Source organism: Podarcis melisellensis, assembly GCF_964234715.1.
Source record: "Podarcis melisellensis genome assembly, chromosome: 10".
Taxonomy (NCBI): Eukaryota; Metazoa; Chordata; class Lepidosauria; order Squamata; family Lacertidae; genus Podarcis; species Podarcis melisellensis.
This window is the reverse complement of record NC_138542.1, coordinates 75584511-76159470: the sequence shown is the minus strand read 5'-3', so window position 1 is coordinate 76159470 and position 574960 is coordinate 75584511. Positions and strand designations below refer to the sequence as shown.

At 45.9% G+C, this 574960-nt stretch overlaps 18 protein-coding genes and 5 long non-coding RNA genes across 62 annotated transcripts in view; 7 read left to right on the top strand and 16 right to left on the bottom strand.

Moving 5' to 3' along the window:
• The window catches only part of LOC309378643 (uncharacterized protein), a 58937-nt gene extending 53586 nt beyond the window's left edge, over positions 1-5351 (bottom strand). Inside the window, exons 1-2 of the mRNA XM_081927122.1 lie at positions 5296-5351; positions 1450-1588 (exon numbers count right to left, since the gene is read on the bottom strand). The gene's annotated coding sequence lies outside the window, so the exon portion shown is untranslated. The remainder of the gene's footprint in view (positions 1-1449; positions 1589-5295) is intronic.
• Positions 1-9893, bottom strand: part of LOC309378764 (uncharacterized protein) — a 63705-nt gene extending 53812 nt beyond the window's left edge. Inside the window, exon 1 of the mRNA XM_081927404.1 lies at positions 8165-9893. Coding sequence (XP_081783530.1) covers positions 8449-9351 — 903 coding nt within the window. The 5' untranslated portion in view covers positions 9352-9893 and the 3' untranslated portion in view covers positions 8165-8448. The remainder of the gene's footprint in view (positions 1-8164) is intronic.
• The window catches only part of LOC309378680 (uncharacterized protein), a 141543-nt gene extending 101629 nt beyond the window's left edge, over positions 1-39914 (top strand). The window contains exons 1-7 of one of the 5 annotated variants that reach the window (XR_014172155.1): positions 30875-30957; positions 34499-34747; positions 34938-35019; positions 35259-35341; positions 36084-36210; positions 37524-38712; positions 38744-39914. Coding sequence is in view for 4 of the 5 variants with exons in the window: in XM_081927208.1 (XP_081783334.1) it covers positions 30862-30957; positions 34499-34747; positions 34944-35019; positions 35259-35341; positions 36084-36210; positions 37524-38269 (1377 nt within the window). In the remaining variant the exon portion in view is untranslated. Of the gene's footprint in view, positions 1-30853; positions 30958-34498; positions 34748-34937; positions 35020-35258; positions 35342-36083; positions 36211-37523 lie in introns of those variants that run through there. The other 4 variants (XM_081927208.1, XM_081927207.1, XM_081927210.1 and 1 more) reach the window with 4 other exon arrangements.
• A 26341-nt stretch (positions 39915-66255) lies between these two features.
• LOC309378859 lies at positions 66256-68341 on the top strand. The gene is made up of 3 exons (XR_014172211.1): positions 66256-67355; positions 67671-67879; positions 68114-68341. It is a non-coding gene; the product is annotated as an uncharacterized lncRNA (long non-coding RNA).
• Positions 68342-91985: 23644 nt separating this feature from the next.
• Positions 91986-95316, top strand: LOC309378851. The gene is made up of 2 exons (XR_014172196.1): positions 91986-93357; positions 94918-95316. It is a non-coding gene; the product is annotated as an uncharacterized lncRNA (long non-coding RNA).
• A 9867-nt stretch (positions 95317-105183) lies between these two features.
• Positions 105184-129919, bottom strand: LOC309378618 (uncharacterized protein). Of its 6 annotated transcripts, none has more exons than XM_081927031.1 (3): positions 129756-129919; positions 125068-125206; positions 105184-107981 (listed from the first exon to the last, which is right to left on the bottom strand). In XM_081927031.1, the coding sequence occupies exon 3, from the start codon at positions 107795-107797 to the stop codon at positions 105872-105874; it is 1926 nt and encodes a 641-aa protein (XP_081783157.1). In that variant the 5' UTR covers positions 107798-107981; positions 125068-125206; positions 129756-129919; the 3' UTR covers positions 105184-105871. The 6 variants fall into 6 exon arrangements, with proteins under 6 accessions (XP_081783157.1, XP_081783156.1, XP_081783154.1 ...); XM_081927030.1 differs by lacking the exon at positions 129756-129919 and adding an exon at positions 129225-129388; XM_081927028.1 differs by lacking the exon at positions 129756-129919 and adding an exon at positions 123613-123717.
• On the top strand, positions 112543-239675 carry LOC309378575 (uncharacterized protein). Of its 3 annotated transcripts, none has more exons than XM_081926886.1 (6): positions 112543-112705; positions 231958-232462; positions 232641-232722; positions 232967-233049; positions 233525-233651; positions 237027-239675. In XM_081926886.1, the coding sequence occupies exons 2-6, from the start codon at positions 232049-232051 to the stop codon at positions 239093-239095; spliced, it is 2775 nt and encodes a 924-aa protein (XP_081783012.1). In that variant the 5' UTR covers positions 112543-112705; positions 231958-232048; the 3' UTR covers positions 239096-239675. The 3 variants fall into 3 exon arrangements, with proteins under 3 accessions (XP_081783012.1, XP_081783011.1, XP_081783010.1); XM_081926885.1 differs by lacking the exon at positions 112543-112705 and adding an exon at positions 160560-160603; XM_081926884.1 differs by lacking the exon at positions 112543-112705 and adding an exon at positions 231234-231311.
• LOC309378660 (uncharacterized protein) lies at positions 143121-259983 on the bottom strand. Of its 7 annotated transcripts, XR_014172152.1 has the most exons (6): positions 259077-259233; positions 257049-257221; positions 248825-248963; positions 246976-247153; positions 190495-191179; positions 189385-189730 (listed from the first exon to the last, which is right to left on the bottom strand). XR_014172152.1 is itself a non-coding variant. In XM_081927157.1 (5 exons), exon 5 carries the CDS (start codon positions 146168-146170, stop codon positions 144662-144664), a length of 1509 nt encoding a protein of 502 aa, XP_081783283.1. In that variant the 5' UTR covers positions 146171-146172; positions 246976-247153; positions 248825-248963; positions 257049-257221; positions 259077-259983; the 3' UTR covers positions 143704-144661. The 7 variants fall into 7 exon arrangements, 5 of the variants coding, with proteins under 5 accessions (XP_081783283.1, XP_081783282.1, XP_081783285.1 ...); XM_081927157.1 differs by lacking the exons at positions 189385-189730; positions 190495-191179 and adding an exon at positions 143704-146172 and having other exon boundaries at positions 259077-259983; XM_081927156.1 differs by lacking the exons at positions 189385-189730; positions 190495-191179; positions 246976-247153 and adding an exon at positions 143704-146350 and having other exon boundaries at positions 259077-259982.
• On the top strand, positions 143399-373641 carry LOC309378858. The gene is made up of 3 exons (XR_014172210.1): positions 143399-143553; positions 301580-301957; positions 372990-373641. It is a non-coding gene; the product is annotated as an uncharacterized lncRNA (long non-coding RNA).
• LOC309379816 (uncharacterized protein) lies at positions 193109-199683 on the bottom strand (the record flags this gene model as incomplete). Its single annotated transcript, XM_081929269.1, has 3 exons — positions 199545-199683; positions 194101-195542; positions 193109-193511 (listed from the first exon to the last, which is right to left on the bottom strand). The coding sequence occupies exons 2-3, from the start codon at positions 195279-195281 to the stop codon at positions 193109-193111; spliced, it is 1584 nt and encodes a 527-aa protein (XP_081785395.1). The 5' UTR covers positions 195282-195542; positions 199545-199683.
• LOC309379815 (uncharacterized protein) lies at positions 265403-266306 on the bottom strand (the record flags this gene model as incomplete). The annotated part of the gene is made up of 1 exon (XM_081929268.1): positions 265403-266306. Exon 1 carries the CDS (start codon positions 265952-265954, stop codon positions 265403-265405), a length of 552 nt encoding a protein of 183 aa, XP_081785394.1. The 5' UTR covers positions 265955-266306.
• LOC309378825 (uncharacterized protein) lies at positions 302085-302577 on the bottom strand. The gene has a single exon (XM_081927530.1). It carries the CDS (start codon positions 302504-302506, stop codon positions 302093-302095), a length of 414 nt encoding a protein of 137 aa, XP_081783656.1. The 5' UTR covers positions 302507-302577; the 3' UTR covers positions 302085-302092.
• Positions 320230-325740, bottom strand: LOC309378727 (uncharacterized protein). Its single transcript, XM_081927343.1, has one exon. The coding sequence runs from the start codon at positions 325696-325698 to the stop codon at positions 324613-324615; it is 1086 nt and encodes a 361-aa protein (XP_081783469.1). The 5' UTR covers positions 325699-325740; the 3' UTR covers positions 320230-324612.
• On the bottom strand, positions 325747-340250 carry LOC309378856. 2 transcript variants are annotated; one of them, XR_014172207.1, is made up of 4 exons: positions 339787-340250; positions 338732-338904; positions 331712-331850; positions 325747-326307 (listed from the first exon to the last, which is right to left on the bottom strand). It is a non-coding gene; the product is annotated as an uncharacterized lncRNA (long non-coding RNA). The 2 variants fall into 2 exon arrangements; XR_014172208.1 differs by having other exon boundaries at positions 325747-326298; positions 339787-340248.
• LOC309378774 (uncharacterized protein) lies at positions 344992-358105 on the bottom strand. Of its 3 annotated transcripts, XM_081927420.1 has the most exons (4): positions 357924-358105; positions 357196-357368; positions 348797-348935; positions 344992-347149 (listed from the first exon to the last, which is right to left on the bottom strand). In XM_081927420.1, exon 4 carries the CDS (start codon positions 346966-346968, stop codon positions 346123-346125), a length of 846 nt encoding a protein of 281 aa, XP_081783546.1. In that variant the 5' UTR covers positions 346969-347149; positions 348797-348935; positions 357196-357368; positions 357924-358105; the 3' UTR covers positions 344992-346122. The 3 variants fall into 3 exon arrangements, with proteins under 3 accessions (XP_081783546.1, XP_081783547.1, XP_081783545.1); XM_081927421.1 differs by lacking the exon at positions 348797-348935; XM_081927419.1 differs by lacking the exon at positions 357196-357368.
• Positions 373642-374308: 667 nt separating the features above from the next.
• Positions 374309-435715, bottom strand: LOC309378719 (uncharacterized protein). 3 transcript variants are annotated; one of them, XM_081927325.1, is made up of 3 exons: positions 435577-435715; positions 377348-377492; positions 374309-376428 (listed from the first exon to the last, which is right to left on the bottom strand). In XM_081927325.1, the coding sequence occupies exon 3, from the start codon at positions 376276-376278 to the stop codon at positions 375154-375156; it is 1125 nt and encodes a 374-aa protein (XP_081783451.1). In that variant the 5' UTR covers positions 376279-376428; positions 377348-377492; positions 435577-435715; the 3' UTR covers positions 374309-375153. The 3 variants fall into 3 exon arrangements, with proteins under 3 accessions (XP_081783451.1, XP_081783450.1, XP_081783452.1); XM_081927324.1 differs by lacking the exon at positions 435577-435715 and adding an exon at positions 382877-383197; XM_081927326.1 differs by lacking the exon at positions 435577-435715 and adding an exon at positions 381711-381732.
• Positions 383285-392817, top strand: LOC309378692 (uncharacterized protein). Of its 2 annotated transcripts, XM_081927251.1 has the most exons (6): positions 383285-383857; positions 387612-387860; positions 388039-388121; positions 388361-388443; positions 389180-389306; positions 390367-392817. In XM_081927251.1, the coding sequence occupies exons 4-6, from the start codon at positions 388369-388371 to the stop codon at positions 391455-391457; spliced, it is 1293 nt and encodes a 430-aa protein (XP_081783377.1). In that variant the 5' UTR covers positions 383285-383857; positions 387612-387860; positions 388039-388121; positions 388361-388368; the 3' UTR covers positions 391458-392817. The 2 variants fall into 2 exon arrangements, with proteins under 2 accessions (XP_081783377.1, XP_081783378.1); XM_081927252.1 differs by lacking the exon at positions 387612-387860.
• LOC309378709 (uncharacterized protein) lies at positions 395314-484816 on the bottom strand. 16 transcript variants are annotated; one of them, XM_081927307.1, is made up of 6 exons: positions 484608-484816; positions 484240-484378; positions 457175-457347; positions 455612-455750; positions 401595-402443; positions 395314-400942 (listed from the first exon to the last, which is right to left on the bottom strand). In XM_081927307.1, the coding sequence occupies exons 5-6, from the start codon at positions 402219-402221 to the stop codon at positions 400376-400378; spliced, it is 1194 nt and encodes a 397-aa protein (XP_081783433.1). In that variant the 5' UTR covers positions 402222-402443; positions 455612-455750; positions 457175-457347; positions 484240-484378; positions 484608-484816; the 3' UTR covers positions 395314-400375. The 16 variants fall into 16 exon arrangements, with proteins under 16 accessions (XP_081783433.1, XP_081783431.1, XP_081783429.1 ...); XM_081927305.1 differs by lacking the exons at positions 484240-484378; positions 484608-484816 and adding an exon at positions 469668-469839 and having other exon boundaries at positions 457170-457347; XM_081927303.1 differs by lacking the exons at positions 484240-484378; positions 484608-484816 and adding an exon at positions 469668-469839.
• On the top strand, positions 422067-424069 carry LOC309378857. Its single transcript, XR_014172209.1, has 3 exons — positions 422067-423201; positions 423517-423869; positions 423942-424069. It is a non-coding gene; the product is annotated as an uncharacterized lncRNA (long non-coding RNA).
• On the bottom strand, positions 427211-488152 carry LOC309378732 (uncharacterized protein). Its single transcript, XM_081927353.1, has 4 exons — positions 488093-488152; positions 485624-485801; positions 482199-482569; positions 427211-429063 (listed from the first exon to the last, which is right to left on the bottom strand). Exons 3-4 carry the CDS (start codon positions 482444-482446, stop codon positions 428259-428261), a joined length of 1053 nt encoding a protein of 350 aa, XP_081783479.1. The 5' UTR covers positions 482447-482569; positions 485624-485801; positions 488093-488152; the 3' UTR covers positions 427211-428258.
• On the bottom strand, positions 477595-482179 carry LOC309379814 (uncharacterized protein; the record flags this gene model as incomplete). Its single annotated transcript, XM_081929267.1, has 3 exons — positions 477595-478534; positions 479075-480482; positions 482175-482179. 2 exons carry the CDS (start codon positions 482177-482179, stop codon positions 479144-479146), a joined length of 1344 nt encoding a protein of 447 aa, XP_081785393.1. The 3' UTR covers positions 477595-478534; positions 479075-479143.
• A 6478-nt stretch (positions 488153-494630) lies between the features above and the next one.
• LOC309378710 (uncharacterized protein) lies at positions 494631-569215 on the bottom strand (the record flags this gene model as incomplete). 2 transcript variants are annotated; one of them, XM_081927310.1, is made up of 3 exons in its annotated part: positions 569096-569215; positions 567126-567222; positions 494631-496002 (listed from the first exon to the last, which is right to left on the bottom strand). In XM_081927310.1, exon 3 carries the CDS (start codon positions 495819-495821, stop codon positions 494631-494633), a length of 1191 nt encoding a protein of 396 aa, XP_081783436.1. In that variant the 5' UTR covers positions 495822-496002; positions 567126-567222; positions 569096-569215. The 2 variants fall into 2 exon arrangements, with proteins under 2 accessions (XP_081783436.1, XP_081783437.1); XM_081927311.1 differs by lacking the exon at positions 567126-567222 and adding an exon at positions 497550-497722.
• Positions 522056-526045, bottom strand: LOC309378661 (uncharacterized protein). The gene is made up of 2 exons (XM_081927161.1): positions 525608-526045; positions 522056-524702 (listed from the first exon to the last, which is right to left on the bottom strand). The coding sequence occupies exon 2, from the start codon at positions 524520-524522 to the stop codon at positions 523014-523016; it is 1509 nt and encodes a 502-aa protein (XP_081783287.1). The 5' UTR covers positions 524523-524702; positions 525608-526045; the 3' UTR covers positions 522056-523013.
• Positions 569216-574960: the final 5745 nt, after the last annotated feature.

The window sequence follows — 574960 nt, the reverse complement described above, 5'->3', positions numbered from 1 at the left end:
AGACTATTTACAGAGACACTGTAAAATTAAGGAATGCTAGAAAAATGCTGGAATGAAGTTATGTGGTTTTAGCAATAATGTTACAAAGGGGTATGTAAAAATGGATTGTTAACAGGTGATAATGTAAAGCTACAGTATATCAAGGTAAAATACCAAGATAAAAGCAAAAATGGTAAGGACTTGCTGAAACAACTATTGAATTAGAATACAAAAAAGGGAGGTGTGAGGAGGTCAGGGAAACAAACATATGAAAGATAAGACATGGAAAGACTGATTTGTTTTTAATTGTTTTTACTTTTTCTGTATTCTGTATTTTTTATTCTTTTTTCTTCTTTTTATTTTTGTAACTTTATTGAAACTTTAATAAATATTATTTTTAAATAAAGAAAAGCAGGATATTCAAGGCAAGGAGATAACTGTACTTCATGGTAGGTAGCCATATTGGTCTGACACAGCTGAAGTAAAAAATTAACAAAAATAGTCCAGTAGCACCTTAGGGTCTTGGGAGGGGAAAAAAAGACAAACCTAGACAGCGTCTTAAAAAGGAGAGACATCACCTTGCCAACAAAGGTCCGTATAGTTAAAGCTATGGTTTTCCCAGTAGTGATGTATGGAAGTGAGAGCTGGACCATAAAGAAGGCTGATCGCCGAAGAATGGATGCTTTTGAATTCTGGTGCTGGAGGAGACTCTTGAGAGTCCCATGGACTGCAAGAAGGTCAAACCTCTCCATTCTGAAGGAAATCAGCCCTGAGTGCTCACGGGAAGGACAGATCCTGAAGCTGAGGCTCCAAGACTTTGGCCACCTCATGAGAAGAGAAGACTCCCTGGAAAAGAGCCTGATGTTGGGAAAGATGGAGGGCCCAAGGAGAAGGGGACGACAGAGGACAAGATGGTGGGACAGTGTTCTCGAAGCTGCAAACATGAGTTTGACCAAACTGCGGGAGGCAGTGGAAGACAGGAGGGCCTGGCATGCTCTGGTCCAGGGGGTCACGAAGAGGCGGACACGACTAAACGACTAAACAACAACAACAGCAGCAGCACCCTAGGGACCAACTATGTTTGTTCTAGGTATAAGCTTTCGTGTGCTTGCAAACTTCTTCATATAGTGGAGGGTAGTGGGAGATGGTAGTAGGAGTACCTTTCTGAGAAAAACCCCACCCCACCCTCCCATGATATACAAGGGTCTGGTGACATCTGTGTCAGTGTATCTGAAGAAGTGTGCATGCACACAAAAGCTAATACTCAGGACAATCTTAGTTGGTCTCTAAGGTGCTACTGGACTATTTTTTAATTTTTTATTTCAACTGCGTCAGACCAACCCGGCTACCTACCTGAATCTAGACGTCATGGGGTGTTGGGGAGCAGTAGTTCCTTTGGTGGGGGACATGTCCTACACCTTCTGGGGTCATTTTTCCACCCTTGGTCCCCACCCTGCACTCAGCTCTCACCTGTGGCTTCCAGAAGCTGTCAGCATGCAACAGGGGTTCAAGGAACGGCTTCAACCGGCCGGCTAAACCAGGTGAGGAAAGCTGATGGGTCTCAAATCCTTGGGGGGCTGGGGAATTCTGCTGCACCTGAAGTCAAGCCCTGGTGGATGGAGAGGAGGAGAACAACCGTGAATCCCACAGTCCAGAAGGCAGGTTCTGCCCGTGCGGAAGAGGAAAGTGAAGGGCAGATGGGGCACGTCCACCTGGAGGCTTGTAATCTAGTCCGAGGGCTTCTCTGACATTGAATTGTATATAAATTACAGTATTGAAATGCACCTGCTCCCACTTCATATTCTGATATTACTCTACTCTGTTTGTCTGTTTCTTACTTGAGTGCTGTTTTGGTTTGCTAAGTCAGGGTTTTACTGTGAGTTACATTTTTGCTATTTTTGGATCCTGTTATGCTTATCTGTCTTCGGTAATAAATTTCTCAGCTGAATTATTTTCTTTCTGCCTCTGAGTGTTTTTTCCTACTCTGCTAACTATACATCGATCATTATGAAGGAGCAAGATCTGCAACCCAAAGCCCTCAACAGCCTCGGCCCTGTGGACCTTGTCGCCGGAAATCACCCCCCCCCCATTAACACGTGTATCGCACAAGCACCACACTCACTCACACACGCATCTCCCCTCCCTGACCCTAGAGATGTCCCTTTAGAGGGCCATCTCTTAAAAGCCTTCCGTAAATAAGGAAGCACTAGTCTGACAGCTTTTCGCCATAGCGCTCCGCTTCGCCCTATCTTTATTGTGAGTAGACCGGCCGCCTGAACTCTAGGTCAAATGGCGGCCGCCTCAGCCAATCAACATTGTTGAACAGCGCCCCTTGCGGCGGCCACGCTGGTACTGCAGGCTACCAGCGCTCTCTTCCCTCGCATTTGACAGCTCTCAAATACAATGTTTCAGAGTTCAATTGACCGTGACTGATTTAATCAAAATGTAGCAAGTTGCTTCCGAAAGGAAAAAGTCCTTTGAACTTTGAGGACAATATTCTTTATAAATTCACCAAAAATCAGCCGTACCGCAGATTTTCACCGGACCACTTTTATTTTGCTACACATTACAAGGACTATCAAAGGGGGTGACCTGATGCAGGGCAGCCATAATCCCTTGACCGAGCGGTCACGTAGTCACCGGCCCTTCCCAGTTGACAGGACTACCTTGATAGCCATCATGATGGGCTCAGACAGAAGGCCATCAAGGACACAATAAACTGCACCCTTTAGTGTATTCCATACGGACTCTCACAAAGGACTCTGACCGGATTCCCCTCAGGGGGCAGGAAACTTCGCCCCTCTCTTTTGTTCTTGTAAATGACTCATATGGGGAGGGGAGAGGAGGCTCCGACCAGGTGTCAGGACACTCGGATTACCTGTGTAGCCCCTCCTAGACTCCTCCTAATTTTAATGTAATCATGATGTAAATATGATGTAATTCTGGGGGTGTCGCGTAGGGGATTAGCAACTAATAAAAGTTAGGGTCTCCCTTTGTTCTGGGCTTCCATCTTGCTTCACCTCGTGGGTGGTGGGAGTCCTGTCATGACAGCCTTTTCTTGAATAAAGACCGAGCCTACTGGCTGCTGTTTTGCTCTGAATTGCTCTGGTCGGTGTCTTCATTTGTCCAAGAGAGCCCTCGGACTTTCCTGCAACAACCTGAAGGAGCATCTTGACCCCCATCGCTCAGTCCGGACAGGGAGGTCCGCCTCCGAGGGTCTTCTGCTGGTTCCCTTGCTGTCAGAAGTGAAGTTCCAGGGAACCAGGCAGAGGGCCTCCTGCCCCATGGAAAGCCCTCCCTTCCGAGGGCAAGGAAACAGACAACCATCTGACATTTAGAAGACAGCTGTATCAGGAGGTTTTTAACATTTGATGTTTTACTGTCTTGTATATGTACTGTACTGTCGGGAAGGTAAACAGCGTTTCCGTGTGCTGCTCTGGTTCGCCAGAAGCGGCTTAGTCATGGTGGCCACATGACCCGGAAGCTGCACACCGGCTCCCTCGTCCAATAAAGCGAGATGAGCGCCGTAACCCCAGAGTCTGCCACAACTGGACCTAAGGGTCAGGGGTCCCTTTACCTATATGTACTGTAAGCTGCCCAGAGCAGCTGGGAGGAAAGACGAATACTAGAACTTCTACAGTAGAACCTCGGGTTACAGGCGCTTCGGGTTACAGAGTCTGCTAACCCAGAAATAGTACCTTTGGTTAAGAGCTTTGCTTCAGGATGAGAACAGAAATCGCAGGAGGCCCCATTACCTAAAGTGGTGCTTCAGGTTAAGAACAGTTTCAGGTTAAGAATGGACCTGCAGAACAAATTCAGTTCGTAACCCGAGGTACCACTGCACTATTATTATCATCTTGTGATTTTTTGTAGTTAATTTGGAATTCGTACTGCAATATCAGCTTACGAAATGTTATGGGTGGAGAAAATCACAGGGTTGCTGTAAACTATAATCCCACCCACGAACGCTCATTCACACACAGTCTGTAAATTTGGGAAGGTCACACACCTTACCTGTGCTAATACTGGCAGTCTTTGGCCTGCACAGTCACACCCGGTGGGTAGAGCCTCCAGCCCCAGGCACTGTCTATCCTGAAAATGGGTCCTGTGACTGGGAAGATTCATGCAGTCGCTGTCATCGGATGATGAAGGATTGTATCTCAGCTTGTCAGTCACTCTGACATTGCCTACAAAGAGTAAGAGGAACAGAAATGCTTTTGAGGTGCAACTTCTGTATCAATCCTGAGAGCCATTCCATCGACTCTGCACCCCTGTTTCTGATGACAGGTGTACATTATCCTCATCCTCAAGAAAGGACCATTAAAGATGGAAGCACGAGAGAGAGGAAAAGGTTTCTGGCTGCTTCCTGGGTGGGATTGCGGAAACCAAGAGCCGCTTCTGAGAAGGCCTCCCCCCTCCACTCTTCCTCTGGGGATTTCCTCTCCTCTCCAGGGACCAGTGGTTGGACTGGCCAGGTCAGGGGCTTATGGGGTGGGAAGAGGATGGAGGTTGCAGGATGGAAGGGTGGGGGGACAGGACCCCCACGTTCCAGGGATCCCTCTCTGGTCGCCTTGAGGGGGGGTTGATTCCTGGGCGGGAGGGAGAAGCCAAGGCGGCCCCTCCAGCTCTCTCCCCCCCCCACCAATGCTGCGCTTTCTTGCCCCGGGGGTGCCCCTCCTCCCCCCGCCCTTGCCCCCCTCGCATCCCGGAGTCTCCCCTGCACCTAGACGCCCCCTTGGCTCACCCCTCGCTATCTCTCCGTCCCTATTGCTCCCCAAGACGAGCTGGGGAGGGACAGGGGGGTCTCTATCCCGGCGCCTCCCGCACCCCTTAACCCTTTCCTGGCCCGCTTCTCCGCGCCCCAGGGAGTCCTCGTGGGTGGGCGCCCCATCTCCGCCCCTTGGCAGCACGCGCGCCGGGATCCAGGCCCCACGGAAGGCGCTTGGGGGAGCTGGAGGGGGTCTCTGGGTCCTCGTCTCCTCCCTCCGCCCTTGCCCCCCCATCCCTGAGTCTCCCCCTCACCCAGAGCCTCCTTGGCTCACCCCTCGCCGTGCAGCCCCCGTCTCTCCGTCCCTATTGCCCCCTCCCAGGACGAGCAAGGGGGGGACAGGGGGGGTCTCTATCCTGGCTTCTCTCCGCGCCCCAGGGATGCCTGCGCGGGGGAAAGGGGGCCAGGGAGTCCTCGTGGGTGGGCGACCCATGTCCGCCCCTTCGAAGCACGCGTGCCGGGATCCAGGCCCCACGGAAGGCGCTTGGGGGAGCTGGAGGGGATCTCTGGGTCCTCTTCTCCCCTCTCCCCCCCCGCGACCCCCTTACCTCTTTCTCCTCGCTCCCGATTCTCCTTTCCTGCAACATCCTAGCGCCCCCCTAGATCTACGGGGCAGAGCAGCAATCCGGAGAGGAAGCTCCACTTTCGGGAGAAGCAGGCAGGGTGGGGGGGGCTCACTCCCCCCATTCCTGGAACAGAAGCCGGATTGGAGGAGGAGGAGGAGGAAGGGGTGGGATGTTTGGGGGCGGGATCTGGGGTTGTGGGGGGTGGGATGAGAGGAGGATGTGCCGGGAGGGGAGGGAAAGAATGGGGGGGGGGGAGATGAAGGTTTCCCCTCTACCGTCTTCCTTCTGGATCAGGAGAGCGGGGGAGGGGCTGATTCCGGAGATCCAGCTGCAAAGAGGAGTCCCCCCCACAAGTGCAACATCCTACCCCACCCCACGAGCTTAGATCCCTCCGTGCTTTAGGTCTTGGTGCTGTTCAAAGCAGGAATGGGGGGGGCAGCTAAGCGACTTCCCCCAAATCCCAGCTCCCCACCCCAGCCTCTGACTCAGGCCAGGACAATGACCCTGGACACAGGCCCCTTCCAGGCACAGCAGCCAAGAGGCTCAGAAAAGCAGCCGATACAATTGGAGCCAGAAGCGGATTCCAAAATCTGAGGGATCCCTTGGACAAGAAACAAGGAGACCAGCCAGGAAGAGGAGAGCAAAAGAGCAGCCAGTAGGTTTTGATGGAAGACTGTCGCCACAGGACTCCCACCTGCCCCCAGGTGGAACAAGATGGAAGCCCCCAACAAAAGAAGACCCCAACTTTTATTAGCTGCTAATCCCCCATGCAACACCCCCAAGACTACATCATGACTACATCATTGACACATCACAAAGAGGAGGGGTTGAGGGAGGAGTTGGGGTGGTAACCTGAGTGTCTTGTCGAGAGCCAGTGTGGTGTAGTGGTTAAGAGCGGTAGTCTCATAATCTGGTGAACCGGGTTCGCGTCTCCGCTCCTCCACATGCAGCTGCTGGGTGACCTTGGGCCAGTCTCACTTCTCTGAAGTCTCTCAGCCCCACTCACCTCACAGAGTGTTTGTTGTGGAGCAGGAAGGGAAAGGAGAATGTTGAATGAATGAATGAATGCTGAATGAATGCTTCCATCTCTGGCTGCGCTCCTTTTGTTCCGCAGGGACCCGCGGACTCAGTCCGACGAGCTGGGTGGCAGAGCAGCCTCACACCTAGATTTTCCATAACAATGTCTTATATATATAAGAAATGTTCATAAATGCACCAACCAAGCGCATACATAGATATGTGGACCACATGTCTGGAGCAGCATAGGAAGACAGTCCTGAAACCATTTAGACTCCCAAACTGACCAAATGTTTACTCTGCAAGGAGAGGGGGGGGTGAGGGAACCTTCCCATTGTCTCAGGAATTGGATAATCACCATCTCAAAGGAATGGCCAGACTACCAGGAAAGGGAATCAGATAAGGCATTATCAGATAACCGGGCAGACAGGAAAAACAACAACATCCAAATTTCTGTTGCAGACCACCTTTTCTGTGATGTAGGTATGATTTTTGTAGTAGGTGGCCTTGGGTTACACCCCTTCTGTGATGTATCTATGATGCATGGAGAGGTGGTCTGGAGCTCCAGGGCAGGGAATTGAAAATGTCTATATAAGGGCAGGCACACCTTGGTTGGGGGTCCTCCTCAGGGGAGCACCCTGTTGCAGCAGATCAATAAAGATCAGGCTTACTAGCTGCTTTCCTTCTCAATAGTCTCTGGTTGCCTCTGCTCTTTTCTCCTACCGATGGAGAACCTACAAGGGACTCTATAAAGGGCTCTTGTGTCCCCCATAAGGGAAGAAGGGCAGCTTTTGTTTACAACAGATGGCACCCCAGATGGGACCTTCGGTTGGCCGGATTCTGGGGGCAAGGAAGGACTGGTGATCCAGCGCGCACCAGGCCATTTGCCAGGAGGAGCCACCAGTCCTCTAGTGACCCCAGGGTCTGGAATGAACTGGAGTTCCAGCGGGGATAATCAGAGGAAGCAACGCTTGATCAAAAATTGATTTGTTTTTAAAAATAATCTTTATTGATTTAAATTACACACATATACAAAGAATTTGGAATCTCATACTGCATCTCCCCTTCCGGTCTGGTCCTCTTTCCCCCTCTTTCTGCTCATTGCCATTGCACCACCAGTCCCTGGGCTCTGAGCCTTCTTCCCTTGTGGGTCCCCCACCTGGTGCCTCCCCCCCCACCAGCCAGTCCATAACAACAACAGCAGCCACAGCACTGTGGTCCTCTGGTAGGAAAACTCCCGAGTAGCATGATTGAAGCAAAACTTCTGGGACTATGGAAAAATACACTCTTTCCCAAACCCTGGAATAAGCAGGAGCTCTGGGTTTGCCCCATGGGGTTCATGAGTGAAGATGGGGCCCCCAGGAGACTTCCCTGGTACCTGCAGCCCCTCCTTCCCCCTCTTGAAATTAGGCTTGGAGGGAAATCTCCCATTCAATTTCAGTATTTCAAGTTTTCTTCAGAACGCGCAGGGCAGGAGGCAGCGATGAAGTTCTGGTGAAGAAGCAATGCTTGGAGATCATGCGGTGTGTGGGGGGGGTGACAGAGTTTGGTGCAAAACCCAAAGGTACTTTCATCTAAAATTATACTCATGATTGTCAGATGTTGCCTTCATTATTTCATTATTATACAGTTTTACATATAAACACCAGAACATCAAATATACCTCATGTTTTTCTGAATGATTTCCTGCTGAGTTCATTGCTCAGAATGGACTCTGAGAGGACGACGTCCCACACTCCATACATCTAAATGGGTTCTCCCAGGTGAGAGTCCCTGGATGTTCCTTGATCACTCTATTATAAATAAAGCACTTTTTGCAATCTTTTCATTTAACTGCTTCTCCTCTTGTTGATGGTTTGAAGGGTTTCAACTCTTAAAGTTCTTCCTGTCCATATGTCTGTTGATTTTGAACTTCCACTAAGAGTGAACCTCTATCTAATTTCCTGATATTTATATGGTTTCTCCTTTGTGTGAGTTTGTTGACATAAATCAAGGCTTCCACTTTGACTGAAGCTCCTTCTACAGTCCATACCTTTAAATGGTTTCTCCCCTGTGTGTCTGCTGATGTTTTCTAAGATTTCCATTCTGAGTGAAGCATTTAGTATTTACTCCATACTTTTAAATGGTTTCTTCCGTGTGAGTCCGTTGATGTGTTCTAAGTTTTCCATTATCACTAAAGCTCTTTCCGCACTCCATACATTGAAATTGTTTCTTACCAATGTGAGCATGTTGATGTCTTCTAAGGTTTCCACTATAACTGAAGCTCTTTCCACACTTCATACATTTAAATGGTTTCTTACCGATGTGAGTCTGTTGATGTCTGCTAAGGCTTCCACTATCACTGAAGCTCTTTCCACACTCCATACATTTAAATGGTTTCTCCTCTGTGTGAATCCATTGATGTCTTCTAAGACTTCCACTGTGACTGAAGCCCTTTCCACACTCCATGCATTGAAATGGTTTCTCCCCTGTGTGAGTCTGTTGATGTCTGCTAAGGCTTCCACTATCACTAAAGCTCTTTTCACACTCCATACATTGAAATGGTTTCTCCCCTGTGTGAGTACGTTGATGTCTTCTCAGGTGTCCACTCTGACTGTAGACGTTTCCACACTTTATACATTTAAATGGTTTCTCCTCTGTGTGAGTCCATTGATGTCTTCTAAGTTTTCCATTATCACTAAAGCTCTTTCCACACTCAATACATTTATAAAGTTTCTCCCCTGTTTGTTCCCGTAGATGTCTTCCAAGGTTTCCACTATTACTAAATTTCTTTCCACACTCCATACATTCATATGGTTTTCCCCCTGTGTGAGTCCATTTGTGCAATTTAAGGTTTCCACTCTGACTGAAGTTCTTCCCATACTCTCTGTGTGAGTTTTCTCTCTGTGCGAGTTTTCTCTCTGTGTGAGTCCGCTGGTGTGTTCTAAGTTTCACATTGAAAGAGAGGCTCTTTCCGCACTCCATACCTTTAAATGGGTTCTTTCCTTTTTCTGTTCGTTGATGTGAACTATGTGTGCTCATTCAGTGAAGCATATTCCACATTTCACACATTTTAATGGCTATTCCTAATGAAACGAACGGTGCCCTGTCCCCTGCAATTCTGTCTTCTCCATCCCCTTTTTCAGAGTGGGCAGAAAGGAAATCCTGTTTGGGTTTCAAGAAAGAGGACACAGAAAATAAAGGACACATCAACCGCCATTAGCACCTTCTCTTATTTCAACATCTCCTACATTCTCCCATGTCCTACCCATGTTCCCAATTTTTAGGAAATGAAAATGGTATGATGTCAAATGGTAGTAATGCATCAGCAAACTTTCATAATCCTCAATCATCTTTAATAACACAGCATGATCTTGGAATACTGTTGTCCTGTGGGACTGCCTTTCAAATCAAGTGGCTGCCCCCGTTTCCACCTCTAGTTCTTCATGAATCACCTGCACAGTCCTGCTGACCTCAGGAGGTCCATATGGACTATTTTGGGAGACCCAGGCCTTCATCTCTTCCAGGGACTGTGGCCTGGGTCAGTCAGAGAACTAGTGACAAGGCTTGGTGCTTGGAGTCAGCTGAATGGGTGCTCAGGGAAGCTCCTGTGGAGATGGAGATGGACCTACATGCCTCACATTGCATGGAGAGAGCAGGAGAACCAGAAGGAAAGCAGCTGGCACATGGGAATCCCAGGCGGAAACACCCACCCCAATGGTGCTTTATAATGATGATGTGCTGCCTGATCCTCTGCTTGTCTTCTGATAGAGGACTATCCTAATCTGGCACTGAAAAGCAGGATATTCAAGGCAAGGAGATAACTGTACTTCATGGTAGGTAGCCATATTGGTCTGACACAGTTGAAGTAAAAAAGTAATAAAAATAGTCCAGTAGCACCTTAGGGTATTGGGAGAAAAGCAATGAGAAACCTAGACAGCATCTTAAAAAGCAGAGACCTCAACTTGCCAACAAAGGTCTGTATAGTTAAAGCTATTGTTTTCCCAGTAGTGATGTATGGAAGTGAGAGCTGGACCATAAGGAAGTCTGATTGCCAAAGAATGGATGCTTTTGAATTCTGGTGCTGGATGAGATTCTTGAGAGTCCCATGGACTGCAAGAAGATCCAACCTCTCCATTCTGAAGGAAATCAGCCCTGAATGCTCACTGGAAGGACAGATCCTGAAGCTGAGGCTCCGAACTTTGGCCACCTCATGAGAAGAGAAGACTCCCTGGAAAAGACCCTGATGTTGGGAAAGATGGAGGGCACAAGGAGAAGGGGACGACGGAGGACGAGATGGTTGGACAGTGTTCTCAAAGCTACCAACATGAGTTTGACCAAACTGCGGGAGGCAGTGGAAGACAGGAGGGCCTGGCATGCTCTGGTCCATGGGGTCACGAAGAGGCGGACAAGACTAAACGACTAAAAAACAACAACAGCAACTTAGGGACCAACTAAGTTTGTTCTAGGTATAAGCTTTCGTGTTCATGCACACTTCTTCATATAGTGAAGGGTAGTGTGAAATGGTAGTAGGAGTACCTTTCGGAGAAAAACCCCACCCCACCCTCCCACAATATACAAGGGTCTGGTGACATCTGTGTCAGTGTATCTGAAGAAGTGTGCATGCACACCAAAGTCTAGAACAAAATTAGCTGGTCCCTAAGTTGCTACTGGACTATTTTTTAATTTTTTATTTCAACTGCGTCAGACCAACCCGGCTACCTACCTGAATCTAGACGTCATGGGGTGTTGGGGAGCAGTAGGTCCTTTGGTGGGGGACATGTCCTGCACCTTCTGGGGTCATTTTTCCAACCTTGGTCCCCACCCTGCACTCAGCTCTCACCTGTGGCTTCCAGAAGCTGTCAGCATGCAACAGGGGTTCAAGCAACGGCTTCAACCGGCCGGCAAAACCAGGTGAGGAAAGCTGATGGGTCTCAAATCCTTGGGGGGCTGGGCAATTCTGCTGCACCTGAAGTCAAGCCCTGGTGGATGGAGAGGAGGAGAACAACTGTGAATCCCACAATCCAGAAGGCAGATTCTGCCCGTGTGGAAGAGGAGAGTGAAGGGCAGATGGGGCACGTCCACCTGGAGGCTTTTTATCTAGTCTCAGGGTTACTCTGACACTGAATAACCATATTTTTCGCACCATAGGACACACTTTTCCCCTCCTAAAAAGCAAGGGAAAATGTGTGTGCGTCCTATGGAGCGAATGCAGGGGGGAGGCAGGCGGGAAAAGCCCCCAAGAGCTGCACCCAAGCTCTGTGCGCTCTTGTGGGCTTTTCCACAGGAGGGAGAAGGGACTGCCTGGCCGCATCAGTCCCTTCTCCCACCTCCCAGAAAAGCCAGGAGAAGCCACAATCTCTTTAAAGGAGTTGCGAGGCTTCTGCCGGTTTTGCGGGAGGTGGGTGAATCCCCCCACCTCCCAGTGAAGCCAGGAAAGCCCTGCGCAGCGTCTCCCAGCAAGGAGGGCTGCACGGGGCTATGGATTCTTTAGCCCCACGCAACCTCTCCCGGCAAGGAGAGGCTGCATGGGGCTAAAGGGGAACCCGAAACAGCGAGCGGGATCCACCCACTAAAGCGAGATGAGCGCTGCAACCCCAGAGTCTGCCACGACTGAACCTAATGGTCAGGGGTCCCTTTACCTTTACCTATATGTACTGGAAGCTGCCCAGAGCGGCTGGGGGAAGATACTAATACTATAACTTTTACAGTGGTACTTCGTGTTACAGGCGCTTCAGGTTACAGACTCTGCTAACCCAGAAATATTACCTTGGGTTAAGAACTTTGCTTCAGGATGAGGACAGAAATCCTGCCCCGGCGGCAGCAGGAGGCCCCATTAGCTAAAGTGGTGCTTCAGGTTAAGAACAGTTTCAGGTTAAGAATGGACCTGCAGACCGAATTCACTTCTTAACCCGAAGTACCACTGTACTATTATTATTATCTTGTGATTTTTTGTAGTTATTTTGGAATTTTTACTGCAATATTAGCTTACGAAATGTTATGGGTGGAGAAAATCACAGGGTTGCCATAAACTATATTCCCACCCACAACTCTCATTCACACACAGTCTGTAAATTTGGGGAGGTCAAGGAATGGACTGGGCAGAATGGCTGTGTCTGGACAGGGCAGGGGCTTATGGGGTGGGAAGAGGATGGAGATTGCAGGAAGGGTGGGGGGACTGGACCCCCACTTTTCAGGGATCCCTGGGCGGGAGGGAGAAGCCAAGGCGGCCCCTTCGAAGATTGCCCAAGGAAGCCACGATTGAGACGCCCCCCGCAAAAAACTGGTCTTCCTATCTCTCCCCCCCCCGTGCTCCTCTTCCCTTCCCCCTCCCTCTCTCCCGCAGTTTCCCCTGCACTCTAGCGCGACTGACACCTCGCCCTGCGCCCCCATCTCTCCATCCTAGGGCCCCCCCCGAACAGGAGCAAGGGAGGGACTGGGGGTCTCTATTGTTACGGCAAAAATCTGGGTGCGAGGCTGCTCTGCCACCCAGCTCATCGGACTCAGTCCGTGGGTCCCTGGGGAGAAAATGAGCTCAGCCGGAGACAGGAGCAAACTGCAGAAGATCCAAGTATTGATCCGTGTTGCTCCCTCCTTTGCTGGCCAACAGGTTCAAGACGAGATTGAACCCCGAGAAAGGGGTGACATGAGTTTTTGAAACTCCCTCCATGTCCCAGAATACAGTGCAAAACACGTCATGAATACATTAAAGAGAGGTTTGGTTACACAGATTACATCATGAATATATTAAAGGGAGGTTGGGTTACACAGATTAACATATGGAGGAGGGAGGGGGGAATATGCAGAGCTACACCGGATTAACATAAGGAGGAGGGAGGGGGGAATATGCAGAGCTGGAGATATGCACAGATAAACACTTCCTGGGGATGAGAAAACAATGGTCTCAAATATGCATAGTCTGGCACCTGACATTGCCTGGAGGAAAGGCTGATCAGAGCAAACTGGCACGTTGATTTTCTATGAATTTTATAGATTTTAGTCCCTTTTGACATTGACAATTGGAAATAAATTGATATATTGTAGCGAAGAAGAAGGTGAAGAAGACATGCCCCCCCCCTTCCGTAACAGTCCCCCATTCGGAGATAGATTTGCATTAAAGTTCTGTAAGAACTTGCAAATCCTTTCTCCGCACCCTAAATCTCGGTGAAGGTAGGGTAGGGGTGCCGTGTGAGTGGGAATAGGCCCTAATGGAAAAGGAGGTGGGTTGAGCAGGGCAGCAAAGGAGGGAGCAACACGGATCAATACAATGTATGTTTATGTTATATAGGTATGCACTAAATAATAACTTTGTATCTATCGTACTAGATGTGTGGGTTTGTGCAAACCTGAAGGGGACTTGCAAATCATGCCTCTTAAGGCCGTTTGCAAGTATAGTAGTGCAGATAGCTGGATATAGGATATCGCATAAAAGGACACCTGTTGTATTTTGTTCAATAGTGGTGTATGCTTTACATTTAGCAGGAAGGTCCACTACTGACTGAAAAAAAAATGCAGTTTGCTTTGTCTCCCGCCATTTTTGTGTTCTCAGGTGTCAAGGTAGCTTTTCTGTGGTCTCACAGTAGTGGCAATCCCTGGTGAATCCACTTAGGGCTTTCATATTAACCATGTTGCCTGGCACTCACCACAGCTGCCACAGGTTTGGACACGTCCTGAGGGAAATATCCTTGCCTTGGCTTCCTATGGGGGTTTTATTATTGGTCTTGCAGTCATGGGAAGTTGCGCACTTGCACTTTAAGGACCAAAAGCTAATTGCAGCCTGGATACACTTGCCCAATTCAAACTGAGTCCAATTTGAATTTATCTTTCCCCATGGTTCTCAACTCTTCAAACTAATCTGTTAAAAGAAAACCATTCTTAAAAGGGGCACTTGTCCAAATAAGTCAATTTAACTCTATAAGGGATTATTCCTGCCAAATCAAGGCATATACACCTTCCTGAAGCTTCTCCTTGGTAAAGTGAGCTTTAACACATTTTAAAATGGGTAGGGAAGGTTGGCCGTGTGCCAGGTGGGACAGCAAAATGTGGTTATCTAAACATTGAACTACACAATAGCCTGATCCATTAGAAAGCATTAAATGTATGAAAATCCTCCATTGGGGTATAAGGAATAAGACAGTATACATTAAACATAAGACAATTACACACACACACAAAAAAAATCCTCCCTTTGTGGAAATAACACTGTCAAACACATTTCAACATTCCTACATAATAACACATAATACACAACAAACTAATTAAATATCAGTTGAATATAAAAGTCAAAAAATGTCCTTGCAATTCAACTCTTCCCCTCTTTGTCAGCCCCACTCCTCCGTCAGTCTATATAGTTTGAAAGAGATAGCTGTGGGCATTTTGAAAACTGTTGTTGCAGGTCTTGTGATGGCGAAGAACTGAGTTGAGGGGTTGTTGCTGCTTTTTTCATCATTGCACATCTGTAGAAGTGATATCCTGTAAGGGGGCAGGGTTTTGGGGGGACTTAAAAGACAAAAGGAAGGATCAAAAGCCCCCTCCCCAAGTAAATCTCCTTGAGTTATCTTAGCACGTTAAGCATTTTACTTATTTTAATATTATTATCACATTTTCATATAATTACTGTTATTATCTGCTAAGTTTGTTTGCTTTCCTTCATTTAGGTTTTGTTGTTTTTTTTTTTATATTACTGTTACGGCAAAAATCTGGGTGCGAGGCTGCTCTGCCACCCAGCTCATCGGACTCAGTCCGTGGGTCCCTGCGGAGGAAAATGAGCTCAGCCGGAGACAGGAGCAAACTGCAGAAGATCCAAGTTTATTGGCCAACAGGTTCAAGACGAGATTGAACCGTGAGAAAGGGGTGACATGAGTTTTTGAAACTTCCCTCCATGTCCCAGAATACAGTGCAAAACACGTCATGAATACATTAAAGAGAGGTTTGGTTACACAGATTACATCATGAATATATTAAAGGGAGGTTGGGTTACACAGATTAACATATGGAGGAGGGAGGGGGGAATATGCAGAGCTACACCGGAATAACATAAGGAGGAGGGAGGGGGGAATATGCAGAGCTGGAGATATGCACAGATAAACACTTCCTGGGGATGAGAAAACAATGGTCTCAAATATGCATAGTCTGGCACCTGACATTGCCTGGAGGAAAGGCTGATCAGAGCAAACTGGCACGTTGATTTTCTATGAATTTTATAGATTTTAGTCCCTTTTGACATTGACAATTGGAAATAAATTGATATATTGTAGCGAAGAAGAAGGTGAAGAAGACATGCCCCCCCCTTCCGTAACAGTCCCCCATTCGGAGATAGATTTGCATTAAAGTTCTGTAAGAACTTGCAAATCTTTTCTCCGCACCCTAAATCTCGGTGAAGGTGGGGTGCCGTGTGAGTGGGAATAGGCCCTAATGGAAAAGGAGGTTGGTTGAGCAGGGCAACAAAGGAGGGAGCAACACGGACCAATACAATGTATGTTTATGTTATGTAGATATGCACTAAATAATAACTTTGTATCTACCGTACTAGATGTGTGGGTTTGTGCAAACCTGAAGGGGACTTGCAAATCATGCCTCTTAAGGCCATTTGCAAGTATAGTAGTGCAGATAGCTGGGTATAGGATATCGCATAAAGGAACACCTGTTGTATTTTGTTCAGTAGTGGTCTATGCTTTACATTTAGCAGGAAGGTCCACTATTGACTGGAAAAAAATGCAGTTCGCTTTGCCCCCCGCCATTTTGTGTTCTCAGGTGTCAAGGTAGCTCTTCTGTGGTCTCACGTGTCACAGTAGTGGCAATCCCTGGTGAATCCCCTTAGGGCTTTCATATTAGCCATGTTGCCTGGCACCCATCACAGCTGGCACAGGTTTGGACACGTCCTGAGGGAAATGTCTTTACCTTGGCCTTTCTATGGGGTTTTATTTTAGAGGCTCTGGTCAACAGTCATGGGGAAGTTGCTCACTTGCACTTAAAAGGACCAAAAGCTAATTGCAGCCTGGATACACATGCCCAATTCACACTGGGTCCAATTTGAATTTATCTTGCCCCATGGTTCTTAACTCTTCAAACCAATCTGTTAAAAGAAAACCATTCTTAAAAGGGGCACTTGTCCAAATAAGTCAATTTAACTCTATAAGGGATCATTCCTGCTAAATCAAGGCATATACACCTTCCTGAAGCTTCTCCTTGGTAAAGTGAGTTTTAACACATTTTAAAATGGGTAGGGAAGGTTGGCCGTGTGCCAGGTGGGACAGCGAAATGTGGTTATCTAAACATTGAACTACACAATAGCCTGATCCATTTGAAAGCATAAAATGTATGAAAATCCTCCATTGGGGTATAAGGAATAAGACAGTATACATTAAACATAAGACAATTACACACACACACACACACAAAATTCTTCCCTTTGTGGAAATAACACTGTCAAACACATTTCAACATTCCTACATAATAACACATAATACACAACAAACTAATTAAATATCAGTTGAATATAAGAGTCAAAAAATGTCCTTGCAATTCAACTCCTCCCCTCTTTGTCAGCCCCACTTCCCCTTTGAAAGAAATTTGTTGTTGCAGGTAATAAGTCTCGTGGTAGCGAAGCTTTTCATTGGATCTGTAGTAACACACTTGTAGAAGTGATATCCTGTAAGGACAGGGTGGACTTAAAAGACACAGTTAAATAATAATAAAACACACACACAAACACACACACACAATGACCTATGAGGAACCAAAATAAATAAATGCTAAGACACAGAATTTTAAGAGATCTGAAGTAACAATGGAAATAAAAGAGTGTTTCTTGATGTGACAACATCGGCTAGAGTGTTAATAGCAAAATACTGGAAAATGACTTAATGGCAATGTAACTTTGTGCAAGTACCTTGAACTAGCCAAAATGACAGAATTAATAAGAAATGCTCAGGCAAAAGGTAAACAAATACCATTCCACAAACAATGTTTGGTTATGCTTCAATTAATTTCATAGACATCATGAAAAAACGGATTAAATAAATGGAAACAGATTATTTATAACTTTAAAGTGTCAAAGACACAAAGGGATGGAAGTCACTAATACAGCAGGGATTTCACAGAACAGAAAGAAAGTTAATACAGCAGGGATTTCACAGAACAGAAAGAAAGTTGTTGTGGGAGAAAAAAGGGACAAACACTTTGTTATCGGGGTTCACATATCCTGTTAAAAGGGAAAATTATTTCATGTGAGAAGCCTGTCAGGAAATGCTGTTCCTAAAATGCACACAAACAAAGTCTGTGATTTAAATCCCATTGAGGGGTGGAATTCTTTGATATTTACCTGTGAAAAGAATTTGGCATGTTAAGATTTCAAACTTGGGACACATTAAGGGTGATTTCTCTCAATGGTTCGTGGAATTCTTTGATATTTACCTGTGAAAAGAATTTGGCATGTTAAGATTTCAAACTTGGGACACATTAAGGGTGATTTCTCTCAATGGTTCGTGGAATTCTTTGATATTTACCTGTGAAAAGAATTTGGCATGTTAAGATTTCAAACTTGGGACACATTAAGGGTGATTTCTCTCAATGGTTCCAAGTTTTACATAAACCTCCTCCCCCCCCCCACAGTTCCCCCTCCTTCCTCTCTCTCTCTCTCATTTCTTTTCCTATCCTTTTTTTTGTTGCTGATCTAGTCTCTGTGCATGTGTGGAGTTCATGTCTCAGCAAACCTTTTATACTATTGAAATGTTGCATCTTTTGGCAAAATTAGAATTTGAATAAGGGAAGGGTAAGGAGTAGATTTTAAAAGAGGGTTAGATTTAAAACAAAAGAGAGAAACTCAGCAATTGAAGTATTCACCAACAAAGCTAGCAATTTCAGCCCAAGCAAAGCGACTGCTTCCTTTATGTACAGGAAAGGGCTAATATTCCTCTGGCCATTCGTGGAACAATGCCGCGCCCTTATATATGGGAAAAAATGGCCAGAGTCAGAATTCATAGGATTTTTTTTTAAAAAATTTTTTTTAACATTCTAAGTTTTTCGGCCTTACCATTTGCAGACAAAAATTTTCCTGCCCCTTTATTTACAGGATTGGTCAAGGCCCATATGTATTGGTCTGATTTTCAAATAGTAGACAAAATGATAAACAAAATGATAAACACTGTAATCACTCAAATGCTTGGTATTACCAGTTGTGCTTCAAAACATCACAGCTTCACCTCTCACCTTTTTAAAACTAAAGAGCAAAGCTAGGCTGAATTTCAACTCCATCACCACACCAGAATTTAAGAATTACCCTGCAATGCTTGCGGACACATGTCCTTCCACACAGCCACAAATTGGGAGAGTTGAAAGGGACCATGGGGTCATCTAGTCCAACCCTCCAAAATAAAGGGTTCACAGCCAGATTTCACACACATACTTATGTACACAGGCACTACTGGGGAAGAGAGCACAATCAGTGCTCCTATCATGTACTAAGGAAGAGGAAAATAAAAAATTCCCAACTTATACAGAACCCTTTAGCAGATCTTGAGATTAGTTTGAGTTTACTTCCTTAGACGTGCAAGTTCCTTAGAGTGCAAGTTCCTAGACAAATGATCTTTAGAGAAAGATTGAAGTGAACATTTTCTTAGTTAAAACAGCCATAGATTTGATTTAAAGGGAATACAAAAGTGACAATTTTCCTGAATTTGCAGAGGAATACTGTAGACTCACGATCTGAAAAGTTGCGGCAAAGCAAGAGGTGGGGTAAACATTTGCACCCTTCATTCTCATCTTGTCTTATTTAGGACTGATAAGGTCCAGCATAGCTTCCTTAAATTTAAAATTTTGAAGCAAGCTTGCAGTTTAAACTATGCGCGCTTAAGAAAGGCAGTCTGTCAGAGACAGAAGGAACAGACAACACACATAACAGACAACATGCAAACACACATATTCTCATATATGTATTAACACACAACACACATAACAGACAACATGTAAACATATATACTCTCATCCTTTAGTTGGTTATTGCAAGGAGTTGGGCTGCTTCCTTTAGCTTCATTAAGTGAAATTAGTAGGAAGGTCCCACATGGTTTTAAGAGCCTCCTTGCCTCTTCAAACACCACCAGTTAACCAGCCGGCCAACGCAATTCGGGCTTGGCGGGGGCGGTGCTGGCGGGCCAGATTTCAGAACAGAGGTCCTCTAATTTTTGTTTCGATAATAATTTGTGGCCAGGAATCGACTTCCAATACGTGATGACAAATTGTAGAGGAGAGTCAGGGTCCTTCCGGGACTGAGATGGCTTTCTAGAAGCCTTCCTCCCAGAGTGAGCCCGCTCGTGTTTGGAAGCCTGGGTACCCATTTTATGTTTCACGCGTGTCTAAGTGGAAAGGAAGAGAGGGAGAGGTCGGTAAGGATTGGTATATCTATGAGATTGGTAGACCTAATACAGGGAATTATAGTGAGCAGGAATTTATAGTAAAGAGGGTTTCAAGTCGCTTGGCAACTTTAGTAGGGTTTTTTAAAGAGCTCTAGCTATCCGGTATATTTCCTTCCTATTTTCCTTTTCTCAATATCCTGGGGTCCTTCTTCCACTCTGCCTGATCCCGCCCAATCCTCCCTGGGCTATCCCTCCTGGCAACCTCCTACCTATCGTTAGACTTCTCAGGAAAGGGGCCCTACTGGACACCCGCGCCGTGCGGTGCCAGATCGGGTGATCCCTGGATAGGGTTCTGGGTCGCAAATCCCCCTTGCTTTCGGAAGCGGGCTCACAATAAGTGGCTCCGACCGATGCGGCTGGGATTAGGATAGAAAGCAAGACCACTTCCTGCCCCCTATGAAAGGACGCTCGGGAAGATCGGAAAAAGAGCTCTAACCCCTTGCTTTCAACTGAGATACCCGTTGCGGGGAGTCGTCTGTCTTTCAAGACGGGTCTCTCCGTCTTACTTCTCGGGCTCTCAATTGGTGCGGCTGGCCAGAGAATTATAGAGAAAGAGATAGAGCTCAGAACCCCCCTTTTGGGTCGAGCAGCAGTCCACGGTCTCTCTCACCAATTGGACCAAGAGACAGGCGAGAAGGAGCGATAGAGAGGAGGGCAGAGAATTCAGTTGCCAGGAGATTTCCACCCCTTTCCCACCAGTGCACTGGGTTTTTCCTTTTCCTTATACTCACGTGTTTTCCATGATGATCCCGGGATTGATGAGTAAGCCGGCTGGATCCCTCTTTGCTCCCCGGCTGAACTCCTGGGGCTTTCGATTACCGCCCGGAAGATGGCCGGGGGTCCAAAGGATCTTCCCAGGCAAAATGGCCTGGTGCCGGCTGAAGATTTCGGGGCCCCCGGTCAGCAATGCGGGAGAACCGCATGCCCCACATTGGGCAGCCAACTGTTACGGCAAAAATCTGGGTGCGAGGCTGCTCTGCCACCCAGCTCATCGGACTCAGTCCGTGGGTCCCTGCGGAGGAAAATGAGCTCAGCCGGAGACAGGAGCAAACTGCAGAAGATCCAAGTTTATTGGCCAACAGGTTCAAGACGAGATTGAACAGTGAGAAAGGGGTGACATGAGTTTTTGAAACTTCCCTCCATGTCCCAGAATAAAGTGCAAAACACGTCATGAATACATTAAAGAGAGGTTTGGTTACACAGATTACATCATGAATATATTAAAGGGAGGTTGGGTTACACAGATTAACATATGGAGGAGGGAGGGGGGAATATGCAGAGCTACACCGGATTAACATAAGGAGGAGGGAGGGGGGAATATGCAGAGCTGGAGATATGCACAGATAAACACTTCCTGGGGATGAGAAAACAATGGTCTCAAATATGCATAGTCTGGCACCTGACATTGCCTGGAGGAAAGGCTGATCAGAGCAAACTGGCACGTTGATTTTCTATGAATTTTATAGATTTTAGTCCCTTTTGACATTGACAATTGGAAATAAATTGATATATTGTAGCGAAGAAGAAGGTGAAGAAGATGGAGGAAAAACCCAGTCAACTAAGCATTGTGAGCCCTGCCAGTTTGGTTAACTGGTGGTGTTTGAAGAGGCAAGGAGGCTCTTAAAACCATGTGGGGCCTTCCTACTAATTTCACTTAATGAAGCTAAAGGAAACAGCCCAACTCCTTGCAATAACCAACTAAAGGATGAGAGTATATATGTTTACATGTTGTCTGTTATGCGTGTTGTGCGTTACATATATGAGAATATGTGTGTTTACATGTTGTCTGTTATGTGTGTTGTCTGTTCCTTCTGTCTCTGACAGACTGCCTTTCTTAAGCGCGCATGGTTTAAACTGCAAGTTTGCTTCAAAATTTTGAATCTAAGGAAGCCATGTTGGGCCTTATCAATCTTAAACAGAACAAAAAAAAAAAAAAATTGAGAATGAAGTGTGCAAATGTTTATCTGAGAGAGGCTCCAAGGAGTCTTCCTCCAAGTAGCTTGAGTGATTTTAAGTTGATGGTGGATAATGTTATGTTGCAGCGTTTGAGTTTATGAGTCTATATCCGTGTTCCAGTATTTTTTTCCCCAGTATTTTGAAATGTGCTGTGAAGAAACTAATGTTTCTGCTGCAAAAGCCTAGTAGAGCCAACTGCTCTCTCAAGCTAAAATGCAGTGTATGTATTTCATTAAGCGTCTGCCTATGAAAATGTGTTCCTTCTAAGAAAATTGGTATTAAAATTGGTATTAAATGTAGAGGCTTCCATAGCCAGCAAAATTGTCTATCTGAGTCCAGTCCTGATATCGGTCTTCCTGGCCTCTTTTCTTAAAAATGCCCCTTTGTTTCATTCTGTCCAGGTAAATTTACTCCCAAGTAAGCTTCCTTTAAAGATAATTTCTCTAGGAACTTGAAGGAAGCAAACTCAAACTATCTCAAGATCTGCTAAAACGGTTCTGTGTAAAGTTGGCTACTCTTTTTCCCCTCTTCCTTAGTACATGATACGAGCATAGATGTTTCCTTTCCCATTTGAAAATCTGTACTTAAATGTATATGTCCTTTTGGTAGTGCAAATCTTGCTTTGAAATCTTGCTATGAACACTGTATTTAGGGTTGGACTAGATGACCCCAGGGTCCCTTTCAACTCTCCCAATTTGTGGCTGTGTGGAAGGACATGTGTCCGCAAGCATTGCAGGGTAATTCTTAAATTCTGGCGTGGTGATGGAGTTGAAATTCAGCCTAGCTTTGCTCTTTAGTTTTAAAAAGGGTGAGAGGTGAAGCTGTGATGTTTTGAAGCACAACTGGTAATACCAAGCATTTGAGTGATTACAGTGTTTATCATTTTGTTTATCATTTTGTCTACTATTTGAAAATCAGACCAATACATATGGGCCTTGACCAATCCTGTAAATAAAGGGGAAGGAAAATTTTTGTCTGCAAATGGTAAGGCCGAAAAACTTAGAATGTTAAAAAAAAAAAAAAATCCTATGAATTCTGACTCTGGCCATTTTTTTCCCATATATAAGGGCGCGGCATTGTTCCACGAATGGCCAGAGGAATATTAGCCCTTTCCTGTACATAAAGGAAGCAGTCGCTTTGCTTGGGCTGAAATTGCTAGCTTTTGTTGGTGAATACTTCAATTGCTGAGTTTCTCTCTTTTGTTTTAAATCTAACCCTCTTTTAAAATCTACTCCTTACCCTTCCCTTATTCAAATTCTAATTTTGCCAAAAGATGCAACATTTCAATAGTATAAAAGGTTTGCTGAGACATGAACTCCACACATGCACAGAGACTAGATCAGCAAAAAAAAAAAAAAGGATAGGAAAAGAAAAGAGAGAGAGAGAGAGAGAGGAAGGAGGGGGAACTGTGGGGGGGAGAGGAGGTTTATGTAAAACTTGGAACCATTGAGAGAAATCACCCTTAATGTGCCTCAAGTTTGAAATCTTAATATGCCAAATTCTTTTCACAGGTAAATATCAAAGCATTCCACCCCTCAATGGGATTTAAATCACAGACTTTGTTTGTGTGCATTTTAGGAACAGCATTTCCTGACAGATTTCTCACATGAAATAATTTTCCCTTTTAACAGGATATGCGAACCCCGATAACAAAGTGTTTGTCCCTTTTTCCTCCCACAACAACTTTCTTTCTGTGAAATCCCTGCTGTATTAGTTTATTTCCCTCTATCTCTTTGTGGCTTTGACACTTTAGGTTACAAATAATCTGTTTTCATTTATTTAATCAGTTTTTCCATGATGTCTAGGAAATTAATCAAAGCACAACCAAACATTGTTTGTGGAATGGTATTTGTTTACCTTTTTGCCTGAGTATTATTATTTTTGGTTCCTCATAGGTCATTTGTGTGTGTGTGTGTGTGTGTGTGTGTGTCTGTGTGTGTTACTTTGGGGACATGTTCATCACATGTTGAAAGTCAGTTTCATGAAGTTCTTTTCTCAGATAGCACATGGTGAATTTTCCCCATTGTTTTCCCATTTTTTCAGTCCAGTAGTAATCTGTGTGGTTTTGATAATATCTTTGTATTTAATAATAATTCTTTTCTAAATCTGATGTCTTTGTGTCAAGTCTGTTTTCATCTGACTGATAATCTAATTTTTTGCCTTTTAATTTTTTTTAACCTTTTTTGTATTTTTTACAGTTCTCTTTCTATACATGTGGACTGCTGCTCGACCCAAAAGGGGGGTTCTGAGCTCTATCTCTTTCTCTATATTTCTCCAGCCAGCCGCACCAATTGGGAGCCCGAAAGTAAGACGGAGAGACCCGACTTGAAAGATAGCCGACTCTCCGCAACGGGTATCCCAGTTGAAAGCAAGGGGTTGGAGTTCTTTTTCCGAACTTCCCGAGCGTCCTTGCTAGGGGGCAGGAAGTGGTCTTGCTTTCTATCCAATCCCAGCCGCACCGGTCGGAGCCACTTATTGTGAGCCCGCTTCCGAAAGCAAGGGGGATTTTCGACCCAGAACCCTATCCAGGGATCACCCGATCTGGCACCGCACGGCGCGGGCGTCCAGTAGGGCCACTTTCCTGAGAAGTCTAACGATAGGTAGGAGGTTGCCAGGAGGGATAGCCCAGGGAAGATTGGGCGGGATCAGGCAGAGTGGAAGAAGGACCCCAGGATATTGAGAAAAGGAAAATAGGAAGGAAATATACCGGATAGCTAGAGCTCTTTAAAAAACCCTACTAAAGTTGCCAAGCGACTTGAAACCCTCTTTACTATAAATTCCTGCTCACTATAATTCCCTGTATTAGGTCTACCAATCTCGTAGATATACCAATCCTTACCGACCTCTCCCTCTCTTCCTTTCCACTTAGACACGCGTGAAACATAAAATGGGTACCCAGGCTTCCAAACACGAGCGGGCTCACTCTGGGAGGAAGGCTTCTAGAAAGCCATCTCAGTCCCGGAAGGACCCTGACTCTCCTCTACAATTTGTCATCACGTATTGGAAGTCGATTCCTGGCCACAAATTATTATCGAAACAAAAATTAGAGGACCTCTGTTCTGAAATCTGGCCCGCCAGCACCGCCCCCGCCAAGCCCGAATTGCGTTGGCCGGCTGGTTAACTGGTGGTGTTTGAAGAGGCAAGGAGGCTCTTAAAACCATGTGGGACCTTCCTACTAATTTCACTTAATGAAGCTAAAGGAAGCAGCCCAACTCCTTGCAATAACCAACTAAAGGATGAGAGTATATATGTTTACATGTTGTCTGTTATGTGTGTTGTGTGTTAATACATATATGAGAATATGTGTGTTTACATGTTGTCTGTTATGTGTGTTGTCTGTTCCTTCTGTCTCTGACAGACTGCCTTTCTTAAGCGCGCATAGTTTAAACTGCAAGCTTGCTTCAAAATTTTAAATTTAAGGAAGCTATGCTGGACCTTATCAGTCCTAAATAAGACAAGATGAGAATGAAGGGTGCAAATGTTTACCCCACCTCTTGCTTTGCCGCAACTTTTCAGATCGTGAGTCTACAGTCTATTTTGGAATGTGAATGTTTCTAATGTGAATTAGATGTTTCTGCTGCAAAAGCGTAGGTGAGCACAACTGCTCTCTCAAGCTAAAATGCAGTGTATTTATTTCATGAAGCACATGCCTATGAAAGTATGGTCTTCCTTCTAAGAAAATATCTGAGTCCAGTTTTAACTTTGATTTGGTTGGACAGAAGAGTTATTGTAAGGCTCCTGATATCAGGCCTCTTTTCTTAGAAGACATGCCCCCCCCCTTGTTTCATTCTGTCTCTTTCAGGGGTTTTTTTTCTCCTCTTCTTCTGTGCCAGGTAAATTTACTTCCGAGTTTTAACTATGCTTTATAAGAGATCCTCTCCCTATCTTAAGAAAATGTTCACTTCAATCTTTCTCTAAAGATCATTTGTCTAGGAACTTGCACTCTAAGGAACTTGCACGTCTAAGGAAGTAAACTCAAACTAATCTCAAGATCTGCTAAAGGGTTCTGTATAAGTTGGGAATTTTTTATTTTCCTCTTCCTTAGTACATGATAGGAGCACTGATTGTGCTCTCTTCCCCAGTAGTGCCTGTGTACATAAGTATGTGTGTGTAGTACCAATCTTGCTGTGAAATCTTGCTGTGAACCCTTTATTTTGGAGGGTTGGACTAGATGACCCCAGGGTCCCTTTCAACTCTCCCAATTTGTGGCTGTGTGGAAGGACATGTGTCCGCAAGCATTGCAGGGTAATTCTTAAATTCTGGTGTGGTGATGGAGTTGAAATTCAGCCTAGCTTTGCTCTTTAGTTTTAAAAAGGTGAGAGGTGAAGCTGTGATGTTTTGAAGCACAACTGGTAATACCAAGCATTTGAGTGATTACAGTGTTTATCATTTTGTTTATCATTTTGTCTACTATTTGAAAATCAGACCAATACATATGGGCCTTGACCAATCCTGTAAATAAAGGGGCAGGAAAATTTTTGTCTGCAAATGGTAAGGCCGAAAAACTTAGAATGTTAAAAAAAAAAAATTTAAAAAAAATCCTATGAATTCTGACTCTGGCCATTTTTTCCCATATATAAGGGCGCGGCATTGTTCCACGAATGGCCAGAGGAATATTAGCCCTTTCCTGTACATAAAGGAAGCAGTCGCTTTGCTTGGGCTGAAATTGCTAGCTTTTGTTGGTGAATACTTCAATTGCTGAGTTTCTCTCTTTTGTTTTAAATCTAACCCTCTTTTAAAATCTACTCCTTACCCTTCCCTTATTCAAATTCTAATTTTGCCAAAAGATGCAACATTTCAATAGAATAAAAGGTTTGCTGAGACATGAACTCCACACATGCACAGAGACTAGATCAGCAAAAAAAAAAAAAAAAGGATAGGAAAAGAAATGAGAGAGAGAGAGGAAGGAGGGGGAACTGTGGGGGGGGGGGGAGGAGGTTTATGTAAAACTTGGAACCATTGAGAGAAATCACCCTTAATGTGTCCCAAGTTTGAAATCTTAACATGCCAAATTCTTTTCACAGGTAAATATCAAAGAATTCCACGAACCATTGAGAGAAATCACCCTTAATGTGTCCCAAGTTTGAAATCTTAACATGCCAAATTCTTTTCACAGGTAAATATCAAAGAATTCCACGAACCATTGAGAGAAATCACCCTTAATGTGTCCCAAGTTTGAAATCTTAACATGCCAAATTCTTTTCACATGTAAATATCAAAGAATTCCACCCCTCAATGGGATTTAAATCACAGACTTTGTTTGTGTGCATTTTAGGAACAGCATTTCCTGACAGGCTTCTCACATGAAATAATTTTCCCTTTTAACAGGATATGTGAACCCCGATAACAAAGTGTTTGTCCCTTTTTTCTCCCACAACAACTTTCTTTCTGTTCTGTGAAATCCCTGCTGTATTAACTTTCTTTCTGTTCTGTGAAATCCCTGCTGTATTAGTGACTTCCATCCCTTTGTGTCTTTGACACTTTAAAGTTATAAATAATCTGTTTCCATTTATTTAATCCGTTTTTTCATGATGTCTATGAAATTAATTGAAGCATAACCAAACATTGTTTGTGGAATGGTATTTGTTTACCTTTTGCCTGAGCATTTCTTATTAATTCTGTCATTTTGGCTAGTTCAAGGTACTTGCACAAAGTTACATTGCCATTAAGTCATTTTCCAGTATTTTGCTATTAACACTCTAGCCGATGTTGTCACATCAAGAAACACTCTTTTATTTCCATTGTTACTTCAGATCTCTTAAAATTCTGTGTCTTAGCATTTATTTATTTTGGTTCCTCATAGGTCATTGTGTGTGTGTGTTTGTGTGTGTGTTTTATTATTATTTAACTGTGTCTTTTAAGTCCACCCTGTCCTTACAGGATATCACTTCTACAAGTGTGTTACTACAGATCCAATGAAAAGCTTCGCTACCACGAGACTTATTACCTGCAACAACAAATTTCTTTCAAAGGGGAAGTGGGGCTGACAAAGAGGGGAGGAGTTGAATTGCAAGGACATTTTTTGACTCTTATATTCAACTGATATTTAATTAGTTTGTTGTGTATTATGTGTTATTATGTAGGAATGTTGAAATGTGTTTGACAGTGTTATTTCCACAAAGGGAAGAATTTTTTTTTTGTGTGTGTGTGTAATTGTCTTATGTTTAATGTATACTGTCTTATTCCTTATACCCCAATGGAGGATTTTCATACATTTTATGCTTTCAAATGGATCAGGCTATTGTGTAGTTCAATGTTTAGATAACCACATTTCGCTGTCCCACCTGGCACACTGCCAACCTTCCCTACCCATTTTAAAATGTGTTAAAACTCACTTTACCAAGGAGAAGCTTCAGGAAGGTGTATATGCCTTGATTTAGCAGGAATGATCCCTTATAGAGTTAAATTGACTTATTTGGACAAGTGCCCCTTTTAAGAATGGTTTTCTTTTAACAGATTGGTTTGAAGAGTTAAGAACCATGGGGCAAGATAAATTCAAATTGGACCCAGTGTGAATTGGGCATGTGTATCCAGGCTGCAATTAGCTTTTGGTCCTTTTAAGTGCAAGTGAGCAACTTCCCATGACTGTTGACCAGAGCCTCTAAAATAAAACCCCATAGAAAGGCCAAGGTAAAGATATTTCCCTCAGGACGTGTCCAAACCTGTGCCAGCTGTGATGGGTGCCAGGCAACATGGCTAATATGAAAGCCCTAAGTGGATTCACCAGGGATTGCCACTACTGTGACACGTGAGACCACAGAAGAGCTACCTTGACACCTGAGAACACAAAATGGCGGGGGGCAAAGCGAACTGCATTTTTTTCCAGTCAATAGTGGACCTTCCTGCTAAATGTAAAGCATAGACCACTACTGAACAAAATACAACAGGTGTTCCTTTATGCGATATCCTATACCCAGCTATCTGCACTACTATACTTGCAAATGGCCTTAAGAGGCATGATTTGCAAGTCCCCTTCAGGTTTGCACAAACCCACACATCTAGTACGGTAGATACAAAGTTATTATTTAGTGCATATCTACATAACATAAACATACATTGTATTGGTCCGTGTTGCTCCCTCCTTTGTTGCCCTGCTCAACCAACCTCCTTTTCCATTAGGGCCTATTCCCACTCACACGGCACCCCACCTTCACCGAGATTTAGGGTGCGGAGAAAAGATTTGCAAGTTCTTACAGAACTTTAATGCAAATCTTACCCCCAATTGGGGGACTGTTACGGAAGGGGGGGGCATGTCTTCTTCACCTTCTTCTTCGCTACAATATATCAATTTATTTCCAATTGTCAATGTCAAAAGGGACTAAAATCTATAAAATTCATAGAAAATCAACGTGCCAGTTTGCTCTGATCAGCCTTTCCTCCAGGCAATGTCAGGTGCCAGACTATGCATATTTGAGACCATTGTTTTCTCATCCCCAGGAAGTGTTTATCTGTGCATATCTCCAGCTCTGCATATTCCCCCCTCCCTCCTCCTTATGTTAATCCGGTGTAGCTCTGCATATTCCCCCCTCCCTCCTCTATATGTTAATCCGGTGTAGCTCTGCATATTCCCCCCTCCCTCCTCCATATGTTAATCTGTGTAACCCAACCTCCCTTTAATATATTCATGATGTAATCTGTGTAACCAAACCTCTCTTTAATGTATTCATGACGTGTTTTGCACTGTATTCTGGGACATGGAGGGAAGTTTCAAAAACTCATGTCACCCCTTTCTCACTGTTCAATCTCGTCTTGAACCTGTTGGCCAATAAACTTGGATCTTCTGCAGTTTGCTCCTGTCTCCGGCTGAGCTCATTTTCCTCCGCAGGGACCCACGGACTAAGTCCGATGAGCTGGGTGGCAGAGCAGCCTCGCACCCAGATTTTTGCCGTAACAGGTGTCAATTAAAAATTGTAAAATTATACATAAAAGCAATACACATATGGGATGTTTGGGGGCGGGATGTTTGGGGGCGGGATCTGGGGTTGTGGGGGCGGGGTGAGAGGAGGATGTGCCGGGAGGGGAGGGAAAGAATGGGGGGGGGGAGAGATGAAGGTTTTTCCCCTCCCCTCTTCCTTCTGGGAACAGGAGAGCGGGGGAGGCGCTGATCCCGGAGATCCAGCGGCAAAGTGGGTCCCGTCCCCCTACAAGGTTTGCACTGCAAAATGCTCCCCTCCCCCACCCCATGAACTTAGATCCCTCCGTGTTTTAGGTCTTGGCGCTGCAGCCCCTCCGCCCCCCCCGAAGTTCCTTTAAGAGCCCCACATTGCAGGGGGCAGCCTCACCTGCAGTGAAACAAAAACCAGCTGCCCTTGCCGAGTGGAGCCAGGCTGGGGGGCACCGTGGGGACCCCAGAAACGTGTCCCTAGAAGAAATGAGTCTGATCCTGCAGGGCTCACCTGACGCTCTGATGCAAGTGAACCCCCTTGGTCCTTCAGGGAGAACAGGTATAAACTTCACACTCACACACTACATACACCACATTTCTGTTATTAATTCATAACGCCACATTTCTGTTATAAATTCATAGAAAATCAACCATACATCGGATTTGCACTGTTCCATTTTTATTTTTACTCCATATGACAAGAACTAACAAAGGGGGGGGGGTGACTTAGTCCTGGTCAGCCATAATCCCTTCACTGTCTCAGCACATACACTGGAGCCCTGCCCATGCCAACCCTGATGATCCCAGACAGAAGACAATCAAGATCACAAAGAACTTGCATATGGGAGTGGATTCAACATGGACTGCAACAAAGGACACTGATCAGATCTTCCCTCTGGGGGCAGGAAACTGCAAACTCCCCTTTGTCTCCTGGAAGTGACTCAGGGGGAGGGGGGGAAGGGAGGAACCAGCCAGGTGACAAGACACTCAGGTTACCACCAACTCCTCCCTCAACCCCTCCTTTCTGTAATGTATGCATGATGTTTCTGGGGGTGGGCTTGATCTAGAGGAGGGGAATTTCAAAAGTTTTTATAAGACCTTGCACACTATTCTTCTGGGTCTTTCCTCTCTCCTGCACGTGAGGGGAGCACCCTGTTGCAACAGTTCAATAAAGGCCAAGCCTACAGGCTGCTGTTTTGCTCCAAGTTATCCTGGTTGGTGTCTTTGTTTTGTCCAAGGGAGCCCAGGATTTTTCCTGTAACAGGTCTCAGGAGGGCGGCAGCTCTGCTCTTCCTTTGCATGGATGCGCTGCTGGCCCCTTGGATCCAGGAGTGGGGAAATGCATGCAGAGAAACCCCATTCGGATGTATGGATCAGTCCCCTTGTATAACAGAGGTTGTCCGCAGACAGAAACATTTGGACATGAAATATACCCTGGTCCCTAAAACCTCACCTGTGAAAGGAGGAGGAAGGAAGGAAGGAAGGAAAGAGAAAGCGCTTCCTCTTGCAACCTGTGGAACTGCCTCCCACAAGAGCCAGGGAGGCCACCAATCAAGGTGTCGTTAAAAGAGGAGGAGGCCAATCTGTGGAGGAGGAGGAGGAGGAGGAGGAGGAGGAGAGGGCGATAGGGGAATCCTCTGCCCTGTCTCCCCTATAGGAGGGAGCCCTCTGGCCTGATCCTGCAGGGCCCATTTTCTCCTCCAGTGCTTAGTGTTGGGATGCAGCCAAGGAATTGGGGGGAAATGGCAGGCCCCCAGCTGTGCTGGGCAATCTCCAGGCCTTGGATCAGCCTGAAACTGCAACCGGAGCTTCAGCAGCTGGGCACACACACTCAGCAGAGTAAACGCACAACAGAAGTGGCTGGAGAGGCATATGTGAGCAGATTTACAAGCAGTTTGTTCAGCACACATCAGGACAAAGGAATCATGTCTCCTCTCCTTCATGTCCAAAGCAAGACAGCATAAGCAAAATCTATACAGTGGTACCTCGGGTTAAGTACTTAATTCGTTCTGGAGGTCCGCACTTAACCTGAAACTGTTCTTGACCTGAGGCACCACTTTAGCTAATGAGGCCTCCTGCTGCTGCCATGCCACCAGAGCACAATTTCTGTTCTCATCCTGAAACAAAGTTCTTAACCCGAGGTAATATTTCTGGGTTAGCGGTGTCTGTAACCTGAAGCGTCTGTAACCGGAGGTACCACTGTACACAAAGAGAAGTTCCCAGCAAGCTGTGCTGGAGTGTAAGCAGGCATGTGACACACAACAGTCTTGCCTGTCCCTTAAGGTGGAACGGAAATATTCTAACACTTAGTTCCTCCAGATGCAAGCGTGGCCTCTGAGATTGTGGGGGGTTGGACTAGATGATCCTTGGGGTGCCATCCACCTCTATATTCCTATGAAAGCACCACTGGAGGTCTCACAAGCCAAGGCACTGAGAGCAGGAGAGGTCCTGCTGGAAAGGAAACAACCAGTGCAACTGTTTTAAAACAGGAATCCAACGTGTTTGTTGTGGGGGGACTCAGTGGGGAGGGGTAGACCCATGGATGCCGCCTTGATCTCCTTGGACAAAGAGGTGGGAGAGAAATGCCATTCATAAAGAGAGGCAGCCCAGCCAATCACCTGGCTGCTGCATTTTGGGCCAGTTCCTGAGTCTCCTTCAAGGCGGTTCCACACAGAGAGCGTTGCAACCATTCCATCTGGTGCAGAGCAGGGAGGACCAGGGCCATGTCCTCTCTGTCCCAAAAGGTCTGTGGGGTGGGGAACTAGCCTGAGCTGGACATGGGTCTCAAGCGACCATGATGGACCCAGGAGTGCCCTCAAGTATTCATGACTGGGGAGGGGGAGCGTTAAGCAATGTAACATCATCATCATTACTGTTAGTTCCCTGCCCGTCATCCAACTCTCCAAGAGCAGTTTACAAAATTTAAAAAACAGCAATAAAAACAGTTGAAAACACATTACATGCATAGAAAGGCGAGTCTCGCTTTATCTGCTTTTGAGTGCTGTCCTTTGACCCCACCCACATGTCATTTGGCCCTCAGGAGTTAGCCAGATAAGGGAAGAAATGGGCTCTGAATGGGTTTGGGCAGGAGAGCAACTCTTGAGGAACCCTGGGTTAGGACCCCCCCCAAACCCAATGCTCAGATAACACTCAGTACAAATGACTCACTTGTCAATCATAGTTCTGACTTCATTCCTTGACTGAAAACTCTGAAAGGCAGGAGCAACCAGGCTGATTCATCTCTCAGAAAGACCAGCAGTTCCCTGCACATTTTGCATGGTCACTTTCCCTCCAGGAGGGCTGGAGACTTACTGTATTTTTCTCTCCATAAGATGCACTTTTTCCCTCCTAAAAAGGGGAAATGGGTGTGCGTCTTATGGAGCGAATGCAGGCGGAAAACGTCCCCAAGAGTCGCACACACGCTCCGCGCGGCTCTTGCGGGCTCTTTCCTGAGAAGGGAGTGACACGGCCAGTCAGTTCCTTCTCCCTCCTCGTAGAAAAGCCCGCAGGAGCTGTGCCCCCTTTAAAGAGGGTGCGGCTCTTGCTGGCTTTTCCAGGAGGTGGGGGAAGGGACAGAGGGCAGCCCTTCAGTCCCTTCCCCCACCTCCTGGAAAAGCCCCCAAGAGCCCCAAGAGCCCCAAGAAAGAACACTCCCTTTCACTAGCCGCATGGAGCATGTGTGCGGCTCTTGGGGGTTTCTCCCTCCTGGGGAAAAGCCTGTAAGCACCACATACATGCTCCCTTGGAAAGGGAGCGCTGAGCAGAGCCTGGGATGCATCCAGGCTCTGCTCAGCACTGTTGCTTTCTGAGGCCAAAGGAAAGGACTGGACCCTGATTAAAATAAGACACGAGGCTTTGACCGGCAAGGCTCTCAGAGGAAGTGCGTACACCACACCCCTCACCAGGCCATTTTATTAGCAAAAGAATCCTTTACACAGTGCTCGTAAGAACCAATCAGATTTCCTCTGAGCATTTAAACAAACCCCAAGTGGGGACAAAGTTAAACTATAAACACTAGTTAGGCATGCATACTTTGGAGTAAATGAATGAAAACTACAAAGGAGCACATTCAGCAACCCCGGAGGTCATAAACAATCAGTACACATGATAAGAAGAATGGCCAGGAGGACAGTGACCCTTGTCACCTTAATGTGAAACCTGTTTCCTGGTCTGTCAGAAAAGCTACATCGACGAAACTGGCCATTGTCTTTGAGGACCCAGGACGCCTGCCTGTCTAAGTGTGTACGTGACTTGTGAAGAGAGAGAAATGGGCAGTAGAGGGAAAAGGGCATGAATGTAGAATCTTATGGGATTTAATCAGAAATTATCATCAATATATCAATCCCAGTCAACACAATGGATTCATTGTGGACACAATGGCTTGATGTATATTTTATAATTCCACATGGTAATCCCATCTGATCCGTACAAGCGCTCCCTTTAAAATTTTTTTTTCTCTTGCATTCCCATTCTAAAAACTAGGTGTGCCTTATAGTCAGGTGCATTTTATGGAGCGAAAAATAAGTTTTGCTTCTCCTTTCTAAAGAAACCTCAAGAGTCTGGGTTGTGGTGCAGTCCAGAGCTGGCTCTTCCAAGACTCATGCATACTTCCTCGCGGAACATTTTTCTCTTCCAGGCAATAGGTCAGTTTTGTAACAGAATGGTGTGTTTGCTTTGTAGAATTTGCAAGGATCTCTAATTCAGACAGACAGAACTTGGCAGAAGATCAAGGGTTTCCTTCATCTCTCTTGGAGGCTTCCTGAGAGCACAGATGGATGAGCAAGACTCAGCTGGCCCTGAAGCAGGAAGAAGCCATGCCATCAGAACTGGGAACAATGGGGGATTCTGGGGAAAAACTGTGCAGAAGATCCTGGGTGAGGAGGACACCCTTCGCTCAAAGGTGCAGAGCCAGCAGTTCAGGCAGCTCTGCTTCCAGGAGGCCAAAGGACCTCGAGAGGTTTGCTGCCGACTCTACCACCTTTACCATCAATGGCTGAAGCCAGAAAGGCACATGAAAGCTGAGATGCTGGACCTGGTGATCTTGGAGCAGTTCCTGGCTGTCTTTCCACCAGAGATGGAGAGCTGGGTGAGGGAATGCAGAGCGGAGACCAGTTCCCAGGCAGTGGCCCTGGCCGAAGGTTTCCTCCTGAGTCAGGCAGAGGAGAGGAAGCAGGCAGAGCAGCAGGTGAGAGAGACTTTCCTCTGGATACTCCAAAGGGGCTCCGAACATGAGTGAGGGTATCTGAAAATTCTCCATCCTTTTTTTGGAAAGCAGCCATTGAATGCTATCAGATTGCTCTTCAGTTTTTGCCTCTGCCATTCCTTTTCTAACTCTTCTTCATATTCTCTGTTTTGAATCTTTGTTGCTATTTCAGAGACAGGATCTGTTTGCAGAAATGGGCCCAGATTCCTCTGAGACCAAAAGGACTCTGTTGGACACCAGAGAGAGGCTGCTGGGTAAGGAAGGAGTCCATTCTCCATGTGGTCGCTTTCTGTTGATATCAAAACGAATCCATGGGATGTTGTCATCTTTTTTGGGGGGAGACACTTGGAACCGAGAGTACCAAGGAAAGGAGATGTATTTTTAACCCAACTAAATTATGAAATGGGTCCAAATGTCCAGATGCACTTAGAAGGTGAGACTTTTTGGAGAGCAGCTGCACTCCTGGCTTCCCACTTACCTCTGTCTCTTGCAGGTGACCAGATGATGCCAGCAAGACCTCCTCATCCATCTATTCCTGGTGGGGAAGGAGAAGCAACGACTGCGGAAGCAGCTCAGGTAGAGGGAGGGAGCCCTGTGGGGAAGGGGGCTGAGGGGTGGGGCAGCCAGGGTGCCTCTGGCCCCCAAGGAATCTCTCTCCTCCTCTTGGCTTCTGTCCAAGCTTCTCTTAAGGCATCTTTGTCAAGGACAGCTTGGACAGAAGCCAAGAGGCTGGGAATGCCGTTCGAGAACCTTAATGTGCTGAGAATAAGGAACAGCCACCTTGCCTTAACTCACCTTCTGAAGGTCAATAGGATGATTCATAAGTCATTGTCATTTTACTTGTAGAGTTATCATTGAATACTATGATAGGCTTCTAAGCAGTTCATCAAGCCTCAAAAACAGTTCCCAGGATTCACCTATCCAGTTACATCAGTTGCACAATGGGGCTTTCCCCCCCTTCTCCTCCCCCCATGCACTTCTTGAAGTTGTCTTTAGGGCATCAGAAGGGTCTCTCCACCCCCACCCCCCGAAGAACAGGACATGAGGAGCAGAGAGGGGATCCTTCCATCTGGCACAGACAGAAGGATTTTAAGAACACAATGTAGAGTTCCTTCCATTTACACAAAGATTAATGTCCATCACTAAATCACACAAGAAAAGAATTCCACTAAGACATTAAAAGCAGCACCCACAATTAAAACGTGCAGCAGGACGATCTCATTGAAACAAAACACCATTTAATGAGCAGAAAGAAACAGCAATGTGTAGCAGATAATCTTTATGCTCTCTAAAGAGGACCTCTTCATTTCTCTCTTAGGGTCCAGTGTGCTTTGAAGATGTCACCGTTCGTTTCACAGATGAGGAATGGGCGTTGCTGGATCCTGACCAGAGAGCTCTGCATAAGGAAGTCATGGAGGAGAATCGTGGGATCGTGGCCTCTCTCAGTGAGGCTCCGTTGTGGATCATAATCTCTCTTTGGAAATTCCATGCATCTCTCTCTGTGATAAGCCTCCCTGGTTTTGAGGGAGCTCTACATGGCCACTTGCAGCATTTGGGATTCTAATACCCCTTAAACTGACCTTAAATGGAGGGCTATCAGCATGTTTTGACCTTGGACATGATCAAGCCAGCATAGAGCTTGCTGAGAATGGAGTGGGAACATGCTGGGAATTTGAGGTTAGGAAAGCACATCTTTGTTTCACACTGTCCTGCCTTGTATTGCCCAAAATCTTCCTGACACAGAGCTTGTGGAAGGCATTGAGGGGTTGTTTCTGATGGTTGTAATTGTCCACAATTCACTTCACAAAGCAGCTTGCTCAACACACAATCCTGATAGACCTTCATCTTGGTATTGGTTAGCATCCCATTCACCCATACGGTGGTCCCTCGGGTTACAGACACTTCAGGTTACAGACACTTCAGGTTACAGACTCCGCTAACCCAGAAATAGTACCTTGGGTTAAGAACTTTGCTTCAGGATGAGAACAGAAATTGTTCCGCAGCCCCATGGCGGCAGCGGTAGGCCCCATTAGCTAAAGTGGTACCTCAGGGTAAGAACAGTTTCAGGTTAAGAACAGACCTCCAGAACGAATTAAGTTCTTAACCAGAGGTACCACTGTACTCTTTTGGAGAGGTGAGCCATTGCCGTAACTGCCTCGCCAGTACCCTTATCCTGTCAGCATCAACGAAGAGGTTGTTGGTTTCTTAGGTAGACAAAATCATCCACTACCTCCAGTGTCTGAAACTCGCATGGTTCTAGGCACATTTTGCAACAGGGAATGTCATAGACACGAGCAGTTTCCGAGCTCTGCTCACAGAATCTAATATTTTGGATTTAAACTGCAGAGTGGAAGGAAAGGAGGACCTTTTTCTGCGTCCCCACTTCCAGCTACTCTACTCTCTGAAGACTGAAGGAGAGACCTTCTTAAAAACTCAGAGGGGTGGGCAGGGGAAGGACTAGACCATGTGAAAAATGAACATATTATTTCAGCTGCTGTTCATTCCTTTTCAGCTTTGTATTTTTGTCATAGGAGAGTGCATATGGACATTCCATTTTTGAGCCCATAACCTAGGTTTAAGGTCCTCTTTATGTCTTAACTGTCCTATCTCTGTTTCTAACACTGACCACCTCTAGTGTGTGGTCAGCAATGTTGATGCATGGAATTCTTCCTCTATCACAAGGGCTAGTGATCAATATTCAATACAGTGGCACTCCATTTCTTCCGGCAGCTCTAATCCATTTCTTTCTTCATTGCAGGTGGTGATGATTCGGAAATAGAGAGACAGGATGCCCATGACAGAATTCACACAGTGGAGAAGCCATTGCCACTCTTGGAGTGTGGAGAGAGCTTCAGTCACAGCTCCCATTCGACTACCCACCAAAGAAATGCTATTGAGAAGAAACCCTCTCAGTTCTCTGAATGGGGAAAAACTCTCTGTTGGAATGAAAGCCTCACTTCACAGGAAATAATTCCCACAGGGGAAGACCCACTGAAATGCTTGGAATGTGGAAAGAGCTTCAGTACGAGTGCACATTTCATTTCACATCAAATAACTCACAGCAGGGAGAAACCCTATCAGGGCTTGGATTGTAGGAAAAGCTTTAATACAAGCAAAACCTTCCGTAAACACCAGAGAATTCACAGGGGAGAGAAGCCATTTCAATGCCGAGAGTGTGGAAAGAGCTTCAGTCAGAGAATCCATCTCACAGCCCATCAAATAATTCATACAGGCGAGAAACCCTATCAGTGCTCAGAATGTGGGAAGAGTTTCACTGTGAGCTCCAGTCTCACTTCCCACCAAAGAATCCATACTGGGGAGAAACCCTATCAATGCATGAGCTGTGGAAACAGCTTCAGTCAGAAGGCAAGTCTCATTTCCCATCAAAGAATTCATAGTGGTGAGAAACCCTATCAGTGCTTGGAATGTGGGAAGAGCTTCTGTAAAAGTGCCCATCTCACTACCCATCAAAGCATTCATACCGGGGAGAAATCCTATCAATGATTGGATTGTGGAAAGAGTTTCCTCCAGAGAGCCGATCTCACTTCCCACCAAAGAATTCACACAGGGGGAAAACCATATCAGTGCTTGGAATGTGGAAAGACGTTTAGTCACCGTGCCAATCTCGTGGCACACCCAAGAATTCACAGTGGTGAGAAACCATATCAGTGCTCCCAATGTGGGAAGAGCTTCACTGTGAGCTCCGGTCTCGCTTCCCATCAAAGAATTCACACAGGGGAGAAACCCTATCAGTGCTTGGAATGTGGGAAGAGCTTCACCCGGAAAGACAACCTCACTTCCCACCAAAGAATTCACAGTGGTGAGAAACCATATCAGTGCTTGGAATGTGGAAAGAGCTTCAGTAAGAGGACCAAGCTCATGGCCCATCAAAGAGTTCATACAGGGGAGAATCATAGAATTTTAGACCTGCAGGAGACTGCTGGGTCGTCTAGTCCACTGCAGGACTCTCAACTCAAGCATCCATGACATATTGCCTTCAAACTTCTCCTTACAAACCTCCAAGGAAGGAGAGTCCACAACCTTCCAAGGGCGTCTCTCATTTGAAGCCATTGGTTTGGGTCCCAGCCTTCAGAGCCGGTGAAAAGAAGCTGGTTCAATCTTCCACCTGACAGCCCTTCCTGTTCCTCAGAAGGCTTGGTTTCCCAACCCTTAATTGTCTTGCTCACCCCCCTCTGCACACCTTCCAGCTTGTCAAAATCCTTCTTAAACTGGGGCACCCAGAACTGGACACAGGACTCCAGGTGTGGTCTGAACAAGGCAGAAGAAAGTGGGACTATTACTTTTCTTGATCTGGACACTTGACTTCTTTGGACACAGCCTAGAATACCAGCCTATTTCGCTGATGTTGACTCATGTTAGTCTTGTGGTCCACTAAGACCCCAGGTCTTTTCCATATGTACTACTGGCAAGCCTGGTATCCCCCATCTTATATTTGTGCAGCTGATTCTTCTTGCCTAAGTGCAGAATCTTACCTTTCTGCTTAGTGAAATTTATTGGATGCCTTTATATACCACCTGTTTCTTCAAGAAGCTCAGTGTGGTCTTAAGTCACCCCCCCCCATTGTTTAATCCTGACAACAACCCTGTGAGGTAGGTTGGGCTGTGAAGCCATCACCCAGTGGGCTTCATGGCTGAGTGGGGGTTTGAACCCAGGTCTCCCAGTTCCTAGTCCAAAACTCTTAAGCACTGCACCCCACTGGCTCTAGAATGAGACTCTTGGAAAGTGCATGCATGCGCATTTATTGAAAGTTTCAGTGCAATGTCTTGGTGTTTCTAGTTAAAGTTTTATACGCATGTACCAATGACATTAATATATTAATGGTAATTACAGTAGAAGAGTAAATTTTAGGTAATGCTAGACAGCGATAGGGTTAGTTTGGAATGCTGGGATTGAAAAATTGAACAATTTCCACATGAATCACAAGAAGATCTAAAATATAAATAGAAAACGGCAACAGCAACAACCCCCGAAAAAGCCCCATGTCATGTATTGATGAAGTTGTTAGAAAATTTATTATGGGAAAGGGGGTAAAAGTCTTAATCTTCTCAGGGTTCCTACTCTTTGTGTGAATGAACCTTGTTGCTACAAATAAAGATCAGGTCTCCTGACCGCTGTTTTGCTCCTTTAACTTGCCTGGATTCTCCTTCTTTGCTGACCCCGGAGGGACCGTGGGGTGTGGCCCCCCGGGGAGCTGGGCAGTGGAGGAAATCAGCACCCCAAGATTTTTTCCTTCTCAGTGCTTCTCCACCTGAGCCGCTTACCTAAAAGCTTGACACCCTGCAATGAGACAGGATTGTGTCCCTGCCCTCAGCAAACAAAATAGCTCCCCCCCCAAGATACTGAGGTGCCCTGAGGCCTGAGCAGGACCCCCAGTCATTGAAATGAAAAGGGGAGAGGCTCAGGAAAGTTTCAGGGAGCAGACGGGGAGGGGGCAGCACAGGCTCCAGAAGCTCCGTCTCGCTCATTCCTCCACACTACTCCCCTCCCCAATTACACCTGCCTCCCCCCTCCTACGGCTCCTTCACAAGTGTGGGGAAGCTGCGCCCCCTCTGCTCCCCCCATCACAGTTCCTTTAAGACCCCAAGTTGCATGGGGACAGGCTCACCTGCAGCGAAACAAAATGCAGCTGCCCTGGCCGAGTGGAGCCAGGTTGGGGGGCACCGTGGGGACTCCAGAAATGTGCCCCTAGAAGAAATGTGCCCCCTCTGTCTGAGGCAGCCCTCTTTCTGAAGCACCAAGAGAGTAAACTGACAGTTCTCTGAATGGAGAGGAGCAGAAAGTGGAGTCTCCTCAAGATCAGTATTGGGACCTGTGGCTTTTCAACTTTTTCATAAATGATCTAGAGTTAGGAGGGAGCAAAGTTTGCTGATGGCAGTAAATTGTCCAGGGTTGTTCAAAGAGAGAGAGATTGCAAGGAGCTCGAAAAGGACTTCTCCAAATGGGGTTGTTACAGGAAAATCCGAGGGCTCCCTTGGACAAAACAAAGACACCAACCAGGATAACTTGGAGCAAAACAGCAGCCTGTAGGCTTGGCCTTTATTGAACTGTTGCAACAGGGTGTTCCCCTCACGTGCAGGAGAGAGGAAAGACCCCGAAGAATAGTGTGCAAGGTCTTATAAAAACTTTTGAAATTCCCCTCCTCTAGATCAAGCCCACCCCCAGAAACATCATGCATACATTACAGAAAGGAGGGGTTGTGGGAGGCATATATTACAGAAAGGAGGTGCTGAGGGAGGAGTTGGTGGTAACTTGAGTGTCTTGTCACCTGGCTGGTTCCTCCTTTCCCCCTCCCCTTCCAGGAACTTCTAGGAGACAAAGGGGATTTTGCAGTTTCCTGCCCCCTGAGGGAAGATCTGATCAGTGTCCTTTGTTTGAATCCACTCCCATATGCAGGTTCTTTGTGATCTTGATTGTCTTCTGTCTGGGATCATCAGGGTTGGCATGGGCAGGGCTCCTGTGTATGTGCTGAGACAGTGAAAGGATTATGGCTGGTGACCAGGACTAAGTCACCCCCCTTTGTTAGTTCTTGTCATATGGAGTAAAAATAAAAATGGAACATTGCAAATCCAATGTATGGTTGATTTTCTATGAGTTTATAACAGAAATGTGGCGTATGTAGTGTGTGAGTGTGAAGTTTATACAAACAGAATGATTGGGGTGGGGGGGGTTCCTGCTACAGTTCCCCCCTTCGGAGATAAGATTGCAAAGGTGGTTACTTTGCAATCCTTTTCTCCGCACAATTTAAAGTGGTAAATATTAACCTGCTATTCTCCGTCCCAGATGCGTGTGTCCATGTGAACTTGAAAGGGACTTGGATGTCATGCTTCTTAAGGATATTTGTATAGAAATATAACAGTGTAACAGTGCACATAGTTAGACATAGGATATCACGTAAAATTAATATTTTGTTGCTCAGTTACTTGTGGTATTTTAGCACCTTGGAATAAATATTTTCTCAATAGTGGCGTATGCTTTACATTTAGCAAGAAGGTCCACTAATGACTGAAAAATGCAGTTTGCTTTGCCCCCCACCATTTTGTGTTCTCAGGTGTCAAAGTAGTTCTTCTGTGGTCTCACAGTAGTGGCAATCCCTGGTGAATCCACTTAGGGCTTTCATATTAACCATGTTGCCTGGCACTCACCACAGCTGCCACAGGTTTGGACACGTCCTGAGGGAAATATCCTTGCCTTGGCTTCCTATGGGGGTTTTATTATTGGTCTTGCAGTCATGGGAGGTTGCGCACTTGCACTTTAAGGACCAAAAAGCTACTTGCAGCCTGGATACACTTGCCCAATTCAAACTGAGTCCAATTTGAATTTTATCTTGCCCCATGGTTCTCAACTCTTCAAACCAATCTGTTAAAAGAAAACCATTCTTAAAAGGGCACTTGTCCAAATAATTCAATTTAACTCTATAAGGGATCATTCCTGCTAAACCAAAGCATATCCACCTTCATGTATCTTAGAAGCTTCTCCTTGGTAAAGTGAGTTTTTTTAGCACATTTTTTAAAATGGGTAGGGAAGTTGGCAGAGTGCCAGGTGAAACAACTAAATGTAGTTATAAATTTATCTAATTCTAAACATTGGACTACATAATAGCCTGATCTGTAAAAAAAGCATAAAATGTATGAGAATCCTCCACTGGGGTGTAAGGAATAAGACATTAAACATAAAACCAATTACACACAAAAATAGCCCCCCTATTTGTGGAAATAACACACTGTCAGACACATTTCAACATTCCTACATAATAACACATAATACAAAACAAACTAATTAAATATCAGTTGCATATCTTGAGACAATTGTGATATTTTTACGCATGTATCTTGAGGTTCAAAAGTCAGAAAATGTCCTTGCAATTCAACTCCACCCCCCTTTGTCAGCCCCACTCCCCCGGCAGTCTATATCCTTTGAAACAGATAGCTGTGGCCACATTGAAAACTTTGATGTCTTCTGTTGTGGTGGCGAAGGTTTTCATTGGATCTGTAGTAACACACTTGTAGAAGTGATATCCTGTAAGGGCAGGGTGGACTTAAAAGACACAGTTAAAATAATAATAAAACACACACATACAATGACCTATGAGGAACCAAAAATAAATAAATGCTAAGACACACAATTTTTAAGAACCCTGAAGTAACCTGTTTTGGCATTCTAATGTCCCAAATGAGAATAAAAGAGTGTTTCTTGATGTGACAACATCAGTCAGAATGTTAATAGCAAAATACTGGGAAATGACTTAATACCAAGAAAATGAATGGCAATTTAAAGTTGTGCAAGTACCTTGAACTAGCCAAAATGAAAGAATTAATAAGAAATGATCAGGCAAAGGGTAAACAAATACCATTCCACAAACAATGTTAGGTTGTGCTTCGCTTAATTTCTTAGACATCATGGAAAAACTGATTAAATAAATGAAAAGAGATTATTTGTAACTTAAAGCGTCAAAGGCACGAAGAGATGGAAGTCACAAATACAGCAGGGATTCAGACATGTTTCACAGAACAGGAAAGAAAGTTGCTGTGGGAGAAAAGAAGGGACAAAAACCTTTGTTATTGGGGTTCACATATCCTGTTAAAAGGGAAAAATTATTTCATGTGAGAAGCCTGACAGGAAATGCTGTTCCTAAAATGCACACAAAGTCTGTGATTTAAATCCCTTGGGGGGGGGAGTGCTTTGAAATTTACCTGTGAAAAGAATTTGGCATGTTAATCATGTTAGGATTTGAAACTTGGCACACCTTTTGTCTTGCGAAGCCCCTGGAGCAAAGGACACATTAAGGGTGATTTCCCTCAGTGGCTCCAAGTTTTACATAAGGAAATTAGGATAAATTTCCCCCTTCAGCCCAAGCTCCTCTCACTCCCTACAGTTCCCCCTCCTTCCTCTCTCTATCTCTCTCCCCCCCTTTGTTGCTGCTTTTAGCCTCTGTGCATGTGCAGAGTTCATATCTCAGCAAACCTTTTATACTATTGAAAATCTTGAAACCTTTGGCTAAATTACCATTTGAAGGGTAAGGAGTAGATTTAAAAATACTGTTAGATTTTTTTTAAAAAAAACTAAAAAAGAGAAACTGAGCAATTAAAGTATTCAATAAAGTTAGCAATTGTAGCCCAAGCAAAAAGGACTGCTTCCTTTATGTACAGGAAAGGGCTATCATTTTGTGTGATTTCCCTCTGGTCATTCACGGAACAATGCCACGCCCTTATATATGGGGGGAAAAAATGGCCAGAGAGTCAGAATTTATAGGATTTTTTTAACATTCTCAGTCATTTCAGCCTTACCATTTGCAGACAAATTTTTTTCTGCCCTTTATTTACAGGATAAATGGTCAAGACTCATATGTATTTTATGTGCTTAAACTTTGAATTGACTTTGAAGTTTGATTTTTTTTAATAGTAGAGAAAATGATACACTGTAATCACTCAAATGCTTGAAATTACCAGTTTTGCTTCAAAACATCACGGATTTTACCTCTCACCTTTTTTAAGAAAAACAAAGAGCAAAGTTGGGCTGAATTTCAACTCATCACATGCTTGCAGACACATGGCCCTCCACACAGCCACAAATTGGGAGAGCTAAAAGGGACCCTTGGGTCATCTAGTCGAACCCTAAATACAGTGTTCATAGCAAGATTTCAAAGCAAGATTTGCACTACCAAAAGGACATATACATTTAAATACAGATTTTCAACTGGGAAAGGAAACATCTATGCTCCTATCATGTACTAAGGAAGAGGAAAATAAAAGTACCCAACTTTACACAGAACCCTTTTAGCAGATCTTGAGATAGTTTGAGTGAATTTGCTTCCTTCAAGTTCCTAGAGAAATTATCTTTAAAGGAAGATTGAAGTGAACATTTTTCCTAAGAGGGAGAGGATCTCTTATAAAACATAGTTAAAACAGCCATAGATTTGATTTAAAAGGAATACAAAATTGACAGTTTTTTTTTTTTTCATGAACTTGCAGAGGAATAGTAAGGCTAATCTATGCCCCCCCCCCTGCAGTTTCCTTTGAAGGAAGCTTACTTGGGAGTAAATTTACCTGGCCCAGAAGTAAGAAGGAGAAGGGAAAAAAAACCCTGAAAGAGACAGAATGAAACAAGGGGGCATTTTCTAAGAAAAGAGGCCAGGAAGTCTTATAGAGACTGATATCAGGACTGGACTCAGACAATTTTGCTGGCTATGGAAGCCTCTACATTTAATACCAATTTTAATACCAATTTTCTTAGAAAGAACACATTTTCATAGGCAGATGCTTAATGAAATATATACACTGCATTTTAGCTTGAGAGAGCAGTTGGCTCTACTAGGCTTTTGCAGCAGAAACATTAGTTTCTTCACAGCACATTTCAAAATACTGGAAAAAAAATACTGGAACACGGATATAAACTCATAAACTCAAATGTTGCAACATAACATTATCTACCATCAACTTAAAATCATACTCCTCACTCAAGCTACTCGGAGGAAGACTCCTTTGAGCCTCTCTCAAAGAACAAACATTTGCACACTTCATTCTAATGATTTTTTTTTTCAAAGAAAAAATATTTATTTATTTTTTTTGTCTTGTTTAAGATTGATAAGGCCCAACATGGCTTCCTTAGATTTAAAATTTTTGAAGCAAGCTTGCAATTTAAAACTATGTGCATTTAAGAACAGTCTGTGGATGCCGGAGCCAATGTAAACACAAACACTTTTAATATTCCAAATCTTTGAGTACATCTCTTATCCTTTTTTTATTTTCAAGAGAAAACTAAGATCCCTAATGTGTGGGCTCTCAGGCTGGGCTGTTATTATATCTACTGCCTTCTGAGCACCATTAAATTTACGGTTTCATGTTCTAGCTTTAGGTTATAGTTTAACACCACAAATTTGATGTGTTCAGCTCTCCCTAAGGGTTCAAACCCTGATTTTGTTGAAGGATCCCTGGGGTGGCCACTGTGCCCTGGGTTCCAGGTGGTGGGCCTAAGCCACCCACTAAAAGTTACAATGGTCTCGTACTTTGTACTTGGAAAGACCATTTTGCCCCTTTATTTTATTATTATTATTTTTTTTTTTCAATTGGAGATGACAAGCTGGAGGCGCATATTAGAATCCTCTCTGGGGCAAAAAGGCTTCATGGAAGCCTTGTTGCCAGGAGGAGTCCAGCTAGGGTGTTTAGTGAGCTCCCATTCTCTCATATGTTATTATTAGGCTTTTTCTTTTCTTTTCATTAACGAAGTACGCTAAAGACAGAAAGAGTGGACGCACACACACAAGGGAGGAGGGGCAATGGGAAAGAAAGGGGGGACAGAAAAAGGATCCTTTCAGTACTCAAAGTACCCTTGACTAACACAATTCCTACTTATCTATAAACCACGAATTAATTTCTGGAAATCTCAAACCTGAACCTGAAACAAAACCACGGGTCTCTGCCCGGAACCTCAAACCACGGGTCTCTCTCTGCCCGGAACCTCAAACCACGGGTCTCTCTACCCGGAATTCCTTTACCTCAGCGCTGCTTACAAGACTAATCCTAGTGTGGGGCCCCAATTCCCCCCTCTACCCTCCACAACAGCCTCCTGCCTAGCCTTTGAGACTAAGTTCGGAACCCCTACTGGACGCTTGCGCAGTGCAATGCCAGATTAAGGCCCGAGAAAATGAAGGTTTGGAAAGGAAACAAACAACCTTGCGTTCTGACGTACCCGGGTCATCCCTAACAAAGGTCGCCAGGCAGCAGGGGCAGCTTTGTTTGCATAATAGACAAGAAAGAGAGAGAGAGAGAGAGAGAGAGAGAGAGAGAGAGAGAGAGAGAGAGAGAGAGAGAGAGAGAGAGAGAGAAGGCTTGGATGGACCCCCCTGGACGACTCCGAAAGAGGGACGTCAGAGAAAACAGTAAAGAGCCACGCTTTCCCAGACTCAATTCTAAGACGGAAAACGGGGGAGAAAAGGGATAGAGAGATTAAGGCGTCCCTGGACGATCCCGAGAGGGAACGCCGGAAAACAGTAAAAGTACCACAATTTCCCCGGACACGTTCCGTGTAAGAAGTTGGGGGGAGAGAAAGGGAAAGGTTTTGATGTTCCTAGACGACTCCGAAAGGCAACATCATACAGTAAAGTTCCGCGACCTCCCTGGCCACCCTCCGAAAGGGGAGAATCGGGGGAGAAAAGGGGAGAGTTTAAGACGTTCCTGGACGACCCCGGGAGGGAACGTCAGAAATGAAAGAAGGAAAGTCTGGCTGTCGTGGGGACGCTGCTTCTCCACCCCCCTCTCAATGTATTTACTTCAAACCATACTCACGTTCGAAGATGTCCCCCGCGGATCCCGGGATCCTTTTCTTTTTTAGCCGGCTTGACCTCGCCTTTGCTCCCCTGGTTGGGCTTTTGGTGACGATTGATTACCGCCCGCAAAGAGGAGGCAGGGAGAGGAAGAAGGATCCCTGGGCTAAGGTTGCCCAGTGGCGCCCGATCCCCTCTATCTCCCCTCTCACCTCTGCAGGAGAACCAAGTGTCCCTGAGAATGGTCGCCAACTGTTACAGGAAAATCCGAGGGCTCCCTTGGACAAAACAAAGACACCAACCAGGATAACTTGGAGCAAAACAGCAGCCTGTAGGCTTGGCCTTTATTGAACTGTTGCAACAGGGTGTTCCCCTCACGTGCAGGAGAGAGGAAAGACCCCGAAGAATAGTGTGCAAGGTCTTATAAAAACTTTTGAAATTCCCCTCCTCTAGATCAAGCCCACCCCCAGAAACATCATGCATACATTACAGAAAGGAGGGGTTGTGGGAGGCATATATTACAGAAAGGAGGTGCTGAGGGAGGAGTTGGTGGTAACTTGAGTGTCTTGTCACCTGGCTGGTTCCTCCTTTCCCCCTCCCCTTCCAGGAACTTCTAGGAGACAAAGGGGATTTTGCAGTTTCCTGCCCCCTGAGGGAAGATCTGATCAGTGTCCTTTGTTTGAATCCACTCCCATATGCAGGTTCTTTGTGATCTTGATTGTCTTCTGTCTGGGATCATCAGGGTTGGCATGGGCAGGGCTCCTGTGTATGTGCTGAGACAGTGAAAGGATTATGGCTGGTGACCAGGACTAAGTCACCCCCCTTTGTTAGTTCTTGTCATATGGAGTAAAAATAAAAATGGAACATTGCAAATCCAATGTATGGTTGATTTTCTATGAGTTTATAACAGAAATGTGGCGTATGTAGTGTGTGAGTGTGAAGTTTATACAAACAGAATGATTGGGGTGGGGGGGGTTCCTGCTACAGGGTGAATGGGCAGAAAATACTGTTCATTGTCAATGAGATTAAAGTGATGTATGTTGGGACAAAAAAATACCTCTTAATGTCATATACAGGCTCATGGGTCTGAAATGGATCTCTCTGTGTGCTCTAGGAGACCAGGGGAGAGGGGAGCTGGTCACAGCAGGAGGGGGAGTCTCCCTGGATGCTTCAGCTGATGGCCTCCTCTGATGGTCTCCTGCCCCCCTTCTCCTCCCTCTGAGCCTGAACTGCTCTCTGCCCCAGCCTCTTCCTGCTCACCAAACCCTGTTTCCTCCTCAGCTTGCAACACCGCCCCTCCCACTCTGCTCCCCTTTCTCCCTCTTTCTGCTCATCGCCATCCCACCACCAGTCCCTGGGCTCTGAGCCTTCTTCCCTTTTGTGTTCCCCAGCTGGTGCCTCCCCCCTGCACCCCTCCAGTCCATGACAGCAGCAGCAACAACAGAAGTAAAATCAGTATGATAGTAATATGCACTGTGGGCCTCTGGTAGGAAAACTCCCTAGCAGCATGACTGAATAAAAACTTCTGGGACTATGGAAAAGTACTATCTTCCCCAAACCCCCGAAAAAGCAGGAGCTCTGGGGTTGCCCCATGGGGTTCAAGAGTGAAGATGGGCCCATCAGGAGACTTCCCTGGTCCCTGCAGCCCCTCCGTTCCCCTCTTGCAATTAGGCTTGGGGGGAAATCACCCATTAAATTACAGCATTTCAAGTTTTTTCCAGAATGTTTAGGAGGCAGGGATGAAGTTCTGGTGAAGAAGCAGTGCTTGGAGATCATAGGGTGGGGGTGGGGGTGACAGAGTTTGGTGCAAAAACCGTCTTGCATGCTTGAGTACAGCAACTCCAGAGCATGGGCCAAGTAGCAGCAGGGTAGGGGCCACGTGCAGAGCAAGTCCCACACTGAGGTCAAAAACACACAGAGAGGCAGCAGGACTTCTTCAGTAATAGTTTACTGAGCTTTCAAAGCATACAGTTCTCACTGGGTCCCCAGCGAGGCACAAAACTTGGCTCCTGAGAGCAAATCCAGTTTCAGCAGTAAAATCATACAGCACACAGGATATCCAAGTCAGGCACACAAACCGGCAGAAGGGAGCAAGGGAGGAAAGAGGCTGGAAGGACACAGGGCAATGGAGGTGTGACTTTCGCTTCCTGTCGTCTGGGAGGGAAGTCAGGAACTCGGCATCTGCAGGGGCTTCATGAAGAAGAGCTTTCTTCTTTTCCCCCCAAAAGTTTATTCATTTTATAACACAAACAGAAAAACAAGCAATGAAAACAGATTATTCTCTTATCCTTATTTTTCTAAACATTGTTAGGTGGGCTTCCCCAAGTCCCACCTATCTGATTTTCATTTTACTTCTTCTTTAGCAGTTTACATATATCATAGTTTCTAACCATCTTTTTTTATCACACTTAAATTAACTTCACATTTTATCGCTTACAAATAATATTATTTTAAAATACACTATCTTCTACTTTAACCCTACAGCCTATATCCACTTCCAAAGCTATTCTAAGATTTAAATATTAACATATTTTTTCAAATATTCCTTAAGCTTCTTCCAATCTTCTTCCACCATCTCTTCTCTCTCATCTCGGAGTCTCCCAGTCAGTTCGGCAAGTTCCATATAGTCCATCATCTTCATCTGCCATTCTTCGATAGTTGGTAAATCTTGTTTCTTCCAATTCCTTTTTCCCCAATTTCTCCCAATCCACCATCATGATATTGTGCCCCACATCCCTGGCCCATTCAGTCATTACAGATTTCACTTGTTCATCTCTCGTATGCCATTCCAGCAATAAATTATACATCTTAGATAGGTATTTTGTTTTTGTATCTAATAATTCCATTTCTAGTTTGGATTTCTCTGTTTGAAAACTAATTTTCTTATCCATTTTAAACATTTCATTTATCTGGATGTACTGGAACCAATCATCTAATTTATCTTTCAACGGACCATAAGATTTTAATCTAAATTGGTCCCCTACTTCCATCAAACTTTCATTATACTTCAGCCATGTATCTTTCATATTCAACCTTTTATGGGTCTTAGCTTCCAATGGTGATATCCATCTGGGTGTTTTCCTTTCAAACAAATCCCTGTATCTTATCCAAACATCATCCAGAGATTTTCTAATTATATGATTTTTAAATCTTTTGTGAGCTTTTAGCTTGTCATACCATAAATATGCATGCCAACCAAATACATTATCAAAACCTTCTAAATCCAAAACATCTGTATCTTCCAATAAAAACCATTGTTTCAGCCAGCAAAAGGCTGCAGCTTCAAAGTAAATCCTTAAATCTGGCAGGGAGAAACCCCCTCTCACTTTTACATCTGTTAATAATTTAAACTTAATTCTGGGTTTCCCCCCCTGCCAGATAAATTTAGATAATATCTTTTGCCATTTCTTAAAACAATTCAACTTATCAATGATAGGGAGTACTTGGAACAAAAATAGCACCTTAGGCAATACATTCATCTTTATTACAGAAATTCAGCCCAGCAAAGATAGTTTCAACCTTATACAAATATCCAAATCTCTTTTGATATCTTTCCATAACTTTTCATAGTTGTCTTTGTACAAATGCATTTTTTGCAGTCATATTTACACCCAGATATTTCACCTTTTTCACAAACTTCAGCCCTGTGGGTTCCTCTAAACTAAGTTTTTCATGTATCGTTATTTCCCCCCCCCCTAAAACTTTGGTTTTATTCTTATTCAATTTGAAACCTGCAACTTGTCCGAACTGTTGAATTATCTTCAGTGCTTTGATTGCACTGAACTCAGGGTCCTGTAAAGTCAATACCAAATCATCAGCAAAGACTTTTAACTTATATTGTTCAGTTCCCACTTCTATGCCTTTAACTTCCTCATCATTCCTTATCATATTCAGCAGCACCTCTAGGACAGAAATAGAAAGCAGGGGGGAAAGTGGGCACCCTTGCCTGGTTCCCTTCTCAATCCTAATTTCTTCTGAGACCACATTGTTAATTATAATTTTTGCTTTCTGCTCCAAGTAAATTGCATTAAGACCATTAAAAAATTTTTTGACCGATCCCCATATTACACAAGTTCTGTTTCATAAAACTCCAAGAAACATTATCAAAGGCTTTCTCTGCATCAATAAACCTAAACATTGCTTTAGGATTCTTTTTTGCCTCCAATCTTTCCAGCACATTCCTAATATTATCTTTCATATGCCTCTCAGATAAAAAACCTGACTGATCTTTATATATGTGCTAATTCAAAATCTTCTTCAATCTTGTAGCCAAAATATTTGCAAATATTTTATAATCCACATTCAACAAGGAAATTGGTCGTTGATTCCTTACTTGAGCTCTATCTGTATCTGGTTCGGGTATCAGAGTGATGAAGGCCTCTTTCCAGGACTCGGGTGCTTTGTCCCCCTTTAATATTTTGTTACAACATCCATCAATGGTTGTATCAGCCAATCCTTAAATATTTTATAATACTTGGAAGTTAAAGCATCAGGTCCCAGTGCTTTGCCTATTTTCATTTGGGCAATAGGAGTATAGCACCTAGATCAAGGGAAGTAATAGTGCCATTGTATTCTGCTCTGGTCAGACCTCACCTGGAGTACTGTGTCCAGTTCTGGGCACCACAGTTCAAGAAGGACACTGACAAACTGGAACGTGTCCAGAGGAGGGCAACCAAAATGGTCAAAGGCCTGGAAACGATGCCTTATGAGGAACGGCTAAGGGAGCTGGGCATGTTTAGCCTGGAGAAGAGGAGGTTAAGGGGTGATATGATAGCCATGTTCAAATATATAAAAGGATGTCACATAGAGGAGGGAGAAAGGTTGTTTTCTGCTGCTCCAGAGAAGCGGACACGGAGCAATGGATCCAAACTACAAGAAAGAAGATTCCACCTGAACATTAGGAAGAACTTCCTGACAGTAAGAGCTGTTCGACCGTGGAATTTGCTGCCAAGGAGTGTGGTGGAGTCTCCTTCTTTGGAGGTCTTTAAGCAGAGGCTTGACAACCATATGTCAGGAGTGCTCTGATGGTGTTTCCTGCTTGGCAGGGGGTTGGACTCGATGGCCCTTGTGGTCTCTTCCAACTCTATGATTCTAATTGCCCCTTCAACTTCTTGTCTTGTAACCAGTTCATTTAGTAGGCTTGTTTTGTCCGCTGGAATTTTCTGCAATCCATTTTTGTCCAAAAACTGTTCCATTTTATCCATTTTTCCTTTTTGTAAAGCTGCTTATAGTACTTTTGAAAACATTTTCTAATCTCTGTTGGGTTCTCAATATTCTTACCATCCTCCATAATATTAATTATTGTACTCTCCTTCTGTCCTCAAGCCAATAATTTTCTGCATTTATTTGCCGATGCAAAAGTCTTTTGTTTCATCAATATAATTTTCCATTCAATTTCTTGGTTTACTATTTGTGAAGATTAAGATTGTAATGGTTTAATTTCCTTTTGAATCTGTTGATTTTTTGGGTTACATCTTAGCTTTTTCTCTTTCTCCTTTGAGACAGAACTTTTTCCTTTTGCTCATTCTGATAGAATTCTGTTGAATCAAAATACCTGGCATTCCCACTTTACTTGCACCCCTTGCTTCAATTCCAGGATTCAGGTTCAATTCAAAATAGTCCTTTAGGGTCTTTTGAGCTTTATTTACGATCAATTCATTTCTCAGTAAAACATCATGCATCTGCCATCTAAAAGTACCCTGTAGAGACAATTTTAACTCTGTCAACACAGCACTACGATCAGAACAAGTCCTTGGGCAAACCTCTGATTTAGTGACTCTTGAGGTCAGGTCTTTAGTTAGCTGTCAGGGAATTGGAGGCTGCGAAAGAGCTGAGGGGGAAGCAGAGAGGCAAGAGTATCTGGTGGCGTGGGAAGGAGCCCCTAGTTCAGAGAATACCTGGATCCCGGAGAGTTGTATGACTGACGAGGGTCGAGTGGAGGAGTTCCACAATTTCTTCCCCGACAAACCCAAACCCCGGGGTAGATTTTTCCAACAGGTGTTCGGGCCGACGGACGATGAAGAGGATTTCGAGGGATTCCCACCATCTGACGAAGAGGAAGAAGAAGAGGAAAGTGTCTATTGGGGAACACGAGGAACTGTGGGTTTGAGGGAGGACTGGAGGACGGTTTTTGAAGATATGGATGAGGAGGGTAGTTTTCCAGGCTTCACCCCCGCCACTCCGGAGAAGGGTAAATTGGGGGTGGTCGATTCTCCTCTCCCGAGGGGGAGGGGGCCTTTGAGGAGGGGGTGGATGTCAGGGAATTGGAGGCTGTGAAAGAGCTAAGGGGGAAGCAGAGAGGCAAGTACAGAGCCCACGCCGGTAATTAGCAGTTTCTCTTCCACGTCAGAGGAGGAAGCTGGGAGGGGGGAGCCAGTACTGGGAACCAGCCACTCACAGAGCAGAGGAAGCAAGAGGCGTGGACTCAGGAAATGGGCTTGCTGGGGGAGACGTAGAAAAAGTCAGACGGTTCATCTGACTTCGAGAGATGAAGTGTGTTTTGAATTCTTGTAACTGCTTTGAAGCTTAGCAATAAATCTCTTGTACAGAGATGGCTGTGTGCCCGGAGCATTATCTCCGCTAGCTTGTCAGCACAACCCCAACATTAGCCATATATAATCCAAATGTAAAAGGTACACACAATACAGTCCTTTGGATGTTGGAAGAATTGACCGCTAATGCCTCACAGTTTCGCAGCTTCATATAATCACAGGAAGCTTTTTGTCCAATGTGTCGCAGCTCCAACCCCCTCGTTCTCGGAGCTCAAAAACAGAACTTTCCAGGGAGGCGGGAGCCCACTTTTGACACCTGCCAGATTCCATGTCCTCAAAATGCTCGATTTGAGGTTTTCCCGGGGGTCTGCTGCCCTGGAGGAGTTTCCCCTGCCTTTGATATACCGAGGTCTCCTCCGATAAAGAGATCTCCAACTGTGATGGCGAGCGATCAACTGGAAGCCCTTCATGAAGCAAAGCTTTCTGCCGGCTGCTTTGAGGCAAATGTGCATCCCAGAAACACACACTGTGATTTGTGGTGTATTGCCATATCCATTGTTTCCCAAAGTTTATCACAATGTAGTCTAGAAACTGGTATAGGATGAGATCAATATATGCCCAGCCCTAATCCTCACTCACCACCAGAAATAGATTCACCCGCTCCCCCTCACTATCAAAAGGTACCTTACATCTAAAATTATACTCATTATTGTGGGACATTACCTTCATTATTTCATTACTATACAGTTTTACATATAAACACCAGAACAAATACATGACATGCTTTGAAGATGGATTTTCTGCTGAGTTCATTGCTGTGAAGAAGAGTAAACTCTGAAAGGAACACGTTCCTCACTCCATACATTTAAATGGGTTCTCCACTCTGAGAAGAAGAAGAAGAGTTTGGATTTGATATCCCGCTTTATCACTACCCGAAGGAGTCTCAAAGTGGCTAACATTCTCCTTTCCCTTCCTCTGTGAGGTGAGTGGTGCTGAGACAATTCAAAGAAGTGTGACTGGCCCAAGGTCACCCAGCAGCTGCATGTGGAGGAGCGGAGACACAAACACGGTTCCCCAGATTACGAACCACTCTTAACCACTACACCACACTGGCTCTTAGATGTTCCTTAAACACTCCATTATAACTAAAGCACTTTCTGCAATCTTTCTGCTTTTTAATATCTATATGAAGCCGCTGGGAGAGATCATCAGGGGGTTTGGACTGGGTGTTCATCAGTATGCAGATGACACCCAGCTCTACCTCTCCTTTAAATCAGAACCAGTGAAGGCGGTGAAGGTCCTGTGTGAGTGCCTGGAGGCGGTTGGAGGTTGGATGGCGGCTAACAGATTGAGGTTGAATCCTGACAAGACAGAAGTACGGTTTTTGGGGGACAGGAGGCGGGCAGGTGTGGAGGATTCCCTGGTCCTGAATGGGGTAACTGTGCCCCTGAAGGACCAGGTGCGCAGCCTGGGAGTCATTTTGGACTCACAGCTGTCCATGGAGGCGCAGATTAACTCTGTGTCCAGGGCAGCTGTCTACCAGCTCCACCTGGTACGCAGGCTAAGACCCTACCTCCCCGCGGACTGTCTCGCCAGAGTGGTGCATGCTCTAGTTATCTCACGCTTGGACTACTGCAACACGCTCTACGTGGGGCTACCTTTGAAGGTGACCCGGAAACTGCAATTAATCCAGAATGCGGCAGCTAGACTGGTGACTGGGAGTGGCCGCCGGGACCACATAACACCGGTTCTGAGAGATCTGCATTGGCTCCCAGTATGTTTCCGAGCACGATTCAAAGTGTTGGTGCTGACCTTTAAAGCCCTAAACGGCCTCGGTCCTGTATACCTGAAGGAGCGTCTCCACCCCCATCGTTCAGCCCGGACACTGAGATCCAGCGCCGAGGGCCTTCTGGCGGTTCCCTCATTGCGAGAAGTGAGGCTACAGGGAACCAGGCTGAGGGCCTTCTCGGTAGTGGCGCCCGCCCTGTGGAACGCCCTCCCATCAGATGTCAAAGAGATAAAGAATTACCTGACGTTCAGAAGTCATCTTAAGGCAGCCCTGTTCAGGGAAGTTTTTAATATGTAATGTTGTATTGCTTTTAATACTGATTGGGAGCCGCCCAGAGTGGCTGGGGAAACTCAGCCAGATGGGCGGGGTATAAATAATAAATTATTATTATTATTATTATTCCCTTTAAACAGCTTCTCCTCTTTGAGGGTTGATGGGTTTGTAGGGTGTCAACTGTTAAAGTTCTTCCTGTCCATGAGTCTGTAGATGTAGAATTCCACTAGGACTGAACCTCTACCTACTTTCCTGATATTTATATGGTTTGTCTTTTGTGTGAGTTTGTTGACATAAATCAAGGCTTCCACTCTGACTGAAGCTCCTTCCACAGGCCATACATTTAAACAGTTTCTGCCCTGTGTGTCTGCTGATGTCTTCTAAGGTGTCCATTCTGATTGAAGCTCTTTCCACACTGCATACATTTAAATCGTTTCTTACCGATGTGAGCCTGTTGATGTCTTCTCAGGTTTCCACTATAACTGAAGCTCTTTCCACACTCCATACATTTAAAAGGTTTCTCTCCTGTGTGAGTCCGTTGATGTTGTCTAAGGTCTCCACTCTGACTGAAGTTCTTTCCACACTCGATACATTTATATGGTTTCTGTCCTGTATGAGTCCGTTGATGTTGTCTAAGGTGTCCACTCTGACTGAAGTTCTTTCCACACTCCATACACTGAAAAGGTTTCATCCCTGTGTGAGTTCGTTGATGTGTTCTAAGATATCCTGTGTTACTAAAGTTCTTTCCACACTCAATACATTTATATGGTTTCTCCCCTGTGTGAGTCCATTGATGTAGTCTAAGGCTTCCACTATCACTAAAGCTCTTTCAACACTCCATACTTTTAAATGGTTTCTCTCCTGTGTGAGTCCGTTGATGTTGTCTAAGGTTTGAACTGAAACTGAAGCTCTTTCCACACTCCATACATTTAAATGGTTTCTGCCCTGTATGAGTCCGTTGATGTTGTCTAAGGTGTCCACTCTGACTGAAGTTCTTTCCACACTCCATACATTTAAATGGTTTCTCTCCTTTGTGAGTCCATTGATGTTGTCTAAGGCCTGCATCGTAACTAAAGCTCTTTCCACACTCCATACATTTAAATGGTTTCTCCCCTGTGTGAGTCCGTTGATGTGATCTAAGGCCTGCATCGTGACTGAAGCTCTTTCCACACTCCATACATGTATATGGTTTCTCACCTGTGTGAGTTTGATGATGTAAAGTTAGGTGCGCATTTTGACTAAAGCTCTTTCCACACTCCATGCATTTAAATGGTTTCTCCCCAGTGTGAGTCCGTTGATGTTGTCTAAGGTTTGAACTGAAACTGAAGCTCTTTCCACACTCCATACATTTAAATGGTTTCTCTCCTGTGTGAAAATGTTGATGTTTTCTAAGGGTTCCACTATCACTAAAGCTCTTTCCACAAGCCATGCATTTAAACGGTTTCTCCCCTGTATGGGTACGTTGATGTATTCTAAGGTTTCCATTCTGACTGAAGCTCTTTCCACACAAAAATCACAAAAGAATAATAATTGTAGTATTTATACCCTGCCCATCTGGCTGTGCTTCCCCAGCCACTCTGGGCAGCTTCCAGAAAAACATTAAAATACTGTAATACTGTAATACATCAAACATTAAAAGCTTCCCTAAAAAGGGCTGCCTTCAGATGTCTTCTAAAAGTCTGGTAGTTGTTTATCTCTTTGATATCTGGTGGGAGGGCGTTCTACAGGGAGGGTGCCACTACCAAGAAGGCCCTCAGCCTGGTTCCCTGTAACTTTGCTTCTCGCAGTGAGGGAACCGCCAGAAGGCCCTCAGAGCTGGACCTCAGTGTCCAGGCAGAACAATGAGGGGTGGAGACGCTCCTTCAGGTATACTGGACCGAGGACGTTTAGGGCTTTAAAGGTCAGCACAAACACTTTGAATCGTGCTCGGAAACGTACTGGGAGCCAAAGCAGATCTCTCAGAACCGGTGTTATGTGGTCCCGGCGGCCACTCCCAGTCACCAGTCTAGCTACCGCATTCTGGATTAATTGCAGTTTCCGGGTCACCTTCAAAGGTAGCCCCACGTAGAGCGTGTTGCAGTAGTCCAAGCGTGAGATAAATAGAGCATGCACCACTCTGGCGAGACAGTCCGCGGGGAGGTAGGGTCTTAGCCTGCGTACCAGGTGGAGCTGGTAGACAGCTGCCCTGGACACAGAGTTAACCTGCGCCTCCATGGACAGCTGTGAGTCCAAAATGACTCCCAGGCTGCGCACCTGGTCCTTCAGGGGCACAGTTACCCCATTCAGGACCAGGGAATCCTCCACACCTGCCCGCCTCCTGTCCCCCAAAAGCAGTACTTCTATCTTGTCAGGATTCAACCTCAATCTGTTAGCCACCATCCATCCTCCAACCGCCTCCAGACACTCACACAGGACCTTCACCGCCTTCACTGGTTCTGATTTGAAAGAGAGGTAGAGCTGGGTATCATCCACATATGGATGAACACCCAGCCCAAACCCCCTGATGATCTCTCCCAGCGACTTCATGTAGATGTTGAAAAGCATGGGGGAGAGTACAGAATCCTGAGGCACCCCACAAATGAGAGCCCAGTGGTCTGAACACTCATCCCCCAACACCATTTTCTGGACACGGCCCAGGAGGAAGGAGCGGAACCACTGTATGACAGTGCCCCCAGCTCCCAGCCCCTCTAGACGGTCCAGAAGGATGTTATGGTCGATGGTGTCAAAGGCCGCTGAGAGATCCAGCAGAACTAGGAAACAGCTCTCACCTTTGTCCCTAGCCCGCCGGAGATCATCAACCAGTGCGCCCAAGGCAGTTTCAGTCCCATGATGAGGCCTGAATCCCGATTGGAAGGGATCCAAATGGTCCGTTTCCTCCAGGCGTGCTTGGAGTTGTTCAGCAACCACCCGCTCAATCACCTTGCCCAAGAATGGCAGATTTAAGACTGGGCGATAGGTGGCCAAATTGGCCAGGTCTAAAGATGTTTTTTTAAGAAGCGGTTTAATGACCGCCTCTTTCAGCGGGTCTGGGAAGGCTCCCTCACAGAGGGAAGCATTCACCACCCCGCAGAGCCCATCGCCCAGCCCTTCCCGGCTCGCTTTTATCAGCCAGGATGGGCAAGGATCAAGGAGACAGGTGGTCGGTTTCACTCGTCCAAGTTATCCCTTTGCCTTGAATATCCAGCTTTGTCAGTGCCAGATTAGGATAGTCCTGTGTCAGAAGAGGGGCACGAGATCAGGCAGCACATCATTATTATAAAGAAGAATTGGGGTGGGTGTTTCCGCCTGGGATTCCCATGTGCCAGCTGCTTTCCTTCTGCTTCTCCTGCTCTCTCCATGCAATGTGAGGCATGTAGAGGGAGGTCCATCTCCAAGAACAGGAGCTTCCCTGAGCACCCATTCAGCTGACGTCTCCACCCCCATCGTTCAGCCCGGACACTGAGATCCAGCGCCGAGGGCCTTCTGGCGGTTCCCTCATTGCGAGGAGTGAGGCTACAGGGAACCAGACAGAGGGCCTTCTCGGTAGTGGCGCCCGCCCTGTGGAACGCCCTCCCATCAGATGTCAAAGAGATAAAGAATTACCTGACGTTCAGAAGACATCTTAAGGCAGCCCTGTTCAGGGAAGTTTTTTAATATGTAATGCTGTACTGTTTTTAACACTGATTGGGAGCCGCCCAGAGTGGCTGGGGAAACTCAGCCAGATGGCCGGGGTATAAATAATAAATTATTATTATTATTATTATTATTATTATTATTATTATTATTATTATTAAAAGTTCAACCTTGTAACACTCGCTCTCAGTGCATTTCGGAGCACAATTCAAACTGTTTGTGCTGATCTTTAAATTGTCATGGTTGCATCTTTCAGGCAAGGAAAGTATTGATCTGACATATAGAGATCATTCCAAGTCTGGTGGTTCAAGAAGGTTCTGGTGGTTTTGCTCTGTGTGATTCAAAGTTGGTGTTTTCTCCAGCTGGAACATTTTACCTGATAAGGGAGTTTCCTTTCTGCTGAGAGCAAGTGGTGGAATAAGTTGTAATGAGGTTATGCTGAACCTTCCTTGTTTTGGGAACCAGAAGAAGCTGGTTTAAACTGGAGTGAGCCAAGCTTGTTATCCAGTCCCAAGGTTACTCTGACATTGAATTGTTTATAAATCACAGTCTTGAAAGGCGCCTGGTCCCACTTCCTATTCTGCTATTCTCTACTCTCCTTGTGTCTTTCTTACCTGAGTGCTGTTTCGCTATGCTATGTTAAGGTTTTACTGTAAATTCAGTATTTGGATTGTCATGCTTCTTTGCCTTCTGTTCTAAATTTATCTGCTGAATGGATTTTTTGCTGCCTCTGAGTGTTTTTTCCTATTCTGCTAACTATATGTCGGACTTGGAGATCATTATGGAGGAGCAAGATCTGCGACCTAAAGCCCTCAACCGCCTTGGCCCTGTAGACCTGAAGGAGCGTCTCCACCCCGATCCTTCACTCTGAACACTGAGGTCCTCCTCTGAGGTCCTCCTGCTGGTCCCCTCTCTGTGATAAGTGAGGGTACAGGGAAGCAGGCAGAGGGCCTTCTCGGTGGTGGCGCCCGCCCTGTGGAACGCCCTCCCTTAAGAGGTCAAGGAAATGAACAACTACCTGACATTTGGAAGACAGCAGAAGGCAGCCCTGTGTCAGGAGGTTTATAATGTTTGATGTTTTCCTGTCTTTTATATGTGCTGTAACCTGCCCAGAGTGGCTGCGGAAACCCAACCAGGTGGGCAGGGTATAAATACTACAATCATTCTTATCATATTGTGATTTATTGTAGTTATTTTGGAATTTGTACTGCAATATTAGCTCAAGAAATGTTATGGGTGGACAAAATCACAGGGCTGCCATAAACTATAATCCCACCCACGAACGCTCATTCACACACAGTCTGTAAAGTTGGGGATGTTGCAGGAAAAATCCGAGGGCTCCCTTGGACAAAACAAAGACACCAACCAGGATAACTTGGAGCAAAACAGCAGCCTGTAGGCTTGGCCTTTATTGAACTGTTGCAACAGGGTATTCCCCTCACGTGCAGGAGAGAGGAAAGACCCAGAAGAATAGTGTGCAAGGTCTTATAAAAACTTTTGAAATTCCCCTCCTCTAGGTCTAGCCCACCCCCAGAAACATCATGCATACATTACAGAAAGGAGGGGTTGTGGGAGGCATACATTACAGAAAGGAGGGGCTGAGGGAGGAGTTGGTGGTAACTTGAGTGTCTTGTCACCTGGCTGGTTCCTCCTTTCCCCCTCCCCCCTGAGTCACTTCCAGGAACTTCCAGGAGACAAAGGGGATTTTGCAGTTTCCTGCCCCCTGAGGGAAGATCTGATCAGTGTCCTTTGGTTGAATCCACTCCCATATGCAGGTTCTTTGTTATCTTGATTGATTGATTGCAAATCCGATGTATGGTTGATTTTCTATGAATTTATAACAGAAATGTGGCGTATGTAGTGTGTGAGTGTGAAGTTTATACAAACAGAATGATTGGGGTGGGGGGGTTCCTGCTACAGGGAGGTCACACACCTCACCTGTGCTAATACTGACAGTCTTGGGCCTGCACAGGGACACCCGGTGTGTAGAGCCTCCAGCCCCAGGCACTGTCTATCCTGAAAATGGCTCCTTTGACTGGGAAGATTCATGCAGTCGCTGTCATCGGATGATGATGGGTTGTATCTCAGCTTGTCAGTCCCTCTGACATTGCCTTCAAAGAATAAGAGGAACAGAAATGCTTTTGAGGTGCAACTTCTCTATCAATCCTGAGAGCCATTCCATGGACTCTGCACCCCTGTTTCTGATGACAGGAGTACATTATCCTCACCCTCAGTGGAAAAGACAATAAAGATGGAAGCCTGAGAGAGACGAAAAGGCTTCTGGCTGTTTCCTGGGTGGGATTGCGGAAACCAAGAGCCGCTTCTGAGAAGGCCTCCCCCCTCCCCTCTTCCTCTCGGGATTTCCTCTCCTCTCCAGGGGACCAGTGGGTGGACTGGGCAGAATGGCTGTGTCTGGACAGGGCAGGGGATTATGGGGTGGGAATTGGATGGAGCTTGCAGGAAGGAAGGGGTGGGGGGACTGGACCCCCACTTTCCAGGGATCCCTCTCTGGTCGCCTTGAAGGGGGGGCCCATTCCTGGGCGGGAGGGAGAAGCCAAGGCGGCCCATCTGGAGATTCATCGTAGGCGTCATGATGGAGATGTCTCCCCAAAGACTGGTCTTCCTCTCCCCCCCCCATTGCTACGTTTCCCTGACCCGGGGGTGCCCCCTCCCTTCTCCCCCCACTTCCATGACCCCCTCTCTTTCTCCCGGAGTCTCCCCTGCACCCAGACGCCCCCTTGGCTCACCCCTCGCCAGGCGCCCCCCATATCTCCGTCCCTATTGCCCCCCCAAGATGAGCCGGGGAGGGACAGGGGGTCTCTATCCAGGCGCCTCCCGCACCCCTTAACCCTTTCCTGGCCCCCCAGGGATTCCTCGTGGGTGGGCGCCCCATCTCCGCCCCTTCGCAGCACGCATGCCAGGATCCAGGCCCCACGGAAGGCGCTTGGGGGAGCTGGAGGGGTCTCTGGGTCCTTTTCTCCCCTCTCCCCCCCTGCGAGCCCTTTACCTCTTTCTCCTCGCTCCCGATTCTCCTTTCCTGCAACATCCTAGCGCCCCCCCCAGAGCTACGGCACAGAGGAGCAATCTGGCGCAGAAGCTCCACTTGCAGGAGAAGCAGGCAGGGTGGGAGGGGGCTCACCCCCCCCCCCCCACATTCCTGGAGCAGAAACCGGATTGGAGGAGGAGGAGCGATGTATTGGGGGCGGGATCTGGGGTTGTGGGGGCGGGGTGAGAGGAGGATGTGCCGGGAGGGGAGGGAAGGTTTGAGTGGGGGGGGAGAGGAAGGTTCCCCCCTTCCTTTAGTGGATTGGAGAGCGGGGGAGGGGCTAGAATCATAGAATCATAGAGTTGGAAGAGACCACAAGGGCCATCGAGTCCAACCCCCTGCCAAGCAGGAAACACCATCAGAGCACTCCTGACATATGGTTGTCAAGCCTCTGCTTAAAGACCTCCAAAGAAGGAGACTCCACCACACTCCTTGGCAGCAAATCCCACTGTCGAACAGCTCTTACTGTCAGGAAGTTCTTACTAATGTTAACAATAATATTTATTACGGCCATAGGCCCATACAGGTAAAAACAACACATAAATAACAGCTTGTGCACATAGGGGGGAAAAAACAGTCGCTAAAACACCACAGTAACAATAAAATACTATAAAATGGAATGGCATACTACGCCTTAGTTAGCTTGTAGTGCTCCTTGGCGTCGCTTTTGGGTAAGGACAGCGACCAGGAACCTAGCCACATTCAGGGTCGTATGGGTATCCTTATCCTGCAAAATTTGAGCAAGGTGGAATTTTGGTGGGGTACCCTCTAGTTTCTGTACTAATGTTTAGGTGTGTTACGGAAGGGGGGGGCATGTCTTCTTCACTACAAATCACTGTCAAATCACTCTGCCAAACCTTTCCTCTGGGCAATGCCAGGTGGCAGACTACCATTGTCTTCTCATCACTAGTACTCAGGATGTGCTTATCTGCGCATATCTCCAGCTCTGCATATTCCCCCTTCCCTCCTCCTTATGTTAATCCAGTGTAACCCAACCTCTCCTTAATGTATTCATGATGTAATCTGTGCAACCCAACCTTTCCTTAATGTATTCATGATGTAACTGGGATGTATTTTTCACTGTATTCTGGGACATGGAGGGAGTTTCAAAAGTTCATGTCACCCCTTTCTCGCGGTTCAATCTCGTCTTGAACCTGTTGCACAATAAACCTTGGATCTCCGCATTTTGCTCCTGTCCGGCTGAGCTCATTTTTCTTCCGCAGGGACCCGCGGACACTTAGTCCGACGAGCTGGGTGGCAGTGTAGCCCCGCACCCAGATTTTAGCCGTAACAGATGGAATCTTCTTTCTTGTAGTTTGGATCCATTGCTCCGTGTCCGCTTCTCTGGAGCAGCAGAAAACAACCTTTCTCCCTCCTCTATGTGACATCCTTTTATATATTTGAACATGGCTATCATATCACCCCTTCACCTCCTCTTCTCCAGGCTAAACCTGCCCAGCTCCCTCAGCCGTTCCTCATAGGGCATCGTTTCCAGGCCTTTGACCATTTTGGTTGCCTTCCTCTGGACACGTTCCAGTTTGTCAGTGTCCTTCTTGAACTGTGGTGCCCAGAGAGCTAATCCCGGAGATCCAGCTGCCAAGTGGGTCCCGTCCCTCCTACAAGGTTTGCATTGCAACATCCTCCCCTCCCCCACCCCACGAGCCAGTGGCGTAGCATGGGGGTGCCAGGGGTGCCAGCCGCACCGGGCGCAACATCTGGGGGGGGCGCGAGTCAAGAGGGAAGGGACAAGCAATCAAGGCTTGGTTGGGGTGGGGGGTCATCGTCTCTGTTTGGCCGGCCCCCCTCGAGGAAGCGGGAACCTCTCCAAGGCGCAGCGCGCCGTTGGTGGAGGGAAGAGAGCCGCGCAGCAGCAGCAGCAAAGCCAGGAGGAGGAGGAGGAGGCGCCGCCTGCCGCAGGATCCGATCCAAGCCTGCTAATCGCTTGCTGGGAATTAAGCGCCTCAAAGAGGCAAAGGAAGAGGTGGAGCCGCTGGCCTGGCCGGGAGGAAGCTGGAGAGAGCAGTGCGCCTGGGCGCGGCGAGGTTGGGTAGGTGCCAGTGGCGTAGCGTGGGTTGTCAGCACCCGGGGCAAGGCAAGTAATTTGCGCCCCCTAACCCGTGGATTTGCGCCCCCTAACCCATGGATTTGCACCCCCTAACCCCCAGATGTTGCGCCCGGTGCGGCCGGCCCCCCTGCACCCCCACACTACAACACTGCATGAAACAGCTGCTCTCTGAGGACATTGCCTTTGATGCCACAGATTTATTTATGTTTATGTCACCTTTATATTCCAAGCATATCAACATGGTTCTCCTCCTCCCCATTTCATCCTCACAACAACCCTGTGAGGTGCTACTGGAAGGAATTTTTTTTGTTTTGACTATGGCAGACCAACACGGCTACCTATCTGTACCTGTGAGGTAGGTTAGGCTAAGATGATAACTGGCCCAAGGTCACCCAGTGAGCTTTATGGCTGAGTGGGGATTGAAACCCAGGTCTCCCAGGTCATAGTCTAGCACTCTAACCATTGCGTCAGTTCCCTTCATTGGTCATCTTGTACCTTACAGCCTTTGGCCAAAGCAATTACTATTTTGGGAAATGTAAAGCTAGGCACTGTAACATCAACATAGCTTCCTTACATTGTCATAACTTGGAGTTATTCTGACATATGGGACTCAGCAGCAATCATATCCTGCCAGTATAACTTGAGGATAGAACTGCCCCATACATAGGAGCCAACTCCTAGGGGCTGAGGTCCCTTCCCCCCATAAAAAATATTTGAGGGCCCCCACAAAGTTAATGGGCATTGTCATTCAAATAGTGTGTGTGTGTGTGTGTGTGTGTGTGTGTTGCATCATGTGATCGATTATGCAGGGCTTACCTGTCCCCACCCTCATGTTTTATCCAAGTTGGCACCCCTGGTTCCATATATTAGTTAAACCATACTGGGTGCAAAACAGATTGCATATTGCACCCAGGGCTGTTGGGACAAAAAGCAAATTGTGTCTGTTCCCCCATTTAAAAATAAAAGCCAGAGTTGTTTGGGAAAGCAAGTCCCCTATGCAGCAGAGAGCAGAAGTAAAGAGATATGTGGTAGTCGTTATATTGGCAGAGATAAATTTAGCTTCTTTGGCACCAATTGGCCGACCATGCCCAGGAGAAAAGCCTCTGGTTTCTTCAGAAAGGTATATTTAAATACCTTTTTCATTTCGTTATAAATCATCTCCAAGAATGTCTTAATCCTTGGGCATGTCCACCAAAGGTGAAAGAATGTACCTTCAGTCTCGTTACATTTCCAACATTTATTGTCGGGCAAATGGTATATTTTTGCAAGCTTGACTGGTGTCATGTACCACCTGTATATCATTTTCATAATATTCTCTCTTAGGGCATTACATGCCGTAAATTTCATACCTGTGGTCCATAACTGTTCCGAGTCGGCCATCATTATGTTATGTCCAACATCTTGTGCCCCTTTAATCATAGCTGATTTCACCGTTTCATCCTGAGTGTTCCATTTCAACAGCAAGATATACATTCTTAACAAATTCTTAATTTTTGAATCTAACAATTCTGTTTCCAATTTTGATTTTTCCACCTGGAAACCAACTTTTTTGTCCAAATTGTATGCCTCCATTATTTGATGTTGGAGCCAGCCAGTCAAGTGGTTTAGCATAGCATAGAAAGAAGACACAATGAGGCAGCTACACTGGAGTGCAGCTCCTTTCAGCCTTTCTCCTCCGGCAACTTTTTATTATCTCCTTTGTTCTCCCAGCCGCATGGCCGTTTTCCAAAGTCTCCTGTTACCTCATCCGGTCAAGGCTTGACACTCCCCTCTCCGTATAAGGTAATCATTGCCCAGAGGAATGTCAGGGGGCCCATGCAGTTTTTACAAGCCTCTGCCTTGGCTGGATGACTCCCACATGCCCTCTTTCTTTATTTTATTAATCAGAGGCATAAATGTCCATTCCAGTATGATTGAAACCGAAAGCGGGCCGCGGACTGGACAACCATGCAGTACATATAGAGATTAAAGAAGGAATACATTGAATACAGCAACACAAAATAATGCAAATAACTACTATAATGATCACTAAAATTAATAAATGTCGAAGCCAACTTCCATCCGGAAGCCAAGAACATAAGAATTCTGATTCCAAGCTGCATGGTAGGCTTCCTTTATAGTTTATTAGCCATGCACTCGTGTCACTCCTACAGCACTGAGATTGGTCACTGTATGTTCCTGTAAGAGAACAAGAGCTATTAAACATGAATTTCAATGTATACTGACAGTTTGGATATATGCCCCATGATTCTTTCCCCTCTCTAATTTGAAAACAAATGGGGGCAGGCTCATGGAGGGTCAATTGTACTGGAGGCCAAAAAGTTTGGTTAGGTGATATAACATGTGTAAATTGAAAAGATCCATTAATAGGCACACCATGAAGCATTATGCCTGAGTGGCTGGCAAAAGGGGGCATGTGCATACATAACCAACATTTAGAAGCATGCAATAAACTAGTAAATTTAATCATATCTTGCACAAAAATATTATTCCTCCATATCTTATGATAATTTTCTCCCCTAAAAGTCTTATTCAACAAAGCTGTTCTTATAGTTCGAGAGTGGCTGAGCCGTGGATGCTGCCAGCCAGAGTAGGATTCTGATGACTGCGGCTTGCCAGCTGATAAGATGAAATATGGTGGTTTCAACTGGACTGGGTCGTCTGCTTCTCTTCTTTGTATAACGGTGCAAGAAAGGATGGCAAGGTAAATGATGAGGAAGGCAAACACTGCCAGATGCAGTTCGTGTGTAGCACCTCTAGGTGGCGCATGCGGAAAGGTTTCGATGCTTCATCCCCAAAATGTTGACAAAGTGTAGGGGAGTTCCGCATGCTGTGAGGCAGGACAACCCACTGATATCGCTGGGTGGGCTGCGAATTGTTATATACTTGCAAGGTAAAAGCAAACCGTTCCTGTCTGCTGGAGCCAATGGGATGAAAGTGGTTCAATGTGGCCGAAAGTCAATTGTTCAGAAATAAGCTGTTCAGAAACGAGATGGTGCCATTGCTGCGGATTTTTCTTTTGGTGGAGGCCACTGTTCTACCCACACAGAGGTATCGCTTATCTTGGTTTGCCACGCTGGAAATGTTGTATCGGTGGCTACAGGCTGGTTTTTATTTTGCGCTGCCACCAGCAGATGAGCTGCTGTACCTACAGACTGACAAATGCGAAGCATGGCTGCTGTGTCTGCGGCAGGATTGTGTATTATCGGTTGTAATGCAACCTTACAATCCTCATTTGCATTTTCAAAGGTCAATTGTTTGATAATTATTTGTTTGGCTTCAGGATTTTCAATTTGTCTACTCACTGCTGTAATCAGCCTGTCCATAAAGGAAGAATATGATCCTCTAGGTTCTTGTCTGATTGAACCCCACCTAGACTGAATACTGGAGGGTTCAGGAATTTTTCTCATTGCTTGTTGAGCCCAAGAGCAGTATCCCTCAATAAGATCTGCAGCAGTGTGGCTTGCACTGAAGCCTGAGCATAGGGCCCACGCCCCATCATAGCATCCATCACATCTGCGAGGGTAAGATTAGGATTATTCCCTCTTGCTTGTTGCAGTAAAGCAGGAGCATAAGCACGACAGGTGATTTCCCATTCATGGGCAAACAATACACCTGCTGATGGGGGTAACATTGTACGTGCCAAAAGCTTGATGTCATCTGGAACCAACAGCTGGGCTAATGTGGCTTCCAAAAGAGCTTGTGTAAATGGAGCTTGCAGTCCATTTGTCCTAACTGACAATTGTAGCTCTTTCAAGATTTTAAAGTCAAAAGGTTGGTGCTGGGCTTGAGTTCCTGCTGGAGCACCAGCAGGGGGCACAATAACAGGGAATGCCATGGTATCCTGTGATAAGGAACAGGCAAGTACTGCACGTTGAAAGGGGGTAGCTTGTTCTGCCGCTGAAAGAGCAGGGTCATTTTCAGCCAGACCACTGTATTTTTGCAGGATTGAGTCCTCTGGTGAGGAACTGTAATCCGGAGGTTTGGGGTCTGGGGGTGCTGGCAAAGCAAGTGCTGGAACACATGGCATAACAGCATGCTGAATTAATGAAGCTGAAGGTTGTTTTGGCAATGTAGCCATGGAGATATTTTTTGGTGATAAAGAGCCCATAGCATAACGAATTTTACACCAAGCATTTAAAATTCGAACACCAAAACTGGGATGTCCATGAAAATGTGCTCCGATCTTATCCCATTGTGTTAGTTCCCATGTGCCCTCTGCTGGAAACCAAGGACAATGCTCATCAATGGCAAGAATGAGCTGTATCAAATCACCCTCAGGAACTTCCAATTTGTTGGAGGAGAGGAGAAATTGTAAGTCTTTTAAAAATTTCTGTTGCGGAGATGACAGGGAATTGCCCATATTTCTAAAATCAATATAATAGGGATCGACTCATCAGGGATCCGTAGATGAAATCAGCGCTGTGTAACCTTTCCGGGCGCGATGAGTCGATGATCGAGAAGCCTCTTACAGTTTCCTTTGAAGTTTGAAGTCAGCCTCCCACTGCTTCCTATAACCTTTGAAGTCCGTCTCAACTGCTTTCTTTAGTCAGCCTCTTTTCTTTTAAGTTTTCCTCTTCTTTTAATTGAGCTTCAGAGAGGGCACCACTTGTTGGAGCCAGCCAGTCAAGTGGTTTAGCATAGCATAGAAAGAAGACACAATGAGGCAGCGAGTATTTTCATAATACTGGAGTGCAGCTCCTTTCAGCCTTTCTCCTCCGGCAACTTTTTATTATCTCCTTTGTTCTCCCAGCCGCATGGCCGTTTTCCAAAGTCTCCTGTTACCTCATCCGGTTAAGGCTTGACACTCCCCTCTCCATATAAGGTAATCATTGCCCAGAGGAATGTCAGGGGGCCCATGCAGTTTTTACAAGCCTCTGCCTTGGCTGGATGACTCCCACAATTTGATAATAATGGAGCCAATCTCGCACTTTATTTTTCAATTTTTCAAAACCCTGCAATTTTATACTGTCTCCATCTTCATCCAGAATTTCCCAATATTTCGGCCATTTGGCCTCCATATTGAGTTTTTCTGAGCCTTCACTTCCATTGGTGACAACCATCTTGGGGTTTTCTTTTCTAACAAATCTTTATATCTTATCCAAACATTAAACAATGCTTTTCTAACAATATGATTTTTAAACGCCCTTGTACTTTTACCTTATTGTACCACAAATATGCATGCCAACCAAATGCATTATTGAAACCTTCTAGATCCAACACGTCAGTGTTTTCAAGAAGCAGCCATTCTCTCAGCCAGCAAAAAGCCGCTGATTCATAATAAAGTTTGAAGTCTGGCAGGGCAAATCCACCTCTTTCTTTAGCATCAGTTAGTATCTTGAATTTTATTTGAGGCTTCTTGCCCTGCCAAACAAATCTGGAAATATCTTTCTGCCACTTCTTGAAACAATCCATCTTATCCAAAATTTGTAATGTTTCAAACAAAAACAACATCCTTGGCAGCACATTCATTTTTATCACAGCAATTTGGCCTAACAATGATAGCTTCAAATTTGTCCATATTTCTAAATCCTTTTTCACTTCAATCCAACATTTTTCATAATTATCCTTAAATAGATTCACATTTTTGGCAGTCATGTTAACCCCTAAATATTTCACGTTCTTAACCAGTGTTAGTCCTACAATCCAAAGTTAGTTTCAGTTTTCTGTTCCTATTTACTCCTTTTTAATAACAGCCGGAGACTGTAGAAACAATGTATTTTTCTTACTTAGCTAGCTGTCAGTGAACGTTCTAAAGGCTGTCAATGGACATTCCAAAAGACATCAGTCCTACTAGCAGCCCGTTTCCAGGGTCAGAGCGGCAGTATTCTAACTATCTTAGCTCTCTCCTGCAGGCATACTCAGTCCACAACTCCCCCCCTCTTCTCCTGCCCCCAAGGGGGGGTTAAATGTTCTTTACCATTGAAAGTTTAGTCTTTTACAAAAGGCTTTCCAAGGCTTCAGCTTGCAGCCTCATTGCTTCAGTCTATTTACAAAAGGGGAAGGCAGACCTCCTGTATTGAACCTCCCCGCTTCGATACCAAATTATACATTTAAAAATCCAATTCTCCCGTTTCAGCTCTACTCACGGGTAATTACTTTAGAATCAAATTGTCCACAGGAAAAAGTCAGTGCTCTCCGGCAACAGCTATGTGGCTTCACTCAGTGGAAAAAGCAGTCGATTCGAAGCACCGCGCCACTCACCCCACGTCGCCCCGGAACCCCTAAACCGGGTTCCCCGCGAGTAGAGGAGGCGCAAAGGGTGCCCGCCGAATCCCATGTTCACAGGCTTCTCCAACCTGTGATTCTTAGTGGGTCTCCGCCTTCGCTGTGATGGCAAGACGCAAATTCCCATGGGGCAAATTCCTCCCGATCAGAGGAATTCTGCCATTACCGATGGCGCCAACCTGGAAGTCCCCCTCCTCTCCTCCCTCTGAGCCTGAACTGCTCTCTGCCCCAGACTCTTCCCGCTCACTAAACCCTGTTTCCTCCTCAGCTTGCAAAATCTCCCCTTCCGGTCTGCTCCCCTTTCTCCCTCTTTCTGCTCATCCCACCACCAGTCGCTGGGCTCTGAGCCTTCTTCCCTTGTGGGTCCCCCAGCTGGTGCCTCCCCCCCCCCAGCCAGTCCATGACAACAGCAGCCACAGCATTGTGGTCCTCAGGAAAACTCCTGAGTAGAATGAGTGAATAAAAACTTCTATGGAAGTTTCTATGGACTATGGAAAAATATTCTCTTTCCCAAACCCTAGAATAAGCAGGGGCTCCGGGGGTGCCCCATGGGCTTCATGAGTGAAGATGGGCCCCCCAGGAGACTTCCCTGGTCCCTGCAGCCCCTCCTTCCCCCTCTTGAAATTAGGCTGGGGGGGGGGAATCTCCCATTCAATTTCACTATTTCAAGTTTTCTTCATGACCCGCAAGAGGCAGTGATGAGGTTCTGGTGAAGAAGCAGTGCTTGGAGATCATGCGGTGGGAGAATGACAGAGTTTGGAGCAAAAACCAAAGGTACTTTCACTCCATACATCTAAATGGGTTCTCCCATGTGAGAGTCCCTAGATGTTCCTTAAATAAAGGTAAAGGGACCCCTGACCATTAGGTCCAGTCGCGGACGACGCTGGGGTTGCGGCGCTCATCTCGCTTTATTGGCCGAGGGAGCCGCCGTACAGCTTCCGGGTCATGTGGCCAGCATGACTAGGCCACTTCCGGTGAACCAGAGCAGTGTACGGAAACGCCGTTTACCTTCCCGCCAGAGTGGTACCTATTTATCTATTTGCACTTCACATGCTTTCAAACTGCTAGGTTGGCAGGAGCTGGGACCGAGCAACGGGAGCTCACCCCATCACAGGGATTCGAACTGCTGACCTTCTGATTGGCAAGTCCTGGGCTCTGTGGTTTAACCCACAGTGCCACCCGCGTCCCTGTTCCTTAAATACTCCATTATAAATAAAGCACTTTTGCAGTGTTTTCATTTAAACTGCTTCTCCTCTCTGAGTTTATTGATGGTCTGAAGGGTTTCAACTCTTAAACTTCTTCATGTCCATGAGTCTGTTGATTCTGAACTTCCACTAAGAGTGAACCTCTATATACTTTCCTGATATTTATATGGTTTGTCTTTTGTGTGAGTTTTTGACATAAATCAAGGGTTCCACTCTGACTGAAGCTCCTTCCTCAGTCCATACATTTAAACAGTTTCTCCCCTGTGTGTCTGCTGATGTTTTCTAAGATTTCCACTCTGATTGAAGCTCTTTCCGCACTGCATGAATTTATATGGTTTTCCCCCTATGTGAGTCTGTTGATGTATACGGAGGTGTCCACTCTGATTGAAACTCTTTCCACACTCCATACATTTATATGGTTTCTCCCCTGTGTGAATCCGTTGGTGTGTTCTAAGATATCCTCTGTTACTAAAGCTCTTTCCACACTCGATACATTTATATGGTTTCTCCCCTGTGTGAGTCCGTTGATGTGTTCTAAGATATCCTCTGTTACTAAAGCTCTTTCCACACTCGATACATTTATATGGTTTCTCCCCTGTGTTGATGTAGTCTAAGGCTTCCACTATCACTAAAGCTCTTTCCACACTCAATACATTTATATGGTTTCTCCCCTGTGTGAGTCCGTTGATGATTTCTAAGGTTTCCATTTTGACTAAAGCTTTTTCCACACTCAATACATTTATATGGTTTCTCCCCTGTGTGAGTCCGTTGATGTTGTCTAAGGTTTCCATTATCACTAAAGCTCTTTCCACACTCGATACATTTATATGGTTTCTCCCCTGTGTGAGTCCGTAGATGTGTTCTAAGGTGTGCACTCTGATTGAAGCTCTTTCCACACTCCATGCATTTAAATGGTTTCTCTCCTGTGTGAGTCCGTTGATGATTTCTAAGGTTTCCACTCGAATTGAAGCTCTTTCCACACTCCATGCATTTAAATGGTTTCTCCCCTTTGTGAGTCCGTTGATGTTGTCTAAGGCTTCCATTTTGACTAAAGCTTTTTCCACACTCAATACATTTATATGGTTTCTCCCCTGTGTGAGTCCGTTGATGTAGTCTAAGGCTTCCATTATGACTAAATCTGTTTCCACACTCGATACATGTATATGGTTTCTCCCCTGTGTGAGTCTGTTGATGGGATCTAAGGTGTCCGTTTTCACTAAAGCTCTTTCCACACTCGATACATTTATATGGTTTCTCCCCTGTGTGAGTCCGTTGATGTCTTCTAAGGCTTCCACTATCACTAAAGCTCTTTCCACACTCGATACATTTATATGGTTTCTCCCCTGTGTGAGTCCGTTGATGTGTTCTAAGATATCCTCTGTTACTAAAGCTCTTTCCACACTCGATACATTTATATGGTTTCTCCCCTGTGTGAGTCCGTTGATGTATACGGAGGTGTCCACTCTGATTGAAGCTCTTTCCACATTCCATACATTTATATGGTTTCTCCCCTGTGTGAGTCTGTTGATGATTTCTAAGGTGCGCACTCTGACTGAATCTCTTTCCACACTCCATGCATTTTAATGGTTTCTCCCCTGTGTGAGTCCGTTGATGATACCTAAGGCTTCCATTATCACTAAAGCTCTTTCCACATTCGATGCATTTATATGGTTTCTCCCCTGTGTGAGTCCGTTGATGATACCTAAGGCTTCCATTATCACTAAAGCTCTTTCCACACTCAATACATTTAAATGGTTTCTCCCCTGTGTGAGTCCGTTGATGTTTCCTAAGGCTTCCATTATCACTAAAGCTCTTTCCACACTCAATACATTTAAATGGTTTCTCCCCTGTGTGAGTCCGTTGATGGTTCCTAAGGCTTCCATTTACACTAAAGCTCTTTCCACACTCAATACATTTAAATGGTTTCTCCCCGGTGTGAGTCCGTTGATGTGTTCTAAGTTTTCCATTTTCACTAAAGCTCTTTCCACACTCGATACATTTAAATGGTTTCTCCCCGGTGTGAGTCCGTTTGTGCACTTTAAGGTTTCCACTGTGACTGAAGTTCTTCCCACACTCCCTGCACTTATAACGCTTTCTCTCTGTGTGAGTCTGCTGGTGAGTCTTTCCGCACTCCATACCTTTAAATGGGTTCTTTCCTTTTTGTGTTCGTTGATGTAAACTATGTGTGCTCATTCAGTGAAGCATATTCCACATTTCACACATTTTAATGGCTATTCCTAATGAAACGAACGGTGCCCTGTCCCCTGCAATTCTGTCTTCTCCACCACCTTTTTCAGAGTGGGCAGAAAGGAAATCCTGTTTGGGTTTTAGGAAAGAGAACACAGAAAAAAAAGGACACATCAACCTCCATTAGCACCTTCTCTTATTTCAACATCTCCTACATTCTCCCATGTCCTACCCATGTTCCCAATTTTTAAGAAATGAAAATGGTATGATGTCAAATGGTAGTAATGCATCAGCAACCTTTCATAATCCTCAATCATCTTTAATAACACAGCATGATCTTAGAATACCGTTGTCCTCTGAGACTGCCTTTCTTTCTTTTTCTTCTCTTTTTAAAAAAACTTTTATTTTGCTTTAAATAGGTACATGTAAACAGGTACTTAGAAATATAGACAACCAAAATTACAAAGGAAAATTCCTTAATAGTAATGAAAAAAATGAAAAAGTCTACAAAAAATATTGAGGTACATGACACAGAACATAAGCAACTATGGGAAAGAAAAAAGAAAAAGAGAAAAAGAAAAAGAGAAAAAGAAAAAGAAAAATGAGCCTAAGCAGGAAAGCTCATCTATTGTACACTTCCGTCAAGCTCACAACAGATCATTATTCTTATCAATTCTCTCTATCTGCATTCCAAAGGAATCCCTCATCTTGGTATCAGGGAGCATTTCTCTATGCGGTATCATTCTAAACATAGCCAGGTCTTTCTTGTTGAGCCCTTGTCCCCTACATAATTATTTAAATATTCCCATTCTTATTTCACCATTTTTAAAGGTTTATCTCTTATTGCATCTGTCAGCTTTGCGAGCTCCAAGTACTCGCACAATTTGACTACCCATTCCTCTTTAGTGGGTATATTTTTATCTTTCCAGTGTTTTGCCACTACAACCCTTGCTGCTGACGTTGCGTACATAAATAGCCTAGTTTTGTTTTTGGGAATGTTATCTGAAACCATTCCTAGTAAAAATTATATGGAGAGACGACCAATGAGTGACGCAAGCAAAAATCAAGTTAGCGGAATTTTTCGAGATAAATGGCAAACAAAATGCAGACATAAATGTAGTTTAGTAAAGCGTACATGAGGGGTCTTGGAATACAACAAATGGCTAGGCTGAAGAAGATAAAAGACAATGATATCCAAGAGCTAACTAACCAGATAAGAATTAATGAAAAAGAGTTGATCAAAAATCCAAAAAGTCATGAAATATTACAAAAAATAAAGATATTGCAATCCCATATCTCTAGTATATTAAATAAGGAAGTAGAAAATTAAATTAAATGGGGAAAACATAGGTATTTTGAGTCCGCCAATAAGCCTGGTATGTTGTTAGCATGGATGATAAAGGAAAAGCAAACAAAAAAAGTTATAAATAAAATTTTGGACCAAGGAGAGGAAATAACAGACCCAGTAAAAATAAAAATAAAATTCTTAAACTTTTATAAAGATTTGTATAAACAAGAACATTTAGAGGTTAATAAAATGGAAGAGTATTTACAACAAAATAAATTACCAAGAATTGAAAAAGAAGAAGTTGAGGCCCTAAACTCCAATATAGAAATAGATGAAATGGCACAAGTAATAAAAAAATATGAAGAGTGGCAAATTGCCAGGTCTTGACGGAATCACATTAATGTACTATAAGAACCTGGAAGAAGTAATCTTCCCTATATTGCAAAGAATAATGAATAATATACTGGGAGGGAAAGATATACCACAATCATGGAAAGAAGCACTGATCACTCTAATCCCAAAACAGGGAGTGGAGTTGACAGACATGAAAAATTATAGACCAATCTCCCTGTTGAATACAGACTATAAAATCTATGCTGGGGTGATGGCTAATAGATTAAAAAAGACTCTAAACAAATAATCAGCAGAGACCAGGTGGGCTTCTTACCAGATAGACATATAAAAGACAATACAAGAATAATAATTGACCCGTTGGAATATGTGGAAATGAAACCAAGTAAAAAAATGGCCATGTTATTGGTTGATGCAGAAAAAGCTTTTGATAGAGTATCATGGAATTTCCTATTGGAAACTTTCAAAGGTCTGGAGAAAATAATTAATGGAATTAGGGCGATATATGCTAACCAAAAAGCAAAATTGCTAATAAATAACGAGATCACCGAAGAGTTCAGCATCGAAAGGGGGCCAAGACAGGGGTGCCCTCTCTCCCCACTTCTTTTTATTGCCACCTTGGAACCACTTTTAATAGCAATAAGAAAGGATAAAAATATAAGAGGAATTAACCTAGGAACTCGATACTACAAAATTAAAGCCTTTGCTGATGATGTAATCGTAACCACTGAAAATTCAGTGGAAAGTATCCAAAAACCGCTTGCACAACTGGAAGAATTTGGGAAAGTCTCTGGGTTCAAACTGAATAAAGGAAAATCCAAATTATTAACGAAAAATTTACGTAAGTTGGAACAAGAGGAACTGGAAAATACAACAGGTTTAAAGGTAGCCAATAAGGTAAATTATTTGGGGGTTTGGATCACCAATAAGAATATAAACTTATATAAGGACAATTATATTGGGCATTGAATTACAAGAGGATCTGTCCTGGAGTGTCAACACAATGGGGCTTGTGAAGAAGGCACAGCAGAGACTGTACTTTTTGAGAATTCTAAGGAAAAACCATCTTCCGCAGAAACTGCTGCTTGCCTTCTATCACTGTGCCATTGAGAGCGTGCTCACTTATGGCTTATGTGTGTGGTACGGAAGCTGTACTACCCAGGACAGGATGGGGTTGTGCAGAGTTGTTAAGGCAGCAGAGAGCATTGTTGGGTGCCCACTCTCCACCTTAGAGCAGATTTATGCCACAAGGTGCCAGAGGAAGGCACTGGACATAGTAAAAGATCCATCGCATCCTGGTCACTGTCTCTTCGAGCTCCTGCTGTCGGGACAGAGATACAGGACGATGAAGACAAGAACGAGCCGTCTCAAGAACAGCTTCTTCTCCAGAGCGATCTCGGCCCTGAATGGGAAGCCTGGACTTTGAAAGTCATCTAATCTTCTTTGCTGTACTATACTGTATTGTTTCATTAGTGTTTTTATGGAGCAGTCAAGTAATTTCGTTGTCCCCGAAGGTGGCAATGATAATAAAGATATTATATTATTATTATTATTATTATTATTATTATTATTATTATTATTATTATTATTATTATTAGAAGTGGAAGGAAATAAAAAAAGAATTAGAGACTTGGGGAAAATTGAATTTATCCCTGTGGGGGAGAATATCCACAGTTAAAATGATGGTATTGCCAAAGATGATTTTTATGTTCCAAACAATACCTATAATTAGAGGCGTAAAGTGTTTTAAGGATTGGCAGAAAGACCTTGCCAAGTTTTTTTGGCAAGGGGAAAAACCAGGCATAAAATTTAAGCTACTAACAGAGTTGAAGGGAAAAGGAGGCTTCGCGGTCCCTGACCTTAAACTGTACTTTGAGGCAGTGTGTTGGACATGGATTAAGGACTGGATATTAATTAAAAACACGGAAGTCCTAGATCTGGAGGGATGGGATATTGTATACGGGTGTCATGGCTACATAGGCTATGACAAGGTTAAATCCCGCAAAGGATTTTTAAATCACATTGTGAGAAGGGTATTATATGAAGTATGGGAGAGGAGTAACCAAAACACCATGGTGGCTGTCACCAATGGAATCTATGTCAGTTCACAGGATGAATATTGATACGGAGGGTGGGGCATGTCTTCTTCACCTTCTTCTTCGCTACAATATATCCATGTCAATGTCAAAAGGGACTAAAATCTATAAAATTCATAGAAAATCAACGTGCCAATTTGCTCAATTTCTCTAGGACTCCATGACACCTCCCCTGTCCTCCATAATCCCTCAAGCAAGGTGTCAAGACCCTAATCCTGTCAAATCACTCTGCCAAGCCTTTCCTCTGGGCAATGCCAGGTGGCAGACTACCATTGTCTTCTCATCACCAGTACTCAGGATGTGCTTATCTGCGCATATCTCCAGCTCTACATATTCCCCCCTCCCTCCTCCAAATGTTAATCTTGTGTAACCCAACCTCTTCTTAATGTATTCATGATGTAACTGGGATGTTTTTTGCACTGTATTCTGGGACATGGAGGGAAGTTTCAAAAGTTCATGTCACCCCTTTCTCGCGGTTCAATCTCGCCTTGAACCTGTTGCGCAATAAACTTGGATCTTCCGCAGTTTGCTCCTGAATCCCGCTGAGTTCATTTTCCTCCGCAGGGACCCACGGACTTAGTCCGACGAGCTGGGTGGCAGAGCAGCCTCGCACCCAGATTTTACCGTAACAATATGAACAGCGATTGGCTAACATATAAGGATTTAGTAGAGGAAACAAGTAGTGATCCGAAAATAAAGGGCCTAAGCGAATTGAAACAGAAGGGAATAACCTGGCTGGAGTATTATCAATTAAAAGCCGCCCTTGAAAAGGATAAAAGAACCAAAAGATTTGACAAAAAAATATCCTATCTGGAGAAGGATATTTTATATAATAATCAAAAGACACTTTCTAAAATGTACTTTTGAATTGGCAAAGAAAGGAGGAAGATATCAAAGAAATTACAGTAAAATGGGAGAGGGACCTGGGACATACGATCAAACCCAATATTTGGAACGAATTATGGACTAAAAATATAAAATTCACAGCTTGTTTCCTTATAAGGGAAAATCTTATGAAAATGTACTATAGGTGGTACTTGACCCCTGTAAAACTTGCAAAAATAAATAAATCAAATAATAACAAGTGCTGGCGATGTAAGGAACAGATAGAAACATACTACCATATGTGGTGGCCCTTTCTAGAGATACAAAGATTTTGGAACATGATTTATAAAGAGATAAAGAGATTCATAAAAACTACATTTAGCAAGAATTTTTACTCTAAGACTGCCTTTCAAATCAAGTGGTTGCCCCCGTTTCCAGCTCTAGATCTTCATGAATCACCTGCACAGTCCCACTGACCTCAGGAGGTCCATGTGGACCATTATGTGAGGCCCAGGTCTACATCCTTTCCAGGGACTGTGGTCTGGGTCAGTCAGAGAACTAGTGACAAGGCTTGGTGCTTGGAGTCAGCTGAATGGGTGCTCAGGGAAGCTCCTGTTCTTGGAGATGGACCTCTGTCTACATGCCTTGCATTGCATGGCGAGAGCAGGAGAAGCAGAAGGAAAGCAGATGGCAAATCGGAATCCCAGACGGAAACACCCACCCCAATGGTGCTTTATAATGATGACACGCTGCCTGATCTCGAGCCCGTCTTCTGACTATCCTAAAGTGGCACTGAAAAGCAGGACATAACTGTACTTAATCGTCCAGTCCAGTAGCACCTTAGGGACCAACTAAGTTTGTTCTAGGTCTAAGCTTTCGTGTGCATGCACACTTCCTCATATAGTGAAGGGTAGTAGGAGATGGTAGTAGGAGTACCTTCTGAGAAAAACCCCACCCCACCCTCCCACGATATACAAGGGTCTGGTGACATCTGTGTCAGTGTATCTGAAGAAGTGTGCATGCACACAAAAGCTTATACTCAGGACAATCTTAGTTGGTCTCTAAGGACCTACTGGGCTATTTTTTTATTTTTTATTTCAAGTGCGTCAGACCAACCCGGCTACCTACCTGAATCTAGACGTCATGGGGTGTTGAGGAGCAGTAGTTCCTTTGGTGGGAGACATGTCCTGCACCTTCTGGGGTCATTTTTCCACCTTGGTCCCCACCCTGCACTCAGCGCTCACCTGTGGCTTCCAGAAGCTGTCAGCATGCAACAGGGCTTCAAGCAACGGCTTCAACCGGCCGGCAAAACCAGGTGAGGAAAGCTGATGGGTCTCAAATCCTTGGGGGGCTGGGGAATTCTGCTGCACCTGAAGTCAAGCCCTGGTGGATGGAGAGGAGGAGAACAACCGTGAATCCCACAGTCCAGAAGGCAGATTCTGCCCGTGCGGAAGAGGAGAGTGAAGGGCAGATGGGGCACGTCCACCTGGAGGCTTGTTATCTAGTCCCAGGGTTACTCTGACATTGAATTATATATGAATTACAGTATTGAAATGCACCTGCTCCCACTTCATATTCTGATATTACTCTACTCTGCTTGTCTGTTTCTTACTTGAGTGCTGTTTTGGAATGCTGTCAGGGTTTTACTGTGAGTTACATTTTTGCTATTTTTTGCATCCTGTTATGCTTATCTGTCTTCGGTAATAAATTTCTCAGCTGAATTATTATTTTTCTGCCTCTGAGTGTCTCCTACTCTGCTAACTATGCATCAATCATTATGGTGGAGCAAGATCTGCAACCTAAAGCCCTCAACAGCCTCGGCCCTGTGGACCTGAAGGAGCATCTCCACCCCCATCACACCGTCCGGACAGGGAGGTCCGCCTCCGAGGGTCTTCTGCTGGTTCCCTTGCTGTTAGAAGTGAAGTTCCAGGGAACCAGGCAGAGGGCCTCCTGCCCCATGGAATGCCCTCCCTTCCGAGGGCAAGGAAATGGGCAACCATCTGACATTTAGAAGACAGCTGGGTGTCGTTGTGGGTTAAACCACAGAGCCTAGGACTTCCTGATCAGAAGGTTGGTGATTCGAATCCCCGCGACAGGGTGAGCTCCTGTTGCTCGGTCCCTGCTCCTGCCAACCTAGCAGTTCAAAAGCACATCAAAGAGCAAGTAGATAAATAGGTACCACTCCGGCGGGAAGGTAAACGGCATTTCCGTGCGCTGCTCTGGTTCGCCAGAAGCGGCTTAGTCCTGCTGGCCACATGACCCAGAAGCTGTACGCCGGCTCACTTGGCCAGTGAAGCGAGATGAGCGCTGCAACCCCAGAGTCGGCCACAACTGGACCTAATGGTCAGGGGTCCCTTTACCTTTACCTATATGTACTGTAAGCTGCCCAGAGCAGCTGGAGGAAGATACTAAGACTATAACATCTACAGTGGAACCTTGGGTTACAGACGCTTCAGGTTACAGACTCTGCTAACCCAGAAATATTACCTTGGGTTAAGAACTTTGCTTCAGGATGAGAACAGAAATCGCGCGGCGGGAGCAGGAGGCCCCATTAGCTAAAGTGGTGCTTCAGGTTAAGAACAGTTTCAGATTAAGAACGGAGCTGCAGAACGAATTCAGTTCTTAACCCGAGGTACCACTGTACTATTATTATCATCTTGTGATTTTTTGTAGTTATTTTGGAATTCGTACTGCAATATCAGCTCACGAAAAGTTATGGGCGGAGAAAATCACAGGGTTGCCATAAATTATAATCCCACCCACAAACTCCCATTCACACACAGTCTGTAAATTTGGGAAGGTCACACACCTCACCTGTGCTAATACTGGCAGCCTTTGGCCTGCACAGGCACACCCGGTGTGTAGAGCCTCCAGCCCCAGGCACTGTCTATCCTGAAAAGGGGTCCTTTGACTGGGAAGATTCATGAAGTCGCTGTCATCGGATTGTTACGGAAGGGGGGGGGCATGTCTTCTTCACCTTCTTCTTCGCTACAATATATCAATTTATTTCCAATTGTCAATGTCAAAAGGGACTAAAATCTATAAAATTCATAGAAAATCAACGTGCCAGTTTGCTCTGATCAGCCTTTCCTCCAGGCAATGTCAGGTGCCAGACTATGCATATTTGAGACCATTGTTTTCTCATCCCCAGGAAGTGTTTATCTGTGCATATCTCCAGCTCTGCATATTCCCCCTCCCTCCTCCATATGTTAATCCGGTGTAGCTCTGCATATTCCCCCCTCCCTCCTCCATATGTTAATATGTGTAACCCAACCTCCCTTTAATATATTCATGATGTAATCTGTGTAACCAAACCTCTCTTTAATGTATTCATGACGTGTTTTGCACTGTATTCTGGGACATGGAGGGAAGTTTCAAAAACTCATGTCACCCCTTTCTCACTGTTCAATCTCGTCTTGAACCTGTTGGCCAATAAACTTGGATCTTCTGCAGTTTGCTCCTGTCTCCGGCTGAGCTCATTTTCCTCCGCAGGGACCCACGGACTGAGTCCGATGAGCTGGGTGGCAGAGCAGCCTCACACCCAGATTTTTGCCGTAACAGTTGGCTGCCCAATGTGGGGCATGCGGTTCTCCCGCGTTGCTGACCGGGGGCCCCGAAATCTTCAGCCGGCACCAGGCCATTTTGCCTGGGAAGATCCTTTGGACCCCCGGCCATCTTCCGGGCGGTAATCGAAAGCCCCAGGAGTTCAGCCGGGGAGCAAAGAGGGATCCAGCCGGCTTACTCATCAATCCCAGGATCATCATGGAAAACACGTGAGTATAAGGAAAAGGAAAAACCCAGTGCACTGGTGGGAAAGGGGTGGAAATCTCCTGGCAACTGAATTCTCTGCCCTCCTCTCTATCGCTCCTTCTCGCCTGTCTCTTGGTCCAGTTGGTGAGAGAGACCGTGGACTGCTGCTCGACCCGAAAGGGGGGTTCTGAGCTCTATCTCTTTCTCTAAAACCTCTCCAGCCAGCCGCACCAATTGGGAGTCCGAAAGTAAGACGGAGAGACCCGACTTGAAAAACAGCCGACTCTCCACAACGGACGTCCCAGTTGAAAGCAAGGGGTTGGAATTCTTCTTCCGAACTTCCCGAGCGCCCTTACGGAGGGGGCAGGAAGGGGTCTGGCTTTCTATCCAATCCCAGCCGCACTGGTCGGTGCCACGTAACACGTGTATCGTGCGTGAGCACGCTTCCAAAAGCAAGGGGGATTTTCGACCCAGAACCCTATCCAGGGATCACCCGATCTGGCACCGCACGGCGCGGGCGTCCAGTAGGGCCCCTTTCCTGAGAAGTCTAACGATAGGTAGGAGGTTGCCAGGAGGGATAGCCCAGGGAGGATTGGGCGGGATCAGGCAGAGTGGAAGAAGGACCCCAGGATATTGAGAAAAGGAAAATAGGAAGGAAATATACCGGATAGCTAGAGCTCTTTAAAAAACCCTACTAAAGTTGCCAAGCGACTTGAAACCCTCTTTACTATAAATTCCTGCTCACTATAATTCCCTGTATTAGGTCTACCAATCTCGTAGATATACCAATCCTTACCGACCTCTCCCTCTCTTCCTTTCCACTTAGACACGCGTGAAACATAAAATGGGTACCCAGGCTTCCAAACACGAGCGGGCTCACTCTGGGAGGAAGGCTTCTAGAAAGCCATCTCAGTCCCGGAAGGACCCTGACTCTCCTCTACAATTTGTCATCACGTATTGGAAGTCGATTCCTGGCCACAAATTATTATCAAAACAAAAATTAGAAGACCTCTGTTCTGAAATCTGGCCCGCCAGCACCGCCCCCGCCAAGCCCGAATTGCGTTGGCCGGCTGGTTAACTGGTGGTGTTTGAAGAGGCAAGGAGGCTCTTAAAACCATGTGGGACCTTCCTACTAATTTCACTTAATGAAGCTAAAGGAAGCAGCCCAACTCCTTGCAATAACCAACTAAAGGATGAGAGTATATATGTTTACATGTTGTCTGTTATGTGTGTTGTGTGTTAATACATATATGAGAATATGTGTGTTTACATGTTGTCTGTTATGTGTGTTGTCTGTTCCTTCTGTCTCTGACAGACTGCCTTTCTTAAGCGCGCATAGTTTAAACTGCAAGCTTGCTTCAAAATTTTAAATTTAAGGAAGCTATGCTGGACCTTATCAGTCCTAAATAAGACAAGATGAGAATGAAGGGTGCAAATGTTTACCCCACCTCTTGCTTTGCCGCAACTTTTCAGATCGTGAGTCTACAGTATTCCTCTGCAAATTCAGGAAAATTGTCACTTTTGTATTCCCTTTAAATCAAATCTATGGCTGTTTTAACTAAGAAAATGTTCACTTCAATCTTTCTCTAAAGATCATTTGTCTAGGAACTTGCACTCTAAGGAACTTGCACGTCTAAGGAAGTAAACTCAAACTAATCTCAAGATCTGCTAAAGGGTTCTGTATAAGTTGGGAATTTTTTATTTTCCTCTTCCTTAGTACATGATAGGAGCACTGATTGTGCTCTCTTCCCCAGTAGTGCCTGTGTACATAAGTATGTGTGTGTAGTACCAATCTTGCTGTGAAATCTTGCTGTGAACCCTTTATTTTGGAGGGTTGGACTAGATGACCCCATGGTCCCTTTCAACTCTCCCAATTTGTGGCTGTGTGGAAGGACATGTGTCCGCAAGCATTGCAGGGTAATTCTTAAATTCTGGTGTGGTGATGGAGTTGAAATTCAGCCTAGCTTTGCTCTTTAGTTTTAAAAAGGTGAGAGGTGAAGCTGTGATGTTTTGAAGCACAACTGGTAATACCAAGCATTTGAGTGATTACAGTGTTTATCATTTTGTTTATCATTTTGTCTACTATTTGAAAATCAGACCAATACATATGGGCCTTGACCAATCCTGTAAATAAAGGGGCAGGAAAATTTTTGTCTGCAAATGGTAAGGCCGAAAAACTTAGAATGTTTTAAAAAAAAAAAATTTAAAAAAATCCTATGAATTCTGACTCTGGCCATTTTTTCCCATATATAAGGGCGCGGCATTGTTCCACGAATGGCCAGAGGAATATTAGCCCTTTCCTGTACATAAAGGAAGCAGTCGCTTTGCTTGGGCTGAAATTGCTAGCTTTGTTGGTGAATACTTCAATTGCTGAGTTTCTCTCTTTTGTTTTAAATCTAACCCTCTTTTAAAATCTACTCCTTACCCTTCCCTTATTCAAATTCTAATTTTGCCAAAAGATGCAACATTTCAATAGTATAAAAGGTTTGCTGAGACATGAACTCCACACATGCACAGAGACTAGATCAGCAAAAAAAAAAAAAGGATAGGAAAAGAAATGAGAAAGAGAGAGAGGAAGGAGGGGGAACTGTGAGGGGGGGAGGAGGTTTATGTAAAACTTGGAACCATTGAGAGAAATCACCCTTCATGTGTCCCAAGTTTGAAATCTTAACATGCCAAATTCTTTTCACAGGTAAATATCAAAGAATTCCACCCCTCAATGGGATTTAAATCACAGACTTTGTTTGTGTGCATTTTAGGAACAGCATTTCCTGACAGGCTTCTCACATGAAATAATTTTCCCTTTTAACAGGATATGTGAACCCCGATAACAAAGTGTTTGTCCCCTTTTTCTCCCACAACAACTTTCTTTCTGTTCTGTGAAATCCCTGCTGTATTAACTTTCTTTCTGTTCTGTGAAATCCCTGCTGTATTAGTGACTTCCATCCCTTTGTGTCTTTGACACTTTAAAGTTATAAATAATCTGTTTCCATTTATTTAATCCGTTTTTTCATGATGTCTATGAAATTAATTGAAGCATAACCAAACATTGTTTGTGGAATGATATTTGTTTACCTTTTGCCTGAGCATTTCTTATTAATTCTGTCATTTTGGCTAGTTCAAGGTACTTGCACAAAGTTACATTGCCATTAAGTCATTTTAGTTCAAGGTACTTGCACAAAGTTACATTGCCATTAAGTCATTTTCCAGTATTTTGCTATTAACACTCTAGCCGATGTTGTCACATCAAGAAACACTCTTTTATTTTCATTGTTACTTCAGATCTCTTAAAATTCTGTGTCTTAGCATTTATTTATTTTGGTTCCTCATAGGTCATTGTGTGTGTGTGTTTGTGTGTGTGTTTTATTATTATTTAACTGTGTCTTTTAAGTCCACCCTGTCCTTACAGGATATCACTTCTACAAGTGTGTTACTACAGATCCAATGAAAAGCTTCGCTACCACGAGACTTATTACCTGCAACAACAAATTTCTTTCAAAGGGGAAGTGGGGCTGACAAAGAGGGGAGGAGTTGAATTGCAAGGACATTTTTTGACTCTTATATTCAACTGATATTTAATTAGTTTGTTGTGTATTATGTGTTATTATGTAGGAATGTTGAAATGTGTTTGACAGTGTTATTTCCACAAAGGGAAGAATTTTTTTTGTGTGTGTGTGTAATTGTCTTATGTTTAATGTATACTGTCTTATTCCTTATACCCCAATGGAGGATTTTCATACATTTTATGCTTTCAAATGGATCAGGCTATTGTGTAGTTCAATGTTTAGATAACCACATTTCGCTGTCCCACCTGGCACACTGCCAACCTTCCCTACCCATTTTAAAATGTGTTAAAACTCACTTTACCAAGGAGAAGCTTCAGGAAGGTGTATATGCCTTGATTTAGCAGGAATGATCCCTTATAGAGTTAAATTGACTTATTTGGACAAGTGCCCCTTTTAAGAATGGTTTTCTTTTAACAGATTGGTTTGAAGAGTTAAGAACCATGGGGCAAGATAAATTCAAATTGGACCCAGTGTGAATTGGGCATGTGTATCCAGGCTGCAATTAGCTTTTGGTCCTTTTAAGTGCAAGTGAGCAACTTCCCATGACTGTTGACCAGAGCCTCTAAAATAAAACCCCATAGAAAGGCCAAGGTAAAGATATTTCCCTCAGGACGTGTCCAAACCTGTGCCAGCTGTGATGGGTGCCAGGCAACATGGCTAATATGAAAGCCCTAAGTGGATTCACCAGGGATTGCCACTACTGTGACACGTGAGACCACAGAAGAGCTACCTTGACACCTGAGAACACAAAATGGCGGGGGGCAAAGCGAACTGCATTTTTTTTCCAGTCAATAGTGGACCTTCCTGCTAAATGTAAAGCATAGACCACTACTGAACAAAATACAACAGGTGTTCCTTTATGCGATATCCACTACTATACTTGCAAATGGCCTTAAGAGGCATGATTTGCAAGTCCCCTTCAGGTTTGCACAAACCCACACATCTAGTACGGTAGATACAAAGTTATTATTTAGTGCATATCTACATAACATAAACATACATTGTATTGGTCCGTGTTGCTCCCTCCTTTGTTGCCCTGCTCAACCAACCTCCTTTTCCATTAGGGCCTATTCCCACTCACACGGCACCCCACCTTCACCGAGATTTAGGGTGCGGAGAAAAGATTTGCAAGTTCTTACAGAACTTTAATGCAAATCTATCTCCGAATGGGGGACTGTTACGGAAGGGGGGGGCATGTCTTCTTCACCTTCTTCTTCGCTACAATATATCAATTTATTTCCAATTGTCAATGTCAAAAGGGACTAAAATCTATAAAATTCATAGAAAATCAACGTGCCAGTTTGCTCTGATCAGCCTTTCCTCCAGGCAATGTCAGGTGCCAGACTATGCATATTTGAGACCATTGTTTTCTCATCCCCAGGAAGTGTTTATCTGTGCATATCTCCAGCTCTGCATATTCCCCCTCCCTCCTCCATATGTTAATCCGGTGTAGCTCTGCATATTCCCCCCTCCCTCCTCCATATGTTAATATGTGTAACCCAACCTCCCTTTAATATATTCATGATGTAATCTGTGTAACCAAACCTCTCTTTAATGTATTCATGACGTGTTTTGCACTGTATTCTGGGACATGGAGGGAAGTTTCAAAAACTCATGTCACCCCTTTCTCACTGTTCAATCTCGTCTTGAACCTGTTGGCCAATAAACTTGGATCTTCTGCAGTTTGCTCCTGTCTCCGGCTGAGCTCATTTTCCTCCGCAGGGACCCACGGACTGAGTCCGATGAGCTGGGTGGCAGAGCAGCCTCGCACCCAGATTTTTGCCGTAACAGGATGATGATGGGTTGTATCTCAGCTTGTCAGTCACTCTGACATTTCCTACAAAGAATAAGAGGAACAGAAATGCTTTTGAGGTGCAACTTCTCTATCAATCCTGAGAGCCATTCCATGGACTCTGCACCCCTGTTTCTGATGACAGGTGTACATTATCCTCACCCTCAGCGGAAAAGACAATAAGGATGGAAGCCTGGCGGAGAGGAAAAGGCTTCTGGCTGCTTCCTGGGTGGGATTGCGGAAACCAAGAGCCGCTTCTGAGAAGGCCTCCCCCCTCCCCTCTTCCTCTCGGGATTTCCTCTCCTCTCCAGGGGACCAGTGGGTGGACTGGGCAGAATGGCTGTGTCTGGACAGGGCAGGGACTTATGGGGTGGAAGGAGGATGGAGCTTGCAGGAAGGAAGGGGTGGGGGGACTGGACCCCCACTTTCCAGGGATCCCTCTCTGGTCGCCTTGAAGGGGGGCCCCATTCCTGGGCGGGAGGGAGAAGCCAAGGCGCCCCCCCGAGATTCCCCAAGGAAGCCACGATGGAGACTTCTCCCCAAAGACTGGTCTTCCTATCTCCCCCCCCCGCCCAGTGCTGCCCTTCCCTGACCCCCTCCCTCCCCCATCCCGGAGTCTCCCCTGCACCCAGACGCCCCCTTGGCTCACCCCTCGCCGTGCGCCCCCCATCTCTCCGTCCCTATTGCCCCCCCCCAGAGGAGCCGGGGAGGGACGGGGGGGGTCTCTATCCAGGCGCCTCCCGCACCCCTTAACCCTTTCCTGGCCCCCCAGGGAGTCCTCGTGGGTGGGCGCCCCATCTCCGCCCCTTCGCAGCATGCGTGCCAGGATCCAGGCCCCACGGGAGGCGCTTGGGGAGCTGGAGGGGTCTCTGGGTCCTTTTCTCCCCTCTCCCCCCCCCCGCGACCCCTTTACCTCTTTCTCCTCGCTCCCGATTCTCCTTTCCTTTCCTGCAGCATCCACGGGGGGGGGTCCCCTGCCTCCTCCCTCCCCTTTCCGAAAGCGCCCCCCCCCCGAGATACGGGGCAGTGCAGCAATCCGGAGTATAGCTCCACTTCCGGGAGAAGCAGAAAGGTTGGGAGGGGGGCTCACCCCCCACATTCCTGGAGCAGAAGCCGGATTGGAGGAGGAGGAGGAAGAGGAGGAGGAAGGGGTGCAACGTATGGGGGGCGGGAATTGAGGTTGTGGGGGCGGGGTGAGAGGAGGATGTGCCGGGAGGGGAGGGAAAGTATTGAGGGGGGAGAGGAGAAGGTTTCCCCCTCCCCTCTTCCTTCTGGATCAGGAGAGCGGGGGAGGGGCTGATCCCGGGGATCCAGCTGCAAAGAGGGGTCCCCCCCCACAAGTGCAACATCCTCCCCCACCCCACGCCATGAGCTTAGATCCCTCCGTGTTTTAGGTCTTGGCGCTGTTCAAACCAGGAACGGGGGGGCAGTTAAACGACCCCCCAAAAAAATCCCAGCTCCCCACCCCAGCCTCTGACTCAGGCCAGGACAAGGACCGTGGACACAGGCCCCGTCCAGGCACAGCAGCCAAGAGGCTCAGAAAAGCAGCCGATACAATTGGAGCCAGAAGCGGATTCCAAAATCTGAGGGATCCCTTGGACCAGAAACAAGGAGACCAGCCAGGAGGAGCAGAGCAAAAGAGCAGCCAGTCGGCTTGGTCTTGATTGAAGACTGTCGCCAAAAGACTCCCAGCTGCCCCCAGGTGGAACAAGATGGAAGCCCCCAACAAAAGAAGACCCCAACTTTTATTAGCTGCTAATCCCCCATGCTACACCCCCAAGACTACATCATGGCTACATCATTGACACATCACAAAGAGGAGGGGTTGAGGGAGGAGTTGGGGTGGTAACCTGAGTGTCTTGTCGAGAGCCAGTGGGGTGTAGTGGTTAAGAGCAGTGGACTCGTAATCTGGGGAACCGGGTTCGCGTCTCCGCTCCTCCAGCAGCTGCTGGGTGACCTTGGGCCAGTCCCACTTCTCTGAAGTCTCTCAGCCCCACTCACCTCACAGAGTGTTTGTTGTGGGGGAGGAAGGGAAAGGAGAATGTTAGCCGCTTTGAGACTCCTTAAAGGGAGTGAAAGGCGGGATATCAAATCCAAACTCCTCCTCTTCTTCTTCTTGTCACCTGTCCGGTTCCTCCTTTCCTCTCCCCATGATTACATTCCTGAGGACAAAGAGGAGTTCATGTGTTTCCTGCAACACATGATTCCCAATCCCAAAGAAGGGCAGTGAATGCTCCATCTATCGTACAATTGCGCCCATTTCACACGCTAGCAAGGTTATGCTTAAAATGCTACAAGGCAGGTTTAAGCAGTATGTGGACCGAGAACTTCCAGAAGGGCAAGCTGGATTTCAGAGGGACAGAGGAACCAGAGACCAAATTGCAAATGTGCTGAATTATGGAGAAAGCTAGAAAACATTTACTTCTGCTTCACAAAATCCTTTGACTACAGAAAATCCTTTGACTGTGTCGACCACAGCAAATGATGGCAAGTTCTTAAAGAAATGGGAGTGCCAGATCACCTCATCTGTCTCCTGAGAAATCTCTTCTTCTTTTTTTATAAAATACTTATTAAGACTTTTTGAAATATTGCAGTAAAAATGAAAAAGAAAAGAGAAAAATACAAAATAAATACAGTTAAAAACACACATTTTTTTCTATTACGTATTTTCCTTTAGCTTATTTCCCGGACCTCCTCATACCTCCCTTTTTTGTATTCCACTTCAATTTATTGGTTCAGCAAATCCTTACCATTAGATTTTAACCCATTTATAACCCTTTTTTTCATATTTTCTTAGAGCATTACAGTTGGAAACCACTTAATTGCTATCCAACATCATTCTATCTTCCAGAAGGGCAAGCTGGATTTCAGAGGGACAGAGGAACCAGAGACCAAATTGCAAATGTGCTGAATTATGGAGAAATCTAGAAAACATTTACGGTACTTCTGCTTCATTGACTACACAAAATCCTTTGACTGTGTCGACCACAGCAAACGATGGCAAGTTCTTAAAGAAATGGGAGTGCCTGATCACCTCATCTGTCTATCTCTATGTGGGACAAGAAATCTCTATGTGGGACAAGAAGCTACAGTTAGACCTGGATGTGGAATAACTGATTGGTTCAAAATTGGGAAAGGAGTATGACAAGGCTGTATATTGTCTCCCTGCTTATTTAACGTAGATGCAGAATTCATCATGCGACAGGCTGGGCTGGATGAATCCTGTAATAAAAAAATTAAGGTTGATACGGAAGGGGGGCATGTTTGTCAACCCCCTTCCCAGAAGCCTTCAGAGGGTTCAAGGCGATGACCTCAAGGGCGCCCGGCCCTACAAAGGACCCCTCAGCCCCCTCACTCTTTTGCACTAAGCACCAGGCGAAACCCAAGCCCCCCCAATAAAGTGCCCTTTCCCTTTCCCTGGGTAGACCGGAGGAGCGAGGAGCGTATTTTATGAATGAACAGACTATCTGCCTACGGGAGCGTCCTGACCAATCAGCCTGCACCCAACGCAGCCTCCAGCCAATCAGCACAATGCATTTGGTCTGCAGTGTCAGCTCCTGCAGGCCTCATTCACCTTCTGACAAGCTGTTGACAGCTCCCTGCGGGGAGAAGAATGGACTGACGCCTCGTATCCTTGCTAAACCCCTCAAAATTGATACAATGTAGCAATTCGTTTCCCAAATGAGCTGCCACTGTTTCAAAGTGCTAAAAAAATATAAAAATTCATACAAAATCACCCGCACCACCGATTCTCTTGCTTTCAATGCCAAACTGCTCAATTTCCTCAGGACTTCAAGCCTGCCCAGTACCTTCCATAATCCCTCAAATGGGAGGTCACGGTCACGTACGCCCAGGAAAGACCTCATTGATGCCAAATCCCCCAGTCTATCCCTTCCTCCAGGCTCGGCCGGGTGACAGACCATGCAAACTAAGACCCCATTGTTCTCTTACCACCGGTACTCAGAATGTGCCTTTCAATACATGTTCCAGCTCTGCATGTTTCCCCCTCCCTCCTCCATATGTTAATCCCGTGTAACCCACCCCTTTTCTGATGTAATCGTGATGTAGCAATGATGTAGTGATGATGCCTTTGAACTGTATCTTGGGTAATGGTGGGAAGTTTTAAAAGTTCATGTCACCCCATCCTCGGGGTTCAATCTCGCCTTGAACCTGTTGCGCAATAAATGTGGATCTTCTCCAACTTGCTCCAGTCTCTGGCTGCGCTCCTTTTGTTCCGCAGGGACCCGCGGATTCAGTCCGATGAGCTGGGTGGCAGAGCAGCATCACACCTAGATTTTCCGTAACAATGTCTTATACAGTATATACAATAAATGTTCATAAATGCACCAGCCAAGCACATACATAGATATGTGGACCACATGTCTGGAGCAGCTCAGGAAGACCGTCCTGAAACCATTTTGACTCTCAAACTGATCAAATGTTTTCTCTGCAAGGAGGGAGCGGGTGAGGGAACCTTCCCATTGTCTCAGGAATTGGGAAATCACCATCTCAAAGGAATGGCCAGACTACCAGGAAAGGGAATCAGATAAGGCATTATCAGATAACCTGGCAGACAGGAAAAACAACAACATTCACATTTCTGTTGCAGACCATCTTTTCTATGATGTAGGTATGATGTTTGTAGTAGGTGGTCTTGGGTTACGCCCCTTCTGTGATGTATGGAGGGGTGGTCTGGAGCTCCAGGTCAGGGAATTTAAAATGTCTATATAAGGGCAGGCCCGCCTTGGTTGGGGGTCCTCCTCAGGGGAGCACCCTGTTGCAGCAGATCAATAAAGATCAGGCTTAGTAGCTGCTTTGCTTCTCAATAGTCTCTGGATGTCTCTGTTATGTCCTCCTACCAATGGAGAACCTACAAGGGACTCTATAAAGGGCTCTTGTGTCCCCCATAAGGGAAGAAGGGCAGCTTTTGTTTACAACAGATGGAACCCCAGATGGGACCTTCGGTTGGCCGGATTCAAGGGGGGCAAGGAAGGACCGGTGATCCAGCGCGCAGCAGGTCATTTGCCAGGAGGAGCCACCAGTCCTCTAGTGACCCCAGGGTCCAGAAAGAACTGGAGTTCCAGCGGGGATAACCAAAGGAAGCAACGCTTGATCAGGCCGGCCTCAAATTTATTTATTTTTAAAAATAATCTTTATTGATTTAAATTACACACAAATACAAAGAATTTGGAATCTCATACTGCAAAGAAAATTAAAGAAAAAACGAAGAAGAAAAAAGGAAAGAAGAAGATACAGAAAAATAAAGAAAAAGCAGATTTATGTGCATGAAAAAACTTAATCTTTCTAATTAAATAAAAAAGACTTCTGACAAAACGAGTCTTCCAATCATTCTCATTGTGCTGTTTATACTGCCGTTGTTTCTTTCGCACAGTTTTATATTCTTTAATATTGTTCTGGTCTACTCCACAAACAGTATTTGTTGTGTTTACAAGTATCACTCAAGTTCTGCTAATATGGTGTGGTTGGTACAATATGATCTTATATAATCCTTAAATATTCTCCATTCTCCAAATATTTTCCAGTTCAATACTCCTCTAACTCTTCCCGTCAGTTTTGTTAGTTGTAACTATTCTAACATGAGTATATGGCTTCTCTTGGTGATGTCCACAAGGGTATTTTTGGCTCAAGTAGTCCTTTATATTTACTGCAGATTTTATATCACGATTTCCTTATCACATGGCTCAAAAATCCCCTGTGGACCTTCACTTTTTTGTATATTAAAGAAGCGTGCCATCCAGACCGATTCTCGTGGCCTTCCAAATCTAATAGGTCCGTATCTGTCAGGGGCTCCGGAGCAGAGGCACAGGGAAGATGGGAGATGGAGAGCGAGGGGGAGGAATCCGAGGGCAGTGTAGGAGGAGACAGTGATACGAGGGATTCCATGAGCCTCTCCAGCGAATCGGAAGATTCACAGAAGGGAGCGCCAGTGGCCAGGGGCAGGGGGGTCCCAAGGGGAACGCCCCAGGAGCAAGGGGGGAGCAGGGACTCCCAGAGTAGTAGTTGGAAATCAGGACCAGCTTCCCCACCAGAGCAGAGTGGGGGGGAAGGGTCCCAGGCATCGGGACCAGTGCTTCCCCCACCAGGGAGAGAAGACGAGGCAGAGCTGACCACGCCTCCCTCGGAGAGTCGTACAACGGAGGGGAGGTCAGATCCGGCCAGTGTCACGGAAGAGGGAAGCAGTGATAGAAGTATTGTAACGGTTAGGAGAAAGGTCACTGGGTTGGCACGAGAAGCAAGTTCAAATGTACAGGAGCGCGGGACAGCAGAGAGTGAGGATTGGGAACCGGGTCCTAAAGCACGCTGGAGGCAAGGGGAGGAGCTAAGCGACTCAGCGTCGGAAGAGTCCAGGAAGGGCAATGCCCCAGAGGGCAGGAGGACCCAGAGGAGGAGAGAGCAGCGCAGAAGGTGGAGCAGGGCTAGGATCTTAAACTGGTGCGGAAGGGGAAGTGATTCAGATAGGACTTCGCCGATCTAGAGTCTAGACGTAGGGTTGCACGCTCTGGCTTTAAAATGGAAATTATACTTCAATAAAGACTTTTGTACATAATATCAGCCTGGCGTTGGACCTCTGTGAGCTGGGACCTAGAGGCAGCCCTGACAGTATCTTTTAGTGGAATCCAGTCTTTTATCCAAACCAATCCTGCCGCCGCATGGTAGAATTCCAAATCTGGCAATGCAAAACCTCCTCTCTCCTTTTGATCTGTTAATAACTGGTGTTTAATTCTCGGTTTCCTTCCACTCCATATAAATCGAGATATTTCCCTTTTCCACTCCTTAAAACAATTCATTCCTACTACAATGGGTATTGTTTGGAATAAGAACATCATTTTAGGGAGGATATTCATTTTCACAACCAAGACTCTTCCCCAGAGTGAGAGATGGAGTTTGGTCCAGGTTTCCATATTTTTAAAAAGTTCTTTCTATACTTTACTATAATTATCCTCATATACATTTATACTTTTATTTGAAATCCAGATCCCTAGGTATTTAACCTTATTTTTAGTTTCCAGGCCTGTTTTTCCTTGAAGTTCTTTTTTTTCTTCCATTGTGAGGCTTTTGGTCAGTAATTAAGTTTTTTGGTAGATTATTTTCAGCCCCAGGCCGGCCATAAATTAATCTAGTAAAAGACCCAGGAGCAGCGCATGCGGACGTGGGTCTAGGAATGGAGAAGATTGTGGGCGGGATTCTCTGAAACGCCCAGCAACCCAGATTCTCATCCTTGGCTGTCTCTTTTGCTTACGGTCTTCACTCCCAGCCTTCCTGACAAGAGGTAGCTAGGAGGGGGAGGGGAGAACGGGAGAATTGGGGTTCTGCAATTAGAGAGGCAATTAACTGCAAGGGGAGAACGCCAATCAAAACTCTCATTCCCTGTTGGGGAACCTGAGATCTGAAACTTTTCCTTTTTCCCAAGGAAGACGCCCCCAAGGCTGGTCCAAGTGGCCACTTTAGATCGCAAGGGACTTGGGCTCGGTTTCCAATTTCTCTTTTTCTCGTAAATGCAGCTGCACCGGCAGCACCAAGATCCGGGAGGAAGTGACTGGTGCGCGTCAGAGCGCAAGGGCGTTTCCAGCTCCTTTCCGTTCTCTCTGGAGCAGCCGGATTTGGCACTGGGCTGCCAGGCATCAAATGGAAAGGGACTCTTTTCCCTAGCGTGTAAGAGGCAGAAAAGGTTGCTGGGACCCCATGGTAAGTAAAGGGAGGGAGAAGGACTTTGTAGAGAAGACGAACGACTGTCAGGTCAGGAAAGACCTGGGAAAAGGCTAGCGGGTTTTGGCTTTGGTTGAAAAATGGGATCCCCGCATTCTAAGAGTTCTAACCGCCACACTCAGAGGCATGTGCTGGTCGCAGCAGGAGGGGGAGTCTCCCTGGATACTTCAGCAGCCAGCCTCCTCTGGGTCTCCTGGCCCCCTCCTCTCCTCCCTCTGAGCCTGAACTGCTCTCTGCCCCAAACTCTTCCTGCTCACCAAACCCTGTTTCCTCCTCAGCTTGCAACACCTCCCCTCCCGTTCTGCTCCCTTTTCTCCCTCTTTCGGCTCAATGCCATCCCACCACCAGGAAGGCAGCCCTCCTTCTGAAAAACCAAGAGACTAAACGGACAGTTCTCTGAATGGAGAGGAGCAGAAAGCAGAGTCCCCTCAAGATCAGTATTGGGACCTGTGGCTTTTCAACTTGTTCATAAATTATCTAGACTTAGGAGGGAGCAGGGAGGGGGCAGTTTGCTGATGGCAGCAAATTCTCCAGGTTTGTTCAAACAAAGAGGGGTTGCAAGGAGCTCCAAAGGGACTTCTCCATACGGGGTGAATGGGCAGAAAATACAGTTGATTATCAATAAGATTAAAGTGATGCATGTTGGGACAAAAAAACCAAACACCTGTTAATATCATGTACAGGCTCATGGGGTCTGAACTGGTTTTCCCTGTGTGCTCTAGACCAGGGGAGAGGGGAGCGGAAGAGGAGGAACGTGAAGAGCAGGTGGGGCACGTCCACCTGGAGGCTTGTTATCTAGTCCCAGGGTTACTCTGACATTGAATTATATATAAATTACAGTATTGAAATGTGCCTGCTCCCACTTCACATTCTGATATTACTCTACTCTGTTTGTCTGTTTCTTACTTGAGTGCTGTTTTGGTATGCTAAGTCAGGGTTTTACTGTGAGTTACATTTTTGCTATTTTTTGGGTCCTGTTATGCTCATCTGTCTTCAGTAATAAATTTCTCAGCTGAATTATTTTTTTGCTGCCTCTGTGTTTTCTCCTACTCTGCTATCTATACATCGATCATTATGGAGGAGCGCCTAGGACTTGCCGATTGAAAGGTCGGCGGTTCGAATCCCTGCGGCGGGGTGCGCTCCCACTGCTCGGTCCCAGCGCCTGCCAACCTAGCAGTTCGAAAGCACCTCCGGTGCAAGTAGATAAATAGGGACCGCTTACCAGTGGGAAGGTAAACGGCGTTTCCGTGTGTGGCTCTGGCTCGCCAGATGCAGCTTTGTCACGCTGGCCACGTGACCCGGAAGTGTCTCCGGACAGCGCTGGCCCCTGGCCTCTTAAGCGAGATGGGCGCGCAACCCCAGAGTCTGTCAAGACTGGCCCGTACGGGCAGGGGTTCCTTTACCTTTACCTATATGTACTGTAGGGACGTGGCTGGCATTGTGGGTTAAACCCCAGAGCTTAGGACTTGCCAATCAGAAGGTCGGCGGTTCGAATCCCTGCGACAGGGTGAGCTCCCGTTGCTCCGTCCCTGCTCCTGCCAACCTAGCAGTTTGAAAGCACATCAAAGAGCAAGTAGATAAATAGGTACTGCTCCGGCAGGAAGGTAAACGGCGTTTCGGTCTGCTGCTCTGGTTCGCCAGAAGCGGCTTAGTCCTGCTGGCCACATGACCCAGAAGCTGTATGCTGGCTCCCTCGGCCAATAAAGCGAGATGAGCGCCGCAACCCCAGCGTCGGTCACGACTGGACCTAATGGTCAGGGGTCCCTTTACCTTTACCTATATGTACTGTAAGCTGCCAAGAGTGGCTTGGGGAAGATACTAATAGCATAACATCTAGAGTGGTACCTCGGGTTACAGACGCTTCAGGTTACAGACTCTGCTAACCCAGAAATAGTACCTTGGGTTAAGAACTTTGCATCAGGACGAGAACAGAAATCGCGCGGCGGCAGCAGGAGGCCCCATTAGCTAAAGTGGTGCTTCAGGTTAAGAACAGTTTCAGATTAAGAACGGAGCTGTAGAACAAATTCAGTTCTTAACCCGAGGTACCACTGTACTATTATTATCATCTTGTGATTTTTTGTAGTTATTTTGGAATTCGTACTGCAATATTAGCTTACAAAATGTTATGCTGCTGCTTGCGTGAGTGTTGGGAAGACCGCTCCCTCTCCTGCCAACTCCATCCGGCCTAGGGGGCGGGGCCTGCACTCACTGCCACAGCATAAGAGGCCTGAGAGAGGCTTCCGGGACACGACTGCTGCTGCTGCTTGCGTGAGTGTTGGGAGGACCGCTCCCTCTCCGGTCAACTCCATCCGGCCTAGGGGGCGGGGCCTGCACTACCACTACAGTTTAGAAGCCTGAGCAGCTACCGGCAGCAATGGACAAAATGGTTTTAAATGTTTTAATCGCTTTTAATTTGCAGCATTTTAAATGGTGGTTGTTGTTTTTTAGAATATTATATTATTTCATTATTTTATTTTTGCTTGGGGTGGGATAAGCACTGAGTCAGCAGTATTGTTCCTTGCTTTGTTTTGTTTTGTTTTGTTTTGTTCTGTTTTGTTTTATTATTATTATTCTGTTAAATTATTATATAGTTTGTACTTTGCCTTTTAAGGGGAAGGGTCATGGCTGCCTGGGAGTGGGCCTCAGCCAATAGATTGGGTGGGGCAGGTTCCACAGGGGGGGATGTATTGGGACACCCGATCTCAGTGATCACGGGCAGGAGGAGGAGTTATGCTAAGACCAGACCATGTCATTACCGAGGAGGCAGGTTTAGTCGTTGTTGAGGACTATCCCTGCCTCCAGGTCTGGTCCTGACCGGAAGGATACAGTAATCAGCAAGGGAAACCCACATGACCTGAAAGTGTTGCTGTGCAATGCCAGGTCAATGATGAATAAAACCACTGCCATCCACGACCTGATTGTGGATGGAGGATTTGACCTGGCATGTGTGACAGAGACCTGGTTGGATGAAGCAGATGGGCCTGTCCTTGCCGCTGCTTGCCCACCAGGTTTCTCTTACGCACAGCAACCCAGGTCATGTGGGCGGGGAGGGGGGGTTGCAGTGATTTTTAGGAAGTCATTAGTCTGCACCAGGCGTCCTATTGGGAAGACCCAGTTTTCTGAGTGCATGTTCTGGAAGTTGGGCAATAGGGGCAGTACAGGATTCCTACTGGTGTACCGACCTCCCCGCTGCACCAAGGATTCCCTGCCCGAGCTGCTTCAGGTCGTGGCGGATATGCTCCTGGAGACACCTAGCTTGGCTGTCCTGGGGGATTTTAACATCCATGCCGACACGACCTTACAAGGAGCCGCTCGGGACTTCGTGGAAAGCATGGCCTCCATGGGGCTGTCCCTGAATAAGTCTGGCCCAACTCATAGCCACGGACATGCCTTAGACTTGGTGTTTACCTCTACGGATGTTGGTGATCTGACATTAACTAAAAGCGAAACAAAAGAAGTGCCATGGTCAGATCACTTCCTGGTGCAACTGGACTTCTCCGCAACCCTTCCCCTCCGCAGGGAGGTGGGACCGATTCGGATGGTCCGCCCCCGCCACTTAATGGATCCAATCGGCTTCCAGAGAGTGGTAGGGGATGCTTTATCCCAAGTTGATGGCCTTTCAGCTGATTCCCTGGTGGCCCGCTGGAATGCGGAGTTAACCAGGGCAATTGACTGTCTGGCTCCGAAGCGCCCTCTCCGATTGCATGGAGCCCGGACAGCCCCGTGGTTTTCCCCGGAGCTGAGGGTGATGAAACAATCGTTGAGACGGCTAGAGCGCCGGTGGCGGAAAACTCATTCTGAATCAGACCGGACACGGGTTAGAGCTCAACGTCGAGCCTACCAAGTGGCAATGGCGACGGCGAAGAGGGCCTTCTTCGCCGCCTCCATTGCATCTGCAGAAAACAGCAGCAGGAGACTTTTTCAGGTGGTTCGCAGTTTATCGGAACCACCTGTACCACCGGGGCCTGGTAGGGACCCCAAGATCTCCTGCAATGCTTTTGCAAAGTTTTTTGCAGATAAAATCGCTCAGATTCAGAAGGAGGTAGACTCCACCGTGGGAGCAGGGCCAGGGCGGGAGAGTGCTAGAGTTCTGTCTGGTCCTGTTATATGGGATCAATTCCAATCTGTTACCTCCGAGGATGTGGACAGGCTGCTTGGACGAGTGAAACCGACCACCTGTCTCCTTGATCCTTGCCCATCCTGGCTGATAAAAGCGAGCCGGGAAGCGCTGGGCGATGGGCTCTGCGGGGTGGTGAATGCTTCCCTCTGTGAGGGAGCCTTCCCAGACCCGCTGAAAGAGGCGGTTATTAAACCGCTTCTTAAAAAAACATCTTTAGACCCGGCCAATTTGGCCAACTATCGCCCAGTCTCAAATCTGCCATTCTTGGGCAAGGTGATTGAGCGGGTGGTTGCTGAACAACTCCTAGCACGCCTGGAGGAAACGGACCATTTGGATCCCTTCCAATCGGGATTCAGGCCTCACCATGGGACTGAAACTGCCTTGGTCGCGCTGGTTGATGATCTCCGGCGGGCTAGGGACAAAGGTGAGAGCTGTTTCCTAGTTCTGCTGGATCTCTCAGCGGCCTTTGACACCATCGACCATAACATCCTTCTGGACCGTCTAGAGGGGCTGGCAGCTGGGGGCACTGTCATACAGTGGTTCCGCTCCTTCCTCCTGGGCCGTGTCCAGAAAGTGGTGGTGGGGGGTGAGTGTTCAGACCCCTGGGCTCTCACTTGTGGGGTGCCTCAGGGTTCTGTCCTCTCCCCCATGCTTTTTAATATCTATATGAAGCCGCTGGGAGAGATCATCAGGGGGTTTGGACTGGGTGTTCATCAGTATGCAGATGACACCCAGCTCTACCTCTCCTTTAAATCAGAACCAGTGAAGGCGGTGAAGGTCCTGTGTGAGTGCCTGGAGGCGGTTGGAGGTTGGATGGCGGCTAACAGATTGAGGTTGAATCCTGACAAGACAGAAGTACTGTTTTTGGGGGACAGGAGGCGGGCAGGTGTGGAGGATTCCCTGGTCCTGAATGGGGTAACTGTGCCCCTGAAGGACCAGGTGCGCAGCCTGGGAGTCATTTTGGACTCACAGCTGTCCATGGAGGCGCAGATTAACTCTGTGTCCAGGGCAGCTGTCTACCAGCTCCACCTGGTACGCAGGCTAAGACCCTACCTCCCCGCGGACTGTCTCGCCAGAGTGGTGCATGCTCTAGTTATCTCACGCTTGGACTACTGCAACGCGCTCTACGTGGGGCTACCTTTGAAGGTGACCCGGAAACTGCAATTAATCCAGAATGCGGCAGCTAGACTGGTGACTGGGAGTGGCCGCCGGGACCACATAACACCGGTTCTGAGAGATCTGCATTGGCTCCCAGTACGTTTCCGAGCACGATTCAAAGTGTTGGTGCTGACCTTTAAAGCCCTAAACGGCCTCGGTCCTGTATACCTGAAGGAGCGTCTCCACCCCCATCGTTCAGCCCGGACACTGAGATCCAGTGCCGAGGGCCTTCTGGCGGTTCCGTCATTGCGAGAAGTGAGGCTACAGGGAACCAGACAGAGGGCCTTCTCGGTAGTGGCGCCTGCCCTGTGGAACGCCCTCCCATCAGATGTCAAAGAGATAAAGAATTACCTGACATTCAGAAAACATCTTAAGGCAGCCCTGTTCAGGGAAGTTTTTAATATGTAATGCTGTACTGTTTTTAACACTGATTGGGAGCCGCCCAGAGTGGCTGGGGAAACTCAGCCAGATGGGCGGGGTATAAATAATAAATTATTATTATTATTATTATTATTATTATTATTATTATTATTATTGGTGGAGAAAATCACAGGGTTGCCATAAACTATAATCCCACCCACAAACTCTCATTCACATACAGTCTATAAATTTGGGGAGGTCACACACCTCACCTGTGCTAATACTGGCAGTCTTTGGCCTGCACAGGCACACCCGGTGTGTAGAGCCTCCAGCCCCAGGCACTGTCTATCATGAAAATGGGTCCTTTGACTGGGAAGATTCATGCAGTCGCTGTCATCGGATGATGATGGGTTGTATCTCAGCTTGTCAGTCACTCTGATATTGCCTTCAAAGAATAGGGGGAACAGAAATGCTTTTGAGGTGCAACTTCTGTATCAGCCCTGAGAGCCATTCCATGGACTCTGCACCCCTGTTTCTGATGACAGGTGTACATTATCCTCATCCTCAGTGGAAAAGACAATAAAGATGGAAGCCTGAGAGAGAGGAAAAGGTTTCTGGCTGCTTCCTGGGTGGGATTGCGGAAACCAAGAGCCGCTTCTGAGAAGGCCTCTCCCCTCCCCTCTTCCTCTCTGGATTTCCTCTCCTCTCCAGGGGACCAAGGAATGGACTGGGCAGAATGGCTGTGTCTGGACAGGGCAGGGGCTTATGGGGTGGGAAGAGGAGGGAGGTTGCAGGAACGAAGGGGTGGGGGGACAGAACCCCCACTTTCCAGGGATCCCTCTCTGGTCGCCTTGAAGGGGGGGGCATTCCTTGGCGGGAGGGAGAAGCCAAGGCGGCCCCTCTGGAGATTCCCCGAGGAAGGCATGATGGAGACGCCCCCCCCCAAGAGTGGTCTTCCTATCTCCCCCCCTGCCAATGCTGCCCTTCCTCCCCCCCAAGTCCTTGACCCCCTCCATCTCTCTCGGAGTCTCCCCTGTATCCAGAGGCTTCCTAGGCACCACTCACCCCACGTCCTGCGCCCCCATCTCTCCAGCCGGAGGGGCGCCCCAAGACGAGCCAGGGAGGGACAGGGGGGTCTCTATCCCTCGTGCCCGTTAACCCTTTCATGGTCCACCTCTCTCGACGCGGAGCTCCGAGTTCATGTTTTGGCAAAAGTCTGTCCGTCGGGATCCCTGAGGATTCCTGCTCCCTGCCTTTTCTGGGCCAGCCGGAGAGATTAGTGGAAAGCCCGGATTTCTTGACTCCAGAATCCATCATCGCAGACCCATTTCATTCAGGCCTAGAGATCTGCTCTTTGGACCAGTCTGCTTGGATCATGGGGATCACCAATGGATCATATGGGTCATCAATGGATCATCCATGATGTCATACCCATCTCACGTGGGGGGGGGCCCTCAGGAAGAATCTCCCGCCACGTGACTGGGGTCAGACAGGGCTGCTGTTTTGCTCTCCTTACTATTTCAGCTCAGGTTTTCCTGGCAGAAGTTCTATTTCATCCAGAAATGGGTGGATTCATTGAGGAAACGGGGCTAAGCGAAAGCATCCGTTGTAAAGAGGCAAATCGTGTTTACTTTGTTACCACCCAGGGAGTTGTGTTGCAAAGGCCATTTGCAGAAAGGCTCCTATTGTGTCACCTGCGGCTACATGCCGGAGTTTTGGTGTTTTGTGGAAATGTTTCTGTGTAGATGCACTTATCCCCGTGCATTTATAATGGCATGACATTAAATCCCATGAAATCCACAAGCCCCAGAACCATAAGCCCACATAGGAGTCCAAAAGCACAGAACGAAACAGCCCTTTATCTCTGTGTTGTTGGCTATTAAAAGCTGCGTGTCCAACAACATGTAAAAGAAGAACAAGAACATTGTCTCTGGGCAGCTTCCAAAAGAATAGAAGAAAACATGACCCAACATGAAATATTAAAAGCTTCCTGATACGGAGCTGCTTTCAGGCGTCTGTGGAGGTTTGTCTCCTTGACATCTGGTGGGAGAGCGTTCCACAGGGCAGTCATGACAACAGAAAAGGCCCCCTGTAACCTCACTTCTCGCACCGAGGGACCTGCCAGAAGACCCTCGGCGCTGGACCTGAGCGACGGACGTGGAGACGCTCCTTCCCTTCTACTGGGCTGAGACCATTTGGGGCTTTCAAGGTCAGTGGACTGGGAGCCAGTGAAGATTTCTTAGGACCCGTGTTCAGGGGCCAGCTGTTAGGGGGCCGTTCAGCTGCTGTCCAAAACTGAATGTATCCCTTGCCGGAAGTAATCCATAAACCTCTCCTCCTCCGTCTTCTCGGGATGCCATTGGTGCGCGATGCTCCGGCTCTCGAAAGAGGGAGAGGCGTGAGTTGGGTGCGCTCGGCTTGCCAAGGGTTAAATGGAAAGGAGCTAGATTCCTAGACAGGAAAGTAAGACGGGGGGGGGGAGGCAGGGTCCTCCAGAGCGAAAGCCCAACCCCTCCCTTTCCTGCAAGAAGTCGGGCGTGTGGGGGTCCCCTTGGTTCGGCTCTGCAGAGGCTGCCTCGGGGGGGGGGGCGCCTGCTGGGATCCAGTGAGTCTCCTCTCTCCCAGGATAGGGCCCATGGGGAGAGCGGGGGTCCCAGGGCTGCATGCCAAGAGGGGGGCAAGTCAGGGCGCGGAGGGTCGCAGGAGGGCGGCAGCTCTGCTCTTCCTTTGCATGGATGTGCTGCTGGCCCCTTGGGTCCAGGAGAGGGGAAATGCATGCAGAGAAACCCCATTCAGATGTATGGATCAGTCCCCTTGTATAACTGAGGTTGTCCACGGATGGAAACATTCGGACATGAAATATACCCTGGTCCCTAAAACCTCACCTGTGAAAAGAGAAGGAAGGAAGGAAGGAAGGAAAGAAGCAAGGAAGGAAGGCAGAGAAGAGAAAGCGCTTCCTCTTGCAGGGCAGAATAAAACCCGTGCAACTCCCTCCCACAAGAGGCAGAGGCCAACAATAAAGGTGGCGTTAAAAGAGGAGGCCAATCTGAAGGAGGAGGAGAGGGCAATGGGCGGCTCCTCTTCTCTGCCTCCCCTATAGGAGGGAGGCCTCTGGCCTGATCCTGCAGGGCCCATTTTCTCCTCCAGTGCTCAGTTCCTCCAGATGCAAATTTGCCCTCTGAGACTGCTGTGGGTTGGACTAGATGATCCTTGGGGTGCCATCCACCTCTACAGTTCCATGAAAGCACCACTGGAGGTCTCACAAGCCAAGGCATCCAGAGCAGGAGAGGTCCTGCTGGAATGGAAACAACCAGTGCAACTGTTTTAAAACAGGAATCCAATGTGTTTGTTGTGGGGGGACTCAGTGGGGAGGGGTAGTCCCCTGGATGCCACCTTGATCTCCTTGGACAAAGAGGTGGGAGAGAAATGCCATTCATAAAGAGAGGCAGCCCAGCCAATCACCTGGCTGTTGCATTTTGGGCCGGTTCCTGAGTCGCCTTCAAGGCAGTTCCACACAGAGAGCGTTGCAACTATCCCATCTGGTGCAGAGCAGGGAGAACCAGGACCATGTCCTCTCTGTCCCAAAAGGTCTGTGGGGTGGGGAACTAGCCTGAGCTGGACATGGGTCTCAAGCGACCATGATGGACCCAGGAGTGCCCTCAAGTATTCATGACTGGGGAGGGGGAGCGTAAAGCAATGTAACATCATCATCAATACTGTTAGTTCCCTGTCTGTAATCCGAATCTCCTAGAGCAGATTACAAAATTTTTAAAAACCAATAAAACAGTTGAAAACACATTACAGTGTTACCTCAGGTTAAGAACTTAATTCCTTCCAGAGTCCGTTCTTAACCTGAACCTGTTCTTAACCTAGACACCACTTTAGCTAATGGGGCCTCCTGCTGCCGCCGTGCGATTTCTGTTCTCATCCTGAAGCAAAGTTCTTAACCCGAAGTACTATATCTGGGTTAGTAGAGTCTGTAACCTGAAGTGTCTGTAACCTGAAGCGTCTGTAACCCAAGGTACCACTGTACTCTCATAGAAAGGCGAGTCCTACTTTATTTGCTTTTAAGTGCACACACAGAGGCAGCCGTCTTGCATGCTTGAGCAGAGCAACTCCAGGGCATGGGCCAAGTAGCAGCAGGATGGGGGCCACGTGCAGAGCAAGTCCCACACTGAGGTCAAAAACACACACAGAGAGGCAGCAGGACTTCTTCAGTAATAGTTTACTGAGCTTTCAAAGCATACAGTTCTCACTGGGTCCCCAGTGAGGCACAAAACGTAGCTCCTGAGAGCAAATCCAGTTTCAGCAGTAAAAAAATACAGCACGCAGGATATCCAAGTCAGGCACACAAACCGGCAGAAGGGAGCAAGGGAGGAAAGAGGCTGGAAGGACACAGGGCAATGGAGGTGTGTCTTTCGCTTCCTGTCGTCTGGGAGGGAAGTCAGCAACTCAGCATCTGCAGGGGCTTCACGAAGAAAAGCTTCCAGGCAAATGGGCATCACAGAAACACACACTGTGATTCTTGGTATGTTGCCGTATCAATTGTTTTTGAAAGGTTATCACGATGTGGTCTAGAAACCAGTTTGGAACAATATATCGCCCGGCCCTAATCCTCACTGACCACCAGCAATCCAGATAAACACTCCTTTATAAATAAAGCACTTTTTGCAATCTTTTCATTTAAACTGCTTCTCCTCTTTGAGGTTGTTGATGGTTTGAAGGGTTTCAAGTACTAAAGTTCTTCTTGTCCGTGAGTCTGTTGATTTAGAACTTCCACTAGGACTGAACCTATATCTACCTTCCTCATATTTATAAGGTTTGTGTTTTGTGTGAGTTTGTTAACATAAATCAAGGGTTCCATTCTGACTGAAGCTGCTTGCACAGTCCATACATTCAAATGATTTCTCCGCTGTGTGTCTGCTGATGTTTTCTAAGGTGCCCACTCTGCCTGAAGCTCTTTCCGCACTCCATGCATTTATATGGTTTCTCCCCTGTGTGAGTCCGTTGATGTCTTCTAAGTTTTCCATTATCAATAAAGCTCTTTCCACACTCCATACATTCATATGGTTTCTCCCCTGTGTGAGTCCGTTGATGTCTTCTAAGTGTTCCATTATCATTAAAGCTCTTTCCACACTCCAAACATTTAAATGGTTTCTCCCCTGTATGAATCGGTTGATGTATATTGAGCTGTCCACTCTGACTGAAGCTCTTTCCACACTCCATACATTTATATGGTTTCTCCCCTGTGTGAATCCGTTGGTGTATTTTAAGGTCTCCATTCTGACTGAAGCTCTTTCCACACTCCATACATTTAAATGGTTTCTCTCCTGTGTGAGTCTGTTGATGTCTTCTAAGTTTTCCATTATCACTAAAGCTCTTTCCGCACTCCATACATTTAAATGGTTTCTCCCCCATGTGAGTCTGTTGATGTGTTCTAAGGTTTCCATTGAAACTGAAGCTCTTTCCACACTCCAAACATTTATATGGTTTCTCCCCTGTGTGAGTCCGTTGATGTTTTCTAAGGTCTCCACTCTGACTGAAGCTCTTTCCACACTCCAGGCATTTAAATGGTTTCTCTCCTGTGTGAGTCCATTGATGTGTTCTAAGGTGTCCATTGAAAAGGAATCTCTTTCCACACTCCAAACATTTAAATGGTTTCTCTCCTGTGTGAGTCCGTTGATGTCTTCTAAGTTTTCCATTATTAATAAAGCTCTTTCCACACTCCAAACATTTATATGGTTTCTCCCCTGTGTGAGTCCGTTGATGTCTTCTAAGTGTTCCTTTATCACTAAAGCTCTTTCCGCACTCCAGGCATTTAAATCGTTTCTCCCCCATGTGAGTCTGTTGATGTTGTCTAAGGTTTCCATTCTGACTGAAGCTCTTTCCACACTCCATACATTTAAATGGTTTCTCCCCTGTGTGAGTTTGTTGATGTCTTTTAAGGTTTCCATTATTACTAAAGCTCTTTCCGCACTCCAGGCATTTAAATGGTTTCTCCCCTTTGTGAGTTTGTTGATGTATTCTAAGGGTTGCATTGAAACTGAAGCTCTTTCCACACTCCAAACATTTATATGGTTTCTCCCCTGTGTGAGTCTTTTGATGTTTTCTAAGGTTTCCATTATTACTAAAGCTCTTTCCGCACTCCAGGCATTTAAATCGTTTCTCCCCTGTGTGAGTTTGTTGATGTATTCTAAGGGTTGCATTGAAACTGAAGCTCTTTCCACGCTCCATACATTTAAATGGTTTCTCCCCTGTGTGAGTCCTTTGATGTCTTCTAAGGCTTCCACTATCACCAAAGCTCTTTCCACACTCCATACATTGAAATGGTTTCTCCCCTGTGTGAGTCCTTTGATGTCTTCTAAGGCTTCCACTATCACCAAAGCTCTTTCCACACTCCATACATTGAAATGGTTTCTCCCCTGTGTGAGTCCTTTGATGTCTTCTAAGGCTTCCACTATCACTAAAGCTCTTTCCACACTCCATACATTGGAATGGTTTCTCTCCTGTGTGAATCCTCTGGTGCAATTTAAGATTACTATTCCGACTGAAGCTCTTTCCGCACTCCATACATTTAAATGGTTTCTCCCCAGTGTGAGTTTGTTCATGTTTTCTACAGTTTCCATTCTGACTGAAGCTCTTTCCACACTCCATACATTTAAAAGGTTTCTCACCTGTATGTGTCCGTTGATGTAAAGTTAAGTTTTTCCTCTCACTGAAGTTCTTTCCACACTCTGTGCATTGAAATCGTTTCTTGCCCATGTGAGTCCGCTGATGTCTTCTAAGTTTTCCACTACCAGTGAAACTTTTTCCACTCTCCATACCTTTAAATGGTTTCTCCTCTGTTTGAGTCTATTGATGTGAGATATGTGTGCTCATTCAGTGAAGCATATTCCACATTTCACACTTTTTAATGGCTATTCCTAATGAAACGAAAGGTTCCCCATCTCCCGGAATTCTGACTGTCTTCTGTATCACCTTCTTCAGAATGGGCGGAAAGGCAATCCTATTTTGGATTCTAGGAAGAGAACAAAGGGAAAGAGAACACATCAAATGCCATTAGCAGCTTTTCTTATTTCAACATTTCCTGTATTCCCCCGCCTCCTACCCATGTTCCCAGTTTTTAGGAAATGAAGATGCAATGATGTCAAATGATAGTAATGCATCACCACCTTTCATAATCCTCACTCATTGTTAATAGCACAGCATGATCTTGGAATACAGCCTTTTCAAATCAATTGTTTCCTCACAAGCAAAGGCAGCTGCTCTCTGTCCATGAAGAGGTCCCCCTTTTCTCTGGTTCATCGTTCCTTTGGACATTCCCCATCCTCGGCATCATAATCCTCCATCCACCTCTCTCTCTCTCTTTTTAATCAGTTTTTACTGATTTTCATTATTACACATACACATAGAATACATACACTCATTATACATTTATCCATCCACCTAAGCCTTAAGCTCTGCCGAGCTTCGGACTTCCCTCCATCTCTTCAGTAAGTATCATATAGTTATAACATCACGTATTCTATTTAATACTATTTTGTCTTATGCCGTTAGAGCTACTCCAACCCTGCCAGTGTCTTTAAAGTTTTACCATTTTCTCTTACATATACCAAATATTTACTCCAATTTTCAACTTCTTTTCATCTTGGTCCCGTATTTTTCCCAACAATCTAGCCAATTCTGCGCAATTCATCATTTTGGTCTGCCATTCCATGATTGTAGGTAGAGTATCAGTTTTCCAGTTCTGGGCCAACATAGTTCTAGCTGCTGTCGTGGCGAACAGGAAAAAATTTTTATCCTTCTTTTTAATTTCCTTCCCTTTCAATCCCAATAAAAAGGCTTCAGGTTTTTTTAGAAAAGTTTTTTTTGTACTTATATATACATTTATTTATTATAAATATTTTTTATTAATTTTCCAACATACATTTATACTATCCAATCTAAATTTATCACATATTTTCTCTTTTGGACTTCCTTCAGCCTCTCTAACAATCATCCATTATTCAATTTTTTAATTACACATTTCCTAATTTTTATATTGCAATTTATATACCTTCACCCTCTTATTTTTCTTCTACACAATATTCCTCAAACATTCACAGAGCTTTTTGAAATCCCACTAGCGTTGTTTGCTCATCACATATACATTTCAAATAATCTGAAAATTTTCCCCAATCTTCGATGAACTTTTGGTCTCGTAGATATCTGATCTTCCCCGTTAGTTTATCTAGTTCTGCATAGTCCATCAGTTTCATTCTCCATTCTTCTAACGCCGGTAGTTGTTCCTGTTTCCATTTTTGGGCCAGTAGTATTCTCGCTGCAGTTACTGCATATTGGAAAAGTTTACAGTCCTTTCTATTTATCTCATTTCCTACTATTCCTAAAAGAAAAGCCTCTGGTTTCTTAACAAATGTATATTTCAACATCTTTTTCAACTCATTATATATCAGTTCCCAGAAACCCTTCACCTTCTTGCAATCCCACCACATATGGTAAAATGTTCCCTCTTTTTCTTTACATTTCCAACACTTATTACATGTTTTATATATTTTTGCCAATTTTACGGGTGTAATATACCATCTATAAACCATTTTCATAACATTTTCCTTTAACGCAGTGCATGCCGTAAATTTTATATTTTCATTCCATAATTTTATCCAGTCATTGAACTGTATATTATGACCCAAATCTCTGGCCCAGTGTATCATAACCGATTTAACTTCCTCGTCTTTTGTATACCATTCCAGCAACATTTTATACATTTTAGATAAAATTTTGTACTCATTATTTATTATTTCCATTTGAAATTTTGATTCTTTTTCATCAAAACCTCTTTCTTTAAAATCCTTTTTAAACATTTCATTAACCTGATAATAATGCAACCAATCATATACATGCTCCTTCACATCTTCATAAGGTTCCATTTTCCATTTTCCTCCTTCTTTTATTATCAATTCTTTATATGTAATCCAGTTCCCCCTTAAATTGACTTTCTTAAGACTCATAACTTCTAACGGAGATAGCTAGTGGGGAATTCTTGGTTCTAATAAACTTTTATACCTCTCCCATATTTAAATGTCAAATATCTTTAATACGGTCAGTGACCAGGAAGCAATTTATATATATATAAAAAAAGACATTAAAAGTAGCATTGTGCTACAAATAACAGTAGAAATATGGCCAATTCACAGAATTGGTGCTTATATTTATGACCAGGTTTCGACTTCTAAGGTTTTTAAAAATTCAATTCAGGTGTCTCTCCCATATTTCTATGAGAGATCTTCTAAAGATGTGGTTTTCGAAACCTTTATGGATTTTTTTCTTCTCACACCATAAATATGGGTGCCAGCCAAATCTGTTATCAAAACCTTCTAAATCTAACAAATCAGTATTTTTTAACTTTATCCATTCCTTCAATCAACAGAGACATGAAGCTTCATAATATAATTTCAAGTCTGGCAGGGCGAAGCCTCCTCTTTCTTTCGCATCCGTTAATAACTTAAACTGAATTCTTACCCTGCCAGATATATCTTGAAATTGCTCTTTGCCATTCTTTAAAGATCACTGTCCCCTTGATTATTGGAATTGTCTGAAACAAAAACAACATCTTTGGCAGCACGCTCATCTTAATCATTGAAATTCTCCCCCAAAAAGATAACTTCATTCGACCCCACACCTCTAGATCTTTCTTTATTCCCTTCCACACTGGCTCATAGTTATTCTGAAACAAATCAAGATTCTTAAGGGTTAACCAGATTTCCAAATGTTTAACTTTTTTCACCACTTCTATCCCTATTTGTTGTTGCATTTGTTTCTATCATACCTTGTTCCATATTTTTTGTAAGTATTTTGGTTTTTTTCTTATTTAATATAAACCCTGCCACTTGACCAAATTGTTCAACTTCTTCTAAAACTACTTTTGCACTTTCCAGCGGTTCTTCCACTTTTATTACCAGATCATCAGGAAAGGCATTTACTTTATACTGATTCTGGCCTACTGACACACCTTTTATTGCTTCATTTCTCCTTATTGAATTTAAGAAAATTTCCAGAATAATTTCCAATGAATAACATTGGTGAGAGAGGGCATCCTTGTCTCGTACCTTTTGATATTTTTAATTCTTCTGTAGTCCTGTTGTTTACAATAAGCTTCGCTCTTTGTTCAGTATATATCGCTTTTATTCCATTAAAGAATTCTTTCCCCACTTCCATATATTCTAATTTTTTTAACATAAAGTCCCAAGAAATGTTATCAAAGGCCTTTTCTGCATCCACAAATATTAACGCAGCTTGTTTCTCATTCCTGGCTGTCAGATATTCTAACAAATTAATTATATTCCTTATATTATCTTTCATCTGTCTGCCAGGAAGGAAACCCGCCTGGTCTTTATGAATAATTTCTTGTAATATCTTTTTCAACCTCTTCGCTAAGATACTTGCAAAAAATTTGTAGTCCGTATTTAGCAATGAGATAGGCCTGTAATTTTTAACTTGAGTCAAATCAGAGTCTTGTTTTGGAATTAGTGTAATAAAAGCTTCTTTCCACGTCTCTAGCATTTCTCTATCCTGAATAATATTGTTCATGACTTCTCTCAGCGGTGTAGACAGGATGTGCCTCATTTCTTTATAATAACTTGCTGTAAATCCATCTGGTCCTGGAGCTTTCCCTTTTTTCAACTCTTTTATGGCTTCTTTAATCTCTTCCATTTCTATAGGGGCGTTCAGCCTTTCTATCTTTTCTGTCGGGATCTTCTGCACCTTTTTTGCTTTTAAAAATCTTTCTGTTTTTCTCATGTTATTTTTCTCTTTACTATTATATAAATGTCTGTAAAAGTCCAAGAATCCTTTTCTGATACCTTTTGGATTAACTATCTCTTCTCCTTCTATGATGATTTTATTTATTGTATTCTGTTCCTTTCTTTTCTTAATTTGCCATGCCAGCCATTTGCCTGATTTATTTGCAAATTCAAAGTTCCTTTGTCACAATTTTTTTATATTCCACTCCACTTATTTATTTATTATCGTAGCAAACTGTGTTTGCAGAGCTTTTATATTCTGTTTTATTTTCAAATTGTCTGGTTTCTCAATTAATTTTTGTTCATTGTCCATTATTTGTCTTAAAATTTCTTTCTTGCCTTTCTCTCTGCTTTTATTTTTTATTGAATTCTGTTGGATAAAAAATCCTCTCATCACCGCCTTGCTGGCATCCCACACTACATTCATTTTTGTACCCTTATTACAATTGTTCATAAAATATTCCACCAGCTTCTTTTGTGCCCCCCTAAAAGATTTTGATCATCTAGAAGGTAATCATTAATTCTCCATCTGAATGATCTTTCTTCGTAACCTCTTATTTCACATTTGATTGGATTATGATCTGAGATCACTCTGTTGGATTTGCAGACTCCTGTACACAGCGGAAGGATGAGCAATACATGCCACATGCTTAACTTTATTTTATTTACACTTCAATGCTGAGAGATTACAAGCATGCATCTTGCCTCTGCGAGAGCAGAGAAGCAACTTCTCCTCGGAAATAATAATAATAATAATAATAATAATAATAATAATAATAATAATAATAATTTATTATTTGTACCCCGCCCATCTGGCTGGGCCTCCCCAGCCACTCTGGGCAGCTTCCATAAAAACCAAAAATACACTAAAATATCACAGATTAAAAACTTCCCTGAACAGGGCTGCCTTAAGATGTCTTCTGAATGTCAGGTAGTTATTTATCGCTTTGACATCTGATGGGAGGGCGTTCCACAGGGCAGGCGCCACGACCGAGAAGGCCCTCTGCCTGGTTCCCTGTAGCTTTGCTTCTCGCAATGAAGGAACCGCCAGAAGGCCCTCGGCGCTGGACCTCAGCGTCCGGGCAGAACGATGGGGGTGGAGACGCTCCTTCAGGTATACTGGGCCGAGGCCGTTTAGGGCTTTAAAGGTCAACACCAGCACTTTGAATTGTGCTCGGAAACGTACTGGGAGCCAATGTAGGTCTTTCAAGACCGGTGTTATGTGGTCTCCGCGGCCGCCCCCAGTCACCAGTGTAGCTGCCGCATTCTGGATTAGTTGTAGTTTCCGAGTCACAAAGCTGCCGCATTCTGGATTAGTTGTAGTTTCCGAGAAACAAAGAACACCGAGAGAACAGTGAAAAACAGGAAACCAGTGTACGTCACATCCAGTCTCCCATTCCCATGGGAAACCCAACAGTGCTCTGACTGTGGAATGCAAAACATTGTCCCGTGACAAGCACTTCGCTGCACAGTGAAGAAAGCAGAAACCAACATCCTCACCCTTTCTGTGAACATCACTGGGCAGCATGTTCGTACAATATCAGTACAAACCCAACTTCTGTACATAGGTACAGTGTTGATCCCTTGACACAATCTTGGACAATACATCAGCAGGAATTTCATTACCTGGCATATAGGACACCGTTACGAGTCCCTTCTGAATACATTCCCTAGCATGTTGCAATTTCAATTGCAAGTGCTTCGTGCTTTGCTTACAACCTTCAGAATTCAGCAAAGCCAAACATGCTTTGTTGTCCTGGTAAACCTGGATTGGACATTTGACAGGAATCTTCATGTCTTTGCACAATTGTAACAACCATTCACAATCCTTAAGTGAATAAGACAGTGCATTCAGTTCAGCTTCACAAGTACTTAAGCTAATTGTTGTTTGCTTCTTGCATGACAAATCAAATAGTCCCTGATTGTACATGTAGCAAACTCCAGATGTACTTTTCCTGTCTGTAGTATCACTTCCAAAACTTGCATCTGCAAATATCTCAAGACCACCAGACTTCTGATTGCTAAATCTCAGTCTGTAATGCATAGTGCCTTTCAAATAGCGCGCTATGCGTTTCAGAGCTTTCCAATCCTTAACAGTAGGATTGTTGACTTGTCTGCTTAGCAAATTACAGCTAACAGCAATGTCAGGTCTTGAACATCTGGCAATGAAGTTTAGCTTGCCTAGCACACTTCTGTACAGTGTAGTGTCAGAAAATGCTTCTTCAGTGTCTTCTACCTGATAACCTGTTGTCATCGGTGTGTCTACAGGGTTAGCATCCATCAGGTTTAGTTTGTTTAACACATCAGCAATTTTCCGTGACTGGTGTACTAGAATGTTACCATCTTGATCTCTCTCTATTTCCAGAGATAGGTAGTTGTTTACCTCACCAAGATCTTTCATGTCAAAGTGCTCTTTCAGTTGAGCTAGGACGTTATTGTACATTGTGACATCTTTCCAAAAGAATAAAATATCATCAACATAAAACAAACAATACAGCTTCTTTTGCCCCTCCTCTTTGACAAATACACATGTGTCAGAGCTGCCTCTAGGTCCCAGCTCACAGAGGACCAACGCTAGTCAGTAATAATGTACAAAAGTCTTTATTGAAGTTCAGTTTCCATTTCCAAGCTGCAGCGTGCAGCTCTACATCTTAGAACCTAGACCGGCGAAGCTCCATCTGAGTCTCTGCCCCCTAGACACCAGTTTAAGATTCTAGCCTTACTCCACCTCTTCCGTTGTTCTTTCCTCCTCTGGGTCCGTCTGCCCCCTGGGGTTTCATCCTTTCTCGACTCTTCTGACGCTGACCCCCCTGATTCTTGTCCCTCCTTCCGGCGGGCTTTAGGACCTGGTTCCCTATCCGGGCTACCTGCTGTGCCACTCGCCTGTACATTTGAACTTGGCGTGCGCGCCCACCCGGTAACTTTCCTCTTGACCGTTTCCCCGCTCTCCGATGGAGGCGTGGTCAATCCTGACTCATCTCCTCTTGCTGGTGGTGAGTACACTGGTCCCAATACCTGGGACTCCTCCCCCCACTGCGTTCTGGTGGGGAAGCTGGTCCTGATTTCCAACTGCTGCTCTGGGAGTCCCCGCTGGCCCCTTCCTTCTGGGGTATCCCCCTGGTCACCCCCCTTGCCCTGGCCATCGGCGCTCCCTCCTGTGAATCTTCTGATTCGCTGGAGAGGCTCATGGAATCCCTCGGACCACTGTCACCGCCTACACTCCCCTCGGATTCCTCCCCTCGCTCTCCATTTCCTCCCTCTCCTGTGCCTCTGCTCCTGAGCCCCTGACAACATGGATCAGCTTTCCCTTGCTGAAAACCTAGAGAAAACAATACTTCAGTGAGTTTTGTGTGCCAACACCATGCACTTTGTTTGAGACCATAAAGGGACTTCTTTAGAGCACAAACAAATCCCTGTTTTACCTGTACGCCATCAGGTGGAAGCATATAAAGTGATTCACCTAGAGATCCGTACAAAAACGCTGTATTCACATCGTGGTGACTAACGTGTAGATTTTCTTCTGCAGCTAGCTTGAGCATAAGCCTAATGCTCTCATATCTCACTGTGGGTGAGTAGGTCTTGTGATAGGCTTCACCTGGTACCTGTGCAAAACCTCTGGCTACCAATCTGGCTTTGTGTCTGACTACCTTGCCATTTTGATCTGTCTTCGCTTTGAAGACCCATTTGCTTCCAAGCAGTTTCATTCCTGGAACTACTGGAACTAGCTCCCAAGTTTTGTTCCTTTTTAAGGAATCAAGCTCAGCCTTCATGGCATTTAACCATGGCTCAGCTTCCTTTGAATCCAAATCCTGGATTTCTTGGAAACTTGAAGGTTCAAATACCTTCTTGGAGCTTTTAACAGCTGCTACTGCTGTCTTAGCAAATTCATCAGCAAATCTCTTTGGAGGTCTGCCTTTTGTGGCTCTTTGTGACCTGTGAATTAGCCTTAAGTCCTCAACACTTTCCTCTTCCTTCTTAGGAGAAAAGTGACCTATTGTGAACAATGGTTCTTCCAATTCTTGATCAGAGCTTTCAGAGGGTCGCATAGAGGCTTTCGCACTCTTGAAATCCTCTGAATCATCCGATTCAGTTTCAGACTCAGAATCAGAACCTTCATCAGTGGGTGTGGGTTGTTGCGGCTGCTTTTGCTGTTGTCTATCCTCAGTCTCATCACTGTCATCAGGATAACATTGGAAAATTCCCACATTCTCCCCCCACTTTGCATTGTACTCAACACTTCTTGTGAGCTTAATTGTCTTAGAGTCAGTCATCATTATTCTGTAAGAACCTTTCTGATAACCTAGAAAGATACCATGCAATCCACGCTTGTCTAACTTGGAGCTTTGTGGTGTGTGAACCCACATGTCAGAACCAAAAATTCTCATGTGTTTGATGTATGGTTTCTTGCCAAACATCTTCTCATATGGGGTACAACCAATCGCTGAAGATAACCTGCGATTATAACTGCAAACAAAACACGAGAGAGATTCGGCCCAATAACTCTCTGGAAGCTTGGCATCATGCAGCAAGGTTTTCAACCCTTGAAGCAATGTTTGATTTGGCCTCTTGCAAAGTCCATTCTGCCATGGCGAGCGAGGACTAGACAAATCGTGTTGAATTCCTTTCTCAGTCAGAAAAGCTTCAAACTGCTAAGAAGTGAATTCCCCCCCGCGATCAGTGAAAAGAGTCTTTATCTTCTTACCATGCACATTTTCCAACCAAGCACAGAATTCCTTGAACCTTGGAAAAGCCTCTGATTTCTGCTTGAGATTGTACACATAAATATACCTGGAAAATGCATCAATGAGAACCATAAAGTACCTATTTCCACCCAAAGAGGGCGATAGTGGACCAACCAAATCAGCATGAACAACCTGGTATGGTTCTGTAGCTTGCGTACTAGACACCTTACCTTTCGCAGCCATTTTCACCTTGTTTGCTGCGCATGCCTTGTACTTCATGTGGTACTTGCAGGGTTCAATAGTCATACCTTCAACCAAGGCAGGCATTTTAGATACTGCCTCAAAATGCAAATGGCCAAATTTCCTGTGAAAATCATGAATGCATCCTGCATGCAAACTTTTGATAGAACCTGCAATGCAACAAGTTTCATCCTGCACAACATCATCATAATACAAAACAAACAAACGATCAACATATTCAGCATGCAATACATAATTGTTTTTCTTTGTGATGGTGCATTTCTTGTTCTTGAAGGAAACATCAATTTTCCGTTCATTCAGCTGCGCAACACTGAGTAGATTGTGTGTGGCATCTGGTACGTAAAGTACGTCTTGTATCGATAAGTCCAAACTGTGAAGAACAACAGTTCCGTAGCCTTGACTGGGGATCATGTGGTCATCCGCCTGGTGAATCGCACCTTCCTGCGGTGTAAAAGACACGAACAGTTGCTTATCGTTGCACATGTGGTGGGTCGCTGCTGAATCAACAATGAAGAAAGATCTAGACGTCTTCTGGACCTTTGCAACCTTTGGAGTGAAGCGTGAGACCATTGCCTTGTGCTGTGTTGTCCTGGACACTGGACCTCTGCCTTTTCTTTGGCCTTTTCCACGCGATGAGCTTCCGCTGCGCTGCTCTGTCTTGGCCCTGGGATATTTGCATTCCCTCTTCATATGGCCTAGACGTCCACACGAGTAGCATTTCACTGCCTTCAAAGCTTTGGCGCCATCTGGTGGTTCCACTGCACTCTGGGATGACGTCTGTGAAGACTCCCCCTTACCCATGCAGCTAGCACCCCGGCGTTCTGCTTCATTCAGAATCATGGCAGTAACATAGGCTACTGTGAGCTGAGCAGTTGGCTGAACAGCAATCTGAGTGGCAACGGACTCCCAACTTGGACCCAAAGAATGTAGTATCATGAAGGAATACACAGCCTCTGGAAAGGTGAGTCCTCTCTGTTGCAGCTCATGTCTCAGATTCTGCATCTCCATCAGAACACACTCTTGGTTGAATTTCAACTTGCATGATTCTTGGAGTTAATTCATTAGATACCCATATTTGATAGATTCGCGACATTGACTGATTCGATTCTGAATAAAACGTAAACTGTTTGTCAAGTGGATGTCTCAGTCTCCAAATGTCTATTAAGTTACAATTCTTAATCATTGAGGGGGAAAAACTTTGGTAGTTTTCCCTCTTTACTCATTCCTGATGCTCTCAGTCTATCCATTTCCATTGACACTACTCCATTCATATCTCCCATTATTATAATCATTTGGTCCATATAATCAAACAGTTTTTCTTCCAAATCTTTATAAAAATCAGTCTTGTTTCCATTTGGTGCATAGATCCCAACTGTTATTATTTTTTCACCTTGCCACTTGATCTGGATTGCAATTATTCTTCCTTCTTCATCTTTGAAAATTTGCTGAGCTTCAATTTTATTTCTTATATACAATACCACCCCTCTCTTTTTGTTTTTGTCTGATGATATAAATTCATTTCCTAGTCTTTTGTTGATCAAAACTCTTCTATGTCTTCTCGCCACATGTGTCTCTTGTAAACATATTATATCCAAATTTTCCTTTTTTAGATGGGTGGTACATGTTCCCCGATAAATCAGGGCATTACATTTATGTCCCAGATACCTCGATATCTGTCTACCTTATTGGTTGCGTCGCATAGATTTGCTTTTGTTAGAGCCAGATTTAATATGTTCCTCTCAAATGTGCTGAGCAATAGATTTTCTAACGGTAAAACCTCTGTTTTATGCGCACGTGACAACAAATCAATAGAATCCCTTTATCATATCATGTATAATTGTCCTTTATATATTGTTCCCCGATCAAGGATTCTGAGTTCAATCATTTTGGAAACTGTTGCTAAACCACCTGAATTACATCTAGCCTATCTACTGCAGGACATTGACGCTTATAGAACATTACAGGTTGCCAGATTCCTGAATTCAGTTCTTTCATATAAAAGACTTCATGGAATGCTGCATGTAATGGGAATTGGGGTTGCTTGTGTGTAAGCCACCAACTGCTCCAAGCTGCTTGGGTGGTTAAACCTTTCCCTGGCTGAACAGCCCTTATGCACAGCTGCCTCAGTCGCTGGCAGAATCCGTCAGTGCGCGTTTTCTAAACTTCTTCCAACATAAGAATTCTTTGACTCCAAGTCTCCGCCTAGATTCTCTGCACGGAAGCCTTCTGCGCAGAGTGGGCGTGCCAAGTGGAGGTCCTGCACTCTCCCCTCTGATCTCACTGGAAGAGTCCCTGAGCCTTCCCTCCGAAGTACTCTCAGCCTCCCCTTTCTTCCTGGTGTCATCTTGATTCCCTTCCCCCACGGAAACTCTCTCTCTCTCCTTGCTAGTTCCCTCCCCTGCATCATTGGGGCTACTTCTCTCTCCGCTAGTCTCAGATGTCAGTTCCCTGACACTGCATGACTATTAAAAATCTAATAAACTCTATCCACCATCTTTATATTCAAGGCCACAATATGGTACATCTAGAGATTGTATGTAACGTGAAGGAGATTATGCGTTGAAATATTTTAGCTGATATTTTAGAATGTAAAATGCTATTTTATTTATTGACTGGTTTTACCTTGTGGGCTTATAGCCGAATAAAGCAGTGTTTCCCAACCTTTTTTGGGCAAAGGCACACTTGTTTCATGAAAAAAATCTTGAGGCACACCACCATTAGAAAATGTTTAAAAAATTAACTGTGTGCCTATATTGACTATATATAAAGTAACTCTCTTTAATAGGCATCAAATAAACACAAAGAAAGTATTTTATAATTACTTTATTATGAAATAGGACGCACCTACTTTTTTGGGGGGGGAAATAAAGGAAAAAATTTTTTCCTTTATTTCCCCCCCCCAAACCAGGTCGGGGAACAGTGGGATGGCGGTGCTGCGCCTCCCCGCTGTCCCCCGAGCTTGTGGGGCTGGCCCATGTCTGCCTGGCGCAAGGGGCGCTCTGCTTCAGGGCGCCCCGGGCGTCGGGCGGCAGGCTACAGTCCGCAGCATGGGGAACCCTCTGTTTCAGGGTGCCCCACGCGCCCCCCGGGTGCGCAAGGCTTGCCAACACGAGTGCGGAGCACGGGGCGTCCTCCGAAGGGCGCCCCGTGCTCCGCGCTGCCAGCTGCTGCCCGCAAGCCTTGCACTCTCGGGGGGAGATCCCCCGGGTGCGCAAGGCTGGCCAACAGCAGCGCGGAGCACGGGGCGTCCTCCAAAGGGCGCCCCGTGCTCCCGGCTTCCGCCCGCAAGCCTTGTGCTCTCGGGGGGAGATCCCCCGGGTGCGCAAGGCTTGCCGACACCAGCGCGGAGCACGGGGCGTCCTCCGAAGGGCGCCCCGTGCTCCGCGCTGCCGGCTGCCGCCCGCAAGCCTTGCGCTCTCGGGGGGAGATCCCCCAGGTGCGCAAGGCTGGCCAACACCAGCGCGGAGCACGGGGCGTCCTCCGAAGGGCGCCCCGTGCTCCACGCTGCCAGCTGCCGCCCGCAAGCCTTGCTCCCGCCGCCCGACTCGCCCGCCTCCCTCCCACGGCACACCAGGCAACGTCTCGCGGCACACTAGTGTGCCACGGAACACCGGTTGGGAAACACTGGAATAAAGTATTATCTATCTATCCTTTTTTAGATATTGTTCAATTTTATTCCGTTTTTTCCTATCATTCATCACATTAATATTCCAATTCCATAATTTTAACGCCATCTTGGTATCCTAATTAATTAAAATTTATTTAAAATTGTATATTCTTTCTTCTTCTTCTTCTTCTTCTTCTTCTTCTTCTTCTTCTTCTTCTTCTTCTTCTTCTTCTTCTTCTGTGTTTCTTCCATCTTCTTCTCCCTCTCCAAATCCTCTTTCCCCCTTAGCTCCTGCTCCTGCTGCTGCACCTCTTATTTCTTCCTCTTCTGATCTTAATTCCTTGTATCTTCTCAGAAACTTGCTTGCTTCCTCTGGGCTTGTGTGTTTGTGTTTCTTACTTTTATAGAAAAAATAGATCCCCTCTGGAAATTCCCACTTGAAATCTATTTTGTTCTTCTTTAACATTTGCACCAATGGTTTATATGGATCTCTCTGTTTCAACAGTCTGATTGGTATATCTTTAAAAATAATTATATAATTCCCATCGATATTCAATCTTTTCTCTCTGTTCTTCTGCAAGATCATATTTCTCATTTCTCTGTCCTTGAATATAATTAGACAGTCTCCCGGAGATTTCCTTGTCTTAGTTGTTCTTGCCTTCATTCTAAATGCATTTTGCACTGTCATAGCTACCTCCTCTGGTTGAAGTTCTAACCATTGTGCTATTTCTGCAATCAGTGTCTCTTTAATATTTTTACCCTGTACCTCTGGTATGGCTCTCAACCTCAAATTAGTCTCCCGCTGCCTCAATTAATTCATAGCAATCACATCCAAGACTTCTTCTTGTGTTTTATTAATCTCCAACATTTCTACCTTTATTTTCTCCTCTTCTCTCCTCACTTCCTTCATTTCCTGTTTTGTCCTCTTCATCCCCTCCTCCAACGTTTGTGTTCACTTAGTCACATCTTTCAATTGTCCCTTTAATTCATTTACTGTTTCATCAATTTTTTTGTCCATTTTTCCAATCCTTTTGTCCATTTGTTCTAATTTGGCCTCTAAATTTTTTTCACTCTGCTTTATATCGTTTTTAATTTCTCCAAACATTTTCAATATTTCTCCCTTAAAATCTGACTCTTGTTTTGAGCTGGTTGTCCCCTCTTCACTTGTTTTTTTCTGCTAGTGCAACATACCTTTTAGTCTCTCCACACTCCTACCAAAGTTAATTGATGCACCAAAATTAGCACAACCAGTATATAAGGCCCAATACAATATTTAGCAAAACCCAATAACATATAAAAACTAACACCGAACTCCTCTGATCAATATATCAACCCAGGTATTTCCTACATCACAAAATAAATGGCCACAATAAAAATAAAATATAACCCAATGGAGATACTCTTATTATCTTAAAAAATCCCAAAGGAGAGAATATAATTGTGATTGTACTTTTAGCCTTTTTGTTAGGAGAATTCACTAATTCACAGTCCTCAAATTTCAAATTTTTGCCAAGGTTTTAAAACTTTTCATTAATGAAGAGACAATAGAAAGACGAAAATCTTCTTGCCACCACTTAGGCTAATTCCAATCTATCATTTCGAAAATAAAATGCAACAGGGGAAGAAAAGGACCAAACCATAAAAAAGTAAAAAAATATATATTTTCTCAGTTTTGTTCTTGCCAGTTATTTTAGATTTTAATTATACTCCAATTATAATCCAATGTAGTCTTCAAACTCTCCAAACCCAGATTAGTCCAAGGAAGGAAGTAAAGAAGAAGTAGCAGAAAACCATAAAATAAGTCCCACAAAAAAGAAAAGAAAAAGGGAAACAAAAACAAAAATAAAAATTATATCCAGAGCAGGATTCTTCTGAGGGACGATCTCAATCAGTTGCCAGCCTTATCCATTCGTTAAAACCACTCTACAAAGCTTCTGCAATGGTGTTATACTCCAACGAGAAGGGAAGGAAGGGGGGAGGGGTAGTGGGGGGCAGTGTTTTTTTAGAACTTAATTTTGACGCTCACCATCAACCCTTAAAACCTGTGGCATTGTTCAATTTCAAAAGTCAGATTATTATAATCTATTACAGTGCATAAAACTTCCCCTTTTGTCCATTAAAATATTCACTTCTCCAAAAACGTTGAAGAAGAGAAGAGAAGAGTTTGGATTTGATATCCCGCCTTTCACTCCCTTTAAGGAGTCTCAAAGCGGCTAACATTCTCCTTTCCCTTCCTCCCCCACAACAAACAGGTGAGTGAGGCTGAGAGACTTCAAGTATAGCAATGTAACAATGGCGACGGAAGTCCTTACATCCAGTTGTGCAGTTCTTTATTAAAAGTGAAACTAAGAATTCCGTCTAATCTTGTCTCTTTCTTTCCCCCACCAACACACTGAAGATTTGCCAAAAAAAAAGTCAAATGTTCCTCTGCTTCCTCTTCTGTTTCTTTTTTATCTTATTGCCAGTTCTTAGCTATTTTCTTAGCTTAGAAGTTTTAGAGGAGAAAGCGGCAACGACCGCTAGCCATTACTCACACAGCTCGCTCCCGCTCTGCTGACAGTTCTGCGTCTGTTTTCAATTGCAGATACAGCTGAACTCCATGTTTAATTCTTTTTGCTCCGAAACCTCCCTTTAGCCTTGAACTTCCGAATTCTATCCCAATTAGGTCCGAATTTCTTAAGCTTGAGTGTCGGTCACTTCCCTTGCAAGTTCGGGGCTACGATTTTTAGAGGATAGTTAATGGCTTCCCTCTGCCTGCTTCTCTCTCTGCCGTACTCTTCACCCTTACAGGGCTACCTGACGGCCAGGCAATTTGCAAATTGGCTTGCCGGGAACCAATTCAATAAAAATCCTTCCTTAAGTAAAGTTACTTTCCGTTTCTTTGTCCTTCAAATGGATTTTCCCCTTTCACGTGGCTGGAGGACCAGACGGGGAGACTGCCATAGAGTGTCAGGAAGAAAGGCACAAAAAGTAAAGAAGGGGATGAAACCTCCAAAACACGGAGAGAGCAGAAAGGGAGGGAGAGCAGATAAAAAAGAGAGAAGGGGGGGAATAAGGGTGGGGGAAGGGGATACACGAGGGGCGATAGAGTAAGGAAAGGGAGGGGAAAAGATCAGGAAAGAAGAAGAGGGGGGGAAAACAGGAGTAAGAAGTAAAGATAAAAATAAAAGTCAAAGACTTATTCTCCGTGTTGTATTCCAAATACAAAATCTTCTTTTTCCGGTTCCTTATCAGCTTAATCCATAAATTCTCCACTCAAGACCGATAATCAAGCATTATGAAGCGTACCGTTTATCTCCTCCCCCACATAGAGGGCGAAAAAAGCAAAGGAGAGGCTCAGATAGAACTTTAGCAGATATTCACAGCAATCCCCCAGTCTCTTCTTTCTTGCTCCTGCAAACGTACCAACTGTTACTCCAACATAGACTTCTGCCCAACCTCTTCACAAACAGTAGGAAAAAAGCAGAGTTCACGGGTGTTCACTGGTGGGCATTTTAAGCTCACTCTCCGACCACTGGCACAGGACGCTTCAACCAAGACGATACAAAGAAGTTTTTCCTCCCCTTCTATGCCTCTCTGTTGTTTCCCCACAAATCTTTACCTCAGAACATACTAACCAAGGATTTTCTGTGAACCTTACTTGGCGGCTGCTTTCTTACTTTCAGTCCTCTCTCAGTCTTCCGCCAGACGCCATTTTCTCCTTACCGCTGGGACGGACTCCCTTTTTTCACCCTCAGCACTCCGCATCTTGTTAATTTTCTTTTCTAAAATCCGCACATAATAACTGCTTTAGTTTTAGTCCAGATTTGTTTTCTTTGTTTGGAAGCTGGCCGCTTTCAGTCGAAGCTTGAGACTGCACAGCGCGGGGTCTGCTGCTTCCCCTCGGTGCCTGCAGCTCAATCCCGTCCCCAAGCTTCAGTTTAGCTTTAAAGCCTGTGAAACAGGAGAGAACGTCCAGGCTCTGCCAGGTACTCTGCCCCCCAAGATACTCCTCTCAGGGTATGGAGGTCCACGTAGCCTTCGTAGCCCCTCTAAAGCCCCCACACTACTCGAGACCCCCCTGAGGGCTGCCTCGCGCTTCTTTCCCTGATCGCAGCTCAACCGGAAGCCCCCATCCACCTCAATCTCTTCATGAATCACCTGCACAGCCCCATTGGCCTCAGGCGGTCCATACGGATGATGTGAGACCCAGGTCTACATCTTTTCCAGGGGCTGTGGCCTGGGTCAATCAGAGAGCTAGTGACAAGGCTTGGTGCTTGGCGCCAGCTGAATGGGTGCTCAGGGAAGCTCCTGTTCTGGGAGATGGACCTCCATCTACATGCCTTGCATTGCATGGAGAGAGCAGGAGAAGCGTAAGGAAAGCAGCTGGCACATGGGAATCCCCGGCGGAAACACCCACCCCAATCGTTCTTTATAATGATGATGTGCTGCCTGATCTCAGGCCCGTCTTTTGACACAGGACTACCCTAATCTGGCAGTGAATATTAGCTGGATATTAAGGGCAAATATATAACTGTACGTAATAGAAACTTCAACCTTGAATACGTAGTATTGAATCATTGATGGCCTGAAGTTGTGTTATTTCTGGAGACATGAATTTATTCCAGTTCTGTCTCAAATATCATAATTATAGGATGTCATGGGATGTTAGAGGAGCGGTAGTTCCTTTAGTGGGGGACATTGTCATGCACCTTCTGCAGTAAATTATCCACCCTTGGTCCCCACCCTGCACTCAGCTCTCACCTGTGGCTTCCAGAAGCTGTCAGCATGCAACAGAGCTTCAAGCAACGGCTTCAACCGGCTGGCAAAACCAGGTGAGGAAAGCTGATAGGTCTCAAATCCTTGGGGGGCTGGGCAATTCTGCTGCACCTGAAGTCAAGCCCTGGTGGATGGAGAGGAGGAGAACAACCGTGAATCCCACAGTCCAGAAGGCAGATTCTGCCCGTGCTGAAGAGGAAAGTGAAGGGCAGATGGGATCGTCAACCAGGGAAGGGAGCCCATCGAGAAGGAAAACTCTGGTCCTAAACATTCGCGGCCTCGTGAGTTATTTTCAGGAGAAGAAAAGGCTATGGAGGAAAACCTTACACAAATCTTGAGTGGAGTTTAGAAGATGCTTGGATAGTGTCCTGCACACCTCCTGCCAGCAACTCCTGCAGCCAAGCTGGTGCCTAACATACTGCTCTGCTGAGAAGGGGGTCTTGTTGTCTAGGCAGCCCAGGACCCCCAAACACACTGCCCAGGCCGCCATTGCTGCTAACACAGCAGTTTCAGGTGGAGAAATCAGCTCAGACCTGTGTACCAAAGTCTCTCTGATGTGGAGCAAGGGAAACAGAAACGCTACTTACATCATACAGCACTGTAAAAGTATTCAAAATATTCGGTTTTTGAAGAAAAGACCACCATGTATCAGGTGGCCCCTTGAAAGCTAATGAATGTATTGTGCCTGGAGCTCTTGGGGGTGCAGGACCAGGAAAGCTTCTGCAACCATTAACCTTCCAATTGGGATTCAGGCCTCATCATGGAACTCACACTGCCCTGGTTGCTGTGACTGATGTTCTCTGAATGGTCTGAGGGGGAAGCTGTTCCTGGGTTCTGCTGGAGCTCTCAGTGGCTTTGGAGACCTTTGGCCATGGTGTCCTTCTGGACCCTCTAGGGGAGATGGGGGAACTGCTGTGCAGTGGTTCCCCTCCTTCCTCCTGGGCCATGTCCAGAAAGTGGTGGGGGGGGATGAGTGTTCTGACCCCTGGGCTCTCACTTGTGGGGAGCCTCAAGACTCCATCCACTCCCCCATGCTTTTTAATATCTATATGAAGCTGCTGGGAGAGATCATCAGGGGTTTTGGGCTGGGTGTTCACCAGTATGTAGATGATGCCCAGCTCTTCTTCTCATTTAAATTGGAACCAGTGAAGGCGGTGAATGCCCTGTGTTGGTGCCTGGAGGTGGTTTGAGGATGGGTGGCAGCTAACAGATTGAGGTTGAATCCTGACAAGACAGAAGTACTGTCCCTGGAGGACGGTCAGATGTGGAGGATTCCCTGGTCCTGAATGGGGTAACTGTGGCCCTAAAGGACCAGGGGCACAACCTGGGGGTCATTTTGGACTCACAGCTGTCCATGGAGGCGCAGGTCAGTTCTGTGTCCAGGTCAGTTCTGTCTGCCAGCTCCATCTGGTACGCCAGATGAGACCCTCCCTGCCCTCGGACTGTCTCACCAGAGTGGCGCATGCTCTGGTTATCTCCACTTTGGACTACTGCCATGGGTTGTACATGGGTCTACCTTTAAAGGTGACTCAGAAACTGCAACTAATACAGAATGTGGCAGCTGGACTAGTAACTGGCAGCAGCCGCGGAAACCACATATCACTTGTGCTAAAGGATCATCCCTGGCTCCCAGCGCATTTCCAAGCACAATTCACACTGTTGGTGCTGACCTTTAAAGTGTCATAGTTGCATTTTTCAGGCATAGAAAAGTATTGATCTAATGTAGAGAGATCAATCATTCCTGGTCTATTGCTTCAAGAAGGTTCTGTTGGTTTTACTCTGTGTGATTCAAAGCTGGAGTTTTCTCTAGCTGGAACATTTTAGCTGATCAGGGAGTTTCCTTTCTGCTGAGAGCAGGTGGTGGGATAAGTTGTAATGAGATTATGCTGAACCTTCCTTATTTTGGGAACCAGATGAAGCTGGTTAAATTGGAGTGAGCCAGTCTTGTTATCCCGTCCCAACCTTACTCTGACACTGAATTGTTTATAAATTGCAGTATTGAAAGGTGCCTGGTCCCACTTCCTATTCTGCTATTTCAATACTCTGCTTGTGTGCGTCTTACTTGAGTGTAAGATTCAGGCAGGTAGCCGTATTGGTCTGACGCAGTCAAAATTAATAAAAAAGGAATTTCATAAATACTTGAAATACTTGTTGCTGAAAAGAGACTTGAAAGAGAAGTTGCTGAATTACAACTTATTACTAAACTGAAAACGATGGAGAGGCCTGGTCTGAATAGAGATATTGGATTCTTGTCTCATTACACATACCAAAGCTAGTTTTGGACATCTGCATACTATCCCATGCTTTTTCCTGTAGGACTAATTGCAGTCATTAACAGTTGTCAACAGCTTTACCATACCCATCTCCTACTACCCTTCTGAGAAAACCCCCACCCCACCCTCCCACTATATATAAGGGTCTGTCTAGTGACTTCTGTTTCAGTGTATCTGAAGACGTTTGCATGCACACCAAAGGTTATACCCAGGACAATCTTAGTTGGTCTCTAAGGAGCCACGTGACCCGGAAGTGTCTCTGGACAGCGCTGGCCCCTGGCCTCTTAAGTGAGATGGGCGCACAACCCCAGAGTCTGTCAAGACTGGCCCGTACGGGCAGGGGTACCTTTACCTTTACCTTTAAGGAGCTACTGGGCAATTCTTTTTATTTACTTGAGTGCTGTTTTTGTACGCCAAGTGAAGTTTTTATTTAAGTTAGGTCTTTGCTATGTTTAGGATCCTGTTATGCTTCTTTGCATTCAGTAATAAATTTATTTGCTGAATAAAATGTTTGCTGCCTCTTAGCGTTTTTTCCTACTCTGCTAATTATATGTCAGACTTGCTCTGGAGGTCATTATGCAGGAGCAAGATCTGCGAGATGAAGCCCTCAACAGCCTCGGCCCTGTAGACCTGAAGGAGCGTCTCCACCCCCATGGCTCAGTCTGGACACTGAAGTCCTCTTCTGAGGGTCTTCTGCTGGTTCCTTCCCTGCGAGAAGCGAAGTTACAGGGAAGCAGGCAGAGGGCAAGGAAATGGGCAGCTACCTGACATTTGGAAGACAGCTGAAGGCAGCCCTGTATCGGGAGGATTTTAATGTTTGATGTTTTACTGTTTTTTATATGTGCTGTAACCTGCCCAGAGGGGTTGCGGAAACCGAACCAGAAAATGGCTCCTTTGACTGGGAAGATTCATGCAGTCGCTGTCATCGGATGCTGATGGGTTGTATCTCAGCTTGTCAGTCACTCTGACATTGCCTAGAAAGAATGAGAGGAACAGAAATGCTTTTGAGGTGCAACTTCTGTATCAATCCTGAGAGCCATTCCATGGACTCTGCACCCCTGTTTCTGATGACAGGTGTACATTATCCTCACCCTCAGCGGAAAAGACAATAAGGATGGAAGCCTGAGAGAGAGGAAAAGGCTTCTGGCTGCTTCCTGGGTGGGATTGCGGAAACCAAGAGCCGCTTCTGAGAAGGCCTCCCCCCTCCCCTCTTCCTCTCGGGATTTCCTCTCCTCTCCAGGGGACCAGTGGGTGGACTGGGCAGAATGGCTGTGTCTGGACAGGGCAGGGACTTATGGGGTGGAAGGAGGATGGAGCTTGCAGGAAGGAAGGGGTGGGGGGACTGGACCCCCACTTTCCAGGGATCCCTCTCTGGTCGCCTTGAAGGGGGGGGTGTCGATTCCTGGGCAGGAGAGAGAAGCCAAGGCGGCCCCCCGAGATTCCCCAAGGAAGCCAGAGGGAGACTTTTCTCCAAAGACTGGTCCTCCTATCTTCCCCCCCCCCATGCTGTGCTTCTTTGCCCCCGGGATGCTCTCTCCCCCCACCCTTGGCCCCCTTCCTCTCTCCCGGGGTCTCCCCTGCACCCAGAGGCCCCCTTGGCTCACCCCTCGCCCCCCATCTCTCCATCCTAGGGGCCCCCCCGAACAGGAGCAAGGGAGGGACAGGGGGGTCTCTATCCAGGCGCCTCCCGCACCCCTTAACCCTTTCCTGGCCCGCTTCTCCGCGCCCCAGGGAGTCCTCGTGGGTGGGCGCCCCATCTCCGCCCCTTCGCAGCACGCGTGCCGGGATCCCGGCCCCACGGAAGGCGCTTGAGGGAGCTGGAGGGGTCTCTGGGTCCTTTCCTCCCCTCTCCCCCCGCGACCACTTTACCTCTTTGTCCTCGCTCCTGATTCTCCTTTCCTGCAACATCCACCGGGGGGGGGGTCCCGTGCCTCCTCCCTCCCCTTTCCGAAAGCGCCCCCCCCCCAAGCTTTGGGGCAGAGCAGCAATCCGGAGTGGAAGCTCCACTTCCGGGAGAAGCAGGCAGTTTGCAGGGGGGGGGTCATACCCCCATTCCCGGAAGCCGGATGGCGTGAAGGAGGAGGAGGAGCAATGTATAGGGGGCGGGATGTGGGCTTGTGGGGGCGGGGTGAGAGGAGGGAAAGAATTGGGGGGGGGGAGGAGAAGGTTTCCCCCTCCCCTCTTCCTTCTGGATCAGGAGAGCGGGGGAGGGGCTGATCCCGGAGATCCAGCTGCAAAGAGGGGTCCCCCCCACAAGTGCAACATCCTACCCCACCCCACCAGCTTAGATCCCTCCGTGCTTTAGGTCTTGGTGCTGTTCAAAGCAGGAATGGAGGGGGGCAGCTAAACGACACCCCCCAAATCCCTTTCCTCCCCTCTCCCCCCCCGCGACCCCTTTACCTCTTTCTCCTCGCTCCCGATTCTCCTTTCCTGCAACATCCAGGGGGGGGGGCCTGCCTCCTCCCTCTCCTTTCCGAAAGCGCCCCCCCCCCAGCTACGGGGCAGAGCAGCAATCCGGAGTGGAAGCTCCACTTCCGGGAGAAGCAGAAAGGTTGGGATGGAGGGGGGCTCCCCCCCCCACATTCCTGGAGCAGAAGCCGGATTGGCGGAGGAGGAGGAAGGGGTGGGATGTTTGGGGGCGAGATCTTTGTGAGAGGAGGATGTGCCGGGAGGGGAGGGAAAGAATGGGGGGGGGGAGATGAAGGGTCCCATCCCTCCTACCAGGTTTGCATTGCAACATCCTCCCCTCCCCTCCCCCACCCCACGAGCTTAGATCCCTCCGCGTTTTAGGTCTTGGTGCTGTTCAAAGCAGGAATGGAGGGGGGCAGCTAAACGACTCCCCCCAAATCCCGGCTCCCCACCCCAGCCTCTGACTCAGGCCAGGACAAGGACCCTGGACACAGGCCCCGTCCAGGCACAACAGCCAAGAGGCTCAGCAAAGCAGCCTGTTAAGGAAAAATCTAGGTGTGAGGCTGCTCAGGCACAATAGGTTCAAAGAGCAAATTTTGAACCCCGAGGATGGGGTGACAAGGACTTTTAAAACTTTCGGGGGGGGGCATGTCTTCTTCACCTTCTTCTTCGCTACAATATATCAATTTATTTCCAATTGTCAATGTCAAAAGGGACTAAAATCTATAAAATTCATAGAAAATCAACGTGCCAGTTTGCTCTGATCAGCCTTTCCTCCAGGCAATGTCAGGTGCCAGACTATGCATATTTGAGACCATTGTTTTCTCATCCCCAGGAAGTGTTTATCTGTGCATATCTCCAGCTCTGCATATTCCCCCCTCCCTCCTCCATATGTTAATCCGGTGTAGCTCTGCATATTCCCCCCTCCCTCCTCCATATGTTAATCTGTGTAACCCAACCTCCCTTTAATATATTCATGATGTAATCTGTGTAACCAAACCTCTCTGCCCAGAACGTTGGAGGCTGTGCACCACACCCCCTCAACAGTATTTATAGGAACTCAAACACTGAGATCCTGCTCTGTTCCAGTAACAAGAGGCCGAAAGCACCAGCCTGAAGATGACGAGTGAGACCTCGTCGAAACGTCGCCTAGACACCCCAACTTTTACACGGGAAGACACCCGAGGACACCAAAACCTGCAAACCTCTCTTTAATGTATTCATGGCGTGTTTTGCACTGTATTCTGGGACATGGAGGGAAGTTTCAAAAACTCATGTCACCCCTTTCTCACTGTTCAATCTCGTCTTGAACCTGTTGGCCAATAAACTTGGATCTTCTGCAGTTTGCTCCTGTCTCCGGCTGAGCTCATTTTCCTCCGCAGGGACCCATCGGACTGAGTCCGATGAGCTGGGTGGCAGAGCAGCCTCGCACCCAGATTTTTGCCGCAACAGTTGGCTGCCCAATGTGGGGCATGCGGTTCTCCCGCGTTGCTGACCGGGGGCCCCGAAATCTTCAGCCGGCACCAGGCCATTTTGCCTGGGAAGATCCTTTGGACCCCCGGCCATCTTCCGGGCGGTAATCGAAAGCCCCAGGAGTTCAGCCGGGGAGCAAAGAGGGATCCAGCCGGCTTACTCATCAATCCCGGGATCATCATGGAAAACACGTGAGTATAAGGAAAAGGAAAAACCCAGTGCACTGGTGGGAAAGGGGTGGAAATCTCCTGGCAACTGAATTCTCTGCCCTCCTCTCTATCGCTCCTTCTCGCCTGTCTCTTGGTCCAATTGGTGAGAGAGACCGTGGACTGCTGCTCAACCCAAAAGGGGGGTTCTGAGCTCTATCTCTTTCTCTATAATTCTCTGGCCAGCCGCACCAATTGAGAGCCCGAGAAGTAAGACGGAGAGACCCGTCTTGAAAGACAGACGACTCCCCGCAACGGGTATCTCAGTTGAAAGCAAGGGGTTAGAGCTCTTTTTCCGATCTTCCCGAGCGTCCTTTCATAGGGGGCAGGAAGTGGTCTTGCTTTCTATCCTAATCCCAGCTGCATCGGTCGGAGCCACTTATTGTGAGCCCGCTTCCGAAAGCAAGGGGGATTTTCGACCCAGAACCCTATCCAGGGATCACCCGATCTGGCACCGCACGGCGCGGGCGTCCAGTAGGGCCCCTTTCCTGAGAAGTCTAACGATAGGTAGGAGGTTGCCAGGAGGGATAGCCCAGGGAGGATTGGGCGGGATCAGGCAGAGTGGAAGAAGGACCCCAGGATATTGAGAAAAGGAAAATAGGAAGGAAATATACCGGATAGCTAGAGCTCTTTAAAAAACCCTACTAAAGTTGCCAAGCGACTTGAAACCCTCTTTACTATAAATTCCTGCTCACTATAATTCCCTGTATTAGGTCTACCAATCTCGTAGATATACCAATCCTTACCGACCTCTCCCTCTCTTCCTTTCCACTTAGACACGCGTGAAACATAAAATGGGTACCCAGGCTTCCAAACACGAGCGGGCTCACTCTGGGAGGAAGGCTTCTAGAAAGCCATCTCAGTCCCGGAAGGACCCTGACTCTCCTCTACAATTTGTCATCACGTATTGGAAGTCGATTCCTGGCCACAAATTATTATCGAAACAAAAATTAGAGGACCTCTGTTCTGAAATCTGGCCCGCCAGCACCGCCCCCGCCAAGCCCGAATTGCGTTGGCCGGCTGGTTAACTGGTGGTGTTTGAAGAGGCAAGGAGGCTCTTAAAACCATGTGGGACCTTCCTACTAATTTCACTTAATGAAGCTAAAGGAAGCAGCCCAACTCCTTGCAATAACCAACTAAAGGATGAGAGTATATATGTTTACATGTTGTCTGTTATGTGTGTTGTGTGTTAATACATATATGAGAATATGTGTGTTTGCATGTTGTCTGTTATGTGTGTTGTCTGTTCCTTCTGTCTCTGACAGACTGCCTTTCTTAAGCGCGCATAGTTTAAACTGCAAGCTTGCTTCAAAATTTTAAATTTAAGGAAGCTATGCTGGACCTTATCAGTCCTAAATAAGACAAGATGAGAATGAAGGGTGCAAATGTTTACCCCACCTCTTGCTTTGCCGCAACTTTTCAGATCGTGAGTCTACAGTATTCCTCTGCAAATTCAGGAAAATTGTCACTTTTGTATTCCCTTTAAATCAAATCTATGGCTGTTTTAACTAAGAAAATGTTCACTTCAATCTTTCTCTAAAGATCATTTGTCTAGGAACTTGCACTCTAAGGAACTTGCACGTCTAAGGAAGTAAACTCAAACTAATCTCAAGATCTGCTAAAGGGTTCTGTATAAGTTGGGAATTTTTTATTTTCCTCTTCCTTAGTACATGATAGGAGCACTGATTGTGCTCTCTTCCCCAGTAGTGCCTGTGTACATAAGTATGTGTGTGTAGTACCAATCTTGCTGTGAAATCTGGCTGTGAACCCTTTATTTTGGAGGGTTGGACTAGATGACCCCAGGGTCCCTTTCAACTCTCCCAATTTGTGGCTGTGTGGAAGGACATGTGTCCGCAAGCATTGCAGGGTAATTCTTAAATTCTGGTGTGGTGATGGAGTTGAAATTCAGCCTAGCTTTGCTCTTTAGTTTTAAAAAGGTGAGAGGTGAAGCTGTGATGTTTTGAAGCACAACTGGTAATACCAAGCATTTGAGTGATTACAGTGTTTATAATTTTGTTTATCATTTTGTCTACTATTTGAAAATCAGACCAATACATATGGGCCTTGACCAATCCTGTAAATAAAGGGGCAGGAAAATTTTTGTCTGCAAATGGTAAGGCCGAAAAACTTAGAATGTTAAAAAAAAAAAAAAAAATTAAAAAAAATCCTATGAATTCTGACTCTGGCCATTTTTTCCCATATATAAGGGCGCGGCATTGTTCCACGAATGGCCAGAGGAATATTAGCCCTTTCCTGTACATAAAGGAAGCAGTCGCTTTGCTTGGGCTGAAATTGCTAGCTTTGTTGGTGAATACTTCAATTGCTGAGTTTCTCTCTTTTGTTTTAAATCTAACCCTCTTTTAAAATCTACTCCTTACCCTTCCCTTATTCAAATTCTAATTTTGCCAAAAGATGCAACATTTCAATAGTATAAAAGGTTTGCTGAGACATGAACTCCACACATGCACAGAGACTAGATCAGCAAAAAAAAAAAAAAAGATAGGAAAAGAAATGAGAGAGAGAGAGAGAGGAAGGAGGGGGAACTGTGGGGGGGGGAAGGAGGTTTATGTAAAACTTGGAACCATTGAGAGAAATCACCCTTAATGTGTCCCAAGTTTGAAATCTTAACATGCCAAATTCTTTTCACAGGTAAATATCAAAGAATTCCACGAACCATTGAGAGAAATCACCCTTAATGTGTCCCAAGTTTGAAATCTTAACATGCCAAATTCTTTTCACAGGTAAATATCAAAGAATTCCACCCCTCAATGGGATTTAAATCACAGACTTTGTTTGTGTGCATTTTAGGAACAGCATTTCCTGACAGGCTTCTCACATGAAATAATTTTCCCTTTTAACAGGATATGTGAACCCCGATAACAAAGTGTTTGTCCCTTTTTTCTCCCACAACAACTTTCTTTCTGTTCTGTGAAATCCCTGCTGTATTAACTTTCTTTCTGTTCTGTGAAATCCCTGCTGTATTAGTGACTTCCATCCCTTTGTGTCTTTGACACTTTAAAGTTATAAATAATCTGTTTCCATTTATTTAATCCGTTTTTTCATGATGTCTATGAAATTAATTGAAGCATAACCAAACATTGTTTGTGGAATGATATTTGTTTACCTTTTGCCTGAGCATTTCTTATTAATTCTGTCATTTTGGCTAGTTCAAGGTACTTGCACAAAGTTACATTGCCATTAAGTCATTTTAGTTCAAGGTACTTGCACAAAGTTACATTGCCATTAAGTCATTTTCCAGTATTTTGCTATTAACACTCTAGCCGATGTTGTCACATCAAGAAACACTCTTTTATTTTCATTGTTACTTCAGATCTCTTAAAATTCTGTGTCTTAGCATTTATTTATTTTGGTTCCTCATAGGTCATTGTGTGTGTGTGTTTGTGTGTGTGTTTTATTATTATTTAACTGTGTCTTTTAAGTCCACCCTGTCCTTACAGGATATCACTTCTACAAGTGTGTTACTACAGATCCAATGAAAAGCTTCGCTACCACGAGACTTATTACCTGCAACAACAAATTTCTTTCAAAGGGGAAGTGGGGCTGACAAAGAGGGGAGGAGTTGAATTGCAAGGACATTTTTTGACTCTTATATTCAACTGATATTTAATTAGTTTGTTGTGTATTATGTGTTATTATGTAGGAATGTTGAAATGTGTTTGACAGTGTTATTTCCACAAAGGGAAGAATTTTTGTGTGTGTGTGTGTGTGTAATTGTCTTATGTTTAATGTATACTGTCTTATTCCTTATACCCCAATGGAGGATTTTCATACATTTTATGCTTTCAAATGGATCAGGCTATTGTGTAGTTCAATGTTTAGATAACCACATTTCGCTGTCCCACCTGGCACACTGCCAACCTTCCCTACCCATTTTAAAATGTGTTAAAACTCACTTTACCAAGGAGAAGCTTCAGGAAGGTGTATATGCCTTGATTTAGCAGGAATGATCCCTTATAGAGTTAAATTGACTTATTTGGACAAGTGCCCCTTTTAAGAATGGTTTTCTTTTAACAGATTGGTTTGAAGAGTTAAGAACCATGGGGCAAGATAAATTCAAATTGGACCCAGTGTGAATTGGGCATGTGTATCCAGGCTGCAATTAGCTTTTGGTCCTTTTAAGTGCAAGTGAGCAACTTCCCATGACTGTTGACCAGAGCCTCTAAAATAAAACCCCACAGAAAGGCCAAGGTAAAGATATTTCCCTCAGGACGTGTCCAAACCTGTGCCAGCTGTGATGGGTGCCAGGCAACATGGCTAATATGAAAGCCCTAAGTGGATTCACCAGGGATTGCCACTACTGTGACACGTGAGACCACAGAAGAGCTACCTTGACACCTGAGAACACAAAATGGCGGGGGGCAAAGCGAACTGCATTTTTTTCCAGTCAATAGTGGACCTTCCTGCTAAATGTAAAGCATAGACCACTACTGAACAAAATACAACAGGTGTTCCTTTATGCGATATCCTATACCCAGCTATCTGCACTACTATACTTGCAAATGGCCTTAAGAGGCATGATTTGCAAGTCCCCTTCAGGTTTGCACAAACCCACACATCTAGTACGGTAGATACAAAGTTATTATTTAGTGCATATCTACATAACATAAACATACATTGTATTGGTCCGTGTTGCTCCCTCCTTTGTTGCCCTGCTCAACCAACCTCCTTTTCCATTAGGGCCTATTCCCACTCACACGGCACCCCACCTTCACCGAGATTTAGGGTGCGGAGAAAAGATTTGCAAGTTCTTACAGAACTTTAATGCAAATCTATCTCCGAATGGGGGACTGTTACGGAAGGGGGGGGCATGTCTTCTTCACCTTCTTCTTCGCTACAATATATCAATTTATTTCCAATTGTCAATGTCAAAAGGGACTAAAATCTATAAAATTCATAGAAAATCAACGTGCCAGTTTGCTCTGATCAGCCTTTCCTCCAGGCAATGTCAGGTGCCAGACTATGCATATTTGAGACCATTGTTTTCTCATCCCCAGGAAGTGTTTATCTGTGCATATCTCCAGCTCTGCATATTCCCCCCTCCCTCCTCCATATGTTAATCCGGTGTAGCTCTGCATATTCCCCCCTCCCTCCTCCATATGTTAATCTGTGTAACCCAACCTCCCTTTAATATATTCATGATGTAATCTGTGTAACCAAACCTCTCTTTAATGTATTCATGGCGTGTTTTGCACTGTATTCTGGGACATGGAGGGAAGTTTCAAAAACTCATGTCACCCCTTTCTCACTGTTCAATCTCGTCTTGAACCTGTTGGCCAATAAACTTGGATCTTCTGCAGTTTGCTCCTGTCTCCGGCTGAGCTCATTTTCCTCCACAGGGACCCATCGGACTGAGTCCGATGAGCTGGGTGGCAGAGCAGCCTCGCACCCAGATTTTTGCCGTAACAGGTGACAAGGACTTTTAAAACTTTCCCACCACATCCCAGAATACAGTTCGAAGGGGAGGGGTTAACCTTGGCAAACATGTCCAGACAAGTCCATGCACCCGCATGGCCCCAGAGTATGCCAACATCTTCATGGCAGATTTAGAACAATGTTTCCTAAACTCCTACCCACTCAAACCTCTCTTGTACCTGCGATACATTGACGATATTTTCATCATCTGGACACATGGTCAACAGACCCTGGACACCTTCCACCAGAAATTCAATGATTTTTACCCCACAATCAACCTAACTATGAATCAATCTATGCAAGAAATACATTTTTTGGACACTACTATAAAAATACAGGATGGGCGCATAGACACCACCTTATACCGTAAACCAACTGACCGACAAACATATCTACATGCCTCTAGCTACCATCCCAAACATACCAAACAGTCCATTGTATATAGCCAGGCACTACGTTACAGCCGCATCTGTTCCAATTCTACAGACAGAGACTCTCACCTAAGAGATCTACAGCAAACCTTTTTAGAACTAAAATACCCAGCAGATGAAGTTAGGCAACAGATCAACAGAGCCAGACTGATACCCAGAGAGAACTTGCTGCAAGACAGACCCAAAAAAGAAAATAACAGAACACCTCTAGTCATCACATACAGCTCCCAAGTTAAAACAGTACAACGCATCATCAGAGATCTACAACCTCTCCTGGACAATGACAGTTCTCTTTCTCAAGCTCTGAGAGGAAGACCTTTCATTGCCTACAGACAGCCACCCAGTCTTAAACAACTCCTAACCCACAATAATACTACAACCAGACCTAACACGGACACTGGCACCAGAGCCTGCAATAAACCCAGATGCCAACTTTGCTGCCACATACACCCGGACAACACCATTACTGGCCCTAACAACATCACACATACCATCTCGGGACTATTTAATTGCTCATCATCTAACATTGTGTATGCCATCAAATGCCAACAGTGTCCTTCAGCTCTCTATATTGGACAAACAGGCCAGACCTTACGCCAAAGAATAAACGGACATAAATCGGACATCAGGAATCACAAGACAGAGAAACCAGTAGGAGAACACTTCAATCTCCCAGGACATTCTATACAAGATCTCAAAGTAGCTGTTTTACTACAAAGGAATTTCAGAAATAGACTGGAAAGAGAAGCTGCTGAATTACAACTTATTACCAAACTTAAAACCACGGAGAGACCAGGTCTGAACAAAGACATTGGATTCTTATCTCATTATACATGACAAAGCCATTTTTCACCCTCTCACCCCTTGCTTTTTCCTGTAAGACCTATTGCAGTCGTTAAGAGTCGTCAACAGGCTCATCACAGCTATCTGCCAATCACCCATTCCCACCACCCTTCTGAGCAATACCCCTCCCCACCTTCTCACTATATAGAAGGGTCTGGAAACTTCTGTTTCAGTGTATCTGAAGAAGTATGCATGCACACGAAAGCTCATACCAAGAACTGACTTAGTTGGTCTTTAAGGTGCTACTGGAAGGAATTTTTTGTTTTGACTGTGGCAGACCAACACGGCTACCTATCTGTAACTGTCACAAAATGAGTTCTGCATGGAAATCAGATGAGAGTCCGAGTTCGTGTTTTGGCAGCATGACAAGTCTGTCTGTCCGTCGGGATCCCTGAGGATTCCTGCTCGCTGCCTTTTCCGGGCCAGCCGGAGAGATCACTGGAAAGGGCGGATTTCTTGACTCCAGAATCCATCACCGCAGACCCCTTTCATTCAGGCCTAGAGATCTGCTCTTTCGCCCAGTCTGCTTGGATCATGGGGATCACCAATGGATCATATGAATCATCACTAGATCATCCATGACGTCATACCCGTCTCACAGAGGGGGGGCTCAGGAAGAATCTCCTGCCACGTGACTGGGGGAGTCTGGGGGCTGACGGGGGTCAGACAGGGCTGCTGTTTTGCTCTCCTTACTATTTCATTTTTTTAAAAAAATATTTATTAAGTTTTTATGCACATAAAGCAGATCCAAAGAAAAAAAAACATACAGAAGAAATAAAATTAACAATAATTAAAAAGAGGTAAAAACTCCAGCTTTTAAATTCATCCTTGATTTACTTTCTTTCTTGACTTCCTCACGCCTCCCTTTTTTGTGTTCCTCTTTATCCAATCAAATACAGCAAATCCTAACCCTCTTTCAAAAATCATTTCTAATTATTAAAATCACTCTATTATGTCTCCAATCTTTCCTCCTTATATTTAAATACCCTTGACATATTATTTACCTTTGACATAATAAAACTTTTGTCATTCACCTTTTTTCTATTACATTTTTGCATGTTTTTTCACACTGTATCACGAATGCCATATTATTTTCATATCCAACATCCTTTTAACATTCATAAACTTTGCAGTGTTTCTGCAGATAGTCTTTAAATTTCTTCCAGTCCTTTTCCACCAGATCTTCTCCCAGGTCTCGGATTCTGCCAGTCATTTCTGCCAATTCCATATAGTCTATTACTTGCATCTGCCAATCTTCCAGAGTGGGTAAATCTTGCGTCTTCCAGTGTTTTGCGATGAGTATTCTTGCTGCTGTTGTCGCATACATAAAAAACGTTCTATCTTTCTTTAATACCAATTGGCCGACTATGCCCAAGAGAAAGGCCTCTGGTTTCTTAAGAAAGGTATATTTAAATACCTTTTCCAGTTCATTATATATCATCTCCCAGAAAGCCTTAATCTTCGGGCACGTCCACCAAAGGTGAAAGAATGTACCCTCAGTTTCTTTACATTTCCAACATTTGTTATCAGATAGGTGATAAATTTTAGCAAGCTTGACTGGGGTCATGTACCACCTATAAATCATTTTCATAATATTCTCTCTTAGGGCATTACATGCCGTAAATTTCATACCGGTGGTCCACAATTTTTCCCAGTCAGCAAACAAAATGTTATGACCTATGTCCTGTGCCCATTTAATCATGGCAGATTTAACTGTTTCATCCTGAGTGTTCCATTTCAACAGCAAGTTATACATTCTTGAAATAATCTTAGTTTTAGGTTCTAACAGTTCTGTCTCCAGTTTCGATTTTTCCACCTGGAAGTAATTTTCCTGTCCATCTTATAAACTTCCATTATTTGATAATAGTGAAGCCAGTCTCGCACCTTATCTTTTAGTTTCTCAAAACTCTGCAATTTCAATTTGTCCCCCTCTTGTTCCAAAATTTCCCAATATTTCGGCCATTTGGACTCCATATTAAGCTTTTTCAGAGCCTTCGCCTCCATTGGCGACAACCACCTTGGAGTTTTATTTTCCAACAAATCTTTGTATCTAATCCAAACATTATACAATGCTTTCCTGACAATATGATTTTTAAAGGCTTTATGAGCTTTAACCTTGTCGTACCACAGATATGCATGCCACCCAAAAAAATTGTTAAAACCTTCCAAGTCCATAATGTCTGTGTTCTCAAGAAGCAGCCAGTCTTTCAACCAGCAGAACGCTGCTGATTCATAATACAGTTTGAGGTCTGGCAGGGCAAATCCCCCCCTTTCCTTTGCATCAGTTAAAATCTTAAATTTTATTCTGGGCTTCTTGCCCTGCCAGACAAATCTAGAAATATCTTTCTGCCACTTCCAGAAACAATCCATTTTGTCCACAATTTGCAATGTTTGAAACAAAAACAGCTTTCTCGGCAATACATTCATCTTTATAACTGTGATTCGACCAAACAAGGAAAGCTTCAAATTTGACCAAATTTCTAAGTCTTTTTTCACTTCCAACCAACATTTTTCATAATTATCTTTAAATAAATTCCCATTTTTAGTTGTCATGTTGATCCCCAAATATTTCACTTTCTTAAACACAGTCAAACTTGTTTCATTCTGGAACCTCTCTCTTTCAATCAGTGTCAAGTTTTTTTTCTAAGACCTTAGTTTTTAACTTATTCAATTTAAATCCTGCTACTTGACCAAACTCTTGAATTATTTCTAAGACCCTTTTAGTACTAGATTCCGGCTCTTGTAATGTAAGTACCAGATCATTTGCAAATGCTCTCAATTTGTACTGTTTAGCTCCGACCTGTACCCCTTTAACCAGCTGGTCCCTCTGTGTGTATTCTTATTAATCAGAGTTCAGTCCTTCCTTTACTTTGTGAACACCTCAGAAATCCATCGGGATGGTGCAAGCCCACTCACCACAACAAGGTGATGATTCAGCGAGTGAGCCCATTTCCCAGAATACTCTTCCAACAGAATCATTGATAAGTCACAGATATGTCACAAAGTAGGAGTCTTTGGAATTGAGAAACCTGCTGTGAAACAAAAACTAGCTGCCCTGGCCGGGTGGAGCCAGGCTGGGACGCACCGTGGGGACCCCAGAAATGTGTCCTTAGAAGAAATGCACCTCCCCAGTTGGAGGCAGCCCCCCTTCTCTGCTGCTCAAGTGCTGCCCTGCTTGGCCCCTGGGAGGACAGGGGCCCCTTGGGCCTGATCCTGCAGGGTTCACCTGACGCTCTGGTGCAAGTGAACCCCCCTTTGTTCTTCAGGGAGAACAGGGTTTCCCAAACTTGGGTCTCCAGCTGCTTTTGGACTACAGCTCCCATCATCCCTAGCTAGCAAGACCAGGGGTCAGGGATGATGGCTATTGTAGTCATGCCCTCCAGGTGGCTCTGGCAAGTGAGCCCAGCTCCGTGTGACCAGGGTGGGGTGATTCCTTCCTGGATTCCGGAAGTGGCCATCGCCTTTGAGTATAGGGGTCACTGACTCTATTCCTCCAACCAGAGTGAGTGTGGGGCTTCCTTGCCCACTTCCATTCAGCTGAAGGCTGTAAATTGTTCAGAGTTGCTCAAACAAAGAGGGATTGCAAGGAGCTCCAAAAAGATCTCTCCAAACAGGCTGAATTGGCAATAAGTACAGTTCATTGGCAATAAGTACAGTTCATTGGCAATAAGTACAGTTCAGGGACGCAGGTGGCGCTGTGGGTTAAAGCCTCAGCGCCTAGGACTTGCCGATCGAAAGGTCAGTGGTTCGAATCCCTGCGGCGGGGTGCGCTCCCGCTGCTCGGTCCCAGCGCCTGCCAACCTAGCAGTTCGAAAGCACCTCTGGGTGCAGGTAGATAAATAGGGACCGCTTACCAGCGGGAAGGTAAACGGCATTTCCGTGTGCGGCTCTGGCTCACCAGAGCAGCGATGTCACGCTGGCCACGTGACCCGGAAGTGTCTCCAGACAGCGCTGGCCCCTGGCCTCTTGAGTGAGATGGGCGCACAACCCCAGAGTCTGGCAAGACTGGCCCGTACGGGCAGGGGTACCTTTACCTTTACCTTTACTTACAGTTCATTGTCAACAAGATTAAAGGGATGCATGTTGGGACAAAAAAACCCAAACACCTGTTAATATCATGTGCAGAATCATGGGGTCTGAACAGGGTTTCTTTGTGTGCTCCAGGAGACCAGGGGAGAGGGGAGCTGGTCACAGCAGGTTCAGAACCAAGGAAAAACATGACTGCTTGCCTCCGTGTCCAGGAAAACAGCCAGAGTACAAAAGCTATATACAAAACGGAAGTTCCCAGCAGAAGCTGGAAGTAAATAGGCATGTGACACACAACAGCTGCTCCCTTTTAAGGTGGATTGCAACTATATCCTAACAGTGGCCCCCTGGGGAGCTGGGCAGTGGAGGAAATCAGCACCCCAGGATTTTTTCCTCCTCAGTGCTTCTCCACCTGAGCCTCTTCCCTAAAAGCCTTAGACCCCGCAATGAGACAGGATTGTTTCCCTGCCCTCAGCAAACAAAATAGCTCTCCCCCCCCCAAGATACTGAGGTGCCCTGAGGGCTGTGCGGGACCCCCAGTCATAGAAATGAAAAGGGGAGGGGCTCAGGAAGTTTTCAGGTGGGGAGGGGCAGCACAGGCTCCAGAAGCTCCTTCTCACTGATCCCCCCCCCATGAAGTTCCTCTAAGACCCTATGTTTCAGAGGAAAAGTTCACCTGCAGCGAAACAAAATGCAGCTGCCCTGGCTGAGTGGAGCCAGGCTGGGGGGCACCTTGAGGACCCCAGAAATGTATCCCTAGAAGAAATGTGCCTCCCCATTTGGAGGCAGCCCTCCTTCTGAAACACCAAGAGAGTAAACGGACAGGAGAGGAGCAGAAAGCGGAGTCCCCTCAAGACCAGTATTGGGACCTGTGGCTTTTCAACTTGTTCACAAATGATCTAGACTTAGGAGGGAGCAGGGAGGGGGCAAAGTTTGCTGATGGCAGTTCCCTTTTATCCCACTTTCTGCTCATCCCATCACCAGTCAACAGGATCTGAGCCTTCTTCCCTTGTGGGTCCCCCAACTGGTGCCTCCCCCCCCTCACCAGCCAGTCCATGACAACAACAGCAGCCACAGCACTGTGGTCCTCCGGTAGGAAATCTCCCGAGTAGCATGACTGAATAAAAACTTCTGGGACTATGGAAAAGTACTATCTTCCCCAAACCCCAGAATAAGCAGGAGTTCTGGGGTTGCCCCATGGGGTGAAGATGGGCCTCCCAGGAGACTTCCCTGGTCCCTGCAGCCCCTCCGCTCCCCTCTTGCAATTAGGCTTGGGGGGAAATCACCCATTAACTTACAGTATTATCAGTTTTCTTCAGAATGCTTAGGAGGCAGGGATGACGTTTGGGTGAAGAAGCAATGTTTGGAGATCATGCGGTGGGGGGGGGGTGACAGAGTTTGGTGCAAGAACCGTCTTGCATGCTTGAGTAGAGCAACTCCAGGGCATGAGCCAAGTAGCAGCAGGGTAGGGGCCACGTGCAAAGCAAGTCCCACACTGAGGTCAAAAACACACACAGAGGCAGCAGGACTTCTTCAGTAATAGTTTACTGAGCTTTCAAAGCATACAGTTCTCACTGGGTCTCCAGTGAGGCACAAAACTTGGCTCCTGAGAGCAAATCCAGTTTCAGCAATAGAAAAATACAGCACACAGGATATCTAAGTCAGGCACACAAACCGGCAGAAGGGAGCAAGGGAGGAAAAAGGCTGGAAGGACACATGGCAATGGAGGTGTGTGTTTCGCTTCCTGTCGTCTTGGGGGGAAATCGGTAATTCTGCATCTGCAGGGGCATCACGAAGAAAAGCTTTCTACCGCCTACTTCCGGGCAAATGAGCATCCCAGAAACACACACTGGGATCTGTGGTATGTTGCCATATCCATTGTTTTTGGAAGGTTATCACGATGTGGGCTAGAAACCAGTTTGGACAATATATCGCCCAGCCCTAATCCTCACTGACCACCAGCAATCCAGATAAACCCTCACCCTTTCTCTGTCGAAAGGTACTTTAAATATTAGATTATAATCACGTTGTTTGACATTGCCTTCAATATTTAATTACTATACAGTTTTACACATAAATACCAGAACTTCACATACACAACATGTGTTAATGACTGATTTCCTGCTGAGTTCATTTCTGTGAAGAAAAGAGTGGACTCTGAGAGGAAGACGTCCCACACTCCAGACATGCAAATGGGTTCTTCCATGTGAGAGTCCCTGGATGTTCCTTAAATACTCCATTATAAATAAAGTACTTTTTGCAATCTTTTCATTTAAACTGCTTCTCCTCTCTGAGTTTGTTGATGGTTTGTAGGGTTTCAACTCCTAAATTTCTTCCTGTCCGTGAGTCTATTGAGTTAGAACTTCCACTAGGACTGAACCTCTATCTACTTTCCTCATATTTATAAGGTTTGTCTTTTGTGTGAGCTTGTTGACCTAAATCAAGGGTTCCACTCTGACTGAAGCTCCTTCCTCAGTCCATACATTTAAATGGTTTCTCCTCTGTGTGTCTGCTGATGTCTTCTAAGGTGTGCACTCCGCCTGAAGCCCTTTCCACACTCCATGCATTTAAATGGTTTTTCCCCTTTGTGAGTCTGTTGATGTATACGGAGGTTTCCACTCTGATTGAAGCACTTTCCACACTCCATGCATTTAAATGGTTTCTCCCCTGTGTGAGTCCGTTGATGTATATTGAGGTGTCCACTCATACTAAAGCACTTTCCACATTCCATACATTTATATGGTTTCTCCCCTGTGTGAATCCGTTGGTGTGTTTTAAGGTCTCCATTCTGACTGAAGCTCTTTCCGCACTCCAGGCATTTAAATGGATTCTCCCCTGTGTGAGTCTGCTGGTGTAATTTAAGGTCTCCTTTTTGACTGAAGCTCTTCCCGCACGCCATACATTCATATGGTTTCCCCCTGCCTGTGTGAGTCCGTTGATGTGATCTAAGGCCTGAATGGTAACTGAAGCTCTTTCCACATTCCATACATTTATATGGTTTCTCCCCGATGTGAGTCCGCTGATGTGTTTTAAGGTTTCCATTTTGACTGAAGCTCTTTCCACACTCAATGCATTTAAATGGTTTTTCCCCTGTGTGAGTCCGTTGATGTATTCTAAGTGTTCCACTCCTACTGAAGCTCTTTCCACACTCCATACACCCATATGTTTTCTCCCCTGTGTGAGTCAGTTGATGTGATCTAAGGCATGCATCGAAACTGAAGCTCTTTCCACATTCCATACATTTATATGGTTTCTCCCCTGTGTGAATCCGTTGATGTATTCTAAGGCTTCCACTATCACTAAAGCTCTTTTCACACTCCATACATTTAAATGGTTTTTCCCCTGTGTGAATCCGTTGATGTATTCTAAGGTTTCCACGATCACTAAAGCTCTTTCCGCACTCCATACATTTAAATGGTTTCTCCCCTGTGTGAGTCCGTTGATGCATATTGCGGTGTCCACTCTGACTGAAGCTCTTTCCGCACTCCATACATTTATATGGTTTTTCACCAGTGTGAGTTCGCTGGTGTAATTTAAGGTCTGCATTCTGACTGAAGCTCTTCCCACACTCCCTGCATTCATATGGTTTCTCCCCTGTGTGAGTCTGGTGATGTTTACTGAGGTGTCCACTCTTACTGTAGCTCTTTCCACACTCCATACATTTATATGGTTTTTCTCCCGTGTGAGTCCGTAGATGTGAACTTAAGTGTCCACTCCGACTGAAGCTTTTTCCACACTCCATGCATTTAAAAGGTTTTTCACCCGTGTGAGTCCGTAGATGTGCACTTAAGTGTCCACTCTGACGAAAGCTTTTTCCGCACTCCATGCATTTAAATGGTTTTTCCCCTGTGTGAGTCCGCTGATGTATATTGAGGAGTCCTCTCTGACTGAAGTTCTTCCCACACTCCCTGCATTGGAATCCTTTCTTGCCCTTGTGAGTCCGCTGATGTGTTCTATGTTTTCCACTATCAGTGAAACGTTTCCCACTCTCCATACCTTTCAATGGTTTCTCCTCTCTTGGAGTCGATGTGAGCTATGTGTGCTAATTCAATGAAGCATATTCCATATTTCACACATTTTAATTTCTATTCCTAATGAAACGAAAGGTGCCCCATCCCCTGAAGTTTTGACTGTCTTCTCCATCACCTTCTTCAGAGTGGGAGGAAAGGAAGTCCTGTTTGGGTTTCAGGGAAGAGAACAAAGGGAAAGAGAGCACATCAAGCTCCATTAGCCCCTTCTCTTATATTAACATCTCCTACATTCCCCCGCCTCCTACCCATGTTCCCAAATTTTTGGAAATGAAAAAGCAATGTCATCAAATGATAGTAATGCATCACCACCTTTCATAATCCTCAATCATCGTTAATAAAGCAGCATGATCTTGGAATACAGCCTTTTCTTTTCTTTTTACATATATTTTTATTGGTTTTACAGATTATAGAGAGACAGATAGAAAAACAGATGAGAAGAAAAGAAAAGAAATATACAATTTTCATTTTTCCATAATCCTTTTTTTCATATCTACTGGACTGCCCCACATCCTCCCGACCCTGCATTATTTATAATACAAACTTCAGCAATTTGTTAACTTATTTCCAAGCTTAATGTATCTTTCATTTATCATGTTACCTCATTTCCTGTGTCCTGTAACCCAATTTTTATATGTTTTAATTTTAACACAATAAAGTTGTTTCATTTTCTATCTCTGACTCCTTGCGCCTTAATTTCCATTTCCTTAATTTACTGTTTCTGAAGCTGGACTTTCCTTAAAAAAAAATGCATTTTTTAACATTCATACAACTTATAGTATTTTTGCAGATAGTCCTTAAATTTTTTCCAGTCCTCCTCGATTGTTTCTTCGCCCATGTCTCGGATTCTGCCAGTCATCTCGGCCAATTCCATGTAGTCCATCAACTGCGTCTGCCATTCCTCCAGCGTGGGCAAATCTTGTGTCTTCCAATACTTTGCTATCAGGATCCTTGCTGCTACAGTAGCATACATAAAGAAAGTCTTATCCTTCTTTAACACTCTCTGGTCCACAATGCCCAGAAGGAAGGCCTCCGGTTTCTTAGGTAAGGTAAATCTAAATACCTTTTTTAACTCATTATGGATCATCTCCCAGAAGGCCTTTACCTTCGGACATGTCCACCAGAGGTGGAAAAATGTCCCTTCCGCCTCTTTGCATTTCCAACATTTATTGTCAGACAGGTGATATATCTTAGCTAACTTGACTGGGGTCATGTACCACCGGTATATCATTTTCATAATATTTTCTTTCAAGGCGCTACACGCCGTAAATTTCATTCCGGTGTTCCATAACCTTTCCCAGTCTTCAAACATGATGTTGTGCCCAACATCCTGTGCCCATTTTATCATGGCGGATTTGACTGTTTCGTCCTGCGTATTCCACTTAAGCAGCAAGTTGTACATTCTCGAAAGTAATTTATCTTTTGGTTCTAACAGTTCTGTCTCTAGTTTCGATTTTTCCACCTGGAACCCAACCTTTTTATCCACCTTAAATACCTCCTGAATTTGAGCATAATGTAACCAATCTCGCACCTTGTTTTTTATTTTATCCAAGCTCTGCAACCTCCAGTTGTCACCAATTTTTTCAATTATTTCCCAGTATTTGGGCCAATAGGCCTCCATATTAAGTCTCTTGCGTGCCTTGGCCTCCACCGGTGAAAGCCACCTCGGAGTCTTGCTCTCTAATAAGTCTTTATACTTTGTCCAGACCATCAAGATTGCTCTCCTGACAATATGGTTTTTAAACAATTTGTGAACTTTAGCCTTGTCATACCACAAATATGCATGCCACCCAAAAGCGTTATCAAACCCTTCCAGATCTAGGACGTCGGTGTTCTCAAGCAGGATCCAATCCTTCAACCAGCAGAAGGCTGCAGATTCATAATATAACTTCAGGTCTGGCAGGGCAAATCCCCCTCTTTCTTTCGCATCTGTTAAAATTTTAAACTTTATTCGGGGCTTTTTGCCCTGCCAGACAAACTTGGAAATATCCTTCTGCCATTTTCCAAAACATCCCACCTAGTCCACGATCTGTAAGGCCTGGAACAAGAATAACATTTTAGGCAATACATTCATCTTTATAGCTGCTATTCGCCCCAACAAGGAAAGTTTCAGTCTTGACCATGTTTCCAAGTCTCTTTTGATTTCTGCCCAACATTTCTCATAATTGTCCTTAAACAAATTCAAGTTTTTGGAGGTCAGATACACCCCTAGGTATTTTACTTTTTTAACCACATTTAGTTCTGTTTCTTTCTGGAACTCATCTGTTTCTGTGATTGTCAAATTCTTTGCTAAAACCTTAGTCTTTTGTTTGTTTAGTTTAAATCCCGCCACCCGACCAAAATCAGAGATTAATTTTAACACTCTTTTCGTACTAGAGACTGGCTCCTGTAATGTTAGTACCAAATCATCTGCGAATGCTTTCAATTTATATTGTTTCACTCCGACCTCAATTCCTTGCACCAACCGGTCCTTTCTAATCATGTTCAGAAGCACCTCCAGGACTGAGATAAACAATAGGGGGGATAGGGGGCACCCCTGCCGTGTCCCTTTTTCAATGTTGAACTCCTCTGTCACCACATTGTTTACTATCAGTTTAGCTTTTTGTTCTGAATAAATTGCTTCTATTCCATTTTCAAACCCCCGCCCCACTCCCATCCCTTCCAAGTTTTTCTTCATGAACATCCAAGAAATGTTGTCAAAGGCTTTCTCCGCGTCAATAAAAATTAAAGCCGCTTTAGTATTAAGATTTGTTTGAAGAAGTTCCAAGATATCAATAATGTTTCTTGTGTTATCAAACAAATGCCTACCAGGGAGAAAGCCAGCCTGGTCCTTATGGATCACTTCATTTAGCACTTTTTTAAACCTACTTGCCAAAATATCTGCAAAAATTTTGTAATCCACATTTAGGAGTGAGATGGGGCGGTAGTTCTTGAGTTGCGTCTTTTCAGTTTCTGATTTAGGAATACAGCCTTTTCAAATCAATTGTTTCCTCACAGGAAAGGCAGCTGCTCTCTGTTCGTGAACAGGCCCTCTCTTTCTCCGCTCCATCGTTCCTTTGGACATTCCCCATCCTCTGCATCATAATCCGCCATCCACCTCTAGATCTTCATGAATCACCTGCACAGTCTGATTGGCCTCAGGAGGTCCACGTGGACCATCATGTGAGGCCCAGGTCTACATCTTCTCCAGGGACTGTGGTCTGGGTCAGTCAGAGAACTAGTGACAAGGCTTGGTGCTTGGGGTCAGCTGAATGGGTGCTCAGGGAAGCTCCTGTTCTTGGAGATGGACCTCTGTCTACATGCCTTGCATTGCATGGAGAGAGCAGGAGAAGCAGAAGGAAAGCAGCTGGCAAATGGGAAACACTACCCCCCATTGTTCCTTATAATGATGATGTGCTGCCTGATCTCAGGCCCGTCTTCTGACTATCGTAATGTGACACTGAAAAAGCTGCATATTAAAGGCAAAGGGATAACTGTACTAGTGAAAACTTCAACCTTGAATATGTAGTGTTCATTTATTGATGCCCTGAAGTTGTGTTATTTCTAGAGACATGAATTTATTCCTCTTCTGTCTCAAATATCGTAATTATCTGATGTCATGGGGTGTTATGGGAGCAGTAGTACCTTTGGTGGTCCCCACCCTGCACTATGCTCTCACCTGAGGCTTCCAGAAGCTGTCAGGATGCAACAGGGGCCACAATCCAAGGAATGGATTCAACCGGCCATCTACCGGGGATGGGAGCCCATCAAGAAGGAAAACTCTGGTCCTAAACATTCGTGGCCTCATGAGTTATGTTCAGGAGAAGAAAAGACTCCAGAGTGGAGTCGCTAAGATGGTTGGATGGTGTCCTGCACACCTTCTTCATTCAACACCTGCAGCCAAGCTGGTGCCAAACCTACTGCTCTGCTTTCCTTGGGACCATATCAGCCAGACTGAGAAGGGGGTCTTCTTGTCTAGGCAGCCCAGGACCCCAAAACACACTGCCCAGGGAGTGCTGCTAACACAGCAATTTCAGGCAGAGAGATGAGCTCAGAGCAGTGTATCAAAGTCTCTCCGATGTGGAACAAGGAAAACAGAAACAAAATTTACATCATAAATGTAAAGGTAAAGGGACCCCTGACGATTAGGTCCAATCGTGACCGACTCTGGGGTTGCGACGCTCATCTCGCTTTATTGGCCGAGGGAGCCGGCGTACAGCTTCCGGGTCATGTGGCCAGCATGAGTAAGCCGCTTCTGGCGAACCAGAGCAGTGCACGTAAATGCCGTTTACCTTCCCACCGGAGCGGTACCTATTTATCTACTTGAACTTTGACGTGCTTTCAAACTGCTAGGTTGGCAGGAGCAGGGACCGAGCAACGGGATCTCACCCCGTCGTGGGGATTCGAACCGCTGACCTTCTGATTGGCAAGTCCTAGGCTCTGTGGTTTAACCCACAGCGCCACCCGCATCCCATATTTACATCATACGGCACTGTAAAAGTATTCAAAATACTTGTTTTTCGAAGTTTTGGGGCTGCAGGACCAGGAAAGCTCCTGCCACCCTGATCCTTCCAATGGGGATTCCGGCCTCATCATGGGACTTAAACTGCCCTGACTGATTATCTCCAATGGGATAGATATTGAGAGGAAAGCTGTTTCCTGGTTCTGCTGGATCTCTCAGTGGCTTTGGAGTCCTTTGGCCATGGTGTCCTTCTGGACCCTCTAGGGGAGCTGTGGGCCCTGCTATGCAGTGGTTCCCCTCCTTCCTTCCTCCTGGGCTGTGTCCAGAAAGTGGTGTCCCTGGATGCTTACTTGTGGGCTGCCCCAGGGCTCCATCCTCTCCCCTATGCTTTTTACTATCTGTATGAAGCTGCTGGGAGAGATCATCAGGGGGTTTGGGCTGGGTGTTCACCAGTATGTGAATGATGCCCAGCTCTTTCTCTCTTTTAAATTGGAACCAGTGAAGGCGGTGAATGCCCTGTGTTGGTGCCTGGAGGTGATTTCAGGATGGGTGGCGGCTAACAGATTGAGGTTGAATCCTGACAAGACAGAAGTACTGTCCCTGGACAGTCAGATGTGGAGGATTCCCTGGTCCTGAATGGGTTAACTGTGGCCCTAATGGACCTGGTGCACAGCCTGGCGGTCATTTTGGACTCACAGCTGTCCATGAAGGCTCAGGTCAGTTCTGTGTCCAGGTCAGTTCTGTCTGCCAGCTCCATCTGGTACACCAGATGAGACCCTCCCTGCCCTCGGACTGTCTCACCAGAGTGGCGCATGCTCTGGTTATGGACTACTGCCATGTGTTGTACATGGGGCTACTTTTGAAGGTGACTCAGAAACTGCAACTAATCCAGAATGCGGCAGCTGGACTAGTAACTGGGAGCAGCCACGGAAACCACATATCACTGGTCCTAAAGGATCTTCCCTGGCTCCCAGCGCATTTCCAAGCACAATTCACACTGTTGGTGCTGACCTTTAAAGTGCCATAGTTGCATTTTTCAGGCATAGAATAGTCTTGATCTATTGTAGAGAGATCAATCATTCCTGGTCCATTGCTTCAAGAAGGTTCTGTTGGTTTTACTCTGTGTGATTCAAAGCTGGTGTTTTCTCTAGCTGGAACATTTTAGCTGATAAGGCAGTTTCCTTTCTGCTGAGAGCAGGTGGTGGGATCAGTTGTAATGAGATTATGCTGACCCTGCCTTGATTTTGGGAACCAGATGAAGCTGGTTTAAACTGGCTTGTTATCCCGTCCCAGTGTTACTCTGACACTGAATTGTTTATCAATACAGTATTGAAAGGCACCTGGACCCACTTCCTATTCTGCTATCTCTCTACTCTGCTTGTGTGCGTCTTACTTGAGTGCTAGATTCAGGCAGGTAGCCGTGTTGATCTGACGCAGTCAAAATTAATGAAAAAAGAATTTCAGAAATAGACTTGAAAGAGAAGTTGCTGAATTACAACTTATTACTAAACTGAAAACGATGGAGAGGCCTGGTCTGAATAGAGATATTGGATTCTTGTCTCATTACACATACCAAAGCTAGTTTTGGACATCTGCATACTATCCCATGCTTTTTCCTGTAGGACTAATTGCAGTCATTAACAGTTGTCAACAGCTTTACCATACCCATCTCCTACTACCCTTCTGAGAAAACCCCCACCCCACCCTCCCACTATATATAAGGGTCTGTCTAGTGACTTCTGTTTCAGTGTATCTGAAGACGTTTGCATGCACACCAAAGGTTATACCCAGGACAATCTTAGTTGGTCTCTAAGGAGCCACGTGACCCGGAAGTGTCTCTGGACAGCGCTGGCCCCTGGCCTCTTAAGTGAGATGGGCGCACAACCCCAGAGTCTGTCAAGACTGGCCCGTACGGGCAGGGGTACCTTTACCTTTACCTTTAAGGAGCTACTGGGCAATTCTTTTTATTTACTTGAGTGCTGTTTTTGTACGCCAAGTGAAGTTTTTATTTAAGTTAGGTCTTTGCTATGTTTAGGATCCTGTTATGCTTCTTTGCATTCAGTAATAAATTTATTTGCTGAATAAAATGTTTGCTGCCTCTTAGCGTTTTTTCCTACTCTGCTAATTATATGTCAGACTTGCTCTGGAGGTCATTATGGAGGAGCAAGATCTGCGAGATGAAGCCCTCAACAGCCTCGGCCCTGTAGACCTGAAGGAGCGTCTCCACCCCCATGGCTCAGTCTGGACACTGAGGTCCTCTTCCGAGGGTCTTCTGCTGGTTCCTTCCCTGCGAGAAGCGAAGTTACAGGGAAGCAGGCAGAGGGCAAGGAAATGGGCAGCTACCTGACATTTGGAAGACAGCTGAAGGCAGCCCTGTATTGGGAGGATTTTAATGTTTGATGTTTTACTGTTTTTTATATGTGCTGTAACCTGCCCAGAGGGGCTGCGGAAACCCAACCAGATGGGCAGGATATAAATACGACATTCATTCTTATTATCCTGTGATTTTTGGGGGGAGTTATTTTGGAATTCGTACTGCAATATCAGCTCTCGAAATGTTATGGGTGGAGAAAATCACAGGGTTAGAAGACTTCTGGTTGGCGCCAGCGCTTAATGGCGGCTCTCTCTCTGATCTCCGGAGAGAGGGCTGCTCCACGAGTTCGGGTCTGACCGCTACGGCGAAGCGGGGACCCCTAAAATCACAGGCACGGAAGCCTGTGAACAAGGAGACTCGGTGGGACCATTTGCGCCCCCCCCTTACTGCAAAAGAGCCTTTTTAAAGGCTCCGGAGGAGCATCGGGGGATCGCACGGTGCTGAGAGTCGCTACCCAGCCCGTGGAGTGAAGCCGCATCGCCACAAGCGGAGAGCGCCGATTCCTTCCTGAAAATTTGGACTGAAATTGAGCACCCGTAAGTAGGATTGGAAACCTTACTGGGATTACAAATGAATACCTTTAAATTTGGCTGAAATCGGGGACGGTAAATAAAGGAAGTCTGCCTCCCCCGGATTGCATGACTATTAAAGCAACGGAACTAGGAAGCTGCAATTGAAAAGCTATTGTGAACTTTGTGAGTGGGCTAACCCTAACACTGAAGTTAAACTCCCCCCTTTGTAAGCAGGAACAGGGGGGGGGGAGAAGAAGAAAAGGCAACCTGCATGAGGGGAAATTAAAGGACAATTTCCTGCAGTCTCCGACTCTGGGAACGGACTGCCTGGGTGCAGCACTTTGACAGGGAACTGTCAGACAAGACTTGCTGTAAAGTGGGGACTTTATTGGATATAACTCTTGAGATTCTGCAGAAATAACATTGTTGCAACTAAAAGATTGATAGACTCTTTTAGAAACTCTTTTCCTCTGAGGGCTTTTGGACTCTTTGTTTCCTTTGCTCATTGGATACATTGATGCTCCCTCTAGAGGGCTGAAGGTAACAGTTGCAACAGAGACTGTTCAAAACAAAGTCACTGGATTTTTCCATTGAAAACCTGTTCCTGTGGGAACGACCTTGGGACATGAGCGGCCCTGTAGAAGAGATAGCAACAAGATCTAAAGCTAAAGCTGCACAAAAGAAAAGGGGCTCTCTATCAGGACTACTGCCTACAGGCGCAGCTGGACAGGATAAAGTAACAACTGCATTCATGGATTCAGTGACACAGGCATTGCTCAAAATAAATGAATCTTTAGAAAACCTGACTAAGCAGAGTACGGAAAATACTAAACAATTGTCAGAACTTACAGCAAAATTAGACTTAAACACCAAAAGCATCACATCTAATACAGAGACTATAAATAAATTGGTGCAAGAAAACGCTACAATCAGAAAAATTGCAGAAGAAGCTAAATCTACTGCGGAATCAACACAGGGAAACCTAGTACCGGTTTGTAAGAAGCTTGATCAGCATGAGGCGACCTTGTCCCTATGGGAAATGCAGCGTAAGGAGAAAAATTTAAGACTTAGACTTGTTCCAGAGAGTGAAGGGGACAGTCTAGTGGACTTTCTCACAAAAGAACTTTCGGAATTTTGGCAGGTGAACCTAGAGGAAGAAGAATTTGAGATAACAACTGCCTTCAGATTGGGCAGAAGGCAAGGTAGGAAGATCCCAAGGGATTGCCTGATAACTTTGAGATCTAAAGAGGAAAGAGACAAAATACTAAACTTGCATTATCAGAAAACTCTGCAGATCGAAAACGCTACTGTGCAAATTTACAGGGACATCCCAAAATACATTTTAGAGGTAAGAACTTATTTCAAGAACCTGGTTGACCTGCTGAAGAAGAACAACATACCTTTCAGGTGGGAATATCCACAAGGCCTGTCCTTCAATTTCAAAGGGAAGAAAGTCAAGATAAGAACAGTACAAGATAAAGAACAATTCCTGGACAGAAACGAGGAGGACCTGGTGAAAGGAGTGCTGGACTCGACATCTGACACAGACCTGGGAAACTTGACATTTGGGCTTAAGTCACCAACGGAAGAACAGCCGCAGGGTGCGGCTGGAGGAAATTAACCAACAATGTCTCTGCGACTCCTAACCTGGAATTGTCATGGACTGAACCTTCCCAGAAAAAGGCGTGAAGTTTTTCATATCTTGAAAAGAGAACAATTGGATGTGATTTGTCTACAAGAAACCCACGTGACAAGGGCACATAGAAGACTACTTATAAATAAAAGATTAGGACAATAATTTATTTCATCAGATAAAGTTAAGAAAAGAGGCGTGGTGATCTACGCCAAAGAGAAACTGGATCCAAAACTGATCTTTAAAGATGAACATGGAAGAATTTTGGCAATTGAAACACAAATCCAAGGAGAAAAGTTTTTGATAGTTGGTATATATGCACCAAATGAAGGGAAGGCAGAATTTTTCAAGAAATTGCATGAGACATTGATGGACTATTTGGATTATAAGATGATCCTTTTAGGAGATATGAATGGCGTCGTCTCCACAAATATGGATAAAGCACAAAGACAGGTGATTTCTAAGGATGGGAGACTACCTAAGACCTTCTTTGAAATGACTGAAAATATGGACTTGATTGATATCTGGAGAACAAGAAACCCTCTTGAGAGAGAGGGGACATTCTTTTCAGAGTCACAGATGACATGGACAAGAATAGATCAAATATGGATTACTAGTGGAATGGCTCCAAAGGTAAAAAAAGTGGAAATCTGCCCAAAGACATGCTCCGACCATAATGCGGTAAAGATGGAGATGAAGGTAACAACGGCTGGCTCTTTCAGATGGAGAATGAATGACACCCTATTCAGAGATCCAGAAGTTCACAAAAAGGCCCAAAAAACTTTGAGAGACTATTTTGAGATAAATCTGAGGACAGAAGTGGAGAAAAGAGTGATCTGGGACGCAAGCAAGGCCGTGATGCGAGGTTTCCTAATACAGCAGAACTCCTTAAAAAGGAGGAAACAAAATGAGAAGAAAGACAGGATTTTGGAAAAAATAAAAGAAGGCGAAAAGAAACTGAGGTCAAAACGAAAGTCTCATGAGATCTTAAGAGAAATCAAATTTTATCAGATGCAGTATATGGAATTGACGAACCAGGAGATAGAATGGAAAATAAAACAAATGAGACAAAGGACATTTGAATCGGCGGATAAATGTGGGAAACTTTTATCATGGCAATTGAAGAAGAGACAGAAACTGAATACAGTCACAAACTTGGAGGTGGATGGAAAGAACATATCTAAGCCAAATGAGATCAGCAACTGCTTTCAGAGTTATTTCAGAAAACTGTATGCACAAGGGCCGGAAAATGAAGGAGAAATGGAAGATTTCCTTAAGAAATATGGATTACAAAAAATTTCGCAACAAAGCATCTTGTTTTTAAATGAGAAAATAACTGAGCAAGAGATAGAGGGTGCCATTCAAAATATGCAATTAGGGAAATCTCCAGGACCAGATGGACTAACCTCCAGATATTACAAAGCATTAAAAGAATGGTTAATACAGCCGCTTAAGGAGGTTTGTAATGAAATATTAGAGGGGAGAAAGGCACCTGAATCGTGGAAAGAAGCTTTCATCACACTTATACCAAAGACTGAAGCTGATAAAAAACAGATCAAGAACTATCACCCCATATCATTACTTAATGTGGATTACAAAATATTTGCAGACATTTTGGCAAAAAGATTGAAGAAGGTGTTGGTGGAGGAGATTCATAAGGACCAAGCAGGCTTTCTCCCGGGTAGACATCTATCAGATAACGTAAGGAACATAATTGACGTTATAGAAATGTTGACAGTTAATAGTAATACAAAGGCAGTTTTGATCTTTGTGGCCACGGAGAAAGCCTATGACAATATTTCTTGGAATTTCATGAAGAAGAATCTCCATGGGATGGGGGTAGGCCAAAGGTTTGAAAATGGTATAGGTGCAATATATTCGGAACAAAAGGCAAAACTAATTGTAAATAATGTGGTTACAGACGAACTTTCTATAGAAAAAGGGACACGGCAGGGGTGCCCAATTTCCCCGTTACTTTTTATATTAGTCCTGGAGGTTCTGTTGAATATGATAAGGGGGGACCAGCTGGTGAAAGGGGTTCAGGTCGGAGCCAGAGAGTACAAATTGAAGGCTTTTGCAGATGACCTAGTTTTGACCCTACAAGAGCCAGACACTAGTACAAATAGAGCTTTAGAATTAATCCGAGCCTTTGGTCAAGTTGCAGGATTTAAACTGAATAAACAAAAAACTAAGGTTTTGGGGAAAAAATTAACAAATGTGGAAAGAGAGAGATTCCAGGAGGAGACTGGTTTAATCATGGCAAAAAGAGTGAAATATCTGGGAATTAATATGACATCTAAAAATGTGAACTTATTTAAAGACAACTATGATAAGTGCTGGACAGAGATAAAGAAAGATTTAGAAATATGGTCGAACTTGAAGCTTTCCTTGTTAGGCCAAATTGCAGTGATTAAAATGAATGTATTGCCTAGGATGTTATTCTTGTTTCAGACATTACAAATTGTGGACAAATTTAATTGTTTCAAGAAGTGGCAGAAAGATATATCTAAATTTGTCTGGCAGGGCAAAAAGCCCAGAATAAACTTTAAGATACTTATGGATTCAAAAGAAAGAGGGGGGTTTGCCCTGCCGGACTTAAGACTGTATTATGAATCGGCAGCTTTCTGCTGGTTGAAAGACTGGCTACTACTTGAAAATGCAGACATTCTGGATTTGGAAGGTTTCAACAATATGTTTGGTTGGCATGCATATATCTAGTATGACAAGGTTAAAGCGCACAAGGGTTTCAAAAACCATATTGTTAGGAAAGCACTATACAATGTTTGGACTCGGTACAAGGATTTGTTGGAAAATCAAACTCCCAGGTGGCTATCACCAATGGAGGCTAAAGAGGTGAAAAAACTTAATATGAGAACTAATTGGCCAAAGTACTCTGAGATCTTAGAATTTGAAAGTGGCGAATTTAAATTACAGAGTTTTGAGAAAATAAAGTCCAAGGTACGAGATTGGCTCCATTATTTTCAAATAATGGAGGCCTTTAAACAAGACAGGAAAATTGGATTCCAGGTGGAAAAATCGAAATTAGAAACTGAATTGTTAGAACCCAATACTGAGAATCTATCAAGGATGTATAACTTGCTGTTGAAGTGGAATACAATAGATGAGACAGTTAAATCAGTCATGATTAAATGGGCACAGGACATTGGTCATGAAATTATGTTTGCAGACTGGGAACAGTTATGGACCACCGGTATTAAATTTACGGCATGTAATGCCTTAAGAGAAAACATTATGAAAATGATCTATAGGTGGTACATGACCCCAGTCAAGCTTGCGAAGATTTACCATCTGCCCAATAACAAATGCTGGAAATGTAATGAGACTGAAGGTACCTTCTTTCACCTTTGGTGGACCTGCCCAAAGATTAAAGCCTTCTGGGAAATGATCTATAATGAAATTAAGAAGGTACTTAAATGTACTTTTCATAAGAAACCAGAGGCATTTCTCCTGGGTATGGTGGGCCAACTGGTGTCAAGGAAGGATAAGATTTTTTTTATGTACGCCACAACAGCAGCAAGGATCCTTCTAGCAAAGTATTGGAAGATACAAGAGTTACCCACCCTGGAAGAGTGGCAAGCGAAAGTGATCGACTTTATGGGACTGGCAGAAATGACCGGCAGAATCCGCGACCAAGAGAAAGAGACTGTGGAGGAAGATTGGAAGAAATTTAAAGCATATCTTAAAAACTGCTATAAAATTGAGGAGTGTTAAAGTGTTAAGGGAAAGGAAGATGTATAATTACAGCTATATTTATTTTTTGGTTTAAAGTGAAATTGAAAGGAGAATAAGTTAAATTTTAATCGGTTAAAAGGGTTGCTGAAAAATTCTAAAACTAGGATGCAAAAAGGGAAAGGTATGGGGAAGTCCGAGAAAAGAGGCTTATGAAAATGAGGTTAAGAAAGTTAAAATGTATGTATTTGTTTGTGTTTGTTGTTGTGTGTATTGTTTGGTGTTGTTTTGTTGTTAAAACTGGAAAATCAATAAAAAAAATTATTTTTTAAAAAATCACAGGGTTACCCACCCACAAACTCTCATTCACACACAGTCTGTCAATTTGGGGGGGGGGGTTACACACCTCACCTGTGCTAATACTGGCAGTCCTTGGCCTGCACAGGCACACCCGGTGGGTAGAGCCTCCAGCCCCAGGCACTGTCTATCCTGAAAATGGCTCCTTTGACTGGGAAGATTCATGCAGTCGCTGTCATCGGATGCTGATGGGTTGTATCTCAGCTTGTCAGTCACTCTGATATTGCCTTCAAAGAATAGGGGGAACAGAAATGCTTTTGAGGTGCAACTTCTGTATCAGCCCTGAGAGCCATTCCATGGACTCTGCACCCCTGTTTCTGATGACAGGTGTACATTATCCTCATCCTCAGTGGAAAAGACAATAAAGATGGAAGCCTGAGAGAGAGGAAAAGGTTTCTGGCTGCTTCCTGGGTGGGATTGTGGAAACCAAGAGCCGCTTCTGAGAAGGCCTCCCCCCTCCCCTCTTCCTCTCGGGATTTCCTCTCCTCTCCGGGGGACCAAGGAATGGACAGGGCAGGGGATTATGGGGTGGGAAGAGGATGGAGGTTGCAGGAAGGAAGGGGTGGGGGGACAGAACCCCCACTTTCCAGGGATCCCTCTCTGGTCGCCTTGAAGGGGGTGTCGATTGCTGGGTGGGAGGGAGAAGCCAAGGCCCCTCCAGACAATCCCCGCGGGCGCCAAGATGGAGACGTGTCCCCAAAGACTGGTCTACCTAGCTTTCTCCCCCCACCCCACCCCATTGCTGCGCTTCGCTGCCCCAGGGGTGCTCCCCCTCCCCACTGCCTCGACTCCCTCCCTGTGTCCCAGAGGCCCCCCTTGGCGCGGCTCCCCCCTCGCCCTGCGCCCCCACCTCTCCGTCCGGAGGGGCCACCCCAAGACGAGCAGGGGAGGGACAGGGGGTCTCTATCCAGGCGTCCCTCACGTCCCTTAACCCTTTCATGGCCCACCTCTCTCCGCGGGGAACCCACTGCGCCCCAGGGATGCCTGAGCGGGGGGAATGGGGCGAGGGCGCTTCACTGGGATCCCCTGGGTGGGCTTCCTAACGGTCCAAGGAAAGCCCCCTTCGCAGCAGGCGTGCCGGGATCCAGGCCCCCCGGAAGGCGCTTGGCGGAGCTGGCGGGGGTCTCTGGGTCCTTACCCCCTGCCTCTCCGCCCCCCGCGACCCCTTTACCTCTTTCTCCTCGCTCCCGATCCTCCTTTCCTTTCCTGCAACATCCACGGGGGGCGGGGGTCCCCCCCTGCCGCCCCTCCTCCCTTTTCCGAAAGCGCCCCCCCTCCCTGAGCTGCGACGCAGAAGCGCCACGTCCGGGAGAAGCAGGCAGGGTGGGAGGGGGGCTCTCTCCGCTCATTCCGGAAACAGAAGCCGGATTGGAGGAGGAGCAGAAGGAAGAGGTGCGACATACGGGGGGGGGTGAGGGTGGTGGGGGCGGGGTGAGAGGAGGAGGTACCGGGAGGGGAGGAATTGAGGGGGGGAGGAGACGAAGGTTTTCCCCCTCCCTTCTTCGTTCAGGGGATCAGGAGAGCGGGGGAGGGGCTGACCCCGGCAATCCAGCTGCAAAGTGGGGTCCCCCCTACAATGTTTACATTGAAAATCCTTTTTTTTCCCGCCCCACACGCCATGATCTTAGATCCATTCCATCTTTTTGGTATTGGTGCACATTGAGCAGCGGGTCGGGCTCTGTGACTCCTGTGTTACGGGGGAAATGGGGCTTGGGCTTCTGCACACACACAGAGAGAGGGGGGGAGGGAGGGAGGGAGGGAGGGAGGGAGAGAGAGAGAGAGAGAGAGAGAGAGGGGGGGGGGAGGGAGGGAGGGAGGGAGAGAGAGAGAGAGAGAGAGAGAGAGACCCGACACAATTCCTCCCTTGTGTCTCCCTCAGAGGTAACACAATGCGGCCCGGAAGAAAGCAAGGCAGCTGTTGATCTGTTTGCAGGCAGAGCCCCCCCCCCCATGCCAGGAGTGAAGCAGCCCAGATGTAAAGCGCGATGCAATTTGTGCACCCTCAAATAATCGCCCCCCGTCACAGAGAGAGCACCCCAAAAACATCCCTGGCTGCGCCACAAAATGAGTTCTGCGTGGAAATCAGATCAGACTCCGAGTTCATGTTTTAGCAACATGACAAGTCTGTCTGTCCATCGGGATCCCTGAGGATTCCTGCTCGCTGCCTTTTCCGGGCCAGCCGGAGAGATCCCTGGAAAGGGCGGATTTCTGGACTCCAGAATCCAGCATCGCAGACCCCTTTCATTCAGGCCTAGAGATCTGCTCATTGGACCAGTCTGCTTGGATCATGGGGATCACCAATGGATTATATGGATCATCCATGATGTCATACCCATCTCACGGAGGGGGGGGCTCAGGAAGAATCTCCTGCCACGTGACTGGGGGAGTCTGATGGGGGTCAGACAGGCCCAGAAGAAAGCAAGGCAGCTGTTGATCTGTTTGCAGGCAGAGCCCCCCCCCCCATGCGAGGAGTGAAGCAGCCCAGAAGTAAAGCGCATTGCAATTTGGACACCCTCAGATAGTAGCCCCCCGTCACAGAGAGAGCACCCCAAAAACATCCCTGGCTGCGTCACAAAATGAGTTCTGCATGGAAATCAGCTCAGAGTCCGAGTTCGGGTTTTAGCAACATGACAAGCCTGTCTGTCCGTCGGGATCTGAAATATACTCAGAGTCGCAAAGTGATTTCATGCTCTTTATTCAGCTCATAGTGGTGAGGAGGAATGAATGAAAGTCCCCTCAAGTATCTGCTTTATATACATTATTTACACAATGGGCTGCACATGATTGGCTAATTCCGGAATTCTACTGTAAGCCAATCAGGTTGTGGATTCACTTCTATCTGGAGCATGATTGGGTGGTTCCTGCTAACCAATCATACTGCTGCATTGTTCTAGGACCAATCAGACTGCTGCATTCTGAATCCTATTGTTCTAGGACCAATCAGACTGCTGCCTTTTGGAGCCTATTGTTCTAGGACCAATCAGACTGCTACAGTTTGGATCCTATTCACTCAGTACATAACACCCCTCCCCTCTAAGTTCCAGTCCTGCCCGGGAGGTTGCATTCATAGTCCTCAAGGTATGCCGGCGGCCTACGTGTGCGTTGCGGCCTGGGGTGTTCCCTGGTCCGGGGTTCAGGTTCTGGCTCGTGTTCCAAGGATGGGGATGTTTGGTCTGGCGCAACTGGTTCACTCAGTCGTGGTTCTGGTTCCGGTGTCCTTTCGGCCTCACGGGTCCTCTCTGTATTTACTGATTCTGCCTCTCCTGCTTGCCCCTGCTGCTCTATGGGCCTCACTGCCCCACTGTTCCCTTGGGACTCCTCTGACCTGTCCTCCTCCTCCTGGTTTTCTCCCGGGAATCGTCGCCGTATCTGGTCGCAGTGGCGGCGCCAGCATTGCCCCCCATCTGTTAGCACCTCGTACGACACGGGGCCAGTGACCCTGGTGACTGTGGCGGGTACCCATGCAGGGCCTGCCCCAAAATTCTTTGCGTACACTGGGTCCTGGGCCTCGAAGGTCCGGGGGTTCCTGCCTTCCCCCACCACTACCTCATCCTGAGCTCTATCGGGGTGAAGGCGGTCCAATCTGATTGCAAGGCGCCGACCCATTAGTAGTTCAGCGGGGCTCCGGCCAGTCATTGAGCTGGGGGTGCTGTGCTGTGCTAGAAGGAATGTGGCAAGGCGGTACTCCCAATCCCCTTGCGTCATGCGGCGAAGGGTGTCCTTGGTGGTCCGCACCATGCGTTCTGCTTGGCCATTGGTGGCTGGGTGGAATGGTGCCGAACGGATGTGGCGGATGGCGTTCTGCGCTGTGAAGGTTTGGAATTCTCCTGACGTAAATGCAGTCCCGTTGTCTGAGACGAGAGTGTCAGGGAGCCCGTGGGTTGCAAACAGCCTGCGTAGTACCCGGATGGCTGCGGACGTAGAAGTGGACGGTACCAGTGCGACTTCCAGCCATTTGGTGTAGGAGTCCACCACTATGAAGAATGTTTTCCCCTGAAAGGGGCCAGCGAAGTCCACATGCAGGCGTGACCATGGTGCTCGGGCGGACTCCCAGGACTGGACTGGGGCCCTTGGGGGATCTGGGCGGGATTCTTGGCAGGCCTGGCAGTGTTTGACCCAGGCCTCTATCCGTCGATCCCCGGCCACCACACATAACTCCTGGCAAGGGCCTTCATTCTTACTGCCCCTGGGTGTGTCTCGTGTAGGGCTGTGAGGACCCTTTTGCGGAGGGGCAGGGGAACAACGACCCTGCTTCCCCATAACAGGCACCCCTTGTGGGCTGACAGTTCATGTTTGCGGGTTGTGTAGCCGGCGAATTCTGGCCCAGGGCTGCTGCTGGGCCATCCCCTCCAGACCCAGTCCAGGACCCGGGAGATGACCCTATCTTTCTTGGAATGGTGTGCAACTTCTTGTGCCTGAATGGGGCGGTCGGGAAGCAGCTCCAGGCTCATAACGTCTTGTGCAGGTGCTGGGTCGGGGCCTGTTTCCGGTAGTGGTAGCCTGCTGAGGGCGTCTGCATGGCCCATCGCCTTTCCAGGGCGGTGAATCAGTGCATACTGGTAGCTGGCAAGGAAAATTGACCACCTGAGGACGCGAGGAGACAGCACTTGGGGGGTCTGCTTTTCGGGGGCAAACAAGCCAAGCAATGGCTTGTGGTCAGTCACCACAGTGAAGGGCCGCCCGTACAAGAAATCATGGAATTTTTTTACTCCCTTCACGATTGCCAGACCCTCCTTGTCAATTTGCGAGTAGTTCCGCTCAGTTTCGTTGAGTGTCTGGGAAAAGTATGCTACTGGTACCTCTCTTCCATCCGGGAGTTGGTGTCCCAGGACAGCGCCGATGCCATAGGGTGAGGCGTCGCATGCTAGCACCACCGGCAGCCTCTCATCGAAGTGTGCCAAGACCGAGTTTGAGACAAGCAAGTCCTTGACTGCCTGGAATGCGGCCTCCTGGCGCTGGCCCCACACCCAAGGGGCCCGCTTGTCCAGGAGTCTGTGTAGGGGCTCCGCTACCGCCGCCTTGTGGGGAAGGAAGGAATGGTAAAAGTTCAATAGTCCCAAGAAGGCCTGAAGTTCAGTCTTGCTCTTGGGCGCTGGGGCATCACAAATGGCCCGTACCTTGTCCCCAGTCGGGTGGACCCCTTCTGCATCCACCATAAATCCCAGAAAGTCCACTTGAGGCACTCCTAGTAGACATTTTTCCCGCTTCACCTTGAGACCCGCTGTCTGGAAACGGTGCAGAACGGTGCGGGGGCGGTCCTCAAACTCCTCTGGTGTGGGCCCGGCAATCAACACATCATCGAAGAAGGGGGTGACACCAGGAATCCCTTTAAGGAGAGAGTCCATTCGATTCTGGAATATGCCTGGTGCCACACTGACACCGAATTGCAGCCGCTTTACCTGAACGCTCCTCTGTGCGTCACAATCGTCTGTGCCTCTGCTGTAGCCTCATCTACTGGCAGCTGTTGATATGCTTGGGCCAAGTCCAGCTTGCCAAAAATTTTCGACCCAGCCAGGGTGGCAAGGACATGGCTGACCACTGGCACTGGGTATGCATGGGCCGTGAGGGCCTTGTTTATGGTACATTTGTAGTCTGCACAGATGCGGACTGAACCATTAGGCTTGACGGGTGTGACGATTGGGGTTTCCCAGGGGGCATTAGGCACTGGCTCCAGCACTCCTTGCTCCACGAGTCGGTCCAATTCCTCGTCTATACGGGGTTTCAGGGCGAACGGGACCCGGCGGGCCTTGAGCCTGACCGGTCGTACTGCGGGGTCAAGCTGTAGAGCAATGGGGGGGCCCGTATACTGTCCCAATTTCCCATCAAAAACCCCCGGAAACTCCTTGCATATGGCATCCACGTCCACTTGTAAGCTCATGTGGTTCACCCCGGTGATGGCTAGCCCCAGTGGTCCAAACCATGCCAATCCCAGTAAGCTAATGTAAGGGCCCTTGACCACAAGCAAGTCCAGTTGCCGCGTCCGCCCTCGGTATTGCACCCTGAAGGTCCCCACCCCCATTGTGGGGACCTTACGTTTCTGGAAGTCCCGGAGGGTGAATGGGGCCGGTCTGAGTTTGGGACCCCCAGTAGGGCACAGTTTCCTTAAGGTCCTTGCCGAGATTATGGATAGAGTTGAACCCGTGTCAAGCTCCATGCGGCATGGGGCCCCCTCTATCTGCACCTCTACATAAATTTTCTCTACGTTGGGGTGGGGCAACTGGTATACCTGGAAGTCCGTGAGCTCCGTCGAGTTGCCTTGGTGCGTTGGGCCCCGGGACTTGGGGCTCTTGGATTGGTCATCTGATGCCTGGCGTCGGGTGGGCCGAGCCCGACAAACCCGGGCGATGTGTCCCAATTTTCTGCACTGCCTGCACTCTGCGTTGCGGAAACGGCAGGTCCTCCTCTCGTGACTTTCTCCACAGCTTGCGCAGTTCCCTCCTTCTCGTCGAGGCAGCTGTGGTATGTGGGCTGCTTGAGTGCACTGTTGTACTTGGTGCACCTCCTCCCTGTTGGATCCTGAGTCGTCGGTGAGTTCTTCGTGGTGGACCCTCAGTTGGGACGGCTGGCTCGGCCGTGCCTCTTGCGTCGACCTCTCGGCAGCTTCCGTTGCCAGGGCCTCCTCCAGAGCGACCTGGAACGTTAGGTTCTTCTTAGCGTAGAGGCGTCGTTGCAGCTTCTCATCCTTCAGGCCACCGACGAGGTGGTCACGGAGCATGTTCTCCAGCTCTGAGAAGTTGCAGAAGCGGGCAGCTTGGCGGAGAGAGGTCACAAACCCAGTTATGGTTTCCCCAGGGGCTTGCCGCTTTGCGTAGAAGGCATTTCGACGAGCCACCACTGAGGGCTGTGGCGAAAAGTGCCCCTTCAGCTGTTCCATTATTGTTTTGTATGGAACAGTAGCGACGTCTTCAGGTGCAAGGAGAGCCCGGGCGATTTCAAACGTCTCCTCTCCGCAGACGCTGAAGAATATTGCCCTCTTCTTGGCGTCTTCTTCATCGGTGACCCCTTTGGCTTCGAGGAGGAAGGTGAAACGGGAGGCGTACGCTTCCCAGTCTCCAGATGCTGGGTTGAACGGCGAGAAGCTGCTGTTGGTTGCCATTCTGAGTTCCTTGTGTCCCGGAGCTGAAGCCTGGATCCACGGTGCGAGGCAGCGGTGCGGCAGGTGGCGGTGCTGCGGTGCTGTGTGTGGCAGTCAGCTCAGCGGGATCCCACCTTCGTCGCCAGTGAAATATACTCAGAGTCGCAAAGTGATTTCATGCTCTTTATTCAGCTCATAGTGGTGAGGAGGAATGAATGAAAGTCCCCTCAAGTATCTGCTTTATATACATTATTTACACAATGGGCTGCACATGATTGGCTAATTCCGGAATTCTACTGTAAGCCAATCAGGTTGTGGATTCACTTCTATCTGGAGCATGATTGGGTGGTTCCTGCTAACCAATCATACTGCTGCATTGTTCTAGGACCAATCAGACTGCTGCATTCTGAATCCTATTGTTCTAGGACCAATCAGACTGCTGCCTTTTGGAGCCTATTGTTCTAGGACCAATCAGACAGCTGCAGTTTGGATCCTATTCACTCAGTACATAACAGGATCCCTGAGGATTCCTGCTCCCTGCCTTTTCCGGCCAGCGGGAGAGTGCTCTTTGGACACGTCTGCTTGGATCATGTGGATCACCAATGGATCATATGGATCATCCATGATGTCATACCCGTCTCACGGAGGGGGGGGGCTCAGGAAGAATCTCCTGCCACGTGACTGGGGGAGTCTGGGGGCTGTCGGGGGTCAGACAGGGCTCCTGTTTTGCTCTCCTTACTATTTCAGCTCAGGTTTTCCTGAAATGGGGGGATTCATTGAGGAAACGGGCTACGTTGCACAGAGGCAAATGTGTCTACTTTGTTACCACCCAGGGAGTTGTGTTGCAAAGGCCATTTGCAGAAAGGCTCCTATTGTATCACCTGCGGCTACATGCCGGAGTTTTGGTATTTTGCGGAAATGTGTCTGTGTAAATGCACTTATCCCCGTGGATTTATAATGGCATGACATTAAATCCCATGAAATCCACAAGCACCAAAACCATAAGCCGTAAGTACGTTTCAGAGCACAATTCAAAGTGTTGGTGCTGACCTTTCAAGCCCTAAACGGCCTCGGCCCAGTATACCTGAAGGAGCGTCTCCACCCCCATTGTTCTGCCTGGACACTGAGGTCCAGTTCCGAGGGCCTTCTGGCAGTTCCCCCCTGCGAGAAGCAAAGCTACAGGGAACCAGGCAGAGGGCCTTCTCGGTAGTGGCGCCCACCCTGTGGAACGCCCTTCCAGCAGATGTCAAAGCGATAAATAACTACCTGACATTCAGAAGACATCTGAAGGCAGCCCTCTTCAGGGAAGTTTTTAATGTGTGATATTTTAGTGTATTTTTGGTATCTATGGAAGCCGCCCAGAATGGCTGGGGAAGCTCAGCCAGATGCCGGGATACAAATTATTATTATTATTATTATTATTATTATTATTATTATTATTATTAATGCTCTGGCGGGGGGGGAGCAGGCGGGGGCGTAGTAGGCACGTGTCCCGGCATGGCACACCCCTCTTCCTCTGTCAGTGGTCCCCCCCATAATGGTAAAGGGACCCCTGACCATTAGGTCCAGTTGTGGACGACTCTGGGGTTGTGGCACTCATCTCGCTTTCCTGGCCCAGGGAGCTGGCGTACAGCTTCCGGGTCATGTGGCCAGCAGGACTACGCCGCTTCTGACGAACCAGAGCAGCGCACGGAAACGCCGTTTACCTTCCCGCCAGAGCGGTACCTGTTTATCTACTTGCACTTTGACATGCTTTCGAACTGCTAGGTTGGCAGGAGCATGGACCGAGCAATGGGAGCTCACCCCATCGCGGGATTCGAACCCCCAACCTTCTGATCAGCAAGTCCTAGGCTCAGTGGTTTATTTTTATTTATGTTTTAAATATATTTATTGAAATTTTCCACTTTAATACATTAAAAAGTCAAAACAGCAAAAACATAAGACAAAAAAGGACAAAAAAAGAAAATTAAAAACACATACAATTTATAATCCTTATTTTTCTATAACATATTTCCCTGACTTCCCCACACCTCCCCTTCTTATATTCCAATTCAAATTTGTTAATTCAACAAGTTCTTATCCCCAATTTTTAACCTTTTTATATTTAATTCATTTTAAAAAACCAATTTTACCTTATAAGCATCAATTCTCAATTCTCAATCTTAAAGCTTTTTTCTAAAGTCGACCCAAATTCCCTTCCACGAATTCCCCAATTTTTCATGCTAGTAACATGACGAAAATAAAAAATAAAGAACATATTATAATTATACACCCTTTGGATTCCCAAACCCCACCCTTCCCCTTTCCCGGTTTCAATCCTCAACAAATGTCCATCAGTCTTGGTCTACTTTCAGCCTGGAGATCTCACGTCCGAGGCTCTTAATTCTCTTTCAATTCCTCTCTGCTGGTTTTTTTTTTATAATCCTTAGTATTAAGCGCCAAATCTTGGAGAAGCTCTGGTCCTATATGGTCCAAGTTTCTTCCAGCCAGGCCTCCATACTTAAAAGTGGAGCCCAAATCTTCTTTCTTGCTCCTTTCAATTCCAAATGTCCCCAAAGCTCCGACTTCCACCTTAATCAATTTTGTAATCCTTGGGTCTTCAAATCTCCACTTAATGAAATCTCTCCATTCTTCAATCTCCAATTCAAACCAGATTTTCATCATCAAGTTCTTATTTTCCTTTGTAGCCATCATGTCAGGCCTCTGGCTCTCCTTTGTCGTCTGCGGCATTACGTCTCCTCCTTCTTTTCCCTCAGAAACAACATATATCTCTTTCTCCACACTCTCAAAACTCTCAAGTTTCTCCTCTTGTCCAGCTGCATGAACGTCCTGAGTCAAGTCCTTATCAAATTCAATGAATTCGTTTACTGTTGAGTCCAGAGTTACAACATTAGTAGCCAAAACATCAATTTGGCCTGGTAACTTTCCCAAGAGAAGAAAGACTCTGTCCAGTTTAGCTTGAATTTCCCCTCCTTCAGCCATTCCTGTAATGTCCCAAAAACCCCTCTAGAGGGCTTTTGGTTACTTAGTATTCCTTCCAGTTCAGATCCAAAAATCAAGTTAGTTTGTATCAATTCTTCCTTGTTTTTGACAAATTGTAACAGAATTGTAACAGATATAACCAGCAGAAGTAGCAAAAGCAAAGTTCTTTTTTCCCGTTTTGACAGCTAATTTGACAGCTGTCAAACTCTTTAGTATTTCTTCAACAGGCTCTCTCACGGATCACTCCCAGGTCCGGGGGGGTGGCACTTCAGCTCCCAAAATTTACTCTTATCCTCTAGTAAGATTACTTATACTGACAAGTCATGAAATTAATGTCTTTTACCCAATAAAAAGGGTAAGCTGGTCCTAGTTAGCTGGTCCTTGCTTTAGATTATTTATAAGACGGGGAGACGGACTTCCTGTTTGCGCCTTCCCCGATCGTGCCTATTTTTTAAAAAAATATTCCTTTACAAATCCAGTTTCCGTAGTACTCACGGATTATTGCTTTAGAGTCTAATTGTTCACAAGAAGAAGTCAGCGCTCTCCGACCATGGCATGCTGCTTCACTCCGTAGGAGAAGCAGTCGAACTCTCAGCACCGCACCGCTCACCCCGTCCCCCATTCCGAAGCCTTTAAAAAGGCTCATTCGCAGGTCGGGGGGCGCAAATGGTGCCCGCCGAGTCACCAGGTTCACAGGCTCACCATCTGTGATTTTTGAGGGTCCCCGTGTCGCCGCAGCGACTAGACCCAAATCCTACGGAGCCGATTCCCTCCGGAGCTCAGAGGAAATCCACCATTAGCTGATGGCGCTAACCCGGTCCGTCCTAGGCTCAGTGGTTTAACCCACAGCGCCACTCATGTCCCTTCCACAATGTTTACATTGCAAAATGCTCCCCTCCCCCACCCCACGCCATGAGCTTAGATCCATCCGTGTTTTAGGTATTGGTGCTGTTCAAAGCAGGAACGGGGGGCAGTTAAACGACTCCCCCCAAATCCCAGCTCCCCACCCCAGCCTCTGACTCAGGCCAGGACAAGGACCGTGGACACAGGCCCCCTCCATGCACAGCAGCCAAGAGGCTCAGCAAAGCAGCCGATACAATTGCAGCCAGAAGCTTGAATTGGACTGTTTCCTCCGACTATCCAATATAGAAAGCCATAGAAACGTCAAATAATTGCCAAAATTCAACGGTTTGACCGATTTCCTTAGTTCCCCTCTGGAAGAGGGGTCTCCAGGGCTCCCCCTGACTCCATAATCCCTTAGGAGGCAGGAGGCAATCAAGGGCAGCACATGCCCCAGGCAGAAATTGTAGTGATCAGGTGGGATTGCTATGAGGAATTATAACAAATCTAGAGGAAGCCATCTGTGTCAGCAATGAAAGCATTGCATTGACTGGGTTTAAACTATTTTGATACGATTCTTGATCAATCCACACCTCTGCATCCCTGTTCCATTTCTCTTTCTTGACCAGTCACCTACACTGCCAGTTGCTTCGCCAGGCAGGCATCCTGGGTCATCAAAGACAGTGGGCAGTTCCTTTGATGCAGCTTTTCTGATATGTTAATCTTAGGATGTTAATCTTAGGGGCCAGAGGGTGGACACAGATGATTATACGCAGCCTTCCCAGAGTCTTGCTGCTTCAAGCCTCTGTGTGTATTCTTATTAATCAGAGTTCAGTCCTTCCTTTACTTTGTGAACACCTCAGAAATCCATCGGGATGGTGCAAGCCCACTCACCGCAACAAGGTGATGATTCAGCGAGTAAGCCCATTTCCCATAATACTCTTCCAACAGAATCATTGATAAGTCACAAATATGTCACAAAGTAGGAGTCTTTGGAATCTAGAAACCTGCTGTGAAAGACCAGTGGTCAGGGATGATGGGAATTGTAGTCATGCCCTCCAGGTGGCTCTGGCAAGTGAGCCCAGCTGCGTGTGACCAGGGTGGGGTGATTCCTTCCTGGATTCCGGAAGTGGCCATTGCCTTTGAGTATAGGGGTCACTGACTCTATTCCTCCAACCACACACTTGATCTTAGCCAAAAGGCCGAGAAGCGATAATCACGATCAATGTTGCTAAATTCTGTGCAGCCGCTATCAGGCGCAGAAAACAAGAGCTTTCCAATGTCAACATGCAGGCGAAGGCAAATACTTAATTTTATTCATGTTGTCCAATTTTAAATTGTTGTTATGGCCTAATTTGTATCGAAATTGTCCTTTGTTTTTTCTGGTGTTATGTTTCGCTGACTAGCTGTACGAGTCAATCTGGTCTGTGACCGTTTAATAAAATTTGATTTGATTCCTCCAACCAGAGTGAGTGTGGGGCTTCCTTGCCCACTTCCATTCAGCTGAAGGCCTAAATTGTTCAGAGTTGCTCAAACAAAGAGGGATTGCAAGGAGCTCCGAAAAGAGAGGTAACAGTTGGTCAGAATGAATATAAAGTAAAAGCCTTTGCTGATGATCTGGTAATTACGATTGAAGAACCTTTAGAAAGTGTAAAAGAAGTTTTGGATGAGATTGAGAAATTTGGAAGCGTGGCAGGGTTCAGACTAAACAAGAAGAAAACCAAAATAATTACAAAAAATATGGATCAAAGTATAATAGAAATAATGCAACAAAGGACAGAGATGGAGGTGGTGAAAAAGGTTAAATACTTAGGAATCTGGTTAACTCCTAAGAATATTGACTTGTTTCAGAACAACTATACACCGGTTTGGAACGGAATAAAGAGGGACTTAGAGGTGTAGGGAAGAATGAAATTATCTTTTTGGGGTAGAATATCTACGATAAAAATGAGTGTCCTTCCAAAGATGTTATTTCTATTTCAAACTATCCCCATATTAAAGCGGGTAGCAATCTTTAGAGAGTGGCAAAGAGTGCTTTCAAGGTATATCTGGCAGGGCAAGAAGCCGAGAATTAAATACAAATTATTAACAGATGCAAAGGAAAGAGGAGGCTTCGCCCTGCCAAATCTGAAACTATATTATGAAGCAGCATGTCTTTGCTGGTTGAGAGAGTGGATTAAATTGGAGAATAAAGAACTATTAGACCTAGAAGGGCTTGATAACAGATTTGGATGGCACGCGTATCTGTGGGCCGAAAAGAAGAAAGTCCATAAAGGCTTTGGGAACCACATATTCCGGAGTTCATTAATTGAAATATGGGATAGGTATAAAAACTTACTAGAACCAAAAGTTCCACACTGGTTGTCACCATTAGAGGTTATGAGTGTAAAGAAAATAAATATGAGAGGTAAATGGATTACATATGGTGAAATGATAATCAAAGAAGAAGGAAAATGGAAGCTAAAACCATATGAACAAGTTAAAGAATACGTATATGATTGGTTGCACTATTTCCAGGTTAACGAAATGTTTAAAAAAGATATTAAAGAAAGGGGTTATGTTGAAAAAGACTCAAAGTTCCAGACAGACGTGATAAACAATAATTGTAAAATTTTGTCAAAAATGTATAAAATATTGTTGGAATGGAATACCAAAGATGAAGAAGTTAAATTGGTCATGATACAATGGGCTAGAGATTTTGGTTATAATATTCAGTTTGAGGACTGGGAAAAACTGTGGAAAGAGAATTTAAGATTTACTGCATGTACAGTACTTAAAGAAAACATCATGAAAATGTTTTACAGATGGTACATTACACCGATAAAATTATCAAAAATGTGTAAGACGTGTAACAAATGTTGGAAATGTAAAGAAAAAGAAGGTACGTTTTATCATACGTGGTGGGAATGTAAGAAAGTGAAGGACTTCTGGGAGATGATTTATAACGAAATGAAAAAGATGTTAAAATATACATTTGTAAAGAAACCAGACACCTTCCTTTTAGGAATTACAGGGAATGAAATTAGAAGAAAAGACTGTAAACTTTTTCAATATGCAGCCACAGCAGCAAGAATTCTACTGGCCCAGAAATGGAAACAAGAGGAAATTCCGACAATAGAAGAATGGAGACTGAAGCTGACAGACTATGCAGAATTGGAACCAAATTTGTGAAATCTGATAGAATTGTATATTTGTGTTGGAAAATAATAAAAATTATTTATTAAAAAAAAGAAGAAGTTTGGGTGAAGAAGCAATGTTTGGAGATCATGCGGTGGGGGGATGACAGAGTTTGGTGCAAAAACCGTCTTGCATGCTTGAGTACAGCAACTCCAGAGCATGGGCCAAGTAGCAGCAGGGTAGGGGCCACGTGCAGAGCAAGTCCCACACTGAGGTCAAAAACACACAGAGAGGCAGCAGGACTTCTTCAGTAATAGTTTACTGAGCTTTCAAAGCATGCAGTTCTCACTGGGTCCCCAGTGAGGCACAAAACTTGGCTCCTGAGAGCAAATCCAGTTTCAGCCGTACAAAAAAAACACCACACAGGATATCTAAGTCAGGCACACAAACCGGCAGAAGGGAGCAAGGGAGGAAAGAGGCTGGAAGGACACAGGGCATTGGAGGTGTGTGTTTCACTTCCTGTCGTCTGGGAGAGAGGTCAGCAACTCGGCATCTGCAGGGGCTTCACGAAGAAAAGCTTTCTGCCGGCTGCTTCCAGGCAAATGAGCATCCCAGAAACACACACTGTGATCTGTGGTGTATTGCCATATCAATTGTTTTTGAAACATATGTAGTCTAGAAACCGGTATAGGATGAGATCAATATATGCCCAGCCCCAATCCTCACTCACCACCAAAAATCCAGATTCACTCTCTCCCCCTCTCTATCAAAAGGTACCTGTAATGGTTCTAGGGGTTGCTCGTGCGTAAATCGACGCCACACCTGGCTAGGTTACCTGGGTGAACCCTTTCTGACTGGACAGCCTCTCACCCGTGGCTGTCTCAATCGCTGGCAGAATCTGTCAGTGGGCTTTCTTGAACTTCTTCCAGCAAAGAAGCTCTTTGGCGCCTAGTCACCGCCTACTCTTCCTACGCGGAAGTCTTCTGCGCAGGGAGGGTGTGGGCAGCGGAGTACCCATACTCTCTCCGCTGGTCTCCGGCGAGGAGTCTTGGAGCCTCCTCTCCGATTCCCCCATCTGCCCCCCTTCTCCACTGGTGCTACGCTGAATTCCTTCCCCTGCAGATGGGCTGCTTCTCCCCTCCCGGGACGCTCTCCAGAATCCCTCTGGAGCCCTCCCTCTCCCTCTGGCTCCGATGGCAGTTCCCTGACAGCACCTTACATCTAAAATTATACTCACTAGTGTGAGATGTTACCTTCATTATTTCATTACTATACAGTTTTACATATAAACACCAGAACTTCAAATACATGACATGCTTTTAAAATGGATTTTCTGCTGAGTTGAGTTCATTGCTGTGAACAAAAGAGTAAACTCTGAAAGGAACATGTCCCACACTCCATACATCTCCTTAAACACTCCATTATAACTAAAGCCCTTTCTGCAATCTTTCCCTTTAAACAGCTTCTCCTCTTTGAGGGTTGATGGGTTTGTAGGGTGTCAAGTGTTAAAGTTCTTCCTCTCCATGAGTCTGTTGATGGAGGGCTTCCACTAGGACTGAAGCTCTGTCCACTTGACATTTATAGGGTTTCTCTCATGTGGGAGTTTGTTGATGTAAATCAAGGGTTCCACTCGGACTGAAGCTCCTTCCAAACTCCATACATTTAAATGGTTTCTTCCCTGTCTGTCTGCTGAGGTTTTCTAAGGTTTCCCCTTTGACTGAAGCTTTTTCCGCACTTCATGCATTTAAATGGTTTCTCCGCTGTGTGAGTCAGATGATGTCTTCTAAGGCTTGCATTGAACCTGAAGCTCTTTGTATTGATGGAAGAGATTCATAAAGACCAAGCAGGCTTTCTCCCGGGAAGACACTTGTCTGATAATTTGAGGAACATAATTGATATTTTGGAAAAACTAGAAGTGAATATAAACACTAAAGCAGTTCTGATATTTGTGGATGCGGAGAAAGCTTTTGACAATATCTCTTGGAGTTTCATGAAGAAGAACCTACAGGGGATGGGGGTAGGCCAAGGTTTTGAAAATGGTATAGGTGCAATATACTCTGAACAAAAGGCTAAATTAATTGTAAATAATGTGGTGACGGAAGAATTTAAGATAGAAAAAGGGACATGACAGGGGTGCCCAATCTCCCCACTGCTTTTCATATCGGTCCTGGAGGTTCTGCTGAATATGATTAGAAGGGACCGGTTGGTTAAAGGTATACAGGTCGGAGCCAAACAGTACAAACTGAGAGCATTTGCAGATGACTTAGTATTGACGTTACAGGAGCCAGAATCTAGTACTAAAAGGGTTTTAGAATTAATTCAAGAATTTGGTCAAGTGGCAGGATTTAAACTGAACAAGCTAAAAACTAAGATTTTAGAGAAAAATTTAAAACCGATTGAAAGAGAGAGGTTTCAGAATGAGACAGGCCTGACTGTGGTTAAGAAAGTGAAATACTTGGGGATTAATATGACAGCCAAAAATGGGAACTTTTTAAAAGATGATTATGAAACATGTTGGACAGAAGTGAAAAAAGATTTAGAAATTTGGTCAAATTTGAAGCTTTCACTGTTGTGTCGTATAGCTGTGATAAAAATGAATGCATTGCCTAGAATGTTGTTTTTGTTTCAGACATTGCAAATTGTGGACAAGGTGGACTGTGTCAAGAAGTGGCAGAGAGATATCTCTAGATTTGTCTGGCAGGGCAAGAAGCCCAGAATAAAATTTAAGATATTAACTGATGCAAAGGAAAGAGGTGGATTTGCCCTGCCAGACTTTAAACTTTATTATGAATCAGCAGCTTTTTGCTGGTTGAAAGAATGGCTACTTCTTGAAAATACAGACATTTTGGATCTAGAAGGCTTTAACAACGTATTTGGATGGCATGCATATTTATGGTATGATAAGGTCAAAGCACATAAAGCATTCAAAAATCATATTGTCAGGGAAGCATTGTTTAATGTTTGGATAAGATACAAGGATTTACTGGAAAATAAAACCCCAAGGTGGTTGTCACCGATGGAAGCGAAAGCTCTGAAAAGGAGGCCAAATGGCCAAAATGTTGGGAAATTTTGGAACAAGAAGGAGATAGACTGGAACTGTAGAGTTCTGAGAAATTAAAAAACAAAGTGTGAGACTGGCTTCATTATTATCAGATAATGGAGGCATATAATTTGGATAAGAAAATTGGCTTCCAGGTGGAAAAATCAAAATTAGAAAGAGAACTGTTAGAACCCAAAACTAAGATTTTGTCAAAGATGTATAACTTGCTGTTGAAATGGAATAGTCAGGATGAAACGGTGAAATCTGCTATGCTTAAATGGGCACAAGATGTTGGACATAATATTATGTTTGCTGACTGGGAACAGTTATGGACCACAGGTATGATGTTTACGGCATGTAATGCCCTAAGAGAGAATATTATGAAAATGATATACAGATGGTACATGACCCCAGTCAAGCTTGCAAAAATCTATCATTTGCCTGATAATAAATGCTGGAAATGTAAAGAAACTGAAGGTACATTCTTTCACCTTTGGTGGACGTGCCCAAGGATTAAGGCCTTCTGGGAAATGATCTATAATGAACTGAAAAAGGTATTTAAATATACCTTCTTGATAGAAAATAGGTGTGTTTTTAACTGTTTTTATTTTGTATTTTTCCTTTTCTTTTTCATTTTTAGGGTAATATTTCAAAAATCTTAATAAATATTATATATATAAAAAAGAAAAGAAACTGAAGCTCTTTCCGCATTCCATGCATTCTTATGGTTTCCCCCCTGTGCGTGTCCGTTGATGTATATTGAGGTGTCCACTCCGACTGAAGCTCTTTCCACATTCCATACATTTAAATGTTTTCTCCCCTGTGTGAATCCGTTGATGTGTTTTAAGGTTTCCATTTTGTTTTTTTGTTTTTTTTTAATTCTTTGTATTAATTTTTGCTTAAGTGGTCAGAAAGAAAAAACAGTGACGGCACGAAAAAACAAAAACACAAAAAGAAAAACAGTTACAACCATTACATTAAGATAAAATAAGACAAATTTCTAAGCATAGTGACTATTTCCTTTTACACATCTTTGCTTGTTCCATTGTCTCTTCATATCCCTAGATACTTTAATCCTTCCATTGTACATCTATTGACTTCCATCCCTACTGATTTCAGGCTTTTTACATTAAATAGTTTATTTCTCTTGCAGTTAATAATTATAATAGACTTGTACATCGTAAGATCTAAATCAATCCTGCTGTGGTTTTTATGTTCTTATAGTTCTCTTCAATGTAGGTCATGAATTTTTTCCAATCATTCGTAAACTTTGAATTTTTTTGGTTTCTAATTTTTTGTGTCATCTTTGCAAGTTGTACAAAGTCAAATAATTTTGTTTGCCAATCTCTAATTTCTGGGATACTTTGGCTTTTCCAATTTTGAGCAATTAATAATCTGGCAGCAGCTGTGGCGTATTGGAATAACACCTTATCTTCTTTTTTAATATCGTCCCCAATTATGCCCAGTAGGAAGGCCTCGGGCCTTTTGATAAAAGTATATTTAAGTATTTTTTTTAGCTCATTATAGATGCCTTCCCAATATTTCTTCATTACTTCGCATGTCCACCACATGTGGAAAAAATTACCTTCTCTATTTTTACATTTCCAACAGAGCTTACTAGCTGTTTTGTGCATCTTCCCCAGTTTAGCCGGGGTGATGTACCACCTGTACATCATCTTTTCTAGATTTTCCCTTAGTGTTGCACATGCTGTGAATTTCATTCCGTTAGTCCATAAATTCCGCCACTTATCATAGTCTATATTGTATCCCAGATCCATTGCCCATCTAGTCATAACTTCCTTTATTTCCTCGTCTTTCGTATCCCACTCCAATAAAAGGTCATACATTTTAGATAGTAACTTACTTTTACCCTCAATTATTTCTGTCTGAAATTTGGATTTCTTTTCGTTCATCCCTACTTTTTTGTGATCTGTCCATATTGCATTTATTTCATGGAATTGTAACCAACTTGTTAAGTTACCTTTCAACTCTTCGTACGTTCTCATCTTCCATTTGTTTTCTGATCTTATTAATAAATCTTCATAGGTAAGTCCTTTTCCTTCCATGTTTACTTTTTTAGTCGTTGAGATGTCAACTGGCGAGAGCCACCAGGGTGTTTTTTCCTCTAGGAGTTTTTTGTTTTTCTCCCAGACTTCATAGAGGGAGCCCCTAACGATGTGACTTGTGAATCCTTTATGCAATTTTCCTTTATTTTGCCATAAATAGAAATGCCAGCTAGACCTATTGTCAAACCCCTCAAGATCCAACAAGTCGGAGTCCTCCAAGTTAATCCAATCCCTAATCCAGCACAAACAGGCTGCCTCAAAGTATAATTTCAAGTTGGGTACCGAAAATCCCCCTCTTTCTTTCCGGTCTGTTAAGAGTTTGAACCTAATTCTTGGCCTTTTTCCTTGCCATATAAATTTTGAGATAGTTCTTTGCCATTCTGTGAAGAGTTTGGATCCTCTAATCACTGGTATATTTTGAAAGAGGTACAGCATTCTTGGAAGTAGGTTCATTTTTATTGCAGCCATCCTTCCATGAAAGTTTCACTCTACTCCAGGTGTCCAAGTCTTTCTTTATTTGTTTCCATGTCGTGAGGTAATTATCTTGTATCAAATTTATATTTTTATTAGTTAGCCAGATTCCTAAATATATTTTTTTTTTACCACTTTAATTCCATATTGTGATTCTAATTTTTCATTTTCCTCTTTATCCAGATTCTTCGTCAGCATTTTGGTCTTCACTTTATTTAGTTTAAAGCCGGATACCTTACCAAATTCTTCTAACATCTCCAAGGCCTTACCTACACTCTCTTGCGGGTTTTCCAGTGACAGCATTAGGTCATCCACGTACGCTTTTAACTTATACTCTTTTGTTCCTAGTTTGATCCCTTGGATCTCTGATGTAGCTCTTATCTTGTTTGTAATTGCCTCTAGCGCCATAATGAATAAAAGCGGGGATAGAGGGCATCCTTGTCTAGTTCCTTTTTCTATTTTAAATGGATTTGTTAGGTTATTGTTTATTATTAGTTTCGCTGATTGTTCCGAATATATCGCTTTTATTCCGTTCATGAACTCGCCCTCTAGCCCCGCTTTTTCCATGCTCTTCTGTAGGAACTGCCAAGAGACATTGTCAAATGCCTTTTCAGCATCAACAAAGATCAGCGCCGCTGGTATCTCATTCTTTCGTTCCAAGTATTCAATTATGTTTATGGCATGCCTTACGTTATCTCTAAGCTGCCTATTTGGAAGAAATCCTACCTGATCTTTGTGTATTAATTTCACTAGGCATTTCTTGAGTCTATTAGCCAACACCTCCGCAAATATTTTATAATCATTATTTAATAATGAGATGGGTCTGTAATTCTTAAGGTTCAATTTATCTGTATCCGGCTTGGGGATCATCGTTATATATGCCTCTCTCCAAGACTCTGGTATTTTCCCTTCTTTTAATATTTTGTTCATGATGTCACAAAGAGCTGGGGTTAATTGGTTCTCTAGTGCTTTATAATATTTAACTGATAATCCATCCGGTCCCGGTGCTTTCCCCGGTTTCATCTTCCTTATTGCTTCCTGAATCTCTTCTATTTTTACAGGGTTATTTAATTGAATTTTTTCTTCCTCCGTTATGGTCTTCCCACTATAATCTTCTAGATATTTATCTATTCGGATCATTTCCTCTTCTTCTTTTTTATACAGCTTCTCATAATATTTCAGAAAGTTCTCCATTATCTCTTTTGGGTTTTCAATTAGATGTTCTCCAACTTTTATCTTATTTATTACTCTTTGCTCTTGCCTCCTTCTCAGCTGCCATGCTAGTAATTTACCCGTTTTATTAGCTGACTCAAAATATTTTTGTTTCATTACTTTGATTTTCCATTCTATTTCCTGATTTGTTAACATTGAGTATTGCGATTGTAACAATTTAATTGTTTGCCTATTTTGTTCGTCATTCGGGTTTACTATTAACTTTTTCTCGCAGTCTTTTATCTGGTTGAGAGTTTCTTCTTTCTTTTGTTCCCTTACTTTCTTCCTGTAACTGTTTTGCTGTATAAAAAACCCTCTTAGGACCGCTTTACTGGCATCCCAGACTATGTCTGGGCTTGTTTCATTATTGAGGTTCAGGCTGAAATATTCTTTTAGGGTGGCTTGAACTTTTTCTACGACCTCTTCATTCTCTAATAAGTGTTCATTCAGTCTCCATCTAAATCCACCCTGTGAGCTACCTTTTATTTCCAATATAACCGGGTTGTGGTCCGAGAAGGTTCTAGGTTGAATTTCACACTTTGCGGATCTTAACGTAAGCTCCCTAGAGAGCCAGATTTGATCAATTCTACTCCAGCTTTTATATGGTTCTGAAAAGAAGGTAAATTGCTTTTCTTTTGCATGTTTATATCTCCAGATGTCTACTAGATCAGTGTTTCCCAACCTTTTTTGGGCAAAGGCACACTTGTTTCATGAAAAAAATCTCGAGGCACACCACCATGCCAGATGGGGAAAGGTCACTTTTTACTTATGTAAAAAAAAAATAAAAAAATAGTAACAGCATAGAAGGTAATGGTTATCTCTTTGATGTCTGATGGGAGGGCATTCCACAGGGCGGGCGCCACTACTGAGAAGGCCCTCTGCCTGGTTCCCTGTAACCTCACTTTTCACAGTGAGGGAATTGCCAGAAGGCCCTTGGCACTGGATCTCAGTGTCTGGGCTGAACGATGGTGGCGGAGACGCTACTTCAGGTATACTGGACCGAAACCGCTTAGGGCTTTAAAGGTCAGCACCAACACTTTGAATTGTGCTCGGAAAGGTACTGGGAGCCAATGTAGGTCTTTCAAGACTGTCGTTACGTGGTCTCGGCGGCAGGTAGCAGCGCTCACAGCTTACGGACTGCACCGTGTAACAGGTGTCTGGCCCAGCAGCCTAAGGCGGACAAGCCACTGAAACAGGCATTCAGAATCCATTCATTTCATAAAACCTGCAGGGCTCAATCTCTGTGTTTGTGTATGTGTGTGTTTCTGTTTTGCCCAAGGGTCTGGGGGTGGGAGAGAGCTCTTTAGCATGATGCTTTTAAAACAATTAAATTATCAACAAACAAACCTGATGATACGAATAGCAACGTCAGGTCTACCGGGGGGGGGGGAAGGGGGCCTACTCGGAAGCAAATACTGCGTCCAGGCGCAATTAGCGCTGATTTAAGGTGCACCAAGACTGCCTAAAAACCTCACCAAAGATATGCAACAAAGCGCTTCGTTGCAGAGGGGAGAGTTTGTGCACCGTGGAGGCTGGAGGGCTTCTATTCTACATGCGGGGGTTGGGGGGCGAGGAAAATGTGCTCCGTGGGGGGGGCGGGGAAGGCAAGAAAAGGAGCTGAGCTCTAACTATAGGCTCCCACGCTTGAGCACGCCCGACTCGGTGGGGCAGACCACCCTCTCTCCTGGAGGAGGAGGAGGAAGAGGAGGAGGAGATTCCCATCCACGGCGTGGCCTCCCGCGCTCCTGAACGGGAAATCTCTGCAGCCCAAGACTCTCCGCGAGGCAGCTCCTCCCTTCCTGCCTTGAGCCGCCGCCAGCCGCGCCCCCTCCCCAGTTATCTGCTGCCTGCCAAGCCCCGCCCCTCTTCATTGTCCTCCCCTTCTGTTTATTCCCCTTCCTCCATCCCTCGCTTTTTCCCCTCTCTTTCCTTTTTTTAAAAAAATATTTTCTCTTCCCCTTCTTTTTTCCCACCCTTTCTCCCCGCCCTCCTGGGTTAAAGGATTTGAGCAATGGGTCTGGAGGTGGAGCTCGTCGGAGGATTAGCCCGACTCGCCCGCCTCCCTCCCACGGCACACTAGGCAACGTCCGGCGGCACACTAGTGTGCCGCGGAACACCGGTTGGGAAACACTGTACTAGATCTAAGTTTTCCTCCATGTTTTTAAAAGATTTCGGCAGCTTCCCTTGTTTCTTTTTCCCTTTTTCTATTTGTTTGTCCAATTCCGGTTCTGGCACTCCATTAAAATCACCCATTAGGATCGTCTTGTTAGAGTCTAATTCTAGTAGCATTTGTTCCAGTTTCTTAAAGAATTCTGGCTTATTCAAATTTGGGGCATATACATTTATCACATTGAGTTTTTCACCTTGGAAGTTGATTTGTATTCCCAAGATTCTTCCTTCATTGTCTTTACAAATCACTCTGGGTTCCCATTTTTCTTTCACATAAATTACCACCCCTCTTTTCTTTTCCGTAATACAGTTTGTAAACTCCTGGCCCAGCTTTTTGTGTGTCAGGATATGCTTATGCTTTTTAGTTACGTGGGTCTCCTGTAAACATATTAAGTCCAAATTCTTTCTTTTCAACACATTCACAATTTTATTCCTTTTGACTTTTTCATTCAGACCGTTCACATTCCATGACAGAGTTTTCAAATTCATTATAATAATTGCTATTCAAGCTACAGAAAAAAAAGAAAGGACTTAGTGTTTTAAATACGAGTGGTTTTGTTCTCTTCCTCCGCTGATGTGTTTTAAGGTTTCCATTTTGACTGAAGCTCTTTCCGCACTCAATGCATTTAAATGGTTTCACCCTTTATGAGTCCGTTGATGTTTTCTAAGGCTTCCAATCTGAATGAAGCTCTTTCCACAGTCCACACATTTATATGGTTTCTCCCGTGTAAATCCGTTGATGTGTTTTAAGGTCTCCATTTTGACTGAAGCTCTTTCCACATTCCATGCATTAAATGGATTCTCCCCTGTGTGAGTCTGCTGGTGTAATTTAAGGTCTCCTTTTTGACTGAAGCTCTTCCCGCATGCCATACATTCATATGGTTTTCCCCTGCCTGTGTGAGTCCGTTGATGTGATCTAAGGCCTGCATCGAAACTGAAGCTCTTTCCACACTCCATACATTTATATGGTTTCTCCCCTGTGTGAATCCGTTGATGTTTTCTAAAGTTTCCACTATCACTGAAGCTCTTTCCGCACTCCCTACATTTAAAAGGTTTCTCCCCTGTATGCGTCCGTTGATGTATATTGCATTTTCCAATCTGACTGAAGCTCTTTCCACACTCCATACATTTATATGGTTTCTCCCCTGTGTGAGTCTGGTGATGTCTATTGAGGTGTCCACTCTGACTGAAGCTCTTTCCACACTCCATACATTTATATGGTTGTATATATAGAGTGAGAAATGTTAGTTTGGTGTTGGGTTGGTTGGTTGGTAAAAGCTGGCAAATACAGTGGTACCTCGGGTTAAGTACTTAATTCGTTCTGGAGTTCCATTCGTAACCTGAAACTGTTCTTAACCTGAAGCACCACTTTAGTTAATGGGGCCTCCTGCTGCTGCTGTGCCACCAGAGCACGATGTTCTGTTCTCATCCTGAAGCAAAGTTCTTAACATGAGGTACTATTTCTGGGTTAGTGGAGTCTGTAACCTGAAGCGTCTGTAACCTGAAGCGTCTGTAACCTGAGGTACCACTGTAAAACCAGAAAGTACTCTGGAAGGATGCTCTTCTCGTGGACTCTTCTATGCTGACAAGGGTCCAAGGACCAGGCTGAGGCGACAAAGGGAGGCCATAACCTTCTCTTTTCTTTTTACAAACACTGACATCTCTTCCTCTGGATTTCCTCTCCTCTCCAGGGGACCAGTGGTTGGACTGGGCAGAATCGCTGTGTCTGGACAGGGCGGGGGCTTATGGGGCAGGAAGAGGATGGAGATTGCGGGAAGGAAGAGTGGGGGGACAGGACCCCCCACTTTCCAGGGATCCCTCTCTGGTCGCCTTGAAGGGGGGGCGATTCCTTAGTGGGAGAGAGAAGCCAAGGCTGTTCCACCAGAGATCCCCCGCAGCTGCCACAATGGAGACGCGATATCTCTTCCCCCCCCCCGCCGCCAATGCTGCCCTTCCCTGACCCGGTGATGCTCCCCTCCCTCCCCCCCACTTCCTCGACCCCCTCCCTCTCTCCTGAGTCTCCCCTGCATCCAGAGGCTCCCTTGGCTCTGCTCACCCCACACCCTGCGCCCCCATCTCTCCAGCCGGAGGCGCCCCCCCCAGAGAACATGGGAGGGACAGGGGGGGTCTCTATTGTTACGGTAAAACCTGGGTGCGGAGTTGCCCTGCCACCCAGCACGTCGGACTAAGTCCGTGGGTCCTAGCGGAGGAAATGAGTTCAGCCGGAGACAGGAGCGAGATCCGAGTTTATTGGCCAACAGGTTCAAGACGAGATTGAACCCCGAGAATGGGGTGACATAGACTTTTAAAAGTTCCCTCCGAGTCCCAGAATACAATGCAGGAAAACGTCATGAATACATTATGGGAAGGTTGGGTTACACGTAAACACGTCATGAATACATTACCGGCGGGTAGGGTTACACATATTAGCATCTCAGGAAGGGAGGGGGAGATATGCAGAGTGAGGGATATGCATAGATAACACGGATAAACATTTCTTGAGTACAGGTGGTGGCGAGACAATAGAACAGATATGCGTCGTCTGCCACCTGGCATTGCCCAGAGGAAGGGTTTGGCAGAACGATTTGACCGGATTAGGGGTCTTCCTGAGTACGTGACCTGTCGCTCAGGGGATTATGGCAGTGAAGCGGCAACATGGAGTCCAGAGGGAACAGAGGAAAATGGTGTCAAAATGGAGAAAATCGGAGCTTCGGCTGATTTTATATCATTTTCCGAAGCTTTCGGCCGCCTTGCCGGTCAAGTGTATATTGTATATTGGGAACGGAAACGAATGGATACATTGTAGCAGGCTTTGACAGTTTTACGAGGTCGCTGGTTTCGGTTCCATTGTTCTCGCAGCGGGGGGCCGTCAGCAACTTGTCAGGAGGTTAAATGAGGCGTGCAAGAGCTCCCTGAGCTAGCTCCTGTAGGGGAATGCACGCTCCTGATTGGCTGAGGCGCAGCCATTATAGTCAATGGAGGGTTTAGTTTGACACGGTCAACTCATGTTAAGTATGGGGCGAGAGGAAGGCATAGGAAAGGCATATGAAAGAGGGCTTATTCCGCCCGTATAGGGAGACAAAGAATATTTATAAGGTCAAGGGGTATCAAGGGGTATAGTGTGGTGCTTGTGCGACAGTGTAGGGGTTCAGGGGCTGGGTGCCATCGAGGTCATCGCCTCGGGCCCCCTTTCAAGGAGCAGGCGGGGGTGAGGAAAGGTGCCCCCCCTTCTCCTCCGTAGCACTATCCAGGCGTCTCTCGCGCCCCTTAACCCTTTCATGGGCCGCTTTTCTCCGCGCAGAGCCAGGGGAGACGGGTGAGGGGTCCGCCCTGCGAGGAAAACCCCCTTGGCAGCACGCGTGCCGGGATCCAGGCCCCACGGAAGGCGCTTGGGGAGCTGGAGGGCGTCTCTGGGTCCTTTTCTCCGCCCCCCCGCGACCCCTTTACCTCTTTCTCCTCGCTCCCGATTCTCCTTTCCCGCAACATCCACGGGGGGGTCCCCTGCCTCCTCCCTCCCCTTTCCGAAAGCGCCCCCCCAGCTACGGGGCAGAGCAGCAATTCGGAGTGGAAGCCCCACTTCCGGGAGAAGCAGGCAGGGTGGGGGCTCCCCCCCCCATTCCTGGAGCAGAAGCCGGATTGGAGGAGGAGGAGGAGGAAGAGGAGGAGGAGCAATGTATTGGGGATGTGATTTGGGATTGTGTGGGCGGGATGAGAGAAGGATGTGTCGGGAGGGGAGGGAAAGTGTTGAGCGGGGGGGGGAGGAGGAGGAGAGGAAATCCCCCCCCCCGGGATCTTCCTTCTGGGGATCAGGAGAGGGGGGAGGGGCTGATCCCGACAATCCAACAGCGAAGTCACAAAATGAGTTCTGCATGGAAATCAGATCAGACTCCGAGTTCGGGTTTTGGCAGCATGACAAGCCTGTCTGTCCGTCGGGATCCCTGAGGATTCCTGCTCGCTGCCTTTTCCGGGCCAGCCGGAGAGATCCCTGGAAAGGGCGGGTTTCTTGACTCCAGAATCCATCACCGCAGACCCCTTTCATTCAGGCCTAGAGATCTGCTCTTTGGACCAGTCTGCTTGGATCATGGGGATCACCAATGGATCATATGGATCATCCATGATGTCATACCCGTCTCACGGAGGGGGGGGGGGCTCAGGAAGAATCTCCTGCCACGTGACTGGGGGAGTCTGGGGGCTGACGGGGGTCAGACAGGGCTGCTGTTTTGCTCTCCTTACTCTTTCAGCTCAGGTTTTCCTGAAATGGGGGGATTCATTGAGGAAACGGGGCTACGTTGCAAAGAGGCAAATGTGTGTACTTTGTTACCACCCAGGGAGTTGTGTTGCAAAGGCCATTTGCAGAAAGGCTCCTATTGTGTCACCTGCGGCTACATGGCGGAGTTTGGGTGTTTTGTGGAAATGTGTCTGTGTAAATGCGCTCAACCTCTTGCATTTATAATGGCAAGACATTAAATCCCATGAGACCCACAAGCACCAGAACTGTAAGCCCACATATGATTCATGCTCCAGCATGGGGTGGGGGGGTAGCAGGTGGGGGCATGGTTGGTGCGTGTCCTGGGGGCGTGGCGCACCCCTCTTCCTCCGCCAGTGGTCGTCTCCCCAATGTTTAAGGTAAAGGTAAAGGGACCCCTGACCATTAGGTGCAGTGACCGACTCTGGGGTTGCGCCGCTCATCTCGCTTTACTGGCCGAGGGAGCCGCCGTTTGTCTGCAGACAACTTCCGGGTCATGTGGCCAGCATGACTAAGCTGCTTCTGGCGAACCAGAGCAGTGCACGGAAATGCCGTTTACCTTCCTGCTGGAGTGGTACCTATTTATCTACTTGCACTTTGACGTGCTTTCGAACTGCTAGGCTGGCAGGAGCAGGGACTGAGCAACGGGAGCTCACCCCGTCGCGGGGATTCAAACCGCCGACCTTCCGATCGGCAAGCCCTAGGCTCTTTCGTTTAGCCCACAGTGCCACCCGTGTCCCATTTTAACTCTTAAGAAAATGTAAATGTAGGCTTCACCTCCTTCATGACCCTGGAAGCGGATAGGCATGTAGGCAGCGAGAACAGGGCCTCCTGCCATAATCCCCTGAGCGTGAGAGAAAGAACACTTCGCCCCACCCAGGGAGTGACCAAGGGGTGACAATAGACTTTCACAGAGGCAGCTGACCAAGCCATCTCATCTCAGGAGAAGCCCTGAGGGCAAGGATGTATGTCAATAGTTTTATTGTTCTCTGGGTGGTGGGTACTTGAGAGGTGTCCGGAGATGTATCTGATAGAAGGAGGAACTGCTGAACTTGTGTAACCCTTTGATACTCCTCCCCACTTGTGACATACTAGTGAAGATGCTACTATGAATAAATCTGAGTGAAGAGGGGGGAGTTATAAAGGTTGAAGTCACCCCAGGCTCAGGGTTCTTGCTCTATGTGGGAATCTCTTGCACAACAGTAAAGATTGTGGTCTACTGATCGCCGGTTTGCTCCAGATTACAGTGGTACCTCTAGTTATGAACTTAATTCGTTCCAGAGGTCTGTAACTCTTCAAGGTTAGCGGAGTTTGTAACCTGAAGCGTTTGTAACATGAGCTGTTTGTAATTCGAGGTACCACTGTACTTGGCTGGAGCTTCCTTCTTTCACTGACCTCACAGACTCATGGGGGACTTGCACCCCAACGAGCTGGGCCCTCTCAACCCGGGATTTTCCTTATCACTGGCCATCCCCTTTGATTATAGGGGTCAGACAATTCCTCCAGCAGGAGAGATTGTGGGGATTCCACTCAGCTGTGCCGTTCCCAAAGGGCAATTCTTCTTCAGCCATGGTGGGAGCAGACGGGCTGGAAGCTGAAGAGGTTTCCCTTGGAGTAGGCTTTGCTTCGCTTTCTGCTGACCTCAGTCTCTTGGATTGTGGCCAGCTTTCCTCTTCCATTTCCCTGAATGCTGAGCAGTGTTGGATGTGTGGGGAAGCAAAATTCACCCCAGAACTTTTCTGCAGGGTTCCCTCTGCAGCGCAGAAGGAAGGAGGGAGGGGGAACACGTACTAAGAATGGGACCGTACTCTGAATGGAGAGGGGCAGAAAGCAGAGTCCCCTCAAGATCAGTATTGGGACCTGTGGCTTTTCAACTTGTTCATAAATGATCTAGACTTAGGAGGGAGCAGGGAGGGGGCAAAGTTTGCTGATGGAAGCAAAATGTCCATGGTTGTTCAAACAAAGAGAGATTGCAAGGAGCTCCAAAGGGACTTCTCCAAACGGGGTGAATGGGCAGAAAATACAGCTCATTGTCAATGAGATTAAAGTGATGCATGTTGGGACAAAAAAACCCTACGCCCATTAATATAATGTACAGGCTCATGGGTCTGAATTGGATTTCTCTGTGTGCTCTGGGAGACCAGGGGAGAGGAGAGCTGGTCGCAGCAGGAGGGGGAGTCTCCCTGGATGCTTCAGCAGCCGGCCTCCTCTGGGTCTCCTGGCCCCCTCCTCTCCCCTCTCTGAGCCTAAACTGCTCTCTGCCCCAGCCTCTTCCTGCTCACCAAACCCTGTTTCCTCCTCAGCTTGCAACACCTCCCCTCCCATTCTGCTCCCTTTCCTCCCTCTTTCTGCTCACTGCCATCCCACCACCAGTCCCCAGGATCTAAGCCTTCTTCCCTTGTAGGTCCCCCAACTGGTGCCTCCCCCCCCCTGCACCCAGCTGTTCCATGACAGCAAAAGCAGAAACAAGAGTAAAATCAGTATGATAGCAGTATGAACTGTGGTCCTCTGGTAGGAAAACTCCCTAGCAGCATGACTGAATAAAAACTTCTGGGACTATGGAAAAATACTACCTTCCCCAAACCCCAGAAAAATCAGGAGCTCTGGGGTTGCCCCATGGGGTTCAAGAGTGAAGATGGGCCCATCAGGAGACTTCCCTGGTCCCTGCAGCCCCTCCGTTCCCCTCTTGCAATTAGGCTTGGGGGGAAATCACCCATTAACTTACAGTATTATCAGTTTTCTTCAGAATGCTTAGGAGGCAGGGATGAATTTCTGGTGAAGAAGCAATGTTTGGAGATCATGCGGTGGGGGGGGTTGACAGAGTTTGGTGCAAAAACCGTCTTGCATGCTTGAGTAGAGCAACTCCAGGGCATGGGCCAAGTAGCAGCAGGGTAGGGGCCACGTGCAGAGCAAGTCCCACACTGAGGTCAAAAACACAGACAGAGGCAGCAGGACTTCTTCAGTAATAGTTTACTGAGCTTTCAAAGCATACAGTTCTCACTGGGTCCCAAGTGAGGCACAAAACGTAGCTCCTGAGAGCAAATCCAGTTTCAGCAGTAAAAAAAAATACAGCATGCAGGATATCTAAGTCAGGCACACAAACCGGCAGAAGGGAGCAAGGGAGGAAAGAGGCTGGAAGGACACAGGGCAATGGAGGTGTGTCTTTCGCTTCCTGTCGTCTGGGAGGGAAGTCAGCAACTCGAAATCTGCAGGGGCTTCACGAAGAAAAGCTTTCTGCCAGCTGCATCCAAGCAAATGAGCATTCCAGATTCACCAACTCCCCCTCACTATCAAAAGGTACCTGTCAGGGGCTCAGGAGCAGAGGCACAGGAGAGGGAGGAAATGGAGAGAGAGGGGGAGGAATCCGAGGGGAGCGTAGGCGATGACAGTGGTTCGAGGGATTCCCTGAGTCTCTCCAGCGAATCGGAAGATTCACAGAAGGGGGTCCGATGGCCAGGGCAAGGGGGGTGCCAAGGGGGAGACCCCAGAAGGAAGGGGCCAGAGGGGACTCCCAGAGCAGCAGTTGGAAATCAGGACCAGCTTCCCCACCAGAGCGCAGTGGGGGGGAGGAGTCCCAGGCATCGGGACCAGTGTTCTCACCACTAGCGAGACGAGATGAGTCAGGATTGACCACGCCTCCATCGGAGAGCGGGGAAACGGTCAAGAGGAAAGGTACCGGCTGGGCGCGCGCGCCAAGTTCAAATGTACAGGCGAGCGGCACAGCAGGTAGCCCGGATAGGGAACCAGGTCCTAAAGCCCGCCGGAAGGAGGGACAAGAATCAGGGGGGTCAGCGTCAGAAGAGTCCAGAAAGGATGAAACCCCAGGGGGCAGAAGGACCCAAAGGAGGAAAGAACAACGGAAGAGGTGGAGTAAGGCTAGAGTCTTAAACTGGTGTCTAGGGGGCGGAGACTCAGACGGAGCTTCGCCGGTCTAGGTTCTAAGACGTAGAGCTGCACGCTGCGGCTTGGAAATGGAAACTGAACTTCAATAAAGACTTTTGTACATTATCACTGACTAGCGTTGGTCCTCTGTGAGCTGGGACCTAGAGGCAGCTCTGACAGTACCTTACATCTAAAATTATACTCAATATTGTGAGACGTTACCTTCATTATTTCATTACTATACAGATTTACATATCAACAGCAGAACCTCAAATATATGACATGCTTTTAAGATGGATTTTCTGCTGAGTTCATTGCTGTGAACAAAAGAGTGGACTCTGAAAGGAACATGTTCCTCACTCCATACATCTAAATGGGTTCTCCCCTCTGAGTCCTTAGATGTTCCTTAAACACTCCATTATAACTAAAGCCCTTTCTGCAATCTTTCCCTTTAAACAGCTTCTCCTCTTTGAGGGTTGATGGGTTTGTAGGGTGTCAAGTGTTAAAGTTCTTCCTCTCCATGAGTGTGTGGATGTAGGGCTTCCACTAGGACTGAACCTCTGTCTACTTGACATTTATAGGGTTTCTCTCATGTGGGAGTTTGTTGATGTAAATCAAGGGTTCCACTCGGACTGAAGCTCCTTCCAAACTCCATACATTTAAATGGTTTCTTCCCTGTCTGTCTGCTGAGGTTTTCTAAGGTTTCCCCTTTGACTGAAGCTTTTCCCGCACTTCATGCATTTAAATGGTTTCTCCCCTGTGTGAGTCAGATGATGTCTTCTAAGGCTTGCATTGAACCTGAAGCTCTTTGTATTGATGGAAGAGATTCATAAAGACCAAGCAGGCTTTCTCCTGGGAAGACACTTGTCTGATAATTTGAGGAACATAATTGATATTTTGGAAAAACTAGAAGTGAATATAAACACTAAAGCAGTTCTGATATTTGTGGATGCGGAGAAAGCTTTTGACAATATCTCTTGGAGTTTCATGAAGAAGAACCTACAGGGGATGGGGGTAGGCCAAGGTTTTGAAAATGGTATAGGTGCAATATACGCTGAACAAAAGGCTAAATTAATTGTAAATAATGTGGTGACGGAAGAATTTAAGATAGAAAAAGGGACACAACAGGGGTGCCCAATCTCCCCACTGCTTTTCATATCGGTCCTGGAGGTTCTGCTGAATATGATTAGAAGGGACCGGTTGGTTAAAGGTATACAGGTCGGAGCCAAACAGTACAAACTGAGAGCATTTGCAGATGACTTAGTATTGACGTTACAGGAGCCAGAATCTAGTACTAAAAGGGTTTTAGAATTAATTCAAGAATTTGGTCAAGTGGCAGGATTTAAACTGAACAAGCTAAAAACTAAGGTTTTAGAGAAAAATTTAACACCGATTGAAAGAGAGAAGTTTCAGAATGAGACAGGCCTGACTGTGGTTAAGAATGTTATTTTTGTTTCAGACATTGCAAATTGTGGACAAGGTGGACTGTTTCAAGAAGTGGCAGAGAGATATCTCTAGATTTGTCTGGCAGGGCAAAAAGTCGAGAATAAAATTTAAGATATTAACTGATGCAAAGGAAAGGGGTGGATTTGCCCTGCCAGACTTTAAACTTTACTATGAATCAGCAGCTTTTTGCTGGTTGAAAGAATGGCTACTTCTTGAAAATACAGACATTTTGGATCTAGAAGGCTTTAACAACTGTTAGAACCCAAAACTAAGATTTTGTCAAAGATGTATAACTTGCTGTTGAAATGGAATACTCAGGATGAAACGGTGAAATCTGCTATGATTAAATGGGCACAGGATGTTGGACATAATATTATGTTTGCTGACTGGGAACAGTTATGGACCACAGGTATGACGTTTACGGCATGTAATGCCCTAAGAGAGAATATTATGAAAATGATATACAGGTGGTACATGACCCCAGTCAAGCTTGCAAAAATCTATCATTTGCCCGATAATAAATGCTGGAAATGTAAAGAAACTGAAGGTACATTCTTTCACCTTTGGTGGACTTGCCCAAGGATTAAGGCCTTCTGGGAAATGATATATAATGAACTGGAAAAGGTATTTAAATATACCTTCTTGAAGAAACCAGAGGCCTTTCTTCTGGGCATTGTCGGCCAATTGATGTCAAAGAAGGACAGAACTTTTTTATGTATGCTACAACAGCAGCAAGAATACTCATTGCAAAGTATTGGGAGACACAAGAACTACCCACTTTGGAAGAATGGCAGATGAAGGTGATGGACTATATGGAATTGGCGGAAATGACTAGCAGAATCCGAGACCAGGGAGAAGAGTTGGTGGAAGAAGATTGGAAGAAATTTAAAGACTATCTACAGAAATATTGTAAAATTAATGAATGATAGAATGATGTTGGATAGCAATTAGGGGTTCCCAGCTGTAATGCTTTAAGAGAATATGAAAAAAGGGTTATAAATGGGTTAAAATCTAATGGTAAGGATTTGCTGAACCAATAAATTGAAGCGGAATACAAAAAAGGGAGGTATGAGGAGGTCCGGGAAATAAGCTAAAGGAAAATAAGAAATAGAAAATAGGTGTGTTTTTAACTGTTTTTATTTTGTATTTTTCCTTTTCTTTTTCATTTTTACGGTAATATTTCAAAAATCTTAATAAATATTATATATATATATATAAAAAGAAAAGAAACTGAAGCTCTTTCCGCATTCCATGCATTCTTATGGTTTCTCCCCTGTGTGAATCCGTTGATGTGTTTTAAGGTTTCCATTTCGACTGAAGCTCTTTCCGCACTCAATGCATTTAAATGGTTTCACCCTTTATGAGCCCGTTGATGTTTTCTAAGGCTTCCAATCTGAATGAAGCTCTTTCCACAGTCCACACATTTATATGGTTTCTCCCCTGTGTGAGTCCGGTGATGTCTATTGAGGTGTCCACTCCGACTGAAGCTCTTTCCACACTGCATACATTGAAATGGTTTTTCACCCGTGTGAGTCCGTTGATGTGAACTTAAGTTTCCACTCCGACAGAAGCTTTTTCCACACTCCATACATTGAAATGGTTTCTCCCCTGTGTGAATCCGTTGATGTTTTCTAAGGTCTCCACTCTGCCTGAAGCTCTTCCCGCACTCTATACATTTGAAAGGTTTTTCACCCGTGTGAATCCGTAGGTGTGAACTTAACTGTCTACTCTGACAGAAGCTTTTTCCACACTCCATACATTTATATGGTTTTTCACCCGTGTGAAACCGTTGATGTAGTCTAAGTCTACCACTCCGACTGAAGCTCTTTCCACACTCCATACATTTATATGGTTTCTCCCCTGTGTGAGTCTGGTGATGTTTATTGAGGTGTCCACTCCGACTGAAGCTCTTTCCACAGTCCACACATTTTTATGGTTTCTCCCCTGTGTAAATCCGTTGATGTGTTTTAAGGTCTCCATTCTGACTGAAGCTCTTTCCGCACTCAATGCATTTAAATGGTTTTCCCCCTGTGTGAGCCAGTTGATGTCTTCTAAGGTTGCATTGAAACTGAAGCTCTTTCCACATTCCATGCATTAAATGGATTCTCCCCTTTGTGAGTCTGCTGGTGTAATTTAAAGTCTCCTTTTTGACTGAAGCTCTTCCCGCATGCCATACATTTATATGGTTTTGCCCTGCCTGTGTGAGTTCGTTGATGTGATCTAAGGCCTGCATCGAAACTGAAGCTCTTTCCACACTCCATACATTTATATGGTTTCTCCCCTGTGTGAATCCGTTGATGCTTTCTAAGGCTTCCACTATCACTAAAGCTCTTTCCACACTCCCTACATTTAAAAGGTTTCTCCCCTGTATGCGTCCGTTGATGCATATTGCGGTTTCCAATCTGACTGAAGCTCTTTCCACACTCCATACATTTATATGGTTTTTCACCCGTGTGAGACCGTTGATGTTTTCTAAGTCCATCACTCCGACTGAAGCTCTTTCCACACTCCATACATTTATATGGTTTCTCCCCTGTGTGAGTCTGGTGATGTTTATTGAGGTGTCCACTCCGACTGAAGCTCTTTCCACACTCCATACATTTATATGGTTTCTCCCCTGTGTGAGTCTGGTGATGTTGATTGAGGTGTCCACTCCGACTGAAGCTCTTTCCACACTGCATACATTGAAATGGTTTTTCGCCCGTGTGAGTCCGTTGATGTGAACTTAAGTGTCCACTCCGACAGAAGCTTCTTCCACACTCCATACATTGAAATGGTTTCTCCCCTGTGTGAATCCGTTGATGTTTTCTCAGGTCTCCACTCTGACTGAAGCTCTTTCCGCACTCTATACATTTATATGGTTTCTCCCCTGTGTGAATCCGTTGATGTTTTCTAAGGTCTCCACTATCACTGAAGCTCTTTCCGCACTCTATACATTTATATGGTTTCTCCCCTGTGTGAGTCCGTTGATGCATATTGCACTGCCCACTCTGAATGAAGCTCTTTCCACACTCCATACATTTATATGGTTTTTCACCAGTGTGACTTCGCTGGTGCAATTTAAGTTCTGCATTCCGCCTGAAGCTCTTCCCACACTCCATGCATTTAAAAGGTTTTTCACCCGTGTGAATCCGTAGGTGTGAACTTAACTGTCCACTCCGACAGAAGCTTTTTCCACACTCCATACATTGAAATGGTTTCTCCCCTGCGTGAATCCGTTGATGATTTCTAAGGTCTCCACTCCAACAAAAGCTCTTTCCGCACTCTATACATTCATATGGTTTCTCCCCTGTGTGAATCCGTTGATGTTTTCTAAGGTCTCTACTATCACTAAAGCTCTTTCCACACTCTATACATTTATATGGTTTCTCCCCGGTGTGAATCCGTAGATGTGAACTTAAGTGTCCACTCTGATGGAAGCTTTTCCCGCACTCCATGCATTTAAATGGTTTTTCCCCTGTGTGAGTCCGCTGGTGTATATTGAGGAATCCTCTCTGACTGAAGTTCTTCCACACTCCCTGCATTGTAATCCTTTCTTGTCCATGTAAATCCGCTGATGTGTTCTAAGTTTTCCACTATCAGCGAAACTTTTCCCACACTCCATACTTTTAAATGGTTTCTCCTCTCGGAGTCATTGATGTGAGCTATGTGTCCTCATTCAATGAAGCATATCCCACATTTCACACATTTAAATTTCTATTCCTAATGAAATGAAAGGTGCCCCATTCCTTGGAATTCTGAATGTCTTCTCCATCACCTTCTTCAGAGTGGGAGGAAAGGAAATCCTGTTTGGGTTTCAAGGAAGAGAACAAAGGGAAAGAGAGCACATCAAGCTCCATTAGCCCCTTCTCTTATTTCAACATCTCCTACATTCCCCCGCCTCCTACCCATGTTCCCAAATTTTTGGAAATGAAAAAGCAATGTCATCAAATGATAGTAATGCATCACCACCTTTCATAATCCTCAATCATCGTTAATAAAGCAGCATGATCTTGGAATACAGCCTTTTCAAATCAATTGTTTCCTCACAGGAAAGGCAGCTGCTCTCTGTCTGTGAACAGGCCCTCTCTTTCTCTGGTCCATCGTTCCTTTGGACATTCCCCATCCATTTTGGGAGGCCCAGGTCTACATCTTCTCCCGGGACTGTGGTCTGGTTCAGTCAGAGAACTAGTGACAAGGCTTGGTGCTTGGGGTCAGCTGAATGGGTGCTCAGGGAAGCTCCTGTTCTTGGAGATGGACCTCTGTCTACATGCCTCACATTGCATGGCGAGAGCACGAGAAGCAGAAGAAAAGCAGCTGGCACATCAGAATCCCAGACCCCCACTGCTCCTTGAAATAATGATGGGCTGCCTGATCTCGAGCCCATCCTAAAGTGACACTGAAAAAGCTGCATATTAAAGGCAAATGGATAACTGTACTAGTGAAAACTTCAACCTTGAATATGTAGTGTTGAATTATCAATCAATTTCCTTTACTCGACCGATAGTCAGAAATAAAACATTACACAATAATTATAAACTGTAACATCATAGGGGTACATAAATAAGGTAGGGCCACAGTACTAGACCTCTCACAGATAACCCACATCAAGGCTTTCAGTTATAGGTTTCCGACGCTTGAGTGCCAGGAAAAGAAATTTAGCCACTGACAAAGTTGTTTTCCCAGAAGACTTATTTAGCCGATATGCTGTCTGCTTTCCTCTTTGTCGGGAACTGAGCTGGGTTAAGTATGGAGTAATAAGATACTGTCTTAAATCGTTGTAGAAGGGACAGCTCAGTAAAATGTGCTCTGTGGATTCTACCTCACTCAATGCACAGTGGCATAATCTCTGGTCATATGGGACTCCTCCATATCTTCCCTTCAGAACCGCCGAGTCACGAACATTCAGCCTAGCTGCAGTAAATAGTCTGCGGTATTCCACATAGTGGATATCCGCCAGGTAGCGAGCTGGAGCAGCCCGATACAACTGTTCCCCCAGAAACAACCCAGGTTTCACACGGGCTATGTCCTCCTGTCTGGCAATATCCCTTAATCTTTGGGCGATCACCGCCTTTGCGTGGCTATACGTCATGGACTCTATATAAAGGGAGGACAACCCGCACTTCTGCACTTCCTCCACTATCTCCCCTTCCCAAGGAGATTTAAAGTTATCCCTCAGAATCAAGGGGGCCAAACCCACCGGTCTGAAACAGAGCTTGAGCCAAAGCCATAACTTCACTTTCAGGGCCACATACCTAAAGGCTTGACAACCGGTTTCCAGTCTCATGATCGCGCCTGCCACGGAGGGGGGGATCCTGAGTATGGCCCTGAGGAATTGGGTTTGGATAGATTCCAATTTTTCAAAATCCCTACGTGAGCCCAAGGCAATGCCCACCAGCAGAAGAGGGAGAACTTTCATTTTAAAGAGTCGTAAGGCAACTTTGACAGTTTGTGCCTGTTTCTTGGAGTACAGGCTTCTAATCACCAGGGCTGCTTTCGATGCGTTCGAGGCTATGTATTCTCTGTGCGCCAGGAAGGACCTATTTGATCTTACAACCTGACCCAGGTATTTGAAGCAACTGACCTGCTCTAAAGGAATACCATTAATTGACCATAAATTAGGTTTCAGTCGAGCAGCAAAGACCATTATTTTGGTCTTGGCATAATTTAATTGGAGCTCGTGTTGGATCTCATATTCATGAAGAGCTCGAAGCATCCTCCTTAACCCGATGGGGGAGGTAGCTAATAGGGCGGCATCGTCCGCATACAGTAGGACATTCAAGGCTCGTCCTGCCAGTTTTGGTGGATGGAAATCAGCATTTGCCATATGCACCACTAGTGAATTAATATAGAAATTAAACAGAGCAGGGGCAAGCAAACAGCCCTGTCTTACCCCCCTAGTGGTGGCAACCGAATTGGAGACTAGCCCCTTGCTATCTAGCCTAATCCTCAGGAGGGTATTTGTATGCAAATTAATAATCAGCAGGAGAAGGCGGCGGTCGATAGATGTCGCTGCCAATTTTGTCCATAGCTGGTTCCTGGGAATTAGATCAAAGGCCTGCTTAAAGTCTATAAAGGCAGCGTGGAGGGCTTTTAAGCCATTGCCAGCGTACTTGGTGGCCAAGTGATTTAGGATTAAGATTTGGTCTGTTGTTGATCTTCCGGGGCGGAAACCCGCCTGTTCCTCTGCGATGATATTGTTGCTTTCCATCCAGGTCGTTAATTTGTTGAATAGATCTTCCCGATAACATTTAACAGGCTAATTGGTCTAAAATTGGCCGGGTCTGTGCGCGGCCCTTTCCTGTGAATTAACACAATCAGTGCAGAGTTCCAGCTTGGAGGAAATTGTGCTGTTTTGTTTATATAGTAAAAAGAGCTGCTAGGGGTGGACACCACCAATCCTTATTGGCTTTAATACCATCTATGGAGATAAGATCATCTCCGGGTGCCTTGCCCGCCTCAAATTGGCCTATAAGTGTTTCCAATTCAGAGCAGGTAACGGGATCCCACTCAGGCAAGGGGGCCAAGTCTAATCTTCCTCCGCTGGCTGCGTGAGCTGCATATAAATCGGAGAAGAAGCTTTCCCAGGTGTCAGCTGAAATTTGGGGTTCTATCCTTGACAACGGTCTACCCAGGTATTGAGAAATTTGGTGCCAAAAGGAGGAGGGATTTCTATTTTCTGCAGCTTTTAGAAGGTTCTTCCAATCATTTCTTTCTGCCGCAAGCTTCTTTTCCTTTAATAGTGCTTTATACCTTCTCTTGAGGTTCATAAGGTGACTGCTAGGTACGGGGTCATTTGATGCCCTATATGCCAAGAATTCATTATATAGGTTGTTCTTGAAGTGCCTACATTCCTCATCAAACTACTTTTCATGAGAGAAATGGTTACTATTCATTACCGGGGTCTTAGCCACGAAGGTTTTAGCAGTTCTACTAATTTGTCATACATTGGCAGTGGCTCAACTGCCTGGACAAGGGAGTCCCTTGTCTCTTGCAGTTGGTCAGACCAAAGGAGTTCATTTATCCGTTGAGCCCTATTGTCGGTCCATTTTAAGGCAGTGGGCCTCATCTGAAGCTGGTTATTTGTAATAGGCACACAGGAATAGGTAGCCAATTCTCCATCCAGGGTCAGAGAGAGTTCTAATGGAAAATGGTCACTTTCCAGCCTCGTTACCACCCTAAAGTTGGAAATTTTGGGAATTAGGTCTACTGATGTCCAAATAAAGTCTATGGTAGAGGCTCGGGAGCCTGACCAGAAAGTAAATTTGGCAGGGTAATCAGAACTGAGAGCTCCGTTTAGAAGGTGAAAATTAAGAGCCATCAAAGTTTGTCTACATTTAAAACCTGCGTATGTAGCAACACTGTCTTTAAAGTTCCTGGGTAAAAGTCTGAGGTTAAAATGGGTAGTGAGGGAATACATGCGGCGAAGGGGGGCAATAGGCTGGAAGAAGGAAGTAATTGTAGCTTGTTTACCAGGCAGTTTGTGAGGAGGTACAAAGTGTTGTTCCTTCTTATTTTGCTCACTTTGCTCACTTTTCTGATTATAATAATGATGGGCTGCCTGATCTCGAGCCCATCCTAAAGTGACACTGAAAAAGCTGCATATGAAAGGCAAATGGATAACTGTACTAGTGAAAACTTCAACCGTGAATATGTAGTGTTGAATTATTGATGGCCTGAAGTTGTGTTATTTCTAGAGACATGAATTCATTCCGCTTCTGTCTCAAATATAGCTATTATATGATGTCATGAGGTGTCATGGGAGCGGTAGTACCTTTGGTGGTCCCCACCCTGCACTCAGCTCTCACCTGTGCCTTCCAGAAGCTGTCAGGGTGAATCAGGGGCCACGATCCCAGGAATGGCTTCAACCGGCTAGCAAAACCAGGTGAGGATAGCTGATGGGTCTCAAATCCTTGGAGGGCTGGGCAATTCTGCTGCACCTGAAGTCAAGCCCTGGTGGATGGAGAGGAGGAGAAGAACAGTGAATGCCACAGTCTAGAAGGCAGATTCTGCCCGTGCGGAAGAGGAAAGTGAAGGGCCGATGGGATCGTCAACCGGGGAAGGAAGCCCATCGAGAAGGAAAACTCTGGTCCTAAACCTTCACTGCCTCGTGAGTTATGTTCAGGAGAAGAAAAGGCTATGGAGGGAAACCCACACAAATCCAGAGTGGAGTCTCTAAGAGGGTTGGATGGTGTCCTGCACACCTTCTTCATTCAACTCCTGCAGCCAAGCTGGTGCCAAACATACTGCTCTGCTTTCCTTGGGACCATATCAGCCGGGCTGAGAAGGGGGTCTGGTTGTCTAGGCAGCCCAGGACCCCCAAACCCACTGCCCAGGCTGGCAGTGCTACAAACACAGCAGTTTCAAGTGGGGAGATGGGCTCAGAGCTGTGTATCAAAGTCTCTCCGATGTGGAACAAGGGAAACAGAAACAAAATTTACATCATAAAGGTAAAGGTAAAGGGACCACTGACTATTAGGTCCAGTCGTGGCCGACTCTGGGGTTGCGGCGCTCATCTCGCTTTATTGGCCGAGGGAGCCAGCGGCATACAGCTTCCGGGTCATGTGGCCAGCATGACTGAGCCGCTTCTGGCGAACCAGAGCAGCACACGGAAACGCCGTTTACCTTCCCACCGCAGCGGTACCTATTTATCCAGAGAGTGGTGTTGGGGGATGAGTGTTCAGACCCCTGGATGCTTACTTGTGGGGTGCCTCAGGACTCCATCCTCCCCCCCCCATGCTTTTTAATCTATATGAAGCTACTGGGAGAGATCATCAGGGGGTTTGGGCTTGGTGTACCTTCCCGCGGGAGTGGTACCTATTTATCTACCTGCACTTTGACGTGCTTTTGAACTGCTAGGTTGGCAGGAGCAGGGACCGAGCAATGGGAGCTCACCGCATCACGGGGATTCGAACCGCCGACCTTCTGCTTGGCAAGTCCTACGCTCTGTGGTTTAACCCACAGCGCCACCCGGATCCCATATTTACATCATACGGCACTGTAAAAGTATTCAAAATATTTGTTTTTCGAAGAAAAGACCACAATGTATCATGTGGCCCCTTCAAAGCTAAAGAAAGTCTTGTGGCTGGAGCTTTTGGGGGTGCAGGACCAAGAAACTCCTGTCGCCATGATCTTTCCAATGGGGATTCCGATGGGGATTCATCATGTCTGAAATTGCCCTGGTTGTGCTGGTTGATGATCTCCAAGGGGCCAGAGGCTGAGGGGGAAGCTCTTTCCTGGTTCTGCTGGATCTCTCAGCGGCCTTGAAGACCTTTGGCCATGGTGTCCTTCTGGACCCTCTAGGGGAGCTGGGGGCCCTGTAATGCAGTGGTTCCCCTCCTTCCTCCTGGGCCATGTCCAGAAAGTGGTATTCAGACCCCTGGATGCTTACTTGTGGGGTGCCCCAGGACTCCATTCTCTCCCCCATGCTTTTCACTATCTATATGCAGCCACTGGGAGAGATCATCAGGGGGGTTGGGCTGGGAGTTCACCAGTATGTGGATGATGCCCAGCTCTTCCTCTCTTTTAAATTGGAACTAGTGAAGATGGTGAATGCCCTGTGTGTCTGTTTGGAGGTGGTTGGAGGATGGATGGCGGCTAACAGATTGAGCTTGAATCCTGACAAGTCAGAAGTACTGTCCCTGGGGGAGGGTGGGGGCACTCCTGGTCCTGATGGGGTAACTGTGCCCCTGAAGGACCAGGTGTGCAGCCTGTTGGTCACCGCCTTCTGGGATCCATTTGTGAACAGAATGTGTGAGTAAACTCTTTTTATACTTTTATAGAAGACTGTGCCGTGTCTATCTTTTTATGAGGGACTAAAGTGGAAATTACCAAGGAAACTTATTTTGGAGGCTTTAGCAAGCCTGAGCAAACGCATCCGCTGTAAGTTTAAAAGGGGGAATGTTACTCTGCTAAATTGTACAACTTGTTAACACAAGTTGGAAAGGATATAATCAAACAAAATATCCTCTCCTGCATTCCTGAACATTCCCAGTGTCATGGTTGCATTTTTCAGGCATAGAAAAGTACGGATCTAAGTATAGCGATAATTCCTAACCTATCGGCTCAAGAAGGTTCTGGTAGTTTTACTCTGTATGATTCAAAGCTGGTGTTTTCTCTAGCTCATGGGGAGGCAAACTAAGGCCTGGGGGTATAAATGCCATGATGATGATGATGATCTTGTGGGGGTTTTTAAAGTTATTTTGGAATTCGTACTGCTATATCAGCTCACAAAATCTTATGGGTGGAGAAAACCACAGGGTTGCTGTAAAATATAATCCCACCCACGACTTCTCATTTATATGCATTCTGTAAATTTGGGGAGGTCACACACCTCACCTGTGCTAATACTGGCAGTCTTTGGCCTCCACAGGCACACCCGGTGTGTAGAGCCTCCAGCCCCACTCTCTATCCAGAAAAGGGGTCCTTTGACTGGGAAGATTCATGCAGCGTAAATTAATAATGCAGAGTTTTAAAGAATAAAAGCTTTACTGAATTAAAAGAAGCTTCTTCATAAACAACATGGTTCCAAACAGTTTGACTGAGATTGCATACAGACTCTGCTCAGGGCTGAGACAGACAGACTCTTGCTGAAATCTTACAGGGAGCACAAAGTGCAACTGGCTACTACGTCACATGTCAGAATGACTCCACAGTTAGCAGTTAAGCCTGAATAAATTGAGGAGGCCCAAATGACTGTGCACTCCCTGCACTTCCCAGCCTGCTTTGCTGCTTCTGCTCTCATGTGTCTTTGTCACATGACCAAAGATTCATGCAGTCGCTGTCATCGGATGCTGATGGGTTGTATCTCAGCTTGTCAGTCACTCTGACATTGGCTACAAAGAGTAAGAGGAACAGAAATGCTTTTGAGGTGCAACTTCTGTATCAATCCTAAGAGCCATTCCATGGATTCTGCACCCCTATTTCTGATGACAGGAGTACATTATCCTCATCCTCAGCAGAAAAGAGACTTAAAGATGGAAGCCTGAGAGAGAGGAAAAGGTTTCTGGCTGCTTCCTGGGTGGGATTGCGGAAACCAAGAGCCACTTCTGAGAAGGCCTCCTCCCTCCTCTCTTGTTACGGCTAAAAATTGGCCGCTGTTTCTTTAATGCTTAAAAAGCTGCGGGTTGTATATATAGAGTGAGAAATGTTAGTTTGGTGTTGGGTTGGTTGGTTGGTGAAAGCTGGCAAATACAGGAAAAAGGTAAAAGGCGGATCTAGACGGATCCTCGTGAATTCATATGATTTTTTCATTCAAATTAAATAAAACCACCATGATACTGTAGACTATGTCTTACTCTATAGACAGCATCAAAAAAATCACGCATCTACTATTTCGTGGGGCCGCAGGGGCGCAAAAACATGGTTAAAAAACACGGATCCTCATGGATCCTCATGATTTTTGCACAAGAGCAACCCAAAGTCACCATCAGTTCAAACATCATGGCCAGGGGCACAGCATCCACCACAAAAATCACGGATCCACGGCTTCCTGGCGATACCGTGGCCCAAAAACGTGGTTTTGAAGCACGGATCCTCATGGATCCTCACGCTTTTTGCATTGGGCCACCCCAAACTCACCGTCAAATCACACATCATTCCCAGGGGCACAGCATCCACCACAAAAATCACGGATCCACGGCTTCCTGGCAACGCCAGGGCGCAAAAACGTGGTTTTGAAGCACGGATCCTCATGGATCCTCACGCTTTTCGCATTGGGCCAACCCAAACTCACTGTCAGATGACACGTCATAGCCAGGGGCACAGCATCCACCACAAAAATCACAGATCCATGGCTTCCTGGCCATACCGTGGCACAATAACGTGGTTTTGAAGCACGGATCCTCATGGATCCTCATGCTTTTTGCATTGGGCCAACCCAAACTCACCCTCAAATCACACATCATGTCCAGGGATAAAACTTGCACCACAAAAATCACGGATCCACGGCTTCCTGGTCATACCGTGGCACAAAAACGTGGTTTTGAAGCACGGATCCTCATGGATCCTCACGCTTTTCGCATTGGGCCAACCGAAACTCACTGTCAGATGACATGTCATAGCCAGGGGCACAGCATCCACCACAAAAAATCACGGATCCACGGCTTCCTGGCCATACTGTGGCACAATAACGTAGTTTTGAAGCACGGATCCTCATGGATCCTTATGCTTTTTGCATTGGGCCAACCCAAACTCACCCTCAAATCACACATCATGTCCAGGGATACAACTTGCACCACAAAAACCATGGATCCACGGCTTCCTGGCCATACCGTGGCACAAAAACGTGGTTTTGAAGTACGGATCTTCATGCATCCTCACGCTTTTCGCATTGGGCCAACCCAAACTCACTGTCAGATGACACGTCATAGCCAGGGGCACAGCATCCACCACAAAAATCACGGATCCACGGCTTCCTGGCCATACTGTGGCACAATAACGTAGTTTTGAAGCACGGATCCTCATGGATCCTTATGCTTTTTGCATTGGGCCAACCCAAACTCACTGTCAAATCACACATCATTCCCAGGGGCACAGCCTGCACCACAAAAATCACGGATCCACGGCTTCCTGGCCATACCATGGCACAAAAACGTGGTTTGGAAGCACGGATCCTCATGGATCCTCACGCTTTACGCATTGGGCCACCCCAAACTCACTGTCAGATGACACGTCATAGCCAGGGGCACAGCATCCACCACAAAAATCACGGATCCATGTCTTCCTGGCCATACCGTGGCACAATAACGTGGTTTTGAAGCACGGATCCTCATGGATCCTCATGCTTTTTGCATTGGGCCAACCCAAACTCACCCTCAAATCACACATCATGTCCAGGGATACAACTTGCACCACAAAAATCACAGATCCACGGCTTCCTGGCCATACCGTGGCACAAAAACATGGTTTTGAAGCACGGATCCTCATGGATCCTCACGCTTTTCGCATTGGGCCAACCCAAACTCACTGTCAGATGACATGTCATAGCCAGGGGCACAGCATCCACCACAAAAAATCACGGATCCACGGCTTCCTGGCCATACTGTGGCACAATAACGTAGTTTTGAAGCACGGATCCTCATGGATCCTTATGCTTTTTGCATTGGGCCAACCCAAAATCACTGTCAAATCACACATCATTCCCAGGGGCACAGCCTGCACCACAAAAATCACGGATCCACGGCTTCCTGGCCATACCATGGCACAAAAACGTGGTTTTGAAGCACGGATCCTCATGGATCCTCACGCTTTTCGCATTGGGCCACCCCAAACTCACCGTCAAATCACACATCATGGCCAGGGGTGCAGCCTGCACCACAAAAATCACGGATCCACGGCTTCCTGGCCATACCGTAGCACAATAACGTGGTTTTGAAGCACGGATCCTCATGGATCCTTATGCTTTTTGCACAAGATCAGCACAAACTAACTGTCAAATCACATATCATAGCCAGGGGCACAGCCTACACCACAACAAACTCGGATCCACGTCTGCCTGGCCATGCCGTGGCCCCAAAACGTGGTTCTGAAGCATGGATCGTCATGATTTTTGCACAAGACCAGCCCAAAGTCACCATCAGATCAAACATCATGGCCAGGGGCACAGCATCCACCACAAAAATCACGGATCCACGGCTTCCTGGCAACACCATGGCCCAAAAACGTGGTTTCGAAACACGGATCCTCATGGATCCTCACGCTTTTCACATTGGGCCACCCCAAACTCACAGTCAAATCACACATCATTCCCAGGGGCACAGCCTGCACCACAAAAATCAAGGATCCATGGCTTCCTGGCAACGCCGTGGCCCAAAAACGTGGTTTGGAAGCACGGATCCTCATGGATCCTCACGCTTTACGCATTGGGCCACCCCAAACTCACTGTCAGATGACACGTCATAGCCAGGGGCACAGCATCCACCACAAAAATCACGGATCCATGTCTTCCTGGCCATACCGTGGCACAATAACGTGGTTTTGAAGCACGGATCCTCATGGATCCTCATGCTTTTTGCATTGGGCCAACCCAAACTCACCCTCAAATCACACATCATGTCCAGGGATACAACTTGCACCACAAAAATCACAGATCCACGGCTTCCTGGCCATACCGTGGCACAAAAACATGGTTTTGAAGCACGGATCCTCATGGATCCTCACGCTTTTCGCATTGGGCCAACCCAAACTCACTGTCAGATGACATGTCATAGCCAGGGGCACAGCATCCACCACAAAAAATCACGGATCCACGGCTTCCTGGCCATACTGTGGCACAATAACGTAGTTTTGAAGCACGGATCCTCATGGATCCTTATGCTTTTTGCATTGGGCCAACCCAAACTCACTGTCAAATCACACATCATTCCCAGGGGCACAGCCTGCACCACAAAAATCACGGATCCACGGCTTCCTGGCCATACCATGGCACAAAAACGTGGTTTGGAAGCACGGATCCTCATGGATCCTTATGCTTTTTGCACAAGATCAGCCCAAACTCACTGTCAGATGACACGTCATAGCCAGGGGCACAGCATCCACCACAAAAATCACAGATCCACGGCTTCCTGGCCATACCGTGGCACAAAAACATGGTTTTGAACCACGGATCCTCATGGATCCTCATGCTTTTTGCATTGGGCCAACCCCTAACTCACCCTTTATTCAAAGATCTTGTATATAAGCACAGATCTGACCACAAAAATCATGGATCTACTGCTTTGTGGCACTGGCCAGATGTTTCCCTGGATTTATTGACCTGTTTTTAGGCGTGTGAGTTTCGAAGAAAGAAACAGCGTCGCCTGAATCTCAATCCATTAAAGATGGTCAATATGGCACATTGACTTTGCAAGCTATAACACCTTTGTGGTTCTGGCAAACTCCACAAAAAAGGCAGGCCCTCTGGTGCCTTGCTAACCCTGGTGGCTCTCCATATAAAATGCGAACACATTCTCTCTGCTATTGCAAATTGCAAACCTTTAGCAACAAAGATAGAGATGGAGAGCCAGGTCATGTTACTGGTTAATGTGTATATTTCTCCCTCCTCTACTGTCACAGCCAAGAACCATCAATGGGATCTCCTTGCACATGTGCTTGAGAATCTGGACACCATTTGCCCCAATTTAACTATTGTCCTGACAGGGGATTTTAATGCCTGCTTAGGCCAAGGGCAGGAAGTATATACAAAAGCTTGGGAGATCTTTGACTCTACTGCTCTTCCGCTTATGGGAACGAGAATCACGGGACTTAGAAATCAACCTGGCTGGCTTACGGCTCACCAAGCTGACTACCACCAGGGCTTTGTTGTGGCTTAATGGGCTGCCAGACTGGGAAGGCTCTGGGAATTTTACCTTTCTCTCCCCACAAGGAAATAGTGGGGCAGACTATATTCTGGTTCCCACTAAATTGTTGCCCTTCGGGGTGATCCTATGCTTAGTGAGTATCTCCCCTGTCAGGGAACTGCCATCGGAGAGTCAGGTGGTGGAAGGGCTCAAGGAGGCTAGGAGACCCTCGGATGCTGAGGAAGGAACCAGCAGGGGGAGAGGGAGAGTTCCTGCAGAAACTCAGTCGGAGGAATGGCTCCAAGATACTTCCAGTGAGCACAGCGGGGAGGTCTCAGGACCTCCGCTGGGGACGCCTACTCCGCGCAGGAAACTGCCACGCAGAGAATCCAGAAGGAGAGTTTCCGTTAAGGAACTCTTATATTGGCGTAAATTCCAGAAGCGCCCACTGACGGATTCTGCCAGCGATTGAGGTAGCCATGCACCCATGGCTCCGCGGACAGGGAGAGTTTAGAAACTGATTGCAGAGCCTTGAGGCTTTAAACGCTTACACACAAGTAGCCCCCCTAATCCCATAACATCCCCCTTCAATGTAAATTTGTCTTTCCATTGAGAGTCTTTCCATTAACGAGCATACACTATTGTCTTTCCAAACCTTGGTGTATTCTGATTGTGTGACTCACTTGATATTGGTAGGGAGTGGTGAAATTCCTCCAGTAGCTAGAGTCACTTGGTTTGAGGAGCTTATGGACATCCTAATAACGAATTGCCCTATTCACACTCGCACAGGCCACCTAAGGGTTTGGCGAGTGGACTGATATCAAAGGCATTAAAGTAGAGGTTAGGAGAATCTACAGAGAGTCTAGAGAGGCGGGAAGCTCCCAATTGTGTGATACATACTTCGTTACAACCAGGCAACTTAGGGAGTCTATCCAGCTTAGCCAGGAAAGATACGTACAACCAGGCTTGCTGGGATTCACTGCTTTCTGCCATCCTTACCAATGATCATAATACACTTTGGAAGGTTGTTGCAGACCCCCCACAGACTCAAGAGCACCCACTGACATTGATTCTATCTATGCTATGGGTAGAGCATTTTAAGGCAATCTTCTATGATGATTGTATCCCACCAGACAGCCAAGATCCTGCCCCTTCTTAGACCCTGGTAAAGTGGCCCCCTGTCTCCATTAATGAAGTCGAAAAAGTATGAAACTAGGCAAACCCGCAGGCCCTGATACCATCCCTTCTGAACTAATTAAAGCTAAGCCGGACTGGTGGGCTCTGATTCTAGCGGAACTCTTCACAGTGGTATATAGGACTGGAATTATTCCTAATTCTATGCAGAAATCCATAATCATCACAATCTTTAATAAGGGAAACAAGAAGTTACTGTCCAACTATTGACCAATAAGTCTATTGTCAAATATTGGGAAATTGTATGACAAACATCTATTATCCAAATTAACTACAGTGGTACCTAGGGTTAAGTACTTAATTCATTCTGGAAGTCCGTTCTTAATCTGAAAGTGTTCTTAACCTGAAGCACCACTTTAGGTAATGGGACCTCCTGCTGCCGCCGCGCCACTGGAGCACGATTTCTGTTCTCATCCTGAAGCAAAGTTCTTAACCCGAGGTACTATTTCTGGGTTAGCGGAGTCTGTAACCTGAAACATATGTAACCTGAGGTACCACTGTACGTGGCTTGATGTGAGCATCATAGGCCCAGAACAGGCAGGAGTTAGGCCAGGGAAATCCACTCTACGTAACTGTATAGTGTTATCCCATTTAGCCGCCAAGTACACGTGGCACAATAAATAAGGCCTATAAGTGGCCTTTTTTTATTTTATGGCTGCTTTTGACTCAGTTGGCAGGGGGCTGTTACTAAAACTGGTGGATGTTCACAGCCGCAAACTAAATGTATCAAAAATCACCATTCTTCTATATGCAGATGATATGATTCTGCTCTCATGAACTAGAATTGGCTTAAAGCGTTTGCTAAATGTCTGTATCGACAATTTGTCTAGGATGAAAATGAGCATGAACTTTGATAAAAGCAAAATACTAGTCTTCAGGAACTCTCGTAAGATATATAGTCAGGTTTTTGGTGGGAAACACATCCAGCAGGTATTTGAATTCAACTATTTGGGGATCACTTTCCATCACAGGCTACGGCGGTCCTCTTACTGCGCAGTGGCGGTAAACACAAGCAAGCTGTCTATGCAGGCCATATTGCATTTTTTTGCAACAAGAGGTAACCAACACATCCCTTCTGCCCTCAAGGTTTTTAATGCTAAAGTTGGAGCCCAACTGCTCTATGGAATTTCACTCTGGATGTCAGGGTTTACCCAGTCAGTGGAACGAGTGCAGGCAGCCTTTCTATTGAAGATTTTCCCTGTCCCACGCTGTGTACCTTACTCAGCCTTGTGTCTAGAGGGAGGCCAACATAAGCTTGAGACAGTTGCCTGGACTTTTCTTTTATGCTGGCAAAACATTTGCTTTTCAGCAGACAAAGATAATTTGTTTAGCAAAGTGTTGTCAGACCCCTTCCCTTCCCCAGGGATACCACTGTTTTGCACAAAGTTGGGGCAACTTGGGCTTTCATAGGATCTCTTGGGTGCTGGGGCTTTTCCAATCGCCAAGGCCATGTTAAAAGGTATAGAAAGTGAGCAGTTGGGTCCCACAAGGATCAGAACCTCTATTATTTCATTTATTCATTTTGTGATGTGGAATTAGTGCTAGAGACTATTGAAAAAGGAACTGAAAATGAAATGGTCAGTATTGTAATGTCCCTGTACAGTTCTATAGCGTGGTCCCATTTGGAATACTGTGTACAGTTTTGGGTGCAATATCTCTAAAACGAATATGGCTGGAAAAAGTGCCGAAGAGGGTGTTCTTGCTCTGTGTGGGATGGTCATTCTCTTCCATGGAGTGTGTGGCTTGGGGGGGGGGATGCACAGTGCTGGGGATGGCAGACACATTCCTTGCCAGTCTGATCAGCCAGATCAATCCTGGTGATCAACAGGGTGATAGATGTGGCAACCAGATTGCTCTTACATCCAGAATTGGGCAACCAAATGATTAAGGGGGTACAGTGCTTTTCCTTTGAGAAAAGGCTGAAGAGTTTGGAAATGTTCGGTCTATAAAAGGTCTATAAGAGGGTAGCAGTCATGATAGAGGTTAGAAGATCAAAGAAGATAAAGTTGTTAGAGAAAACTTTTCATCACTCTCTCAAAATACTGACCTCACCCTGTGAAAGGAAGAACCACTTTATTCCATGAGAGATTAAACTGTGGAATTAACTGCATGAAGATTTGGTGATGGCCACAGGGAAAAAAAAATATTATTGGGAGAAAAATTCTGGTCCACTGGTCTTATGTAACCATTTAAAATTAACTTTGGGAGATTATTCCAACAAAAGAGACCATACCAATATATAGAGCTTCCTTAGTGACATTTCTGAGCAATTGCACAGAAAGATAGAGACAGAGACACTGCATTAAAGGTGATCATTTAACATTTTCCTGTTTAATTTTATGTACATGTGTGCCAAGAGAAAGGCGAAATGGGCAGAACTAGCAGGATACACACAGGTGAAGGGAGAACAGAGAAAATAAGAGCTTGGGATCGATATTAAAAAACTATAATTTAAACATTTACTTAACAGTCACAAAAATCAAATATGAACAACTTTCTTTTGCAGAGGTCATCATGCAATTAACTATCAGCTTCGTGCAGCCTTCTCCTCTGTCTGTCCACATGCTCATCATATGGAGACCTGAAAGCATAATGCAGAGAATTATATGCTGAACTTACATTCTTCATTCCTCCTATCATTACAATTTTTCCTAAACATTTGTCTTATCATTTAGGAAGATATTTCAGGCTTTAGGTGCCATCATAACACTAATGTTTCAAAAAGGACAACAACAGGGCATTTTTGACAACAGGAAAAGGCACTTCAGGTGTGGTGTGGTGGTTATGAGCGGTGGACTCAGTGGCGAAGCTGCAAGCTCTGGCACTGTTGGCGGAGAGCAGATGGGGGTGTGGCTTGCACGCATCACAGGAGGCATGGAGTGTGTGCCAGGGGTGTGACATGCCACATGTAGGGTGGTGCATCCCAGGGGTGTGGTGAACATCCTGGAGACGTGGTGTGCCTCCAGTGGGGACGTGGCGCCTGGTGCGCCAAGGGACCACAGCGCGTGTCTGGGGGTGGCTGTGATCGCACCACAACAGAATGGTGGTGTCGTGTGCGGTGGGCTCACTCCATACCCCTTCCTCTGCCAGTGGGTGGACTCGTAATCTGGTGAACCGGGTTCGCGTCTCCGCTCCTCCACATGCAGCTGCTGGGTGACCTTGGGCTAGTCACACTTCTCTTGAAGTCTCTCCGACTCACTCAGCTCAGAGTGTTTGTTGTGGGGGAGGAAGGAAAAGGAGAATGTTAGTTGCTTTGAGACTCCTATAAGGGAGTGAAAGGCGGGATATCAAGTCCAAACTCTTCAGGCTGCAATTATTGCACTAAGATACACCGTGGGACCAACAGATACTTCAGTTTGTTAACGGAGAAATCTGAGGGCTCCCTTGGACAAAAAAAAAGACACCATTCAGGAATACCAGAGCAAAACAGCATCCAGTAAAGTATTTATTGAAGACCAAGACAGGACTCCCACCTGCCACAAGGTGGAACAAGATGGAAGCCCCAAACAAAAGAGCCCCCAAACTTTTATTAGCTGCTAATCCCCATGTTACAACCCCCCACAAACTACATCACTAATACAGCATGGTTACATCATGAAAGGGGAGGTCTGGTGGCCGTAATCTGCGCATCCTGGACCCTGCCCCATGGTTCCCCTTGCCCTCCACCAAACACCTATCAAGTGTAACAAAAAAGATACAGTACTTACATTTCCCTGTTTCCCAGCCAAGTTGATCACACCCTTTTGTCTTCATCTGGGTTTGTTCTTCTCGGAATGGCTGCCTCTCTGGCACTCAGGTATCATGATGCCAGGGATTATCACTCAGGCAGAGGGGCTGCTGAGTAGCTGAGCTCACAGGTCTGTATGAATTTCTGAAGTTTTCCCAGTGAGCCAGTACATAGATGCATCTATCAGTGAATTGTTACATTTGGTATTGTGCAGCAGAGGCCCTTTGAATAGATAGGAAGAAACTGTGATGAAGTGTTTTGTGGGGACAAATCACAAAAGTCTAAATAGTGATTGTGCATGATATCTGCTGGAGGGGCAACCCCCCACAACCTATACATAAATTCCTGCAACAACTTAGACTGCACTCTTTCCCAAAGCATGTTATTAAGGACTGGAAAAAGACAACTGCAACATTCTTAGATTACAAGATGATGCAGGTGTTTTCCCCAAACCATCTGCATTTCAGTGACTAAAATGGACTCAAACATTGACATGAGACACCCACTGTTGCATCAGTGTGGAGGTAACTAAAGAAAAGATTATTCTTTGGGCGAGGGCTAAGCAAATCGGCCCCCCTTCCCACACATCTACCTGTGAAGATGTTGGTGTGCTGGCAATCAAAAAATGTGTGGAGAGATGGGACAAAGTTTTTTCTTAGCTATACATGCAGGGAGGGAGCAAAACTCCAGTAGAATCGTGCCAGCACCTCAGTGGGCTTACCTTAGCCCAACTGGCTACAGTGTAGGTCTGTGAGGCCCCCACTTCATTTACAGTGGTACCTTGGGTTACATACGCTTTAGGTTTCAGAATTCCGAAACGAATTAAGTACTTAACCCTAGGTACTACTGTATAGTCCCCTTTCTCCCCAGTGGGGACTCCAGAAGAAATACATCCTTCACCTGACCTCTACATGTTACTTGCACTATGCCGCCAGTTCTAGTGGTGCACCCAGCACCTCAGGGTCTCCCCTTGCTTGCTTATGAGAAGAACTGGCTCTGCATTCCAAACAAAATGGTTTTGTGCCTGCTGTTTGCTACAGGTACTGAAGATACTTCCCCCCAGGTTTTGTCCCTGATAAAAAATCTTTTGGGAACTTCCATACCCCATTCCTTTAAAGTGCAGAATAAACTTGGCCCTTCCATGAATCTCATTTAAATCTATAACATCACTTGGTTTTGTCCCAGCATATTTATGAGAAATGTCACTATTATAAAGAGTTAGGAATAAGAGTTTGGACTTTATATCCCGCCTTTCACTCCCCTTTAGGAGTCTCAAAGTGGCTAACAATCTCCTTTCCCTTCCTCCCCCACAACAAACACTCTGTGAGGTGAGTGGGCCTGGCCATCCGTCAGGAGTGCTTTGCTTGTGTGTTCCAGCATGGCAGGAGTTGGACAAGATGGCCCTTGTGATCTCTTACAGCTCTATGATTCTATGATTTTTTGATTCTATGACACTAGCTAGTACACTGCACTGTTCCATTAGATCGGGCATAGGCAAACTCGGCCCTCCAGATGCTTAGAGACCACAATTGCCATCACCCCTGACCACGGGTCCTGTTAGCTAAGGATCCTGGGAGTTGTACTCCCAAAACATCTGGAGGGCCAAGTTTGCCTATGCCTGATTATGTTGATATTGTTGCTATTTTTTAAGCTTAAGGTTATGTATACAGTAGCTGGCATCTATTTGCGTTTGAGCTAGCATGGTGTAGTGGTTAAGAGTGGTGAACTAATAATCTGGAGAAACTGCTTGCTTCCCCACTCCTCCACCTGCAGCTGCTGGGTGACCTTGGGCCAGTCACACTTCTTTCTGAACTCTCTCAGCCTGACCTACCTCAAAAGGTATTTGTTGTGGGGGTGGAAGGGAAAGGAGATTTTTAGCCGCTTTGAGACTCCTTAAAGGTAGAGAAAAGCAGGATATAAAAACCAACTCCATGAATAAGAATTCTATGGAAAAGGACCATCCCTGCCATGATGATGAAAACTATCTGTTTAGATTTTGCTGTATTATACCAACCTGTGGAATATGACAGTTCGCAGTTTAAAAATCTATTTGGCCACAGTGGATTGACAATCTGGACACACAAAAACCTCTGGAAGATCTTTTGAATCAATGCCTATGCAAAAGCAGTGCTACCAGTCCTTGCAGTTTCCTTCACAGTAAACCATAGATTGGTCACACTCACCACTGGGCTTCCTGCACCCTTCCTTCAAAAAACATATTGACCAGCTGCCTTCAAACAAGGTAGGTAAAAGATCTGAGCAATAGGTTAGTGTATCCTTCCATCCCTCTGGGCATGATCGAGACACAGTAATGTCACTCTCTTTCAAGCTTTGTCTCTTTGTGGGAGGAGGAGTGGCAATTTCAACTGGAATATATTTTTCTTGTCCTTCAAGATAGGTTTTCCCAATGTAATGTATTATTTCTTTTGCAATCCAGGGTCTAATGGCGGTCATATCCTTTTGTGTGTACTGTAATTGGGCAGCAGAAGCAATCAGATGTGCAATGGTGCATATGAAAGGACCGCAGTCATTGGAATTACCTTGCCTGGGTATATCAGTTGGTGCAAAAAATGACCAGTCCGCAAAACTATAGGGACAGTCTGAATCCATCTCATACAGACATGCTATGAAGGATTTTATTGCATAAATCACAGAGTGGTTTAATCCATGGTTGGAATCTAGGTAGAGCATGGTCTTCCTTTTAAAAATGATTACTATCAGTATCCAGTGGACTCCACTGTCATTTACTGGAATAATCCAAACATCTTTCTTTAGTACCCCATATTTCAAACAGGACTTCAGGGCTTTCACTGACAATTTTTGACACATGAGGGTCTGAATGAAGAGGCAACTAAATGGGAAAATTGTTCCATCATGACCTAGCTCTTTGGTCATGATCACCCTGGAGGCAAGAAATGCATCTATTATGCGGTCATTTATCCAGTTCGATCCTTTCAGTGTGTCTATGTCATAACCATACACACAGATGTTGGCAACTGAGCCCACAAGTTCCTCGGTTTGTAGACTGAGTGTGTTGAAGGTACAGTTGTGCCATGGGGGAACTGATGTAGAAATCATTGATTTGTCCAAACACTTCTCACTTTGAGATGGGAATATGGGGCTGCTATCAAAACAATTGGTCACTGTAAAATCCTCTTTCCCACTTTTTGGAGTGGAGGTCATCTGAGGCTGAGTGTTTTCCAGGTCTCTCATTGTCAGTTGGAGATCTGTTTTTAAGGAGTCCAAATCCTCAGCAGCCTGCACTGAATCAGATGCTGGAACTACAGTTATCTTTTCCTTCAGTCTGGAGAACTTTCTTCCTGATCTACTCTTCTGCCTTTTATTTCGCTTCAACTGTGTGAGCTGCAAACGGCGAGGCTTCCCTGGTTCTGGTGGCATGCCGATAGATTTTTTGGCAGCTATAATATGGTAGCAAGTCCTGGATGATGGGCAAGAGCAGCTCTCTTTGGGGAAAAGGCGGACAACATAATGCTTTTCCTTACTTCCCCTTACCACAAAGACACCAAGCTGTGGACAAACAGCTATTAAATTGTTCAGTACCGTAAGGTCCGCTAGTACCATTTGACAAACTGATGGTGCCTTCTCATAGCTTTCATCTTTCTTAGGCCGTGGAAGTTCACCCCTTTGTATAAGATCCATGATTTGTGATGGATCACAAGCTATATGAGGAAAGACTGTATGCTCTGGTGATTTTGAGTGTCTGATGAACTGAGGCCGCAAATGAAAGTTTCCAGTGTTACATAGTCCACGCAAAGTTTCTCTCCAGTAAAAATTTTGCATTGCATATAAGGATAACACCATTGCTTCCATTGTCATTTCTTTCCATTGTGAAAGTCTTTTTAGAGCTGCATGAAAACTCTCAGAGACATTTGTGGTGATTCCACTTTTTTCTTTATATATGTTCAGCCTCTTTAGAATCCAGGCCCCAGCATGATTTATTATTGCTTGGTGCAGGTCTTCCTCAAAGTAGTCCAAGAATGCTTTGCTCCAACGTTTACTGAGTTTATCAAATTTGAATGTGTACTCTTGCTCTGAATTTGACCTCAGAAGATCAAAAAAGTCAGCAAGGTATACCTTGGTATCCTCTGAACTGGCCCCATGTTTTTTCAACCAAAACATGATGTCTCTGTGGATGTGATTCCAGCATACCACTCTGTGGCTCTTGAGCAAAACATGATCCAAAGCCTTTTCAATTCCTTTTTCTCTGTCAGACACTATGACAACTTTTTCTGAATTGAACAATGGACACTGTTTTGAAAGGGTTTCCAAAAATCTCCTGTGATTGTCCTCTCGCCTGCTGTCATGTATCATGAACATTACAGGAATCAGTGGTGATTCAGCGAAAAGCACATTTTGGAATAATAAAGTAGATAGGAAGAAGTCTCCAAGTTGAAAAGTTGTGTCATATGAAAAAAGCATCGGTAAATCTGTTTTCAGTGATATCATTTTACCAATTTCGGATGAAATATCCTGTAGGCCCATAACAACAATCACTGTAGGACACAGAGATATATCATGGATGAAGCCTTCAAGGAGTTCTGTTAATTCAAAAACACTGTACAAATCATCATGACTGATTTGTGAACGTTGTCTTTCAAGCTTAAGTTTGTTTTGTACCTAAGGAAACAAAAAACAAAATTGTATGGAATGTTCGTAAAGTACAGTGCTACCTCTGGTTACATACTTAATTCATTTTGGAGGTCCGTTCTTAGCCTGAAACTGTTCTTAACCTGAAGCACCACTTTAGCTAATGGGGCCTCCCACTGCCGTCGTGCGATTTCTGTTCTCATCCTGAAGCAAAGTTCTTAACCCAAGGTAATATTTCAGGGTTATTGGAGTCTGTAACCTGAAGCGTATGCAACCTGAAGCGTATGTTACCCGAGGTACCACTGTAGTCATGAGAGGTCATTTCATACAACAAAATGCTGGGGGGGGGGGGAGAGAGCCAGGGAAACAAGAAAAAAATAAATTTTGGATGCCATATCAAAGAAAGAAAATGAATTTGGAAAAAACCCAAATAAACAATCGATAAAACAGCCAATGAAATTATTACAATCACAGCATTCAATGATAATCAATGTAAAATAGCATGGGAAGTTAAAAAAATGAAGCCGACATTCTTTGAGCATGCAAACAATCCCGGAAAGTTGCTTGCATGGCAATTAAGGAGAAATCAACAGATGAATTATATATATAGGTAAAATTATTTCCAATGGTAAATTTCTAGATAACACAAAAGAAATAAGGGAAGCCTTTTAAAATCATTTTCAAAATTTATACAAAAGAGGAAATGGAAAGGCAATCAACATACAGGAATATATAAAAAAGAGTAATCTGCCAAAGATAAAAAACAAGAAGAGATAGTATTCTTAAATACACAAGTAACAGAAAAATCCCTGAAGGAATAAGGCAAATAAATGTGGGCAAATCACCAGGAACAGATGGATTATCAGCAAAGTTCAATAAAAAAATTAAAGAACATCTGGTAAATCCAATGAAAGATATAATGAATGAAATAGTAACAAAAGGGGAAATTCCAGAAACGTGAAAGCAAGCTTATATTACCTTGATTCCAAAACAAGATACAAATTTGACCTTGGTCAAAAACTATATACCTATTTCATTTTTGAACAATGATTACAAGGTATTTGCTAATATTTTAGCTAATTGATTAAAAAAGGTCTTAAATGTTTAAATATACCCAGACCAAGCGGGATTCCTTCCGGGTAGGCAGATGAAAGATAATATAAGAAATTGTAAAAATGTAATAGAGTATCTAGAAGTAAGAAATGAGAAAAAAGCAGCAATGATGTTTATAGATGTGGATTGTTTTTTTTAATGTATCTTTGTGCTTTATAAGGAAAGTGATGGAAGAAATGGAATATGGAGAAAAGTTTATAAAAGGGATACAAGCTGTATATACAGAACAGAGTGCAAAACTAATTATTAACCAGGTGATAACAAATGAATTCCCAAATGGAAAAAGGAATGAGACAAGGATGTCCATTATCACCATTATTATTCATTCTGGTCCTGAAGGTTTTGAACAGAAACATAAGAGCAGACAAACAGATTGTGGGAATAAGAACGGTGTGTGTGTGTGTGAATTTAAGTTGAAAGCATTTGCTGTTGACTTGGTAATTACAGTTGAGGAAACAAAACTGTGTCTCCCTAAAGCTTTTGAAAAAATATAAGTTTGGGTGAGTGGGAGGATTTAAATTAAATAAAGGAAAGACAAAAATACTAACAAAACGATGGAACTGGAGAAAATAATAATAATTTTATATTTATACCCCACCCTTCGCGGTTCAAAAAACGGGCTCAGGGCAGCTAACAACAAATTTAAAACACTTGATTATAAAAGCAACATAAAATACAGTATAAAAACATGAATAATAATAACATTCAAAAATCAATTGGATAATCCCCAAGGCTAGGGGGAGGAATTGGTCCTACTTTGGCCAGCGAGGAGACCAGGGGAGAATTAGCTTTGGGTCTCAGAGAGGGTGATCTTCATAAAAAGGTCGGGGGAGGGAAGGGAAGGGAAGGGAAATAAAAGATCAGGCTGAATTCAAATTAAGGCCAGGCGGCACAGCTCTGTCTTACAGGAACGATGGAAAGAGGTTAAATCCTACAGGGCCCTAGTCTCATGGGACAGAGCATTCCACCAGGTCGGAGCCATCACTGAGAAGGCCCAGGCCCTGGTGGAGGATAGTCTGACTTCCTTAGGGCCCAGGTCCTCTAAACTATGGTTGTTCATGGACCTTAAGGTCCTCTGCAGGGCAGACCAGGAGAGGCGGTCCCCGAGATAGGAAGCCCCTAAGCCACAAAGGGACTTAAAGGTTCAGACCAGCACCTTGAACATGACCCTATACTGCACCGGGAGCCAGTGCAACTGGGTAAAGCACTGGGTTAATATGCTGCCATGGCAGGGACCCCGTAAGGAGCCTCACTGCACCCGCTGGAGTTTGTGGGACAGTTTCAAGAGTAGCCCAGAGCTAATTACAGTAGTCAAGCCTGGAGGTGACCATCACTTGGATCACTGTAGGAGCCATAGGAGATTACAGAAGTAGAAATTCATAAAAAAGTCAAAATATTAAGGAATTTAGCTTGATAATAAAAATTTAAATTTATATAAAGACAACTATGATAAAGTTCGGAATGAGGTGAAGATAGATTTGAAAATTTGGAAGAGAATGAACCTCTCCTTGATGGGAAGGATAGCAGCAATAAAGATGAATGCACTATCAAAGATGTTATTTTTAATTCAGTCAATAGCAATAATAAGCAGCCTTGTCTGATATATAATGAATTTGGAGTAAAATGTTTAAAAAGACTTTTGCTAAGAAACCAGAAAAATTACTCCTATAAATTGTAGATCAAGATAAAAAAAAGGAAATCAGAAATTATTTATATATGCAGCAACAGTGGCAATAATTTTATTAGCACAAACTTGGAGGACAGAAGAAATACCAACAAAAGATCAATGGCAAGGGAAACTTATGGAAAATTTAGAAGTTGCAAAAACTATCAGATAAACTATATGAAAAGGACAACAAAGACTTTAAAAGAGAAGGGGGACCATTCTCAACATATATGAAGAGGCAACATAAAGAAATGAACTCCTTGCCTTGAGTAAATGATCACAATTGTATGTGGCAAAAAGTAAGAAAATATGCATTCTTGGAAATTTTGGGGAAACAACATGCAGGGAGAACAATATGGAAATAAAACAAAATAGGCATATGAGGGAAGTCCAGGGAAAGAGGGTGGAAATATGAAAAATTGTTAAAGATATATTGTTAGAAGAAGTATACATGCAAAAATTAATTAAATTTTTTTTAAAGTTTGTTTCTTACCTGGTGCAGGTTTCGTGGCTGAGCTACAGGTATATGAGCAGAGCTGGTTACAGGGTCATTACAAAGGTCTATATAGATTTTTGAAGGCTTAGCACTTGTATCTGAAATCTTTCCTATTACTGAAGGCATTGTCCGTACATGTGCTCTTAGCAAATTTCTCTTTCTGTTACCATGAGGAAGTGCATGGAATTCCCTCTCATTTCCAATATAGTGTATCAGAACCATTTCACAAGAAGGCTCTAGCAAAGTATAACTGTGCCTTATAAAGTTGCCTGTACTTGATCAAGTTTTGATTTTATGGTAAAATTTTCTCAGCTTTGGATTAATTTTTGGCCATAGTCGGACACCACAGTTGATCCAACAATATTGATCACAGCGCCAATCATTTTTTTTCTCAGGAGAACCTTTGAATGAATACAGAAAGACATCACCACCACTAGGCTTGCATGGTGGATCATTTACAATCTTCTGATAATCAGGATGAGATAGAATATCAATAGCTTCTTGCACTGTAAAAGGAGTGGCTTTCCTGCAGTATAAGATCATTGTGAAAAGTCCTCCACTCTACATAAATCTGAAAGCTTGTTGCATAAAATATTTTTAAAAACAGGCAGTTCCAGGTCCTTGGGGGACTCTGTGAGCCCACTAGGTAAAGAGAAGAAGTCCTGACCTTTATTGTAAAAGCAACTGCTATAGCAGGGTCCGCTCTCCTCTGGCAGCGAGATGAGTCAAACTTTTAACAGAAGGTGCCCCCCCACTTTTATTAGTTTCCCAAATTCCCTGTCCCACCTCCAATATTTCATCATTGCTACATCACTGATGCATCACACAAGGGGTGTTATGGGGCAGCACCTGGGTATCAGATAGCTGTCTTTTCCCACCCTTTTCCCATCTCCTGACACCCGTTAATACAAGACATTAAAACTATTTACAGTTCCTGACCCCTCTGGTCAAGTTCCTCACAATTCTTTTGTCCCCTGGAGTCCAAATCCATTTCAGGGTTGCCCATCTTTGTAATCTGTCTGGCACTTGGGTTAGGTGTTACCCCTGCGGTGAGGCCATTTGCCTACTGACTTTATGCTTCCTGGTGGGCCTACCTTTCCCTGTACAGAACAGGACTCATGGAAAGAACAGCTGTTTTCTAGTGAATTACTAAAGTTTCTTGTACATTTTTTGTTATACAGTGACTTATACATGAACTTTCACACTGTAACATTCTAACTGCCTGGGAGGATACATGCATTCATAGTGGCTTGTTACAAGTAGGTAGCCATGTTGCTCTCCCGTAGTTGAAACAAAATAAAACAATTTTTCCTTCCAGTAGCACCTTGGAGACCAAGTAATTTTGTTATTGGTAAGAGCTTTCATGTGCATGCACACTTCTTCAGATACTTCAGGCTGTTACTGAAGTGGATACATAACATTTGGCTGCAGTACCAGTGTTACATACTCTAGTTGGTCCTGTTTGGTAACATTCATTGGTTGGAGCTTGATAGGTTATTTAAACAGACAATTCAAAGCATCAGGTCTATTCATTCACTAGATGTGATAGTGCAGTTTTCTCCTTATTCTTTGGCTGCCTTTATTTAAAGGGCCAGTAATGCTTTTTTTGTGTGTTCACTCTATCTAATGGTTTCAGGTAAGTACACATGAAATAGCCGATACCAAAGAATTGTTTCCTTGCACACACACATGGCAACTGTACTGACCGCGTGCCCTCGGCTGCTCTACAGCTGGGGGGAGGCAGCGGGCCATCTTGTCGCACACACCCCAAGGTGGCCCCCGGGGCAGGGACCACACTTAGTATGTCCCTGCAGCCAATCAAATATGCTATGACCAATCTGAAGTAATGCTGGGCACAATTCACCACTGATCCTGCCAACTTTATGAAAACACATGGTGGACTCCAGGAAAGTTAAAACAAAAAAAAAATCCTTCCAGTAGCACCTTAAAGAGCAACTAAGTTAGTTCTTGGTATGAGCTTTTGTGTGCATGCACACTTCTTTAGATACACAGTGTGCATGCACACGAAAGCTCATACCAAGAACTAACTTAGTTGGTCTTTAAGGTGCTACTGGAAGGATTTTTTTTTGTTTTGACTATGGCAGACCAACACGGCTACCTATCTGTTCCAGGAAAGTTGTCAGCAGGCAGCCTGGTGCCCATGGGCACCACATTGGAAACCCCTGATTTCCAAGTTTGCACTAACAAAATCTGTTGGCAAGAAAACTTGCAGTTAAACCTCCTTTTATAATTTCCAGCCCCCCAAAAAACAACTTTTGTTGCAAAACCTTTTGTAGCGTAATTGATGAAAGATATATTATTGCTTTTCATGGTCACTTTGGCAGTCTCTATTTAGTTGCTTTGATATTTTACATTCACAGTTAATATCATCACCATCTCTGCCTTCGAAATTCTTCAATGTTTGCAGCGTCAAAAATTTCCAGGTTCGGTTCTTTACAGTGGAAGCTATGGATATGAATGTTACGTTAATACATTGTTCTTTCTAGTGCAGAACCATTTCAGATAGAGATTTTATTTTGGGCATTGATGTGATCTAATTTGGTGGAGTCCTTTTAACAATCATGATGATTCCTTAAGGATCAAAGTATTTAATATATTGTTTATTCCTTGGCTGTGCTCTGTGGTTTTTGTGGTTCATTCTGTGGTGGGTCATATACATGCTTACAGGAATGTCAGACATTAATCGGGGGGTGGGGGGGCTGGAGCACCCCACCCCATGAGTAAGCACTTACAATGAACATGGCACAAACATCACCCACCCACCCACCCACCCAAATGGCCTGACCAAATCGTTACAATGTATCCAAATCAATAGACCATGTCTGATTTGATAAACTGTTTTCACTTTTGAGTGGAAGTGTTTTTCTTGCTACACAGGACACCATAGCGTTTTCAAATATTCATATAAAATAAACCACACCATGCCTCTGCACCATTCCTTTTGATTTACAGGAGGAGGGAGGGCTGCCAAAGGAGGAAGGTATGGAACATGTGACTGGCAGACATACCGGTAATCCTTTATGCAAGAAAAAATGTTCGCAGCAATCTCCCCTTCCTGAAGATAAGATCACACGCAAGTGCCAGACTGCTCCTCATTGACTACTTGCAGATGGATTCTACCCTTGACCAAACAAATAACTGTGACTGACTCCCCCCAAGGGGCTATGGACTTGTAAATGCTCTTATTATCTTCATCTATGGGTGACTGGTTGGTGGAGGGTGGGGGGAGGTAGGGGGCTCGTTTAATTTCACTGCACACAGGTGGTGTAGTGGCAATAAAGGTTTATTAGTATTATATACAACAGTCTAAAGCAAAAATTATTTAAAAATATGATTTCATTTCTAAATTGGACAGACAAGATTTCTTTTACAATATATTTATTCCTTTATCAAATACACACAAAACTTCTATTTTTAAACAGGAAACATATTTGCAACCTAAGGTCTATTATACAAATCCATTTTCTTAGTTCTGTTAAGCTGTATACAAATTATAAAGATTCCAAGTTTATTTGATGTTCTTCCATGGGTCTATTATTTACTAAATTGGTGAGTTTTGCCATTACTGCATATTCTGATAGTTTTTCTTTCCATGCATCTATCTGAGGACACATGTCAGATTTCCATGTTAGCCAGCACCAATGACTGCTGTGGTCATATAAGTAGTTCCACTGACAATTTCACAACAGCTGAAGGAGTCATTCCCAACAGCATACCTTTGGGATCCAATGCAAATTTACTTTTTACTTTTTTGGCATTTTGAAATGAACTTTCCTCCAAAACTTTTTGGTCTTTTCACAGGTCCAACGCAAATGGAAGAAGGTCCCTTGAGGTCTATGGCATTTCCAGCAATGTCAATTCATTACATTATTCATCTTGTGTATATCTTTCAAAGTTATATAGTCCAGGCATGCCTGACCAGTAGATCCCTGGTTGATCCTGGTAGATCGCGAAATCATCCCCCCAAAAGCTAAACCTAAGGGCAATCCTCACCACAAAAAGCTCAAAAACTCTGCTCAATTCTCCCCTTCCACCCACCCACCCACCACACGCATGCACACTCCTACTCCCTCCAAAGACAACAACAACAACCACAACAATAATAATTTTTTTTATACCCCGCCTTCCCTGGCCAGAGCCGGGCTCAGGGCAGCTAACACCAGTAAAATTACAATAAAAACATAATGGGTGGGAACACCCAATTTAAAATACAGGTTAAAATGCAATTTAAAATGCACCCTCATTTTAAAAGTAGCCCATAGATCAAAATCATATGGGGAGGAGAAACATTTCGGTGAGACTGAGTCCAAATAAAAGGCCAGGCGAAACAGCTCTGTCTTGCAGGCCCTGCAGAAGGATGTCAAGTCCTGCAGGGCCCTAGTCTCTTGTGACAGAGCGTTCCACCAAGTCTGGGCCAGTACTGAAAAGGCCCTGGCCCTAGTTCTCTGCAGAGGCAATGGCGGTACACCCAATGCAAAAAGCGTGAGGATCCATGAGAATCCGAGCTTGAAAACCACGTTTTTGGCCCATGGAGTGGCCAGGAAGCTGTGGATCCGTGTTTTTTGTGGTGGATTTTGTATCCCTGGAAATGATGTGTGATATGAGGGTGAGTCTGGGTTGGCCCAATGCAAAAAGCGTGAGGATCCATGAGAATCCGAGCTTGAAAACCATGTTTTTGGCCCATGGAGTGGCCAGGAAGCTGTGGATCCGTGATTTTTGTGGTGGATGCTGTGCTCCTGGGAATGATGTGTGATTTGAGGGTGAGTTTGGGTTGGCCCAATGCAAAAAGCGTGAGGATCCATGAGGATCCGTGCTTCAAGACCACGTTTTTGTGCCACGGTATGGCCAGGAAGCCGTGGATCCGTGATTTTTGTGGTGTAAGCTGTGCCCCTGGAAATGATGTGTGATTTGAGGGTGAGTTTGGGTTGGCCCAATGCAAAAAGCGTGAGGATCCATGAGGATCCGTGCTTCAAAACCACGTTTTTGGGCCCTGGAGTGTCCAGGAAGCCGCGGATCTCAGTTTTTTGTGGTGGATGCTGTGCCCCTGGACATGATGTGTGATTTGACAGTGAGTTTGGGTTGGCCCAATGCAAAAAGTGTGAGGATCCATGAGGATCCGTGCTTCAAAACCACGTTTTTGGGCCCTGGAGTGGCCAGGAAGCCGTGGATCCGTGATTTTTATGGTGGATGCTGTGCTCCTGGGAATGATGTGTGATTTGAGGGTGAGTTTGGGTTGGCCCAATGCAAAAAGCGTGAGGATCCATGAGGATCCGTGCTTCAAGACCACGTTTTTGTGCCACGGTATGGCCAGGAAGCCGTGGATCCGTGATTTTTGTGGTGTAAGCTGTGCCCCTGGAAATGATGTGTGATTTGAGGGAGAGTTTGGGTTGGCCCAATGCAAAAAGTGTGAGGATCCATGAGGATCCGTGCTTCAAAACCACGTTTTTGGGCCCTGGAGTGGCCAGGAAGCCGTGGATCCGTGATTTTTATGGTGGATGCTGTGCTCCTGGGAATGATGTGTGATTTGAGGGTGAGTTTGGGTTGGCCCAATGCAAAAAGCGTGAGGATCCATGAGGATCCGTGCTTCAAAACCACGTTTTTGGGCCCTGGAGTGGCCAGGAAGCCGTGGATCCGTGATTTTTGTGGTGGATGCTGTGCCCCTGGACATGATGTGTGATTTGACGGTGACTTTGCGCTGATCTAGTGCAAAAAGCATGAGGATCCATGGGGATCCATGCTTCAAAACCACGTTTTTGGGCCATGGAGTGGCCAGGAAGCCGTGGATCCGATTTTTTTGTGTTGCATGCTGTGCTCCTGGCCATGCTGTTTGATCTGATGGTGACTTTCAGCTGATCTAGTGCAAAAATCATGAGGATCCATTAGGATCTGTGCTTCGGAACCACGTTTTTGGGCCACAGTATGGCCAGGCAGGAGTGGATCTGAGTTTTCTGTGGTGTAGGCTGTGCCCCTGGCTATGATGTGTGATTTGACAGTGACTTTGGGTTTGCCCAACGCAAAAAGTGTGAGGAGCCATGAGGATCCGTGCTTGAAAACCACGTTTTTGGGCCACTGAGTGGCCAGGAAGCCATGGATCTGAGTTTTTTGTGGTGCAGGCTGTGCCTCCGGACATCATGTGTGATTTGACGGTGAGTTTGGGTTGGCCCAATGCAAAAAGTGTAAGGATCTGTCAGGGAACTGACATCAGAGAGAAAAGCGGAGGCAGGGCTCCAGAGCGATACCGGAGAGGGAACCAGTCGGGGGGGGGGAGGAATTCAGTGTGACACCAATAGAGTGGAGAGGAAGATGGAGGAATCGGTGTCAGGGCTCCGAGACCCTTCAACCGAGACCAGCGGAGAGAGCACTGGCACGCCCTTGCCGCCCCCTTACCTGCGCTGACGCGTTCCGCGCAGGGAACACAGGCGGAGACTTGGGGTCAAACAGCTTTTATGCTGGAAGAGATTCAAGAAACGCCCACTGACGGATTCTGCAATTGACTAACAGGTCACGGAGGGCGAGCTCTAACCCTAAACATGGTTGAGCAAACGATCTAACTGAAGTGGAGGTAGTTTACACACGAGTAACCCACCCATAACCATCACAGGATCCATGAGGATCCGTGCTTGAAAACCACGTTCTGGTGCCATGGAGTGGCCAGGAAGCCGTGGATTCGTGATTTTTGTGGTGCAGGCTGTGCCCCTGGAAATCATGTGTGATTTGACGGTGACATTGGGCTGATATAGTGCAAAAAGCGTGAGGATCCATGAGGATCCGTGCTTGAAAACCACGTTTTTGGGCCCTGGAGTGTCCAGGAAGCCATGGATCCGTGATTTTTGTGGTGAAAGCTGTGCCCCTGGGAATGATGTGTGATTTGACGGTGAGTTTGGGGTAGCCCAATGCAAAAAGCGTGCGATCCATGCGGATCCGTGCTTGAAAACCTTGTTTTTGGGCCATGGAGTGGCCAGGAAGCTGTGGATCTGAGTTTTTTGTGGTGTAAGCTGTGCCCCTGGAAATGATGTGTGATTTGACAGTGACTTTGCGCTGATCTAGTGCAAAAAGTGTGAAGATCCATGAGGATCCCTGGTTCGGAACCACGTTTTTGGGCCACGGTTTCGCCAGGAAGTCGTGGATCCGTGATTTTTGTGTTGCATGCTGTGCTCCTGGTCATGATGTTTGATCCGATGGTGGCTTTGGGCTGATCTAGTGCAAAAATCATGAGGATCCATTAGGATCTGTGGTTCGGAACCACGTTTTTGGGCCACGGTATGGCCAGGCAGGAGTGGATCCGAGTGTTCTGTGGTGTAGGCTGTGCCCCTGGCTATGATATGTCATTTGACAGTGACTTTGGGTTTGCCCAACGCAAAAAGTGTGAGGATCCATGAGGATCTGTTCTTGAAAACCACGTTTTTGGGCCACGATATGGCCAGGAAGCCATGGACCCGTGATTTCTGTGGTGGATGCTGTGCCCCTGGACATGATGTGTAATTTGACAGTGAGTTTGGGCTGATCTATTGCAAAAATCAGTAGGATTCATGAGGATCCGTGTTTTTTAACCATGTTTTTGCGCCATTGCGGCACCACGAAACAGTGGATGCGTGATTTTTTTGGTTCCTCCTACAGACTAAGATGTGGTCTACAGTAGCATGGTGTTTTTATTTTGTTTCCATATAAAAATCATATGAATTCATGAGGATCCGTGCCTCGGATCCATGTTTTTGTGGTGCTGCAGCGTGGCAAAGTGTTGGATCCACGTTTTTTATAGTCCAGTTTGTAGGCGTGCCTTCTAGGTGTGATTTGACACTGCATTTGTTGGAGTTATTTTTAAAAAAGTGGAGGATCCATGAGGATCCGTGTAGATCCGCCTTTTACGGAGACCCCAATTTATACAGCCTAAGATAGTAGCCCACAAAGTGAGTTGTACACGGAAATCAGATCAGACTCCGAGTTCGTGTTTTGGCATCATGACAGGTCTGTCCATCTGCATCCCTGAGGATTCCTGCTCGCTGCCTTTTCCTAGCCAGCCGGAAAGATCACTGGAAAGGGCGGATTTCTTGACTCCAGAATCCATCATCGCAGACCCCTTTCATTCAGGCCTAGAGATCTGCTCTTTGGACCAGTCTGCTTCGATCATGGGGATCATCAATGGATCATCCATGATGTTATACCCGTCTCACGGGGGGGGGGGGGGGGCTCAGGGAGAATCTCCTGCCACGTGACTGGGGGAGTCTGGGGGCTGACGGGGGTCAGACAGGGCTGCTGTTTTGCTCTCCTTACTATTTCAGCTCAGGTTTTCCTGAAATGGGGGGATTCATTGAGGAAACGGGGCTACGTTGCAAAGAGGCAAATGTGTGTACTTTGTTACCACCCAGTGAGTTGTGTTGCAAAGGCCATTTGCAGAAAGGCTCCTATTGTATCACCTGCGGCTACATGCAGGAGTCTGGGTCTTTTTGCGGAAATGTGTCTCTGTATATGCACTTAGCTCCGTGCATTTATAATGGCAAGACATTAAATCCCATGAGATCCACAAGCCCCAGAACCGTAAGCCCACATAGGAGTCCAAAAGCACAGAACGAAGCAGCCCTTAATCCCTGCCTAGCTAGCTGTCAAAAGCTGGGTGTCCAACAACAACAACAACTTTTTTTGTACCCCACCCATCCAACTGGATTGCTCCAGCCACTCTGGGTGGCTTCCCAAAGAATAAAAGAAAAGATAACCCAACATAAATCATTAAAAGCTTTCAGGCGTCAATGGAGGCCTGATCTGGTGGGAGAGCGTTCCACAGGGCAGTCACGACAACCCAGAAGGCTCTCTGTAACCTCACTTCTCGCAAAGAGGCACCTGCCAGAATGAAGCAGGAATTTTACCCTTATGCTTTCCATATAATCAGTTAGCCATATATAACCATATATCCTTATAATGCTTTTTATCCATGTTTGAATCATGAAGGCTTCTGCAAAGCTTAGGGCAAAATGCTTAGATTTGAAAAATCCAAAATGAACTCTGTCCCAGTTCTCTCCCCTTGTTCTTTTCAATGTCTCGCTAACATAAGGGGGGAAGCAATAAATCTGCTGTGCTGGCATTTCCCTCCTGTCCAGACAGGGTCCTGAGCAGCTAAAAACAGGAATGTCCCTGTTTGGCAGATGTTGCGTAGGAGAGCTTAACGGCCGAATACAGTTCCTTTCTCCTTTTTATTAGGGGAAAGGTCGGACTAATGTTCAGACTGAACAAAGCAGAAGTTGGGAGGGAACTCTTTACATGATCAGGGGGCAAGGCTTGAATTCGCTCATTGGTTTTATTTTTGCTGCCGTGTGCGATTGTATTCGATTATGTCATGATCGATGATGTATGTACTCAGATAGAAAGCCTCAGGGCGCTAGAGCTAAGACGCCCAGTCTCTGGAAAGGATTCCACTGGGTCAATTATTGCTCAGCAATAAATATCACTTTCTTTTTCTCCACTGCTGCGTCTGTCAATTCTGGGACACAATTTGAGTGGGTCACAGGTACCTTAAAAATCCTTGCTACAAGAAGGCCCTCGGAGCTGGACCTCAGTGTCCGGGCTGAGCGATGGACGTGGAGACGCTCCTTCCCTTCTACTGGGCTGAGACCATTTGGGGCTTTCAAGGTCAGCGCCAGCACTTTGAATGGTGCTCGGAAACCGACCGGGAGCCAGCTGTTAGGGGGCCCGTGTTCAGGGGCCAGCTGTTAGGGGGCCGCTCAGCTGCTGTCCAAAACTGAATGTATCCCTTGCCGGAAGTAATCCATAAGCCTCTCCTGCTCCGCCTTCTCGGGATGCCCTTGGTGCGCGATGCTCCGTCTCTCGAGAGGGAGAGGCGTGAGTTGGGTGCGCTCGGCTTGCCAAGGGTTAAACGGAAACGAGCTAGATTCCTAGAGAGGAAAGTAAGAGGGGGGGCAGGGTCCTCCAGAGCGAAAGCCCAACCCCTCCCTTTCCTGCAAGAAGTCGGGCGTGTGGGGGTCCCCTTGGTTCGGCTCTGCAGAGGCTGCCTCGGGGGGGGGGCGCCTGCTGGGATCCAGTGAGTCTCCTCTCTCCCAGGATAGGGCCCATGGGGAGAGCGGGGGTCCCAGCGCTGCCTGGCGAGAGGGGGGCAAGTCAGGGCGCGGAGGGTCGCAGGAGGGCGGCAGCTCTGCTCTTCCTTTGCATGGATGCGCTGCTGGCCCCATGGATCCAGGAGCGGGGAAATGCATGCAGAGAAACCCCATTCGGATGTATGGATCAGTCCCCTTGTATAACAGAGGTTGTCCGCGGATGGAAACATCCGGACATGAAATATACCCTGGTCCCTAAAACCTCACCTGTGCAAGGAAGGAAGGCAGGCAGGCAGAGAAGAGAAAGCGCTTCCTCTTGCAGGGCAGAGTAAAACCTGTGGAACTCCCTCCCACAAGAGGCAGAGGCCACCAGTGGTTGCAGGAATTGGCGTATAGTTTGGGGGGGGGGTTGCCCCTCCAGAAGATCTCATGCACATGCAGCCCACTACCAAAATCAGCACAATCGCTTTTGTGATTTGTCCCCACAAAACACTTCATCACAGTTTCTTCCTCTCTATTCAAAGGGCCTCTGCTGCACGATACAAAATGTAAGAATTCACTGGAAAATGTCTCTATGTACTGCCTCACTGGGAAAACTTCAGAAATCCACATAGACCTGTGAGCTCAGCTATTCAGCAGCCCCTCTGCCTGAGTGATAATCCCTGGCATCCTGATACCTGAGTACCAGACAGGTAGCCATTGCAGAAATACCAAACTCAGATGAAGACAAAAGGGTGGGATGAACTTGGCTGGGAAAAGTAAGTATCTGTTTTGTTTCACTTGATGGGTGGGAAGGTGGAGGGCAGGGGGAACCATGGGGCAGGGTCCAGGATGCTCAGATTCCTGCCACCAGACCTCCCCTTTCATGATGTAACCGTGATGTATGAGTGATGTAGTTGGGGGGGGCATAACATGGGGCTTAAAGGTAAAGGGACCCCTGACTGTTAGGTCCAGTTGCGGAGGACTTTGGGGTTGCAGCACTCATCTCGCTTTATTGGCAGCCAACATTTGTCTGCAGACAGTTTCCGGGTCATGTGGCCAGCATGACTAAGCCACTTCTGGCGAACCAGAGCAGCGCACGAAAACGCCATTTACCTTCTCACCACAGCAGTACCTATTTACCTACTTGCACTTGACATGCTTTTGAACTGCTGGGTTGGCAGGAGCAGGGACCAAGCAACAGGAGCTCACTTCCAATCGGCAAGCCCTAGGCTCTGTGGTTTATTAGCGCCACCCACTAATAAAAGTTTGGGTTCTCTTTTGTGTGGGGCTTCCATCTTGTTCCCCCTTGTGGCAGGTGGGAGTCCTGTTACGACAGTCTTCAATCAAGACCAAGCCTACTGGCTGCTGTTTTGCTCTGGTATCCCTGGCTGGTGTCCTTCTTTTTTGTCCAAAGGAGCCCTCAGATTTCTCCGTTAGCACAATCAAGGTGGCGTTCAAAGAGAAGGAGGCCGATCCGTGGAGGAGGAGGAGAGGGCAAGGGGGGGCTTCTCTGCTCTGTCTCCCCCATAGGAGGCTGTCATGAGACAAAGATTCTTGAGAGCAGGAGCAGTAAGGTCTACATCTTTCAAGCCTGCTGGCTGTTAACGGTTAACAGCCAATTGCTGCGTCACTGTGACTCAGGATTCATCTCGAGTGATGACTCAGTCTCCCTATAAAAGTAGCCAGTCTCTCTGTGGGCCTCAGTAGCTGAGTAGAGTGGCTTTGTGTTGTTGCTGTGAATGTGCAGCTGAGGCGGACAGAGTGGCTCCAGGACTCCTGTGAATCAGTAACTAAGACTGTGCCTCTGTGAAGAGTCAAATTCCTTGACTGAAAACTCTGAAAGGCAGGAGCATCCAGGCTGATTCATCTCTCAGAAAGACCAGCAGTTCCCTGCACATTTTGCATGGTCACTTTCCCTCCAGGAGGGCTGGAGGTTTACATCTCCTTCTCCTTTTTGAAGAAACCTCAGAGTCTGGGTTGTGGTGCAGTCCAGAGCTGGCTCTTCCAAGACTCATACATACTTCCTCACAGAACATTTTTCTCCTCCAGGCAATATGTCAGTTTTGTAACAGAACGATGTATTTGCTTTGTAGAATTTGCAAGGACCTCTGATTCGGACAGACAGAACTTGGCAGAAGATCAAGGGGTTCCTTCATCTCTCTTGGAGGTTTCCTGAGAGCACAGATGGATGAGAAAAACTCAGCTGGCCCTGAAGCAGGAAGAGGCCATGCCATCAGAACTGGGAGCAGTGGGGGATTCTGGGGGGAAACTGTGCAGAAGATCCTGGGAGAGGAGGACACTCTTCGCTCAGAGGTGCAGAGCCAGCAGTTCAGGCAGTTCTGCTTCCAGGAGGCCAAAGGACCTCGAGAGGTTTGCAGCCGACTCTACCATCTTTGCCATGAGTGGCTGAAGCCAGAAAGGCACACGAAAGCTGAGATGCTGGACCTGGTGATCTTGGAGCAGTTCCTGGCTGTCTTTCCACTGGAGATGGAGAGCTGGGTGAGGGAATGCAGAGCGGAGACCAGTTCCCAGGCAGTGGCCCTGGCCGAAGGATTCCTCCTGAGTCAGGCAGAGGAGAGGAAGCAGGCAGAGCAGCAGGTGAGAGAGACTTTCCTCTGGATACTCCAAAGGGGCTCCGAACGTGAGTGAATTCTCCATCCTTTTTTGGGAAAGCAGCCATTGAATGCTATCAGATTGCCCTTCAGTTTTTGCCTCTGTCGTTCCTTTTCTAACTCTTCTTCATATTCTCTGTTTTGAATCTTCACTGCTATTTCAGAAACAGGGTCTGTTTGCAGAAGTGGGCCCAGATTCTTCTGAGACCAAAAGGACTCTGTTGGACACCAGAGAGAGGCTGCTGGGTAAGGAAGGGGTCCGTTCTCCGTTTGGTCCCTTTCTGTGGATATCAAAACAAATTGATGGGTTCTTTTCATCTTTTTTTGGGGGGGGGGAGACACTTGGGGACAAGAGCACCAAGGAAGGGAGATGTATTTTTAACCCAACTAAATTATGAAATGGGTCCAAATGTCCAGATGCACTTAGAAGGTGAGACTTTTTGGAGAGCAGCTGCACTCCTGGCTTCCCACTTACCTCTGTCTCTTGCAGGTGACCAGATGATGCCAGCAAGACCTCCTCATCCATCTATTCCTGGTGGTGAAGGAGAAGCAACGACTGCGGAAGCAGCTCAGGTAGAGGGAGGAGCCCTGTGGGGAAGGGGGCTGAGGGGTGGGGCAGCCAGGGTGCCTCTGGCCCCCAAGGAATCTCTCTCCTCCTCTTGCCTTCTGTCCAAGCTTCTCTGAAGGCATCTTTGTCAAGGGCAGCTTGGACAGAAGCCAAGAGGCTGGGCATGCCATTCGAGAAGCTTAATGTGCTGAGAATAAGGAACAGCCACCTTGCCTTAACTCACCTTCTGACGGTCAATAGGATGATTCATAAGTCATTGTCATTTTACTTGTAGAGTTATCATTGAATACTATGATAGGCTTCTAAGCAGTTCATCAAGCCTCAAAAACAGTTCCCAGGATTCACCTATCTTGTCGCATCAGTTGCACAATGGGGTTTCCCCACCTTCTCCTCCCCCCTTTTAATGAGCAGAAAGAAACAGCAATGTGTAGCAGACAACCTTAGTGCTGTCTAAAGAGGACCTTTTCCTTTCTCTCTTAGGGTCCAGTGTGCTTTGAAGATGTTGCTGTTCATTTCACAGACGAGGAATGGGCGTTGCTGGATCCAGACCAGAGAGCTCTGCATAAGGAAGTCATGGAGGAGAATTGTGGGATCGTGGCCTCTCTCAGTAAGGCTCCCTTGTGGATCATAACCTCTCTTTGGAAATTCCACACATATCTCTCTGTGATAAGCCTCCCTGGTTTTGATGGAGCTCTACAGGGCCACTTGCAGCACCTGGGATTCTAATACCCCCCAAACTCACCTTAAATGGAGGTCTATCAACTGTTTTGACCTTGGACATGATCAAGCTAACATAGACATCGCTGAGAATGGAGTGGGAACATGCTGGGAATTTGAGGTCAGGAGAACACATCTTTGTTGACACTGTCCTGCCTTGTATTGCCCAAAATCTTCCTGACATGGAGCATGTGGAAGGCATTGAGGGGTTGTTTCTGATGGTTGTAATTGTCCATGACTCACTTCACAAAGAGCTTGCTCAACACACAATCCTGATAGACCTTCCTCTTGGCATTGAACAGTTAGCAACACATTTGCCTTGCCAATACACTTGTCCAGGTCAGCATCGATGAAGAGGTTGTTGGTTATGGTAGAACCTCCTAGGGAGACAAAATCATCCACCACCTCCAGTGTCTGAAACTCCCATAAGTGCATTTTGCAACAGGGAATGTCATAGACACAAGCAGTTTCTGAGCTCTGTGTGCAGTACTGCACCTAAGATTTCAGATTAAAACTGCAGAGTGGAAGGAAAGGAGGACCTTTTTCTGGCTCCCCACTTCCAGCTACTCTCTGAAGGCCAAAGGAGAGACCTGTCAAGGTGGTGTCTGCTCTTCACAATAAACACCCTCTGCTCACTCAGAGAGATATTTACAGTTCTTTATTTACATATGTACAAACAGCTACAGTTCAAAATCATGCATCGGAATCCGAAGAGTCAGATTCGGGGAGTGGCTTCCTTCGGCTCCTTCTCCAACACAGCAGACGTGGGAATCTCACGAGATGTTTTTGATCCCTGGGTTTTAACTTCCTCCTCGCCTGTGCCGAAGGCACCGCTTCCCCTTCTGTTCCTGAACTCCCTGGTTGGTGGCAGGGCTCTCCAGCATCGCAGAGCCCTGACACCGCTTGACTGCTCTCCGCCTTCTCCTCCCCTACTTTGTCCACCATTTCCCTGTTTTCCCCGTCTGATTGTCCCTGCTCTGATACTCCCCCTTCCCTTGACCCAAGGGCATTCCCTGTCTGTCCCGGGACATCACCCCCCACTAAGCCCCCCCCCCCATCTGTCTTGCTTTTGTTGTCTTCTGAGGATCTGAAACCTACAAGTGGTGATATACCTGTGGGTGCGTGCATTGCATATGCGAACTCTGCCAGGCTCAATTTTTCTACCTTTGCTGGTAGTTCACATAGCATGTCACGTGTTGTTGCAAGGTAGCGTTTGCCCTCTCTGCCTGTCCATTTGTCTAAGGATGTCTAGCTGAGGTGAAACTTATTTCTACCTGTCAGTGGCGTAGCGTGGGGGGTGCAGGGGGGCCGGCCGCACCGGGCGCAACATCTGGAGGTTAGGGTTAGGGGGCGCAAATCCACGGGTTAGGGGGTGCAAATTTCTTGCCTTGCCCCGGGTGCTGACAACCCACGCTACGCCACTGCTACCTGTAACAACTCCATCAACATCCTCTAAAAACACTAAGTAAACTGACTTCCACGATCTGTGACCAGCCTTGAAGGCATGTCGTGCGACCTGAAAACAATGTCTACAAACAACCTTGCTGTTTCTTGAGCGGAAGGTACAGTGGTACCTCCGATTACATACTGTCAGAGCTGCCTCTAGGTCCCAGCTCACAGAGGACCAACGCCAGCCGGTGGTAATGTACAAAAGTCTTTATTGAAGTTCAGTTTCCATTTACAAGCCGCAGCGTGCAGCTCTACGTCTAGAACCTAGACCGGCGAAGCTCCGTCTGAGTCTCCGCCCCCTATACACCAGTTTAAGACTCTAGCCTTACTCCACCTCTTCCGTTGTTCTTTCCTCCTCTGGGTCCGTCTGCCCCCCGGGGTCTCCTCCTTTCTGGACTCTTCTGACGCTGACCCCCCCTGACTCTTGTCCCTCCTTCCGGCGGGCTTTAGGACCTGGTTCCCTATCCGGGCTACCTGCTGTGCCGCTCGCCTGTATATTTGAACTTGGCGCGCGCGCCCAGCCTCCAACCTTCCTCTCGACCGTTTCCGCGCTCTCCGATGGAGGCGTGGTCAATCCTGACTCATCTCCTCTCGCTGCTGGTGAGCAGCCTGATCCCGATACCTGGGACTCCTCCCCCCCACTGCGCTCTGGTGGGGAAGCTGGTCCTGATTTCCAACTGCTGCTCTCTGAGTCCCCTCTGGCCCCTTCTTCCTGGGGTGTCCCCCTAGGCACCCCCCTTGCCCTGGCCATGGGCGCCCCCTTCTGTGAATCTTCCGATTCGCTGGAGAGGCTCAGGGAATTCCTCGGACCACTGTCATCGCCTACGCTCCCCTCGGATTCCTCCCCCTCGCTCTCCATTTCCTCCCTCTCATCTGCCTCTGCTCCTGAGCCCCTGACACATACGCTTCAGGTTACACACGCTTCAGGTTACAGACTCCACTAACCCAGAAATATTACCTCAGGTTAAGAACTTTATTTCAGAATGAGAACAGAAAACGTGTGGCGGCAGCAGGAGGCCCCATTAGCTAAAGTGGTGCTTCCAGTTAAGAACAGTTTCAGGTTAAGAACAGACCTCCAGAACGAATTAAATTTTTAACCCGGGTTTTTTTGTTTGATCCTGGTAGGTCAGTAATAAAATCCATGGCTATCACTTCCCACGGTTTGTTAGGGGTGGGTAAGGGTTGCAACAACCCGGCAGGTGCTGTCCTTTCCCCTTTTGCCCTCTGGTAGACTTCGCAGCCTTTAACGTACTCCTCTACCTCCTCCTCTATTTTGGACAACCAGAATTCCTTGGTAACTAAGTACATAGTCTTGTTCTGACCAAAATGCCCTGCAGTCGGGCTGCTGTGATGCTGTCTAAGAATTTTGGTCCGCAGTTCTTCCCTCGGCACATACAGCACCCCCTTGTAATTGAGCAATCCCTCCCTTTCCTCAAAACTTCTCTCTCTGTTCTTGCCTTGCCTGTCTGTCCCATGACAAGACCTTCTTAAAAAATCAGGGGGGTGGGCAGGGGAAGGACTAGGCCATGTGAAAAATGAACATATTATTGTAGCTGCTGTTCATTCCTTTTCAGCTTTGTATTTTTGTCATAGGAGAGTGCATATGGACATTCCATTTTTGAGCCCATAACCTAGGTTTAAGGTCCTCTTTATGTCCTAGCTGTCCTATCTCTGTTTCTAACACTGACCACCTCTAGTGTGTGGTCAGCAGTGTTGATGCATGGAATTCTTCCTCTATCACAAGGGTTAGTGATCAATATTCAATACAGTGGCACTCCATTTCTTCCTGCAGCTCTAATCCATTTCTTCATTGCAGGTGGTGATGATTTGGAAATTGAGAACGAGGATGCCCATGACAGAATACACACAGTGGAGAAGTCATTGCCACTCTTGGAGTGTGGAGAGAGCTTCAGTCACAGCTCCCATTTGACTACCCACCAAAGAAATGCTATTGGGAAGAAACCCTCTCAGTTCTCTGAATGGGGGAAAACTTTCTGTTGGAATGAAAGCCTCACTTCACAAGAAATAATTCCCACAGGGGAAGACCCACTGAAATACCTGGAATGTGGAAAGAGTTTCAGTAAGAGTGCACATCTCATTTCACATCAAATAATTCATACAGGCGAAAAACCCTATCAGTGCTTAGAATGTAGGAAAAGCTTTAATACAAGCAAAACCTTCCGTAAACACCAGAGAATTCACAGGGGGGAGAAGCCATTTGAATGCCGAGAGTGTGGAAAGAGCTTCAGTCAGAGAACCCATCTCACAGCACATCAAATAATTCATACAGGTGAGAAACCCTATCAGTGCTCGGAATGTGGGCGGAGCTTCAATCACAGGACGACTCTCAGGGTCCATCAAAGGATTCACAGTGGTGAGAAACCATATCAATGCTTAGAATGTGGAAAGAGTTTCTGCCAGAGAGCCAATCTCACTTCTCACCAAAGAATTCACACAGGGGAAAAACCCTATCAGTGCTTGGAATGTGGGAAGAGCTTCAGCCTGAAGCAAAGTCTCACTTCCCACCAAAGAATTCACAGTGGTGAGAAACCCTATCAGTGCTTGGAATGTGGAAAGAGTTTCTGCCAGAGAGTCAATCTCACTCACCACCAAAGAATTCACACAGGTGAAAAACCCTATCAGTGCTTGGAATGTGGGAAGAGCTTCAGCCTGAAGCAAAGTCTCACTTCCCACCAAAGAATTCACAGTGGTGAGAAACCCTATCAGTGCTTGGAATGTGGAAAGAGTTTCTGCCAGAGAGCCGATCTCACTTCCCACCAAAGAATTCACACAGGAGAGAAACCCTATAAGTGCTTGGAATGTGGAAAGAATTTCCGCCTGAAAGTGAACCTCACTTCCCACCAAAGAATCCACACAGGGGAGAAACCCTATCAGTGCTTGGAATGTGGGAAGAGTTTCCGCCAGAAAGTCAACCTCATTTCCCACCAAAGAATCCACACAGGGGAGAAACCCTATAAGTGCTTGGAATGTGGAAAGAGCTTCAGTCATAAGCAAAGTCTCCCTTCCCATCAAAGAATTCACAGTGGTGAGAAACCTTATCAGTGCTTGGAATGTGGAAAGGGCTTTGGTAAGAGGACCAAGCTCGTGGCCCATCGACGAACTCACAGTGGTGAGAAACCCTATCAATGCTTGGATTGTGGAAAGAGTTTCAGCCAAAGGGCCAGTCTAACTTGCCATGAAAGAATTCACACAGGGGAGAAACCATATCAGTGCTTGGAATGTGGGAAGAGCTTCAACCAGAAGCAAAGTCTCACTTCCCACCAAAGAATTCACACAGGGGAGAAACCTTATCAGTGCTTGGAATGTGGAAAGAGCTTTGGTAAGAGGACCAAGCTCATGGCTCACCAAAGAATTCACAGTGGCGAGAAACCCTATCAATGTGTGAAATGTGGAAAGAGTTTCTGCCAGAAAGCCCATCTCACTTCCCACGAAATAATTCACACAGGGGAGAAACCATTTCAGTGCTTGGAATGTGGGAAGAGCTTCAGTAAGAGGACCAACCTCACTTCCCACCAAAGAATTCACAGTGGTGAGAAACCATATCAGTGCTTGGAATGTGAAAAGAGCTTCAGTAAGAGGACCAACCTCATGGCCCATCAAAGAATCCACACTGGGGAAAAACCCTATCAGTGCTTGGAATGTGGGAAGAGCTTCACCCGGAAAGACAACCTCACTTCCCACCAAAGAATTCACAGTGGTGAGAAACCATATCAGTGCTTGGAATGTGGAAAGAGCTTCAGTAAGAGGACTAACCTCATGGCCCATCAAAGAGTTCATACAGGGGAGAATCATAGAAGTTTAGACCTGCAGGAGACTTCTGGTTCGTCTAGTCCACTGCAGGACTCTCAACTAAAGCATCCATGACATATTGCCCTCAAACGTCTCCTTACAAACCTCCAAGGAAGAGGAGTCCACAACCTTCCAAGGGCGTCTCTAATTTGAAGCCATTGGTTTGGGTCCCAGCCTCCAGAGCCGGTGAAAAAAAGCTGGTTCAATCTTCCACGTGGCAGCCCTTCCTGTTCCTCAGAAGGCTTGGTTTCCCAACCCTTAATTGTCTTGCTCACCCCCCTCTGCACACCTTCCAGCTTGTCAAAATCCTTCTTAAATTGGGGCACCCAGAACTGGACACAGGACTCCAGGTGTGGTCTGAACAAGGCAGAAGAAAGTGGGACTATTACTTTTCTTGATCTGGACACTTGACCTCTTTGGACGCAGCCTAGAATAACAGCCTATTTCGCTGATGTTGACTCATGTTAGTCTTGTGGTCCACTAAGACCCCAGGTCTTTTCCATATGTACTACTGGCAAGCCCGGTATCCCCCATCTTATATTTGTGCAGCTGATTCATCTTGCCTAAGAGCAGAATCTTACCTTTCTGCTTAGTGAAATTTATTGGATGCCTTTATATACCACCTGTTTCTTCAAGAAGCTCAGTGTGGTCTTAAGTCTTTTCTTTCTTTCTAATTTTTATTAATTTCAATTCATTACACAGACATTCAAACAACAAAGAAAAAAGAAAAGCACACCAAACACAGAAAAAAGAAAAAAAAAGAAATTTCCAGTGTGGTCTTAAGTCGTTCTCCCCCTCATTGTTTAATCCTGACAACAACCCTGTGAGGTAGGTTGGGCTGTGAAGCCATCACCCAGTGAGCTTCATGGCTGAGTGGGGATTTGAACCCAGGTCTCCCAGTTCCTAGTCCAAAACTCTTAAGCACTGCACCCCACTGGCTCTCGAATGAGACTCTTGGAAAGTGCATGCATGTGCACTTCCCGAAAGTTTCAGTGCAATGTCTTGGTGTTTGTATTTAAAGTTTTATACGCATGTATCAATGACATTAATATATAAATGGTAATTATAGTAGAAGAGTAAATTTTAGGAAATGCTAGATGGCGATAGGGGTAGTTTGGAGTTTGGAATGCTGGGATTGAGCAATTGAACTGAACAATTTCCACATAAATCACAAGATCTAAAATATAAAAACAAAACACCAACAGCAACAAAACCCCCAAATTCAAGAGTCTGTTCAGCAGCCTCAGCTTTTGCAGCTGGAGTCAATCCAGGCTCTGCCCTCCCAGGCTAGGTGGGAAAGGTCTCTAAGGAGAGAGCCCGTCTTCTGGGACTTGCAGCCAAGATGGTTGGCCGCAACCATTGGAGGGTGGAATGGAATGGGACAGTGGTGGCAATTGTGGAGCAGGGTTGGTTAGACCTGCAGTAGAGAGACAGCATTATAATCCCCGTTGTTGCAGCTGTAGTAAAGTTTCCAAAGAAAAAGAAAAGAAATGAGAACATTTGAAACCACATCTTTATGTCTATTTTTTAAATAAATCAGTTTAATGAACCGATGCACACTTCCTCCTCTGTTATGTTTGGGGTGAAGTGTTGAAGAGTCCTCTGTGGTGGCAACAGGAATAAAGGGGAGTTTGGCAGAAGATCCATCTCCTAGCCGTGCACCTTGAATGAAACGGGAAGGTGGCCCAGGGATGGGTGGGCAGGGCCAGAGCCCCTCTGAGCAAAGGTGGTGGGGGCTCAACATGGGGAGATAAACTAGAGGACACTCGGAGAGTACAGAGCGCTTCATAAAAACCAACTCTGCTGTCTTTACAACATCCCTATGAGGTGGACCTGTAGCCTTTCCCCATTAATGTGGGAAGTCGAAGAGAGGAGGAGGAGAGCAGAGAGGGGCATGAAGCAGAGACTCTGTCCCTCTGCTCTCTTGCAAGTTGCACACACACAATGCACTCTGATTTGCGCTGCTCATTCACGTCTGTTTTAGGCCCCCAGGCATTTACTGAAACGGTCTAGGTGCTGATTTTTAAAGTACTTGATGTTGTGGTTTAGTCGTTTAGTTGTGTCTGACTCTTGGTGACCCCCTGGACCAGAGCACGCCAGGCACTCCTGTCTTCCACTGCCTCCCGCAGTTTGGTCAAACTCATGCTGGTCTCTTTGAGAACACTGTCCCAGCATCAAATCCTGTCAAATTCCAGCCTACACATGCACTTATGCGCACACACTTGTCGGGAACATGTTCTCTTTTATCCAGACCAGATAACTGTCAGCATTTAAAGGTGTAGTAGAAAGACGATAGAGAACAGGATGGAAGATGTTTAAGGGTCAATCCTAGGTACACTTGGAGTGCCATCTCCCCCCCGTCTGCTCAGTCCCGTGTAGAATACACCCAGGGAAGTGGAGTCAGGGGTCAGGACTGCAACATTATTTATGCGTTGGGATTCGGCTGCAGAACTGCAGAGTTTACTAAGTACACTTGCGGGGGGAAAGTCTACTCTAGCGTCCATCTGGCATACTTCTGGGCAAACATATGCAGGGTTTTATTGCAGGGTCTTCTGCAGTTTAGCCCTAAACTGAGGACGCCAAGAATTTTGGTTTGCTCCTTGGCGTATTGAGCTCCAAATTGCTGCTTGACTTCTCATGAAGCAAAGCTGCCACAAAGCACACTTGCCTCAAGGAACACGGAGCTCATGCCCACCTAACAAGATGCTTGCCCTGACGAAGCTAGAAGGTGCTGGTCCCCCCCCTTTAAAAAATATTCATTGGTTTTCTCTTGTAATTTTGCTGTTGTTTAGTCGTTTAGTCGTGTCCGACTCTTCATGGCTCCATGGACCAGAGCACGCCAGGCTCTTATAATACATAAACATAAACACAAAAAAGAACATTACATTTAACACAACATAAAAACTAAACAACAATAAAAATGCAAAAGATAAAAGAATATTTTCTCCCCTTCTTATTCCCTGGTATATTTACATTGCTAGAAGACTTCCTCGACACCTTCCAGTCTGAATTTCATCATAACACATATTTAGCAGTTCCCAATTTCATATCTGAAACATCAATATCCTCTTTCATTACAAACTTCTTATCCCTACTTCCAATTGTAATCCATAATAATCATTATTATTGGTCCTGCTTCTTCTTGTGCTTTCCATATTTTCCACATTTTGTTTCAATTTTTCCACATCTTGATATTCGTTGTTGAGTCGTTTAGTCGTGTCCGCCTCTTTGTGACCCCCTGGACCAGAGCACACCAGGCACCTCCTGTCTTCCACTGCCTCCCGCAGTTTGGTCAAACTCATGCTCATAGCTTCAAGAACACTGTCCCACCATCTCGTCCTCTGTCATCCCCTTCTCCTTGCACCCTCCATCTTTCCCAACATCAGGGTCTTTTCCAGGGAGTCTTCTCTTCTCATGAGGTGGCCAAAGTATTGGAGCCTCAGCATCACGATCTGTCCTTCCAGTGAACACTCAAGATTTTTTTGGAAAATCAATAAAAATGATTAAAAATAAAATAAAATCCACACCGCAGGATATTTCCCCTATCAGCTCTTTTCCACCTGAGCCTCAGCCTCATACCTAAAACCCAGACATCCTGCAGTGTGCCAGGATTGTGACTCCTGCCCTCAGGAAACAAAATAGCTCCCCCCTGATGCTTAGGTGCCCTGAGGGCTGTGCGAGACCCCCCAATCCTTGAAATGAAAAAGGGAGGGGCTCAGGAAACCTGAAGGGAGCAGGCAGGGAGGGGGCTGCACAGGATCCAGAAGCTACTTCTCGCTGATCCCCCCCCCCATGAAGACCCCACATTGCAGGGAGCAGGCTCACCTGCAGCGAAACAAAATGCAGCTGCCCTGGCCGAGTGGAGCCAGGCTGGGGGGCACCGTGGGGACCCTGGAAAGGTGCCCCTAGAAGAAATGCGCCTCCCCAGTTGGAGGCAGCCCTCCTTCTGAAACACCAAGAGAGTAAACAGTTCTCTGAATGGAGAGAAGCAGAAAGCGGAGTCCCCTCAAGATCAGTATTGGGACCTGCAGCTTTTCAACTTGTTCATAAATGATCTAGAGATAGGAGGGAGCAAAGTTTGCTGATGGCAGCAAATTGTCCAGGGTTGTTCAAAGAAAGAGTGATTGCAAGGAGCTCCAAAAAGGGCTCTCCAAACGGGAGAATGGGCAGAAAATACAGTTCATTATCAATGACATTAAAGTGATGTATGTTGGGACAAAAAAATTTCTCTTAATACAATGTACAGGCTCATGGGGTCTGAACTGGCTTTCTCTGTGTGCTCTGGGAGACCAGGGGAGAGGGGAGCTGGTTGCAGCAGGAGGGGGAGTCTCCCTGGATGCTTCAGCTGATGGCCTCCTCTGATGGTCTCCTGGCCCCCTCCTCTCATCCCTCTGAGCCTGAACGGCTCTCTGCCCCAGACTCTTCCTGCTCACGAAACCCTGTTTCCTCCTCAGCTTGCAATATCTCCACTTCTGGTCTGCTCCCTTTTCTCCCTCTTTCTGTTCATCGCCATCCCACCACCAGGAAGGCAGCCCTCCTTCTGAAAAACCAAGAGAGTAAATAGACAGTTCGCTGAATGGAGAGGAACAGAAGCGGATTCCCCTCAAGATCAGTATTGGGACCTGTGGCTTTTCAACTTGTTCATAAATGATCGAGACTTAGGAGGGAGCAGGGAGGGGGCAAAGTTTGCTGATGGCAGCAAATTTTCCAGGGTTGTTCAAACAGAGAGAGATTGCAAGGAGCTCCAAAAGAACTTCTTCAAAGGGAGTGAATGGACAGAAAATACAGCTCATTGTCAAAGCGATTAAAGTGGTGCATGTTGGGACAAAAAAACCCCAACACCTGTTAATATCATGTACAGGCTCATGAGGTCTGAACTGGATTTCCCTGTGTGCTCTAGAAGACCAGGGGAGAGGGGAGCTGGTCACAGCAGGAGGGGGAGTCTCCCTGGATGCTTCAGCTGATGGCCTCCTCTGGGTCTCCTGGCCCCCTCCTCTTCTCCCTCTCAGCCTCAACTGCTCTCTGCCCCAGACTCTTCCCGCTCACCAAACACCGTTTCCTCCTCAGCTTGCAAAATCTCCCCTTCCGGTCTGCTCCCCTTTCTCCCTCTTTCGGCTCATCCCCCCACCAGTCCCCAGGCTCTGAGCCTTCTTCCCTTGTGGGTCCCCCAACTGGTGCCTCCCCCCCCCCTCACCAGCCAGTCCATGACAACAACAACAGCCACAGCACTGTGGTCCTCTGGTAGGAAAACTCCCGAGTAGCATGATTGAATCAAAACTTCTGGGACTATGGAAAAATACTCTCTTCCCCAAACCCCAGAATAAGCAGTAGCTCTGGGGTTGCCCCATGGGGTTCATGAGTGAAGATGGGCCCCCTGGTACCTGCAGCCCCTCCTTCCACCTCTTGAAATTAGGCTTGGGGGGAAATGTCCCATTAACTTACAGTATTTCAAGTTTTCTTCAGAACACGCAGGAGGCAGCGATGAAGTTCTGGTTTTACATATAAACATCAGAACTTCACATATACCTGATGCTTTTAGGAGTGATTTCCTGCTGAGTTCATTGCTCAGAGTGGACTCTGAGAGGAAGACGTCTCACACTCCATACATCTAAATGGGTTCTCCCATGTGAGAGTCCCTAGATGTTCCTTAAATAAAGGTAAAGGTAAAGGGACCCCTACCATTAGGTCCAGTCGTGACCGACTCTGGGATTGCGGCGCTCATCACGCTTTACTGGCCGAGGGAGCCGGCGCACAGCTTCCGAGTCATGTGGCCAGCATGACTAAGCCGCTTCTGGTGAACCAGAGCAGCGCACGGAAACACCGTTTACCTTCCCGCTGGAGCGGTACCTATTTATCTATTTGCACTTTTACGTGCTTTTGAACTGCTAGGTTAGCAGGAGCAGGGACTGAGGAACGGGAGCTCACCCCGTCATGGGAGATTTTGGAACAAGAAGGAGATAAATTGAAATTGCAGAGCTTTGAGAAACTAAAAGACAAAGTGCGAGATTGGCTTCATTATTATCAAATAAGGGAGGCTTACAATTTGGACAAGAAAATTGGCTTCCAGGTGGAAAAGTCAAAATTGGAAACAGAACTGTTAGACTCCAAAACTAAGATTTTATCAAGAATGTATAACTTGCTGTTGAAATGGAATACTCAGGATGAAATGGTGAAATCTGCTATGATTAAATGGGCACAAGACATTGGTCATAAGATTATGTTTGCTGACTGGGAAAAGTTGTGGACCACCGGAATGAAATTTACGGCATGTAATGCCCTAAGAGAAAATATTATGAAAATGATTTATAGGTGGAACATGACCCCAGTCAAGCTTGCAAAAAATTACCACTTGCCTGATAATAAATGTTGGAAATGTAAAGAAAATGAAGGTACTTTCTTCCACCTTTGGTGGACGTGCCCAAAGATTAAGGCGTTCTGGGAAATGATATATAATGAACTGAAAAAGGTATTTAAATATACCTTTCTGAAGAAACGAGAGGCCTTTCTCTTGGTTATTGTCGGCCAATTGGTGCCAAAGAAGGATAGAACATTCATTATGTATGCTACAACAGCAGCAAGAATACTCATCGCAAAGTATTGGAAGACACAAGATCTACCCACCTTGGAAGAATGGCAGATGAAGGTGATAGACTATATGGGACTGGCAGAAATGACTGGCAGAATCCGAGACCAGGGGAGAGAGACAGCGGAAGAAGATTGGAAGAAATTTAAGGACTATCTTAAGAAATATTGCAAAATTAATGAATGATAGAATGACGTTGGTTTAGAAATTATGTGGTTTTCAGATGTAAGGGATAAGCTAAAGGAAAAAAAGGACAAAAATTAAATGAAAATTAAGGGAAAGGATTTGCTGATGTAATAAAACAGAAATTGGAATACAGAGAGGGGAGGTATGAGGAAGTTGGGGAAGTAAGTTATAAGAAAAATAAGGGATTGAAATTATACTTGTTCTTTTTTCCCCGTTTGTTTGTACTATTGTTCTGTTTTGCTTTTATAAAATTTTTGAAACTTTAATAAAAATCTTATTAAAAAAAAAAAGAACTGCCGACCTGATCGGCACGTCCTAGGCTCTGTGGTTTAACCCACAGCGCCACCCGCGTCCCTGTTCCTTAAATACTCCATTATAAATAAAGCACTTTCTGCAGTCTTTTCATTCAAACTGCTTCTCCTGAGTTTGTTGATGGTTTGAAGGGTTTCATTTCTTAAAGTTCTTCCTGTCCATGAGTCTGTTGATTCTGAACTTCCACTAAGAGTGAACCTCTATCTACTTTCCTGATATTTATATGGTTTCTCCTTTCTGTGAGTTTGTTGACATAAATCGAGGCTTCCACTCTGACTGAAGCTCTTTCCGCACTCCATACATTTATATGGTTTCTCCCCTGTGTGACTCCGTTGATGTCTTCTAAGGCTTCCACTTTCATTAAAGCTCTTTCCGCACTCCATGCATTTAAATGGTTTCTCCCCTGTGTTACTCCGTTGATGTCTTCTAAGGCTTCCACTTTCATTAAAGCTCTTTCCGCACTCCATGCATTTAAATGGTTTCTCCCCTGTGTGAGTCCGTTGATGTCTTAGGTTTCTACTATTACTAAAACTCTTTTCACACTCAATACATTTATATGGTTTCTCCCCTGTATGAGTCCGTTGATGTGATCTAAGGCTTGTATTACAACGGAAGCTCTTTCCACACTCAATACATTTAAATGGTTTCTCCCCTGTGTGAGTCCGTTTGTGCAATTTAAGGTGTCCACTCTGACTGAATCTCTTTCCACACTCCATGCATTCAATTGGTTTCTCTCCTGTGTGTGTCCATTTGTGCAATTTAAGGTTTCCACTCTGAGTGTTCTTCCCACACTTAAAATGCTTTCTCTCTGTGTGAGTCCGCTGGTGTGTTCTAAGTTTTGCATTGAAAGAGAAGCTCTTTCCGCACTCCATACCTTTAAATGGGTTCTTTCCTTTTTGTGTTTGTTGATGTGAACTATGTGTGCTCGTTCAGTGAAGCATATCCCACATTTCACACATTTTAATGGCTATTCCTAATGAAACGAACGGTGCCCTGTCCCCTGCAATTCTGTCTTCTCCATCACCTTTTTCAGAGTGGGCAGAAAGGAAATCCTGTTTGTGTTTCAGGAAAGAGAACACAGGGAAAAAAGGACACATTAACTGCCATTAGCACCTTCTCTTATTTCAACATCTCCTACATTCTCCCATGTCCTCCCCATGTTCCCAATTTTTAGGAAATGAAAATGGTAAGGTGTCAAATGGTAGTAATGCATCAGCAACCTTTCATAATCCTCAATCCTCTTTAATAACACAGCATGATCTTGGAATACTGTTGTCCTCTGAGACTGCCTTTCAAATCAAGTTGTTGCCCCCATTTCCACCTCTAGATCTTCATGAATCACCTGCACAGTCCCGCTGACCTCAGGAGGTCCATATGAACCATTTTGGGAGACCCAGGCCTTCATCTCTTCCAGGGACTCTGGTCTGGGTCAGGCAGAGAACTAGTGACAAGGCTTGGTGCTTGGGGTCAGCTGAATGGGTGCTCAGGGAAGCTCCTGTTCTTGGAGATGGACCTCCCTCTACATGCCTCACATTGCATGGAGAGAGCAAGAGAAGCAGAAGGAGAGCAGATGGCAAATGGGAATCCCAGGCGGAAACACCCACCCCAATGGTTCTTTATAATCATGATGTGCTGCCTGATCCTGTGCTTGTCTTCTGACAGAGGACTATCCTAATCTGGCACTGAAAAGCAGGATATTCAAGGCAAGGAGATAACTGTACTTAATGGTAGGTAGCCATATTGGTCTGACACAGCTGAAGTAAAAAAGTAATAAAAATAGTCCAGCAGCACCTTAGGATCTTGGGAGAAAAGCAATGAGAAACCTAGACAGCATCTTAAAAAGCAGAGACATCACCTTGCCGGCAAACGTCCGTATAGTTAAAGCTATGGTTTTCCCAGTAGTGATGTATGGAAGTGAGAGCTGGACCATAAACAAGGCTGATCACTGAAGAATTGGTGCTTTTGAATTCTGGCACTGGAGGAGATTCTTGAGAGTCCCATGGACTGCAAGAAGATCAAACCTCTCCATTCTGAAGGAAATCAGCCCTGAGTGCTCACTGGAAGGACAGATCCTGAAGCTGAGGCTCCAAGACTTTTGCCACCTCAAGAGAAGAGAAGACTCCCTGGAAAAGACCCTGATGTTGGGAAAGATGGAGGGCACAAGGAGAAGGGGACGACAGAGGACGAGATGGTTGGACAGTGTTCTCGAAGCTACCAGCATGAGGGAGGCAGTGGAAGACAGGAGTGCCTGGCGTGCTCTGGTCCATGGGGTCACGAAGAGTCGGACACGACTAAACGAATAAACAACAACAACAGCAGCACCTTAGGGACCAACTAATTTTGTTCTAGGTATAAGCTTTTGTGTGCATGCACAGTTCTTCATATAGTGAAGGGTAGTGTGAGATGGTAGTAGGAGTACCTTTCTGAGAAAAACCCCACCCCACCCTCCCACGATATACAAGGGTCTGGTGACATCTGTGTCAGTGTATCTGAAGAAGTGTGCATGCACACAAAAGCTTATACCTAGAACAAACCTAGTCTATAAAGTTCTACTGGACTCTTTATTTTTTTTATTTCAAGTGCGTCAGACCAACCCGGCTACCTACCTGAATCTAGATGTCATGGGGCGTTGGGGAGCAGTAGTTCCTTGGGTGGGGGACATGTCATGCACCTTCTGGGGTCATTTTTCCACCCTTGGTGCCCACCCTGCACTCAGCTCTCACCTGTGGCTTCCAGAAGCTGTCAGCATGCAACAGGGGTTCAAGCAACGGCTTCAACTGGCCAGCTAAACCAGGTGAGGAAAGCTGATGGGTCTCAAATCCTTGGGGGGCTGGGGAATTCTGCTGCACCTGAAGTCAAGCCCTGGTGGATGGAGAGGAGGAGAACAAGCGTGAATCCCACAGTCCAGAAGGCAGATTCTGCCCGTGCGGAAGAGGAACGTGAAGGGCAGTTGGGGCACGTCCACCTGGAGGCTTGTTATCTAGTCCCAGGGTTACTCTGACATTGAATTATATATGAATTACAGTATTGAAATGCACCTGCTCCCACTTCAGTAATAAATGTGTCTTCAGTAATAAATTTCTAAGCTTTGCTGCCTCTGTGTTTTCTCCTACTCTGCTAACTATACATCGATCATTATGGAGGAGCAAGATCTGCAGCCTAAAGCCCTCCTCAGCCTCGGCCCTGTGGACCTGAAGGAGCATCTTCACCCCCATCGCTCAGTCAGTTGCTGAATTAGGAGCGAGCGGGGAAGGTTTAAAAAGGAAGTCCGCCCCCCTCTTTGTAAACAACTTAAAGCAAAGGACCTGCTAGCTAAGGTCGAGAGAATTTTTTCTTTCTTTTTTGTAAAAGATCTTAACTTCACGGTTTGACATTACAAGAATTCTTACTGGAGGATAAAGTATTAATTTTGGGAGCTGAAGTTTCACCCCCCCCCCCCGGACCTGGGAGTGTCCCGTGAGAGAGCCTGTTGATGAAATACTGAAGAGTTTGACAGCTGTCAAGTTAGCTGTCAAGACGGAAAAAGAGAATCCTGTTTTTGTTACTTCTGCTGGTTACATTTGCTATAATTTGCTGAAAATAAGAAAGGGCTGATACAAAATAACGTGTTTTTTGGACTTGAGCTGAAAGGAATATTAAGGAACTAAAATCCCCCTAGAGGGGCTTAGTGACATTACAGGAATGGCTGGAGGAGGGAAAATCCAGGCTGAATTGGACAGAGCATTTGTTCTCTTGGGAAAGTTACAAGGCCAAACCGATGTTTTGGCTACAAATATTACAACTCTGGACTTAGCAGTAAAGAACATTGTTGAACCTGATAAGGGTGTGAAACAGGAAGCCTATTCAACTGGACAAATAGAGAAACGTGAGAGTTTTGAGAATATGGAGAAGGAGACATATGTTGCCCCTGAAGAAAAGGAAGGAGGAGCTGCAATTCTGCAGATGTTAAAGGAGAGTTGCACCTTGAGGCCTGACATGATGGCAATAAAGGAAAATAAAAGTCTGATGTGGAAAGTCTGGCCTGAATTGGAGAGTGGAGAACTGAGAGTTCTCCTTATGTGGAGATCTGAAGACCGAAGGATTATAAATTTGATTAAGGTGGAGGTTGGAGCTTTGGGGACATTTGGACTTGAAAGGAGTATGAAACAAGATTTGGAGTACCCCTTAGCCTTTATTTTTAAATATGGAGGTCTGGCTGGAAGAAACATGGATCCTGTTGGGCCGGAGCCTCTCCGAGATTTGGGGTTTAACACTAAGGACAATCAAAAAGACCGGCAGAGAGGAACTGAGAGAGAATTAAGAGCCTCGGATGTGAGATCTCCAGGCTAAACAGAATACTGAGACTGATGGACATTTGTTGGGTGGAGTTTGGGAATCCAAAGGGTATACAATTATAATTTGTTCTGTTTTTATTTGGTTTTGCTATTTGTATGGAAATTGGGAAAGTCATGGAAGGGAAATTTTGGTCGACTTTAGGGAAAAATATTTAAGAATGAATAATGAGGTATAAGGGACACAGGTGGCGCTGTGGGTTAAAGCCTCAGCGCCTAGGACTTGCTGATCGAAAGGTCGGCGGTTCGAATCCCTGCTGCGGGGTGCGCTCCCGCTGCTCGGTCCCAGCGCCTGCCAACCTAGCAGTTCGAAAGCACCTCCGGGTGCAAGTAGATAAATAGGGACCGCTTACCAGCGGGAAGGTAAACGGCGTTTCCGTGTGCAGCTCTGGTTCACCAGAGCAGCGATGTCACACTGGCCATGTGACCCGGAAGTCTCTCCGGACAGCGCTGGCCCCTGGCCTCTTAAGTGAGATGGGCGCACAACCCCAGAGTCTGTCAAGACTGGCCCGTACGGGCAGGGGTACCTTTACCTTTACCTAATGAGGTATAAGTATTGATGTTGAAGTTTGGATAAGTCAAAACTGGTTTTTAAAATGGGCTAAATAAAATGAAAATAAGGTTAGTAAAAAAAATTGAGGAAATGGAAGAAAGAAGAAAAGTAAAATAACAATATGTTAGAATAAATTATTAAGTTAAAGTGGAGAAATAAGTTAAGGATTTGCTGAATTGACAATTTAAATTGGAATACAAGAAGGGGAGGTGTGAGTAGGTCTGAGAAACAAGTTACAAGAAAATAAGTAATTGAAATTTTATGTGTTTTTAATTGTTTTTAAGTTTTTGAATTTTTGTATTTTTGTTATTTTTTGTCTATTTTTGTTTTGTGTGGTTTATGAAAACGCCAATAAATATTCATTAAAAAAAAAAAAGAAATCACGTCAAAGTGCAAGTAGATAAATAGGTCCAGCTCCGGTGGGAAGGTAAACGGCGTTTCCGTGCGCTGCTCTGGTTTGCCAGAAGCGGCTTAGTCATGCTGGCCAGATGACCCGGAAGCTGTACGCCGGCTCCCTCGGCCAATAAAGCGAGATGAGTGCCGCAACCCCAGAGTCGGCCACGACTGGACCTAAGCTGGATCGAGGCGGGTCGGGGCTGCTGATTTTTCCAGATCTGTCAGCAGCTTTCGACATGGTCGATCATGAACTTCTGGACCACCGCCTTGCCGACGTGGGGATCCAGGGCACAGACCTTCAATGGCTGCGCTTGTTTCTCTCTGGTCGGGGACAGAGGCTGGCGCTTGGGGGGGAATTGTCATCGCGCCACTCCTTGGTGTGTGGAGTACCTCAGGGTGCGATACTCTCCCCAATGCTTTTTAACATCTTTATGCGCCCCCTCGCCCAGCTTGTCCGGAGTTTTGGGCCGGGTTGCCATCAGTATGCTGATGACACCTAGCTCTATCTGTTGATGGATGGCCATCCTGACTTGGCCCCAGACACACTGACCAGATGTTTGGAAGCTGTGGCTGGATGGTTACGTGGGAGCTGGCTGAAGCTAAATCCTTCGAAAACAGGAGGTCCTGTGGCTGGGACGGGGCGATATGGGATTGGGGGGGCAACTCCCATCTCTTGTGGGGGCGCAATTAGTGCTAGCACCGTCCGTTAAGAGTTTGGGTGTAATCTTTGACACCTCCCTTTCCATGGAGGCGCAGATTGCAGCTATAACAAAGGCGGCATTTTTTCATCTCCACCAAGCTAAGCAGTTGGCTCCTTATCTCCCTCGCCCTGACCTAGCCACTGTGATCCACGCGACGGTCACCTCCAGACTGGATTATTGTAACTCGCTCTACGTGGGGCTGCCCTTGAGACTGACCCAGAAACTCCAGTGGGTGCAGAATGCTGCAGCAAGACTCCTTACGGGGTCTTCGCTGCGAGATCACATTCACCCGGTGCTATACCAGCTGCACTGGCTCCCGGTGGAGTACAGGATCAGGTTTAAGGTGGGTTTTAACCTTTAAAGCCCTATACGGCCTAGGACCCTCGTACCTACAGGACCGCCTCTCCTGGTATGCCCCACAGAGAAACTTACGGTCTTCAAATAAAAACATCTTGAAGGTCCCAGGCCACAGAGAAGTTAGGCTGGCCTCAACGAGAGCCAGGGGTTTTTCAGCTGTGGCTCCGACCTGGTGGAACACTCTGTCACAAGAGACTAGGGCCCTGCGGGACTTGACATCTTTCCGCAGGGCCTGCAAGACAGAGCTGTTCCACCAGGCCTTTGGCAAGGGCACAGCCTGACTCCCTCCTTCGGCAATCTTCGCGGAGCTCTGGCCCAATGGCTGCCAGTTAAAGAAATTGGAGTTCTTGTTGAAAGTACACTAAAAAGGATAAACCAAGAGCTCTGGCCAAAAGTTTCAATACAAGGAATAATTCCTACTCGAGAGTTGAAAAGAAAAACGTGTATATTCTGCTAAGAATAACAGTTTTAAACTGATAGTAAATTTAAACACAACGTATAAGTACAATAGTTTTAAAATAATAGTAGATTTAAACACAACGTTTAAGTACAGAAATAATGTAGTTTCAAATATGTAGTGATATAGTATAAAGGTACATAGAATACCAGTGCACAAACAATTGTTTCATGCAAGTCTCAATGGCAGTCAAAAAGAATTCATATTATATAAAATCAGAATAAAGAATCAAATAGGGCCAAAGAGAAGTATCCGGAGTATGAATCAGATGTACGACTCAGTAGTGGTGACCAGGACAGGGCCCTGTTTCGGAGTAAACGCCTTCTTCAGCTGGTAATATCAAATAATATGTCAAAATAAATCAAGGTTCTCCAATACCATAAATCATAAATATAATGAAGTATATACATTCTAAAGTGTATTAATGCATATCATGATATTTGGTTCCATACCTCGATTTTTTAAAGAATATAAATCTGTCGGAAGTCTGTATCATTCAATTCTTTTATGTTTCTGAAAAGTTTTGAGACGTTAAAAGGGAAAGTAAGAGATTGGCTTTACTATCACCAGATAATGGAAGTTTTTAGAATAGACAGGAAAATTGGCTTCCAGGTGGAAAAATTAAAATTAGAAACCGAACTGTTAGAATCCAGTACTAAGAATTTGTCAAGAATGCATAATTTGCTGTTGAAATGGAATACACAAGATGAAACGGTTAAATCGGCAATGATTAAATGGGCACAGGACATTGGTCATAACATTATGTTTGTTGACTGGGAAAAGTTATGGACCACTGGGATGAAATTCACGGCATGTAATGCCTTGAGAGAAAATATTATGAAAATGATCTATAGGTGGTACATGACCCCAGTCAAACTTGCAAAAATGTACCATTTGCCCGATAATAAATGTTGGAAATGTAAGGAAACGGAAGGATCATTTTATCACCTTTGGTGGACGTGCCCAAAGATTAAGATCTTCTGGGAAAAGATCTATAATGAACTGAAAAAGGTACTTAAGTACACTTTCACTAAAAAACCAGAGGCTTTTCTCCTGGGCATGGTTGGCCAATTGGTGTTAAAGAAAGATAGAACCTTTTTATGTATGCTACAACAGCAGCAAGAATACTCATTGCAAAATACTGGAAGACACAGGAGTTACCCACCGTGGAAGAATGGCAGATGAAGGTGATCGACTATATGAGTTTGGCAGAGATGACGAGCAGAATCCGAGACCAGGGAAGAGAAACGGCGGAAGAGGACTGGAGAAAATTTAAGGACTATCTAAAGAGATATGCAAAAATTAGTGAATGTTAGGTTGGTGTTGGATGAGAAGATAGGGGTTAATTGCGGTAACAGACAAGAGAATGAAAATAAGAGTTATTAAAATTAAATTGAAATAAGTTGGGGATTTGCTTAAAATTTATTGATAGGAGAATGCAGTAAGGGGAGGTACGAGGAAGTCGGGAGAGTAAGGCATATGAAACTAAGATTTGAAAGTATATGTGTTTTATGTTTATTGTTTTGTATTTGTTTGTGTTGAAAATGCTGTGGAAACTTTAATAAAAATTAATTTTAAAAAAACACAATTCTTTTATGTTTCTTTTTCCAACATACGTCTGGAAATGAGAATTTACAAGAGTTATTATTTCCAGTCTAATTGTTTGTGAAAAACGGACATCAGATGAGTGTTTTTTCTCACCTTAGATAAATGAATCCAAATTTTCTTGCCTTTCTCTGTGCGTTTTCTATTAGGGAGTGAGATCATTGTCTTATATGTGTGTCTGTGGGGGAGGAGGATAGGCTCTTCCTTCTTAAAGGTGTAAACAGAGAAGGGATATAAAGTCCAAGGTCATCTGTAGTAGTTTTTTAAAGAAAGGAATTGTAGTCTTTTTTTTATTACTTATTTATTTATTTATTATTAAGGATTTTCTTGTTTTACAGAAGTGTAGTGCCTCGTATTTTTTTCTTCTTCTTCTTCTTCCATGTAACGTTTTTACAAATCCGTTTCATTTGTTGAGGCATTAGGGGGAGAAGAAAACAGAAAGAGAAAAGAAAGGGGGGTGGGGAGAGGGAGGATGGATGGGGGTGAGGTCGGGTGGCGGTGTTTCTATGGGAATTGTAGTCTTGATGTTCATTCAAGCCCTTGGGGGACATCGTTTCAAACAGATGAATATATCGTGCTTCCTGTTGTAATAATAGTCTATCAATGTTTCTCCTGGTATATAAATCTACTTTTGGTTTCCAGATAATGAAGAAGACAAAATCATCCTCCGTATGTTTTTGCTGTATATAATGTTCCACCAGTGGGGCTTCTAGCACTCTGTTGCGGATCCGTGATCAATGTTCATTTATGCGTAGTTTAATTGGTCTAGTGATTTTGCCTATATATATCTTGTGGCATGGGCACATCCATGCGTACACACTATTCTTCGGGTTACAGTTACTAAAATGTTCAATCTGAAACTTGAAGCCGGTCTGTATGTTGACAAACTCCTTTACTTGTAGTGCGTATTTGCATACATTGCAACTACCACATTTGTAGTGACCTTTAATTGATGCTTCCGGGTATGTAAGTTGGTCCGATTTCACCAAATAATTCCTCAGTGACTGGCTTTTTTTAGACCAATTATAGGTGGTTTTTGACATCCTGGGATGTTGGATAACAAATGCCAATGTTTATATATGAGTTTCTTAATGCTAGAAGTATGTGGTGTAAATTGCAGTGATGTGCAAATACGATCTTCTCTGGGTTTATCCGAGGTTTTTATAGCAAGAAGGTCTTTCCTGTTTTTCACTTCCGCTCTATCTTGAGCTGCAGCAAGAGTCCGTGATGTGTATCCTTGTTGTAATAAAGACTGTGTAAGCTGATAGGCCGCTATTTTGTAGTCATGTTGGAACGATGCATTTCTTTTTAGTCTTAAATACTGTCCATACGGTAAGTTGTTCAATAAATGTGGAGCGTGAAAGGATGAAGCATGTAGTAATGAATTTCGATCGGTCGGTTTATGGTATGGGCGGATCTTAAGTTGTTGAGAGTGATCTTTAAAGACTGTGACATCCAGAAAATTAACTGATGTGTCATGAATGGTCCCAGACAGTCGTACATTTGGATCTTGGTCATTGATCCATTGAAGGAATTGTACTGCTGTGTCTTGATCCTGTATAACGAAGAATAAATCATCTATAAACTGATAGTACTTGATTATTTTAGATCTGAGCCCGGCTAAGGCTTGGGAGGGCGGGATATAAATAAAATTTATTATTATTATTATTATTATTATTATTATTATTATTATTATTATTATTGGTGAGGGGTCCCTTTAGTAAAGGTAAAGGTACACCTGCCCGTATGGGCCAGTCGTGTCCGACTCTAGGGTTGTGCGCCCATCTCACTTAAGAGGCCGGGAGCCAGCACTGTCCGGAGACACTTCCGGGTCATGTGGCCAGCGTGACGAAGCTGCTCTGGCGAGCTGGCACCAGCGCAGCACATGGAAATGCCGTTTACCTTCCAGCTATAAAGCGGTACCTATTTATCTACTTGCACTTAGGGGTGCTTTCGAACTGCTAGGTGGGCAGGAGCTGGGACCAAACGACGGGAGCTCACCCCGTTGCGGGGATTCGAACCGCCGACCATGTGATCGGCAAGCCCTAGGCACTGAGGTTTTACCCACAGCGCCACCTGCATCCCATAGGGGTCCCTTTACCTATATGTACTGTAACTGCCCAGAGCGACTGGGGGAAAATACTAATACTAGAAATTCTAGAGTGGTACCTCAGGTTACAGACGCTTCAGGTTACAGAGTTTGCTAACCCAGAAATAGTACCTTGGGTTAAGAACTTTGCTTTAGGATGAGAACAGAAATCGTGCGGCAGCAGCAGGAGGCCCCATTAGCTAAAGTGGTACCACAGGTTAAGAACAGTTTCAGATTAAGAACGGAGCTGCAGAACGAATTCAGTTATTAACCTGAGGTACCACTGTACTATTATTATTATCGTGTGATTTTTTGTAGTTATTTTGGAATTTTTACTGCAATATCAGCTCACGAAATGTTGTGGGTGGAGAAAATCACAGGTTGCCGTAAAAGAGAATCCCACCCACGAACGCTCATTCACACACAGTCTGTAAATTTGGGGAGGTCACACACCTCACCTGTGCTAATACTGGCAGTCTTTGGCCTGCACAGGCACACCCGGTGTGTAGAGCCTCCAGCCCCAGGCACTGTCTATCCTGAAAATGGCTCCTTTGACTGGGAAGATTCATGCAGTCGCTGTCATCGGATGCTGATGGGTTGTATCTCAGCTTGTCAGTCACTCTGACATTGCCTACAAAGAATAGGGGGAACAGAAATGCTTTTGAGGTGCAACTTCTCTATCAATCCTGAGAGCCATTCCATGGACTCTGCACCCCTGTTTCTGATGACAGGTGTACATTATCCTCATCCTCAGCGGAAAAGACAATAAAGATGGAAGCCTGAGAGAGAGGAAAAGGTTTCTGGCTGCTTCCTGGGTGGGATTGCGGAAACCAAGAGCCGCTTCTGAGAAGGCCCCTCCTCTCCCCTCTTCCTCTCGGGATTTCCTCTCCTCTCCAGGGGGACCAATGGGTGGAGTGAGCAGAACCCCTGGGTCTGGGCAGGGCAGGGGCTCATGGGGTGGGAAGAGGATGGAGCTGGCAGGAAGGAAGGAGTGGGGGGACAGGACCCCCACTTTCCAGGGATCCCTCTCTGGTCGCCTTGAAGGGGGGCCGATTCCTGGGCGGGAGGGAGAAGCCAAGGCGGCCCCTCCAGAGATTCCCCGAAGAAGCCACAATGGAGACGCCCCCCCCCCCCCCGCAAGACTGGTCTTCCTATCTCCCAACCCACCCTGCCAATGATGCGCTTCCCTGCCTCGGGGATGCCCCCTCCCTTCTCCCCCCACGTCCTTGACCCCCTCCCTCTCTCCCGGAGTCTCCCCTGAATCCGGAGGCTTCCTTGGCTCGGGTCACCCCACGCCCTGCGCGCCACACCTCTCCATTCGCAGCCCCCCCCCGACAGGAGCAAGGGAGTTACAGGGGGGGTCTCTATCCAGGCGTCTCTCGCGCCCCTTAACCCTTTCATGGTGTTACGGCTAAAATCTGGGTGCGGGGCTACACTGCCACCCAGCTCGTCGGACTAAGTGTCCGCGGGTCCCTGCGGAAGAAAACGAGCTCAGCTGGACAGGAGTAAAATGCGGAGATCCAAGGTTTATTGTGCAACAGGTTCAAGACGAGATTGAACAGCGAGAAAGGGGTGACATGAACTTTTGAAACTCCCTCCATGTCCCAGAATACAGTGCAAAATACATCCCAGTTACATCATGAATACATTAAGGAAAGGTTGGGTTACACAGATTATGTCATGAATACATTAAGGAGAGGTTGGGTTACACCGGATTAACATAAGGAGGAGGGAGGGGGGAATATGCAGAGCTGGAGATATGCGCAGATAAGCGCTTCCTGAGTGTATGCATAGTCTGTCACCTGGCATTGCCCGAGGAAAGGTTTGGCAGAGTGATTTCACAGGATTAGGGTCTTGACACCTAACTTGAGGAATTAGGGAGGACAGGGGAGGGGTGATGGAATCCTAGAGAAATTGAGCAAATATATTGTAGTGAAGAAGACATGCCCCCCCTTCCGTAACAATGGGACACGCAGAGCCAGGGGAAACCAGGCGAGGGGTCCGCCCTGCGAGGAAAGCCCCCTTCGCAGCAGGCGTGCCGGGATCCCAGCCCCACGGAAGGCGCTTGGGGAGCTGGCGGGGTCTCTGGGTCCTCGTCTCCTCCCTCCTCCTCCCCCCACCCTTGGCCCCCTTCCTCTCTCCTGGAGTCTCCTCTGCACCCAGAGGCCCCCTTGGCTCACCCCTCGCCATGCGCCCCCCATCTCTCCGTCCCTATTGCCCCCCCAAGACGAGCTGGGGAGGGACAGGGGGGTCTCTATCCAGGCGCCTCCCGCACCCCTTAACCCTTTCCTGGCCCGCTTCTCTCCGCGCCCCAGGGATGCCTGCGCGGGGGAAAGGGGGCCAGGGAGTCCTTGTGGGTGGGCGCCCCATCTCCCCCCCTCCACAGCATGCGTGCCAGGATCCAGGCCCCACGGGAGGCGCTTTGGGGAGCTGGAGGGGTCTCTGGGTCCTTTTCTCCCCTCTCCCCCCCCCCGCGACCCCTTTACCTCTTTCTCCTCGCTCCCGATCCTCCTTTCCTTTCCTGCAGCATCGAAAGCCGCCCCCCTAGATCTACGGGGCAGAGCAGCAATCCGGAGTGGAAGCTCCACGTCCTGGACAAGAAGGCAAGGTGGGAGGGGGCTCATCCCCCCATTCCTGGGACAGAAGAGCCGGATTGGAGGAGGAGGAGGAAAGGGTGGGACGTTTGGGGGGGGGATGTGGGCTTGTGGGGGCGGGGTGAGAGGAGGAGGTGCCGGGAGGGGAGGGAAAGAATTGAGGGGGGAGAGGAAGGTTTCCCCCCTCCCCTCTTCCTTCTGGATCAGGAGAACGGGGGAGAGGCTGATCCCGGAGATCCAGCTGCAACGTTGGGTCCCCCCCACAAGTGCAACATCCTCCCCTCCCCCACCCCACCAGTTTAGATCCCTCCGTGTTTTAGGTCTTGGCGCTGTTCGAACCAGGAACGGGGGGCAGCCAAACGACCCCCCCCCAAATCCCAGCTCCCCACCCCAGCCTCTGACTCAGGCCAGGACAAGGACCGTGGACACAGGCCCCGTCCAGGCACAACAGCCAAGAGGCTCAGAAAAGCAGCCGATACAATTGGAGCCAGAAGCGGATTCCAAAATCTGAGGGATCCCTTGGACAAGAAACAAGGAGACCAGCCAGGAAGAGGAGAGCAAAAGAGCAGCCAGTAGGTCTTGATGGAAGACTGTCTCCACAGGACTCCCACCTGCCCCCAGGTGGAACAAGATGGAAGCCCCCAAGGAAAGAAGACCCCAACTTTTATTAGCTGCTAATCCCCCATGCTACACCCCCAAGACTACATCATGACTACATCATTGACACATCACAAAGAGGAGGGGTTGAGGGAGGAGTTGTGGTGGTAACCTGAGTGTCTTGTTGAGAGCCAGTGGGGTGTAGTGGTTAAGAGCAGTGGACTCGTAATCTGGTGAACTGGGTTCGCTTCCCTGCTCCTCCACCTGCAGCTGCTGGGTGACGTTGGGCCAGTCACACTTCTCTGAAGTCTCTCAGCCTCACTCACCTCACAGAGTGTTTGGGGGGGAGGAAGGGAAAGGAGAATGTTAGCCGCTTTGAAACTCCCTAGGGTAGTGATAAAGCGGGATATCAAATCTAAACTACTACTACTCCTCCTCCTCCTCCTCCTCCTCCTCCTCTTCTTCTTCTTCTTCTTGTCACCTGCCCGGTTGCTCCTTTCCTCTCCCCGTTATATTCCTGAGGACAAAGAGGAGTTCATGTGTTTCCTGCAACACATGAATCCCAATCCCAAAGAAGGGCAGTGCCCAAGAATGCTCCACCTATCATACAATTGCCCTCATTTCACACGCTAGCAAGGTTATGCTTAAAATGCTACAAGGAAGCCTCAAGCAGTATCTGGATCGAGAACTCCCAGAAGTGCAAGCTGGATTTAGAAGAGGCAGAGGAACCAGAGACCAAATTGCAAACATGCGCTGGATTATGGAGAAAGCTAGAGAGTTCCAGAAAGACATCTACTTCTGCTTCATTGACTATGCAAAAGCCTTGGACTGCGTCGACCACAGCAAACTATGGCAAGTTCTTAAAGAAATGGGAGTGCCAGATCACCTCATCTGTCTTCTGAGAAATCTCTATGTGGGACAAGAAGCTACAGTTAGAACTGGATATGGAACAACTGATTGGTTCAAAATTGGGAAAGGAGTATGACAAGGCTGTATATTGTCTCCCTGCTTATTTAACGTAAATGCAGAATTCATCATGTGAAAGGCTGGACTGGATGAATCCTGTAATAAAAAAATTAAGGTTGATAGGGAAGGGGGGCATGTTTGTCAACCCCTTTCCCAGAAGCCTTCAGAGGGTTCGAGGCGATGACCTCAAGGGCGCCCGGCCCTACAAGGACCCCTCAGCCCCCTCACTCTTTTGCACTAAGCACCAGGCGAAACCCAAGCCCCCCAATAAAGTGCCCTTTCCCTTTCCCTGGGTAGACCGGAGGAGCGAGGAGTGTATTTTATGAATGAACAGACTATCTGCCTACGGGAGCGTCCTGACCAATCAGCCTGCAGCCAACGAAGCCTCCAGCCAATCAGCACAATGCATTTGGTCTGCAGTGTCAGCTCTTGCAGGCCTCCTTTACCTTCTGACAAGCTGTTGACAGCTCCCTGCGGTGAGAACCATGGACTGACACCTGGTATCCTTGCTAAGCCCATCAAAATTGATAGGTAAAGGTAAAGGTACCCGTGCCCATACGGGCCAGTCTTGACAGACTCTGGGGTTGGTGCGCCCATCTCACTCAAGAGAGCCAGCGCTGTCCGGAGACACTTCCGGGTCACATGGCCAGCGTGACAAAGCTGCATCTGGCGAGCCAGAGCCGCACACGGAAACGCCGTTTACCTTCCCGCTGGTAAGCGGTCCCTATTTATCTACTTGCACCCAGAGGTGCTTTCGAACTGCTAGGTTGGCAGGCGCTGCGACCAAACAGCGGGAGCGCACCCCGCCACAGGGATTCGAACCGCTGACCTTTCGATTGGCAAGCCCTAGGCGCTGAGGCTTTTACCCACAGCGCCACCCGCGTCCCTTATCAAAATTGATACAATGTAGCAATTCATTTCCAAAATGAGCTGCCACTGTTTCAAAGTGCTAAAAAAAATAAAAATTCATACAAAATCACCCGTACCACCGATTCTCTTGCTTTCAATGCCAAACTGCTCAATTTCCTCAGTACTTCAAGACTGCCCAGTACCTTCCATAATCCCTCAAGCGGGAGGTCACGGTCACATACACCCAGGAAAGACCTCATTGATGCCAAATCACCCAGTCTAGCCCTTCCTCCAGGCTCGGCCGGGTGACAGACTGTGCAAACTAAGACCCCATTGTTCTCTTATCACCGGTACTCAGAACATGCCTTTCAATACATGTTCCAGCTCTGCATGTTTTCCCCTCCCTCCTCCATATGTTAATCCTGTAGAACCCACCCCTTTTCTGATGTAATCGTGATTTAGCAATGAGGTAGTGATGATGCCTTTGAACTGTATCTGGGGTAATGGTGGGAAGTTTTAAAAGTTCATGTCACCCCATCCTCGGGGTTCAATCTCACCTTGAACCTCTTGCGCAATAAACGTGGATCTTCTCCAACTTTCTCCAGTCTCTGCCTGCACTCCTTTTGTTCCGCAGGGACCCACGGACTCAGTCCGAAGAGCCGGGTGGCAGAGCACCTAGATTTTCCGTAACAATGTCTTGTATATATAATAAATGTTCATAAATTTACCAACCAAGCACATACATAGATATGTGGACCACATGTCTGGAGCAGCACAGGAAGACCGTCCTGAAACCATTTAGACTTCCAAACTGACCAAATGTTTTCTCTGCAAGGAGGGAGCAGGTGAGGGAACCTTCCCATTGTCTCAGGAATTGGGAAATCACCATCTCAAAGGAATGGCCAGACTACCAGGAAAGGGAATCAGATAAGGCATTATCAGATAACCTGGCAGACAGGAAAAATGACAACATTCAAATTTCTGTTGTAGACCACCTTTTCTGTGATGTAGGTATGATGTTTGTGGGGGGTGGTCTGGGGTTACACCCCTTCTGTGATGTTTGGAGGGATGGTCTGGATCTCCAGGTCAGGGAATATAAAATGTCTATATAAGGCCAGGCACACCTTGGTTGGGGGTCCTCCTCAGGGGAGCACCCTGTTGCAGCAGATCAATAAAGATCAGGCTTAGTAGCTGCTTTGCTTCTCAATAGTCTCTGGTTGCCTCTGCTCTTTTGTCCTACTGATGGAGAACCTACAAGGGACTCTATAAAGGGCTCTTGTGTCCCCCATAAGGGAAGAAGGGCAGCTTTTGTTTACAAAAGATAGCACCCCAGATGGGACCTTCGGTTGGCCGGATTTTTTTTTTTTTGATTGGCCCGTCAGTTTTGCTAGCTGTAAATATTCTAACATGTGTATATGGCTTCTCTTGTTGATGTCCACAAGGGTATTTTTGGCTCAAGTAGTCCTTTATATTTATTCCAGATTTTATATCACGATTTCCTTATCACATGGCTCAAAAATCCCCTGTGGACCTTCACTTTTCCGTACATTAAAGAAGCGTGCCATCCAGACCAATTCTCATGGCCTTCCAAGTCTAATACGTCTGTATCTTTTAGTGTAATCCAGTCTTTTATCCAAACCAATCCTGCCGCCGCATGGTAGAATTCCAAATCTGGCAATGCAAAACCTCCTCTCTCCTTTTTATCTGTTAATAACTGGTGTTTAATTCTTGGTTTTTTTCCACTCCATATTAATCTAGATATTTCCTTTTTCCACTCCTTAAAACAATTCATTCCTCCTAAAATGGGCAGGATTTGGTTAGCGGGTTTTGGTTTTGGTTGAAAAATGGGACCCCCACATTCTAAGAGTTCTAACCGCCAGACGCAAAGGCATGTGCTGGTCGCAGCAGGAGGGGGAGTCTCCCTGGATGCTTCAGCAGCCGGCCTCCTCTGGGTCTCCTGGCCCCCTCCTCTCCTCCCTCCAAGCCTGAACTGCTCTCTGCCCCAGACTCTTCCCGCTCACCAAACCCTGTTTCCTCCTCAGCTTGCAACACCTCCCCTTCCCCTCTGCTCCCTTTTCTCCCTCTTTCTGCCCATCACCATCCCACCACCAGGAAGGCAGCCCTCCTTCAGAAACACCAAGAGAGTAAAAGGACAGTTATCTGAATGGAGAGGAGCAGAAAGCGGAATCCCCTCAAGATCTGTATTGGGACCTGTGGCTTTTCAACTTGTTCATAAATGATCTAGACTTAGGAGGGGGCAAAGTTTGCTGATGGCAGCAAATTGTCCAGGGTTGTTCAAACAGAGAGAGATTGCAAGGAGCTCCAAAGGGACTTCTCCATACGGGGTGAATGGGCAGAAAATACAGTTCATTATCAATAAGATTAAAGTGATGCATGTTGGGACAAAAAACCAAACACCTGTTAATATCATGTACAGGCTCATGGGGTCTGAACTGGATTTCCCTGTGTGCTCTAGACAAGGGGAGAGGGGAGCTGGTCGCAGCAGGAGGGGGAGTCTCCCTGGATGCTTCAGCAGCCGGCCTCCTCTGGGTCTCCTGGCCCCCTCCTCTCCTCCCTCTGAGCCTGAACTACTCTCTGCCCCAACCTCTTCCCGCTCACCAAACCCTGTTTCCTCCTCAGCTTGCAACACCTCCCCTTCTGGTCTGCTCCCCTTTCTCCCTCTTCGGCTCATCCCCCCACCTGTCCCTGGGCTCTGAGCCTTCTTCCCTTGTGGGTCCCCCAACTGGTGCCCCCCCCTCACGAGCCAGTCCATGACAATAGCAGCAGGTACAGCACTGTGGTCCTCTGGTGGGAAAACTCCAGAGTACATGACTGAATCAAAAATTCTGCGACTATGGAAAAATATTATCTTCCTCAAACCCCAGAATGAGCAGGAGCTCTGGGGTTGCCCCATGGGGTTCATGAGTGAAGATGGGGCCCCCAGGAGACTTCCCTGGTACCTGCAGCCCCTCTTTCCCCCTCTTGAAATTAGGCTGGGGGGGAAATCTCCCATTCAATTTCAGTATTTTAAGTTTTCTTCAGAACGCGCAGGGCAGGAGGCAGCGATGAAGTTCTGGTGAAGAAGCAGTGCTGGGAGATCATACGGTGGTGGTGTGTGTGACAGAGTTTGGTGCAAAAACCAAAGGTACTTTCATCTAAAATTATACTCACTATTGTGAGATGTTGCCTTCATTATTTCATTATTATACAGTTTTACATATAAACACCAGAACTTCACATATACCTCATGCTTTTATGAATGATTTCCTGCTGAGTTCATTGCTCAGAGTGGACTCTGAGAGGAAGACGTCCCACACTCCATACATCTAAATGGCTTCTCACATGTGGGAGTCCCGGGATGTTCCTTGATCACTGTATTATAAATAAAGCACTTCTTGCAATATTTTCATTTAAACTGCTTCTCCATTCTGAGTTTGTTGATGGTTTGAAGGATTTCAACTCTTAAAGTTCTTCCTGTTCATGAGTCTGTTGATTCTGAACATCCACTAAGAGTGAACCTCTTTCTACTTTCCTGATATTTATATGGTTTGTCTTTTGTGTGAGTTTGTTGACATAAATCAAGGGTTCCAATCTTACTTACAGTCCATACCTTTAAATGGTTTCTCCCCTGTGTGTCTGCTGATGTTTTCTAAGATTTCCACTCTGAGTGAAGTATTTACTGTACTCCATTATCACCAAAGCTCTTTCCACACTCCACACATGTAAATGGTTTCTCTCCTGTATGAGTCCGTTGATGGGATCTAAGGCTTCCACTAATACTATAGCTCTTTCCACACTCGATACATTTATGTGGTTTCTCCCGTGTGTCTGTTGATGTCTTCTAAGGCTTGTATTACAATGGAAACTCTTTCCACACTGTGAGTCTGTTGATGTTTTTTAAGTGTTCCACTATAACTGAAGCTCTTTCCACACTCCATACATTGAAATGGTTTCTCCCCTGTGTGTGTCCGTTGATGTCTTCTAAGGCTTCCACTATAACTGAAGCTCTTTCCACACTCGATACATTTAAATGGTTTCTCCCCTGTGTGAGTCCGTTGATGTGATCTAAGGCTTGTATTACAAAGGAAACTCTTTCCACACTCTATACATTTATGTGGTTTCTCCCCTGTGTGAGTCTGTTGATGTTTTTTAAGTGTTCCACTCTGACTGAAGTCCTTTCCACACTCCATGCATTTAAATGGTTTCTCCCCTGTGTGACTCCGTTGATGTGATCTAAGGTTTGCACTCTGAGTGAAGCTCTTTCCACACTCCATACATTCATAGGGTTTCTCCCCTGTGTGAGTCCGTTGATGTCTTCTAAGGCTTCCACTATCACTAAAGCTCTTGCTGCAATCCATACATTGAAATAGTTTCTTATCAATGTGAGTCTGTTGATGTACTCTCAGGTTTCTACTATAACGGAAGCTCTTTCCACACTCTATACATTTATGTGGTTTCTCCCCTGTGTGAGTCCGTTGATGTCTTCTATGGTGTGTACTCTAACTGAATCTCTTTCCACACTCCAGACATGTAAATGGTTTCTCCCCTGTGTGAGTCCGTTGATGTGATTTAAGGCTTGTATTCAAAAGGAAACTCTTTCCACACTCGATACATTTATATGGTTTCTCCCCTGTGTGAGTCCGTTGATGTGACCTAAGGCTTCCACTATCACTAAAACTCTTTCCACACTCCATGCATTCAAATGGTCTCTCCCCTGTGTGAGTCCGTTGATGATTTCTAAGGTGTCCACCCTGACTGAAGTCCTTTCCACACTCCATGCATTCAAATGGTTTCTCCCCTGTGTGAGTCCGTTGATGTTTCCTAAGGCTTCCACTATCACTAAAACTCTTTCCACACTCCATGCATTCAAATGGTTTCTCCCCTGTGTGAGTCCGTTGATGTTTCCTAAGTCTTCCACTATCACTAAAACTCTTTCCACACTCTAGACATTTAAATGGTTTCTCCCCTGTGTGAGTCCGTTGATGATTTCTAAGGTGTCCACCCTGACTGAAGTCCTTTCCACACTCCATGCATTCAAATGGTTTCTCCCCTGTGTGAGTCCGTTGATGTTTCCTAAGGCTTCCACTATCACTAAAACTCTTTCCACACTCCAGACATTTAAATGGTTTCTCCCCTGTGTGAGTCCGTTGATGATTTCTAAGGTGTCCACCCTGACTGAAGTCCTTTCCACACTCCATACATTTAAATGGTTTCTCCCCTGTGTGAGTCCGTTGATGATTTCTAAGGTGTCCACCCTGACTGAAGTCCTTTCCACACTCCATGCATTCAAATGGTTTCTCCCCTGTGTGAGTCCGTTGATGTTTCCTAAGGCTTCCACTATCACTAAAACTCTTTCCACACTCCATGCATTCAAATGGTTTCTCCCCTGTGTGAGTCCGTTGATGTGATCTAAGGTGTGAACTCATACTGAAGTCCTTTCCACACTCCATGCATTTAAATGGTTTCTCCCCTGTGTGAGTCCGTTGATGTCTGCTAAGGTCTCCACTCTGACTGAAGCTATTTCCACACTCCATACATTTAAATGGTTTCTCCCCTGTGTGAGTCCGTTGATGTTGTCTAAGGTTTCCATTATTACTAAAGCTCTTTCCACACTCAATACATTCATATGGTTTCTCTCCTGTGTGAGTCCGTTGATGTCTTCTAAGGCTTCCACTATCACTAAAACTCTTTGCACACTCAATACATGTATATGGTTTCGCCCCTGTGTGAGTCCGTTTGTGCAATTTAAGGTTTCCACTCTGACTGAAGTTCTTCCCACACTCCCTGCACTTAAAATGTTTTCTCTCTGTGTGAGTCTGCTGGTGTGTTCTAAGTTTTGCATCGAAAGAGAAGCTCTTTCCGCACTCCATACCTTTAAATGGGTTCTTTCCTTTTTGTGTTTGTTGATGTGATATATGTGTGCTCATTCAGTGAAGCAGATTCCACATTTCACACATTTTAATGGCTATTCCTAATGAAATGAAAGGTGCCCTGTCCCTGCAATCCTGTCTTCTCCATCCCCTTTTTCAGAGTTGGCAGAAAGGAAATCCTGTTTGGGTTTCAGGAAAAAGAACACAGAAAAAAAGGACACATCAACCGCCATTAGCACCTTCTCTTATTTCAACATCTCCTACATTCTCCCATGTCCTCCCCATGTTCCCAATTTTTAGGAAATGAAAATGCTATGATGTCAAATGGTAGTAATGCATCATCAAACTTTCATAATCCTGAATCATCTTTAATAACACAGCATGATCTTGGAATACTGTTCTCCTGTGGGACTGCCTTTCAAATCAAGTGGCTGCCCCCGTTTCCACCTCTAGTTCTTCATGAATCACCTGCACAGTCCCGCTGACCTGAGGAGGTCCATATGGACCATTTTGGGCGACCCAGGTCTACATCTTTTCCAGGGACTGTGGCCTGGGTAAGTCAGAGAACTAGTGACAAGGCTTGGTGCTTGGGGTCAGCTGAATGGGTGCTGAGGGAAGCTCCTGTTCTTGGAGATGGACTTCTGTCTACATGCCTCACATTGCATGGGGAGAGCAGGAGAAGCAGAAGGAAAGCAGCTGGCACATGGGAATCCCAGATGGAAACACCCACCCCAATGGTTCTTTATAATGATGTGCTGCCTGACGTGTGCTTGTCTTCTGACAGAGGACTATCCTAATCTGGCACTGAAAAGCAGGATATTCGACTTCCGGGTTTAGCGCCATCGGTAATGGCGGATTCCCTCTGAGCTGGAGGGATCTGCTCCATGGAAATCGGGTCAAACTGCTACGGTGAAGCGGAGACCCTTCTAAAATCACAGGCGGGGTGAAGCCTGTGAACGTGGGACTCGGCGGGCACCATTTGCGCCCCCCCAACTCACAAGGAAACCCGACTACGGGCTCCGGAGCGAAGCTTGCGAGTGGCGCGGTGCTGAGAGGAAACTGCTACTACCACGGAGCGAAGCCGCACAGCCATTACCGGAGAGCGCTGACTTTTTCCTGTGACAATTCGACTATAAAAGCAACTACCTGTGAGTAGGATAAATTGGAAAAAAGGGAAGAAAAAAAGGTCTAATTTGGTACCGAAGCGGGGAGGCATAAACAGGAAGTCCGCCTTCCGCTTTTTTGTAAATAGACTAAAGCAAAGAAGTTGTAAGCTAAAGTCTTGGAAAGTTCATCGGAAAGGACTAAATTCCAACATCAAAACAAGTGAATTCCCCCCTTGGTTGCAGGAGAAGAGGGGGGAGAGGCTTGGACTATATTTGCCTGCAAGAGAGAGGGAAGGAAATAAAAATCTACTGCTCAAAACCTGGGAACGGACTGCCATGGACAATAATGACTGCCGCATTGTGAAATGGACTGTTTGTGAATAGAATACTTTCTGACAGCTAGCTCTGCTGTTTCTGTTGTCTCCCTCTACAAGGGAGATACATTGTTTCTGGCTGTCTCCTCCTGATCTTAAAAAGAAGGAAAAGCAACTGAAAAGTAACTGAAATTGAAACTGTCTTTTATTTTGTGAAATGGTGGTTTAAAAAGTGCTACTTTTTAATGCAACAAGTACAGACTGCTACTGTGTCCCCCTAGAGGAAGTTTCTGAAATTGTTACAATTGGGCCAGGGGAATTTTCCACTTCAAAATAAACTGTGGCCGTGGGATTGACCTTGGGCATTTATTTGAAGTGTTATGGCAGATGGAAAAGAAAAAGTAGATTCGCTCCAAGACAAAACGACGAGGTCTGGGAAATCTTGGCAGTGAAGAGCATCAACATCTGGCCCTTCTGCCTCATCTGCGGCTGCATCTATACAATCCAAGTCAAAAGGTATGTCATCTGAAGAAGCTTTAGCACTTGCATTAGGTAAGATAAATGAATCATTGGAAAAGCTAAGTAAACAAGTGGTTGAAGCATGAACTAAAATTGACCAAAACACTATAAGCATTAATAATTTGGGACAAAAGGTGAATACCAATACAGAAACTATTGAGAAATTGCTACAGGAATCTGCTCTGACTCGACAGACCGCTGAAGAAGCTAAGGAAAAAGCAGCTGCCGTAGAGGAGAAGATACCAGATATACAGAGGCAACTTGAGGATCACAGGTTGACGCTTTCTATGATTGAACTTAAGGAGAAACAAACAAACTTGAGGATCAGAGCTGTGCCTGAATTAGAGAAGGACAGCCTGACAGACTTTCTTATGCAGGAATTTGCAGACTTCTGGGATTTGGATTTGGAGAAAGAAGAATTTAAGATAGTGAGTGCTTTTAGACTTGGAAGAGAGGGGAAGAAGAACAGGGTGAGAGACTGTCTGATTACCCTCCGAACAAAAGAGGAGAGAGATAAAATTTTGAGCCTGCACTTTCAGAAGACCCTGGAAATACACCAATCAAGAGTGGAAATATTTAAAGATATTCCGAAACATCTTTTGGACCTTAGGTCCAATTATGGAGATTTGGTTGCCCTGCTGAGAAGGAATAGAATTGTTTTTAGGTGGGAATTTCCCCAAGGCCTATCTTTTAGCTTTAAAGGAAGAAAGATAAAGGACTTCCGGAGGCGGCGCGAAGGGTAATGGCTGCCCTTTCCTAACCGGGAAGGGAGCTCTGCTTGAAAACGGGTCGTCCGCTACGACGAAGCGGAGACCCACATCGGAAAACCGCAGGCAGCAGAAGCCTGCGGTCTCGGGACCCGGCGGGCGCCAGGAGCTGCCCCCAAAACGTTGAAGGAACCCCGTAAGGGGCTCCGGATCGCGGAGGAGGCAGCGGCGCTGAGGGTCGTTCCGCAATCGGCGGAGAGAAGCCGCGAAGCTGTTGCCGGTGAGCGCTGACCTTTCTTCCTGGATTTGGCACTTTGAAAAGCAGCAACCCGTGAGTAATAAGGACTTTTAATCAATTAGAGACTAAAGCAACTGAATTTGGCTGAAAGCGGAGGACGAAAAAAAAGGAAGTCCGTCTTCTGCTGTCACTGAACTTCAAAGCAAAGAGCTGGAGGAGTGGAGGCTGTAAGTGAACTTTTTATTAATTGGATCTGAGCATCTATTGAACTTCTTTTAAAGGCAGAAAAGGATTTTAAGCATTGGATTTATGTGGTAGCATGGACTGTGATATCTTCCTCTGTTGAAGTTACAAATTAAAGAAGAAAACCAGGTGCTGGAACTGCCTGGTAACAGTAGCAGTCAGTTTACAGACTTAAGTATTTTGATACATAAATTGGAAAAATCTGAGAGGTTTGGACTTTGTTACTTTATAACACCAACTGAAGTACCAGCAAGCACTGTTTGAGACATTGTGTTTTTATAACACCAACTCTGCCAAAAATTTAACATTTGAAGGCTTTTGGACATTAATTTCATTATTTTTGGGTATTCCTTCCTGAAAGACATTTTAAGCTCCCCCTAGAGGTTTTTGGACTTAACAGCAGTGATATTGTTTTACTTTCTATTTCCCGGCCTGCTGGCTGAGTGCTGTCACCTGGCCCGTCTTTTTCTCATGGGAACAACTCAGCCTGACCTTGACTATCAGATAAACTTGGAATGAGTGGCGCAAAGAAAAAGGAGACTAAAGAAAAAGAATAAAGACCAAGAACGAGACAAACAACCTTAGCCTCAACTTTACAACAACGTAGATCGTCTGTGCCTATTTTGCACTCCGAGGAAGAAGCTGCCTCCCTGCCACAGGCAGGGGGAGGAGAGACAGAGGAATTACAACTGGAGGATATGGCTTCAGGATCAGCTGCTTCTATCTTAGAAAAAAATTATGAAAAATTGGAATCTTTGGATAAGAGAGTGGAATCTTTGGATAAAAAGGCTGATGAACAAACATCGAAAATAGATCAGAACACAGAATGTTTAAATAGATTAACTGGACAAGTGGCACAGAACGCTCAAACGATTGCAAAATTAGAGGAGGCCACAGGGGAGAACAGGAAATTGGCTGAAGATACTAGCCAAAGACTTGGAAAGTTAGAAAAAGAGGTGAGACCACTCAACAAACAAGTAGGTGAACATCAGACCTATCTTTCGATGATTGAATTGAAAAATAGGGAGACCAACTTAAGGATAAGATCTGTATCCGAAGTAGAAGAAGACAACCTGGCTGAGTTTTTGACCAAAATATTTTCCAAGCATTGGAACCTTGAGGAGAAAGATTTTAAAATCACATCAGCTTTTAGACTTGGAAGACTGACAAGAAAAGACAAGCCCAGAGACTGCTTGATAACATTGAGATCAAAGGAGGAGAGGGACAAGATTTTGGGCCTACATTACGGAAAATCACTGGACATTTTGGGCAAAAGAATTGAAATTTACAAGGACATTCCTAGACAGCTTTTGGATTTGAGATCTGAGTATTTGGAACTAGCAAGACTACTGAGGAGTAACTCAATCATCTTTAGGTGGGACTTTCCTCATGGATTATCTTTTACTTTTAGAGGGAGGAAGATTAAAATTAGAACATTGGAAGATAGAGACAAATTTCTGAACCAGTACAGAGAAGACCTTCATAAAGGACTTGGATCATTGCCGGAGCCTGGAGCACCAAAGGAACCGGCACCCTTGGACTCTGAAGATCCAGAGAATAAGGTACCACCCCCTGAAAAATAACCAGATTTATCCAGGATGTCTCTGCAACTTCTGAGCTGGAACATAAATGGCTGCAACATTCCGGAAAAAAGGAAGAAAATCTTTCATATATTAAAAAAGGAACAATTGGACATTATTTGCTTGCAAGAAACACATGTGACTAGGCTCCACAGAAAAGTATTGGTAAATAAAAGACTCGGCCAGGAATTTATATCTTCAGACAGAGTAAAGAAGAGAGGGGTGGTGATATATGCAAAAGAGAGCCTTTCACCTAAATTACTATTTAAAGATGAACATGGCAGAATTTTGGCCAGAATACAACATCAAGGAGAAAAAATTATGCTATTAGGAATCTACGCACCAAATGAAGGGAAATCGGAATTTTATAAGAAGTTGCATGAGAGCATGCTGGAATATCTGGACTTTGACAACATCATCATGATGGGAGATATGAACGGGATTGTATCAACTAACATGGATAAGTCGCAAAGTCAAAAAGTTACTAAAGATGGCAGACTACCAAAGACCTTTTTTGAAATGACAGACAATATGGACTGGATTGACATTTGGAGAACGAGAAACCCCTTGGGAAAAGAAGGAACATTCTTCTCTGAAGCCCATCTGACTTGGACAAGAATTGACCAAATATGGATTACTAGAGGTCTGGCACCTAAGGTCAGGAAAGTGGAAATCTGCCCAAAGACCTGCTCCGACCATAACGCTTTGAAAATGGATTTGACATTGTTACCAACCGGTTCCTTTCGATGGAAGATGAATGACAACTTATTTAGAGATCAGGAGATCATTAAGAAGGCCCAAAAAGTTTTGAAGGACTATTTTGAAATAAATTTGAACACTACGGTGGAAAAAAGAACAATTTGGGACGCAAGCAAAGCCGTGATGAGAGGGTTCTTAATACAACAGAATGTTATAAAGAAAAGGAAACAAAATGAAAAGAAAGACAAGATTTTGGAGAAAATTAAAGAACTAGAGAAGAAGCTAATAGACCCGAAGTCACAGCCGATTCTGAGAGAAATCAAACTTCATCAGGCACAATATTCTAAACTGATAAACCAGGAAATAGAATGGAAGATTAAATCAATGAAACAAAAAACATTTGAATCGGCAAACAAATGTGGGAAACTGCTGGCTTGGCAGTTGAAGAAGAGACAAAAGTTGAACATAGTAACAAATTTGGAAATTGAAGGAAGAAATATTCAGAACCCCGTGGAGATTAGAAAATCCTTCCAGAAATATTTCAAGAAACTATATACTCAAGGGCCGCAAAATGAGGTAGAGATTGAACAATTTTTGAAAAAAAATAGTCTTAAAAAACTTTCACAAGAAAATAGACTACTCCTGAATAGCCAAATAACACGACAAGAAATTGAACATGCCATTCAGAACATGAAATTGGGCAAATCTCCAGGGCCAGACGGCCTGACCTCCAAGTACTATAAGACAATGAGTGATTATCTGATTCAACCTTTGATGGAGGTCAGCAATGAAATCTTGGAGGGAAAGAAGGCGCCGGAATCGTGGAAGGAAGCTTTTATCACATTGATACCAAAATCAGAAACTGAAAAAACACAACTTAAGAACTATCGCCCCATCTCCCTTCTAAATGTGGATTACAAAATATTTGCTGATGTTTTAGCAGGCAGACTTAAAAGAGTTTTAAATGAAGTAATTCACAAAGACCAGGCCGGCTTTCTCCCAGGTAGACACATGTTTGCAAACACAAGGAACATTATTGACATTTTGGAACTTTTGCAAACAGACATAAACACTAAAGCAGTGCTGATTTTTATAGACGCGGAGAACATGACAACATTTCTTGGAAATTTATGAAGGGAAATTTGAAAGAAATGGGAGCAGGGCGGGGTTTTGAAAATGGGATCGATGCAATATATTCAGAACAAAAAGCTAAATTGATAGTTAACAATGTGGTAACGGAAGAATTTAAAATTGAAAAAGGAACACGACAAGGCTGCCCGATTTCCCCTCTGTTATTTATCTCAGTTTTGGAGGTGCTCCTGAACTTGATCAGAGGGGACCGGTTGGTGGAAGGAATCCAGGTCGGAGCGAAACAATATAAACTTAAAGCTTTTGCAGATGACCTAGTTTTGACACTGCAGGAGCCAGAATCTAGTACGAAAAGAGTATTACAACTGATACATGATTTTGGTCAGGTGGCGGGATTTAAGCTAAATAAACAAAAAACGAAGGTGTTGGGGAAAAACATGACAGACACAGAGTCAGAACGGTTTCAGAGAGAAACAGAACTATTATTGGTGAAAAAGGTAAAGTACCTAGGGGTAAACATAACAGCAAAAAATCTGAGTCTATTTAAGGACAATTATGAAAAATGCTGGTCTGAAATTAAGAGAGACTTGGATAGCTGGGCAAAATTGAAGCTTTCTTTGTTGGGCCGAATTGCTGCTATTAAGATGAATGTATTGCCAAAAATGTTGTTTCTGTTTCAAACATTGCAAATTGTGGACAAAACGGAGTGTTTCCGGAGGTGGCAGAGAGATATTTCCAAATTTGTCTGGCAGGGCAAAAAGCCCAGAATTAAGTTTAAGATATTAACAGATGCGAAAGAAAGAGGGGGCTTTGCCCTGCCAGACTTAAGGTTGTATTATGAAGCCGCGGCTTTCTGCTGGCTAAAAGACTGGCTACTTCTCGAAGACACTGACGTGTTGGATCTGGAAGGCTATAACAATGCTTTTGGTTGGCATGCATACTTATGGTATGATAAGGTTAAGATCAATAAGGCCTTTAAGAACCATATTGTCAGAAAAGCAGTGTTCAATGTCTGGACAAAATATAAAGACTTATTGGAAAATAAAACTCCAAGGTGGCTCTCACCTTTGGAAGCTAAGGCCCGAAAAAGACCCAATATGGAAGCCTATTGGCCAAAATATTGGGAACTGCTAGAAAAAGACGGAGATAATTGGAAATTGCAGAGTATGGAGAAAATGAAGGATAAAGTGCCAGACTGGTTACACTACGCTCAGATTAAAGAAATTTTTAAAAGTGATAAAAAGCTAGGGTTCCAGGTGGAGAAATCGAAGTTGGAAACAGAATTGTTAGAACCTAAGACTAAGGTACTTTCAAGAATGTATAACTTGCTGTTGAAATGGAATACACAAGACGAAATGGTTAAGTCGGCTATGATAAAATGGGCACAGGATATTGGGCATAACATTATGTTTGAGGACTGGGAAAGGTTGTGGACCACTGGGCTGAACTTTACTGCATGTAATGCTTTGAAGGAAAATGTAATGAAAATGATATACAGATGGTACATGACCCCAGTTAAACTTGCCAAAATATACCATTTGTCTGATAACAAATGTTGGAAATGTAAAGAAAATGAAGGATCATTCTTTCACCTCTGGTGGACCTGCCCTAAAGTGAAGGTCTTCTGGGAAATGATATATAATGAGTTGAAAAAGGTATTTAAGTATACCTTCACTAAGAAACCAGAGGCCTTCCTTCTGGGTATTGTCGACCAGATGGTGTTAAAGAAGGATAGAACATTCTTTATGTATGCAATAACAGCAGCAAGGATACTACTCGCTAAGAACTGGAAAACTCAAGATCTACCCACACTGGAAGAATGGCAGATGCAACTGATGGACTATATGCAACTGGCGGAGATGACTGGCAGGATCCGAGACCTGGGAGAAGAAAGGATTGAAGAAGATTGGAAGAAATTCAAGATTTATCTACAGAAACATTGTGATTTAGTGGAATATTAAGAAGGATGCTTGGTTATAAATAATTGGCCATCACTAAATTGGATTAGAATTTGACGATAAGAGAGATTAAGAGAAACAAAATTTGTAGGAGAACTATTATATTATATTTAAATAAGTGGTTATAAAATTGAAAATAAGATGATAATCTGCTTGACAAAAACTCATTAATGATGTAAGTGGGAGCGGGGGATGTGAGGAAGTCTAAAGATGTTATGAAATTTTGTAAAAACAAAGTAATGTTGTTTATTATTTCTGTATTTCTTTTATTAAAAACTCCAATAAATATTTATAAAAAAAAAAAATAAAGGAAGAAAGATAAAAATAAGATCAGTGGACGACAAAGGAATTTTTTTGAAAGATCACGGAGATTTGCAGAAAGAATTTGGAGAAGAGCCAAGAGCATTGGACAGAGAACCAACAGACAGAGGACCAGAACAAAAAGCATTGGACAGAGGATTACTAAAAAGAGGAATACTAGACATAGCAAGATTACCCTTTGGATTGGACTGCCCAGAGAAAGTGACAATAATACCACCGACAGAACAAGAGCAAGCACTTGGTGCAGTTGGAGGAAAACCAAAGTAACTACATCATGGCTCTGTAACTATTAAGCTGGAATACTAATGGACTTAACTCCCCTCAAAAGAGGAAAAGTCTTTCACTTATTAAAAAAGGAACAATTGGACTTGATTTGCCTACAGGAAACACATGTGATAAGGCTACACAGGAAAGTATTGATTAATAAAAGACTGGGCCAAGAGTTTATTTCATCGGACAAAGACAAAAAAAGAGGTGTTGTAATTTATGCAAAGGAGAGCCTATCACCGAAATTCATATTTAAAGATGACCAAAGAAGATTTGTGGCAATTGAAATTCAACTACAAGGAGAGAAATTCTTGATAATAGGAGTTTATGCACCAAATGAGGGAAAATCAGATTTTTTAAAAAAAAGTTGCATGAGACTCTGATGGATTATTTGGACTATAATATGATCATGATGGGGGATATGAATAGAGTGGTATCTACAAATATGGACAAAGCACAGAGACAGGTAGTTTCTAAGGACGGCAGACTACCAAAAACCTTTTTTGAGATGACTGACAACTTGGATTTAGTTGACATCTGGAGAACAAAGAACCCCTTGGGTAGAGAGGGAACTTTCTTCTCTGAAGCCAAAATGACATGGACAAGAATTGACCAAATTTGGGTAACTAGAGGACTGGCTCCAAAGACAAGAAAAGTGGAAATTTGCCCTAAAACTTGCTCCGACCATAATGCTGTGAAGATGGAGATGAAACTAGCACCAATTGGCTCCTTCAGATGGAGGATGAATGACACCTTGTTTAGGGACGAAGAAGTGACTAAGAAGGCCCAAAAAACCTTGAGAGATTATTTCAAGATAAATATGAATACTTCTGTTGAAAAAAGAGTAATCTGGGACGCAAGCAAAGCGGTTATGAGAGGGTTTCTGATACAACAGAATGCAATAAAGAAGAGAACTCAAAACGAGAAAAAAGACAATGAAATTGAGAGCAAAACCAAAGTCGCAAGAGATTTTGAGAGAAATAAAGTTATATCAAGTACAATATATGAAAATGATGAATCAGGAAATAGAATGGAAAATTAAACAGATGAGACAAAAGACATTTGAGTTGGCTAATAAATGTGGGAAATTGCTGGCCTGGCAAATGAAAAAAAGACAAAAACTCAACACTATTATATATTTGGAAGTGGAAGGAAAGAATATACAGAACCCAGTGGAGATTAGAAATTGTTTCCAGAGGTATTTTAAACAATTATATACACAAGGGTCACAGAAAGAAATTGACATAGATCGATTTTTGAAAATAAATGGACTACAAAAAATCTCTCAAGAAAACAAGCTAATGCTGAATTATAAAATAACTGAACAGGAGGTAGAAGGTGCCATCCAGAATATGCAACTGGGTAAATCTCCAGGGCCGGACAGCTTAACTTCAAGATATTATAGATCCTTGAAAAATTGGATAATACAACCACTAAAGGAAGTTTGTAATGAAATTTTGGAAGGGAAAAAAGCACCAGAGTCGTGGAAGGAAGCTTACATTACACTTATACCGAAAACTGAGTCTGAGAATCATAGAATCATAGGGTTGAAAGAGACCACAAGGGCCATCGAGTCCAACCCCATGCCAAGCAGGAAACACAGCTTAAGAACTACCGCCCCATATCTCTGCTTAATGTGGATTATAACATTTTTGCAGATATTTTTGCTAAGAGATTAAAAAAAGTATTAGTGGAAGAGATACATAAAGATCAAGCAGGCTTTCTCCCGGGCAGACACTTGTCTGATAACACGAGAAACATAATCAACATTTTAGAAAAATTACAAGTGAATATTAATACCAAGGCAGTTTTGATATTTGTGGACGCGGAGAAAGCTTTTGATAATATTTCCTGGAGTTTTATGAAGAAGAACTTACAGGGGATGGGGGTTGGTCAAGGTTTTGGAAATGGTATAGGTGCAATATATTCTGAACAAAAGGCCAAACTAATTGTTAATAATGTGGTGACGGAGGAATTTAAGATTGAGAAAGGGACACGACAAGGTTGCCCAATTTCCCCATTGCTTTTTATATCGGTCCTGGAGGTCTTCTTAAATATGATTAGAAGGGACAATTGGTTAAGGGTATACAAGTCGGAGCCAAACAGTACAAATTGAAAGCATTTGCAGATGACCTAGTATTGACATTACAAGAGCCAGAATCTAGTACTAAAAGAGTATTGGAACTGATTCAAGAATTTGGTCAGGTTTCAGGATTTAAGTTGAATAAGTTGAAAACTAAGGTTTTAGAGAAAAATTTAACAGTGATTGAGAGAGAGAGGTTTCAGAAGGAGACAGGTTTAACATTGGTTAAGAAAGTGAAATATCTGGGGGTTAATATGACAGCTAAGAATGTGAATTTATTTAAAGATAACTATGAAAAATGCTGGACGGAAGTGAAAAAAGATCTAGAAATATGGTCAAATTTGAAGCTTTCTTTGCTAGGCCGTATTGCTGCTATAAAAATGAATGTATTGCCAAGAATGTTGTTTTTGTTTCAAACACTGCAACTTTTGGATAAAATGGACTGTTTCAAGAAGTGGCAGAGAGATATTTCTAGATTTGTCTGGCAGGGCAAGAAGCCCAGAATAAAATTTAAAATATTAACTGATGCCAAAGAAAGAGATGGATTTGCCCTGCCAGACCTTAAACTTTACTATGAATCAGCCGCATTTTACTGGCTGAGGGAATGGCTGCTTCTTGAGAACACAGACATTTTGGATCTAGAAGGTTTCAATAATGTATTTGGGTGGCATGCATATTTGTGGTATGATAAGGTTAAAGCACATAAAGCATTTAAAAACCATATTGTTAGGAAAGCATTGTTTAATGTCTGGATAAGATATAAAGACCTACTTGAAAATAAAACCCCAAGGTGGTTGTCACCGATGGAAGCGAAGGCTCAGAAAAAGCTCAATATGGAGGCCAAATGGCCGAAATATTGGGAGATTTTGGAACAAGAAGGAGATAAATTGAAATTGCAGAGCTTTGAGAAACTAAAAGACAAAGTGCGAGATTGGCTTCATTATTATCAAATAAGGGAGGCTTACAATTTGGACAAGAAAATTGGCTTCCAGGTGGAAAAGTCAAAATTGGAAACAGAACTGTTAGACCCCAAAATTAAGATATTATCAAGAATGTATAACTTGCTGTTGAAATGGAATACTCAGGATGAAATGGTGAAATCTGCTATGATTAAATGGGCACAAGATGTTGGACATAACATAATGATGGCCGACTGGGAACAGTTATGGACCACAGGTATGAAGTTTACGGCATGTAATGCCTTAAGAGAGAATTTTATGAAAATGATATACAGGTGGTACATGACACCAGTCAAGCTTGCAAAAATCTATCATTTGCCCGATAATAAGTGTTGGAAATGTAAAGAAAATGAAGGTACATTCTTTCACCTTTGGTGGACATGCCCAAGGATTCAGGCTTTCTGGGAAATGATCTATAATGAAATGAAAAAGGTATTTAAATATACCTTCCTGAAGAAACCAGAGGCCTTTCTCCTGGGCATGGTCGGCCAATTGGTGCCAAAGAAGGACAGAACTTTTTTATGTATGCTACAACAGCAGCAAGAATACTCATCGCAAAGCATTGGAAGACACAAGATCTACCCACCCTGGAAGAATGGCAGATGAAGCTGATGGACTACATGGAATTGGCGGAAATGACTGGCAGAATCCGAGACCAGGGAGAAGAGTCGGTGGAAGAAGATTGGAAAATTTTTAAAGACTATTTACAGAGACACTGTAAAATTAAGGAATGCTAGAAAAATGCTGGAATGAAGTTATGTGGTTTTAGCAATAATGTTACAAAGGGGTATGTAAAAATGGATTGTTAACAGGTGATAATGTAAAGCTACAGTATATCAAGGTAAAATACCAAGATAAAAGCAAAAATGGTAAGGACTTGCTGAAACAACTATTGAATTAGAATACAGAAAAGGGAGGTGTGAGGAGGTCAGGGAAACAAACATATGAAAGATAAGACATGGAAAGACTGATTTGTTTTTAATTGTTTTTACTTTTTCTGTATTCTGTATTTTTTCTTCTTTTTTCTTCTTTTTATTTTTGTAACTTTATTGAAACTTTAATAAATATTATTTTTAAATAAAGAAAAGCAGGATATTCAAGGCAAGGAGATAACTGTGCTTCATGGTAGGTAGCCATATTGGTCTGACACAGCTGAAGTAAAAAAGTAACAAAAATAGTCCAGTAGCACCTTAGGGTCTTGGGAGGGGAAAAAAAGACAAACCTAGACAGCGTCTTAAAAAGGAGAGACATCACCTTGCCAACAAAGGTCCGTATAGTTAAAGCTATGGTTTTCCCAGTAGTGATGTATGGAAGTGAGAGCTGGACCATAAAGAAGGCTGATTGCCAAAGAACTAATGCTTTTGAATTATGGTGCTGGAGGAGACTCTTGAGAGTCCCATGGACTGCAAGAAGATCAAACCTCTCCATTCTTAAGGAAATCAGCCCTGAGAGCTCACTGGAAGGACAGATCCTGAAGCTGAGGATCCAATGCTTTGGCCACCTCATGAGAAGAGAAGACTCCCTGGAAAAGACCCTGATGCTGGGAAAGATGGAGGGCCCAAGGAGAAGGGGACGACAGAGGACGAGATGGTGGGACAGTGTTCTCGAAGCTACCAGCATGAGTTTGACCAAACTGTGGGAGGCAGTGGAAGACAGGAGGGCCTGGCATGCTCTGGTCCATGGGGTCACGAAGAGTCGGACACGACTAAACGACTAAACAACAACAACAGCAGCAGCACCTTAGGGACCAACCATGTTTGTTCAGGTATAAGCTTTCGTGTGGATGCACACTTCTTCATATAGTGAAGGGTAGTGGGAGATGGTAGTAGGAGTACCTTTCTGAGAAAAATCCCACCCCACCCTCCCAGATATACAAGGGTTTGGTGACATCTGTTTCAGTGTATCTGATAAAGTGTGCATGCACACAATAGCTTATACTCAGGACAATCTTAGTTGGTCTCTAAGGTGCTACTGGACTATTTTTTATTTACTTATTTCAACTGCGTCAGACCAACACGGCTACCTACCTGAATCTAGACGTCATGGGGTGTTGGGGAGCAGTAGTTCCTTTGGTGGGGGACATGTCCTGCACCTTCTGGGGTCATTTTTGCACCCTTGGTGCCCACCCTGCACTGAACTCTCACCTGTGGCTTCCAGAAGCTGTCAGCATGCAACAGGGCTTCAAGCAACAGCTTCAACTGGCCGGCTAGACCAGGTGAGGAAAGCTGATGGGTCTCAAATCCTTGGGGGGCTGGGGAATTCTGCTGCACCTGAAGTCAAGCCCTGGTGGATAGAGAGGAGGAGAACAACCGTGAATCCCACAGTCCAGAAGGCAGATTCTGAAGGAACGTGAAGGGCAGATGGGGCACGTCCACCTGGAGGCTTGTGATCTAGTCCCAGGGCTTCTCTGACGTTGAATTATATATAAATTACAGTATTGAAATGCGCCTGCTCCCACTTCATATTCTGATATTACTATATTCTGTCTGTTTCTTACTTGAGTGCTGTTTTGGTTTGCTAAGTCAGGGTTTTACTGTGAATTACATTTTTGCTATTTTTTGGGTCCTGTTATGCTTATCTGTCTTCAGTAATAAATTTCTCAGCTGATTTTTTCCCCTGCCTCTGAGTGTTTTTTCCTACTCTGCTAACTATACATTGATCATTATGGAGGAGCAAGATCGGCAACCTCAAGCCCTCAACAGCCTCGGCCCTGTGGACCTGAAGGAGCATCTTCACCCCCATCGCTCAGTCCAGACAGGGAGGTCCGCCTCCGAGGGTCTTCTGCTGGTTCCCTTGCTGTTAGAAGTGAAGTTTCAGAGAACCAGGCAGAGGGCCTCCTGCCCCATGGAATGCCCTCCCTTCCGAGGGCAAGGAAATGGGCAACCATCTGACATTTAGGAGACAGCTGTATCAGGAGGTTTGTAATGTTTGATGTTTTACTGTCTTGTATATGTACTGTACTGTCGGGAAGGTAAACGGCATTTCCGTGCACTGTTCTGGTTCGCCAGAAGCGACTTAGTCATGCTGGGCACATGACCCGGAAGCTGCACACCGGCTCCCTCGTCCAATAAAGCGAGATGAGCGCCATAACCCCAGAGTCTGCCACGACTGGACCTAATGGTCAGGGGTCCCTTTACCTTTACCTATATGTACTGTAAGCTGCCCAGAGTGGCTGGGGGAAAAGACGAATACTATAACTTTTACAGTGGTACTTCGTGTTACAGACGCTTCAGGTTACAGTGTCTGCTAACCCAGAAATAGTACCTTTTGTTAAGAACTTTGCTTCAGGATGAGAACAGAAATCGCAGGAGGCCCCATTAGCTAAAGTGGTACTTCAGGTTAAGAACTGAATTTGTTCTGCAGGTCCGTTCTTAACCTGAGGTACCACTGTACTATTATTATTATCATGTGATTTTTTTGTAGTTAATTTGGAATTCGTACTGCAATATCAGCTCACGAAAAGTTATGGGTGGAGAAAATCACAGGGTTGCCATAAACTATAATCCCACCCACAAACTCTCATTCACACACAGTCTGTAAATTTGGGGAGGTCACACACCTCACCTGTGCTAATACTGGCAGTCTTTGGCCTGCACAGGCACACCCGGTGTGTAGAGCCTCCAGCCCCAGGCACTGTCTATCCTGAAAATGGGTCCTTTGACTGGGAAGATTCATGAAGTCGCTGTCATCGGATGATGATGGGTTGTATCTCAGCTTGTCAGTCACTCTGACATTTCCTACAAAGAATAAGAGGAACAGAAATGCTTTTGAGGTGCAACTTCTCTATCAATCCTGAGAGCCATTCCATGGACTCTGCACCCCTGTTTCTGATGACAGGTGTACATTATCCTCATCCTCAGCGGAAAAGACAATAAAGATGGAAGCCTGAGAGAGAGGAAAAGGTTTCTGGCTGCTTCCTGGGTGGGATTGCGGAAACCAAGAGCCGCTTCTGAGAAGGCCTCCCCCCTCCCCTCTTCCTCTCGGGATTTCCTCTCCTCTCCAGGGGACCAGTGGGTGGACTGGGCAGAATGGCTGTGTCTGGACAGGGCAGGGACTTATGGGGTGGAAGGAGGATGGAGCTTGCAGGAAGGAAGGGGTGGGGGGATTGGACCCCCACTTTCCAGGGATCCCTCTCTGGTCGCCTTGGGGGGGGTCGATTCCTGGGCGGGAGGGAGAAGCCAAGGCTGCCCCCCAGCTGTCTCCCCCCCCATGCTGCGCTTCCTTGCCCCGGGGGTGCCCCCTCCTCCCCCCGCCCTTGCCGCCCTCGCATCCCGGAGTCTCCCCTGCACCCAGACGCCCCCTTGGCTCACCCCTTGCCATCTCTCCGTCCCTATTGCCCCCCCTAGACGAGCAAGGGAGGGACAGGGGGGGTCTCTATCCAGGCGCCTCCCGCACCCCTTAACCCTTTCCTGGCCCGCTTCTCTCCGCGCCCCAGGGAGTCCTCGTGGGTGGGCGCCCCATCTCCGCCCCTTCGCAGCACGCGTGCCGGGATCCAGGCCCCACGGAAGGCGCTTGGGGGAGCTGGAGGGGGTCTCCTGCAACACCCTCGCCCTGCGCGCCCCATCTCTCCATCCTAGCCCCCCCCCCGACAGGAGCAAGGGAGGGACTGGGGGTCTCTATCCAGGCGTCACTCGCGCCCCTTAACCCTTTCATGGGCCGCTTTTCTCCGCACGGAGCCAGGAGGAACGGGGCGAGGGGTCCGCCCTGCGAGGAAAGCCCCCTTCGAAGCACGCGTGGCGGGATCCAGGCCCCACGGAAGGCGCTTGGGGAGCTGGAGGGGTCTCTGGGTCCTTTCCCCCCCTCTCCGCCCCCCCGCGACCCCTTTACCGCTTTATTCGCGCTTCCGATTCTCCTTTCCTGCAACATCCATGGGGGGGGGTCCCCTGCCTCCTCCCTCCCCTTTCAGAAAGCGCCCCCCCCCCGATCTACGGGGTAGAGCAGCAATCCGGAGTGGAAGCTCCACTTCCGGGAGAAGAAGCCAGCTTGGGAGGGGGGCTCCCCCACCCCCCCATTCCCGGAGCAGAAACCGGATTGGAGGAGGAGGAGGAGGAGCAATGTATTGGGGGCGGGATCTGGGGTTGTGGGGGCGGGGTGAGAGGAGGATGTGGGAGAAGAGGGGAGGGATTGAGGGGGGGGCGAGGAGAAGGTTCCGGAGATCCAGCTGCAAAGTGGGATCCCCCCCCCAAAGTGCAACATCCTCCCCTCCCCCACCCCACGAGCTTAGATCCCTCCATGTTTTAGGTCTTGGTGCTGTTCAAAACAGGAATGGGGGGCAGCTAAACGACCCCCCCCAATCCCAGCTCCCCACCCCAGCCTCTGACTCAGGCCAGGACAAGGACCCTGGACACAGGCCCCTTCCAGGCACAACAGCCAAGAGGCTCAGAAAAGCAGCCGATACAATTGGAGCCAGAAGCGGATTCCAAAATCTGAGGGATCCCTTGGACCAGAAACAAGGAGACCAGCCAGGAAGAGGAGAGCAAAAGAGCAGCCAGTAGGTCTTGATGGAAGACTGTCGCCACGGGACTCCCACCTGCCCCCAGGTGGAACAAGATGGAAGCCCCCAACAAAGGAAGACCCCAACTTTTATTAGCTGCTAATCCCCCATACTACACCCCCAAGACTACATCATGACTACATCACACAGAGGAGGGGTTCAGGGAGGAGGAGGAGGAGGAGGAGGAGGAGGAGGAGGAGGAGGAGGAGGAGGAGGAGGAGAAGAAGAAGAAGAAGAAGAAGAAGAAGAAGAAGAAGAAGAAGAAGAAGAGTAGTAGTAGTAGTTTGGATTTGATATCCCGCCTTTCACTCCCCTTCAGGAGTCTCAAAGCGGCTCACATTCTCCTTTCCCTTCCTCCCCCCCACAAACACTCTGTGAGGTGAGTGGGGCTGAGAGACCTCAGAGAAGTGTGACTTCTCTGAAGGAGGAGGAGTTGTGGTGGTAACCTGAGGGTCTTCTCACATGTTCAGTTCCTCCTTTCCCCTCCCCATGATTACTTTCCTGAAGACAAAGGGGAGTTCACTGTTTCCTGCCCCAGAGGGAAGGGCTGGTCACTGTCCTGTGTTTCAGTCCCTACTGAATCCACTTCCATATCCGGTTCTTTTGTGAGTGTGATGGTCTTCTGATGTTGCGGACGTGTTGGAACGGTGCAGATCCGATGTATGCCTGATTTTCAATGAATTTATAACAGAAGCATTGAATATGTCGTGTGTGTGTCTGTGTGGTGTTTGTACAAACTGAATGATTGAGGGGGGGGGGTTTCCTGCAACACATGAATCCCAATCCCACAGAAAGGCAGTGCCAAAGAATGCTCCAACTACCGCACAATTGCACTCATTTCGCACGCTAGCAAGGTTATGCTTAAAATGCTACAAGGAAGGCTCAAGCAGTATGTGGACTGAGAACTTCCAGAAGTGCAAGCTGGATTTCAAAGGGGCAGAGGAACCAGAGACCAAATTGCAAACATGCGCTGGATTATGGAGAAAGCTAGAGAGTTCCAGAAAGACATCTACTGTTGGGGATAAGCAGTGTCCAGTGCACAGCGGAATGATGAGAAGTTTGTGCCAACATGCTCTATACTACTTTATTTACAGTTCAAAGCTGGTAAGTTACAGAAAAACATCTTCCCTCTGCATGTGCAGAGAAAGCGTCATCTCTCCTCTAAAGCACGGAGAGAATCACAAACTGAAACTGCAAAGAACAGTGAAAAACAGGAAACCAGTGTACGTCATATCCAGTCTCCCGTTCCCGTGGGAAAACCTCCAACAGTACAGACTCTGTGGAATGTAAACAACCTGTCTCGTGACAAGCACTTCGCTGCACAGAGAAGAAAGCAGAAACCAACATCCTCCCCCTTTCTGTGAACATCTCTGGGCAGCGTGTTCGTACAATATCAGTACAAACCCAACTTCTGCACATAGGTACAGTGTTGATCCCTTGATACAATCTTGGACAATACATCAGCAGGAATTTCATTACCTGGCATATAGGACACCGTTACGAGTCCCTTCTGAATACGTTCCCTAGCATGTTGCAACTTCAATTGCAAGTGCTTCGTGCTTTGCTTACAACCTTCAGAATTCAGCAAAGCCAAACATGCTTTGTTGTCCTGGTAAACCTGGATTGGACATTTGACAGGAATTTTCATGTCTTTGCACAATTGTAACAACCATTCACAATCTTTAAGTGAATAAGACAGTGCATTCAGTTCAGCTTCACAAGTACTTAAGCTAACTGTTGTTTGCTTCTTGCATGACCAATCAAATAGACCCTGATTGTACTTATAGCAAACTCCAGACGTACTTTTCCTGTCTGTAGTGTCACTTCCAAAACTTGCATCTGCAAATATCTCAAGACCACCAGACTTCTGATTGCTAAATCTCAGTCTGTAATGCATAGTGCCTTTCAAATACCGCGCTATGCGTTTCAGAGCTTTCCAATCCTTAACAGTAGGATTGTTGACTTGTCTGCTTAGCAAATTACAGCTAACAGCAATGTCTGGTCTTGAACATCTGGCAATGAAGTTTAGCTTGCCTAGCACACTTCTGTACAGTGTAGTGTCAGAAAATGCTTCTTCAGTGTCATCTACCTGATAACCTGTTATCATCGGTGTGTCCACAGGGTTAGCATCCATCAGGTTTAGTTTGCTTAACACATCAGCAATTTTCCGTGACTGGTGTACTAGAATGTTACCATCTTGATCTCTCTCTATTTCCAGAGATAGGTAGTTGTTTACCTCACCAAGATCTTTCATGTCAAAGTGCTCTTTCAGTTGAGCTAGGGCGTTATTGTACATTGTGACATCTTTCCAAAAGAATAAAAGATCATCAACATAAAACAAACAATACAGTTTCTTTTGCCCCTCCTCTTTGACAAATACACATGGATCAGCTTTCCCTTGCTGAAAACCTAGAGAAAACAATACTTCAGTGAGTTTTGTGTGCCAACACCGTGCACTTTGTTTGAGACCATAAATTGATTTTTTCAGAGCACAAACAAATCCCTGTTTTACCTGTATGCCATCAGGTGGAAGCATATAAAGTGATTCACCTAGAGATCCGTACAGAAAAGCTGTATTCACATCATGGTGACTAATGTGTAGATTTTCTTCTGCAGCTAGCTTGAGCATAAGCCTAATGCTTTCATACCTCACTGTGGGTGAGTAGGTCTCGTGATAGTCTTCACCTGGTACCTGAGCAAATCCTCTGGCTACCAATCTGGCTTTGTGTCTGACTATCTTGCCATTTTGATCAGTCTTCGCTTTGAAGACCCATTTGCTTCCAAGCAATTTCATTCCTGGAACTACTGGAACTAGGTCCCATGTTTTGTTCCTTTCCAAGGAATCAAGCTCAGCCTTCATGGCATTTAACCATGGCTCAGCTTCCTTTGAATCCAAATCCTGGATTTCTTGGAAACTTGAAGGTTCAAAAACCTTCTTGGAGCTTTTAACAGCTGTTACTGCTATCTTAGCAAATTCATCAGCAAATCTCTTTGGAGGTCTGCCTTTTGTGGCTCTCTGTGACCTACGAATTAGCCTTAAGTCTTCAACACTCTCCTCTTCCTTCTTAGGAGAAAAACGACCTATTGTGAACAATGGTTCCTCCAATTCTTGATCAGAGCTTTCAGAGGGTCGCATAGAGGCTTTCGCACTCTTGAAATCCTCTGAATCATCTGATTCAGTTTCAGACTCAGAATCAGAACCTTCATCAGTGGGTGTGGGTTGTTGCAGTTGCTTTTGACTATCCTCAGTCTCATCACTGTCATCAGGATAACATTGGAAAATTCCCACATTCTCCCCCCACTTGGCATTGTACTCAACACTTCTTGTGAGCTTAATCTCCTTAGAGTCAGTCATCATTATTCTGTAAGAACCTTTCTGATAACCTAGAAAGATACCATGCAAACCACGCTTGTCTAACTTGGAGTGTTGTGGTGAGTGAACCCACATGTCAGAACCAAAAATTTTCATGTGTTTGATGTATGGCTTCTTGCCAAACATCTTCTCATAGGGGGTACAACCAATCGCTGAAGATAACCTGCGATTATAACTGTAAGTGAAACATGAGAGAGCTTCGGCCCAATAACTCTCTGGAAGATTTGCATCATGCAGCAAGGTTTTTAACCCTTGAAGCAATGTCTGATTTGCTCGTTCCGCAAGTCCATTCTGCCATGGCGAGCGAGGACTAGACAAATCGTGTTGAATTCCTTTCTCAGCCAGAAAAGCTTCAAACTGCTGAGAAGTGAATTCTCCCCCCCGGTCAGTGAAAAGAATCTTTATCTTCTTACCATGCACATTTCCCAACCAAGCACAGAATTCCTTGAACCTAGGAAAAGCCTCTGATTTCTGCTTGAGATTATACACAAAAATATACCTGGAAAATGCATCAACGAGAACCATGAAGTACCTATTTCCACCCAAAGAGGGCGCTAGTGGTCCAACCAAATCAGCAAGAATAATTTGGGATGGTTCTGTAGCTTGCCTACTAGACACCTTACCTTTCGCAGCCATTTTCACCTTGTTTGCTGCGCATGCCTTGCACTTCATGTGGTACCTGCAGGGTTTAATAGTCATACCTTCAACCAAGGCAGGCATTTTAGATACTGCCTCAAAATGCAAATGACCAAATTTCCTGTGAAAATCGTGAATACATTCTGCATGCAAACTTTTGTTAGAACCTGCAATGCAACAAGTGTCATCCTGCACAACATCATCATAATACAAAAGAAACAAACGACCAACAAATTCAGCATACAATTGATAATCATTTTTCTTAGTGATGATGCATCTATTGTTCTTAAAGGAAACGTCAATCTTCTTCTCAATCAGCTGTCCAACGCTGAGCAGATTATGTTTCGCATCCGGCACATAAAGAACATCCTGTATCGATAAGTCCAAACTGTGAAGAACAACAGTTCCGTAGCCTTTACTGGGGATTGTGTGGTCATCCGCCTGGTGAATCGCACCTTCCTGCGGTGTAAAAGACACGAACAGTCTCTTATCGTTGCACATGTGATGCGTCGCCGCTGAATCAACAACGAAGAAAGATCTAGACGTCTTCTGGACCTCTGCAACCTTTGGAGCCTTTGGAGCGTAGCGTGAGACCATTGCCTTGTGCTGCGTTGTCCTGGACACTGGACCTTTGCCTTTGCTCTGGCCTTTTCCACGCGATGAGCTTTCGCTGCGCTGCTCTGTCTTGGCCCTGGGATATTTGCATTCCCTCTTCATATGGCCTAGACGTCCACACGAGTAGCATTTCACTGCCTTCAAAGCTTTGGCGCCATCTGGTGGTTCCACTGCACTATGGGATGACGTCTGTGAAGTCTCCCCATTTCCCATGCAGCCAGCACCCCGCCGATCTGCTTCATTCTGAATCATGGCAGTATCACAAGCTACTGTGAGTTGAGCATTTGGCTGATCAGTGGTATCAAATTCCCCACTTGCCTCATCCAGCCTTCTGCAGCTAGCCATCATGACTCTGGCATTTGCCTCCTGCATCATCTCTGCTGCTTTAAATCAGACTGCTTTATACATGCTGCGTTTGTGTACAGCTGCTTCAATCCAAAAGCAAAATCAAAACAGCCTCTGCCTTGCGAGCATGTGCCGCTCTTCTGTTTAACTGCTTTGTTTATCTGCAGCTGCTTCAAACTGCATTCCAAAAGCAAGTTCAAAAGCGAAAGTCCCCAAGTGCTTTCTCTATGCTGCGCTAATTTCTTGCTGCGTCACATCTGCAGCTGCTTTATTCCTACAGCATTTGTAAAAGTTACTTTCGATTTCCCCAGCATAAGAAACTGTTTTCTTTTAGCCTTTTGCCTGTGCCACGGCAAAACCGGCTATAAAAGTTCAAAGTCCAGCCATAAAGCCATTAATTAGAAGCTGGCAGGCTGCCCGGAGCAGTAGCACATACCTTCATCAATCATTTTGACGCGCAGAGCAGATACCGTCCGATCCGTCTCTCTGCCGCTGTTCTGAGGCTTTGCCGGCACTTCGTCTCTTTGCTCCTTTGTTCCTTTGCCAGGAGCCCGACTTCTGGAGTACATTCTCAAAACACTGCGTTTTTCTGGGCCCGGAACCAAATGTTGGGGATAAGCAGTGTCCAGTGCACAGCGGAATGATGAGAAGTTTGTGCCAACATGCTCTATACTACTTTATTTACAGTTCAAAGCTGGTAAGTTACAGAAAAACATCTTCCCTCTGCATGTGCAGAGAAAGCGTCATCTCTCCTCTAAAGCACGGAGAGAATCACAAACTGAAACTGCAAAGAACAGTGAAAAACAGGAAACCAGTGTACGTCATATCCAGTCTCCCGTTCCCGTGGGAAAACCTCCAACAGTACAGACTCTGTGGAATGTAAACACCTGTCTCGTGACAAGCACTTCGCTGCACAGAGAAGAAAGCAGAAACCAACATCTACTTCTGCTTCATTGAAAATGCAAAAGCCTTTTACTGTGTCGACCACAGCAAACGATGGCAAGTTCTTAAAGAAATGTGAGTGCCTGATCACCTCATCTGTCTCCTGAGAAATCTCTATGTGGCACAAGAAACTACTGTTAGAACTGGATATGGAACAACTGATTGGTTCAAAATTGAGAAAGGAGTATGACAAGGCTGTATATTGTCCCCTTGCTTATTTAACTTATATGCAGAATTCATCATGCGAAATGCTGGACTGGATGAATCATGTAATAAAAAATTTAAGGTCTTATATATATAATAAATATTCATAAATGTACCAACCAAGCACATACATAGATATGTGGACCACATGTCTGGAGCAGCACAGGAAGACCGCCCTGAAACCATTTAGACTCCCCAACTGACCAAATGTTTTCTCTGCAAGGAGGGAGCGGGTGAGGGAACCTTCCCATTGTCTCAGGAATTGGGAAATCACCATCTCAAAGGAATGGCCAGACTACCAGGAAAGGGAATCAGATAAGGCATTATCAGATAACCTGGCAGACAGGAAAAACGACAACATTCAAATTTCTGTTGCAAACCGCCTTTTCTGTGATATAGGTATGATGCAGGTATGATGTTTGTGGGGGGTGGTCTTGGGTTACACCCCTTCTGTGATGTATGGAGGGGTGGTCTGGAGCTCCAGGGCAGGGAATTTATAATGTGTGTGTGTATATATATATATATATATGCAGGTTTTGGTGTCCTCGGGTGTCTTCCCGTGTAAAAGTTGGGGTGTCTAGGCGACGTTTCGACGAGGTCTCACTCGTCATCTTCAGGCTGGTGCTTTCGGCTTCTAAGCCGAAAGCACCAGCCTGAAGATGACGAGTGAGACCTCGTCGAAACGTCGCCTAGACACCCCAACTTTTACACGGGAAGACACCCGAGGACACCAAAACCTGCATTCCTGTACCCGTGAAAATCTACGAAAGCATATATATATATATATATATATATATATATATATATATATATGCAGGTTTTGGTGTCCTCGGGTGTCTTCCCGTGTAAAAGTTGGGGTGTCTAGGCGACGTTTCGACGAGGTCTCACTCGTCATCTTCAGGCTGGTGCTTTCGGCTTCTTGTTACTGGAACAGAGCAGGATCTCAGTGTTTGAGTTCCTATAAATACTGTTGAGGGGGTGTGGTGTATAGCCTCCAATGTTCTGGGCAGAGAGGAAGTTCCCAGGCTAGTGTGCCTTTTCTTCTTTTGTTCCTTAATTACTTGAGGGATATCTTGAGTGATTTCTTGAGTGATATCCTGAGTACCACTTAGGTGGGTCATTAGGTGTGGATTGGTTGCTAAAGTCTTTGTGTCTTGACCTCTTGAACTTTGTGAAGAGTTTTTCTGAGAAGATGGCTGTACTGCACTTAGTTGTGCTCTGGCTTGGCTTCGTGTATAGGGGCGAGCTGTGGTTTTGTGGCCTGTGTCAGCCAGATCTGTGTAGGGATTGCAGGGGGGTGCAGCATCCGGAGGTGCCACCATGGTTTGGCTACTGGATGGTGTCTGTAATTTATCTGTGGAGAGGGTCTGGGTTTGGGTTTGGGTCTGGTGTGGTTGATTGGTGATGGCGTTCTGTGTGCCTCTGGATCTGGTGTCAGTTTTTGTGGGGAGGGCTAATTTCCAGATGTCTGGCAAGCGGGATGTGTCGTCACGCTTGTTCATGTTGTGAGGGTGTTTCTCTATCTCGATGGCTTCCATGATTATTCTCTTGTGGTGATGTTCCATGTTAAAGAGCAATTTGGAATCTGCAAAATTAATTTCGTGTCCTGTTTCTTTCATGTGTTGGAAAAGAGAGGAAGTTTTTTCTTCTTTTTTGACGGCATTCTTGTGTTCTGCGATACGTGCATTTATTCGTCTGTTTGTTTGTCCAATGTACGTGGCTGGGCAGACTTTGCAGGGTATTTCATAGACCCCTTGGTTTTCCAACTGGATTTTATCCTTGGGGTTTCTGAGGATATTGGCTATTTTTTGGTTGGTGCAAAAGGCTGTTTTGATATTGTGTTTATGGAGGATTTTGCTAATTTTATCTGTAGTGCCCTTGATATAAGGAAGGAGGGCCATGCCATTGTTTTCTTCTGTGTCTTGGTTTTTGGGGGGTGTTTCTTTTTGGATTAGCTTCGTAACCCTGTTTTGCTGGTATCCATTGGCAATTAACACATTTGAGAGATTCTGTAACTCAGTTGTCAAGTGGTCTTTGTCAGCCAGGCGTTTGGTTCTGGAGATGAGAGTCTTGGCTACGGAGTTTATTTGTGCAGGGTGGTGGTGTGATTGTGCATGTAAGTAGCGGTTGGTGTGTGTTTTTTTCCGGTAGATAGTGTGTCCTAGGGAGCCATCAGGTTTTTTGTAGATTAGGACGTCAAGGAAGGGAAGTTGGTTGTTGGCTTCTATTTCCATAGTGAATTGTATTTTGGGGTGTAGGCTGTTGAGATGTGTGAGGAAGCTACCCAGTTTTTCCTTCCCGTGTGGCCAAATTACAAAGGTGTCGTCAACATATCTGAGCCAAAGTTTGGGTTTGTGTTCTGACTTGTCTAAAGCATTGGTTTCAAAGTGTTCCATGTACAGGTTTGCGATGACCGGTGAGAGGGGTGGTCCCATAGGTGCTCCTTCTATCTGTTTGTATCTTTGTCCATTGTGGATGAAGTACGTGTTGGTTAGGCGAATAAATGCACGTATCGCAGAACACAAGAATGCCGGACATCTGGAAATTAGCCCTCCCCACAAAAACTGACACCAGATCCAGAGGCACACAGAACGCTATCACCAATCAACCACACCAGACCCAAACCCAGACCCTCTCCACAGATAAATTACAGACACCATCCAGTAGCCAAACCATGGTGGCACCTCCGGATGCTGCACCCCCCTGCAATCCCTACACAGATCTGGCTGACACAGGCCACAAAACCACAGCTCGCCCCTATACACGAAGCCAAGCCAGAGCACAACTAAGTGCAGTACAGCCATCTTCTCAGAAAAACTCTTCACAAAGTTCAAGAGGTCAAGACACAAAGACTTTAGCAACTAATCCACACCTAATGACCCACCTAAGTGGTACTCAGGATATCACTCAAGAAATCACTCAAGATATCCCTCAAGTAATTAAGGAACAAAAGAAGAAAAGGCACACTAGCCTGGGAACTTCCTCTCTGCCCAGAACATTGGAGGCTATACACCACACCCCCTCAACAGTATTTATAGGAACTCAAACACTGAGATCCTGCTCTGTTCCAGTAACAAGAAGCCGAAAGCACCAGCCTGAAGATGACGAGTGAGACCTCGTCTAAACGTCGCCTAGACACCCCAACTTTTACACGGGAAGACACCCGAGGACACCAAAACCTGCATTCCTGTACCCGTGAAAATCTACGAAAGCATATATATATATATATATATATATGTATGTTTTCAAATACAAAAACAAATTTATATATTCCATACATCTTAATTACATCTTATTTCTCTTTTTTGACTTCCCTCAATTTGTCTGCCATTCCTTCCTATTACTTTTTACACATTTCTGCCCTTTTAACCCTTTCCCCTCACAGAGCTTCTTTAAAGCTTAGAAACGTAATTTTATTATCACTCAGTTTTTGCAAATATTGGATAAACTTTTCTCAATCTTCTGTAAATCTTTGATCTCATCGATTCTGGATCCTTCCTGTCATTCTGTCCAGTTCTGCATAATCCATCATTTTAGTTCTCCATTCTTCTATCGTAGGTAATTCCTCCTGTTTCCATTTCTGGGCCATCAATATTCTAGCTGCTGTCACTGCATATAAAAATAACTTCTTTTCTTTCTTATTTATCTCATTACCTGTAATGCCTAGTAAAAATGCTTCTGGCTTCTTAACAAATGTATATTTCAACATTTTCTTCAATTCATTATAAATCATTTCCCAAAAGCATTTTACAGTCTTACATTCCCACCACATATGAAAAAAGGTACCTTCTTTTTCTTTACATTTCCAACATTTGTTACTTATCTTATACATTTTTGCTAACTTCACAGGTGTTACATACCATTGGTACATCATTTTCATAACATTTTCTTTTATAACTGTGCATGCAATGAATCTTAAACCATCTTTCCAAAGTCTTTCCCAATCCTCCATTTGAATATTATGCCCTATATCTTTGGCCCAGTCGATCATAACTGATTTTACCTCATCCTTCGTACACCATTCCAGTAATATCTTATACAATTTTGCTAAATTCTTATAATCATTGTTCAATATTTCTGTCTGAAATTTTGATTCTTTGTCAGCAAACCCCCTCTGATTTAAATCTTTTCTAAACATCTCATTAATTTGAAAATAATGCAGCTAGTCATTCACATAGTCCTTAACTTCTTCAAATGATCTCATTTCCCATTTCCCTACACTTTTACACATTAACTTCTCATATGTCACCCAACCCCCTGTCATATTGACTTTCTTCACACTTATCGCCTCCAAGGGTGACAACCAATATGGAGTTTTTTGTTCCAACAAGTTTTTATATCTTTCCCACACTTCAATCAAAGACCTTCTTATAATGTGATTTTCAAAACCTTTATGTACTCGTCTCTTGTCATACCACAAATACGCGTGCCACCCAAATCTATTATCAAAACCTTCAAGATCTAACACATCCGTGTCTTCTAATTTCATCCATTCCTTCAACCAACAGAGGCAAGATGCTTCGTAATACAGTTTCAAGTCTGGCAGGGCGAAGCCTCCTCTTTCTTTTGCGTCCGTCAATGTCTTAAATTTTATCCTCGGCTTCTTACACTGCCAGATATACCTTGAAATTTCTCGTTGCCAATTTTTAAAAATCGCTGCCCCTTTGATTGCTGGAACTGTTTGAAACAAGAATAACATCTTCGGTAGCACATTCATTTTTATCGTTGCAATTCTTCCCCAAAATGACAATTTTATTCTTCCCCACACCTCTAAATCCCTTTTGATCTTATTCCATGTTGGAATATAATTATTCTGAAACAAGTCAATACTCCTGGGGGTTAACCAAACTCCTAAATATTTAACTTTCTTTACCACTTCTATTTCAGTTTGCTGCTGTAATCTGTTTACATTCTCCGAATCTACATTTTTAGTCATTGCTTTAGTTTTTTTCTTATTCAGAATGAATCCTGCCAACTGACCAAACTGGTCCATTTCTTTCAACACTTCTGTTACCGTGTTCATGGGATCTTCCAAAGTTAATACTAAGTTATCCGCAAAGGCTTTAACCTTAAATAATAATAATAATAATAATAATAATAATAATAATAATAATAATAATAATAATTTTTATTTATATCCCACCCTCCCCAGCCGAAGCCGGGCTCAGGGCGGCTAACAACAATCAAATAATCAAACAGTCAAATAATCATACATTCTAAAAATATTTCATTATAAAAATTAATTAAAATCAAATTGATGGCAACCAATTAAGCAAAATTCTGTGTAGGTTGCCAGAGGAGGGAGTCAGGCTGCGCCCTGATCAAAGGCCTGGTGGAACAACTCTGTCTTGCAGGCCCTGCGGAAAGATGTCAGGTCCCGCAGGGCCCTAGTCTCTTGTGACAGAGCATTCCACCAGATTGGAGCCGCAGCCGAGAAGGCCCTGGCTCTAGTTGAGGCCAGCCTAACCTCTCTGAGGCCTGGGACCTTGAGGATGTTATTATTTGCAGACCGTAGGTTTCTCTGTGGGGCATACCAGGAGAAGGGGTCCCATAGGTACGAGGGTCCTAGGCCGTATAGGGTTTTAAAGGTTAAAACCAGCACCTTAAACCTGATCCTGTACTCCACCGGGAGCCAGTGCAGCTGGTATAGTACCAGATGAATGTGATCTCGCAGTGAAGACCCCATAAGGAGTCTCGCCGCGGCATTCTGCACCCGCTGGAGTTTGTGGGTCAGTCTCAAGGGCAGCCCCACGTAGAGCGAGTTACAATAATCCAGTCTGGAGGTGACCGTCGCATGGATCACAGTGGCTAGGTCAGGACGAGAGAGATAAGGGGCCAACTGCTTAGCTTGGCGGAGATGAAAAAATGCCGCCTTTGTTATAGCTGTAATCTGCGCCTCCATAGAGAGGGAGGTATCGAAGATTCTTTTCTACCCACCGTTACCCCTTTTATCTGATCATTACTTCTAATTACCCTTAAAAAAACTTCCAGGACCGTGATAAATAACAGAGGTGATAAAGGACATTCTTGTCTTGTTCCCTTAGTTATCTTTATATTTTCCGTCGTCACATTATTAACTATTAATTTAGCTCTTTGATCCATATATATAGCCTTAATACCATTTAAAAATGAATGTCCCACCTCCATCATTTCAAAATTCTTTAACATAAATTCCCAAGAAATATTATCAAAGGCCTTCTCTGCATCCACAAATATTAACATCGCTTGTTTGTCATTCTTAGCATTCAGGTATTCCAAAATATTAATTATATTTCTAATATTGTCTTTCATTTGTCTACCTGGCAGGAAACCCGCCTGATCTTTATGTATTAATTCCTTCAATACTATTTTTAACCTGTTTGCAAATAATTTATAATCATTGTTCAAAAGCGAGATCGGCCTAAAATTTTTAACCTGATTTAGATCAGAGTCTTGCTTGGGTATCAAAGTGATGTATGCTTCTTTCCATGTTTCTGGTATTTCTCTGTTTAGTAAAATGTTGTTCATAACTTCTTTTAATGGGACAAGTAGGATGTCCTTCACTTCTTTGTAATATCTTGCCCTTAGTCCGCCGGGTCCCGCTGTCTTCCCACTTTTTAATTCTTTTATTGCATTTCTAATCTCCTCTAGTTCTACCTTTTCATTTAATTTTCCTCTTTCTTTTGTCGGAATTTTCTGCACCCCTTTTTCTATTACGTATTCCTCTATTTTTTTATACTGACTTTTCTTTTCTCTTGTATAATTGTCTGTAGAAGTCCACAAATCCTTTTCTTATCCCTTTCGGATCTTCAATCTTATTATCTTCCACATTTATTCTATGAATAGCATTTTGCTCTTTCCTTTTTTGAATCTTTTTTTTATTAAAAAAAATTATAATATATAATTTTTTTTATATAAGGGCTGGCACACCTTGGTTGGGGGTCCTCCTCAGGGGAGCACCCTGTTGCAGCAGATCAATCAAGATCAGGCTTACTAGCTGCTTTGCTTCTCAATATTCTCTTGTTGGCCTCAGTTGTTTTCTCCTACCGATGGAGAACCTACAAGGGACTCTATAAAGGGCTCTTGTGTCCCCCATAAGGGAAGAAGGGCAGCTTTTGTTTACAACAGATGGCACCCCAGTTGGGACCTTCGGTTCCCAGATTCAAGGGGGGCAAGGAAGGACTAGTGATCCAGCACGCAGCAGGTCATTTGCCAGGAGGAGCCACCAGTCCTCTAGTGACCCCAGGGTCTGGAAAGAACTGGAGTTCCAGTGGGGCTAACCAGAGGAAGCAACGCTTGACCAGGCCGGCCTCAAATTGATTTATTTTTTAATATAATCTTTATTGATTTAAATTACACACATATATAAAGGATTTGCAATCTCATACTGCAAAAAAGAAAATTAATGAAAAAACAATTAAGAAAAAAGGAAAGAAGAAATTACAGAAAAAGAAAGAAGAAAAAGCAGATTTATGTGCATAAAAAAAAATCTTCCTAATTAAATAAAAAAGACTTCTGACAAAACGAGTCTTCCAATCATTCTCATTGTACTGTTTATACTGCCGTTGTTTTCCCCGCACAGTTTTATATTCTTTAATATTGTTCCCGTCTACTCCACAAACAGTATTTGTTGTGTTTACAAGTATCACTCAAGTTCTGCTAATATGGTGTGGTTGGTACAATATGATCTTATAGAATCCTTAAATATTCTCCCTTCTCCAAGTATTTTCTGGTTCAATACTCCTCTAACTCTTCCCGTCAGTTTTGCTAGCTGTAAATATTCTAACATGAGTATATGGCTTCTCTTGGTGATGTCCACAAGGGTATTTTTGGCTCAAGTAGTCCTTTATATTTATTCCAGATTTTATATCACGATTTTCTTATCACATGGCTCAAAAATCCCCTGTGGACCTTCACTTTTTCGTACATTAAAGAAGCGTGCCATCCAGACCGATTCTTGTGGCCTTCCAAGTCTAAGAGGTCCGTATCTTTTAGTTTAATTCAGTCTTTTATCCAAACCAATCCTGCCGCCGCATGGTAGAATTGCAAATTTGGCAATGCAAAACCTCCTCTCTCCTTTTTATCTGTTAATAACTGGTGTTTAATTCTCGGTTTCTTTCCACTCCATATAAATCTAGATATTTCCCTTTTCCACTCCTTAAAACAATTCATTCCTCCTAAAATGGGCATTGTTTGGAATAAGAAAATCATTTTGGGGAGGATATTCATTTTCACAACCAAGACTCTTCCTCAGAGTGAGAGATGGAGTTTGGTCCAGGCTTCCATATATATTTTTTTAAAAAAACTTTCCATACTTTGCTAGAATCATCCTCATATAAATTTAAACTTTTATTTGAAATGCAGATTCCTAAGGTATTTAACCATGTTTTTAATTTCCAGGCCTGTTTTTTCTTGAAGTTCTTTTTTTCTTCTTCCATTGTGAGGTTTTTTGTCAGTAATTTAGTTTTTTTGGAAGTTTATTTTCAGCCCCTGGCCGGCCATAAATTAATCTAGCAAAAGACCCTGGGATGGCCAGGAGCAGCACATGCGGACGTGAGACTAGGAATGGAGAAGATTGTGGGCGGGATTCTCTGAAACACCCAGCAACCCAGATTCTCATCCTTTGCTGTCTCTTTTGCTTACGGTCTTCACTCCCAGCCTTCCTGGCAAGAGGTCGCTAGGAGGGGGAGGGAAGAACGGGAGAATTGGGGTTCTGCAATTAGAGGGGCAATTAACTGGAAGGGGAGAACGCCAATCAAAGCTCTCATTCCCTGTCGGGGAACCTGAGATCTGAAACTTTTCCTTTTTCCCAAGGAAGACGCCCCAAGGCTGGTTCAATGGCCAGTTTGGATAGCAAGGGACTTGGGCTCGGTTTCCAATTTCTCTTTTTCTCGTAAATGCAGCTGCACTGGCAGCATCAAGATCCAGAAGGAAGTGACTGGTGCGCGTCAGAGCGCAAGGGCGTTTACAGCTCCTTTCCGTTCTCTCTGGAGCAGCCGGATTTGGCACTGCCTGGCGTCCAATGGTAAGGGACTCTTTTCCATTGCGTGTAAGAGGCAGAAAAGGTTTGCTGGGACCCCATGGTAAATAAAGGGAGGGAGGAGGACTTTGTAGAGAAGACGAACGACTGTCAGGTCAGGAAAGACCTGGGAAAAGGCTAGTGGGTTTTTGCTTTGGATGAAAAATGGGATCCCTACATTCTAAGAGTTCTAACCACCAGACTCAAAGGCATGTGCTGGTCGCAGCAGGAGGGGGGGGTCTCCCTGGATGCTTCAGCAGCCGGCCTCCTCTGGGTCTCCTGGCCCCCTCCTCTCCTCCCTCTGAGCCCGAACTGCTCTCTGCCCCAGACTCTTCCCGTTCACCAAACCCTGTTTCCTCCTCAGCTTGCAACACTTCCCCTCCCATTCTGCTCCCTTTTCTCCTTCTTTCTGCTCATCGCCATCCCACCACCAGGAAGGCAGCCCTCCTTCAGAAACACCAAGAGAGTAAACGGACAGTTCTCTGAATGGAGAGGAGCAGAAAGCGGAATCCCCTCAAGATCTGTATTGGGACCTGTGGCTTTTCAACTTGTTCATAAATGATCTAGACTTAGGAGGGGGCAAAGTTTGCTGATGGCAGCAAATTGTCCAGGGTTGTTCAAACAGAGAGAGATTGCAAGGAGCTCCAAAGGGACTTCGCCATACGGGGTGAATGGGCAGAAAATACAGTTCATTATCAATAAGATTAAAGTGATGCATGTTGGGACAAAAAACCAAACACCTGTTAATATCATGTACAGGCTCATGGGGTCTGAACTGGATTTCCCTGTGTGCTCTAGACCAGGGGAGAGGGGAGCTGGTCGCAGCAGGACGGGGAGTCTCCCTGGATGCTTCAGCAGCCGGCCTCCTCTGGGTTTCCTGCCCCCTCCTCTTCTCCCTCTGAGCCTGAACTGCTCTCTGCCCCAGCCTCTTCCTGCTCACCAAACCCTGTTTCCTCCTCAGCTTGCAACATCTCCCCTTCCGGTCTGCTCCCCTTTCTCCCTCTTTCGGCTCATCCCCCCCACCAGTCCCCAGGCTCTGAGCCTTCTTCCCTTGTGGTCCCCCAACTGGTGCCTCCCCCCCCCTCACCAGCCAGTCCATGACAACAGCAGCAGCTACAGCACTGTGGTCCTCTGGTGGGAAAACTCCTGAGTACATGACGGAATCAAAAATTCTGGGACTATGGAAAAATACTATCTTCCTCAAACCCCAGAATGAGCAGGAGCTCTGGGGTTGCCCCATGGGGTTCATGAATGCAGATGAGCCCCCCAGGAGACTTCCCTGGTACCTGCAGCCCCTCTTTCCCCCTCTTGAAATTAGGCTGGGGGGGAAATCTCCCATTCAATTTCAGTATTTCAAGTTTTCTTCAGAACGCGCAGGGCAGGAGGCAGCGATGAAGTTCTGGTGAAGAAGCAATGCTTGGAGATCATGGGGGGGTGACAGAGTTTGGTGCAAAAACCAAAGGTGCTTTCATCTAAAATTATACTCACCATTGTGAGATGTTGCCTTATTTCATTATTATACAGTTTTACATATAAACACCAGAACTTCACATATACCTCATGCTTTTAGGAATAATTTCCTGCTGAGTTCATTGCTCAGAGTGGACTCTGAGAGGAAGACGTACCACACTCCATACATCTAAATGGGTTCTCCCATGTGAGAGTCCTGGGATGTTCCTTGATCACTCTATTATAAATAAAGCACTTTTTGCAATCTTTTCATTTAAACTGCTTCTCCCCTCTGAGTTTGTTGATGGTTTGAAGGGTTTCAACTCTTAAAGTTCTTCCTGTCCATAAGTCTGTTGATTTTGAACTTCCACTAAGAGTGAACCTCTATCTACATTCCTGATATTTATATGGTTTGTCTTTTGTGTGAGTTTGTTGACATAAATCAAGGGTTCCACTCGGACTGAAGCTCCTTCCACAATCCATACCTTTAAATGGTTTCTCCCGTCTGAGTCGGTTGATGTGTTCTAAGCTTTCCATTATCACCAAAGGTCTTTCCGCACTCCATACATTTAAATAGTTTCTTACCTATGTGAGTCTGTTGATGTATTCTCAGGTTTCCACTATAACTGAAGCTCTTTCCACACTCCACACATGTAAATGGTTTCTCTCCTGTATGAATCCGTTGATGTCTTCTAAGGTCTCCATTCTGAATGAAGCTCTTTCCACACTCGATACATTTAAATGGTTTTTCCCCTGTGTGAGTCCGTTGATGTAATCTAAGGCTTGTATTACAAAGGAAACTCTTTCCACACTCTATACATTTATGTGGTTTCTCCCCTGTGTGAGTCTGTTGATGTTTTTTAAGTGTTCCACTCTGACTGAAGTCCTTTCCACACTCCATGCATTTAAATGGTTTCTCCCCTGTGTGAGTCCGTTGATGTGATCTAAGGTTTGCACTCTGAGTGAAGCTCTTTCCACGCTCCACACATTCATAGGGTTTCCCCCCCCCCCATGTGAGTCCATTGATGTGTTCTCAGGTTTCTACTATCACTAAAGCTCTTTCCACACTCCATACACTGAAATAGGGTTTCTCCCCTGTATGAGTCTCTTGATGTGATCTAAGGCTTGTATTACAACGGAGGCTCTTTCCACACTCCATGCATTTAAATGGTTTTTCCCCTGTGTGAGTCCGTTGATGTCTTCTAAGGTTTCCACTATAACTGAAGCTCTTTCCACACTCCACACATGTAAATGGTTTCTCCCCTGTGTGAGTCCGTTGATGTGATTTAAGGCTTGTATTAAAAAGGATGAGTCCGTTGATGTTGTCTAAGGTGTCCACTCTGACTGAAGTTCTTTCCACACTCCATACATTTAAATGGTTTCTCTCCTGTGTGAGTCCGTTGATGTGATCTAAGGCCTGCATCGTGACTGAAGCTCTTTCCACACTCCATACATTTAAATGGTTTCTCCCCTGTGTGAGTCCGTTGATGTGATCTAACGCCTGCATCGTGACTGAAGCTCTTTCCACACTCGATACATTTATATGGTTTCTCCCCTGTGTGAGTCCGTTGATGTGATCTAAGGTTTGCACTCTGAGTGAAGCTCTTTCCACACGCGATACATTCATAGGGTTTCTCCCCTGTGTGAGTCCGTTGATGTGATCTAAGGCTTCCACGATCGCTAAAACTCTTTCCACACTCCATGCATTCATAGGGTTTCTCCCCTGTGTGAGTCCGTTGATGTGATCTAAGGCTTCCACGATCGCTAAAACTCTTTCCACACTCCATGCATTTAAATGGTTTCTCCCCTGTGTGAGTCCGTTGATGTCGTCTAAGGTCTCCACCCTGACTGAAGTCCTTTCCACACTCCATGCATTTAAATGGTTTCTCCCCTGTGTGAGTCCGTTGATGTGTCCTAAGTTTTCCATTATGACTAAAGCTCTTTCCACACTCCATACATTCATATGGTTTCTCTCCTGTGTGAGTCCGTTGATGTTCCCTAAGGTTTCCACTGTAACTAAAGCTCTTTCCACACTCAATACACTTATATGGTTTCTCCCCTGTGTGAGTCCATTTGTGCAATTTAAGGTTTCCACTCTGACTGAAATTCTTCCCACACTCCCTGCACTTAAAACATTTTCTCTCTTTGTGAGTCCTCTGGTGTGTTCTAAGTTTTGCATTGAAAGAGAAGCTCTTTCCGCACTCCATACCTTTAAATGGGTTCTTTCCTTTTTGTGTTTTTTGATGTGAACTATGTGTGCTCATTCAGTGAAGCATATTCCACATTTCACACATTTTAATGGCTATTCCTAATGAAACGAAAGGTGCTCTGTCCCCTGCAATTCTGTCTTCTCCATCCCCTTTTTCAGAGTGGGCAGAAAGGAAATCCTGTTTGGGTTTCAAGAAAGAGAACACAGGAAAAAAAGGACACATCAACCTCCATTAGCACCTTCTCTTATTTCAACATCTCCTACATTCTCCCATGTCCTACCGATATTCCCAATTTTTAGGAAATGAAAATGGTATGATGTCAAATGGTAGTAATGCATCAACAACCTTTCATAATCCCAGCTCGTCTTTAATAACACAGCATGACCTTGGAATACTGTTGTCCTGTGGGAAATCCTTTCAAATCAAGTGTTTGCCCCCGTTTCCACTTCTAGTTCTTCATGAATCACCTGCACATTCCCACTGACCTCAGGAGGTCCATATGGATTATTTTGGGAGACCCAGGCCTACATCTCTTCCAGGGACTGTGGTCTGGGTCAGTCAGAGAACTAGTGACAAGGCTTGGTGCTTGGGGTCAGCTGAATGGGTGCTCAGGGAAGCTCCTGTTCTTGGAGATGGACCTCCATCTACATGCCTCACATTGCATGGAGAGAGCAGGAGAAGCAGAAGGAGAGCAGATGTTAAATGGGAATTCCAGGCGGAAACACCCACCCCATTGGTTCTTTATAATGATGATGTGCTGCCTGATCCTGTGCTTGTCTTCTGACAGAGGACTATCCTAATCTGGCACTGAAAAGCAGGATATTCAAGGCAAGGAGATAACTGTACTTAATGGTAGGTAGCCATATTGGTCTGACACAGTTGAAGTAAAAAAATTAACAAAAATAGTCCAGTAGCAACTTAGGGTCTTGGGAGAAAAGTAATGACAAACCTAGACAGCATCTTAAAAAGCAGAGACATCACCTTGCCAAGAAAGGTCCTTATAGTTCAAGCTATGGTTTTCCCAGTAGTGATGTATGGAAGTGAGAGCTGGACCATAAAGAAGGCTGATCGCCGAAGAATTGATGCTTTTGAATTCTGGTGCTGGAGGAATACTCTTGAGAGTCCCATGGACTGCAAGAAGATCAAACCTCTCCATTCTTAAGGAAATCAGCCCTGAGTGCTCACTGGAAGGACAGATCCTGAAGCTGAGGCTCCAAGACTTTGGCCACCTCATGAGAAGAGAAGACTACCCAGGAAAGGCCTGTTGGGAAAGATGGAGGGCACAAGGAGAAGGGGACAGCAGGGGATAGTTTTCTCGAAGCTACCAGCATGAGTTTGACCAAACTGCGGGAGGAAGTGGAAGACAGGAGTGCCTGGCATGCTCTGGTCCATGGGGTCACAAAGAGGCGGACACGACTAATCGACTAAACAACAGCACCTTAGGGACCAACTAAGTTTGTTCTAGGTATAAGCTTTCGTGTGCATGCACACTTCTTCATATAGTGAAGGGTAGTAGGAGATGGTAGCAGGAGTACCTTTCTGAGAAAAACCCCAGCCCACCCTCTCACGATATACAAGGGTCTGGTGACATCAGTTTCAGTGTATCTGAAGAAGTCTGCATGCACACCAAAGCTTATATCTAGAACAATCATAGTTGGTCCCTAAGGTCCTACTCGACTATTTTTTAATTTTTTATTTCAACTGCATCAGACCAACACAGCTACCTACCTGAATCTAGACGTCATGGGGCATTGGGGAGCAGTAGTTCCTTTGGTGGGGGGCATGTCCTGCACCTTCTGGGGTCATTTTTGCACCCTTGGTGCCCACCCTGCACTGAACTCTCACCTGTGGCTTCCAGAAGCTGTCAGCATGCAACAGGGCTTCAAGCAACAGCTTCCACCGGCCGGCTAAACCAGGTGAGGAAAGCTGGTGGGTCTCATATCCTTGGGGGGCTGGGGAATTCTGCTGCACCTGAAGTCAAGCCCTGGTGGATGGAGAGGAGGAGAACAACCGTGAATCCCACAGTCCAGAAGGCAGATTCTGCCCGTGTGGAAGAGGAACGAGAAGGGCAGAGGGGGCACGTCCACCTGGAGGCTTGTGATCTAGTCCCAGGGTTACTCTGACATTGAATTATATATAAATTACAGTATTGAAATGCTCCTGCTCCCACTTCCTATTCTGATATTACTCTACTCTGCTTGTCTGTTTTTTACTTGAGTGCTGTCTTGGAATGCTAAGTCAGGGATTTACTGTGAGTTACATTTTTGCTATTTTTTGGATCCTGTCATGCTTTTCTGTCTTCAGTAATAAATTTCAAAGCTGAATTACTTTTTTCCTGACCATGTGTGTTTTCCTACTCTGCTAACTATACATCGATCATTATGGAGGAGCCAGTGGCGTAGCGTGGGGGGTACAGGGGGCGCGCGCTCACACTCGCAATGCTAAAATCCACGGGTTAGGGGCACAAATTACTTGCCTTGCCCCGGGTGCTGACAACCCACGCTATGCCACTGAGAGGAGCAAGATCTGCAACCTCAAGCCCTCAACAGCCTCGGCCCTGTGGACCTGAAGGAGCATCTTCACACCTATCGCTCAGTCCGGACAGGGAGGTCCACCTCCGAGGGTCTTCTGCTGGTTCCCTTGCTGTTAGAAGTGAAGTTCCAGGGAACCAGGCAGAGGGCCTCCTGCCCCATGGAATGCCCTCCCTTCCAAGGGCAAGGAAACTGGCAACCATCTGACATTTAGAAGACAGCTGTATCAGGAGGTTTTTAATGTTGGATGTTTTACTGTCTTGTATATGTACTGTAGTGATACGGAAGGAGAAGGGGGGGTACCTTTCCTCATCTCCTCCTCTTCCACAAAGGGGGCCCGAGGCGATGACCTCGACGGCGCCCAGCTCATGAAACCCCACACTGTTGCACAAGCACCACATTATACCCCTTTGACCTTATAAAATGATATTCTTCCCTTCTATAAACGGGCGAAATAAGCCCTTCTTTCCTAAACCCTCCTTTCGCTCTATTTTAACATGGGTTGACCGTATCAAACTGCATCCTCCATTGACTACAACGGCCGCGTCTCAGCCAATCAAAAGCATGCATTCCCCTGCAGGAGCTAGCTCAGGGAGCTCTTGCACGCCTCATTTAACCTCCTGACAAGTTGTTGACGGCTCCCCGCTGCGAGAACAATGGAACCGAAACCAGCGACCTTGTAAAACTGTTACAATGTATCCATTTGTTTCCGCTTCCAATATACAATATACACTTGACCGGCAAGGGGCTGAGAGCTTCGGAAAATGATATAAAATCAACCAAAGCTTCGATTTTCTCCATTTAAACGTCGTTTTACTCTGTTCCCTCTGGACTCCATGTTGCTGCCCCACTTCCATAATCTCCTGAGCGACAGGTCACGTACTCAGGAAGACCCTAATCCGGTCGGATCGCTCTGCCAAACCCTTCCTCCGGGCAATGCCAGGTGGCAGACGATGCATATCTACTCCATTGTCTCGCCATCACCTGTACTCAGGAAACGTTTATCCATGTTTATCTATACATATCCCTTACTCTGCATATCTCCCCCTCCCTTCCTGGAATGCTGATCCATGTAACCCCACCTGTTTGTAATATATTCATGACGTTTTCCCGTGTAACCCAACCTTTCCATAATGTATTCATGACGTTTTCTGCACTGTATTCTGGGACTTGGAGGGAACTTTTAAAAGTCTATGTCACCCCATTCTAGGGGTTCAATCCCACTTTGAACCTGTTGGCCAATAAACTCGGATCTCCACATCTTGCTCCGTCTCCGGCTGAACTCACTTCTTCCGCTAGGACCCGCGGACTCAGTCCGACGAGCTGGGTGGCAGGACAACTCCGCACCCGGAATTTACCGTAACATTTGGTGCCCGAACAGGGACGAGCGGTACTCCCGTGTTGCTGACCGGGCCCCCCGAAATCTTCGGCCGGCTCCGGGCCATTTTGCCTGGGAAGATCCTTTGGACTTCTGGCCATCCTCCGGGCGGTAATCGAACGTCCCAGGGGTTCAGCCGGGGAGCAAAGGGAATCCAGCCGGCTTACTCAACGATCCCGGGATCGCCGTAGAAGACGCGTGAGTATAGGAAAAAGAAACCCAGTGCACTGGTGGGAAGGGGGTGGAAATCTCCTGGCAACTGAATTCTCTGCCCTCCTCTCTATTGATCTTTCTTGCCTTTCTCTTGGTCCGGTTGGTGAGAGAGACCGAGGACCGCCGCTCGACCCAAAAGGGGGGTTCTGAGCTCTATCTCTTTCTCTAAAACCTCTCCAGCCAGCCGCACCAATTGGGAGTCCGAAAGTAAGACGGAGAGACCTGACTTGAAAAACAGCCGACTCTCCGCAACGGACGTCCCAGTTGAAAGCAAGGGGTTGGAGTTCTTCCGAACTTCCCGAGCGTCCTCACCGAGGAGGCAGGAAGGGGTCTGGCTTTCTATCACCAATCCCAGCCGCACCGGTCGAGACACGTAACACGTGTATCGTGCGTGAGCCCGCTTCTGAAAGCAAGGGGGATTTTCTGTTCGAACTCTGTCCAGGGATCACCCGATCTGGCACCGCATTGCGCGGGCGTTCAGTAGGGCCCCTTTTCCTGAGATTGTGTCAATAGGTAGGAGGTTGCCAGGAGGGATAGCTCATGAGGAATTGGGCGGGATCGGCAGAGTGGAAAAGGACCCCAGGTTATTGACTAAGGAAATAGGAAGGAATACCGGATAGCTAGAGCTCTTTAAAAAACCCTCTAAGGAAGTTGCCAAGCGACTAAAGACCCCTCTTTACTATAAATCCCGTATTAAGTATATCAATCTCCTAGATATACCAATCCTTATCGCCCTTTCTCTTCCCTCTTTCTGTCTAGACACGCGTAAAACACCAAAATGGGTACCCAGGCTTCCAAACACGAGCGGGCTCACTCTGGGAAGAAGGCTTCTAGAAAGCCATCTCAGTCTCAGAAGGACCCTGACTCTCCTCTCCAATTTGTCATCACGTATTGGAAGTCGATTCCTGGCCACAAATTATTATCGAAACAAAAATTAGAGGACCTCTGCTCTGAAATCTGGCCCGCCAGTACCGCCTCCGCCAAGCCTGAACTGCGTTGGCCGGCAGGGGGTTCGTTCAATGAAGAGCGCTTGAACCACCTAAAGAAATGTTTGATGGAGGAAAAACCCCGTCAGTTGGAATACCTGGCCACCTTTGAGGCCATGATGGGATTCCTCCAAACCCCGAAGGGAACAGCATCTTACCAACTACCTATATTGAATCCCGGACGACAGCCCATGCCCCCCCCCCCTTATGAAGGGCACTCCGTAGATGATGATGTACAGCGGGCCCTGATTCCCTTCTACTATAGGGGACCGCCGCCGTCTAGAAGTAACTCGAGTAGTAGCTCAAGCAGTGATGAAGGAACAGGGGATGAAGGGGGACAAATAAGTGAGAATAAGAGAGTCACGAGGCTACAAGCAAAAAAGGATCAAAGGGACCCTGGGCAGGCAAAAACTAAAGTAAACCCCCCAACGCTTCGCTCCACAATTGAAGACTCCGTACAAACCAAAAGAAACCCCCCCCTTCAGAAGCCAGAAAGAACCCTCTCCCCACGGAATTTTGGGAACTTGCAACTGAATTCCCAGATCACGGTGCGGGAGCTCCAGGAACTTCTGAGCTAGTGAGCTCTGCCGTGAGTCCAACCGCAGTCCAGATGCCCTTGAGAGCCTTGCCAATCCCACCCCTCCAACCCGATGGACCCCCGCGGATGGTTTATACACATCAACCCTTCTATACCTCCGATCTCGTCACTTGGTCAAACCAGATGCCCTCCCTGAGGGACGACCCCGACAAATGCCACCGCCAGATCAGCGCCATCTTTTCCACCCATAAACCCACTTGGCCAGACGTCCATGTCCTTCTGAACGCCCTCTTTAATGAGGCAGAGAAGGCAGATATTCTAACAAAAGCCGGGGAAGCACTAGAATCACCCGATTACCAGAGGGGACGACCACAAGGATTGGAGGCTCTCACAGCACAGTGCCTCCGAGTAGAACCTGCATGGGATTATAACACTACAAATGGGATCTGGTATTTAAACCTGTTTAAGAAAGCCATCTTGGACGGCGTGAAGGCCGCCGGGCAACGCACCGTTAATTGGACCAAAGTCCAGACGGTGATGCAGGGGCCGAACGAACACCCATCTGATTATTATACTAGGTTGGTGTCTGCCATCAAGACATGGGGGGGGGGATAGATCCCGAAAATCCGCAGCACGAAGTAATCGTTAAAGGTTTCTTCAAGGATCAGGCCTGCCCAGACATAAGGAAAGCCCTGAACCTCCAGATTGGATATGATGGAAAGAGCATAAGCGAAATCTTATCCATTGCAAAATCTATCTACAACTCTCGAGATGAACGAAGGAAAAAGGAAACAAAACCCGAGGTCGAACAGATTTTGGCCTTAAGTATGGAGGCTACCTATGGCCCTTACCGGGGTAGAGGTCTCAGCCGAGGAAGGGGGGTCCAGGGTGGAGGACCCCCGAATCCGTATAGACAATGGGGACCAGGCAACGGAGGGTGTTTCTACTGCCAAGAGGAGGGACACATAAAAAGATTCTGCCCCTACCTCAACACACCATCTTATGGGGGGCAAGACTCTAGGCCATTTCCTGCCCGAACAAACCATCCTCCTTTTCCCCCGCAATCCAACCTGACCCAGGGACTCATTAATCACTCACCGGAGGGCTACACTCCGCAAGTGCCTCCGAACCCAATGCCCCCGACTCAACGACCTCAGACAGGCCCACGAACCCAAATGGCAACAATAAACGCGCCTACTCACCCTTGGTCAAATGCCACTGCTCCTCCCTTGCACCCCCCGAACCAGCCATCACCCGATGATCAGGACGCCTACTGACTACTGGAAGGGGATCCCAGTCTAAGTCCAACCCAAACCATCTGCCCCGTGATAACTTTGTCACCTGAGGATCCTGTCTGTACTATTGAGATCGACGGCCACCCTTACCAATGTCTACTGGACACTGGGGCCACATATTCCACCCTAACCGATAGTCACCTGGAACCAGGGACAGTGACCAAGAAAGTAATGGGACTAGATGGGATACCCCGCACCTGCCCACTCTCACAACCGGCCAAAGTCACCCTTGGACCCCTATTAGCAGAACACGTCTTCCTCTTAACTAGCAGCCCTGTTAACCTCCTCGGCAGAGATCTCCTTTGTAAACTCAACGCCACCATAAAATGTTCCTCGGACGGCATCTACCTATATATGCCTGAGGACTCCATCCCCGCGTTCCAGGGTATCGTACAGGAAGCAGAAGCGGACCGTCAGTTTCCCGAACTCCCTCCGGAGTTGGAGAATGAATTACCCCCTTCCTTGTGGGGGACTGAATCGACCTCTGTCGGACTCCTAATATCAGCCACTCCCGTTAAGATCACCTACAGAACCGACCTGCCCTTCCCCTGCACCAAGCAATACCCCTTGCCTAAAGAAGCCATTGAAGGATTAACACCCATGATTGAGGACTTCCTCGAGAAAGGGATCCTAGTTCCATGCGCCTCACCCTGTAATACCCCTGTGCTCCCTGTAAAGAAGCCCTCAAAGGAAGGAGCCCCAGTCCGATACCGTTTTGTTCAAGACCTGCGACTAGTGAACCAGTTTGTAATACCCCGCCACCCAGTGGTGGGCAACCCAAACTCCCTCCTGAACGCAATTCCGGCAGGAACAACTTGGTACACTGCCGCGGACTTATGCTCCGCCTTCTTCAGCATACCCCTGGACCCAGCTAGCCAATTTCTCTTCGCTTTTACCTGGGGACCCAGTCAATTAACTTAGACGAGGTTACCCCAGGGATACGTAGAATCACCAGCAATATTTTCAGCCATCTTACACCAAGATTTACAGGACATCCATCTCCCTGCAAGCTCCACCCTCTTGCTCTACGTTGATGATCTCTTATTATGCTCTACTAGTGAAGAAGCATGCAAAATAGACACTAAACACCTCCTATCTGAACTAGCGAGAAAGGGACATAAGGTGTCCCCAAAGAAACTCCAGTACTGTAAACAGGAAGTAAAGTATCTCGGGCACATCTTAGGAGTGGGTACCCGAAGCCTCGCCACCGACAGAGTTGAAATGGTCACAAAAATCCCCCTCCCTAAAACAAAGCGACAGTTGCGCGGCTTCCTTGGAATGGCCGGCTTTTGCCGAGCATGGATTGCTGGATACAGCGAAATAACAAAACCTTTAACCGCTATGACCCGCCAAGATCACCCAGACACATTGGTCTGGGAAGAGGAAGCTTATAAATCCTTTGAACGTCTGAAACGAGAACTGAGATCCACTCCTGCCTTGGGACTGCCCGACTACCGAATCCCCTTTAACCTGTTCATTCATGAACAAATGGGGGTCGCTTCGGGCGTTTTGACTCAAACCTTTCGGGATCAAGAAAGGCCAGTAGCCTATTATAGCCTACAGTTAGACAATACTGCGAAGGGAGCCGTAAGCTGCCTCAGAGCAATTGCCGCCGCTGCGGTCCTCCTCGAGAAGGCCCAAGAAACGGTACTGGGACATGAAATTACCATCCATGTTCCCCATTCTGTCTCTACTCTTTTAACTCTGAGAGGCTGTCACCACTTCTCCAACTCCCGCCTAAACCGCTACGAAGCCCTTCTACTAACTCCCTCCAACGTCACCATCAAACGTGTCAACTCCCTCAACCCAGCCACCTTATTACCCCTTCCCGACGACGGTACCCCACACCATGACTGCACCAAAATAGTTCGACAAGCTGAGAAACCTCGAGAGGACCTGGATCACCTTCCCTTAGAAAACCCGGACTTTATACTTTATACTGATGGCAGCTCCAAGGTTATAAATGGAGAGAGGAAGACGGGGTATGCTGTCGTTTCTGATTTCGACGTTCTAGAATCCAACCCCATTAACCCGCAATACAGCGCACAAGCCACGGAATTAATTGCACTCATACGCGCTTGTGAGATCAGCGAAGGGAAAAGAGTTACCATCTACACAGATAGCAAATACTGCTTCGGACTAGTACACACAACCGGCCAAATATGGCTTCAAAGAGGTTTTTTAACTGCTGCTGGCTCTCAAATTTCACATGCCGCCCTAGTGGAGAGACTGCTAACAGCCATCCACTTGCCCACTGCGATAGCCGTTGTCCATTGTAAGGCCCACACCAAAGGAAGTGACCCGGTCTCAAAGGGAAATAGGCGAGCGGACAAAGCAGCCCAGGCAGCCGCACTTCGCCATCCTAACAATGAGTCCGAATTCCAAGCCCTACAGTTCCCCGCAGACATAGATCCCACCCAAATATACGAAACAGCCCCAGAAGAGGAAAAGTCCTCATGGAAATCCCTAGGCGCTACCGAACAAAGTGGCATGTGGATCCTCCCCGATGGTAGACCTGTCCTCCCAAAAGCCTGGACTCCTAAATTAGTTAGGATCCTCCACCAGCAAACACACTGGGGAAAGGGAAGATTAATAGAGCACGTAAAAAGGTCTTGGTATGCCTCCGGAATAGCAGCCGCGGCAACGGCAGCTTCAAAAAACTGTACCACTTGCAATAATTTCAACCCTAAGCGCGAGCCCAGAAGACCACCAGGGGCCAGACCATGGGCTTTTATCCCCTTTGAGAGCTTACAATTTGATTTTATTGATCTGCCTCAATGCCAAGGTTTCAGGTACGCTCTGATCATAGTTGACCAATTCTCTTCTTGGGTAGAGGGATTTCCCTGTCGAAAAGCCACCGCCACAGTGGTCGCTAGAGCTCTCTTACAGGAAATTATTCCCCGATTTGGGGTGCCCCGCCGTATAGACAGTGATAGGGGAACCCACTTTACCGCTGACGTAGTGCAACTAATAGCCAAAGCTCTCCAGATAAAGTGGGACCTCCATACTCCATATCACCCACAGTCTTCCAGCCAAGTAGAGCGCATGAACCAAGAAATAAAGACACAACTGGGAAAGCTTTGCAAACTCACGGGGTTGAAATGGGTGAATGCACTCCCACTAGTCCTTCACAATATACGCAGCGCTCCAACTGGACCTTTGAAACTTTCTCCATTTGAACTCATATTCGGGAGACCCCCCCCATCTATAACACCCTATTCCCCCTCTCAGAACTGGAGGTGGGAGAGGCAGAACTCACTAACTATATTATTCAGCTGCAGACACAGCTCCAGCGTCTCCACCAATATGCAGCCGTCGAAGGACAAAACCTACCCATCAATGTGCAGGCTCACTCCTTCCAACCAGGCGATTGGATCCTCGTCAAAGTCTACCAGAAACAACCTCTCCAACCTTCCTGGGAAGGTCCTTACCAGGTACTTCTAACTTCACCAACCGCTGTGAAAGTAGGAGAGAAAAGCGCCTGGCTACACCACACAAGGTGCAAGGCATCACCTCCGCCCCAAGAGACGCAAGAAAGCCTTGGGGAGGACTACACCTTTGAAGCCCCACCTCCCTCACCAACCTCCTACATCGACGACGAGGAGGAACAGACCGGACCTGATCGGGGCCAAATTCGGGCTCAACAGACCGGACCTGATCGGGGCCAAATTCGGGCTCAACAGACCGGACCTGATCGGGGCCAAATTCGGGCTCAACAGACCGGACCTGATACAACACCACCCAACTGGACATCCGAGATCATCCCGGATTCCGACGCTATCAAGCTGTGCCTAAAGCTCGTTTGACAGCTCCGTTGACAGCTCCGTTGACAGCTCCGTTGACAGCTCACCTGACAGCTCCGTTGACAGCTCCGTTGACAGCTCATTTGACAGCTCATTTGACAGCTCCGCTGACAGCTCCGCTGACAGGTCGCTTGACAGCTCCTTTGCAGTTCGTTTGACCGCTTGATCATGGATCTCCTTTTCGTCTTCTTCTTCGCCGGAATCCTAACCCGATCTACAACTATACCCATGAACCACTGTATTGGACTACCCACTGACTACCACTTCTTAGATTACCACCGAGTGGAGACAGGGGGGAAGTCGAACCCTGACCGAATGGGGGACTTTGACTTCTGCCTCCCCGAATCTCGGACACTACTACGCCATTCCCTCGTACCCCGACTAACTGATAATGAATACTGGGAACTCTTCGTTCGAGACAAAAACTTACACCGGATTGGATCAGCCGCCGTCACCATTGACCGCTCTTACTACCGCCTCCAGTGTAAAAACGGGACTCATTTCCTTTACGGAGGCGGGGAACTTTTGAGAAATCCAAATTGGACCGAAATTAAAAAAGGAGGGGCCACCTCTTCCTACACTGACACAACTGACCCCTCGGACAACCTGATTTTCGGATTCCAATGTCTCCTCATGGCCCTGGAGCCCCGAAAACCCCAGCTTCAAGGACTTTGCCTGAGGGGGTTCTGCTGCCTTTGGAACCTCGGAGCCACCCACGACTGGAAGGGTGCAGAATACCTAAAAGGTTGGTACCACCCAGCACACCCCTCTCGCCCCCCCCCCACCTGGGATTCCGCCGGACCCCTGAGATGTGGGGGCATAGCCAGGGACCGGCAGCTCCTTAATACCACTGACCCACTTCATCCTCTCGGCACGGCACCCCGACAGCTCGGTAGCGACGCCTCCCTCCCAGGAGAAGATCTTCTTTCCTCCTGGGAACAGAACTCCTATATTAAACTCCTCAGCCGGGTGGCTCAGGAGGCACCCTACCCGGAATGCTGGGTCTGCGCCCATGCACCTAGCCACCTCCAGCAAAGCCTTCCCCTCGTTCCGGTTCCAGTAACTATACAACAATTCCAGTCTGGGGATGTCGTCTCTTGGAATCTAACTGCATTAAACCTGACCCATCAATACCTTTATCTAACTGGCCCTACAAAGGGACCCCTTTGCCGCACCTTCACCGGGGAAGGGACATTCATCGGGTCCAGTACCTGCACCTCCAACTTGGAACTTTTACCTAATGGCCAAGCCACCGTCACTGATGTGATGGGATCCCAGACTTTTCAAAATCTTACTCTCGCCTGGGCCACTATCCTCGGACACCCTCCAACCTGGCAACCTCAACACACTGACTCTCTGTTATTACAAGCCTTTGCCTCAGGAAGGATGGAATCCTACCTCAGTGGCTTGTTTTGGGTATGCGGCCATCGGGCATATACCTGGGTGAGCCCACATATGTCGGGTTCCTGCTTCGTCGGTTGCATCGTCCCAGGCATCAGAGTAGTCCCTCATCTGCCCCCAGGGAGGCAGAGGAATAAGAGGGACCAGAAGGGACTATCGGACCTCTCCGACGTCGCCGCAAACGGAGAGACCATAGGTCGGGCACTCTTCCCCGCCTACGGGGCAGGATCTAACCACGTCGACATCCTTCGACTTACTGACATCCTCCTTAAGTTTATGCAAGAAACAGCCCAAATCACAGATTCCCTGATGTCGGAGTTGTCTGAGGTGAGACAGATGGGCTTACAGACCAGGATTGCGACGGACTTTCTGCTGTCCAGCCAAGGAGGGACGTGTGCCTTGATTGGTACTGAGTGCTGTACGTATGTAACAGACCGAACCCTGAACATCACCGGACATCTGAATAATATCCATGAGCTCGCAGGGAGGTTAACCGAGATACAGCACGAGGGACTATCTGATGTGGACTTATGGAACTGTTTGCCTAAACTCGGATGGCTCCGACAGCTGCTTAAGGTGATATTGCTTACTGCCCTTGTCATTGTCCTTTGCATCTCCGTACTCTGCTGTACCATACACTGTGTCTCTCCTTGCTGCTCTCTTCTCCGCTGTCCTGCTCAATCCACCCCTCTTTCTCTCCGAGCCTATTCCCGTTCCCACAACGGCCCCGTCTTCCCCGAATACGTGCAAATGAGACACCTGGGGGAAGGAGAGTACGAAATCACAGGGGTATAGGGTGCGGAGAAAGGATTTGCAAGTTCTTACAGAACTTTAATGCAAATCTATCTCCGAATGGGGGACTGATACGGAAGGAGAAGGGGGGGTACCTTTCCTCATCTCCTCCTCTTCCACAAAGGGGGCCCGAGGCGATGACCTCGACGGCGCCCAGCTCATGAAACCCCACACTGTTGCACAAGCACCACATTATACCCCTTTGACCTTATAAAATGATATTCTTCCCTTCTATAAATGGGCGAAATAAGCCCTTCTTTCCTAAACCCTCCTTCCGCTCTATTTTAACATGGGTTGACCGTATCAAACTGCATCCTCCATTGACTACAACGGCCGCGTCTCAGCCAATCAAAAGCATGCATTCCCCTGCAGGAGCTAGCTCAGGGAGCTCTTGCACGCCTCATTTAACCTCCTGACAAGTTGTTGACGGCTCCCCGCTGCGAGAACAATGGAACCGAAACCAGCGACCTTGTAAAACTGTTACAATGTATCCATTTGTTTCCGCTTCCAATATACAATATACACTTGACCGGCAAGGGGCTGAGAGCTTCGGAAAATGATATAAAATCAACCAAAGCTTCGATTTTCTCCATTTAAACGTCGTTTTACTCTGTTCCCTCCGGACTCCATGTTGCTGCCCCACTTCCATAATCTCCTGAGCGACAGGTCACGTACTCAGGAAGACCCTAATCCGGTCGGATCGCTCTGCCAAACCCTTCCTCCGGGCAATGCCAGGTGGCAGACGATGCATATCTACTCCATTGCCTCGCCATCACCTGTACTCAGGAAACGTTTATCCATGTTTATCTATACATATCCCTTACTCTGCATATCTCCCCCTCCCTTCCTGGAATGCTGATCCATGTAACCCCACCTGTTTGTAATATATTCATGACGTTTTCCCGTGTAACCCAACCATTCCATAATGTATTCATGACGTTTTCTGCACTGTATTCTGGGACTTGGAGGGAACATTTAAAAGTCTATGTCACCCCATTCTCAGGGTTCAATCCCACTTTGAACCTGTTGGCCAATAAACTCGGATCTCCACATCTTGCTCCGTCTCCGGCTGAACTCACTTCTTCCGCTAGGACCCGCGGACTCAGTCCGACGAGCTGGGTGGCAGGACAACTCCGCACCCGGAATTTACCGTAACAGTAGGGACGCGGGTGGCGTTGTGGGTTAAACCCCAGAGCTTAGGACTTGCTGATCAGAAGGTCGGCGGTTTGAATCCCTGCGACAGGGTGAGCTCCCGTTGCTCGGTCCCTGCTCTGGCCAACCTAGCAGTTCGAAAGCACATCAAAGAGCAAGTAGATAAATAGGTACAGCTCTGGCAGGAAGGTAAATGGTGTTTCCGTGCATTGCTCTGCTTTGCCAGAAGCGGCTTAGTCATGCTGGTCACATGACCCGGAAGCTGTATGCTGGCTCCCTTGGCCAGTAAAGCAAGATGAGCGCCACAACCCCAGAGTAGGCCACGACTGGACCTAATGGTCAGGGGTCCCTGTACCTTTACCTATATGTACTGTAAGCTGCCCAGAGCGGCTGGGGGAAGATACTAATACTAGAACTTCTACAGTGGTACCTCAGGTTACAGATGCTTCAGGTTACAGCGCTTGAGGTAACAGACTCTACTAACCCAGAAATAGTACCTTGGGTTAAGAACTTTGCATCAGGACGAGAACAGAAATCGCGAGGCGGCAGCAGGAGGCCCCATTAGCTAAAGTGGTACCTCAGGTTAAGAACAGTTTAAGGTTAAGAACGGACCTCCAGAACGAATTCAGTTCTTAACCTGAGGTACCACTGTAATATTATTATTATCGTGTGATTTTTTTGTAGTTATTTTGGAATTCGTACTGCAATATCAGCTCACGAAAAGTTATGGGCGGAGAAAATCACAGGGTTGCCATAAATTATAATCCCACCCACAAACTCTCATTCACACACAGTCTGTAAATTTGGGGAGGTCACACACCTCACCTGTGCTAATACTGGCAGTCTTTGGCCTGCACAGGCACACCCGGTGTGTAGAGCCTCCAGCCCCAGGCACTGTCTATCCTGAAAATGGGTCCTTTGACTGGGAAGATTCATGAAGTCGCTTTCATCGGGATGCTGAAGGATTGTATCTCAGCTTGTCAGTCACTCTGACACTGCCTACAAAGAATAAGAGGAACAGAAATGCTTTTGAGGTGCAACTTCTGTATCAATCCTGAGAGCCATTCCATGGACTCTGCACCCCTGTTTCTGATGACAGGTGTACATTATCCTCATCCTCAGTGGAAAAGACAATAAAGATGGAAGCCTGAGAGAGAGGAAAAGGTTTCTGGCTGCTTCCTGGTTGGGATTGCGGAAACAGAGAACGGCTTCTGAGAAGGCCTCCCCCCTCCCCTCTTCCTCTCGGGATTTCCTCTCCTCTCCAGGGGGACCAATGGTTGGACTGGGCAGAAGTGCTGAGTCTGGACAGGGCAGGGGCTCATGGGGTGGGAAGAGGATGGAGACTGCAGGAAGCAAGAGGTGGGGGGACTGGACCCCCCACTTTCCAGGGATCCCTCTCTGGTCGCCTTGAAGGGGGGGCCGATTCCTGGGCGGGAGGAAGAAGGCAAGGCGGCCGCTCCGGAGAGTCCCCAAGGAAGCCACGATGGAGACGCCCCCCCCAAGACTGGTCTTCCTATCTGCGCTTCCCTGCCTCGGGGATGCCCCCTCCCTTCTCCCCCCACTTCCATGACCCCCTCTCTTTCTCCCGGAGTCTCCCCTGCACCCAGAGGCTTCCTTGGCACCACTCACCCCACGTCCTGCTCCCCCATCTCTCCATCCTATGCCCCCCCCCGAACAGGAGCAAGGGAGGGAGAGGGGGGTCTCTATCCAGGCGCCTCCCGCACCCCTTAACCCTTTCCTGGCCCGCTTCTCCGCGCCCCAGGGAGTCCTCGTGAGTGCGCCCCCATGTCCGCCCCTTCACAGCAGGCGTGCCGGGATCCAGGCTAGATCAGCTAAAAAAAAAAAGGGAAAGAAAAAGAGAGAGAGAGGAAGGAGGGGGGAGAGGAGGTTTGGAGAGCTTGGGCTGCAGGGAGAAACTTATCCAAATTTCCTTATGTAAAACTTGGAACCATTGAGGGAAATCACCCTTAATGTGTCCTTTGCTCCAGGGGCTGCGTAAGACAAAAGGGTTAAGTACTGGACCAGCAAAAGTCAAGAGGTTGCCAAGTTTCAAATCTTAACATGCCAAATTCTTTTCACAGGTAAATATCAAAGCATTCCCCCCCTCAATGGAATTTAAATCACAGACTTTGTGTGCATTTTAGGAACAGCATTTCCTGACAGGCTTCTCACATGAAATAATTTTCCCTTTTAATAGGATATGTGAACCGCGATAACAAAGTGTATGTCCCTTCTTTTCTCCCACAGCAACTTTCTTTCAGTTCTGTGAAACAAGTCTGAATCCCTGCTATATTAGTGACTTCCATCTCTTTGTGGCTTTGACACTTTTAAAGTTACAAATAATCTGTTTTCATTTATTTAATCCGTTTTTCCATGATGTCTATGAAATTAATCAAAGCACAACCAAACATTGTTTGTGGAATGGTATTTGTTTACCTTTTGCCTGAGCATTTCTTATTAATTCTGTCATTTTGGCTAGTTCAAGGTACTTGCACAACTTTAAATTGCCATTCATTTTTTCTTGGTATTAAGTCATTTCCCAGTATTTTGCTATTAACATCCTAGCTGATATTGTCATATCAAGAAACACTCTTTTATTTTCATTGTTACTTCAGGTTTCCTAAAATCGTGTGTCTTAGCATTTATTTATTTTTGGTTCCTCATAGGTCATTGTGTGTGTGTGTGTGTGTGTGTGTGTGTTATTATTATTTTAACCTTGTATTTTTTTTACGGTTCTCTTTCTCTACATATGGAGTAATTTTTTATTTAATAATATGGAAGGGAGAAGAAAAAAACAAAGTGAAGGAAAGCAAACAAACTTAGCAGATAATAACAGTAATTATATGGAAATGTGATAATAATATTGAAATGAATAAAACGCTTAATCCGCTAAGATTTTTATTATTTGCAGCTTCCCACGGAAACTGAAGGACATCCTTTTTGCCTTTCGCCCCTTCCCTTTTCTAACTGTCTTTTAAGTCCCTAAAACCCTGCCCCTTACAGGATATCACTTCTACAAATGTGTTACGACAGATCCAATGAAAAGCTTCGCCACCACAAGACCTGCAACAACAACAGACACCAAAGTTTTCAAAGTGGCCACAGCAATTTCTTTCAAAGGATATAGACTGCCGGGGGAGTGGGGCTGACAAAGGGGGGAGGAGTTGAATTGCAAGGACATTTTCTCACTTTTGAACCTCAAGACTGTGCTCCGGCATTGAGAAGATACATGCATAAAAATATCACAATTGTCTCAAGATATGCAACTGATACTTAATTAGATTGTTTTGTATTATGTGTTATTATGTAGGAATGTTAAAATGTGTCCAACAGTGTGTTATTTCCACAAATGGGGGGGCTATTTTGTGGCTATTTTTGTGTGTAATTGCTTTTATGTTTAATGTCTTATTCCTTACACCCCAGTGGAGGATCCTCATACATTTTATGCCTTTTAACAGATCAGGCTATTATGTAGTCCAATGTTTAGAATTAGATAAATTTATAACCACATTTCGTTGTTTCACCTGGCACTCTGCCAACTTCCCTACCCATTTTAAAAAATGTGCTAAAACTCACTTTACCAAGGAGGAGCTTCAGGAAGGTGTATATGCTTTGGTTTAGCCGGAATAATCCCTTATAGAGTTAAATTGACTTATTTGGACAAGTGCCCCTTAAGAATGGTTTTGCTTTAACAGATTGGTTTGAAAAGTTGAGAACCATGGGGCAGGATAAATTCAAATTGGACTCAGTTTGAATTGGGCAAGTGTATCCAGGCTGCAATTAGCTTTTGGTCCTTAAAGTGCAAGTGAGCAACTTCCCATGACTGCAAGACCAGAGCCTATAATAATAAAATCCCATGGAATGGCCAAGGCAAAGACATTTCTCTCATGACGTGTCCGAAACCTGTGCCAGCTTTGGTGGGTGCCAGGCAACATGGTTAATATGAAAGCCCTAAGTGGATTCACCAGGGATTGCCACTACTGTGACACCATGTCGGTGTGAGACCACAGAAGAGCTACCTTCGCACCTGAGAACACAAAAACGGTGGAGCTAAAAAAACCAAACTGCATTTTTTTTCAGTCAGTAGTGGACCTTCCTGCTAAATGTAAAGCATAGACCACTATTGAACAAAATACAACAGGTGTTCTTTTATGTGATATCCTATATCCAGCTATCTGCACTACTATACTTGCAAATGACCTTAAGAGGCATGGCTTGCAAGTCCCCTTCAGGTTTGCACAAACCCACACATCTGGTACGGTGGATACCAAATTATTTAGTGCATATCTATATAACATACACGTACATTGTATTGGTCCGTGTTGCTCCCTCCTTTGCTGCCCTGTTCAACCCACCTCCTTTTCCATTAGAGCCTATTCCCACTCACAGGGCACTCCTACCTTCACCGAGATTTAGGGTGCGGAGAAAAGATTTGCAAGTTCTTACAGAACTTTAATGCAAATCTATCTCCGAATGGGGGACTGTTACGGAAGGGGGGGGGCATGTCTTCTTCACCTTCTTCTTTGCTACAATATATCAATTTATTTCCAATTGTCAATGTCAAAAGGGACTAAAATCTATAAAATTCATAGAAAATCATCGTGCCAAATTGCTCAATTTCTCTAGGACTCCATCACACCTCCCCTGTCCTCCATGATCCCTCAAGCAAGGTGTCAAGACCCTAATCCTGTCAAATCACTCTGCCAAGCCTTTCCTCCAGGCAATGCCAGTACATGGACCATTGTCTTCTCATCAGGATGTGCTTATCTGCGCATATCTCCAGCTCTGCATATTCCCCCCTCCCTCCTCCATATGTTAATCCTGTGTAACCCAACCTCTTCTTAAGGTATTCATGATGTAATCTGTGTAACCCAACTTCTTCTTAATGTATTCATGATGTAACTGGGATGTGTTTTGCACTGTATTCTGGGGCATGGAGGGAAGTTTCAAAAGTTTATGTCACCCCTTTCTCGCGGTTCAATCTCGCCTTGAACCTGTTGCGCAATAAACTTGGATCTTCTGCAGCTTGCTCCTGTCTCCGGCTGAGCTCATTTTCCTCCGCAGGGACCCACGGACTTAGTCCGACGAGCTAAGTGGCAGAGCAGCCTCGCACCCAGATTTTACCGTAACATCCCGATCAGAGGAATTCCGCCATTACCGGAGGCACAAACCCGGACGTCTTCGAGAACACTGTCCCACCATCTCATCCTGTGTCATTCCCTTCTCCTTGTGTCCTCCATCTTTCCCAACATCAGGGTCTTTTCCAGGGAGTCTTCTCTTTTCATGAGGTGGTCAAAGTCTTGGAGCCTCAGCTTCAGGATCTGTCCTTCCAGTGAACACTCAATTTTTTGGGGGAAAATCAATAAAAATGATTAAAAATAAAATAAAATCCACACCCCAGGATATTTCCCCTATCACCTCTTTTCCACCTTCCCCCCCACCTTTTTTCACCCCCATACCTAAAACCCAGACATCCTACAGTGTGCCAGGATTGTGACTCCTGCCCTCAGCAAACAAAATAGCTCCCCCCCGATGCTTAGGTGCCCTGAGGGCTGTGCGGGACCCCCAATCCTTGAAATGAAAAAGGGAGGGGCTCAGAAAACCTGAAGGGAGCAGGCGGGGAGGGGGCTGTACAGGATCCAGAAGCTCCTTCTCACTGATTCCCCCCCATGAAGTTCCTTTAAGACCCCACATTGCAGGGGGCAGCCTCACCTGCAGCGAAACAAAATGCAGATGCCCTAGACGAGTGGAGCCAGGCTGGGGGGCACCGTGGGGACCCCAGAAATGTGCCCCTAGAAGAAATGTGCCCCCTCTGTTGGAGGCAGCCCTCCTCCTGAAACACCAAGAGACTAAACGGACAGTTCTCTGAATGGAGAGGAGCAGAAAGCGGAGTCCCCTCAAGATCAGTATTGGGACCTGCGGCTTTTCAACTTGTTCATAAATGATCTAGACTTCGGAGGGAGCAGGGAGGGGGCAAAGTTTGCTGATGGCAGTAAATTGTCCCGGGGTACATGAGTGAACTTGGGGCCCCCAGGATACTTCCCTAGTACCTGCACCCCTCCTTCTCTCTCTTGAAATTAGGCTTGGAGGGAAATATCCCATTCAATTTCAGTATTCCAAGTTTTCTTCAGAACGCGCAGGGGAGGAGGCAGCGATGAAATTCTGGTGAAGAAGCAGTGCTGGGAGATCATGCGGTGGGAGAATGACAGAGTTTGGTGCAAAAACCAAAGGTACTTTCATCTAAAATTATACTCACCATTGTGAGATGTTGCCTTCATTATTTCATTATTATACAGTTTTACATATAAACACCAGAACTTCACATATACCTCATGCTTTTCGGAATGATTTCCTGCTGAGTTCATTGCTCAGAGTGGACTCTGAGAGGAAGACGTCGCACACTCCATACATCTAAATGGGTTCTCCCAGGTGAGAGTCCCTGCATGTTCCTTGATAACTCCGTTATAAATAAAGCACTTTTTGCAATCTTTTCATTTAAACTGCTTCTCCTCTCTGAGTTTGTTGATGGTTTGAAGGATTTCAACTCTTAAAGTTATTCCTGTCCATAGGTCTGTTGATTCTGAACTTCCACTAAGAGTGAACCTCTATCTACTTTCTTGATATTTATATGGTTTGTCTTTTGTGTGAGTTTGTTGACAAAAATCAAGGGTTCCACTCGGACTGAAGCTCCTTCTACAGTCCATACCTTTAAATACTTTCTCCCCTGTGTGTCTGCTGATGTTTTCTAAGATTTCCACTCTGAGTGAAGCAGTTACTGTACTCCATACATTGAAATGGTTTCTCCCCTGTGTGAATCCGTTGATGATTTCTAAGGTGTGCACTCTGACTGAAGCTCTTTCCACACTCCATGCATTTAAATGGTTTCTCCCCTGTGTGAGTCCGTTGATGTCTTCTAAGGTTTCCACTATAACTGAAGCTCTTTCCACACTCCACACATGTAAATGGTTTCTCCCCTGTGTGAGTCTGTTGATGTGATCTAACCTCTCCACTCTGACTGAAGCTCTTTCCACACTCTATACATTTATGTGGTTTCTCCCCTGTGTGAATCCGTTGATGATTTCTAAGGTGTGCACTCTGACTGAAGCCCTTTCCACACTCCATGCATTTAAAAGGTTTCTCCCCTGTGTGAGTCCGTTGATGTCTTCTAAGGCTTCCACTTTCATTAAAGCTCTTTCCACACTCCATACATTCATATGGTTTCTCCCCTGTGTGAATCCGTTGATGATTTCTAAGGTCTGCATTCTGACTGAAGCTCTTTTCACACTCCATGCATTTAAATGGTTTCTCCCCTGTGTGAGTCCGTTGATGTCTTCTAAGGTTTCCACTATAACTGAAGCTCTTTCCACACTCCACACATGTAAATGGTTTCTCCCCTGTGTGAGTCCGTTGATGTGATCTAACCTCTCCACTCTGACTGAAGCTCTTTCCACACTCCATACATTCATATGGTTTCTCCCCTGTGTGAATCCGTTGATGATTTCTAAGGTGTGCACTCTTACTGAAGCTCTTTCCACACTCCATACATTTATATGGTTTCTCCCCTGTGTGAATTCGTTGATGTATTTTAAGGTCTCCACTCTTACTGAAGCTCTTTCCACACTCCATGCATTTAAATGGTTTCGCCCCTGTGTGAATTCGTTGATGTATTTTAAGGTCTGCATTCTGACTGAAGCTTTTTCCACATTCCATACAATTATATGGTTTCACCCCTGTGTGAGTCTGTTGATGTCTTCTAAGGCTTCCAGTATCATTAAATCTCTTTTCACACTCCATACACTGAAACGGTTTCTCTCCTGTGTGAGTCCGTTGATGTTGTCTAAGGTGTCCACTCTGACTGAAGCTCTTTCCACAATCCATACATTGAAATGGTTTCTCCCCTGTATGAGTCCGTTGATGTTGTCTAAGGTGTCCACTCTGACTGAATCTCTTTCCACACTCCATGCATTGAAATGGTTTCTCCCCTGTGTGAGTCCGTTGATGTTGTCTAAGGCTTCCACTATCATTAAAACTCATTTCACACTCCATACATTGAAATGGTTTCTCCCCTGTGTGAGTCCGTTGATGTCTTCTAAGGCTTCCACTATCATTAAAGCTCTTTCCACACTCCATACATAAATATAGTTTTTCCCCTGTGTGAGTCCGCTGGTGTGTTCTAAGTTTTGCATTGAAACAGAAGCTGTTTCCACACTCCATACCTTTAAATGGGTTCTTTCCTTTTTGTGTTCGTTGATGTGAACTATGTGTGCTCATTCAGTGAAGCATATTCCACATTTCACACATTTTAATGGCTATTCCTAATGAAACGAAAGGTGCCCTGTCCCCTGCAATTCTGTCTTCTCCATCCCCTTTCTCAGAGTGGGCAGAAAGGAAATCCTGTTTGGGCTTCAGGACAAAGAACAGACACAAAAAATGGACACATCAACTGCCATTAGCACCTTCTCCTATTTCAACAACTCCTACATTCTCCCATGTCCTCCCCATGTTCCCAATTTTTAGGAAATGAAAATGGTAAGGTGTCAAATGGTAGTAATGCATCAGCAAACTTTCATAATCCTCAATCATCTTTAATAACACAGCATGATCTTGGAATACTGTTGTCCTCTGAGACTGCCTTTCAAATCAAGTGTTTCCCCCCTTTCCACCTCTAGTTCTTCATGAATCACCTGCACAGTCCTGCTGACCTCAGGAGGTTGATATGCACCATTTTGGGAGACCCAGGCCTTCATCTCTTCCAGGGACTGTGGTCTGGGTCAGTCAGAGAACTAGTGACAAGGCTTGGTGCTTGGGGTCAGCTGAATGGGTGCTCAGGGAAGCTCCTGTTCTTGGAGATGGACCTCTGTCTAAATGCCTCACAATGCATGGAGAGAGCAGGAGAAGCAGGAGGAAAGCAGCTGGCACATGGGAATCCCAGGCGGAAACACCCACCCCAATGGTGCTTTATAATGATGATGTGCTGCCTGATCCTGTACTTGTCTTCTGACAGAGGACTGTCCTAATCTGGCACTGAAAAGCAGGGTATTCAAGGCAAGGAGATAACTGTACTTAATGGTAGGTAGCCATATTGTTCTGACACAGCTGAAGTAAAAAAGTAATAAAAATAGTCCAGCAGCACCTTAGGATCTTGGGAGAAAAGCAATGAGAAACCTAGACAGCATCTTAAAAAGCAGAGACCTCACCTTGCCAAGAAAGGTCCTTATAGTTCAAGCTATGGTTTTCCCAGTAGTGATGTATGGAAGTGAGAGCTGGACCATAAAGAAGGCTGATCGCCAAAGAATGGATGCTTTTGAATTCTGGCGCTGGAGGAGACTCTTGAGAGTCCCATGGACTGCAAGAAGATCAAACCTCTCCATTCTGAAGGAAATCAGCCCTGAGTGCTCATTGGAAGGACAGATCATGAAGCTGAGGCTCCAAGACTTCAGCCACCTCAAGAGAAGAGAAGACCCACTGGAAAAGTGTTGCTGGATTCAGAACTCACAGGGTTAAGGAGTTCTGAGTGACGTCTCTCCATTCCTGAGGCATGACTAGAAGGAAGGAGTGGCTTTGCTCACTGCTCGTTTGTCTCTGCTGTCGAGAGAGACGGAAGCACAAAATGTGTGCTCTAAGCCCAGGGAAGTTCCGTAATTGTTTTACTGCCTGAATAAACACTGAGTTATAAACACACGGACGCCTAGGTGTGTTTGATCTGTTTACACCGCAAGTAACAGCAAGCTGCGTGGATATTCTGCTACTGTGGCTGACAGAAGACGGAGGACCAGCAGACGTGGCGTGAAGGAAGCGTGCCGGGCTTCCATTCAAGCAGATGCGCCTAATTGGGGTCCAATCCAATTAGCCACGCTAATTTTCCAATAGGTTATGGGTTGCTAATTACTGCTTTGAAGCTGTTGCGACGGTGTGTTTGAAGTCAGCTGCGAAGACGCTGCGGCCAGCTGGAGTCCTGCCTGTGTCTGGGGCAGAGGAACTCGCTGAGAAAGAGCCGATCTGCTGAGCCGGGTGCCGGGAAGCGACTACTGGTTACGTGAGTACGCTGGGCCCTGGGGGAGAAGATGGCAGACGGCCATGATTCATACGCGGTCCCGTTCGAAAAATTAGATGGAAAAAATTGGGAAGAATGGAGCCGGAAGCTGAAGGCCTGGCTGGTAGCGAAGGGCTTGTGGGAGGCAGTCCAAGGGCCTCCACTACCCCCACCAGCGGCTGGTGCTTTGGCAGCAGAGGTTGCGGCTGCGCACGCGTCGCAGAGAAGGAATCAGAGAGCCCTGGGAGCTATAGTGCTCAGTCTGGATGCTTCCCAGCTACCTTTGGTGGAAGAGCTGGACACTGCTCAAGAGGTTTATCAAGCTTTAGAAAGAGTGCACCACAGAACCACAGCTGGGGCAAAGATACACACTACCAGGCGGCTGTTTGAGATGAAGCTGCGTCATGGCGATAGCATTAGAAAGCATGTGACTGAGATGCTTTCTGTGTTCAACCAGCTGAGGCTGTTGCAAGTGAACTTTTCTGAGGAGCTGAAGGTTTATATTCTGCTCAGCTCTCTGGACAAAAGTTATGACAATTTGTGTCTATCTTTGGAATCGATGGACCCACAAATGCTGACGCTTTCTTACGTCACAGGACGTCTAGAGGACGAGGAGGAACGCTGGATCAGAGAGGGCAGGGCTGGCACGGGGGGCTCTTCCAGTTGCAGGGGGGCCAGGCCAGCAGAATGCATGGTTCAGGCTTTTTCCACAGCTTCTCGTCATTGTTTTGTTTGCAATTCTCCTGACCATCTGCGGCGCTCCTGCCCCCAGAGAGCCAGAGAGGCTGCGCAGGATGTTCCCAAGGTCGTTTCTCATGGGAACCAGCCGGGTTTCCATGGCAGCCAGTCCAGGAGGGCAGGCAGACGTGGGAGATCGCAGGGAGGACGTGACTCAGGAGGCGAAGAAAATTCTTATCATCTGACAGCTTCTATGGCGCTTTTGCAGGACAGCTCCAAGGAGGAGGGAGTGCTGCACTGGGTCTTGGACTCAGCAGCCAGCCAGCATATGATTACAGAGACACCTGCTGTCGAGATGTGGAACTGCAGATCTGTTTCAGATGGGAAAACTATTGTGTTAGCTGATGGGAAACAAATGCCGGTTTATAACATAGCAAATGTTTATGTTTCTGTTTTACAGGCGCAGCTGGAAGTGTACGTGGCATCTGGGATGCAACATTGTCTTTTATCTATTCCTTGTTTGTTACAGGAAGGGTATAAGGTGTACTTTGAAAACAATGTTTGCACAATCTCCAAGGGAGGGAAGCAGCTGGTCAGTGTTGAAAAGGGGCAGAATAATCTCTTTGTTCTGGAAATGCCTCTGAAGGGTGAGGGGAATGCTGAGAGGGCACAAGCTATGCGTGCTACAGTTCCCACTCATGTTTCATGTGCGTGTGCTTGGCACAAAAAGATGGCACATGGGACACTTGAAGATATTCAAATGTTACAGGAGTGCACTAAGGGTTGTAAAATACAGGAGTGTGGCAAATCCCTAAATTGTAGGGCATGCAAAAGGGCAAAGGTAAAAGGGTGCAGTTATCCCGAGGTGGAAAGGGTAACCACAAAACCTTTTGAACTTGTGCACACAGACCTTTTTGGGCCCATGCAAAAGAGTCTGGGAGGGGCCAGGTATCTTCTGGCGGTGCAGGATGATTTTAGCCAGGTTTCATGGTGCTTTGCTCTCAAATCGAAAGAAGATGCACCACAACTGATCAAAGATTGGGTTGCAGAGGTGGAACTGAGGTTCTCCACCAAGGTGCAGGGGTTCAAGAGTGACCGATGTGCAGAGTTTACTGGGTCTGCTCTGCAGGGGTTCTTTCGCCAGAAAGGGATACGTCACAAGGTGACGGCTCCTCAGGAAAGAGGTGTGGCAGAGCTCAGATGTGACGCTCTGGTCCGAGCAACAGAGGTTTTGCTGTCAGACTCTGGTTTGCCACAGAGCTTTTGGTGGGAAGCAACGAGAACTTTGTCATTCACGATGAACAGGTCCTACAACTCAGTGGTAGGTGAAACCCCCCATTTCGTACTCTACGGATAGAAGCCGCAGGTGCATTTCTTCCGTGCGTTTGGGTCAACGGCTTTGGTGCCGGTACCAAAGGCGCAACAAAAGCAGGGTGGTCCTAAGTTCCAAAGGATGATCTTCTGTGGATATGAACCTGCAACCAAGGGATGGAGGTTTGCATATCCGGAAGGTGACCAGACCAAGCTTCTGGTCAGTAAACGTGCTGAGTTCTGTGAACCGGATGGTAGGTCACAGCACAATGCAAGGCATGATGTTCTCTCAGAGTGCCTGTCTGAGGATGAGGATGAGGGAGAGCCAGGGGCTGAACCTGTTGGTGAAGACCAGGTTGATGACCAGGGTCAAGAACAGGGTGGGGCGTCTCCACAGGTTGCTAAAGGGGAGCCCAAGAGTGAGCCTGCGTCTCCTGTTAGCGTAATGCAGAGAATTCGAAGACGCTTTAAGTCAGAGGGGGAATCCCGTGATGCAGAGGACACACTTGCTGACCACAGTGAGTCAGAGGAAGTCCTTGAGTATGTACCCAGGCGGTCCTCTCGGGCCATGAAGGGCATTCCACCTGACAGGTATCAGGCCACAGGTGTGTGGGTTGGTTTCGCACAGTGCGAACCTGGGAGTTGTGAGGAGGTTCCACAGTTGCCTGACAAAGACGCCAGGAAGGGGCGCAAGGCATTGGGAAGGGGACTGATCTCACAGAGGTCTGTAAAGGTAAACACCCAAGTCACCTCAGGACTGGATAGAAGAGGGGGTGTTGCTGGATTCAGAACTCACAGGGTTAAGGAGTTCTGAGTGACGTCTCTCCATTCCTGAGGCGTGACTAGAAGGAAGGAGTGGCTTTGCTCACTGCTTGTTTGTCTCTGCTGCCGAGAGAGACGGAAGCACAAAATGTGTGCTCTAAGCCCAGGGAATTCCGTAATTGTTTTACTGCCTGAATAAACACTGAGTTATAAACACACGGACGCCTAGGTGTGTTTGATCTGTTTACACCGCAAGTAACAGCAAGCTGCGTGGATATTCTGCTACTGTGGCTGACGGAAGACGGAGGACCAGCAGACGAGGCGTGAAGGAAGCGTGCCGGGCTTCCATTCAAGCAGATGCGCCTAATTGGGGTCCAATCCAATTAGCCACGCTAATTTTCCAATAAAAAGATCCTAATGTTGGGAAGATGGAGGGCACAAAGAGAAGGGGACGACAGAGGATGAGATGGTTGGATAGTGTTTTCGAAGCTACCAGCATGAGTTTGACCAAACTGCGGGATGCAGTGGAAGACAGAAGTGCCTGGCATGCTCTGGTCCATGGGGTCACGAAGAGGCGGACACGACTAATCGACTAAACAACAACAACAGCAGCAGCACCTTAGGGACCAACCATGTTTGTTCAGGTATAAGCTTTCGTGTGGATGCACACTTCTTCATATAGTGATGGGTAGTGGGAGATGGTAGTAGGAGTACCTTTCTGAGAAAAACCCCACCCCACCCTCCCAGATATACAAGGGTCTGGTGACATCTGTGTCAGTGTATCTGAAGAAGTGTGCATGCACACCAAAGCTTATACGTAGAACAATCATAGTTGGTCTCTAAGGTGCTACTGGACTATTTTTTAATTTTTTATTTCAACTGTGTCAGAACAACACGGCTACCTACCTGAATCTAGATGTCATGGGGTGTTGGGGAGCAGTAGTTCCTTTGGTGGGGGACATGTCCTGCACCTTCTGGGGTCATTTTTCCACCCTTGGTGCCCACCCTGCACTGAACTCTCACCTGTGGCTTCCAGAAGCTGTCAGCATGCAACAGGGGTTCAAGCAACGGCTTCAACCGGCCGGCTAAACCAGGTGAGGAAAGCTGTTGGGTCTCAAATCCTTGGGGGGCTGGGGAATTCTGCTGCACCTGAAGTCAAGCCCTGGTGGATGGAGAGGAGGAGAACAACCGTGAATCCCACAGTCCAGAAGGCAGATTCTACCCGTGCGGAAGAGGAACGTGAAGGGCAGGTGCGGCACGTCCACCTGGAGGCTTGTTATCTAGTCCCAGGGTGACTCTGACACTGAATTATATATAAATTACAGTATTGAAATGCACCTGCTACCACTTCATAGTCTGATATTACTATATTCTGTCTGTTTCTTACTTGAGTGCTGTTTTGGTTTGCTAAGTCAGGGTTTTACTGTGAATTACATTTTTGCTATTTTTTGGGTCCTGTTATGCTTATCTGTCTTCAGTAATAAATTTCTCAGCTGATTTTTTCCCCTGCCTCTGAGTGTTTTTTCCTACTCTGCTAACTATACATCGATCATTATGGAGGAGCAAGATCGGCAACCTCAAGCCCTCAACAGCCTCGGCCCTGTGGACCTGAAGGAGCATCTTCACCCCCATCGCTCAGTCCGGACAGGGAGGTCCGCCTCCGAGGGTCTTCTGCTGGTTCCCTTTGTGGGATGTAAAACACAGGAGCAGTCAATGACAACATTCCTAGAGTGTACATGTTAGAACATGGGGAGGGATGTCTGTCCAGCAAGCAGGTAAACTTCCTGGGGACGGACTTCCTCCGCATGTGACCAGAGGTGGGTGTGGCCCCACCTGTGCAGGTAATGATAAAAGCACAGGGCAGGCAGCCATCTCTCTCTCTTGCCTCTTGCCTCTCTCTTGCCTCTCTCTGCCATCTTCCTTCCATGAGGAACATCTAAGGATGCTCTCTTGGCTCCCAGCCAAGAGAGGAGATAAGGACTATCTTGCTACAAGATAGATTCTAAATGTATTTTACCTTTTTAAGTCTGTGTGCCTTCTGGGATCATATTGTGAACAGAACGTGAGTAAACTCTTTTATACTTTTATAAAGACTGTGTAGTGTCTTGTATTTTAAGAGGGATCAAAGGGGAAATTACCAGAGTAATTATTATAGAGGTTCTAGCGAACCTGTGCACACGTTACCGTTGCAAACTAAAAAGGGAATGTTTATAAACTCTGCTGATATTTTGGGAACTTGTTAGCACAAGTTGGATAAGGATATAATTAGTCAATATATCCTCTCCTGTACCCCAGAACATTCCCACAAAGGGTTATGGGCCCAGTATTGCATATTTCTGCGTATTTTTGAAGGATTGCTTTGGATTGTGATTTTGAGTTGAGTAGTATTTTTCTGAGTTAACTTCCTGGTAAGCACATGGTCCTTTGTTCCATTGTGCAGTGGGGATTAAGCAACCCCCCCTTCCCTCAGAGTTCACAGTGACCCAAGGCAGTGAAGAATTATTTTGAGATTTTTGAGATTTTGATTTTAAAATTTTGAGAAATTTTGAAATTTTGAAGAATTTTCAAATTTTTGGATTTTAAGATGGCTAGAGCAGCTTTTGATACTGATGCAAAGCTAGGAATGCCTGTGCTGAATGAACACAATTTCATACACTGGAAGCAGCGCTTGATAGCATGTTTAGATTATAAGCACATTTTGGAAGCTTTAAAGCCTCAGCCTACAGGATCGTCTGAGGAGGATTTAGCCAAGATAAGTGCTTGGAAACGCATGAACAGCGAAGCTAGACACATAATTTTGAGTGGACTTCGCGATGAGCAGCTATCATTAATAAATAGTACAGACGATGCATCTCAAATCTTAAGAGATATTGAGTGCGTGTATGGAGAATCTAGCATAAACTGCTTCAGAAACTTGGTGTGTAAATTAACCAGATTGAGGATGAATTCAAAAGAGGAATTCACAGAGCACATCAACAAGTTTACTGAGATTATTCAAAGAATTGATTTGACTCCCAAAGCTTTTGATGAAGATACAAAGATAGCATTTTTGTTATCATCACTTGGACCACGCTTTAGCGCATTTGTAAGTTTGATGGATCATAGACAAGGTCTGACTTTTAAAGACTTGATTGGTTATTTAAAAGAAGAATGCAGAGATAGAGCTGAATCTCCAGTGAGAAATGCTAGAAGCAAAGACAGTAGTTATGCATCTAGGCAATTTACAAAGTCGAAAGAGATGCCTAAGAAAGTGATTTGTTTCAATTGTAACAAAGAAGGACACATTGCAAAGAATTGCAGGGCTCCTAAAGCAAAGAAACCCCACCCCTTTCAGCCAAAAGGGGAAAAGAAGGGGAAATGTGAATGCACATGGCTACTGCAAGAAAGGAATTTAACAGTCCAGAATCGTGAGAATAGACGTAATAAATGGATTTTAGATTCAGGTGCCAGTTCACATTTTTCATATAAAAAGGACTATTTTAATGAGATAAATGATGAAGAAGGATCTGAAATTGAGATTGCAGATGGCAACATTGTTAAAGCAAAAGGTGCAGGTTCCATGAGTCTGAAATGCAATATAAACAATGAATGCATTGAGAACACAATCTCTAGAGTTTTGTATGTTCCAGAGCTGAGCTGCAATTTAATTAGCGTGTCCACTTTGGACAAGAAAGGTTTCCAGATCACATTTGGAAATGGAGAATGTAAAGTGACTAGAAATGGCAAAGTGTTTGCTCAAGCAAAGCTAATCAATGGTGTATATGAGCTTGATCTTTCAGAGAATCAGTCTGCAAAAGTGGCACATTCCAGCCAGAAGGATGAAGCAGATCTGGACCTATGGCACAGAAGGCTTGGACATAGAGACACCAACGTCATTCTGGATCTACAGAAAAGAGATCTTGTAAGAGGTTTGCAGGTAAAGCAGAGCAACAAAGCTCCAGCAAAGTGCATAAGCTGTATTACTGAGAAGGCTGTAAAACCTTCATTTCCACGTTGTGCAGAACAAAGAAGCAACAAAGTGCTTGACATAGTGCACACTGACATATGTGGACCCATGAATGTTCCCTCACTGGGAAAGAATAGATATATTTTAATATTTCTGGATGACTTTTCAAGATTTTGTGTTGTATATTTCCTCAAAGAGAAGAGTGAGACAGTGGACAAGCTCCAGGAATACATTGCCATGGTCAAGAATAAATTCCAAAGAGCTCCAGCTGTGCTAATGAGTGACAATGGAGGTGAGTACTGCTCAAATGAAACGCAGGCTCTCCTGGCCAAGGAAGGAATTGCACACGTAACCACAATTCCTTACACACCACAGCAGAATGCCATAGCTGAGAGAAAGTTTAGGTCCATTATGGACATGACAAGGTGCATGCTAAAGGATGCATGTTTGCCACAGAAGCTGTGGGCCGAAGGAGTGTACACATCTGTCTATTTGCAGAATAGACTGCCAACTAAAGGTGCAGAGCGCACACCATTTGAACTTTGGCATGGGAAAGCTCCCAATCTTTCGCACATACGTGTGTTTGGAAGTCCGTGTTACTTCCACGTGCCCAAAGAACACAGACACAAGCTTGACTCCAGGGCAAAAGCAGGTATCCTTGTGGGATATGCCTCTGGAGGCAAAGGATACAGAATTATGGACTTACAAACTGGTAAGACAAATGCATACCATGCGGTTTATTTTGATGAATATGGAAAAGTAGACACTAAGAACACTGTTGTGGATTCTTCAGATGAGTCAGAAAGGACTCAAGAGTTTGTATATTTCCCTTTTGAGACCCCACAAAGTAATAATCTGCCTTCGAGTGTTACAGCGCCCCCTACAGGCAACACACTAGAAGACGCAGAGGACCAGAACCCTGGCGGCACCAGAGACGAAGATGAGGACTCAGATGGGGACATGCCTGCGTTGGAGGAGGATGAGGAAGCTGATGCGGTTGCAGAACCAGAGGTCAGACGCTCGTCCAGAACCAACAAAGGTGTCCCACCATTACGGTTGTCCTACTTTGCAGGGTCGGCGTTTCCACAGGAACCTTCCACTTGGGAAGAGATACAGGAGATGCCAGCTGCAGAAGCCAGTCTCTGGAGGAAGGCCGCGCAGGAGGAGATGGATGCACTGCATCAGAACAAGACCTGGACACTCACTGAGCTGCCTCCCGGTAAGAAGGCCATTGGCAGTAAATGGGTTTTCAAGGTTAAGAAGGGGTCAGAAGGAGAAGTGCAGCGCTACAAAGCTAGACTTGTAGCACAGGGATTTTCACAGCGTTTTGGTGAAGACTATGATGAAGTTTTTGCACCAACCGTGAGGTACAGCAGTGTAAGAATGCTTTTAAGCATTGCAGCCTCCAAGAAAATGAGAGTGAAACACATAGACATTGCTACCGCTTTTCTACATGGGCAGATTTCAGAAGAAATTTATATGAAACAGCCCAAAGGTTTTGTGAAACCACATGAGGCGCATTTAGTGTGCAAACTCCAGAAAGGACTTTATGGACTTAAACAGGCTGCTAGAGCCTGGAACCAGAAGTTGCATAAAATGCTGACGCAACTTGGGTACAAGCAAGGCGACGCTGACAAGTGCTTGTACAGTAAGTCAAATAATGGACAATTCTCATATATTCTAGCATTTGTTGATGACCTGATTATTGCCACAGCAAGTGAAAAAGACTATACACAGATAGTAAAACACCTTAGCAAAGAGGTGGAGGTCAAGGAGCTAGGAGATGTCCAGTACTACCTCGGGATCCAGGTGGAAAGAGAAGAGGACGGTTCATTTCTTCTCAGCCAAAGACAGAAGATCCACGAGCTAGTTGAGCACATGCAGATGCAAGACGCACATCCAGTTGCTACACCGATGGCTACTGACTTCCTGAAGAATCAGCAGGATTCGAAGCAGTTGCCAGACAACAATGACTACAGGTCGGCGATTGGTAAACTTTTGTATTTAGTTACCACATGTAGACCTGACTTAGCTAATGCTGTGGGGATTCTTAGCAGAAAAGTGAATTCTCCCACTGAGCATGATTGGGCAGGTGTAAAGAGGGTGGTGCGATATTTGAAGGGTACCATGAATTGTAAATTAAGGTTACCAGCCGTCAGAGACCCTAAGTTGGTTGGGTATACTGATGCGGATTGGGCTGGGGATAATGCTGATTATAAATCAACAAGTGGTCACGTTTTCATGTTTGGTGATGGACCTGTTGCATGGGGCAGTTATAAACAGAGCTGTGTAGCATTATCTTCCACAGAATCAGAATACGTTGCAGCAACAGAAGCCTGCAGAGAGATCGCCTGGCTTGATCAACTCATAAAGGACTTTGGGTTGGTGAGAAAAGGGCCTGTCAGCTTGCTGGAGGACAATCAAAGTTGCCTGAAGCTGACACAGAGTGAGAAGTTCCTGGCCAGAACAAAACACATTGGGGTTAAATACCACTACATACGCCAGATGATCCAGGATGGACTTGTGGAGCTATCCTACTGCAGCACCCAAGAGATGACTGCTGACATCCTGACGAAACCCCTACCAAGAGAGAGTTTCCAGAATCTACGTGTCAAGCTGGGACTCTGGGTGGTTGAATAAAGTTGTTTATATTTTGTGTATGTTGTATTGCCTGAGAAGGGGTATGTGGGATGTAAAACACAGGAGCAGTCAATGACAACATTCCTAGAGTGTACATGTTAGAACATGGGGAGGGATGTCTGTCCAGCAAGCAGGTAAACTTCCTGGGGACGGACTTCCTCCGCATGTGACCAGAGGTGGGTGTGGCCCCACCTGTGCAGGTAATGATAAAAGCACAGGGCAGGCAGCCATCTCTCTCTCTTGCCTCTTGCCTCTCTCTTGCCTCTCTCTGCCATCTTCCTTCCATGAGGAACATCTAAGGATGCTCTCTTGGCTCCCAGCCAAGAGAGGAGATAAGGACTATCTTGCTACAAGATAGATTCTAAATGTATTTTACCTTTTTAAGTCTGTGTGCCTTCTGGGATCATATTGTGAACAGAACGTGAGTAAACTCTTTTATACTTTTATAAAGACTGTGTAGTGTCTTGTATTTTAAGAGGGATCAAAGGGGAAATTACCAGAGTAATTATTATAGAGGTTCTAGCGAACCTGTGCACACGTTACCGTTGCAAACTAAAAAGGGAATGTTTATAAACTCTGCTGATATTTTGGGAACTTGTTAGCACAAGTTGGATAAGGATATAATTAGTCAATATATCCTCTCCTGTACCCCAGAACATTCCCACACCCTTGCTGTTAGAAGTGAAGTTTCAGAGAACCAGGCAGAGGGCCTCCTGCCCCATGGAATGCCCTCCCTTCCGAGGGCAAGGAAATGGGCAACCATCTGACATTTAGGAGACAGCTGTATCAGGAGGTTTGTAATGTTTGATGTTTTACTGTCTTGTATATGTACTGTACTGTCGGGAAGGTAAACGGCATTTCCGTGCACTGTTCTGGTTCGCCAGAAGCGACTTAGTCATGCTGGGCACATGACCCGGAAGCTGCACACCGGCTCCCTCGTCCAATAAAGCGAGATGAGCGCCATAACCCCAGAGTCTGCCACGACTGGACCTAATGGTCAGGGGTCCCTTTACCTTTACCTATATGTACTGTAAGCTGCCCAGAGTGGCTGGGGGAAAAGACGAATACTATAACTTTTACAGTGGTACTTCGTGTTACAGACGCTTCAGGTTACAGTGTCTGCTAACCCAGAAATAGTACCTTTTGTTAAGAACTTTGCTTCAGGATGAGAACAGAAATCGCAGGAGGCCCCATTAGCTAAAGTGGTACTTCAGGTTAAGAACAGTTTCAGGTTAAGAACGGACCTGCAGAACAAATTCAGTTCTTAACCTGAGGTACCACTGTACTATTATTATTATCATGTGATTTTTTTGTAGTTAATTTGGAATTCGTACTGCAATATCAGCTCACGAAAAGTTATGGGTGGAGAAAATCACAGGGTTGCCATAAACTATAATCCCACCCACAAACTCTCATTCACACACAGTCTGTAAATTTGGGGAGGTCACACACCTCACCTGTGCTAATACTGGCAGTCTTTGGCCTGCACAGGCACACCCGGTGTGTAGAGCCTCCAGCCCCAGGCACTGTCTATCCTGAAAATGGGTCCTTTGACTGGGAAGATTCATGAAGTCGCTGTCATCGGATGATGATGGGTTGTATCTCAGCTTGTCAGTCACTCTGACATTTCCTACAAAGAATAAGAGGAACAGAAATGCTTTTGAGGTGCAACTTCTCTATCAATCCTGAGAGCCATTCCATGGACTCTGCACCCCTGTTTCTGATGACAGGTGTACATTATCCTCATCCTCAGCGGAAAAGACAATAAAGATGGAAGCCTGAGAGAGAGGAAAAGGTTTCTGGCTGCTTCCTGGGTGGGATTGCGGAAACCAAGAGCCGCTTCTGAGAAGGCCTCCCCCCTCCCCTCTTCCTCTCGGGATTTCCTCTCCTCTCCAGGGGACCAGTGGGTGGACTGGGCAGAAGTGCTGAGTCTGGACAGGGCAGGGGCTTATGGGGTGGGAAGAGGATGGTGATTGCAAGAAGGAAGAGGTGGGGAGACAGGACCCCCACTTTCCAGGGATCCCTCTCTGGTCGCCTTGAGGGGGGGTCGATTCCTGGGCGGGAGGGAGAAGCCAAGGCGGCCCCCAGCTGTCTCCCCCCCCCATGCTGCGCTTCCTTGCCCCGGGGGTGCCCCTTCCTCCCCCCGCCCTTGCCCCCCTCGCATCCCGGAGTCTCTCCTGCACCCAGACGCCCCCTTGGCCCGGCTCACCCCTCGCCCTGCGCCCCCCATCTCTCCGTCCCTAATGCCCCCCAAGACGAGCCGGGGAGGGACAGGGGGGGTCTCTATCCAGGCGCCTCCCGCACCCCTTAACCCTTTCTGGCCCGCTTCTCCACGCCCCAGGGATGCCTGCGCGGGGGAAAGGGGGCCAGGGAGTCCTCGTGGGTGGGCGCCCCATTTCCGCCCCTTCGCAGCTCGCGTGCCAGGATCCCGGCCCCACGGAAGGCGCTTGGGGGAGCTGGCGGGGTCTCTGCGTCCTTTTCCCCCCTCTCCCCCCCCCCGCGACCCCTTTACCTCTTTGACCTCGCTCCCGATCCTCCTTTCCTTTCCTGCAGCATCGAAAGCCGCCCCCCTAGATCTACGGGGCAGAGCAGCAATCCGGAGTGGAAGCTCCACGTCCTGGACAAGAAGGCAGGGTGGGAGGGGGCTCATCCCCCCATTCCTGGGACAGAAGAGCCGGATTGGAGGAGGAGGAGGAAAGGGTGGGACGTTTGGGGGCGGGATGTGGGGTTGTGGGGGCGGGGTGAGAGGAGGAGGTGCCGGGAGGGGAGGGAAAGAATTGAGGGGGGGAGGAAGGTTTCCCCTCTACCGTCTTCCTTCTGGATCAGGAGAGCGGGGGAGGGGCTGATCCCGGAGATCCAGCTGCAAAGTGGGATCCCCCCCCTACAAGTGCTACATCCTCCCCTCCCCCACCCCACGAGCTTAGATCCCTCCGTGTTTTAGGTCTTGGTGCTGTTCATAGCAGGAATGGGGGGGCAGCTAAACGACCCCCCCAATCCCAGCTCCCCACCCCAGCCTCTGACTCAGGCCAGGACAAGGACCCTGGACACAGGCCCCTTCCAGGCACAACAGCCAAGAGGCTCAGCAAAGCAGCCGATACAATTGGAGCCAGAAGCGGATTCCAAAATCTGAGGGATCCCTTGGACCAGAAACAAGGAGACCAGCCAGGAAGAGGAGAGCAAAAGAGCAGCCAGTAGGTCTTGATGGAAGACTGTCTCCACAGGACTCCCACCTGCCCCCAGGTGGAACAAGATGGAAGCCCCCAACAAAAGAAGACCCCAACTTTTATTAGCTGCTAATCCCCCATGCTACACCCCCAAGACTACATCATGACTACATCATTGACACATCACAAAGAGGAGGGGTTGAGGGAGGAGTTGTGGTGGTAACCTGAGTGTCTTGTTGAGAGCCAGTGGGGTGTAGTGGTTAAGAGCGGTAGTCTCATAATCTGGTGAACTGGGTTCGCTTCCCTGCTCCTCCCCATGCAGCTGCTGGGTGACCTTGGGCCAGTCGCACTTCTCTGAAGTCTCTCAGCCCCACTCACCTCACAGAGTGTTTGTTGGGGGCGGAAGGGAAAGGAGAATGCTGAATGAATGCTTCGGTCTCTGGCTGCGCTCCTTTTGTTCCGCAGGGACCTGCAGACACAGTCCGAAGAGCTGGGTGGCAGAGCAGCCTCACACCTAGATTTTCCATAACAATGTCTTATATATATAAGAAATGTTCATAAATGTACCAAGCAAGCGCATACATAGATATGTGGACCCCATGTCTGGAGCAGCACAGGAAGACCGCCCTGAAACCATTTAGACTTCCAAACTGACCAAATGTTTTCTCTGCAAGGAGGGAGCAGGTGAGGGAACCTTCCCATTGTCTCAGGAATTGGGAAATCACCATCTCAAAGGAATGGCCAGACTACCAGGAAAGGGAATCAGATAAGGCATTATCAGATAACCTGGCAGACAGGAAAAACAACAACATTCAAATTTCTGTTACAGATAGGTAGCCGTGTTGGTCTGCCATAGTCAAAACAAAAAAAATTCCTTCCAGTAGCACCTTAAAGACCAACTAAGTTAGTTCTTGGTATGAGCTTTCGTGTGCATGCGTATCTGAAGAAGTGTGCATGCACACGAAAGCTCATACCAAGAACTAACTTAGTTGGTCTTTAAGGTGCTACTGGAAGGAATTTTTTTATTCAAATTTCTGTTGTGGACCGCCTTTTCTGTGATGTAGGTATGATGTTTGTAGTAGGTGGTCTTGGCTTACGCCCCTTCTGTGATGTATGGAGGGGTGGTCTGGAGCTCCAGGGCAGGGAATTTAAAATGTCTATATAAGGGCTGGCACACCTTGGTTGGGGGTCCTCCTCAGGGGAGCACCCTGTTGCAGCAGATCAATCAAGATCAGGCTTACTAGCTGCTTTGCTTCTCAATATTCTCTTGTTGGCCTCAGTTGTTTTCTCCTACTGATGGAGAACCTACAAGGGACTCTATAAAGGGCTCCTGTGTCCCCCATAAGGGAAGAAGGGCAGCTTTTGCTTACAACAGATGGCACCCCAGTTGGGACCTTTGGTTGGCCGGATTCAAGGGGGGCAAGGAAGGACCGGTGATCCAGCGCGCACCAGGCCATTTGCCAGGAGGAGCCACCAGTCCTCTAGTGCAGTGTTTCCCAACCGGTGTGCCGCGGCACACCAGTGTGTCGCGAGACGTTGCCTGGTGTGCCGTGGGAGGGAGGCGGGCGAGTCGGGTGGCGAGAAGCGAGAGGATCGGGCGCGGCAGAGGCCAGCCCCGCGCTTGGAGAGGACGCAGCAGCCGTCGCCAAACCCGATCCTCCTCCTCCTGCTCCGCCGCCGTCCTCTGGCTCTCGGCCGGGAGGAGCCTGCGGCGACGGGGCGGGCGCCGAAGTTGGCAGAAGTTGGCGCGCCTCCTCGGCAGCGCCTTCGTCCTCCTCCTCCTGCCTCTGCTCTCCTCCGGCGGCGGGGGCGCGCTGCCGCCGGATCCGCGCGCAGCCTCTCGCCTCTGCCCCTCGCCGCGCCGGCCCAGCCAGTCAGCCAGCCGAGGGCGGGCGCGCTCTCGCTCCTCGCTCGCTCTTTCCGTGGCCGCGCCCGGCGCCAGCCCCGCAGGACGACGCTGCGACGAGCGGCCCTGTGTCGCGAGGGGCGGAGCCCAGGGGAAAGGACCGCCCAGCAGGCGCGGCTGAGGCGCGCATGCGTGGCTGGGGGGGTGCACGCCCTCTGCTCTCTGCCTCTCTCCCCCTCCCCCCTCTGGACCCCGCGCGCGAGGCTCTCCGGGGGTGGGAAAAGGGTTTCCCTCAGGCGGAAGGCCCCGTGGGAGCCGGGAGGGGGGCAGCCGCTGCTCTGGCTCCCCCCCGCCCCGAACCGGCTCTTCCTTTCGGTTCTGGCGGGGAGCGCGCTCTCCCCCCCCTTGCGCTCCGCTTTCCCCTCAGAAGAGCCCCCTGCTCCCCGTAATCGAGGGTGATCGTGCCCAGGGGCTCGCCAGATCCCCCTCCGGCTGTCTCTTAGTCCCCACACGATCCCAGGAGCGCGACGTGGAAGTGTGTGGACACCCGCAAAGGTCAGGGATGCTTCTCAAACCGCCAAGAGGCAAAGCCAACGTCCCTCTCACCTGGCCCAGGAGTCCCAGATGCGCCAGTTCTCAACAACAAATGCATAGAACAGGGTGTGCAACCCAAGTGAATCACTATTTTAAGCCATTCCGGGGGGGGGGGAGATGCAACCCATTCTTAAATCTTTCCTACTGAAAATGACCTAAAAGTGTTACATTTGGACGGATCGCCCCCATAACTAATGTTGCATCATCTCACTATTTGCAGCAAGCATATACATTCTTTTCCACGGTTAACTTTTGTATACCTCAGAGCACCAAAGTTTATTTCCTAATTGCTTACTGATCTGCTGGTGAAGCAAGTTTTCTCTTGACTCCCCTTTGAACCATCAACATATCCTTTAACATCCTTTTGACACTAATCAATAAGTTACATTTTTTCTATCTTTTTTATTTAGCTATAAATGCCAGGCCATCTCTTTTCTCTGCCTGGAGAGGAACAGATTGCTCTTGCCAGAGGTCAGATGTGATGGACTTGAGAGGATTCCCTGCTTTCCACCATTCTGTCTGTCTTGACTGCCCCCCCCCCCGTTTCTTTTTCAACTTTCTCTCCAGACTTCCCCTATCAGCATAAAATTAGGCAGAAGAAGCTTGGTTCCCTACCCCTGATCCAGTGCAGGGGGGGGGGGGACGACAAGCAGTTGTAGACAACCTTATTTTAAAAGTTCTCTTCATGTAACTTTAGTACAATTACATCCTCTGTATATCATTTATATCAGAAGTGGGGAGATGATAAATTATGCTGTACCATGCAGCACTAGGGACGCGGGTGGCGCTGTGGGTAAAACCTCAGCACCTAGGGGTTGCCGATTCGAATCCCCACGGCGGGGCTAGCTCCAGTCGTTCAGTCCCAGCTTCTGCCAACCTAGCAGTTCGAAAGCACCCTTATGTGCAAGTACATAAATAGGGACCGTTTCCGTGTGCTGCGCTGCTGCTGGCTCACCAGAGCAGCTTCGTCACGCTGGCCACGTGACTCGGCCGGGAGGAGCCTGCGGCGACGGGGCGGGCGCCGAAGTTGGCAGAAGTTGGCGCGCCTCCTCGGCAGCGCCTTCGTCCTCCTCCTCCTGCCTCTGCTCTCCTCCGGCGGCGGGGGCGCGCCGCCCTCCCCGGCCGGGGGGCTCGGCGGGGCCCGCGGGGAAGGAGGCCATGTTCGCGGCGCGTGGGATCGCGGCCCCCCTCGCCCGCCTCCGGCCCGCTCCCCTCCCCCTGCGCGCTGCCCTAGCCATGCGGGTCTCCTCCCCCTGCGCCGCCGTCCCCTTTCCACATCCTAGGAGCCGCGGTCCGCCTACCGCCCCCGGGCCGCGGCGCGGCTCCCAGCCCGGGCTGGCCTCCGCCTCCTGGGACGCGCGCCCACCCCCGCGGCCCCCCAAACTTCGGAGCAACTCTCCAGACGCTTCTCCCCCGCCTCGGTCTCCCTCCTTTCCACTTCTCTTCCCCCCTTCCTTCCCTCTTTCTTTCTCTTTCTCTCCCACCCGCCTTTCCTTCTATTAACTTTCCTTTCCCCTCCCTTCGTCCTTCCTACTTTTACTCCTGGGCTCCTCCCCCCTTTGCGCAGCCACAAATCAATCTCTCTCTCTTTTTTCCCCTCTCTCTCTTCTTTGCTCAGACGCAAAAAAGCGCCGCTTTTTGGAAATCCGGACTGCTGTCCCCGCTGAAACGATACTTTAAAAAAGGAAGAACCCACTGGCTCTTATTTCTGTTTAAAGCAGTAGATCCCGAACTCTTTTGGCCCACTGCCCCCTTGGTTCCACATCCCCCAGTGTCCCCTATGCTTACTCTATAGAAAGCATTACAGGGGTTAACGCGGCTCGCTAAGGAAGATATTAATAGAATTCTGCATTTGGGGGGAGACCCTAACAGTCATCTACCATTACCTTCTATGCTGTTACTATTTTTTTTTTTTTTTTTACATAAGTAAAAAGTGACCTTTCCCCATCTGGCATGGTGGTGTGCCTCGAGATTTTTTTCATGAAACAAGTGTGCCTTTGCCCAAAAAAGGTTGGGAAACACTGCTCTAGTGATGCCAGGGTCTGGAAAGAACTGGAGTTCCAGCGGGGCTAACCAGAGGAAGCAACGCTTGATCAGGCCGGCCACAAATTGATTTGTTTTTTAAAATAATCTTTATTGATTTAAATTACACACATATACAAAGAATTTGGAATCTCATACTGCATCTCCCCTTCCGGTCTGCTCCTCTTTTCCCCTCTTTCTGCTCATTGCCATTGCACCACCAGTCCCTGGGCTCTGAGCCTTCTTCCCTTGTGGGTCCCCCACCTGGTGCCTCCCCCCCCCCACCAGCCAGTCCATAACAACAGCAGCAGCCACAGCACTGTGGTCCTCTGGTAGGAAAACTCCCGAGTAGCATGATTGAAGCAAAACTTCTGGGACTATGGAAAAATACTATCTTCCTCAAACCCCAGAATGAGCAGGAGCTCTGGGGTTGCCCCATGGGGTTCATGAGTGAAGATGAGCCCCCCAGGAGACTTCCCTGGTACCTGCAGCCCCCCCTTCCCCCTCTTGAAATTAGGCTTGGGGGAAATCTCCCATTCAATTTCAGTATTTCAAGTTTTCTTCAGAATGCGCAGGGCAGGAGGCAGCGATGAAGTTCTGGTGAAGAAGCAATGCTTGGAGATCATGGGGGGGGGGGTGACAGAGTTTGGTGCAAAAACCAAAGGTGCTTTCATCTAAAATTATACTCACCATTGTGAGATGTTGCCTTATTTCATTATTATACAGTTTTACATATAAACACCAGAACTTCACATATACCTCATGCTTTTCGGAATGATTTCCTGCTGAGTTCATTGCTCAGAGTGGACTCTGAGAGGAAGACGTCCCACACTCCATACATCTAAATGGGTTCTCCCATGTGAGAGTCCTGGGATGTTCCTTGATCACTCTCTTATAAATAAAGCACTTTTTGCAATCTTTTCATTTAAACTGCTTCTCCTCTCTGAGTTTGTTGATGGTCTGAAGGGTTTCAACTCTTAATTTTTTTCCTGTCTGTGAGTCTGTTGATTCTGAACTTCCACTAAGAGTGAACCTCTATCTAATTTCCTGATATTTATATGGTTTCTCCTTTGTGTGAGTTTGTTGACATAAATCAAGGCTTCCACTTTGACTGAAGCTCCTTCTACAGTCCATACCTTTAAATAGTTTCTCCCCTGTGTGTCTGCTGATGTTTTCTAAGATTTCCACTCTGAGTGAAGCATTTAGTATTTACTCCATACTTTTAAATGGTTTCTTCCGTGTGAGTCCGTTGATGTGTTATAAGTTTTCCATTATCATGAAAGCTCTTTCCGCACTCCATACATTTAAATTGTTTCTTACCGATGTGAGCATGTTGATGTCTTCTAAGGTTTCCACTATAACTGAAGCTCTTTCCACACTTCATACATTTAAAAGGTTTCATCCCTGTGTGAGTCTGTTGATGTCTGCTAAGGCTTCCACTATCACTAAATCCCTTTCCACACTCCATACATTTAAATGGTTTCTCCTCTGTGTGAATCCATTGATGTCTTCTAAGACTTCCACTGTGACTGAAGCCCTTTCCACACTCCATACATTTAAATGGTTTCTCCCCTGTGTGAGTCTGTTGATGTCTGCTAAGGCTTCCACTATCACTAAAGCTCTTTTCACACTCCATACATTGAAATGGTTTCTCCCCTGTGTGAGTACGTTGATGTCTTCTCAGGTGTCCACTCTGACTGTAGACGTTTCCACACTTTATACATTTAAATGGTTTCTCCTCTGTGTGAGTCCACTGATGTCTTCTAAGTTTTCCATTATCACTAAAGCTCTTTCCACACTCAATACATTTATAAAGTTTCTCCCCTGTTTGTTCCCGTTGATGTCTTCCAAGGTTTCCACTATTACTAAATTTCTTTCCACACTCCATACATTCATATGGTTTTCCCCCTGTGTGAGTCCGTTTGTGCAATTTAAGGTTTCCACTCTGACTGAAGTTCTTCCCATACTCTCTGTGTGAGTTTTCTCTCTGTGCGAGTTTTCTCTCTGTGTGAGTCCGCTGGTGTGTTCTAAGTTTCACATTGAAAGAGAAGCTGTTTCCACACTCCATACCTTTTAAATGGGTTCTTTCCTTTTTGTGTTCGTTGATGTGAACTATGTGTGCTCATTCAGTGAAGCATATTCCACATTTCACACATTTTAATGGCTATTCCTAATGAAACGAACGGTGCCCTGTCCCCTGCAATTCTGTCTTCTCCGTCACCTTTTTCAGAGTGGGCAGAAAGGAAATCCTGTTTGGGTTTCAGGAAAGAGAACACAGGAAAAAAGGGCCCATCATTAGCACTTTCTCTTATTTCAACATCTCCTACATTCTCCCATGTCCTCCCCATGTTCCCAATTTTTAGGAAATGAAAATTCTATGAAGTCAAATGATAGTAATGAATCAGCAACCTTTCATAATCCTCAATCATCTTTAATAACACAGCATGGTCTTGGAATACTGTTGTCCTCTGAGACTGCCTTTCAAATCAAGCGTTTGCCCCCGTTTCCACCTCTAGATCTTCATGAATCACCTGCACAGTCCCACTGACCTCAGGAGGTCCATATGGACTATTTTGGGAGACCCAGGTCTACATCTCTTCCAGGGACTGTGGTCTGGGTCAGTCAGAGAACTAGTGACAAGGCTTGGTGCTTAGGGTCAGCTGAATGGGTGCTCAGGGAAGCTCCTGTTCTTGGAGATGGACCTCCATCTACATGCCTCACATTGCATGGAGAGAGCAGGAGAAGCAGAAGAAAAGCAGCTGGCACATGGGAATCCCAGGCGGAAACACCCACCCCAATGGTTCTTTATAATGATGATGTGCTGTGCTGCCTGATCCTGTGCTTGTCTTCTGACAGAGGACTATCCTAATCTGGCAGTGAAAAGCAGGATATTCAAGGCAAGGAGATAACTGTACTTCATGGTAGGTAGCCATATTGGTCTGACACAGTTGAAGTAGAAAATTAACAAACATAGTGCAGTAGCACCTTAGGGTCTTGGGAGAAAAGCAATGAGAAACCTAGACAGCATCTTAAAAAGCAGAGACCTCACCTTGCCAACAAAGGTCTGAAAAGTTAAAGCTATTGTTTTCCCAGTAGTGATGTATGGAAGTGAGAGCTGGACCATAAGGAAGGCTGATCGCCAAAAAATGGATGCTCTGAATTATGGTGCTGGAGGAGACTCTGGAGAGTCCCATGGACTGCAAGAAGATCAAACCTCTCCATACTGAAGGAAATCAGCGCTGAAGCTGAGGCTCCAAGACTTCAGCCACCTCATGAGAAGAGAAGACTCCCTGGAAAAGATGTTGGGAAAGATGGAGGGCACAAGGAGAAGGGGACGACGGAGGACGAGATGGTTGTACAGTGTTCTCAAAGCTACCAACATGAGTTTGACCAAACTGCGGGAGGCAGTGGAAGACAGGAGGGCCTGGCATGCTCTGGTCCAGGGGGTCATGAAGAGGCGGACACGACTAATCGACTAAAAAACAACAACAGCAACTTAGGGACCAACTAAGTTTGTTCTAGGTATAAGCTTTCGTGTGCATGCACACTTCTTCATATAGTGAAGGGTAGTGTGAGATGGTAGTAGGAGTACCTTTCGGAGAAAAACCCCAGCCCACCCTCCCACAATATACAAGGGTCTGGTGACATCCGTGTCAGTGTATCTGAAGAAGTGTGCATGCACACCAAAGCCTAGAACAAAATTAGCTGGTCCCTAAGGTGCTACTGGACTATTTTTTAATTTTTTATTTCAACTGTGTCAGACCAACACGGCTACCTACCTGAATCTAGACGTCATGGGGTGTTGGGGAGCAGTAGGTCCTTTGGTGGGGGACATGTCCTGCACCTCCTGGGGTCATTTTTCCACCCTTGATGCCCACCCTGCCCTCAGCTCTCACCTGTGGCTTCCAGAAGCTGTCAGCATGCAACAGGGGTTCAAGCAACAGCTTCAACCGGCAGGCTACACCAGGTGAGGAAAGCTGATGGGTCTCAAATCCTTGGGGGGCTGGGGAATTCTGCTGCACCTGAAGTCAAGCCCTGATGGATGGAGAGGAGGAGAACAACTGTGAATCCCACAGTCCAGAAGGCAGATTCTGCCCGTGCGGAAGAGGAAAGTGAAGGGCAGATGGGGCACGTCCACCTGGAGGCTTTTTATCTAGTCCCAGGGTTACTCTGACACTGAATTACCGTATTTTTCGCAGCATAGGACACACCTTTCCCCTCCTAAAAAGCAAGGGGAAATGTGTGTGTGTCCTATGGAGTGAATGCAGGGGGGAGGCAGGCAGGAAAAGCCCCCAAGAGCTGCACACAGACTTCCGGTCGGCGCCAGCGCTTAATGGCGGCTCTCTCTCTGATCTCCGGAGAGAGGGCTGCTCCACGAGTTCGGGTCTGACCGCTACGGCGAAGCGGGGACCCCTAAAATCACAGTCGCGGAAGCCTGTGAGCAAGGAGACTCGGTGGGCACCATTTGCGCTCCCCCTTACTGCAAAAGAGCCTTTTTAAAGGCTCCGGAGGAGCATCGGGGGATCGCGCGGTGCTGAGAGTCGCTACCCAGCCCGTGGAGTGAAGCCGCGTTGCCACAAGCGGAGAGCGTCGACTCCTTCCTGAAATTTGGACTGAAATTCAACACCCCTAAGTAGGATTGAGAAACCTATTCGGGACTATAAAATCTACTTGAAATTCAGCTGAAAACGGGGACGGTAAATAAAGGAAGTCTGCCTCCCCCCCCGGCTGCATGATCTTTAAAGCAACGGAATTTAAAGATGCAATTGAAGGAGAAGTAATTTGCAACTTTTTAAAGTGATCTAACCCTGGCATTGAGTTTGAACCTCCCCCCCAGCAAGCAGGAGCGAGGGGGGGAAGAAAAGGGAACTTGATTTAACCTGCATGAAAGGAAGTAAAGGGGAAAACTTTCCGCTGCCTCTGACTCTGGGAGCGAGCTGCCTCGGTGAAACACTTGACAGGGACTGTCAGAAAGGATAGACTGTGACTTTATTTGATACAACTTTGGTTTTCGTGACTTTGGGATTTCACTGAAAGAACAATTTGATAGCTTGTTGCAACTAGAAGACTAGGTGACTCTGGTTAAAAACTTTCCTCTTTGGGGACTTTTGGTTTCTTTGTCTTTTCTCTGCCTTGTGGATACATTGAATCGCTCCCTCTAGAGGACTAAAAAGACAATAGTTGCAACATAGACTGTAAAAACAAGTCACTGGATTTTTCCATTCAAAGCTGCTCCTGTGGGAACGACCTTGGGACATGAGCGGCTCAGCAGAGGAGATAGCAACAAGGTCTAAAGCTAAAGCCGCACAAAAGAAAAGGGGCTCCACGTCAGGTACACTGCCAACAGGCGCAGCTGGACAGGAAAGAGGGACAGATATATTCATGGATTCAGTGACACAAGCTTTGCTTAAGATAAATGAATCTTTAGAAAACCTGACAAAGCAGAGCACGGAAAATACCAAACAGCTGACAGAACTTACTACAAAATTGGACTTGAACACCAAAAGCATAACATCCAACACAGCATCTATAAATAAATTAACTGAGAAAAATGCAGCAACCCGAAAAATAGCGGAAGAAGCGAAATCTACTGCAGACAATACACAGGAAAAGTTAGCACCAGTTTGTAAGAGATTGGATGAGCATGAGGCCGCTTTGTCTTTATGGGAGATGCAGAGGAAAGAGAGGAATTTAAGATTTAGATTGGTCCCAGAAAGTGAGGGGGACAACTTAGTGGACTTTCTCACCAAAGAACTTTCAGAATTTTGGCAGGTAAACACAGAGGAGGAAGAATTTAACATAACGGCAGCCTTCAGATTGGGGAGAAGGCAGAATAGAAAGATTCCGAGGGACTGCCTGATAACTTTGAGATCAAAGGAGGAAAGAGATAAAATATTAAATCTACACTATCAAAGAACCCTTGAGATCGAGAACGCTTTTGTGCAAATTTACAAGGACATCCCGAAATATATTCTAGAGGCCAGAACTCATTATAAGAACCTGGTTTACCTGCTGAAACAGAACAACATTCCTTTTAGGTGGGAGTTTCCACAAGGTCTGTCCTTTAGTTACAAAGGAAAGAAAGTCAAGATAAAAACAGTACAAGATAAAGAACAATTTTTGGACAGAAACAAAGAGGACCTACAGAAAGGAGTGGTAGAATTGACCTCTGAGACAGATCTTGGAAATCTGACATTTGGATTCAAATCACCAACGGAAGAAGAACAGCCGCAGGGAGCGGCTGGAGGTAACTAATTAATGATGTCTCTGCAATTTTTGACCTGGAATTGTAATGGACTGAACCTTCCCAGAAAAAGACGCGAAGTTTTCCATATTTTGAAAAGAGAACAATTGGATTTGATTTGTTTACAAGAGACCCACATAACAAGGACACATAGAAAATTGCTTATAAACAAAAGGTTAGGACAGGAATTCATTTCGTCGGATAAAGTTAAGAAAAGAGGAGTGGTGATCTATGTAAAGGAGAAATTGGCCCCTAAATTGATCTTTAAAGATGAACAAGGAAGATTTTTGGCAATTGAAATACAAATCCAGGGAGAAAATTTTTTAATTGTAGGCATTTATGCACCTAATGAAGGGAAGGCAGAATTTTTCAAGAAACTGCATGAGACATTAATGGACTATTTGGATTACAAGGTAATTTTATGAGGAGACATGAATGGTGTGGTCTCCACTAATATGGACAAAGCACAAAGACAGGTGGTCTCTAAGGATGGGAGATTACCCAAGACTTTTTTTGAAATGACAGAGAATTTGGACTTGATAGATATTTGGAGAACTAGAAACCCTCTCGAGAGAGAGGGAACGTTCTTTTCTGAAGCACAAATGACATGGACAAGAATTGATCAAATTTGGATTACTAGTGGCATGGCTCCAAGAATAAAAAAAGTAGAAATCTGCCCAAAGACATGCTCCGACCATAACGCGGTGAAGATGGAAATGAAACTAACAACAGCTGGCGCCTTCAGATGGAGAATGAATGACACCCTATTTAGAGACGATGAGATTTACAAAAAGGCCCAAAAAACTTTGAAGGACTATTTTGAGATAAATCTGAGGATGGATGTTGAAAAAAGAGTGATTTGGGATGCAAGTAAAGCCGTGATGCGAGGTTTTTTAATACAACAAAATACCTTAAAGAGGAAAAAGCAAAATGAGAAGAAAGATAAGATTCTAGAAAAAATAAAAGAGGGAGAAAAGAGACTGAGGTCTAAACCAAAGTCTCATGAGATTTTGAGAGAGATCAAATTTTACCAGATGCAATATATGGAACTGATGAATCAAGAGATAGAATGGAAAGTTAAGCAAATGAGACAAAGGACATTTGAATCAGCAGATAAATGTGGGAAATTACTCGCATGACAATTGAAGAAGAGACAAAAACTGAATACAGTCACAAATTTGGAGGTGGATGGAAAGAACATCATCAAACCAAATGAGATTAGCAACAGTTTCCAGAGTTACTTCAGAAGATTATATGCACAAGGGCCAGAGAATGAACGAGATATAGAAGATTTTCTTAAGAAATATGGACTACAAAAAATCTCTCAACAAAGTATGATGGTTTTAAATGAGAAAATAACAGATAAAGAAATAGAGGGTGCCATTCAGAATATGCAACTAGGTAAATCTCCAGGACCAGATGGATTAACCTCCAGATATTACAAAGCTTTGAAAGAATGGATAATACAGCCGTTGAAGGAGGTTTGCAATGAAATACTAGAGGGGAAAAAGGCTCCTGAATCATGGAAAGAAGCTTTTATTACACTTATACCAAAGTCTGAAACTGAAAAAAATCAGATTAAGAACTACCGCCCTATATTATTACTTAATGTGGATTACAAAATATTTGCTGATATTTTAGCAAAAAGACTTAAGAAGGTGCTGGTGGAGGAGATTCATAAAGACCAGGCAGGCTTTCTCCCGGGAAGATACTTGTTGAACAATGTAAGGAATATAATTGATATTATGGAAATGTTGACAGTGAATATTAATACGAAGGCAGTTTTAATATTTGTGGACGCGGAGAAAGCCTTTGATAATATTTCTTGGAACTTTATGAAGAAGAATCTCCATGGGATGGGGGTAGGTCAAAGGTTTGAAAATGGTATAGGTGCAATATATTCGGAACAAAAGGGAAAGTTAATTGTAAACAATGTGGTGACTGATGAACTTCCGATAGAAAAAGGGACACGGCAGGGGTGCCCAATATCCCCATTACTCTTTATATCAGTCCTGGAGGTTTTATTAAATATGATCAGGGGGGACCAGTTGGTAAAAGGAATCCGGGTCGGAGCCAGACAGTATAAATTAAAGGCATTTGCAGATGACCTAGTATTGACTTTACAAGAGCCAGACACTAGCACTAAAAGAGTTTTGGAACTAATTCAACTCTTTGGCCAAGTTGCAGGATTTAAACTGAATAAACAAAAAACTAAAGTCTTGGGGGAAAATTTAACAAATGGCGAAAGGGAGAAGTTCCAAAGTGAAACTGGGCTGATGGTGGCTAAGAAAGTGAAATACTTGGGGATTAACATGACATCTAAAAATGTGAATTTATTTAAGGACAATTATGACAAATGTTGGACGGAGGTAAAGAAAGATCTAGAAATATGGTCGAAATTGAAGCTTTCCTTGTTAGGTCGAATTGCAGTGATCAAAATGAATGTCTTGCCAAGAATATTATTTTTGTTTCAGACATTACAGATTGTGGATAAACTAGATTGTTTCAAGAAGTGGCAGAAAGATATATCTAGATTTGTCTGGCAGGGCAAAAAGCCCAGAATAAAATTTAAGATATTAACTGATGCAAAAGAAAGAGGGGGGTTTGCCCTGCCGGACTTAAGACTCTATTATGAAGCAGCAGCTTTCTGCTGGTTGAAGGATTGGCTACTTCTTGAGAATACTGATATTTTGGATCTGGAAGGGTTTGACAATAGGTTTGGTTGGCATGCTTACATATGGTATGACAAGGTCAAAGCTCATAAAGGTTTTAAAAATCATGTGGTTAGGAAAGCATTATATAATGTCTGGATTCGATATAAGGATTTGTTGGAAAACAAAACTCCTAGGTGGTTATCACCAATGGAGGCTAAAGAAGTGAAGAAACTTAACATGGAATCTAATTGGCCAAAATACTTTGAAATTTTAGAACAAGAAAGTGGTAAATTCAAACTAAAGAGATTTGAGGAAATAAAGTCCAAGGTAAGAGACTGGCTCCATTACTATCAAATAATGGAGACCTTTAAACAGGACAGGAAAATTGGCTTCCAGGTGGAGAAATCAAAATTAGAAACAGAACTGTTAGAACCCAATACTAAGAACTTATCAAGAATGTATAATCTGTTGCTGAAGTGGAATACAATAGATGAAACAGTTAAATCAGCCATGATTAAATGGGCACAGGACATCGGTCATGACATTATGTTTGCGGACTGGGAACAGTTATGGACCACCGGTATTAAATTTACGGCATGTATTTTTTTTAATATAATTTTTATTAAGTTTATAATATACAAAATTCAAATTCCAAATACATGTTTCCATAAATTTAGTGGACTCCCCCCCTCTTCCGGACTCTGCATTCTCTGTAAAACCAAAACCTCAGCAATTTGTTGACTTATTTTAAACATAATAATATATCTTCCATTTTATCGTGATATCTGGTCTCTAAACATTTCAATCCGAACCCATTAATTTTTAGTTTCAACACAATAAAATTATTTCATTACACCACTTCTGTCTTGTTGTGCCTTATTTACCAATTCAAAGATTTACCGATACTGAAGCTATAATTTCCTAGAGAGAAGCATTTTTTAACATTCATACAATTTATAATGCTTTTTCAAATAGTCCTTAAATTTTTCCCAAACTTCCTCCGTTTCTTCTTCTCCCGAGTCTCGAATTCTGCCAGTCATTTCAGCCAGTTCCATATAATCCATCAGCTGCGTCTGCCATTCTTCCAGTGTGGGTAGATTTTGTGTCTTCCAGTGCTTTGCCATCAAGATCCTTGCTGCTGTAGTAGCGTACATAAAAAAAGTTCTATCTTTCTTAGCCACCCTCTGGTCTACCATGCCCAGGAGGAAGGCCTCCGGTTTCTTGGGTAAGGTGAGTCTAAGCACCTTTTTTAGTTCATTATGTATCATCTCCCAGAAGGCCTTCACCTTCGGGCAGGTCCACCAGAGGTGTAGAAATGTCCCTTCCTCCTCTTTACATTTCCAACATTTATTATCAGACAGGTGATATATCTTTGCAAGCTTGACTGGGGTCATGTACCACCGGTATGTCATTTTCATAATATTTTCCTTCAAGGCACTACATGCCGTGAATTTCATTCCGGTGTTCCATAACCTTTCCCAGTCTTCAAACATAATGTTGTGCCCCAAGTCCTGCGCCCACTTTATCATGGAGGATTTAACAATCTCATCCTGTGTATTCCATTTAAGCAGCAAGTTGTACATTCTCGAAATTAACTTAGATTTTGGCTCAAGCAACTCTGTCTCTAGTTTCGATTTTTCCTCCTGGAAACCCACTTTTTTGTCCGCTTTAAAAACTTCCTGGATTTGAGCATAATGCAACCAATCTCGCACCTTGTTTTTTAACTTTTCCATACTCTGCAACCTCCATTTATCTCCAATTTTTTCAATTATTTCCCAATATTTAGGCCAGTGGGCCTCCATATTGAGTCTTTTACGTGCTTTGGCCTCCATCAAATTTACGGCATGTAATGCCTTAAGAGAAAATATTATGAAAATGATTTATAGGTGGTACATGACTCCAGTCAAACTTGCAAAGATCTATCATTTGCCCAATAATAAATGCTGGAAATGTAATGAAATTGAAGGTACCTTTTTTCACCTTTGGTGGACCTGCCCAAAGATTAAAGCCTTCTGGGAAATGATCTATAATGAAATTAAGAAGATACTTAAATGTACTTGTCATAAGAAACCAGAGGCATTTCTCTTGGGCATGGTTGACCAATTGGTGTCAAGAAAGGACAGGACTTTTTTTATGTATGCTACCACAGCAGCAAGGATTCTTCTAGCAAAGTATTGGAAGACGCAAGAATTACCCACACTGGAAGAATGGCAGACGAAAGTGATCGACTTTATGGGATTGGCAGAAATGACCGGCAGAATTCGGGACCAAGAGAAAGAGACGGTGGAGGAAGATTGGAAGAAATTTAAAGTTTATCTTAAGAACAGTTGTAAAATTGTTGAGTGCTAAAATGTCAAGGGGAAGGAAGATGCAGAATTGCAGCTGAAACTGTCTGATAAATTATGATGAAACTCAAAAAATAAGTTAATAATATAATGGGACCAGGGGGTTGCTGAAAAACTGTAAAATAAGGATGCAGAGAGTGGGAGGTATGGGGAAGTCCATGAAAGAAGGCTTATGAAAAGGAGGATATGAAAACATATATGTTTGTATGTGTTTGTTTGTTTTGCTTGTTTTAAAATGAAAAACCAAGAGCTGCACACAAGCTCCGTGCGCTCTTGTGGGCTTTTCCACAGGAGGGAGAAGGAACTGCCTGGCCGCTTCAGTCCCTTCTCCCACCTCCCAGAAAAGCCAGGAGAAGCCGCAATCTCTTTAAAGGAGTTGCGCGGCTTCTGCCGGTTTTGCGGGAGGTGGGTGAATCCCCCCACCTCCCAGTGAAGCCAGGAAAGCCCTGCGCAGCGTCTCCCGGCAAGGAGAGGCTGCACGGGGCTAAAGGGGAACCCGAAACAGCGAGCGGGATCCATCCACTAAAGCGAGATGAGCGCTGCAACCCCAGAGTCGGCCACGACTGGACCTAATGGTCAGGGGTCCCTTTACCTTTACCTATATGTACTGGAAGCTGCCCAGAGCGGCTGGGGGAAGATACTAAGACTAGAACGTCTAGAGTGGTACCTCAGGTTACAGGCGCTTCAGGTTACAGACTCTGCTAACCCAGAAATAGTACCTTCTGTTAAGAACTTTGCTTCAGGATGAGAACAGAAATCCTGCCCCGGCGGCAGCAGGAGGCCCCATTAGCTAAAGTGGTGCTTCAGGTTAAGAACAGTTTCAGATTAAGAACGGACCTGCAGAACGAATTCACTTCTTAACCCGAAGTACCACTGTACTATTATTATTATCTTGTGATTTTTTGTAGTTATTTTGGAATTTTTACTGCAATATTAGCTTACGAAATGTTATGGGTGGAGAAAATGACAGGGTTGCCGTAAAAAAGAATCCCACCCACGAACGCTCATTCACACACAGTCTGTCAATTGGGGGGGGGGGTTACACACCTCACCTGTGCTAATACTGGCAGTCTCTGGCCTGCACAGGCACACCCGGTGTGTAGAGCCTCCAGCCCCAGGCACTGTCTATCCTGAAAATGGGTCCTTTGACTGGGAAGATTCATGCAGTCGCTGTCACTGGATGCTGATGGGTTGTATCTCAGCTTGTCAGTCACTCTGACATTGGCTACAAAGAGTAAGAGGAACAGAAAGGCTTTTGAGGTGCAACTTCTGTATTAATCCTGAGCGCCATTCCATGGACGCTGCACCCCTGGTCGCCTTGAGGGGGGGCATTCCTGGGCGGGAGGGAGAAGCCAAGGCGGCCCCTCCAGAGATTCCCCAAGGGTGTCATGATGGAGATGTCTCCCCCCAAAAAACTGGTCTTCCTATCTCTCCCCCCCCCCCGTGCTCCTCTTCCCTTCCCCCTCCCTCTCTCCCGCAGTTTCTCCTGCACTCTAGCGCGACTGACACCTCGCCCTGCGCCCCCATCTCTCCATCCTAGGGCCCCCCCGAACAGGAGCAAGGGAGGGACAGGGGGGTCTCTATCCAGGCGCCTCCCGCACCCCTTAACCCTTTCCTGGCCCGCTTCTCTCCGCGCCCCAGGGAGTCCTCGTGGGTGGGCGCCCCATCTCCGCCCCTTCGCAGCACGCGTGCCGGGATCCAGGCCCCACGGAAGGCGCTTGGGGGAGCTGGAGGGGTCTCTGGGTCCTTTTCTCCCCCCTCCCCCCCGGGACCCCTTTACCTCTTTCTCCTCGCTCCCGATTCTCCTTTCCTGCAACATCCACGGGGGGGGGGGCTCCCCTGCCTCCTCCCTCCCCTTTCCGAAAGCGCCCCCCCCCAGAGCTGTGGGCCAGAGCAGCAACCCGGAGTGGAAGCTCCACTTCCGGGAGAAGCAGGCAGGGTGGGAGGGGGCTCACCCCCCATTCCTTCAGCAGAAGCCGGATTGGAGGAGGAGGAGGAAGGGGTGGGATATTTGGGGGCGGGATCTGGGGTTGTGGGGGCGGGTGAGAGGGGTAGGTGCCGGGAGGGGAAGGAGAGAATTGAGGGGGGGGAGAGTGGATCAGGAGAGTGGGGGAGGGGCTGATCCCGGAGATCCAGCTGTAAAGTGGGATCCCCCCCCCACAAGTGCTACATCCTCCCCCACGAGCTTAGATCCCTCCGTGTTTTAGGTCTTGGCGCTGCAGCCCCTCCGCCCCCCCCCCCGAAGTTCCCTTAAGAGCCCCACATTGCAGGGGGCAGCCTCACCTGCAGCGAAACAAAAACCAGCTGCCCTGGCCGAGTGGAGCCAGGCTGGGGGGCACCGTGGGGACCCCAGAAACGTGTCCCTAGAAGAAATGAGTCTGATCCTGCAGGGCTCACCTGACGCTCTGATGCAAGTGAACCCCCTTGGTCCTTCAGGGAGAACAGGGTTTCCCAAACTTGGGTCTCCAGCTGCTTTTGGACTACAGCTCCCATCACCCTGAGCTAGCAAGACCAGTGGTCAGGGATGATGGGAATTGTAGTCAGGCCCTCCAGGTGGCTCTGGCAAGTGAGCCCAGCTGCGTGTGACAAGAGTGGGGGAATTCCTTCCTGCTGTTACGGAAATAACAAGGGTGCGTGTGTTTACCATCTGACGTTATCCCCTGGCTCCAAAGCCCCTCTCCCCTCAGTAGCACAAGAACAACACACACATCGTATAAATACAGGAAAACACGGTCTCTGCATTTTATGAATGGGATTTATGGACTCTGTGTTTTATGAATGGGATTTATGAATAACTGAAGCTCACCAATCAAGAGTGCTATGTTTTGACAGCTAGCCAATGGGGGAATCCGTAGACGGCTGAAACTCTCTGCAAACCAGCCATTCAGCTCAGCCTTTGCACGGTTGTCTCAGCGCCCTCCTGCTGCTCAGACTATGGGCAACGTATATGAAATGTAGCCATTTTGGTATCGATTGTCTAAAGTTGCTAGAATGTTACAAAGATTGTGTCTGAATGTATCCTTTCAGCTTGACAGCTCAGGGAAAGATACCTAACTTTGCAAATTCATATAATATCCATTCTTTAATGGATGACCTGAAAGTGTTGCTGTGCAATGCCAGGTCAATGATTCATAAGACCACTGCCATCCATGACTTGATCATGGATGGAGGACTTGACCTGGCATGTGTAACAGAGACTTGGTTGGATGAAGCAGATGGGCCTGTCCTTGCCGCTGCTTGCCCACCAGGTTTCTCTTACGCACAGCAACCCAGGTCATGTGGGCGGCGGGGGGGGGGAGTTGCAGTGATTTTTAGGAAGTCATTAGTTTGCACCAGGCGTCCTATTGGGAAGACCCAGTTTTCCGAGTGCATGTTCTGGAAGTTGGGCAATAGGGGCAGTACAGGATTGCTTTTGGTGTACCAACCCCCCCCCCCCCGCTGCACCAAGGATTCCCTGCCCGAGCTGCTTCAGGTCGTGGCGGATGTTCTCCTGGAGACACCTAGCTTGGTCGTCCTAGGGGATTTTAACATCCATGCCGACACGACCTTACAAGGGGCAGCTCGGGACTTCGTGGAAAGCATGGCCTCCATGGGGCTGTCCCTGAATAAGTCTGGCCCAACCCATAGCTGCGGACATGCCTTGGACCTGGTGTTGACCTCTATGGATGTTGGTGATCTGACACTAAGTAAAAGCAAAACAAAAGAAGTGCCATGGTCAGATCACTTCCTGGTGCAACTGGACTTCTCCGCAACCCTTCTCCTCTGCAGGGAGGTGGGACCAATTCGCATGGTCCGCCCCCGCCACTTAATGGAGCCAAATGGTTTCCAGAGAGTGGTAGGGGATGCTTTATCCCATGTTGATGGCCTTTCAGCCGATTCCCTGGTGGCCCGCTGGAATGTGGAGTTAACCAGGGCTATTGACTGTTTGGCTCCGAAGTGCCCTCTCCGATTGCATGGAGCCCGGAGAGCCCCGTGGTTTTCCACGGATCTGAGGGCAATGAAACAATCGTTGAGACGGCTAGAGCACCGGTGGCGGATAACACATTCCAAATCTGACCGGACACAGGTTAGAGCTCAACGTCGAGCCTACCAAGTGGCGATAGTGGCGGCGAAGAAAAATTTCTTCGCCGCCTCTATTGCATCTGCAGAAAACAGCAGCAGGAGACTTTTTCAGGTGGTTCACAATTTAGCGGAACCACCTGCAACATCGGGACCCAGTACGGGCCACATGTTCTCCTGCAATGATTTTGCAAAGTTTTTTGCAGATAAAATCGCTCAGATTCGGGAAGAAGTAGACTCCACCGTGGGAGCAGGGCCGGAGCGGGAGAGTGATAGAGTTCTGTCTAGTCAAGTTGAGTGGGATCAATTCCAATCTGTTACCTCCGAGGATGTGGACAGGCTGCTTGGACGAGTGAAACCAACCACCTGTCTCCTGGATCCTTGCCCATCCTGGCTTATAAAAGCTAGCTGGGAAGGACTGGGCGATGGGCTTTGTGGGGTGGTGAATGCTTCCCTCCATGAGGGAGCCTTCCCAGACCCACTGAAAGAGGCGGTTATTAAACCGCTTCTTAAAAAACCATCTTTAGATGCGGCCACAATGGCCAATTATCACCCAGTCTCAAATCTTCCATTCTTGGGCAAGGTGATTGAGCGAGTGGTTGCTGAACAACTCCAGGCACGCCTGGAAGAAGCGGACCATTTGGATCCCTTCCAGTCGGGATTCAGGCCTCATCATGGGACTGAAACTGCCTTGGTCGCACTGGTTGATGATTTCCGGCGGACTAGAGACAAAGGTGAGAGCTGTTTCCTAGTTCTGCTGGATCTCTCAGCGGCGTTTGATACCATCGACCATAACATCCTTCTGGACCGTCTTGAGGGGCTGGGAGCTGGGGGCACTGTCCTACAGTGGTTCCACTCCTTCCTCCTGGGCCGTGTTCAGAAAGTGGTGGTGGGGGATGAGTGTTCAGACCCCTGGGCTCTCACTTGTGGGGTGCCTCAGGGTTCTGTCCTCTCCCCCATGCTTTTCAACATTTACATGCAGCCGCTGGGAGAGATCATCAGGAGGTTTGGGCTGGGTGTTCATCAGTATGCGGATGATACCCAGCTCTACCTCTCTTTTAAACCAGAACCAGTGAGGGCAGTGAAGGTCCTGTGTGAGTGTCTGGAGGTGGTTGGAGGATGGATGGCGGCTAACAGATTGAGGTTGAATCCTGACAAGACAGAAGTACTGGGGGACAGGAGGCGGGCAGGTGTGGAGGATTCCCTGGTCCTGAATGGGGTAACTGTGCCCCTGAAGGACCAGGTGCGCAGCCTGGGAGTCATTTTGGACTCACAACTGTCCATGGAGGCACAGGTCAAATCTGTGTCCAGGACAGCTGTTTACCAGCTCCATCTGGTACGTAGGCTGAGACCCTATCTGCCTGCGGACTGTCTCGCCAGAGTGGTGCATGCTCTGGTTATCTCCCGCTTGGACTACTGCAATGCACTCTACGTGGGGCTACCTTTGAAGGTGACTCGGAAGCTACAACTAATCCAGAATGCGGCAGCTAGACTGGTGACTGGGAGCGGCCGCCGAGACCATATAACACCGGTCTTGAAAGACCTACATTGGCTCCCAGTATGTTTCCGAGCACAATTCAAAGTGTTGGTGCTGACCTTTAAAGCCCTAAACGGCCTCAAAGGTCCAGTAGACCTGAAGGAGCGTCTCCACCCGCATCATTCTGCCCAGACGCTGAGGTCCAGCGCCGAGGGCCTTCTGGCGGTTCCCTCATTGCGAGAAGCAAAGCTACAGGGAACCAGGCAGAGGGCCTTCTCGGTAGTGGCGCCCGCCCTGTGGAACACCCTTCCAGCAGATGTCAAAGCGATAAACAACTACCTGACATTCAGAAGACATCTGAAGGCAGCCCTGTTCAGGGAAGTTTTTAACGTGTGATATTTTACTGTATTTTTGGCTTTTATGGAAGCTGCCCAGAGTGGCTGGGGAGGCCCAGCCAGATGGGCGGGGTATAAATAAATTATTATTATTATTATTATTATTATTATTATTATTATTATATAACCAATTCTTCCCATGTGTTGCGGTAAATTCCGGGTGCGAGATTGCTCAGCCACCCAGCTCGTCGGACTAGGTCCGCGGGTCCTAGCGGAAGAAAATGAGCTCAGCCGGAGACAGGAGCAAAATGTGGAGATCCAAGGTTTATTGCGCAACAGGTTCAAGACGAGATTGAACAGCGAGAAAGGGGTGACATGAACTTTTGAAACTCCCTCCATGTTCCAGAATACAGTGCAAAATACATCCTAGTTACATCATGAATATATTAAGGAAAGGTTGGGTTACACAGATTACATCATGAATACATTGAGAAGAGGTTGGGTTACACAGGATTAACATATGGAGGAGGGAGGGGGGAATATGCAGAGCTGGAGATATGCGCAGATAAGCACATCCTGAGTACTGGTGATGAGAAGACAATGGTCCATGTATGCATAGTTTGTCACCTGGCATTGCCGGGAGGAAAGGCTTGGCAGAGTGATTTGACAGGATTAGGGTCTTGACACCTTACTTGAGGGATTATGGAGGACAGGGGAGGTGTCCAGGAGTCCTAGAGAAATTGAGCAAATTGGCACGTTGATTTTCTATGGATTTTATAGATTTTAGTCCCTTTTGACATTGACAATTGGGAATAAATGGATATATTGTAGCGAAGAAGGTGAAGAAGACATGCCCCCCCTTCCGTAACAGTCCCCCATTCGGAAATAGATTTGCATTAAAGTTCTGTAAGAACTTGCAAATCTTTTCTCCGCACCCTAAATCTCTGTGAAGGTATGGGTGCCCTGTGAATGGGAATAGGATCTAATGGAAAAGGAGGTGGGTTGAGCAGGGCAGCAAAGGAGGGAGCAACACGGACCAATACAATGTACATGTATGTTATATAGATATGCACTAAATAATAACTTGGTATCTACCGTACCAGATGTGTGGGTTTGTGCAAACCTGAAGGGGACTTGCAAGCCATGCCTCTTAAGGTCATTTGCAAGTATAGTAGTGCAGATAACTGGATATAGGATATCACATAAAAGAACACCTGTTGTATTTTGTTCAATAGTGGTCTATGCTTTACATTTAGCAGGAAGGTCCACTACTGACGGGGGGGGGGGGAAATGCAGTTTGGTTTTTTTAGCTCCACCGTTTTTGTGTTCTCAGGTGCGAAGGTATCTCTTCTGTGGTCTCACAGAATTTTAAGAAATCTGAAGTAACAATGAAAATAAAAGAGTGTTTCTTGATGTGACAACATCGGCTAAAATGTTAATAGCAAAATACTGGGAAATGACTTAATGACAATTTAAAGTTGTGCAAGTACCTTGAACTAGCCAAAATGACAGAATTAATAAGAAATGCTCAGGCAAAATGTAAACAAATACCATTCCACAAACAATGTTTGGTTGTGCTTTGATTAATTTCATAGACATCATGGAAAAACGGATTAAATAAATGAAAACAGATTATTTGTAACTTTAAAAGTGTCAAAGCCACAAAGAGATGGAAGTCACTAATATAGCAGGGATTCAGACTTGTTTCACAGAACTGAAAGAAAGTTGCTGTGGGAGAAAAGAAGGGACATACACTTTGTTATCGCGGTTCACATATCCTATTAAAAGGGAAAATTATTTCATGTGAGAAGCCTGTCAGGAAATGCTGTTCCTAAAATGCACACAAACAAAGTCTGTGATTTAAATCCCATTGAGGGGGGAATGCTTAGAAAATTTACCTGTGAAAAGAATTTGGCATGTTAAGATTTGAAACTTGGCAACCTCTTGACTTTGGTGGTCCAGTACTTAACCCTTTTGTCTTACGTAGCCCCTGGAGCAAAGGACACATTAAGGGTGATTTCCCTCAATGGTTCCAAGTTTTACATAAGGAAATTTGGATAAGTTTCTCCCTGCAGCCCAAGCTCTCCAAACCTCCTCTCCCCCTCCTTCCTCTCTCTCTCTTTTTCTTCCCCTCCCCTTTTTTAGCTGATCTAGCCTCTGTGCATGTGCGGAGTTCATGTCTCAGCAAACTTTTATACTATTGAAAATGCTGCATCTTTTGGCTAAATTAGAACTTGAATAAGGGAAGGGTAAGGAGTAGATTTTAAAAATAGGGTTAGATTTTAAAACAAAAAAGAGAAACTTAGCAATTCAAGTATTCACCAACCAAAGCTAGCAATTTCAGCCCAAGCAAAGGGACTGCTTCCTTTATGTACAGGAAAGGGCTAATATCCCTCTGGCCATTTGCGGAACAATGCCACGCCCTTATATATGGAAAAAAATGGCCTGAGAGTCAGAATTCATAGGATTTTTAACATTCTAAGTCATTTCAGCCTTACCATTTGCAGACAAAAATTTTTTCCTGCCCTTTATTTACAGGATTGGTCAAAGCCCATATGTATTTGTATGTGTTTAAACTTTGAATTGACTTTGAAGTCTGATTTTTAAATAGTGGACAAAATGATAAACACTGTAATCACTCAAATGCTTGATATTACCAGTTGTGCTTCAAAACATCACAGCTTCACCTCTCACCTTTTAAAACTAAAGAGCAAAGCTAGGCTGAATTTCAACTCCATCACCACATCAGAATTTAAGAATTACCCTCCAATGCTTGCGGACACATGTCCTTCCACACAGCCACAAATTGGGAGAGTTGAAAGGAACCCTGGGGTCATCTAGTCCAACCCTCCAAAATATAGGGTTCACAGCAAGATTTCACAGCAAGATTTGTACTACCAAAGAGACACACACATACTTATGTACACAGGCACTACTGGGGAAGAGAGCACAATCAATGCTCCTATCATGTACTAAGGAAGAGGAAAATAAAAGTACCCAGCTTTATACAGATCCCTCTAACGGAAGAACAGTTTTCCTAAGATAAGATAGGAAGAGAATCTGGGAGAGAATATTTTATAAGCATAGGGTTATTTCAGTTGATATACCCACTCAAATAATAAAACCAGTCCTGGATTTGATTTAAACAGGATACAAAAGTTAATAATGTCTCTGAACCTACATAGGAATAGTACACCTAACTACGATTTTTAAATAACGATACATAGGAAAGTGAGATGTCGGGTACTTTTAGCAAAGAATGTGCCCCCCCCCTTTGAAGGAAGCTTACTCGGGAGTAAATTCACTCGGCACGGAAGTAAGAAGGGGGGGACTGAAACAAGTGGGGGAGGCATTTTCCAATAAGAAGCCAGGAAACCCTGGCTGATCTTAGAGACTGATATCAGGACTGGACTCTATAGATAGACAATTGTTGTCTATCGAAGCTTCTACCTTTTATTAACAATTTTCTTAGAAAGAACACCTATTTTCCTGGGCATGTGCTTAATGAAATACAGACACTGCATTTTAGCTTGAGAGAGCAGTTGTACTCAACTAGGCTTTTGCAGCAGAAACATTAGGCTAACTTCACATTCCAAAATAGACTGTAGACTCACAATCTCAAAAGTTGCGGCAAAGCAAGAGCTGGGGTAAACATTTGCACCCTTCATTCTCATTTTGTCTTATTTAGGACTGATAAGGTCCAGCATGGCTTCCTTAGATTTAAAATTTTGAAGCAAGCTTGCAGTTTAAACTATGCGCACTTAAGAAAGGCAGTCTGTCAGAGACAGAAGGAACAGACAACACACATAACAGACACATGTAAACATACATATTCTCATATATGTATTAACACACAACACACATAACAGACAACATGTAAACATATATATTCTCATCCTTTAGTTGGCTATTGCAAGGAGTTGGGCCGCTTCCTTTAGCTTCATTAAGTGAATTTAGTAGGAAGGTCCCACATGGTTTTAAGAGCCTCCTTGCCTCAAACACAACTAGTTAACCAAACTGGCAGGGCTCACAATGCTTAGTTGACTGGGTACCCCTTTATATATGCATGCGTTGTTGTTGTTGCTTTTTGTTGTTGTTTTCTTTTTTTGCGATAGAGAAGGGAGAAAGAGAGGGGTTGATTTGGATTTGGGCAACTTGCACAGGTGGCTATTTAGGGTTTTTCCTTTTCCTTGTTGCTTGGCAACTTCCTAACAATTTAACGAGCTTCACCCACTCGGTTCCTTTTTCTATTCCTTTCCTATTTCCTATTTAATAACCTGGGGTCCTTTTCCACTCTGCCGATCCCGCCCAATTCCTCATGGGCTATCCCTCCTGGCAACCTCCTACCTATCGTCACAATCTCACGAAAAGGGGCCCTACTGGACGCCCGTGCCGTGCGGTGCCAGATCGGGTGATCCCTGGATAGAGTTTTGAACCAAAAATCCCCCTTGCTTTTGGAAGCGGGCTCACGCACGATACACGTGTTACGTGGCACCGACCAGTGCGGCTGGGATTGGCATAGAAAGCAAGACCCCTTCCTGCCCCCTAGCAAGGACGCTCGGGAAGTTTGGAAAAAGAACTCCAACCCCTTGCTTTCAACTGAGATGCCCGTTGCAGAGAGTCGGCTGTCTTTCCAAGCCGGGTTTCTCCGTCTTACTTTCGGACTCTCAATTGGTGCGGCTGACTGGAGGGTTTGAGAGGAGAAAGAGATAGAGCTCAGAACCCCCCTTTTGGGTCGAGCAGCAGTCCACGGTCTCTCTCACCAATTGGACCAAGAGACAGGCGAGAAGGAGCAATAGAGAGGAGGGCAGAGAATTCAGTTGCCAGGAGACTTCCACCCCCTTCCCACCAGTGCACTGGATTTTTCCTTTTCCTTATACTCACGCGTCTTCTATGATGATCCTGGGATCGATGAATAAGCCGGCTGGATCCCTCTTTGCTCCCCGGCTGAACTCCTGGGGCTTTCGATTACCACCCGGAAGATGGCCAGGGGTCCAAAGGATCTTCCCAGGCAAAATGGCCCGGTGCCGGCTGAAGATTTCAGGGCCCCCGGTCAGCAACACAGGAGAACCGCAAAGCCCACATTGGGCGCCATCTGTTACAGTAAATTCCGGGTGCGAGATTGCTCAGCCACCCAGCTCGTCGGACTAGGTCCGCGGGTCCTAGCAGAAGAAAATGAGCTCAGCCGGAGACAGGAGCAAAATGTGGAGATTGAACAGCGAGAAACTCTCTCCATATCCCAGAATACAGTGCAAAATACATCCCAGTTACATCATGAATATATTAAAGAAAGGTTGGGTTACACAGATTACATCATGAATACATTGAGAAGAGGTTGGGTTACACAGGATTAACATATGGAGGAGGGAGGGGGGGAAATGCAGAGCTGGAGATACGCGCAGATAAGTGCTTCCTGACTGCCGGTGATGGGAAGACAATGGTCCATGTATGCATATTCTGCCACCTGGCATTGCCCGGAGGAAAGGCTTGGCAGAGTGATTTGACAGGATTAGGGTCTTGACACCTTACTTGAGGGATTATGGAGGACAGGGGAGATGTCATGGAGTCCTAGAGAAATTGAGCAAATTGGCACGTTGATTTTCTATGGAGTTTATAGATTTTAGTCCCTTTTGACATTGACAATTGGGAATAAATGGATATATTGTAGCGAAGAAGGTGAAGAAGACATGCCCCCCCCTTCTGTAACACATTCCAATGCCATTTTAAGGTGAATTTAGGCTTCACCCTCCTCCATGACCCTGGAAGCAGATAGTCACGTGGGCAGCAAGAACAGGGCCTCCTACCATAATCCCCTGAGCATGAGGGCATGTACACTTCGCCCCACCCAGGGAGTGACCAAGGGGCGACAATAGACTTCCACAGAGGCAGCTGACCAAGCCATCTCAGCCCATCTCAGGAGAAGCCCTGAGGGCAAGGATGTATGTCAATAGTTTTATTGTTCTCTGGGTGGTGGGTACTTGAGAGGTGTCCGGAGATGTATCTGATAGAAGGAGGAACTGCTGAACTTGTGTAACCCTTTGATACTCCTCCCCACTTGTGACATACTAGTGAGGATGCTGCTCAAAATGTATTCTGGGTGAAGGGGGGGAGTTTAAAAGGTTGATGTCACCCCAGGCTCAGGGTTCTTGCTCTATGTGGGAATCTCTTGCACAACAATAAAGATTGTGGTCTACTGATCGCCGGTTTGCTCCAGATTACAGTGGTACCTCTAGTTACGAACTTAATTCGTTCCAGAGGTCTGTAACTCTTCAAGGTTAGCGGAGTTTGTAACGTGAAGCGTTTGTAACATGAGCTGCTTGTAATTCGAGGTACCACTGTACTTGGCTGGAACTTCCTTCTTTCACTGACCTCACAGACTCATGGGGGACTTGCACCCCAACGAGCTGGGCTGTTGAGTAGCCTCTCAACCTGGGATTTTCCTTATCACTGGCCATCCCCTTTGATTATAGGGGTCAATGCCCCTATTCCTCCAGCAGGAGCGGTTGTGGGGATTCCATTCAGCTGTGCCGTTGCCAAATGGCAATTCTTCTTCAGCCATGGTGGGAGCAGAAAGGCTAGAAGCTGAAGAGGTTTCCCTTTGAGTAGGCTTTGCTTCGCTTTCTGCTGACCTCAGTCTCTTGGATTGTGGCCAGCTTTCCTCTTCCATTTCCCTGAATGCTGAGCAGTGTTGGATGTGTGGGGAAGCAAAATTCACCCCAGAACTTTTCTGCAGGGTTCCCTCTGCAGCGCAGAAGGAAGGAGGGAGGGGGGAACACGTACTAAGGGACGGTACTCTGAATGGAGAGGAGCAGAAAGCAGAGTCCCCTCAAGATCAGTATTGGGACCTGTGGCTTTTCAACTTGTTCATAAATGATCTAGACTTCGGAGGGAGCAGGGAGGGGGAGGTTGCTGATGGCAGCAAATTGTCCATGGTTGTTCAAAAAGAGAGAGATTGCAAGGAGCTCCAAAGGGACTTCTCCAAACGGGGTGAATGGGCCGAAAATACAGTTCATTGTCAATGAGATTAAAGTGATGCATGTTGGGACAAAAAAACCCTACGCCCATTAATATAATGTACAGCCTCATGGGTCTGAATTGGATTTCTCTGTGTGCTCTGGGAGACCAGGGGAGAGGGGAGCTGGTCACAGCAGGAGGGGGCGTCTCCCTGGATGCTTCAGCAGCCGGCCTCCTCTGGGTCTCCTGGCCCCCTCCTCTCCTCCCTCTGAGCCTGAACTGCTCTCTGCCCCAGCCTCTTCCTGCTCACCAAACCCTGTTGCCTCCTCAGCTTGCAACACCTCCCCTTCCGGTCTGCTCCCCTTTCTCCGTCTATCTGCTCATCGCCATCCCAGACCCTGGGCTCTGAGCCTTCTTCCCTTGTGGACTCCTTCTTCCCCAGCTGGCAACAGCAGCCACAGCAGTAAAATCAGTATGATGGTAATATGAACTGTGGTCCTCTGGTAGGAAAACCCCCGAGTAGCATGATTGAATCAAAACTTCAGGGACTATGGAAAAGTACTATCTTCCCCAAACCCCAGAATAAGCAGTACCTCTGGGGTTGCCCCATGGGGTTCAAGAGTGAAGATGGGCCCCCCAGGAGACTTCCCTAGTCCCTGCCGCCCCTCCGTTCCCCTCTTGCAATTAGGCTTGGGGGAAGATCTCCCATTAAATTACAGTATTATCAGTTTTCTTCAGAATGCTTAGGAGGCAGGGATGAATTTCTGGTGAAGAAGCAGTGCTTGGAGATCATGCGGTGGGGGGATGACAGAGTTTGGTGCAAAAACCCTCTTGCATGCTTGAGTAGAGCAACTCCAGGGCATGGGCCAAGTAGCAGCAGGGTAGGGGCCACGTGCAGAGCAAGTCCCACACTGAGGTCAAAAACACACAGAGAGGCAGCAGGACTTCTTCAGTAATAGTTTACTGAGCTTTCAAAGCATACAGTTCTCACTGGGTCCCCAGTGAGGCACAAAACGTAGCTCCTGAGAGCAAATCCAGTTTCAGCAATAGAAAAATACAGCACACAGGATATCTAAGTCAGGCACACAAACCGGCAGAAGGGAGCAAGGGAGGAAAGAGGCTGGAAGGACACAGGGCAATGGAAGTGTGTCTTTCGCTTCCTGTCGTCTGGGAGGGAAGTCAGCAACTCGAAATCTGCAGGGGCTTCACGGAGAAAAGCTTTCTGCCGGCTGCTTCCAGGCAAATGAGCATCCCAGAAACACACACTGTGATTTGTGGTGTATTGCCATATCAATTGTTTTTGAAAGGTTATCACAATGTAGTCTAGAAACCAGTATAGGATGAGATCAATATATCGCCCAGCCCTAATCCTCACTCACCACCAGAAATCCAGATTCACCCTCTCCCCTTCACTATCAAAAGGTACCTTACATCTAAAATTATAATCACTATTGTGAGATGTTACCTTCATTATTTCATTACTATGTTGTTGTTTAGTTGTGTCTGACTCTTTGTGACCCCCTGGACCAGAGCACGCCAGGCACTCCTGTCTTCCACGGCCTCCCGCAGTTTGGTCAAACTCATGCTGGTAGCTTCGAGAACACTGTCCCACCATCTCGTCCTCTGTCTTTTTTTTAAAAAAATAATATTTTATTAGGTTTTATGAGTAAACAGAAAAAACGAAAAAAACACATACACAAAAATACAAAATACAAAAAAGAATTACAAACATTTAACTTATAAAAAAGAAAAAAAACAGAAAAACAAAAAACAAAAATCCCTCTTTTTAGATTCTCATCTTTGATTCACTTCTTTTCCTGACTTCCTCACATCTCCCTTTTTTGTATCCCTTTTGAAAATTAATTCAGCAAATTCATATCCAATTAACTTATCTATTATCAATCCAATCTTATTTTTAACCTAGTTGCTAGAACCCCATCAATTCATTTCAATGTCATCAACATTCAAAAATTTTACAATGTTTCTGTAAATAAATTTAAATTTCCTCCAATCTTCTTCCACCAGCTCTTCTCCCTGGTCTCGGATTCTGCCAGTCATTTCCGCCATTTCCATGTAGTCCACTACTTGCATCTGCCATTCTTCCAGAGTGGGAAGGTCTTGTGTCTTCCAATGCTTTGCAATAAGTATTCTTGCTGCTGCTGTAAGGTACATAAAGAAAGTTCTGTCCTTCTTTGACACCAATTGGCCGACAATGCCCAGGAGAAAGGCCTCTGGTTTCTTAGGGAAAGTGTACTTAAGTACCTTCTTCAATTCATTGTAGATCATCTCCCAGAAAGCCTTAATCCTTGGGCACGTCCACCAGAGGTGAAAGAATGTACCTTCAATTTCTTTACATTTCCAGCATTTATTATCGGGCAAATGATAAATTTTTGCAAGCTTGACTGGGGTCATGTACCACCTGTACATCATTTTCATAATATTCTCTCTTAGGGCCTTACATGCCGTAAATTTAATCCCGGTGGTCCACAACTTCTCCCAGTCAGCAAACATGATATTAAAGCCTATATCTTGTGCCCATTTTATCATTGCCGATTTTACTGTTTCTTCCTCAGCGTTCCATTACAGCAGTAAATTATACATTCTTGATAGAATCTTAGCATTGGGTTCTAGCAATTCTGTCTCTAACTTTGATCTTTCCACCTGGAAACCCACTTTTTTGTCTTGGTTAAAAACCTCTCTTATTTGAAAATAGTGTAACCAATCTCGCACCTTCTCTTTAAGCTTCTCATAACTCTGCAATTTCAATTTGTCACCTTCCTGTTCTAAAATTTCCCAATATTTTGGCCACTTGTCCTCCATATTAAGTTTTTTCAAAGCTTTTGCTTCCATAGGTGAAAGCCACCTTGGGGTTTTACTCTCCAAAAAGTCTTTATATCTAATCCAGACATTAAACAATGCTTTCCTGACAATATGGCTTTTAAATGCCTTGTGCGCTTTTACCTTGCCGTACCACAAGTATGCATGCCACCCAAATACATTATCATACCCCTCAAGATCTAAAACATCTGTGTTTTCAAGAAGTAGCCATTCCTTCAGCCAGCAAAAAGTTGCTGATTCATAATAGAGTTTCAAGTCTGGCAGGGCAACCCCCCCTCTATCTTTAGCATCAGTAAGTATCTTATATTTTATTCTGGGCTTTTTGCCCTGCCAGACAAATCTAGATATATCTCTCTGCCACTTCTTAAAACAATCCATCTTGTCAATAATTTGCAATGATTGAAATAAAAATAACATTCTCGGCAATACATTCATTTTGATAACAGCAATACGACCCAGCAAGGAAAGCTTCAAATTTGACCAAATTTCTAAATCTCTTTTGACTTCTGACCAACATTTCTCATAATTATCTTTAAATAGGTTCACATTCTTAGCGGTCATATTTACCCCCAGGTCCACCATCTCGTCCTCTGTCGTCCCCTTCTCCTTGTGCCCTCCATCTTTCCCAGCATCAGGGTCTTTTCCAGGGAGTCTTCTCTTCTCATGAGGTGGCCAAAGTATTGGAGCCTCAGCTTCACGATCTGTCCTTCCAGTGAGCACTCAGGGCTGATTTCCTTAAGAATGGAGAGGTTTGATCTTCTTGCAGTCCATGGGACTCTCGAGAGTCTCCTCCAGCACCAGAATTCAAAAGCATCAATTCTTCGGCGATCAGCCTTCTTTATGGTCCAGCTCTCACTTCCATACATCAGTACTGGGGAAACCATAGCTTTAACTATATGGACCTTTGTTGGCAAGGTGATGTCTCTGCTTTTTAAGATGCTGTCTAGGTTTGCCATTGCCTTTCTCCCAAGGAGCAGGCGTCTTTTAATTTTGTGACTGCTGTCACCATCTGCAGTGATCATGGAGCCCAAGAAAGTAAAATCTCTCACTGCCTCCATTTCTTCCCCTTCTATTTGCCAGGAGGTGATGGGACCAGTGGCCATGATCTTCATTTTTTTGATGTTGAGCTTCAGACCATATTTTGCGCTCTCCTCTTTCACCCTCATTAAAAGGTTCTTTATAGAATCATAGAAGAATCATAGAATCATAGAGTTGGAATAGACCACAAGGGCCATCGAGTCCAACCCCCTGCCAAGCAGGGGTTAATTCCTCCTCACTTTCTGCCATCAAGGTTGTGTCATCTGCATATCTGAGGTTGTTGATATTTCTTCCGGTGATCTTTATTCCGGCTTGGGATTCATCCAGTCCAGCCTTTCGCATGATGAATTCTGCATATAAGTTAAATAAGCAGGGAGACAATATACAGCCTTGTCGTACTCCTTTCCCAATTTTGAACCAATCAGTTGTTCCATATCCAGTTCTAACTGTAGCTTCTTGTCCCACATAGAGATTTCTCAGGAGACAGATGAGGTGATCAGGCACTCCCATTTCTTAAAAACTTGCCATAGTTTGCTGTGGTCGACACAGTCAAAGGCTTTTGCATAGTCAATGAAGCAGAAGTAGATGTCTTTCTGGAACTCTCTAGCTTTCTCCATAATCCAGCGCATGTTTGCAATTTGGTCTCTGGTTCCTCTGCCTCTTCTAAATCCAGCTTGCACTTCTGGGAGTTCTCGGTCCACATACTGCTTAAGCCTGCCTTGTAGAATTTTAATCATAACCTTGCTAGCGTGTGAAATGAGTGCAATTGTGCGGTAGTTGGAGCATTCTTTGGCACTTCCCTTCTCTGGGATTGAGATGTAGACTGATCTTCTCCAATCCTCTGGCCACTGCGGAGTTTTCCAAATTTGCTGGCATATTAAGTGTAGCACCTTAACAGCATCATCTTTTAAAAATTTTAATAGTTCCACTGGCCTTGTTATTAGCAATGCTTTCTAAGGCCCATTTGACTTCACTTTCCAGGATGTCTGGCTCAAGGTCTGCAACCACACTACCTGGGTTGTACGAGACATCCATATCTTTCTGGTATAATTCCTCTGTGTATTATTGCCACCTCTTTTTGATGTCTTCTGCTTCTGTTAGGTCCTTACCACTTTTGTCCTTTATTATGGTAATCTTTGTACGAAATGTTCCTTTCATATCTCCAATTTTCTTGAACAGATCTCTGGTTCTTCCCATTCTGTTGTTTTCCTCTATTTCTTTGCATTGCTCGTTTAAGAAGGCCTTCTTGTCTCTCCTTGCTATTCTTTGGAAATCTGCATTCAATTTCCTGTATCTTTCACTATCTCCCTCGCATTTTGCTTGCCTTCTCTCCCCCGCTATTTGTAAGGCCTCACTGGACAGCCACTTTGCTTTCTTGCATTTCCTTTTCATTGGGATGGTTTTAGTTGCTGCCTCTTGTATAATGTTACGAGCCTCCATCCATAGTTCTTCAGGCACTCTGTCCATTACTATACAGTTTTACATATAAACAGCAGAACCTCAAATACACAACATGCTTTTAAGATGGATTTTCTGCTGAGTTCATTGCTGTGAAGAAGAGTAAACTCTGAAAGAAACATGTTGCTCACTCCATACATCTAAATGGGTTCTCCCCTCTGAGTCCTTAGATGTTCCTTAAACACTCCATTATAACTAAAGCACTTTCTGCAATCTTTCCCTTTAATCAGTTTCTCCTCTTTGAGGGTTGATGGGTTTGTAGGGTGTCAACTGTTAAATTTCTTCCTGTCCATGAGTCTGTTGATGTAGGACTTCCACTAGGACTGAGCCTCAATATACTTTCCTGACGTTTATACGGTTTGTCTCTTGTGGGAGTTTGTTGATGTAAATCAAGGGTTCCACTCGGACTGAAGCTCCTTCCGAACTCCATACATTTAAATGGTTTCTTCCCTGTGTGTCTGCTGAGGTTTTCTAAGATTTCCACTTTGACTGAAGCTTTTTCCGCACTTCATGCATTTAAATGGTTTCTCCCATGTGTGAGTCCGTTGATGACTTCTAAGCATTGCAATGAAACTGAATCTCTTTCCGCATTCCATGCATTCTTATGGTTTCTCCCCTGTGTGTGTCCGTTGATGTATATTGAGGTGTCCACTCTTACTGAAGCTCTTTCCACACTCCATACATTTATATGGTTTCTCCCCTGTGTGAATCCGTTGATGTGTTTTAAGGTCTCCATTCTGACTGAAAATCTTTCCGCACTCAATGCATTTAAATGGATTCTTCCCTGTGTGAGTCTGCTGGTGTAATTTAAGGTCTCCTATTTGACTGAAGCTCTTCCCACTTGCCATACATTAATATGGTTTCCCCCTGCCTGTGTGAGTCCGTTGATGTGATCTAAGGCCTGAATCGTAACTGAAGCTCTTTCCACATTCCATACATTTATATGGTTTCTCCCCTGTGTGAGTCCGTTGATGTGTTCTAAGGTATCCATTTCGACTGAAGCTCTTTCCGCACTCAATGCATTTAAATGGTTTTTCCCCTGTGTGAGTCCGTTGATGTATTCTAAGTGTTCCAATCTGATGGAAGCTCTTTCCACACTCCATACATCCATATGGTTTCTCCCTTGTATGAGTCTGTTGATGTGATCTAAGGCCTGCATCGTAACTGAAGTTCTTTCCACATTCCATACATTTAAATGGTTTCTCCCCTGTATGAATCCGTTGATGTTTTTTAAGGTCTGCATTCTGACTGAAGCTCTTTCCACATTCCATACATTTAAATGGTTTTTCCCCTGTGTGAGTCCGTTGATGTATTCTAAGGGCTCCATTTTCACTAAAGCTCTTTCCGCACTCTATACATTTATATGGTTTCTCCCCTGTGTGAGTCCGTTGATGCATATTGCGGTGTCCACTCTGACTGAAGCTCTTTCCGCACTCCATACATTTATATGGTTTTTCACCAGTGTGAGTTCGCAGGTGTAATTTAAGGTCTGCATTCTGACTGAAGCTCTTCCCACACTCCATGCATTTAAATGGTTTCTCCCCTGTGTGAGTCTGGTGATGTTTACTGAGGTGTCCACTCTTACTGAAGCTCTTTCCACACTCCATACATTTATATGGTTTTTCACCCGTGTGAGTCCGTATATGCGAACTTAAGTGTCCACTCCGACTGAAGCTTTTTCCACACTCAATGCATTTAAAAGGTTTTTCACCCGTGTGAGTCCGCAGATGTGCACTTAAGTGTCCACTCTGACGGAAGCTTTTCCCGCACTCCATGCATTTAAATGGTTTTTCGCCTGTGTGAGTCCGCTGGTGTATATTGAGGAGTCCTCTTAGACTGAAGTTCTTCCCACACTCCCTGCATTGGAATCCTTTCTTGCCCATGTGAGTCCGCTGATGTGTTCTAAGTTTTCTACTATCAGTGAAACTTTTCCCACTCTCCATACCTTTAAATGTTTTCTCCCCTCTTGGAGTCATTGATGTGAGCTATGTGTGCTCATTCAATGAAGCATATCCCACATTTCACACATTTTTATTTCTATTCCTAATGAAATGAAAGGTGCCCCATTCCTTGGAATTCTGAATGTCTTCTCCATCACCTTCTTCAGAGTGGGAGGAAAGGAAATCCTGTTTGGGTTTCAAGGAAGAGAACAAAGGGAAAGAGAGCACATCAAGCTCCATTAAAGCTTCTCTTATTTCAACATCTCCTACATTCTCCCATGTCCTACCCATGTTCCCAATTTTTTGGAAATGAAAAAGCAATGTCATCAAATGATAGTAATGCATCACCACCTTTCATAATCCTCAACCATTGTTAATAAAGCAGCATGATCTTGGAATACAGCCTTTTCAAATCAATTGTTTCCTCACAGGAAAGGCAGCTGCTCTCTGTCCGTGAACAGGCCCTCTCTTTCTCTGGTCCATCATTCCTTTGGACATTCCCCATCCTCTGCATCATAATCCTGCATCCACCTCTAGATCTTTATGAATCACCTGCACAGTCTCATTGGCCACAAGAGGTCCATGTGGACCATTATGTGAGGCCCAGGTCTATGTCTTTTCCAGGGACTGTGGTCTGGGTCAGTTAGAGAACTAGAGACAAGGCTTGGTGCTTGGGGTCAGCTGAATGGGTGCTCAGGGAAGCTCCTGTTCTTGGAGATGGACCTCCCTCTACATGCCTCACATTGCATGGAGAGAGCAGGAGAAGCAGAAGGAAAGCAGCTGGGAAATGGGAATCCCAGACGGAAAGACCCACCCCAATTGCTCCTTATAATAATGATGTGCTGCCCGATCTCATGTCCGTCTACTGACTATCCTAAAGTGACACTGAAAAAGCTGCATATTAAAGGCAAATGGATAAGTGTACTTAGTGAAAACTTCAACCTTGAATATGTAGTGTTCATTTATCGATGGCCTGAAGTTGTGTTATTTCTAGAGACATTAATTTATTCCTGTTCTGTCTCAAATATCGCTATTATATGATGCCATGGGGTGTTATGGGAACGGTAGTACCTTTGGTGGTCCCCACCCTGCACTATGCTCTCACCTGTTTCTTCCAGAAGCTGTCAGGATGCAACAGGGGCCATGATCCCAGGAATGGCTTCAACCGGCCGGCAAAACCAGGTGAGGATAGCTGATGGGTCTCAAATCCTTGGTGGGTTGGGGAATTCTGCTGCAGGTGAAGGCAGGCCCTGGTGGATGGAGAGGAGGAGAAGAACAGTGAATCCCACAGTCAAGAAGGCAGATTCTGCCCATGCTGCAGAGGAAAGTGAAGGGCCGATGGGATCGTCAACCGGGGAAGGAAGCCCATCGAGAAGGAAAACTCTGGTCCTAAACATTTGCGGCCTCATGTGTTATTTTCAGGAGAAGAAAAGGCTATGGAGGAAAACCCACACAAATCCAGAGTGGAGTTTCTAAGACGGTTGGATGGTGTCCTGCACACCTTCTTCATTCAACTCCTGCAGCGAAGCTGGTGCGTACATATTGCTCTGCTTTCCTTGGGACCATATAAGCCAGACTGAGAAGGGGGTCTGGTTGTCTAGGCAGCCCAGGACCCCCAAAGACACGGCCCAGGCTTGCAGTGCTACGAACACAGCAGTTTCAAGTGAGGAGTTCAGAGCTGCGTATCAAAGTCTCTCCGATGTGGAACAAGGGAAACAGAAACAAAATTTACATCATAAATGTAAAGGTAAAGGGACCCCTGACCGTTAGGTCCAGTCGTGGCCAACTCTGGTGTTGCGGCACTCATCTTGCTTTATTGGCCGAGGGAACAGGTGTACAGCTTCCGGGTTGTGTGGCCAGCATGACTAAGCCACTTCTGGCGAAGCAGAGCAGGGCACGGAAACGCCGTTTACCTTCCCGCCAGAGCGGTACCTATTTATCTCCTTATACTTTGAGGTACTTTCGAACTGCTAGGTTGGCAGGAGCATGACTGAGCAATGGGAGCTCACCCCGCCGTGGAGATTTGAACCGGCAACCTTCTGATTGGCATGTCCTAGGCTCTGTGGTTTAACCCACAATGCCACCCGCGTCCCATATTTACATCATACGGCATTGTAAAAGTACTGTATTTTTCGCCCTATAGGACGCACTTTTCCCCCTCCAAAAATGAAGGGGAAATGTGTGTGCGTCCTATGGGGCGAATGCAGGCTTTCGCTGAAGCCTGGAGAGTGAGAGGGGTCGGTGTCCACCGACCCCTCTCGCTCTCCAGGCTTCAGGAGAGCTGCAGCGCCAGCCCCACAAGGTCGGGGGACAGCGGGGAGGCTGAACGCCGCCATCCTGCTGTCTCCCGATGTGGTTTGGAGGCTGACGGCGGGGAGACGCAAGCTCCGGGGACAGCGGAGAGGTGCAGCGCGTCTTCCCGCTGTCCCCGGACCTGGTCTGCAGGCAGGCGGCGGGGAGAAGAGCGCTTCTCCCCAATGCCGCCCCGCAAGCTCCGGGGACAGCTGGGCAGTGCAGCGCGTCTTCCCGCTGTCCCCAGACCTGGTCTGCAGGCAGGCGGCAGGGAGAAGAGCGCTTCTCCTCGCTGCCTGCCCCGCAAGCGCCTGGGTGGGAAATAATTTTCCCCCCTTTATTTCCCCCCCCAAAAAAACTTGGTGCGTCCTATGGGCCGGTGCGTCCTATGGGGCGAAAAGTACGGTATTCAAACTATTTGTTTTTCGAAGAAAAGACCACAGTGTATCATGTGGCCCCTGGAAAGCTAATAAACGTATTGTGGCTGGCAGTTTTAGGGGTGCAGGACCAGGAAAGCTCCTGTCGCCATGATCCTTCTAATGGGGATTCAGGCCTCATCATGGGACTGAAATTGCCCTGGTTGTGCTGGTTGATGATCTCCAAGGGGCCAGAGGCTGAGGGGGAAGCTCTTTCCTGGTTCTCTCAGCGGCTTTGGAGACCTTTGGCCATGGTGTCCTTCTGGACAATCTTGGGAAGCTGGGGGCCCTGTTATGCAGTGGTTCCCCTCCTTCTCTTGGGATTCACAGGATGTTGAGTAAGTCTGCAGGCTTCAAAAGGCTGATGCAATACTCTGTGAAGTGCTGGGTCAGAGTGACTCAGCAGGGATGTGATTGGCTATCACCTGTTTTAAAAGGAAAGCCTGTTCAACAGTAAGTTGTGGTGGTTGTGCTGAGGTGTGGTGGTGCTGTGGTGGAGAGTATTCGTTTGCCAAAAGGAGCAGGTACTCTGTATGGACTGTTTTTGTAAATACTTGTATATAGCTCACATTAAAAAGACTGCACTGAAAAGAAACCTGGGACTCTGAGCATTTCGCTAAAAAGCGCCGCGAGGAATTCGCGACACCTTCCTCCTGGGCCATGTCCAGAAAGTGGTGTTCAGACCCCTGGATGCTTACTTGTGGGCTGCCCCAGGGCTCCTTCCTCTCCCCTGTGCTTTTTACTATCTATATGCAGCCACTGGGAGAGATCATCAGGGGGTTTGGGTTGGGTGTTCACCAGTATGTGGATGATGCCCAGCTCTTCCTCTCTTTTAAATTGGAGCTAGTGAAGATGGTGAATGCCCTGTGTGGCTGTCTGGAGGTGGTTGGAGGATGGATGGCGGCCAACACATTGAGGTTCAATCCTGACAAGACAGAAGTACTGCCCCTGGGGGAGGGTGGGGGCCTTCCTGGTCCTGATGGGGTAACTGTGCCCCTGAAAGACCAGGTGTGCAGCCTGGGGGTCATTTTGGACTCCCAGCTGTGCATGGAGGCGCAGGTCAATTCTGTGTCCAGGGCAGCTGTCTACCAGTTCCATCTGGTACGCTGGCTGAGAATTTACCAGCCTTCAGACTTTCTCACCAGAGTGGCACATGATCTGGTTATTTCCTGCTTGGAGTACTGCCAGCTGCTCTACATGGGGCCGCCTTTGAAGGTGACTCTGAAACTGCAACTAATCCAGAATGGGGGAGCTAGACTAGTTACTGGGAGCAGCCACTAAGACCACATAACACTATTTCTAAAGTATCTTCCCTGACTCCCAGCGCATTTCCGAGCACAATTCAAACGGTTGGTGCTGACTTTTAAAGTGTCTGTGGAATGTGAAACACAAGAGCAGTCAAGTACAACATCCCTAGAGTGGACATAAAAGGGGATGTCCTGACCAGCCAGTCAGAACTTCCAGTTTCTCCTAGGCTGGGACAGACTTCTTCTGCATGTGACTAGAGGTGGGCGCGACCTCACCTGCCCAGATAACAAAAGAGCAGGACTGGTCAGCCATCTCTCTCTCTCTGACTACATTCGTCGAAGAAGCAACATCTGCTTAGCCTAAGATGCTCATTTGGGCTGTCTCCTTATGGGATAGTTTCCAGGTGTTTTGAACTTTTGTAACTTAAGTCCGCCTTCTGGGATCCATTTGTGAACAGAATGTGTGAGTAAACTCTTTTTATACTTTTATAGAAGACTGTGTCGTGTCTATCTTTTTATGAGGGACTAAAGTGGAAATTACCAAGGAACCTTATTTTAGAGGCTTTAGCGAGCCTGAGCAAATGCATCCGCTGTAAGTTTAAAAGGGGGAATGTTACTCTGCTAAATTGTACAACTTGTTAACACAAGTTGGAAAGGATATAATCAAACAATATGTCCTCTCCTGCGTCCTTGAACATTCCCACAGTGTCATGGTTGCATTTTTCAGGCATAGAAAAGTACGGATCTAAGTACAGCGATAATTCCTAACCTATCGGTTCAAGAAGGTTCTGGTAGTTTTATTCGATGATTCAAAGCTGGTGTTTTCTTTATTATTATTTTTTAAGATTTTTATTAGGGTTTCAACAGATTTTATCATAACAAACAAAACAACACAATAACAGACAATAAACAATATAACATATAAAAATCAAACAAAAATATATAAGTTTAATTCTTAATTTCATGTACCTTCCTTTCCCGACCTCCTCACACCTCCCTTTTCTGTATTCCAATTTCCAAATTAGTTTCAGCAAACTCTTCCACTATTTTGACTGATTTTAATATTGCTTAATTTCTTTTAAATTAACCATTGCCGCTGCTAACCACTTATCTTATAATCCCCACCATTGATTAATTTTGCTATGTTTCTTTACTTGTTACTTATACAACATCTTTGCACGTTCCTTTCAAATTTGTCACTAATGCCGCACTATCTCTATATCCTGCATCGTTTTAACATTCAAATAGTTTACAATGTTTTTGCAGATAGTCTTTAAATAAAGCTGGTGTTTTCTTTAGATCATGGGGAGGCAAACTAAGGCCCGAGGTATAAATACGATGATGATGATGATCTTGTGGGGGTTTTTTTTAGTTATTTTGGAGCTTGTACTGCTATATCAGCTCATAAAATGTTATGGGTGGAGAAAATCACAGGGTTGCCATGAACTATAATCCCACCCAGGAAATCTCATTCATATACATTCTGTAAATTTGGGGACGTCACACACCTCACCTGTGCTAATACTGGCAGTCTCTGGCCTCCACACCCGGTGTGTAGAGCCTCCAGCCCCAGGCACTGTCTATCCTGAAAATGGCTCCTTTGACTGGGAAGATTCATGCAGTCGCTGTCATCGGATGATGATGGGTTGTATCTCAGCTTGTCAGTCCCTCTGACATTGCCTTCAAAGAATAAGGGGAACAGAAATGCTTTTGAGGTGCAACTTCTGTATCAATCCTGAGAGCCATTCCATGGACTCTGCACCCCTGTTTCTGAGGACAGGTGTACATTATCCTCATCCTCAGTGGAAAAGACAATAAAGATGGAAGCCTGAGAGAGAGGAAAAGGTTTCTGGCTGCTTCCTGGGTGGGATTGCGGAAACCAAGAGCCGCTTCTGAGAAGGCCTCCCCCCTCCCCTCTTCCTCTGGGGATTTCCTCTCCTCTCCAGGGGACCAATGGTTGGACTGGGCAGAATGGCTGCATCTGGACAGGGCAGGGGATTATGGGGTGGGAAGAGGATGGAGCTTGCAGGAAGGAAGGGTGGGAGGACAGGACCCCCACTTTCCAGGGATCCCTCTCTGGTTGCCTTGAAGGGGGGTCGATTCCTGGGCGGGAGGGAGAAGCCAAGGCGGCCCCTCCAGAGATTCATCGTGGGCGTCATGATGGAGACGCCCTACCCAGACTGTCCTTCCTATCTCTCCCCCCCCCCCCGCCGCCAATGCTGCCCTTCCCTGCCCCAGGGATGCTCCCCTCCCTCCCCCCGCCCAATTTCCTCGACCCCCTCCCTCTCTCCTGAGTCTCCCCTGCATCCAGAGGCTCCCTTGGCGCCGCTCACCGCACACCCTGCGCCCCCATCTCTCCAGCCGGAGGCGCCCCCCCAAGACAAGCAGGGAAAGGACGGGGGTCTCTATCCCTCGTGCCCGTTAACCCTTTCGTGGCCCACCTCTCTCTGCGCGGAGCCGCCAGAGCTCCGGGGATGCCTGCGCGGGGGACACGGGGCGATGGGGTCCTCATGGGGACTCCCTGGGTGGGGGTCCCATGCCCGCCCCCGCCTAAGGGGCCGAGAAAAGCTCCCTTCGCAGCAGGCGTGCCGGGATCCAGGCCCCCCGGAAGGCGCTTGGGGGAGCTGGAGGGGTCTCTGGGTCCTTTCCCCCGCTCTCCCCCCCCCGCGACCCCTTTACCTCTTTCTCCTCGCTCCCGATTCTCCTTTCCTGCAACATCCACGGGGGGGGGGGGTTCCCTGCCTCCTCCCTCCCCTTTCCGAAAGCGCCCCCCCCCTTAGATCTACGGGGCAGAGCGGCAATTCGGAGTGGAAGCTCCACTTCCGGGAGAAGGTTGGGAGGGGGGCTCCCCGCCCCACATTTCTGGAGCAGAAACCGGATTGGAGGAGGAGGAGGAGGAGCAATGTATTGGGGGCGGGATCTGGGGTTGTGGGGGCGGGATGAGAGAAGGATGTGCCGGGAGGGGAGGGAAAGTGTTGAGCGGGGGGGGGGGGAGGAGAGGAAATTCCCCCCCCCCGGGTCTTCCTTCTGGGGATCAGGAGAGGGGGGAGGGACTGATCCCGACAATCCAACAGCGAAGTCATGGAGGTTTATCTCCATGACATCTAGTGGGAGGGCGTTCCACAGGGCAGTCACGACAACCGAGAAGTAACCTCACTTCTCGCAATGAGGGATCTGCCAGAAGACCCTCGGAGCTGGACCTCAGTGTCCGGGCTGAGCGATGGACGTGGAGACGCTCCTCCCCTTCTACTGGGCTGAGACCATTTGGGGCTTTCAAGGTCAGCGGACTGGGAGCCAGTGAGGATTTCTTAGGACCCGTGTTCAGGGGCCAGCTGTTAGGGGGCCGTTCAGCTGCTGTCCAAAACTGAAGGTATCCCTTGCCGGAAATAATCCATAAGCCTCTCCTGCTCCGCCTTCTCGGGATGCCATTGGTGCGCGATGCTCCGGCTCTGGAAAGAGGGAGAGGCGTGAGTTGGGTGCGCTCGGCTTGCCAAGGGTTAAACGGAAACAAGCTAGATTCCTAGACAGGAAAGTAAGGGGGGGGACAGGGTCCCCCAGAGCGAAAGCCCAACCCCTCCCTTTCCTGCAAGAAGTCGGGCGTGTGGGGGTCCCCTTGGTTCGGCTCTGCAGAGGCTGCCTGGGGGCGCCTGCTGGGATCCGGTGAGCCTCCTCTCTCCCAGGATAGGGCCCATGGGGAGAGCGGGGGTCCCAGCGCTGCCTGGCGAGAGGGGGGCAAGTCAGGGCGCGGAGGGTCGCAGGAGGGCGACAGCTCTGCTCTTCCTTTGCATGGATGCGCTGCTGACCCCGTGGGTCCAGGAGTGGGGAAATGCATGCAGAGAAACCCCATTCAGATGTATGGATCAGTCCCCTTGTATAACAGAGGTTGTCCGCGGATGGAAACATCCGGACATGAAATATACCCTGGTCCCTAAAACCTCACCTGTGAAAGGAGAAGGAAGGAAGGAAGGAAGGAAGGAAGGAAGGAAGGAAGGAAGGAGAAAGCGCTTCCTCTTGCAACCTGTGGAACTGCCTCCCACAAGAGCCAGGGAGGCCACCAATCAAGGTGGCGTTAAAAGAGGAGGAGGCCAATCCGTGGAGGAGGAGGAGGACAGGGTGATGGGTGGCTCCTCTGCTCTGTCTCCCCTATAGGAGGGAGCCCTCTGGCCTGATCCTGCAGGGCTCATTTTCTCCTCCAGTGCTTAGTGTTGGGATGCAGCCAAGGAATTGGGGGCAAATGGCAGGCCCCCAGCTGTGCTGGGCCATCTCCAGGCCTTGGATCAGCCTGAAACTGCAACCGGAGCTTCAGCAGCTGGGCACACACACTCAGCAGAGTAAATGCACAACAGAAGTGGCTGGAGAGCCACATGTGAGCAGATTTACAAGCAGTTTGTTCAGCACACATCAGGACAAAGGAATCATGTCTCGTCTCCTTCATGTCCAAAGCAAGACAGCATAAGCAAAATCTATACAGTGGTACCTCGGGTTAAGTACTTAATTCGTTCTGGAGGTCCGCACTTAACCTGAAACTGTTCTTAACCTGAGGCACCACTTTAGCTAATGAGGCCTCCTGCTGCTGCCACGCCACCAGAGCACGATTTCTGTTCTCATCCTGAAGCAAAGTTCTTAACCCAAGGTAATATTTCCGGGTTAGCGGTGTCTGTAACCTGAAGCGCCTGTAACCTGAGGTACCACTGTACACAAACAGAAGTTCCCAGCAAGCTGTGCTGGAGTGTAAGCAGGCATGTGACACACAACAGTCTTGCCTGTCCCTTAAGGTGGAACGGAAATATTCTAACACTTAGTTCCTCCAGATGCAAGCGTGGCCTCTGAGATTGCGGGGGGTTGGACTAGATGATCCTTGGGGTGCCATCCACTTCTATAGTTCCATGAAAGCACCACTGGAGGTCTCACAAGCCAGGAGATTCAGAGCAGGAGAGGTCCTGCTGGAAAGGAAACAACCAGTGCAACTGTTTTAAAACAGGAATCCAATGTGTTTGTTGTGGGGGGACTCAGTGGGGAGGGGTAGACCCATGGATGCCGCCTTGATCTCCTTGGGCAAAGAGGTGGGAGAGAAATGCCATTCATAAAGAGAGGCAGCCCAGCCAATCATCTGGCTGCTGCATTTTGGGCCAGTTCCCGAGTCGCCTTCAAGGCAGTTCCACACAGAGAGCGTTGCAACCATCCCATCTGGTGCAGAGCAGGGAGGACCAGGGCCATGTCCTCTCTGTCCCAAAAGGTCTGTGGGGTGGGGAACTAGCCTGAGCTGGACATGGGCCTCAAGCGACCATGATGGACCCAGGAGTGCCCTCAAGTATTCATGACTGGGGAGGGGGAGCGTTAAGCAATGTAAAATCATCATCATTATTGTTAGTTCCCTGCCCGTCATCCAACTCTCCAAGAGCAGTTTACAAAATTTAAAAAAACAGCAATGAAAACAGTTGAAAACACATTACACGCATAGAAAGGCGAGTCTCGCTTTATCTGCTTTTGAGTGCTGTCCTTTGACCCCACCCACATGTCATTTGGCCCTCAGGAGTTAGCCAGATAAGGGAAGAAATGGGCTCTGAATGGGTTTGGGCAGGAGAGCAACTCTTGAGGAACCCTGGGTTAGGACCCCCCCCCCCAAACCCAATGCTCAGATAACACTCAGTACAAATGAGTCACTTGTCAATCACAGTTTTGACTTCATTCCTGGATTGAAAACTCTGAAAGGCAGGAGGCAACCAGGCTGATTCATCTCTCAGAAAGACCAGCAGTTCCCTGCACATTTTGCATGGTCACTTTCCCTCCAGGAGGGCTGGAGACTTACTGTATTTTTCTCTCCATAAGATGCACTTTTTCCCTCCTAAAAAGGGGAAATGGGTGTGCGTCTTATGGAGCGAAGGCAGGCGGAAAACGTCCCCAAGAGTCGCACACACGCTCCGCGCGGCTCTTGCGGGCTCTTTCCTGAGGAGGGAGTGACACGGCCAGTCAGTTCCTTCTCCCTCCTCGTAGAAAAGCCCGCAGGAGCTGTGCCCCCTTTAAAGAGGGTGCGGCTCTTGCTGGCTTTTGTGGGAGGTGGGGGAAGGGACAGAGGGCAGCCCTTCAGTCCCTTCCCCCACCTCCTGGAAAAGCCCCCAAGAGCCACACTCCCTTTCACTAGCCGCATGGAGCATGTGTGCGGCTCTTGGGGGCTTCTCCCTCCTGGGGAAAAGCCTGTAAGCACCACATACACGCTCCCTTGGAAAGGGAGCGCTGAGCAGAGCCTGGGATGCATCCAGGCTCTGCTCAGCACTGTTGCTTTCTGAGGCCAAAGGAAAGGACTGGACCCTGATTAAAATAAGACACGAGGCTTTGACCGGCAAGGCTCTCAGAGGAAGTGCGTACCCCACACCCCTCACCAGGCCATTTTATTAGCAAAAGAATCCTTTACACAGTGCTCGTAAGAACCAATCAGATTTCCTCTGAGCATTTAAACAAACCCCAAGTGGGGACAACGTTAAACTATAAACACTAGTTAGGCATGCATACTTTGGAGTAAATGAATGAAAACTACAAAGGAGCACATTCAGCAACCCCGGAGGTCATAAGCAATCAGTACACATGATAAGAAGAATGGCCAGGAGGACAGTGACCCTTGTCACCTTAATGTGAAACCTGTTTCCTGGCCTGTAAGAAAAGCTACATCGACGAAACTGCCCATTGTCTTTGAGGACCCAGGACGCCTGCCTGTCTAAGTGTGTACGTGACTTGTGAAGAGAGAGAAATGGGCAGTAGAGGAAAAAGGGCATGAATGTAGAATCTTATGGGATTTAATCAGAAATTATCATCAATATATCAATCCCAGTCAACACAATGTGTTCATCGTGGACACAATGGCTTGATGTATATTTTATAATTCCACATGGTAATCCCGTCTGATCCCTACAAGCGCTCCCTTTAAAATATATTTTTTTCTTGCATTCCCCTTCTAAAAACTAGGTGTGCCTTATAGTCAGGTGCATTTTATGGAGCCAAAAATAAGTTTTCCTTCTCTTTTCTAAAGAAACCTCAAGAGTCTGGGTTGTGGTGCAGTCCAGAGCTGGCTCTTCCAAGACTCATACATACTTCCTCACGGAACATTTTTCTCTTCCAGGCGATAGGTCAGTTTTGTAACAGAACGATGTATTTGCTTTGTAGAATTTGCAAGGATCTCTAATTCAGACAGACAGAACTTGGCAGAAGATCAAGGGTTTCCTTCATCTCTCTTGGAGGTTTCCTGAGAGCACAGATGGATGAGCAAGACTCAGCTGGCCCTGAAGCAGGAAGACATGATGACATCAGAACTGGGAACAATGGGGGATTCTGGGGAAAAACTGTGCAGAAGATCCTGGGTGAGGAGGACACTCTTCGCTCAAAGGTGCAGAGCCAGCAGTTCAGGCAGTTCTGCTTCCAGGAGGCCAAAGGACCTCGAGAGGTTTGCTGCCGACTCTACAACCTTTACCATCAATGGCTGAAGCCAGAAAGGCACATGAAAGCTGAGATGCTGGACCTGGTGATCTTGGAGCAGTTTCTGGCTGTCTTTCCACCAGAGATGGAGAGCTGGGTGAGGGAATGCAGAGCGGAGACCAGTTCCCAGGCGGTAGCCCTGGCTGAAGGTTTCCTCCTGAGTCAGGCAGAGGAGAGGAAGCAGGCAGAGCAGCAGGTGAGAGAGACTTTCCTCTGGATACTCCAAAGGGGCTCTGAACGTGAGTGAATTCTCCATCCTTTTTTTGGAAAGCAGCCATTGAATGCTATCAGATTGCCCTTCAGTTTTTGCCTCTGCCGTTCCTTTTCTAACTCTTCTTCATATTCTCTGTTTTGAATCTTTGTTGCTATTTCAGAGACAGGATCTGTTTGCAGAAATGGGCCCAGATTCCTCTGAGACCAAAAGGAAATCTGTTGGACACCAGAGAGAGGCTGCTGGGTAAGGAAGGAGTCCGTTCTCCATGTGGTCGCTTTCTGTTGATATCAAAACAAATCCATGGGATGTTGTCATCTTTTTTGGGGGGAGACACTTGGAACCGAGAGTACCAAGGATAGGAGATGTATTTTTAACCCAACTAAATTATGAAATGGGTCCAAATGTCCAGATGCACTTAGAAGGTGAGACTTTTTGGAGAGCAGCTGCACTCCTGGCTTCCCACTTACCTCTGTCTCTTGCAGGTGACCAGATGATGCCAGCAAGACCTCCTCATCCATCTGTTCATGGTTGTGAAGGAGAAGCAACAGCTGCGGAAGCAGCTCAGGTAGAGGGAGGGAGCCCTGTGGGGAAGGGGGCTGAGGGGTGGGGCAGCCAGGGTGCCTCTGGCCCCCAAGGAATCTCTCTCCTCCTCTTGGCTTCTGTCCAAGCTTCTCTGAAGGCATCTTTGTCAAGGACAGCTTGGACAGAAGCCAAGAGGCTGGGAATGCCGTTCGAGAAGCTTAATGTGCTGAGAATAAGGAACAGCCACCTTGCCTTAACTCACCTTCTGAAGATCAATAGGATGATCCATAAGTCATTGTAGTTTTATTTCTAGAGTTATCATTGAATGCTAAAATAGACTTCTACGCACTTCATCAAGCCTCAAAAACAGTTCCCAGGATTCACCTATCCAGTTACATCAGTTGCACAATGGGGCTTTCCCCCCCTTCTCCTCCCCCCATGCACTTCTTGAAGTTGTCTTTAGGGCATCAGAAGGGTCTCTCCACCCCCCCCCCCGAAGAACAGGACATGAGGAGCAGAGAGGGGATCCTTCCATCTGGCACAGACAGAAGGATTTTAAGAACACAGTGAAGAGTTCCTTCCATTTACACAAAGATTAATGTCCATCACTAAATCACACAAGAATTCCACTAAGACATTAAAAGCAGCACCCACAATTAAAACGTGCAGCAGGACGATCCCATTGAAACAAAACACCATTTAATGAGCAGAAAGAAACAGCAATGTGTAGCAGATAATCTTTATGCTCTCTAAAGAGGACCTCTTCATTTCTCTCTTAGGGTCCAGTGTGCTTTGAAGATGTCACTGTTCGTTTCACAGATGAGGAATGGGTGTTGCTGGATCCTGACCAGAGAGCTCTGCATAAGGAAGTCATGGAGGAGAATTGTGGGATCGTGGCCTCTCTCAGTAAGGCTCCCTTGTGGATCATAATCTCTCTTTGAAAATTCCATGCATATCTCTATGATAAGGCTCCCTGGTTTCAATGGAGGTCAACAGGGCCACTTGCAGCATCTAGGATTCTAATACCCCCAAAATTGACCTTAAATGAAGGGCTATCAGCATGTTTTGACCGTGGACATGATGAAGCCAGCATAGACCTTGCTGAGAATGGAGTGGGAACATGCTGGGAATTTGAGGTTAGGAAAGCACATCTTTGTTTGACACTGTCCTGCCTTGTATTGCCCAAAATCTTCCTGACACAGAGCTTGTGGAAGGCATTGGGGGGTTTTCTGATGGTTGTAATTGTTCACAATTCACTTCACAAAGCAGCTTGCTCAACACACAGTCCTAGTAGACCTTCATCTTGATATTGAACGGTTGGTATTCGCCCATACTCTTTTGGAGAGGTGAGCAGTTGCCGTAACTGCCTCGCCAGTACACTTGTCCTGGTCAGCATCAATGAAGAGGTTGTTGGTTTCTTAGGTAGACACAATCATCCACCACCTCCAGTGTCTGAAACTCGCATGGTTCTAGGCGCATTTCGCAACAGGGAGTGTCATAGACACGAGCAGTTTCTGAGCTCTGCTCGCAGAACCTAAGATTTCAGATTAAAACTGCAGAGTGGAAGGAAAGAAGGACCTTTTTCTGCCTCCCCACTTCCAGCTACTCTTTGAAGACTGAAGGAGAGACCTTCTTTAAAAATCAGGGGGGTGGGCAGGGGAAGGACTAGACCATGTGAAAAATGAACATATTATTTTAGCTGCTGTTCATTCCTTTTCAGCTTTGTATTTTTGTCAGAAGAGAGTGCATATGGACATTCCATTTTTGAGCCCATAACCTAGGTTTAAGGTCCTCTTTATGTCATAGCTGTCCTATCTCTGTTTCTAACACTGACCACCTCTAGTGTGTGGTCAGCAGTGTTGATGCATGGAATTCTTCCTCTATCACAAGGGTTAGAGATCAGTATTCAATACACTGGGACTCCATTTCTTCCGGCAGCTCTAATCCATTTCTTTCGTCATTGCAGGTGGTGGTGATTCGGAAATAGAGAGAGAGGATGCCCATGACAGAATCCACACAGTGGAGAAGCCATTGCCACTCTTGGAGTGTGGAGAGAGCTTCAGTCACAGCTCCCATTTGACTACCCACCAAAGAAATGCTATTGAGAAGAAACCCTCTCAGTTCTCTGAATGGGGAAAAACTCTCTGTTGGAATGAAAGCCTCACTTCACAGGAAATAATTCACACAGAGGAGGACCCACTGAAATACTTGGAATGTGGAAAGAGCTTCAGTACGAGTGCACATTTCATTTCACATCAAATAACTCACAGCAGGGAGAAACCCTATCAGGGCTTGGATTGTAGGGAAAGCTTTAATACAAGCACAACCTTCCATAAACACCAGAGAATTCACAGGGGAGAGAAGCCATTTCAATGCCGAGACTGTGGAAAGAGCTTCAGTCAAAGCACCCATCTCACAGCCCATCAAATAATTCATACAGGTGAGAAACCCTATCAGTGCTCAGAATGTGGGAAGAGTTTCACTGTGAGCTCCGGTCTCACTTCCCACCAAAGAATTCATACTGGGGAGAAACCCTATCAATGCATGAGCTGTGGAAACAGCTTCAGTCAGAAGGCAAGTCTCATTTCCCATCAAAGAATTCACAGTGGTGAGAAACCCTATCAGTGCTTGGAATGTGGGAAGAGCTTCAGTCGGAAGCAAAATCTCACTTCCCATCAAAGAATTCACAGTGCTTGGAACGTGGAAAGAGCTTCTGTAAAAGCGCCCATCTCACTACCCATCAAAGCATTCATACAGGGGAGAAACCCTATCAGTGCTTGGAACGTGGAAAGAGTTTCTGTAAAAGCGCCCATCTCACTACCCATCAAAGCATTCATACCAGGGAGAAATCCTATCAGTGATTGGATTGTGGAAAGAGTTTCCTCCAGAGACCGATCTCACTTCCCACCAAAGAATTCACACAAGGGGGAAAACCATATCAGTGCTTGGAATGTGGAAAGACCTTTAGTCACCGTGCCAATCTCGTGGCACACCCAAGAATTCACAGTGGTGAGAAACCATAACAGTGCTCCCAATGTGGGAAGAGCTTCACTGTGAGGTCCGGTCTCACTTCCCACCAAAGAATTCACAGTGGTAAGAAACCATATCAGTGCTTGGAATGTGGAAAGAGCTTCAGTAAGAGGACCAAGCTCATGGCCCATCAAAGAGTTCATGCAGGGGAGAATCATAGAATTTTAGACCTGCAGGAGACTTCTGGGTCGTCTAGTCCACTGCAGGACTCTCAACTAAAGCATCCATGACATATTGCCTTCAAACTTCTCCTTACAAACCTCCAAGGAAGGAGAGTCCACAACCTTCCAAAGGCGTCTCTAATTTGAAGCCATTGGTTTGGGTCCCAGCCTCCAGAGCCGGTGAAAACAAGCTTGTTCAATCTTCCACCTGACAGCCCTTCCTGTTCCTCAGAAGACTTGGTTTCCCAACGCTTAATTGTCTTGGTCAACCCCCTCTGCACCCTTTCCAGCTTGTCAAAATCCTTCTTAAACTGGGGCACCCAGAACTGGACACAGGACTCCAGGTGTGGTCTGAACAAGGCAGAAGAAAGTGGGGCTGTTACTTCTCTTGAGCTGGACACTTGACTTCTTTGGACGCAGCCTAGAATAACAGCCTATTTTGCTGCTGAATCATACTGTTGACTCATGGTAGTCTAAGACCCCTTTTCCATATGTACTACTGGCAAGCCTGGTATCCCCCATCTTATATTTGTGCAGCAAATTCTTCTTGCCTAACAGCAGAATCTTACCTTTCTGCTTAGTGAAATTTATTGGATGCCTTTATATACCACCTGTTTCTTCAAGAAGCTCAGTGTGGTCTTAAGTCACCCCCCCCCCATTGTTTAATCCTGACAACAACCCTGTGAGGTAGGTTGGGCTGTGAAGCCATCACCCTGTGGGCTTCATGGCTGAGTGGGGATTTGAACCCAGGTCTCCCAGTTCCTAGTCCAAAACTCTTAAGCACTGCACCCCACTGGCTCTCGAATGAGACTCTTGGAAAGTGCATGCATGCGCATTTATTGAAAGTTTCAGTGCAATGTCTTGGTGTTTGTAGTTAAAGTTTTATACGCATGTACCAATGACATTAATATATTAATGGTAATTACAGTAGAAGAGTAAATTTTAGGTAATGCTAGACAGCGATAGGGTTAGTTTGGAATGCTGGGATTGAAAAATTGAACAATTTCCACATGAATCACAAGAAGATCTAAAATATAAATAGAAAACGGCAACAGCAACAACCCCCGAAAAAGCCCCATGTCATGTATTGATGAAGTTGTTAGAAAATTTATTATGGGAAAGGGGGTAAAAGTCTTAATCTTCTCAGGGTTCCTACTCTTTGTGTGAATGAACCTTGTTGCTACAAATAAAGATCAGGTCTCCTGACCGCTGTTTTGCTCCTTTAACTTGCCTGGATTCTCCTTCTTTGCTGACCCCGGAGGGACCGTGGGGTGTGGCCCCCCGGGGAGCTGGGCAGTGGAGGAAATCAGCACCCCAAGATTTTTTCCTTCTCAGTGCTTCTCCACCTGAGCCGCTTACCTAAAAGCTTGACACCCTGCAATGAGACAGGATTGTGTCCCTGCCCTCAGCAAACAAAATAGCTCCCCCCCAAGATACTGAGGTGCCCTGAGGGCTGTGCGGGACCCCCAGTCATTGAAATGAAAAGGGGAGAGGCTCAGGAAAGTTTCAGGGAGCAGACGGGGAGGGGGCAGCACAGGCTCCAGAAGCTCCGTCTCGCTCATTCCTCCACACTACTCCCCTCCCCAATTACACCTGCCTCCCCCCTCCTACGGCTCCTTCACAAGTGTGGGGAAGCTGCGCCCCCTCTGCTCCCCCCATCACAGTTCCTTTAAGACCCCAAGTTGCATGGGGACAGGCTCACCTGCAGCGAAACAAAATGCAGCTGCCCTGGCCGAGTGGAGCCAGGTTGGGGGGCACCGTGGGGACTCCAGAAATGTGCCCCTAGAAGAAATGTGCCTCCCCAGTTGGAGGCAGCCCTCTTTCTGAAGCACCAAGACAGTTCTCTGAATGGAGAGGGGCAGAAAGCGGAGTCCCCTCAAGATCAGTATTGGGACCTGCGGCTTTTCAACTTTTTCATAAATGATCTAGAGTTAGGAGGGAGCAAAGTTTGCTGATGGCAGTAAATTGTCCAGGGTTGTTCAAAGAGAGAGAGATTGCAAGGAGCTCGAAAAGGACTTCTCCAAATGGGGTGAATGGGCAGAAAATACAGTTCATTGTCAATGAGCTTAAAGTGATGTATGTTGGGACAAAAAAATACCTCTTAATGTCATATACAGGCTCATGGGGTCTGAAATGGATCTCTCTGTGTGCTCTGGGAGACCAGGGGAGAGGGGAGCTGGTCGCAGCAGGAGGGGGAGTCTCCCTGGATGCTTCAGCTGATGGCTTCCTCTGATGGTCTCCTGCCCCCCCTTCTCCTCCCTCTGAGTCTGAACAGCTCTCTGCCCCAGCCTCTTCCTGCTCAGCTTGCAACACCTCCCCTCCTCAGCTTCCTCCTCAGCTTGCAACACCTCCCCTCCCATTCTGCTCCCTTTTCTCCCTCTTTCTGCTCATCGCCATCCCACCACCAGTCCCTGGGCTCTGAGCCTTCTTCCCTTTTGTGTTCCCCAGCTGGTGCCTCCCCCCCTGCACCCCTCCAGTCCATGGCAACAGCAGAACAACAAAAGTAAAATCAGTATGATAGCAGTATGAACTGTGGGCCTCTGGTAGGAAAACTCCCTAGCAGCATGACTGAATACAAACGTCTGGGACTATGGGAAAGTACTATCTTCCCCAAACCCCAGAATAAGCAGGAGCTCTGGGGTTGCCCCATGGGGTTCAAGAGTGAAGACTTCCCTGGTCCCTGCAGCCCCTCCGGTCCCCTCTTGCAATTAGGCTTGGGGGAAAATCTCCCATTAAATTACAGCATTTCAAGTTTTTTCCAGAATGCTTAGGAGGCAGGGATGAAGTTCTGGTGAAGAAGCAGTGCGGTGGTGGGGGTGACAGAGTTTGGTGCAAAAACCATCTTGCACGCTTGAGTAGAGCAACTCCAGGGTAGCAGGACTTCTTCAGTAATAGTTTACGGAGCTTTCAAAGCATACAGTTCTCATTGGGTCCCCAGCGAGGCACAAAACTTGGCTCCTGAGAGCAAATCCAGTTTCAGCAGTAGAAAAATACAACACACAGGATATCTAAGTCGGGCACACAAACCGGCAGAAGGGAGCAAGGGAGGAAAGAGGCTGGAAGGACACAGGGCAATGGAGGTGTGTCTTTCGCTTCCTGTCGTCTGGGAGGGAAGTCAGCAACTCGAAATCTGCAGGGGCTTCACGAAGAAAAGCTTTCTTCTTTTTTTCAAAAAAAAATAATATTCATTTTATAACACAAATAAAGAACACAAACAGAAAAACAAACAATGCAAACAGATTATTCTCTTATCCTTATTTTTCTAAACATTGTTAGGTGGGCTTCCCCAAGTCCCACCTATCTGATTTTCATTTGACTTCTTCTTTAGCAGTTTACATATATCATAGTTTCTAACCATCTTTTTTTATCACACTTAAATTAACTTCACATTTTATCACTTACAAATAATATTATTTTAAAATACACTATCTTCTACTTCTAACCCTACAGCCTATATCCACTTCCAAAGCTATTCTAAGATTTAAATATTAACATATTTTTTCAAATATTCCTTAAGCTTCTTCCAATCTTCTTCCACCATCTCTTCTCTCTCGTCTAGGAGTCTCCCAGTCAGTTTGGCAAATTCCATATAGTCCATCATCTTCATCTGCCATTCTTCGATAGTTGGTAAATCTTGTTTCTTCCAATTCCTTTTTCCCCAATTTATCCCAATCCACCATCATGATATTGTGCCCCACATCCCTGGCCCATTCAGTCATTACAGATTTCACTTGTTCATCTCTCGTATGCCATTCCAGCAATAAATTATACATCTTAGATAGGTATTTTGTTTTTGTATCTAATAATTCCATTTCTAGTTTGGATTTCTCTGTTTGAAAACCAATTTTCTTATCCATTTTAAACATTTCATTTATCTGGATGTACTGGAACCAATCATCTAATTTATCTTTCAACGGATCATAAGATTTTAATCTAAATTGGTCCCCTACTTCCATCAAACTATCATTATACTTCAGCCATGTATCTTTCATATTCAACCTTTTATGGGTCTTAGCTTCCAATGGTGATATCCATCTGGGTGTTTTCCTTTCAAACAAATCCCTGTATCTTATCCAAACATCATCCAAAGATTTTCTAATTATATGATTTTTAAATCTTTTGTGAGCTTTTAGCTTGTCATACCATAAATATGCATGCCAACCAAATACATTATCAAAACCTTCTAAATCCAAAACATCTGTATCTTCCAATAAAAATCATTGTTTCAGCCAGCAAAAGGCTGCAGCTTCAAAGTAAATCCTTAAATCTGGCAGGGAGAAACCCCCTCTCTCTTTTACATCTGTTAATAATTTAAACTTAATTCTGGATTTTTCCCCCTGCCAGATAAATGTAGATAATATCTTTTGCCATTCCTTAAAACAATTCAACTTATCAATGATAGGGAGTACTTGGAACAAAAATAGCACCTTAGGCAATACATTCATCTTTATCGCAGAAATTCAGCCCAGCAAAGATAGTTTCAACCTTGTACAAATATCCAAATCTCTTTTGATATCTTTCCATAACTTTTCATAGTTGTCTTTGTACAAATGCATTTTTTGCAGTCATATTTACACCCAGATATTTCACCTTTGTCACAAACTTCAGCCCTGTGGGTTCTTCTAAACTAAGTTTTTCATGTATCGTTATTCCCCCCCCCCCAAACTTTGGTTTTATTCTTATTCAATTTGAAACCTGCAACTTGTCCGAACTGTTGAATTATCTTCAGTGCTTTGATTGCACTGATCTCAGGGTCCTGTAAAGTCAATTCCAAATCATCAGCAAAGACTTTTAACTTATATTGTTCAGTTCCCACTACTATGCCTTTAACTTCCTCATCATTCCTTATCATATTCAGCAGCACCTCTAGGACAGAAATAGAAAGCAGGGGGGGAGGAAGTGGGCACCCTTGCCTGGTTCCCTTCTCAATCCTAATTTCTTCTGAGACCACATTGTTAATTATAATTTTTGCTTTCTGCTCCAAGTAAATTGCATTAAGACCATTAAAAAAATTTTTGACCGATCCCCATATTACACAAGTTCTGTTTCATAAAACTCCAAGAAACATTATCAAAGGCTTTCTCTGCATCAATAAACATAAACATTGCTTTAGGATTCTTTTTTGCCCCTAATCTTTCCAGCACATTCCTAATATTATCTTTCATATGCCTCTCAGATAAAAAACCTGACTGATCTTTATATATGTGCTAATTCAAAATCTTCTTCAATCCTGTAGCCAAAATATTTGCAAATATTTTATAATCCACATTCAACAAGGAAATTGCTCGTTGATTCCTTACTTGAGCTCTATCTGTATCTGCTTTGGGTATCAGAGTGATGAAGGCCTCTTTCCAGGACTCGGGTGCTTTGTCCCCCTTTAATATTTTGTTACAACATCCATCAATGGTTGTATCAGCCAATCCTTAAATATTTTATAATACTTGGAAGTTAAAGCATCAGGTCCCAGTGCTTTGCCTATTTTCATTTGGGCAATAGGAGTATAGCATCTAGATCAAGGGAAGTAATAGTGCCATTGTATTCTGCTCTGGTCAGACCTCACCTGGAGTACTGTGTCCAGTTCTGGGCACCACAGTTCAAGAAGGACACTGACAAACTGGAACGTGTCCAGAGGAGGGCAACCAAAATGGTCAAAGGCCTGGAAACGATGCCTTATGAGGAATGGCTAAGGGAGCTGGGCATGTTTAGCCTGGAGAAGAGGAGGTTAAGGGGTGATATGATAGCCATGTTCAAATATATAAAAGGATGTCACATAGAGGAGGGAGAAAGGTTGTTTTCTGCTGCTCCAGAGAAGCGGACACGGAGCAATGGATCCAAACTACAAGAAAGAAGATTCCACCTAAACATTAGGAAGAACTTCCTGACAGTAAGAGCTGTTTGACAGTGGAATTTGCTGCCAAGGAGTGTGGTGGAGTCTCCTTCTTTGGAGGTCTTTAAGCAGAGGCTTGACAACCATATGTCAGGAGTGCTCTGATGGTGTTTCCTGCTTGGCAGGGGGTTGGACTCGATGGCCCTTGTGGTCTCTTCCAACTCTATGATTCTAATTGCCCCTTCAACTTCTTGTCTTGTAACCAGTTCATTTAGTAGGCTTGTTTTGTCCGCTGGAATTTTCTGCAATCCATTTTTGTCCAAAAACTGTTCCATTTTATCCATTTTTCCTTTTTGTAAAGCTGCTTATAGTACTTTTGAAAACATTTTCTAATCTCTGTTGGGTTCTCAATATTCTTACCATCCTCCATAATATTAATTATTGTACTCTCCTTCTGTCCCCAAGCCAATAATTTTCTGCATTTATTTGCCGATGCAAAAGTCTTTTGTTTCATCAATATAATTTTCCATTCAATTTCTTGGTTTACTATTTGTGAAGACTAAGATTGTAATGGTTTAATTTCCTTTTGAATCTGTTGATTTTTGGGGTTACATCTTAGCTTTTTCTCTTTCTCCTTTGAGACAGAACTTTTTCCTTATGCTCATTCTGATAGAATTCTGTTGAATCAAAATACCTGGCATTACCACTTTACTTGCACCCCTTGCTTCAATTCCAGGATTCAGGTTCAATTCAAAATAGTCCTTTAGGGTCTTTTGAGCTTTATTTACGATCAATTCATTTCTCAGTAAAACATCATGCATCTGCCATCTATAAGTACCCTGTAGAGACAATTTTAACTCTGTCAACACAGCACTACGATCAGAACAAGTCCTTGGGCAAATCTCTGATTTAGTGACTCTTGAGGTCAGGTCCTTAGTTAGTTGTCAGGGAATTGGAGGCTGCGAAAGAGCTGAGGGGGAAGCAGAGAGGCAAGAGTATCTGGTGGCGTGGGAAGGGGCCCCTAGTTCAGAGAATACCTGGGTCCTGGAGAGTTGTATGACTGACGAGGGTCGAGTGGAGGAGTTCCACAATTTCTTCCCCGACAAACCCAAACCCCGGGGTAGATTTTTCCAACAGGTGTTCGGGCCGACGGACGATGAAGAGGATTTCGAGGGATTCCCACCATCTGACAAAGAGGAAGAAGAAGAGGAAAGTGTCTATTGGGGAACACGAGGAACTGTGGGTTTGAGGGAGGACTGGAGGACGGTTTTTGAAGATACGGATGAGGAGGAGGGTAGTTTTCCAGGCTTCACCCCCGCCACTCTGGAGAAGGGTAATTGGGGGTGGTTGATTCTCCCGAGGGGGAGGGGGCCTTTGAGGAGGGGGTGGATGTCAGGGAATTGGAGGCTGCGAAAGAGCTGAGGGGGAAGCAGAGAGGCAAGTACAGAGAGCCCACGCCGGTAATTAGCAGTTTCTCTTCCACGTCAGAGGAGGAAGCTGGGAGGGGGGAGCCAGTACTGGGAACCAGCCACTCACAGAGCAGAGGAAGCAAGAGGCGTGGACTCAGGAAATGGGCTTGCTGGGGGAGACGTAAAAAAAGTCAGACGATTCATCTGACTCCGAGAGATGAAGTGTGTTTTTGAACTCTTGTAACTGCTTTGAAGCTTAGCAATAAATCTCTTGTACAGAGATGGCTGTGTGCCCGGAGCATTATCTCAGTTAGCTTGGCAGCACAACCCCTACATTAGCCATATATAATCCAAACGTAAAAGGTACACACAATACAGTCCTTTTGATGTTGGAAGAATTGACCGCTAATGCCTCACAGTCTCGCAGCTTCGTATAATCACAGGAAGCTTTTTGTCCGATGTGTCGCAGCTCCAACCCCCTCGTTCTCGGAGCTCAAAAACAGAACTTTCCAGGGAGGGGGGAGCCCACTTTTGACACCTGCCAGATTCCATGTCCTCAAAATGCTCGATTTGAGGTTTTTCCAGGGGTCTGCTGCGCTGGAGGAGTTTCCCCTGCCTTTGATATACCGAGGTCTCCTCCGATAAAGAGATCTCCAACTGTGATGGCGAGCGATCAACTGGAAGCCCTTCATGAAGCAAAGCTTTCTGCCGGCTGCTTTGAGGCAAATGTGCATCCCAGAAACAATGTAGTCTAGAAACTGGTATAGGATGAGATCAATATATGCCCAGCCCTAATCCTCACTCACCACCAGAAATACAGATTCACCCTCTCCCCCTCACTATCAAAAGGTACCTTACATCTAAAATTATACTCATTATTGTGGGATATTACCTTCATTATTTCATTACTATACAGTTTTACATATAAACACCAGAACAAATACATGACATGCTTTGAAGATGGATTTTCTGCTGAGTTCATTGCTGTGAAGAAGAGTAAACTCTGAAAGGAACACGTTCCTCACTCCATACATTTAAATGGGTTCTCCACTCTGAGAAGAAGAAGAGTTTGGATTTGATATCCCGCTTTATCACTACCCGAAGGAGTCTCAAAGTGGCTAACATTCTCCTTTCCCTTCCTCTGTGAGGTGAGTGGTGCTGAGACAATTCAAGAAGTGTGACTGGCTCAAGGTCACCCAGCAGCTGCAGGTGGAGGAGCAGAGACACAAACACGTTTCACCAGATTATGAACTACTCTTAACCACTACACCACACTGGCTCTTAGATGTTCCTTAAACACTCCATTATAACTAAAGCACTTTCTGCAATCTTTCCCTTTAAACAGCTTCTCCTCTTTGAGGGTTGATGGGTTTGTAGGGTGTCAACTGTTAAAGTTATTCCTGTCCATGAGTCTGTAGATGTAGGATTCCACTAGGACTGAACCTCTACCTACTTTCCTGATATTTATATGGTTTGTCTTTTGTGTGAGTTTGTTGACATAAATCAAGGCTTCCACTCTGACTGAAGCTCCTTCCACAGGCCATACATTTAAACAGTTTCTGCCCTGTGTGTCTGCTGATGTCTTCTAAGGTTTCCACTATAACTGAAGCTCTTTCCACACTCCATACATTTAAAAGGTTTCTCTCCTGTGTGAGTCCGTTGATGTTGTCTAAGGTCTCCACTCTGACTGAAGTTCTTTCCACACTCGATACATTTATATGGTTTCTGCCCTGTATGAGTCCGTTGATGTTGTCTAAGGTGTCCACTCTGACTGAAGTTCTTTCCACACTCCATACACTGAAAAGGTTTCATCCCTGTGTGAGTTCGTTGATGTGTTCTAAGATATCCTGGGTTACTAAAGCTCTTTCCACACTCGATACATTTATATGGTTTCTCCCCTGTGTGAGTCCGTTGATGTTGTCTAAGGTTTGAACTGAAACTGAAGCTCTTTCCACACTCCATACATTTAAATGGTTTCTGCCCTGTATGAGTCTGTTGATGTTGTCTAAGGTGTCCACTCTGACTGAAGTTCTTTCCACACTCCATACATTTAAATGGTTTCTCTCCTGTGTGAGTCCATTGATGTTGTCTAAGGCCTGCATCGTAACTAAAGCTCTTTCCACACTCCATACATTTATTTTTATTTTTTATTTTTTTTTAATAATTTTTATTATGTTTTTTCAGACGTATACAGAAAAAAGAAGAAAAAGAGAAGCAAAGAAAAAACAAGCAATAGACAAAAAGAAAAAAAAAAATTCATAACCCTTCAACAACTTATTTCAACTTTCTATCGAACTTCCCCACATCTCCCGCACAATGCATTCTTAACAATAAATTTATCAGCAAATTATAACCTTGTTTCATATGTTTCTTTTGTACTTTCAATTGCAGTTTAAGTTTAAATCCCTTATTGCTCGTTTACTCTAAAAACAGAACATATTATCATTTTTAACATTTAAACTTGGGTTCTTTCAATAATGTTATCCAATTTCATAAATGTTACACACTCATTGCTGGGGCTAGCATTTCAAATTATGTGTCATTTTATAGTTCATATAGCTTATAAAATTTTTGCAGATAATTCTTAAATTTTTTCCAGTCCTCCTCCATTGCTTCTTCTCCCAGATCTCGGATTCTGGCAGTCATTTCGGCCAACTCCATATAGTCAATCAGTTGCGTTTGCCACTCTTCCAGTGTGGGCAAATCTTGAGTCTTCCAATGTTTGGCGATCAAAATTCTTGCTGCCGTGGTGGCATACATAAAAAACGTTCTCACACTCCATACATTTAAATGGTTTCTCCCCTGTGTGAGTCCGTTGATGTGATCTAAGGCCTGCATCGTGACTGAAGCTCTTTCCACACTCCATACATGTATATGGTTTCTCCCCTGTATGAGTCCGTTGATGTATTCTAAGGTTTCCAATCTGAATGAAGCTCTTTCCACACTCCATACATCTAAATGGTTTCTCACCTGTGTGAGTTTGATGATGTAAAGTTAGGTGCGCACTTTGACTAAAGCTCTTTCCACACTCCATGCATTTAAATGGTTTCTCCCCAGTGTGAGTCCGTTGATGTTGTCTAAGGTTTGAACTGAAACTGAAGCTCTTTCCACACTCCATACATTTAAATGGTTTCTCTCCTGTGTGAAAATGTTGATGTTTTCTAAGGGTTCCACCCTCACTAAAGCTCTTTCCACAAGCCATGCATTTAAACGGTTTCTCCCCTGTATGTGTACGTTGATGTATTCTAAGGTTTCCATTCTGACTGAAGCTCTTTCCACACTCCATACATTTAAATGGTTTCTCCCCTGTGCGAGTCCTTTGGTGTAATTTAAGGCTTCCACTCTGACTGAAGCTCTTCCCACACTCCCTGCATTGGAATCCTTTCTTACCCATGGCAGTCCGCTGATGTATTCTAGGTTTTTCACTATCAGTCAAACTCTTTCCACACTTCAAATCCTTAAAAGGTTTCTCTCCTGTGAGTTTGTTGATGTGAGCTATGTGTGCTCATTCAGTGAAGCATATTCCACATTTCTCACATTTCAATGTCTATTCCTGTCCCCTGGAATTCTGACATTCTTCTGTAACACCTTCTTCAGAGTGGGCAGAGAGGAAGTCCTTTTTGGATTCCAAGGAAGAGAACAAAGGGAAAAGAACAAATCAAACACTATTTGCCCTTCTCTTATTTCACACATCTCCTACATTCCCCCGCTTCCTACCCATGTTCCCAATTTTTATGAAATAATAATAATAACAACAATAATAATAATAATTTATTATTTATACCCTGCCCATCTGGCTGGGCTTCCCCAGCCACTCTGGGCAGCTTCCAGAAAAACATGAAAATACTGTAATACATCAAACATTAAAAGCTTCCCTAAAAAGGGCTGCCTTCAGATGTCTTCTAAAAGTCTGGTAGTTGTTTATCTCTTTGACATCTGGTGGGAGGGCGTTCTACAGGGAGGGTGCCACTACCGAGAAGGCCCTCTGCCTGGTTCCCTGTAACTTTGCTTCTTGCAGTGAGGGAACCGCCAGAAGGTCCTCAGAGCTGGACCTCAGTGTCCAGGCAGAACAATGAGGGGTGGAGACGCTCCTTCAGGTATACTGGACCGAGGATGTTTAGGGCTTTAAAGGTCAGCACAAACACTTTGAATTGTGCTCAGAAACGTACTGGCAGCCAATGTAGGTCTTTCAAGACCGATGTTATGTGGTCTCGGTGGCCGCTCCCAGTCCCCAGTCTAGCTGCTGCATTGTGGATTAGTTTTAGTTTCTGGGTCACCTTCAAAGGTAGCCCCACGTATAGCGCATTGAAGTCCAAGCGGGAGATAACCAGAGCATGCACCACTCTGACAAGGCAGTCCACAGGCAGATAGGGTCTCAGCCTGCGTACCAGATAGAGCTGGTAGACAGCTGCCCTGGACACAGAATTGACCTGCGCCTCCATGGACAGCTGTGAGTCCAAAATGACTCCCAGGCTGCGCACCTGGTCCTTCAGGGGCACAGTTACCCCATTCAGGACCAGGAAATCCTCCACACCTGCCCGCCTCCTGTCCCCCAAAAGCAGTACTTCTATCTTGTCAGGATTCAACCTCAATCTGTTAGCCACCATCCATCCTCCAACTGCCTCCAGACACTCACACAGGACCTTCACCGCCTTCACTGGTTCTGATTTGAAGGAGAGGTAGAGCTGGGTATCATCCGCATATGGATTAACACCCAGCCCAAACCCCCTGATGATCTCTCCCAGCGACTTCATGTAGATGTTGAAAAGCATGGGGGAGAGTACAGAATCCTGAGGCACCCCACAAGTGAGAGCCCAGTGGTCTGAACACTCATCCCCCAACACCATTTTCTGGACACGGCCCAGGAGAAAGGAGCAGAACCACTGTAGGACAGTGCCCCCAGCTCAATGGTATCAAAGGCCGCTGACAGATCCAGCAGAACTAGGAAACCTTTGTCCCTAGCCTACCAGAGATCATCAACCAGTGCGACCAAGGCAGTTTCAGTCCCATGATGAGGCCTGAATCCCAACTGGAAGGGATCCAAATGGTTGTTCAGCAACTACTCGCTCAATCACCTTGCCCAAGAATGGAAGATTTGAGACTCAGCGATAGTTGGGCATCGTGGCCGCATCTAAAAATGGTTTTTTAAGAAGCGGTTTAAGAACTGCCTCTTTCAGCGGGTCTGGAAAGGCTCCCTCATGGAGGGAAGCATTCACCACGCCATGAAGCCCATCACCCAGCCCTTCCTGGCTAGCTTTTATCAGCCAGGATGGGCAAGGATCAAGGAGACAAGTGGTTGGTTTCACTCGTCCAAGCAGTCTGTCCACATCCTTGGGGGTAACAGGTTGGAATTGATCCCACACAACTTGACTAGACAGACTCTAGCACTCTCCCGCCCCGGCCCTGATGCCACGGTGGAGTCTACCTGAGCGACTTGAGTGACCTGAGTGAATCTGAGCGGCTTTATCTGTAAAAAACTTTGCAAAATCATTGCAGGAGATCATGTGGGCCACACTGAGCCCTGATGGAGCAGGTGGTTCTGCTAAATTGCGAACCACCTGAAAAAGTCTCCTGCTGCTGTTTTCTGCAGATGCAATAGAGGCGGTGAAGAAAGTAGTTTTCGCCGTCACTACCGCCACTTGGTAGGCTCAACATTCAGTTCTAACCTGGTCAGATTCAGAATGGGTCATCCGCCACCGGTGCTCTAGCCGTCTCAACGATTGTTCCATTGCCCTCAGATCCATGGAAAACCACGGGGCTGTTCGGGCTCCATGCAATCAGAGAGGGTGCTTCGGAGCCAGTCAATAGCCCAGGTTAACTCCACATTCCAGCAGGCCACCAGGGAATCATGGGATAAAGCATGTCCTACCACTCTCTGGAAACCATTTGGATTCATTATATGGTGGGAGCAGACCATCCAAATCGGTCCCACCTCCCTGCAGAGGGGAAGGGTCGCGGAGAAGTCCAGTTGCACCAGGAAGTGATCTGACCATGGCACTTCTTTTGTTTTGCTTTTACTTAATAATAATAATAATAATAATAATAATAATAATAATAATAATAATAATATTATATTATTTATACCCCACCCATCTGGCTGGGTTTCCCCAGCCACACTTAGTGTCAGATCATGAACATCCATAGCGGTAAACAGCAGGTCCAAGGCATGTCTGCGGCTATGGGTTGGGCCAGACTTATTCAGGGACAGCCCCATGGAGGCCATGCTTTCCACAAAGTCCCGAGCGGCCCCTTGTAAGATCGTGTCGGCATGGATGTTAAAATCCCCTAGGACAACCAAACTAGGTGTCTCCAGGAGAACATCCACCATGACCTGAATCAGCTCGGGCAGGGAATCCTTGATGAAGCGGGGGGGGGGTTGGTACACCAAAAGGAATCCTGTACTGCCCCTATTGCCCAACTTCCAGAACATGCACTCAGAAAACTGGGTCTTCTCAATAGGATGCCTGGTGCAAACTAATGACTTTCTAAAAATCACTGCAAACCCCCTCCCCGCCCACATGACCTGGGTTGCTGTGTGTAAGAGAAACCTGGCGGACAAGCAGCGGCAAGAACAGGCCCATCTGCTTCATCCAACCAAGCCTCTGTTACATATGCCAGGTCAAGTCCTCCATCCACGATCAAGTCACGGATCACAGTGGTTTTATGGATCATTGACCTGGCATTGCACAGCAGCACCTTCAGGTTGTGTGGGTATCCCTTTGCTGATTCCAGTATTCCGTCTGGTCAAGACCAGGCCTGGAGGCAGGGATAGTCCTCAAACAATGACTAAGCCCGCTTCTTCGGTAATGACGTGGTCTGGTCTTAGCGTAACTCCTCCTCCTACCCGTGATCACTGAGATTGGTTGCCCCAGTACACCCACCCACCCCCCGTGGAACTTGCCCCAGCCATTTTGTTTGTTGGGACCCACTCCCAGGCAGCCCTGACCCCTCCCCTTAAAATCAAATTAAAACCTATACAAAAAACAAACTAACAAAACAATAAATCAAACAAAAAAGAGAGAATGTTACAAACACACCATATTTAATTAAATTAAACAAATTCCCACACCCAACTAAACACCCACCCCACCCCTCTTACGCACAGCAAATGAAAAAGCAATGTCATCACATGATAGTAATGCATCACCACCCGTTCATAATCCTCAATCATCGTTAATAAAGCAGGATGATCTTGGAATACAGCCTTTTCAAATCAATTGTTTCCTCACAGGAAAGGCAGCTGCTCTCTGTCCGTGAACAGGCCCTCTCTTTCTCTGGTTCATCGTTCCTTTGGACATGCCCCATCCTCTGCATCATAATCCTCCATCCACCTCTAGATCTTTATGAATCACCTGCACAGTCTCATTGGCCACAAGAGGTCCATGTGGACCATTTTGGGAGGCCCAGGTCTACATCTTCTCCAGGGACTGTGGTCTGGGTCAGTCCGAGAACTAGTGACAAGGCTTGGTGCTTGGGGTCAGCTGAATGGGTGCTCAGGGAAGCTCCTGTTCTTAGAGATGGACCTCCATCTACATGCCTCACATTGCATGGAGAGAGCAGGAGAAGCAGAAGAAAAGCAGCTGGCACATGGGAATCCCAGATGGAAACACCCACCCCAATTCTTCTTTATAATAATGATGTGCTGCCTGATCTTGTGCCCCTCTTCTGACACAGGACTATCCTAATCTGGCACTGACAAAGCTGGATATTCAAGGCAAAGGGATAACTGTCAGTGTTTGTAAAAAGCAAAAAAAAAGGAGGAAAATGTTCTGACCTCCCTTTGCCTCTTCAGCCTGGTCCTCGGACCCTTGTCGGCACAAAAAGAGTCCACGAGAATGTCCTTGCAGAGTTTTATTCTTAAAAGTCTTTGTGCAAAACACGACTGAATAACTCCACACACCAGCACCAAACACCAGCCTCAGCAACAAACTAACATTTCTCACTTATTTATACAACTTGGTGCAGACCGCTGAGTCATGCTGACCCAGCTTTATTCGCATTAAAGAAACAGCGGCCATTTTAGCCGTGACACCCCTTCTGTTTCTTTAAATGCGAAAAACCCCAACAGAAGCAATACATACATACATTATATACATAAACCCGGTTTTGTCATCAGTTCATTATGGCATGTTGCTGGCAAAGGCTTGGTGAACAAATCAGCAATATTATCTTGTGATTGACAATACTCCAGTTTGATTACCCCATTCTGTACACAATCTCTAACATTCGCATGACGGATAGCAATATGTTTTGATGCGGATTTCATTATTTCCGAGCTCGCTAATGCAATGCACGATTGGCTATCTTCATACACTTGGATAGGCAAATCAACTTTACAATCTAGATCTTTTAGTATCTGTATAAACCACATGATTTCATTGCATGCTAGCGACAGGCTCCCATATTCTGCCTCACAGGATGAGGTTGCAACAAATCCTTGTTTCTTTGACCTCCACCCAATTATGGAATTGGCAAACATCATAACCATTCCACTTGTAGATTTTCTGGTAGCTACACAGCTTCCCCAGTCCGCATCAACAAATACTTCTAGTTTTTCGTCTTGTGTACTAGATATCTTCAAACATACATTTAATGTCCCCTTTAGATATCTGATAAGCCTTTTCAAAGCACACCAATCAGCAGTACTGGGTTTAGATACACGTTGACTCAGAACATTTGTAGCACATGCAATGTCTGGCCTTGACCACTGGCTTAAATATAACAGTGATCCTATTTTTGAGTGATACAACTCAGGCTGATCAAATTTATCATCACACACTGTCTTTGGGAAATCTGGTGTCATGGGAGTCTGAACTGGCTTGCAGTTTTCCATGCCAAACTGCTCTATCAAACGAAGAATTTTTTCTTTCTGACTCAATAGGAAGCTTCCACCAGCTTCCTGCCTTACTTCTACTCCCAAGTAATTGCTTACAGGCCCCAAGGCTTTAAGCTTAAACCTCTTTTCCAGTTGACTTGTGAGCTTCTGGATCTCATCTGTGGAACTCCCTGCCACAAGCAAATCATCAACAAAGACTAAGAGCATTAGATATTTGTTGCCTGATCCCTTGGTGTACAGGCATGGATCAGCCACACTCCTTTTAAAACCAAGTTTTACAAGGGCTTCATTTAAACACTGGTTCCAACACCTTCCACTTTGTTTGAGACCATAAACAGCCTTTCTCAAACGCCAGACTGCAGCATTCTCCTCTTCAAACCCAGGGGGTTGTCTCATTAATACTTCATGGTCTAAATTTGCATGCAGATATGCAGCATCAACATCAAAATGGTGCACTGTTAGTTGTCTTACAGCAGCAATGGAAAGCATTAAGCGAAAAGTTTCACTCTTTACAGTGGGAGAAAACACTTCATCATAACTCTCCCCTTTAATCTGAGTGAACCCTCTGGCTACTAATCTGGCTCGAAAACGTGGTTCCCCAGATGCAAGGGTTTTCCTTTTGTAAACCCACTTGCATGACACCACTCTGCCACCAGGTGGCGGCATTATGACCTCAAACACTTTGTTACGTTTAAAAGAGTCCATTTCTTCTTTCATAGCTTGTTCCCACAAAGCACGTTCCCCAGGGGGTAAGTCTAAGACTTCATTATAACTTTGTGGTTCCACACAACTCACATTGCATACTCTCACTCCTCCTAGGGTCAAACGCTGAGGAGGTACACCCTTGTTTGAACGCTGGGAGCGCCTAGGCACTATTACTTCTTCTTCCCCCCTTATCTCTGGCTCTTCTTCCTCTTCCTCTAGAGAAGTATTATCTTTTGCCACATCTTTTGGGGAAATCTGTGCCTCCTCCTCCTCCTGCTCCTGCATTGCCAATGGCTGAGAAGAAGCCTCTTCTCTTACTTGCAGGGGCAGTAGGCAATCTGGGTTGGCATGGATCACAGTCCATCTGTCCTGGTCAGCGAAGTCTGCACTTCGTGACAGAACTACTCATCCTGGGCGTAAATTGAAACGCCACCCTTTGCTATAGGACTGATATCCCACAAACCGCAGTCTCTGCGCTCTAGCACCCCCTTTCTGGCGCTGAGCTTTGGGGATGTTTACATGTGCCCAAGCACCCCAGTTATGGAGCATTGTCCACTCTGGTTCTTTCCCAAACAACACACGATAAGGAATATCTTTTATAGAGCTAGACCAGGTTCTATTAATCAAAAAGTTCGCTGTCAGAAAAGCCTCGCCCCACAGCCTATGGTTGTGACCCAATCCTGCATCCACTAGCAGGCAGTCCTTTACTGACTGTATTACAGCCCCACGCCTTTCACACAGACCATTTTCAGCAGGGCTATAAGGGTTAGTCAAACGATGAGTGATCCCCTTACGTCGCAACCATGTCCCAAATTGTTTGTTCAGAAATTCTCCACCCCTATCTGTTTGCAACTGCACAACAGGGCGAGCAAAGAGCTTTTCAGCTTGGGCAACCCATTCTCTGAATGTGGGGAAACACTCAGATTTCTGCTTTAACAAAAACAACCAACTAAAACGTGATTTATCATCAATTACCAGAAAAGCATATCTGGCGCCTCCTTCAGTCTTCTGTGGAAAAGGGCCTATCACGTCACAATGGACAAGTTCTAAAACCTCTTTAGATACTCTGTCACTTTTAGAAGCCACAGGCTTCCTCTTAGATTTGGCCATTTTACATACATTGCAATCTAGGAAACAGTTACAGCTGTTTACTTTTAGGTTCTTGCACACCTTTTGCATCTCTGAAAGCACACGGAAATTGGCGTGACCCAGTTTTCTGTGCAGTTCATGTACACACCCCTTATGAACTGGCAAATTATCCTGAACCACCTGGGCTGCTTTAACAGGCTTGTCCTGCATTACATATAACCCATTTTCCAACTTTGCATGGCCACATACCTGAGTTCCATTCTTTATCAGACAGCCATCCCGTGTGAAGTTAACACTATACCCTGCATTAATCAAACAGCTTACAGACAGCAAACAATAGTCCAAACTGCTGACAAACAGAGTCTCTGGTAGAGTAGTGTTCAAGCACTGCAGGAAACATGTTCCCTGGCCATCAATCTTGCTTCTACGACCATCAGCAAGATAAATTGAGTCTTTTCCATCAGCTGGCTTCCCCAGGGTCTTAAAGTCCTCCCGACTGTTGCAGATAATCCTGCTGCTCCCAGAGTCCAGCAACCATGTTCCTCGAGGTATCTTCCTCTCCTCTCGAGAAAATGCAGAAACAAACTGAGCAGAACGTGTGTTCTTCTTCTCTGAAGAGAACCCCTTCTGCTTACGTTTCTGCGTTGATTGCTGTCTCTGCTCCACGTCGTCTCCTGGAAGTCTTGCCCTGCATTGACGTTGGAGATGCCCGGGTTGGTTGCATCTATAGCATCTCCTCACTGCCATGGCCAAGTCCAAACCTTGGCGTTGCTCCATTGGCAGATTCTACTGCTGGCCCCCTCGACTGTAACTCCTCCGCTCTTGGAGTTCAGCTTGTTTATCTGACCTTCTTTCTGCTTCTTCGGTCAATCTTCCAACCACATACTCAAGGGTCAGATCTCGGGGACGCATACTCTCCATGCTGTTAATCACGGGCAACCTGCTTTCAGGCAAACTTGAAAGAATAATGTAGGTTTGGTCAGTCTCATCATAACGCTTACCTCTCTGCTGTAGTTGAAGAAACAGAGATTTCAGCGTTTGAAGATGAGTTGCCAAACTCTCACCTTCTTTCATAACAGTCCTGAACAGCCTTCTGGTCAGAGAAATTATAGTTCCAGCAGTTTCTCTGACATGCATTGCCCTTAATAAATTCCAGCACTCAAACGCTGTGCTGGCATTTGCTACATGCAATAACAGAGTTGCTCAAACACAGCATAATTTGGGCACGAGCCCTTTCATCTAGCCGTTTTTTCTCAGCAGAGTCAGTCCTCAAAACCTCAGTTTCAACACAGTCCCATAGTCCATCTCTCCTTAACAACTGCTGCATTTTAATTGACCAACTCAGCCAGTTGCTTTCTGAGAGAATTTCAAAAGGGATGCCTCCCCCAATATTTACAACTTGGGAAGACTGGAAATCTGCCATCTCTGCTGGTGCTTGCTGAGCCCCTTCTGTGGGGCCTCCAGCAAACTCTCCAGACTCTCTCTTTAGAGTCCCACTAGATGGTCTTGGCTGGCACTCACCAGCTTCTAGCTGCTGCCTCTGTTGACTCTCAGGTACCCGCCTGGCTCTGCAACTGGTGTAGCCGCTCTGTGAGTCACCTACTGTGGTCCTCTAGCAGTTCAAACTGTTCCAGTAGCCGACGCTGGGTGCTTTTCTGGTCCTCAGATCCTAGCTGCTCCAGCGTCGCTGCAGACAGTTACAGCTTGCCACCAACGCACAGCCACCGGCTCCATACACCACCAGGACTCACCAGCTCCCTGCTGAGATGCTGTCAGTCGTTTTGCACTCTGCACATGCTCAGAAACACTGGGCCCATAACCTGTCAGTGTTTGTAAAAAGCAAAAAAAAGGAGGAAAAGGTTCTGACCTCCCTTTGCCTCTTCAGCCTGGTCCTCGGACCCTTGTCGGCACAAAAAGAGTCCACGAGAATGTCCTTGCAGAGTTTTATTCTTAAAAGTCTTTGTGCAAAACACGACTGAATAACTCCACACACCAGCACCAAACACCAGCCTCAGCAACAAACTAACATTTCTCACTTATATATACAACTTGGTGCAGACCGCTGAGTCATGCTGACCCAGCTTTATTCGCATTAAAGAAACAGCGGCCATTTTAGCCATGACAATAACTGTGCTTAATGAAAAGTTCAACCTTGTAACACTGTGCTAAAGGATCTTCACTCGCTCTCAGTGCATTTCGGAGCACAATTCAAACTGTTTGTGCTGATCTTTAAATTGTCATGGTTGCATCTTTCAGGCAAGAAAAGTATTGATCTGACTGTTAGAGGACATTCGGCACAGAAACATGTGTGTATACCTTTAAGAAGTTTCTGGGATTAATTGGCTGCAGGTGACCGTTGCTATAAAGGAAAAAGCTGAGTTTTGTTGCCTTGCCTGCAGGAATAACATCCACCAGAGCTTGTGTTTATTTGTTTAGTAATAAAGTCTTTGTTTTTCCGTTTGGTGTTTTTACACCTATGTCTCCTGGAGTCACTCTGTCCTCTGCCACCGGCTGGCATCCCCCTCCAATAGGTTATGGGCCCAGTCCCCAGTCTTGAGTGGGCAGAGACAGAGCGTGAAAAGAACCCAGAGACTGGAAGCAACTCAGCGTTTCTCAAGCAGCTGGCTGTGTGAAGGCATCGGCAGGGAGTGTCTGTTTGGGACCAGGAGCCGAACATTTCTTCAAGCCACGTGTGAGTAAGAACTGAGTGGAAAGCTGAAGGCTGGGTGGTGCCATGGCTGGACTTGGAGCTGGAGCTCAAGGGGGAGCTTCCTATTTTCCAGTAGAGAAACTGGGAGAGTCCAATTATATGTCATGGAGTTTACAGATGCAGGCGTTTTTAAAGAAAGAACAATGTTGGACTGCAATTGTTAACCCTCCTGTAAAAGAGGAGGATGAAGAAGTAGATGAAGCAGACCAAAGGCTGGAGGACAAAGCCTATGCCAATTTAATTCTGAGTTTAGAGAAGTCTCAGTTATCTCATGTGCGAGACCTTGAAACAGCAAGTGAGATTTGGCAAGCACTGAGAGCAATACATATTAGAGACACTGCTGGCAGCAAAATTACTCTAATGAGAGCTCTGTACCGAGCCAGACTAAGTGAGGGTGAATGTGTTTCAACACATCTTCAAAGAATGCGTGATTTATTTTCACAGTTAAATGAACTTGGGGAACTTTTTTCTGAACAGAGAAAAGTTTATATTGTGCTGTCTTCACTTCCTGAGTCATGGGACAATTTAGTGATGACTCTGGAAGCAATCCCAGAAAGCCAATTAACAATGCATTTCTTAACTGGCCGTTTGCTTGATGAGGAGGAAAGACGCCATGAGAGGAAGGCCACAACCCCTCACCGTAACTCCAGAAATGGGAGGCAGTCCAGTAAAAGATATGCAACTGAGGAGGAGCGGCATCCTAAAGAGGTTGTAGACCACAGAGAGGAAGCAGCGTTCACAGTTAGAAGATGCTATCGTTGTGGGTCAACCAAGCATTTAGTACGACAGTGCACTGTGTCTGTGGGAGAAAATACAAGACAAGGGCGGCCTGCGTTTGCTGGGAAGCGAGGAAACAGGAAGAATCGAATCCAGTATGTTTCTGCAGCAGTTCGAGGCACCAGTCACGACGTTGGACAAGACTGGATTTTAGACTCAGCAGCAACAAACATTTTTGTCAAGTCTGCACAAACCCTTGTAGAAAAGCAGCCTTGTAAATCTGTAAATGTAGTACTAGCTGATGGAACAGCGCATGAGTCAGCTGGAAAGGGTAGTGTGAATATCAACTGTTTAAGTACCAAGTTTACCAATGTTTTATGTGTACCAAGCTTAGAAAATAATTTGCTTTCAGTTACAAGTCTTGTTAAGCAGGGATTTAAAGTAACCTTTTCTGGTTCAGGCTGTAGAATAGAGAAAGCTGGAAAAGTGGTTACAGCGTCGCTACAAAATGGTTTGTTTGTTTTGAAAGACCAGCTAGTAAGTGAGTCTGGGGCATGTGTTAAAGCCTGTAATAGAGCCTTGCATGATGAGTGCCAGCATCTGTGGCATCGTCGTTTGGGGCATGCCAATTTCCGCAGTATTGCAAAAATGCCAGAATTAAGCAAGGGAATTAAAATGAAAAAATGTTCAGTTTTTCTAGACTGCAATACCTGCAAGGAGTCTAAAAGTAAGCGAGGGTCTTACCCTGAAAGTACTAGAATTAGCAAGAGGCCATTTGCTTTAGTACATTCAGACCTTTGTGGGCCATTTGCAGAGTCTGAAGGAGGAGCAAAGTTTTTTTTGGTTCTTGTGGATGATTATAGCCGGTATACTTGGGTATATTTGTTAAAACACAAAAGTGAAACTGGTCAACTGATTAAGAATTGGATCAACTATATAGAAAGGCAGTTTCCTTACAAAGTTACCCAGTTACAAAGTGACCGTGGAGGCGAGTTCATGTCTGAAGCCCTCCAAGTTTGGTTGAAAAAGCGTGGTATTTGTCACCGTAAATCGTGTCCTTTTTCACCTGAAGAAAATTCAGTTGCAGAACGCAAGATAAGATCTTTACAAACAATGTTAGATTCAATGCTATGTGATTCTGGCCTATCCAGGAAGTATTGGGGAGAAGGAATTCTGTGTGCTAACTACATACAGAACAGATTGTTTCATTCTACCATAAACAACACCCCTCATTTTTTGCTTTATGGAAAAAAACCCTTTTTGGACCATGTTAAAACTTTTGGTTGCTGGGCTTGGGTTCACATCCCAAAAGGACAGAGAAGGAAAGGTGAGCCCAAGGCAAAGAAACTTAGGTTTGTTGGCTATCAAACTTGGTCAAAGGGGTATCGTTTTGCACTAGGGCGTGGCAGAGTTGTAATATCAAGACATGCAGAGTTTTGTGAGCAAGATGGTTGGGTTCGTTTACATGGAAATTCAGAAGTTATGTTATATTCTGATAATACAGATAAATTTGTGAAATCTGAGGAAGATAAGCCACAAATTAAAGAAAGTTCTGAAAGTGACAGTGATGAGGATTCAGGGGATGAGGATCCCAGTACACAATCTCCTAAAGCTGAACCAATTTCTCCTGAGCAGGATGAATCAGAAGGGGAAGATAGTTCAGAGGGGGAGAGTGTTCAAGTTAGAAGGTCACAAAGAAGCAATAAGGGGGTACCTCCAGAAAGGTTTACTATACAAGAAGCTAAAACTGTTGATGTGAAAAAGGAACCTCGTGATTATGAGGAAGTTTTAAAGTTACCACACCAGGAAATAGTAAGGTGGAAAAATGCAATGAAAGCAGAAATGAAATCTTTAGCAGAACACGATGTCTTTACCATTGAGCCATTGCCAGAAGGAAAAAAGGCAGTGGGCTGTAGATGGGTGTATAAAATAAAACACTTGGCAGGTGGTGATGTTAAGTACAAAGCCAGACTGGTAGCACAAGGCTTTACTCAAAGAAAAGGTGAAAGCTTTGATGAAACCTTTTCTCCTACTGCAAGGAGTGAAAGTGTACGCTTATTGTTAGCTCTTGCAGCACAACGTGGGTTTAAGGTAAACCATTTTGATATTGAAACAGCTTATCTTAACGCAAATCTGCAAGAAGAAATTTTTATGAATCAAGCGCCAGGTTTTGAGGCAGGAGAACAGAATTCTGTATATAGGCTGAACAAAGCAATTTATGGGCTCAAACAGTCAGCTAGAAATTGGAACGAATGTCTTGATAATGCTTTAAAAAATCTTGGTTTTAAAAGAAGCTTAGCTGATAACTGCTTATACACTAAAGGAAAGGGTGATAAACAAGAATTGTGTTTGTGTTATGTTGATGATTTGCTTTACTCTACAAAAGGTGACAAGCAAGTGAAAAAATTTGCAGAACAACTAAGAAAGGAATTTAAAGTAAGAGATTTGGGGCCAGTAAAAAATTATCTCGGTTTAGAAATTCAAAGAACAAACGATGGAAGTTTTTTGTTGAGTCAAAAAGACAAAATAGTGGAGTTACTTGAAAGAAACAATATGCAAAACTGCAAGGGAATAAAAACCCCAATGGAAATAGGTTTTTTCAAAAATGAAGAAAAATGCACAGAACCTGTAAATCCTGAAATGTACCATTCAATAATTGGAAGTTTATTATACATTTCATTGTGGAGCAGACCAGATTTGAGTTATGCAATTGGAATACTAAGCAGACTAGTAAGCTGTCCTACAGAAAATGCCTGGAAAGGTTTAAAACGTATTTTCCGGTATCTAAAGCAAACACTTGATTATTGTTTAAAATTACCATCTTCAGGGTCCACAAAATTGCAGTGTTACGTGGACAGCGATTGGGCCAACCTGCCTGATAAAAAATCAATTTCTGGAATGGTATTTCAATTTGGAGATTCTTTAGTAGGATGGAAATCCAAAAAACAAACTATAGTGGCCACATCATCAACTGAAGCCGAATACTGTGCATTGTCGGAATTATGTAATGAAGTAAAATTTTATGTTCAGATCCTCAAGAATATAGACGTAGAGTGTAATTATCCTATTCAAGTTATGTAAGATAATCAAGCCGTAATAACCTTGTCTGGATCTGACCTGTTTAGAAACAAATCAAAGCATTTAGAAATTAAATACCAAAATGTAGCTGAAAATGTAAAACAGAACCAGATAATGCTGAAGTATTGTGAAAGTACACAAAATGTGGCGGATGTATTTACAAAAGCGTTAACCCTTGAAAAACATACACGACTGGTAACAAAGTTGGGAGTTGCAGTGTGTGATATGTAAATATGTTCTTTTCTGTTTAAAATACTATTGTTTCTGTTTGAATGAGAGGGGGTGTTAGAGGACATTCGGCACAGAAACATGTGTGTATACCTTTAAGAAGTTTCTGGGATTAATTGGCTGCAGGTGACCGTTGCTATAAAGGAAAAAGCTGAGTTTTGTTGCCTTGCCTGCAGGAATAACATCCACCAGAGCTTGTGTTTATTTGTTTAGTAATAAAGTCTTTGTTTTTCCGTTTGGTGTTTTTACACCTATGTCTCCTGGAGTCACTCTGTCCTCTGCCACCGGCTGGCATCCCCCTCCAATACTGACATATAGAGATCATTCCAAGTCTGGTGGTTCAAGAAGGTTCTGGTGGTTTTGCTCTGTGTGATTCAAAGCTGATGTTTTCTCTAGCTGGAACATTTTACCTGATAAGGGAGTTTCCTTTCTGCTGAGAGCAGGGGGTGGGATCAGTTGTTATGAGATTATGCTGAACCTTCCTTGTTTTGGGAACCAGAAGAAGCTGGCTTAAACTGGAGTGAGCCAAGCTTGTTATCCAGTCCCAAGGTTACTCTGGCCCTGAATTGTTTATAAATCACAGTCTTGAAAGGTGCCTGGTCCCACTTCCTATTCTGCTATTCTCTACTCTGCTTGTGTCTTTCTTATTAGAGTGCTGTTTTGCTATGCTGTGTTAGGGTTTTACTGTAAATTCAGTTTTTGGATAGTCATGCTTCTTTGCCTTCTGTACTAAATTTATCTGCTGAATGGATTTTTTGCTGCCTCTGAGTGTTTTTTTCCTATTCTGCTAACTATATGTCGGACTTGGAGATCATTATGGAGGAGCAAGATCGGCGACCGAAAGCCCTCAGCCGCCTTGGCCCTGTAGACCTGAAGGAGCGTCTCCACCCCCATCCTTCACTCTGAACACTGAGGTCCTCCTCTGAGGTCCTCCTGCTGGTCCCCTCTCTGTGATAAGTGAGGGTACAGGGAAGCAGGCAGAGGGCCTTCTCGGTGGTGGCGCCCGCCCTGTGGAACGCCCTCCCTTCAGAGGTCAAGGAAATGAACAACTACCTGACATTTGGAAGACAGCTGAAGGCAGCCCTGTGTCAGGAGGTTTATAACGTTTGATGTTTTCCTGTATTTTATATGTGCTGTAACCTGCCCAGAGTGGCTGCGGAAACCCAACCAGGTGGGCAGGGTATAAATACTACAATTATTATTCTTTTGTGATTTTTTTGTAGTTATTTTGGAATTTGTACTGCAATATTAGCTCAAGAAATGTTATGGGTGGAGAAAATCACAGGGTTGCCATAAACTATAATCCCACCCACGAACTCTCATTCACACACAGTTTGTAAATTTGGGGAGGTCACACACCTCACCTGTGCTAATACTGGCAGTCTCTGGCCTGCACAGGCACACCCGGTGTGTAGAGCCTCCAGCCCCAGGCACTGTCTATCCTGAAAATGGGTCCTGTGACTGGGAAGATTCATGTAGTCGCTGTCATCAGATGCTGAAGGATTGTATCTCAGCTTGTCAGTCACTCTGACATTGGCTACAAAGAATAAGAGGAACAGAAATGCTTTTGAGGTGCAACTTCTGTATCAGCCCTGAGAGCCATTCCATGGACTCTGCACCCGTTTCTGATGACAGGTGTACATTATCCTCACCCTCAGTGGAAAAGACAATAAAGATGGAAGCCTGAGAGAGAGGAAAAGGTTTCTGGCTGCTTCCTGGGTGGGATTGCGGAAACCAAGAGCCGCTTCTGAGAAGGCCTCCCCCCTCCCCTCTTCCTCTCGGGATTTCCTCTCCTCTCCAGGGGACCAGTGGTTGGACTGGGCAGAATGGCTGCGTCTGGACAGGGCAGGGGATTATGGGGTGGGAAGAGGGGGGAGATTGCAGGAAGGAAAAGGTGGGGGGACAGGACCCCCACTTTCCAGGGATCCCTCTTTGGTCGCCTTGAAGGGGTGGCCGATTCTTGGGCGGGAGGGAGAAGCCAAGGCGGCCCCTCCGGAGATTCATCGTGGGCGTTATGATGGAGACTTCTCTCCAAAGACAGGTCTTCCTCTCCCCCCCCCCCATTGCTGCATTTCCCTGACCCGGGGATGCCCCCTCCCTTCTCCCCCCACTTCCATGACCCCCTCTCTTTCTCCCGGAGTCTCCCCTGCACCCAGAGGCCCCCTTGGCTCACCCCTTGCCAAACGCAACCCATCTCACAGTCCCTATTGCCCCCCCCAAGACGAGCCGGGGAGGGACAGGGGGGTCTCTATCCAGGCGCCTCCCGCACCTCTTAACCCTTTCCTGGCCCGCTTCTCCGCGCCCCAGGGAGTCCTCGTGGGTGGGCGCCCCATCTCCGCCCCTTGGCAGCACGCATGCCGGGATCCAGGCCCCACGGAAGGGGCTCGGGGGAGCTGGAGGGGTCTCTGGGTCCTCGTCTCCTCCCTCCTCCTCCCCCCGCCCTTGCCCCCCCATCCCTGAGTCTCCCCTTCACCCAGAGCCCCCTTGGCTCACCCCTCGCCAGGCGCAACCCATCTCTCCGTCCCTATTGCCCCCTCCCAAGACGAGCAAGGGGGGACAGGGGGGGTCTCTATCCTGGCTTCTCTCCGCGCCCCAGGGATGCCTGCGCGGGGGAAACGGGGCCAGGGAGTCCTCGTGGGTGGGCGCCACACGTCCACCCCTGCGAGGAAAGCCCCCTTGGCAGCACGCGTGCCGGGATCCAGGCCCCACGGAAGGCGCTTTGGGGAGCTGGAGGGGTCTCTGGGTCCTTTTCTCCCCCCTCCCCCCCCCCCGCGACCCCTTTACCTCTTTCTCCTCGCTCCCGATTCTCCTTTCCTTTCCTGCAACATCCACGGGGGGGGGATTTACCTGCCGCCCCTCCGCCCCTTTGAGAACGCGCGCGCACCTAGAGCTACGGCGCAGAGGAGCCACTTGCGGGAGAAGCAGGCAGTTTGGGAGGGGGCTCACCCCCCCCCCGACATTCCTGGAGCAGAAGCCGGATTGGAGGAGGAGGAGGAGGAGCAATGTATTGGGGGCGGGATTTGGGATGGTGGGGGCGGGGTGAGAGGAGGAGGTGCCGGGAGGGGAGGGAAGGTTTGAGTGGGGGGGAGGAGAGGAAGGTTTCCCCCCCTTGTGGATTGGAGAGCGGGGGAGGGGCTAGAATCCTAGAGTTGGAAGAGACCACCAGGGCCATCGAGTCCAACCCCCTGCCAAGCAGGAAACCCCATCAGAGCACTCCTGACATATGGTTGTCAAGCCTCTGCTTAAAGACCTCCAAAGAAGGAGACTCCACCACACTCCTTGGCAGCAAATTCCACTGTCAAACAGCTCTTACTGTCAGGAAGTTCTTCCTAATGTTTAGGTGGAATCTTCTTTCTTGTAGTTTGGATCCATTGCTCCGTGTCCGCTTCTCTGGAGCAGCAGAAAACAACCTTTCTCCCTCCTCTATGTGACATCCTTTTATATATTTGAACATGGCTATCATATCACCCCTTCACCTCCTCTTCTCCAGGCTAAACATGCCCAGCTCCCTTAGCCGTTCCTCATAAGGCATCGTTTCCAGGCCTTTGACCATTTTGGTTGCCCTCCTCTGGACACGTTCCAGTTTGTCAGTGTCCTTCTTGAACTGTGGTGCCCAGAGAGCTAATCCCGGAGATCCAGCTGCCAAGTGGGTCCCGTCCCTCCTACAAGGTTTGCATTGCAACATCCTCCCCTCCCCCACCCCACGAGCCAGTGGCGTAGCGTGGGGGGTGCCAGGGGTGCCAGCCGCACCGGGCGCAACATCTGGGGGGGCGCGAGTCCAGAGGGAAGGGACAAGCAATCGAGGCTTGGTTGGGGTGGGGGGTCATCGTCTCTGTTTGGCCGGCCCCCCTCGAGGAAGCGGGAACCTCTCCAAGGCGCAGCGCGCCGTTGGTGGAGGGAAGAGAGCCGCGCAGCAGCAGCAGCAAAGCCGGGAGGAGGAGGAGGTGGAGGCGCCGCCTGCCGCAGGATCCGATCCGAGCCTGCTAATCGCTTGCTGGGAATTAAGCGCCTCAAAGAGGCAAAGGAAGAGGTGGAGCCGCTGGCCCGGCCGGGAGGAAGCTGGAGAGAGCAGCGCGCCTGGGCACAGCGAGGTTGGGTAGGTGCCAGGCCGGCCCCCCTGCACCGCCACACTACAACACTGCATGCAACAGCTGCTCTCTGAGGACATTGCCTTTGATGCCACAGATTTATTTATGTTTGTTTATTACATTTATATGTCACCTTTATATTCCAAGCATATCAACATGGTTCTCCTCCTCCCCATTTCATCCTCACATCAACCCTGTGAGGTAGGTTAGGCTAAGATGATAACCGGCCCAAGGTCACCCAGGGAGCTTCATGGCTGAGTGGGGATTTAAACCCAGGTCTCCCAGGTCATAGTCTAGCACTCTAACCATTGCGTCAGTTCCCTTCATTGGTCATCTTGTACCTTACAGCCTTTGGCCAAAGCAATTACTATTTTGGGAAATGTAAAGCTAGGCACTGTAACATCAACATAGCTTCCTTACATTGTCATAACTTGGAGTTATTCTGACATATGGGACTCAGCAGCAATCATATCCTGCCAGTATAACTTGAGGATAGAATTGCCCCATACATAGGAGCCAACTCCTAGGGGCTGAGGTCCCTTCCCCCCATAAAATATTTGAGGGCCCCCACAAAGTTAATGGGCATTGTCATTCAAATAGTGTGTGTGTGTGTGTGTGTGTGTGTGTGTGTGTGTTGCATCATGTGATCGATTATGCAGGGCTTACCTGTCCCCACCCTCATGTTTTATCCAAGTTGGCACCCCTGGTTCCATATATTAGTTAAACCATACTGGGTGCAAAACAGATTGCATATTGCACGCAGGGCTGTTGGGACAAAAAGCAAATTGCGTCTGTTCCCCCATTTAAAAATAAAAGCCAGAGTTGTTTGGGAAAGCAAGTCCCCTATGCAGCAGAGAGCAGAAGTAAAGAGATATGTGGTAGTCGTTATATTGGCAGAGATAAATTTAGCTTCTTTGGCACCAATTGGCCGACCATGCCCAGGAGAAAAGCCTCTGGTTTCTTCAGAAAGGTATATTTAAATACCTTTTTAATTTCGTTATAAATCAGCTCCCAGAATGTCTTAATCCTTGGGCATGTCCACCAAAGGTGAAAGAATGTGCCTTCAGTCTCGTTACATTTCCAACATTTATTGTCGGGCAAATGGTATATTTTTGCAAGCTTGACTGGTGTCATGTACCACCTGTATATCATTTTCATAATATTCTCTCTTAGGGCATTACATGCCGTAAATTTCATACCTGTGGTCCATAACTGTTCCAAGTCGGCCATCATTATGTTATGTCCAACATCTTGTGCCTCTTTAATCATAGCTGATTTCACCGTTTCATCCTGAGTGTTCCATTTCAACAGCAAGTTATACATTCTTGACAAATTCTTAATTTTTGAATCTAACAATTCTGTTTCCAATTTTGATTTTTCCACCTGGAAACCAACTTTTTTGTCCAAATTGTATGCCCCCATTATTTGATGTTGGAGCCAGCCAGTCAAGTGGTTTAGCATAGCATAGAAAGAAGACACAATGAGGCAGCGAGTATTTTCATAATACTGGAGTGCAGCTCCTTTCAGCCTTTCTCCTCCAGCAACTTTTTATTATCTCCTTTGTTCTCCCAGCCGCATGGCCGTTTTCCAAAGTCTCCTGTTACCTCATCCGGTCAAGGCTTGACACTCCCCTCTCCGTATAAGGTAATCATTGCCCAGAGGAATGTCAGGGGGCCCATGCAGTTTTTACAAGCCTCTGCCTTGGCTGGATGACTCCCACATGCCCTCTTTCTTTATTTTATTAATCAGAGGCATAAATGTCCATTCCAGTATGATTATATTGAGTGCAATAAGCGAGTCTTGTGAAACCGAAAGCGGGCCGCGGACTGGACAACCATGCAGTACATATAGAGATTAAAGAAGGAATACATTGAATACAGCAACACAAAATAATGCAAATAACTACTATAATGATCACTAAAATTAATAAATGTCGAAGCCAACTTCCATCCGGAAGCCAAGAACATAAGAATTCTGATTCCAAGCTGCATGGTAGGCTTCCTTTATAGTTTATTAGCCATGCACTCGTGTCACTCCTACAGCACTGAGATTGGTCACTGTATGTTCCTGTAAGAGAACAAGAGCTATTAAACATGAATTTCAATGTATATTGACAGTTTGGATATATGCCCCATGATTCTTTCCCCTCTCTAATTTGAAAACAAATGGGGGCAGGCTCATGGAGGGTCAATTGTACTGGAGGCCAAAAAGTTTGGTTAGGTGATATAACATTTGTAAATTGAAAAGATCCATTAATAGGCACACCATGAAGCATTATGCCTGAGTGGCTGGCAAAAGGGGGCATGTGCATACATAACCAACATTTAGAAGCATGCAATAAACTAGTAAATTTAATCATATCTTGCACAAAAATATTATTCCTCCATATCTTATGATAATTTTCTCCCCTAAAAGTCTTATTCCACAAAGCTGTTCTTATAGTTCGAGAGTGGCTGAGCCGTGGATGCTGCCAGCCAGAGTAGGATTCTGATGACTGCGGCTTGCCAGCTGATAAGATGAAATATGGTGGTTTCAACTGGACTGGGTCGTCTGCTTCTCTTCCTTGTATAACGGTGAAAGAAAGAATGGCAAGGCAAATGATGAGGAAGGCAAACACTGCCAGATGCAGTTCGTGTGTAGCACCTCTAGGTGGCGCATGCGGAAAGGTTTCGATGCTTCATCCACAAAATGTTGACAAAGTGTAGGGGAGTTCCGCATGCTGTGAGGCAGGACAACCCACTGATATCGCTGGGTGGGCTGCGAATTGTTATATACTTGCAAGGTAAAAGCAAACCGTTCCTGTCTGCTGGAGCCAATGGGATGAAAGTGGTTCAATGTGGCCGAAAGTCAATTGTTCAGAAATAAGCTGTTCAGAAACGAGATGGTGCCATTGCTGCGGATTTTTCTTTTGGTGGAGGCCACTGTTCTACCCACACAGAGGTATCGCTTATCTTGGTTTGCCACGCTGGAAATGTTGTATCGGTGGCTACAGGCTGGTTTTTATTTTGCGCTGCCACCAGCAGATGAGCTGCTGTACCTACAGACTGACAAATGCGAAGCATGGCTGCTGTGTCTGTGGCAGGATTGTGTATTATCGGTTGTAACGCAACCTTACAATCCTCATTTGCACTTTCAAAGGCCAATTGTTTGATAATTATTTGTTTGGCTTCAGGATTTTCAATTTGTCTACTCACTGCTGTAATCAGCCTGTCCATAAAGGAAGAATATGATTCTCTAGGTTCTTGTCTGATTGAACCCCACCTAGACTGAATACTGGAGGGTTCAGGAATTTTTCTCATTGCTTGTTGAGCCCAAGAGCAGTATCCCTCAATAAGATCTGCAGCAGTGTGGCTTGCACTGAAGCCTGAGCATAGGGCCCACGCCCCATCATAGCATCCATCACATCTGCGAGGGTAAGATTAGGATTATTCCCTCTTGCTTGTTGCAGTAAAGCAGGAGCATAAGCACGACAGGCGATTTCCCATTCATGGGCAAACAATACACCTGCTGATGGGGGTAACATTGTACGTGCCAAAAGCTTGATGTCATCTGGAACCAACAGCTGGGCTAATGTGGCTTCCAAAAGAGCTTGTGTAAATGGAGCTTGCAGTCCATTTGTCCAAACTGACAATTGTAGCACTTTCAAGATTTTAAAGTCAAAAGGTTGGTACTGGGCTTGAGTTCCTGCTGGAGCACCAGCAGGGGGCACAATAACAGGGAATGCCATGGTATCCTGTGATAAGGAACAGGCAAGTACTGCATGTTGAAAGGGGGTAGCTTGTTCTGCCGCTGAAAGAGCAGGGTCATTTTCAGCCAGACCACTGTATTTTTGCAGGATTGAGTCCTCTGGTGAGGAACTGTAATCCGCAGGTTTGGGGTCTGGGGGTGCTGGCAAAGCAAGTGCTGGAACACATGGCATAACAGCATGCTGAATTAATGAAGCTGAAGGTTGTTTTGGCAATGTAGCCATGGAGATATTTTTTGGTGATAAAGAGCCCATAGCATAACGAATTTTACACCAAGCATTTAAAATTCGAACACCAAAACTGGGATGTCCATGAAAATGTGCTCCGATCTTATCCCATTGTGTTAGTTCCCATGTGCCCTCTGCTGGAAACCAAGGACAATGCTCATCAATGGCAAGAATGAGCTGTATCAAATCACCCTCAGGAACTTCCAGTTTGTTGGGAGGAGAGGAGAAATTGTAAGTCTTTTAAAAATTTCTGTTGCGGAGATGACAGGGAATTGCCCATATTTCTAAAATCAATATAATAGGGATCGACTCACCAGGGATCCGTAGATGAAATCAGCGCTGCGTAACCTTTCCGGGCGCAATGAGTCGATGATTGAGAAGCCTCTTACAGTTTCCTTTGAAGTTTGAAGTCAGCCTCCCACTGCTTCCTATAACCTTTGAAGTCCGTCTCAACTGCTTTCTTTAGTCAGCCTCTTTTCTTTTAAGTTTTCCTCTTCTTTTAATTGAGCTTCAGAGAGGGCACCACTTGTTGGAGCCAGCCAGTCAAGTGGTTTAGCATAGCATAGAAAGAAGACACAATGAGGCAGCGAGTATTTTCATAATACTGGAGTGCAGCTCCTTTCAGCCTTTCTCCTCCGGCAACTTTTTATTATCTCCTTTGTTCTCCCAGCCGCATGGCCGTTTTCCAAAGTCTCCTGTTACCTCATCCGGTCAAGGCTTGACACTCCCCTCTCCATATAAGGTAATCACTGCCCAGAGGAATGTCAGGGGGCCCATGCAGTTTTTACAAGCCTCTGCCTTGGCTGGATGACTCCCACAATTTGATAATAATGGAGCCAATCTCGCACTTTATTTTTCAATTTTTCAAAGCCCTACAATTTTATACTGTCTCCATCTTGATCCAGAATTTCCCAATATTTCGGCCATTTGGCCTCCATATTGAGTTTTTCTGAGCCTTCACTTCCATTGGTGACAACCATCTTGGGGTTTTCTTTTCTAACAAATCTTCATATCTTATCCAAACATTAAACAATGCTTTTCTAACAATATGATTTTTAAACGCCCTTGTACTTTTACCTTATCGTACCACAAATATGCATGCCAACCAAATGCATTATTGAAACCTTCTAGATCCAACACGTCAGTGTTTTCAAGAAGCAGCCATTCTCTCAGCCAGCAAAAAGCTGCTGATTCATAATAAAGTTTGAAGTCTGGCAGGGCAAATCCACCTCTTTCTTTAGCATCAGTTAGTATCTTGAATTTTATTTGAGGCTTCTTGCCCTGCCAAACAAATCTGGAAATATCTTTCTGCCACTTCTTGAAACAATCCATCTTATCCAAAATTTGTAATGTTTCAAACAAAAACAACATCCTTGGCAGCACATTCATTTTTATCACAGCAATTTGGCCTAACAATGATAACTTCAAATTTGTCCATATTTCTAAATCCTTTTTCACTTCAATCCAACATTTTTCATAATTATCCTTAAATAGATTCACATTTTTGGCAGTCATGTTAACCCCTAAATATTTCACGTTCTTAACCAGTGTTAGTCCTACAATCCAAAGTTAGTTTCAGTTTTCTGTTCCTATTTACTCCTTTTTAGAAACAGCCGGAGACTGTAGAAACAATGTACTTCTCTTCCTTAGCTAGCTGTCAGTGAACATTCTAAACGCTGTCAATGGACATTCCAAAAGACATCAGTCCTACTAGCAGCCCGTTTCCAGGGTCAGAGCGGCAGTATTCTAACTCTCTTCGCTCTCTCCTGCAGGCATACTCAGTCCACAACTCCCCCCCCTCTTCTCCTGCCCCCAAGGGGGGGTTAAATGTTCTTTACCATTGAAAGTTTAGTCTTTTACAAAAGGCTTTCCAAGGCTTCAGCTTGCAGCCTCATTGCTTCAGTCTATTTACAAAAGGGGAAGGCAGACTTCCTGTATTGAACCTCCCCGCTTCGATACCAAATTATACATTTAAAAATCCAATTCTCCCATTTCAGCTCTACTCACGGGTAATTACTTTAGAATCAAATTGTCCACAGGAAAAAGTCAGTGCTCTCCGGCAACAGCTATGTGGCTTCGCTCAGTGGAAAAAGCAGTCGATTCGAAGCACCGCGCCACTCACCCCACGTCGCTCCGGACCCCCTAAACCGGGTTCCCCGCGAGTAGGGGAGGCGCAAAGGGTGCCCGCCGAATCCCATGTTCACAGGCTTCTCCCACATGTGATTTTTAGCGGGTCTCCGCCTTTGCTGTGATGGCAAGACCCAAATTCCCATGGGGCAAATTCCTCCCAATCAGAGGAATTCTGCCATTACCGATGGCGCCAACCTGGAAGTCCCCCTCCTCTCCTCCCTTTGAGCCTGAACTGCTCTCTGCCCCAGACTCTTCCCGCTCACTAAACCCTGTTTCCTCCTCAGCTTGCAAAATCTCCCCTTCCGGTCTGCTCCCCTTTCTCCCTCTTTCTGCTCATCCCACACCAGTCGCTGGGCTCTGAGCCTTCTTCCCTTGTGGGTCCCCCAGCTGGTGCCTCCCCCCCCACCAGCCAGTCCATGACAACAGCAGCCACAGCATTGTGGTCCTCTGGTAGGAAAACTCCTGAGTAGAATGAGTGAATAAAAACTTCTGGGACTATGGAAAAATATTCTCTTTCCCAAACCCTAGAATAAGCAGGGGCTCCGGGGGTGCCCCATGGGCTTCATGAGTGAAGATGGGCCCCCCAGGAGACTTCCCTGGTCCCTGCAGCCCCTCCTTCCCCCTCTTGAAATTAGGCTGGGGGGGGGGGAATCTCCCATTCAATTTCACTATTTCAAGTTTTCTTCATGACCCGCAAGAGGCAGTGATGAGGTTCTGGTGAATAAGCAGTGCTTGGAGATCATGCAGTGGGAGAATGACAGAGTTTGGAGCAAAAACCAAAGGTACTTTCACTCCATACATCTAAATGGGTTCTCCCATGTGAGAGTCCCTAGATGTTCCTTAAATAAAGGTAAAGGGACCCCTGACCATTAGGTCCAGTCGCGGACGACTCTGGGGTTGCGGCGCTCATCTCGCTTTATTGGCCGAGGGAGCCGCCGTACAGCTTCCGGGTCATGTGGCCAGCATGACTAAGCCACTTCCGGCGAACCAGAGCAGTGTACGGAAACGCCATTTACCTTCCCGCCAGAGCGGTACCTATTTATCTATTTGCACTTCACATGCTTTCAAACTGCTAGGTTGGCAGGAGCTGGGACTGAGCAACGGGAGCTCACCCCATCACAGGGATTCGAACTGCTGACCTTCTGATTGGCAAGTCCTGGGCTCTGTGGTTTAACCCACAGTGCCACCCGCGTCCCTCTTCCTTAAATACTCCATTATAAATAAAGCACTTTTTGCAGTGTTTTCATTTAAACTGCTTCTCGTCTCTGAGTTTATTGATGGTCTGAAGGGTTTCAACTCTTAAACTTCTTCATGTCCATGAGTCTGTTGATTTTGAACTTCCACTAAGAGTGAACCTCTATATACTTTCCTGATATTTATATGGTTTGTCTTTTGTGTGAGTTTTTGACATAAATCAAGGGTTCCACTCTGACTGAAGCTCCTTCCTCAGTCCATACATTTAAACAGTTTCTCCCCTGTGTGTCTGCTGATGTTTTCTAAGATTTCCACTCTGAGTGAAGCTCTTTCCGCACTGCATGAATTTATATGGTTTTCCCCCTATGTGAGTCCGTTGATGTATAGGGAGGTGTCCACTCTGATTGAAGCTCTTTCCACACTCCATACATTTATATGGTTTCTCCCCTGTGTGAATCCGTTGGTGTGTTCTAAGATATCCTCTGTTACTAAAGCTCTTTCCACACTCGATACATTTAAATGGTTTCTCCCCTGTGTGAGTCCGTTGATGTAGTCTAAGGCTTCCACTATCACTAAAGCTCTTTCCACACTCGATACATTTATATGGTTTCTCCCCTGTGTGAGTCCGTTGATGTGTTCTAAGATATCCTCTGTTACTAAAGCTCTTTCCACACTCGATACATTTATATGGTTTCTCCCCTGTGTTGATGTAGTCTAAGGCTTCCACTATCACTAAAGCTCTTTCCACACTCGATACATTTATATGGTTTCTCCCCTGTGTGAGTCCGTTGATGTGTTCTAAGGTGTGTACTCTGATTGAAGCTCTTTCCACACTCCATGCATTTAAATGGTTTCTCTCCTGTGTGAGTCCGTTGATGTTGTCTAAGGTTTCCATTATCACTAAAGCTCTTTCCACACTCGATACATTTATATGGTTTCTCCCCTGTGTGAGTCCGTAGATGTGTTCTAAGGTGTGCACTCTGATTGAAGCTCTTTCCACACTCCATGCATTTAAATGGTTTCTCTCCTGTGTGAGTCCGTTGATGATTTCTAAGGTTTCCACTCGAATTGAAGCTCTTTCCACACTCCATGCATTTAAATGGTTTCTCCCCTTTGTGAGTCCGTTGATGTTGTCTAAGGCTTCCATTTTCACTAAAGCTTTTCCCACACTCAATACATTTAAATGGTTTCTCCCCTGTGTGAGTCCGTTGATGTTGTCTAAGCTTTCCATTATCACTAAAGCTCTTTCCACACTCAATACATTTATATGGTTTCTCCCCTGTGTGAGTCCGTTGATGTAGTCTAAGGCTTCCACTATGACTAAATCTGTTTCCACACTCGATACATGTATATGGTTTCTCCCCTGTGTGAGTCTGTTGATGGGATCTAAGGTGTCCATTTTCACGAAAGCTCCTTCCACACTCGATACATTTATATGGTTTCTCCCCTGTGTGAGTCCGTTGATGTGTTCTAAGGCTTCCACTATTACTAAAGCTCTTTCCACACTCAATACATTTATATGGTTTCTCTCCTGTGTGAGTCCGTTGATGTAGTCTAAGGCTTCCACTATGACTAAATCTGTTTCCACACTCGATACATGTATATGGTTTCTCCCCTGTGTGAGTCCGTTGATGTTGTCTAAGACTTCCACTATCACTAAAGCTCTTTCCACACTCCATGCATTTATATGGTTTCTCCCCTGTGTGAGTCCGTTGATGATACCTAAGGCTTCCATTATCACTAAAGCTCTTTCCACATTCGATGCATTTATATGGTTTCTCCCCTGTGTGAGTCCGTTGATGATACCTAAGGCCTCCATTATCACTAAAGCTCTTTCCACACTCAATACATTTAAATGGTTTCTCCCCTGTGTGAGTCCGTTGATGTTTCCTAAGGCTTCCATTATCACTAAAGCTCTTTCCACACTCAATACATTTAAATGGTTTCTCCCCTGTGTGAGTCCGTTGATGGTTCCTAAGGCTTCCATTTACACTAAAGCTCTTTCCACACTCAATACATTTAAATGGTTTCTCCCCGGTGTGAGTCCGTTTGTGCACTTTAAGGTTTCCACTGTGACTGAAGTTCTTCCCACACTCCCTGCACTTATAACGCTTTCTCTCTGTGTGAGTCTGCTGGTGAGTCTTTCCGCACTCCATACCTTTAAGTGGGTTCTTTCCTTTTTCTGTTTGTTGATGTGAACTATGTGTGCTCATTCAGTGAAGCATATTCCACATTTCACACATTTTAATGGCTATTCCTAATGAAACGAAAGGTGCTCTGTCCCCTGCAATTCTGTCTTCTCCATCACCTTTTTCAGAGTGGGCAGAAAGGAAATCCTGTTTGGGTTTGAGGAAAGAGAACACAGAAAAAAAAGGACACATCAACCTCCATTAGCACCTTCTCTTATTTCAACATCTCCTACATTCTCCCATGTCCTACCCATGTTCCCAATTTTTAAGAAATGAAAATGGTATGATGTCAAATGGTAGTAATGCATCAGCAACCTTTCATAATCCTCAATCATCTTTAATAACACAGCATGATCTTAGAATACCGTTGTCCTCTGAGACTGCCTTTCTTTCTTTTTCTTCTCTTTTTTAAAAAACTTTTATTTTGCTTTAAATAGGTACATGTAAACAGGTACTTAGAAATATAGACAACCAAAATTACAAAGGAAAATTCCTTAATAGTAATGAAAAAAATGAAAAAGTCTACAAAAAATATTGAGGTACATGACACAGAACATAAGCAACTATGGGAAAGAAAAAAGAAAAAGAGAAAAAGAAAAAGAGAAAAAGAAAAAGAAAAATGAGCCTAAGCAGGAAAGCTCATCTATTGTACATATCCGTCAAGCTCACAACAGATCATTATTCTTATCAATTCTCTCTATCTGCATTCCAAAGGAATCCCTCATCTTGGTATCAGGGAGCATTTCTCTATGCGGTATCATTCTAAACATAGCCAGGTCTTTCTTGTTGAGCCCTCGTCCCCTACATAATTATTTAAATATTCCCATTCTTATTTCACCATTTTTAAAGGTTTATCTCTTATTGCATCTGTCAGCTTTGCGAGCTCCAAGTACTCGCACAATTTGACTACCCATTCCTCTTTAGTGGGTATATTTTTATCTTTCCAGTGTTTTGCCACTACAACCCTTGCTGCTGACGTTGCGTACATAAATAGCCTAGTTTTGTTTTTGGGAATATTATCTGAAACCATTCCTAGTAAAAATTATATGGAGAGACGACCAATGAGTGACGCAAGCAAAAATCAAGTTAGTGGAATTTTTCGAGATAAATGGGAAACAAAATGCAGACATAAATGTAGTTTAGTAAAGCGTACATGAGGGGTCTTGGAATACAACAAATGGCTAGCCTGAAGAAGATAAAAGACAATAATATCCAAGAGCTAACTAACCAGATAAGAATTAATGAAAAAGAGTTGATCAAAAATCCAAAAAGTCATGAAATATTACAAAAAATAAATATTGCAATCCCATATCTCTAGTATATTAAATAAGGAAGTAGAAAATAAAATTAAATGGGGAAAACAAAGGTATTTTGAGTCCGCCAATAAGACCGGTAAGTTGTTAGCATGGATGATAAAGGAAAAGCAAACAAAAAAAGTTATAAATAAAATTTTGGACCAAGGAGAGGAAATAACAGACCCAGTAAAAATAAAAATAAAATTCTTAAACTTTTATAAAGATTTGTATAAACAAGAACATTTAGAGGTTAATAAAATGGAAGAGTATTTACAACAAAATAAATTACCAAGAATTGAAAAAGAAGAAGTTGAGGCCCTAAACTCCAATATAGAAATAGATGAAATGGCACAAGTAATAAAAAAATATGAAGAGTGGCAAATCGCCAGGTCTTGACGGAATCACATTAATGTACTATAAGAACCTTGAAGAAGTAATCCTCCCTATATTACAAAGAATAATGAATAATATACTGGGAGGGAAAGATATACCACAATCATGGAAAGAAGCACTGATCACTCTAATCCCAAAACAGGGAGTGGAGTTGACAGACATGAAAAATTATAGACCAATCTCCCTGTTGAATACAGACTATAAAATCTATGCTGGGGTGATGGCTAATAGATTAAAAGAGACTCTAAACAAATAATCAGCAGAGACCAGGTGGGCTTCTTACCAGATAGACATATAAAAGACAATACAAGAATAATAATTGACCCGTTGGAATATGTGGAAATGAAACCAAGTAAAAAAATGGCCATGTTATTGGTTGATGCAGAAAAAGCTTTTGATAGAGTATCATGGAATTTCCTATTGGAAACTTTCAAAGGTCTGGAGAAAATAATTAATGGAATTAGGGCGATATATGCTAACCAAAAAGCAAAATTGCTAATAAATAACGAGATCACCGAAGAGTTCAGCATCGAAAGGGGGCCAAGACAGGGGTGCCCTCTCTCCCCACTTCTTTTTATTGCCACCTTGGAACCACTTTTAATAGCAATAAGAAAGGATAAAAATATAAGAGGAATTAACCTAGGAACTCGATACTACAAAATTAAAGCCTTTGCCGATGATGTAATCGTAACCACTGAAAATTCAGTGGAAAGTATCCAAAAACCGCTTGCACAACTGGAAGAATTTGGGAAAGTCTCTGGGTTCAAACTGAATAAAGGAAAATCCAAATTATTAACGAAAAAGTTGGAACAAGAGGAACTGGAAAATACAACAGGTTTAAAGGTAGCCAATAAGGTAAATTATTTGGGGGTTTGGATCACCAATAAGAATATAAACTTATAGAAGGACAATTATATTGGGCATTGAATTACAAGAGGATCTGTCCTGGAGTGTCAACACAAGGGGGCTTATGAAGAAGGCGCAGCAGAGACTGTACTTTTTGAGAATTCTAAGGAAAAACCATCTTCCGCAGAAACTGCTGCTTGCCTTCTATCACTGTGCCATTGAGAGCGTGCTCACTTATGGCTTATGTGTGTGGTACGGAAGCTGTACTACCCAGGACAGGATGGGGTTGTGCAGAGTTGTGAAGGCAGCAGAGAGCATTGTTGGCTGCCCACTCTCCACCGTAGAGCAGATTTATGCCACAAGGTGCCAGAGGAAGGCACTGCACATAGTAAAAGATCCATCGCATCCTGGTCACTGCCTCTTCGAGCTCCTGCCGTTGGGACGGAGATACAGGACGATGAAGACAAGAACGAGCCGTCTCAAGAACAGCTTCTTCTCCAGAGCGATCTCGGCGCTGAATGGGAAGCCTGGACTTTGAAAGTCATCTAATCTTCTTTGCTGTGCTATACTGTATTGTTTAATTAGTGTTTTTATGGAGCAGTCAAGTAATTTCGTTGTCCCCGAAGGTGGCAATGACAATAAAGATATTATTATTATTATTATTATTATTATTATTATTATTATTATTATTATTATTATTATTATTTAGAAGTGGAAGGAAATAAAAAAAGAATTAGAGACTTGGGGAAAATTGAATTTATCCCTGTGGGGGAGAATATCCACAGTTAAAATGATGGTATTGCCAAAGATGATTTTTATGTTCCAAACAATACCTATAATTAGAGGCGTAAAGTGTTTTAAGGATTGGCAGAAAGACCTTGCCAAGTTTATTTGGCAAGGGGAAAAACCAGGCATAAAATTTAAGCTACTAACAGAGTTGAAGGGAAAAGGAGGCTTCGCGGTCCCTGACCTTAAACTGTACTTTGAGGCAGTGTGTTGGACATGGATTAAGGACTGGATATTAATTAAAAAAACGGAAGTCCTAGATCTGGAGGGATGGGATATTGTGTACGGGTGGCATGGCTACATAGGCTATGACAAGGTTAAATCCCGCAAAGGATTTTTAAATCACATTGTGAGAAGGGTATTATATGAAGTATGGGAGAGGAGTAACCAAAACACCATGGTGGCTGTCACCAATGGAATCTATGTCAGTTCACAGGATGAATATTGATACGGAGGGTGGGGCATGTCTTCTTCACCTTCTTCTTCGCTATAATATATCCATTGTCAATGTCAAAAGGGACTAAAATCTATAAAATTCATAGAAAATCAACGTGCCAATTTGCTCAATTTTTCTAGGACTCCATGACACCTCCCCTGTCCTCCATAATCCCTCAAGCAAGGTGTCAAGACCCTAATCCTGTCAAATCACTCTGCCAAGCCTTTCCTCTGGGCAATGCCAGGTGGCAGACTACCATTGTCTTCTCATCACCAGTACTCAGGATGTGCTTATCTGCGCATATCTCCAGCTCTGCATATTCCCCCCTCCCTCCTCCAAATGTTAATCTTGTGTAGCCCAACCTCTTCTTAATGTATTCATGATGTAACTGGGATGTTTTTTGCACTGTATTCTGGGACATGGAGGGAAGTTTCAAAAGTTCATGTCACCCCTTTCTCGCGGTTCAATCTCGCCTTGAACCTGTTGCGCAATAAACTTGGATCTTCCGCAGTTTGCTCCTGAATCCCGCTGAGTTCATTTTCCTCCGCAGGGACCCACGGACTTAGTCCGACGAGCTGGGTGGCAGAGTAGCCCCGCACCCAGATTTTACCGTAACAATATGAACAGCGATTGGCTAACATATAAGGATTTAGTAGAGGAAACAAGTAGTGATCCGAAAATAAAGGGCCTAAGCGAATTGAAACAGAAGGGAATAACCTGGCTGGAGTATTATCAATTAAAAGCCGCCCTTGAAAAGGATAAAAGAACCAAAAGATTTGACAAAAAAATATCCTATCTGGAGAAGGATATTTTATATAATAATCAAAAGACACTTTCTAAAATGTACTTTTGAATTGGCAAAGAAAGGAGGAAGATATCAAAGAAATTACAGTAAAATGGGAGAGGGACCTGGGACATACGATCAAACCCAATATTTGGAACGAATTATGGACTAAAAATATAAAATTCACAGCTTGTTTCCTTATAAGGGAAAATCTTATGAAAATGTACTATAGGTGGTACCTGACCCCTGTAAAACTTGCAAAAATAAATAAATCAAATAATAACAAGTGCTGGCGATGTAAGGAACAGATAGGAACATACTACCATATGTGGTGGCCCTTTCTAGAGATACAAAGATTTTGGAACATGATTTATAAAGAGATAAAGAGATTGATAAAAACTACATTTAGCAAGAATTTTTACTCTAAGACTGCCTTTCAAATCAAGTGGTTGCCCCCGTTTCCAGCTCTAGATCTTCATGAATCACCTGCACAGTCCCACTGACCTCAGGAGGTCCATGTGGACCATTATGTGAGGCCCAGGTCTACATCCTTTCCAGGGACTGTGGTCTGGGTCAGTCAGAGAACTAGTGACAAGGCTTGGTGCTTGGAGTCAGCTGAATGGGTGCTCAGGGAAGCTCCTGTTCTTGGAGATGGACCTCTGTCTACATGCCTTGCATTGCATGGAGAGAGCAGGAGAAGCAGAAGGAAAGCAGCTGGCAAATCGGAATCCCAGACGGAAACACCCACCCCAATGGTGCTTTATAATGATGACACGCTGCCTGATCTCGAGCCCGTCTTCTGACTATCCTAAAGTGGCACTGAAAAGCAGGACATAACTGTACTTAATCGTCCAGTCCAGTAGCACCTTAGGGACCAACTAAGTTTGTTCTAGGTCTAAGCTTTCGTGTGCATGCACACTTCCTCATATAGTGAAGGGTAGTAGGAGATGGTAGTAGGAGTACCTTCTGAGAAAAACCCCACCCCACCCTCCCACGATATACAAGGGTTTGGTGACATCTGTGTCAGTGTATCTGAAGAAGTGTGCATGCACACAAAAGCTTATACTCAGGACAATCTTAGTTGGTCTCTAAGGTGCTACTGGACTATTTTTTAATTTTTTATTTCAAGTGCGTCAGACCAACCCGGCTACCTACCTGAATCGAGATGTCATGGGGTGTTGAGGAGCAGTAGTTCCTTTGGTGGGAGACATGTCCTGCACCTTCTGGGGTCATTTTTCCACCTTTGGTGCCCACCCTGCACTCAGCTCTCACCTGTGGCTTCCAGAAGCAGTCAGCATGCAACAGGGCTTCAAGCAACGGCTTCAACCGGCCGGCTAAACCAGGTGAGGAAAGCTGATGGGTCTCCAATCCTTGTGGGGCTGGGGAATTCTGCTGCACCTGAAGTCAAGCCCTGGTGGATGGAGAGAACAAACGTGAATCCCACAGTCCAGAAGGCAGATTCTGCCCGTGCGGAAGAGGAACGTGAAGGGCAGAGGGGGCACGTCCACCTGGAGGCTTGTTATCTAGTCCCAAGGTTACTCTGACGTTGAATTATATATGAATTACAGTATTGAAATGCGCCTGCTCCCACTTCATATTCTGATATTACTCTACTCTGCTTGTCTGTTTCTTACTTGAGTGCTGTTTTGGTATACTAAGTCAGGGTTTTACTGTGAGTTACATTTTTGCTATTTTTTGCATCCTGTTATGCTTATCTGTCTTCGGTAATAAATTTCTCAGCTGAATTATTTTTTTTCTGCCTCGGACTTAGTCTGGCGAGCTGGGTGGCTGAGCAGCCTTACACCCAGATTTTACAGTAACACATGGCGCTCCGAACAGGGACTTTGCGGTTCTCCTGTGTTGCTGACCGGGGGCCCTGAAATCTTCAGCCAACACTGGGCCATTCTGCCTGGGAAGAGCCTTTGGACCCCCGGCCATCTTTTGGGCGGTAATCGAAAGCCCCAGGAGTTCAGCCGGGGAGCAAAGAGGGATCCAGCCGGCTTATTCATCGATCCCGGGACTATAATTGAAGATGCGTGAGTATAAGGAAAAATCCAGTGCACTGGTGGGAAGGGGGTGGTAGTCTCCTGGCAACTGAATTCTCTGCCCTCCTCTCTATCGCTCCTTCTCACCTGTCTCTTGGTCCAGTTAGTGAGAGAGACCGTGGACTGCTGCTCGACCCAAAAGGGGGGTTCTGAGCTCTATCTCTTTCTCTTAAATTCTTCAGCCAGCCGCACCAATTAGGAGCCCGAAAGTAAGACGGAGAGAACCGACTTGAAAGACAGCCGACTCTCCACAATGGGCATCCCAGTTGGAGCTCTCTTTCCGAACATCCCGAGCGCCCGGCAAGGGGGCAGGAAGGGGTCTTGCTTTCTGTCTCAATCCCAGCCGCACTGCTCGGTGCCACGTAACACGTGTATCATGCGTGAGCCCACTTCCAAAAGCAAGGGGGATTTTCGACCCGAAAACTCTATCCAGGGACTACCCGATCTGGCACCGCACGGCGCGGGCGTTCAGTAGGGCCCCTTTTCCTGAGATTGTGACGATAGGTAGGAGGTTGCCAGGAGGGATAGCCCAGGAGGAATTGGGCAGGAATTGGCAGAGTGGAAAGGAACCCCAGGATTTGAAATAAGGAATAAGGAAAGGAATAAGGAAAACTGGATAGGTAGAGCTCGCTAAAACCCATTAGGAAGTTGCCAAGCAACAAGAGATAGGAAACCCTAAATTAACCCCTGTGTGGACTATCCAACTCTTTATCAACCCCTCTCTTTCTCCCTTCTCTATCCCAGACACCCCCCAAAAAGAAAAAACAACAAAAAAGCAACAACAGCAATGCATGCATATATAAAGGGGTGCCCAGTCAACCAAGCGTTGTGAGCCCTGCCAGTTTGATTAACTGGTGGTGTGTTTGAAGAGACAAGGAGGCTCATAAAACCATGTGGGACCTTCCTACTAATTTCACTTAATGAAGCCAAAGGAAGCGGCCTAACTCCTTGCAATAACCAACTAAAGGATGAGAATATATATGTTTACATGTTGTCTGTTATGTGTGTTGTCTGTTAATACATATATGAGAATATGTATGTTTACATGTTTGTTATGTGTGTTGTCTGTTCCTTCTGTCTCTGACAGACTGCCTTTCTTAAGTGCACATAGTTTAAACTACAAGCTGGCTTCAAAATTTAAATCTAAGGAATGAAGTGTGCAAATGTTTACCCCACCTCTTGCTTTGCCGCAACTTTTGAGTTAGTGAGTCTACAGTCTTATTTTGGAATGTGCTGATAACCTAATGTTTCTGCTGCAAAAGCGTAGTTGAGCACAATTGCTCTCTCAAGCTAAAATGCAGTGTCTGTATTTCATTAAGCACATGCCTATGAAAATAGGTGTTCCTTCTTAGAAAATTGTTAATAAAAGGTAGAAGCTTCGATAGACAACAATTGTCTACCTATAGAGTCCAGTCCTGATATCAGTCTCTAAGATCAGCCAGGGTTTCCTGGCTTCTTAATGGAAAATGCCTCCCCCAATCATTTCAGTCTCTCTCAGGTTCCCCCCCTTCTTACTTCTGTGCCAAGTGAATTTACTCCCGAGTAAGTTTCCTTCAACAAGGGAGGGGGGCACATTCTTTGCTAAAAGTACCCAACCTCTCACTTTCCTATGTATCGTTATTTAAAAATCTTAATTAGGCGTACTATTCCTATACAAGTTCAGAAACATTATTGACTTTTGTATCCCTTTTAAATCAAATCCAGGACTGTTTTATTATTTGTGAGTGGATATATCAACTGAAATAACCCCTATGCTTATGAAATATTCTCTCCCAGATTCTCTTCTTAGGAAAACTGTTCTTTCTTTAAAGATCATTTCTCTAGGAACTTGAATTCTTTAGTCTAAGGAAGCAAACTCACTCAAACTATCTCAAGATCTGCTAAAAGGGTTCTATGTAAAGTTGGGTACTTTTATTTTCCTCTTCCTTAGTACATGAAATCTGTACTTAAATGTGTACGTCTCTTTGGTAGTACAAATCTTGCTGTGAAATCTTGCTGTGAACCCTATATTTTGGAGGGTTGGACTAGATGACCCCAGGGTCCCTTTCAACTCTCCCAATTTGTGGCTGTGTGGAAGGACATGTGTCTGCAAGCATTGGAAGGTAATTCTTAAATTCTGGTGTGGTGATGGAGTTGAAATTCAGCCTAGCTTTGCTCTTTAGTTTTAAAAGGTGAGAGGTGAAGCCGTGATGGTTTTGAAGCACAACTGGTAATATCAAGCATTTGAGTGATTACAGTGTTTATCATTTTGCCTACTATTTAAAAATCAGACTTCAAAGTCAATTCAAAGTTTAAGCACATACAAATACATATATAGCCTTGACAATCCTGTAAATAAAGGGCAGGGGGAAAAATTGTCTGCAAATGGTAAGGCTGAAATGGCTGAGAATGTTAAAAATCCTATGAATTCTGACTCTCCGGCCATTTTCCCCATATATAAGGGCGTGGCATTGTTCCGCGAATGACCAGATAAAATGACCAATAATATGACCAATAATGATAGCCCTTTCCTGTAAATAAAGGAAGCATTCCCTTGCTTGGGCTGCAGGAAGCATGATTCCTTAGAAAACTTCTAGCTTTGGTAAATGCTTGAATTGCGGAGTTTCTTGTTTTGTTTTAAATCTAACCCTATTTTTTAAAATCTACTCCTTACCCTTCATTTCCTTTATTCAAATGGTAATTTAGCCAAAAGATTCAACATTTTCAATAGTATAAAAGGTTTGCTGAGACGTGAACTCTGCACATGCACAGAGGCTAGATCAGCTAAAAAAGGGGGGAGAAAAAGAGAGAGAGAGAGGAAGGAGGGGGAACTGTAGGGGGGGGAGAGGAGGTTTCGAGAGCTTGGGCTGCAGGGAGAAACTTATCCAAATTTCCAAACTTATCCAAATTTCCTTATGTAAAACTTGGGACCACTGAGGGAAATCACCCTTAATGTGTCCTTTGCTCCAGGGGCTACGTAAGACAAAGGGTTAAGTACTGGACCATCAAAGTCAAGAGGTAGCCAATTACAGATAGGTAGCTGTGTTGGTCTGCCACAGTCAAAACAAAAAAATTCCTTCCAGTAGCACCTTAAAGACCAACTAAATCAGTTCTTGGTATGAGCTTTCGTGTGCATGCACACTTCTTCAGATACACTGAAACAGAAGTTTCCAGATCCTTCTATATAGTGAGAAGGTGGGGAGGGGTATTACTCAGAAGGGTGGTGGGAATGGGTGATTGGCAGATAGCTGTGATGAGCCTGTTGACGACTCTTAACGACTGCAATAGGTCTTACAGGAAGAAGCGAGGGGTGAAAAGGTGAAAAATGGCTTAGTCATGTATAATGAGATAAGAATCCAAGGTCTTTGTTCAGACCAGGTTTCTCCATGGTTTTAAGTTTGGTGATAAGTTGTAATTCAGCAGCTTCTCTTTCCAGTCTATTTCTGAAATTCCTTTGTAGTAAAACAGCTACTTTGAGATCTTGTATAGAATGTCCTGGGAGATTGAAGTGTTCTCCTACTGGTTTCTCTGTCTTGTGATTCCTGATGTCCGATTTATGTCCGTTTATTCTTTGGTGTAAGGTCTGGCCTGTTTGTCCAATATAGAGAGCTGAAGGACACTGTTGACATTTGATGGCATACACAATGTTAGATGATGAGCAATTAAATAGTCCCGAGATGGTATGTGTGATGTTGTTGGGGCCAGTAATGGTGTTGTCCGGGTGTATGTGGCAGCAAAGTTGGCATCTGGGTTTACTGCAGGCTCTGGTGCCAGTGTCCGTGTTAGGTCTGGTTGTAGTATTATTGTGGGTTAGGAGTTGTTTAAGACTGGGTGGCTGTCTGTAGGCAATGAAAGGTATTCCTCCCAGAGCTTGAGAAAGAGAACTGTCATTGTCCAGGAGAGATTGTAGATCTCTGATGATGCGTTGTACTGTTTTAACTTGGGAGCTGTATGTGATGACTAGAGGTGTTCTGTTATTTTCTTTTTTGGGTCTGTCTTGCAGCAAGTTCTCTCTGGGTATCAGTCTGGCTCTGTTGATCTGTTGTCTAACTTCATCTGTTGGGTATTTTAGTTCTAAAAAGGTTTGCTGTAGATCTCTTAGGTGAGAGTCTCTGTAGAATTGGAACAGATGCGGCTGTAACGTAGTGCCTGGCTATATACAATGGACTGTTTGGTATGTTTGGGATGGTAGCTAGAGGCATGTAGATATGTTTGTCAGTCAGTTGGTTTACGGTATAAGGTGGTGTCTATGTGCCCATCCTGTATTTTTATAGTAGTGTCCAAAAAATGTATTTCTTGCATAGATTGATTCATTGTTAGGTTGATAGTGGGGTGAAAATCATTGAATTTCTGGTGGAAGGTGTTCAGGGTCTGTTGACCATGTGTCCAGATGATAAAAATATCGTCAATGTATCGCAGGTACAAGAGAGGTTTGAGTGGGTAGGAGTTTAGGAAACGTTCTAAATCTGCCATGAAGATGTTGGCATACTGTGGGGCCATGCGGGTGCCCATTGCTGTGCTGCTGATCTGAAGGAACAGGTCATCACCGAATTTGAAGTTGTTGTGGGTAAGGACAAATTGGCAGAGTTTGGTGGCAAACTCCGCTGTGGTTTTATCTGAAATGGTGTTCCTTATAGCTTGTAAACCATCGTTGTGTGGGATGTTGGTATACAGAGATTCCACATCCATAGTAGCTAGTATAGTATTGTTGGGAAGATTATTTAAAGATTGTATTTTCCTCAGAAAATCTGTGGTGTCACGTACATAGCTGGGAGCACTGATGGCATATGGTTTCAGAACAGAGTCCATATAACCGGAGGTAGCCAAGTTTCAAATCTTAACATGCCAAATTCTTTTCACAGGTAAATATCAAAGCACTCCCACTGTGAGTTCCTCGCTTGAGTAGTTCCACCTCCCCAATGGAATTTAAATTTTATAACAGTTTTTGTTTGTTTGTGTATATGCCTATGCATTTTAGGAACAGCATTTCCTGACAGACTTCTCACATGAAATAATTTTCCCTTTTAACAGGATGTGTGAACCCTGCTAACAAAGTGTTTGTCCCTTTCTTTTCTCCCACAGCACAAATGATAACAGGGATTTAAATACTCTATAAAAAGTAATTGCATTTGTATTTCTTTTCATCTTTCTTCCCTTAAAGCCAAACAGTCACTTTCTTTCTGTTCAGCAAAACAAGTCTGAATCCCTGCTATATTAGTTGATTTCCCTCTATCTCTCTGTGGCTTTGACACTTTTTTAGGTTACAAATAATCTGTTTTTCATTTATTAATCAGTTTTTCATTGGGTTGTTAGAATGCCAAAACAGATTACTTCAGGTTACTTCAGGTTTCTTATTAATTGTGTGTCTTAGCATTTATTTATTTTGGTTCCTCATAGGTCATTGTGTGTGGGGGGGGGGTTATTTTGGGGACATGACAATCACATGTTGAAAGTCATTTTCATCAAGTTCTACTTATCAGATAGCACATGCTGAATTTTAAGCCTTTTTCCATCCCCCCCCCATTTTTAGCCCAGTAGTAATGTGTGTGATTTTGATATCTTTGTATTATTAAATAATAATTCTTTTCTGAATCTGATGTCTTTGTGTCAAGTCTGTTTTCATCTGGCTGGTAATCTATTTTTTTCCTTTTTTATTTTTTTAACCTTTCTTGTATTTTTTACAGTTCTTTTTCTCTACATGTGGAGTAATTTTTTTATTTAATAATATGGAAGGGGAAAAAAAACAAAGTGAAGGAAAGCAAACAAACTTAGCAGATAATAACAGTAATTATATGGAAATGTAATAATAATATTGAAAGGAATAGAATGCTTAATCCGCTAAGATTTTTATTATTTGCAGCTTCCCATGGAAACTGAAGGACATCCTTTTTGCCTTTCACCCCTTCCCTTTTCTAACTGTCTTTTAAGTCCCCCAAACCCTGCCCCTTACAGGATATCACTTCTACAAATGTGTTACTACAGATCCAATGAAAAGCTTCGCCACCACAAGACCTGCAACAACAACAGACACCAAAGTTTTCAAAGTGGCCACAGCAATTTCTTTCAAAGGGGAAGTGGGGCTGACAAAGGGGGGAGGAGTTGAATTGCAAGGACATTTTTTGACGTTTATATTCAACTGATATTTAATTAGTTTGTTGTGTATTATGTGTTGTTATGTAGGAATGTTGAAATGTGTTTGACAGTGTTATTTCCACAAAGGGGGGGCTATTTTTGTGTGTAATTGTTATATGTTTAATGTATACTGTCTTATTCCTTATACCCCAAGGGAGGATTCTCATACATTTTATGCTTTCTAATAGATCAGGCTATTGTGTAGTCCAATGTTCAGATAACCACATTTCGTTGTCCCACCTGGGGCTCTGCCAACCTTCCCTACCCATTTATTTATGTATTTATGTATTTAATGTTTTTCTATACACAAAGTTCCCAGAAAGAAATTACTTTTTACTATTTCTTTCTTTCTGTTCCAGAAAACTATTTCAAATCTCTTCTATGACTTTTCTGTATCTCTTGCAAATTCAGTACTGTCTTTAAGTAGCAATTGTTCTGTATTTATTTATTAATCTTGGTTTTCCCATATAACCACAACCAAGTATTATTATTGGAACCATATTTTATCAGGTAGTTTTGAAGTCCCTTATAGAGTTAAATTGACTCATTTGGACAAGTGCCCTTTTTAAGTATGGTTTTGTTTTAACATATTGGTTTTGAAAAGTTGAGAACCATGGGGCAAGATAAATTCAAATTGGACTCTGTTTGAATTGGGCAAGTGTATCCAGGCTGCAATTAGCTTTTGGTCCTTTAAGAGCAAGTGAGCAACTTTCCATGAAGTGAGAGAAGTGAATAAAATGCAGGAGTAAAGGGAAGTTTTCCTTCTGCACATAACTGTGGCCTTATGGGAAGTCTTGCTATGGGAAGTCTTGCTTCTTTCCTCTTGCATTCTGGGAAGTCTCGCTTATAATCTTCTCTCTGTTTCTGCACACACTGTACGAACCTGCTCCAAACACCAAGACATTCCCTCATCGCTCAGTTCACCTCAAGTTCATGGTGACTTGTACTCCATGCATAGCTGACCACATCTATAGAACTTGATTATTATATTCTTTCATGTTATGATCAATCATTAGTAATCGTCTGTGTTATATTAATCTTTAGTTATAATTAATTAGGAGGTTTCATGCTTGTCTAGTCCCAACCTTGTTTTCCAGCCTTTAATCTACCAGTGATAAATGTTCACATGTAATTCCCACCCCTCACATGTAATTCCCGCCTTGCATTTGCATTAACCAATAGGCAATGAGTTTCTTTGTGTTTGTAACAACCAATCAGCCACAAGGACACCTGTGGCAATGCTTTGTGATATTCAATAAAAGAGAGTTCCCGGGACTTCCCGGCAGACGCCTCTCACATGACACCTACTACTCGTCTCCCGTGATTTTCATTCCTACATCTGGTGACCCCCGACGTGCCAGATCCCTTACGCAGCCTAGCACCTGTACTTCACTCGACTGGAAAAGTCTCAGCGCGCTTACTTCGTGAGTATGGGGGGCGATTTGACAAAATTACAGAAAGAACATGCCAGGGAATTGTTTTCTCTAGTTAGACAGCGAATTGTGGGTGTTAATGTTTCCTTAAAAGAAATTGAACAGCTTCTCGGCGAGATCAATTGCCAATTTCCCTCCTACCCCGAAAGGGGGTCCCTTGAGGTGGGGACTTGGCAAAAGATCGGGAAGACCCTTTTTGCTGAACCGCGGGCTCCAATTCATTGTTTGCTCACCTGGCAGAAATGTGCAGAGGCCGTTGCAAAGTTTGGACCCCAGGTCCCACAGGCGTCTCCTTCGGCCCCTGCTCTCCTGCCTGCAAAAGACAATCCCCCCCCTTATCCCCCCTATCCACTGCTCCTGCCTCCTTCTCCTTCACAGCCCAGCCAACCTCCTCCTGCTTCTCACTCATCTCAACCTGCTTCCACCCCCCCATCCCCCTTCCCCCCCCTCCTCCTTTGCCTGCTCCTCCTGGAGCCGTGCGTGGTGCACTTTCTCAGGCAAGACGAAAAGGGCTTTTGTCCTTGCAGGAAGAATCTGAGTGGGCGGGGGAATTGCCTTCTGCTTTCCCTATTACTTATACAGACGCAGGTGATGCTCAGCAACAGGTGCTGTATGAAACCCTTCCTTATTCTGTAATGAGGGAATTAAGGAGGGCCATTGCTGATTCTGGCTTAAAATCCTCCTATGTCACAGGGATGCTGGAGGGGATAGGGACTGGATACACTATGTTGCCCCAAGATTGGAAAGATTTAATGCGCATGTTACTCTCACCAGCCCAGTATGTCGTTTTTGACAGTGAATTTAGGCTTGCTGCTTCAGCCCTGTCTGATCCGGAGCATACGGCCAATGAACTTTATGGTGCTGGTCCATTTGATACCGTAACAGCCCAGGCGACGCTAACACCTGTACATTTTACCCGCACCGCGACTTGTGTACAGCGCGCCTTTCGGAAAGTCCCTGTCTCAGGGCAACCGCTGAACTCATTTGTTAATATTAAACAACAACATTCAGAGCCCTATCACCAATTTATAGATAGACTGAAAGAAGCTGTCACCAGGCAGGTTGATAATACTACAGCCCAGAATGAACTGATGGAAAAATTGCCTTTTGAAAATGCAAACACCTACTGTAAGAAGGCTTTGCAGTCAATCATTAACCGTCCTAAATACGATCCGGCTCAGAGGATTCAATCCTGTGCGGAATTTGGCAGCCAGAGCCATGCCATGTCCTTGCTTGCCAGAGCCAATCCAAATTTGGCAGCCAACCAAATGCTTTTAAATGCTGCTCAATATGTAGTTTTTGAAAGTGAATTTAAGCATAGCGCAGTAGCCCTGTCCTGTTGGATGCCCTTACTGTGTTTACTAATGGAGCCCCCTCCAGGGGGGTCGTTGCATGGCTACAAAATGATAAATGGCACAGCCTCTACATTCTTCTACAGAAGTTTGCCCAGCATTCTGAGCTGGCAGCTGCTGTTAAAGTTTTGCATCATTTCTCCACGCAGCCAATTCCATGACCCCATACGTGGCTTCCTTTAATGTTACTTGTGCCCGTATGGTGAGCTGCACAAAAACCAACAGTGTAAAAATGGGCAAGGATAACTTCAATTGTTCTGATTATGTAAATATTTCATATATATATGCCTGACGGCTGGTTTTGGTCGTGTCCAGGCTTCACGTTTAATTATATTCCTGCAAACATTAGTTATGGCACGCCCTGCTGCTTAAGCCGTATGTCTATTATTTTACCCAAGAAGCATCATTTATCCCGCTCTCGATATCGACGCGCTATAGAATTGAATAATAATTGCGATGATTCTGTCTCTCTCCCTAGCAGATCTGAATATATTTCTCTAGCTGTATCTCTTCTAGGAGTCCCTGGACTGGCTGTCCGGAATAGCAGGAATATTAACTCTTTAGCTTGCTCCGCAGCAAAGGCTCTGAACTTTACATCGCAAGCCCTTCATCTTTTGAATAAAGAGCAGAGTGAACTCCAGCATGGCGTCCTGCAGAACCGCGCTGCTATCGATTATCTATTGATGCTCCATCATTACGGATGCGAACAAGTGGAAAACATGTGCTGCTTTAATATCACTGACAATTCTAAGGCTATTCAAAAACAAATCTTTCATTTGCAAAATCTCACACATCATATCAAACAGGATGTTGGTTTTCCTGCTTTCTGGGATTCTTTCACCCAGTGGCTTACTGCTTGGCTGCCAAACCTTACTTGGCTTCGTAATCTCTTTCAATATGCTATTGTCATAATTTGTATATTGATTCTACTATGCTGCTTCCTCCAATGCATTCCTGGCCTCATAAGTCTTTTCTCTCGACTTCTCTCTCCCCCTCAGCCACCCAATAAAATCCTTGCTGCTTATTTTGCGAAATGGCAACACCAACAGTAAACCAAAGGGGAGATATGGGCAGATTTATTTCGAGCATGCGTTGGCAAACCACGTATCTCGTAGTATTTTTTGTCCCATCCTCCCTGGCGAATTTATTTTGGGCATTCGCTGGCACACCACTAATCCCGAAATATTTTTGCCTTATTTACCCAGAACGCCTCGCAAAAAAAGAAAAGAAAGGGGGAGATAAAGGGAAGTTTTCCTTCTGCACATAACTGTGGCCTTATGGGAAGTCTTGCTATGGGAAGTCTTGCTTCTTTCCTCTTGCATTCTGGGAAGTCTCGCTTATAATCTTCTCTCTGTTTCTGCACACACTGTACGAACCTGCTCCAAACACCAAGACATTCCCTCATCGCTCAGTTCACCTCAAGTTCATGGTGACTTGTACTCCATGCATAGCTGACCACATCTATAGAACTTGATTATTATATTCTTTCATGTTATGATCAATCATTAGTAATCGTCTGTGTTATATTAATCTTTAGTTATAATTAATTAGGAGGTTTCATGCTTGTCTAGTCCCAACCTTGTTTCCCAGACTTTAATCTACCAGTGATAAATGTTCACATGTAATTCCCACCCCTCACATGTAATTCCCGCCTTGCATTTGCATTAACCAATAGGCAATGAGTTTCTTTGTGTTTGTAACAACCAATCAGCCACAAGGACACCTGTGGCAATGCTTTGTGATATTCAATAAAAGAGAGTTCCCGGGACTTCCCGGCAGACGCCTCTCACATGACACCTACTACTCGTCTCCCGTGATTTTCATTCCTACACAGGAGCAAATATGGGACAATTTAGCGATGACAGAAATGCGACAGAAACATCTTCATTTAAAATTCAGAGGAATAGGAGAGGAAACTAAAGGGAACATAAAAGAGAAAATGATTGAGGAGTTAGCTAAGTGGTTGGAATTGAAAGAGGAAGAGGTGGCTTGCACGGTCGAGAATGTTTTTAGAATAAGTATGAGACCCCAAGAAAATAGGTTAAAGAAACCTCTTGAGGACTGTCTAGTAATCCTAAACTCAATTGAGATGAAGAATTTAATACTAAAAACCAGCTATCATAAAAAATTAATAATTGATGGTAAACCAATTATTGTTCTTAAAGTGATTCCAGTAAGGCTTCTGCGTAAAAGGGAAAGGTACGGACAGATAGCTGGCACTCTGAGGAGAAACGGTATACAATATAGATGGGAGTTCCCTGAGGGGATCGCCTTCTTTTTCAAAGACAAAAGATTTAAACTGACAGATATCCAAGGGGTGGAATTTTTTTTGAGAAGGTATGAGAAAGAGCTTGGTAAGGGGGAAGAGAGGATAAGAGAAACGAGAAAAAAAGAAAGAAAGACAAGAAGGGGAGACAGGAAGAAGGAGAAATTGGAGAAGAAGAAACAGAAGAGGAAGAGGGTGCAGTGGGAGGTGAGGAAGCAGAAGAGGAGGACTATACTGGGAACGGAAGCCCCAAAATATAAGTTTAAAAATCTTGATTGAATAAAGAGATTAAATCGTTAGGAATGTCTTTGAACTTTTTGACCTGGAATGTAAACGGTTTGAATGAAAAATCAAAAAGGAATAAACTAGAAAAAATTGTGAGGAATAAAAACTACGATGTGATTTGCTGGCAAGAGACACACGTAGCCAAAAAACACAAACATATATTGATAAATAAAAAGCTGGGAGTAGAGTTTATCAATTCGGATGTAGAAAAAAAAAGAGGGTTGGTAATTTACGTTAAAGAGAAATGGGAACCAGTTTGATTTGTAAAGACCCCGAAGGAAGAATTTTGGGAGTTCAAATTAACCATCAAGGGGAAAAATTTAATGTGGTAACTGTTTATGCACCTAATACAAAGAAAGCAGAGTTTTTTAAAAAAAACTGGAGCAAAATTACTAGAACTAGAAAATCACAAATTAATTCTGCTTGAATGGAGTACCATCACCAGAATTAGACAGAAATGGAAAAAAGAGGAAATCAAACCAAGGGAAACTCCCAAAATCATTTAATAACCTCCAAGAAAATCTGGACTTAATCGACATCTGGAGGTATAAAAACCCAATAATGAAACAATTCACGTATTTCTCAGAACCACATCAGAGTTGGGGCAGAATCGATCAGATATGGGTTTCAAGCGAGTTATCGATAAGAACAATGAAATGTGAAATACAACCCAGAACCCTTTCTGACCACAACCCAATAGTGTTGGAAATAAAATGTAAATCAGCAGGCCCATATAGATGGAGATTGAATGAATACTTACTCGAAAATGAGGAGATAATTGAAAAGGCTAAGACTACTCTTAAAGAGTACTTTGATATGAACTTGAATAAAGAAACAAAAATTGACGTAGTTTGGGACGCCAGTAAGGCGGTCCTAAGAGGATTTTTTATTCAGCAAAATAGCTATAGAAAGAAATTAAGAGAATCAAAGAAGGAAGAAATAGTCAAACAATTAGAAGAATGTGAGAAAAAACTAATAGTAAACCCCAGAGACGAAAGGACTAAACAAATCTCTTAAACGTTGCAGACGCAATACTTGATACTAATAAGTCAAGAGGTAGAATGGAGAATTAGATCAATGAAGCAAAAATATTTTGAATCTGCGAACAAAACGGGACGGCTACTGGCGTGGCAACTTAGAAAAAGGAAAAAACAGAATGTGATTAATAAAATTAAATTAGAAGAACAAATACTGGAGGACCCCGGTAAAATAGAGGAAAAGTTCCTTCAATTTTATGAAAATTTGTATAAAAAGGAAGATGAAGACACGGAAGAAATAGATAAGTATTTGGAAAGGAATAGAGGAGAACAGCTGACGGATGAGGAGAAAACCTACCTAAACAAACTAATAACGGTTGATGAGATCAAGGAAGTAATTGAGAGGATGAAACCAGGGAAGGCACCAGGTCCTGACGGGTTATCCCAAAAGTATTACAAAGTCTTAGAAGAACATCTGGCCCCGGTCCTTTGTAATGTAATGAATAATATTTTACAAGGAGGTTCGGTGCCCGATTCTTGGAAAGAGGCGCACATCACGTTAATCCCTAAATCAGAACTTGACAAGCTCGACATAAGAAATTACAGACCGATATCACTACTCAATAATGATTATAATATCTTCGCAGTAATAATGGCAAATAGGCTCAAAAAATACTTATCGAAATCTATCCACAAAGATCAAGCAGGATTTCTACCTAATAGGTACTTAAAAGACAACGTAAGACATATAATAAATATTATTGAGTACTTGGAACGTAAGATTGATATTCCCGCAGCCCTAATTTTCATCGATACTGAAAAGGCATTCGATAACGTATCATGGAGGTTTCTACTAAAAGGTATGGAGAGGGTAGGTATAGAGGGGCCCTTCTTGGAAGGTATAAGAGCGATATATTCAGAACAAAGGGCCAAATTGATTATTAATAATAATTTAACCAACTCATTTGAGATCTCGAAGGGCACAAGACAGGGTTGCCCTCTATCCCCCCTCCTATTTATTTTGGTACTAGAAGTGATTACAAACAAGATTAGGGAAACCTTCGAAATAAAGGGAATCAGATTAGGAGCCAAAGAATATAAACTAAAAGCTTACGCCGACGATTTGGTGATATCGCTAGGAGATCCAGTAGTGGGTATCGGTAAAGTTATAGAGCTGCTTGAGGAGTTTGGAAATCTGTCCGGCTTTAGACTAAACAAAGTTAAAACTAAAATGCTGACAAAGAATTTAACCGAAGAGCTAAGAAACCAGTTAGAGTTGAAAACGGGAATTAAGGTGGTGAAAAAAGGTGAAATATCTGGGCATTTGGATCTCCGCGAAAAATATAAATCTAGTAGAAGATAATTATACAAGGACCTGGAAAGAGATCAAAAAAGACCTGGACACCTGGAGTAGGCTAAGACTTTCTTGGTCAGGCAGAATGGCCGCAGTTAAAATGAGTATTCTCCCAAGGATGCTGTTCCTATTTCAGAACATTCCGGTGATCAGGGGTATGACATCATTTAAAGACTGGCAGAGAACCCTGTCCAGATTCATTTGGCAGGGCAAGAGAGCAAGAATCAAATTTAAGCTACTCACAGACCGCAGTGACAGGGGAGGATTTGCCGTTCCTAACCTGAAACTATATTACGAGGCCGCGTGTCTGTGCTGGATCAAGGACTGGATTGTTTTGAAAAATGTAGATTTGCTGGACTTGGAGGGGTTTGACGCCAGATTCGGCTGGCATGCGTATCTATGGCAAGATAAGGAGAGGGCCCACAAAGGATTTTCCAACCATATAATCAGAGGTGCGCTACTTGAGGTATGGAATAGAAATAAGAAACTTTTAGAAAAAGACACCCCATGGTGGTTATCACCAGTTGACATTTTGACAATTAAAAAATCTAATATGGAAGGTCAAAGATGGACCTATGAGGATCTACTGGTAAAATCAGACAAAGGGTGAAAGCTTAGACCCTATGAAGAACTGAAGGATAAATTAACAACCTGGTTGCAATTTTACCAAATTAATTCCTTATGGAACGAGCATAAAAAAATAGGGATGAGTGAGAAAAAGTCCAGATTCCAGGTGGAAATAATAGAAGGAAACTCCAAACTCCTATCTAAAATGTATAACCAACTATTAGACTGGGACACGAAGGATGAGGAGGTAAAGGAGGTAATGACTAAATGGGCCATAGATCTTGGTTATAACCTAGACTATGACAGATGGGCGAAACTCTGGAATAAGGACATGAAATTCACGGCATGTGTTGATCTTCGAGAAAATCTACAAAAAATGATGTACAGGTGGTATCTTACCCCTGTGAAACTAGGAAAAATGTACAAGACGGGGGATAAAACTTGCTGGAAATGCAAGGTGAAGGAAGGAGACTTCCATCATATGTGGTGGGCCTGTGAAAAAGTAAAAAGGTTTTGGGGATTTATTTATGACGAACTAAAAAAAATCTTGAGATACACCTTCCCTAAAAAACCGGAAGCCTTCCTTTTAGGGATGGTCGGGAAGGAGATTAGGCAAGACGATCAAACCATGTTCCAATACGCAACGGTAGCTGCCAGGATACTGCTAGCGCAAAACTGGAAAACCCCGAATATTCCAACCATCAGAGACTGGCAATCTAAGTTACTTGAGTATATAGAGCTAGCAAGGATGACACAGAAGATCGGGCATCAGAAAAATGTAAAATTAATTAATGACTGGAGTAAATTCCTTACATACATGGAGACAAATTTAGGAAACATTAAAATCACAGTAGGTGATACGTAAAGTTTGAGAGGTGTAAACAAAGGTGACAAAAATACCCCGCAGGAAGATAACGTGGGAGTACAACTCAAGCCGTTTTGAAGGGAAGTCAATCACTGTTATGTGATGGGTGGGTGTGTTCTTTGTTTCTTTTTTTTTCTTTTTTGTTGTTGTATGTGTTGGTGGCTTTGTATTTTTGTCTTATGTTATTCTTCGTTTGTTTTTTTCTCGTTTTTTTCTCGAGTTTTTTTTCTGTTCTTACGAAAAAGAGTTCAATAAAAATAATTATGGAAAAAAAAAACCATAGAAAGGCCAAGCAAAGACATCTCTCTCCTGATATGTCCAAACCTGTGCCAGCTATGGTGAGTGCCGGGCGACATGGTTAAATGAAAGCCCTGAGGGGATTCAACAGGATGTGTTGCTATATCACTATGTCGGTGTGAGACCACAGAAGAGCTAGCTTTGCACCTGAGAACACAAAAATGGTGCAGCTAAAAAACAAACAAACCAAACTGCATTTCCCCCCCCCCCCAGTCAGTAGTGGACCTTCCTGCTAAATGTAAAGCATAGACCACTATTGAACAAAATACAACAGGCGTTCTTTTATGTGATATCCTATATCCAGCTATCTGCACTACTATACTTGCAAATGACCTTAAGAGGCATGATTTGCAAGTCCCCTTCAGGTTTGCACAAACCCACACATCTGGTACGGTGGATACCAAGTTATTATTTAGTGCATATCTATATAACATACACGTACATTGTATTGGTCCGTGTTGCTCCCTCCTTTGCTGCCCTGCTCAACCCACCTCCTTTTCCATTAGAGCCTATTCCCACTCACTGGGCACCCCTACCTTCACCGAGATTTAGGGTGCGGAGAAAAGATTTGCAAGTTCTTACAGAACTTTAATGCAAATCTATCTCCGAATGGGGAACTGATACGGAAAGGGGGGGGCATGTCTTCTTCACCTTCTTCTTCACTACAATATATCCATTTATTTCCAATTGTCAATGTCAAAAGGGACTACCGTAGTTTTCTCTCCAAAACACGCACTTTTTTGCTCCTAGAAAGTAAGGGAAAATGCCTGTGCGTGTTAAGGAGTGAATGCACGGATCGGAGCCATGGCTGCCGTCAGTCAAGCAAAGCGGGAGCCGCTTACACACTCTACGAGGCTCTCGCTTTGCTTGCTTTAAAGCGACCTGGAGCCGGGGAGGAGGGAGGGAAGGAGAGCCATGGCAGCAAAGCGGGCAGCAGCCGCTTACACGGGAGGAGGGACAGACACTAGCAAAGGTCTGTGCGCTCTCTAAACAGAGCAATGAGGGTGCAGAGGGACGGCAGGAAAGATAAAATTTAAGCAACCCGCAGCAAAATAAAACCAACCTCGAGCTCTGAGCCACGCAGTGAAAACCAGGAAGTTAAAAAAAAAAAGACTGGGGGTAAGGGAGAGGGGAAAACTTTGCAAATCCCCGTGTCTCAGCTGATCCGCTGAGAGGGAGCAGCTTGTTTTCAGGCAGGATAGATTCGAGCATTGTCTGGGTCCTAGTGCCCCTACAGCTTTTTTGTGCTCCATTCTATTGCTCCTGGTGGCTGCTTATCACTCAGGCTGCAAGGAGGAGCACTTTTACACAGCTAATGGTGAATCCCCTGCAATCCAAGTCCTCCTCACTTGCTCAAATCTATTCTGCCTCAAAACAAGGAGCGGAAGGAAAAGGCTGCAAACTGTTAAATGGAAAAAAACCCAGGCACAGGGCAAGTACCTTAAGTATACCTTTAAAGCAACAGTGCTCTTTCTCTCCCTCCTCCCCGCTCAGCTCGCCGAAAAGCTCCTTCTCCACGCGGGCTCCTTGTCCCTTGAGTGCTTTTCCTTCCCTCCCCACTTAAAACGTAGTTACAAAGCACGGATCCACATGGATCCTCAGGATTTTTGCATTGGGCTACCCCAAACTCACCATCAGATCACATGTCTGTGGCCACAGCATGAACCATAAAAATCATGCACCCATTGTTTCATTCAGAATATTTTTTCTTGTTTTCCTCCTCTAAAAACTATGTGCGTGTTATGGTCAGATGCGTGTTATAGAGCGAAAAATACAGTAAATCTATAAAATTCAAAGAAAATCAACGTGCCAATTTGCTCAATTTCTCTAGGACTCCATGACACCTCCCCTGTCCTCCATAATCCCTCAAGCAAGGTGTCAAGACCCTAATCCTGTCAAATCACTCTGCCAAGCCTTTCCTCTGGGCAATGCCAGGTGGCAGACTACCATTGTCTTCTCATCACCAGTACTCAGGATGTGCTTATCTGCGCATATCTCCAGCTCTGCATATTCCCCCCTCCCTCCTCCAAATGTTAATCTTGTGTAGCCCAACCTCTTCTTAATGTATTCATGATGTAACTGGGATGTTTTTTGCACTGTATTCTGGGACATGGAGGGAAGTTTCAAAAGTTCATGTCACCCCTTTCTCGCGGTTCAATCTCGCCTTGAACCTGTTGCGCAATAAACTTGGATCTTCCGCAGTTTGCTCCTGAATCCCGCTGAGTTCATTTTCCTCCGCAGGGACCCACGGACTTAGTCCGACGAGCTGGGTGGCAGAGTAGCCCCGCACCCAGATTTTACCGTAACAATATGAACAGCGATTGGCTAACATATAAGGATTTAGTAGAGGAAACAAGTAGTGATCCGAAAATAAAGGGCCTAAGCGAATTGAAACAGAAGGGAATAACCTGGCTGGAGTATTATCAATTAAAAGCCGCCCTTGAAAAGGATAAAAGAACCAAAAGATTTGACAAAAAAATATCCTATCTGGAGAAGGATATTTTATATAATAATCAAAAGACACTTTCTAAAATGTACTTTTGAATTGGCAAAGAAAGGAGGAAGATATCAAAGAAATTACAGTAAAATGGGAGAGGGACCTGGGACATACGATCAAACCCAATATTTGGAACGAATTATGGACTAAAAATATAAAATTCACAGCTTGTTTCCTTATAAGGGAAAATCTTATGAAAATGTACTATAGGTGGTACCTGACCCCTGTAAAACTTGCAAAAATAAATAAATCAAATAATAACAAGTGCTGGCGATGTAAGGAACAGATAGGAACATACTACCATATGTGGTGGCCCTTTCTAGAGATACAAAGATTTTGGAACATGATTTATGAAGAGATAAAGAGATTGATAAAAACTACATTTAGCAAGAATTTTTACTCTAAGACTGCCTTTCAAATCAAGTGGTTGCCCCCGTTTCCAGCTCTAGATCTTCATGAATCACCTGCACAGTCCCACTGACCTCAGGAGGTCCATGTGGACCATTATGTGAGACCCAGGTCTACATCCTTTCCAGGGACTGTGGTCTGGGTCAGTCAGAGAACTAGTGGCAAGGCTTGGTGCTTGGGGTCAGCTGAATGGGTGCTCAGGGAAGCTCCTGTTCTTCGAGATGGACCTCTGTCTACATGCCTCACATTGCATGGAGAGAGCAGGAGAAGCAGAAGGAAAGCAGCTGGCACGTGGGAATCCCAATGGTTCTTTATAATGATGATGTGCTGCCTGAACTCGAGCCCGTCTTCTGACTATCCTAAAGTGACACTGAAAAGCAGGACATAACTGTACTTAATCGTAGATAGCTGTGTTGGTCTGACACAAAAGAATAGTCCAGTAGCACCTTAGGGACCAACTAAGTTTGTTCTAGGTATAAGCTTTCGTGTGCATGCACTTCCTCATATAGTGAAGGGTAGTGGGAGATGGTAGTAGGAGTACCTTCTGAGAAAAACCCCACCCCACCCTCCCACGATATACAAGGGTCTGGTGACATCTGTGTCAGTGTATCTGAAGAAGTGTGCATGCACACAAAAGCTTATACTCAGGACAATCTTAGTTGGTCTCTAAGGTCCTACTGGGCTATTTTTTAATTTTTTATTTCAAGTGCGTCAGACCAACCCGGCTACCTACCTGAATCTAGACGTCATGGGGTGTTGAGGAGCAGTAGTTGCTTTGGTGGGAGACATGTCCTGCACCTTCTGGGGTCATTTTTCCACCTTTGGTGCCCACCCTGCACTCAGCGCTCACCTGTGGCTTCCAGAAGCTGTCAGCATGCAACAGGGCTTCAAGCAACGGCTTCAACCAGCCGGCTAACCCAGGTGAGGACAGCTGATGGGTCTCAAATCCTTGGGGGGCTGGGGAATTCTGCTGCACCTGAAGTCAAGCCCTGGTGGATGGAGAGGAGGAGAACAACCGTGAATCCCACAGTCCAGAAGGCAGATTCTGCCCGTGCGGAAGAGGAGAGTGAAGGGCAGATGGGGCACGTCCACCTGGAGGCTTGTTATCTAGTCCCAGGGTTACTCTGACATTGAATTATATATGAATTACAGTATTGAAATGCGCCTGCTCCCACGTCATATTCTGATATTACTCTACTCTGTTTCTTACTTGAGTGCTGTTTTGGTTTGCTAAGTCAGGGTTTTACTGTGAGTTACATTTTTGCTATTTTTGGATCCTGTTATGCTTATCTGTCTTCGGTAATAAATTTCTCAGCTGAATTATTTTTTTTCTGCCTCTGAGTGTCTCCTACTCTGCTAACTATGCATCAATCATTATGGTGGAGCAAGATCTGCAACCTAAAGCCCTCAACAGCCTCGGCCCTGTGGACCTGAAGGAGCATCTTCACCCCCATCGCTCCGTCCGGACAGGGAGGTCCGCCTCCGAGGGTCTTCTGCTGGTTCCCTTGCTGTTAGAAGTGAAGTTCCAGGGAACCAGGCAGAGGGCCTCCTGCCCCATGGAATGCCCTCCCTTCCGAGGGCAAGGAAATGGGCAACCGTCTGACATTTAGAAGACAGCTGGGTGTCGTTGTGGGTTAAACCACAGAGCCTAGGACTTCCTGATCAGAAGGTTGGTGATTCGAATCCCCGCGACAGGGTGAGCTCCTGTTGCTCGGTCCCTGCTCCTGCCAACCTAGCAGTTCAAAAGCACATCAAAGAGCAAGTAGATAAATAGGTACCACTCCGGCGGGAAGGTAAACGGCATTTCCGTGCGCTGCTCTGGTTCGCCAGAAGCAGCTTAGTCCTGCTGGCCACATGACCCAGAAGCTGTACGCCGGCTCACTTGGCCAGTGAAGCGAGATGAGCGCTGCAACCCCAGAGTCGGCCACAACTGGACCTAATGGTCAGGGGTCCCTTTACCTTTATCTATATGTACTGTAAGCTGCCCAGAGCAGCTGGAGGAAGATACTAATACTAGAACGTCTACAGTGGAACCTTGGGTTACAGACGCTTCAGGTTACAGACTCTGCTAACCCAGAAATATTACCTTGGGTTAAGAACTTTGCTTCAGGATGAGAACAGAAATCGCGCGGCGGGAGCAGGAGGCCCCATTAGCTAAAGTGGTGCTTCAGGTTAAGAACAGTTTCAGATTAAGAATGGAGCTGCAGAACGAATTCAGTTCTTAACCCGAGGTACCACTGCACTATTATTATCATCTTGTGATTTTTTGTAGTTATTTTGGAATTCGTACTGCAATATCAGCTCACGAAAAGTTATGGGCGGAGAAAATCACAGGGTTGCCATAAATTATAATCCCACCCATGAACGCTCATTCACACACAGTCTGTAAATTTGGGGAGGTCACACACCTCACCTGTGCTAATACTGGCAGTCTTTGGCCTGCACAGGCACACCCGGTGTGTAGAGCCTCCAGCCCCAGGCACTGTCTATCCAGAAAAGGGGTCCTTTGACTGGGAAGATTCATGCAGTCGCTGTCATCAGATGCTGAAGGATTGTATCTCAGCTTGTCAGTCACTCTGACATTGCCTATAAAGAATAGGGGAAACAGAAATGCTTTTGAGGTGCAACTTCTGTATCAATCCTGAGAGCCATTCCATGGACTCTGCACCCGTTTCTGATGACAGGAGTACATTATCCTCATCCTCAAGAAAGGACAATTAAAGATGGAAGCCTGAGAGAGAGTAAAAGGTTTCTGGCTGCTTCCTGGGTGGGATTGCGGAAACCAAGAGCCGCTTCTGAGAAGGCCTCCCCCCTCCCCTCTTCCTCTCGGGATTTCCTCTCCTCTCCAGGGGACCAGTGGGTGGACTGGGCAGAATGGCTGTGTCTGGACAGGGCAGGGACTTATGGGGTGGAAGGAGGATGGAGCTTGCAGGAAGGAAGGGGTGGGGGGACAGGACCCCCACTTTCCAGGGATCCCTCTCTGGATGCCTTGAATGGGGGGGGGTTGATTCCTGGGTGGAAGAGAGAAGCCAAGGCGCCCCCCCGAGATTCCCCAAGGAAGCCACGATGGAGACTTCTCCCCAAAGACTGGTCTTCCTATCTCCCCCCCCCCGCCCAGTGCTGCCCTTCCCTGACCCCCTCCCTCTCCCATCCCGGAGTCTCCCCTGCACCCAGACGCCCCCTTGGCTCACCCCTCGCCGTGCGCCCCCCATCTCTCCGTCCCTATTGCCCCCCCAGACGAGCCGGGGAGGGAGGGGGGTCTCTATCCAGGCGCCTCCCGCACCCCTTAACCCTTTCCTGGCCCGCTTCTCCGCGCCCCAGGTATTCCTCGTGGGTGGGCGCCCCATCTCCGCCCCTTGGCAGCAGGCGTGCCGGGATCCAGGCCCCACGGAAGGCGCTTGGGGGAGCTGGAGGGGTCTCTGGGTCCTTTTCTCCCCTCTCCCCCCCCCGCGACCCCTTTACCTCTTTCTCCTCGCTCCCGATACTCCTTTCCTGCAACATCCACGGGGGGGGGGGTCCCCTGCCTCCTCCCTCCCCTTTCCGAAAGCGCCCCCCCCCCTAGAGCTATGGGGCAGAGCAGCAATCCGGAGTGGAAGCTCCACTTCCGAGAGAAGAAGCCAGCTTGGGAGGGGGGCTCACCCCCCACATTCCTGGAGCAGAAGCCGGATTGGAGGAGGAGGAGGAAGAGGAGGAGGAAGGGGTGCAACGTATGGGGGGCGGGAATTGGGGTTGTGGGGGCGGAGTGAGAGGAGGATGTGTCGGGAGGGGAGGGAAAGTATTGAGGGGGGAGAGGAGAAGGTTTCCCCCTCCCCTCTTCCTTCTGGATCAGGAGAGCGGGGGAGGGGCTGATCCCGGAGATCCGGCTGCAAAGAGGGGTCCCCCCCCACAAGTGCAACATCCTCCCCTCCCCCACCCCACGCCATGAGCTTAGATCCCTCCGTGTTTTAGGTCTTGGCGCTGTTCAAACCAGGAACGGGGGGGGCAGCTAAGCGACCCCCCCCCAAATCCCAGCTCCCCACCCCAGCCTCTGACTCAGGCCAGGACAAGGACCGTGGACACAGGCCCCGTCCAGGCACAACAGCCAAGAGGCTCAGCAAAGCAGCCCATACAATTGTAGCCAGAAGCGGATTCCAAAATCTGAGGGATCCCTTGGACCAGAAACAAGGAGACCAGCCAGGAGGAGCAGAGCAAAAGAGCAGCCAGTAGGTCTTGACTGAAGACTGTTGCCAAAAGACTCCCACCTGCCCCCAGGTGGAACAAGATGGAAGCCCCCAACAAAAGAAGACCCCAACTTTTATTAGCTCCCAATCCCCCATGCTACACCCCCAAGACTGCGTCATGACTACATCATTGACCCATCACACAGAGGAGAAGAAGAAGAGGAGTTTGGATTTGATATCCTGCTTTATCACTACCCGAAGGAGTCTCAAAGCGGCTAACATCCTCCTTTCCCTTCCTCCCCCACAACAAACACTCTGTGAGGTGAGTGGGGCTGAGAGACGGCAGAGAAGTGTGACTTTTCTGAAGGAGGAGGAGTTGTGGTGGTAACCTGAGGGTCTTGTCACCTGTCTGGTTCCTTCTTTCCCCTCCCCATGATTACATTCCTGAGGACAAAGGGGAGTTCACTGTTTCCTGCCCCCAGAGGGAAGGGCTGGTCACTGTCCTGTGTTTCAGTCCCTACTGAATCCACTTCCATATGCAGGTCCTTTGGGAGTGGAATGATCTTCTGTCCAGGACCATCAAGGTTGGCATGCCAACTGGGTAGGCCTCACTGCGGACATGTTGGCTGCCTTTTGTCAAGTCTCCCCCCCTTTGATAGTCCTTCCCTCCTGGTTCCAAATAAAAGTCGATCCGATGTACGGCTGATTTTCTATGAATTTATAACAGAAGTGTTGCCTAAGTCGTGTGTGAGTGTCATGTTTGTACAAACTGAATGATTTGGGGGGGGGGTTACCGCAACACACGAATCCCAATCCCAAAAAAGGGCAGTGCCAAAGAATGCGCCAATTACCGCACAATTGCGCTCATTTCACATGCTAGCAAGGTTATGCTTAAAATGCTACAAGGCAGGCTTAAGCAGTATGTGGACCGAGAACTCCCAGAAGTGTAAGCTGGATTTAGGAGAGGCAGAGGAACCAGAGACCAAATTGCAAACATGCGCAGGATTATGGAGAAAGCTAGAGAGTTCCAGAAAGACATCTACTTCTGCTTCATTGACTATGCAAAAGCCTTTGACTGTGTCGACCACAGCAAACGATGGCAAGTTCTTAAAGAAATGGGAGTGCCTGATCACCTCATCTGTCTCCTGAGAAATCTCTATGTGGGACAAGAAGCTACAGTTAGAACTGGATATGGAACAACTGATTGGTTCAAAATTGGGAAAGGAGTATGACAAGGCTGTATATTGTCTCCCTGCTTATTTAACGTAAATGCAGAATTCATCATGCGAAAGGCTGGGCTGGATGAATCCTGTAATAAAAAATGTAAGGTCTTATATATATAATAAATGTTCATAAATGTACCAACCAAGCACATACATAGATATGTACACCACATGTCTGGAGCAGCTCAGGAAGACCGTCCTGAAACCATTTAGACTCCCAAACTGACCAAATGTTTTCTCTGCAAGGAGGGAGCGGGTGAGGAACCTTCCCATTGTCTCAGGAATTGGGAAATCACCATCTCAAAGGAATGGCCAGACTACCAGGAAAGGGAATCAAATAAGGCATTATCAAGGGGGCTTTGCCCTGCCAGACTTAAGGTTGTACTATGAAGCTGCAGCTTTCTGCTGGCTAAAAGATTGGCTACTTCTTGAAGACACTGATGTCTTAGACCTGGAAGGTTATAGCAATGCGTTTGGTTGGCATGCATATTTGTGGTATGATAAAGTTAAGATCAATAAGGCCTTTAAGAACCATATTGTCAGAAAAGCAGTGTTTAATGTCTGGACAAAATATAAAGACTTACTGGAAAATAAAACACCAAGGTGGCTTTCACCTTTGGAAGCTAAGGCCCGAAAGGGAACCAATATGGAAGCCTATTGGCCAAAATATTGGGAACTGCTAGAAAAAGATGGAGACAATTGGAAATTGCAGAGTATGGAGAAAATGAGGGACAAAGTGCGAGACTGGTTACACTACGCTCAGATTAAGGAAACCTTTAAAAGTGACAAAAAGTTAGGATTCCAGGTGGAGAAATCGAAGTTGGAAACAGAATTGTTAGAACCTAAGACTAAGGTACTTTCAAGAATGTATAACTTGCTGTTGAAATGGAATACACAAGACGAAATGGTTAAGTCGGCTATGATAAAATGGGCACAGGACATTGGGCATAACATCATGTTTGAGGACTGGGAAAGGTTGTGGACCACTGGGTTGAATTTTACTGCATGTAATGCTTTGAAAGAAAATGTAATGAAAATGATATACAGATGGTACATGACCCCAGTTAAACTTGCCAAAATATACCATTCGTCAGATAACAAATGCTGGAAATGTAAGGAAAATGAAGGAACATTTTACCACCTCTGGTGGACCTGCCCTAAGGTGAAGACCTTCTGGGAAATGATATATAATGAGTTGAAAAAGGTATTTAAGTATACCTTCACTAAGAAACCAGAGGCCTTCCTCCTGGGCATTGTCGATCAGAAGGTGTCAAAGAAAGATAGAACATTTTTCATGTATGCGACAACAGCGGCAAGGATACTACTCGCTAAGAATTGGAAAACTCAAGATCTACCCACACTGGAAGAATGGCAGATGCAACTGATGGACTATATGCAACTGGCGGAGATGACTGGCAGAATCCGAGACCTGGGAGAAGAAAGGATGGAAGAGGACTGGAAGAAATTTAAGATTTATTTACAAAAATATTGTGATTTAATAGAATGTTAAAAAAGATGCTTGGTTATAAATAATTGGCCATCACTAAAACAGATCAGGAAATGATGATAAGAGAGATTAAGAGAAACAAAGTTGAAGGAGAATTATTTTAATGTGTTTTATCGGTACACAAGTTGGAAATAAGATGATAATTTGCTTGACAAAAATTTATTAAGGATGTAAATGGGAGCGGGAGGCGTGAGGAAGGACAAAGACGACATGAAACTTTGTTAAAGCAAAACAATATTGTTTATTATTAATGTATTTTCTTTTCTTTAAAAAACTTAATAAATATTTATAAAAAAACAAATAAGGCATTATCAGGTAACGTGGCAGACAGGAAAAAGAAATCATTCACATTTCTGTTGCAGACCACCTTTTCTGTGATGCAGGTATGATGTTTGTGGGGGGTGGTCTGGGGTTACACCCCTTCTGTGATGTATGTATGATGTATGGAGGGGTGGTCTGGAGCTCCAGGGCAGGGAATATAAAATGTCTATATAAGGGCAGGCCCGCCTTGGTTGGGGGTCCTCCTCAGGGGAGCACCCTGTTGCAGCAGATCAATAAAGATCAGGCTTAGTAGCTGCTTTGCTTCTCAATAGTCTCTGGATGTCTCTGTTATTTCCTCCTACCAATGGAGAACCTACAAGGGACTCTATAAAGGGCTCTTGTGTCCCCCATAAGGGAAGAAGGGCAGCTTTTGTTTACAACAGATGGCACCCCAGTTGGGACCTTCGGTTGCCCGGATTCAAGGGGGGGCAAGGAAGGACCGGTGATCCAGCGCGCACCAGGCCATTTGCCAGGAGGAGCCACCAGTCCTCTAGTGACCCCAGGGTCTGGAAAGAACTGGAGTTCCAGCGGGGCTAACCAGAGGAAGCAACGCTTGATCAGGCCGGCCACAAATTGATTTGTTTTTAAAAATAATCTTTATTGATTTAAACTACACACATATACAAAGAATTTGGAATCTCATATTGCAAAAAAAGAAAATTAAAGAAAAAACAACGAAGAAAAAAGGAAAGAAGAAAATACAGGGGGGGGGGAAGCCACCTCTATTGGTCTGTCTCCCCCCCCCCAACTGTATTACCTGGGCTATGAAGGCGCCCAAAAGGCTTTAAAGCAAAGATTATGGGACAATGCACACAGTGACTTGCGATCTCGGTCACACGCAGTCTGAGGTCCACTGGCAGCAGGAGTTCAATATGGGTATGTCTTTGAGTTAACATCTTACATCAAAAACCTGACAGTACCTAACTATCGAAGCCTTTTCACCAAGGCCAGACTGAATGTCTTCCCCTCTGCAGTGCTGGATGGTAGGTTGAGAGGAGTTCCCTACCAGGACAGACTTTGCCCGTGTGCTCAAGACATCGATTCCATAAATCATATTTTGTTACATTGTGCAAAGTATGAGCAGGCCAGGGCTGAACTGATACTACCCTTGCTGGTGCCTTTCCCGGGAAAGTCAGAGGCTCACTATGTCAGGTTCCTACTGGAAGACCGGACAAAAGCTAGAACTTTGGCAGTGGCAAAGTTTTTATCGGTGGTTGCAAGAACAAATGAGCCCTATATTCCAAACAAAGTGCTTGATTAACCTGGAGGTAGGCTGTATGAACTCTGTATTGATTTGCAATGTTTTGTTGGTCTCTGGACCGTAATAAAGATTGATGATAATGATGAAAAACAAAGAAGAAAAAGCAGATTTAAGTGCATAAAAAACTTAATCTTCCTAATTAAATAAAAAAGACTTGTGACAAAACGAGGCGTCCGTTCATTCTCATTGTACTGTTTATACTGCCGTTGTCCCCCCCCCCAAGTTTTATATTCTTTAATATTGTTCCCGTCTACTCCACAAACAGTATTTGTTGTGTTTACAAGTATCACTCAAGTTCTGCTAATATGGTGTGGTTGGTACAATATGATCTTATATTATCCTTAAATATTCTCCATTCTCCAAATATTTTCCGGTTCAGTACTCCTCTAACCCTTCCTGTCAGTTTTGCTAGTTGTAACTATTTTAACATGAGTATAAGGCTTCTCTTGGTGATGTCCACAAGGGTATTTTTGGCTCAAGTAGTCCTTTATATTTATTTCAGATTTTGGCTCCCTCGGCCAATAAAGCAAGATGAGTGCCACAACCCCAGAGTCGGCCATGACTGGACCTAATGGTGAGGGGTCCCTTTAGTAAAGGTAAAGGTACCTCTGCCCGTACGGGCCAGTCGTGTCCGACTCTGGGGTTGTGCACCCATCTCACTTAAGAGGCCGGGGGCCAGCGCTGTCCAGAGACACTTCCGGGTCATGTGGCCAGCGTGACAAAGCTGCTCTGGCGAGCCAGCACGAGCGCAGCACACGGAAACGCTGTTTACCCAGTGGCGCAGCGTGGGGGGTGCAGGGGGGCCCGGCCGCACTGGGTGCAACATCTGGGGGGGCGCAGTCTCACTCGCAGCTCTCTGCCCCTACCTGGCTCACTCACTCTCTCTCAGAGCCGGGCGCAAAGCCCAGCCCCCCTCCAACCCGGAGCAGAAGCAGTTGCCATGAGAGGGGTGGGGCTTGAATGAAGAGCATTCCAAAGCGGAAATCTCATTCCTATTGGGTAAGTCGCGGCACGTGATGGGGAGGGATCGGGGAGCTTCGAGCGACTTTTGTGGGCGGGGCTCGTGCCGCTGCTGTCCGCCTGTGTCAGAACCGGGCCTTCGCCTGGGCCGTTGTCGGCCAGCTGAAGGGTAGGAGGGCGCGCTCGCGGGTGGGCAGGTAGGCTGAGGAGGGCTGCTCTTGCGTGACGCCGTGGCTCCCTTGCTTGCCCAAGCTCCGCGCGTGTGACCCGCCGCGTTCTCGGTCGTCGCCCCTTTTCATCTCTTTCCGCCTTGCTCGGCAAATTTGTCTTCCTTTCTGCTCCTGCTTCTGCTCCACTTTGCAGCCTCTCTGCGTACTTTCCCTGGCTGGCCATCCTTTTTTACTTACAAAATTGGGTGGGAGTTTCTGAACAGGGCAGGAATTCAACTGCTGGAAGTGTTTTGCACCCTATTTCGGCCCCTCCCACCCACCTGCCCCATGTGAAATTTGTACCTGTTGATTTTCTGGTGTGTTTAAGGACACAGGAATCTCAACCCCCCGCCCCCCCCCCAGGATGACGACAATCTCATCTTGTTGTTTGGGAATATCTTTTTTTGCATCCAGATCTTGCCGAGCACCTTCCCACGAACATACTTTCCTTTGCCCTGGCTGGGGAAACCTAGCCAGATGGGCGGGGTATAAATAATGATAATGATAATCATAGCAGTAATTCTGTATTTGGGTGGTACTTCCTCTTTAGCTGCAGTCATGATAACTGTAAAAAGATTTCCTTTTCTGAATTATAGGTCCTATTCTAAACAGCTGTAGGTTTCTCTCCATCCCCCCCACACCTTTTAAAAAAATATATTTTTAAAAAGGGGTTTTTTTTCTCTTTAGTAAATTGTATTTATACAGCAATCTCTTTCTTCTGTGTATTATATTTCATAACACACGAAGCAACGGTTTCAAAGGAAGTAGATGTAAATGAATTTTGTCACTGCGCCACTGGTAATATGTTCTTTCTCTCTCTCTCTCTCTTTCTTTCTTTCTTTCTTTCTTTCTTTCTTTCTTTCTTTCTTTCTTTCCCCTCCAACCTTTCCTCCCAAGGAACTCAAAGGTGGCGTACAGGGCTCTCCATTCCCCATTTTATCCGCAAAACAACCTTCTGAGGCACGTTAGGTTGAAAGACAGTCACTTGGAGAATTTCAGTAGAAATTAAGGAGGTAAGAAGAAACCTGTTGGCTCAGATGAAAGGCCTATCTAAGCCAGCTTTCCTGCAGACAGGTGCATCTAATAGGCCTACAGGCAGGTTTATGAAGGTGATCACTCTCCCTGGCTCTTGCCAGCCTCCCCTCGTAACGATTTAGTGGCATGAAATCTTGAGGATCCCATTTAGCCCTAATCAGCTTTTAAAGACATCTTAGCCTGTGGTCATCATAACCACATATGTATTTTTTATTCTACAGTCATACCTCTTGTTATGATCGGTTCAGGTTACATCTTTTCAGGTTGCGTCCCGCGGAGACCCGGAACTACTGGAAAGGGTTACTTTTGGGTTTTGCCACATGCGCAGAAACTCAAAATGACGTCATGCGCAGAAGCAGCGAATCGTGGCACACACAGACATGCAGATGTGGTATGCGTTCTGCTCATGTTGTGAACGGGGCTCCAGAATGGATCCTGTTCGCAACCAGAGGTACCACTGTATTAAGCACCTTTCTTCCATAATGGAACACAGGGTGGTGTACATGTGGTTCCTTGATTACACCCTATGTGAAGAAACATTTTCTTAGGTCTCTCTCAAATGTATTACCAATCAAAGTTTTGCCACAGGTGGCCTCCCTGTGACTTGAAATTTCAATGCATAATAATAATACAGTGGTACCTCTGGTTACGTACTTAATTCGTTCTGGAGGTCGGAACTTTAGCTAATGGGGCGTCCCGCTGCTGCTGCGCTGCTGCTGCACGATTTCTGTTCTCATCCTGAAGAAAAGGTCTCAACCCGAGGTACTATTTCTGGGTTAGCGGAGTCTGTAACCTGAAGTGTATGTAACCTGAAGCGTCTGTAACCCGAGGTACCACTGTACTGAACTTTGTATAGTGCTTTCCTGCATTCATTCACATTGTTTAGTTGTTATCTTTAAGCAACCTTGGAAGACTAATTAGCACATTGTTCTGCAGCCCAAGACCTCGTTCATTTTGGCAATGAGGGCAACAAATAAAAATGATAAAAAATAAAGCAGACATGTGCTGAGGTGCCTAGATCGGGATACAAATAGCTTTCTTTCCTTCATCTGATTCCTCTTTTGGTGTGTGCAGTGGGGCTAATAAGCAGATTACAGCTGGTCTGCCTGGGTCAGTTGAGGAGGGACATTTGCCAGTGTGTGTTCATGCAAGGTTGTGGGGTTGGTCGCACGCAATTTCGGCCCCAACCACTAATCTCATGCCAATCCTGAAGGGATAGTAAAAGCACCTGACTTCCTTAAAGTATCCTGGTAATTCATAACATCCTTAGAAAACTGCAGCTCTGAGGATACTTTGGGGGAAGTCATGCCTTTTAATGTGTGGCTTGCACACAGCCCAGCAAAGGTAAGTAAAGCTGGAGGTTAGTGGCGGGGAGAGAGTTCACCTAGTGAGATTTGAACAGATTCATAACCTAGTCTCCTAGCTGCTATGCTACAACAGCTTAGAACAGCTTAGTTTATGAGCAACTTGGATTAAGAACACTGCAAACCCAGAAGTAGGTGTTTTGGTTTGTGAACTTTGCCTTGGAAGCAGAACACGTTTCGCTTCCTGTTGAGCCAGTGTGGTGAAGTGGTTAAGAGCCGTAGATTCGTAATCTGGGGAACCGGGTTCGCGTCTCCACTCCTCCACCTGCAGCTGCTGGGTGACCTTGGGCCAGCACACTTCTCTGAAGTTTCTCAGCCCCACTCATCCCACAGAGTGTTTCTTGTGGGGGAGGAAGGGAAGGGAGAATGTTAGCCGCTTTGAGACTCCTTAAAGGGAGTGAAAGGCGGGATATCAAATCCAAACTCCTCTTCTTCTTCTTGAGCGTGTTCCATTTGTAAATTGAGTCCCCCGCTGCTATGGGAAAGCACGCCTTGGTTTAAGAATGCTTTGGTTTAACAACGGACTTCCGGAACGGATTAAGTTCGTACAGTCGTACCTCGGGATAAATACGCTTCAGGATAAGTATTTTCGGGTTGTGCTCTGCGGTGAACTGGAAGTAATGGAGCCTGTTACTTCCAGGTTTTGCCGCTTACGCATGCGCAGATGATCAAAATGACATCATGCGCATGCATGGAAGCGGCGAAACGCGACACGCACAGATGCACTGTCACGTCTTACGTTCTGTTCAGGATGCGAACAGGGCTCCAGAATGGATCCCGTTCGCATCCCGAAGTACCACTGTACTGTACTACCACTCCTGTCTTAAGACACAAAGTATCTGTGAAGAAGACTATGTTACTGTTTTACTATAACATACACTATGTCATGAAATTCTTGCTGTGTTACTATGAAATTGTTCTGTAGTGTTTGTCTCAATTTTAAAATTTATTTAATTTTTATGCTGCCCTTCCTCTGAGGATCACAGGGGCAGCTTACAATATAAGAACACAAAAATACATAACATAGTATCAAACAAAAACAGTAACCCTCCCACTTAACCAGAGGCCTGGGAGAAATCTAGTGGAAGAGACTCGAGTACTAAAATCCACGAGTTAGGGGGTGCAAATTACTTGCCTTGCCCCGGGTGCTGACAACCCACGCTACACCACTGCGTTTACCTTCCCACTATAAAGCGGTACCTATTTATCTACTTGCACTTAAGGGTGCTTTCGAACTGCTAGGTGGGCAGGAGCTGGGACCGAAGACGGGAGCTCACCCCGTTGTGGGGATTCGAACCGCCGACCATGTGATCGGCAAGCCCTAGGCACTGAGGTTTTACCCACAGCACCACCTGCGTCCCACAGGGGTCCCTTTACCTTTACCTATATGTACTGTAAGCTGACCAGAGCGGATGAGGGGAAAATATTAATACTAGAACTTCCAGAGTGGTACCTCAGGTTACAGACGCTTCAGGTTACAGACACTGCTAACCCAGAAATAGTACCTTGGGTTAAGAACTTTGCTTCAGGATGAGAACAGAAATCGCATGGCGGCAGCAGGAGACCCCATTAGCTAAAGTGGTACCACACGTTAAGAACAGTTTCAGGTTAAGAATGGACCTCCAGAACGAATCCAGTTCTTAACCTGAGGTACCACTTGTACTATTATTATTATCGTGTGATTTTTTGTAGTTATTTTGGAATTTTTACTGCAATATTCGCTTACGAAATGTTATGGGCAGAGAAAATGACAGGGTTGCCGTAAAAAAGAATCCCACCCACGAACGCTCATTCACACACAGTCTGTAAATTTGGGGAGGTCTCACACCTCACCTGTGCTAATACTGGCAGTCTTTGGCCTGCACAGGCACACCCGGTGTGTAGAGCCTCCAGCCCCAGGCACTGTCTATCATGAAAATGGGTCCTTTGACTGGGAAGATTCATGCAGTCGCTGTCATGGGATGATGATGGGTTGTATCTCAGCTTGTCAGTCACTCTGACATTGCCTAGAAATAATAAGAGGAACAGAAATGCTTTTGAGGTGCAACTTCTCTATCAATCCTGAGAGCCATTCCATGGACTCTGCACCCCTGTTTCTGATGACAGGTGTACATTATCCTCATCCTCAGTGGAAAAGACAATAAAGATGGAAGCCTGAGAGAGAGGAAAAGGTTTCTGGCTGCTTCCTGGGTGGGATTGCGGAAACCCAGAGGCGCTTCTGAGAAGGCCTCCCCCCTCCCCTCTTCCTCTCGGGATTTCCTCTCCTCTCCAGGGGGACCAGTGGGTGGACTGGGCAGAATGGCTGTGTCTGGACAGGGCAGGGGCTCATGGGGTGGGAAGAGGATGGAGGTTGCAGGATGGAAGGGGTGGGGGGACTGGACCCCCACTTTCCAGGAATCCCTCTCTGGTCGCCTTGAAGGGGGGTCGATTCCTAGGCGGGAGGGAGAAGCCAAGGCGGCCCCTCCAGAGATTCCCCAAGGGTGTCATGATGGAGATGTCTCCCCCCAAAAAACTGGTCATCCTATCTCCCCCCTACTCCTCTTGCCTTCCCCCTCCCTCTCTCCCGCAGTTTCCCCTGCACTCTAGCGCGACTGACACCTCGCCCTGCTCCCCCATCTCTCCATCCTATGCCCCCCCCGAACAGGAGCAAGGGAGGGACAGGGGGGTCTCTATCCAGGCGCCTCCCGCACCCCTTAACCCTTTCCTGGCCCGCTTCTCCGCGCCCCAGGGAGTCCTCGTGGGTGGGCGCCCCATCTCCGCCCCTTCGCAGCACGCGTGCCGGGATCCAGGCCCCACGGGAGGCGCTTGGGGAGCTGGAGGGGTCTCTGGGTCCTTTTCTCCCCTCTCCCCCCCGCCACCCCTTTACCTCTTTCTCCTTGCTCCCGATTCTCCTTTCCTGCAACATCCACGGGGGGGGGGGGTCCCCTGCCTCCTCCCTCCCCTTTCCGAAAGCGCCCCCCTAGAGCTACGGGGCAGAGCAGCAATCCGGAGTGGAAGCTCCACTTCCGGGAGAAGCAGGGAGGTTGGGAGGGGGCTCCCCCCCCATTCCCGGAACAGAAGGCGGATTGGAGGAGGAGGAGGAGCAATGTATTGGGGGCGGGATCTCGGGTTGTGGGGGGCGGGGTGAGAGGAGGATGTGGGAGAAGAGGGGAGGGATTGAGGGGGGGCGAGGAGAAGGTTCCGGAGATCCAGCTGCAAAGTGGGATCCCCCCCCCAAAGTGCAACATCCTCCCCTCCCCCACCCCACGAGCTAAGATCCCTCCATGTTTTAGGTCTTGGTGCTGTTCAAAACAGGAATGGGGGCAGCTAAACGCCCCCCCCAATCCCAGCTCCCCACCCCAGCCTCTGACTCAGGCCAGGACAAGGACCGTGGACACAGGCCCCGTCCAGGCACAACAGCCAAGAGGCTCAGAAAAGCAGCCGATACAATTGGAGCCAGAAGCGGATTCCAAAATCTGAGGGATCCCTTGGACCAGAAACAAGGAGACCAGCCAGGAAGAGGAGAGCAAAAGAGCAGCCAGTCGGCTTGGTCTTGATGGAAGACTGTCTCCACAGGACTCCCACCTGCCCCCAGGTGGAACAAGATGGAAGCCCCCAACAAAAGAAGACCCCAACTTTTATTAGCTCCCAATCCCCCATGCAACACCCCCAAGACTACATCATGACTACATCATTGACCCATCACAAAGAGGAGGGGTTCAGGAAGAAGAAGAGTTTGGATTTGATATCCCATGTAGCAGGAACCCCCCCACCCCAATCATTCTGTTTGTATAAACTACACACTCACACACTACACACGCCACATTTCTGTTATAAATTCATAGAAAATCAACCATACATCGGATTTGCACTGTTCCATTTTTATTTTACTCCATATGACAAGAACTAACAAAGGGGGGGTGACTTAGTCCTGGTCAGCCATAATCCCTTCACCTCTCAGCACATACACAGGAGCCCTGCCCATGCCAACCCTGATGATCCCAGACAGAAGACAATCAAGATCACAAAGAACTTGCATATGGGAGTGGATTCAGCATGGACTGAAACAAAGGACACTGATCAGATCTTCCCTCAGGGGGCAGGAAACTGCAAAATCCCCTTTGTCTCCTGGAAGTTCCTGGAAGTGACTCAGGGGGAGGGGGAAGGGAGGAACCAGCCAGGTGACAAGACACTCAGGTTACCACCACAACTCCTCCCCCAACCCCTCCTTTCTGTAATGTATGCATGATGTTTCTGGGGGTGGGCTTGATCTAGAGGAGGGGAATTTCAAAAGTTTTTATAAGACCTTTCACACTATTCTTCTGGGTCTTTCCTGTCTCCTGCAAGTGAGGGGAATACCCTGTTGCAACAGTTCAATAAAGACCAAGCCTACAGGCTGCTGTTTTGCTCCAAGTTATCCTGGTTGGTGTCTGTGTTTTGTCCAAGGGAGCCCTCGGATTTTTCCTGTAACACCCACTTTATCACTCCCCTTCAGGAGTCTCAAAGTGGCTAGCATTCTCCTTTCCCTTCCTCCCCCACAACAAACACTCTGTGAGGTGAGTGGGGCTGAGAGACGGCAGAGAAGTGTGACTTTTCTGAAGGAGGAGGAGTTGTGGTGGTAACCTGAGGGTCTTGTCACCTGTCTGGTTCCTTCTTTCCCCTCCCCATGATTACATTCCTGAGGACAAAGGGGAGTTCACTGTTTCCTGCCCCCAGAGGGAAGGGCTGGTCACTGTCCTGTGTTTCAGTCCCTACTGAATCCACTTCCATATGCAGGTCCTTTGGGAGTGGAATGATCTTCTGTCCAGGACCATCAAGGTTGGCATGCCAACTGGGTAGGCCTCACTGCGGACATGTTGGCTGCCTTTTGTCAAGTCTCCCCCCCTTTGATAGTCCTTCCCTCCTGGTTCCAAATAAAAGTCGATCCGATGTACGGCTGATTTTCTATGAATTTATAACAGAAGTGTTGCCTAAGTCGTGTGTGAGTGTCATGTTTGTACAAACTGAATGATTTGGGGGGGGGGGTTACCGCAACACACAAATCCCAATCCCAAAGAAGGGCAGTGCCAAAGAATGCGCCAATTACCGCACAATTGCGCTCATTTCACATGCTAGCAAGGTTATGCTTAAAATGCTACAAGGCAGGCTTAAGCAGTATGTGGACTGAGAACTCCCAGAAGTGCAAGCTGGATTTAGAAAAGGCAGAGGAACCAGAGACCAAATTGCAAACATGCGCAGGATTATGGAGAAAGCTAGAGAGTTCCAGAAAGACATCTACTTCTGCTTCATTGACTATGCAAAAGCCTTTGACTGTGTCGACCACGGCAAACTATGGCAAGTTCTTAAAGAAATGGGAGTGCCTGATCACCTCATCTGTCTCCTGAGAAATCTCTATGTGGGACAAGAAGCTACAGTTAGACCTGGATATGGAACAAGTGATTGGTTCAAAATTGGGAAAGGAGGACGACAAGGCTTTAAATTGTCTTCCTGCTTATTTAACATAAATGCAGAATTCATCATGCGAAAGGCTGGGCTGGATGAATCATGTAATAAAAAATGTAAGGTCTTATATATATAATAAATGTTCATAAATGTACCAACCAAGCACATACATAGATATGTGGACCACATGTCTGGAGCAGCACAGGAAGACCGCCCTGAAACCATTTAGACTCCCCAACTGACCAAATGTTTACTCTGCAAGGAGGGAGCGGGTGAGGGAACCTTCCCATTGTCTCAGGAATTGGGAAATCACCATCTCAAAGGAATGGCCAGACTACCAGGAAAGGGAATCAGATAAGACATTAACAGATAACCTGGCAGACAGGAAAAACAACAACATTCACATTTCTGTTGTAGACCGCCTTTTCTGTGATGTAGGTATGATTTTTGTAGTAGGTGGTCTTGGGTTACGCCCCTCCTGTGATGAATGCAGGGCTGGTCTGGAGCTCCAGGGCAGGGAATTTAAAATGTCTATATAAGGGCAGGCACACCTTAGTTGGGGGTCCTCCTCAGGGGAGCACCCTGTTGCAAGAGATCAATCAAGATCAGGCTTACTAGCTGCTTTGCTTCTCAATAGTCTCTGGTTGCCTCTGCTCTTTCCTCCTACCAATGGAGAACCTACAAGGGACTCTATAAAGGGCTCTTGTGTCCCCCATAAGGGAAGAAGGGCAGCTTTATTTACAACAGATGGCACCCCAGATGGGACCTTTGGTTGGCCAGATTTAAGGGGGGCAAGGAAGGACTGGTGATCCAGCGCGCACCAGTCCATCTGCCAGGAGGAGCCACCAGTCCTCTAGTGACCCCAGGGTCTGGAAAGAACTGGAGTTCCAGCGGGGCTAACCAGAGGAAGCAACGCTTGATCAGGCCGGCCGCAAATTGATTTATTTTTTAAAATAATCTTTATTGATTTAAATTACACACATATACAAAGAATTTACAATCTCATACTGCAAAAAAGACAATTAAGAAAAAACAATGAAGAAAAAAGGAAAGAAAATACAGAAAAAGAAAGAAGAAAAAGCAGATTTATGTGCATTAAAAACCTTAATCTTCCTAATTAAATAAAAAAGACTTCTGACAAAATGAGTCTTCTAATCATTTTCATTGTACTGCTTATACTGCCATTGTTTGTTTGTTTTTTCACAGTTTTATATTCTTTAATATGGTTCCCGTCTACTCCACGAACAGTATTTGTTGTGTTTACAAGTATCACTCAAGTTCTACTAATATGGTGTGGTTGGTACAATATGATCTTATATAATCCTTAAATGATGGGACGCGGGTGGCGCTGTGGGTAAAAGCCTCAGCGCCTAGGGCTTGCCCGATCGAAAGGTTGGCGGTTCGAATCCCCACGGCGGGGTGCGCTCCCGTCGTTCGGTCCCAGCGCCTGCCAACCTAGTAGTTCGAAAGCACCCCCGGGTGCAAGTAGATAAATAGGGACCGCTTACTAGCGGGAAGGTAAACGGCATTTCTGTGTGCGGCTCTGGCTCGCCAGAGCAGCGATGTCACGCTGGCCACGTGACCCGGAAGTGTCTCCGGACAGCGCTGGCCCCCGGCCTCTTGAGTGAGATGGGCGCACAACCCTAGAGTCTGTCAAGACTGGCCCGTACGGGCAGGGGTACTTTTACCTTTACATTTATAATCCTTAAATAGTCTCCATTTTCCATATATTTTATGGTTCAATACTCCTCTAACTCTTCCCGTCAGTTTTGCTAGATGTAAATATTCTGACAGGAATATATGGCTTCTCTTGGTGATGTCCACAAGGGTATTTTTGGCTCAAGTAGTCCTTTATATTTACTCCAGATTTTATATCACGATTTCCGTATCACATGGCTCAAAAATCCCCTGCGGACCTACACTTTTTCATATATTAAAGAAGCGTGCCATCCAGACCGATTCTCGTGGCCTTCCAAGTCTAATAGGTCCGTATCTTTTAGTGTAATCCTGTCTTTTATCCAAACCAATCCTGCCGCCGCATGGTAGAATTCCAAATCTGGCAATGCAAAACCTCCTCTCTCCTTTTGATCTGTTAATAACTGGTGTTTAATTCTCGGTTTCTTTCCACTCCATATAAATCTAGTTACAGATAGGTGGCCGTGTTGGTCTGCCATAGTCAAAACAAAAAAATTCCTTCCAGTAGCACCTTAAAGACCAACTAAGTTAGTTCTTGGTATGAGCTTTCGTGTGCATGCACACTTCTTCAGATACACTGAAACAGAAGTTTCCAGACCCTTCTATATAGTGAGAAGGTGGGGAGGGGTATTGCTCAGAAGGGTGGTGGGAATGGGTGATTGGCAGATAGCTGTGATGAGCCTGTTGACGACTCTTAACGACTCTTAAACACCAGTTATTAACAGATCAAAAGGAGAGAGGAGGTTTTGCATTGCCAGATTTGGAATTCTACCATGCGGCGGCAGGATTGGTTTGGATAAAAGACAGGATTACACTAAAAGATACGGCCCTATTAGACTTGGAAGGCCACGAGAATCGGTCTGGATGGCATGCTTCTTTAATATATGAAAAAGTGTAGGTCCGCAGGGGATTTTTGAGCTATGTGATACGGAAATCGTGATATAAAATCTGGAGTAAATATAAAGGACTACTTGAGCCAAAAATACCCCTGTGGACATCACCAAGAGAAGCTGGGTATGGTCAGCCATGTGGTGCTAAAGAAGGACAGAACTTTGTTTTTGTATGCCACGACAGCAGCAAGGATCCTTATTGCAAAGTATTGGAAGACATCAGATCTACCCACTCTGGAAGAATGGCAGATGAAGATGACAGACTACATGGGACTTGCAGAGATGACGGGCAGAATCCGAGACCAGGAGAAAGAGACAGTGGAAGAAGATTGGAAGAAATTTAAGGACTATCTTAACAATTATTATAAGATTAAAGAATGCTAGATTGACATGGATTTAAAAATATTGGTTTTCAGAGACATTAGAGTAAGAAAAGGAATGGAATTAATAAGAAACTTTTGGGAAATAAGGGAATGGAGTTGCTGATGGGATAATGAAACTAGAATACAAAACGGTGAGGTATGAGGAAGTCGGGGAAATAAGGTTGAGAAAATAAGTTTTGAAATTATACTTGTTGTTTTTTGTTTGTTTTTGTTTTTATTGTAGTTGTTTTGTATTTGTATGTTCTTAATGGAAAATTTAATAAATATTACTTAAAAAAAAGAGTCGTCAACAGGCTCATCACAGCCATCTGCCAATCACCCATTCCCACCACCCTTCTGAGTAATCCCCTCCCCACCTTCTCACTATATAGAAGGGTCTGGAAACTTCTGTTTCAGTGTATCTGAAGAAGTGTGCATGCACACGAAAGCTCATACCAAGAACTAACTTAGTTGGTCTTTAAGGTGCTACTGGAAGGAATTTTTTTTGTTTCATATAAATCTAGATATTTCCCTTTTCCACTCCTTAAAACAATTCATTCCTCCTAAAATCGGCATTGTTTGGAATAAGAAAATCATTTTGGGGAGGATATTCATTTTCACAACCGAGACTCTTCCCCAGAGTGAGAGATGGAGTTTGGTCCAGGTTTCCATATATTTTTTAAAATTTCTTTCCATACTTTACTATAATTATCCTCATATGCATTTATACTTTTATTTGAAATCCAGATTCCTAAGTATTTAGCCTTATATTTAGTTTCCAGACCTTTTTTTCTTGAAGTTCTTCCCCCCCCCTTCCATTGTGAGGTTTTTTTGTCAGTAATTTAGTTTTTTGGTAGTTTATTTTCAGCCCCAGCCATAAATTAATCTAGTAAAAGACCCCAGGATGGCCAGGAGCAGCACATGCGGACGTGAGTCTAGGAATGGAGAAGATTGTGGACGGGATTCTCTGAAACTCCCAGCAACCCAGATTCTCATCCTTTGCTGTCTCTTTTGCTTACGGTCTTCACTCTCAGCCTTCCTGGCAAGAGATAGCGAGGAGGGGGAGGGGAGAACGGGAGAATTGGGGTTCTGCAATTAGAGGGGCAATGAACTGCAAGGGGAGAACGCCAATCAAAGCTCTCATTCCCTGTCAGGGAACCTGAGATCTGAAACTTTTCCTTTTTCCCAAGGAAGACGCCCCAAGGCTGGTTCAATGGCCAGTTTGGATAGCGAGGGACTTGGGATCGGTTTCCAATTTCTCTTTTTCTCGTAAATGCAGCTGCACTGGCAGCATCAAGATCCGGAAGGAAGTGACTGGTGCGCGTCAGAGCGCAAGGGCGTTTACAGCTCCTTTCCGTTCTCTCTGGAGCAGCCGGATTTGGCACTGGGCTGCCAGGCGTCCAATGGAAAGGGACTCTTTTTCCTAATGTGTAAGAGACAGAAAAGGTTGCTGGGACCCCATGGTAAATAAAGGGAGGGAGAAGGACTTTGTAGAGTCCTTCGTAGAAAAGACGAACGACTGTCATGTCAGGAAAGACGTGGGAAAAGGCTAGCGGGTTTTTGTTTTTGTTTTGGCTTTGGTTGAAAAATGGGATCCCCACATTCTAAGCGTTCTAACCGCCAGACTCAAAGGCATGTGCTGGTCGCAGCAGGAGGGGGAGTCTCCCTGGATGCTTCAGCAGCCGGCCTCCTCTGGGTCTCCTGGCCCCCTCCTCTCCCCTCTCTGAGCCTGAACTGCTCTCTGCCCCAGACTCTTCCGGCTCACCAAACCCTGTTTCCTTCTCAGCTTGCAACATCTCCCCTTCCGGTCTGCTCCCTTTTCTCCCTCTTTCTGCTCATTGCCATCCCCCCACCAGTCCCCAGGATCTGAGCCTTCTTCCCTTGTGGTCCCCCAACTGGTGCCTCCCCCCCGCACCAGCCAGTCCATGACAACAACAACAGCCACAGCACTGTGGTCCTCCGGTAGGAAAACTCCCGAGTAGCATGATTGAAGCAAAACTTCTCGGACTACGGAAAAATACTCTCTTTCCCAAACCCTAGAATAAGCAGCAGCTCTGGGGTTGCCCCATGGGGTTCATGAGTGAAAATGAGTCCCCAGGGAGACCTCCCTGATACCTGCTGCCCCTCCTTCCCCCTCTTGAAATTAGGCTTGGGGGGAATCTCCCATTCAATTTCAGTATTTCAAATTTTCTTCAGAACGCGCAGGGCAGGAGGCAGCGATGAAGTTCTGGTGAAGAAGCAGTGCTGGGAGATCATGCGGTGGCAGAATGACAGAGTATGGTGCAAAAACTTTCATCTAAAATTATACTCACCATTGTGAGATGTTGCCTTATTTCATTATTATACAGTTTTACATATAAACACCAGAACTTCACATATACCTCATGCTTGTAGGAATGATTTCCTGCTGAGTTCATTGCTCAGAGTGGACTCTGAGAGGAAGACGTCCCACACTCCATAGATCTAAATGGGTTCTCCCATGTGAGAGTCCCTAGATGTTCCTTAAATAAAGGTAAAGGTAAAAGGGACCCCTGACCATTAGGTCCAGTCAAAGACGACTCTGGGGTTGCGGTGCTCATCTTGCTTTATTGGCCGAGGGAGCCGGGCTACAGCTTCTGGGTCATGTGGCCAGCAGGACTAAGCCGCTTCTGGCGAACCAGAGCAGCGCATAGAAGCGCTGTTTACCTTCCTGCCGGAGCGGTACCTATTTATCTACTTGCACTTTGACATGATTTCAAACTGCTAGATCAGCAGGAAGAGTGATCGAGCAATGGGAGCTCACCACGTTGTGGGGATTCGAACCGCCGACCTTCTGATCAGCAAGTCCTAGGCTCTGTGGTTTCACCCACAGTGCCACCCGCGTCCCTGTTCCTTAAATACTCAATTATAAAGAAAGCACTTTTTGCAGTCTTTTCATTTAAACTGGTTCTCTTATGAGTTTGTTGATGGTCTGAAGGGTTTCAACTCTTAAAGTTCTTCCTGTCCATAAGTCTGTTGATTTTGAACTTCCACTAAGGGTACTTTCCTGATTTTACCGTATTTTTGGCTCTATAAGACTCACTTTTTCCCTCCTAAAAAGTAAGGGGAAATGTGTGTGTGTCTTATGGAGCGAATGCAGGCTGTGCAGCTATCCCAGAAGCCAGAACAGCAAGAGGGATTGCTACTTTTGCTGCGCAGCAATCCCTCTTGCTTCTGGGATTCAGAATATTTTTTTTCTTGTTTTCGTTCTCCAAAAACTAGGTGCGTTTGGGGTCTGATAAGTCTTATAGAGTGAAAAATACGGTATATGGTTTGTCTTTTGTGTGAGTCTGTTGACATAAATCAAGGGTTTGACTCTGATTGAAGCTCCTTCTACAGTCCATACCCTTAAATGGTTTCTCCCGTGTGTGTCCGTTGATGTCCTCTAAGCTTTCCACTCTGACTGAAGCTCTTTCCACACTCCATACATTTAAATGGTTTCTCCCCTGTGTGAGTCCGTTGGTGTCTTCTAAGGCTTCCATTTTCACTAAAGCTCCTTCCACACTCCATACATTTATATGGTTTCTCCCCTGTGTGAGTCATTGATGATTTCTAAGGCTTCCACTATTACTAAAGCTCTTTCCACACTCAATACATTTACCGTATTTTTCGCTGTATAGGACGCACTGTTTCCTCTCCAAAAATGAAGGGGTAATGTGTGTGCGTCCTATGGGGTGAATGCAGGCTTTCGCTGAAGCCTGGAGAGTGAGAGGCGTCTGTGCGTACCGACCCCTCTCGCTCTCCAGGCTTCAGGAAGCTGTTCGCAAGGCTTGCAGGCAGCAGCCTGTTCTGGGGGCTGGGGTCAGGAGAAGCCAGCCAGGGGAAAAAAATTCCCTTTATTTCCCCCCCCAAAAAAAACTAGGTGCGTTCTATGGGGCAAAAAATACGGTATCTGGTTTCTCCCCTGTGTGAGTCCGTTGATGTGTTCTAAGGCATCCTCTGTTACTAAAGCTCTTTCAACACTCCATATATTTATATGGTTTCTTGCCTGTGTGAGTTCGTTGATGTCTCCTAAGGCTTCTATTTTCACTAAAGCTCTTTCCACACTCCATACATTGAAATGGTTTCTCCCCTGTGTGAGTCCGTTGATGGTTCCTAAGGCTTCTATTTTCACTAAAGCTCTTTCCACACTCGATACATTTAAATGGTTTCTCCCCTGTGTGAGTCCGTTGATGCTTTCTAAGGTGTCCATTTTCACTAAAGCTCTTTCCACACTCCATACATTGAAATGGTTTCTCCCCTGTGTGAGTCCGTTGATGCTTTCTAAGGTGTCCATTTTCACTAAAGCTCTTTCCACACTCTATACATTTAAATGGTTTCTCCCCTGTGTGAGTCCGTTGATGATTTCTAAGGTGTCCATTTTCACTAAAGCTCTTTCCACACTCCAGACATTTAAATGGTTTCTCCCCTGTGTGAGTCCGTTGATGATTTCTAAGGTTTCCATTTCGACTAAAGCTCTTTCCACACTCGATACATTTATATGGTTTCTCCCCTGTGTGAGTCCGTTGATGATTTCTAAGGTTTCCATTTCGACTAAAGCTCTTTCCACACTCAATACATTCATATGGTTTCTCCCCTGTGTGAGTCTGTTGGTGTTTTCTAAGGATTCCTCTCTGACTGAAGCTCTTTCCACACTCGATACATTTATATGGTTTCTCCCCTGTGTGAGTCCGTTGATGATTTCTAAGGTTCCCATTTTCACTAAAGCTCTTTCCACACTCGATACATTTAAATGGTTTCTCCCCTGTGTGAGTCCGTTGATGCTTTCTAAGGTGTCCATTTTCACTAAAGCTCTTTCCACACTCCAGACATTTAAATGGTTTCTCCCCTCTGTGAGTCCGTTGATGCTTTCTAAGGCTTCCATTATCACTAAAGCTCTTTCCACACTCAATACATTCATATGGTTTCTCCCCTGTGTGAGTCTGTTGGTGTTTTCTAAGGATTCCTCTCTGACTGAAGCTCTTTCCACACTCGATACATTTATATGGTTTCTCCCCTGTGTGAGTCCGTTGATGTTTCCTAAGGCTTCCATTTTCACTAAAGCTCTTTCCACACTCGATACATTCAAATGGTTTCTCCCCTGTGTGAGTCCGTTGATGTGATCTAAGGCTTCCAAGATCACTAAAACTCTTTCCACACTCCAGACATTTAAATGGTTTCTCCCCTCTGTGAGTCTGTTGATGCTTTCTAAGGTTTCCTCTCTGACTGAAGCTCTTTCCACACTCCAGACATTTAAATGGTTTCTCCCCTCTGTGAGTCTGTTGATGCTTTCTAAGGTTTCCTCTCTGACTGAAGCTCTTTCCACACTCCATGCATTCAAATGGTTTCTCCCCTGTGTGAGTCCGTTGATGTCTCCTAAGGTCTCCATTCCGACTGAAGCTCTTTCCACACTCCATACATTCAAATGGTTTCTCCCCTGTGTGAGTCCGTTGATGTCTCCTAAGGTCTCCACTCTGACTGAAGCTCTTTTCACACTCCATGCATTTAAATGGTTTCTCGCCTGTGTGAGTCCGTTGATGGTTCCTTAGGCTTCTATTTTCACTAAAGCTCTTTCCACACTCGATACATTTAAATGGTTTCTCCCCTGTGTGAGTCTGTTGATGGGATCTAAGGTTTCCATTCTGACTGAAGTCCTTTCCACACTCCATACATTTAAATGGTTTCTCCCCTGTGTGAGTCCGTTGATGATTTCTAAGGTCTCCACTCTGATTGAAGCTCTTTCCACACTCCATGCATTTAAATGGTTTCTCTCCTGTGTGAGTCCGTTGATGATTTCTAAGGTTTCCACTATCACTAAAACTCTTTCCACACTCCATGCATTTAAATGGTTTCTCCCCTGTGTGAGTCTGTTGGTGTTTTCTAAGGATTCCTCTCTGACTGAAGCTCTTTCCACACTCGATACATTTATATGGTTTCTCCCCTGTGTGAGTCCGTTGATGTTTCCTAAGGCTTCCATTTTCACTAAAGCTCTTTCCACACTCGATACATTCAAATGGTTTCTCCCCTGTGTGAGTCCGTTGATGTGATCTAAGGCTTCCAAGATCACTAAAACTCTTTCCACACTCCAGACATTTAAATGGTTTCTCCCCTCTGTGAGTCTGTTGATGCTTTCTAAGGTTTCCTCTCTGACTGAAGCTCTTTCCACACTCCAGACATTTAAATGGTTTCTCCCCTCTGTGAGTCTGTTGATGCTTTCTAAGGTTTCCTCTCTGACTGAAGCTCTTTCCACACTCCATGCATTCAAATGGTTTCTCCCCTGTGTGAGTCCGTTGATGTCTCCTAAGGTCTCCATTCCGACTGAAGCTCTTTCCACACTCCATACATTCAAATGGTTTCTCCCCTGTGTGAGTCCGTTGATGTCTCCTAAGGTCTCCACTCTGACTGAAGCTCTTTTCACACTCCATGCATTTAAATGGTTTCTCGCCTGTGTGAGTCCGTTGATGGTTCCTTAGGCTTCTATTTTCACTAAAGCTCTTTCCACACTCGATACATTTAAATGGTTTCTCCCCTGTGTGAGTCTGTTGATGGGATCTAAGGTTTCCATTCTGACTGAAGTCCTTTCCACACTCCATACATTTAAATGGTTTCTCCCCTGTGTGAGTCCGTTGATGATTTCTAAGGTCTCCACTCTGATTGAAGCTCTTTCCACACTCCATGCATTTAAATGGTTTTTCCCCTGTGTGAGTCCGTTGATGTTGTCTAAGGCTTCCACTATAACTAAAGCTCTTTCCACACTCTATACATTTATAAGGTTTCTCCCCTGTGTGAGTCCGTTGATGATATCTAAGGATTCCACTCTGACTGAATTCCTTTCCACACTCCATGCATTTAAATGCTTTCTCCCCTGTGTGAGTCCGTTGATGTTTTCTAAGGCTTCCAATATTAGTAAAGCTCTTTCCACACTCCATACATGTAAATGGCTTCTCCCCTGTGTGAGTCCGTTGATGTGATCTAAGGTGTGCACTCTTACTGAAGTCCTTTCCACACTTCATGCATTCAAATTCACTATTATTAATGTTCTTTCCACACACCATACATTCATATGGTTTTCCCCCTGTGTGAGTCCTTTTGTGCAATTTAAGGTTTCCACTCTGACTGAAATTCTTCCCACACTCCCTGCACTTAAAACGTTTTCTCTCTGTGTGAGTCCGCTGGTGTGTTCTAAGTTTTGAGTTGAAAGAGAAGCTCTTTCCGCACTCCATACCTTTAAATGGCTTCTTTCCTTTTTGTGTTCGTTGATGTGAACTATGTGTGCTCATTCAGTGAAGCGTATTCTACATTTCACACATTTTAATGGCTATTCCTAATGAAACGAAAGGTGCCTTGTCCCCTGCAATTCTGTCTTCTCCATCACCTTTTTCAGAGTGGGCAGAAAGGAAATCCTGTTTGGGTTTCAATAAGGAGAACAAAGGGAAAAAAGGGCACATCAACCTCCATTAGCACCTTCTCTTATTTCAACATCTCCTACATTCTCCCATGTCCTCCCCATGTTCCCAATTTTTAGGAAATGAAAATGGTAAGGTGTCAAATGGTAGTAATGCATCAGCAACCTTTCATAATCCTCAATCATCTTTAATAACACAGCATGATCTTGGAATACTGTTGTCCTGTGGGACTGCCTTTCAAATCAAGTGGTTGCCCCCGTTTCCACCTCTAGTTCTTCATGAATCACCTGCACAGTCTCACTGACCTCAGGAGGTCCATATGGATTCTTTTGGGAGACCCAGGCCTACATCTCTTCCAGGGACTGTGGTCTGGGTCAGTCAGAGAACTAGTGACAAGGCTTGGTGCTTGGGGTCAGCTGAATGGGTGCTCAGGGAAGCTCCTGTTCTTGGAGATGGACCTCCCTCTACATGCCTCACATTGCATGGAGAGAGCAGGAGAAACGGAAGGAAAGCAGCTGGCAAATGGGAATCCCAGGCGGAAACACCCACCCCAATGGTTCTTTATAATGATGATGTGCTGCCTGATCATGTGCTTGTCTTCTGACAGAGGACTATCCTAATCTGGCACTGAAAAGCAGGATATTCAAGGCAAGGAGATAACTGTACTTAATACTAGGTAGCCATATTGGTCTGACACATTTGAGGTAAAAAATTAACATAAATAGTCCAGTAGCAACTTAGGGTCTTGTGAGAAAGGAATGAGAAACCTGGACAGCATCTTAAAAAGCAGAGACCTCACCTTGCCAACAAAGGTCCGTATAGTTAAAGCTATGGTTTTCCTAGTAGTGATGTATGGAAGTGAGAGCTGGACCATAAAGAAGGCTGATCGCCAAAGAATGGATGCTTTTGAATTCTGGTGCTGGAGGAGACTCTTGAGAGTCCCATGGACTGCAAGAAGATCAAACCTCTCCATTCTGAAGGAAATCAGCCCTGAATGCTCACTGGAAGGACAGATCCTGAAGCTGCGGCTCCAAGACTTTGGCCACCTCATGAGAAGAGAAGACTCCCTGGAAAAGAGCCTGATGTTGGGAAAGATGGAGGGCACAAGGAGAAGGGGGCGACAGAGGACGAGATGGTTGGACAGTGTTCTTGAAGCTACCAGCTTGAGTTTGACCAAACTGCGGGAGGCAGTGGAAGACAGAAGTGCCTGGCATGCTCTGGTCCATGGGGTCATGAAGAGTCGGACATGACAAAGCGACTAAACAACAACAGCAGCAGCACTTTAGGGACCAAGTGCTTGCACACTTCATATGCTTGCACACTTCTTCATATAGTGATGGGTAGTGGGAGATGGTAGTACGAGTACCTTTCTGAGAAAAATAACACCCCACCATCCCACGATATACAAGGGTCTGGTGACATCTGTGTCAGTGTATCTGATAAAGTGTGCATGCACACAAAAGCTTATATCTAGAACAAAATTAGCTGGTCCTTAAGGTGCTACGGGACTATTTTTTAATTTTATATTTCAAGTGCATCAGACCAACACGGCTACCTACCTGCATCTAGATGTCATGGGGTAAGTAGATCCTTTGGTGGGGGACATGTCCTGCACCTCCTGGGGTCATTTTTCCACCCTTGGTGCCCACCCTGCACTCAGCTCTCACCTGTGGCTTCCAGAAGCTGTCAGCATGCAACAGGGGTTCAAGCAACAGCTTCAACCGGCCGGCTAAACCAGGTGAGGAAAGCTGGTGGGTCTCAAATCCTTGGGAGGCTGGGGAATTCTGCTGCACCTGAAGTCAAGCCCTGGTGGATGGAGAGGAAGAGAACAACCGTGAATCCCACAGTCCAGAAGGCAGATTCTGCCCGTGCGGAAGAGGAACGTGAAGGGCAGGTGGGGCACGTCCACCTGGAGGCTTGTTATCCAGTCCCAAGGTTACTCTGACACTGAATTATATATAAATTACAGTATTCAAATGCGCCTGCTCCCACTTCATATTCTGCTATTACTCTGCTCTGCTTGGCTGTTGCTTACTTGAGTGCTGTTTTGGCCCCTGCCTGGGCCGTGTGGACCTGAAGGAGCATCTTCACCCCCATCACTCATTCCAGACAGGGAGGTCCACCTCCGAGGGTCTTCTGCTGGTTCCCTTGCTGTTAGAAGTGAAGTTCCAGGGAACCAGGCAGAGGGCCTCCTGCCCCATGGAATGCCCTCCCTTCAGAGGCCTACGAAACAGGCAACCATCTGACATTTAGAAGACAGCTGGGTGTCGTTGTGCGTTAAACCACAGAGCCTAGGACTTCCTGATCAGAAGGTTGGTGATTCGAATCCCCGCAATAGGGTGAGCTCCTGTTGCTCAGTCCCTGCTCCTGCCAACCTAGCAGTTTTAAAGCACATCAAAGTGCAAGTAGATAAATAGGTACTGCTCCGGCGGGAAGGTAAATGGCGTTTCCGTGCGTTGCTCTGGTTCGCCAGAAGCGGCTTAGTCATGCTGGCCACATGACCCGGAAGCTGTATGCCGGCTCCCTCGGCCACTGAAGCGAGATGAGCGCCACAACCCCAGAGTCGTCCGTGACTGGACCTAATGGTCAGGGGTCCCTTTACCTTTACCTATATATACTGTAAGCTGCCCAGAGCAGCTGGGGGAAGATACTAATACTAGAACTTTTAGAGTGGTACCTCAGGTTACAGACGCTTCACGTTACAGAGTCTGCTAACCCAGAAATAATACCTTGGGTTAAGAACTTTGCTTCAGGATGAGAACAGAAATTGCGAGGCGGCAGCAGGAGACCCCATTAGCTAAAGTGGTGCTTCAGGTTAAGAACAGTTTCAGATTAAGAATGGAGCTGCAGAACGAATTCAGTTCTTAACCCGAGGTACCACTGCACTATTATTATTATCTTGTGATTTTTTGTAGTTATTTTGGAATTTTTACTGCAATATTAGCTTACGAAATGTTATGGGCAGAGAAAATGACAGGGTTGCCGTAAATTATAATCCCACCCACAAACTCTCATTCACACACAGTCTATAAATTTGGGGAGGTCACACACCTCACCTGTGCTAATACTGGCAGTCTTTGGCCTGCACAGGCACACCCGGTGTGTAGAGCCTCCAGCCCCAGGCACTGTCTATCCTGAAAATGGCTCCTTTGACTGGGAAGATTCATGCAGTCGCTGTCATCGGATGATGATGGGTTGTATCTCAGCTTGTCAGTCACTCTGACATTTCCTACAAAGAATAAGAGGAACAGAAATGCTTTTGAGGTGCAACTTCTCTATCAGCCCTGAGAGCCATTCCATGGACTCTGCACCCGTTTCTGATGACAGGTGTACATTATCCTCATCCTCAGTGGAAAAGACAATAGAGATGGAAGCCTGAGAGAGAGGAAAAGGCTTCTGGCTGTTTCCTGGGTGAGAAGGCCTCCCCCCTCCCCTCTTCCTCTCGGGATTTCCTCTCCTCTCCAGGGGGACCAGTGGTTGGACTGGGCAGAATGGCTGTGTCTGGACAGGGCAGGGGCTTATGGGGTGGGAAGAGGATGGAGCTTGCAGGAAGGAAAGGGTGGGGGGACAGGACCCCCACTTTCCAGGGATCCCTCTCTGGTCGCCTTGAAGGGGTGGCCAATTCCTAGGTGGGAGAGAGAAGCCAAGGCGGCCCCTCCGGAGATTCATCGTGGGCGTCATAATGGAGACTTCTCCCCAAAGACAGGTCTCCCCCCCCCCCGCCCAGTGCTGCCCTTCCCTGACCCAGGGATGCTTCCCATCCTCCCCCCTCCCTCTCTCCCGGAGCTTCCCCTGCACTCCGGCGTGACTGACACCTCGCCCTGCTCCCCCATCTCTCCATCCTAGGGGCCCCCCCGAACAGGAGCAAGGGAGGGACAGGGGGGTCTCTATCCAGGCGCCTCCCGCACCCCTTAACCCTTTCCTGGCCCGCTTCTCCGCGCCCCAGGTATTCCTCGTGGGTGGGCGCCCCATCTCCGCCCCTTGGCAGCAGGCGTGCCGGGATCCCGGCCCCACGGAAGGCGCTTGGGGGAGCTGGAGGGGTCTCTGGGTCCTTTCCCCCCCTCTCCGCCCCCCCCGCGACCCCTTTACCGCTTTATTCGCGCTTCCGATTCTCCTTTCCTGCAACATCCATGGGGGGGGGTCCCCTACCTCCTCCCTCCCCTTTCCGAAAGCGCCCCCCCCCCTAGAGCTATGGGGCAGAGCAGCAATCCGGAGTGGAAGCTCCACTTCCGAGAGAAGAAGCCAGCTTGGGAGGGGGGCTCACCCCCCACATTCCTGGAGCAGAAGCCGGATTGGAGGAGGAGGAGGAAGAGGAGGAGGAAGGGGTGCAACGTATGGGGGGCGGGAATTGGGGTTGTGGGGGCGGAGTGAGAGGAGGATGTGTCGGGAGGGGAGGGAAAGTATTGAGGGGGGAGAGGAGAAGGTTTCCCCCTCCCCTCTTCCTTCTGGATCAGGAGAGCGGGGGAGGGGCTGATCCCGGAGATCCGGCTGCAAAGAGGGGTCCCCCCCCACAAGTGCAACATCCTCCCCTCCCCCACCCCACGCCATGAGCTTAGATCCCTCCGTGTTTTAGGTCTTGGCGCTGTTCAAACCAGGAACGGGGGGGGGCAGCTAAGCGACCCCCCCCCAAATCCCAGCTCCCCACCCCAGCCTCTGACTCAGGCCAGGACAAGGACCCTGTGTTACAGGAAAAATCCGAGGGCTCCCTTGGACAAAACACAGACACCAACCAGGATAACTTGGAGCAAAACAGCAGCCTGTAGGCTTGGTCTTTATTGAACTGTTGCAACAGGGTATTCCCCTCACTTGCAGGAGAGAGGAAAGACCCAGAAGAATAGTGTGAAAGGTCTTATAAAAACTTTTGAAATTCCCCTCCTCTAGATCAAGCCCACCCCCAGAGACATCATGCATACATTACAGAAAGGAGGGGTTGAGGGAGGCATACATTACAGAAAGGAGGGGTTGGGGGAGGAGTTGTGGTAACCTGAGTGTCTTGTCACCTGGCTGGTTCCTCCCTTCCCCCTTCCCCATGGAGACAAAGGGGAGTTTGCAGTTTCCTGCCCCCAGGAAACTAAGTCAACCCCCTTTGTTAGTTCTTGTCATATGGAGTAAAATAAAAATGGAACAGTGCAAATCCGATGTATGGTTGATTTTCTATGAATTTATAACAGAAATGTGGCGTATGTAGTGTGTGTGTGTGTGAAGTTTATACAAAAAGAATGATTGGGGTGGGGGGGTTCCTGCTACACCTGGACACAGGCCCCGTCCAGGCACAACAGCCAAGAGGCTCAGCAAAGCAGCCGATACAATTGGAGCCAGAAGCGGATTCCAAATTCTGAGGGATCCCTTGGACCAGAAACAAGGAGACCAGCCAGGAAGAGGAGAGCAAAAGAGCAGCCAGTCGGCTTGGTCTTGATGGAAGACTGTCTCCACAGGACTCCCACCTGCCCCCAGGTGGAACAAGATGGAAGCCCCCAACAAAAGAAGACCCCAACTTTTATTAGCTGCTAATCCCCTGACCAAACTGCGGAGGCAGTGGAAGACAGGAGTGCCTGGCGTGCCCTGGTCCATGGGGTCACGAAGAGTCGAACACGACTAAACGACTAAACAACAACAACAAATCCCCCATGCTACACCCCCAAGACTACATCATGACTACATCATTGACACATTACACAGAGGAGGGGTTGAGGGAGGAGTTGTGGTGGTAACCTGAGTGTCTTGTCGAGAGCCAGTGGGGTGTAGTGGTTAAGAACCGTAGATTCGTAATCTGGGGAACCGGGTTCGCGTCTCCGCTCCTCCACATGCAGCTGCTGGGTGACCTTGGGCCAGTCACACTTCTCTGAAGTCTCTCAGCCCCACTCACCTCACAGAGTGTTTGTGGGGGGGAGGAAGGGAAAGGAGAATGTCAGCCGCTTTGAGACTCCTGAAGGGGAGTGATAAAGTGGGATATCAAATCCAAACTACTACTACTACTACTACTCTTCTTCTTCTTCTTCTTCTTCTTCTTCTTCTTCTTCTTCTTCTTCTTCTTCTTCTTCTTCTTCTTCTTCTTCTTGTCACCTGCCCGGTTCCTCCTTTCCTCTCCCCATGATTACATTCCTGAGGACAAAGAGGAGTTCATGTGTTTCCTGCAACACATGAATCCCAATCCCAAAGAAGGGCAGTGCCCAAGAATGATCCGTCTATCGTACAATTGAGCCCATTTCACACACTAGCAAGGTTATGCTTAAAATGCTACAAGGCAGGCTTAAGCAGTATGTGGACCGAGAACTTCCAGAAGGGCAAGCTGGATTTCAGAGGGACAGAGGAACCAGAGACCAAATTGCAAATGTGCTGAATTATGGAGAAAGCTAGAAAACATTTACTTCTGCTTCACAAAATCCTTTGACTACAGAAAATCCTTTGACTGTGTCGACCACAGCAAACGATGGCAAGTTCTTAAAGAAATGGGAGTGCCTGATCACCTCATCTGTCTCCTGAGAAATCTCTTTGTGGGACAAGAAGCTACAGTTAGAACTGGATATGGAATAACTGATTGGTTCAAAATTGGGAAAGGAGGACGACAAGGCTTTAAATTGTCTCCCTGCTTATTTAACGTAGATGCAGAATTCATCATGAGAAAGGCTGGACTGGATGAATCATGTAATAAAAAAAATTAAGGTTGATACGGAAGGGGGGGCATGTTTGTCAACCCCTTTCCCAGAAGCCTTCAGAGGGTTCGAGGCGATGACCTCAAGGGCGCCCGGCCCTACAAGGACCCCTCAGCCCCCTCACTGTTTTGAACTACACCACGTGAAACCCAAGCCCCCCAATAAAGTGCCCTTTCCCTTTCCCTGGGTAGACCGGAGGAGCGAGGAGCGTATTTTATGTATGAACAGACTATCTGCCTACAGGAGCGTCCTGACCAATCAGCCTGCAGCCAACGAAGCCTCCAGCCAATCAGCACAATGCATTTGGTCTGCAGTGTCAGCTCCTGCAGGCCTCATTCACCTTCTGACAAGCTGTTGACAGCTCCCTGCGGGGAGAACCATGGACTGACACCTGGTATCCTTGCTAAGCCCGTCAAAATTGATACAATGTAGCAATTCGTTTCCCAAATGAGCTGCCACTCTTTCAAAGGGCTAAAAAAATATAAAAATTCATACAAAATCACCCGTACCACCGATTCTCTTGCTTTCAATGCCAAACTGCTCAATTTCCTCAGGACTTCAAGACTGCCCAGTACCTTCCATAATCCCTCAAGCGGGAGGTCACGGTCACCCAGGAAAGACCTCATTGATGCCAAATCACCCAGTCTAGCCCTTCCTCCAGGCTCGGCCAGGTGACAGACTATGCAAACTAAGACCCCATTGTTCTCTTACCACCAGTACTCAGAACATGCCTTTCAATACATGTTTCAACTCTGCATGTTTCCCCCTCCCTCCTCCATATGTTAATCCTGTAGAACCCACCCCTTTTCTGATGTAATCGTGATTTAGCAATGATGTTGTGATGATGCTTTTGAACTGTATCTGGGGTAATGGTGGGAAGTTTTAAAAGTTCATGTCACCCCATCCTCGGAGTTCAATCTTGCCTTTAACCTGTTGCACAACAAACGTGGATCTTCTCCAACTTGCTCCAGTCTCTGCCTGCACTCCTTTTGTTCCGCAGGGACCCACGGACTCAGTCCGACGAGCCGGGTGGCAGAGCACCTAGATTTTCCGTAACAATGTCTTGTATATATAATAAATGTTCATAAATGTACCAACCAAACACATACATAGATATGTACACCACATGTCTGGAGCAGCTCAGGAAGACCGTCCTGAAACCATTTAGACTCCCCAACTGACCAAATGTTTTCTCTCCAAGGAGGGAGCAGGTGAGGGAACCTTCCCATTGTCTCAGGAATTGGGAAATCACCATCTCAAAGGAATGGCCAGACTACCAGGAAAGGGAATCAGATAAGCCATTATCAGATAACCTGGCAGGCAGGAAAAACAACAACATTCACATTTCTGTTGCAGACCGCCTTTTCTGTGATGTACGTATGATTTTTGTGGGGGGTGGTCTGGGGTTACACCCCTTCTGTGATGTATGTGTGATGTATGGAGGGGTGGTCTGGAGCTCCAGGGCAGGAAATTTAAAATGTCTATATAAGGGCAGGCACACCTTGGTTGGGGGTCCTCCTCAGGGGAGCACCCTCGTGCAACAGATCAATCAAGATCAGGCTTTCTAGCTGCTTTGCTTCTTAATAGTCTCTTGTTGGCCTCAGTTGTTTTCTCCTACCGATGGAGAACCCACAAGGGACTCTATAAAGGGCTCTTGTGTCCCCCATAAGGGAAGAAGGGCAGCTTTTGTTTACAACAGATGGCACCCCAGATGGGACCTTTGGTTGGCTGGATTCAAGGGGGAGCAAGGAAGGACCGGTGATCCAGCGCGCACCAGGCCATTTGCCAGGAGGAGCCACCAGTCCTGTAGTGACCCCAGGGTCTGGAAAGTACTGTAGTTCCAGCAGGGCTAACCAGAGGAAGCAGTGCTTGATCAGGCCGGCCACAAATTGATTTATTTTTAAAAATAATCGTTATTGATTTAATTACACACATATACAAAGAATTTGGAATCTCATATTGCAAAAAAAGAAAATTAAAGAAAAAACAATGAAGAAAAAAGGAAAGAAGAAAATACAGTGAATAAAAAAACTTAATCTTTCTAATTAAATTAAAAAGACTTGTGACAAAACGAGTCTTCCAATCATTCTCATTGTACTATTTATACTGCCGTTGTTGGTTTGTTTTTTCACAGTTTTATATTCTTTAATATTGTTCCCGTCTACTCCACAAACAGTATTTGTTGTGTTTACAAGTATCACTCAAGTTCTGCTAATATGGTGTGGTTGGTACAATATGATCTTATAGAATCCTTAAATATTCTCCATTCTCCAAATATTTTCTGGTTCAATACTCCTCTAACTCTTCCCGTCAGTTTTGCTAGCTGTAAATAGTCTAACATGAGTATATGGCTTCTCTTGGTGATGTCCACAAGGGTACTTTTGGCTCAAATAGTCCTTTACATTTATTCCAGATTTTATATCATGATTTTCTTATCACATGGCTCAAAAATCCCCTGTGGACCTTCACTTTTCCGTACATTAAAGAAGCGTGCCATCCAGACCGATTCTCATGGCCTTCCAAGTCTAATAGGTCCATATCTTTTAGTGTAATCCTGTCTTTTATCCAAACCAATCCTGCCGCCGCATGGTAGAATTGCAAATCTGGCAATGCAAAACCTCCTCTCTCCTTTTGATCTGTTAATGACTAGTGTTTAATTCTCGGTTTCTTTCCACTCCATATAAATCTAGACATTTCCCTTTTCCACTCCTTAGAACAATTCATTCCTTCTAAAATGGATATTGTTTGCAAAGAGAAAATCATTTTGGGGAGGATATTCATTTTCACAACCGAGACTCAGAGTGAGAGATGGAGTTTGGTAGAGGTTTCCATATTTTTTTAAAAAATTCTTTCCATACTTACTATAATTATCCTCATATAAATTTAAACTTTTATTTGAAAACCAGATTCCTAAGTATTTAACCTTATTTTTAATTTCCAGGCCTGTTTTTTCTTTCTTTTTTTCCCTTCCATTGTGAGGTTTTTTGTCAGTAATTTAGTTTTTTGGTAGATTATTTTCAGCCCCAGGCCGGCCATAAATTAATCTAGTAAAAGACCCTGGGATGGCCAGGAGCAGCGCAAGCGGACGTGAGTCTAGGAATGGAGAAGATTGTGGGCGGGATTCTCAGAAACACCCAGCAACCCAGATTCTCATCCTTGGCTGTCTCTTTTGCTTACGGTCTTCACTCCCAGCCTTCCTGGCAAGAGGTAGCTAGGAGGGGGAGGGGAGAACGGGAGAATTGGGGTTCTGCAATTAGAGAGGAAATTAACTGCAAGGGGAGAACGCCAATCAAAGCTCTCATTCCCTGTTGGGGAACCTGAGATCTGAAACGTTTCCTTTTTCCCAAGGAAGATGCCCCAAGGCTGGTCCAAGTGGCCAGTTTGGATCGCAAGGGACTTGGGCTCAGTTTCCAATTTCTCTTTTTCTCGTAAATGCAGCTGCACCGGCAGCACCAAGATCCGGAAGGAAGTGACTGGTGCGCGTCAGAGCGCAAGGGCGTTTACAGTTCCTTTCCATTCTCTCTGGAGCAGCCGGATTTGGCACTGGGCTGCCAGGCGTCAAATGGAAAGGGACTCTTTTCCATTGCGTGTAAGAGGCAGAAAGGGTTGCTGGGACCCCATGTGATAAAGAGTGAGAAGGACTTTGTAGAGAAGACGAACGACTGTCAGGTCAGGAAAGACCTGGGGAAAAGCCAGCGGCTTTTTGCTTTGGTTGAAAAATGGGACCCGCACATTCTAAGAGTTCTAACTGCCAGACTCAAAGGCGTGCGCTGGTTGTAGCAGGAGGGGGGGGTCTCCCTGGATGCTTCAGCAGCCGGCCTCCTCTGGGTCTCCTGGCCCCCTCCTCTCCTCCCTCTGAGCCTGAACTGCTCTCTGCCCCAGACTCTTCCCGCTCACCAAACCCTGTTTCCTCCTCAGCTTGCAACATCTCCCCTTTCCGGTCTGCTCCCTTTTCTCCCTCTTTCTGCCCATCGCCATCCCACCACCAGGAAGGCAGCCCTCCTTCAGAAACACCAGGAGAGTAAACAGACATTTCTCTGAATGGAGAGGAGCAGAAAGCAGAGACCCCTCAAGATCAGTATTGGGACCTGTGGCTTTTCAACTTGTTCATAAATGATCTAGACTTAGGAGGGAGCAGGGAGGGGGCAAAGTTTGCTGATGTCAGCAAATTTTCCAGGGTTGTTCAAACAGAGAGAGATTGCAAGGAGCTCCAAAGGGACTTCTCCAAACGGGGTGAATGGGCAGAAAATACAGTTCATTATCAATAAGATTAAAGTGATGCATGTTGGGACAAAAAACCAAACACCTGTTAATATCATGTACAGGCTCATGGGGTCTGAACTGGATTTCCCTGTGTGCTCTAGACCAGGGGAGAGGGGAGCTGGTCGCAGCAGGACGGGGAGTCTCCCTGGATGCTTCAGCTGACGGCCTCCTCTGGGTCTCCTGGCCCCCTCCTCTCCTCCCTCTGAGCCTGAACTACTCTCTGCCCCAGCCTCTTCCTGCTCACCAAACCCTGTTTCCTCCTCAGCTTGCAACATCTCCCCTTCCGGTCTGCTCCCCTTTCTCCCTCTTTCGGCTCATCCCCCCACCAGTCCCCAGGCTCTGAGCCTTCTTCCCTTGTGGGTCCCCCAACTGGTGCCTCCCACCCCCTCACCAGCCAGTCCATGACAACAGCAGCAGCTACAGCACTGTGGTCCTCTGGTGGGAAAACTCCAGATTACATGACTGAATCAAAAATTCTGGGACTATGGTAAAATACTATCTTCCTCAAACCCCAGAATGAGCAGGAGCTCTGGGGTTGCCCCATGGGGTTCATGAGCGAAGGTGGGCCCCCCAGGAGACTTCCCTGTTACCTGCAGCCCCTCCTTCCCCCTCTTGAAATTAGGCTTGGGGGAAAATCTCCCATTCAATTTCAGTATTTCAAGTTTTCTTCAGAACGCGCAGGGCAGGAGGCAGCGATGAAGTTCTGGTGAAGAAGCAGTGCTGGGAGATCATACGGTGGGGGTGTGTGTGACAGAGTTTGGTGCAAAAACCAAAGGTACTTTCATCTAAAATTATACTCACCATTGTGACATGTTCCCTTCATTATTTCATTATTAGACAGTTTTACACCAGAATGTCACATATACCTCATGCTTTTAGGAATGATTTCCTGCTGAGTTCATTGCTCAGAGTGGACTCTGAGAGGAAGACGTCCCACACTCCATACATCTAAATGGGTTCTCCCATGTGAGAGTCCTGGGATGTTCCTTGATCACTCTCTTATAAATAAAGCACTTTTTGCAGTCTTTTCATTTAAACTGCTTCTCCTCTCTGAGTTTGTTGATGGTTTGAAGGGTTTCAACTCTTAAAGTTCTTCCTGTCCGTGAGTCTGTTGATTTTGAACTTCCACTAAGAGTGAACCCCTATCTACTTTCCTGATATTTATATGGTTTGTCTTTTGTGTGAGTTTGTTGACATAAATCAAGGGTTCCACTCGGACAGAAGCTCTTTCCACACTCCATGCATTTAAATGGTTTCTCCCCTGTGTGAGTCCGTTGATGATTTTTAAGGTGTGCACTCCGATTGAAGCTCTTTCCACAATCCATACATTCATATGGTTTCTCCCCTGTGTGAGTCCGTTGATGTTTCCTAAGGCTTCCATTTTCACTAAAGCTCTTTCCACACTCCATACATTGAAATGGTTTCTCCCCTGTGTGAGTCCGTTGATGGTTACTAAGGCTTCCATTTTCACTAAAGCTCTTTCCACACTCCATACATTGAAATGGTTTCTCCCCTGTGTGAGTCCGTTGATGGTTCCTAAGGCTTCCATTTCCACTAAAGCTCTTTCCACACTCCATACATTGAAAAGGTTTCTCCCCTGTGTGAGTCCGTTGATGGTTCCTAAGGCTTCCATTTCCACTAAAGCTCTTTCCACACTCCATACATTGAAATGGTTTCTCCCCTGTGTGAGTCTGTTGATGGGATCTAAGGTGTCCATTCAGACTGAAGCTCTTTCCACACTCCATGCATTTAAATGGTTTCTCACCTGTGTGAGTCTGTTGATGTTTCCTAAGGCTTCCACTATCACTAAAACTCTTTCCACACTCCATGCATTTAAATGGTTTCTCCCCTGTGTGAGTCCGTTGATGTGATCTAAGGCTTCTACTATCACTAAAACTCTTTCCACACTCCATGCATTCAAATGGTTTCTCCCCTGTGTGAGTCCGTTGATGTGATCTAAGGCTTCTTCTATCACTAAAACTCTTTCCACACTCCATGCATTCAAATGGTTTCTCCCCTGTGTGAGTCCATTGATGTGATCTAAGGCTTCTACTATCACTAAAACTCTTTCCACACTCCATGCATTCAAATGGTTTCTCCCCTGTATGAGTCCGTTGATGTGTCCTAAGTTTTCCATTATGACTAAAGCTCTTTCCACACTCCATACATTCATATGATTTCTCTCCTGTGTGAGTCCGTTTGTGCAATTTAAGGTTTCCACTCTGACTGAAGTTCTTCCCACACTCCCTGTACTTAAAATGTTTTCTCTCTCTGTGAGTCCGCTGGTGTGTTCTAAGTTTTGCATTGAAAGAGAAGCTCTTTCCGCACTCCATACCTTTTAAATGGGTTCTTTCCTTTTTGTGTTCGTTGATGTGAACTATGTGTGCTCATTCAGTGAAGCATATTCCACATTTCACACATTTTAATGGCTATTCCTAATGAAACGAAAGGTGCCCTGTCCCCTGCAATTCTGTCTTCTCCATCACCTTTTTCAGAGTGGGCAGAAAGGAAATCCTGTTTGGGTTTTAGGAAAGAGAACACAGAAAAAAAGGACAAATCAACCTCCATTAGCACCTTCTCTTATTTCAACATCTCCTACATTCTCCCATGTCCTCCCCATGTTCCCAATTTTTAGGAAATGAAAATGGTATGATGTCAAATGGTAGTAATGCATCAGCAACCTTTAATAATCCTCAATCATCTTTAATAACACAGCATGATCTTAGAATACCGTTGTCCTCTGAGACTGCCTTTCTTTCTTTTTCTTCTTCTCTTTTTTAAAAAACTTTTATTTTGCTTTAAATAGGTACATGTATTGGTGGAGAAAATCACAGGGTTGCCGTAAAGTATAATCACACCCACAAGCTCAGTTTGTACATACAGTCTGTAAATTTGGGGAGGTCACACACATCACCTGTGCTAATACTGGTTCTGACAACCCACGCTACTGGGAGGAGCAAGATCTGCAACCTAAAGCCCTCAACAGCCTCGGCCCTGTGGACCTGAAGGAGCATCTTCACCCCCATCGCTCAGTCTGGACAGGGAGGTCCGCCTCCGAGGGTCTTCTGCTGGTTCCCTTGCTGTTAGAAGTGAAGTTCCAGGGAACCAGGCAGAGGGCCTCCTGCCCCATGGAATGCCCTCCCTTCAGAGGGCAAGGAAACAGACAACCATCTGACATTTAGAAGACAGCTGTATCAGGAGGTTTTTAATGTTTCATGTTTTACTGTCTTGTATATGTACTGTAAGGACGCTGGTGTCATTTTGGGTTAAACCATAGAGCCTAGGACTTCCTGATCAGAAGGTTGGCGGTTTGAAGCCCCGCAATGGGGTGAGCTCCTGTTGCTCGGTCCCAGCTCCTGCTAACCTAGCAGTTCGAAAGCACGTCAAAGTGCAAATAGATAAATAGGTACCGCTCTGGCGGGAAGGTAAATGGCGTTTCCGTGCGCTGATCTGGTTCGCCAGAAGCAGCTTAGTCATGCTGGTCACATGACCCGGAAGCTGTACGCTGGTTTCCTCGGCCAGTGAAGCGAGATGAGCGCCACAACCCCAGAGTCGGCCACGACTGGACCTAATGGTCAGGGGTCCCTGTACCTTTACCTATATGTACTGTAAGCTGGCCAGAGCGGCTGGGGGAAAATACTAATACTAGAACTTCTACAGTGGTACCTTGGGTTACAGATGCTTCAGGTTACAGGCACTTGAGGTTACAGACACTGCTAACCCAGAAATAGTACCTTGGGTTAAGAACTTTGCGTCAGGACGAGAACAGAAATCGCGCGGCGGCAGCAGGAGGTCCCATTAGCTAAAGTGGTACCACAGGTTAAGAACAGTTTCAGGTTAAGAATGGACCTCCAGAACGAATTCAGTTCTTAACCCGAGGTACCACTGTACTATTATTATTATTGTGTGATTTTTTGTAGTTATTTTGGAATTTTTACTGCAATATTAGCTTACAAAATGTTATGGGTGGAGAAAATCACAGGGTTGCCATAAACTATAATCCCACCCACAAACTCTCATTCACATACATTCTGTAAATTTGGGAAGGTCACACACCTCACCTGTGCTAATACTGGCAGTCTTTGGCCTGCACAGGCACACCCAGTGTGTAGAGCCTCCAGCCCCAGGCACTGTCTATCATGAAAATGGGTCCTTTGACTGGGAAGATTCATGCAGTCGCTGTCATCGGATGATGATGGGTTGTATCTCAGCTTGTCAGTCACTCTGACATTGCCTAGAAAGAATAAGAGGAACAGAAATGCTTTTCAGGTGCAACTTCTGTATCAATCCTGAGAGCCATTCCATGGACTCTGCACCCCTGGGTCCTCTGAGCTCCGGAGGGATTAGCTCCACGGGATCGGGTCCTGCCACTGCGGCAAAGCGGGGACCCTCGAGAATCACAGGCAGGAGAAGCTTGTGAGTGTGGGGACTCAGCGGGCACAATTCACGCCCCCCGAACTGCAAAAGAGCCTTTTTAAAGGCTTCGGAACAGGACGGAGTGAGTGGCGCGGTGCTGAGAGTCGACTGCTTCTTCCGTGGAGTGAAGCCGCACAGCTGTTGTCGGAGAGCGCTGAACTTTTCCTGAGCAATTGGACTCTAAAGCAGCTACCCGTGAGTAGGTTTAAATTGAATTATTTGGAGGAATAAATTGAATAAATTCGGCACCGAAACGGGAAGGTATAAACAGGAAGTCTGCCTTCCCTGCCTGTAGATTGATCAAAGCAAAGAGACTGTAAAGCGGAAACATTGAAAGACGTTTTGTAAAGATTTAAAATCCATCACCAAAAAAGTGGCTTCCACTCCAGATTGCAGGAGCAGAGGGGGAAAGATTTGAACATTTTTTACCTGCATGAAAAAGGGGGAAAGAAAGCTATACCCGCTGCCTCAAAAACCTGGGAACAGACTGCCTTTAGATAGGAAAAGCCGATCAGTGGGAAGCCTGTCTCAAACTAGAGCTAAAAGTTAAAGACTTTCGAACCAGCTGTGCGAGAGAGATACAGTGTTTCTGGACTTCTCCTGATTTTAAAGCAACTTTCTCCTGACTTTAAAGTAACTTTTAGGGACATTGAAACTATGGCTTTTAAGTGATTTAAGGGATTTGTAAGGTTCTTTTGTTTCTAAAGAGTTGTGAACTGAAGTTGTCCAACTAGAGGAACATTGACATTGTTGCAACAATAACTAAGCCACTGGAAAATTCCTTTCCAAAACAAATCTTTCAGGCGTGGGATTGACCTTGGACTCTCATGAGAGTGTTATGGCAAATGATAAAGGAAAGTTAGAGTTGGCACAGGAAAAAACTACTAGGTCCGGCAAACAATACCGGGCTGATATCACATATCATTGAAGGGCCTCAACATCTGGAGCATCAGGCACATCAGGAGCTGCTGCTTTGCAAACTAAATCAAAAGTTATGCCGTCTGAAGATGTATTGGCTCAGGCACTTGGTAAAATTAATGAATCTTTGGAAAATTTAGCAAATCAAGTAGCAGAGACAAATAAACAAGTGGCTGAGACAAATAAACAGGTGGCTGAGGCTTCAGCAAAAATTGATTTGAACACTACAAGTATCAATGACTTGGGAAAGAAGCTGAATTCTAATACACAGTCTATTGAAAAATTAATTGAGGAATCGGCCACGACCCGAAAAGTAGCGGAGGAAGCAAAAGAAATTGCAATTGCCGCTCAAGAGAAGATACTACCAGCATATAAGAAACTGGAGGACCACGACCTGACATTGTCCATGATCGAACTACAAGGGAAGGAGAAGAATCTGAGAATTAGAGCGGTACCGGAAAGTGAGAAGGATAACCTGGCGGACTTTCTTACGAAGGAACTTACAGACTTTTGGCAACAGGACTTGGGGAAGGAAGAATTTAAGATAGTGAGTGCATTTAGAATTGGAAAACGACAAAGAAAGAACAAGGTAAGGGACTGTTTGATTACTTTTCGAACAAAAGAAGAGAGAGACAAAATTTTGAATTTGCACTACCAAAGAACCTTGGTAATTGAAGATTCATTTGTGGAGATCTTCAAGGACATTCCAAAACATATTTTGGACATAAGGACCAACTACAGAGATCTAGTTGCCCTACTGAGGAGAAATAGAATACTCTTCAGGTGGAAATTTCCCCAAGGCCTATCTTTCAAATATAAAGAAAGGAAAATAAGAATAAGAACAGAGAACGATAAAGATAAGTTTTTGAAAGATCACGAAGAAGACCTACAGAAAGAAGCGGAATCTGGAGAAGACCCAAGAACACTGGAAAAAGGAATACTAGACATAGCAAACTTATCATTTGGACTCCTTGGACCAGGGAAAGAGACACCACCGACAGAACAAGAACAGCTACTTGGAGCAGTTGGAGGTAAAGCGAAGTAACCCCACTATGGCTCTGCAACTTCTAAGTTGGAACTGTAATGGTCTTAACTCCCCTCGGAAGAGAAAAAGTGTTTTCCATATATTAAAAAAGGAACAATTGGACTTGATTTGTCTACAAGAAACACATGTAATGAGGCTACATAGGAAAATACTTATTAATAAGAGATTGGGACAATAGTTTATTTCATCTGACAAAGTTGAAAAAAGAGGAGTGGTGATATATGCAAAGGAGAGACTTTTATCGAAATTAATCTTCAAAGATGAGCAAGGAAGATATTTGGCAATTGAAATTCAATTCCAAGAAGAGAAATTTTTGATAGTAGGAATTTATGCACCGAACGAGGGGAAATCTGAATTCTTTAAGAAGTTGCATGAGACCCTACTGGACCATCTAGACTACAATCTGATTTTGATGGGGGACATGAATGGAGTAGTATCTACAAACATGGACAAGGCACAAAGACAGGTAGTCACCAAAGATGGTAGACTACCAAAAACCTTTTTTTGAAATGACTGACAATATGGATTTGGTGGACATTTGGAGAATAAGGAACCCTTTGGGAAGAGAGGGAACCTTCTTTTCTGAAGCCAAGATGACATGGACTAGAATTGACCAAATATGGGTAACTAGAGGAATGGCACCAAAGATAAAGAAAGTGGAAATCTGCCTCAAAACTTGCTCTGACCATAATGCTGTAAGGATGGAGATGAAACAAATAGCAACTGGCTCCTTCAGATGGAGGATGAATGACACCTTATTTAGAGATGAAGAAGTTTACAGAAAGGCCCAAAAAACTTTGAGAGACTATTTTGAAATAAATATGAATACTGAGGTCGAAAAAAGAGTAATCTGGGACGCAAGTAAAGCCGTTATGAGAGGGTTTCTGATACAACAGAATGCAATAAAGAAGAGAAGTCAAAATGAGAGGAAAGATAAAATTTTGGAGAAAATAAAAGAAGGGGAGAAGAAATTGAGAGCAAAACCAAAGTCGCAGGAGATCTTGAGAGAAATAAAATTATATCAAACACAATACATGGAATTGATGAATTGATGAATCAAGAAATAGAATGGAAAATTAAACAAATGAGACAAAAGACATTTGAATCAGCGAATAAATGTGGGAAACTGTTGGCTTGGCAAATGAGAAAAAGACAAAAATTAAACACTATTACAAACTTAGAAGTGGAAGGAGAAAACATACACAACCCAACTGAGATTAGAAACTGTTTCCAGAAGTACTATAAACAATTATATTCACAAGGGCCACAGAAAGAAATGGACATAGAACGATTTTTAAAGACAAATGGACTACAAAAAAATTCTCAAGAAAGTAAATTGATGTTGAACTATAAAATATCTGAACAGGAAGTAGAAGGTGCCATCCAAAATATGCAATTGGGCAAGTCTCCAGGACCGGATGGGCTGACTTCCAGGTACTACAAATCTTTGAAGGAGTACTTATTACAACCTTTGAAGGAAGCCTGCAATGAAATTTCGAAGGGAAAAGGGCGTCAGAGTCGTGGAAAGAGGCATATATTACACTTATACCGAAAACAGAGACTGAAAAGACTCAACTTAAGAACTACCGCCCCATATCGTTATTGAATGTGGATTACAAAATTTTTGCTGACATTTTGGCCAAAAGATTGAAAAAAGTATTGATGGAAGAGATTCATAAAGACCAAGCGGGCTTTCTCCCGGGAAGACATTTGTCTGACAATTTGAGGAATATAATCGATATTTTGGAAAAATTAGAAGTGAATATAAACACTAAAGCAGTTTTGATATTTGTGGATGCGGAGAAAGCTTTTGACAACATCTCTTGGAGTTTTATGAAAAAGAATCTACAGGGGATGGGGGTAGGACAAGGTTTTGAAAATGGTATAGGTGCAATATATTCTGAACAGAAAGCTAAATTAATTGTAAATAATGTGGTGACGGAAGAATTTAAGATAGAAAAAGGGACACGAAGGGGTGCCCAATTTCCCCATTGCTCTTTATATCGGTCCTGGAGGTCCTGCTGAACATGATTAGAAGGGACCGGTTGATTAAAGGTATATATGACGGAGTTAAACAGTACAAACTGAGAGCATTTGCAGATGACTTAGTATTGACGCTACAGGAGCCAGAATCTAGTACTAAAAGGGTTTTAGACTTAATTCAAGAATTTGGTCAAGTGGCAGGATTTAAATTGAATAAGTTAAAAACTAAGGTCTTAGAGAAAAATTTAACACCAATTGAAAAAGAAAGGTTTCAGAATGAGACAGGTTTGACTGTGGTTAAGAAAGATAATTATGGAAAATGTTGGACGGAAGTGAAAAAAGATCTAGAAATTTGGTCAAACTTGAAGCTTTCCTTGTTGGGTCGAATCGCAGCTATAAAGATGAATGTACTGCCTAGAATGTTGTTCTTGTTTCAAACATTGCAAATTGTGGACAAGATGGACTGTTTCAAGAAGTGGCAGAAAGATATTTCTAGATTTGTCTGGCAGGGCTAGAAGCCCAGAATAAAATTTAAGATATTAACTGATGCAAAGGAAAGGGGTGGATTTGCCCTGCCAGACTTTAAACTTTACTATGAATCAGCAGCATTTTGCTGGTTGAAAGATTGGCTGCTCCTTGAGAACACAGACATTTTGGATTTAGAAGGTTCTAACAATGTTTTTGGGTGGCATGCATATCTGTGGTATGACAAGGTTAAAGCACATAAAGCATTTAAAAATCATATTGTCAGGAAAGCATTGTTTAATGTCTGGATAAGATATAAAGACTTACTGGGAAATAAAACTCCAAGGTGATTGTCGCCAATGGAAGCAAAGGCTTTGAAAAGACTCAATATGGAGGCCAAATGGCCAAAATATTGGGAAATATTGGAACAAGAAGGAGACAAATTGAAATTGCAGAGTTTTGAGAAATTAAAAGATAAAGTGCGAGACTGGCTTCATTATTATCAGATAATGGAGGCTTATAAATTGGATAGGAAAACTGGCTTCCAGGTGGAAAAATCAAAATTGGAAACAGAACTGTTAGATCCCAAAACTAAGATACTTTCAAGAATGTATAACTTGCTGTTAAATTGGAATACGCAGGATGAAACGGTTAAATCAGCTATGATTAAATGGGCACAAGATGTTGGACATAACATTATGTTCGCTGACTGGGAACAGTTGTGGACCACCGGTATGAAATTCACGGCATGTAATGCCTTAAGAGAGAATATTATGAAAATGATATACAGGTGGTACATGACACCAGTCAAGCTTGCAAAAATATATCATTTGCCCGATAACAAATGTTGGAAATGTAAAGAGACTGAAGGTACATTCTTTTACCTTTGGTGGACGTGCCCAAGGATTAAGGCCTTCTGGGAAATGATCTATAATGAATTGAAAAAAGTATTTAAGTATGGCAGATGAAGGTGATAGACTATATGGGACGAGCAGAAATGACTGGCAGAATCCGAGACCAGGGAGAAGAGTCGGCGGAAGAAGACTGGAAGAAATTCAAAGACTATCTTCAGAAACATTGTAAAATTAATGAATGATAGAATGATGTTGGACAGAAATTAAGTGGTTCCCAGCTGTAATGTAAAGGTTGAGAAATAAGTTATAATAAGGATTTGCTGAGCTAATAATTTGAATTGGAATACAAAAAGGGGAGGTGTGAGGAGGTCTGGGAAATAAGTTAAAAGAAAATAAGCAAATGAAATTTTATCTGTTTTTAATTGTTTTTAGTTTTGTAATGTTTAATGTTTAAACATTAAACATTACAAACTTAAAGCCTATGCAGATGACCTAGTATTGACATTACAGGAGCCAATCCCTAGTACTAAAAGAGCTTTGGAAATAATACAAGAATTTGGCCAGGTGGCAGGTTTTAAATTGAATAAATCAAAAACAATGGTTTTAGAGAAGAATTTATTGCCGATTGAGAAGGAAAGATTTCAGGGAGAAACAGGTCTAATATTGGTGAAAAAAGTCAAATACCTAGGTGTGATGGGACGATGAGCTGCTTGTGCGTAAAATGCAAGTCCCTCAGAGTTTGATCAGGTTTTCAAACCTCTGCCTGTGACGGAGCCCCTCCAGCATGGCTGCGTCAATCACTAGTAGAATCCGAAAGTGGCTGCTTTCGGAATCTTTTCCAACATAAAAGCTCTTTAACGGAAACACGTCGTCTGGCCTCTCGGCGTGACAGTTTCCGGCGAGGTGTGGGTGTCCCTATAGGAGGTCCTGAGACCTCCCCACTGTTTTCGCTGGAAGTGTCTCTGAGCCATCCCTCCGACTCACTTTCCCTTGGAGTTCTTGCTCGCCCTCTACTGGTTCCCTCTTCCGCTGCTACTCCTCTCTCAACCTCAGTGAGCCTTTGCGCCCCCGGCGCTTTAGATGGCAGTTCCCTGACATCCACCTCCCCTCCAGGGCTCCCTTCACCCCCTCCCGTCTCCTCCCCTACTGGCAGTGAGGAGGTAAAACCCCTGAAAGAACCTCCCTCATCTTCCGACGTCGCGAACACTTCCCTCCACTTGTTGCTGTTCCTACTCTCTCGGTAATCTTCGTCATCGGAGTCCACTCCCTCTTCCAACTCCGACTCCGCGAACCCTTCCATTTCCTCTTCCTCATCGGTGGTGCCGAAATACTCCCTCCTAAACCTTGCTATCGGCTGAGGTTTCCTCGGGAACCTTTGGTGGAACGTTTCTGTTAAAACCTCGTCATTGACTTCCTCTGCACTTACCCAGGTGTTTTCTGACTCCGGTTCCCCTTCCCACGCCACCAAATACTCCACCTGATTTCCCTTCCACCTGGAATCGAGGATTTCCGCTACATGGTTGCGGCGTTCCCTCTCTTCCAAGGCTGGTCCCCTGACGTACTCCCCTTCACGTCCCCCCCTGTATCCTGACAGTAACGACCTGTGGAACACTGGGTGCAATTTCATGTGGTTGGGTAATCGGAGTTTGAAAGCTACCGGGTTGACCTGCTGAATGACCTCAAAGGGTCCCAATCTTCTGGGCCTCAATTTCTTACAACCCCCTTTGAACGGCAACCCTTGGGTTGACAACCACACTTGATCCCCCACCCTTATGGTTTCACCTTCCCTTCTGTTCTTGTCTGCCTGCTTCTTATATTGTGCCTTAGCCCTTTCTAAGTTGAGCTGGAGCTGATGATGGATCGCTTCCATCTCTTCTACAAAATGTTCAGCCGCTGGGACGCTCCATCTCTCCCCTCCTTCCCCTGGAAATGCCCTGGGGTGACACCCGTAATTAGCCAAAAAGGGACTCATCCCTGTGGACACATTCTCCGCATTATTGTAGGCAAATTCTGCCAACGCCAACTTTTCGACCCAATCGTTCTCTCTGTCATTGACATAACACCTCAGATATTGTTGAAGAATGCCATTTGCTCTTTCCGCCTGCCCGTTGGTTTCAGGGTGCCGGGCAGTTGAAAAATTGACTTCCACGTGCAGCAAGCTCATGAGCTTCCTCCAGAACCTGGAAGTAAATTGTTTGCCGCGATCTGAGATCACCCTCAAGGGAGCCCCGTGCAACCTAAAGATGTGTTCTACAAACAACTTCGCTGTTTCTTCCGCTGTGACTGCATGTGAGCATGCTACAAAATGGCACATCTTAGTTAACAGGTCTACTACTACCATGATGGCTGTTTTCCCCTTGGACTTTGGCAGATCCGTCATAAAATCTATTGATATCGCTTCCCAAGGCCGTTCTGGTGTGGGTAATGGTTCTAATAACCCTGCCGGCGCCCTTCTTTCCCCTTTGGCTCGCTGACATTGGTCACACCCTCTTACATACTCCCTTACATCTTCCCTCACCTTAGGCCACCAAAATTCCCTGGTAACCAACCACATGGTCTTGTGTTGTCCAAAATGTCCCGCCGTGGGGCTATCATGCAACTGCTTGAGTACTCTCCCCCTCAATTCACCTTCGGGTATATACAGTGCCCCTTTGTAATACAATGCCCCATTTCTTTCCTCAAAACCTCCGGGACTCTCGCCCTCCCCCCTGAGACCTCTGAGCTTATCCTGGGCATATTCATCATTTTCCGTTTCCTCTACCAGTTCTCGTTGCCCCACCAGCGCCGCCCCACACACCCAGCGGTCCTCAGGGATGACATGTCTCTCTTCGATCACCCCCTCCCCTTCCCAATACTCTGGTTTGCGTGAGAGCGCGTCCGCCCTGACGTTTTCTGGGCCTGGCACATAACAAATTTCAAAGTTTAATTTGGAGAATTCCTGTGCCCATCTCACTTGTCGTTGGTTGAGCACTCGAGCTGTTCTCCAATACTCTAAATTCTTGTGGTCGGTGCACACTTGCACCTTGTGTTGTGCCCCAATTAATAAATGTCTCCACCTCCGGAATGCTTCGTGAATGGCAAGTAGTTCCCTGTCATACACCGTGTAATTCCTCTCGGATTTATTCAGCTTCCGCGAGAAGAAGGCACACGGTCTCCACTCCGACGCACTCCTCCCCGGTTGAAGAAGGACCGCCCCTACCGCCCGGTCGGATGCATCGGTTTCCACTCTCATGGGTTTTCGTAAATCCACATGCAGAAGTTGTTCTTCCGAGGCGAAAGCCCTTTTCAGTTCTTCAAAGGCTCGATCCGCCTCTACCGTCCAAACAAATTTCTTCTTGCTGCTGAGGCAGTCGGTGATGGGCGCCGTCAAGTGGGCAAAGTTCTTGATGAACTTCCGATAAAAGTTCCCAAACCCCAAGAATCTTTGCACGTCCTTCTTGGTCTTCGGTGTCTTCCATTCCAGTACCGCTTGGACCTTGCCTGGATCCATGGCCAATCCCTTGTCTGACAAGCGGTACCCCAGGAATTCCACCTCCTTGGTATGAAACTGGCACTTCTCCAGTTTCACCCACAGCTGGTTGGCTTGCAGCCTGCCCAACACTTCTCGAACGTCCCTCACATGCTGTTCCTCATCTTCCGAATACACCAACACGTCGTCTAAAAAGGCCACACAATTCTTGTAGAGCAAAGGTCCCAGAACGTGGTTTATAAAAGCTTGAAAACACGCGGAGCCCCCTTGTAGACCGAAGGGCATAACGAGGTATTCAAAGGCTCCCAAAGGGGTAAACATGGTGGTCTTCCATTCATCTCCCTTCCTTATGCGTATCAGATTGTACGCCCCCCGCAGGTCCAGCTTTGTAAAAATCTTTCCCTTCCTTACTCTGGTCAAAATGTCATCAATTCGGGGCATAGGGAAAGCCAGGGGCTCCGACACTGCATTGAGGGCCCTAAAGTCACACACCAGTCTCGGTTTGTCTGTGTTCTTTTTGTCCACAAAAAACACTGGGCTGCCCCCCACCGCTCGGGACTCTCTGATGAAACCTCGCTTCAGGTTTTTGTCAATGAACTCCCTCAGCTCCTGCATCTCCCTGTCTGACATGGCGTACAGCTTGCCTACTGGGAGTTGGGCCCCAGGGAGTAGGTTGATTTGACAGTCAAAGGGTCTATGCGGTGGCAGTTTGTCTGCTTCCCTTTCGCTGAATACGTTGCTCAGATCTGCGTATTGCGGGGGCACCTTCCCTTTGTCCATTACTTCCATCCCGGCTAGGGTGACTCTGTCTCCTCCCGAAACCTTCCCCTCCTTGCAGTGTTCTAGGCAATGCGCTGACCCAAAGGAGACCACCCTCTGATGCCAGCCCACTAGCGGATCGTGTAGCGCCAGCCAGCTCATCCCCAAAATGATGGGCGCTCCTCCCAGGATGGCCACATTAAACGCTATCTGTTCGGTGTGCCTTGCCACCCTCATTATCATCGGGACAGTCTGTTGGCTAACTTCTCCCCCCAACAGCTCTCTGCCGTCAATCGTAGTCACCTGCAAGGGGTTACTTAAAGGGATGGTCTGTATCTGATGCTCAGCTGCAAACTCCTTACTCATGAAATTACAGGAGCTGCCTGAATCCAAAAGCGCCTTGATCTTTAGTGGGTGTCCGTTTGGCAGTTCTAGTAACACCTCTATCACTAAAGCGGGTCTGGGAGGTTCCGGCGTGGGCACTTTCACTGCTCTTTGGCCTGGCTGCTGTGCCCCGACGGTGGCAGCCAGGCGTTGGCTTTTACTTGCTCCTTGCCTTCCTCTTCCTTTCCCCCAACAGCTCCTGCCATCCCTTGCCATTCCTTTCTTTGTGGGCAGACTCTGGCAAAGTGCCCTGGCTGTTGGCAGAGATAACATCTCTTGGCGCTCTTTCCCTCCTTCTTCCGCCCTTCACTGGGATTTGAAACTGCGCGCGCCCGCGCTGTTCCAACTTCCATCGGCTCTGCCGGCGGGAAAGGTGGCTCTGGAATGTCTGGAATGCGGAACTCCCTCCAACGGTCTCCTTTCCCTTCCCGCTTTTCCAAAGCCCTCGCCTCCTGGCGCGCTCCTATGGACAGCGCAGATTTGGTTAACTGATCCATAGACTCCGCCCTGGGCCCCCGGGAAAGCTCATCTTTGACGGTTGAAGAAAGCCCCTCTTCGAAAAGCATTTGGATGGGCTCCGCCGATAGGTCCCACCCCAATTTATGAATCAGCATAGTAAATTCAGTCCAGTACTCACGGACAGATCTGCTTCCTTGCTGGCAAGCCATTAACTGCCTTCGCACCACCCCCTGCTCAATATCGCTGGAAAACATCAGGTCCATGGCACGAAAAAACTTCCTCGTGTCCTTTAGGATCTCATTATTCGCTGCCATCAGGGGTCTAACCCAATCTTTCGCCCCGGATTCGAGATGGCCAATCACAAAAGCCACTCGCGATTCCTCGTCGGGGAAGTCATCAAACTGCAAGTTTAGAGCGTATTGCATCTCTGTTCTAAAGGCATGATAGTTCCTGGGATCCCCCCCGAATTTCTGCACCAATCCTGGTACCTTTCTGGCGAGCGGGGTGGTTTTCTCCTTTCCCTTTTCTGCATCCTGAGCCCTCCTCTCCTCAAGCCTCGCCGTTTGCAGCGCCAACTGGATCTCCAACGCCCTGTACCTTTCTTCCAGGCTTGGACCCCCTCCAGCTGCTCCTGCTCCTCCGGTTCCGGCTGGGTTGCTCATGATGCTTCTCCCTGCACAAGCTGGCTTTCGGTGACTTTCGGATTGCTGTGATGGGACGATGAGCTGCTTGTGCGTAAAATGCAAGTCCCTCAGAGTTTGATCAGGTTTTCAAACCTCTGCCTGTGACGGAGCCCCTCCAGCATGGCTGCGTCAATCACTAGTAGAATCCGAAAGTGGCTGCTTTCGGAATCTTTTCCAACATAAAAGCTCTTTAACGGAAACACGTCGTCTGGCCTCTCGGCGTCACAGTTTCCGGCGAGGTGTGGGTGTCCCTATAGGAGGTCCTGAGACCTCCCCACTGTTTTCGCTGGAAGTGTCTCTGAGCCATCCCTCCGACTCACTTTCCCTTGGAGTTCTTGCTCGCCCTCTACTGGTTCCCTCTTCCGCTGCTACTCCTCTCTCAACCTCAGTGAGCCTTTGCGCCCCCGGCGCTTTAGATGGCAGTTCCCTGACACTAGGGGTAAACATGACCTCTAAGAATGTTAATTTATTTAAAGATAATTATGAGAAGTGTTGGTCAGAATTCAAAAAAGATCTTCAAATTTGGACAAATTTGAAGCTTTCCTTACTGGGTAGAATCGCGGTTATTAAAATGAATGTATTGCCTAGAATGTTGTTTTTGTTTCAGACGTTACAAATTATTGACAAGATGGACTGTTTCAAGAAGTGGCAAAAAGAAATTTCTAGATTTGTCTGGCAGGGCAAAAAGCCCAGAATAAAATACAAAATACTTACTGATGCAAAGGATAGAGGGGGGTTTGCCCTGCCGGACTTTAAGTTATATTATGAAGCAGCAGCTTTTTGCTGGCTGAAGGAATGGCTACTTCTTGAGAATACAGATATTCTTGATTTGGAAGGGTATGATAATGTCTTTGGATGGCATGCATATTTGTGGTATGGTAAGGACAAAGCACATAAGGCGTTTAAAAACCATATTGTCAGGAAAGCATTGTTTAATGTTTGGGTCAGATATAAAGATTTTTTGGAGAACAAAACCCCAAGGTGGCTCTCACCTATGGAAGCAAAGGCCTTGAAAAAACTTAATATGGGATCGAATTGGCCAAAAAATTGGGAAATTTTGGAGCAGGAGGGGGACAAATTGAAATTGCAGAGTTATGAGAAACTTAGAGACAAGGTGCAGGATTGGTGTGATGGGATAATGAGCTGCTTGTGCGTAAAAGCTTGATCCCTCTGGTGTTTGGCTGGTCAACCAAACCGAGGCACTAACGGAGCCTCCCAAGGCGTGACTCCATTAGTCGCTGGTAGAATCTGACAGTGGGCGTCTACGAAATTTACGCCAGCATAAAAGTTGTTTCACGGACATGCGCCTTCGTGACTCTCTGCGTGACAGCTTCCGGCGAAGGGTGGGAGTTGCCAACGGGGGTCTTGTTACCTCTGCACTATTCTCACTAGAAGTATCCCAGAGCCCTCCCTCCTCCGACTCCCCTTCTGCCGGAGCTTCTGCTCTCCCCCTGCTGGTTCCCTCCTCCGCTGCAGAATCTCTCCGAGTCTGCTGGAGCCTCTGCACCATCTCTCTTCCCGATGGCAGTTCCCTGACAATTGGTTACACTATTTTCAAGTAAGAGAGGCCTATAATTCGGATAGGAAAAATGGCTTCCAGGTGGAAAAATCAAAGTTGGAAACAGAATTGCTAGACCCCAGTGCTAAGATATTGTCGAGAATGTATAATCTGCTGTTGAAATGGAATACTGAGGATGAAACGGTTAAATCTGCTATGATAAAATGGGCGCAAGATATTGGTCATAACATCATGTTTGCTGACTGGGAACGGTTATGGACCACCGGTATGAAATTTACGGCATGTAATGCCTTAAGAGAAAATATTATGAAAATGATATATAGGTGGTACATGACCCCAGTCAAGCTTGCAAAAATCTATCATTTGCCCGATAATAAATGCTGGAAATGTAAAGAAACTGAAGGAACATTCTTTCACCTTTGGTGGTCGTGCCCAAGGATTAAGGCTTTCTGGGAAATGATCTATAATGAAATGAAAAAGGTATTTAGGTATACCTTCTTGAAGAAACCAGAGGCCTTTCTCCTGGGTATGGTCGGCCAATTGGTGTCAAAGAAGGACAAAACATTTTTTATGTATGCCACAGCAGCAGCAAGAATACTTATTGCAAAGTACTGGAAGACGCAAGACCTACCCACTCTGGAAAAATGGCAGATGAAGGTGATGGACTATATGGAACTGGCAGAAATGACCGGCAGAATCCGAGATCAAGGAGAAGAGTCGGTGGAAGAGGATTGGAAGAAGTTTAAAGCTTATTTACAAAAACATTGTAAAATTTATGAATGCTGAAGGCATTGAAAATGAAATGAAGGGGTTCTAGTGACTAAGATGAATAAGAGTACAAAGGGAGGGATAAAGGATGAAAATGAATAATGAATGAGCTTGCTGAAATAATTTTTAAAAGTGGAATACAAGAAAGGAAGGCGGGTGGAAGTAAAGAAAATAAGGTTTTAAAGGTTATTAAATTGAAAAAGAGTTTTTCTTCTTTTTTCTTTTTATGTTAAATCTTTTTCTATGTTTTCTTTTTTTTCTGTCTTGTTTGCATTTTTGATGTTTGTTTTTTTGCTGTTTTTGTGATTTTTGTTGATTGTTAATCTTCTCTAAAACTTAATAAAATATCATTTAAAAAAATTAATTGTTTTTAGTTTTGTATTTTTGTTCTTTTTTGTTCTTTTTTTGTTTTTGTACTATTTTTGAAATACGAATAAATATTCTTAAAAAATAAATAAATACTGGCAGTTTCAGATTAAGAATGGAGCTGCAGAACGAATTCAGTTCTTAACCCGAGGTACCACTGCACTATTATTATTATCATGTGATTTTTTGTAGTTATTTTGGAATTCGTACTGCAATATCAGCTCACGAAAAGTTATGGGCAGAGAAAATGACAGGGTTGCCGTAAATTATAATCCCACCCACAAACTCTCATTCACATCCAGTCTGTCAATTTGGGAAGGTCACACACCTCACCTGTGCTAATACTGGCAGTCTTTGGCCTGCACAGTCACACCCGGTGTGTAGAGCCTCCAGCCCCAGGCACTGTCTATCCTGAAAATGGCTCCTTTGACTGGGAAGATTCATGCAGTCGCTGTCATCAGATGATGATGGGTTGTATCTCAGCTTGTCAGTCACTCTGACATTGCCTAGAAAGAATAAGAGGAACAGAAATGCTTTTGAGGTGCAACTTCTGTATCAATCCTGAGAGCCATTCCATGGACTCTGCACCCCTGCTTCTGATGACAGGTGTACATTATCCTCATCCTCAGTGGAAAAGACAATAAAGATGGAAGCCTGAGAGAGAGGAAAAGGCTTCTGGCTGCTTCCTGGGTGGGATTGCAGAAACCCAGAGCCGCTTCTGAGAAGGCCTCCCCCCTCCCCTCTTCCTCTCGGGATTTCCTCTCCTCTCCAGGGGACCAGTGGCTGGACTGGGCAGGTCAGGGGCTGATGGGGTGGGAAGAGGATGGAGATTGCAGGAAGGGTGGGGGGACAGGACCCCCACTTTCCAGGGATCCCCCTCTGGTCGCCTTGAAGGGGGGGCATTCCTGGGCAGGAGGGAGAAGCCAAGGCGGCCCCCCGAGATTCCCCAAGGAAGCCAGAGGGAGACTTTTCTCCCCTGCCTCCTCCCTCCCCTTTCCGAAAGCGCCCCCCCAGCTGTGGGGCAGAGCAGCAATCCGGAGTGGAAGCCCCACTTCCGCGAGAAGCAGGCAGTTTGCAGGGGGGGGTCATACCCCCCTGTCACGGCCACCCAGGACGGGTCCCAGCTCACAAGAGACCTCACTCCTTTGCAGTTTATTTACAGGAAAAGTTTATTGAAGATTTCTGCTTCTCGTACAGTTCAGCATCGTGGCCGTACGTCTGTCACGTTAGACCGCTGAAGTCCCCTCTGACTCCTCCCCTCTTCCACACCAACTTAATAGCCTGGCTCTAGACCACCTCTTCCTCTCCTTTCTTTTCCGCAGGGTCTTCCTGCCCCCCTGGGTTCCCTCTCTCCGTGACTCGCCTGAGGCTGAATCCTCTGCCGCCTCTTCCCCCCTCCTTCTGGCTTTAGGGCCGGGCTCCTCCCCTGAGCTCTCTCCACTTCCGCGCGCCTCTACGTTTGAACTTGGCGCGCGTACGTTGCTGCTGACCTTTCTTTCGACCGCTACACCACCCCTTGTTCTGCTCTCCACCCTTTCCGGCTGAACACCTTGCTCCAACCCCCTTTCTCTGTTCTCTCCTAATCCTGCTCCCTCCGAGAGGCTGACGACTCCACCCCCTTTACTCCGTTCCGGCTGAGACGCCTCTTGCTGCGTCTGTCTTCCACTGGGCTCCTCTCCGCTTCTCCCTTCTCCTCCCTTTTGCTTGATTAAGGTAACCCCCTTTTGAGAATCCTCTGACTCGCTGCTCAGACTCGTGGATTCCCTCAGAATTCCGTCATCTTCTTCCTCATCCTTCTGCCCCTCCTCCCACTCGCTCTCCGTCTCCTCTGTCATCTCCTCCTCTCTCCCAGAAACCCTGACACCCCCATTCCCGGAAGCCGGATGGCGTGGGGGAGGGGGAGGAGCAATGTATAGGGGGCGGGATGTGGGGTTGTGGGGGCGGGGTGAGAGGAGGAGGTCCCGGGAGGGGAGGGACAGAATTGAGGGGGGGAGGGGCTGATCCCGGAGATCCAGCTGCAAAGAGGGGTCCCTCCCCACAAGTGCAACATCCTCCCCTCCCCCACCCCACGAGCTTAGATCCCTCCATGTTTTAGGTCTTGGTGCTGTTCAAACCAGGAACGGGGGGAGGGCAGCTAAACGACTCCCCCCAAATCCCGGCTCCCCACCCCAGCCTCTGACTCAGGCCAGGACAAGGACCCTGGACACAGGCCCCGTCCAGGCACAACAGCCAAGAGGCTCAGCAGAGCAGCCTGTTAAGGAAAAATCTAGGTGTGAGGCTGCTCAGGCACAATAGGTTCAAAGAGCAAATTTTGAACCCCGAGGATGGGGTGACAAAGACTTTTAAAACTTTCCCACCACATCCCAGAATACAGTTCGAAGGGGAGGGGTTAACCTTGGCAAACATGTCCAGACATGTCCATGCACCCGCATGGCCCCACAGTATGCCAACATCTTCATGGCAGATTTAGAACAATGTTTCCTAAACTCCTACCCACTCAAACCTCTCTTGTACCTGCGATACATTGACGATATTTTTAACATCTGGACACATGGTCAACAGACCCTGGACACCTTCCACCAGAAATTCAATGATTTTCACCCCACAATCAACCTAACAATGAATCAATCTATGCAAGAAATACATTTTTTGGACACTACTATAAAAATACAGGATGGGCGCATAGACACCACCTTATACCGTAAACCAACTGACCGACAAACATATCTACATGCCTCTAGCTACCATCCCAAACATACCAAACAGTCCATTGTATATAGCCAGGCACTACGTTACAGCCGTATCTGTTCCAATTCTACAGACAGAGACTCTCACCTAAGAGATCTACAGCAAACCTTTTTAGAACTAAAATACCCAGCAGATGAAGTTAGGCAACAGATCAACAGAGCCAGACTGATACCCAGAGAGAACTTGCTGCAAGACAGACCCAAAAAAGAAAATAACAGAACACCTCTAGTCATCACATACAGCTCCCAAGTTAAAACAGTACAACGCATCATCAGAGATCTACAACCTCTCCTGGACAATGACAGTTCTCTTTCTCAAGCTCTGGGAGGAAGACCTTTCATTGCCTACAGACAGCCACCCAATCTTAAACAACTCCTAACCCACAATAATACTACAACCAGACTTAACACGGACACTGGCACCAGAGCCTGCAATAAACCCAGATGCCAACTTTGCTGCCACATACACCCGGACAACACCATTACTGGCCCCAACAACATCACACATACCATCTCGGGACTATTTAATTGCTCATCATCTAACATTGTGTAGGCCATCAAATGTCAACAGTGTCCTTCAGCTCTCTATATTGGACAAACAGGCCAGACCTTACACCAAAGAATAAACGGACATAAATCGGACATCAGGAATCACAAGACAGAGAAACCAGTAGGAGAACACTTCAATCTCCCAGGACATTCTATACAAGATCTCAAAGTAGCTGTTTTACTACAAAGGAATTTCAGAAATAGACTGGAAAGAGAAGCTGCTGAATTGCAACTTATTACCAAACTTAAAACCACGGAGAGACCAGGTCTGAACAAAGACATTGGATTCTTATCTCATTATACATGACAAAGCCATTTTTCACCCTCTCACCCCTTGCTTTTTCCTGTAAGACCTATTGCAGTCGTTAAGAGTCGTCAACAGGCTCATCACAGCTATCTGCCAATCACCCATTCCCACCACTCTTCTGAGCAATACCCCTCCCCACCTTCTCACTATATAGAGGGTCTGGAAACTTCTGTTTCAGTGTATCTGAAGAAGTGTGCATGTACATGAAAGCTCATACCTAGAACTAACTTAGTTGGTCTTTAAGGTGCTACTGGAAGGATTTTTTTTTGTTTTGACTATGGCAGACCAACACGGCTACCTATCTGTAACTGTCACAAAATGAGTTCTGCATGGAAATCAGATCAGACTCCGAGTTCATGTTTTGGCAGCATGACAAGTCTGTCTGTCCGTCGGCATCCCTGAGGATTCCTGCTCCCTGCCTTTTCCGGGCCAGCCGGAGAGATCCCTGGAAAGGGCGGATTTCTTGACTCCAGAATCCATCACCGCAGACCCCTTTCATTCAGGCCTAGAGATCTGCTCTTTGGACCAGTCTGCTTGGATCATGGGGATCACCAATGGATCATATGAATCATCACTAGATCATCCATGATGTCATACCCGTCTCACGGAGGGGGGGCTCAGGAAGAATCTCCTGCCACGTAACTGGGGGAGTCTGGGGGCTGACGGGGTCAGACAGGGCTGCTGTTTTGCTCTCCTTACTATTTCATTTTTTTAAAAAAATATTTATTAAGTTTTTATGCACATAAAGCAGATCCAAAGAAAAAAACAACATACAGAAGAAATAAAATTAACAATAAGAAAAAAGAGGTAAAAACTCCAGCTTTTAAATTCATACTTGATTAACTTTCTTTCTTGACTTCCTCACGCCTCCCTTTTTTGTGTTCCTCTTTATCCAATCAAATACAGCAAATCCTAACCCTCTTTCAAAAATCATTTCTAATTATTAAAATCACTCTATTATGTCTCCAATCTTTCCTCCTTATATTTAAATACCCTTGACATATTATTTACCTTTGACATAATAAAACTTTTGTCATTCACCTTTTTTCTATTACATTTTTGCATGTTTTTTCACACTGTATCACGAATGCCATATTATTTTCATATCCAACATCCTTTTAACATTCATAAACTTTGCAGTGTTTCTGCAGATAGTCTTTAAACTTCTTCCAATCTTCTTCCACCGATTCTTCTCCCAGGTCTCGGATTCTGCCAGTCATTTCTGCCAATTCCATATAGTCTATTACTTGCATCTGCCACTCTTCCAAGGTGGGCAAATCTTGTGTCTTCCAGTACTTTGCGATGAGTATTCTTGCTGCTGTTGTCGCATACATAAAAAACATTCTATCTTTCTTTAATACCAATTGGCCGACTATGCCCAAGAGAAAGGCCTCTGGTTTCTTAAGGAAGGTATATTTAAATACCTTTTTCAGTTCATTATATATCATCTCCCAGAAAGCCTTAATCTTCGGGCAGGTCCACCAAAGGTGAAAGAATGTACCCTCAGTTTCTTTACATTTCCAACATTTGTTATCAGACAGGTGATAAATTTTAGCAAGCTTGACTGGGGTCATGTACCACCTATAAATCATTTTCATAATATTCTCTCTTAGGGCATTACATGCCATAAATTTCATACCGGTGGTCCACAATTTTTCCCAGTCAGCAAACAAAATGTTATGACCTATGTCCTGTGCCCATTTAATCATGGCAGATTTAACTGTTTCATCCTGAGTGTTCCATTTCAACAGCAAGTTATACATTCTTGAAATAATCTTAGTTTTAGGTTCTAACAGTTCTGTCTCCAGTTTCGATTTTTCCACCTGGAAGCCAATTTTCCTGTCCATCTTATAAACTTCCATTATTTGATAATAGTGAAGCCAGTCTCGCACCTTATCTTTTAGTTTCTCAAAACTCTGCAATTTCAATTTGTCCCCCTCTTGTTCCAAAATTTCCCAATATTTCGGCCATTTGGACTCCATATTAAGCTTTTTCAGAGCCTTCGCCTCCATTGGCGACAACCACCTTGGAGTTTTATTTTCCAACAAATCTTTGTATCTAATCCAAACATTATACATTATACCTAGGGGTAAACATAACAGCAAAGAATTTGAGTCTGTTTAAAGATAATTATGAAAAATGTTGGTCTGAAATTAAGAGAGACTTGGATAGCTGGTCAAAATTGAAACTTTCATTGTTAGGTCGAATAGCTGCTATTAAGATGAATGTATTGCCAAAAATGTTGTTTTTGTTTCAGACATTGCAGATTGTAGATAAAACGGAGTGCTTCCGGGAGTGGCAGAAAGATATCTCCAAATTTGTCTGGCAGGGCAAAAAGCCCAGAATTAAGTTTAAGATATTAACGGACGCAAAAGAAAGAGGGGGCTTTGCCCTGCCAGACTTAAAGTTGTACTATGAAGCCGCAGCTTTCTGCTGGCTAAAAGACTGGCTACTTCTGGAGGACACGGATGTGCTGGATTTGGAAGGTTTTAACAATGCATTTGGATGGCATGCATATTTATGGTACGACAAGGTTAAGATTAACAAGGTCTTTAAGAACCATATTGTCAGAAAAGCAATATTTAATGTCTGGACAAGATACAAAGACTTATTAGAAAACAAAACACCGAGGTGGCTGTCACCTTTGGAGGCTAAGGCCCGAAAAAGACCCAATATGGAGGCCAATTGGCCAAAATATTGGGAAATACTAGAAAGGGATGGAGACAATTGGAAACTGCAGAGTTTAGAGAAAATGAAAGATAAAGTGCGAGACTGGTTACACTATGCTCAGATTAAGGAAGTGTTTAAGATTGATAAAAAGTTAGGATTCCAGGTGGAGAAATCGAAACTGGAAACAGAACTGCTAGAACCTAAGACCAAGGTACTTTCAAAAATGTATAACTTGCTGCTGAAATGGAACACACAAGACGAATTGGTTAAATCGGCTATGATAAAGTGGGCACAGGATATTGGGCATAACATTATGTTTGAGGACTGGGAAAGGTTATGGACCACCGGGCTGAACTTCACAGCATGTAATGCTCTGAAGGAAAATGTAATGAAAATGATATATAGATGGTACATGACCCCAGTGAAATTGGCTAAAATATACCATTCGTCTGATAACAAATGTTGGAAATGTAAGGAAAATGAAGGAACATTCTTTCACCTCTGGTGGACCTGCCCTAAAGTGAAGGCCTTTTGGGAAATGATATACAATGAGTTAAAAAAGGTATTTAAGTATACCTTCACCAAGAAACCAGAGGCCTTCCTTCTGGGCATGGTCGGCCAGAACGTGTTAAAGAAGGACAGAACATTTTTTATGTACGCTACAACGGCGGCAAGGATACTTATTGCTAAGAGCTGGAAAACCCAAGATCTACCCACACTGGAAGAATGGCAGATGCAGCTGATGGACTATATGCAACTGGCTGAGATGACTGGCAGAATCCGCGACCTGGGAGAGGAGAGGGTTGAAGAAGACTGGAAGAAATTTAAGATCTATTTACAAAAGTACTGTAACTTGGTTGAATCCTAACAAGGAAGCCAGAGCAGAAATAACTGTCTACCATTAAATTATAATTTTTTATTTGAGTTTAACCTAAATACTGCACTTAAGAGCATAAACAAGATGATAATTTGCTTGGAAAAATTCGTTTTTAATGATGAAAGTGGAAGCGGGAGACGTGAGGGAGTCCACAATAGAATGAAAGGATGTTATGAAACCTATTCTGTTTGTTAAATATGTATCTGTAAAAAATCTTAATAAAAATTTTTATTAAAAAAAAAAAAAAAATCCAAACATTATACAATGCTTTCCTGACAATATGATTTTTAAAGGCTTTATGAGCTTTAACCTTGTCGTACCACAGATATGCATGCCACCCAAAAAAATTGTTAAAACCTTCCAAGTCCATAATGTCTGTGTTCTCAAGAAGCAGCCAGTCTTTCAACCAGCAGAACGCTGCTGATTCATAATACAGTTTGAGGTCTGGCAGGGCAAATCCCCCCCTTTCCTTTGCATCAGTTAAAATCTTAAATTTTATTCTGGGCTTCTTGCCCTGCCAGACAAATCTAGAAATATCTTTCTGCCACTTCCTGAAACAATCCATTTTGTCCACAATTTGCAATGTTTGAAACAAAAACAGCTTTCTCGGCAATACATTCATCTTTATAACTGCGATTCGACCCAACAAGGAAAGCTTCAAATTTGACCAAATTTCTAAGTCTTTTTTCACTTCCAACCAACATTTTTCATAATTATCTTTAAATAAATTCCCATTTTTAGTTGTCATGTTGATCCCCAAATATTTCACTTTCTTAACCACAGTCAAACCTGTTTCATTCTGGAACCTCTCTCTTTCAATCAGTGTCAAGTTTTTTTCTAAGACCTTAGTTTTTAACTTATTCAATTTAAATCCTGCTACTTGACCAAACTCTAGAATTATTTCTAAGACCCTTTTAGTACTAGATTCCGGCTCTTGTAATGTAAGTACCAGATCATCTGCAAATGCTCTCAATTTGTACTGTTTAGCTCCGACCTGTACCCCTTTAACCAGCTGGTCCCTCTGTGTGTATTCTTATTAATCAGAGTTCAGTCCTTCCTTTACTTTGTGAACACCTCAGAAATCCATCGGGATGGTGCAAGCCCACTCACCACAACAAGGTGATGATTCAGCGAGTAAGCCCATTTCCCAGAATACTCTTCCAACAGAATCATTGATAAGTCACAAATATGTCACAAAGTAGGAGTCTTTGGAATTGAGAAACCTGCTGTGAAACAAAAACTAGCTGCCCTGGCCGGGTGGAGCCAGGCTGGGACGCACCGTGGGGACCCCAGAAATGTGTCCTTAGAAGAAATGCACCTCCCCAGTTGGAGGCAGCCCCCCTTCTCTGCTGCTCAAGTGCTGCCCTGCTTGGCCCCTGGGAGGACAGGGGCCCCTTGGGCCTGATCCTGCAGGGCTCACCTGACGCTCTGGTGCAAGTGAACCCCCCTTTGTCCTTCAGGGAGAACAGGGTTTCCCAAACTTGGGTCTCCAGCTGCTTTTGGACTACAGCTCCCATCATCCCTAGCTAGCAAGACCAGTGGTCAGGGATGATGGCTATTGTAGTCATGCCCTCCAGGTGGCTCTGGCAAGTGAGCCCAGCTGCGTGTGACCAGGGTGGGGTGATTCCTTCCTGGATTCCGGAAGTGGCCATCGCCTTTGAGTATAGGGGTCACTGACTCTATTCCTCCAACCAGAGTGAGTGTGGGGCTTCCTTGCCCACTTCCATTCAGCTGAAGGCTGTAAATTGTTCAGAGTTGCTCAAACAAAGAGGGATTGCAAGGAGCTCCAAAAAGATCTCTCCAAACAGGCTGAATTGGCAATAAGTACAGTTCATTGTCAACAAGATTAAAGGGATGCATGTTGGGACAAAAAACCCCAAACACCTGTTAATATCATGTGCAGGATCATGGGGTCTGAACAGGGTTTCTTTGTGTGCTCCAGGAGACCAGGGGAGAGGGGAGCTGGTCACAGCAGGTTCAGAACCAAGGAAAAACATGACTGCTTGCCTCCGTGTCCAGGAAAACAGCCAGAGTACAAAAGCTATATACAAAACGGAAGTTCCCAGCAGAAGCTGGAAGTAAATAGGCATGTGACACACAACAGCTGCTCCCTTTTAAGGTGGATTGCAACTATATCCTAACAGTGGCCCCCTGGGGAGCTGGGCAGTGGAGGAAATCAGCACCCCAGGATTTTTTCCTCCTCAGTGCTTCTCCACCTGAGCCTCTTACCTAAAAGCCTTAGACCCCGCAATGAGACAGGATTGTTTCCCTGCCCTCAGCAAACAAAATAGCTCTCTCCCCCCCCCAAGATACTGAGGTGCCCTGAGGGCTGTGCGGGACCCCCAGTCATAGAAATGAAAAGGGGAGGGGCTCAGGAAGTTTTCAGGTGGGGAGGGGCAGCACAGGCTCCAGAAGCTCCTTCTCACTGATCCCCCCCATGAAGTTCCTCTAAGACCCTATGTTTCAGAGGAAAAGTTCACCTGCAGCGAAACAAAATGCAGCTGCCCTGGCTGAGTGGAGCCAGGCTGGGGGGCACCTTGAGGACCCCAGAAATGTGTCCCTAGAAGAAATGTGCCTCCCCATTTGGAGGCAGCCCTCCTTCTGAAACACCAAGAGAGTAAACGGACAGGAGAGGAGCAGAAAGCGGAGTCCCCTCAAGATCAGTATTGGGACCTGCGGCTTTTCAACTTGTTCACAAATGATCTAGACTTAGGAGGGAGCAGGGAGGGGGCAAAGTTTGCTGATGGCAGTTCCCTTTTATCCCACTTTCTGCTCATCCCATCACCAGTCAACAGGATCTGAGCCTTCTTCCCTTGTGGGTCCCCAGCTGGTGCCTCCCCCTCCCTCACCAGCCAGTCCATGACAACAACAGCAGCCACAGCACTGTGGTCCTCCGGTAGGAAATCTCCCGAGTAGCATGACTGAATAAAAACTTCTGGGACTATGGAAAAGTACTATCTTCCCCAAACCCCAGAATAAGCAGGAGTTCTGGGGTTGCCCCATGGGGTGAAGATGGGCCTCCCAGGAGACTTCCCTGGTCCCTGCAGCCCCTCCGCTCCCCTCTTGCAATTAGGCTTGGGGGGAAATCACCCATTAACTTACAGTATTATCAGTTTTCTTCAGAATGCTTAGGAGGCAGGGATGACGTTTGGGTGAAGAAGCAATGTTTGGAGATCATGCGGTGGGGGGGGTGACAGAGTTTGGTGCAAGAACCGTCTTGCATGCTTGAGTAGAGCAACTCCAGGGCATGAGCCAAGTAGCAGCAGGGTAGGGGCCACGTGCAAAGCAAGTCCCACACTGAGGTCAAAAACACACACAGAGGCAGCAGGACTTCTTCAGTAATAGTTTACTGAGCTTTCAAAGCATACAGTTCTCACTGGGTCTCCAGTGAGGCACAAAACTTGGCTCCTGAGAGCAAATCCAGTTTCAGCAATAGAAAAATACAGCACACAGGATATCTAAGTCAGGCACACAAACCGGCAGAAGGGAGCAAGGGAGGAAAAAGGCTGGAAGGACACATGGCAATGGAGGTGTGTGTTTCGCTTCCTGTCGCCTGGGAGGGAAGTCAGCAACTCAGCATCTGCAGGGGCTTCACGAAGAAAAGCTTTCTACTGGCTACTTCCAGGCAAACACGCATCCCAGAAACACACACTGGGATCTGTGGTGTGTTGCCATATCCATTGTTTTTGGAAGGTTATCACAATGTGGTCTAGAAACCAGTTTGGACAATATATCGCCCAGCCCTAATCCTCACTGACCACCAGCAATCCAGATAAACCCTCACCCTTTCTCTGTCGAAAGGTACTTTAAATATTAGATTATAATCACGTTGTTTGACATTGCCTTCAATATTTAATTACTATACAGTTTTACACATAAGTACCAGAACTTCACATACACAACATGTGTTAATGACTGATTTCCTGCTGAGTTCATTTCTGTGAAGAAAAGAGTGGACTCTGAGAGGAAGATGTCCCGCACTCCAGACATCAAAATGGGTTCTTCCATGTGAGAGTCCCTGGGTGTTCCTTAAATACTCCATTATAAATAAAGTACTTTTTGCAATCTTTTCATTTAAACTGCTTCTCCTCTCTGAGTTTGTTGATGGTTTGTAGGGTTTCAACTCCTAACGTTCTTCCTGTCCGTGAGTCTGTTGAGTTAGAACTTCCACTAGGACTGAACCTCTATCTACTTTCCTCATATTTATAAGGTTTGTCTTTTGTGTGAGTTTGTTGACCTAAATCAAGGGTTCCACTCTGACTGAAGCTCCTTCCTCAGTCCATACATTTAAATGGTTTCTCCTCTGTGTGTCTGCTGATGTCTTCTAAGGTGTGCACTCCGCCTGAAGCCCTTTCCACACTCCATGCATTTAAATGGTTTTTCCCCTTTGTGAGTCTGTTGATGTATACGGAGGTTTCCACTCTGATTGAAGCACTTTCCACACTCCATGCATTTAAATGGTTTCTCCCCTGTGTGAGTCCGTTGATGTATATTGAGGTGTCCACTCATACTAAAGCACTTTCCACATTCCATACATTTATATGGTTTCTCCCCTGTGTGAATCCGTTGGTGTGTTTTAAGGTCTCCATTCTGACTGAAGCTCTTTCCGCACTCCAGGCATTTAAATGGATTCTCCCCTGTGTGAGTCTGCTGGTGTAATTTAAGGTCTCCTTTTTGACTGAAGCTCTTCCCGCACGCCATACATTCATATGGTTTCCCCCTGCCTGTGTGAGTCCGTTGATGTGATCTAAGGCCTGAATGGTAACTGAAGCTCTTTCCACATTCCATACATTTATATGGTTTCTCCCCTATGTGAGTCCGCTGATGTGTTTTAAGGTATCCATTTTGACTGAAGCTCTTTCCACACTCAATGCATTTAAATGGTTTTTCCCCTGTGTGAGTCCGTTGATGTATTCTAAGTGTTCCACTCCTACTGAAGCTCTTTCCACACTCCATACACCCATATGGTTTCTCCCCTGTGTGAGTCAGTTGATGTGATCTAAGGTCTGCATCGAAACTGAAGCTCTTTCCACATTCCATACATTTATATGGTTTCTCCCCTGTGTGAATCCGTTGATGTATTCTAAGGCTTCCACTATCACTAAAGCTCTTTTCACACTCCATACATTTAAATGGTTTTTCCCCTGTGTGAATCCGTTGATGTATTCTAAGGTTTCCACGATCACTAAAGCTCTTTCCGCACTCCATACATTTAAATGGTGTCTCCCCTGTGTGAGTCCGTTGATGCATATTGCGGTGTGCACTCTGACTGAAGCTCTTTCCACACTCCATACATTTATATGGTTTTTCACCAGTGTGAGTTCGCTGGTGTAATTTAAGGCTTCCATTCTGACTGAAGCTCTTCCCACACTCCCTGCATTCATATGGTTTCTCCCCTGTGTGAGTCCGTTGATGTATATTGAGGTGTCCACTCTTACTGTAGCTCTTTCCACACTCCATACATTTATATGGTTTTTCACCAGTGTGAGTTCGTTGATGTGAACTTAAGTGTCCACTCTTACTGAAGCTCTTTCCACACTCAATGCATTTAAAAGGTTTTTCACCCGTGTGAGTTCGTAGATGTGCACTTAAGTGTCCACTCTGACGGAAGCTTTTTCCGCACTCCATGCATTTAAATGGTTTTTCCCCTGTGTGAGTCCGCAGGTGTATATTGAGGAGTCCTCTCTGACTGAAGTTCTTCCCACACTCCCTGCATAGGAATACTTTCTTGCCCATGTGAGTCCGCTGATGTGTTCTATGTTTTCCACTATCAGTGAAACTTTTCCCACTCTCCATACCTTTCAATGGTTTCTCCTCTCTTGGAGTCGATGTGAGCTATGTGTGCTAATTCAATGAAGCATATTCCATATTTCACACATTTTAATTTCTATTCCTAATGAAACGAAAGGTGCCCCATCCCCTGAAGTTTTGACTGTCTTCTCCATCACCTTCTTCAGAGTGGGAGGAAAGGAAGTCCTGTTTGGGTTTCAAGGAAGAGAACAAAGGGAAAGAGAGCACATCAAATGCCATTAGCACTGTCTTATATCAACATCTCCTACATTCCCCCGCCTCCTACCCATATTCCCAACTTTTAGGAAATGAAAAAGCAATGTCATCAAATGATAGTAATGCATCACCACCTTTCATAATCCTCAATCATCGTTAATAAAGCAGCATGATCTTGGAATACAGCCTTTTCAAATCAATTGTTTCCTCACAGGAAAGGCAGCTGCTCTCTGTCCATGAACAGGCCCTCTCTTTCTCCGCTCCATCGTTCCTTTGGACATTCCCCATCCTCTGCATCATAATCCGCCATCCACCTCTAGATCTTCATGAATCACCTGCACAGTCCGATTGGCCTCAGGAGGTCCACGTGGACCATTATGTGAGGCCCAGGTCTACATCCTTTCCAGGGACTGTGGTCTGGGTCAGTCAGAGAACTAGTGACAAGGCTTGGTGCTTGGGGTCAGCTGAATGGGTGCTCAGGGAAGCTCCTGTTCTTGGAGATGGACCTCTGTCTACATGCCTTGCATTGCATGGAGAGAGCAGGAGAAGCAGAAGGAAAGCAGCTGGCAAATGGGAAACACTACCCCCCATTGTTCCTTATAATGATGATGTGCTGCCTGATCTCAGGCCCGTCTTCTGACTATCGTAATGTGACACTGAAAAAGCTGCATATGAAAGGCAAATGGATAACTGTACTAGTGAAAACTTCAACCTTGAATATGTAGTGTTGAATTATTGATGGCCTGAAGTTGTGTTATTTCTAGAGACATGAATTTATTCCTCTTCTGTCTCAAATATAGCTATTATATGATGTCATGGGGTGTCATGGGAGCGGTAGTACCTTTGGTGGTCCCCACCCTGCACCCAGCTCTCACCTCTGCCTTCCAGAAGCTGTCAGGATGCAACAGGGGCCACAATCCAAGGAATGGCTTCAACCGGCCATCTACCGGGGATGGGAGCCCATCAAGAAGGAAAACTCTGGTCCTAAACATTCGTGGCCTCGTGAGTTATGTTCAGGAGAAGAAAAGACTCCAGAGTGGAGTCGCTAAGATGGTTGGATGGTGTCCTGCACACCTTCTTCATTCAACACCTGCAGCCAAGCTGGTGCCAAACCTACTGCTCTGCTTTCCTTGGGACCATATCAGCCAGACTGAGAAGGGGGTTTTCTTGTCTAGGCAGCCCAGGACCCCCAAACACACTGCCCAGGGAGTGCTGCTAACACAGCAATTTCAGGCAGAGAGATGAGCTCAGAGCTGTGTATCAAAGTCTCTCCGATGTGGAACAAGGAAAACAGAAACAAAATTTACATCATAAAGGTAAAGGTAAAGGGACCCCTGACCATTAGGTCCAGTCGTGACCGACTCTGGGGTTGCGACGCTCATCTCGCTTTATTGGCCGAGGGAGCCAGCATACAGCTTCCGGGTCATGTGGCCAGCATGAGTAAGCCGCTTCTGGCGAACCAGAGCAGTGCACGTAAATGCCGTTTACCTTCCCGCCACAGCGGTACCTATTTATCTACTTGAACTTTGACGTGCTTTCAAACTGCTAGGTTGGCAGGAGCAGGGACCGAGCAACGGGATCTCACCCCGTCATGGGGATTTGAACCACTGACCTTCTGATTGGCAAGTCCTAGGCTCTGTGGTTTAACCCACAGCGCCACCCGCATCCCATATTTACATCATACGGCACTGTAAAAGTATTCAAAATATTTGTTTTTCGAAGTTTTGGGGCTGCAGGACCAGGAAAGCTCCTGCCACCCTGATCCTTCCAATGGGGATTCCGGCCTCATCATGGGACTTAAACTGCCCTGACTGATTATCTCCAATGGGATAGATATTGAGAGGAAAGCTGTTTCCTGGTTCTGCTGGATCTCTCAGTGGCTTTGGAGACCTTTGGCCATGGTGTCCTTCTGGACCCTCTAGGGGAGCTGTGGGCCCTGCTATGCAGTGGTTCCCCTCCTTCCTTCCTCCTGGGCTGTGTCCAGAAAGTGGTGTCCCTGGATGCTTACTTGTGGGCTGCCCCAGGGCTCCATCCTCTCCCCTATGCTTTTTACTATCTATATGAAGCTGCTGGGAAAGATCATCAGGGGGTTTGGGCTGGGTGTTCACCAGTATGTGAATGATGCCCAGCTCTTCCTCTCTCTTAAATTGGAACCAGTGAAGGCGGTGAATGCCCTGTGTTGGTGCCTGGAGGTGATTTCAGGATGGGTGGCAGCTAACAGATTGAGGTTGAATCCTGACAAGACAGAAGTACTGTCCCTGGACAGTCAGATGTGGAGGATTCCCTGGTCCTGAATGGGTTAACTGTGGCCCTAATGGACCTGGTGCACAGCCTGGCGGTCATTTTGGACTCACAGCTGTCCATGAAGGCTCAGGTCAGTTCTGTGTCCAGGTCAGTTCTGTCTGCCAGCTCCATCTGGTACACCAGATGAGACCCTCCCTGCCCTCGGACTGTCTCACCAGAGTGGCGCATGCTCTGGTTATCTCCACTTTGGACTACTGCCATGTGTTGTACATGGGGCTACTTTTGAAGGTGACTCAGAAACTGCAACTAATCCAGAATGCGGCAGCTGGACTAGTAACTGGGAGCAGCCGCCGAGACCACATAGACCACATATCACTGGTCCTAAAGGATCTTCCCTGGCTCCCAGCGCATTTCCAAGCACAATTCACACTGTTGGTGCTGACCTTTAAAGTGCCATAGTTGCATTTTTCAGGAAAAGAAAATTGTTGATCTAATGTAGAGAGATCAATCATTCCTGGTCTATTGCTTCAAGAAGGTTCTGGTGATTTTACTCTGTGTGATTCAAAGCTGGTGTTTTCTCTAGCTGGAACATTTTAGCTGATCAGGGAGTTTCCTTTCTGCTGAGAGCAGGTGGTGGGATCAGTTGTTATGAGGTTGTGCTGACCCTTCCTTGATTTTGGGAACCAGATGAAGCTGGTTTAAACTGGCTTGTTATCCCGTCCCAGTGTTACTCTGACACTGAATTGTTTATAAATTTATAAATTGTTTATAAAATAAATTACAGTATTGCAAGGCGCCTGGTCCCACTTCCTATTCTGCTATCTCTCTACTCTGCTTGTGTGCGTCTTACTTGAGTGTAAGATTCAGGCAGGTAGCCGTGTTGGTCTGACGCAGTCAAAATTAATAAAAAAGGAATTTCATAAATACTTGAAAGACTTGTTGCTGAAAAGAGACTTGAAAGAGAAGTTGCTGAATTACAACTTATTACTAAGCTGAAAACGATGGAGAGGCCTGGTCTGAATAGAGATATTGGATTCTTGTCTCATTACACATACCAAAGCTATTTTTGGTCATCTGCATACTATCCCATGCTTTTTCCTGTAGGACTAATTGCAGTCATTAACAGTTGTCAACAGCTTTACCATACCCATCTCCTACTACCCTTCTGAGAAAACCCCCACCCCACCCTCCCACTATATATAAGGGTCTGTCTAGTGACTTCTGTTTCAGTGTATCTGAAGACGTTTGCATGCACACCAAAGGTTATACCCAGGACAATCTTAGTTGGTCTCTAAGGAGCCACGTGACCCGGAAGTGTCTCTGGACAGCGCTGGCCCCTGGCCTCTTAAGTGAGATGGGCGCACAACCCCAGAGTCTGTCAAGACTGGCCCGTACGGGCAGGGGTACCTTTACCTTTACCTTTAAGGAGCTACTGGGCAATTCTTTTTATTTACTTGAGTGCTCTTTTGGTATGCCAAGTTAGGTTTCTATTTAAGTTAGGTCTTTGCTATGTTTAGGATCCTGTTATGCTTTTTTGCATTCAGTAATAAATTTATTTGCTGAATAAAATGTTTGCTGCCTCTTAGCGTTTTTTCCTACTCTGCTAATTATATGTCAGACTTGCTCTGGAGGTCATTATGGAGGAGCAAGATCTGCGAGCTGAAGCCCTCAACAGCCTCGGCCCTGTAGACCTGAAGGAGCGTCTCCACCCCCATGGCTCAGTCTGGACACTGAGGTCCTCTTCCGAGGGTCTTCTGCTGGTTCCTTCCCTGCGAGAAGCGAAGTTACAGGGAAGCAGGCAGAGGGCAAGGAAATGGGCAACTACCTGACATTTGGAAGACAGCTGAAGGCAGCCCTGTATCGGGAGGATTTAAATGTTTGATGTTTTACTGTTTTTTATATGTGCTGTAACCTGCCCAGAGGGGCTGCGGAAACCCAACCAGATGGGCAGGATATAAATACGACATTCATTCTTATTATCTTGTGATTTTGGGGGGGAGTTATTTTGGAATTCGTACTGCAATATCAGCTCTCGAAATGTTATGGGTGGAGAAAATCACAGGGTTACCATAAATGATAATCCCACCCACAAACTCTCATTCACACACAGTCTGTCAATTTGGGGGGGGGGGTTACACACCTCACCTGTGCTAATACGGGCAGTCTTGGGCCTGCATAGGCACACCCGGTGTGTAGATCCTCCAGCCACAGGTACTGTCTATCAAGAAAATGAGTCCTTTGACTGGGAAGATTCATGCAGTCACTGTCATCGGATGCTGATGGGTTGTATCTCAGCTTGTCAGTCACTCTGACATTTCCTACAAAGAGTAAGAGGAACAGAAATGCTTTGGAGGTGCAACTTCTGTATCAATCCTGAGAGCCATTCCATGGACTCTGCACCCCTGTTTCTGAGGACAGGTGTACATTATCCTCATCCTCAGTGGAAAAGAGTCTTAAAGATGGAAGCCTGAGAGAGAGGAAAAGGCTTCTGGCTGCTTCCTGGGTGGGATTGCGGAAACCAAGAGCCGCTTCTGAGAAGGCCTCCCCCCTCCCCTCTTCCTCTGGGGATTTCCTCTCCTCTTCAGGGGACCAGTGGGTGGACTGGGCAGAATGGCTGTGTCTGGACAGGGCAGGGGCTTATGGGGTGGGAAGAGGATGGAGGTTGCAGGAAGGAAGGGGTGGGGGGACAGAACCCCCACTTTCCAGGGATCCCTCTCTGGTCGCCTTGAAGGGGGTGTCGATTGCTGGGTGGGAGGGAGAAGCCAAGGCCCCTCCAGACAATCCCCGCGGGCGCCAAGATGGAGACGTGTCCCCAAAGACTGGTCTACCTAGCTTTCTCCCCCCACCCCACCCCATTGCTGCGCTTCGCTGCCCCAGGGGTGCTCCCCCTCCCCACTGCCTCGACTCCCTCCCTGTGTCCCAGAGGCCCCCCTTGGCGCGGCTCCCCCCTCGCCCTGCGCCCCCACCTCTCCGTCCGGAGGGGCCACCCCAAGACGAGCAGGGGAGGGACAGGGGGTCTCTATCCAGGCGTCCCTCACGTCCCTTAACCCTTTCATGGCCCACCTCTCTCCGCGGGGAACCCACTGCTCCCCAGGGATGCCTGAGCGGGGGGATGGGGCGACAGCGCTTCATGGGGATCCCCTGGGTGGGCTTCCTAAGGGTCCAAGGAAAGCCCCCTTTGCAGCACGCGTGCCGGGATCCAGGCCCCACGGAAGGCGCTTGGGGGAGCTGGAGGGGGTCTCTGGGTCCTTTTCTCCCCCTCCTCCCCCTGCAATCACTTTACCTCTTTCTCCTCGTTCTCGATTCTCCTTTCCTGCAACATCCACGGGGGGGGTGTTCCCCTGCCGCCCCTCCTCCCCTTTGAGAACGCGCCCCCCCCTAGAGCTACGGGGCAGAGCAGCTTCACGTCCGGGAGAAGCAGTCAGGTTGGGAGGGGGGCTCTCTCCGCTCATTCCGGAAACAGAAGCCGGATTGGAGGAGGAGCAGAAGGAAGAGGTGCGACATACGGGGGGGGTTGAGGGTTGTGGGGGCGGGGTGAGAGGAGGAGGTACCGGGAGGGGAGGAATTGAGGGGGGGAGGAGACGAAGGTTTCCCCCCTCCCTTCTTCGTTCAGGGGATCAGGAGAGCGGGGGAGCGGCTGATCCCGGCAATCCATTTGCAAAGTGGGGTCCCCCCCCTACAATGTTTGCATTGCAAAATCCTTCCCTCCCCCCGCCCCACACGCCATGATCTTAGATCCATTCCATGTTTTAGGTATTGGTGCAAATTGAGCAGCGGGTCGGGCTCTGTGACTCCTGTGTTACGGGGGAAATGGGGCTTGGGCTTTTGCACACACACACACAGAGAGAGAGAGAGAGAGAGAGAGAGAGAGAGAGAGAGAGAGAGAGAGAGAGAGAGATCCGACACAATTCCTCCCTTGTGTCTCCCTCAGAGGTGGCACAATGAGGCCAGGAAGAAAGCAAGGCAGCTGTTGATCTGTTTGCAGGCAGAGCCCCCCCCCCCATGCGAGGAGTGAAGCAGCCCAGAACTAAAGCGCGATGCAATTTGGACACCCTCAGATAGTAACACGCCCCCCCCCCGTCACAGAGAGAGCACCCCAAAAACACCCCCGGTTGCGCCACAAAATGAGTTCTGCGTGGAAATCAGATCAGACGCCGAGTTCGTGTTTTGGCAACATGACAAGTCTCTCTGTCCGTCGGGATCCCTGAGGATTCCTGCTCGCTGCCTTTTCCTGGCCAGCCGGAGAGATCACTGGAAAGGGCGGATTTCTTGAATCCAGAATCCATCACCGCAGACCCGTTTCATTCAGGCTGTTACGGGAAAATCCAAGGGCTCTCTTGGACAAATAGAGACACCGACCAGAGCAAATCAGAGCAAAACAGCAGCCAGTAGGCTCGGTCTTTATTTAAGAAAAGACTGTCGCGACAGGACTCCCACCGCCCACGAAGTGAAGCAAGATGGAAGCCCCGAACAAAGGAAGACCCTAACTTTTATTAGTTGCTAATCCCCCAAACTACACCCCCAGAATTACATCATATTTACATCATGATTACATTAGAATTAGGAGGAGTCGAGGAGGAGCCTCGCAGGTAATCCGAGTGTCCTGACACCTGGCCAGAGCTTCCTCTCCCCTCCCATCATGAGTCACCCTGAAAAACAAAGGAGAAGGGCGAAGTTTCCTGCCCCCTGAGGGGAATCCGGTTACTGTCCTTTGTGAGAGTCCGTGCGGAATACACTGAGATATGCAAGTTATTGTATCCCCTGTGTCTGAGTCCATCACGAGGGCTATCAAGGTTGTCCTGTCAGGGGGAAAGGTCGCAGAGTACGTGACTGCTCGGTCAAGGGATTATGGCTACTCAGTCCCAAGTCACCCCCCTTTGACAGTCCTTGTTACGTGTAGTGGAATAAAAGTGGTCCGAAGAAAATCCGACGTACGGCTGATTTTTAGTAAATATAAAACGGTGAAAGACTTTGAAGTTCAAACCGGCTCCAAGTTCAGGAAACAATGTAACAAGGTCTTGATTGGATCAGTCATGGTTGACTGAACTCGGAAACGTTGTATCAGTGAGCTGTCAAACAGGGACGCAGTGAATGCCGGCTGCAGTACCAGCGCAGCCGCCACCAGGGGCGCTGTTCGGCAATGGTGATTGGTTGAAGCGGCCGCTGGTTGACTTAGAGTTCAGGCGCCCGGTCTACTCACAGTAAAATGGGGCGAAGCGGAGCGCTTGTGGCGGACGGCTGTCAGTCTAGCGCTTCCTTATTTATGGAAGGCCTTTAAGGGATGACCCTCTAAAGGGACATCTCTCGGGTCAGAGAGGGGAGATACGTGTAGGTGTGTGTGTGTGCTTATGCGGTACACGTGTAAATGAGGGGGGGTGATTTCTGGCGACAGTTCCCCCCTTCGGAGATAAGATTGCGGAGGTTGGAAACCGCGCAATCCTTCTCTCCGCACAATCAATAAAAGTCTGACATGTCATACCTAGGATCCAGACTCCGGAAGTTCTTCAGGGGTCCCATTTCGATGGGAGTCGCTTGGGTTCTTGGAGCCGGCAGTCTGTGGGCTGTAGCTGATCGCAGGCGATGAGTCGGAAAGCAAGAGCCGCAGGTCTGACAGCACATCGGGAAGCAGTGGATTGCGCAGCAGAAGACAGAAATGCAAATGGTTACAGTTATGAGGATCAGGAGTCCGTTTCCTAGGAGTTGCTTTATCCAGCGTGACCCAGGCAGCCAGCTCCACAACTGGGCATCTGACAGTCCTTCATGTTGGATATTTTTAAGCTCGTCCGTCAGTTTATGGATGTTGTTAAGGTGTCCAGTGATATTGAGGGTTTGATCGGACACGTGTCTGCAGCATTCGGTTCCGACGAGAGCACAAACGCCTCCGGTCGAGGCGAGAATGTAGTCCAGAGCAAGGCGGTTCTGTATCGCGGTCTGCCTGACCTCCGTCAGCTCCGTCAGGATAGATTGGGTAGCCGCATTGGTTTCCTCCATGAAATTTAGTAGGATGTCCGTTAATTTAAGGATGTCAACGTGGTTGGAACCGGCTCCATATGCAGGAAAGAGAGCCCGGCCATAAGTTTCGCTATTGGCTGCTACATCAGAGAGTTGTGACAAGTCCTTTGCCCTCCTATTGCGCCTTCTTCCGAGAGGTAAATCCTGGGTGACCCGGACTCCGGGCAAGATCAGACCGAGATAACATGTACCACGGGAGTGGGGGCTGACCCATACATAGCCGCGGTGGCCACAAACCCAGAATAACCCTTGTAGACATGAGTCTATGCGGCCGGTGAGAAAGGCGCGGAAGAAGCACTGGGTGACAGGGGAGGGACTCCAGGAGTTAGGTAAGGTCATAACGTATTTCCATGCAGACATTAAGGTGGGGTGGATGGAGGGGTCGCCTTGGTGCCATAGGGTAATTTTGCCATTTAAAGTAATGTCAATGGTGTACTTACAGGTGCTCTCGCCGATAATTTTGTCGTTCCCGCTGAACTTCCGGCAAAGGTCACCTGTAGTAGGTCCAGTTAGGTAGATGTACTGGTGGGTCAAGTTCACAACAGTCAGGTTCCAGGACTGCACGTCAGCTGAGAGATGTTGTTGCAGGGTGAGAGGTACTCCTAGAAATGGTATGCCACTGTGAAGGTGTGCGGGAGCATTGGCACAGATCCAGCACTCCTTGGTTGTTGTTTGTTTTGCGATTTGAGAGATTAATTTCACATAGGTGTTGGAATGCCAAGTGGACAAAAAGTCATTATTGTTGATGTTTTCAGATACTGACAGTTCCCCCCTTTGTCGGGGTGCGGTGCCCGCGGGATGAAGGGGGTCTTGGCGGAGTAGGTAGGTGAGATTCGTGGTGAGACCTCCACACCTTTGGGGTCCGGTAGTGTCCCATTCTGTTGGAGGTGTAATTGAGTGGTGCCAGCCTTCGAGGTATGCTTTCCCGTCCCAATCGGAGGCGAGTCCGATATCCCAGACGCAGCAGTACCTTCGGAGGCAAACTCCCTGTAGTATAGTTTTGCGGGGAGCGGAATCCACTTGTTGACAATAAAAGCCGTGAATCAGATGGTCTGTGGGGTGATTTTTGTCAGTATAGACTGATTCACCGCCACCATTGTCTAGAAGTGTCCAGTTGAGAGTTTGTTCCGGGGTACCATCGGAAAAGAGTACATAGGAACCATTGAAGCAGTGGGCTCTATTCCAAGAGCCAGCTTTGGTGAGGATGAGTTTGCCCAGTGGCGTGTAGGAGGGTGAGCGGATAAAAAGTTCCCAAGTTTGGTGAGTAGAGAGGACGGGTAATATGGAATGTCGAAGGAGCAGACGGGTTTCGGGTAAACAGAAGTCAAAATCCCCTAGGCGGTCTGGTGTCCCTGCCTTTACCATATCGACAATCCCAAAGTCTAGATACTTGTATTCCATTCGTAGTCCAGGGCACAAGGCGTGAGTGTTTATGGAATGTTGAGAAAGGGCAGAGGTAATAGAAAGGATGAGGAAGGTGGGTATCGTGGTTGCCATTTGGGATGTCGAATGGGGAAGCAGAGTTGTCGAACGGAGCTGTCAGATGGAGCTGTCAGACGGAGCTGTCAAACGGAGCTGTCAGATGGAGCTGTCAAACGGAGCTGTCAAACGGAGCTGTCAAACGGAGCTGTCAGATGGAGCTGTCAAACGGAGCTGTCAGATGGAGCTGTCAGATGGAGCTGTCAAACGGGAATGCGTGTTTTGCGGAGTTTGAGGCGAATTGGGGGTTGGTCGTTCTGGTCGGCTGCTGTGGTTATCTCTGAGGTCCAATGGGCTGAAATGTCCGGTCCGGTCTGTTGGGCCCGGTTCGTGCCCCGATCTGGTCCGGTCTGTTGGGCTCGATTCGTGCCCCGATCTGGTCCGGTCTGTTGGGCTCGATTCGTGCCCCGATCTGGTCCGGTCTGTTGGTCCTCCTCGGTGCTGGTATCGTCGTCTGGTGGGCGGGCTGGTGTGTCGTAGGGCGAGTCGTCCGCTGTGGGTTCGGGTGGCGATGCGGGTTTGCAGCGGGTGTGGTGCAACCAGGCTGTTTTTTCTGCTACCTTAACAGAAGTTGGAGTGGTTAAAAGTACTTGGTAGGGGCCCTCCCAAGTGGGCTGTAAGGGTACCTTATGGTAGGTTTTTGCTAGTATCCAATCCCCTGGTTGGTAAGGGTGGATGTTCTCATCTAGGGGAATGTTTTGGCCTGAGGCAGCGTATTTGTGGAGAAGGATGAGTTGCTTTTGGAGTTGTATTACGTATTTAGTTAATTTTGTTTCGCCCACCTCTAATTCTGATGTTGGAAATTGGGTGTTATATACTGGGGAGGGTCTTCCGAATAGTAGCTCGTAGGGGGATAGTTTTAGGTTTCCGCGGGGGCATGCTCTTAGATTATGCAAGACTAGTGGAAGGGCATTTACCCATTTGATGCCAGAGTCTTTACAAAGTTTTCCTAGTTGTGATTTAAGCTGCTGGTTCATTCTTTCTACTTGCCCAGAGGAAGGAGGATGGTACGGGGTATGTAATTTCCATTTAATTCCTAGGGCGCTGGCGACTTGTCGGATTATTTCTGAAGTGAAATGTGAACCTCTGTCGCTGTCAATATGTCTGGGGACTCCAAAACGGGTATGATTTCTTGAATTAGAATTTTTGCTACAATGTGTGCAGTCGTTCTGCGAGTAGGGAAAGATTCTACCCACCCAGTCAGCTGGTCAATGATGACTAAAGCATGCTTGTAGCCTTGGCAAGGGGGTAGATCTATAAAGTCTATTTGTAGGCTTTCGAATGGGACAAAAGCCCATGGTCTGGCCCCAGGTGGGCACCTGGCGGTATGTTTCGGATTAAAACTCTGACAAGTGTGGCAATTCTTTACGGCAGCCTTAGCAGCAAGCGCTAGACCTGGGGCATACCAGCAACGCTGAATTGTGTCGATAAGTTTTTCTCTTCCCCAGTGGGTGCACTGGTGCAGAACCCTCAAATGTTTGGGTACCCATAGTCTGGGCATTATGAGTCTTTTATCTGGGAAATACCAAATGCCATTTTCTGAGTGAGCCCCTTGTTCTTCCCATCTTTGGATCTCTTCTGGGGTTGCAGTTTTGTACATCTCGGTGAAATCTACATCTGACAAAATTTGTGGTGCCTGGAACTCATTATCAGTAGTGAGGGGCTGAAGGGCTGCTTCCTGTGCTGCGTGGTCGGCACGTCGGTTCCCTGTGGAGACTGAGTCCTTCCCTTTTGTATGTGCTTTGCAATGTACTACTGCAATAGCTTCAGGGAGGTGTATAGAGTCCATGAGGCGCTGTACTAGGGGTGCGTGTGCAATTTGAGTACCTGCCGAAGTCAAGAAACCCCTTTGTAACCAGATCTGTCCTGTGGCATGTACTAACCCGAAACAATATTTTGAATCCGTGTAGATAGTAATTTTTTTCCCGGCCCCTAACTCACAAGCCCTGATCAGGGCGATTAGTTCTGCCGCTTGGGCACTGTATTTGGCGTGGATAGGTCGTGCCTCTAAAATCTCGGTGTTGGAGACTATGGCATATCCACTTTTTCGTTCCCCTCCTACAACTTTGGAGCTTCCATCAGTATACAGGATGAGGTCCGGCTCTATTAAAGGGAGGTAGTCTAGGTCGTCCCGTGGTTTTTCCACATGGCGGACTATTTGAGAGCAGTCGTGATGTGGGGTGCCGTCATCAGGGAGGGGTAGAAGGGTAGCAGGGTTGAGGGAGTTTACTCTTTTTATCGTGACGTTTGATGGGCTGAGGAGGATGGCCTCGTATCTATTTAAGTGTTGTATTGTGAAACGTTGGCATCCTTGCAAGCTAAGGAGGGTAGCGACAGCATGGGGAACGTTCAGAGTTAGTTCGTGCCCCAGGACAGTTTCCTGTGCCTTTTCTAGCAGCAGGGCTGCAGCCGCTACTGCTCTAAGGCATCCTACGTTTCCTAGTACAGTAGTGTCCAGCTGAAGGCTGTAATAAGCAACGGGCCTATTTTTGCCTTGGAATTGTTGTGTAAGGACACCCGAAGCTACTCCCTTATTTTCGTGCACGTATAGAGAAAAAGGTAGTCTATAGTCGGGGAGCCCGAGGGCGGGTGAGGTTCTCAGTTCTCTCTTAATAGATTCGAAGGCTTCAAGCGCTTCTGCAGACCATTGTAATTGATCTGGGGCATTGTCGTGTGTCATTGCAGTAAGAGGGCGAGTGAATTCTCCGTAGCGGGGAATCCATGCTCGGCAGAATCCACTCATTCCGATGAAACCTCGGAGTTGCCTTTTAGTTTTTGGTAGGGGTAATTTGGTTATTGCCTCAATTCTGTCTGTGGTTAGCGCACGGGTGCCCTCTCCTAGTATATGGCCGAGATATTTCACCTCCTTTTTACAATATTGTATCTTTTTGGGGGACACCTTGTGTCCCTTCTGTGCTAGTAGGTTAAGGAGTGCTATAGTGTCCTTTTTGCAGGATTCCAGATCTTTACCGCAGAGTAAGATATCATCAACGTAAAGTCTCAGGGCTGAGCCTCCCGGCAGAATCACGTCTGATAGATCTTGATGTAATATAGATGAGAAGATTGCTGGAGACTCTACATATCCTTGGGGCAGTCGAGTCCAGGTTAACTGTCCTGTCCGCCAGGTGAAAGCAAAGAGGAATTGGCTTTCTGGGTCTACGGGGATGCTAAAGAAGGCAGAGCATAGATCTATGACAGAGTAGATCACAGTTCCTTCCGGGATGGTGCTTAGGAGGTGGTGTGGGTTGGCGACTACCACATGTCGGGGAATAACAAAGGAATTGACGAGCCTGGGATCCTGGACAAGACGCCACTTGACAGGATTTGTATTGGGCTTTTTGACAGGAAGTAGAGGGGTATTGCAGGGAGAGGCACATGGGACTAAAACTCCCATCCTTAGGAATTCATCGATCATCGGGGCCAGTCCGTCTATTGCATCCGGAGGGAGGGGGTATTGCTTGGTACATGGGAAGGGTAGATCCTGTCTGTAGTTAATCTTGACTGGCACTGCGGACTTTAAAAGCCCGACGGAGGTTGACTCGGTTCCCCATAAGGAGGGAGAGACACTTTCTAGCAATTCGGGTGGAAGATCAATTGTGGTGGTGTGGGCTTCCTGCAAGACTCCTTGGAAGCTGAAGATGGATTCATTTGGCATATGTAAGTAAATTCCTTCTCGGCCACATTGTATGGTGGCGTTTAATTTGCAGAGCAGATCCCTCCCCAAGAGATTGACGGGGCTTGATGTCAATAAGAAAGTATGTTTAACAGATAGCGGTCCGACAGAAACCTTTGCAGGTTTGGAGAGAGGGCAGTTCCGGGGGATCCCATCCAGTCCCATTACGGTTCTGGTTTCTTCCCCAGGGGTTAAATGGCTATTGGTGAGAGTGGAGTAAGTGGCTCCCGTGTCCAAAAGGCAATCGTAGGACTGTCCGTCGATTTGCATTGTGCAGATTGGGTCGGAAGAGGATAGTTGCAGAACGGGACAAAGGAAAGAGAAAGAGGCGGGATCTGCTTCTAATTGTCAATGTTCTTGGTATTCCTCCATCACCATTTCATGAGTTGGGTTCGTGGGACGGTTACCATGTTTAAAGGGATTTGTGGCATCGTGAGGTAGGTTCCGAGGCCGTGGTTGTGAGGGTGCAGAGTAGGGTTGTGTTTGCGTTTGGTGTCGGTTTGGTTCGCATGGAGAGGAAGGCTCCCTAGGTCTGGGGTAGAGGGTTTCCCTGTACTCTGACCTGTATGGCTTCGGATTCGTATACTCTGCCCTCCTGGCTCCCATCAGGAGAGGGCAGTATCTTTTTATATGCCCTACTTCATCACAGTGGAAGCAGACACGGTCGTCAGGTAAATCTGATTTTCTTAGCTTAAATTTTTCTTTGGGTGTAGGGATCCCGGCTGCATAAGCCAACACCCGGGGAGAATCGGGTTTTAGGTCCTTCTTCTTCCGCTCATCTCTCGAGTTAAATACAGACTTCGCGATGGAAAGGATTTCGTTTATAGTTTTTCCATCATACCCAAGATGAGAGTTTAATGCCTTCCGGATGTCGGCATTGGCCTGATCTTTGAAGAATCCCTTGACTATCACCTCGTGCTGCGGGCTTTCTGGATCTATCCCACCCCAGGTCTTAATGGCAGAAACTAGTCTTGAGTAATAGTCGGAGGGATGCTCATCAGGTCCTTGAAGGACGGGTTGGACTTTGGTCCAATTCACGGTTCGCTGTCCCGCAGCTTTAATACCGTCTAGGATGGCCTTCTTAAAAATTTTTAGACCCCATATTCCATTGTCTGTGTTATAGTCCCAGTCAGGGTTGTTAATTAGTGTCTGAGCGGTCAGCGGGGCCATCGAAGCGGGACGATTTGGCTGGTAGCCCTCTCGGGTTAAAGCTTCCCCTGCCTTCGCTAGTAATTCTCTTTTTTCTGCCTCATTGAATAGGGCCCCAAGCAGCATATGTACATCTGCCTATGTAGGGTTGTGTGTGGAGAAAATGGTGGCCACCTGGCGGTGGCATTTGTCGGGGTTGTCGCGTAGGGAGGGCATCTTGTCGGACCAATTCATTAAGTCCGAAGTAAGGAAGGGCTGATGAGTAAATACCATACGGGGTGGGTCTCCCGTCCTGGCTGGGGGTATAGGTAATGCTCGCAGAGGGAAGGCACCTTCTATTTCCCCGATTTGCAAATTATCCCTGTTTCTAGTTCTACTGGAGACGGGTCCCTCTCTTCCTCCGTTTAAAAGTTGCCCGTTGAGTACGGGTCCAAGACCCAAGTTTACTTGGTCTCCTTCTAGGTTTGATGTACTTGAAGAAGGGTTGGGCGGCGATGTATTGGATAGACTTTGGGAAAGGGTAGCAGAGGGTGGGTTTTTTTCCTTTTCCCTCAATTCCGCGTTTTGGGAAGGAGCGGCAGCGGCGGCGGGCTGATTTGCTACACCTTCTCTCAGTTCTGCGTTTTCCCCACTAGCTCCTGTTCTGTCCCCTGCCCCGGGTCCTGGCGGTCGGGGGGCTTGTGGCTCCGGGTAGTAGAAAGGAACGAGAGTCCTATCCAATTGCTCCTCCTGGGCTCTAATCTCATCATATGGGGGAGGTCCGGTTGGTTTTAGAACGGGCATTTGATGGGCAATTTGAGCTTGCAACCGTTGAAACACTACGCGGGCTTCGACGAACATGTTTAAATAGTATAGCTGCTGGGGCCTTTCGTCGGCCAGATAGGATTTAAGAGCTTGTATCTTTGCGAGATTAAAAGAGCCGTGGGGTGGCCACCTGGCGGCTGGTTCTAGGTGGTGGGTAAAGGCGACCCAGAAGATTTTACAAAGGTCCTTTAGCTTGGACTTTGAGAGTCCCGTCCTTCCCCTCAGTCCTTTCCAGTTTTGAAGGACGAACTGAAGAGGGGTGTCAGAGTCCTCCCTGGAGTGGAAAGGCTCCGCGGAAGCCTTGTCACTGGGAGGAGTCCAGTCTGAATGCTTGGTAGCTTTTGCTCCCATCTCTCTTCTTTACCTCTCCTTTTAAACTGTTAAACTATATCTATTTCCGTTAACTAAGTTCGTTAAAGACAGTGGGGTTGAACACACACACACACAAGGAGAACGGACAATGGGAAAGAAAAGAAAAATAGAAGAGAAGATTCTTTCAGTAACCGAAGTATCCTTAACCAGCACAAATTTCTCCCATTAATAAATCGCGAATTAATCCCTAGAGATCTCAAACTTGAACTGAAAAACCTAAACCACGGGTCTCTCTACCCGGAAAAACCTGAACCACGGGTCTCTCTACCCGGAAAAACCTGAACCACGGGTCTCTCTACCCGGAAAAACCTAAACCACGGGTCTCTCTACCCGGAAAACCTAAACCACGGGTCTCTCTACCCGGAAAAACCTAAACAACAGCGCTGTTTACCAGACTAACCCTAGTGTGGGGCCCCAGTTGTGAACCTCCCCTCTACCTTCCACAACAGCCTCCTGCCTAGCCTTCGGATTAAGTTCGGATTCCTTACTGAACGCCTGCACAGCGCAGTGCCAGATCAGGAGCCGAGAAAACAAAGTTTTGAAAGGAAGCAAATGACCTTGCGTTCTCACGTACACGGGTCATCCCTAACAAAGGTCGCCGTGCAGGAGGGGCGGCTTCATTTGCATAAATAGGACAGCAAGGAAGGGTTCGTACGGACGCCTCTAGACGACTCCGAGAGAGGACGTCAGGGAAACAATAAGCACCACGTTTTTCCCGGCCACGCTCCGAGAGGAAAAACGGGGAAGAGAAGAGAGAGATTCGTAGGGGAACGCCTCTGGCCATCGAGGCGGGACGATTTGGCTGGTAGCCCTCTCGGGTTAAAGCTTCCCCTGCCTTCGCTAGTATTTCTCTTTTTTCTGCCTCATTGAATAGGGCCCCAAGCAGCATATGTACATCTGCCTATGTAGGGTTGTGTGTGGAGAAAATGGTGGCCACCTGGCGGTGGCATTTGTCGGGGTCGTCGCGTAAGGAGGGCATCTTGTCGGACCAATTCATTAAGTCCTCCGAGAGAGGACGTCAGAAAAGCAGTAAGCACCACGTTTTCCCTGGCCACGCTCCGAAGGGGAAAACGGGGAGAGGCAGAGAAAGAGAGGTTCAAGACTTAGGTGTAACGTTGGAAACAAAGAGAAAGATTTGGCTGTTGTGGAGATTTTACCTTCCACCCTCCTCCCAATGTATTTTCTTCAGAACCATACTCACGTCCGTTGATGTCCCTCGCAGATCCCGGGATCCTTTCCTTGGCCGGCTTTACCTCGCCTTTGCTCTCTCTGGTTGGGCTTCTGGTGACGGTTGATTACCGCCCACAAAGAGGAGGCAGGGAGAGGAAAAAGGATCCCCGGGCAAAAGGTTGCCCAGTGGCGCCCGATCCCCTCTATCTCCCCTCTCACCTTTGCAGGAGAACCAAGTGTCCCTGAGCGCGGTTGCCAAAAACTGTTACGGGAAAATCCGAGGGCTCTCTTGGACAAATAGAGACACCGACCAGAGCAAATCAGAGCAAAACAGCAGCCAGTAGGCTCGGTCTTTATTTAAGAAAAGACTGTCGCGACAGGACTCCCACCGCCCACGAAGTGAAGCAAGATGGAAGCCCCGAACAAAGAATGACCCTAACTTTTATTAGTTGCTAATCCCCCAAACTACACCCCCAGAATTACATCATATTTACATCATGATTACATTAGAATTAGGAGGAGTCGAGGAGGAGCCTCGCAGGTAATCCGAGTGTCCTGACACCTGGCCAGAGCTTCCTCTCCCCTCCCATCATGAGTCACCCTGAAAAACAAAGGAGAAGGGCGAAATTTCCTGCCCCCTGAGGGGAATCCGGTTACTGTCCTTTGTGAGAGTCCGTGCGGAATACACTGAGATATGCAAGTTATTGTATCCCCTGTGTCTGAGTCCATCACGAGGGCTATCAAGGTTGTCCTGTCAGGGGGAAAGGTCGCAGAGTACGTGACTGCTCGGTCAAGGGATTATGGCTACTCAGTCCCAAGTCACCCCCCTTTGACAGTCCTTGTTACGTGTAGTGGAATAAAAGTGGTCCGATGAAAATCCCCCCTTTGATAGTCCTAGAGGTACGCACCAAGATGAAAGTGGTCCAGTAAAAATCCAACGTACGGTTGATTTTTAGCGAATATAAAACGGTGAAGACTTTGAAGTTCAAACCGGCTCCAAGTTCAGGAAACAATGTAACAAGGTCTTGATTGGATCAGTCATGGTTGACTGAACTCGGAAACGTTGTATCAGTGAGCTGTCAAACAGGGACGCAGTGAATGCCGGCTGCAGTACCAGCGCAGCCGCCACCAGGGGCGCTGTTCGGCAATGGTGATTGGTTGAAGCGGCCGCTGGTTGACTTAGAGTTCAGGCGCCCGGTCTACTCACAGTAAAATGGGGCGAAGCGGAGCGCTTGTGGCGGACAGCTGTCAGTCTAGCGCTTCCTTATTTACGGAAGGCCTTTAAGGGATGACCCTCTAAAGGGACATCTCTCGGGTCAGAGAGGGGAGATACGTGTAGGTGTGTGTGTGTGCTTATGCGGTACACGTGTAAATGAGGGGGGGGGTGATTTCCGGCGACAAGGCCTAGAGATCTGCTCTTTCGCCCAGTCTGCTTGGATCATGGGGATCATCAATGGATCATATGGATCATCACTAGATCATCCATGATGTCATACCCGTCTCACGGAGGGGGGGGCTCAGGAAGAATCTCCTGCCACGTGACTGGGGGAGTCTGGGGGCTGACGGGGGTCAGACAGGCCCAGAAGAAAGCAAGGCAGCTGTTGATCTGTTTGCAGGCAGAGCCCCCCCCATGCAAGGAGTGAAGCAGCCCAGAAGTAAAGCGCATTGCAATTTGGACACCCTCAGATAGTCGCCCCCCCGAGGGGGGGCTCAGGAAGAATCTCCTGCCACGTGACTGGGTGAGTCTGTAGGCTGACGGGGGTCAGACAGGGCTGCTGTTTTGCTCTCCTTACTATTTCAGCTCAGGGTTTCCTGTGTCGCCGGAAATCACCCCCCCTTCCAGTTGACACGTGTATTACACAAGCACCACACTCACACACACACGCACCTCACCTCCCCAACCCTAGAGATGTCCCTTTAGAGGATCATCTCCCAAAAGCCTTCCGTAAATAAGGAAGCGCTAGCCTGACAGCTTTCCACTGTAGCGCTCCTCATCGCCCTATTTTAAAACGAGTAGACCGGGCGACTGAACTCGGGGTCACTCGATTGCCGCTTCAACCAATCAGCATTAGCGAACAGCGCCCCTGGTGGCGGCTGCGCTGGTACTGCAGCCGGCATTCGCTGTGTCCCTGTTTGACAGCTCACTGATACAATGTTTCCGAATTCACTCAACCGTGACTGATCCAATCAAGAGCTTGCTACATTGTTTCCTGAACTTGGGGTTGGTTTGAACTTCAAAGTCTTCACCGTTTTATATTCGCTAAAAATCAACCGTACGTTGGATTTTTACCGGACCACTTTCATTTTGGTGCGTACCTCTAGGACTATCAAAGGGGGGCGACCCGATGCTGAGCAGCCATAATCCCTCAACCGAGCAGTCACATACTCGGCGATTCCTCTCGGTCAACGTGACCACCTTGATAGCCGTCGTGATGGGTCCAGACAGCAGGCTATCAAGGACACAACAAAGCTGCACCTTTTAGTGTATTCCACCCGGACTCACACAAAGGACATTGACCGGATTCCCCTCAGGGGGCAGGAAACTTCGCCCTTCTCCTTTGTTCTTAAAAATGACTCATGTGGGGAGGGGAGAGGAGGCTCCGGCCAGGTGTCAGGTCACTCGGATTACCTGTGTAGCCCCTCCTCGACTCCTCCTAATTTTAATGTAATCATGATGTAGATATGATGTAATTCTGGGGGTGTAGCTTGGGGGATTAGCAACTAATAAAAGTTAGGGTCTTCCTTTGTTCGGGGCTTCCATTTTGTTTCACCTCGTGGACGGTGGGAGCCCTGTCGCGACAGTCTTTTCCTAAATAAAGACCAAGCCTACTGGCTGCTATTTTGCTCTGAATTGCCCTGGTCGGTGTCTTCATTTGCCCAAGAGAGCCCTCGGATTTTCCGGTAACACCTGACAGAAGTTCTATTTCATCAAGAAATGGGTGGATTCATTGAGGAAACGGGGCTAAGCGAAAACATCCGTTGCAGAGAGGCAAACGTGTATACTTTGTTACCACCCAGTGAGTTGTGTTGCAAAGGCCATTTGCAGAAAGGCTCCTATTGTATCACCTGCAGCTACATGCCGGAGTTTGGGTCTTTTTGCGGAAATGTGTCTGTGTAAATGCACTTATCCCCGTGGATTTATAATGGCAAGACATTAAATCCCATGAGATCCACAAGCACCAAAACCATAAGCCGTAAGTACGTTTCATTTTTTTTTAATAAATATTTATTAAGGTTTTTACAGAAAAGAAAAAAAACATCCAATAACAATAAACAGTATTACTTTGTTTAACAAAATTTCATATCATCTTTGAGCTTCCTCACGCCTCCCGCTGCCATTTACATCATTAATAAATTTTTGTCCAGCAAATTATCATCTTATTTCCAAATTTTGTGACCGCTTATTTAATTACAATAAAATAGTTCTCCTGCAAGTTTGTTTTTCTTAATCTCTCTTGTCATCAATTCCTGATCTATTTTAGTGATGGCCAATTATTTATAACTAAGCATCTTTCTTAACATTCCAATAAATCACAATATTTTTGTAAGTAAGTCTTAAATTTCTTCCAATCTTCTTCCATCCTTTCTTCTCCCAGGTCTCGGATTCTGCCAGTCATCTCCGCCAGTTGCATATAGTCCATCAGTTGCATCTGCCATTCTTCCAGTGTGGGTAGATCTTGAGTTTTCCAATTCTTAGCGAGTAGTATCCTTGCTGCTGTTGTCGCATACATGAAAAATGTTCTATCTTTCTTTAGCACCTTCTGGTCGACAATGCCCAGAAGGAAGGCCTCTGGTTTCTTGGTGAAGGTATACTTAAATACCTTTTTCAACTCATTATATATCATTTCCCAGAAGGCCTTCACCTTAGGGCAAGTCCACCAGAGGTGGTAGAATGTTCCTTCATTTTCCTTACATTTCCAGCATTTGTTATCTGACGAATGGTATATTTTAGCAAGTTTAACTGGGGTCATGTACCATCTGTATATCATTTTCATTACATTTTCTTTCAAAGCATTACATGCAGTAAAGTTCAGCCCGGTGGTCCACAACCTTTCCCAATCCTCAAACATAATATTATGCCCAATATCCTGTGCCCATTTTATCATAGCCGACTTAACCATTTCGTCTTGTGTATTCCATTTCAACAGCAAGTTATACATTCTTGAAAGTACCTTGGTCTTAGGTTCTAGCAGTTCTGTTTCCAACTTCGATTTCTCCACCTGGAATCCTAACTTTTTGTCACTTTTAAAAATTTCCTTAATCTGAGCGTAGTGTAACCAGTCTCGCACTTTGTCCTTCATTTTCTCCATACTCTGCAATTTCCAATTATCTCCGTCTTTTTCTAACAGTTCCCAATATTTTGGCCAGTAGGCTTCCATATTGGTTCCTTTTCGGGCCTTAGCTTCCAAAGGTGAAAGCCACCTTGGTGTTTTATTTTCCAGTAAGTCTTTATATTTTGTCCAGACATTAAACACTGCTTTTCTGACAATATGGTTCTTAAAGGCCTTATTGATCTTAACTTTATCATACCACAAATATGCATGCCAACCAAAAGCATTGTTGTAACCTTCGAGATCTAGCACATCAGTGTCCTCAAGAAGTAGCCAATCCTTTAGCCAGCAGAAAGCTGCGGCTTCATAGTACAACCTTAAGTCTGGCAGGGCAAAGCCCCCTCTTTCCTTTGCATCTGTTAATATCTTAAACTTGATTCTGGGCTTTTTGCCCTGCCAGACAAATTTAGAAATATCTCTCTGCCACCTCTGGAAACACTCTGTTTTGTCCACAATTTGCAATGTTTGAAACAAAAACAACATCTTTGGCAGCACATTCATCTTAATTGCAGCAATTCGGCCTAACAAAGAAAGCTTCAGCTTTGCCCAACTTTCCAAGTCTCTCTTAATTTCCGACCAACATTTTTCATAATTATCTTTAAATAGACTCAGATTTTTGGCTGTTATATTAACCCCTAGGTATTTTACCCTTTTCACCAGTGATAATTCTGTTTCTCTCTGAAACCGTTCTGACTCTGTATCTGTCATGTTTTTCCTAACACCTTCGTTTTTTGTTTATTTAACTTAAATCCCGCCACCTGACCAAAATCATGTATCAGTTGTAATACTCTTTTCGTACTAGATTCTGGCTCCTGCAATGTCAAAACTAGGTCATCTGCGAAAGCTTTTAGTTTATATTGTTTCGCTCCGACCTGGATCCCCTGCACCAGCCGGTCCCCTCTAATCAAATTCAGGAGCACCTCCAGAACTGAAATAAATAACAGAGGGGAAATTGGGCAGCCTTGTCGTGTTCCTTTTTCAATTTTAAATTCTTCTGTTACCACATTGTTAACTATCAATTTAGCTTTTTGTTCTGAATATATTGCATCAATCCCATTTTCAAAACCCCGCCCCACTCCCATTTCTTTTAAATTTCCCTTCATAAATTTCCAAGAGATGTTGTCAAAGGCCTTCTCCGCGTCTATAAATATCAGTACTGCTTTGGTGTTTATATCTGTTTGCAAAAGTTCCAAAATGTCAATAATGTTCCTTGTGTTTGCAAACATGTGTCTACCTGGGAGAAAGCCGGCCTGGTCTTTATGAATTACTTCATTTAAAACTCTTTTAAGTCTGCCTGCTAAAACATCAGCAAATATTTTGTAATCCACATTTAAAAGGGAGATGGGGCGGTAGTTCTTAAGTTGTGTTTTTTCAGTTTCTGATTTTGGTATCAACGTGATAAAAGCTTCCTTCCACGATTCCGGCGCCTTCTTTCCCTCCAGAATTTCATTGCTGACCTCCATCAAAGGTTGAATCAAATAGTCACTCATTGTCTTATAATACTTGGAGGTCAGACCATCTGGTCCTGGAGATTTGCCCAACTTCATGTTCTGAATGGCATGTTCAATTTCTTGTCGTGTTATTTGACTGTTCAGGAGTGATCTATTTTCTTGTGTAAGTTTTTTAAGACTGTTTTTTTTCAAAAATTGTTCAATCTCAACCTCATTTTGCGGCCCTTGAGTATATAGTTTCTTGAAATATTTCTGGAAAGATTTCCTGATTTCCACAGGGTTCTGAATATTTCTTCCTTCAATTTCTAAATTTGTTACTGTATTCAACTTTTGTCTCTTCTTCAACTGCCAGGCCAGCAGTTTCCCACATTTATTTGCCGATTCAAACGTTTTTTGTTTCATTGACTTAATCTTCCATTCTATTTCCTGATTTATCAGTTTAGAATATTGCGCCTGATGGAGTTTAATTTCTCTCAGAATCGGCTGCGACTTCGGGTTTCCTCTTAGCTTCTTTTCTAATTCTTTTATTTTTTCCAAAATCTTGTCTTTCTTTTCATTTTGTTTCCTTTTCTTGATAGCATTCTGTTGTATTAAGAACCCTCTCATCACAGCTTTGCTTGCGTCCCAAATTGTTCTTTTTTCCACCGTTGTGTTCAAATTTATTTCAAAATAGTCTTTCAAAACTTTTTGGGCCTTTTTAATAATCTCCTGATCTCTGAATAAATTGTCATTCATCTTCCATCGAAAGGAGCCGGTTGGTAATAATGTCAAATCCATTTTCAGAGCGTTATGGTCGGAGCAGGTCTTTGGGCAGATTTCCACTTTTCTGACCTTAGGTGCCAGACATATAGTAATCCATATTTGGTCGATTCTTGTCCAAGTCAGATGGGCTTCAGAGAAGAATGTTCCTTCCTTTTCCAAGGGGTTTCTCGTTCTCCAAATGTCAATCCAATCCATGTTGTCTGTCATTTCAAAAAAGGTCTTTGGTAGTCTGCCATCTTTGGTAACTTTTTGGCTTTGCGACTTATCCATGTTAGTTGATACAATCCCGTTCATATCTCCCATCATGATGATGTTGTCAAAGTCCAGATATTCCAGCATGCTCTCATGCAACTTCTTATAAAATTCCGATTTCCCTTCATTTGGTGCATAAATTCCTAATAGCAGAATTTTTTCTCCTTGATGCTGTATTTCAACTGCCAAAATTCTGCCTTGTTCATCTTTGAATAATAATTTGGGTGAAAGGCTCTCCTTTGCATATATTACCACCCCTCTCTTCTTTACTCTGTCTGAAGATATAAATTCCTGGCCGAGTCTTTTATTTACCAGAATTTTTCTGTGGAGCCTAGTCACATGTGTTTCTTGCAAGCAAATAATGTCCAATTGTTCCTTTTTTAATATATGGAAAATTTTCTTCCTTTTCTCGGGAATGTTGCAGCCATTTATGTTCCAGCTCAGAAGTTGCAGAGACATCCTGTAAGAATCTGGTTATTTTTCAGGGGGTGGTACTTTGTCAACCAAGGGTGCCGGTTCCTTTGGTGCTCCAGGCTCCGGCAATGATCCAAGTCCTTTATGGAGGTCTTCTCCGTACTGGTTCAGAAACTTATCTCTGTCTTCCAATGTTCTGATTTTAATCTTCCTTCCTCTAAAAGTAAACGATAGTCCTTGAGGGAAATCCCACCTAAAGATGATTGAGTTGCTCCTCAGTAGTTTTGCTAGTTCCGAGTATTCAGATCTCAAATCCAGCAGCTGTCTAGGAATATCCTTATAAATTTCAATTCTTTTACCCAGAATGTCCAGTGGATTTCTGTAATGTAGGCCCAGAATCTTATCCCTTTCCTCCTTTGATCTCAATGTTATCAAGCAGTCTCTGGGTTTGTCTTTTCTTATCAATCTTCCCAGCCTAAAAGCTGATATAATTTTAAAGTCTTTTTCCTCAAGTTTCCACTGCACAGAAATTATTTTGGTCAGGAACTCAGCCAGTTTGTCTTCTTCTACTTCAGATACAGATCTTATCCTTAAATTGGTCTCCCTATTCTTCAATTCAATCATCGAAAGATAGGTCTGGTGTTCACCCACTTGTTTGTTGAGTGGTCTTACCTCTTTTTCCAACTGTCCAAGTCTTTGGCTCGTGTCTTCAACCAATTTCCTGTTTTCCCCTGAAGCCTCCTCCAATTTTGCAATCGATTGAGTGTTCTGTGCCACTTGCCCAGTTATTCTATTTAGACATTCTGTGTTCTGGTCTATTTTCGCAGTTTGCTCATCGGCCTTTTTGTCCAAAGATTCCACTCTCTTGTCCAAAGATTCCAATTTTTCAAAGATTTTTTCTAAAATGGAAGAGGTTGATCCTGAAGCCATATCCTCCAGTTGTAAATCCTCTGTCTCTCCTCCCCCTGCCTGTGGCAAGGAGGCAGCTTCTTCCTCAAAATGTAAAATAGGCACAGACGATCTACGTTGCTGTAAAGTTGAGGCTAAAGTTGTTTGTCTCGTTCTTGGTCTTTGTTCTTTTTCCTTAGTCTCCTTTTTCTTTGCGCCACTCATTCCAAACTTATCTAGTAGTCAAGGTCAAACTGACTGTTCCCATGAGAAAGAGACAGCCCAGGTGCAGCACTCAGCCAGCAGGCCAAGAAATGGAAAGTAAAATAAAATCACTGCCGTTAAGTCCAAAAACCTCTAGGGGGAGCCTAAAATGTCTTCTCAGGAAGGATTACCCAAGAATAAAAGTTAAAGTCCAAAAACCTTCCAATATTAAGTTTTTAGCAGAGTTGGTAATATATAATCACAATGTCTCAAAATAGTGCTTGCTGGTACTTCAATTGATGTTATAAAGTAACAAAGTTCATACCTCTCAGATTTTCCCAGTTTATGTATCAAACTGCTTGGGTCTGCAAACTGATTGCTACTGTTGTCAGGCAGTTCCAGCCCTGGTTTCTCTCTTTAAAATTGTAACTTCAGCAGAAAGAGATTTCAAAGTCCATGCTAACACATAAGTCCAGTGCTTAAACTCCTTTTCTGTCTTTAAATACAGCTCAGTAAATGCTCAGATCCAGCCAATAGAAAACAAGGTTACTCACAGTCTCCACTCCTCCAGCTCTTTGCGTTCAAGTTCAATGGCGGCGGAAGACGGACTTCCTTTTTCTTTTTCGTCCTCCGCTTTCAGCCAAATTCGACTACTTTAGTCTCCAATTGGTCTCCAATTGATTGAAGGTCTCTATTACTCACGGGTTGCTGTGTTTTGAAAGCCAAATCCAGGAAGAAAGGTCGGCGCTCACCGGCAACGGCTTCGCGGCTTCTCTCCGCCGATCGCGGAACGACCCTCAGCGCCGCTGCCTCCTCCACGATCCGGAGCCCCTTACGGGGTTCCTTCAACGTTTCGGGGGCAGCCTCTGGCGCCCGCCGGGTCCCAAGGCTGCAGGCTTCTGCCGCCTGCAGTTTTCCGGTATGGGTCTCCGCTTCGCCGTAGCGGACGACCCGATCTCGAACGGAGTTCCCTTCCCGGTTAGGAAAGGGCAGCCATTACCCTTCGCGCCGCCTCCGGAAGTCTCAAGCCGTAAGTACGTTTCAGAGCACAATTCAAAGTGTTGGTGCTGACCTTTCAAGCCCTAAACGGCCTCAGTCCAGTATACCTGAAGGAGCGTCTTCACCCCCATCGCTCTGCCCGGACACTGAGGTCCAGCTCTGAGGGCCTTCTGGCAGGTCCCTCACTGCGAAAAGCCAAGTTACAGGGAACCAGGCAGAGGGCCTTCTCAGTGGTGGCGCCCGCCCTATGGAACACCCTCCCACCAGATGTCAAAGAGAACAACAACTACCAGACTTTTAGAAGACATCTGAAGGCAGCCCTATTCAGGGAAGTTTTTAATGTGTGATATTTTAGTGTATTTTTGGTATCTATAGAAGCCGCCCAGAATGGCTGGGGAAGCCCAGCCAGATGCCGGGATACAAATAATGAATTATTATTATTATTATTATTATTATTATTATTATTATTATTAATGCTCCGGCGGGGGGGAGCAGGCTGGGGCGTAGTAGGCACGTGTCCCGGCATGGCACACCCCTCTTCCTCTGCCAGTGGTCCCCCCCATAATGGTAAAGGGACCCCTGACCATTAGGTCCAGTTGTGGACGACTCTGGGGTTGTGGCACTCATCTCACTTTACAGGCCGAGGGAGCCGGCGTACAGCTTCCGGGTCATGTGGCCAGCATGACTGAGCCGCTTCTGACGAACCAGAACAGCGCACGGAAACGCCGTTTACCTTCCCGCCGGAGTGGTACCTGTTTATCTACTTGCACTTTGACATGCTTTCGAACTGCTAGGTTGGCAGGAGCAGGGACCGAGCAACGGGAGCTCACCCCGTCACGGGATTTGAACCCCCAACCTTCTGATCAGCAAGTCCTAGGCTCAGTGGTTTATTTTTATTTATGTTTTAAATATATTTATTGAAATTTTCCACTTTAATACATTAAAAAGTCAAAAAAGCAAAAACAGAAGACAAAAAAGGACAAAAAAAAGAAAATTAAAAACACATACAATTTATAATCCTTATTTTTCTATAACATATTTCCCTGACTTCCCCACACCTCCCCTTCTTATATTCCAATTCAAATTTGTTAATTCAACAAGTTCTTATCCCCAATTTTTAACCTTTTTATATTTAATTCATTTTTAAAAACCAATTTTACCTTATAAGCATCAATTCTCAATTCTCAATCTTAAAGCTTTTTTCTAAAGTCGACCCAAATTCCCTTCCACGAATTCCCCAATTTTTCATGCTAGTAACATGACGAAAATAAAAAATAAAGAACATATTATAATTATACACCCTTTGGATTCCCAAACCCCACCCTTCCCCTTTCCCGGTTTCAATCCTCAACAAATGTCCATCAGTCTTGGTCTACTATCAGCCTGGAGATCTCACGTCCGATGCTCTTAATTCTCTTTCAATTCCTCTCTGCCGGTTTTTTTTATAGTCCTTAGTATTAAGCGCCAAATCTTGGAGAAGCTCTGGTCCTATATGGTCCAAGTTTCTTCCAGCCAGGCCTCCATACTTAAAAGTGGAGCCCAAATCTTCTTTCTTGCTCCTTTCAATTCCAAATGTCCCCAAAGCTCCGACTTCCTCCTTAATCAATTTTGTAATCCTTGGGTCTTCAAATCTCCACTTAATGAAATCTCTCCATTCTTCAGTCTCCAATTCAAACCAGATTTTCGTCATCAAGTTCTTATTTTCCTTTGTAGCCATCATGTCAGGCCTCTGGCTCTCCTTTGTCGTCTGCGGCATTACGTCTCCTCCTTCCTTTCCCTCAGAAACAACATATATCTCTTTCTCCACACTCTCAAAACTCTCAAGTTTTTCCTCTTGTCCAGCTGCATGAACTTCCTGAGTCAAGTCCTTATCAAATTCAATGAATTTGTTTACTGTTGAGTCCAGAGTTACAACATTAGTAGCAAAAACATCAATTTGGCCTTGTAACTTTCCCAAGAGAAGAAAGACTCTGTCCAGTTTAGCTTGAATTTCCCCTCCTTCAGCCATTCCTGTAATGTCCCTAAAACCCCTCTAGAGGGCTTTTGGTTACCGTATTTTTCGCACCATAGGGCGCACCGGACCATAGGGCGCACCCATTTTTTGGGGGGGAAATAAAGGGGAAAAAATTATTTCCCCCCCCCCAGGCGCGGGGCTGGGGCGGGGGAAGCTCGAGCTTCCCCCGACCCCAGCCCGCAAACAGGCAGCTCTCTGCAAGCCGTGGGAGCACTCCCGCTGCTTGTGGAGAGGTCCGCGAAGCCTGGGCGCGCTGAGCTCAGCGCGCGCAGGCTTCGGCATGCTGGCAACTCTCCGCAAGTAGCCTGAGCGCTCCGGCTCCTTTCGGAGAGGTCCGCGAAGCCTGGGCGCGCTGAGCTCAGCGCGCGCAGGCTTCGGCATGCTGGCAACTCCCCGCAAGGAGCCGGAGCGCTCCGGCTCCTTGCGGAGAGGTCCGCGAAGCCTGGGCGCGCTGAGCTCAGCGCGCGCAGGCTTCGGCATGCTGGCAACTCTCCGCAAAGAGCCGGTGCGCTCCGGCTCCTTGCGGAGAGGTCCGCGAAGCCTGGGCGCGCTGAGCTGAGCGCGCGCAGGCTTCGGCATGCTGGCAACTCCCCGCAAGGAGCCGGAGCGCTCCGGCTCCTTGCGGAGAGGTCCGCGAAGCCTGGGCGCGCTGAGCTCAGCGCGCGCAGGCTTCGGCATGCTGGCAACTCTCCGCAAGGAGTCGGAGCGCTCCGGCTCCTTGCGGAGAGGTCCGCGAAGCCTGGGCGCGCTGAGCTCAGCGCGCGCAGGCTTCGGCATGCTGGCAACTCCCCGCAAGGAGCCGGAGCGCTCCGGCTCCTTGCGGAGAGGTCCGCGAAGCCTGGGCGCGCTGAGCTCAGCGCGCGCAGGCTTCGGCATGCTGGCAACTCCCCGCAAGGAGCCGGAGCGCTCCGGCTCCTTGCGGAGAGGTCCGCGAAGCCTGGGCGCGCTGAGCTCAGCGCGCGCAGGCTTCGGCATGCTGGCAACTCTCCGCAAGGAGCCGGAGTGCTCCCGCTCCTTGCGAAGAGGTCCGCGAAGCCTGGAGAGCGTGAGGGGTCGGTGCGCACCAACCCCTCTCACTCTCCAGGCTTCAGCGAAAGCCTGCATTCGCACCATAGGACGCACACACATTTCCCCTTCATTTTTGGAGGGGAAAAAGTGCGTCCTATGGTGCGAAAAATACGGTACTTAGTATTCCTTCCAGTTCAGATCCAAAAACAAGTTAGTTTGTATCAATTCTTCCTTGTATTTGACAAATTGTAACAGAATTGTAACAGATATAACCAGCAGAAGTAGCAAAAGCAAAGTTCTCTTTTCCCGTTTTGACAGCTAATTTGACAGCTGTCAAACTCTTTAGTATTTCTTCAACAGGCACTCTCACGGATCACTCCCGGGTCCGGGGGGGGGGTGGCACTTCAGCTCCCAAAAATAACTCTTATCCTCCAGTAAGATTACTTATACTGCCAAGTCGTGAAATTAATGTATTTTACCCAATAAAAAGGAAAAAATTCTCTCGACCTTAGTTAGCTGGTCCTTGCTTTAGATTATTTATAAGACGGGGAGACGGACTTCCTGTTTGCGCCTTCCCCGATCATGCCTATTTCAAAAAAAAAAAATTCCTTTACAAATCCAATTTCCGTAGTACTCACGGATTATTGCTTTAGAGTCCAATTGTTCACAAGAAGAAGTCAGCGCTCTCCGACCATGGCATGCGGCTTCACTCCGTAGGAGAAGCAGTCGAACTCTCAGCACCGCGCCGCTCACCCCGTCCCCCGTTCCAAAGCCTTTAAAAAGGCTCCTTCGCAGGTCGGGGGGCACAAATGGTGCCCGCCGAGTCACCAGGTTCACGGGCTCACCGTCTGTGATTTTTGAGGGTCCCCGCGTCGCTGCAGAGGCTAGACCCAAATCCTACGGAGCTGATTCCCTCCGGAGCTCGGAGGAAATCCGCCATTAGCTGATGGCGCTAACCCGGTCCTGAGGAGATTTCACCCCTCCCATACCCAAGAATCTCCTGACCATCTCCTGAGGTCTTTGCTGACTCTACAGAGAGGAGGAGCAATGTATTGCTCTCTACTTAATTAGTCATGTGAGTGAATCTCAATGTGTGTGAGAGAGTCAGTCAGTGAGCCGGAGAGAGAGTGCAAGAGATATTGTTTAGAGATATTTAGAGACTCTGCAGGCACTCAGAGTATAGCATTGATTTATGCTGAATCTTTAGCTCTGTATATAGTTTGTATAATAGTTGTAGTTGTAGAATAAAAGGAAGATATTTTACAGAGCTGCTCTCCGAGTGGTTTATACTCTGCAAGACTCTGCAAAACGCTGCTGCGCAACGACTGCATTACAGAGACAGTAAATCCGGTGCTCTCAGCTCCAAGCTGTGAGTCCGCAGCACTGTCATCTGTTCCTGTGTCAAAGGAGGACTCTGGCAGTGCTACCCAGCTCGCCTAGCCCAGTCGGGGCTGTAGTGCATGAGTCCAGTTGGTACACTGGCTCAAGGGCGATGCTGACAGGTCCGTCCTAGGCTCAGTGGTTTAACCCACAGCGCCACCCATGTCCCTTCCACAATGTTTACATTGCAAAATGCTCCCCTCCCCCACCCCACGCCATGAGCTTAGATCCATCCGTGTTTTAGGTATTGGTGCTGTTCAAAGCAGGAACGGGGGGCAGTTAAACGACTCCCCCCAAATCCCAGCTCCCCACCCCAGCCTCTGACTCAGGCCAGGATAAGGACCATGGACACAGGCCCCCTCCATGCACAGCAGCCAAGAGGCTCAGCAAAGCAGCCGATACAATTGCAGCCAGAAGCTTGAATTGGACTGTTTCCTCCGACTATCCAATATAGAAAGCCATAGAAACGTCAAATAATTGCCAAAATTCAACGGTTTGACCGATTTCCTTAGTTCCCCTCTGGAAGAGGGGTCTCCAGGGCTCCCCCTGACTCCATAATCCCTTAGGAGGCAGGAGGCGATCAAGGGCAGCACATGCCCCAGGCAGAAATTGTAGTGATCAGGTGGGATTGCTATGAGGAATTATAACAAATCTAGAGGAAGCCATCTGTGTCAGCAATGAAAGCATTGCATTGACTGGGTTTAAACTATTTTGATACGATTCTTGATCAATCCACACCTCTGCATCCCTGTTCCATTTCTCTTTCTTGACCAGTCACCTACACTGCCAGTTGCTTCGCCAGGCAGGCATCCTGGGTCATCAAAGACAGTGGGCAGTTCCTTTGATGCAGCTTTTCTGATATGTTAATCTTAGGATGTTAATCTTAGGGCCACGAAACAGATCTCACATGAAGGTGATAATGACCGCTGTCCTCCTGGCCATTCTTCTTATCATGTGTATTGCTTGTTTATCACCTCTGGCACTCCTTTGTAGTTCTGTTCTTTATTTACCCCATGCTTAATTAGTTTTAGTAGTTTAACTTTGTCCCCACGTGGGGTCTGCTGAAATGCTCAGAAGAAATCTGATTGGTTTTTACACACACACTGTAAAAAGTCTTTTGTGAATAAAACGACCTGGGCCGGAGGGTGGACACAGATGATTATACGCACCCTTCCCAGAGTCTTGCTGCTTCAAGCCTCTGTGTGTATTCTTATTAATCAGAGTTCAGTCCTTCCTTTACTTTGTGAACACCTCAGAAATCCATCGGGATGGTGCAAGCCCACTCACCGCAACAAGGTGATGATTCAGCGAGTAAGCCCATTTCCCATAATACTCTTCCAACAGAATCATTGATAAGTCACAAATATGTCACAAAGTAGGAGTCTTTGGAATCTAGAAACCTGCTGTGAAAGACCAGTGGTCAGGGATGATGGGAATTGTAGTCATGCCCTCCAGGTGGCTCTGGCAAGTGAGCCCAGCTGCGTGTGACCAGGGTGGGGTGATTCCTTCCTGGATTCCGGAAGTGGCCATTGCCTTTGAGTATAGGGGTCACTGACTCTATTCCTCCAACCAGAGTGAGTGTGGGGCTTCCTTGCCCACTTCCATTCAGCTGAAGGCCTAAATTGTTCAGAGTTGCTCAAACAAAGAGGGATTGCAAGGAGCTCCGAAAAGAGAGGTAACAGTTGGTCAGAATGAATATAAAGTAAAAGCCTTTGCTGATGATCTGGTAATTACGATTGAAGAACCTTTAGAAAGTGTAAAAGAAGTTTTGGATGAGATTGAGAAATTTGGAAGCGTGGCAGGGTTCAGACTAAACAAGAAGAAAACCAAAATAATTACAAAAAATATGGATCAAAGTATAATAGAAATAATGCAACAAAGGACAGAGATGGAGGTGGTGAAAAAGGTTAAATACTTAGGAATCTGGTTAACTCCTAAGAATATTGACTTGTTTCAGAACAACTATACACCGGTTTGGAATGGAATAAAGAGGGACTTAGAGGTGTAGGGAAGAATGAAATTATCTTTTTGGGGTAGAATATCTACGATAAAAATGAGTGTCCTTCCAAAGATGTTATTTCTATTTCAAACTATCCCCATATTAAAGCGGGTAGCAATCTTTAGAGAGTGGCAAAGAGTGCTTTCAAGGTATATCTGGCAGGGCAAGAAGCCGAGAATTAAATACAAATTATTAACAGATGCAAAGGAAAGAGGAGGCTTCGCCCTGCCAGACTTGAAACTATATTATGAAGCAGCATGTTTTTGCTGGTTGAGAGAGTGGATTAAATTGGAGAATAAAGAACTATTAGACCTAGAAGGGTTTGATAACAGATTTGGATGGCACGCGTATCTATGGGCCGAAAAGAAGAAAGTCCATAAAGGCTTTGGGAACCACATATTCCGGAGTTCATTAATTGAAATATGGGATAGGTATAAAAACTTACTAGAACCGAAAGTTCCACACAGGTTGTCACCATTAGAGGTTATGAGTGTAAAGAAAATAAATATGAGAGGTAATTGGATTACATATGGTGAATTGATAATCAAAGAATGAGGAAAATGGAAATTAAAACCATATGAACAAGTCAAAGAATATGTATATGATTGGTTGCACTATTTCCAGGTTAACGAAATGTTTAAAAAAGATATTAAAGAAAGGGGTTATGTAGAAAAAGATTCAAAGTTCCAGACAGACGTGATAAACAATAATTGTAAAATTTTGTCAAAAATGTATAAAATATTGTTAAAATGGAATACCAAAGATGAAGAAGTTAAATTGGTCATGATACAATGGGCTAGAGATTTTGGTTATAATATTCAGTTTGAGGACTGGAAAAAACTGTGGAAAGAGAATTTAACATTTACTGCATGTACAGTACTTAAAGAAAACGTCATGAAAATGTTTTACAGATGGTACATTACACCAATAAAATTATCAAAAATGTGTAAGACGTGTAACAAATGTTGGAAATGTAAAGAAAAAGAAGGTACATTTTATCATACGTGGTGGGAATGTAAGAAAGTGAAGGACTTCTGGGAGATGATTTATAATGAAATGAAAAAGATGTTAAAATATACATTTGTAAAGAAACCAGACACCTTCCTTTTAGGAATTACAGGGAATGAAATTAGAAGAAAAGACTGTAAACTTTTTCAATATGCAGCCACAGCAGCAAGAATTCTACTGGCCCAGAAATGGAAACAAGAGGAAATACCGACAATAGAAGAATGGAGACTGAAGCTGACAGACTATGCAGAATTGGAACCAAATTTGTGAAATCTGATAGCATTGTATATTTGTGTTGGAAAATAATAAAAATTATTTATTAAAAAAAAGAAGAAGTTTGGGTGAAGAAGCAGTGCTTGGAGATCATGCGGTGGGGGGATGACAGAGTCTGGTGCAAAAACCGTCTTGCATGCTTGAGTAGAGCAACTCCAGGGCATGAGCCAAGTAGCAGCAGGGTAGGGGCCACGTGCAGAGCAAGTCCCACACTGAGGTCAAAAACACACAGAGAGGCAGCAGGACTTCTTCAGTAATAGTTTACTGAGCTTTCAAAGCATACAGTTCTCACTGGGTTCCCAGTGAGGCACAAAAAGTAGCTCCTGAGAGAAAATCCAGTTTCAGCAAAAGAAAAATACACCACACAGGATATCCAAGTCAGGCACACAAACCGGCAGAAGGGAGCAAGGGAGGAAAGAGGCTGGAAGGACACAGGGCAATGGAGGTGTGTCTTTCGCTTCCTGTTGTCTGGGAGGGAAGTCAGCAACTCGGCATCTGCAGGGGCTTCACAAAGCAAAGCTTTCTGCCGGCTGCTTCCAGGCAAATGAGCATCCCAGAAACACACACTGTGATCTGTGGTGTATTGCCATATCAATTGTTTTTGAAACATATGTAGTCTAGAAACCGGTATAGGATGAGATCAATATATGCCCAGCCTCAATCCTCACTCACCACCAAAAATCCAGATTCACTCTCTCTCCCCCTCTCTATCAAAAGGTACCTGTAATGGTTCTAGGGGTTGCTCGTGCATAAATCGACGCCACACCTGGCTAGGTTACCTGGGTGAACCCTTTCTGACTGGACAGCCTCTCACCCGTGGCTGTCTCAATCGCTGGCAGAATCTGTCAGTGGGCTTTCTTGAACTTCTTCCAGCAAAGAAGCTCTTTGACGCCTAGTCACCGCCTACTCTCCCTACGCGGAAGTCTTCTGCGCAGGGAGGGTGTGGGCAGCGGAGTACCCATACTCTCTCCGCTGGTCTCCGGTGAGGAGTCTTGGAGCCTCCTCTCCGATTCCCCCATCTGCCCCCCTTCTCCACTGGTGCTACGCTGAATTCCTTCCCCTGCAGATGGGCTGCTTCTCCCCTCCCGGGACGCTCTCCAGAATCCCTCTGGAGCCCTCCCTCTCCCTCTGGCTCCGATGGCAGTTCCCTGACAGCACCTTACATCTAAAATTATACTCACTAGTGTGAGACGTTACCTTCATTATTTCATTACTATACAGTTTTACATATAAACACCAGAACTTCAAATACATTACATGCTTTTAAAATGGATTTTCTGCTGAGTTGAGTTCATTGCTGTGAACAAAAGAGTGGACTCTGAAAGGAACATGTCCCACACTCCATACATCTCCTTAAACACTCCATTATAACTAAAGCCCTTTCTGCAATCTTTCCCTTTAAACAGCTTCTCCTCTTTGAGGGTTGATGGGTTTGTAGGGTGTCAAGTGTTAAAGTTCTTCCTGTCCACGAGTCTGTGGATGTCGGGCTTCCACTAGGACTGAACCTCTGTCTACTTGACATTTATAGGGTTTCTCTCATGTGGGAGTTTGTTGATGTAAATCAAGGGTTCCACTCGGACTGAAGCTCCTTCCAAACTCCATACATTTAAATGGTTTCTCACCTGTGTGAGTCAGATGGTGTCTTCTAAGGCTTGCATTGAAACTGAAGCTCTTTGTATTGATGGAAGAGATTCATAAAGCCCAAGCGGGCTTTCTCCCGGGAAGACACTTGTCTGATAATTTGAGGAACATAATTGATATTTTGGAAAAACTAGAAGTGAATATAAACACTAAAGCAGTTCTGATATTTGTGGATGCAGAGAAAGCTTTTGACAATATCTCTTGGAGTTTCATGAAGAAGAACCTACAGGGGATGGGGGTAGGCCAAGGTTTTGAAAATGGTATAGGTGCAATATACTCTGAACAAAAGGCTAAATTAATTGTAAATAATGTGGTGACGGAAGAATTTAAGATAGAAAAAGGGACACGACAGGGTGCCCAGTCTCCCCACTGCTTTTCATATTGGTCCTGGAGGTTCTGCTGAATATGATTAGAAGGGACCGGTTGGTTAAAAGTATACAGGTCGGAGCCAAACAGTACAAACTGAGAGCATTTGCAGATGACTTAGTATTGACGTTACAGGAGCCAGAATCTAGTACTAAAAGGGTTTTAGAATTAATTCAAGAATTTGGTCAAGTGGCAGGATTTAAACTGAACAAGCTAAAAACTAAGGTTTTAGAGAAAAATTTAACACCAATTGAAAGAGAGAGGTTTCAGAATGAGACAGGCCTGACTGTGGTTAAGAAAGTGAAATACTTGGGGATTAATATGACAGCCAAAAATGGGAACTTATTTAAAGATAATTATGAAAAATGCTGGACAAAAGTGAAAAAAGAGCTTTTTGCTGGTTGAAAGAATGGCTACTTCTTGAAAATACAGACATTTTGGATCTAGAAGGCTTTAACAACGTATTTGGATGGCATGCATATTTATGGTATGCTAAGGTCAAAGCACATAAAGCATTCAAAAATCATATTGTCAGGGAAGCATTGTTTAATGTTTGGATAAGATACAAGGATTTACTGGAAAATAAAACCCCAAGGTGGTTGTCACCGATGGAAGCGAAAGCTCTGAAAAGGAGGCCAAATGGCCAAAATGTTGGGAAATTTTGGAACAAGAAGGAGATAGACTGGAACTGCAGAGTTTTGAGAAATTAAAAAACAAAGTGTGAGCCTGACTTCATTATTATCAGATAATGGAGGCATATAATTTGGATAAGAAAATTGGCTTCCAGGTGGAAAAATCAAAATTAGAAAGAGAACTGTTAGAACCCAAAACTAAGATTTTGTCAAAGATGTATAACGTGCTGTTGAAATGGAATAGTCAGGATGAAACGGTGAAATCTGCTATGATTAAATGGGCACAAGATGTTGGACATAATATTATGATTAAATGGGCACAAGATGTTGGACATAATATTATGTTTGCTGACTGGGAACAGTTATGGACCACAGGTATGATGTTTACGGCATGTAATGCCCTAAGAGAGAATATTATGAAAATGATATACAGATGGTACATGACCCCAGTCAAGCTTGCAAAAATCTATCATTTGCCCGATAATAAATGCTGGAAATGTAAAGAAACTGAAGGTACATTCTTTCACCTTTGGTGGACGTGCCCAAGGATTAAGGCCTTCTGGGAAATGATATATAATGAACTGAAAAAGGTATTTAAATATACCTTCTTGATAGAAAATAGGTGTGTTTTTAACTGTTTTTATTTTGTATTTTTCCTTTTCTTTTTCATTTTTAGGGTAATATTTCAAAAATCTTAATAAATATTATATATATAAAAAAAGAAAAGAAACTGAAGCTCTTTCCGCATTCCATGCATTCTTATGGTTTCCCCCGTGTGTGTGTCCGTTGATGTATATTGAGGTGTCCACTCCGACTGAAGCTCTTTCCACATTCCATACATTTAAATGTTTTCTCCCCTGTGTGAATCCGTTGATGTGTTTTACGGTTTCCATTTTGACTGAAGCTCTTTCCGCACTCAATTCATTTAAATGGTTTCACCCTTTATGAGTCCGTTGATGTTTTCTAAGGCTTCCAATCTGAATGAAGCTCTTTCCACAGTCCACACATTTATATGGTTTCTCCCGTGTAAATCCGTTGATGTGTTTTAAGGTCTCCATTTTGACTGAAGCTCTTTCCACATTCCATGCATTAAATAGATTCTCCCCTGTGTGAGTCTGCTGGTGTAATTTAAGGTCTCCTTTTTGACTGAAGCTCTTCCCGCATGCCATACATTCATATGGTTTTCCCCTGCCTGTGTGAGTCCGTTGATGTGATCTAAGGCCTGCATCGAAACTGAAGCTCTTTCCACACTCCATACATTTATATGGTTTCTCCCCTGTGTGAGTCTGGTGATGTCTATTGAGGTGTCCACTCTGACTGAAGCTCTTTCCACACTCCATACATTTATATGGTTTCTCCCCTGTGTGAGTCTGGTGATGTTGATGGAGGTGTCCACTCTGACTGAAGCTCTTTCCACACTCCATACATTGAAAAGGTTTTTCTCCCCTGTGAGTCCGTTGATGTGAACTTAAGTGTCCACTCCGACAGAAGCTTTTTCCACACTCCATACATTGAAATGGTTTCTCCCCTGTGTGAATCCGTTGATGTTTTCTAAGGTCTCCACTCTGACTGAAGCTCTTTCCACACTCTATACATTTATATGGCTTCTCCCCTGTGTGAATCCGTTGATGTTTTCTAAGGTCTCCACTATCACTGAAGCTCTTTCCGCACTCTATACATTTATATGGTTTCTCCCCTCTGTGAATCCGTTGATGCATATTGCACTGTCCAATCTGAATGAAGCTCTTTCCACACTCCATACATTTATATGGTTTTTCACCAGTGTGACTTCGCTGGTGTAATTTAAGTTCTGCATTCCGCCTGAAGCTCTTCCCACACTCAATGCATTTAAAAGGTTTTTCACCCGTGTGAATCCGTAGGTGTGAACTTAACTGTCCACTCCGACAGAAGCTTTTTCCACACTCCATACATTGAAATGGTTTCTCCCCTGTGTGAATCCGTTGATGATTTCTAAGGTCTCCACTCCAACTAAAGCTCTTTCCGCACTCTATACATTCATATGGTTTCTCCCCTGTGTGAATCCGTTGATGTTTTCTAAGGTCTCTACTATCACTAAAGCTCTTTCCGCACTCTATACATTTATATGGTTTCTCCCCTGTGTGAATCCATTGATGTTTTCTAAGGTCTCTACTATCACTAAAGCTCTTTCCGCACTCTATACATTTATATGGTTTCTCCCCTGTGTGAGTCCGTAGATGTGAATTTAAGTGTCCACTCTGACGGAAGCTTTTCCCGCACTCCATGCATTTAAATGGTTTTCCCCCTGTGTGAGTCCGCTGATGTATATTGAGGAATCCTCTCTGACTGAAGTTCTTCCACACTCCCTGCATTGTAATACTTTCTTTTCCATGTAAATCCGCTGATGTGTTCTAAGTTTTCCACTATAAGCGAAAATTTTCCCACACTCCATACTTTTAAATGGTTTCTCCTCTCGGAGTCATTGATGTGAGCTATGTGTCCTCATTCAATGAAGCATATCCCACATTTCACACATTTTAATATCTATTCCTCATGAAACGAAAGGTGCCCCATTCCTTGGAATTCTGAATGTCTTCTCCATCACCTTCTTCAGAGTGGGAGGAAAGGAAATCCTGTTTGGGTTTCAAGGAAGAGAACAAAGGGAAAGAGAGCACATCAAGCTCCATTAAACCTTCTCTTATTTCAACATCTCCTACATTCCCCCGCCTCCTACCCATGTTCCCAACTTTTAGGAAATGAAAAAGCAATGTCATCAAATGATAGTAATGCATCACCACCTTTCATAATCCTCAATCATCGTTAATAAAGCAGCATGATCTTGGAATACAGCCTTTTCAAATCAATTGTTTCCTCACAGGAAAGGCAGCTGCTCTCTGTTCGTGAACAGGCCCTCTCTTTCTCTGGTCCATCGTTCCTTTGGACATTCCCCATCCTCTGCATCATAATCCAGCACCCACCTTTAGATCTTTATGAATCACCTGCACAGTCTCATTGGCCACAAGAGGTCCATGTGGACCATTTTGGGAGGCTCAGGTCTACATCTTCTCCAGGGACTGTGGTCTGGGTCAGTCACAGAACTAGTGACAAGGCTTGGTGCTTGGGGTCAGGTGAATGGGTGCTCAGGGAAGCTCCTGTTATTGGAGATGGACCTCTGTCTACATGCCTCACATTGCATGGCGAGAGCAGGAGAAGCAGAAGGAAAGCAGCTGGCACATCGGAATCCCAGACCCCCACTGTTCCTTATAATAATGAGGGGCTGCCTGATCTCGAGCCCATCCTAAAGTGACACTGAAAAGGCTGCATATTAAAGGCAAATGGATAACTGTACTAGTGAAAACTTCAACCTTGAATATGTAGTGTTGAATTATTGATGGCCTGAAGTTGTGTTATTTCTAGAGACATGAATTCATTCCACTTCTATCTCAAATATACCTGTTATATGATGTCATGAGGTGTCATGGGAGCGGTAGTACCTTTGGTGGTCCCCACCCTGCACTCAGCTCTCACCTGTGCCTTCCAGAAGCTGTCAGGATGAATCAGGGGCCACAATCCCAGGAATGGCTTTAACCGGCCGGCAAAACCAGGTGAGGATAGCTGATGGGTCTCAAATCCTTGGGGGGCTGGGCAATTCTGCTGCACCTGAAGTCAAGCCCTGGTGGATGGAGAGGAGGAGAAGAACAGTGAATCCCACAGTCCAGAAGGCAGATTCTGCCCATCCGGCAGAGGAAATTAATGTGCCGATGGGATCGTCAATCGGGGAAGGAAGCCCATCGAGAAGGAAAACTCTGGTCCTAAACATTCACTGCCTCGTGAGTTATGTTCAGGAGAAGAAAAGGCTATGGAGGAAAACCCACACAAATCCAGAGGGGAGTCTCTAAGAGGGTTGGATGGTGTCCTGCACACCTTCTTCATTCAACTCCTGCAGCCAAGCTGGTGCCCAACATACTGCTCTGCTTTCCTTGGGACCATATCAGCCGGGCTGAGAAGGGGGTCTGGTTGTCTAGGCAGCCCAGGACCCCCCAAACACACTGCCCAGGCTGGCAGTGCTACAAACACAGCAGTTTCAAGTGGGGAGATGGGCTCAGAGCTGTGTATCAAAGTCTCTCCGATGTGGAACAAGGGAAACAGAAACAAAATTTACATCATAAAGGTAAAGGTAAAGAGACCCCTGACCATTAGGTCCAGTCGTGGCCGACTCTGGGGATGCGGCGCTCATCTCGCTTTATTGGCCGAGGGAGCCAGCGGCATACAGCTTCCGGGTCATGTGGCCAGCATGACTGAGCCGCTTCTGGCGAACCAGAGCAGCGCATGGAAACGCCCCTTACCTTCCCGCCGGAGTGGTACCTATTTATCTACCTGCACTTTGACGTCCTTTCGAACTGATAGGTGGGCAGGAGCAGGGACCGAGCAAAAGGAGCTCACCGCACCATGGGGATTCGAACCGCCAACCTTCTGATTGGCAAGTCCTACGCTCTGTGGTTTAACCCACAGCGCCACCCGGATCCCATATTTACATCATACGGCACTGTAAAAGTATTCAAAATATTTGTTTTTCGAAGAAAAGACCACAATGTATCATGTGGCCCCTTCAAAGCTAATGAAAGTCTTGTGGCTGGAGCTTTTGGGGGTGCAGGACCAAGAAAGCTCCTGCCACCATGATCTTTCCAATGGGGATTCAGGCCTCATCATGGGACTGAAATTGCCCTGGTTGTGCTGGTTGATGATCTCCAACGGGCCAGAGGTTGAGGGGGAAGCTGTTTCCTGGTTCTGCTGGTTCTCTCAGCGGCTTTGGAGACCTTTGGCCATGGTGTCCTTCTGGACCCTCTAGGGGAGCTGGGGAAATAGTTATGCAGTGGTTCCCCTCCTTCCTCCTGGGCCATGTCCAGAAAGTGGTGTTCAGACCCCTGGATGCTTACTTGTGGGGTGCCTCAGGACTCCATTCTCTCCCCCATGCTTTTTACTATCTATATGCAGCCACTGGGAGAGATCATCAGGGGGTTTGGGCTGGGTGTTCACCAGTATGTGGATGATGCCCAGCTCTTCCTTTCTTTTGAATTGGAACTAGTGAAGATGGTGAATGCCCTGTGTGTCTGTTTGGAGGTGGTTGGAGGATGGATGGCGGCTAAGACATTGAGGTTGAATCCTGACAAGTCAGAAATACTGTCCCTGGGGGAGGGTGGGGGCACTCCTGGTCCTGATGGGGTAACTGTGCCCCTGAAGGACCAGGTGTGCAGCCTGGGGGTCACCGCCTTCTGGGATCCATTTGTGAACAGAATGTGTGAGTAAACTCTTTTTATACTTTTATAGAAGACTGTGTTGTGTCTATCTTTTTATGAGGGACTAAAGTGGAAATTACCAAGGAAACTTATTTTAGAGGCTTTAGCGAGCCTGAGCAAACGCATCCGCTGTAAGTTTAAAAGGGGAATGTTACTCTGCTAAATTGTACAACTTGTTAACACAAGCTGGAAAGGATATAATCAAACAATATTTCCTTTCCTGCATTCCTGAACATTCCCAGTGTCATGGTTGCATTTTTCAGGCATAGAAAAGTACGGATCTAAGTACAGCGATAATTCCTAACCTATCGGTTCAAGAAGGTTCTGGTAGTTTTACTCTGTGTGATTCAAAGCTGGTGTTTTCTCTAGATCATGGGGAGGCAAACTAAGGCCTGGGGGTATAAATGCGATGATGATGATGATGATGATGATCTTGTGGGGTTTTTAAAAGTTATTTTGGAATTCGTACTGCTATATCAGCTCACAAAATGTTATGGGTGGAGAAAATCACAGGGTTGCCGTAAACTATAATCCCACCCACGACTTCTCATTTATATACAGTCTGTAAATTTAGGGAGGTCACAGACCTCACCTGTGCTAATACTGGCAGTCTTTGGCCTCCACAGGCACACCCTGTGTGTAGAGCCTCCAGCCACAGGCACTGTCTATCCTGAAAAGGGGTCCTTTGACTGGGAAGATGACACGCAGCGTAAATTAATAATGCAGAGTTTTAAAGAATAAAAGCTTTACTGAATTAAAAGAAGCTTCTTCATAAACAACATGGTTCCAAACAGTTTGACTGAGATTGCATACAGACTCTGCTCAGGGCTGAGACAGACAGACTCTTGCTGAAATCTTACAGAGAGCACAAAGTGCAACTGGCTACTACGTCACATGTCAGAATGACTCCCCAGTTAGCAGTTAAGCCTGAATAAATTGAGGAGGCCCAAATGATTGTGCAGTCCCTGCACTTCCCAGCCTGCTTTGCTGCTTCTGCTCTCATGTGTCTTTGTCACGTGACCAAAGATTCATGCAGTCGCTGTCATCGGATGCTGATGGGTTGTATCTCAGCTTGTCAGTCACTCTGACACTGCCTACAAAGAATAGGGGGAACAGAAATGATTTTGAGGTGCAGCTTCCGTATCAATCCTGAGCGCCATTCCATGGACTCTGCACCTCTGTTTCTGATGACAGGTGTACATTATCCTCACCCTCAAGAAAGGACAATTAAAGATGGAAGCCTGAGAGAGAGGAAAAGTCTTCTGGCTGCTTCCTGGGTGGGATTGCGGAAACCAAGAGCCGCTTCTGAGAAGGCCTCCCCCTTCCTCTCTCGTCACGGCTAAAAATGGGCCGCTGTTTCTTTAATGCTTATAAAGCTACGGGTTGTATATATAGAGTGAGAAATGTTAGTTTGGTGTTGGGTTGGTTGGTTGGTGAAAGCTGGCAGTGTTGATGTGTGTACAGCTGGTCAGTCGCTTTTGCAGAAAGACGTTTGAGAATACAGTGGTACCTCGGGTTAAGTACTTAATTCGTTCCAGAGGTCCGTTCTTAACCTGAAACTGTTCTTAACCTGAAGCACCACTTTAGCTAATGGGGCCTCCTGCTGCCGCTGTGTCGCCAGAGCATGATTTCTGTTTTCATCCTGAAGCAAAGTTCTTAACCTGAGGTACTATTTCTCAGTTATCGGAGTCTGTAACCTGAAGCGTCTGTAACCCGAGGTACCACTGTAAAAGCAGAAAGTACTCTGCAAGGATGCTCTTCTCGTGGACTCTTCTAAGCTGACAAGGGTCCAAGGACCAGGCTGAGGCGACAAAGGGAGGCCAGAACCTTCTCTGTTCTTTTTACAAATACTGACATCTCTTCCTCTCGGGATTTCCTCTCCTCTCCAGGGGACCAAGGAATGGACTGGGCAGAATCGCTGTGTCTGGACAGGGCGGGGGCTCATGGGGTGGGAAGAGGATGAAGATTGCAGGAAGGGGTGGGGGGACAGGACCCCCACTTTCCAGGGATCCCTCTCTGGTCGCCTTGAAGGGGGGTCGATTACTGGGCGGGAGAGAGAGGCCAAGGCTGTTCCACCAGAGATCCCCCGCAGCTGCCACAATGGAGACGCGATATCTCCCCCCCCCCCCCGCCGCCAATGCTGCCCTTCCCTGCCCCAGGGATGCTCCCCTCCCTCCCCCCCCCCACTTCCTCGACCCCCTCCCTCTCTCCTGAGTCTCCCCTGCATCCAGAGGCTCCCTTGGCTCTGCTCACCCCACACCCTGCGCCCCCATCTCTCCAGCTGGAGGCGCCCCCCCCCCAAGAGAAGCAGGGGAGGGACAGGGGGGTCTCTATCCCTCGTGCCCGTGAATCCTTTCGCGCGGGGGACACGGGGCGATGGGGTCCTCATGGGGACTCCCTGGGTGGGGGTCCCAGGCCCGCCCCCGCCAAGGGGCCTAAGGGGCCGAGAAAAGCTCCCTTCGCAGCAGGCGTGCCGGGATCCAGGCCCCACGGAAGGCGCTTGGGGGAGCTGGAGGGGTCTCTGGGTCCTCTTCTCCCCTCTCCCCCCCGCGACCCCTTTACCTCTTTCTCCTCGCTCCCGATTCTCCTTTCCTGCAACATCCACGGGGGGGGGGTCCCCTGCCTCCTCCCTCCCCTTTCCTGAAGCGCCCCCCGCCCGAGATACGGGGCAGAGCAGCAATCCGGAGTATAGCTCCACTTCCGGGAGAAGCAGGGAGGTTGGGAGGGGGCTCCCCCCCCATTCCCGGAACAGAAGGCGGATTGGAGGAGGAGGAGGAGCAATGTATTGGGGGCGGGATCTGGGGTTGTGGGGGCGGGATGAGAGAAGGATGTGCCGGGAGGGGAGGGAAAGTTTTGAGCGGGGGGGGGAGGAGAAGAAATTCCCCCCCCCTTCCGTCTTCCTTCTGGGATCAGGAGAGGGGGGAGGGGCTGATCCCGACAATCCAACAGCGAAGTCACAAAATGAGTTCTGCATTTAAATCAGATCAGACTCCGAGTTCGTGTTTTGGCAGCATGACAGGTCTGTCCATCTGGATCCCTGAGGATTCCTGCTCGCTGCCTTTTCCGGGCCAGCCGGAGAGATCCCTGGAAAGGGAGGATTTCTTGACTCCAGAATCCATCACCGCAGACCCCTTTCATTCAGGCCTAGAGATCTGCTCTTGGACCAGTCTGCTTGCATCATGGGGATCACCAATGGATCATCCATGATGTCATACCCGTCTCACGGAGGGGGGGGCTCAGGAAGAATCTCCTGCCACGTGACTGGGGGAGTCTGGGGGCTGACGGGGGTCAGACAGGGCTGCTGTTTTGCTCTCCTTACTATTTCAGCTCAGGTTTTACTGAAATGGGTGGATTCATTGAGGAAACGGGGCTACGTTGCAAAGAGGCAAATGTGTATATTTTGTAACCATCCAGTGAGTTGTGTTGCAAAGGCCATTTGCAGAAAGGCTCCTATTGTATCACCTGCGGCTACATGCTGGAGTTTGGGTGTTTTGTGGAAATGTGTCTCTGTAGATGCACACATCCCCGTGCATTTATAATGGCAAGACATTAAATCCCATGAGACCCACAAGCACCAGAACTGTAAGCCCACATATGATTCATGCTCCAGCATGGGGTGGGGGGGTAGCAGGTGGGGGCATGGTTGGTGCGTGTCCTGGGGGCGTGGCGCACCCCTCTTCCTCCGCCAGTGGTCGTCTCCCCAATGTTTAAGGTAAAGGTAAAGGGACCCCTGACCATTAGGTGCAGTGACCGACTCTGGGGTTGCGGCGCTCATCTCGCTTTACTGGCCGAGGGAGCCGGCGTTTGTCCGCAGACAACTTCCGGGTCATGTGGCCAGCATGACTAAGCTGCTTCTGGCGAACCAGAGCAGCGCACGGAAATGCCGCTTACCTTCCCGCTGGAGTGGTACCTATTTATCTACTTGCACTTTGACATGCTTTTGAACTGCTAGGCTGGCAGGAGCAGGGACTGAGCAACGGGAGCTCACCCCGTCGCGGGGATTCGAACCGCCAACCTTCCGATCGGCAAGCCCTAGGCTCTTTCGTTTAGCCCACAGTGCCACCCGTGTCCCATTTTAACTCTTAAGAAAATGTAAATGTAGGCTTCACCTCCTTCATGACCCTGGAAGTGGATAGGCATGTAGGCAGCGAGAACAGGGCCTCCTGCCATATTCCCCTGAGCGTGAGAGCATGTACACTTCGCCCCACCCAGGGAGTTACCAAGGGGGGACAACAGACTTTCACAGATCCAGCTGACCAAGCCATCTCAGCCCATCTCAGGAGAAGCCCTGAGGGCAAGGATGTGTGTCAATAGTTTTATTGTTCTCTGGGTGGTGGGTACTTGAGAGGTGTCCGGAGATGTATCTGATAGAAGGATGAACTGCTGAACTTGTGTAACCAATTGATACCCCTCCCCACTTGTGACATACTAGTGAGGATGCTACTATGAATAAATGTGAGTGAAGGGGGGGAGTTAAAAAGGTTGATGTCACCCCAGACTTAGGGTTCTTGCTCTGTGTGGGAATCTCTTGCACAACAATAAAGATTGTGGTCTACTGATCGCCAGTTTGCTCCAGATTACAGTGGTACCTCTAGTTACGAACTTAATTCGTTCCGGAGGTCTGTAACTCTTCAAGGTTAGTGGAGTTTGTAACCTGAAGCGTTTGTAACCTGAGCTGTTTGTAATTCGAGGTACCACTGTACTTGGCTGGAACTTCCTTCTTTCACTGACCTCAAAGACTCATGGGGGACTTGCACCCCAACGAGCTGGGCCCTCTCAACCCGGGATTTTCCTTATCACTGGCCATCCCCTTTGATTATAGGGGTCAATGCCCCTATTTCTCCAGCAGGAGTGATTGTGGGGATTCCATTCATCTGTGCCGTTCCCAAAGGGCAATTCTTCTTCAGCCATGGTGGGAGCAGACGGGCTGGAAGCTGAAGAGGTTTCCCTTGGAGTAGGCTTTGCTTCGCTTTCTGCTGACCTCAGTCTCTTGGATTGTGGCCAGCTTTCCTCTTCCATTTCCCTGAATGCTGACCAGTGTTGGATGTGTGGGGAAGCAAAATTCACCCCAGAACTTTTCTGCAGGGTTCCCTCTGCAGCGCAGAAGGAAGGAGGGAGGGGGGAACACGTACTAAGAAAGGGACAGTTCTCTGAATGGAGAGGAGCAGAAAGCAGAGTCCCCTCAAGATCAGTATTGGGACCTGTGGCTTTTCAACTTGTTCATAAATGATCTAGACTTCGGAGGGAGCAGGGAGGGGGAGGTTGCTGATGGCAGCAAATTGTCCATGGTTGTTCAAACAGAGAGAGATTGCAAGGAGCTCCAAAGGGACTTCTCCAAACGGGGTGAATGGGCCGAAAATACAGTTCATTGTCAATGAGATTAAAGTGATGCATGTTGGGACAAAAAAACCCTACGCCCATTAATATAATGTACAGCCTCATGGGTCTGAATTGGATTTCTCTGTGTGCTCTGGGAGATCAGGGGAGAGGGGAGCTGGTCACAGCAGGAGGGGGCGTCTCCCTGGATGCTTCAGCAGCCGGCCTCCTCTGGGTCTCCTGGCCCCCTCCTCTCCCCTCTCTGAGCCTAAACTGCTCTCTGCCCCAGCCTCTTCCTGCTCACCAAACCCTGTTTCCTCCTCAGCTTGCAACACCTCCCCTTCCGGTCTGCTCCCTTTCCTCCCTCTTTCTGCTCACTGCCATCCCCCCACCAGTCCCCAGGATCTAAGCCTTCTTCCCTTGTAGGTCCCCCAACTGGTGCCTCCCCCCCTGCACCCAGCTGTTCCATGACAGAAAAAGCAGAAACAACAGTAAAATCAGTATGATAGCAGTATGAACTGTGGGCCTCTGGTAGGAAAACTCCCTAGCAGCATGACTGAATAAAAACTTCTGGGACTATGGAAAAATACTACCTTCCCCAAACCCCAGAATAAGGAGGAGCTCTGGGGTTGCCCCATGGGGTTCAAGAGTGAAGATGGGCCCATCAGGACACTTCCCTGGTCCCTGCAGCCCCTCCGTTCGCCTCTTGCAATTAGGCTTGGGGGAAAATCTCCCATTCAATTTCAGTATTTCAAGTTTTCTTCAGAATGCTTAGGAGGCAGGGATGAAGTTTGGGTGAAGAATCAGTGCTTGGAGATCATGCGGTGGGGGGATGACAGAGTCTGGTGCAAAAACCGTCTTGCATGCTTGAGTAGAGCAACTCCAGGGCATGGGCCAAGTAGCAGCAGGGTAGGGGCCACGTGCAGAGCAAGTCCCACACTGAGGTCAAAAACACACACAGAGGCAGCAGGACTTCTTCAGTAATAGTTTACTGAGCTTTCAAAGCATACAGTTCTCACTGGGTCCCCAGTGAGGCACAAAACGTAGCTCCTGAGAGCAAATCCAGTTTCAGCAATAGAAAAATACAGCACACAGGATATCCAAGTCAGGCACACAAACCGGCAGAAGGGAGCAAGGGAGGAAAGAGGCTGGAAGGACACAGGGCAATGGAGGTGTGTCTTTCGCTTCCTGTTGTCTGGGAGGGAAGTCAGCAACTCGAAATCTGCAGGGGCTTCACGAAGAATAGCTTTCTGCCGGCTGCTTCCAGGCAAATGAGCATCCCAGAAAAACACACTGTGATCTGTGGTGTGTTGCCATATCAATTGTTTTTGAAAAGTTATCACAATGTGGTCTAGAAACCGGTATAGGATGAGATTAATAGATCGCCCAGCACTAATCCTCACTCACCACCAGAAATCCAGATTCACCCTCTCCCCCTCACTATCAAAAGGTACCTTACATCTAAAATTATACTCACTAGAGTGAGACGTTACCTTCATTATTTCATTACTATACAGATTTACATATAAACAGCAGAACCTCAAACACATGACATGCTTTTCAGATGGATTTCCTGCTGAGTTCATTGCTGTGAAGAAAAGAGTGGACTCTGAAAGGAACATGTCCCACACTCCATACATCTAAATGGGTTCTCCCCTCTGAGTCCTTAGATGTTCCTTAAACACTCCATTATAACTAAAGCACTTTCTGCAATCTTTCCCTTTAAACAGCTTCTCCTCTTTGAGGGTTAATGGGTTTGTAGGGTGTCAACTGTTAAAGTTCTTCCTGTCCATGAGTCTGTTGATGTAGGACTTCCACTAGGACTGAACCTCTGTGGGAGTTTGTTGATGTAAATCAAGGGTTCCACTCGGACTGAAGCTCCTTCCAAACTCCATCCATTTAAATGATTTCTCCCCTGTGTGAGTCAGATGATGTCTTCTAAGGCTTACATTGAACCTGAAGCTCTTTGTATTGATGGAAGAGATTCATAAAGACCAAGCGGGCTTTCTCCCGGGAAGACACTTGTCTGATAATTTGAGGAACATAATTGATATTTTGGAAAAACTAGAAGTGAATATAAACACTAAAGCAGTTCTGATATTTGTGGATGCGGAGAAAGCTTTTGACAATATCTCTTGGAGTTTCATGAAGAAGAACCTACAGGGGATGGGGGTAGGCCAAGGTTTTGAAAATGGTATAGGTGCAATATACTCTGAACAAAAGGCTAAATTAATTGTAAATAATGTGGTGACGGAAGAATTTAAGATAGAAAAAGGGACACGACAGGGGTGCCCAATCTCCCCACTGCTGTTCATATCGGTCCTGGAGGTTCTGCTGAATATGATTAGAAGGGACCGGTTGGTTAAAGGTATACAGGTCGGAGCCAAATAGTACAAACTGAGAGCATTTGCAGATGACTTAGTATTGATGTTACAGGAGCCAGAATCTAGTACTAAAAGGGTTTTAGAATTAATTCAAGGATTTGGTCAAGTGGCAGGATTTAAACTGAACAAGCTAAAAACTAAGGTTTTAGAGAAAAATTTAACACCGATTGAAAGAGAGAGGTTTCAGAATGAGACAGGCCGGATGTCAGGGAACTGCCATCGGAAAGAGAGATGGTGCAGAGGCTCCAGCAGACTCGGAGAGATTCTGCAGCGGAGGAGGGAACCAGCAGGGGGAGAGCAGAAGCTCCGGCAGAAGGGGAGTCGGAGGAGGGAGGGCTCTGGGATACTTCTAGTGAGAATAGTGCAGAGGTAACAAGACCCCCGTTGGCAACTCCCACCCTTCGCCGGAAGCTGTCACGCAGAGAGTCACGAAGGCGCATGTCCGTGAAACAACTTTTATGTTGGCGTAAATTTCGTAGACGCCCACTGTCAGATTCTACCAGCGACTAACGGAGTCACGCCTTGGGAGGCTCCGTTAGTGCCTCGGTTTGGTTGACCAGCCAAACACCAGAGGGATCAAGCTTTTACGCACAAGCAGCTCATTATCCCATCACAGCAATCTGACAGTCTTTGTAAGCTGCTTGTGCAAGCAGAGGGCATCATGAGCGAACCAGCCGGAACCGCAGGAGCTGGAGCTGGAGCAGGTCCAAGCCTGGAGGAAAGGTAC

Excerpts from the sequence above, each read along its gene's own strand:
- LOC309378618 (XM_081927031.1), bottom strand. The coding sequence starts at position 107,797 with ATGGAGAGTGGAAAAAGTTTCACTGGTAGTGGAAAACTTAGAAGACAT.
- LOC309378825 (XM_081927530.1), bottom strand. The coding sequence starts at position 302,506 with ATGGAGTGTGGAAAGGACTTCAGTCAGAGTGGAACACTTAAAAAACAT.
- LOC309378727 (XM_081927343.1), bottom strand. The coding sequence starts at position 325,698 with ATGGAGTGTGAAAAGAGATTTAATGATACTGGAAGCCTTAGAAGACAT.
- LOC309378661 (XM_081927161.1), bottom strand. The coding sequence starts at position 524,522 with ATGGAGAGTGGGAAAAGTTTCACTGATAGTGGAAAACATAGAACACAT.
- LOC309378660 (XM_081927157.1), bottom strand. The coding sequence starts at position 146,170 with ATGGAGAGTGGGAAACGTTTCACTGATAGTGGAAAACATAGAACACAT.
- LOC309378774 (XM_081927420.1), bottom strand. The coding sequence starts at position 346,968 with ATGGAGTGTGGAAACAGCTTCTCTTTCAATGTGAAACTTAGAACACAC.
- LOC309378719 (XM_081927325.1), bottom strand. The coding sequence starts at position 376,278 with ATGACTCCAAGAGGGGAGAAAACATTTAAAGGTATGGAGAGTGGGAAA.
- LOC309378575 (XM_081926886.1), top strand. The coding sequence starts at position 232,049 with ATGGATGAGAAAAACTCAGCTGGCCCTGAAGCAGGAAGAGGCCATGCC. Across the intron at positions 232,723-232,966 it reads CACCAGAGAGAGGCTGCTGG|GTGACCAGATGATGCCAGCA; the intron begins GTAAGGAAGGGG and ends TGTCTCTTGCAG. Across the intron at positions 233,050-233,524 it reads CGACTGCGGAAGCAGCTCAG|GGTCCAGTGTGCTTTGAAGA; the intron begins GTAGAGGGAGGA and ends TTTCTCTCTTAG.
- LOC309378692 (XM_081927252.1), top strand. The coding sequence starts at position 388,369 with ATGATGCCAGCAAGACCTCCTCATCCATCTGTTCATGGTTGTGAAGGA. Across the intron at positions 388,444-389,179 it reads CAGCTGCGGAAGCAGCTCAG|GGTCCAGTGTGCTTTGAAGA; the intron begins GTAGAGGGAGGG and ends TTTCTCTCTTAG. Across the intron at positions 389,307-390,366 it reads TGGGATCGTGGCCTCTCTCA|GTGGTGGTGATTCGGAAATA; the intron begins GTAAGGCTCCCT and ends TCGTCATTGCAG.
- LOC309378732 (XM_081927353.1), bottom strand. The coding sequence starts at position 482,446 with ATGAGCACACATAGTTCACATCAACGAACACAAAAAGGAAAGAAGCCA. Across the intron at positions 429,064-482,198 it reads GTGTGTGGAAAGAACATTAA|TAATAGTGGAAGCCTTAGAA; the intron begins TAATAGTGAATT and ends AAAGAGCTTTAG.
- LOC309378709 (XM_081927307.1), bottom strand. The coding sequence starts at position 402,221 with ATGGGTAAGAAAGGATTCCAATGCAGGGAGTGTGGGAAGAGCTTCAGT. Across the intron at positions 400,943-401,594 it reads AATGTATGGAGTGTGAGAAC|AGCTTTAGTTACGATGCAGG; the intron begins GTTTTTTATGTA and ends GAGTGTGGAAAG.